At 46.1% G+C, this 569,779-nt stretch overlaps 17 protein-coding genes, 3 long non-coding RNA genes, 2 other non-coding genes and 8 pseudogenes across 98 annotated transcripts; 21 read left to right on the top strand and 9 right to left on the bottom strand.

The window, feature by feature from the left end:
- Positions 1-38,729: 38,729 nt before the first annotated feature.
- On the top strand, positions 38,730-47,145 carry LOC103790078 (protein FAM90A27P-like). Its single transcript, XM_078359612.1, has 9 exons — positions 38,730-38,748; positions 38,871-38,953; positions 41,550-41,654; positions 42,734-42,906; positions 43,642-43,819; positions 44,242-44,434; positions 44,623-44,627; positions 44,920-45,030; positions 46,110-47,145. Exons 1-9 carry the CDS (start codon positions 38,730-38,732, stop codon positions 47,040-47,042), a joined length of 1,800 nt encoding a protein of 599 aa, XP_078215738.1. The 3' UTR covers positions 47,043-47,145.
- Positions 47,146-70,808: 23,663 nt separating this feature from the next.
- VN1R4 (vomeronasal 1 receptor 4) lies at positions 70,809-71,840 on the top strand. The gene has a single exon (XM_002762455.4). It carries the CDS (start codon positions 70,856-70,858, stop codon positions 71,771-71,773), a length of 918 nt encoding a protein of 305 aa, XP_002762501.2. The 5' UTR covers positions 70,809-70,855; the 3' UTR covers positions 71,774-71,840.
- Positions 71,841-82,183: 10,343 nt separating this feature from the next.
- LOC118150076 (uncharacterized) lies at positions 82,184-95,979 on the top strand. Of its 9 annotated transcripts, none has more exons than XR_004737861.3 (5): positions 82,268-82,320; positions 82,639-82,942; positions 83,039-83,194; positions 85,681-85,753; positions 95,667-95,975. It is a non-coding gene; the product is annotated as an uncharacterized LOC118150076 (long non-coding RNA). The 9 variants fall into 9 exon arrangements; XR_004737862.3 differs by having other exon boundaries at positions 82,268-82,490; positions 82,639-82,922; XR_013531201.1 differs by having other exon boundaries at positions 82,639-82,922; positions 95,667-95,973.
- Positions 95,980-96,151: 172 nt separating this feature from the next.
- LOC144580893 (uncharacterized) lies at positions 96,152-108,988 on the top strand (annotated as a pseudogene). Its single transcript, XR_013531199.1, has one exon. The product of XR_013531199.1 is annotated as an uncharacterized LOC144580893 (transcript).
- LOC144580894 (uncharacterized) lies at positions 97,179-108,988 on the top strand (annotated as a pseudogene). The gene has a single exon (XR_013531207.1). The product of XR_013531207.1 is annotated as an uncharacterized LOC144580894 (transcript).
- Positions 107,530-134,638, bottom strand: LOC100394480 (zinc finger protein 160). 9 transcript variants are annotated; one of them, XM_078361273.1, is made up of 6 exons: positions 134,594-134,638; positions 132,804-133,203; positions 131,075-131,162; positions 126,595-126,721; positions 124,976-125,107; positions 107,530-113,419 (listed from the first exon to the last, which is right to left on the bottom strand). In XM_078361273.1, the coding sequence occupies exons 2-6, from the start codon at positions 132,830-132,832 to the stop codon at positions 112,482-112,484; spliced, it is 1,314 nt and encodes a 437-aa protein (XP_078217399.1). In that variant the 5' UTR covers positions 132,833-133,203; positions 134,594-134,638; the 3' UTR covers positions 107,530-112,481. The 9 variants fall into 9 exon arrangements, with proteins under 9 accessions (XP_078217399.1, XP_035139657.2, XP_035139659.2 ...); XM_035283766.3 differs by having other exon boundaries at positions 124,976-125,104; XM_035283768.3 differs by lacking the exon at positions 132,804-133,203 and having other exon boundaries at positions 134,373-134,638.
- Positions 134,639-142,380: 7,742 nt separating this feature from the next.
- ZNF347 (zinc finger protein 347) lies at positions 142,381-163,325 on the top strand. Of its 9 annotated transcripts, none has more exons than XM_078361148.1 (6): positions 142,381-142,535; positions 147,328-147,384; positions 153,119-153,245; positions 153,677-153,805; positions 156,236-156,591; positions 156,712-163,325. In XM_078361148.1, the coding sequence occupies exons 2-6, from the start codon at positions 147,370-147,372 to the stop codon at positions 158,446-158,448; spliced, it is 2,364 nt and encodes a 787-aa protein (XP_078217274.1). In that variant the 5' UTR covers positions 142,381-142,535; positions 147,328-147,369; the 3' UTR covers positions 158,449-163,325. The 9 variants fall into 9 exon arrangements, with proteins under 9 accessions (XP_078217274.1, XP_078217273.1, XP_078217269.1 ...); XM_078361147.1 differs by having other exon boundaries at positions 147,324-147,384; XM_078361144.1 differs by lacking the exon at positions 142,381-142,535 and adding an exon at positions 143,026-143,899 and having other exon boundaries at positions 147,324-147,384.
- A 4,115-nt stretch (positions 163,326-167,440) lies between these two features.
- LOC118150070 (uncharacterized) lies at positions 167,441-191,017 on the top strand. Of its 2 annotated transcripts, none has more exons than XM_078361232.1 (5): positions 167,441-167,485; positions 173,036-173,116; positions 176,383-176,509; positions 181,202-188,900; positions 189,378-191,017. In XM_078361232.1, the coding sequence occupies exons 2-4, from the start codon at positions 173,087-173,089 to the stop codon at positions 182,728-182,730; spliced, it is 1,686 nt and encodes a 561-aa protein (XP_078217358.1). In that variant the 5' UTR covers positions 167,441-167,485; positions 173,036-173,086; the 3' UTR covers positions 182,731-188,900; positions 189,378-191,017. The 2 variants fall into 2 exon arrangements, with proteins under 2 accessions (XP_078217358.1, XP_035139639.1); XM_035283748.3 differs by lacking the exon at positions 189,378-191,017 and adding an exon at positions 173,305-173,420 and having other exon boundaries at positions 181,202-187,191.
- LOC103790061 (uncharacterized) lies at positions 188,755-226,641 on the top strand. 19 transcript variants are annotated; one of them, XM_054249235.2, is made up of 9 exons: positions 188,755-188,900; positions 191,092-191,245; positions 200,667-200,740; positions 201,723-201,866; positions 205,676-205,765; positions 208,561-208,620; positions 219,394-219,520; positions 219,998-220,126; positions 223,067-226,641. In XM_054249235.2, the coding sequence occupies exons 6-9, from the start codon at positions 208,606-208,608 to the stop codon at positions 225,232-225,234; spliced, it is 2,439 nt and encodes an 812-aa protein (XP_054105210.1). In that variant the 5' UTR covers positions 188,755-188,900; positions 191,092-191,245; positions 200,667-200,740; positions 201,723-201,866; positions 205,676-205,765; positions 208,561-208,605; the 3' UTR covers positions 225,235-226,641. The 19 variants fall into 19 exon arrangements, with proteins under 19 accessions (XP_054105210.1, XP_035139544.1, XP_078217227.1 ...); XM_035283653.3 differs by lacking the exon at positions 205,676-205,765 and adding an exon at positions 202,089-202,305; XM_078361101.1 differs by lacking the exons at positions 191,092-191,245; positions 205,676-205,765 and adding an exon at positions 202,089-202,305.
- Positions 225,656-229,530, bottom strand: LOC144580919 (zinc finger protein ENSP00000375192-like). The gene is made up of 3 exons (XM_078361619.1): positions 229,506-229,530; positions 228,856-229,104; positions 225,656-226,264 (listed from the first exon to the last, which is right to left on the bottom strand). The coding sequence occupies exons 1-3, from the start codon at positions 229,528-229,530 to the stop codon at positions 225,936-225,938; spliced, it is 603 nt and encodes a 200-aa protein (XP_078217745.1). The 3' UTR covers positions 225,656-225,935.
- Positions 229,531-232,080: 2,550 nt separating this feature from the next.
- LOC128928141 (putative protein ZNF321) lies at positions 232,081-326,576 on the top strand. The gene is given in 4 exon segments (XM_054249296.2): positions 232,081-232,153; positions 323,463-323,789; positions 323,792-323,932; positions 323,935-326,576. Coding segments are annotated over 4 exon segments (570 nt in total). The 5' UTR covers positions 232,081-232,092; the 3' UTR covers positions 323,976-326,576.
- ERVV-2 (endogenous retrovirus group V member 2, envelope) lies at positions 243,398-244,999 on the bottom strand. The gene has a single exon (NM_001308066.1). The coding sequence runs from the start codon at positions 244,997-244,999 to the stop codon at positions 243,398-243,400; it is 1,602 nt and encodes a 533-aa protein (NP_001294995.1).
- On the bottom strand, positions 247,409-248,556 carry LOC100895895 (large ribosomal subunit protein uL11 pseudogene; annotated as a pseudogene).
- LOC108589661 (endogenous retrovirus group V member 2 Env polyprotein pseudogene) lies at positions 284,443-286,600 on the bottom strand (annotated as a pseudogene). The gene has a single exon (XR_013531192.1). The product of XR_013531192.1 is annotated as an endogenous retrovirus group V member 2 Env polyprotein pseudogene (transcript).
- On the top strand, positions 302,598-302,704 carry LOC118150328 (U6 spliceosomal RNA). The gene has a single exon (XR_004738441.2). It is a non-coding gene; the product is annotated as a U6 spliceosomal RNA (small nuclear RNA).
- On the top strand, positions 324,121-344,610 carry LOC108589660 (uncharacterized). 2 transcript variants are annotated; one of them, XM_017968023.4, is made up of 4 exons: positions 324,121-324,568; positions 333,737-333,813; positions 336,002-336,128; positions 340,997-344,610. In XM_017968023.4, the coding sequence occupies exons 1-4, from the start codon at positions 324,502-324,504 to the stop codon at positions 343,093-343,095; spliced, it is 2,370 nt and encodes a 789-aa protein (XP_017823512.3). In that variant the 5' UTR covers positions 324,121-324,501; the 3' UTR covers positions 343,096-344,610. The 2 variants fall into 2 exon arrangements, with proteins under 2 accessions (XP_017823512.3, XP_017823513.3); XM_017968024.4 differs by lacking the exon at positions 324,121-324,568 and adding an exon at positions 330,943-331,059.
- On the top strand, positions 340,240-340,989 carry LOC144580888 (putative protein ZNF321 pseudogene; annotated as a pseudogene).
- Positions 344,611-349,134: 4,524 nt separating the features above from the next.
- On the top strand, positions 349,135-363,931 carry LOC103787291 (uncharacterized). Of its 8 annotated transcripts, none has more exons than XM_078361175.1 (5): positions 349,135-349,324; positions 351,866-351,989; positions 353,985-354,066; positions 355,890-356,016; positions 359,515-363,931. In XM_078361175.1, the coding sequence occupies exons 3-5, from the start codon at positions 354,052-354,054 to the stop codon at positions 361,683-361,685; spliced, it is 2,313 nt and encodes a 770-aa protein (XP_078217301.1). In that variant the 5' UTR covers positions 349,135-349,324; positions 351,866-351,989; positions 353,985-354,051; the 3' UTR covers positions 361,686-363,931. The 8 variants fall into 8 exon arrangements, with proteins under 8 accessions (XP_078217301.1, XP_078217297.1, XP_078217302.1 ...); XM_078361171.1 differs by having other exon boundaries at positions 355,890-356,076; XM_078361176.1 differs by lacking the exon at positions 351,866-351,989 and having other exon boundaries at positions 349,135-349,195.
- LOC144576573 (putative protein ZNF321 pseudogene) lies at positions 358,818-359,453 on the top strand (annotated as a pseudogene).
- A 13,534-nt stretch (positions 363,932-377,465) lies between the features above and the next one.
- Positions 377,466-392,594, top strand: LOC100392665 (uncharacterized). Of its 8 annotated transcripts, none has more exons than XM_078361219.1 (6): positions 377,466-377,494; positions 379,201-379,294; positions 380,703-380,796; positions 381,530-381,611; positions 384,126-384,312; positions 388,709-392,594. In XM_078361219.1, the coding sequence occupies exons 4-6, from the start codon at positions 381,597-381,599 to the stop codon at positions 390,208-390,210; spliced, it is 1,704 nt and encodes a 567-aa protein (XP_078217345.1). In that variant the 5' UTR covers positions 377,466-377,494; positions 379,201-379,294; positions 380,703-380,796; positions 381,530-381,596; the 3' UTR covers positions 390,211-392,594. The 8 variants fall into 8 exon arrangements, with proteins under 8 accessions (XP_078217345.1, XP_078217343.1, XP_078217342.1 ...); XM_078361217.1 differs by having other exon boundaries at positions 377,466-377,639; positions 380,706-380,796; XM_078361216.1 differs by having other exon boundaries at positions 377,466-377,639.
- Positions 392,595-401,282: 8,688 nt separating this feature from the next.
- LOC103790058 (uncharacterized) lies at positions 401,283-418,517 on the top strand. The gene is given in 10 exon segments (XM_078361271.1): positions 401,283-401,469; positions 405,614-405,695; positions 409,960-410,082; positions 412,907-413,120; positions 413,123-413,227; positions 413,230-413,460; positions 413,502-415,727; positions 415,803-415,975; positions 416,142-416,195; positions 416,435-418,517. Coding segments are annotated over 9 exon segments (3,267 nt in total). The 5' UTR covers positions 401,283-401,469; positions 405,614-405,632; the 3' UTR covers positions 416,513-418,517.
- On the bottom strand, positions 412,705-424,619 carry LOC128930407 (uncharacterized). The gene is made up of 3 exons (XR_008478427.2): positions 424,214-424,619; positions 420,560-420,797; positions 412,705-413,096 (listed from the first exon to the last, which is right to left on the bottom strand). It is a non-coding gene; the product is annotated as an uncharacterized LOC128930407 (long non-coding RNA).
- Positions 424,620-429,473: 4,854 nt separating this feature from the next.
- LOC128928048 (uncharacterized) lies at positions 429,474-447,133 on the top strand. Of its 3 annotated transcripts, none has more exons than XM_035283672.3 (4): positions 429,474-429,530; positions 433,706-433,787; positions 436,844-437,030; positions 441,172-447,133. In XM_035283672.3, the coding sequence occupies exons 2-4, from the start codon at positions 433,725-433,727 to the stop codon at positions 442,845-442,847; spliced, it is 1,926 nt and encodes a 641-aa protein (XP_035139563.3). In that variant the 5' UTR covers positions 429,474-429,530; positions 433,706-433,724; the 3' UTR covers positions 442,848-447,133. The 3 variants fall into 3 exon arrangements, with proteins under 3 accessions (XP_035139563.3, XP_078217349.1, XP_078217348.1); XM_078361223.1 differs by having other exon boundaries at positions 429,474-429,659; XM_078361222.1 differs by lacking the exon at positions 429,474-429,530 and adding an exon at positions 429,758-431,760.
- A 3,966-nt stretch (positions 447,134-451,099) lies between these two features.
- LOC100391935 (uncharacterized) lies at positions 451,100-477,752 on the top strand. Of its 3 annotated transcripts, none has more exons than XM_035283663.3 (4): positions 451,100-451,128; positions 455,691-455,772; positions 457,738-457,864; positions 472,825-477,752. In XM_035283663.3, the coding sequence occupies exons 2-4, from the start codon at positions 455,710-455,712 to the stop codon at positions 475,185-475,187; spliced, it is 2,553 nt and encodes an 850-aa protein (XP_035139554.1). In that variant the 5' UTR covers positions 451,100-451,128; positions 455,691-455,709; the 3' UTR covers positions 475,188-477,752. The 3 variants fall into 3 exon arrangements, with proteins under 3 accessions (XP_035139554.1, XP_035139553.1, XP_078217287.1); XM_035283662.3 differs by having other exon boundaries at positions 451,100-451,273; XM_078361161.1 differs by having other exon boundaries at positions 451,100-451,293.
- Positions 477,753-481,460: 3,708 nt separating this feature from the next.
- Positions 481,461-537,569, top strand: LOC103790060 (uncharacterized). Of its 7 annotated transcripts, none has more exons than XM_078361179.1 (6): positions 481,461-481,512; positions 502,622-502,811; positions 507,398-507,524; positions 523,239-523,324; positions 529,211-529,397; positions 530,820-537,569. In XM_078361179.1, the coding sequence occupies exons 2-6, from the start codon at positions 502,797-502,799 to the stop codon at positions 532,625-532,627; spliced, it is 2,223 nt and encodes a 740-aa protein (XP_078217305.1). In that variant the 5' UTR covers positions 481,461-481,512; positions 502,622-502,796; the 3' UTR covers positions 532,628-537,569. The 7 variants fall into 7 exon arrangements, with proteins under 7 accessions (XP_078217305.1, XP_078217303.1, XP_078217304.1 ...); XM_078361177.1 differs by having other exon boundaries at positions 530,781-537,569; XM_078361178.1 differs by lacking the exon at positions 481,461-481,512 and adding an exon at positions 496,387-496,425 and having other exon boundaries at positions 530,781-537,569.
- Positions 489,855-494,028, bottom strand: LOC144580890 (uncharacterized). Its single transcript, XR_013531194.1, has 2 exons — positions 493,776-494,028; positions 489,855-491,459 (listed from the first exon to the last, which is right to left on the bottom strand). It is a non-coding gene; the product is annotated as an uncharacterized LOC144580890 (long non-coding RNA).
- LOC118150331 (U6 spliceosomal RNA) lies at positions 501,949-502,055 on the top strand. Its single transcript, XR_004738444.1, has one exon. It is a non-coding gene; the product is annotated as a U6 spliceosomal RNA (small nuclear RNA).
- Positions 503,619-504,086, bottom strand: LOC108589655 (cysteine-rich protein 1 pseudogene; annotated as a pseudogene).
- LOC108589656 (large ribosomal subunit protein eL39 pseudogene) lies at positions 512,078-515,522 on the bottom strand (annotated as a pseudogene).
- Positions 537,570-541,440: 3,871 nt separating the features above from the next.
- LOC100405978 (uncharacterized) lies at positions 541,441-562,746 on the top strand. Of its 6 annotated transcripts, XM_078361137.1 has the most exons (7): positions 541,441-542,245; positions 543,694-543,868; positions 545,774-545,873; positions 548,258-548,490; positions 549,287-549,366; positions 557,179-557,365; positions 558,972-562,746. In XM_078361137.1, the coding sequence occupies exons 5-7, from the start codon at positions 549,352-549,354 to the stop codon at positions 561,488-561,490; spliced, it is 2,721 nt and encodes a 906-aa protein (XP_078217263.1). In that variant the 5' UTR covers positions 541,441-542,245; positions 543,694-543,868; positions 545,774-545,873; positions 548,258-548,490; positions 549,287-549,351; the 3' UTR covers positions 561,491-562,746. The 6 variants fall into 6 exon arrangements, with proteins under 6 accessions (XP_078217263.1, XP_078217264.1, XP_054105225.2 ...); XM_078361138.1 differs by lacking the exons at positions 543,694-543,868; positions 545,774-545,873 and adding an exon at positions 546,867-547,022 and having other exon boundaries at positions 541,441-541,494; positions 548,373-548,490; XM_054249250.2 differs by lacking the exon at positions 548,258-548,490 and having other exon boundaries at positions 541,441-541,494.
- Positions 562,747-569,779: the final 7,033 nt, after the last annotated feature.

Here is a 569,779-nt window from a genome sequence, read left to right as displayed (position 1 = left end):
ATAGCATTTTTTATACAAAAAATACTACATGGTATAATTAGCCTTGAAAATTCTTGTGTGTGTGTGTGTGTGTGTGTGTGTGTGTGTGTGTGTGTGTGTTTGAGACAGAATCTCGCCCTGTTGCCCAGCCTGGAGTGCAACAGTGCGATTTTAGCTCACTGCAACCTCTGCCTCTCAGGTTCAAGCGATTCTCCTGCCTCAGCCTCCTAAGTGGTTGGCATTATAGGCACCTGCCACCTTGCCCGGCTATTTTTTTTTTTTACTTTTAGTAGAGATGGTGTTTCACCATGTTGGTCAGGCTGGTCCCCAACTCCTGACCTCAAATGATCCACCTGCCTAGGCTTCCCAAAGCCCTGAAAATTCTTAAGTCTTCAATGTTCTATCTGCCATGCTTGACCTTCAAGTGTGAAGTTACTTTTCCTCTAAATTTCTCTAAACTCAAGTGGGAGAACTGCCAACCAGTTACAACAGGTTACGGATATTTTCATGGACATGTTACAGTTTCAGAGAGATATAACTATTGACTTAAGCCCATCGCAGCCACGTTAGAGAAATAATTTCATTTCCTCAACTTCTATTCATTCAAATATTTTACACAGAGAATTTGAAGATTCAGTTAGTTCCACTGAATTCACTAACACGTGCACAGAATTTTACACAAAATCTGTATGAAGAAATTTTCTCTATGAATTATCTAGTATACACTGTAACTCAAGATTAATTTCAAAATTAGATTTCCTCCTATCATAAAAACTGGGTTTCATTACTTCTCAGTCCCATGTCCAGCAACCATCATCAGTGAGGGTTACATTAAAATACATGACAGTGGCCAGCACTTTGGGAGGCTGAGGTGGGCAGATCACCTAAGGTCAAGAGTTTGAGACCAGCCTGGCCAACATGGCAAAACCCCGTCTCTGCTAAAAATACAAAAATTAGTAGGGCATGGTGGTGGGCACCTGTAGTCCCAGCTGAGATGAGGCAAGGAGAATTGCTTGAACCTGGAAGGCGGAGGTTGCAGTGAGCAGAGATTGTGCCACTCACTGTACTCCAGCCTACGTGACAGAGCAAGACTCCATCTCAAAAAAAAAAAAGATAGCTACCAGGGTTCGGTGTGGGGTCTAGCTCCGCCAGTGCCTGGGCCAAGCTCTGTCCTCAGGAAGCATCTCTTCTTTCTGAATGACTTTGGTTTCAATTGCAGAAGACTGCCATTTCCAGACAAGAACAGTTACCCTGACTCCCGTGGTGTCTGCTTCCCTTACAGACTTTGCCTCTCAGACTAAGAAAGTTCTCCCCTGTCTCCTTCCTGCCATCAGGATGGCAACTGCAAGGTGACACACACATCAGATACTGTGTGTGGCGGCAGGGAAGGAGGTAGCAGGAGAGTGATAAATGTTGAGGTTCTGTGACCTCACCTCCCCACCGGACTAAAAGCATCAATCCACCTGAGTGGCAATGACAGTGCAGGTGTCAGAGTTATGATTACATCTGAAAACTTTGTCACAGTTCCAATTCCCAGAAATGATTAAAAGTTTCTACCTAACAGTGAGCATCTCTGAAGAGACAGTGGGAATGTGTAGTAGAGATGGGTCCTGTTCCAACATCCCTGGAGGCAGAGGGTCCCACAGGGAGGAAGCCAGGAAAGCTGCGGTCTCTGCCGTGAGGGACTGGCAGTGAAGCACGCGTCTCCCACTGGATCCTGTACTTCTAGAGGGGATAATATGGCCCATAAAATCTTTTTTTGGGGGGAGGATGGACTGCCTGCCTTGGTCTCCCAAAGTGCTGGGATTACAGGCTTGAGCCACTGTGCCTGGCCATAAAATCCTTTTTTTTTGAGACGGAGTTTCGCTCTTGTTACCCAGGCTGGAGTGCAATGGCACGATCTCGGCTCACTGCAACCTCCACCTTCTGGGTTCAAGTAATTCTCCTGCCTCAGCCTCCCGAGTAGCTGGGACTACAGGCATGCACCACCATGCCCAGCTAATTTTTTTTTTTTTTGTATTTTTAGTAGAGACGGGGTTTCACCTTGTTGACCAGGATGGTCTCGATCTCTTGACCTTATGATCCACCCATCTTGGCCTCCCAAAGTGCTGGGATTACAGGCTTGAGCCACCACGCCCAGCCTCAAAATCCTGTCTCTTTTCCTCAGACTCCTAAACTTCATCTCAATGGGGTTATGACTAGAGATGTGGAAAGACACCAACCGCCTGACAAGAGTATAAAAAAATGAAGAGCATGAGGCCATGAACGGAGATTAAAAGTCATCAGAATGGCAGGCATGGTGGCTCACGCCTGTAATCCCAGCACTTTGGGAGGCTGAGGCAGGCAGATCACCTAAGGTCAGGAGTTGGAGACCAGCCTGACCAACAAGGAGAAACTCCGTCTCTACTGAAAATACAAAAATTAGCCTGGTATGGTGGCGGGTGCCTGTAGTCCCAGTTACTCAGGAGGCTGAGGCAGGAGAATCACTCGAACATGGGAGGCGGAGGTTGCAGTGAGCCGAGATCATACCATTGCACTCCAGCCGGGGTGACAAGAGCAAAACTTCATCTCAGAAAAATAAAATAAATAAATAAAAGTCATTAGAGACCATGTGTGCAACTTAGTCCAAACTAATTGGAAAGTCTGGCTTACATAGATACGTTCTAAATTCAGAAAGAACACAATAGGACCCACATTGTCTCAACTGTGAACATCACTGAGGTGTCGATAGGGGCAATCCACTCAAAAACCAAAGGGGAAAAATCAACTCAGTTTGCATAGTACATGTATAGACAATACCCCAGACATGAATGGAAAAAATTATTACAGATTATGGAACAAACATTCTACGGAATATAACATTAGCGAAAAGAGCACACGTCTTCAGGTTTGTGAATTCCAACCAATTATACGTTGATATGAAAGGGAGGCTGTAAATTAGAAAGCATAAAATAAAATTGGAGTAAATGTGACAAAGATATGAAATGCCTACATGAGGAACAATTACCAAGGATTAGTTATATAAATAATATAGATTTTAAAAAATTAAAAAGTTAAATAATTTTGATAGAAAGATAAACCATCCAAATTTTTTTCTGGGGGTAGAGTTTTTTTTTTTTTTTTGCAATGTTTGAATAGAATTATATGTTTTGAAAACACTAGAAGAAAAAAACTTGAGGGTGGCTAGTCCTACCAGTAATTAAATAATGTTACAAGTCTTTGTGGGTAAAAGAGCATGGTATTTATTTGCATGACTAGAGGGAGAGAACATTGAAATAGAAAATTCATCAATAGAAAAATAGTAAATAGTGTGATAACCATCACATAAGGACTAGAAATGAAAACAAATTTTGGTAACATGTCTATACCATACATAAGGTAAAATTACTTTAAGTTAGAAAGAATAAGGAAAATTTATAAGTGTAATAAATATACATATAAAAATAAAGTGTATAATATAAACCCTAAGCCAATCTTTAAAATAACAAGAGTTAAAGATAATAATCCAATAAAGGGCTGGGCACAGTGGTTCATGCTTGTAATCCAGCACTCTGGGGGGCTGAGATGGGCAGATTGCTTGAACTTAGGAGTTCGAGACCACCTGGGAAGCAGGGTGAAATCCCATCTCTACTAAAAATACAAAAATGTAGTCAGGCGTGGTGGCATGCATTTGTGGTCCCAGTTACTTGGGAGGCTGTGGAGGGAGGATCGCTTGAGCTCATGGGGCAGAGGTTACAGTGAGCTGAGACTGTACCACTGCACTCCAGCCTGGGTGGCAGAGCAAGACCCCATCTCAAAACACACAAATCGGCTGGGCGCAGTGGTTCACGCCTATAATCCCAGCACTTTGGGAGGCTGAGGCAGGTGGATCATGAGGTCAAGAAATTGAGATCATCCTGGTCAACAAGGTGAAACCCCGTCTGTACTAAAAATACAAAAATTAGCTGGGCATGGCAGCCCCTGCCTGTACTCCCAGCTACTCGGGAGGCTGAGTCAGGAGAATTGCTTGAACCCAAGAGGCAGAGGTTTCAAGATCCTGCCATTGCACTCCAGCCTGGGTAACAAGAGCAAAACTCCGTCAAAAAAAAAAACAAAACAAAAAAAAAAAAAAAACCCACAAATCATCCAATAAATGATATCCAAAGTCATAATAAATTGTACTTGATCAGCAGTGCTGACAAGAAATACATAGCACCAAATGCTTATATTAGAGAAAAGGTCTCAAAGTTCTTTCTTCCAAAAACTAGGAAAAAAACAAACAAACAAAAAACAAACCCAAAGCAAGCAGGAGGAAAAAAATAATAAAGATTAGAGCAGAAATTAATAAGATTCAAAACAATAAGGAAACATAAAAACTTTTTTTTTGTTTTTTTTTGAGATAGAGTATTGCTCTTATTGCTCAGGCTGGAGTGCAGTGTCGTGACCTCAGCTCACTGCCACTTCTGCCTCCCGGGTTCAAGTGATTCTCTTACCTCAGCCTCCAGAATAGCTGGGACTACAGGCATGTACCACCATGCCAATTTTTGTATTTTTAGAAGAGATGGAGTTTCACCATGTGGGCCAAGACGTTCTCAATCTCTCGTCCTTGTGATCCACCCACCTCAGCCTCCCAAAGTGCTGGAATTATAGGCGTGAGCCACTGGGCTTGGCCAAAAATGATATTTTAAATGTAATTCAAAGCCGAAGCCTTCTAATCATTGGTTGACTGCCTCCAGGAACATCTGCTTTCAGTTCTAGGATCTTTTAAGCAAATGAAAAACACAGCTGCTACTGTGGGAACTAATTAGAAATAAAAAGTTAGGCTGGGCGTGGAGGCTCATGCCTGTAATCCAAGAACTCTGGAGGCCAAGGCAGGCAGATCACCTGAAGTTGGGAGTTCAAGACCAGCCTGACCAACGTGGCAAAGCCCCGTCTTCAAAACAAAAAAAAAAGAAAGAAAAAGAAAAAAGGAAAAAATAATTTTAGATGCACAAAAAGGTGCAAAGATTATACAGAGAAGTCCCGTCATTTTTTTTTTTTTTTTTTTTTGAGACGGAGTTTCGCTCTTGTTACCCAGGCTGGAGTGCAATGGTGCCATCTCGGCTCACCGCAACCTCCGCCTCCTGGGTTCAGGCAATTCTCCCGCCTCAGCCTCCTGAGTAGCTGGGATTACAGGCACGTGCCACCATGCGCAGCTAATTTTTTTTATTTTTAGTAGAAACAGGGTTTCACCATGTTGACCAGGATGGTCTCGATCTCTTGACCTTGTGATCCACCTGCCTCGGCCTCCCAAAGTGCTGGGATTACAGGCTTAAGCCACCGCGCCCGGCCGAAGTCCCGTAATCTTATTCCAGTTTCCTCCAATGGTTACAACCTGAATATAATATCACACTGTGAAGACAGTAAACAAGCTTCCAAAATCAATGAAAGTGTTCCACCCAAAAGCTGTCACTGCCCTTGAAATTCCTTAGAAATGATGACTACGAATTATTTTAGAACTGTGGTTGTAATAACTTTCCATTTATATGTACAGATTTATTCTATAGGCCAATACCAATTATGTACAAAGCTTGTGAGATCTTAACAAAACGTAGATGCTCCGATCGCAATATAGTAACCCTGGCCCAGGACAAGCGTAACTTAACACAAGGTTGGCTCAATATTATAATGACAAACGAGAGACTCATTTTCTTTTATGCCAGGAACAAAATATGATGGCATCTATCACCACAATTATTGAACTATCTCATGTCATGTCCTAAAATATGAATATAACACACTAATTCTGTGATTACAGCACAGTTTCTGGATACAAGGCCAATATAACAAAAGTCAATGTATTTCACGTATACCAGCAATGAGGAATTGGAATTGAAATTTAAAAACACAATACCATTTACATTAGCACATGCACAAAAAAGACCCTTTCACAGAGATGATGCCAACACATGAGAGGTCTATGATGAAGACATAACATTAACAAAATTTTAAACTCGGGGTGAAAGTTATCAATAACGTAGCTTTTTCAAGAAATCTAACATAAAACAAAAATATTTTACAAACTGAAGATGAATGGATCCTCTGACAGATATCTTGACTCCTTTTACACCCCTTATCAAGAATTCTCAATAATTTTGACTTTTAATTACTCCATGCATTATATATCATCTGATCTGATTAGTCTCTGAGAAGAACTAGAGTTAATTCTTCCTACTAAATTCTCTGAAGCATAACCCATTGTGAAAACTGCTTAAACCATTCACCACAGTCATTACATTCATAAGGCTTCTCTCCCATGTGAATTATCTGGTGAATCACAAGGCCAGGCCATTGTCTAAAGGCCCTGCTACATTCAATACATTTTTTGTTTTTTTTTTGAGACGGAGTTTCGCTCTCGTTACCCAGGCTGGAGTGCAATGGCGCAATCTCGGCTCACCGCAACCTCCGCCTCCTGGGTTCAGGCAATTCTCCTGCCTCAGCCTCCCGAGTAGCTGGGATTACAGGTGTGCGCCACCATGCCCAGCTAAGTTTTGTATTTTTAGTAGAGACGGGGTTTCACCATGTTGACCAGGATGGTCTCGATCTGTTGACCTCGTGATCCACCCGCCTCGGCCTCCCAAAGTGCTGGGATTACAGGCTTGAGCCACCACGCCTGGCCCAATACATTTTTTTTTTTTAAGGGCAAAAACACATGTAAATTTATTTTTGTTTAATTTTAAGCTTCCCAACTTCTTTCCCTGAACAGCATTTGTCTTGTTTTTATACCCACCTACAGTTATATTAGAAACGTACTGCAAACTACTTAGTGACTCCACTTTGAATCTTAGTCGTATGACTAAGATGTTTACAATATAAGCCTACCCATATGCCAGATATAAATTTCAGGAACTCTTAATGTCTCTTCTTTTACAGAAACTCACCTCTATCCTGATGTAATTAGGTTGATTAAGAAAATTAAAAGACTGTGGGCCAGAAAACTAACTTACACAAATACAACAAAAGGAAAGGTTTTTCCAAGTACCTCTATGCAATGGGAAATCTTTCTTTCAAGTACCAAGTCAATCTCTTCAACTGTACAATGTATTCTAATTTGATGGTTATCCAATATAATATAGTAACAACAAAACATAATAAAATTAAGACTATAAGAAAACAGAGTAAATGGTATAATTCAAATAATAACTAAAACAAAATGGCATTATGGATTTTGTAACAATATATAACTATATATTTATATTTCACTTTACATCCGTAAGATCAGTTAAGGAGGTTAACCATAATTTCAAATTTTATTACCAGTCATTTGTGCTATTTTATCACATTTGAAAATATCACCCTTATTTTTTACCTCAAACAGTGATCTATAAATTTGTTTAGACCATAATAATTAAGGACCTTCTCTTTTCTTCTTCAGGATAATTTTAAAAAATGAATGATATATTGAACATACTACTAAAGAAACTTTAGTTTTTGATTATGTCCTCTACATTGAGGAGCGGTAGGAATTTTTCTAATTAATTCTCAAATCTTCCCATGACGTCTCTGCTCATAGAAATATCATCTTTGAAATAATTTGTGTGACTACTTTACAAATCAAAAATGGATTCACATGACCAAATTATCATAATCACTAATTATAAGTTTCCTAGATATTTTCTGTATCAGTTTTCTTGATTATGTCAATAATGTGAACACGCTCTTAATAGAACAGAATATTTAATTACATCAGTTTCCCATCAGCCCACCCAAATCACTTAATAATTACATTGGCCATTTCCACTGATCGGCAGGAGGCTCTTCCTCTAATGGCTCCCATGTTTTCCACTGCACCATTTTTCTTGCCAGACTTAGTTCATGCTCAGCCTGAAGAATCACCCTTCTAACTGACCACCTTGAAGCTGGTCTTCTAATTTTTGAACATCTGGTTCCCCTTTAACCATAGCCAGCTTCTCATTTATAATCTGTTCTGTATATTTTCTATATGCTGCGTTTTTAGGGATATCCTCAAGAACATCAAGAATCTTTGTGTACAATATTCTTTTTTTTTTTTGAGACGGAGTTTCGCTCTTGTTACCCAGGCTGGAGTGCAATGGTACGATCTCGGCTCACTGCAACCTCCGCCTTCTGGGTTCAAGCAATTCTCCTGCCTCAGCCTCCCGAGTAGCTGGGATTACAGGCACGCGCCACCATGCCCAGCTAATTTTTGTATTTTTAGTAGAGACGGGGTTTCACCTCGTTGACCAGGATGGTCTCAATCTCTTGACCTCATGATCCACCCGCCTCAGCCTCCCAAAGTGCTGGGATTATAGGCGTGAGCCACCGCGCCCGGCCGTGTACAATATTCTTAGCCTCTCGTGTGGAGTATTGCACACAGCCAATCCCACAAGGCCAGTGGTCTTCTTCAGCACACCCGCCATGACAGCGCCAACGAGTCAATCCATTCAATACATTTTTAAGATTTCTCTCCAGTATAAATTCCTTCATTGCTCCAAAGATGTCAACATTTGACAAAAATCTTACCGCAAAAAAAAAACCTTATACATACCACATACATTTGTGAAAACATTTGTGTTTTCATGCCACATACATTACATTTGTGTTTCATGTATGTTCTGGTGTCTGTTCAGGCTTGAGTACTGCTTAAAGGTTTTACCACATTCATTACACTTGTAAGGTTTCTCCCCTGTATGAATTATTTGATGAACTGTAAGACTTGAGTTCTGACTAAAGGCCTTGCCACATGTTAACATTTATATGGTTTCTCTCCAGAATGAATTTTCTTGAGTAAGGTCTGAGCTCCCACTTTGCCACACTCATAACATTTGTAAGGTTTCCCTCCAGTATGAATCCTTAAATGGCCCCAAAGGGGTGAACGTGTGATAAAATCCTTACCACACTCATTACATTTGTAAGGCTTCTCTCCAGTATGGATTCTCTTATGCTGAGTAAGGTTTGAATGCTCAGATAAGGCCTTGCCACACCTCTGTGGCAAGGTTTGTAAGGTTTCTCTCCGGTGTGAATTCCCTCAAGACCCAAAAGATGTGAATGTATCCTAAAATCCTTACCACATGCATTACACGTATATGGTTTCTCTCCAGTATGGATTCTCTCATGAGTAGTGAGGTTTGAGAACCTGTCAAAAGCCTTGCCACACTCATTACATTTGCAAGGTCGCTGCTCAGAATGAATTCTTTGATGATTCGCTAAGACTGAACATTGGCTAAAAGCTTTCCCACAGTCATTACATTTGTAAGGTTTTTCTCCAATGTGTGTTTTCTGGTATTGTGTAAGTAATGAAGGCTGCATAAAAATGTTCCCATATTTATTACAAATGTGGGTTTTGAAACGGGGAAGAATTATTTGAAGGGCTGAAACTGAGGAATGATTTTTGTTAGCCTTCTCAACTTGCTCTCATTCAAAAGTTTTATCTTCAGTTTGAAATCTCTGAATTTCAGCCACATGTGACAGAAGGCTTAATTCAAGCCCATTTTCCACATATTTAATACACTTGTTTCCTGAACAGACAAGGTTATTTTCTGGTTCCTTATTCCTTATAAAGGACTTCTCAGGTTTACAATATTGGAATGCACTTCTTACAGAAACATTTTGCAGCCGGGTGCGGTGGCTCACACCTGTAATCCCAGCACTTTGGGAGGCCGAGGTGGGTGGATCACGAGGTCAAGAGATCGAGACCATCCTGGTTAACATGGTGAAACCGCGTCTCTACTAAAAATACAAAAAATTAGCTGGGCATGGTGGTGTGTGCCTGTAATCCCAGCTACTCGGGAGGCTGAGGCAGGAGAATTGCCTGAACCCAGGAGGCGGAGGTTGCGATGAGCCGAGATCGCGCCATTGCACTCCAGCCTGGGTAACAAGAGTGAAACTCCGTCTCAAAAAAAAAAAAAAAACAAAACACCCAAACCATTTTGCTTTTGAGAGGAATTCCAGGATTTGTTATGTTGTTGATCATTTCTACCAGTGAGACCTGTATCATGAGCTGTAGGCATTCCTTCATAATTCTTTTCCTCATATACCAAATGACTCTCAAACTCGTGCATATTTTGATGGACATCCTTGAAATGAAAGTCATTAATGTCATGAATTATATGTCTTTCCAATATCAATGTTTGGAATAATTCTCCCTTATTAATGTCCTCTTTTACTGATAATTCCACTGATCCCACAACTAGCAGAGCTATCTGAAAGACGTAAACAACCACGGGCTTTTGAAAGTTGTAAGATATATGTTTTATTTAGACAATATAGTATTACACCAAACAAAGTATTTACAATGAACAGTTATCAAACTTAACCATGGTGTGCAAATGTTTATAAACACAAAGGAAATAAGATTCTTCAGTAAAAGAAGGGTGATTACATGCACTCAAATTATTTTCAGAAAAGCCTAGGTTTAAACGTTCTGTGATCAAAAGTTACAACAGCCTGGAAAGGGGATGCTTCCACTGGCACCGCAGAACACATGCCAGCTCACAGTAGACATACGGGTCTCTCACATTTAAGAAGAAATATATATTATATTAAAGCTATTTACTGTGTAATTATTATATACAATATTAAGACTGAAAAAATAACAAATCATTATTTTGAATATTTGTTAACAAAACTATACCTAAGCAGAATAGGTATTCCACAACATTAACAATTAGTGGGTTGGGCGTGGTGGCTCATGCCTGTAATCCTAGCACTTTGGGAGGCCAAGGTGGGTGGATCATTTGAGGTAAGGAGCTTGAAATCAGCCTGGCCAACATGGTGAAACCCCATATCTACTAAAAATACAAGAATATTAGCTGGGTGCATTGGTGGGTGCCTGTAATCCCAGCTATTCAGGAGGCCGAGGCAGGAGAATCTCTTGAACCTGGGAGGCGGAGGTTGCAGTGAGCCAAGATTGCGCCTTTGCACTCCAGCCTGGGCGACAGAGCGAGACTCCATGTCAAAAAAAAAAGAAAGCCGGGCGCAGTGGCTCACGTCTGTAATTCCAGCACTATGGGAAGCCGAGGTGGGTGGATCACAAGGTCAAGAGATCGAGACCATCCTGGTCAACATGGTGAAGCCCCGTCTCTACTAAAAATACAAAAAATTAGCTGGGCATGGTGGTGCGCACCTGTAATCCCAGCTGCTCAGGAGGCTGAGGCAGGAGAATTGCCTGAATCCAGGAGGCTGAGGTTGCGGTGAGCCGAGATCGCGCCATTGCACTCCAGCCTGAGTAACAAGTGCAAAACTCCGTCTCAAAAAAAAAAGACAATTAGTGTACTGCAGTTGTATTCCAGAATATACACAAATGAGTCATCTGTCAATAAAAAAATAAAGATTTTAATAACCAAGGACAAATCCAGCAGTAAATAATAGGAATCCATGTTTATTTTATTACACATATAATCGTGGCATTCTAAAGAATTTACCCACAAGAACAAAACAAAGAATTTATACTTCAGAAGGGGTGCAATATGAGAACTGCAAAACATGCCGAGAATCGCTGCTTTTAAATGAGAGGTTCAGACAAATAAGTACTGTTACAGAGACTGACGACGTATAATTAGGACATCAGAAATGGAGACGTAAGGGATTCTACACGGGCCTCCCTCTACAAAGTCAGAAGATGAATTTGCAAAAACTGTCAGAATCAACTTTATAAAAACTTTGGAAATTAATCAAAGGATTCTAGCAACTGGGAGTACTTTTTTTTTTTTTTTCTTTTTTGAGACGGAGTCTCACTCTGTCACCCAGGCTGGAGTGCAAAGGCGCAATCTTGGCTCACTGCAACCTCCACCTCCCAGGTTCAAGCGATTCTCCTGCCTCAGCCTCTTGAGTAGCTGGGATTGCAGGCGCATGCCACTGTGCCCAGCTAATTTTTGTATTTTAAGTAGAGACAGGGTTTCAACATTTTGGCCAGGCTGGTCTCGAACTCCTGACCTTGTGATCCACCTGCCTCAGCTTTCCAAAGTGCTGAGATTACAGGCGTGAGCCACCTCTCCAGGCCTGGGAGTACGATTAACCAAGAGAAAGACAGCTGTTTTAATTTCTATTGACTGGTATTGCCTCTTCCCCAGCTAAGCAGCCCACAAACCTGGCATAGGTTTCCAGACCAGAGGAGACAGAAGGAATTACACTCAAAACATGTGGTTATATTTTTTATTTGCCTGGGGCTCCCTAAAGGACTGGCTCAAAGAGTTTGCCTTTATTTGGTCTAACTGAGAACTCTACCTAGGTTGAGGTGCTAAACAAGGGTCCTTTATCAAAAACAGTTAGGCCGGGCGCGGTGGCTCATGCCTATAATCCCAGCACTTTGGGAGGCTGAGGCGGGTGGATCGCGAGGTCAAGACATTGAGACCATTCTGGTCAACAAGGTGAAACCCTGTCTCTACTAAAAATACAAAAATTAGCTGGGCATGGTGGCGTGTGCCTGTAATATCAGCTACTCAGGAGGCTGAGGCAGGAGAACTGCCTGAACCCAGGAGGTGGAGGTTGCAGTGAGCCGAGATTGTGCCATTGCACTCCAGCCTGGGTAACAACAGTGAAACTCCGTCTCAAAAAAAAAAAAAAAAAAAACAGTTAAAGGCAAATGTATTAGCAGCTGCTACCAAAAGTAAGGGATAACACTTGAGGCGAGCACAGATAAACTAAGAACTCTGAGGAAATAAAAGTGGAGATTAAGATTACACAGCTATAGTAGTCAAAACAGTATGGTACTGGAACAAAGAGACACACAGAACAGCAGAAGAGAATCTAGACCCCAGAGAAACACCCAAGCATATATAGTCAGCTGATTTTTGCCAAGGCCACCAGGAAGGCAACATAGAGAAAAGATAGTCTCTTCAATAAATAGTAATGAGAAAACTTGATATCCACATACAAAAGAATGAAACTGGATCCTTATTTTTTTATACCATACACAAAAACAAACTCAAAATGGGTTAAAGACAGAAATGTAAACCTGAAACTGTAAAACTCCTAGAAGAAAAGACAGGAGAAAAACTCCTCAATACTGACTTTGGCAATGAATTTTTTTTTTTTTAAGGTGGGGTTTCACCACGACGGCCAGGCTGGTCTTGAACTCCTGACCTAGGTGATCCACCCACCTCGGCCTCCCAAAGTGCTAGGATTACAGGCGTGAGCCACCTCACCCAGCCAACAATGAATTTTTGAATATCAACCAAAATCTTAGGTAATGAAAGCAAAACTAAACATCAAACCAAAAAGCTTCTGTACTGGGAAGAAAACTATCAACGAAATAAAAAGGTGGTCTAGAGAGTGGGAGAAAATATCTGCAGGTCACATATCTCATAAGAGGTTAGTCTCGAAATAATATGAGAGACTCATACAACTCAACAGCAAAAAAAGAAAAAAAATAACGCAAATATTGGACAAAGAACGTGAATATATGTTTCTCCAAAAAAGACGAATGAATGATCAACAGGTGCATGAAAAGGTGCTCAGCATCACAAATCATCAGGGACATTTAAATGAAAACTATAATGAAACATCACATTATACCTGTTAGGAGGGCTTATCAAAAGGTAAGAGGTAAGTGTTGGCCAGGGTGCAAAGCGGGAATGCAAATTGGTATAGCCACTATGGAAAAATGCATTAAGTCCCCCGAAAATTAAAACTGTAACTACCACATGACCCAGCGATCCCTGTTGGGTATATAACCAATGAAAATGAAATCAGGGCCAGGTACAGTGGCTCACCCCTGTAATCCCAGCACTTTGCAAGGCTGAGGCGGGTGGATCACGAGGTCAGGAGATTGAAACCATCCTGGCTAACACAGTGAAACGCCGTCTCTACTAAAAATACAAAAAATTAGCTGGGCGTGGTGGCGTGCACCTGTAGTCCCAGCTACTCGGGTAGCTGAGGCAGGAGAATCACTTGAACCTGGGAGGTGGAGGTTGCAGTGAGCCGAGATTGTGCCACTGCACTCCAGCCTGGGCAACAGAGTGAGACTTCATCTCAAAAAAGAAAAAAAAAAGGATGAGCTCATGTCCTTTGCAGGAATGTGGATGAGGCTGGAAACCATCGTTCTCAGCAAACTAACACAAGAGCAGAAAACCAAACACCACATTTTTTCACTCATAAGTAGGAGCTGAACAACAAGAACACATGGACACAGGGAGGGGAACATCATACACTGGGGCCTGTTGGTGGGTGGGGGGATAGGTGAGGGATAGCATCAGGAGAAATACCTAATGTAGACGACATGTTGGTAGGTGCAGCAAACCACCAGGGCACGCGTATACCTATGTAACAAACCTGCACGTTCTGCATATGTACCCCAGGACTTAAAGTCTAATTTTAAAAAATTAGCCAGGTGTGGTGGCACGTGCCTGCATGCCTGTAGCTCCAGCTACTCAGGAAGCCTGAGGCAAGAGAGCCAGAACTTATCTCAAAAAAAAAAAAAAAAAAAAAAAAAAAAGAAGGCCGGGTACGGTGGCTCACGCCTATACTACCAGCACTTTGGGAGGCCGAGGCAGGTGGATCACGAGGTCAAGAGATAGAGATTATCCTCGTCAAGGTGAAACCCCATCTCTACTAAAAATACAAAAATTATCTGGGCATGGTGGTGCGCATCTGTAGTCCCAGCTACTCGGGAGGCTGAGGCAGGAGAACTGCTTGAACCCAGAAGGCAGAGGTTGTGGTGAGCCGAGATCCTGCCATTGCATTCCAGTCTGGGTAACAAGAGCGAAACTCCGTCTCAAAAAAAAAAAAAAAGTATTGATAACATATATGCATATTCAGCACTTACCTTACATTTCTATTTAAAAGTATATTGAAAAATAAATGCCAGCTGTTTAAAGCAATATTTTTAAAAAGGTAAATATGCAGACACATGCACACACATAATGAATTACTAAGCTTAATGCTATTAAACCATTAACATGGTAGTACAGGTAGAATTTTAGGGCCATGGAAAACATAAGAAGTATATTTAAAGAGTAAAATAATTCTTTTTTTTTTTGAGACGGAGTTTCTTGTTACCCGGGCTGGAGTGCAATGGTGCGATCTCAGCTCACTGCAACCTCCGCCTCCTGGGTTCAGGCAATTCTCCTGCCTCAGCCTCCTGAGTAGCTTGGACTACAGGCACATGCCACCATGCCCAGCTAATTTTTTGTATTTTTAGTAGAGACGGGGTTTCACCATGTTGACCAGGATGGTCTTGATCTCTTGACCTCGCGATCCACCTGCCTCAGCCTCCCAAAGTGCTGGGATTACAGGCATGAGCCACTGCGCCTGGCCAAGAGTAAAATAATCCTAAAATTTATTTATGAAACAATGTATTTTATTTTATTTTATTTTATTTTTAGATGGCATTTTGCTCTTGTTACCCAGGCTGGAGTGCAATGGCGCGATCTCGGCTCACCGCAACCTCCGCCTCCTGGGTTCAGGCAATTCTCCTGCCTCAGCCTCCTGAGTAGCTGGGATTACAGACACGCGCCACCGTGCCCAGCTAATTTTTTGTATTTTTAGTAGAGATAGGGTTTCACCATGTTGACCAGGATGGTCTTGATCTCTTGACCTCGTGATCCACCCGCCTCGGCCTCCCAAAGTGCTGGGATTACAGGCGTGAGCCATCGCGCCTGGCCTAAATTTTGTATTTTTATTAGAGATGATGATTTTGCTATGTTGCCCAGGCTGCTCTCAAACTCCTGGTCTCAAGTGATCCACCCACCTAGGCCTCCCAAAGTGTTGGGATTACAGGCATGAGCCACCATGCCCAGCTCTAAATGACATACTTTTGGGATAAATTTTCATCAGCTATCATTTTTTACTTATGTGTATTTTAGCATTTTTGGTATAATGAATATGTATAAATTGCACTTAATTTAAATAATACTATGAACATTGCTTTATATTTGTGTAGTTTAAAAAATGCAAAAAAAAACCCATGAACCTTCTTTCAATACATACAAGTAAAAGAATGAGATGGACTCTGGGGGGAGATGAGAGGAATCTGAGGGAAGGCACTGAGTGTGAGCCGAAGAGTTAGGCAGAACCCTGCAGAGTCAGAGATCAGCAAGTCCAAACAGGGCAGATAGGACAGACAGGGTAGAACCATCAACTGAGAACATGACTACCTGAGAGAGAATCATTCCTGGCTCCCTGTTCTTCCCTCTCCTTCCTCCTCTGGACTGCTTTCTTAGGCAAGATGAGTCTCAAAACTACAATCCTGAATGTGGAAAGTATGATATTTAACACTGAGAGCCAACATGCCTCATCACTGTGCCACAACCACACACACAGACAGGACCTCAACATGTGGAAAAGATGTTCCTCTGCTGCCCACTGCCAACAGGAGGAATTCAGGAGCAAGAAACTCCTACATGGAACAAACACACGAGCTATTTTACTCCTGTCTTCAGAACTCAGGCCTCTCCTGATGCAGCCTACAGTGAGAGCAGGGCTAGATGGAGCTCCTCTTCAAGGTACAGACCTGCCTTGATCCAACCCCATGCCAAGGAGGGCACCATTCCCAATCTCTCCCTGGATACAGGGCTGGTTTCAGGCTTCAGAAATGGGGGACTCAGAGCCTCCGTGCTCAATGCTAAATAAAGATAGGAATCACGTGAAGCATTTTTTTTTTTTTTTTTTTTTTGAGACGGAGTCTCACTCTGTCACCCAGGCTGGAGTGCAATGGTGTAATCTCGGCTCACTGCAACCTCTGCCTCCTGGATTCAAGGGATTCTCCTGCCTCAGCCTCCCGAGTAGCTGGGATTACAGGCACCCATCACCATGCCCGGCTGATTTTTTTGTATTTTTAGTAGAGACGAGGTATCACCATGTTGGCCATGCTGAACTCCTGACCTCAGGAGATTCACCTGGCTCGGCCTCCCAAAGTGCTGGGATTATAGGCGTGAGCCACCTCACCCAGCCACATGAAGCATTTTCACCATTACTGAGACTGCATCCCATTCCCCTTGGCCATTTGAAGGAGAATCTCTGGGAATGAGCACAAAAGAGGCATCTGCAAAATGCCTCAGCAATCCAATGTAAACCCAAGGTTGAGCCACTTAGAGAAGGGAAGCTCAGCAAATCTCCCATGTCGGGGATCAGTTCTCTCCTGGGGATTTGCCTCCTGTATCCAGAAAGCGGAAAGAGACAAAGTAGAGGGAGAGAAACATGGACACGCAAAGCAGGCATTTTAGGCCAGGGGTGGAAGAAGGGGGTGTGGCTAGAATGTTAAATGGGAGGGCTAGAGAAGCCTCCGGTGAGGGGATTATCAGAACCTCATATAAGTGGAATCAGACAAATATTTGTCCTTTTGCATCTGGCTTATTTCACTTAGCATAATGTCTTCCTTCATTTAGCAGGGATAAGCCCAAGCTTTGCCCATGTTGTACAATATTTCAGAATTTTCTTCCTTTTTAAAGCTCAATAATGTTCCGCTGTATGCATATACCATATAACCATTCATCCATCGATGGGCATTTGGATTGCTTCTTTTAGCTACTGTGAATAACACTGCTATGAATGTAGGTATACAAATATCTGTACGAGTTTCTATTTTCTTTCTTTTTTTTTTTTTTTGAGATGGAGTTTTGCTCTTGTTACCCAGGCTGGAGTGCAATGGTGCAATCTCGGCTCACTGCAGCCTCCGCCTCCTGGGTTCAGGCAATTCTCCTGCCTCAGCCTCCTGAGTAGCTGGGATTACAGGCACGCACCACCACGCCCAGCTAATTTTAGTATTTTTAGTAGAGACGGGGTTTCACCATGTTGACCAGGATGGTCTCGATCTCTTGATCTCGTGATCCACCTGCCTCGGCCTCCCAAAGTGCTGGGATTACAGGCTTGAGCCACCGCACCCGGCCCACGAGTTTCGATTTTCAACTCCTTTGGGCACATACCCAGAAACTGCTGGATAATATGGTATTCTGAGCTTAAATTTTTAAGGAAATGGCCATACTATTTTCCACAGATGCTGCATTATTTTACATCCCCATCAGCAGCGCACAAGGGATTCAATTTATCCCCATCCTTGCCAACACTTACCTTGTCTTGATGATAGTAATCCTAAGTGATATCTCACTGAGGGTTTGATTTGCAATCCCCTAATGATTATTGATACTGAGCATCTTTTCATGTTCTTATTGGTCATCTGCATATGTGCTTTGGAGAAATTTCTATTCAAGTCTATTGCACATTTTTTTCTCATTTTTTGCCCATTTTTAAATTGTGGTGTTTGGTGTTATTGACTTGAAGGCGTTCTTTATATATTCTGAATATTAATTCCTTATCAGAAATATGATTTGCATATATTTCTCCCATTCTGAGGGTTGCCTTTTCACTCTATTGATAGTGTTCTTTGATGCACAAACGTTTTTAAATTTGATGAAGTCAAATCTGTCTATATTTGCTTCTGTTTGTGCTTTTCACTGTCCTATCCAGGAGCCTAGATTTTTTCGTGAGGGTGACAAGAAGCCAGTGGAGAGTTCAATGGCAACAAATGACGTCATCTGACTTAAGATTTACTCCCGATGCATGGAGAGAACTCTTGAGAGACAGTGTTTCTATCCTAGTTTTTTTGTTTTTTTGAGACGGAGTTTTGCTGTTGTTACCCAGGCTGGAGTGCAATGGCGCGATCTCAGCTCACCGAAACCTCCGCCTCCTGGGTTTAAGCAATTCTCCTGCCTCAGCCTCCCGAGTAGCTGGGATTACAGGCATGCGCCACCATGCCAAGCTAATTTTTGTATCTATAGTAGAGACGGGGTTTCACCTTGTTGACCAGGATGATCTCGATCTCTTGACCTCATGATCCACCCGCCTCGGCCTCCCAAAGTGCTGGGATTATAGGCATGAGCCACCACACCCAGCCGTTTTTTGTTTTCTGTTTTTTTAACATTATTGTTGGGCTCAAACCCATTTAAGCTTCCAATTTCAAACTGGTGTCTTTCTAGCAGAAAAATTCTCCACAGACATACACCTCATTTTGCCAATCACTTCAGGAATCACTGTCTCTCAGACTCAGAATTCCCGGCTTCGTCCATCATTTCCATGTTGAAGGTGGGTTATGTGAAGACCAGAAGGAAGTCATGTCATTTCACCAAGTTACCCTGAGAACATCTGAGTTGAGTAAGCAGAACCACATGTAACCGAATTTTGAAAGGGTGGACATAATAGGGCAGTGAGCAGAGTTTATTCTTGTCATTTCCTTTCCAATTAAAAAATTCCAGGACCATCTTTCATATGCTTGAACAAAAGAAACTTTTTCATGATGATAATATTTATCCCAAGCATTTACTTTTGCTTCTTTTGCCAAAATACTAGTGAAATACTTCAAAACTCTAAAATGATGAATACACAGATTTTGGGTCAGAAAACTCTGAAAGATGGTTTCCGCTAGGAAAATAAACTGAGAAAATTTTTTCACCATAAATAGATGGGCTCTGTTGCAATAACATTCAAAATTAATCCAGTCCATCCTTCAACATTTCCAGAGAAAGGCAAGACAGGCTTGAATAGAACATCTACTTTGCAGCCCACAACCCACTAATTTAACAAATCTCATTAAAGGAAGGAAAGAAGCTGCTGGATACTAGATGAACTCACTCAACCAGATTCTGATGTTAGGATCATGGACGTCCTTCCAAATACATCCTGAAATAGTCTAAAATCATTTACTATGTACTAAAGAATGTCTCCAACATATGACAAAGAGTAGAAAGAATACAGGGCTTCTAATCTGAACCAGTTACAATATATTAAAAAGAAAAAAACAATTTGGAAAAAAATCGTTTTAACCTTATGACTTCTGAGGTCAAAATAAAAACAAAAACTGAGGCTACCTCATATTTAGAACAGAAAAGCACGAGCTGGATGCCACCAAAGCTTATTTCAGAAGTCAATGACTATTTGTGGAAAATAAACTAAGAAACTCAATAAAGTAAGATTTATCTCAATATGCTTGAAAAAGAACAATGAATTCGTGTAAGACAAATCCCCCCAAAAGTGAATTCATTCAAAGGAAAAAAATACCACTCTTAATATTCCTTTTATTTATTTATTTATTTATTTATTATTATTATTATTTTGAGACGGAGTTTCACTCTTGTTACCCAGACTGGAGTGCAAAGGCACGATCTCGGCTCACCGCAATCTCTGCCTCCTCGGTTCAAGCAATTGTCCTGCCTCAGCCTCCCGAGTAGCTGGGACTACAGGCGCACACCAGCATGCCCAGCTAATTTTTGTATTTTTAGTAGGGTCGGGGTTTCACCTTCTTGACCAGGATGGTCTCGATCTCTTGACCTCATGATCCACCCGCCTCAGCCTCCCAAAGTGCTGGGATTATAGGCGTGAGCCACCACGCCTGGCAATATTCCTTTTAAAGGGTACTAAGTGAGACTCATTAATGTCTTATCTCATTTCACCTCCCGCTTCCCATGCCAGGAAAAGGGAAAAGAGACACTCACAAACGGACTGACCCAAGTCTCTGTCCTCTGGCTAGAGACTGCAGAATGAACTGATCTTCCGACACAAATAACTATGAAATGCACAAGCCTTACAAAAAGAAGCTTAGCAATTTTCATTCTCATCTGCAGAAACAAGCAACTTTTAAATAGACTATAAAGTGCAAATCAATACATCACAATTTCTATCATCCTTATCTAACCAATACACATTCATTAGGATCTGGGTTCATTTCCACCTCCACTGTGTTTATGGCTATGTCTTTACTACATGTTTATCTCCTCTGTTTATCTTTTCCCATGTTTTCCCACCTCTCAGGTTTTGCTTATTTCCCTTCTTTCCTCCCCTTCTCTTTCTCTTCTTCTATTTCTTTTCCTGCATCTGTTATGCCTCACTCTTGAAACCTTTCACTTTCTGTTGCATTCACCCAATCTTTTTTTTTTTTTTTTTTTTTTTTTTGAGACGGAGTTTCACTCTTGTTGCCCAGGCTAGAGTGCAATGGCATGATCTCGGCTCAGTGCAACCTCCACCTCCCGGGTTCAAGCGAGTCTCCTGCCTCAGCCTCCCGAGTAGCTGGGACTACAGGCGCGCACCACCATGCCCAGCTAATTTTTTGTATTTTTAGTAGAGACGGGGTTTCACCTTTTTGACCGGGATGGTCTCGATCTCTTGACCTGGTGATCCACCCGCCTTGGCCTCCCAAAGTGCTGGGATTATAGGCATGAGCCCCATTCTATGGCACTCCCAGGTCACGGAGCTTGCTCCCTTTGTTTCTCCCTCTGCTCTGTCACCCTTCTTTCTGTCCCTGCACCCAGCTCCTCCAACTCTTTTATCTCTCTCCCATGCTATCTCCAGTTCTGTTAACCAAGGGCTCCTCTCCCCATTTTGGTCCCCTTCATCTCTCTGGAGATCCTATCTTGTCTCTTCATAGATTTCTCAATTTTCTTTCCTCGCCCCTACCCCACTACTTTCTCTAGCTCTTTGCTCTTCCTGCCTCTTTGCAGGAGCCTCCCACATCTTCTGTTTTGCAGCCTCTTTATGGACATTGATCTTTTCTCTCTCCCTGTTTTTCCTTTTCTCCCTCTGTCTCCCTCCCTCTCTTTCTCCAAATCACCGTCGTTCCCTCATCCCATTCACACGGATGCAGTAAGAGGTCAGCTACCCAGGATAGTACACTTTTCATTGGCATGGAATTTAGGGCTGTGCCACAGGGGCAGGTCGCCTCCCACACAGGGATCAGAGGTCTCTCGGAAGCGGTGCCTGGGGAGGTCGGGAGGGGCCTGAGGATTGGAGAGGCGGAGTGAGGACTCAGGCGGGAGGTGAGCTCTGCAGAAACCCAGGGAACGAATCCGCCGTCCCAGGGCTGCACTAGGAACGGCGCATCCGGTGCTGTATCCTGAGGGTCGAGGGGCGAGGCTTGAGGGAGAGACAGGCGCTAAGCGTTTGAATCCACCTCACAAATCCCTCTGCCAAGACTTTAAACGGCGTGGGGCAGTCAAGGAGGTCGGTGATGTGTTTTAAGCAGGAAAAACAAACAAAAAAAACAAAAAAAAAAAACGCGGCGAGCGGCGGCTACAGCGCCCAAAGACAGTAAGACCAGAGACGACCCGGGAAAGTTTTAACCGGAAACAAACACGGACCCCCAGTCCCCCGACCCGGCAGCAAGGGGTCCGGTTCTGCGCGTCTTGCGGCGGCCTCAGGACTTACCGCGGGAAGCACACGCGGGTGCGGGGATTTTAACGTTTGCAGCGACCCCTAAACTTGGGGTGTGCAGGACGACGGACTGAGAAGGGAAGGTTTAAACAAGAAAGACGGAAAGTAACTGCAGGTGCACCCGCCGCTCCGGACTATCCACTTCCGGGTCTACAGGAAACTATGCGTGCGTGCTGCTGGAGGGGCGGGGCAGCCTGAGGAGGAAGCGGGGCTGGGGCGGGGAAGGGGCGGGGAAGAGGTGGAGCAGGGGCGGGGCCGAGGAGGAGCAGGGCGGGACAAGGGCGGGGCTCGACCGGAAGCTGGTGGGGCGTGGAGCGGGACCTGCTTTGGACAGGGGTTGTCAGTCTCTCTAGGGTCGGGCCCCGGGGAACGGGACCCCGACCGAGCCCAGTCCGTACCTGCTTCCCATCCCATTGCTTTCAGTCCATCTTTTTCTTCCGTGTTTAGAACTAATTCTATTTGAGCCCATGAAGCAGCATGGCTTCCTATTTTAAGTTAATGCTTCAAACATTAAGGTTTGAAGGTTAAATAAAGATTAAGGTTAAGGTAAAAATTTAGTGTTATATGGGCCACTTCTGTTGAAAGCTAAGATAAGTTTTAACAAAGTGAAAACTGTTTTGGTCAAAAACTTTTTGCAAGGGTGGGAAGCACGAGTCCTGCCACTGAGGCGAGCAGGACTCCGCGGTCTGGGAACCCGGAGCTTGTGGGAGGTCAATGGAAGGCGATGGTTGCATCCAGGGATGTCTCCTCCAGTTAGAATTTAATTTAAACGATTTAAGGACTGCAGTCGTCTGTATCAGAAACAAACTGGAATGTGAAATACAAAACTTTGTACGTGCCGAAGGAGCCCTTCCTCACTGACACGCATCAGAACACCATATCCTTGGTTGTCCCCATGCACCCCGGAGGCAGAGACTCGATTTTTTGCTTAAGAGAGTCTCGGCCGGGCGCGGTGGCTCACGCATAGAATCCCAGCACTTCGGGAGGCCGAGGCGGGTGGATCACGAGGTCAAGAGATCGAGACCATCCTGGTCAACAAGGTGAAACCCCATCTCTACTAAAAATACAAAAATTAGCTGGGCATGGTGGTGCGCACCTGTAGTCCCAGCTACTTGGGAGGCTGAGGCAGGAGAATTGCTTGAACCCAGAAGGTGGAGGTTGCGGTGAGCCGAGATCGTGCCATTGCACTCCAGCCTGGGTAACAACAGCGAACTCCATCTCAAAAAAAAAAAAAAAAAAAATGTCTCATGGGAACCAGATCTGCAGCGGATGGTAGACAGACTCGTGAAGCATGTGATATAACCAACCATTGCTGTTTTTAAAAAGAGATATAAAGTGTGCTGTTCTTTATACATAAGTGTTATTTTAATTTTATTTTTAATTCTTAACAGTGCCTTTATTAAGTGAATGCTTAGAAGTATTTGACATTAAATTCAATTCACTTCACATTGTTTGCAAATACATCATCAATTCTTACATATTTCAGATCAAATTCAAGTACAGAAGGCTTGCTCTCAAATAAGTCTTCTGAGGTGATATAATGACTGAAAGAAGCCTATGACTTGAGTCCGAGTCTCTAACCAACAATGACCATATTCGAGATGAATGCTAAAACTTACATACTTTTGAAAACTGTATAGTGTGATATTTGTTATTAATTCACTTATTAATTTTTAAATATAATTACAAAGTCACTTTACATTTATCCAAGAGTAATCAAAAAGAATATTTTATTTAAAACTGTATATATATACATACACATATATATATGGCTCTTTCGTTTGTTTTCTGTTTCTTTTTTTTTTTGAGACAGTCTCGCTCCGTCGCCAGGCACCAGACTGGAGTGCAGTGGTGCAATCTCAGCTCACTGCAACCTCCTCCTCCTGGGTTCAAGCAATTCTCCTGCCTCAGCCTCCTGAGTAGCTAGGACTACAGGCACGCGCCACCATGCCCAGCTAATTTTTGTATTTTTAGTAGAGACGGGGTTTCAACAGGTTGGCCAGGATGGTCTCGATCTCCTGACCTTGTGATCTGCCCGCCTTGGCCTCCCAAAGTGTGTTTTCTGTTTCTTAATGTTCAGTCTGTGAAGTCTGGATAACAAACCCTGTAACATATATACTCTAGAAGACCACTGACTTTGTTTTTACCTGACGAATCATTTTGCAATAGTGCCAGGGGTGTTTGATAGGAGGCTCTATTCGCTTTTATATGAACCCTAAGGAAAGTAAAACTATCAAATTTCCAGTAGTCTTGTTTCCACCATCAATCATCTTTAAGGCAATGTCTGTGAGTTAAAATCTGTGCAGTATGTTTCTCTCATATCCCTACATATGGAAGGTTTCTCTCTAGCAAGAATTCTTTGAGAAAATAAAGGGGTTTTAAATAAAAAGCCTTTTCACGTATATTAGATTTATAAGAGTTCACTGCAGTATACGTTATGTGATGTTTGCTAAGGCATTGGTCACAGGCTTTTCAATGTTCATAGTATTTACATAATCTGATGGTGGTAAAGCTGGAATGTCATCACTCATGAAACTTGTAAGATTTTTATTTTAAAATTAATCTTCTGATGATTCCCAAAGACTGAATTTTGGATGAGAACTTTGCTACACACAGAATATTTTTAAGGGTTCTCTCGGGTATTTTATTGATCTTTAGTTGAGTTTGACTCTTGGTTAAATATGTTGTCCCAGTTATATAATTTTAAGGTCTCTTCCAGGATAAATTTCTGATGATTAGTGAAGATTCACTGTCTGAAGGCTTTCCAAATTTATTACATTTATGAACTTTTTCTCTACTATGTATAGTGTCATATTTTTGTTATTAACAAAATATAGGTCAGAATCTTCCTATCATTTTTGAAAATGTTAGGTTTGACACAGTAGGATTTTTTTCAAGTCATGAAATTGAGGTTAGATTTATTTATTTCTTTTTTTTTTTGAGATGGAGTTTTGCTCTTGTTTCCCAGGCTGGGAGTGCAATGGCACGATCTCGGCTCACTGCAACCTCCGCCTCCTTGGTTCAAGCAATTCTCCTGCCTCAGCCTCCCGAGTAGCTGGAACTACAGGCGCGCACAACCATGCCCAGATAATTTTTGTATTTTTAGTAGAGACGGGGTTTCACCATGTTGACCAGGATGGTCTCGATCTCTTGACCTCGTGATCCACCCGCCTCGGCCTCCCAAAGTGCTGGGATTATAGGCGTGAGCCACCAGTCCCAGCGAGGTTAGATTTCTTAACTTGATTACATTTATAATATTCATCCTCACTTTACAATTTCCACACTTCACCTAGATGTAACTGAAAGTTTAATCCAATACTGTTTTCAAGTCGTTCCATGAACTTGTTTCCTACATACTTTTTAAATACAGTGCCTAGGACAGATTCTGAGATTTTTATATGGTAGATTATTCCATATGATGTAATATTGCCTACTAGCCTTATGGGCACCAAAGAGGTTTCAGCTTGGACTTCCATGTTCATAAGCAAAGAAACAAGTTGATGGTAGAGTTTTTCATCAAACTCCAGACAAGTGAGAGGCCAGTTTATAGGTGGAAGTCATCAATCCATTTGGCTTATGGGGAGTTGTGTTGCCTATAAAATTTACAAGGGAGCAAAATGGACATGTTCACAAGGAAAAAGGGTATTTCCTCAATTAGAAAGATTTTGACGCCGGGTGCAGTGGCTCACGCCTGTAATCCCAGCACTTTGGGAGGCTGAGGCGGGTGGATCACGAGGTCAAGAGATTGAGACCATCCTGGTCAATAAGGTGAAACCCCGTCTCTACTAAAAATACAAAAAATTAGCTGGGCATGGTGGCGCGTGCCTGTAATCCCAGCTACTCCGGAAGTTGAGGCAGGAGAATTGCCTGAACCCAGGAGGCAGAGGTTGCAGTGAGTCCAGATCGCACCATTGCACTCCAGCCTGGGTAACAAGAGCGAAACTCCGTCTCAAAAAAAAAAAAGGTAGATTTTGACATACATGTCCTTGTAATATTGTTATAAAGCAGATGCAAATTAAAGATAAAGATTTCAAGAATTTTAAAAATACAAGGAAGCAGATTGACCTAGTGAATTAAATCCTATGTTACACAAATAGAGACATAAATTTTCTTTTTTTTTTTTCCAAAGATTGTATGGTTGTAGATATGTTGTGTTGCCTCCGATGCCTGAGACATAGATTTTCTAAGCACACGCAGAACACATAATGTTCACCACTATCAAATAAAAATAAAATCTGGACAGTTAAGGAGAGACTTTATACAAAAGATTATTGCAACCGAGAGAATGCAAGGCTCTCAGAGATGAAACAGGAAGGGGCTCAACTTTTATGGGGAGGGCTACAATATTAGAAAGACGTTGGTATGGAGGGGTGGATGTGAAAGTGGAATGGCCTACAGGTGATTCCCTAATGTTAGCTGGAGTAACTTGATGTCAAGGAATCTGCTTTTTATTATTGTAGCTCCTTGTCTTACAAAAACTTACCATTTCGTCATGGCCAGAAGCACACTTACTCTATTTTATAGAATGAAGTGTTGTCTGATTCATGAATCTCAAATAAATCAATTAGATCTTTAAACCAAATTTGCTGTGATTTTGTCCTCCGACACACTCAACACTTTAAATCTTCCTGGCACCCTCTCTTCTACCAGCTGTGCTCTGTTGAAGACACATAGGGGAGGAAGGTCTCCCTTCTCCCACTAATCTTCGCTTTCTCTTGCTCATTTCACGGTTTCCGTTGGATGATTTGGTTCAATAGCTTCACTACTCTCTGGATTTGGCAGGTATTTAAAGATGCAAATTCTCACGAAAATTTTTGTGATTCCTGAGACATTAGTGGTTTTTAAAATATTTTTATCCCTGAAGAGTTCAGTAAAACTATTGACCATCTCATTTTTAATCATATCTAAACATTAACCTAAAGATAATAAATAGTTGCAGAAGGCAACATCTTTTTTTTTTTTTTTTAACTTTTTTTTTTTTTTTTTTTTTTTTTGAGACGGAGTTTCGCTCTTGTTACCCAGGCTGGAGTGCAATGGCACGATCTCGGCTCACCGCAACCCCCGCCTTCTGGGTTCAAGCAATTCTCCTGCCTCAGCCTCCTGAGTAGCTGGGACTGCAGGTGCACACCACCATGCCCAGCTAATTTTTGTATTTTTAGTAGAGACGGGGTTTCACCTTGTTGACCTGGATGGTCTCGATCTCTTGATCTCGTGATCCATCCGCCTCAGCCTCCCAAAGTGCTGGGATTATAGGCGTGAGCCACGGCCTTGTTTTGTTTTTCTTTTTTTGAGATGGTGTCTTGCTCTGTCACCCAGGCTGGAGTGCAGTGGTGCGATCTTGGCTCACTGCAATCTCCACCTCCTGGGCTCCAACCATTCTTTTGCTTCAGCCTCTTGAGTACCTGAGACTACAGGCGTGCACCACCACACCTGGATAATTTTTTTGTATTTTAAGTAGAGACGTGCTTTCACTATGTTGGCCAGGCTGGAGTTGAACTCCTGAACTCAAGTGATCTGCCCACCTTGCCCTCCCAAAGTGCTGGGATTACTGGCATGAGCCACCGAGCCTGGCCTCAAAATCTTAATAATATCAAAATTATATTTAGATATCAAGCTCTTACACTGTTCCTAAATAAATGGAATTGACATAGAAATCTGTCACCATTATTCATAATAAAAAAAAAAACTGCTTAAAAAAAATTTTTTTGAGATGGAGTTTCGCTGTTTTTACCCAGACTGGAGGGCAATAGCACGATCTTGGCTCACCGCAACCTCCGCCTCCTGGGTTCAAGCAATTGTCCTGCCTCAGCCTCCGGAGTAGCTGGGACTACAGGCACGCGCCACCATGCCCAGCTAATTTTTGTATTTTTAGTAGAGACAGGGTTTCACCTTGTTGGGATGGTCTCGATCTCTTGACCTTGTGCTCCACCCGCCTTGGCCTCCCAAAGTGCTGGGATTATAGGCGTGAGCCACCGCACCCGGCCCCCCAAATTTTTTTTTAAATAAAGATGGGGTTTCACCATGATGGCCAGGCTGGTCTTGAACTCCTGACCTCAGGTGATCCACCCACCTCAGCCTCCCAAATGCTAGGATTACAGGCATGAGCCACCGCACCCGGCCAAAATTTTTTTAATTTCATCAAATTGCAGATAGCATTGAGTGCATGACTGACCATTAGCCGGGCATGGTGGGGAGAGAGCCCATAAGCGCCAAGGCAGGAGCCAGAAACCTCAGCCTATTTCCATATAAATAATGAAGAAGAAAGTAACTAGAAATATAAACGTAGTAGTTACTATTTATTCATAGGTGATCTTAGTTATTCACAGGTGATCCTAATTCTTTTACTAATGCCTCTCAGGTTGGAAGTGTGAACCTGGGGTGACCTTGTGAAAGAAATGACCCTAAAGCAAGACGCTTTAAGCCCTCTGTCACTCCCAGGTGAGGGCTGCTGGAGGGCCCCTCGGCTGTGCAGCAGCGCCCGTGCTGGGAAAGCACCCGCTGTTCAGCCAGCTAGGGAAGGAGACGTCCAAAAAGGCTGACACATCTCCTTCCTCAGGGGAGTTAGGAGAAAACTCCGCTTCTCCAAGCTCTTGCGGTGTGCCTGATGGTGTCAGGGAGGCACGCAGACATCCGGGGGCTTAACTGTCTCTATGTGATGCTGTGCTTCAGTGGTCACGTTCCATGTCCACTCTCATCTTCTGCTTCTGCACCCGGTTCCTTTTTTCTTACAAGAGATAATCAGTAAAAGTAATATAAATCTTAATGTCTTGTTCTTTCTTGACAGGTATGGAAAAGAAATGCTGACGCATTATGCTCCTTACCTCATTTTGGCTACAAGAGAGTCTTGAGCCCCTACCTATATGACACGTGATGTACTTGACCCTATCGCTGACCACCAAGGCCATGCCCTACCTACCCTGCCCCCAGATTCGTACCACGATCTACCTACCCTGCCCCCAGATTCGTACCATGATCTACCTACCGCCCCCAGATTCGTACTCAATAAAAGTCAGAGCGTCCAGGCAGGGGCCACTGCCAGACTCTGTGCTTCGGTTGGCAGTGGACACCTGGGTCCATACTCTCTTTTCTCTATCTCTGTGTCTAGTGTCTTTCATTTCTATAGTTTCTCGTTTCCATACCAACAGAGAGGGGCTCACAGAACCCTGTAGGGCTAGACCCTACAGTGGCTCATGCCTGTAATCCCAGCATTTTGGGAGTCCAAGGTGGGCAGATCATCTGAGGTTGGGAGTTCAAGACCAGACTGACCAACATGGAGAAAGCCTGTCTCTACCAAAAATACAAAATTAGTCGGGCCTGGTGGCACATGCCTATAATCTCAGCCACTTGGGAAGCTGAGTCAGGAGAATCGCTTGAACCCAGGAGGTGGAGGTTTTTTAGTAAGCTGAGATCGTGCCATTGCACTCTGGCCTGAGCAACAAGAGTGAAACTCCGTCTCAAAAATAAAAACAACAAAAAAACCCACCATTAATTTATGTACCTTTCTTACCAGTTAAAGTTAAGTGAGTTTTCATTCAGAGCGAATGTTGAGACATTTAAGAGGTTAGCACCAGTAGGAAAGCACTTCCTACCCTAGGGCTGGAGGGCAGTGGGGCAGATGGAGCCCAGCAGCCAGAGCTGTTAGCTCAGCAGCCAGGCATGTCCACTGGAGCTGGGACCATGGGGGATAACTTCTCAGAGGGTATTGCAGTCCTGGAGAAGATGCATCTCCTGACACCGTCCACCTGAGGCACAGCAAGAGAGAAACACCCTGGCACCTTCCCTCCTCTGTCCTTTACCAGTATCTGCAGGTGCTGGAACTCAGCCAGATGCGAGCAGGCTGGGAAGCATATGGAGGCTGGGTCCCTGCTGACCACAGCAGAACAGGTGACAGGCAGACAACGGGTCTACAGGCTCAGCCTCTAAGAACAAAAAACCGCCGCCATTGAATTTAATTTGCAAAATAAACACTACGAAAATGCTTTAATGAGAGCTGCGTGTTAGACGGGCATCAGTTACATAAACTGAAAGCTGTTTCCAGGCTGGGCGGGGTGGCTCCTGCCTGTAATCCCGGCACTTTGGGAAGCCAAGGTGGGCGAACTACCTGAGGTCAGAAATTTCGAGACCAGCCAGGGCAACGTGGCAAAACCCCCGTCTTTACTAAAAATACAAAAAAATAAGCTGGGCATGGTTGTGGGTGCCTATGAGTCCAGCTACTTAGAGGGCTGAGGCAGGAGAATCTCTTGAACCCAGGAGGTGGAGGCTGCAGTGAGTGGAGATGGCCTGGGAAACATATCGAGACTCTGTCTCAAAAAAAAGTATTTGCAAATTCTGTCCATTTGTCCTGAGTGGTTTGGCAAATTTTCTTGCTTTTGGCTGTTGTAAATACAAATCAAAAACAAATTTTGTATATTTCTCCCTGACGTAAATGGGGAAAGAAATATTTCCCCCTCCCTTTTCTTAGAGTATTTACTTGAGAAAACTTGTAAAAATAAATTTTTTCCCTGCCTCTTTTAAGAAGTATGCAAATCTTTTCAAAGGCTATTAAGCCTCTTGACAGTTTTACAACCCAGGAAGTTTTTCTCTAGCACTCCGGCGGTACGTTTTTGAAATGTAATCAGGAAGACAGTACCCTAATCTCCCAGTTTCTGTGGGAGAACAGGAGCCTAACTTTATCAAGCGCCTGAATCCAAGTTGCAAAATAGCCTCCAGTCTTAAAGATAGGAGTTTGCTTTTGCTTTGGATAAAGGCAATTAGAAAATACAAAGGACCACGTCAGTTGCCAAATGCATTGAGGTTTAGTGATGTAGGACAAATAGTGCTGTCAGATCTTAATTGCTGCTAATTATTCTTTGTCCTGAGGACAGGTACCTAATGTGTTGTTAATTGCTTGGCTACATAAAATGTGGACTGCCTAGGATGCATACCACAGTGGGGATTCATGCTCATTCAATAGTAGAACGTTCTTTTTTTTCTGTCTTTTGTGGAGAGGAATTCCTTGGTTGCTAGATCTTGTTTTCAATTCTATTTCCCCAACAGTGTATGTCAATGACAGTTTATGATACAAGCTCACCACCTCGTGGGTTTTATTGCTCAGTCTTCCAGGCCCTTGCTACTCTTCAGGAAAAAGATAGGAATTGAGACCCAAAGGAACATGCCCATTTACAAAAATAGAATTAGCTAAATTTATTATTGTGGGGGAGAGGTGGGGGAGGACCTTGAATGCAAGTAGGTACCCTGCAAATGGCTACAAAGCTTTGGTAGATTTTCAACTCCATTTATACACAATTCAAGTGACAGTTGTTATATATCTTCCTATACAATTTACATCAATAATTACACTTTTTCTGTGCTATCCTCTTTTTCATAATTCTGTATCAGGCTTACTCTGTGTGGGTCAAGATGGCCAACGGGGGACCTAGGTTAATTCTAGCTAAATAATTATAAGCTTGTTTGGCTCAGAGTACACTGAAGTTTATACATTGAACTAAACTGTATTATTGGTGCAGTTAATTAGAAATCAAGCGGCTACTGGAGGCCTAAAGTAAAAACCATCTGAGAGCGCAGTAACACTGAGGAGCACTGCGGGGCGGTTGCAGAGCAGGGAATACTGCTCTGGTCCCATGAATGCCTTCTCAACATGGAGACTGCATGAGAGTCTCGTAAAGAGGGCTTTGTATAAGATCTCTGAGAAGGGAGGCAACCTCTGCTCACAAGATCCAGGACGGTGTTTGCAGATGGGAGCTGGCAAGGAGGAGAAAAGCCTTGCAGGGCAGAGATCACAGAACGCCTCGGACTCTGTCTAGGTTCTTGGAATAAAGACTGATTTTAATTGCTCTATGTCCTCAATGCTCAGGAGATAAAAGCCCCTTGATGCACTGGGTGTGGTCCAACCCCGTGGCTCCTAATCTGCTATACTTCTGATGTATCCGAACCCTGATAACAATCGGTGATAAACTCAGAGGGCTAGTTTAGCATGTCTTAGAAGGATCTCAAGTGTTCTCCCCACCAGCTGTCTTACCTACCCCTCCACCCTCCCCTTCCGCGCCCATAAGATCAATGAGATGGTGCACATAATAAAAATGTTTGGAGCCCAGAGCTCAGGGGCCAATGCGGTTCCCACGCTTGCCTTGGTCCCCCGGACACATGCTGTAAACTCTACTCTTGGGTCTCTGTCTTTATTTCCTTTTCTCAATCCCTCTTCACCGCCGGGACTAAGGGCACCCACGTACAGGGTTGGGCTGGTTCCCAACAGTCTGATATCCTGTTTTTTTCATAATCCTTCTTCAGTACTTCCTACAGCTGCCCTGACTGTACCTAGCATGGAAAAGTCACATCCTTCAAAGCCCCTTACGTTTCTATTAAGTTCAGTTTCCCACACTACTAAATTTGTCCTCTACAGACAAGCAAAGTACTCCCTGGGGGCTTCTTAAAAGATGCCAACTGTCAGGCGACTTCCATCACTACTGAGTCACATTCTTCATTGGAACAAGTTTCCCAGGAAGTTCTTTTGGGCATTGAAGTTTGAAAAGTACCATGCAAGAGTATTACAGTGTGGTTTTACCAAAAAGAAAAAAAAAATTAAATTGAGGTTATTTTCCATTAATGTAAATTATAGCCCACACTGATCTATCTTGATGCTTTTGTGTTTACACAATATGTTTCTTTTTGTTGTTGTTAAGACAGGGTCTCTCTATGTCACCCAGGCTGGAGTGCCCTGGTGCCATCTCGGCTCACAGCAACCTCTGCCTCCTAGGCTCAAGTGATCCTTCTGCCTCAGCCTCACGAGTAGCTGAGACCACAAGTATGAGCCACAATGCCTGTCGAATTTTTGTATTTTTTGTAGAGATGAGGTTTCTCCATGTTGCCCAGGCTTGTTTCAAACTCCCGACCTCAAGTGATCCACCCACCTTGGCCTTCCAAAGGGCTGGGATTACAAGCATGAGCCACCACGCCTGGCCTACACACTATATTTCTTTTGTTTGAATAGAGTTAATTATTTGAAAGATATTTAACATGGCAATTACCAGATTGTCAGAAAAACTTGTGAAAGTCTTCAAAATTAAAGATAACTGGGCTTCTTTTAGTGGAATTGATCAAGAGAGACCATTTTTTTTCTATGAAAATTAGAAAATGATTTTTCCCTCACAAAATTATTTTCTCTGCTGAAGTACTTTTATTTCATTATGCTAAATTATCTGCACTAAAATATGAGTAAATATTTCTTCTTAAATTTTGAAAAAACACCATTAATTGAGCTAATGTTAAAAATGTAAATACACGAGTGATAAAAACAATTTAACATATCACATATGTTGAAAATCATTAAATGGGGCCAGGCATGGTGGCTCATGCCTGTAACCCAAGCACTTTGGAGGCCAAGACGGGCGGATCACCTGAGGTCAGGAGTTCGGAGACCAGCCTGACCAACATGGTGAAACCCCATCTTGAAAAAAAAAGAAAAAGAAAATCAATAAATGGAAAAAGTAAAATTACGTTGTAAAGGTAACTCTGAATGAAAAGGATACGTACTTTTATGCCTTTAATCAAAGTAGCTTTACTGAGATCAAAATATTTTCACTGGTGTCCTAGAAATTTTTCTGTCTTGAGTTAAAGCAACATTTTAAGATTAGGGGATAGATGAGAAATAAACTCATCTTTATTAAAGTGGGAAAAGCTGGGAAAGAGTGTTGTAGACAAATTTCTATTCAGATTGAGTATATACAGAACACCTACAGATGCTGATGAACTGGATGTTACCTTCAAACTCTTTGGGTCAACATATCTGTTGGAAGATCTTCAGAAAATCTTGCCATAAAAACCATATTGAGGCCGGGCGTGGTGGCTCACGCCTGTAATCCCAGCACTTTGGGAGGCCGAGGCGGGTGGATCACGAGGTCAAGAGATCGAGACCATCGTGGTCAACATGGTGAAACCCTGTCTCTACTAAAAATACAAAAAATTAGCTGGGCACGGTGGCGCGTGCCTGTAGTCCCAGCTACTCAGGAGGCTGAGGCAGGAGAATTGCCTGAACCCAGGAGGCAGAGGTTGCGGTGAGTCGAGATCGCGCCATTGCACTCCAGCCTGGTAACAAGAGCGAAACTCCAACTGGAAAAAAAAAAAAAAAGTAAACAGAAATTGAATCATTATCTAAGAAATACTCTATTTTGCTTCAACACACACACACAAACACACACACACCAAACATTACCTTACTGTTGACCAAAAGAATATAATGCTAATCAAACTTTATTTCAAAGATACATTAATTTGTATTAATAGTTTTCACCTCCAGTGTGTAGTAGATCAAAATATTAAAGAACTAAGAAATTAATATCTATTTTTTCTTGCTTTTATCCACAGTTTCCACTGTCTAAGGGTTATTAATATCTATTTCAAAAAGTGTTGTTGATGACCTAAATTATCAGATAGTTGAATCCTCTACCAACACGCCCAAGTCGCGACCCCATGAAAGTCCCTGACCCTAAGCCCAGGGTTGCATCCCTGTAGTCCCAATGCAGTAAGAATGAAAATGGAAATTATGTTCTAATGGGAATTGCTGTAAAATTGCAACATGTGTACAAGTAGAGTTTTGCATTTGACCTTGCGCTTTCTGTCCCCTACAGAGCAACTCCAGCCCTTGTTTAAATACAGTGTTCTAATTCCCAGAGCCATTCCGGTTTCCACACTGACCCCCCAACCCTACCCCACCACCGCCCCCGAAGTCTCAGCTCCCAGAGCTCCGTAGAATCTCATCTCCACCTGCTGGTAAATACAGCTTTTAATTTATTATTTATTTATTTTTAGAGACGGGGTTTCACTATGTTGGCCAGGCTGGTCTCGAACTCCTGACCTCGAGTGATCCACCCGCCTCGGCCTTCCAAAGTGCTGGGATTATAGGCGTGAGCCACCGCGCCCGGCCACAGCTTTGAAAGGTTTCAACTTGTTAAGAGTTAAAACACCTCGGTTTCCAGGAAACTCTAAGCTTCTGCCTTACATTGTTTGAAACATTAGCTTAAAACAGGTAGACACAGTCCTGCTCCAGAGGACATCACAGAGATTCAAATGGCTGCAAATGAGAAAAATAACCCAGAGATTCAAACGCCTGGAAAAGAGAAAAATAACCCACAGACCGGGAAACTCCCTGGGGCGGGGCGAATCTAGGGAAGGCCAAGGCTCCGCCCCTTTCCCAGACCCTCCAGGATCTCGGCTCCCACCTCGGATCCAGCCCGTTCCATCGCGAGACCAGTCATGGTCCAGGCGCTGGTCCTTCACGCTGCGGCCCCGCCCCCTGCGCCGCCCCGCCCTGCTAGGAGAGGGATGGCTCGCAAACCCGGAAGCGGACGGAGAGGTCACGCGTCAGTAAGAAGGGTTTCCGTCTTCCCCTTTGAAACTTGCACTGCTAGTCTACAGTGTTCCGCACTGGTGTCTGGGAGTCTCTAGACTTTAAAATCCGCACACCCATTCCTCTCTTGAGAGGCAGATTCACATAATGCTCACCTTGGAAATATGACTGACGATCGCACAGGCCTCATGAGCTCTGGCTCTGTTCAGTTTTTTTTTCTTTTGCTTCTGCCTCCAAGACTCAATAATATCAATTGATCTATCTTTATGTTCACTGATTATTTCTTCCAAGTGCTCGAATTGATGCAGAGCTGGTCTAGTGAATTTCACTTCAGTCACTGTACCTTTCAGCTTCAGAATTTCTACTTGGCATCATTTAAAAATTTCCATATTTCTGTGGGTATTCTCTACTTGGTGAAATACCATTCTCTTCATTTCATTTGGTTCTTTGTTCATGGTTTCCTTTAACTCTTTGAACATGTTTAAATTATCCATTCACTTGTCTAGGAAATTCAATGTCTTGGAATCATCTGAAGCTTCCCTTATTTTTTCTTGTGAATGGGTCATAATTTTGGGTTTCTTTGCATGTGTCATTTTGTTACTGTTATTGTTCAAAACTGGGCAGTGGAACTCTGGGAATCATAGTCTTCCCCTTCTCTAGGGTTTGTTGTCACTGCTTGTTGTGGGCTGTAATTTGTTTAATGACTTCTATAAACTACTTTTGTGAAGATTCTCCTGGTTGTCATGTGTGGTCACTGTAGTGTCTCTTTCATTAGTGTAATAGTCCTGTTGGGGCTCAGCAGAGATCTCATTGAATGCCTGGAGCAAGAAGAAGAGGAGGAGGAGGAGGAAGAGGAAGAAGGAGATGAAGGAAGAGGAGAAGGAAGAGGAGACCAAGAGGAAGAAAAAACACTCTTAATATTTTCAGATTGGCTCTGAGTAGGGGCAATCTGTCAATGCTTAGCCAGGCCATTAACAACCCTGCCTTTGCCTTCACATTCTGTTTGTGTTGAGCCTAAAGATCATCCAAAGGTAACAGCTTAAGTGTTTTCTTAGGCACACAATTCACCGTATATATGAGCGATATTTAAAATCTCCATGTTCCACACAAATGTATTTTCTCAGCCTCTCCCGATACCTTTTGGCCCTTCTATTGCCTACCTGTTACCCCTTCACTGAGTCTGCCATAACCAGACTTTTTTTTTTTTGAGACGGAGTCTTACTCTGTCGCCGGGCTGGAAAGCAGTGGTGCAATCTCGGCTCACTGCAGCCTCCGCCTGGGTTCAAGCGATTCTTCCGCCTCAGCCTCCTGAGTAGCTGGGACCACAGGCGCGTGCTACCACGCCCGGCTAATTTTTGTATTTTTAGTAGAGATGGGGTTTCACCATGGCCAGGATGGTCTCGATCTCTTGACCTCGTGATCCACCCGCCTCGACCTCCCAAAGTGCTGGATTACAGGCGTGAGCCACCGCGCCTGGCCCATACTTTTGCTTTTAAATGTCATATTATCTAACTTAAGTTTGCCAGTGAAAGAAAACTGTTTGGAATGCAGAAGGCAGTTGTGAACATTATTCTCAGGAGAACATAGTGACCAGACAAAACTTTGCACACCCACTACCCCCACCAGCACTGAGTACACATTTAAGGCAATCAGAAGCAGTCACTTCTCGGACATCTCCATGATGTTTAGCTATTCTACCCAGCCTGGTGCTTCAGGATATAGTTGCCAGTATTTACATCTGTGATCTGCGAGCTGGAGTACTTCATACATGTCACTGCTGAAATCCTTGCTTTAATTCTTTTTTTCTTTTTTTGAGATGGAGTTTCACTCGTTACACAGGCTGGAGTGCAGTGGTGAAATCTAGGCTCACTGCAACCTCTGCCTCCTGGGTTCAAGCAATTCTCCTGCCTCAGGCTCCCAAGTAGCCGGGACTACAGGTGTGTGCCACCATGCCCAGCTAATTTTTGTATTTTTAGTAGAGTCAGGGTTTCACCATGTTGACCAGGATGGTCTCGATTTCTTGACCTTGTGATCTGCCCACCTCAGCCTCCCAAAGTGCTGGGATTACAGGCGTGAGCCACCACACCTGGCCTGTACATGGATTTTTAATATAAATGTGGGGGAGGTAAAATATTAATGCAAATAAAAAAGTTTCAGGAAACAGTTCCAGAAAGCCAATTTCTTCCTGATGGCAAAACCAAACAAAAACATGGCGTTTTCAGAGAAAAAGGAGAACAAGCAATTGACCCACAGGATGTGGCAGGATGTGAACCTGAGAATACGTCATTCCCATCTCCTAATCCTTCTCTTCTTCATCTTCATTCTCCCCGTTTCTTCCTCAGATGAGATTATCTTGAGAAATCCTATGAGTTTTGAGAATATACATTATGACCTCAGTATTCTCTTCTCCATGCCACCACTGCACCCACAGGCAGAAGGACCTTGAAATGCAAAAAGGATGGCTGTTCTTTGTCACAGGAGAGGTTGGGGAAGCCTTGGGTGAGAAACCCCCCTGAATAGGACAGATGGACCCCACACCCTGATATCTCTCTGTGATAATTCTTGGGAACACTCCGGTATCAGGCTGTTCTTGCATTGCTATAAAGAAATACCTGAGGCTGGGTCGTGTATAAAGAAAAGAGGATGATTGGCTCATGTTTCGTCAGGCTGTACAGGAAGCACGGCAGCTTTAGCTTCTGAGGAGTCCTCAGGGAGCTCTTACTCATGGTGGAAGGCAAAGAAGGATGAGGCGTTTCACATGGCAAAAGTGAGTGAGGAGGCAGGTGCCACACACTGCTAAATGCCCAGATTTTTTTTTTTTTTTTTGAGACGGAGTTTCACTCTTGTTACCCAGGCTGGAGTGCAATGGCGCGATCTCGGCTCACTGCAACCTCTGCCTCCTGGGTTCAGGTAATTCTCCTGCCTCAGCCTCCTGAGTAGCTGGGATTACAGGCACACACCACCATGCCCAGCTCATTTTTTGCATTTTTAGTAGAGACGGGGTTTCACCATGTTGTCCAGGATGGTCTCAATCTCTTGACCTCATGATCCACCCACCTCGGCCTCCCAAAGTGCTGGGAATACAGACTTGAGCCACCATGCCCGGCCGATGCCCAGATCTTATGAGATCTCACTCTCTCTGGAAAGGACACAGCCACGGGGGAGCATGCTAAACAATTGATGAGAAAACCACCCCCATGACCCACTCACCTCCCACCCAGCCCCAGGTCAAACACTGGGGATGACACTTCAGTAGGAGATGTGGGCGGGGACACACATCCAAACTGTATCAACTGCCATGTCTTCTCTGCAGAGAGGCGAGTCTACATTCCATCCTCAATCCCCAAGTGCTGCACAGACCCTGGGTCTCTAAACCCCGGTGAGGTGCTGAGCCCCTGTCCACACCCTGGAGGCCTGCTTGCCTTTCTGTTCCCATCAGGGATTAAAAGCAAGATCCACTGCCGCTCCCGGACGCTGTCCCTGGAATTGACAGTTGGCTTCCTGCAGTTTTCCCCATCTGAGGTGGGCTTTTATTCCTTGGATATATAAAGAGTTTGGGTGACCCATCCCCATAGCCACACTGCACATTCCTGGACTGGTCCATTCCTGGACTTGCAGTGAGCCAGGCTGTTCTCAGGCCTCACTTATCCTTGGCACCACAAGGGCCACACTCTCCAGTCCTGGTTTCCACTGAGCTCCCTGCCATGGGGAGACTGGGCTGCCCATCCCCTTGCGAGATAGGGAGTGAGAGAGCCGGGATTCGGATTTGTGCATGAACATTGTAGACATGCAGAAAATCGTGTATGTTGTTCAAAATACATATTTCTAGGTTATACTAAAAATTATGGGAAGGGCAAACAGCAAATTATATTATTCGTTTTGGACGAACACAGGTGTGAAAAAAAAGAAAGCGCTAGCAACAGAATAACTAACAATTGGAGAAAGAGGGAGAGGTAATTAGCTTATATGTGATCGCACCATGATTGGGTTAGCCAGGGGGAGTGGCTTCGGGGCTCTGGGGTACTATAAATACCAGCAGGAGAAGGGACCTTCCCCTCAGTGCTCTCTGCTCCCTTCCTCATGGAAGCTCCACTGTGAAGAGTGGAGTCTGCCAAAGGTCCACTTACCTGAGTGGCTGCTGGAGAGAAGGAAGACGACAGGTTGGTCTATTACTATTTTGGGTGTTGGTTTACCCCAACAGGAGAAATAGAACAGAGAAAGCTCTGTACTGGCTGGTTTTAGATGTGGAGGTGAAGATGTCTTAATTGCTTAATAGTATTTCTTAGGACAAAGCCTGATTCAAAAAACATTTCAGAAATATTAATGATAGAAAAAAATATATTAAAAAAATAGCAAAACAAAAAATTTTTTAAATCTTAATGATGATATAAATGTCACATTTGCCAGGAATGCCTACCCAGCACCCTGAACTGCGTGGGTACTGGGTGGGCAGTTATGGAGACCTGGTGCCTTTGATGGAGGGCTTTTAAATAAGGGATTGCTTCACTTCTCCTTTATTCCAGTATACTCACTGACCTTTCCTAGGAGCCAGTGGAAATTCAGGCCCCTGAACCTCTAGCCATAGATTAAGCCAAGCAAGACAGGGTGTGAGCGCCGAGTCTATAACGGTGGTGTAAAGAATGTTTCGACTTAAAGACGTAGTTTAAAATGTTTCCTCACTCAATGTTGGTGATTTGGATTTTGAAGAGGAAAGCACACTTTATTCTAGATTTTCAAGGGTGTTTGCCCCTGATACAGCAATCAGTTTTTTGTACTTGATCAGTTTTTTTGTTTTTCTTGACCTTTTGCCTTCTCTTTTCCTGATATGATCTATTAAGATACATTTCATTATCTTTGCTTGGTAATGTATCCTACTCCTGCTTCCAAATAAAGAGTACATTTTCCTGTTTTATTCTATTTGTTTTTCATTTGCTCCATCTTACTGTTCGATTTACCATTTCCATCTTCTCATCATGTCGTCTCCTGCTGTTCTGTCTGTAAGCTGTCTCCATACACCTCAGCACTTCCCCACAATTTCATGTTTTTCAATCATGTTATTGTGGGGAGAAAAAGCGACTGGATGGAGACCCCAAGAGAGGGTCCTTGGAACTCACACAGGAAAGAATTCCAGATGAGTTGTAGAGAGCAGTAAGAAAGAGTTCACCAAAAGCTACTACATTACAGATGAGGGCATCTGCAGAATGTGCCCAGAAAAAGCCCCATCTTTTAAAAAAAGTTTTTCTCATATAGGGGTCTTGTCCATGTGAAGATTAAACTGAGCTGTGTCTACATGTGCTGGGCTAACAGCAAGACAACGTTTATTATTCTGTTGATTTTTTTTTTTTTTTTTTTGAGACGGAGTTTCGCTCTTGTTACCCAGGCTGGAGTGCAATGGTTTCATCTCGGCTCACCGCAACCTCCACCTCGTGGGTTCAGGCAATTCTCCTGCCTCAGCCTCCTGAGTAGCCAGGGTTACTGGCACATGCCACCATGCCCAGCTAATTTTTGCATTTTTAGTAGAGACGGGGTTTCACCATGTTGGCCAGGATGGTCTCAATCTCTTGACCTCATGATCTGCCAGCCTCGGCCTCCCAAAGTGCTGGAATTACAGGCCCGAGCCACCGCGCCCGGCCTCCCTTAAATACCTTATTTGATCTCAAGGAGTTTTATTTCAGAAATTTCAAGGAATATGCTTCGTAGTATAAAACATCCTTAATATTAGAAGTTATGAAATGAAGGAACATCTAATTTAGATAAGGCTGATGTACAGACGGTTAAAACATCCAATTTTTCAATGTATTGAATTTTATTTGATGCCAGTTCCACGATCGGTCTCTCCGGATGTTTGGCCCTGAGGGTCTCTAGAGGAGGGACCTGCATTGCCCACATATCAAACACACTAAGTCAGGTGAACAATTCTTTTCATGGATCACCTGCTTTTCCCATTCACATTGGTGTCATGTCACCGGGCGCATCTGTGTGGCTTGAAAGACAGGAAATGTAGCTTTAGTCCTAGGAACATGGTGGCCGCAGCAGAGACACGGGGCCCACAGCATCCTGCACCTCGGAGATTCCAGGGATAGGAAGGATTTGGCATCTCATATTCTATCCTCCACAGGGAAACAGAATCCCTCAGGCAAGATCAGCACAGATGGACCCCAACACGCTCTCCATGGAACAGGGGAAGGAGTTCTTAAAGAAGTGTGGGATCCCACAAAGAGATGTGAGTACGGGAGCTGGGGCCACCTGGGACGCAGGTGGAATGGGGGAGTCCAGGCCTCAGGCAAGGCTGCAGCAGGCTCCCCGCCCACGACCCGGTCACATTCAGGGTTTTGCCACCTCCATACACGGTCACTGACCCATTAAAATCCATACGTAATTCCTCACAGGGACACGGGAAAGTGCCAACTCCCCCGCCCCTTGGTTCCCACCTGGGAACAGCGGCACTTCCCAATATGCTGGGCTGTCGCTCTTGGTGCCATTTGAAGGTCATCAGCAAACTCCTTGTGGGCTGTGGAGCAAAGAACTGAGATTACCTTTGCATCCTCATAGCTTAACTCTCACCTGAGTGAGAAGATAGAGCGTGTGGTTTCCCATTCCTGAGTTACTTCCCTTAGAATAATAGTCTCCAACCCCATCCAGGTTGCTGGGAAGACCATTAATTTTTTCCTTTTTATGGCTGAGTAGTATTCCATTGCGTGTATATATATACACACATGTATATGTACCACAATGTTTTTATCCACCCATTGATTGATGGGCATTTGGGCTGGTTCCATATTTCTGCAATTGCAAATTGTGCTGCGGTATTGTACGTGTGCATGTATCTTTCCTTCTTTCTTTTTTTCTGAGACAAAGTCTGCTCTGTTGCCCAGACTAGAGTGCAGTGCTACAATCTTGGCTCACTGCAAACTCTGTCTCCCGGGTTCAAGCGATTCTCCTGCCTCAGCCTCCCAAGTAGCTGGGATTATAGGTGTGCGCCACCAGGTCCAGCTAATTTTTGTATTTATAGTACAGACTATAAATACATGGGGTTTCACCATGTTGGCCAGGCTGGTCTCGAACTCCTGACCTAGTGATGTACCCACCTCGGGCTCCCAAAGTGCTGGGATTATACTCATGAGCCACCGTGCCCGGCCATGACTTTAAAAAAAAAAAGAAAAAAAGAAACAAGAAATGTGAGACTGTCCAGCATTACCTCTAAACCCCTCAGGAAGTTGGGAGTTCTTCCTCTCCTATGCTGAGGCTTCATCCTGCCTGCAGAACCCAAGTCACATCTCCATTCTCCTTTCTCTGCATTAGATTGATTTGATGACAGAGAAATGGGTTGTTCTCGCCTCTGTGGAGGTTCTTCTGCGATTTCCTCTGAGGTCAGGAGAGGATCCAACCGCCCGCTGTGTCTCCAATAAAAGATGCCAGCCTTCCGTGGACCGGCCATCCACAGTTTCACAGAGATGTGGATACCGAGAGGAGAGGTAAGACAAGGACCAGGGAGTAAGGTGGGGGCGGCCTGGGGTCTCCCCAAGCACAGTGTGGGCTCAAGGTTTCTGCCTGAACAGGCTTGGGGGCTTCCAGTCTGTGTGTCCCCCTGACATGACATGGGCTGTGATGTGTGCGATGCCTGGCGTGAGCCTGCACATATGGGTCAGCGTCACAGGCATCCTCAGACGGCTGGTCCTCGCTAGGCTTTGTGCCTGCCTCCGAGTGAAAAGCGGTGTGTGGTCACAGGGGTCTCGTGAAACGTCACGAGGGCCCATAGGTTGAATATGAAAGCTTTGCAAAGCTTTGAGCTTCTGGTGGGTTTTCTGAGTGAGAAGCTAGTCTATAAAATAGTGGGTTTTCTGGAAATACCTGGAAAAAATCAGTGGTTGTCGGCTGCCAACAGATGTGTTGGCATTGATAAATATGGCAGAGAGTCTCAGCTCTGAGGCACTGACTGCACCTGAGCTCAGAGCCCAGAAACCTTCATTTACGCTGCAAGTCTCATTTCACTCAAAACATCAAGTGGCCTTTGGTTTATAAAATCTATGTCCTGTTCTGGGAGTAGGTCAGGGAGAGAATCACAAAATAACACAGCTGGGACCTGGGTTCAGAGAGGACCAAGTTCCGTGGGTGTGACTCAGTGGCCAGTGCGTCCCTCCATCCCTACTTGGGTAGGAGGGACTTTCCTCTGGTGTCTGTGTAGTGTTTTGTCATTTTCTTTTGACTAGGAAACCCAACAACCAATTAATGAAGAAGACTGATCAGAAAGTCAAGGACCTGCCACAGGTGGCAGGTGATTCCATCCGTCATCAGGCTCAGAGGCCCAGGACAGCCAAGAACCCACAGAAGCAGCAGAGGAAACCCGTGCGGCCAAGGGCTCCCCCAGCAGACGAGAAGGAATCCAGGGTCAGTGGGGGCTTGAAAATGTGGGAAACCAAGGTGTCTGCACGGATCCCAGAGGGTGGGCTTCAACATGGGGCCCGTGGTTATGACTCAGGTATTCCCACTGGTCTCAGGCTGACCGCTCTGTGCTCTCCTCTGCTGGCAGACTGGCCCATTCTCTGCCCAGTGTCACGTCCAGCCTGGTGTCTGCCACAGCCTCAAACCCGGGTTCCTTTGCTTCACCCTCATCCTTCCTCCCGGGACCCCTCTGTTAAACGGGCTCTGGGGAGGACGATCACATCTTGAATTTCCTGGCAGCCGACAGCCCATGGGCGTATGTCTCTCTCCCAAAATAATCCACCTCCAAAACCCAGACCTTCTATTAACCTTTGAAGGTGCCTGTGATTGCTGTTGACTCACTGATCCCCATCCTCCTCCACCTGCAGGTGAAATGCAAGAACTGTGGGGCCTTTGGGCACTCAGCCAGGAGCACAACCTGCCCCATGAGGAGGTGGAGTGGGGCCCTTCCTCTGCAGCCCCTGGGCTCATGCAAGGAGGGGGAGAAACTGAAGCCAGCAAAGCCTCAGCTACCCCAGGCTCCAGGGCCCTTTCTGAGGGATGACAGAGAAAAGGAGCAAGGTTCAAGGTGAGGATTCTGCAGGGTCGAGGAGGATGCCTGATGTCGGAGCCATGAGACGGCGTCTCCTGGCTCTGCACAGCCTTCTCTAGGCACAGACAGGAAAGCTGCACATGGAGGTGGATGGAGGTCCCTGCCTTCCAGGGCCCACACTTCCAGCTCATTCCGGCGCCGAGTCTCTAGAGGGCAGGGCCTGTGGGAGACCTGGGGATGTTGCCCGTGGCAGGCAGCAGCATCAGGGTCTGAGTGAACTTAGGGAACCTGGGGCCGTGGCAGGGACGGGGTTTCCTAGAAGTGGGTCTGCTTCTCAGATGAGAGAAGGGGCCGTCTTGGCAAATTTCAGGGAGGTCTGAATGCCTCCCTCACCCAAAGCAAGGGCTGGGACTGGGCTCCGGGAGGGCGCTTGGCTCCCAGTCACGGGTGTGGACAGGAGGGTCAGGCGGGTCCAGACGGTGAAAGTGATTTCCTCTGCAGGCCCCAGCAGCAGCAGCAGCAGCAGCAGCAGACCAAAGCTCCCACGAAGACACTTCCCAGGAAGCCCCAAGAGAAAGTGCAGGGAGCCTGGGAGGAGCCAGAGGAAGCCCATTGGTACCTGAGGGTGAGTCTCCCCCCAACCCCTGCTCTGCTCCTCTTCTGGGTCCCCTGACTCCTTCACTTCTGTGCCCCTCGAGGGTGGGGATTAGGTTGAGACCTAGGCAGGAGAACTGCGGTGAGTACTTCACACACTCCAGTTTCCAGCTTCTTCATTTAAACATTGGTTTCTGTGCGTTTATTTGCAGGTTGGCCAGCACATGCTGCTGGGCACATTTCAGTGCCCGTGGGGAGTGACGGATCAGGTGCCTTAGGGGCATGGCTGCGGAGAAGGCATCTCCTTCATTTTTTAATTTCTTTATTTTTATTTTTTGAGACGGTGTTTTGCTCATGTTACCCATGCTGGAGTGCAATGGCGCGGTCTTGGCTCACCGCAACCTCCGCCTCCTGGGTTCAGGCAATTCTCCTGCCTCAGCCTCCCGAATAGCTGGGATTACAGGCATGCGCCACCATGCCCAGCTAATTTTTTGTATTTTGTATTTTGTATTTTAGTAGAAACGGGGTTTCACCATGTTGCCCAGGATGGTCTCAATCTCTTGACCTCGTGATCCACCTGCCTCGGCCTCCCAAAGTGCTGGGATTACAGGCGTGAGCCACTGCACCCGGCCTCCTTCATTTTTATACATGTTCTTAAATCTGCTTTCAAAAGGAGCTCTGCCATTTCCAGTCTCCACGTTGTGTGGTGGAATTGATATTCCCTTGATATTACCAACAGACAACATATAGACAGTTATAGTTTTCAAATCCAATTGTCACAGCAAACTTGATGGTAGGCTTCCTTTCCCCCACACGATTCCTGAAGTGAGCATTCTGTACATCCTTTTCTGTGATGTTTAACTTCATCTATCCTGTCTCCTTATGTAGGGTCTTCCCTATATTTCTTCCAGATTTAGAAGCAATCCCAATGCATGTTGTTCTCCTCTGTTTCTGATGTCAGCCTGTCCATTTTCCTCTGTCCTAGCTGGCTTCTGGTTTTCACAGAGTTTCTACCGGGATATGGTTGCACATGTGATGTGAGCTCCCTGTTTCATGGAGTTTGGTGATTCTCCTGCTGAGCTGTCTCATGTGGGGTGCTTTCTCCTGCAGCACCCTACCATGCCACTGCCGGTGCACAATACCAAGAAGAGATCTGTCCAGGGCCCTGGGCCCACAGGTCCGCCGCCTCTCATCAAGACACCCGGGACGAGATTAAGCAAGCAACCAGAACTGAGCAGCTGTGGACCCACCAAGCGACATGTTGGGGACATTACTGCCTTCCAGCTCCCTGCTGTGACAAGTTCCCACCAAGTCTCCGCTCTCAGCGCCAGGCCACCAGCCAACAGGCCTGAAGTGTCCTCCCACGGTGCTCTCCAGCCTGCCATGAAGACGTTTGCCCTGGGTCCTGGCCTTAAATCCCAGGCAGAAGGTAGGCCCAATGCAAATGCAAAACCCAGAGCACAGCATGTCAGACAAAAGTGTGGCCAAGAATCCGGAACCCAGGCAGCAGGCAAGAAGCGTGTCCAGGTCCCCATCCAGACTCCCCAGAACCCCACAAAGAAAGCAAGACTCGGCTCCTTCCCGACCCCCACACTGAGAACTCAGCTCCCTGATGTGGGCGCTGTGCAGCCTCTCCAGCTTCCCCCCGTGGCAACTGGACTCGGACCCAAACAGGCACCCAAGGCCACCACAAAGACAGCAGCCACTAAGACAGCAACTGAACACCCCAGAGTCAACCTCCAGTCCCCCGCAGCCAGCTCACCTTTCCTGGGCCCAGCCCAGGGCTGCCCCATCCTCCAGCCTGGACCTCCCATTCCTGTTCCAGGGAGGCCTGGCAGTGTCACTTTCATGAGAGGGGGCCAGGGACAGGAGAGCTCCAGGTTCAGAATGCCCCCCACATCCTGCCCTCCCGAGGACTGGACTTCTGGTCAGAGCTCTCACTTCTCAAAGGAGTCTGAGGGTCAGGGTCCCCAGGTCACAAGGAGTGTCCTCTATGAGGACCTCCAGATCTCTTCCTCCTCTGAGGACAGTGACAGTGACTGACACCCCCAAGACAGGAAGACCTGGCCTCAAGCCCATATGACTTGGGAGTGGCTGAAAGGCTGAGAAGGGGAGAGGCGGGAGGCAGCCCTGTGTGGGGTCACTGCTGCAGTGCCTGTGCAAATGCAGGCCCCAGCCGGGCACAGTGGCTCACGCCTGTAATCCCAGCACTTTGGGAGGCCGAGACAGGTGGATCACAAGGTCAAGAGATCGAGACCATCCTGGTCAACATGGTGAAACCCCGTCTCTACTAAAAATACAAAAATTAGCTGGGCATGGTGGCGCGTGCCTGTAATCCCAGCTACTCAGGAGGCTGAGGCAGGAGAATTGCTTAAATCCAGGAGGCGGAGGTTGCGGTGAGCCGAGATCATGCCATTGCACTCCAGCCTGGGTAACGAGTGAAACAAAACAAAACAAAAGAAAAAAAGCAAATGCAGACCTCAGATACTATTGGGGATCAATGAACCCTGCCTACTTACTATGTCGCGTACATTTTTCTGTATTTAATATGGGGTTTATGAAAGTGTCCTATAAATTACTTTACATATCATTATATGAGAAACTGGGTCAACATAAGAAAACAGTATTCCAAATTAGCTGGGAGTGGGGCTGCGCACCTGGAATCCCAGCTACTCGGGAGGCTGAGGTAGGGGAATCGCTGGAACCTGGAGGCGGAGTTTGCAGTGAGCCAAGATCACTCCACTGCACTCCAGCCTGGCGACAGAGAGAAACTGTTTCAAAAATAATAATCATTATTAAAGAGCCAGGCGCGGTGGCTCACGCCTGTAATCCCAGCACTTTGGGAGGCCGAGGGGGGCAGATCACGAGGTCAAGAGATCGAGACCATCCTGGTCAACAAGGTGAAACGCTGTCTCTACTAAAAATACAAAAATTAGCTGGGCATGGTGGCGCGTGCCTGTAATCCCAGCTACTCAGGAGGCTGAGGCAGGAGAACTGTTTGAACCCAGAAGGTGGAGGTTGCGGTGAACTGAGATCGCGCCATTGCACTCCAGCCTGGGTAACAACAGCGAAACTCCGTCTCAAAAAAAAAAAAAAAAAATTTAAAGAGCACGGTGGCTTAAGCCTGTAATGCCAGCACTTTGGGAGGCAGAGGCGGGCGGATCACGAGGTCAAGAGATCGAGACCACCCTGGCCAACATGGTGAAACCCCAAAAATACAAAAAAATTAGCTGGGCATGGTGGTGCGCGCCTGTAGCTCTCCTGTCCCTGGCCCCCTCTCATGAAAGGCCAAAGTCGCGCCACTGCACTCCAGCCTGGTGCCTGGTGATAGAGTGAGACTCTGTCTCAAAAATAATAATAATTAAAGAACGAAAACAGTATTTCACCACTAGTGTCAATAGAAAGCTTTGAAATTCATCTGAGGGAGGGAGCCGACCCCTGAATTTTGAGTCCTTCAATGGTTGTGTAAAAGGTCGGTATCTCCTGAATCTAGAATTTTTGATTGTTGAGGAGAGCTGCAGTGAGAAACTCTTAGCCTTGGGGAAGTAAGGATTTTTTTTTTCTTGAAGGAATTTTTTTTTTTTAATTTTAAGACAGAGTCTTACTCTGTCACCCAGGCTGGAGTGCAGTGGCACAATCTCGGCTCGCTGCAACTTCCGCCTCCTGGGTTCAAGCAATTCTCCTGCCTCAGCCTCCTGAGTAGCCGGGATTACAGGCATGTGCCACCATGCCTGGCTAATTTTGTAGTTTTAGTAGAGATGGGATTTGGCCATGTTGGCCAGGCTGGTCTCGAACTCCTGCCTTCCAGTCACCTGCCCACCTCAGCCTCCCAAAGTGCTGGGATTACAGGCGTGAGCCACCATGCCCAGCCGATTGTGTTTTTTAATCAGTGAATTCAAACTTTTAAGAAACTGTGCTTTGCACCTTATACATTTTTCCAGAATTTCCAAAAAGGGAAATACTCCATTTATTTTATGAAACTATGTACACACTAATTTCCATTGTGATAGAAAGGGTGTCTCAGCTAGTGCATGTGTAAAGTTGGGTTACCAGTATTCTCAATGTTGGAATTATTCAGCAGATTCAGTAAGTCATGCAAAGCGAATGGTAAAATATATCTTACCATTGCTATTAACATACCACATAAGTATAGACTAAGTTCAAGTTTGTAAATGAATTTCACTTACAATGATGTGTTCCACTGGCCTTGGAACTTCTCTTATTAAAAGTCATTGTTACACTCATTGGTTAATTTATTTCCATATTAATAAAATTCTCTCAGCTAGGACACGTTTTACAGGTGTTCTGAGTTTTCCTTTTCACTTCAAGCCAATTTCCTTTCCTTTTGATCATCTTATTTCGTTTACTCGAGTGAAGAGGACTTGGTGCCTACTGAGTCAGCTACAGACCCGTAGCTTCCAAGAAACACAAACCCGCAGGCACAGGCGCCCTCTGAGTCAGTACCTGCCATTTACTAACAACCCCAGCTGTTTCTCATGTGGGTTAAGGTGGGATAAGCACGAAAATCGACTGACTCTCAATTTGCTTCCACCTCAGAATCTCCTGGTGAGCTTCAACTGCTCCTCCTGGCTGGGTCCCACCCTTGGAGACAGTCACGTTCTAAGTCCCGTGTGAGGCTGGATGTAGGGATGGGTAGATCCTTTGTGGTTAAGTCAAACGTGGGGTCACCGTTAGGAAACGCTGGAGGGAGAGGGCGAAGACACTGCTTCTCGCACCCACCTCCTCCCGCTTCACCTTGGGAGGAAACTCTCCTGAGGCCAGAAAGATCAGAGGGCTCTGAGGGTGGGGTTTCAGTTTCCGGGGAGCTTCCCGTCTCTCTAGGACCTGGTCCCAAAAAAGCAGTGGATGCAAGTCTCCAGGCTGCTACCTAGATGGGGATGGAAACCATGAAAATATAAAGGGCAGCCAGGTGCCATGGCTCACGCCTGTAATCCCAGCACTTTGGGAGGCTGAGGCGGGCGGAACATGAGGTCAAGAGATCCAGACCATCCTGGCCATCATGGTAAAACCCTGTCTCTAGTAAAAATACAAAAAAAAAATAGCCAGATGTGGTGGCGGGCACCTGTAGTCCCAGCTACTTGGGAGGCTGAGGCAGGAGAATCGTTTGAACCCGGGACACAGAGGTTCCAGGAAGGAGGAGAAGGGAGGGAAGGAAGGAGGGAAGGAGAAGGAGTAGGAGAAGGGAGGGAAGGAGGGAAGGAAGGAAGGAAGGAAGAAGAAGGGAGGGAAGGAAGGAAGGAGGGAGGGAGGGAAGGAGGGAAAGAAGGAAGGAAGGAAGGAAGGAAGGAAGGAAGGAAGGAAGGAAGGAAGGAAGGAAGGAAGGAAGGAAGGAAGGAAGGAGAAGGAGAAGGGAGGGAAGGAAGGAAGGAGGGAAGGAGGGAAAGAAGGAAGGAAGGATAAAGGGTGATGTAGAAACAGGTTGAACTCCTCCAGCGTGCTTTAGTGGGGTGATATTTAAATATGTTACATGAGAGTCCTTTCTTCAACTTCGGGCACCCAATTTGCTGTACAAACCATTTCTCTGACACAGAAGTTACACTCTGGAGGGCTGCACCACACCATCCCAGACAGCCTCTGTGAAATGCAGGGATGCAGGTGGGGCGAGCACAGGGGCTGCCAGGGTAGAGGGAGGTTTTATCTTTTGATTCTTCGCCCTATGCTCTGTGAAGCTTCCCTCTTCTGCTTGTAATTTCTTTTCTTTATCTTTTTTTTCTTTGAGATGGAGTCTCCCTCTGTGGCCCAGGCTGGAGTGCAGTGGCGTGATCTCCGCTCACCTCCACCTTCACCACCGGGGTTCAAGCGATTCTCCTGCCTCAGCCTCCTGAGTTGGGATTACAGGCTTGCACCAACATGCGTGGCTATTTTTGTGTGTGTGTGTGTGTATTTTTGGTAGAGATAGGGTTTCACCGTGTTAGCCAGGATGGTCTCGATCTCCTGACCTCGAGGTCCGCCCACCTCGGCCTCCCAAAGTGCTGGGACTAAAGGTGTGAGCCACCATGCCTGGCCTGAATAATGAAATTTATAGAAGAAATCAGAGGGGTACAACTCTGTAGTGTTAGAATAGGAAAATTATTCTGACATAGGGGAAAATTATACAAGTGTGGAAATGACAATTTCTATTATATTAAATTTAAGAACCGATCTTCATCCAAAGAAAGGCAATGAAAGAGAAAGAGAGGTAAAGAGAACCAAGAAAAATGTTAAATCCAGGATCTATAAGGTACTCCAATAAATCAGCAAGAAAAAGAAACACAAGACAATTAAAAAATTGAAAATTAACCAAAAGACATTTCAAAACAAAACAAAAAAATACTGAAACCTTCTTAAACACGTGAAAAGGCAATCAAATTCGTTAGTAATCCAAAAATTCAAATAAAACCGACTCCTAAGACCATCACACACCAACAAAGACTGAAAATGACCGAAATTATTAAGTATTTACAGAATGTGGATCAAGCAGGAATCTCACGTACTGCTTGTGGGTTTCAGAATTGATTTATGAAAAAAAAAATCTTGGAAATATTCCACGGTTTCTAATGCAGTTGAACAGAGGTAAATCTATGGTTTAACATTTTCCCTACCATGCAAATACCCAACAGATATTCATCCAGGGTAACCAAAGAAGAATTCTATGTTTGTATACTGGAGCCTTTTGTATGTGCTTGTGTGACAGAGTATTGCTCTGTTGCCCAGGCTGGAATGCAGTGGTGAGATCTCGGCTCACTGCAACCTCCGCCTCCCGGGTTCAAGCGATTCTCCTGCCTCAGCCACCAGAGTAGCTGGGATTACAGGCGAGAACCGTCATGTCTGGCTAATTTTTTTTTGTATGTTTTTAGTAGAGACGGGGTTTCACCATGTTGGTCAGGCTGGTCTCGAACTCCTGACCTCAAGTGATCCACTCTCCTCAACCTCCCAAAATACTGGGATTACAAATCTGAGCCACTGTGCCCAGTCTGAGCTTAGTCTGTTCACACATCCAGTTAGGCTCCACTTCACTGAGCCTAACTTTAATCTGAACATAAAATAAGTAAGAAGGCAAGTTTAGGCCGGGCGCAGTGGCTCACGCCTGTAATCTCAGCACTTTGGGAGGCCAAGGAGGGTGGATCACGAGGTCAAGAGATCGAGACCATCCTGGTCAACATGGTGAAACCCCGTCTCTACTAAAAATACGAAAATTAGCTGGGCATGGTGGCGTGCGCTGTAGTCCCAGCTACTCAGGAGGCTGAGGCAGGAGAATTGCCTGAACCCAGGAGGCGGAGGTTGCGGTGAGCTGAGATTGCACCATTGCACTCCAGCCTGGGTAACAAGAGCAAAACTCTGTCTCAAAAAAAAAAAAAAAAAAAAAAGAAGGCAAGTTTAGGCCGGGCGTGGTGGCTCACGCCTGTAATCTCAGCACTTTGGGAGGCCAAGGAGGGTGGATCACGAGGTCAAGAGATCGAGACCATCCTGGTCAACATGGTGAAACCCCATCTCTACTAAAAATACAAAAAATTAGCTGGGCATGGTGGCGCGTGCCTGTAATCCCAGCTACTCAGGAGGCTGAGGCAGGAGAATTGCCTGAACCCAGGAGGCAGAGGTTGTGGTGAGCCAAGATCCTGCCATTGCACTCCAGTCAGGGTAACAAGAGCGAAACTCCATCTCAAAAAAAAAAAAAAAAAGAAGAAGAAGGCAAGTTTAGGCTAAACTTAATTCAGCAAGTTGGAGGGAAAAGACATGAAATATTTCATGGAACCCTTGTCATTAAATGTCTAGGCAGATCAGAGTGTTATTCAATTGCTAAATAAAGCAAACTCTCTAAGATTTGAAAGACAGGCTCTGTATTTTGTTGAACTTACTTTATACATTTATTGATTGTATTCCATATAATTCCTTTAAGTTGTTTATAGTAATGCACAGATTCACTATCTGCGGAAGTCTAACACATCCAGAGGAGAAAGTCTCTCTAGCAGGAATATTCAGGTTATTTTCTAGCCCATTAATAGCACCTCATTTAGAAGTGCATTTTCCGCCCAGCCACGGTGGCTCACACCTGTAATCCCAGCACTTTGGGAGGCCAAGGTGGGCAGATCACCTGAGGTCAGGAGTTAAAGACCAGCCTGGTCAACATGGTGAAACCCCATCTCTACTAAAAAAAAAAAAAAAAACTAGCCTGGTGTGGTCACAGGTGCCTGTAATCCCAGCTATTCAGGAGGCTGAGGCAGGAGAATCACTTGACCCTGGGAGGCAGAGGTTGCAATGAGCTGACATCGCACCACTGCACTCCTGCCTGTGCGACAGAGCAAGACTCTATCTCAAATAAATAAATAAATAAAATTTAAAATTACAACTGCAGTTTCTTCAATTCAGGTCAGCACAGAGCTGATGGAGAAACCAGTGTGCCCTAAACACATGCTGGAGTATAACTTCTGTATCAGGGAAATTGTACAGCAAATTGGCTGCCCAAGGTGGAAGAAATTACTCTTGTGTGACATATATTTTAAAAATCACCCCACTAGCGCACGCTGGAGGAGTTCAATCTGAGCTTCCAGATCACTCTTTATATTTTCATGGTTTCCAGCCCCCATTCAGGAGGCAGCCTGGAGACTTCCATCCACATTTCTCAGGGACCAGGTCTTAGAGAGATGGGAAGCTCCCCTGAAACTGAAACCCCACCCTCAGAGCCCTCTGATCTTTCTGGCCTCAGGAGAGTTTCCTCCCAAGGTGAAGCGGGAGGAGGTGGGTGCGAGAAGCAGTGTCTTCGCCCTCTCCCTCCAGCGTTTCCTAACGGTGACCCCACGTTTGACTTAACCACAAAGGATCTACCCATCCCTACATCCAGCCTCACACGGGACTTAGAACGTGACTGTCTCCAAGGGTGGGACCCAGCCAGGAGGAGCAGTTGAAGCTCACCAGGAGATTCTGAGGTGGAAGCAAATTGAGAGTCAGTCGATTTTCGTGCTTATCCCACCTTAACCCACATGAGAAACAGCTGGGGTTGTTAGTAAATGGCAGGTACTGACTCAGAGGGCGCCTGTGCCTGCGGGTTTGTGTTTCTTGGAAGCTACGGGTCTGTAGCTGACACAGTAGGCACCAAGTCCTCTTCACTCGAGTAAACGAAATAAGATGATCAAAAGGAAAGGAAACTGGCTTGAAGTGAAAAGGAAAACTCAGAACACTTGTAAAACGTGTCCTAGCTGAGAGAATTTTATTAATATGGAAATAAATTAACCAATGAGTGTAACAATGACTTTTAATAAGAGAAGTTCCAAGGGTAGTAGAACACATCATTGTAAGTGAAATTCATTTACAAACTTGAACTTAGTCTATACTTACTTGTGGTATGATAATAGCAATAGTAAGACATAATTTACCATGTTATGTTCATGGCATGCTTTGCACAACTTGCTGAATCCACTGAATCACTCCACCATTGAAAATATTGGTAACTCTGGCCGGGTGCGGTGGCTCACACCTGTAATCCCAGCACTTTGGGAGGCCGAGGCGGGTGGATCACGAGGTCAAGAGATCGAGACCATCCTGGTCGACATGGTGAAACCCCGTCTCTACTAAAAATACAAAAATTAGCTGGGCATGGTGGTGCGCTCCTGTAGTCCCAGCTACTCGGGAGGCTGAGGCAGGAGAATTGCCTGAACCCAGGAGGCGGAGGTTGCGGTGAGCCGAGATCACGCCATTGCACTTCAGCCTGGGTAACAAGAGCGAAACTCCGTCTCAAAAAAAAAAAAGAAAATACTGGTAACTTAACTTTACACATGGAGAGGGGAGACACCCTCTCCACAGCAGAAATAACGGTCTGGGTAGCTTCATAAAATAACTGTCTGTATGATGTCTGTTGTTGATTTCAAGGGAATATCAATTCCCCCACACAACGTGGAGACTGGAAATGGCAGAGCACCTTTTGAAAGCAGATTTAAGAACATGTATAACAATGAAGGAGATGCGTTCTCCGAAGCCATGTCCCTAAGGCACCTGATCCGTCACTCCCCACGGGCACTGAAATGTGCCCAGCAGCATGTGCTGGCCAACCTGCAAATAAACGCACAGAAACCAATGTTCAAATGAAGAAGCTGGAAACTGGAGTGTGTGAAGTACTCACCGCAGTTCTCCTGCCTAGGTCCCAACATAATCCCCACCCTCGAGGGGCACAGAAGTGAAGGAGTCAGGGGACCCAGAAGAGGAGCAGAGCAGGGGTTGGGGGGAGACTCACCCTCAGGTACCAACAGGCTTCCTCTGGCTCCTCCCAGGCTCCCTGCACTTTCTCTTGGGGCTTCCTGGGAAGTGTCTTCGTGGGAGCTTTGGTCTGCTGCTGCTGCTGCTGCTGCTGCTGCTGGGGCCTGCAGAGGAAATCACTTTCACCGTCTGGACCCGCCTGACCCTCCTGTCCACACCCGTGACTGGGAGCCAAGCGCCCCCCAGGAGCCCAGTCCCAGCCCTTGCTTTGGGTGAGGGAGGCATTCAGACCTCCGTGAAATTTGCCAAGACGGCCCCTTCTCTCATCTGAGAAGCAGCCCCACTTCTAGGAAACCCCGTCCCTGCCACGGCCCCAGGTTCCCTAAGTTCACTCAGACCCTGATGCTGCTGCCTGCCATGGGCAACATCCCCAGGTCTCCCACAGGCCCTGCCCTCTAGAGACTCGGCGCCGGAATGAGCTGGAAGTGTGGGCCCTGGAAGGCAGGGACCTCCATCCACCTCCATGTGCAGCTTTCCTGTCTATGCCTAGAGAAGGCTGCGCAGAGCCAGGAGACGCCATCTCCTCAGGCTCCGACATCAGGCATCCTCCTTGACCCTGCAGAATCCTCACCTTGAACCTTGCTCCTTTTCTCTGTCATCCCTCAGAAAGGGCCCTGGAGCCTGGGGTAGCTGAGGCTTTGCTCGCTTCAGGTTCTCCCCCTCCTTGCGTGAGCCCAGGGGCTGCAGAGGAAGGGCCCCATTCCACCTCCTCATGGGGCAGGTTGTGCTCCTGGCTGAGTGCCCAAAGGCCCCACAGTTCTTGCATTTCACCTGCAGGTGGAGGAGGATGGGGTTCAGTGAGTCAACAGCAATCACAGGCACCTTCAAAGGTTAATAGAAGGCCTGGGTTTTGGAGGTGGATTATTTTGGGAGAGAGACATACGCCCATGGGCTGTCGGCTGCCGGGAAATTCAAGATGTGATCGTCCTCCCCAGAGCCCGTTTAACAGAGGGGTCCCGGGAGGAAGGATGAGGGTGAAGCAAAGGAACCCAGGTTTGAGGCTGTGGCAGACACCAGGCTGGATGTGACACTGGGCAGAGAATGGGCCAGTCTGCCAGCAGAGGAGAGCACAGAGCGGTCAGCCTGAGACCAGTGGGAATACCTGAGTCATAACCACGGGCCCCATGTTGAAGCCCACCCTCTGGGATCCGTGCAGACACCTTGGTTTCCCACATTTTCAAGCCCCCACTGACCCTGGATTCCTTCTCGTCTGCTGGGGGAGCCCTTGGCCGCACGGGTTTCCTCTGCTGCTTCTGTGGGTTCTTGGCTGTCCTGGGCCTCTGAGCCTGATGATGGATGGAATCACCTGCCACCTGTGGCAGGTCCTTGACTTTCTGATCAGTCTTCTTCATTAATTGGTTGTTGGGTTTCCTAGTCAAAAGAAAATGACAAAACACTACACAGACACCAGAGGAAAGTCCCTCCTACCCAAGTAGGGATGGAGGGACGCACCGGCCACTGAGTCACACCCACGGAACTTGGTCCTCTCTGAACCCAGGTCCCAGCTGTGTTATTTTGTGATTCTCTCCCTGACCTACTCCCAGAACAGGACATAGATTTTATAAACCAAAGGCCACTTGATGTTTTGAGTGAAATGAGACTTGCAGCGTAAATGAAGGTTTCTGGGCTCTGAGCTCAGGTGCAGTCAGTGCCTCAGAGCTGAGACTCTCTGCCATATTTATCAATGCCAACACATCTGTTGGCAGCTGACAACCACTGATTTTTTCCAGGTATTTCCAGAAAACCCACTATTTTATAGACTAGCTTCTCACTCAGAAAACCCACCAGAAGCTCGAAGCTTTGCAAAGCTTTCATATTCAACCTATGGGCACGGGCACTCGTGAGGTTTTACATGAGACCCCTGTGACCACACACCGCTTTTCACTCGGAGGCAGGCACAAAGCCTAGCGAGGACCAGCCGTCTGAGGATGCCTGCGACGCTGACCCGTATGTGCAGGCTCACGCCAGGCATCGCACACATCACAGCCCATGTCATGTCAGGGGGACACACAGACTGGAAGCCCCCAAGCCTGTTCAGGCAGAAACCTTGAGCCCACACTGTGCTTGGGGAGACCCCAGGCCGCCCCCACCTTACTCCCTGGTCCTTGTCTTACCTCTCCTCTCGGTATCCACATCTCTGTGAAACTGTGGATGGCCGGTCCACGGAAGGCTGGCATCTTTTATCGGAGACACAGCGGGCGGTTGGATCCTCTCCTGACCTCAGAGGAAATCGCAGAAGAACCTCCACAGAGGCGAGAACAACCCATTTCTCTGTCATCAAATCAATCTAATGCAGAGAAAGGAGAATGGAGATGCGACTTGGGTTCTGCAGGCAGGATGAAGCCTCAGCATAGGAGAGGAAGAACTCCCAACTTCCCGAGGGGTTTAGAGGTAATGCTGGACAGTCGCATATTTCTTTCTTTCTTTTTTCTTTTCCTTTTTTTTTTTTTGAGACAGAGTTTCGCTTTTGTTACCCAGGCTGGAGTGCAATGGCGTGATCTCAGCTCACCGCAACTTCTGCCTCCTGGGTTCAGGCAATTCTCCTGCCTCAGCCTCCCGAGTAGCTGGGATTACAGGCACGTGCCACCATGCCCAGCTAATTTTTTTGTATTTTTAGTAGAGACGGGTTTTCACCATGTTCACCAGGATGGTCTCGATCGCTTGACCTCATGATCCACCCGTCTCAGCCTCCGAAAGTGCTGGGATTACAGGCTTGAGCCACCGCACCCAGCCATTTTTTTTTTTTTTAAGAAGACATAAAAAAGATACTTGTGGCTGGGCATGGTGGCTCATGCCTGTAATTCCAGCACTTTGGGAGGCCAAGGTGGGTGCATCACTAGGTCAGGAGTTTGAGACCAGCCTGGCCAACATGCTGAAACCCAGTCTGTACTATAAATACAAAAATTATCTGGGCATGGTGGCGCATACCTGTAATCCCAGCTATTTGGGAGGCTGAGGCAGCAGAATTGCTTGAACCCAGGAGGCGGAGGTTGCGGTGAGCCGAGATCACGCTATTGCACTCCAACCTGGGTGACAGAGCAAGACTCTCAGAAAAAGAAAAAGAGAAAACCATACTTGCACATGTATGTTTACAGCAGTACAATTCGCAATTGCAAAAACATGGAACCAGCTCAAATGCCCATTAATCAACAAGTGGATAAAGGCACTGTGATGTGATCGATACATACATACATATATATATACACATACACACACGCATGCACACACACAGAGAATGGCATATATATATATACATATACGCAATGGAGATATATATGTGTGTGTATATGTGTGTGTATATATACACACACGCACACACACAGAGAATGGAATACATATATATACACATATGCAATGGAGATATATATGTGTGTGTATATGTGTGTGTATATATATACACACACAGAGAATGGAATATATATATATATACACATATGCAATGGAGATATATATGTGTGTGTGTATATATACACATGCACACACACAGAGAATGGAATACATATATACACATATGCAATGGAGATATATATGTGTGTGTATATGTGTGTGTGTGTATATATACACACACACAGAGAATGGAATACATATATATACACATATGCAATGGAGATATATATGTGTGTGTATATGTGTGTGTGTGTATATATACACACACACAGAGAATGGAATACATATATACACATATGCAATGGAAATATATATGTGTGTATATATAGATACACATATATGTGTATATGCACACATACACACGCACACACACATGCACACACACACAATGGAATACTACTCAGCCATAAAAGGGAAAAAATTAATGGTCTTTGCAACAACCTGGATGGGGTTGGAGACTATTATTCTAAGGGAAGTAACTCAGGAATGGGAAACCACACGCTGTATCTTCTCACTCAGGTGACAGTTAAGCTATGAGGATGCAAAGGTAATCTCAGTTCTTTGCTCCACAGCCCACGAGGAGTTTGCTGATGACCTTCAAATGGCACCAAGAGTGACAGCCCAGCATATTGGGAAGTGCCGCTGTTCCCAGGTGGGAACCAAGGGGCGGGGGAGTTGGCACTTTCCCGTGTCCCTGTGAGGAATTACGTATGGATTTTAATGGGTCAGTGCCTGTGTATGGAGGTGGCAAAACCCTGAATGTGACCGGGTCGTGGGCGGGGAGCCTGCTGCAGCCTTGCCTGAGGCTTGGACTCCCCCATTCCACCTGTGTCTCAGGTGGCCCCAGCTCCCGTACTCACATCTCTTTGTGGGATCCCACACTGCTTTAAGAACTCCTTCCCCTGTTCCATGGAGAGCGTGTTGGGGTCCATCCGTGCTGGTCCTGCTTGAGGGATTCTGTTTCCCTGTGGAGGATAGAAAGTGGAGCAAACACACTTGAAAAATGAGAAGAAAGTGTGCTTTCCTCTTCAAAATCCAAATCACCAAAATTGAGGGGTAAAAAACATTTTGAACTGCATATTTAAATAGAAGCATTCTTTACACCACCATTATGGATTGGGCACTCACAGCTGAAGCCTTGCTGGGCTTAATCTATGGGTAGAGGCTCAGGACCCTGAATTTTTACCAGCTCCTAGCAAAGATTAATGAGTATACTGAAATAAAAGACAAGTGAAGAAATCTCTTATTTAACAGCTGGCCAGGCGCAGTGGCTCATGCCTGTAATCCCAGCACTTTGGGAGGCCAAGGCAGGTGGATCACAAGGTCAGGGGTTCGAGACCAGCCTGACTAACATGGTGAAACCCTGTCTCTATTAAAAAATACAAAAAATTAGCAGGGTGTGGTGGTGTATGCCTGTAGTCCCAGCTGCCCTATAGTCCCAGATACTCGGGAGGCTGAGGCAGGTGAATTGCTTGAACCCGGGAGGCAGAGGTTGCAGTGAGCTGAGATTCCCCCATGGCACTCCAGCCTGGACAACAAGAGCAAAACTCCGTCTCTAAATAAATAAATACATAAAAATAAAAGCTTGTTTGTTGAAGGCACCAGGTCTCCATAACTGCTCATCCAGCACTCACACAATTCAGGGTGATGGGTAATCTTTCCTTGCAAATGTTGACCTTTTTTTTTTTTTTTTTTTAAGACGGGGTTTCACCTTGTTGGTCAGGCTGGTCTTGAACTCCCGACGTCAGGTGATCCGCCCTCCTTGGCCTCCAAAGTGCTTGGATTACAGGCGTGAGCCACCATGCCCGGCCTGCAAATGTTGACTTTTACACAACCATTAAGATTTTGTTTTTAATTTTTTTATTTTGAGTTTTTTTTGTCTTTTTTTAATATATGTTTTTGATCATTAATATTTCTGAAATGTTTTTTGAATCAGGCTTTGTCCTAAGAAATACTATTAAGCAATTAAGACATCTTCACCTCCACATCTAAAACCAGCCAGTACAGAGCTTTCTCTGTTCTATTTCTCCTGTTGGGGTAAACCAACACCCAAAATAGTAATAGACCAACCTGTCGTCTTCCTTCTCTCCAGCAGCCACTCAGGTAAGTGGACCTTTGGCAGACTCCACTCTTCACAGTGGAGCTTCCATGAGGAAGGGAGCAGAGAGCACTGAGGGGAAGGTCCCTTCTCCTGCTGGCATTTGTGCTACCCCAGAGCCCTGAAGCCACTCCCCCTGGCTAACCCAATCATGGTGCGATCACATATGAGCTAATTACCTCTCCCTCTTTCTCCAATTGTTAGTTATTCTGTTGCTAGCGCTTTCATTTTTTCACACCTGTGTTCGTCCAAAACGAATAATATAATTTGCTGTTTGCCCTTCCCATAATTTTTAGTATAACCTAGAAATGTGTATTTTGAACAACATACACGATTTTCTGCATGTCTACAATGTTCATACATAAATCTGCATCCCGGCTGTCTCATTCCCTCTCTCGCAAGGGGATGGGCAGCCCAGTCTCCCCATGGCAGGGAGCTCAGTGGAAACCAGGACTGGAGAGTGTGGCCCTTGTGGTGCCAAGGATAAGTGAGGCCTGAGAACAGCCTGGCTCACTGCAAGTCCAGGAATGGACCAGTCCAGGAATGTGCAGTGTGGCTATGGGGATGGGTCACCCAAACTCTTTATATATCCAAGGAATAAAAGCCCACCTCAGATGGGGAAAACTGCAGGAAGCCAACTGTCAATTCCAGGGACAGCGTCCGGGAGCGGCAGTGGATCTTGCTTTTAATCCCTGATGGGAACAGAAAGGCAAGCAGGCCTCCAGGGTGTGGACAGGGGCTCAGCACCTCACCGGGGTTTAGAGACCCAGGGTCTGTGCAGCACTTGGGGATTGAGGATGGAATGTAGACTCGCCTCTCTGCAGAGAAGACATGGCAGTTGATACAGTTTGGATGTGTGTCCCCGCCCACATCTCCTACTGAAGTGTCATCCCCCATGTTTCACCTGGGGCTGGGTGGGCGGTGAGTGGATCATGGGGGTGGTTTTCTCATCAATTGTTTAGCATGCTCCCCCGTGCTTGTGTCCTTTCCAGAGTGAGTAAGATCTCATAAGATCTGGGCATCGGCCGGGCACGGTGGCTCAAGCCTGTATTCCCAGCACTTTGGGAGGCCGAGGCGGGTGGATCACGAGGTCAAGAGATGGAGACCATCTTGGTCAACATGGTGAAACCCTGTCTTTACTAAAAATGCAAAAAATGAGCTGGGCATGGTGGTGCGCGCCTGTAATCCCAATTACTCGGGAGGCTGAGGCAGGAGAATTGCCTGAACCCAGGAGGCGGAGGTTGGGGTGAGGTGAGATCACGCCATTGCACTCCATCCTGGGTAACAAGAGCAAAACTCCGTCTCAAAAAAAAAAAAAAAAATCCATGTACAATGGTTTAGTTAGGCAGGAGGAATATTTTTTTTTGGATATGCTAGAGCAGTGTGACTATGGTTAAAAATAAGGAATATTATTAACGTGCAAACCTGGAAAGAGTGGATTTCAATTGTTCTCACCAAAAAAGTGTTAAGTAGGTCAGCAATCGATATGGTAACACGATCAGCTTTACATTTCCACAGCATACGCATATATCAAATTAGCACAACACACCCCGTAAATATATTCAATTATTATTTATCCATTAAATTTGCTTTTTAAAATTCACACATAAATGAAAATGGAAAAACAGCAGTAGCTGATTCTTGCACTGAATTCTTTCACCCCCAATCGCATACGACGTCCTGTGTGACCCTATGCCAAAATTGTTTAGCTCTATCAATTATGGGAAAGAGTAGTTTTTTACACAAAGATGTTTCCAATTACAGCGGATTTTTTATTGCAAATATTTAATAGATTCACATAGGTTCCTAAGGTGTCTATGACTTATAAGTTTATGTAATTTCCTTGTAATTGACAAATAGCTCTTGTGCATAGTCACGGGGCACGTGGAGACGCAGTGTAGGTTTAATGGGTAGTGACTAGGTTGGGGTATCAGCATGTCCAGTATTCACGTCTGGGTGTCGGGAACACTCACTGTCCTCCCTCTAGCTACTGGACACCCTCCGTCATTGTTAACGATAGCCATCCTGCAGTGTCATGGAGCACAACACGGTGGGTTCCTAGGCCCGCTCTCCAGCCTGAGCTGGGGGCGTCTCCTGGCAGGACTGAGCCACGTGGGCGTGGACTGCACAGGGTTCGTGACTTCAAAAGCCCCACCCAGATCCTCGGCACTTACCCCCTGCAGAGCACCGACAGACCTGCTCTGCAAGCGCGGGTCGGCTTAGACGTCCTGAGCAACTTTTTGCACCTGGAGCTGGAAGGGAAGTTTACAAATGAGGGAGTCAGTGGCTCGAAGACCCATTTCATGAGGAGGTTCCTTCCCCCCCCCCCCCCGGGAGAGGGCGCTCCTGCCCGGCGTTTGCAGCAGCGGCTTCCTGGCTGATTCCCAGGCTGATAGGCTCCCCGTCGATTTCCTGTGGCTGGGCGGTGCACGACTCTGGCGTGGACGCCTTGTTTTTTTTTTGTTTTTTATTTTTTATTTTTTATTGGATTATAGGTTTTGGGGTACATGAGCAGAGCATGCAAGACAGTTGCGTAGGTACACACATGGCAGTGTGCTTTGCTTTTCTTCTCCCCTTCACCCACATTTGGCATTTCTCCCCAGGCTATCCCTCCCCACCTCCCCCTCCCACTGGCCCTCCCCTTTTCCCCCCAATAGACCCCAGTGGTTAGTACTCCCCTTTCTGTGTCCATGTGTTCTCATTTTTCATCACCCGCCTATGAGTGAGAATATGCGGTGTTTCATTTTCTGTTCTTGTGTCAGTTTGCTGAGGATGATGTTCTCCAGATTCATCCATGTCCCTACAAACGACACAAACTCATCATTTCTGATTGCTGCATAATATTCCATGGTGTATATGTGCCACATTTTTCCAATCCAGTCTATTATCAATGGGCATTTGGGTTGATTCCAGGTCTTTGCTATTGTAAACAGTGCTGCAATGAACATTCGTGTACATGTGGCGTGGACGCCTTGTTTACCCCTCTTCTGCTTGGGCTGGAACTCCCAGAGCTGGAGGCCGTGCAGCCAGGGCTGCGAACTCAACACCAGCACGTTTTTAGAACTGGAAGACCAAACTCTGAGGTTGATGCCTGCGTTTTTAAAAACTATTCCAGGTGGTGCGCTCACTCGAAAAGCAAAGATAGGGCCGGGCGCGGTGGCTCACGCCTGGAATCCCAGCACTTTGGGAGGCCGAGGCGGGCGGATCACGAGGTCAAGAGATCGAGACCGTCCTGGTCAACATGGTGAAACCCCGTCTCTACTAAAAATACAAAAAAAAATTAGCTGGGCATGGTGGTGCACGCCTGTAATCCCAGCTACTCAGGAGGCTGAGGCAGGAGAATTGCTTGAACCCAGGAGGCGGAGGTTGTGGTGAGCCGAGATCGTGCCATTGCACTCCAGTCTGGGTAACAAGAGCGAAACTCCGTCTCAAAAAAAAAAAAAAAAAAGCAAAGATAGGGGGCCGGGCGCAGTAGCTCACGCCTGTAATCTCAACACTGTGGAAGGCTGAGGCAGGCGGAGCATCTGAGGTCAGAAGTTCAAGACCATCCTGGTCAATATGAAAAAATCCAGTCTCTACTAAAAATTTAAAAAATCAGCTGGGCTTGGTGTGGCCTGTAATCCCATCTACTAGGAGAACTCAGGAGGGGGAGGTTCGCACTATTGGTCTCCAGCCTGGGCAACAAGAATGAAAATGACACTTCAATAGGAGATGTGGGAGGGGACACACATCCAAACTGCATCAACTGCTATCTCTTCTCTGCAGAGAGGCGAGTCTCCATTCCATCCTCAATCCCCAAGTGCTGCACAGACCCTGGGTCTCTAAACCCCAGTGAGGTGCTGAGCCCCTGTCCACACCCTGGAGGCCTGCTTGCCTTTCTGTTCCCATCAGGGATTAAAAGCAAGATCCACTGCCGCTCCCGGACGCTGTCCCTGGAATTGACAGTTGGCTTTCTGCAGTTTTCCCCATCTGAGGTGGGCTTTTATTCCTTGGATATATAAAGAGTTTGGGTGACCCATCCCCATAGCCACACTGCACATTCCTGGACTGGTCCATTCCTGGACTTGCAGTGAGCCAGGCTGTTCTCAGGCCTCACTTATCCTTGGCCCCACAAGGGCCACAATCTCCAGTCCTGGTTTCCACTGAGCTCCCTGCCATGGGGAGACTGGGTTGTCCATCCCCTTGAGAGATAGGGAATGAGACAGCCGGGATTCGGATTTATGTATGAACATTGTAGACATGCAGAAAATCGTGTATGTTGTCAAAATATGTAGTTCTACGTTATACTAAAAATTATGGGAAGGGCAAACAGCAAATTATATTATTTGTTTCGGACGCACACAGTTGTTAAAAAATGAAAGTACTAGGAACCGAATAACGAACAAATGGAGAAAGAGGGACATGTAATTAGATTATATGTGATCACACCAAAATTAGGTTAGCTGGGGGAGCGGCTTTGGAGCTCTGGGGTAGTATAAATGCCAACAGAAGGGACCTTCCAGCTTCTCTCATCACCCTGCTCTCATTTGCCTCCCAGGCACACGACATACACACAGTTCCTTCCACTGTTCCCACCCCCATCTCCACCTTGGGTCACTGACTACTCCCAGGACCTGTGCACTACACCTGTTACCTCCCTTCCCCTCATTTTCTTCAATCTTCCTTGGACATTAAGCCTCCTGTGCCTTGAACCCTCTCCTGCTGTTTACCCAACTTCCCTCATTATCTCTATATGCCCGTCATCTCCCTTCATTCCATGACCCTGGCACCCCTTGTCCCCACAGCGTCTAGTATTCCCCATATGCTTAGCTCCTTGCATGCTTTTCCCCTTTGCACCCTTAAAACCTGCAGCATCCTCTACCGTCTGAAAATCAACCTTCTTGTGACTTTTGAGCCTCTGTGCTCTGTTTCTTGTTCACTATCAAGCCCCTGCATTGACAGGTGATCTGCCTCAACGACATCCTTTTCAGGAGCCCCCATATTTACCTTATGTCACAAACCTGTTCATTGTCACACTGTCACAAACCCATGCAATGTCAGACCCTCCATCACACATCCATGCCGTGTCGACCCTAAGACTCCAACTTTTCTACTTAATACCTCGGCCCAAAGTAGCAACCTGCACATCATTTTATACATTGCACATGGTGATGTCATGAGTCATGCAAAGTGAGCAGTATAAAGGCTGAATCATCATCGGGGCATGAATGCCACGATTCTCCAGATAGGAACCTGCTCTCAAGATACGTATGCGGCCGCGCACAGTGGCTCACGCTGGTAATCCCAGCACTTTGGGAGGCCGAGGCGGGTGGATCATGAGGTCAGGAGTTCGAGACCAGGCTGGCCAACGTGGTGAAACCCTGTCTCTACTAAAAATACAAAAATTAGTTGGGCGTGGTGGTGCATGCCTGTAGCCCCAGCTACTTGGAAGGCTGAGGCAGAAGAATCTCTTGAACCTGGGAGGTGGAGGTTGCGGTGAGCTGAGATCATGCCACTGCACTCCCGCCTGGGTGACAGAGTAAGACTCTGTCTCAAAAAAAAAAAAAAAAAAAAAAGAAAGAAAGAAAAAGAAAAAACAAAGCATTAATTTGAATTCACTTTTTTTTTTTGAGATGGAGTTTCGCTCTTGTTACCCAGGCTGGAGTGCAATGGTGCGATCTCGGCTCACTGCAACCTCCGCCTCCTGGGTTCAGGCAATTCTCCTGCCTCAGCCTCCTGAGTAGTTGGGACTACAGGCACGCGCCACCACTCCCAGCTAATTTTTTGTATTTTGAGTAGAGACGGGGTTTCACCATGTTGACCAGGATGGTCTCGATCTCTTGACCTTGTCATCCACCCGCCTCAGCCTCCCAAAGTGCTGGCCTTACAGGCGTGAGCCACCGGCCCGGCCTTGAATTCACATTTTATATTTCTTAATTTATTCCAAGAGCAATCAGTGATCCTTACTGAAGATTCAGGGGGAAAAACCCCACACACTCAGACACAAATTGTAGAGGACGGTGGTGACCATCCGATGCTCTTGAATCGAGTAAGTATCATTTGCTTTCCTGGACTGATCAGGGAGTGACTTTTGAGCCATCTGATCCACTTCATGTAGATTCCAAAGTAATTGGGATTGAGCGGTTGGCATCCTGCTTGTCCTTCTACTCGTATCCCTTTGAGAATCCTCCTCAGGGACTCTGTCTGGGTTCACTTCTCTGCACGTAACCTAACGATGCTCAGCTCAGCGGCACGAAGATGAGGAAAGAACTCACTTTTGGGCAGAACTTCCCAGCAAAGCAGAGCATCTGGGAGCACACGCCCCTCACCGCTCGCGTCTCACAGGTCAGAACTCTGCGTTTCCTGTTGCCTCCATCTGAGACTGGCTCCCTCCAGGGGAATGGGGAAGAAAGAGCCCCTCCCAAACACTCCTCATAGTCTCTGAAGAGATGCGAGCCAGAAACTTGTCATTGCTTTTGGTGATTAGCAGCTGGGAAACAAGCCTTGTTCCAAAACGTCCTCAGCTCCCCAAGGCCACACTGTCTTTGCCACTGCAGGTGAAAAGATAATTGCAGTTCTGAGGGGAGGTGAGGTCACAGAATCACAAACCCATATCTCAGGGTCTGGCTGCTTCCCCCCCACACGATCCTGGCTGGGGCAACATTCGCACTGAGCCCACCGTCCTAGCAGCAAAATGCAGAAAGTTTCTATTTCAGTCTGTAGGGAAGGATGCCTCTCAGAAGCCAGGTAAGTCATCATATTATAATAAGAAATTGTTCTAGATTGAAAACTGGTCTAGTCCCCAAATCACAGAGAAAAAGAGGAATAGTTGTGAGGCATGAGCTGAGCTGCTAAAGAGAAATGGGGTCCTGGGGGCCCCAATGTAATTTAGCAATATCCACACCGGCTGCACTGTCACTGTTTCACCCATTAACGGTGAAACCTGACTACCTCCGTAAGGACTAACGTTCCGAAATCAGTCTGTTGTCAGAGTGAAACCTGGCTGCATTTTTTTTTTTTAATTTTTTATTGGATTATAGGTTTTGGGGTACATGAGCAGAGCATGCAAGACAGTTGCGTAGGTACACACATGGCAGTGTGCTTTGCTTTTCTTCTCCCCTTCACCCACATTTGGCATTTCTCCCCAGGCTATCCCTCCCCACCGCCCCCTCTCCCTGGCCCTCCCCTTTTCCCCCCAATAGACCCCAGTGTTTAGTACTCCCCTCTCTGTGTCCATGTGTTCTCATTTTTCATCACCCACCTATGAGTGAGAATATGCGGTGTTTCATTTTCTGTTCTTGTGTCAGTTTGCTGAGGATGATGTTCTCCAGATTCATCCATGTCCCTACAAACAACACGAACTCATCATTTCTGATTGCTGCATAATATTCCATGATGTATATGTGCCACATTTTTCCAATCCAGTCTATTATCAATGGGCATTTGGGTTGATTCCAGGTCTTCGCTATTGTAAACAGTGCTGCAATGAACATTCGTGTACATGTGTCCTTATACCTGGCTGCATTCTTAAGGATCGTGGTGCTAAAATCAATCTGCTGTCCCACCTGCCCAACAGGAATCACAGGGTAAAATCTCAGGATTGCTCAGCATGTGGCTATAACATCACCATGCTTGTGATGAATAGACCAATTCTACAGGAATCATGTAATTCCTTACAGAAACAGCGTATGAACAGCAGTCGCTGGAACAAAAATGTTTTCTCTAATTCTGAAAGTGCAGGGCTTCATGGGAGCAGTAACTGTTTCTCCACTGAAGGCTAACTTAGTCTGTTGATTATGGGGAGCCTGTTTTTCCTCCTGCTCTTAGTGAGGCAGCATTTAAGGAAAAGGTAACTTTGTAATGACAAGCTCAAGAGAGCAGCCAGCGGCCCAAGGGTGTCCTCTGATAGGGTCTCTGCTTAAGATGCATGAAGGGGAATTACATAATGCTTGTTGGAGACACAGTCTGTCTTCCTGAACAGGAAGTAGTTTATAAAGTATATAATATACGTCCATTAGAGTTTCCAATTTTCATATTTGTCACATTTTAATTTAGTTACACAAATATTGTGCTGGCCGGGCGTGGTGGCTCACGCCTGTAATCCAAGCACTTTGAAGGCCAAGGCAGGCAGATTACCTGAGGTCAGGAGTTCAAGACCAGCCCCACCAACATGGTGAAACCCTGTCTTAAAATAAAAATAATAAACCGGGCGCGGTGGCTCACGCCTGTAATCCAAGCACTTTGAAGGCCAAGGCAGGCAGATTACCTGAGGTCAGGAGTTCAAGACCAGCCCCACCAACATGGTGAAACCCTGTCTTAAAAAAAATAATAATAAACCGGGCGCGGTGGCTCACGCCTGTAATCCCAGCACTTTGGGAGGCCAAGGCGGGTGGATCACGAGGTCAAGAGATCGAGACCATCCTGGTCAACGTGGTGAAACCCCGTCTCTACTAAAAATACAAAAAATTAGCTGGGCATGGTGGCGCGCACCTGTAATCCCAGCTATTCAGGAGGCTGAGGCAGGAGAATTGCCTGAACCCAGGAGGCGGAGGTTGCGGTGAGCCGAGATGGTGCCATTGCATTCCAGCCTGGGTAACAAGAGCGAAACTCTGTCTCAAAAAAAAAAAAAATTATAATAATAAAATAGGGGAGGGATAGCCTGGGGAGAAATGCCAAATGTGGGTGAAGGGGAGAAGAAAAGCAAAGCACACTGCCATGTGTGTACCTACGCAAATGTCTTGCATGCTCTGCTCATGTACCCCAAAACCTATAATCCAATAAAAAATTAAAAAAAAAATAAATAAAAATAAAACACACACACACACAAAAAATAATAATAATAAAATAAATTAAATTTAAAAAATAAATAAATATAAAAAAATAAAAAAACAAATATTGTCTTAAGGATAATTCCTTTAACTCAGTTATTAATAGATCTAAATAGGTGGTGTAATGTTTGTAAGAATTTGGTTATTACTTTACACGATTTTATCCCATATTGGTGTTTCGTGTCCTGTTGTTTTGGGTAAGACGTGATTGTGGTAGGTGCCTTTATGCCTTTGTCCTTGGCACAAAAGCAAATGCTGACAACATTTTTTTCTTGCTGTTTCCATTCTAATATTGATCAATTCTTGCAGTCATTAAATCCAACTTGTCATGGCACAGGTTTCTATAGTATTGAACTGCAATCCATGCATCTACATTTCCTAAGATCTTTAAACCTTTATTTATTTGGACAGTGACAAATATACATTTTTACACATCATGTAAAATCATAACAACATAATTATACAGTAACCTACTACCAGACTAAAATAAAATGCAAGGAACAAAAACAAAAGTGTGTGTGTGTGTGTGTGTGTGTGTGTGTTATTTAAAGAAAACAGCTATCTAGCTTTGTTAGTAAACTATATTAGCTAAATGTACTGTCTTTCCCCCCAAAAAACAAATCAAAACAAACAAAAAAACCCACCAGGCAGCTTCAAGTTTGTCCTTTGCCTGTAAGTAGGGTGGAAATGTCTGTCAGTCACGTCACCTCTCTGTGTCTGTGTCTTTTTTTTTGAAACAGAGTTTCCCTATTGTACCCAGACTGGAGTGCAATGGCACGATCTCGGCTCACCGCGACCTCCACCTCTGGGTTCAGGCAATTCTCCTGCCTCAGCCTCCTGAGTAGCTGGGATTACAGGCACGCGCCACCGTGCCCAGCTAATTTTTTGTATTTTTAGTAGAGACGGGGTTTCACCATGTTGACCAGCGTGGTCTCGATCTCTTGACCTCGTGACCCACCTGCCTCGGCCTCCCAAAGTGCTGGGATTACAGGCTTGAGCCACCGCGCCCGGCCGTCTGTGTCCTTCTTATATTTACAATGAAAGTAATAGTCATGCCTGCCTCATAGATTTGTGGAAAAAGAAGTTACCACATGTATGATCTGCACAGCACCGATTCCCTCATTGTACGTGCTCCTTAAAGGTTGCGCATTCAATTCTCAAAAGCCTCTTAATACAAGGGCAACTTTAAGTATTGCTAAGGGCAGAGCAATGGGAGGTGGAGAACGCCAGGTTCCAGGTGACACGATTAATGCAGCTCATGTGTCCTTCTCCATGCAGGACCTTCCGGCTCTGAAGACATGCATCAGTGACGAGAAATGGGCAGAATGGCCTCCGGGAACGTGGCAGTGGGAATGATCTTCTTACCACAAACCGTGGTGGGCGTCCTGGGGAACTTCTCTCTCCTTCTCCATTATCTCTCTGTTCACTGCACCGGGGGCAGATTAAGGTCCACAGATGTGATTGTTAAGCACCTGGTTATAGCCAACTTCTTATCTCTCCTCTGTAAAGGAGTCCCCCAGACAATGGCAGCTTTTGGCTTGAGATATTTTCTCAATGCTATTGGGTGCAAACTTGTTTTCTATCTCCATAGAGTGGGTAGGGGCGTGTCCATTGGCACCACCTGCCTCTTGAGTGTCTTCCAGGTGATCACCATCAGCCCCAGGAAACCCAGGTGGGCAAAACTTAAAGAGAAAGCCCCCAGGCACGTCGGCTTTTCTGTTCTCCTGTGCTGGCTCCTGTGCGTGTTGGTAAACGTCATCTTTCCCATTTCCGTGACTGCAAAATGGAACTACACAAACATCAGAGGGAGCAAGGATTTGGGATACTGTTCTAGGAGAGGTCACAACGAAAGCACAGACACACCGTTTGTGATACTGTTGTCATTCCCTGATGTGTTGTGTCTGGGGCTTATGCTCTGGGCCAGCAGCTCCATGGTGTGCATCCTCCACAGACACAAGCAGCGGGTCCGGCACATTCGCAGGAGCGATCTCTCCCCCAGAGCCTCCCCTGAGACCAGAGCCACGCAGAGCATCCTCTTCCTGGTGAGCACCTTTGTGTCTTCTTACATTCTCTCCTGCCTTGTCCAGATTTGTATCACTCTCCCCGATAACCCCAACAGTTTACTGGTGAACACTGCAGGCTTCATAAATCTCTGTTTCCCAACTCTCAGCCCCTTTGTTCTCATGAGCTGTGACCCCAATGTATACAGGCTTTGCTTTGCCTGGAAAAGATGACAGCATTCCCTGAACTCATCATAAACGTGTACCTTGTGCATACGGTTCAATTGATGATTCACTCTTCCCTGTAGTAACCAACACATCATGATGAAACTGTCACAATGATGAGAAGGCGGTGAGCAACAGAGGGTGAACTCCCATCCCAGTGGTGAATAATAGCTAGTAAGAACAACGGTCAATGAAATATGATGAAATCCATATGTAATAATCATAGTATCAAATTTTTATTAAGGCCTGCGGTACAGTCATTAGAGGTCTATGCAATTAAAATTAGGTTTTGAATCAATCTGAAAATTATGAGGATCTCTTTGAATGTGCAACCTTCGATCTGACATAATAACTCTATGCAGAAATTAAATAAGTGTGACATTGTTGAAAAAGTTACATGAACAAGTAGCACTGTGTGAGAATGCCATTCACGAAAGAGAAGAAAAAAATGTTCTCCTGCAGTGACGAGGCAGCGGAGAGATAAGGTTTTGGTTAACTCCGATTTGGGGCCAAGTTATCAAATCTGTATGTTACCTTGTCAGAAAGATAATAGTCATTTAAAATATAATTATATGGAGGGAAATTCGTATATTTAAATCAATCTCATGTAGAAATGGTTACACTGATCAAGAGTGAGACAAAAATATATATTTATGCCGAAATAAAAAACATTAGGTGAGCGTTGACTATTCAAAAGCAGTTGCCGGCCGGGCACGGTGGCTCACACCTGTAATCCCAGCACTTTGGGAGGCCAAGGCGGGCGGATCACGAGGTCAGGAGTTCAAGACTCGTGGCCAACATGGTGAAACCCTGTCTCTACTAAAAAATACAAAAATTAGCTGGGCATGGTGGCTTGTGCCTGTAATCCCAGCTACTTGGGAAGCTGAGGTAGGAGAATTGCTTGAACCGGGACCCAAGAGGCAGAGGTTGCAGTGAGCTGAGATTGTGCCACTGCACTCCAGCCTGGGCTACAGAGCGAGACTCCATCTCAAAAAAGTAAAAAGCAGTTGCTAGCTGGGCATGGTGGCTCATGCCTGTAGTACCAGCACTCTGGGAGGCCAGGGGAGGAGGATGGCTTGAAGCCAGGAATTCGAGACCATCCTGGGCAACATGTCGAAACCTTGTTTCTACTAAAAATACAAAAAAAAACAAAAAATTACCTGGGCATGGTGGCGCACACCTGTAGTCCCTTAGGAGGCTGAGGTGGGAGGATCACTTGAGCCCAGCAAGTAGTGGCTGCAGTGAGCTGTGATCGTGTCACTGCACTCCAGCCTGGGCTAAGGGAGTGAGAGCCTGGTTCAAAAAAAAAAAAAAGAAAGAAACACACTGTTGGAGATTGTATAGATTTGAGGCTCTACATCAGTAAATGGCAGATTTTTTTTCTTTCTCATGTGAAGATGCCACTTGGCCATGTTGGAAAGAAAGAGATGTCAGGGTTGTGTTTTTATAACCCTAAAGTGAGCAAGTGAACACAGCCACTCATTTTATTAAAATTAACTTGAGGCTGGGCGCAGTGGCTCACACCTGTAATCCCAGCACTTTGGGAGGCCGAGGCGGGTGGATCACGAGGTCAAGAGAGCGAGACCATCCTGGTGAACATCGTGAAACCCCGTCTCTACTAAAAATACACACAAAAAAAATAGCTGGGCATGGTGGCGTGTGCCTGTAATCCCGGCTACTCAGGAGGCTGAGGCAGGAGAATTGCCTGAACCCAGGAGGCAGAGGTTGTGGTGAGCCGAGATCGCGCCATTGCACTCCAGCCTGGGTAACAAGAGCAAAATTTCATCTCAAAAAAAAAGAAAGAAAAAGAGAGAGAGAGAGAGAAATGTGGTATATATATATCTATACACAATGAAATGCTATTCAACCATAAAACAAAATAAAGTCCTGTCATTTGTGACAACATGGATGAAGTTAGAGGACATTGTGTTAACTGAAATAAACCAGACATAAAGAGACAAATACTGCATGATCTCACTCACGTGAAATCTAAACAAGTTGATTTCATAGAAGTCGAGGGTAGAATAGTGGTTACCAGAGGCTGGAAAGGGAAGGGATGAGGAAGCGGTGCTGGGAGAGGTTCATCGGTCAGTACACAGGTATCCAGACGAGAAGAATGGGTTCTGCTACACAGTAAGGAGACTACAGCAAATCACCATGTCATGCGTATTTCAAGATAGCTAGAAGAGAAGGCTGTGACTGGTAACCTCTGTTCTGAACACTTTTTTAGTTGACTTTGCAATTTTCTTTTCTATCATGTGGTCTGTCTTTTCCTTACTTACTGATTATCTTACGCTGGACACAAGCTCTTTTTTCTGATCTCTAGCTTGCTTTTTCTGAGGTGCTCTTCATAGCCTCATTTATTCCCTCGTATGTTCATTGCAGCGCTGTTTACAACAACAAAGACCTGGAACCAACCCAAATGTCCATCAATGGTAGACTAGATAAAGAAAATGTGGTGCATATACACCATGGAATACTATGCAGCCATCAAAATGGGTGAGTTCATGTCCTTTGCAGGGACATGGATGAATCTGGAAACCATCATTCTCAGCAAACTGACGTAAGAGCAGAAAACACCACATGTTCTCACTCATAGGTGGGTGATGAACAATGAGAACACATGGACACAGGGAGGGGAACATCACACACTGGGGTATGGTGGAGCCTGAGGGGCTAGGGGAGGGATAGTGGGGGGTAGGAGATTGGGGAGGGATAACATTGGGAGAAATACTTAATGTAGGTGACGGGGGCATGGAGGCAGCAAACCATCATGGCATGTGTATACCTATGTAACAATCCTGCAAGATCTGCGTATGTACCCCAGAACTTAAAGTATAATAAAATACATACATATTTCATGTATGTATTTTATGTATGACCAACCCCCCATATATATATATATATATATATATATATATATATATAAAATTATGAAAAACACGTGCATGGATCCCCTGGAGACAGATTCCTTTTCTTCACTCTAGACTGACAGACCAGCTTCCGTTGAGAGAAGGACCCATGAAAATGAGTCAGAGATGGACAAGGGCATGCTGGGCACTCCAGGGTCGGGCAGTCACCTGAACCCTCTCTTTGTCCACAGGGTTAGAGCCCAAGACAGGAAAAGTAAACTCAGAACTACCAACAGCAGCCCTAGATCAGGTGAGATTTTACTCACCTGCAATTTGGAGAGACAGGAGCTTGGGTGATTCAGTCACCCCTAGAGAGGGTGTGAGTAGTTCATTGGCAGCCAGGGCTCTGCAGATCCTGAATTTTGGGGAGCATTTTTTTTTTTGAGTCAGTCTTACTCTGTCATCCAAGCTGGAGTACAGTGGCACAATCTCAGCTCAGTGCAACCTCCACCTCCTGAGTTCAAGCAATTCTTGTGCCTCACCCTCCTGGGTAGCTGGGATTACAAGCTTGTGCCACCACACCAGGTTAATTTTTGTATTTCTAGTAGAGGTAAGGTTTCACCATGTTGGCCAGGCTGGTCTTAAACTCCTGACCTCAGGTGATCTGCCAGCCTCAGCCTCCCAAAGTGCTGGGATTACAGACATGAGCCACTGTACCCAGCCTAGAATTTACTTCCTGGTTAAGGCTGAAAAATATTCCATTGTCTAGATAATACAACATTTGGATTATTCGTTTACACGTCAATGAACGTTTGGGTTGTCTCCAGATTTTGGGTGTTGTGAATAAGACAGCTATAAACACGGGCGTGAATACATAAAATTGTAAAACTGATTTCTTTCACCCAGTTGAATGCCTTTGGTCTTCAACCATGTGCATACAAGAGTTCATTAGGCCGGGCGCAGTGGTTCATGCCTGTAATCCCAGCACTTTGGGAGGCCAAAGTGAGTGGATCACTGGGTCAGGAGTTTGAGACGAGCCTGGCCAACATGATGAAATCCCATCTGTACAAAAAATACAAAAATTTAGCCGTTTCGCCAAGTACGGTGGCGCATGTTCCTGTAAACCCAGCTACTTGGGAGGCTGAGGCAAGAGAATTGCTTGAACCCTGGAGGCGGAGGTTGCGGTGAGCCGGGATTGTGCCACTGGACTCCAGCCTGGGAAGCAGAGTTCATTCATGTTTATTGCTGAATGCTGTCTGTTCTATGGATGTACTACAGCTTGTTTATTTATCTATCCATTGTTGAGTCATTTCCAGCTTTGGAGATTATGCTGTAATGCTATAAACAAACCACATAGATCTGGTTGTGGTGACGTATTGTTTTTATATTTATGTTTAAACAACATGGTGGAACCCTGTCTCTACTAAAAATAGAAAAATCAGCTGGGCGTGGTGGCGCGTGCCTGTAGTCCCAGCTACTTGGGAGGCTGAGGCAGGAGTATTGCTTGAACCCAGGAGGCGGAGGTTGCAGTGAGCCGAGATTGCACCGCTGCACTCTCCAGCCTGGCGTGATACTCTGTCAAGAAAGAAAGAGAGAGAGAGAGAGAGAGAGAGAAGGAAGAAAGGAAGGAAGGAAGGAAGGAAGGAAGGAAGGAAGGAAGGAAGGAAGGAAGGAAGGAAGGAAGGAAGGGGAAAGAAAGAGAAAGATAGTTTTAAGGTTGTACCTTTTGGAATTCTCTTTTGATAAAGTTGAACCTTTAGATTAAAATTTTAGATTCCATTTGAAAGGAGATCACAGAGCTTTACAAAACTCATTAGAAAGTCTGAAAAACAGGCCGGGCGCGGTGGCTCACGCCTGTAATCCCAGCACTTTGGGAGGCCGAGGTGGATGGATCACGAGGTCAAGAGATCGAGACCATCCTCGTCAACATGAAACCCCGTCTCTACTAAAAATACAAAAATTAGCTGGGCATGGTGGCGCGTGCCTGTAATCCCAGCTACTCGGGAGGCTGAGGCAGGAGAATTGCTTGAACCCAGGAGGCGGAGGTTGCGGTGAGCTGAGATCGCGCCATTGCACTCCAGCCTGGGTAACAAGAGTGAAACTCCGTCTCAAAAAAAAAAAAAAAGAAAGTCTGAAAAACAAAACACGGGAGGATTACTAATATATCACGAAACCCCACAATTCTCATAAAAGTTGCAGTAATAAACATCTGTCAAAATAAGAAAGTAGTGATGCTATTGAATTAGTTCCCTATGAGACTAACAGATCCCTTACCTGTCCTCATCCCTGATCCAGGGAAGGGATAGAACTCATGGATTAATGAGGAGGATAAAGAGGGAGTGGCTTTGGGTATCCGCCCACCAAAAGATCTCAGCTTGGGGACAGGGTAATGCAAATACGGCAGATAAATATTAGTTACCGCATGTGTTGCCTAGTAAACCAGGAAATGTTTGATCCCCTGTGCAGATTTTTATCCCACAAAGTGAAATTTCAAAGGCAAAAAGGAATAATGTGTTTTCGCAAGGTACTTCTGAATTCTCCTTGTCCAAAGTAAGTTACAAAGATGTACAGAGAAATGACCTCAAGTTCTGTCCTTTGTCCCATACCTGTGAAGATAAGCTATCAATTTACATCGCCTAGGTGAAATTCAACAGAACTGTTTTAGGGTACAGATTTTGGGGTCCTTGTGGGCAAATAGTGAGGGGGCTGTGTAGCACTTTTTTTTTTTAAATGGAGTCTCACTCTGTCGCCAGGCTGGAGTGCAGTGGCACAATCTTGGCTCACTGCAACCTCCACCTCCCAGGTAGCTGGGACTGCAGGCACGTGCCATCACGTCCAGCTAAATTTTTTTGGTATTTTTAGTAGAGACGGGGTTTCACCATGTTAACCAGGATGGTCTCAGTCTCCTGACCTTGTGATCTGACCGCCTTGGCCTCCCAAAGTGCTGGGATTACAGGGGTGAGCCACCACACCCAGCCTATGTAGCACTTAAAAAAAAAATCTTTGCAACTATCTTATTTAGAGAAAAATTGGGAGGCAAATTGCATGATGCAGTCCCCAGCTCGACTTTTCCCTTTGGCTTCGTGAGTTGACCATCAGAAACTGCCGTATAAGAGAAGATTGTATCTTTTCAAATTTTTCTTTAAGTTCTGGGATACATGCGCAGTACATGCAAGTTTGTCACACAGGTATACATGTGCAGCGGTAGTTTGCTGCACCTATCAACCTGTCACCCAGGTTTTAAACCCCACATGCATTAGGGATTTGTCCTAATGCTCTTCCTTCCCTTGTTCCTACCCCAGCAGGCCTCAGCCTGTGAAGATCCCTCTCCCTGTCCACGTGTTCTCACTGTTCAACTCCCACTTAGGAGTGAGAACATGCAGTGTTTGTTTTTTTGTTCCTGTGTTAAGTTTGCTGAGAATGATGGCTTCCACCTTCATCCATGTTCCTGCAAAAGACATGAATTCATTCTTTTTTATGGCTGCATAGTATTCCATGGTGTGTATGTGCCACATTTTCTTTATCCAGTCTACCGTTGATGGACATTTGGTTGGTTCCAAGTCTTTGCTATTGTGAACAGTGCTGCAATAAACATACATGTACACACATCTTTATAGTAGAGTGATTTATAATCCTTTGGGTATATACCCAGTAATGGAATTGCTGGGTCAAACAGTATTTCTGGTTCTAGAGCCTTGATGAATCACCACACTGTCTTCCACAATGGTTGAACTAATTTACATGCCCACCAATAGAGTAAAATCATTCTTATGTCTCCATATCCTCACCAGCGTCTATTGTTTAAAGAAGATTGTAGTTATAAGTCACTCAGTTTGGGGGTACTTTTTTATGTGGAAAGATATAACTCGTACAGCCTATGAGCCATCAATGCCACTTTTCAGAGACATCCAAAGAACACATACATGTTCAAAATTCGAGAAGTACTCTGATAGATTTGTACTTTCTAGCTCACATATAAAAATAAAACAGGGGCTGGGCGCAGTAGCTCACACCTGTAATCCCAGCACTTTGGGAGACCCATGTGGGCGGATCACTTGAGGTCAGGAGTTCATGACCAGCCATGTCAACATGGGTAAACCACACCTCTACTAAAAATACAAAAAATAGCAGGACATCGTGGCACATGCCTGTAATCCCAGCTACTTGAGAGGCTGAGGCAGGAGAATCGCTTGAATCCAGGAGGCAGAGGTTGCAGTGAACCGAGATCAGGCCACTGCACTCCAGCCTGAACGACAGGGCAAGACTCTGTCTCAAAAAATAAATAAATAAATAAATAAAACATTGAAAGTCTAAAATGAGGAAGCTATTAAATAAACTCTGGTACATTCATGTTCTTTAATATGAGAAAATATCCCCAGAAAGTACTTGTGATTAAGAAAACCAATTGGCGGTATTTATGTAAAATAGTAGTACAGAATTAACACTGTCTGTTAATGGCCGGTGCAATAGCAAGATCTGGAGAGGGTTAATTCTGTAGTGTCTGTTACTGTCCATACTCCCCTCCACCTTAAATATATATTACGTGGTCTGGAAAGATACAGCTCCAATTAATGAAGGGATATGTTGATTCCAACCCGGTATGAAACAAGGAATAATTGATGGGAATGTATTACCATCCATATTCCTTACATATTTTACAAAATTGTTACCAATATGAGTTATTAAGCAGAGTGAAAATTTAAAAGTTTTCAAGTTTAGGAATACATTTCTTTAAACTTTTAATCCTGGCCATCTCAGTTATTTACTAGAATGGGTGTGTCAGGAAAAGGAAAACTTTCATTTTCTACTTCTGAATTTTATTTTATCCCTAACATTGCATCTTTAGAAAATTACACATCCAGAAATAAATTCCATTTCATCATGGAAAAAAAAAGTGACATCATCTTTTTTTTTTTTGAGACGGAGTTTTGATTGTTACCCAGGCTGGAGTGCAATGGCGCAATCTTGGCTCACCACAACCTCCGCCTCCTGGGTTCAGGCAATTCTCCTGCCTCAGCCTCCTGAGTAGCTGGGATTACAGGCACGCGCCACCATGCCCAGCTAATTTTTTGTATTTTTAGTAGAGACGGGGTTTCACCATCTCTACTAATGTTGACCAGGATGGTCTCGATCTCTTGACCTTGTGATCCACCCGCCTGGGCCTCCCAAAGTGCTGGGATTACAGGCGTGAGCCACCGCGCCCAGCCTCTTTTTTTTTTCTTTTTCGAGAAGGAGTCTAGCTCTGTCATGCAGGCTGGAGTTCAGTGGAGCGATCTTGGCTCACTATAACTCCCACCTCCCGGATTCAAGCAGTTCTCCTGCCTCAGCCTCCTGAGTAGCTGGGATTACAGGTGTGTGCCACCACGCCTGGCTAATTTTTGTATTTTTAGTAAAGACAGCCTGTGTTGGCCAGGCTGGTCTTGAACTCCTGACCTCATGATCCGCCTGCCCCGGCCTCCCAAAGTGCTGGGATTACAGGTGTGAGCCACCGTGCCCAGCCCCAAAAAATGACATAATCTTAGGACATGTGCATTTTGAAGCTTTCAGCAGAAAAATCAGAGGACGAAATTCTCACACTTCCCTTCTGACAGCCTTACATGTGGCTATACCCCCATCCCGGGGAATTAGACTCTCCAACCTACAGTGTTTATGTTCTACCACCAAGAACCATGCTCATACACTCAAAACTTTTTAATACACATATGTATTCATATATGTAAAATAAATAGAATTTTATACATGTGTATGTTTATATGTAAATACGTATTTTTATGCTAAAATGCACTCATTTTTTTCACCCTTCACCTGTTATCAGATGTAATTCCCAGTTATAAACACAGAGACCCAAAGAGGCAGTGGATAAACCTTGGTTTACTCAGATACTACCTTAGGGGCTCATCTTCTGTTGGGGAGCCCCCAATCAATCAGTATCCTCTCTGGGCCCAAGAGAAATCACTTCAGTGGGCCAGAAGAATTGCTGAGCACATATATTGTTCAAAATACTCTTCAAGGCTGGACCCGGTGACTCATTCCTGTAATCCCAGCACTCTAGGAGGCCTAGGAAAGCGGATCATGAGGTCAAGAGATGGAGACCTCCTGGCCAACATGGTGAAACCCCGTCTCTACTAAAAATCCAAAAAATAAGCTGGGCGTGGTAGGGTGTGCCTGTAGTCTCAACTACTTGGGAGGCTGAGACAGGAGAATCACTTGAACCCAGGAGGTGGAGGTTGCAATGAGCCGACATCGTGCCACTGCACTCCAGCCTGGTGACAGAGCGAGACTTCGTCTCAAAAAGAAAAGAAAAGGAAAGAAAAAAGAATACTCTTCGAAATAACCGAGAATAAAGACTTTACTAACTGAAGTCCAGATTCAGTGGCTAACAGCCTATAACCTCAGCACTTAGTGAGGTCCAGGTGGGCAGATCACATGAGCTCAGGAGTTTGAGACCAGCCTCACTAACATGGTGAATCCTTGTCTCTACTAAAAATACAAAATTTAGCTGGGCATGGTGATGGTCGCCTGCAATTCCATCTACTCGGGAGGCTGAGGCAGGAGAATCACTTGACCCAGGAGGTGGAGGTTGCCATGAGCTGAGATTGTGCCATTGCAACTCCAGCCTGGGAAACAGAGAAAGACTCCCTCTCAAAATAATAATATAAAATAATGATATATTAGTTATTAATAAAAGGCAAAACACAAAATACCAACTCTAATAAATCCAGTACTTGGATTTATAATTTATCTCAAGAAATGTGCATTAGAATAATAAAGAAAGGAAAATACATTTGTATGGCTACAAGCAGAAATGTTTGTTCTTTTAAAGCCTAGCCTCAGCCCTCCACCTGCACAAGCCTGGCCCCATAAAATCTCTGGAACTCAGCCCATGGAGCATCTTTGCCTCCTGGGTGACTGGGGAACAGAAATGAAAATTATGTTCCAGTGAAAGTCAATATAAAAATTGTACACTCCGCACAGGTACAAAAATGCATCTCATTCCAGTTTCTGTCACCTACGCAGATAAGTTCAGCTTTCGCTTAAATAAAAATTCTAGGGCCGGGTGCGGTGGCTCACGCCTGTAATCTCAGAATTTTGGGAGGCCGAGGAGGGCGGATCACCTGAGGTCAGGAGTTCAAGACCAGCCTGGCCAACATGATGAAACCCCATCTTTAAAAATAAAAAAAATTCTAAGCGTCCAGCGCTCAGAAGTTCCTGGATCCAAGCTCTGCTCCACGCCGTCGCCCTCTCCCACCCCCCAGGTCCCAGCTCTCCCCCTGCCTCGCACGAGGCTCCTCCATCTCTCGCAGAAACGTTTTCACGCCAACCTTTTCCAACTTAAGCTTTGATTCCAATATAAGGGGCCCACGGGTGTCTAGATTTTTGCTTAGCCAAGCCCCAAAGGACACAAAAGAGATTCAAGGGACTCCAAAAGAGAAGAATCGGGTCCTGCCGGGTGACTGACACCTAGAAAAGTCCCAGGCCGCGGCGAAGGCAGGCCCAGCAGTCGGACCCGTAGGCCCCGCCCCCGCCACTGACCCCGCCCATTCTGCCATTGTTCCCGCCCATCCCCGCCATTTGCCCGCCCATCCCCGCAGGTGTCGGCGCCGTGCTCCTTCCCTGGCCCTTTGTGTCGCCCTAATGCGCTTGCGCACTCGCAGTTTCCGGCAGATCCGGAAGTGGATCTCGCGGGCCGACTGGCACGCTCGGGTGAGCCTCAGTCTTTCGGGTTCAAGCCTGCGCTTCGCGGGCCTTAGGTGCCCACGCTCTGATTTAAAGTTTTGAGGTCGCCCCGTAGGTTAAAATCCCGAAGCTGCTGGTTCCTCTCGCGGCGTGGCCCTAAGACGTTCCCAGTCCCGTCGCTCCGAGACGGTCTCAAGGTCTCCGTCCATTTCGGATTTAAAATCGTTCTGAAGGGGGTGCCTATGGCTCCAATCTTTTTGCCTTAGAGTCGGTTTGGACACCGGCTGCCCAACGCGTCGTTTCTCTGCTTAGAACACTTTTCTGACTCCCTCTTCCCTCCCCCAGGTAAAGCCCTCACTCGGGATGGCTACACACCCTTCGCCCCCCTCCAGGGAGAGCAGAGGGAAAGCAGAAACGGAGGAGAAAGAGGAAGAAATGCGGGGAATTAGCAATCAGAAAGAAGAGCAAGGACTGGAAAAAAGGATGTTACCAGGTTGGGGCCAAACACGCTGTCAGAAAAGGAGTAGAGAGGAAGGGAAGGAAAATAAGCAGAAATGGACAGGAAATCTCAGAAGTGGGAAAAACAGGAGGAAAGAAACAGAAGGTGGGAGAGAGACGTTTACAGAAAGGTGAGATCCAAGGGATCCAGGTAAATATGGAGTGGATTAAATATGGAACATTAAGTTGTGAAGTATTAACGTGTGGCTGTATAATTCATTTAAAATTTGTTTCATTGTTTTTTCAGAAGATAATGAAAACTGCGAAACGAGGGTGTGAAGCTTCTGACTTTTCTAATTATGACATCAGAAGCAACCCTTATTCAGCCGGAGGGTTAACTGACCCTCAGTTAATTCCAGCTCACCCTCTTCCCTTTCTCTGATCTTGAAAGAGGAGAGTCAAGGTATGGGAAGAGACTACGCCGTATGCTGCTTTTGCAAACAGATATTAACAATATTATTCCTTTCTTTTTTGTGTGTGGCTTGTGTCATTTTCTAAATTTCTAAATTTGATGTATACTCAAACTTTCTGATTACAGACTTGTCTTGTAATCCCAGAATTTACTGGATTTAAAAATTTTTTTCAGATTATTTTCTCTTAAATGTATTGTTCAGCTCATGAGGTTTAAATGCTTTTTCTTTTTTTTCTTTTTTCTTTTTGAGACAGAGACTCACTCTTTTTTTTTTTTTTTTTTTGAGACGGAGTTTTGCTCTTGTTACACAGGCTGGAGTGTGCAGTGGCACGATCTCGGCTCACCACAACCTCCACCTCCTGGGTTCAAGCAATTCTCCTGCCTCAGCCTCCCGAGTAGCTGGGACTACAGGCGCACACCACCATGCCCAGCCAATTTTTGTAATTTTAGTAGAGACAGGGTTTCACCTTGTTGACCAGGATGGTCTCGATCTCTTGACCTCGTGATCCACCCGCCTTGGCATCCCAAAGTGCTGGGATTATAGGCGTGAGCCACCGTGCCCGGCCCAAACTTGTCTTAAATGTAATCCCAGAATTTACTGGATTTTAAAAAGTTTTTTAGATTATTTTCTCTTAAATGTATTGTTCAGCTTATGAGGTTTAAATGCTTTTTCTTTTTTTTTTTTTTGAGACAGAGACTCACTCTTTTACCCAGGCTGAAGTGCAGTGGCTTGATCTTGGCTCACTGCAACCTCCCCCTCTTAGATTCAAGTGATACTCCTGCCTCAGCCTCCTGAGTGGCTGGGATTACAGGCACGTGCCACCATGCCCAGCTAATATTTTGTATTTTTAGTAGAGATGGGATTTTCACCATGTTAGTCAGGCCGGTCTCGAACTCTTGACCTCAGGTGATCCACCTCAGCCTCCCAAAGTGCTGGGATTACAGGCGAGAGCCACCACGCCCGGCCTAAATGCCTTCTACTTTTTATCATATATTGGAACTATTCTTTGATGTCTGGTACCTGATTTCAGGTTTCATTCTAAGGATGTTGATAATCTTTTAACACTGAAAATCTGGTTCAACCAGTTAGTTTAATACAGTTGACCTTGAACAACAGAAATTATCAGATAGACTCCTGGTCAACTCTGGGCTATCAGTAAAGTTTTTGGGGAATCAAAAGTTGTACCTGGATTTTTGACTGGGCGGTGTTTATTGCCAGTATCACTGGCATTGCTCAAGGCTCAACTGTATTCAGTTTCTTTGTTCCCTTATTAATCTGAAGCCTCCCATTAAGTAGATGTTCACCCAAGTCCCCTTTGTCTTTTCTCTGCAAGATGTTGAAGAAGGGGCTGGATTGATGGGGAATTTTGTTCCAACAGAGCCCATCTGTTCATAATGAAGAGATTACTCAGAACTGATCTCCACAGCTGACCCCTTCTCATGCTTTCCAAGAGTAATAGCTATTTGTAATCTCATATTTTTAAATATTTTTCTGGAAGAAAGGAATTAAATCCTTGGGATTGATTAAACCCATGAAATAGAAGCTTCTATTCAGGAATATGAATGGTAATCTGGAAATAAGGACAAACCTTCCCTACTGCCCTATCCAGGCCACCCTTTCAGAATTCATTTACAACTGAGTTCTGCTCACTCAACTCAGACCTTTTCTGGGTAATATGGTGAAATGTCTCCTCTCTTTGAGGCTCAGTGTGCCCACCTGTGACGTGGAGATGATAGATATACCAGAAACTATGATTCTGAGCTGATGGGATCCCTGAATTGATTTTCAGAATTGAGGATGTATCTGCATGTGGTGATATTTTGAGAGAGGGTGCCCAGTTATAGTCTTCAGTAGCTCTCAGACCTCCAAATATGACGGAAACTACTAGGAAAGGGGTCGGGGCATGGGCTTAGAGACAAGAGAGCTGCTTCTCTCTCAGCATTTTATTCTTTTTCCCAACTCTGCATTAGGAGTAAGTCCTGTTTTATTTTGTCATCTCCCGGCATTAAACCCATTTATGCTTTTACTGTGGGACAGTATTGCCTGTGGGACAAAAATCTGAACTATTTAGTATGGCTGCAACAGGGATTTCTGGAGCTGTGGTAGCTCTTCAGATGTTCCAATCTGAGGCTTTTATATCCTGCATTGACCAGTCATTAGATGCTGGCTGCCTAGGGAGAGGCCATGAACTTGGACACAGCAGTTTTTCTTGGCTGAGTGTCACATAGACAAAGGACAATGCAATTGAAGCAGAATGTGCGTTTCACCAAGGAGGGAGAAGTTTTCGAAGACCTGGGTGGAATAACTCTCTATTCTCTCTTCAGGAGTTTATTTTTTTCATGAGTTCATTTTCCCTCTTGTTGCCGTGGAAGCTAAGGTCTATCTTTTTTCTGTATTAAGCCTCTGCTGTGTGTGTGTGATTGAGGAAGGGAGTATGTTGATTTTAAGCATTAAATGACGTATTTTTGACATACAGACTGATCTCTTACCTGAGAAAGAAACCCAGAGGAAGAAGAAAGAAAGAAGAGAAAGGAATGATTGTTTCTCAGGTAAAAAGTATATTCATGGTTGATTGTTCTGTCCTCTCCTTCCTGAAATGCCATCTTTTGGACTTGCTAATTTTCTCTGACTCTGAAGTGTCCTGCCTAACATGTATATTCTCACCCAGGGCTTTCCCTCAGTTCCATCTCCACATAGATTCCATCTCACTGTGACCCAGTAACATTAGAACTTTGGAAAAGGCTCCACTTACATGATTGTTCTGGAAAGGGTTTTATACCCAGGTATGGATTGGATATGGGGAGCAGGCCCCATGGTGTCAGCGAGGTTGGGTGGGAGTGACTGTTCAGAGACTTCATTTGGATGCCATTTCAGCTCTTTATAAACCAGGAGTAAGGGAACTGCATAAGTGATACATTAATGCGCACAAATACCTGGAAAGCTTTGGAAAAGAAGACCTCTGGGGGGAACTTTGGTTGAGTTGATAATACATTTGAAGCTAAACAATTGAATTGGTGTGTTTTTAGCTCTAAAATAATAATTTGGAATAGAATGGGAGGTTCAGAAACAGACATTGGGGGTGGAGAAGGTAGTCTTTTTTTATCATTGGTTTTAAAATATGGAATCAACCTAATTGTGTAACAGCAGGCGGTTCTTTAAATTCTTCACAGTGCGTATATGTCATGAAGACCCTGCTGTTCATTTAGGAATTCTTTTGCAGCAGATGTTTAGATAAAAATGTGTGTAATAGTTTGTTTTTTCATTTAAGTTCAGGGTTAGGTTTGTTATATAGCTAAACTTGTGTTGTGGGGCTTTGTTGGATAGATTATTTCATCATCCAGGTGTTAAACCTACTACCCGTTAGTTATTTTGCCTGATCCTCTCCCTCTACCCACCCTCCACCTTCTGGTAGGCCCCACTGTGTGTTGTTTCCCTTCATGGGTTCATGGGTTCTTATCATTTAGCTCCCACTTGTGAGAACATGCAGTATTTAGTTTTCTGTTCCTGTGTTAGTTCGCTAAAGATAATGGGCTCCAGCTCCATCCATGTTCCTGCAAAGGACATGATCTCATTTTTTTTTAAATGGTTACACAGTATTCCATGGTGTATATGTACCACATTTTCTCTATCCAGTCCACTGTTGATGGGCATTTAGGTTGATTCTATGTCTCTGCTATTGTGAATAGTGCTACAGTGAACATATGCACGTATGTGTGTATTCATGCATGTGTGATGGGATTGCTGAGTCGAATGGGAGTTCTGTTTTTAGATCTTTGAGGAATCGCCACCTGGTCTTCCACAAAAGTTGAACTAATGTACATTTCCACCAACAGTGTGTAAGTGTTCCTTTTTCTCCATAACCTCACCAGCATCCGTTTTATTGTTTTTGACTTTTTGATAATAGCCAAAAGGTTCTGGGCACAGTGGCTCATGCCTGTAATCCCAACACTTTGGGAGACTGAGGTGGGCAGATCACCTGAGGTCAGAAGTTCCAGACCAGCCTGACCAACGTGGTGAAACCTTGTCTCTACTAAAAATATGAAATTAGCTGGGCATGGTGGCACATGCCCATAATCCCAGCTACTTGGGAGGCTGAGGCAGGACAATTGCTTTAACCTGGGAGGTGGAGGTTGCAGTGAGCCAAGATTGCGCCATTGCATTCCAGCCTGGGCAATGAGAAAAACTCTGTCTCAAAAAATAATCATAATAATTTTAAAATAATAGCCAAAAGATGGCTATAATGTAGCTAAGACTTATGAGCAGCACTTTCTGTCATCAGAGAGGTAGGAGCCAAATTCTGATTACTTGTTGTTAAATATTACATTTCTTTTGTATTAAACATCACATGATATATATTTTTTATCGATAAAATGTCACACAATGATGCTTAGGGACTAAGAAGTAAAACCACGTTGTCCACCATCACTCACTGTCTCCACCAGGAACTACTGATCATTCTTCTCAATGGAAGTCTTATAAAAATGCATTTATATATCATAATTTACTTTTAGAAAATGTTAAGTGAATATTTTGTTGTGATATTTTGTTTTGCAAATTTATATATTTGTATGCTGTATGTCTTTATTTTGTTTTTATGCTGGTAAATAGGGATAACTTGAGTTTTTCCTTTCTCATTGGAACATTCCCTTACTGAAGACATATCAGCTTTACAGCTTTTCTCTGTGATAAAGAACCTGCCTTGGCTGCCTCTGAGCAGGCCAACTGTACTACAGCTGTGTGAGGATTCCTCCAGGTTGGGCACCTTGAAGCATGGTACCTGGCTTAATAATGATGTTTCTGAGGAAGCTGAGACATTGCACTTACTAAAAGATACTTTCAATGAACTATCTTAACCATGCCCAGAGAGCTGAAGTAAATGGTGGACAAAGAACTAAAGGAAAGTAGGACAACAGTGTTTCAAGGAATTATCAGTAAATACATGGAAATTATTAAAAAGAAGTGAAATAGAAGTTTTGGAGCTGAAAAGTATAACATGAAAATTTTATGAAGTTTCAAGAGCAGATTGACAATACAGAATCAGCTAACTTAAACTTTAGGTTAATTGAAATTATTTAATCTGAGCAGAAGAAAGTGAAAAGAAATGAAATGTAAGAAAGCTTTGGGACACCATGAAGCATATGAATGTATGCTTAATAAGAATTTCAGAAGAAAAAGCAAAAGCAAAAAGCAGAAAGAATATATGAAGAAATAAGACCTGAAACCTCCCAAGTGTGTAAAGAACATGAATCTCTCTACCCAGGAAGCTCGGTGAACTTTAATTGTGATAAACTCATAGAGATCCACAGCAAAACACATAATCAAACTGTGGAAGGAAAAGATCACCGTGATAGTAGCAAAATAGAAATGATTTGTCATGTACAGTGATCCTCAAAAAGATTAACAGCAATTTCTCAGCAGAAACTATGGAGGCCAGAAATTAGTGGATGACATACTCAAAGTTTGAAAGAACTGTCCAGCAGGGATTCAGTATCAGGCAAGTGATCCTTCAGAATTGACCATGAAGTTGAGGTCCCCAGATAACAAGAGCTGAGGAGTTTGCCTAAGTGGACTTACCCTGCATGAAATGTTGAACAAAGTCTTTTAGGCTGAAATAAAAGGACACCAGCAGTACTTTAAAGCCATAAGAATAAATTCATAGAGGTAAAATACCTACATAGGTAAATATAAAAGCCAATATTATTGGTTTTTTAAAAACTTTTTTTGTATATGATTTAGAAGACATATGGGAAACAGTAATTGTCAGTGTGTTCCAATCTGGCTATAAAATGCATAGAGAGGTAATTTTTGGCATTATGAAGAGAGCCAGCCAGAGCTATATAGAAACAGAAGTTGTTACGCAATTGAAGCTAACTTAGCATCAATTGAAACTTAATTATTATCTTCTGATGTAAGTTTTAATCGCCAGGGCAACCATTAAAATAACAAAACTATAAAGAAGGGAACCAAAGTGGTATACACAAACTCATACATATACAAAGAAGGAAGAGAAGAATTACAAAGCAAAAAAGGTAAGACATCTAAAAAATAAGTAGCAAAATGGTAAAAGTAATTCTGTTACCAGTAGTTACTTTAAATGTAAGTGGATTAATTTCTCATTAAAAGGCACTTATTGGGAGAATACATAATTTTAAAACTATGATTTCACTATATGATGTGTGTAAAAGACTCCCTTTAGAGCCAAAGACACAGATAGGCTGAAAAATAAAAGGATGTAAAAAGGCATTTCATTGCAGATATTAAGCCTGGCTGGATCACTATACAGATAGCAGACAGATAGGCTTTTCCATCAATAATTGATAACAGAGATGTTGAAAGACAGTATATATTGGGGTTAATCCACCAAGAACATGTAACAACTATAAAAAAATATGGATCAAATATCAAAGCCTCAAGTAATTTGGAGCAAAAATTACAAGGAGATAGATAGTTCTATAACATAATTCAGTGCTCTCTTTTTATTAATGGATAGAACAACCAAGCAGAAGATTAGTAAGGAAATGAAGAGTTTGAGCAACACTTTACACCAAGCTTGTCTAACCCATGGACCACGGACTGCATGTGGCTCAGGATGCCTTTGAATGTGGCCCAATATAAATTTGTAAACTTTCTTAAAACATTATGAGTTTTTTTTTTAAAGCTCATCAGCTGTCATTAGTGTTAGTGTATTTTATGTGTGGCCCAAGGCAATTCTTCTTCTTCCAGTGTGGCCCAGGGAAGCCAAAAGATTGGACACCGCTGCTGTAAACTGACCACACTGAGCAGGCACAGAGAACTGCACTCAGCAAAAGCAGAGTGTGCACTCCTCTCAAGAGCACATAGAATGTTCTCCAGGTTAGACCACATGTCAGGCCACAGAACAAGTCCCAGTGCATTTTTAAAAGGTAGAACCCATAAAACCGTGTTCTCAAACCATCATCGAGTGAAATTAGAACATCAGTAACAAAACGAAAACTGAAAAATTCAGTTGTTTTTTTTTTTTTTGAGACGGAGTTTCACTCTTGTTACCCAGGCTGGAGTGCAATGGCGCGATCTCGGCTCACCACAACCTCTGCCTCCTGGGTTCAGGCAATTCTCCTGCCTCGGCCTCCTCAGTGGCTGGGATTACAGGCACGCACCACCATGCCCAGCTAATTTTTTGTATTTTTCGTAGAGACGGGGTTTCACCATGTTGACTGGGATGGTCTCGATCTCTTGACCTCGTGATCCACCCGCCTCGGCCTCCCAAAATGCTGGGATTATAGGCATGAGCCACTGCACCTGGCTGCCCAGCTAATTTTTATATTTTTAGTAGAGACAGGGTTTCACCATGTTGACCAGGATGGTCCCAATCTCTTGACCTTGTGATCCACCCACCTCGGCTGTCCAAAGTGCTGGGATTATAGGCGTGAGCCACCGCGCCTGGCTGAAAAATTTAGTTTTAAATGAATATTAATTACCTTGTTGATGTATGATTAACATAAAAAAGCTATATATGTGATGTATACAATTTAATGAGTTTGGAGATAAGTATACGCCTCTGTCATAAACATATCCATTGCCTCAGAAAGTTTCTTCCTGCCCTCTTGGTTATTTAATAATTTTGTAAGAACACAACATAAGAACTACTGTCTTAACAAATTTTTAAGTGCACAATACGGAATTAACTATAAGCACTGTGTTGTTCAGTAGATCTCCAGGACTTTTTAATCTTTAGTAACTGAAACTGATTACTACCTCACCATTTCCCCACCCTCAGCACCTAGCAACCGCCATTCTATTCTCTGTTCCTATGAGTTTTATTGTTTTCAGTTGCTCGTATAAGTGGAATCATGTATTTGTTCTCTGTGTGGCCTATTTCACTTATACTCCAGTTTCATTTAGGTTAGCTCTTACAAATAGCAGGATTTCCTTCTTTTTTAAGGCTGAATAATATTCATGGGTGTGTGTGCATGTGTGCGTGTACCACATTTTCTTTATCCTGTCATTCCTCTATGGACATTTAGTCATGACTTGGCTATTAAGAAGAAAGCTGAAATAAACATGGGAGCACCTCTCTCTCGTCAAGATCCTGATTTTAATTCTTTTGGATTTATACCCAGAAGTGGAATTACTAGATCACAGTCATTTTTCTGCACATCCTAGACATTGCTTGTCCTTTTTTTTTTGAATGGTCATCCTAATAGATGTGAGATTAAAATCATATTGTTTATTTGCACTTTCCTGGTGATTAGTGATACTGAGCACCTTTTCATGTACCTAATGGCCATTTTTATATTTTCTTTGGGGGAAAAATGACTGTTCAGCTCTCTTGTCCATTTTTTTATTGGGTTATTAGATTTTTGGCTCTTGAGTTGTAGGAGTTCTGTATATTTTTCGAATATTAACCTCTTCCCAAATATATAGTTTGCAAATATTCTCCCATTCTATAAGTTGCCTTTTTGTTTTATTGGTTGGTTCTTTTGGTTTGTACAAGTGTTTTGGTTTAATGTAGTCCCACTAGTCTGTTTTTGCTTTTCTTTCCTGCACTTTTGGTGTGATATCCAAGAAGTCATTGCCAAGATAATCTCAAGAACATTTTCCCCTATGTTTTCTTCTAGGAGTTTTACAATTTCAGGTAAGACTGAAGACCCAATTTACCTTGAGTCTTTAGTCAGTTTTGAGTTTATTTTTATTTATGGCATAAAATAAGCATCCAGTTTCATTCTTTCCATTTGGAGTACAGATTTCCTGGCACTATTTACTGAAGAGAGTATCTTTTCTCCATTGTGTATTCTTGACACACTTGTCAAAGATCAGTTGATTGTATATGTGTGAGTTTATTTCTGGGCTTTGTATTCTAGTGCTTATGTTTTGTATGTCTGTTTTATGCCAGTACCATACTGTTTTGATTACCATAGCTTTGTAATATACTTTGAAATCAAGAAATGTGATAGTACCAGCTTTGATATTCTTGCTCAAAATTGCTTTGGCTCTTTGTAGTTCTATATGAATTTTAGGATTGTTTCTTATGTTTTTGTAAAAGGTGCTACTGTGATTTTGATAGGGATTGCATTGAATCTGTAGATTGCTTCAGATAATATGGACATTTTCATAATATTAATTTTCTGAGTTCTTGAACATAGAATATCTTTCCATTTATTTGTTTTGTCTACTTTAATTTTCTTCATTAGTATTTTATAGTTTGCAGCATGCAAGTCATTTACCTCTTGGTTAAATTTATTTCATGTTAAAGTCACATGGGGAGTAGCTGCTCCAAAACATTTCTTTTGGAGTTGATGAAAGTGTTTTTGAAGTAGACAGAGGTGGTGGCGTATAGCTTTGTGAATGTACTAAATGCCACTGAATTGTACTTTAAAATGGCTCATTTATATATTTTAAAATATATTTTAAAATGAAGCCTTGCTCTGTCACCTAGACTGGGGTGCAGTGGCATGATCACTGCCTCCTGCAGTCTCCACCTCCCAGGTTCAAGTGATCTCCCACCTCAGTCTCCTGAGAAGCTGGGACCACAGGCCCATGCCACTGTGCCCAGCTAATTTTTCATTTTTTTTTTTGTAGAGATGGAGTCTCACTTTGTTACCTACACTGGTCTCAAATTCCTGGGCTCAAGCAGTCCTCTTGCCTCAGCCTACCAATGTGCTGAAATTACAAGTGAGAGCAACTGTACCCAGCCTGAAATGACTAGTTTTATGTTATGTGAATTTCATCTCAGTTTAAAAAAATAAAATTAGGGATATGTAAGTTTCTTGCATTATCTCACACAAATCAGTCACAACACTGTGGCCAAATGAATATACCTCTCTTCTGTCATTTTGTATGAAAATAAGAACCTTCCCTGTGTCTACTTGAAGTGCATTTTTATTTCAGAGACTGTTTACATTCAGATGTGACCATAGAATTCTCTCGAGGAGTGGGAGTGCCTGGACCCTGCCCAGAGGGCCTTGCACAGGGACGTGATGTTGCAGAACTGCAGGAACCTCTGGATGAGGAAAATACCCCTCCAGAAAACCCTACCCACCCTCTTACACCTTTGCATTTTCCCTTGTGAGGCTCTTGGGAGCCCCGATTTGCTTGTCCGAATCTGATCCCTGTTCTAAAAGGGGAGATGGAAACTGTTTTGATTGAGAGTGGAAAGGCTTCCTAATGTGGCATGTAGACTTTCAACCTCCCCTTTCTCCGGAATTCTGCCATAGTCAGGTTTGATGAGTGGTGGTTCCTGAACATCAGGACTTAAAAACCTCATGGAAACTTTGTGAAGTGGCTGGTGTCATGGTTTTAGCCTTGTGCCTTTGATTCAGTAGTTTTTCAAAGTCTGCATATTTAAAGTAACCCTTTTTCCAGACCCATCGGTAATGTCCTCTCTTCATAGCTGAACAAAGGGCCGGGACTGTATCCAGGAAAAGCTCGGCATTCCAGGTTCCTTTCTTCTTAACAAGTTGAAATCTTTCCTGAGCTGAATATTATGTTCATTTTGGAGAAAAGGAATGAGTCCTGGACTGTGGAGAGTGAAGTGAAAATGGGGAAAAATTGGATAGTCAAAATGTGAGCACAAATAAGCGCTCAGATGGCCAAAAATAAGCTACTCCATTGAGTATTGTTTAGAAAACTCTGCAAATGGGAAACATCAATGGGGAAACAAAAGTTTATTTCTTGTGAGCTGTCAAAGAAAAGTTCACACCCCTCCCATTGTCCCCAGCACACTGTTATTCAAATGTGTGAAAGGTTGGACTACCACTCTCCGTGATGCCCCAGCTCATGCAGACACAGAAGCAAAGATGCCATCATGGCCTGCAGTACTCTTAGTCCCTTGGTTTTGAGAAGGACCGAGGTGATGGTTTTTAAGGACTCTCTTTTTGAATATTTAATTTTGTTTTTAGTCTGTACAGATCCAAACTGAGGCCTTTGTAGCCCTGGCTCCAGAACCGATTCCATTTTTATTCCCATTTCTTAACACCTGCAAGAACTCTTCAGGTAAATGGGGAAAACAGTGGCTCCCCCAGAATGTATCTGGGGTTCTCTGAAATTTTAAACACTTTCAGTCTCTCTACTTGTTCAGGCCTCTTGGCCATTGCTTCCGTTCTGCTTTTGCCATGTGTGTCTAAAGGGGAACAGGTAGACTTTGGGGATTGCTACTCAGCAGTAATGTAAGACTTGGCAGATCCTCTTTTTGACTGCCATTCCAAAACGGGAATATATCTCATTCTCTTCGGCTCTCAGCTTGCAGCCTGTGGACAGAACACACTGCCTCTTCTTAAGAATCCTACAAAATCCGACCTTTTTTTTTACCCTCATATCTTATATTGTCTCCCTTTTCTAGCTTTCTAACCTGTCCAGGAACTGAGAGAGACCTTGGTCTTCCTTATTTCATATTCTTCTAAGATTTGCCTCTGAAAGTGTCTTTTGAAGTACACATTCCTAGAGTCTGAAATTTCCTCCCTTTCTGCTGTGATAACAACCCACCAGTAGGTGATGGACAACTTTTGGCAGACTCTCACATGGAAGAGGTTTTCTTGGTGACAGAATATTCTTGAAAGAGAACATTGATTAATCTGTTAGAGTATCATCCTGCTACATACAGAAGTGCCTCTTGAAGCCACTGAGTAGAGTAGCCAGCATGCCCATTAGGCTGGCAGAGAATCAGGAGAGCCTGAGGAATAACTGCTTCTGTCCTTCTGGGTTTTGTGGACTTTACAGTGTCTCCCAGGGGCAGTGTGACAATGCTGATTAGATATATAATGATCGTCCCCTTGGAGTGGGCAGTACAAGGTGTAGGATTATCCTAGGGAGAATGTTGTCCGTTCACAACCTTGTATCTGAAAATGTCGACCAAACTGTTACTCATACCACATTGTTCTTCCCGTATGTGCAATTGTACATTTTTCTTCAGTGTGATTTTCAGGTTCTTGTTGAAGGAGCTTATAAAGTTGAATTATGGATGCATTTTTTTTTTTTTGAGACGGAGTTTTGCTCTTGTTACCCAGGCTGGAGTGCAATGGCGCGATCTCGGCTCACCGCAACCTCTGCCTCCTGGGTTCAGGCAATTCTCCTGCCTCAGCCTCCCGAGTAGCTGGGACTACAGGCACGTGCCACCGTGCCCAGCTAATTTTTATATTTTTAGTAGAGACGAGGTTTCACCATGTTGACCAGGATGGTCTCGATCTCTTGACCTCGTGATCCACCCACCTCGGCCTCCCAAAGTGCTGGGATTATAGGCATGAGCCACTGCGCCCAGCCTAGGGTGTTTTAAACTGTGCTTAAAATAATTTGTTACATGTTTTGTTGCTATGTAACTTTATTGAGGACAACTAATCTCTGTGTTCTTAAACATTTAACGATAATGATTAAGAAGCTTTATGATGCTGTTTATTATTCTTCCTTTTCTTGTAATATTATGTATTTAAATAAAATATTTATCTTCCAACTCTATTTGATGGAAAGCCTGTGGTTCTTTATATGTTTCAGATATTTCTGTAGGATTTGCAAGCAAGGGATTATCACCAAAGGAAACTAATAAAGAGGAATTTTACCATCTGGTAATACTAGAAAGAAAGGAAAGCCATGGCATCAACAGTTTTGACCTCAAGGAAGCCTGGGAACATGTGCATAAATGTGACAGCCTGTGGGAATATGATGCAAAAATTACAAAGGAGTGCCTTTGACCTGTAACAAAAATCTCACTCATAGAAAAGATCAACATGATAAATCCTCAATAAATTTCTCTTGGCCGGGCACGGTGGCTCATGCCTATAATCCCAGCACTTTGGGAGGCCGAGGTGGGTCGATCACGAGGTCAAGAGATTGAGACCATTCTGGTCAACGTGGTAAAACCCCATCTACTAAAAATACAAAAAATTAGCTGGGCATGGTGGCGCGTGCCTGTAATCCCAGCTACTCAGGGGGCTGAGGCAGGAGAATTGCCTGAACCCAGGAGGTGGAGGTTGCGGTGAGCCGAGATCACGCCATTGCACTCCAGCCTGGGTAGCAAAAGCGAAACTCCGTCTCAAAACGAAAAAAATTTCTCTTTAAAGCAGAGTGTTTCTATACGAGATAGTGCATATCAATATTTCACACATGACAAGCCATTTATAAGGAATTTGTTAAAACTGAAAAAATAACATAAGGTATGCTGGAAACAAATACGTGAAGTGTTTTGAAAACAGAATTGGATTAAGTTTACAGGCACCGCTGGCTGAACTACAGAGATTTCAAACTGGGAAGAAAATTTATGAATGTAATCCAGTTGAGAAGTTTATCAACAATAGTTCCCCAGTTTCACCAGTTCCTCCTAGTGTCAGAAACATTGGCAGTAAATACAGGAAGATTTTGAAATACAGCTTGTTACACAGTATGGGAGAGCGCACATTAGAGAAAAATCATACAAATGTAACGACTGTGGAAAGGCTTTTAGCAAAAGTTGGAACCTCACTAATCGTCAGAGAATTCATTCTGGACAGAGACCTTACAAATGTAATGTGTGTGGCAAAGCCTTTAACCAATGTTCAAACCTCACGACATCAGAGAGTCCATACAGGAGAGAAACCATATCAATATAATATATGTGGCAAGGTCTGTAGTCAGAATTCAAATCTTGCAAGTCATCAGAGAATGCATACTGGAGAGAAACCTTAGAAGCGTAATGAATGTGACAAAGCCTTTGCTGAGCTCTTACGCAACATAAGAGAATCCATACTGGAGAGAAGCCTTACATATGTAATGAGTGTGGCAGAGCTTTTTTTTATTATTATTTATTTTTTATTTTTGTTTTTGAGAGGGAGTTTCACTCTTGTTTACCCAGGCTGGCGATCTCGGCTCACCACAACCTCTGCCTCCTGGGTTCAGGCAATTCTCCTGCCTCAGCCTCCTGAGTAGCTGGGATTACAGGCACGCGCCACCATGCCCAGCTCATTTTTGTATTTTTAGTAGAGACGGGGTTTCACTATGTTGACCAGGATGATTTCGACCTCTTGACCTCGTGATCCACCCGCCTCGGCCTCCCAAAGTGCTGTGATTACAGGCGTGAGTCACCGCACCCGGCCGTGTGGCAGAGCTTTTAAGCAGTGCTCCCATCTCACTAGACATCAGAACGCACATCCTGGAGAGAAGCCACACAAATGTAATGTGTGTGGAAAGGCTTTCATCCAAAGTTCAAGTCTGTGGAACATCAGAGAATTCACAATGGAGAAAAACCTTACAAATGTAATAAATAAGGCTTTTAGCAAATATTCACACCTTCGGGGTCATCAGAGAACTCATACTGGAGAGAAACCTTACAAGTGTAATGAATGTGACAAAGCCTTTGCTGAGCGTTCAAGCCTTACGCAACATAAGAGAATCCATACTGGAGAGACCTTACAAGTGTGCTGAATGTGGCAAAGCGTTTACCCAGTTCGCAGACCTTGCTAGACATCAGAAAATACACATTGGAAAGGAATGTTGTAAACATAATATATATGGTGATGCTTTATTCCAAAGTTCAAGGCTTGGGGACCATCAAAAAATTTATAAAGAGAAAAATGTATCAAATATAAGGAGACAAAAATAAGTATTCAAGCTGTACTTGGCATCGGGGCTCCATTGTGAAAAGAAACCATATAAAACTGAAATAGGTGGTAAGGCCTTTAGCTGTGGCGTATACCTCACTCGAGATCAGAATGTGCATCTTTGAGATCAACCACATAAAGATAACACGTGTGGCAGGGCTTACCAAGGTTCAGGCCTTGTGGAACATGACAGAACCCTTACTGTAGAGAAGCTTTACGGATGTAATGAATGTGAACAGCTTTCTAAGAATATTTACACCAATGCGGTTATGACAGTACATTCAGGATGGAAACCATACAAATGTGGAAAGTCCTTTAAGCAACGTTCTGACCTTAAGCAACACCATTCATGTTGGAGAGAAACATTACAAATGAAGATGGCAAGTTATTTTAAACAAATTTCTCAGTGGGAATTTATGCTTATATGAAAGCATTTTGTCATACAAAAATTCATGCTAGAAGGAACTAAGTCTTTATTTCTTCCTGAAGATTAGATGACTGATGTTAAATCCACAGATGATTTTTAAAAGTCACTTAAAACTCGTGAGATGTGTGTCAGAGGAGCAAGGACATCTGTGGAAAGATCTAACTCTTCAGTTTTAAATTTTTTTTAATTCAATTATTTCATAGTTTTAAAGTGTTATTGATGAATTATTACAACTTGAAGTTTGAAATCTGTTGATGTTAAATCTTCATGGCATGCTTTTCATTTATCATGGTTGTCTCAAGGAATGGATTGGTAAGATGGAAGGGCCTACTTCCTTAGGTGTGGTTTATTTATATTATCGAAACCTGGAAAAAGCAAGAACACTAATTTTAATATACAATATACTATAAATTTAAGAGCGTGGGGGTGTGTAACGGAATAGAGGTAAAACTGTTGTCTAACATGCTTTATGTGGTCAGGACTCCTTAGATTTGTTGCTGTGACTGAGGACCTTTGTCTATTACGGGAAAGATAGGTTACACCACAAGATGATAATGAAATGAGGACTAGGGTGGGCCACTGAGAGAAAGATTTCTGTGGAAGTAAAATGGTAGGTTACTAGAGATTGCATATGTGATAGAAATGGAGGGGGAATGATGCTCACCCTCTCTTGAAAGGTAGTAGCTGTTGCATATCACAGATTATTGAAAGTAGGTCTTATTTTTGGAAACTGAAGAGCATGGCTAGAGAAAAGAGAGAAGTGACCACAGAGGACACTTCCATCAAAAGAAGCAGAATAGTGTGTGCTTATAAGGGATTCACATTTGGCCCCTGAGATTGCATTTGATACCATTTTACTTAGAATATATTATACTTCTCATGTCTTAATTAGTAGATTTTTTTTCTTTTTTTTGAGATGGAGAGTCACTCTGTCACCCAGGCTGGAGTGCAGTGGCTGGCACAATCTTGGCTCACTGCAACCTCCACATCCCAGGTTCAAGCCATTCTCCTGCCTCAGCTTCCCGAGTAGCTGGGACTACAGGTGCACGCTGCCACGTCCAGCTAATTTTTGTATTTTTAGTAGAGAAGGGGTTTCACCATATCGGTCAGGCTGGTCTTGAACTCCTAACCTCAGGCTATCCACCCACCTCGGCCTCTCAAAGTGCTGGGATTACAGGCATGAGCCACTGCACCCAGCACAAAGATTTTTAGTAACCCTGAATGAATCATGTGCCTTCTGTCAACCCAAGCATATCCCACCTTGTTGGAACGCTTAATATCAAACACTACAGTGCGTCTTTAGGCCCGCAAGGTTGAATGTCACCTGTAACAATTTCTATCCATGTTATGTTCAAACAGTATACAACTTGAGGAATATATGTTCATAAATTGCACTTGAAATGTTTTCTCCACACTCTGCCCCAGAGGAATTCTATGGCTGTAGTGAAAATGCCATGCCATAGTGGTACAGTATCAGACCTCTGAAACCTGCCTTCTCATTCATGAATATGCACTGTGTGATTATATTTCTACATGTCTTATTTCTGCAGGCCTTTGCAAGAATGGCTTGCACCTTCTTTTACATGAGATGAAAATACAAATGTAAGCATACAAAAATATTAGTAAACAAAATTTCTGGAGTAATAATAACCTAACTTCTTTTTTTTGTACTTGGAGCACTCCCTGAAGTAATTTGAAAAAATCAGTGTTCATGAAGTTTCCTTTTTTTTTTTGAGACAGTCTCACTCTGTTTCCTAGACTGGAGTGCAGTGACATGATGTTGGCTCACTGTAACCTCCACCTCCTGGGTTCAAGTGATTCTCCTGCTTCAGCCTCCTGAGAAGCTGGGACTGCAGGCACCCACAACCACGGGCCCACCTAATTTTTGTATTTTTAGTAGAGACGAGGTTTTCCTATATTGGTCAGGCTAGTCTCGAACTCCTGACCTTGTGATCTGCCCGCCTCGGCCTCCCAAAGTGCTGGGATTGCAGGTGTGAGCCACTGCACCCAGCCCTGAGTTTCCTCTTAATAATGAACATAGACAATGGGATTTTTTTTAAAGAATCCAGAAACCTCATATTTACCCCCAAAATATTTTTTTACTAATTTGTACTTGTGGCCACTTCACTGGAACAGGAGAGAACCCCATGCAGAGCTTGGTTTAGATCTTAGGATTGCTGGTACTCTACATCAAAGTGTGATAAGGATGTTTGTTACAAAAGGCTTTCTGGAGAGATCAGGGTAGACTTCCTAAGCTGGTTCAAAAATGGCTAGAGAAGGCAGTGAAAGATGGCTGACTTGGGGTGTTATGATATTTATCTGGTGGGGCTGGAGTGAGTACTCATCTTTGGTTTGAATTTCCAGCTAGTCATCTGGGCATGGACCTGTACTGTCAGCACTTTGAGAGGCTCAGGTGAGAGGATTGCTTGAGCCCAGGAGTCTGAGACTAGCATAGGCAAGATGGCGAGACCCTGTCTCTACAAAAAAATTAAAAATTAGGTGGGTATGGTGGCACATTTTTGTAGTCCCAGCTACTCAGGAAGGCTGAACCAGGAGAATTATTTGAGCTTAGGAGTTGGAGGTTACAGTGAGCTAGGATCATGGTACTGCACTCCAGCCTAGGTGACAGAGCAAGGCCCTGTCCAAAAAAAATACCAATTTCTAGCCCAGGCACAGTGGCTCAATCCTGTAATTCTAACACTTTGGAGGGCCAAGATTGGCAGATCACTTAAACCCAGGAATTTGAGACCACCCTTGGCAAACCTTGTCTCTATAAAAAATAACCTCCAACCCCAAATTAACATTTGTTAGTACCTCATAATTTTCTTTTTTTTTCGAGACGGAGTTTCGCTCTTGTTACCCAGGCTGGAGTGCAATGGCGCAATCTCGGCTCACCGCAACCTCCGCCTCCTGGGTTCAGGCAATTCTCCTCCCTCAGCCTCCCGAGTAGCTGGGATTTCAGGCACGCGCCACCATGCCCAGCTAATTTTTGTATTTTTAGTAGAGACGGGGTTTCACCACGGTGACCAGGATGGTCTCGATCTCTTGACCTCGTGATCCACCCGCCTCAGCCTCCCAAAGTGCTGGGATTATAGGTGTGAGTCACCGTGCCCAGCCAGCCTTAAACATTTTAAATGTTCACCCTCAATTGAGTATATTTTATATACCCAAGGAAATCTTATGAATGTCTTTAATGCTTCATTGGAAATATTTAACATAGGCTCCCTCTGAAAATTTCTGGGTTATGATATAACAGTTAGATTATTGGCCAGGCACGGTGGCTCACGCCTGTAATCCCAGCAGATTAATATTCTTTGGAAAAAATACGGAAATGCCGCTTTCAGGTAAACAAGACAAAGCTTAATGAAAATGTCACACCTGTAATCCCAGCACTTTGGGAGGCTGAGGCGGGCAGATCATGAGGTCAGGAGTTCGAGACCAGTCTGGCCAACATAGTGAAACTAAAAATACAAAAATAAAAAAAAATTAGCCAAGTGTGATGGTGAGCATCTGTAATCCCAGCTACTCGGGAGGCTGAGGCAGGAGAATCACTTGAACCCAGGAGGCAGAGGTTGCAGTGAGCTGAGATTGCGCCACTGCACTCCAGCCTGGGTGACAAGAGCAATACCTGGTTTTAAAAGAAAAAAGAATATGATTCTACATGAGAAGTTGACAGACTTTAAAGGGCCAAGTGGTATTTTATTCTTTATAGGCGATACTGTTGGCTAATACTCTACTCTGCCTTTAGTGGATCCGTAGTACCTACACATGGGTTTGGCTGTATCCCAAGTAAACATTATTTAAGACATGGTGATGATGCAGGGCAGGTGAACCCCCAGATTGGGGCTTTGCCCAGGAAATAATTCAAAGGCGAGCTGGTGGTGGGCAGCAACTTGTACCAGACGGCGGCATTCATTAGCAGCAGAGGGACTGCTCCTCGCAGGGCAGGGCTACCTCATAAGGAGTGTGCCCAGAGTAGCAGCTCAGGAGCAGCTCTGCAGTCATATTTATGCCCACTTTTAATTACCTGCAAACTAAGGGGCAGCTTATTCCCAAATTTCCTTTTTTTTTCTTCTTTTGAGATGGAGTCTCTCTGTCACCAAGATGGAGTGCAGTGGCGTGGTCTTGGCTCACTGTAACCTCCACATCCCATGTTCAAGCAATTCTCCTGCCTCAGCCTCCCTAGTAGCTGGGCTTACAGGTGCCTGCCACCATGCCTGGCTAATTTTTGTATTTTTAGTAGAGATGGGGTTTCACCATGTTGGCCAGGATGGTCTCGAACTCTTGACCTCATGATCAACCCACCTCGACCTCCCAAAGTGCTGGGATTACAAGTGTGAGCCACCTCGCCCAGCCATCATTCAGGAATTTGTAGAAAGGGAGTTGTTGCTTCCAGGTTACTGCCATGGAAAGAGGCGGTAACTTCCAGGTGTTGCGACGGCAGTGGTAAAGTGACATGGCAATGGACGGCGTGTCTTATGGGGGGGTGCTTTCGTCTTCCCTGTTTCAGTTTTCAATCTGGTTTGGAGTCCAAGCTCTGCCTCCTCTCTCAGTAATTCATATTTGACTTGTGCTCTGTACCATGATCTACACACAAGAAGGAGGAGCACCAGAATAGTAACAACACGGGTAATTTTAAAATGTATTTCTTCCTTTTAAATCTCTTAGGAATGTAACTGTTTAGAAAATAACAGTCTAGTGCGGGCTTACAGGTTATGTAAAACTTAGATATATGATAATGACAGCACACAGACCAGCAGTTGTGAAATGAAAGTACGCATGGGTAAGGGTCTGATGCTCTGATGAGGTTACATGGAATCGCTGGACGGTGGGCTATGATAAGCTGTGTAGTATAACCCCTGAAGCAAATGCCAAAAACTTGGTTATAGTTAACACTAATAAACCAGAAAAGAAATTGAAAGAGAGCCACTTAAAAATCCAAAGGAGACAAAGAAGGAAACGCGAAGAAAGAACAAAGGCAACAACACGAAACCAAAATCGAGATAGTTTAGCCATATGATAATCGCTTTAAAAGGAAGTGGGCTAAACACCCCAGTGGGAAGAAATTTTCCATTAATATGACAAACTGGGTAACAGCACCCTTGGATGAACCTCAGCAATTTTATTTTAACTCAAATTTAACACAGAGCCCCTAAGCCTAGAAGGTTTTTAAAGTTTGTTTGTTTGGGGTTTTTGGTTTTTGTCATCAGTATGAACTTCCTGGTTGTCGAGTCAGTCACTGAGCGCATCCGATTCTGAGGGTTGGTAAGGCGAAGGGGGCAGAGTGGAAGAGGGAGAGTTTCTTGAAGATATTTACACATATCTGATGATGTAAGCCAGTTGGTAAAGTTATAAGCGAGGGAACAGCCATTCATTGAGGGTGGTCACATCACGAAAGCTAATACAGTTCCAGATGAATTAAAAATGAACGGTTACTCTAATGGGAGTAGAATATCCAAGTGGAAGGGAAGAAAGTAGTAAGTTCAGAAGGAAACTCAAATGCAGGTTTCAAAGTTCGCGCAACTAGTGGAGGTAATGAGCTACCATCTGTAATCCTGGGTTTGGAAGGTTAAGGTGAGAAAAGACAAAAGCAGGTCATTGAAAGTGTACTTTCGGCTTTCTGGAAGTTGTCATGTGGCAGCAAATATCTCTGAATTCTCAGGGGCTTGCAAGAACCAACATTTTTCCCTCAGAACTATCATTATTCAGCTCTTAGTTCCACAATGTCATGCTGGGATTCAGGGTAAAATTCCGTATTAGTAGCAGAGAAAAGAGAGGGTTAAAAGAAGCAAATGAAGCCTCTTAGGGATTCCACTTAAATTCAAACATGCAAGCTTCTCTCATCAGGCCCCTGGAGTGCGATCCGTGAGTTGCTGCCCTGGAACCTCCCAATCTTGTAACCAAGTACGCAAAGGGTTGCGTACACACGGCAGGAAGTACGGCTGACTTGAGTTTGCCCTGCCTAAGGATGGATGCACGGAGCTGAGGGGCGCCAGCTGTCTGGGTGGAGCCTGCGCCATGAGCAAGTGGGGCCCCAAGCTGGCCTCACCCTCAGTATGTGCAGCTTTTTGTTAGCACTGTCACGAGTCACTTGATGATGAGGACATATGCTGAGAAATGTGCTGATTTCATCACTGCTGACATTATAGGGTGTACTTCCACAAACCTGAATGGGATAGCCTGCTACACACCTAGGCTATACCATAGAGACTTTTTTGGGGTTTTGTTGCTGTTTTGAGACAGAGTCTCACTGAGACATCCAGGCTGGAGTGCAATGGCCCGATCTTGGCTCACTGCAACCTCCGCTTCCCAGGTTCAAGTGATTCTCCTGCCTCAGCCTTCTGAGTAGCTGGGACTACAGGCACACGCCACCACACCTAATTTTTTTTTTTTGAGACGGAGTTTCGCGCTTGTTACCCAGGCTGGAGTGCAATGGCGCGATCTGGGCTCGCCTCAACCTCTGCCTCCTGGGTTCAGGCAATTCTCTTGCCTCAGCCTCCTGAGTAGCTGGGATTACAAGCACACACCACCATAATTTTTATATTTTTTAGTAGAGACAGGGTTTTACCATATAGACTATTGATCCTAGGCTACAAATGGGTACAGCGTATTATCATAGGCAGTGGTATCTGTGTATCTAAACATGTCCAAACAGAAATGGTATAGTAAAAATACTGTCTTCTAATGGAACCGTCATTGTACATGCAGTCTTTAATGGACCCAAACATCATGTGCATAACTATGTAAAGCTGCCGAAAACAAAAGCACTATCCAGATGACTTCAGCGGGGCCTGATGTGGCCTGGGAATCTGCATTTTACTCTGATTTCCAAGTCATTTGAGAACTCTGGTGAGTCAGCTGCCTTTTGGAGGCATTTTAGCTATTTTCTCTGATCAAAGGAGAATTTCATATCATTCCTGCAATAAACCAAAGAATAAAGAAAAAAACTGTAAGGATGACATTGAGCTACCTGAGGGAGGGTGTATCAAAGGACACACCTGTGATGGACCATTTTTAAGGAGCTGAAAGTGGCCTATGTGACTGTAAATTAATTAGAGAAAATTGACAGGGAAAGTCAACTACTACATGGACAGTTGATCCAACTTATTGACAGATGGCTCATGCCTGTAATCAGCACTTTTGGGAGGCTGAGGCAGGTGGATCACTAGGTCAGGATTTCGAGACCAGGCTGACCAACATGGTGAAACCTCATCTCTACTAAAAATACAAAAATTAGCCAGGTGTGGTGGCACACCTGTAATCCCAGCTACACAGGAAGCTGAGGCAAGAGAATTGCTTCAACCCAGGAAGTGGAGGTTGTAGTGAGCTGAGATCGTGCCACTGCACTTCAGCCTGGGTGACAGAGCGAGACTCCATCTCAAAAAAAATTTTTTTAAATTTAAACATGTCGGCCGGGCGCGGTGGCTCAAGCCTGTAATCCCAGCACTTTGGGAGGCCGAGGCGGGTGGATCACGAGGTCAAAAGATCGAGACCATCCTGGTCAATATGGTGAAACCCTGTCTCTACTAAAAATACAAAAAATTAGCTGGGCATGGTGGCGCGTGCCTGTAATCCCAGCTACTCAGGAGACTGAGGCAGGAGAATTGCCTGAACCCAGGAGGCGGAGGTTGCGGTGAGCCGAGATCGCGCCATTGCACTCCAGCCTGGGTAACAAGAGCAAAAACTTCATCTCAAAAAAATAAATAAATAAAAATAAAAAATAAATTTAAACGTGTCATCTCTACTCACACCAAATTGACCAAGGAACTCACAAAGCCAAGCCTATCATAGATCAGGCAAGGAATTTCGATCCCTGATTTGAAGTGTTGCCTCAAGCCAAGGCCCATGCCTGATACCGAAGGGCAGAGATACGTAATTTCATTAGGGTGATAATTAATTTGAATCGTTTACAATATAGGACAATACAGCTTCCATCAGAAATAATTTGTCCCTCTTTTGTTCACACAAAATACACTTGCTCCCCCCTGAAAAAGAGAAAGTCCCACCCAAGGCTTTAGTCACAAGTGGGATCGCAGGAGAATTCCGGTTCTTAGCCCTGTGGAGTCCCCACAAGACATGGTGGAACAAGTAAGTGAAACCTCAATAAACCTTCCTATTCAGAAAAGGAAGAGAAAGGATGTGCCAGTAGTCTCTGGTGGGCAGAGGTAGTCGGGCCGTGATTCAGCAGTGGGCAGGAGTGGAGGAGGATCCCTTTCTTGGCTCCAGGTCTCCTGAGAACAGATATCCAGTCCTTTGTGTTTCACTGTTTTTTACTTCACCTGATTGTATCTAATAGCGTATTAGAATCTGTGCGTTCTGTTGTATTTTGTTGTTCTAATTTGGTCTCAAGGTCTCTCAGGAGAGTGGCCGGAAATAAATACAGCCCTGTGCGAATGAGCCTCCAGGATTTGGTTGTGGATGCTTTGTGCATTGTGCTTTTTATGGGACATTTCTTTATCCTGGCAGACAGCCTAATGCCTGTGTCCCACCTGTGAACAGGTATCCCTCCCACAGAAAACTTGTTCAGGCTGGCAGATGCCCTTGTAGCCCTTGTCTGACCTGTGTCCAATTTATTCCTACCAACATAGTCACCCTCTAGGGCAGCTATGACCAGGAAAGAAGCTGGGGTCAGGCCGGGCGCGGTGGCTCACACCCATAATCCCAGCACTTTGGGAGGCTAGGCGAGCAGATCACTTGAGGTCAGGAGTTCAAGACCAGCCTGACCAACGTGGAGAAACCCCATCTCTACAAAAAATACAAAATTTAGCCAGGCATGGTGGCAGGCACCTGTAATCGCAGCTACTTGGGAGGCTGAGGCAGGAGAATTACTTGAACCTGGGAGGCGAAGGTTGCAGTGAGCTGAGATTGTGCCATTGCACTCCAGCCTGGGCAACAAGAGCGAAACTCTGTCAAAAAAAAAAAGTAATACCAAACCGTATCACTCATCTTTGCAGCCAAATGTGAATCCTTACAGGGATGCGGGTGAGTCCTTAAACCACGTTTGTCCTACGTTTCCTCGTCTGTGAAATGTGAGTAACATCAGTACTGAACCTCACAGTCCTAAGATTCAGGTTTTACACATAAAGCACTAGTAACAGTGGCTCTTAAAGTGTGATAGCAAGGAAAAAATAAATGCAAACTTGAAAAATCTCTTACTAAAGAAAAATCTATGTATTAATTTTGGATGAGAACAAATTAAAGGGGAGGATACGATGTCAGTTACCACAGTTAAAGCACAACCTCGTTTCCCTGCGAGATTCCTTCAACGTAGAGAGGCTAACGGTGCACTATTGCTCTCTGTTGTGAAATCCCCAACTGAGCGGCGATGAAACTGTGGTGGCAGAAGAAACAGGGTTCCTTAAAAGTGATGATTAAATTTTAATTAGAGCATAAAACTTATGATACATTCTAAATAAAACAATGGTAAAACATAATGCCACTTGTGAAATGTCCCTGTAAATGTGCACATGCTCTTCTGGTTCTTTTGTTTGTTTTTGTTTGAAGCAGAGTCTCACTCTGTCGCCCAGGCTGGAGTGCAGTGGCACAATCTCGGCTCACTGCAACCTCCGTCTCCCAGGTTCAAGTGACTCTCCTGCCTTAACCTTCTCAGAAGTTGGGATTACAGGTACCCACCACCACATCTGCAACTATTGTGTTTTTTGTAGAGACGGGGTTTTGTCATGTTGGCCAGGCTGGTCTCAAACTCCTGGCCTCAAGAGATGTCCTCCTTGGCCTCCCAAAGTGCTGGGAATACAGGTGTGAACCACCACGCCCAGCTCTGGTTCTCTTGCTTGAACTACCCTCTGATGACCATTCTTTCTTCAATTTACAAGAATAACTAACTTTTCATTAATCATTGAGATATAACACCTATTGCTTTTTAAGGATGATCACCACTTCCCCGCATTGCTTCTACCACTTAACCAGGTCCTACTAATCTGTCACTCTCATAAAAAGCCCAGTGTCAAGGCTGGGCACAGTGGCTCATGCCTGTAATCCCAGCACTTTGGGAGACTGAGGCAGACAGATCAATCACGAGGTCAGGAGATGGAGCCCATCCTGGCTAACACAGTGAAACCCTGTCTCTACTAAAAATACAGGTGCCCTTGGTGGCGGGTGCCTGTAGTCACAGCTACTTGGGAGGCTGAGACAGGAGAATCATTTGAATCTGGAAGGCAGAGGTTGCAGTGAGCCACGATCATGCCACTGCACTGGGCAAAAGAGCGAGACTCCCTATCTTTTTTTTTTTTTTGGAGACAGAGTTTTGCTTTTGTAGCCCAGGCTGGAGTGTAGTGGCGTAATTCCAGCTCACCTTACCCTCCACCTCTCAGGTTCAAGCGATTCTTCTGCCTCAGCCTCCTGAGTAGCCAGGATTACAGGCATGCGCCACTGCACCCAGCTAATATTTTAGTATTTTTAGTAGACACGGGGTTTTATCATGTTGGTCAGGCTGGTCTTGAACTTCTGACCTCGTGATCCACCTGCCTCGGCCTCCCAAAGTGCTGGGATTACAGGTGTGAGCCACTGCACTCGGCCTGAGAATCCGTCTCAAACAGAAAAAAAAAGCCCAGTGTCTTCATGTCCTGGCATGCCACCTCATGGTCAACTGGTAGAGCAGCCATCCTTTCTGACCAGCCAGTGGCCCTCTGGAGAAGGACACACTAAACACAATTAGCATGGCTTAGAGTCTGTATTCTTCTCCACCCATCCCTGATGCTAATTCATACAATATTACATTTTTAAATTCAGCATCCTCGTTCTTCAGGGAGCCTGGGTAGGAATGAACCACACCTAATGGAGTAGGCCCTTTCATTTTATTGGTTCCTTCCCAAAGACCATAACGAAAGGCCTATAAGAAAAGCATGGCATCGACAGATTTCAGACTTCAGATAGAAACAAATAGTAGTCATGTAGCCTTTCCAAGAAACTTCACATAAATGAATATTTTATAAACTGAAGATGATGCGTTGTTACCATGTGTCCTTTCATATACATCATGTTATGAATTTAACATATTTTGGCCAGGTGCAGTGACTCACACCTGTAATCCTAGCACTTTGGGAGGCTGAGGCAGGTGGATCACCTGAGGTCCAGAGTTCAAGACCAGTCTGACCAACATGAAGAAACCCCATCTCTACTAAAAATACAAAATTAGCCACGCGTGGTGGTGCGTGCCTGTAATCCCAGCTACTCGGGAGGCTGAGACAGGAGTTTCACTTAAACCCGGGAGGCGGAGGTTGTGGTGAGCTGAGATGGCGCCATTGCACTCTGGCCTGGGCAACAAGAGTGAAACTCCATCTCAAAAAAAAACAAAAACACACACACAACATATTTTGACCTGGAATTATTCTGCAGTTTGTAATATTACCAGTTAATTTTGGAGAATTAGAGACTTAGTGATTCCTGATGTGAATTCTATGATGTGGAGACTGATGTGGGAGTTGGTTTTAAAAACTACCACCTTCGTGACATCACTTGCTTAAAGGTCTTTCCATGTTTAGTACATTTTTAATAGATTCTGTATGAATTTTCTCATGACTGGAAGGACAGGGACATTTGATAAAAAGCCTTACCACTGCCTCAGGCCTGTAATCCCAGCACTTTGGGAGGCTGTGGCAGGCAGATCACCTGAGGTCGGGAGTTCTAGACCAGCCTGGCCAACTTGGTGAAACCCCATCTCTACTTAAAATACAAAAACATCAGCCAGGCATAATGATACATGCCTATAATCCCAGCTACTCGTGAGGCTGAGACAGGAGAATCACTTGAACCTGGGAGGCGAAGGTTGCAGTGAGCCAAGATGACACCATTGCACTCCAGCCTGGACGACGAGAGCAAAACCCTGTCCCCAAAACAAATAGCTTTACTGCTTTCATTGCATTTGTGAGGTTGCTTTCCAGTATAAATCCTGTGATGTGCCAGTTTTGACCACTGGGTAAAAGCCTTAGCATTCATATTACTTTTGTGTGATTTATCTAAAAGATGTATACTTTGTTTTTGTTTGTTTTTGAGATGGAGTCTTGTTCTGTCACCCAGGCTGGAGGGTAGTGGTGCAGTCTCGGCTCACTGCAACCTCTGCCTCCTGGCTTCAAGCAATTCCTGTATCTCAGCCTTCTGAGTAGCTGGGATTACAGGCACCTGCCACCACGCCCAGCTAATTTTTTTTCCTTTTTTTTGAGATGGAGTCTTGCACTGTTGCCCAGGCTGGAGTGCAGTGGTGTGATCTCGGCTCACTGCAACCTCCGCCTCTCAGGTTCAAGAAATTCTCTGCCTCAGCCTCCCGAGTAGCTAGGAATTACAGGTGCCCACCAGCACACCTGGCTAATTTTTGTATTTTATTTTATTTTATTTTTTTGAGACACAGTCTTGCTCCGTCACCAGGCACCAGGCTGGAGTGCAGTGGCACAACCTTGGCTCACTGCAGCCTCCGCCTCCCCAGTTCAAGCAATTCTCCTGCCTCAGCTTCCCGAGTAGCTGGGACTACAGGCGTGTGCCACTACGCCCAGCTAATTTTTTTGTATTTTTAGTAAAGACCATGTTTCACCATGGGGTTTCGCCATGTTGGCCAGGATGTTCTCAATCTCTTGACCTTGTGATCCACCCGTCTCAGCCTCCCAAAGTGCTGGGATTACAGGCTTGAGCCACCGCGCCCGGCTTTAATTTTCGTATTTTTAGTAGAGATGGAGGTTTCACCATCTTGGCCAGGCTGGTCTTGAATTCCTGACCTCTTGTGATCACCTGTCTCGGCATCCTAAAGTGGTTGGATTACAGGTATGAACCACCACACCCAGCCTAATTTTTGTATTTTTAGTAGAGACAGGGTTTTGCCATGTTGGCCAGGGTGGTTTCAAACTCCTGACCTCAAGTGATCCGCCCACTCCAGCCTCCCAAAGTGCTGGGATTACAGGCGTGAGCACCGCAGCCAGCAAAAGATGTATACTTTAATATCCAGCGTACTGTGAAGCCTGAATAGAGCCTCTGCCACATACCTGATATTTACATGGTTTCTTTTCAATATGGACTCTCTGATGTCATGTCATACTTGAACTGTGGTAAAGGTTTTCCCATGCTAATTGCATTTGTAAGGTTTCTGCCCAGTATGAATTTTGTTCTCCAACTTTTGGTCCTCAGATAAAATCCTTGTCACACACATTACTTTTGTGTGCCTTTTCCCCAAGATATATTAGATACTCCTATCTAACGAGTAGTGAGCACTGCTTTAAAATACTGCTATATTCATTGCATTTACAAGTATGAATTATTTGGTGAGTGCTGAGTTTAGGGCCATGCTTAAACGCCTTGCTTCAGTCAGTACATTTGGAAGGTTCTCTGCAGTCTGAACTATCCGATGATGACTGGGGTGTGAGCTGAGTAAAGGCTTCGCCACCCTCAGGACAGCCGTAGGGCTTCTCTCCAGCATGAATTCTTTGGTAAATCCTGAGGTCAGATCACTGTCTAAAGGCCTTGCCACACTCAGTACATTCGTGTGGTTTCTCACCCGTGTGAATTTTTCTCATGAAGCCTAAGACGTGAACACCTGCTGAAAGCCTTACCACATTCATCACATTTGTAAGGTCTCTCTCCAGTATGGATTCTCCGATGATTTACGGGGTGTGAATTTTGACTGAAGACCTTGCCACCCACATCACATTTGTAAGGCTCTTCTCCAGTATGAATCCTACGGTGACTTTCCAGATGACAATTTTGCTGAAGAGTTTGCCACGTACATCACATTCATATGGGTTCTCTCCAGTATGGATGATCTTACGTGGAATGAGGTGAGAGGCCTTGGTAAAGGTTTTTCCACACTCGTCACACTTGGAAGGTTTCTCTCCAGCATGGCTTCTTCGGTGAGTTCTGATGTCCGTCTGTTGTCTGAAAGCCATGCCACATTCAGTACATTTGTATGGCTTCTCTCCAGCATGAATGCTCTCATAATGTCTAAGGTGGGACCGCTTCACATAAGCCTTTCCGCCGTCATTACATTTGTAAGGTTCCTCTCCACTATGAATTACCCAGCGGTTAGTTAGGCTTGAACACGCAATAAAGGTTTTCCCGCACTCATTACACGTGTAAGGTTTCTCTCCAGTGAGTTCTCCTGTGGTCCACCCGACTCGAATTTTGAATAAATGCCTTACTACATTCATTACATCTGTGTGGTTCATCCAGAATGAGTTCTGTGATGTTTTACAAGTTTTGAACTCTGAAAAAACGCCTTGCCACACTCATTGAATTTATAAGGGCTCTCCAGTATGGACGACCTGAAGTTCAGTTAGGCTTGAGCGCACTCTAAAGGCTTAGCCACACTCATTACACTGGTGAGGTTCCTCTCCAGCGTGAATTATCTGATGGTTTTAAAGGTATGAAGGTTGACTTAAGACCTTGCCACACTCTAAATTTGTAAGATTTCTCTCCAGTATGAATTCTATGATGACTTGCCACTTTTGATTTTTGAATGAAAGCTTTGCCACAAATATCACATTTATATGGTTTCTGTCCAGTATGGATTCTCTGATGTCTAGTAAGGTTGGACCCCTGATTAAAGGCCTTGCCACACTCGTTACATTTGTATGGTTTTTCTCCAGTATGAATTCTATGATGACTTGCCAGGTTTGAAATTTGACTGAAAGCTTTGCCACATATATCACATTTATATGGTTTCTGTCCCGTGTGGATTCTCTGATGTGTATCAAGGTGGGACCTCTGATGAAAGGCCTTGCCACACTCATTACATTTGTAAGGCTTTTCCCTACTCTGTGCTTTCTGTTCTTGTGTGAGTAATGAAGGATGCATAAAATCGTTCCTACATATATTAGAAATGCTGGTGCTGACACGAGGAAGATTTGTTGGAAGCAGTGAAACTGAGGAGCCGTGGATGACAGACTCCTCAATTTCATTACATTCATACATTTTCCTTTCAGTCTGAAATCCCTGCAGTTCAGCCAGGTGCGACTGAGAGCTCAGTTCACGCTGATTTTCAACTGGCTCATTTCCTGCTTTCCTTCTGTCACATCGATCTCTTCTTCCGGTGATGTTTTTAATTTTAATTACACGTATTCCCTTATAATTTCTTCCATCACTGTGACACTGACACTCAAAGTCATGAACATTTTGCTGCATTTCCCTGAAGTAAAAATCTTTGATGTCATGGATTTCGCGTCTTTCCAGCATCCCTGCTCGGCAGGCTTTTCCTGTGCTATTGCTCTCTTTTGGTGGGAACTCCTTGATCATATGTGTAGAAGAGACACCTATAAGATATTTGAAAAACAAGTTTTCTGTTAACTACAGCTGGCAAATCAGTAGTTCATACTGAAAAAGATATACCAAAAATAGTATTTATACTGAACAATTATAAAATTTTCAACCATGATCTTCAAATTTGTAGGAAGAGGATTTTTAATAAAGAAGTGATTATGGCTGGGCATGGTGGTGGACGCCTGTAATCCCAGCACTTTGGGAGGCCGAGGCAGGCAGATCACAAGGTCAGGAGACCGAGACCAGCCTGGTCAATGTGGTGAAATCCTGTCTCTACTAAAAATACAAAAATTAGCTGGGCATGGTGGTGCGCGCCTGTAATCCCAGCACTTTGGGAGGCCGAGGCAGGCAGATCACAAGGTCAGGAGACCGAGACCAGCCTGGTCAATGTAGTGAAATCCTGTCTCTACTAAAAATACAAAAATTAGCTGGGTATGGTGGTGCACGCCTGTAATCCCAGCACTTTGGGAGGCCAAGGCAGGCAGATTACAAGATCAAGAGACCAAGACCAGCCTGGTCAATGTGATGAAATCCTGTCTCTACTAAAAATACAAAAATTAGCTGGGCATGGTGGCACGTGCCTGTAGTCCCAGCTACTTGGAAGGCTGAGGCAGGAGAATCACTTGAACCCAGGAGGCAGAGGTTGCAGTGAGCCGAGATCATGCTACTGCACTCTAGCATGGTTGACAAGAGTGAGACTCCATCTCAAAAAAAAAGATAATAAGGAAATGACCTACAGTGGGTAATGGTTTACACTGAAGGGAGCTGCTGGTGGATGCAAAGTACAGAAACATTTCCTGGCAGTGCACAGAGACCCGTGGACTAGGTTTTCAGCAACATGGCAGCACATAACAGGCAGAGAATAACAGGCAGCACCAAGAAGTGGATTGATAGAAGCCAAGTGAACATTACAGAAAATTCAGAAGGAAAGAAAGATGGGAACAAAATAGTTATCATGTGTTAACTGAAGAATGCAACTTGCAGAACTTCAGAAATCTGTAGAAAATACAGGTGATATATGAAACAGTGGAGAAGTCCTTGAAATATAACGAAGGAGCCAGGCTTCCTTTAAAATACTGTGAGATATTTAAATATTAACTTAGTACACCAAGATGGGTATGATAATCCTAGATAAGAAGCATAACGTTTACAAAATAACAGCTGGGGCCAGGCGCGGTGGCTCATGCCTGTAATCCCAGCACTTTGGGAGGCCGAGGCAGGTGGATCACGAGGTCAAGAGATCGAGACCATCGTAGTCAACATGGTGAAACCCCGTCTCTACTAAACATACAAAAAATTAGCTGGGCATGGTGGCGCGTGCCTGTAATCCCAGCTTCTCAGGAGGCTGAGGCAGGAGAATTGCCTGAACCCAGGAGGCGGAGGTTGCAGTGAGCCGAGATCATGCCATTGCACTCCAGCCTGGGTAACAAGAGCGAAACTCTGTCTCAAAAAAATAAATAAATAATAACAGCTGGAGGATATAAAAATCTAGTGAGATTTAACCCAAACACCCACCAAGTTAGATTAGACAATTAAAAATATACTATAATCTCACCACTGCACTCAAGCCTGGTGACAGAGTGAAACTCTGTCTCAAATATATACATGTACACACACACACACACACACACACACTATAGAAAAAGCAATGTTATCTTCTATAACAAATTGTGCCAAGTCAATTTAATGGTATTTCTGAAATTAAGACATTGAATTAAAAAAAATTTTTTTTTTTTTTTAAGACAGAGTTTAGCTCTTGTTACCCAGGCTGGAGTGCAATGGCGCGATCTCGACTCACTGCAACCTCCGCTTCCTGGGTTCAGGCAATTCTCCTGCCTCAGCCTCCTGAGTAGCTGGGATTACAGGTGCATACCACCATGCCCAGCTAATTTTTTGTATTTTTAGTAGGGACGGGGTTTTACCATGTTGACCAGGATGGTGTCGATCTGTTGACCTCATGATCCACCCGCCTCGGCCTCCCAAAGTGCTGGGATTACAGGCTTGAGCCACCACACCCGGCCCCCAAAAAAATTTTTAAAGGAAAAAGAAAGAAAAAGAAGTATATTCTTAAGACATGGAAAATCCACCAATTTAGAAGCTATAAGAAATTTTACTGGCACTCTAGTAATAGGCATTAAGTCAGGTGAAACAAAAATAAAAAACATTTTAGACAATATTTTTAGTATATTATTGAGTTTATGTAGGTTTTAGGGAAACTGCTACTGACTCATTCCCTCAAATTAAAGAAGGAAATCTTGTAAAATATATTTAAAAATGCATTTCCCAATACAAAGCCCTATATGTTGTCAACATAAAACAACCCCTAAAGTCATAAAAAATATGGACTGCTTATTAAATAAAAACAAGTTCATTTACAATATACAGAAATGTACTAAATGAAAGTAGCACTGGCTTCAACAGGACAAGTTACAGTAGACACAAAGAAGGTAGACACTGGCCAGGTGCAGTGGCTCACACCTGTAATTCCAATACTTGGGGAGGCCGAGGTAGGCAGATTACCTGAATTTAGGAGTTCAAAACCAGCCTGACCAACATGGAGAACCCCCATCTCTACTAAAAATACAAAATTAGCCAGGTGTGGGGGCACATGCCTGTAATCCCAGCTACTCAGGGGACTGAGGCAGGAGAATCACTTGAACCCAGGAGGCAGAGGTTGCGGTGAGCCGAGATCACACCATTGCACTCCAGCCTGGGCAACAAGAGTGAAATTCTGTCAACAACAACAAAAAAAAAAAAAAAAAAAGAGAAGAAGAAGAAGGTAGGCATCATTCAATTTCATAAGCTCCCTTGAGATGCTTCACAATTGCATTTTTGAAGAAGAATGAATGGCACACAACACAGGATGGACAGTATGTCATGAACAAGAGTTTAGTCAACAGCCTAATGGAATGCGGTTGTGAACTTGGACAATGTTCTCCCTAGGATAAATTCCTACCACATTTATTGCTGGCTCAAAATAGATGACCATTGGTATATTGGGTCTACACTGTCACAGTATACTTGAGAACCATGTTTTGGAAAGTCTCCAGTAACCAGTGGCAAACACTTATCAGTTGGCTCTTATGACACTTCACTCTCAGTGTCATGGGTCATCCTGACAACTTGACTCAGTGCCTTCATGGGGCACTTGTGCATGTAGCAGGATAACAGAGTGACGTATTCATTAAAGTGTTGTCTTTCAAGAATTTTCTGTCATCAAGTAAACCTGCTCCATGGGAGAGTCCACCAGAAGCTCTCCATCACATAAAGGTTGGTTGCCACAGCAGAAAAAAACTAGATGAAACTTCAGACCCCAGGGATGTGTATTTCAAAAGCAAGTTTCAAAGGCAAAATCACCGAGATGTACGAGAACACAAAATCAGGAAGAGCCCATGTTTTCCTGCATTCACACAACAGTAAGAGCTGTGGAAGAGAGACATAAATACAACATATGGGGGTCAGATTCTGTGGGAATTAAATACAAGACTGTGCTCTGCCCACAGACGGTAAGCTGAGAGCCTGAAAGACTGAGATACGCTCCCTGTGTAGAACTGAGAATCAGAGAGAGAGGCCGGGTATGGCCTCAAGTGGGTCCCTGACCTCATGTTCTCATGCCTGTAATTCCAGCACTTTGGGAGACCAAGGCTGGTGGATCACCTGAGGTCAGGAGTTCTAGATCAGCCTGGCCAACACGGTGAAACCCATCTCCATTAAAAATACAAAAATTGGGGATTTGCTGGCAAGATGACCGAATAGGAACAGCTCCAGTCTGCAGCTCCCAGCAAGATCAACACAGAAGGTGGGTGATTTCTGCATTTCCAACTGAAGTACCCAGTTCATCTCATTGGGTCTGATTGGACAGTGGGTGCAGCCCATGGAGTGTTGAGCCAAAGCAGGGTCGGGTGTCACCTCACCAGGGTAGCACAAGGGGTCGGAGGATTTCCCTCCCCTAGCCAAGGGAAGCCATAAGGGACTGTGCCATGAGGAACAGTGCACTCCAGCTCGGATACTGCGCTTTTCCCATGGCCTTCATAACCAACAGACCAGGAGATTCCCTCCGATGCCTATGCCACCAGGGCCCTGGGTTTCAAGCACAAAACTGGGCGACTGTTTGGGCAGACACCAAACTAGCGGCAGGATTTTATCTTTCATACCTCAGTGGCACCTGCAATGCCAGTGAGAGAACCGTTCTGTTGGTTCTGGAAAGGAGGTTGAAGCCAGGGAGCCCAGTGCTCTGGCTCAGGGGGTCTCACCCCCATGGAGACCAGTAAACTAAAATCCACTGGCTTGAAATTCTCGCTGCAAGCACAGCAGTCTGAGGTTGACCTGGGATGCTTGAGCTTGGCAGGGGGAAGGGCGTCCGCAGTTGCTGAGACTTGAGTAAGTAGTTTTACCCTCACAGGATAAACAAAGCCACTGGGAAGTTTGAACTGGGCAGAGCCCGCCACAGCTCAGCAAGGCCACTGCAGCCAGACTGCCTCTCTAGATTCCTTTTCCCTGGGCAGGACATCTCTGAAAAAAAGGCAGCAGCCCCAGTCAGGGCCTTATAGATAAAACCCCCATCTCCCTGGGACAGAGCACCTGAGGGAAGGGGCAGCTGTGGGCACCAGCATCAGCAGATTTAAACATCCCTGCCTAAGAGCTCTGAAGAGAGCAGTAGATCTCCCAGCACAGCATGCAAGCTCTGCTAAGGGACAGACTGCCTCCTCAAGTGGGTCCCTGACCCCTGTGTATCCTGACTGGGAGGCACCTCCCAGCAGGGGTCAACAGACACCTCATAAAGGAAAGCTCTCGCTGGCATCTCTTGGGTGCCCCTCTGGGATAAAGCTTCCAGAGGAAAGAACAGGCAGCAAGCTCTGCTGTTCTGTAGCCTCTGCTGGTGATACCCAGGCAAACAGTCTGGAGTGGACCTCCAGCAGACTTTTAGCAGAGGGGCCTGACTGTCAGAAGGAAAACTTAACAAACAGAAAGGAATAGTATCAACATCAACAAAAAGGATGCCCACTCAGAGACCCCGTCCAAAGGTCACCAACATCAAAGACCAAAGGTAGATAAATCCACAAAGATGGGAAGAAACTGGTGCAAAAAGGCTGAAAATTCCAAAAACCAGAACACCTCTTGTCTTCCAAAGGATCACAAATCCTCACCAGCAAGGGAACAAAACTGGATGGAGAATGAGTTTGACAAATTGACAGAAGCGGGCTTCAGAAAGTGGGTAATAACAAACTCCTCTGAGGTAAAGGAGCATGTTCTAACCCAATGCAAGGAAGCTAAGAACCGTGAAAAAAGGTTAGATGAATTGCTAACCAGAATAACCAGTTTAGAGAATAATATAAATGACCTGATGGAGCTGAAAAACACAGCTCAAGAACATCGTGAAGCAGACACAAGTATCAATAGCTGATCTGATCCAGCAGAAGAAAGAATGTCAGAGATTGAAGATCAACCTAATGAAATAAAGTGAGAAGACAAGATTAGAGAAAAAAGTGAAAAGAAACAAAGCCTCCAAGAAAAATGGGACTATGTGAAAAGACCAAATCTACGTTTGATTGGTGTACCTGAAAGTGATGGGGAGAATGAAACCAAGTTGGAAAACACTCTTCAGGATGTTATCCAGGAGAACATCCCCAACCTAGCAATACAGGCCAACATTCAAATTCAGGAAATACAGAGAACACCACAAAGATATTCCTCAGGAACAACTCTAAGACACAATCATCAGATTCACCAAGGTTGAAATAAAGGAAAAAATGTTAGGGGCAGCCAGAGAGAAAGGTGGGGTTACCCATAAAGGGAAGCTCATCAGACTAACAGGGAACCTCTCAGCAGAAACCCTATAGGCCAGAAGAGAGTGGGGCCCAATATTCAACATTGTTAAAGAAAAGAATTTTCAATCCAGAATTTCCTGTCTAGTCAAACTAAGCTTTATAAGTGAAGGAGAAATAAAATCTTTTACAGACAAGTAAATACTGAGAGATTTTGTCACCACCAGACCTGCCTTACAGGAGCTCCTAGAGGAAGCACTAAACATGGAAAAAAAACAACAACCAGTACCAGCCACTGCAAAAGCACACCAAACTGTAAAGACCATCGAAACTATGAAGAAACTGCATCATCTAATGGGAAAAATAACCAGTTAGCATCATAATGACAGGGTCAGATTCACACATAATATTAACCTTAAATGTAAATGGGCTAAATGCCCCAATTAAAAGACACAGACTGGCAAATTGGATAAAGAGTCAAAAGCCATCAGTGTGCTGTATTCAGGAAACCCATCTCACATGCAAAGACACACATAGGCTCAAGATAAAGGGATGGAGGAATATCTACCAAGCAATTGGAAAGCAAAAAAAGAAACAGGGGTTGCAGTCCTAGTCTCTGATGAAACAGACGCTAAATCAACAAAGATCAAAAGAGACAAAGGAAGCATTACATAATGGTAAAGGAATCGATGCAACATGAAGAGCTAACTATCCTGAATATATATGCACACAATACAGGAGCACCCGGATTCATAAAGCAAGTTCTTAGAGACCTACAAAGAGACTTAGACTCCCACACAATAGTAATGGGAGACTTTAACACCCCACTGTCAATATTGGGAAAATGTGGCACATATACACCATGGAATGTTATGCAGCAATCAGAAATGATGAGTTTGTGTCGTTTGTAGGGACATGGATGAATCTGGAGAACATCATTCTCAGCAAACTGACACAAGAACAGAAAATGAAACACCGCATATTCTCACTCATAGGCGGGTGATGAAAAATGAGGACACAGAGAGGGGAGTACTAAACACTGGGGTCTATAGGGGGGAAGGGGGAGGGCCAGTGGGAGGGGGAGGTGGGGAGGGATTGCTTGGGGAGAAATACCAAATGTGGGTGAAGGGGAGAAAGCAAACAAAACACACTGCCATGTGTGTACCTATGCAACTCTATTGCATGCTCTGCACATGTACCCCAAAACCTAAAATGCAATTAAAAATAAATAAATAAATAAATAAAATATTAGACAGATCAATGAGAGAGAAAATTAACAAGGATATCCAGGACTTGAACTTAGCTCTGGACCAAATGGACCTAATAGACACCTACAGAACTCTCCACCCCAAATCAACAGAATATACATTCTTCTCAGCACCACATTGCACTTATTCTAAAGCTGACAACATAATTGGAAGTTAAACACTCTTCAGCAAATACAAAAGAACAGAAATCATAACAAACAGTTTCTCAGACCACAGTGCAATCAAATTAGAACTCAGGATTAAGAAACTCACTCAAAACTACATAACTACGTGGAAACTGAACAACCTGCTCCAGAATGACTACTGGGTAAATAACAAAATTAAGCCAGAAATAAAGATGTCCTTTGAAACCAGTGAGAACAAAGACAACAAACCAGAATCTCTGGGACACATTTAAAGCAGTGTGTAGAGGGCAATTTATAGCGCTAAATGCCCACAAGTGAAAGTAGAAAAAATCTAAAATATTGACACTCTAACGTCACAACTAAAAGAACTAGAGAAGCAAGAGCAAACAAATTCAAAAGCTAGCTGAAGACAAGAATTAACTAAGAGCAGAACTAAAGGAGGTACACACAAGAAAAACCCTCTTAAAAAACAAATGAATCCAGGAGCTGTTTTTTTGAAAAGATCAACAAAATAGATAGAGCACTAGCCAGACTAATAAAGAAGAAAAGAGAGAAGAATCAAACAGACACAATAAAAAAGTGATAAAGGGAATATCACCACTGATTCAACAGAAATACAAACTACCACCCAGAGAATACTATAAACACCTCTACACAAATAGAAAATCTAGAAGAAATGGATAAATTCCTGGACACATACACCCTCCCAAGACTAAACCAGGAAGAAATCAAATCCCTGAAAAGACTGATAACAAGTTCTGACATTGAGGCAGCAATTAATAGCCTACCAACCAAAAAAAGTCCAGGACCAGATGGATTCACAGCCAGATTCTACCAGAGGTACAAAGAGGAGCTGCTGTAACTCATTTTATGACGTCAGCATCATCCTGATACCAAAACCTGGCAGAGACACAACAAAAAAGAAAATTTCAGGCCAATATCCCTGATGAACATCAATGTGAAAAAATAAAATACTAGCAAACTGAATTAAGCAGCACATCAAAAAGCTTATCCACCATGATCAAGCTGGCTTCATCCCTGGGATGCAAGGCTGGTTCAGTATACACAAATCAATAAACATAATCCATCACATAAACAGAACCAATGACAAAAACCAGATGATTATCTCAATAGATACAGAAAAGGCCTTCAACAAAATTTAACAGCCTTCATGCTAAAAACTCTCAATAAACTTGGTATTGATTGAATGTATCTCAAAATAAGAGCTATTTATGACAAACCCACAGCCAATATCATACTGAATGGGCAAAAACCGGAAGCATTCCCTTTGAAAACTGGCACAAGACAAGGATGCCTTCTCTCACCACTCCTATTCAACATAGTATTGGAAGTTCTGGCCAGAGCAATCAGCAAGAGAAAGAAATGAAGGGTATTCAGTTAGGAAAAGAGGAAGTCAAATTGTCTCTGTCTGCAGATGACATGATTGTATATTTAGAAAACCCCATCCTCTCAGACCAAAATCTCTGTAAACTGATAAGCAACTTCAGCAAAGTCTCAGGATACAAAATCAATGTGTAAAAATCACAAGCATTCCTATACACCAACAACAGACAAGAGAGCCAAATCACAATTCTACAAAGAGAATAAAAATTGTAGGAATACAGCTTACGAGGGATGTGAAGGACCTCTTCAAGGAGAACTACAAACCACTGCTCAAGGAAATAAGAGAGGACACAAACAAATGGAAAAACTTTCTATGCTCATGGATAGAAAGAATCAATATGAAAATGGCCATACTGCCCAAAGTAATTTAAAGATTCAGTGCTATCCCCATCAAGCTACCATTAACTGTCTTCACAGAATTGGAAAAAACAACTTTAAATTTCATATGGAACCAAAAAAGAGCCTGCCTTCAAACCATACTACAAGCCTACAGTAACCAAAACAGCATGGTACTGTTACCAAAACAGATATACAGACCAATGGAACAGAACAGAGCCCTCAGAAATAACACCACACATCTACAACCATCTGATCTTTGATATACCTAATGAAAACAAGCAATAGGGAAAGGATTCCCTATTTAATAAATGGTGTTTGGGAAACTGGCTAGCTACATGCAGAAAACAAACTGGATCCCTTCCTAACACCTTATGCAAAAATTAACTCAAGATGGATTAAAGACTTTAATGTAAGACCTGGAACCATAAAACCCCTAGAGGAAAACCTAGGCAGTACCATTCAGGACACAGGCATAGGCAAAGACTTCATGGCTAAAACACCAAAAGCAGTGGTAGGTAACAAAAGCCAAAATAGACAAATGGGATCTAATTAAACTAAAGAGCTTCTACACAGCAAAAGAAACTACCATAAGAGTGAACAGGCAACCAACAGAATGGGAGAAAATTTTGCAATCTATCTCACAAAGGGTTAATATCCAGAATCTGCAAAGAACTTAAACAAATTTACAAGAAAAAAACAACCCCATTAAAAAGTGGGCAAATGATAAGAACAGACACTTCTCAAAAGAAGACATTGATGCAGCCAAGAAACATATGAAAAAGGCTCATCATCACTGGGCATTAGAGAAACGCAAATCAGAACCACAATGAGATACTATCTTATGCCACTTAGAATGGTGATCATTAAAAAGTCAGGACACAACAGATGCTGGAGGGGATGTGGAGAAATAGGAAGGCTTTCACACTGTTAGTGGGAGTGTGAATTAGTTCAGCCATTGTGGAAGGCAGTGTGGCAATTCCTCAAAAATCTAGAACTAGAAATACCATTTGACCCAGCAATCCCATTATTGGGTATATACCCAAAGGATTATAAATCATTCCACTAAAAAGAAACATGCACACATAATATCTTTACTGCGGCACTGTTCACAATAGCAAAGACTTGGAACCAACCCAAATGCCCATCAGTGATAGACTGGATAAAGAAAATGAGGCACATACACACCATGGAATACTATGCAGCCATAAAAAAGGATGGGTTTGGCCGGGCATGGTGGCTCATGCCTGCAATCCCAGCACTTTGGGAGGCCAAGGCGGGCAGATCACAAGATCAGGAGTTCAAGATCAGCCTCACCAATGTGGTGAAACTCTGTCTCTACTACAAATACAAAAATTAGCCAGGCATGGTCGCGGGCACCTGTAGTCCTAGCTATTCAGGAGGCTGAAGCAGGAGAATCGCTTGAACACGGGAGTCAGAGGTTGCAGTGAGTCAAGATCGCACCACTGCACTCCAGCCTGGGCAACAGAGTGAGACTCCGTCTCAAAAAAAAAAGGATGAATTCACGTCCTTTGCAGGAATGTGGATGAGGCTGGAAACCATCGTTCTCAGCACAAGAGCAGAAAACCAAACACCACATTTTTTCACTCATAAGTGGGAACACATGGATACAGGGAGGGGAACATCATACACTGGGGCCTGTTGGTGGGTTGGGGGGATAGGTGAGGGATAGCATTAGGAGAAATACCTAATGTAGACGACATGTTGGTAGGTGCAGCAAACCACCAGGGCACACGTATACCTATGTAACAAACCTGCACGTTCTGCATATGTACCCCAGGACTTAAAAGTCTAATTTTAAAAAATTAGCCAGGTGTGGTGGCACGTGCCTGCATGCCTGTAGTTCCAGCTACTCAGGAAGCCTGAGGCAAGAGAACTGCTCGAACCTGGGAGGCAGAAGTTGCAGTGAGTTGAGATCAGGCCACTGCACTACAGCCTGGGCAAAAGAGCCAGACTGTCTCAGAAAAAAAAAAAAAAAGAGGAACTTTCTGTGTAGTGCCATTCCAGTACTGAGTAACAATCTCAGAAGACCCAATGTGTTGCACACGCTGCCATCTGTGGCAAAAGCAGAACAGAAGAAATGACTGAGGCTGAAGGACTTCAACAGGCAGAGAGGGCTGGAGAGCACCATGAGGTTTCTGGAGCCCCAGACGCAAAGGAGGAGCTGCTAATCTTTTCCCACCATTTGATTAGGTCTCCCAAGTACAGGAAATGGGGCAGAACCTATTCAGGTCAAGGGGGCAGGTCTATGGGGGCTCACTCTGATCTGTATAGACAGAGAACTGAGCATCAGATGGAATCGTATAGGAGAGATCACGGGGGAAAGAGACCCCTTTAAACACAGCCGTCCCTGTACCCCTCAGAGTGAAGAAACCACAGAGGTCACAGAAGCCACACGACAAAGTGTTGTCCATCATGATAAAGACTGCCTTTGTCACTGAGCTGCAGCCCCATGGGACAGTGAAAGGATAAATGATTACACAGCAGAACAGTAGAGGGATAAATGGGGGCAAAGGAACATTTCCATTGAGTGCTCACAGGATTTAAATGTCCCATAGAATGCTTCAACTTGGAAAGAGTTACCTGAAAACTAATGGTGCAGCTTCCTCTCGGCCCATCTGAGCTCTTACCTGTGTTCACACCTTTGATGCATTTCCAACCATTTGATGTTTTTGTTCTTTTCACTTCGCTCTCCACAGTCCGGGTCTCTTTCCCTTGCTCCAACATGGAGACAAGATTCATTTCAGAGAGAGAGATTCCTGCTTATAAAGAGAAAGGAATGTGATGTGCTGTGGCGTTTACAGAATCCCAGCCCTTTGTTTAGAGGAGAGAGGACATTGCAAATGGATCTAGAAAAATACCTCACAAATTCACCCACTGAATGCCTCCTTTTGAATGTTTAGAGAACATCGTAAGATACAGACATCGAGCTCTCCTCTAAGAAGTACTGAATCGGCCTGGCGTGGTGGCTCAAGCCTATAATCCCAGCACTTTGGGAGACTGAGGCGGGTGGATCACGAGGTCAAGAGATTGAGACCATCCTGGTCAACATGGTAAAACCCCGTCTCTACTAAAAATACAAAAAATTAGCTGGGTATGGTGGCGTGTGCCTGTAATCCCAACTACTCAGGAGGCTGAGGCAGGAGAATTGCCTGAACCGAGGAGGCAGAGGTTGCGGTGAGCTGAGATAGCGCCATTGCACTCCAGCCTGGGTAACAAGAGTGAAACTCCGTCTCAAAAAAAAAAAAAAAGAAGTACTGAATCACAAGCAAAAAGGTAGAAAACAGCAAAGTGGATCTTTTTCTTTTTCCTTTCCTTTTTTTTTTTTTTGGAGATGGAATCTTGCTCTTGTTGCCCAGGCTGGAGTACAGTGGCGTGATCTTGGCTCACCACAACCTCCACTTCCTAGGTTCAGTGATTCTCCTGCCTCAGCCTCCCAAGTAGCTGAGACTGCAGGTACCTGGCACCATGCCTGGCTAATTTTTCATATTTTTAGTAGAGACAGGGTTTCAACATGCTGCCCAGGCTGGAGTACAATGGCACGATCTTGGCTCACAGCTACCTCTACCTCCCAGGGTCAAGCGATTCTCTAGCCTCAGCCTCCTGAGCAGCTGGGATTACAGGCATGCACCACCACGCCCAGCTAATGTTTGTATTTTCAGTAGTGATGGGGTTTCTCCATGTTAGCCAGGCTGATCTCGAACTCCTGACCTCATGTGATCTGCCTGCCTCGGGCTCCCAAAGTGCTAGAATTACAAGCGTGAGCCACCATGCTCAGCCCAAAGTAGATTTTTTTTTTTTGAGATGAAGTTTTACTCTTGTTGCCCAGACTGGAGTGCAATGGCACGATCTTGGCTCACTGCTACCTGTAACTCCCAGGTTCAAGCAGTTCTCCTGCCTCAGCCTCCCGAGTAGCTGGGATTACAGGCAGCTGCCATCTCACCCAGCTAACTTTTTTGTATTTTTAGTAAAGATAGGGTTTCACCAAGTTGGCCAGGCTGGTCTCAAACTCCTGACCTCAGTTGATCTGCCTGCCTCAGCCTCCCAAAGTGCTGGGATTACAGGCGTGAGCCACCACGCCCGGCCCAAAGTAGACAAATCCAGATGCTATACTATGAAGCTTTTCATCAGAGAATTAACACAGCTTCAGTCTTAACTGAGCAAGGCAGGGGCTCCCAAGAGGCACACAAGGGAACATGCAGAGATACAGCAGAGCAGATTCCCGCTTCTGGAGGGAAGGTATCCTCACCTAGGGAGACCAGGTTCCTGTAGTTCTCCAACATCACGTTCCTGTATAGAGTCCTCTGAGCAGGGTCCAGGTACTTCCACTCCTCCTGGGAGAATTCTATGGCCACGTCCCTGAATGTCAACCTTTCCTGACATGAGAAAACACATTTCACCAAGAAGTCACAGGGAGAGCCATTATCTTCACACAGATGACAAAAAGAGAGGTATAAGTCAATTTAATTTAAATGGACATCCTGGGAGATCCAGGGAAAGGCTTTTTCAGGCGAATTGTGTCTGAAAAACACATTTTACCAAGTGCATACGGGGAGAGGTATCAACTTTACATCAAATGAGAAAAGGAGGGAATTGTATTGATTTGACTGAAGGGAGGGTTCTGGCAGATCCACGTTAAGGTACTTTGGGGGATTTAGGGATGTTAGGAAGAAAACCAGGTATGTCTCCCTAATTGCATTTATTATAGTACTCTGTAAAGCTGACAGTACCTTCTAAATAAGTGTGGATTTCCCTTTCTGTAGACAATGGAAGAAAGTTACAAATAAAAATCAACACAGGGGCTGTCTCTGTAGAAGTGTTGGATATTACTTTTGTTTTTTTTTTTTTTTTGAGACCGAGTTTCGCTCTTGTTACCCAGGCTGGAGTGCAATGGCGCGATCTCGGCTCACCGCAACCTCCGCCTCCTGGGTTCAGGCAATTCTCCTGCCTCAGCCTCCCAAGTAGCTGGGACTACAGGCACACGCCACCATGACCAGCTGATTTTTTTTTTTCTTTGTATTTTTAGTAGAGACGGGGTTTCACCATGTTGACCAGGATGGTCTCGATCTCTTGACCTCGTGATCCACCCACCGGATATTACTTTTGACACGAGGCAATACTCAGTATCTAGATGAGCCAGAGGAAGGATGGTGTCTTCCGTGATGGCAACCTCCACGGTGGCTTTAAAGGAAGAAAGGTCACAATCTAAAAACTGGCCGGGCGCAGTACCTCATGCCTGCAATTCCAGCACTTGGGAGGCCAAGGCAGGCGGATCACTAGGTCAAGAGATTGAAAGCATCCTGGCCAACAGGGTGAAACTCTGCCTCTAGTAAAAAGACAAAAATTATCTGGGCGTGGTGGCGCTCGCCTGTAGTCCCAGCTACTGGGGAGGCTGAAGCAAGAGAATCCCCTGAACCCAGGAGGCAGAGGGCAGTGTGCCAAGATTGTGCCACTGCACTCCAGCCTGGCGACAGAGTGGGACTCTATCTCATACAAAAAAACAGAAGGCCGGGCACGGTAGCTCATGCCTGTTATCCCAGCACTTCGAGAGGCTGAGGTGGGCAGATCACGAGGGCAGGAGATCGAGACCATCCTGGCTAACAAGATGAAACCCCATCTCTACTAAAAATACAAAAAATTAGCCAGGCGTGGTGGCACGTGCCTGTAGTCCCAGCTACTCAGGAGGCTGAGGCAGGAGAATTGCCTGAACCCGGGAGGCAGAGGTTGCGGTGAGCCACAGTTGCAACACTGCACTCCAGCCTGGGTGACAGAGCGAGACTCCATCTCAAAAAAAAATTTAAAAGAAAACTGTGGGCCGGGAGCAGTGGCTCACACCTGTAATCCCAGCACTTTGGGAGGCCGAGGCGGGTGGATCACAAGGTCGGGAGATCAAGACCATCCTGGTCAACATGGTGAAACCACGTCTTTACTAAAAATGCAAAAATTAGCTGGGCATGGTGGCGCGTGCCTGTAATCCCAGCTACTCAGGAGGCTGAGGCAGGAGAATTGCCTGAACCCAGGAGGCCGAGGTTGCGGTGAGCCGAGATCGCGCCATTGCACTCCAGCCTGGGTAACAAGAGCGTAACAACGTCTCAAAAATTTAAAAAAAAAGTGATGATGACAGCAATAGTGACCAACGCTTTTGAACACTCTCCGTGTGGTAGCATTATTTTAATGCTTTACATGTACTAACTCGTGTAAGAACACAATAACCCACGAGAGAAATAATTTTTATTTCCATTTTACTAAGAGAAAACTGTGTCACAGAAAAGCCTCAGAAACTCAACTCAGGTAAAACAGCTAAAATGCAGCAGAACAAGCCCTTGAGCCTAGGCATTTGGGGCTAAAGAATCAGACAGTTAAGTAACACATGCAGCATCAAAGTACTTTGGCAAAGAATTCCCTGAAAAAAACGAGCTTACATCTAACAACATGAAACTGCATAAAAGGTCATTACACATACATACACATGTGTGCACATAAAAGGTCATTACACATACACGTGTGTGCATAATAAATAGAAGGTCATTACACATACACATGTGTGCACATAAAAGGTCATTACACATACACGTGTGCGCATAATAAAAGGTCATTACACATACATACACATGTATGCACATAAAAGGTCATTACACATACACATGTGTGCGCATAAATAAAAGGTCATTACACATACATACACATGCATGCACATAGGAAAAGGTCATTACACATACATACACGTGTGCACATAAAAGGTCATTAAACATACACATGTGTGCGCATAATAAAAGGTCAGTACACATACACACACATGCGTGCACATAGGAAAAGGTCATTACGCATACATGCGTGCACATAGGAAAAGGTCATTACACATACATATGTGTGCACATAAAAGGTCATTACACATACACATGTGTGCGCATAAAAGGTCATTACACATACACACACATGCGTGCACATAGGAAAAGGTCATTACACATACATATACATGTGTGCACATAGGAAAAGGTCATTACACATACATACACATGTGTGCACATAAGAAATAAAAGGTCATTACACACACACATGCGTGCATATAAAAGGTCATTACACATGCACACAGGCATGCACAAAATAAAAGGTCATTACACGTACACACACATGCGTGCACATAAAAGGTCATTACACATACACACACATGCATGCACATAAAAGGTCATTACACATACACACACATGCGTGCACATAATAAAAGGTCATTACACATACACATGTGTGCATAATTAAAAGGTCATTACACATACACATGCGTGCACATAAAAGGTCATTACACATACACGTGTGTGCATAATGAAAGGTCATTACACATACACACACATGCGTGCACATAATAAAAGGTCATTACACACACATGCGTGCACATAAATGAAAGGTTATTACACATACATACACATGCGTGCACATAATAAAAGGTCATTACACATATGTGTGCACATAATAAAAGGTCATTACACATACACATGTGTGCACATAATAAAAGGTCATTACACATACACGTGTGTGCACATAATAGGTCATTACACATACACACATGCGTGCACATAAAATGTCATTACACATACACATGCGTGCACATAAAAGGTCATTACACATACACGTGTGTGCACATAATAGGTCATTACACATACACATGTGTGCATAATAAATAAAAGGTCATTACACATACACACATGTGTGCACATAATAGGTCATTACACATACATACACATGCGTGCACATAATAAATTAGCATTCTTACTATTCGTCAACTCATCAATGTGATGATGTAGGAAAAAATTCAAGGCTATGGAAAATATTTCAGATATAAATATCTGAACAGTTTAAAAATACACAACTGGCCAGGCGCATGGCTCACGCCTGTAATCCCAGCACTATGGTTGGCCGAGGTGGGCGGATCACCTGAGGTCAGGAGTTCAAGACCAGCCTGACCAACAGGGAGAAACTGCATCTCTACTAAAAATTCAAAATTAGCCGGGCATGGTGGCACGTGCCTGTAGTCCCAGCCACTCAGGAGGCTGAGGCAGGAGAATCGCTTGAACCCGGGAGGCAGAGGTTGCGGTAAGCTGAGATCGCGCCATTGTACTCCAGCCTGGGCAACAAGAGCAAAACTCCGTCACACACACACACACACACACACACACAAAATTGGAGCTAGAATAAAACACCCTCCCTAAGGTGTTTCTGAACTTTAGATTCCATTCCAAACCATGACAGTTCTGGAGCCAGAAACATACTGGTTCATGTGTTTATCTTCGAATGTATTATCAAATCCGACAAACAGAATTCACCAAATCAGTCTCCTTTTCTAGGGTTTCCCAGGTACTTATGCACGAGTAGGTGACTTCCACATCCAGCTTCTCTAATCCTGGTCCACAAAGACCTCACGGTACATCCAGATGTGGCCGCTAAACAATCCCTGTTGTGCGACAGCCCGGACACCACGGGGCCCACACCTGTGTCTGTCCATGTCTGGGGTGAGCCCTTCCCAAGACCATGCCCAGTGCAGCCTCTTCCCAAGTTCTTGTCACTGGGTCACAGCCAATGGCATCTAAGTGAGATGAGAGGGACGGAGGGAAGGCATGGGTGAGTGCCAGCAGACCTGTCAGGCAGGGCACTTCAGACTCAGAGATCTGCAGCCTCAGAGAAAGTGGTTTCAGAAAGGAAAGAGAAAGAACAACGTCCCGAGAATATCACTTTACCTGAGGAAGAGCCATCCCTGTCTCCTCTTTCTTTCCCCTTCCTTCTCGTCTGGACTTCTTCAGGCAACATGAGTCTTTAGAGGTCAATCTGGAATGTGAAAAAGAAGTTATTTAATGCTTAGAATCCACACACCCACTTCCTTCCACAACCACACACACAGGGAAGACCTCTCCCCATGCAGAGACGGTCCTCTGCCACCCACTGCGTCAGGAATGATGGAGGAACAAGAAACTTGTAGAAAGACCCGTAGGTGAGTCTGTCACCCCTCTCTTCAGAACCCGCTGTCCTGGAGAAGCCCACATGCACGCTGCAGCAGTGGGGAGCTCAGCTGGACTGAGCTTCCCTTCAGGGCACAGACCTGGCCTTGAGCAAGCCCCATGCAGAGCACAGCACCCTCACCTCTCCGTGCATCCCAGGCTGAGCTCAGCCCTCAGAAACGGAGGACACAGTCTGTCATCCCAGCACTTTGGGAGGCTAGGATGGGCAGATCACCTGAGGTCAGGAGTTCGAGACCAGCCTGGGCAACATGTTGAAACCCCGTCTCTATTTAAAATACAAAAATTAGCCAGGTGTGGTGGTGTGCGCTACTGGGAGTCCAGCTACTTGGGAGGCTGAGGCAGAAGAATTGCTTGAACCCAGGAGGCAGAGGTTGCAGTGAGCTGAGATCACCCCCATTGCACTCCAGCCTAGGCAACAGAGCGAAACCCCAGCTAAAAAATAAAAAAGGCTGGGCACGGTGGCTCATACCTGTAATCCCAGCACTTTGGGAGGCCGACGTGGGTGGATCACAAGGTCAGGAGTTCAAGACTAGCCTGACCAACATGGTGAAACCCTGTCTGTACTAAAAAATACAAAAATTAGCTGGATGTAGTGGTGCACACATGTAGTCCCAGCTACTTGGGAAACTGAGGCAGGAGAATCGCTTGAACCTGGGAGATGGAGGTTGCAGTGAGCCAAGATTGTCCCACTGCACTCCAGCCTGGGTGACAAAGAGAGACTCCATCTCAGAAAAAAAAAATAAAAAGGAAATGGAGGAGACAGAGCCTGGTTATCAATGCCGGGAGGACACAGAGCCTGGTTATCAATGCTGGACACAGATCGGAATCAGCTGGGGTAATATAACTACCATGAAGGCTGGGTCCCAACCCCATTACAGGAAGGGAAATCTCAGGTAAGGAGGCACAAGAGTTTTATCTGCAAAATGACTCAGTACTCTCAAGTCAAACCAGGATTGAGCTTCACTCAGAGGGAGTGTGAAATAACAAGAAATATATTTTTGGTCTCTGCCCCTGGTTCCTAGGACATGGATGCTTCATAGATAGGGCTGTTAGGAGAATCTTTTGTTCTCATATTTGGTCTTTGACCCCAGGTCCAGCACAAAGCCCCTCAATCCCTCAGAATTTCCCGCGTGATAGGAATGTGTTTGTTCTAATGAGGCAAGTCTTGGTGGGCTCCTGGCTATGGCCATTGGCCAGAAAGACGAAGCTATGATTCAAAGCTTGGAAATTTCAGCTCCATCCCCCATTTCCCAAAGAGTGGAGTGGGCTGAAGATTGAGTTAATACTCTCTCATGCCTACAGGATGAAGCCTCGATAAAAAAATCCCTGATCTATCAGGTTCAAAGAGCTTTCTGGTTGATAAACACATCTGAATGCGGGGGGCGGGGGTGCACCTTGTGGATTTCACAAGGACAGAAGCTCCTGTGCTCAGAACATTCTCAGACCTCACCGTATGTTTCTCTTCATCTGGCTGCCCATGGGTATCTTCCATCATATCCTTTATTAATGCACCAGAGCCTCACTTGATGTTATCAATAGATTCTTGGAAACTGGAGCCTTAAGTGAAATGGCAACTTTTTTTCCCTCATCAACATAAAAAAAAAAAATGACATTGAACAGCCAGGCTTATGCCTCTAATCCCAGCACTTTGGGAGGCCAAGGTGGGTGGATCACAGCCAGGAGATTCTGGCCAACATGGTGGAACCCTGTCTCTACTAAAAATATAAAAATTAGCTGGGCGTGGTGGTAGGTGCCTGTAATCACATCTACTCGGGAGGCTGGGGCAGGTGAATCGCTTGAACTCGGGAGGCGAGGTTGCAGTGAGCCAAGATCGTGCCACCGTATTCCACCTGGCAACAGAGCAAGACTCTGTGTCAAAATAATAATCATCACATTGAACCAAACATTATTTGAGTACCTGCTGTATATTATTTCACTCATGACCCAGTTTCCAAGAACCTATGGAAAACGTTGAGGACTGACTGCCCAAAAAATTCAGTAACCCTAAGTGCTTCCAGCAGTTCTGTGAGCTGTCCTGACAAATCAATCAAACTCAAAGAGGGAGTCATGGGCGCCTCAACATATAGGTCAGTTTTAAGGACCGGTGACAACCTATTACTTTTGATTGACATCTGAAGTGGCAGCAGGGCCAAGGTGGGGAGTGGTCTTGTGGGACTAAGACCTTAACCTGTTGGATCTGACTCTAGCTCCAGGTGCACAGTGTCTGAATTGAAGTGCAGAACACCCAGCTGGTGTCCACTGGAGAACTGCCTAGTATGTGGGAAAAAACTCCCACACATTTGCTGTCAGAAGTGTTCTATGTTGGCTGGCCCCGTGGCTAATGCCTGTAATCCCAGCCCTTTGGGAGCCTGAGGCAGGGGGATAACCTGAGGTCAGGAGTTCGAGACCAGCCTGGCCAACATGATGAAACCTCCATCTCTACTGAAAATACAAAAATTAGTCGGGCGTGGTGGCAGGCGCCTATAATCCCAGCTACTCGGGAGGCTGAGGCAGGAGACTCGTTGGAACCTGTGAGGCGTAGGTTACAGTGAGCTGAGGTCGCACCACTGCACTCCAGCCTGAGCGACAGCGCAAGACTCGGTCTCAAAAAAAGTAAAAGGATACTGGGTGTCACAGGACAGGTCCAGGTCACCTCCTCCACCATGGGTGTCACAGGACGGGCCCAGGTCACCTCCCACCACGGGAGATGACTGCCCAGAGGGGCTTGGGAGCTGAAGGCCCTGCCTGAGAAAGACTTGAGGTGAGACCGACAGAGGTGGCACCTCAGGACAGGGGTGGAGTCTGCAGAATTCCTGAACCAAGGAAAGGACGTAGCCCCTCGGGACTGAGGCTGCAGCGCTCCGTGCGCTCCAGGGACCGACAAGGGCGAGTCTTGGAGAATCGGATAGAACTGAATCCACCTTTCAGGTGAGGGCTTTAAGAAGTGCCCTCCTGCGTGGCGGGAAGAAAAATCGGTAAAGGATTTTAGGCAGGAAAAGACGCGAAAGGCCGTGTTTACCTAGCGCGAGGCTGAAAGACGAGGGTCAGGGATCAGCCTAAGAGCGACTTTGAACCCAAAGGGAAAGCGATCCCCGCACTCTCACAGCAACGTCAGAATGTACTTGGGGTGGAGGGCGCGGTGCGGGCGTTTTAAGGTCTGTAGGGACCCCCTCCAGACCTGGGGGATGGAAGAAGGGGGACTGCGAAGCGCAGATTTTATCTAGAGAGAGGAAAACTCACGCTCCGCGGCCCAATCTTCACTCCCCGCGATCCGCTTCCGGGTTTACAGAAAACCGCGCGCAGCTCAGACTGGGCGGTCCAGGGGGCGGGGGAAGGGGCGGGATCTGATCAGGAAGCGACTGGCAGGGGGCGGGCCGGGGAGGACTGAGGCCGCCTAAGGGCGGGGCCTGGGCGGGGCGCGACCAGCAGGGGGCGGGGAAGGGGGGGGAAACGCGAGGGTGGGGCGGGGCCTGGACAGGTATGGGGCGGGGCCGGGAGGGCGGTCCGAGCCTGCGTTTCCAGCCACCTGGTTCCCAGAACGTCCCTATTTTCTGGGTTTGGGAACAGTTAAGTCTATTTCGTGTCCTTCCTTTCCGCTTATTTTCAGTTAATGTTTCCGTTTTAAGGTAAAGCCTTAGAGTTATGTGGGCAGTCTGTATTGGAAACTAAGAGATTTTCCTAAATTGCAAACTGGTTACTTAACTATTTTTTTTAAAAGTTAATGGTTTTAGCCGGGCGCGGTGGCTCAAGCCTGTAATCCCAGCACTTTGGGAGGCCGAGGCGGGTGGATCACGAAGTCAAGAGATCGAGACCATTCTGGTCAACATGGTGAAACCCAGTCTCTACTAAAAATACAAAAAAAAAAAAAAAATTAGCTGGGCATGGCGGGGCATGCCTGTAATCCCAGCTGATTGGGAGGCTGAGGCAGGAGAATTGCCTGAACCCAGGAGGCGGAGGTTGCGGTGAGCCGAGATCGCGCCATTGCACTCCAGCCTGGGTAACAAGAGCGAAACTCTGTCTCAAAAAAAAAAAAAAAAAGGTTATTGGTTTTGCTGCCATCTTGCATCCCCGCGTGCGTGCGCCTAATCTCAGTTGGTCCACCGGAGACCCCCTGAGCACCAACCCTAGTACCCTCAGCGGCCCCTTATCTGCTCCGACAAGATGAAAGAAACAATCGTGAACCAGGAAAACTCCCCAAACTGCAGGCACAGGTGCGCATTGGTGGGAAAGGAACTGCTAGTAGGAAGAAGGTGGTTCAGACCGGGCGCGGTGGCTCACGCCTGTAATCCCAGCTCTGTGGGAGGCCGAGGCGGGTGGATCACGAGGTCAAGAGATGGAGACCATCCTGGTCAACGAGGTGAAACCCCGTCTCTACTAAAAATACAAAAATTAGCTGGGCATGGTGGTGCGCGCCTGTAGTCCCAGCTACTCGGGAGGCTGAGGCAGGAGAACTGCTTGAACCCAGAAGGCGGAGGTTGTGGTGAGCCGAGATTATGCCATTGCACTCCAGCCTGGGTAACAACAGCGAAACTCCATCCAAAAAAAAAAAAAAAGAAGAAGTTGGGGTAAACAATATCTCTGGTATTGAAGAGGTGAATATGTTTACAAACCAAGGAACAGTGATCCGCTTTCACAGCCCTAAAGTTCAGGCATCTCTGGCAGGGAACACTTTCGCCATCACAGGCCATGCTGAGACAAAGCAGCGGACAGAAATGCTACCCGGCATCTGAAACCAGCTCGGGGCAGACAGTCTGCCCAAACTCTGTGGATGGAAATGTACCACTTGCTACTGGAAATGATGATGATGATGAAGTTCCAGATCTTGTGGAGAATTTTGATGAGGGTTCCAAGAATGAGGCAAACTGAACGGAGTCAACTTCTGAAGATAAAACTTGGTTACTGGAAGCTGCTGTTTTATATTATGACTGCTTTTTAAGAAAGTTTTCTTTATGGATATGATAAAATCTGGATGTCTGATATTTTTAAGCCCAAGCCCCTCAGACACTGCAGCTCTTTTCCGTTTTTGCTTATAAACAGTTCATTCTTTGCAGCTAATGAAGCTGAAGAAGCCTGGGAATCAAGCTTGAAACAAAGGTTAATAAAGTTCTTTGCCCAGTATACAGTTTTATTTTTTATTTCATTGACACCGATCTGTACACAGTAAACAAAACTGCTTAGAGAAAGCTAATCATGGCACGGAATATGGCTGATAACCTTTTGAATTTGAGTAAGATTTAAAATAAATAAAAGTTACTGGTTTTTCTAAACCAAGAGTTAACGTCACAGGTACTAGCCCTCCTCACTGCACGTCCCAGATATTTACTACAAGAAAATCGCTGCAACTGTGCACACGGTTGACCCTCTCCCTCAAGGGTGAATGGGGTGTAGAATATGGAGGGGATTCTATTAAGTTCTGTTTCGAGGCAACACGAAATTACACATTCTGCCCAGGCAGAGCTTTGCATTTCACATTCGGGTTTGCATACCCCTCACAGACAATTTCAGGGCTTTTTAGTTAAGTTGCTTAAATTAACTCAAATTGCAGAAACTCTCCTGGACTCAATCACTACCCGGCAGATGCCAGATCCCTACGCAGAGTTGCTTCAGTCTGACTCGCAGCTCTTCCGTCCTACCTGCTGGCCGAAATAACCATTTCAACGTAACCATTTCAAACACTGTCCATTCCGCTGGCAAAAATAGCTTTTAACGTAAACCATTTCAACTTTCCACTAAAACTTGAAAACACTTCGGCTTTTTGCAGAACATTTTGGAGAAACGTGTCTTGTGCTCCTTTACCCGAGATTCCACGGTCAGTTTGGGATCCACCCTCAGTAATACCTACGGGAGCCCAGGTGATAGTAATCTGTGTGCAGCACTGAGCATCAAGGCTCTGTGTCCTCCGTTTCTGAGGGCTGAGCTGAGCCTGTGATCCACAGAGAGGGGAGGGACTGTCCTCTGGATGGGGTTTGGTCAGGGCTGGGTCTGTGCCGTGAAGGGGAGCTGGGCTGGACCGAGCTCCCCACTATGCCTCGTGAATGGGGGCTTCTCCAGGAGGGGAGTGGGTTCTGAGGAAGGAGGTCAGAAGACTCACATGTTGGTCTTCCTGTAGAAATTTCTTTTCTCTTCTTCTTCTTTTTTTTTTTTTTTTTTTTTTGACGAAGTTTCCCTCTTGTTACCCAGGCTGGAGTGCAATGGCGATCTCGGCTCACTGCAACCTCTGCCTCCTGGGTTCAAGCGATTCTCCTACCTCAGCCTCCAGAGTAGCTGGGATTAGAGGTGCCCACCACCACACCCGGCTAATTTTTGTATTTTTAGTAGAGACAGGGTTTCACCATGTTAGCCAGGCTGGTTTCAAACTCCTGACCTTGTGATCCACCCACCTCAGATTCCCTAAGTGCTGGGATTACAGGCTTGAGCCACCGCCCCTGGCCTCCTTTAGGAATTTCTTGTCCGCATGTCTCCCCCACCTCCGGTGTAGTGGGCAGCAGACCACCTTTCCACATGATAAAGTCTGCCCTGTGTGAGTGCAGTTGTGGCACAAGAAGGGGATGTGTTGATTAAATACATGAAACAGCATATTTTTAACATTTACTGCCCGGCGCGGTGGCTCACGCCTGTAATCCCAGCACTTTGGGAGGCCGAGGCGGGTGGATCACGAGGTCAAGAGATCGAGACCATCCTGGTCAACATGGTCTCTACTAAAAATACAAACTATAAAATACTCTACTAAAAATACAAAATAACTCCGTCTCTACTAAAAATACAAAAAAAAAAAATTAGCTGGGCATGGTGGCGCGTGCCTGTAATCCCAGCTACTCAGGAGGCTGAGGCAGGAGAATTGCCTGAACCCAGTAGGTGGAGGTTGCGGTGAGCCGAGATCGTGCCATTACACTCCAGCCTGGGTGACAAGAGCGAAACTCCGTCTCAAAAAAAAAAAAAAGAAAGAAAGAAAGAAAAGAAAAGAAAATGTTGCTTCTTCAACGATGGTGGATTTCCTTTGTTGCTAGATCTGGCTACGTTTTTACCTCTACCCACAGTTACAAAGGCACCCTCTCCCACCAACACCATGTAAGATTTTCTAGTCCTTTAAGAAAAACGTGCTTCTCTTTTTATATTTGATTATCTGGGAAAAAGGACCACTTCATGGTATTTTTATTTTTCTGATTTCTTGGGAGTCTGAGTAGGTCTCTTAGGTTGTGTACATGTATATAGAAAATTGATTGATGGCCGGGCGCAGTGGCTCACACCTGTAATCCCAGCACTTTGGGAGGCCGAAGCGGGCTGATCACGAGGTCAGGAGACAGAGACCATCCTGGTCAACATGGTGAAAGCCCGTCTCTACTAAAAATACAAAAAATTAGCTGGGCATGGTGGCGTGTGCCTGTAGTCCCAGCTACTCAGGAGGCTGAGGCAGGAGAATTGCCTGAACCCAGGAGGCGGAGGTTGCAGTGAACTGAGATTGCGCCAGCCTGGCACCTGGCGACAGAGCGAGACTCTGCACCCCCCCCCCCAAAAAAAGAAAGAAAGAAAGAAAAGAAAATTGACTGTTAAGCAGGGCATGGTGGCTCACACCTGGTAACTCACACATCTTCAGCTCCTTAGTGTCAGGTTGTGCTGGTTTCATTTGTTGCTTTGTGTGGATCCTGTTTCCTTTTCTCTCTGAATGTCTTGTTACCTGGGACCTCAGCATTTCACTCATCAGCCATTCCTCCTACTTTTTAACTTCTGGCCTCCTTGGGGGAGGACACTCTGTATTCATCCTGACTAGAGATTCTGGAGACCTCTCAAGCCTTTTCTGGGAATGTGTTGTCTCTGGGATTTTGCTTTTTCCAATAGGAAATATACCGTGGCACCTAATTAAAGTACATTTCCAGCCTATGTAAATAACTTAAAAACTGCTGAATTGGCTATGTCAGCAAGACAAAGGCTTAGGAAGTCCCAAACACTACGTCCCTCATGAAGACACACATCTAGTAACAACACATGTACTGACTGCCTTTGTAAGAAATCTAGGCCAGGCGCGGTGGCTCATGCCTGTAATCTCAGCACTTTGGGAGGCCAAGGCGGGCAGATCCCCTAAGGTCAGGAGTTCAAGACCAGCCTGTCCAACATGGTGAAACCCTGTCTTAATTAAAAAAAAAAAAAGAAATCTAAACGCCACGTAAGTGGTTGGAACTCTTAATAAATGCCCAGGAGGAAAATTTGAGACACTTACTGGCAGAGGTCCTACTCTGGCATCATGTGGTGTCACTGTGATTTCTCCAAGGGGAGGGAAGGTATGGAAAGGTCCATATAATATCCTGACTTAAGAGGGCACTGCCTGAGGGTCAGGTTTCTGTCTTGGTTTCGTATAAACACTGAAAGTGAGAGGGTAAACATGTCAGGGAAACCAACATAAACCAGAGTCTGCAGTAACGCAGGCGGACACTAGGGGGCGAACCAGACCACAGTTTACCATGAAAACACAGCAGTTGCAGGATTGCAGACTGCCCACAGGAGGGCGCCTGAAGAAAAACTGGCAAAGCTTCTCAGGTAACTGCGAGCAAGTTTGTCCGAAACTTGCTGAAATGCACATAAGCAAAAGTGGTAATTTTAAAAATCATTGAAAAAAGTCATTGAGACACAACTCTTCTTATTTGTGTGTACATTAGTGTATGCATGCAGAAGCCCATGGTTTTGTTTTTGTTTTGTTGTTTTTTGTTTGTTTGTTTGTTTGTTTGAGACGGAGTTTCGCTCTTGTTACCCAGGCTGGAGGGCGCAATCTCGGCTCACCGCAACCTCCGCCTCCTGGGTTCAGGCAATTTTCCTGCCTCAGCCTCCTGAGTAGCTGGGATTACAGGCACGCGCCACCATGCCCAGCTAATTTTTTCTGTATTTTTAGTAGAGACGGGGTTTCACCATGTTGACCAGGATGGTCTCGATCTCTTGACCTCGTGATCCACCCGCCTCGACCTCCCAAAGTGCTGGGATTACAGGCGTGAGCCACAGTGCCCGGCTTGTTTTTGTTTTTTAAAGATGGAATTTCACCATTATGGCCAGGCTGGTCTTGAACTCCTGACCTCAGGTGATTCACCCACCTCGGCCTCCCAAAGTGCTAGGATTACAGGCGTGAGCCACCGCGCCCGGCCAAGCCCGTGGTTTCACTTGAAATAAGTTTTATTTTTAAAACACCTGGCATTTTCCCCCGCGACCCGCCCCTTTGCCGCGGTCCGACCAGGCTCCGCCCCTCCCCAACAAGGCCCCGCCTCCATTATCTCCGCCCCTCCCAACGCCTGGCTTCCCCCCGCCCCTCGCTTCCCGCCCCTTTGCCGCTGTCCGCCCAGGCCCCGCCCCCAGGCCTCAGGCTCCCTTTCCTGCACCTGCAGTTTCTTGCAAAGCTAGTAGACATGGTGGAGCCGAGGCTGGGCCTCGCCATGTGAGTTTCCCTCTATCTAGATTAAATTTGCGTTTTGGAGCACGTTTAATCTAGGTAGAGAGAAACGCATCTGCGCTCTGTACCCGGTGTCCTGGGGTTCCCATAGCCCTTAAAGTCCCCGCACGGCTCCCTCCATTCCAAAGTGTGGGGCTGATGGCCCACAGGGTCGTGGGGTGTGACTTATGCTGTGCTGAGGCGCAGGATCTGAGAAATAAAGAGACAGGACACAGAAGTACAAGGAAAACGCTGGGCTTGGGGGGGGGGCCATGCCACCTATAAGCAGAGTCAGGCGAGGCCCCTAATGTCCAGAAGCGTGAGTATTTATTGTGTATAGGTTAGGGGGCAGGGCAGTGAGTGAAATCATCTTTAAGGATAGTGATAGGGTCGTGAGCAATAAAACAAGGGGTCCACCCCCTTTAGGTCACCTAGGCCAGGAGGGGGACAGTGCACAGCAAGGGGCCGGTTCCCATCAAGGCAAGGGCCGTATGCAGTAAGAGGTCCACTCCCATTAGGTCACCGAGGCTTGAAGGTGGGTCGCGCGCAGTGAAGAGGGTACAGTGTGCAATACTTCTATGTATGGGCAAACTACTTCTAAGAAGATTTTTGGGGGGATGCTTTAAGTCACATAGCAGTGACAGAGCTGTCAGGGTTACCGCCACCTGCTGGCAGCTTCCAATGGGTTCTATGGGAAGATGCTTTTCGAGCAGCACAGTAAGTAACAAGAGCTGATAAAGTTCACAGTCACCAAGGTGGATTGCGGGTCTCAGGGCAGCCTTCCACAAGAACTGGAGCAAGGTCCTACAACTCCTTCATCAGGAGGAGTGGCTCTCGCCCCAAGCCTGCCATACAGCGGGTATCTTTACAATACTGAACACTGCCACCTGGGCCGTGGATTCTTGTCCTGGTATAACTGTTTTTCCCTTAAATCATGCTCAGCACTGTGTCTGCTCTAGGCATTCCTCCGATTATAAGCTGCTTATTCCTTAATTCATGCTCTGCACTGTGTCCACTCTAGACATTCCTCCGATTATGAACTGAGATATAATTATAGGTATATATGTAGGGAAATATTCTTTAGGCACTCATACTATCAACTATTATATGATTATATATAGAGGATTAGATAAAGGGATTCTTCAAGCCCTAATTCTATAAACTAATACAGGATTATGTAAAGGATTATATAAAAGGTAATAGCTGAGTAGTAACACTATAAAGTGAGATATTCTTCAAGCCCTAACTGTGCCAAGGTTCTGCTTAGGTCTCTTTACTCGGTGCCTGTATGGGGGTTACGCACACCAGCCAACAGTTTTAACAGAAACCGTTCTCAACTTGGTAAGAGGAAAACATTTTAGTTTCTAACGTAAGTGGTCCACGTAAGTCTATTCTTTCACCTTACAACTGCTACAAACATAAACCCTGCTCCCTGCTCCCCGGTGAACTCTCCAGCGTTTCCTAACCAGGAAAAGCGAGACTGGCTACCAGCTGGGCTTAGGGAAGCGCAGACCCCGCCCCAGCTCCGCCCCCGCGTTGCGTCCGCAGACTCCGCCTCTCTCCTAGGCCACGCCCCTGGACGGTCCGGGTTCTTCTCCGCGCGTGCGCACTTTCCTGCAGTTCCGGAAGCCGATCGCGTGCGGAGGTGACGCCGCGGAGCGTGAGTGTCCCTCAGTATGGCTTAAACTTGCGAATCGCCATACCCCGTTTCCACACCCAGTGCCCGGGCTCGCTACAGACCTTAAGATCCCCGCACCGCGCCCTCCACCCCAGGTGAATACAGGCCTCGCGGAGGGGGTCCGGAGTCGCTTCCCTTCAGGTTGAAGTCTCTCAGAGGCTGCTCCCTGTCCCCCGCCTTTTGCTTCTTCCTCCCGCTTAAAACCCTTTCCCGTCCCCTCCTCCCGCCCCGCGCTTTTTCTAGTCCTCACCTGCGAGGTGGAGTCCTGCCCTGGGCGCCTCCTACCCTCGCCCTCATGGGCCCCTGGAGCGCAGCGCCGCTGTCCGGGTCCCGGGGAGGCCGCGTCCTCTGTCTGGTTCTGGGATCCTGCAGACCCCACCCCTGTCCTAAGACCCCGTCCCCACACCTCCCTCCTCCTCGTGCAGGGCCCTGCTGCTCCCCAGGTCTCCCCTCCGCAGTCACCGTTTCCGTGAGTCCGCGTTGGGAGGGGCCCGGGGCCCGTCCTGTGACACCTGCCCAGCTCCACCCCCTGGAAAATGTGCTCCTCCGGGATGCAGGCGTCTTACTCCAAACCCGCCTGTGAACGCGTGGGATTGGGAGACGGAGAGAGAGAGAAGCAGAAAAACCGAGACAGAGGAAAGAGTAAAGGAAGCCCATAAACAGCTGGCAAAGCAGAGGATGGGTGAGGATTTGCAGCCATAGTAAGAGTGAAAGAAGGAGCTGAGAAAGCAGAAGGAGAAAAACAACTGCAGAAATGCAGAGAAAAGCGCGGTGTCCAGAGAGATGAAGGGACAGCATGGTAGGGAGAGGGACAGATAGGGGGAGGCTATTCAGACAGAGTCGGGGAGAGGAGGAGAGATTTGGAGCCAGGGCAGACAGAGCAGTGTGGTGCTGGGATAGCAAGAGGGGGCAGCAAGTGACAAGGAGAGCAGAGGGAAAACCACAGCAGGGGGAGGCCTAGGGCCTGTGGGTGCCAGAGAGTGGGGACAAAGAATGTAACAGGGAAGAGAGGATTTACAGGGGGAGCAGAGATGGGAGAAGAAAGAGGCAGAAATGTATATAGAGACTGGAGACACTGAAAGATTGGGGAGAAAGAGCAGTCAGGATTGAAACAAGGCCCCAGAATGGGCCAGAACAGGTGGAAGAGGAGGAAGGAAGAAGGAGGAAGAAGGGGAGAAGAGGAAGAAGGAGGAAGAAGGAGCAAGAAGGGGAGAAGAGGAGGAAGGAAGAAAAAGGGGAGAAGAGGAAGAAGGAGGAAGAAGGGGAGAAGAGGAAGGAGGAGGAAGAAGGGGAGAGGAAGAGGAAGAAGGGGAGAAACAGCAGGAAGCACAAAACGACTTGGGAAGAACCAGGGGAAAAACACGGAAAATAAAAAATAAGCTAATGTGAGAATGAGAGAGATGCAGAGAAAGAGGGAGGGAAGCACAGTACGGAAGCCAGAGAGGGACCCTGGGTCCAGGTGAGTGGTGCATTGATTACATGTGATGATTACATTGTGGCATTGGTTTCCGGGTTTATAATAATACAACACAGTTAAAATATGTTTACTTAGATTATGTAGATGTGAATGAGAATTGAAGAAGCTCCTTTATGTAAAATGCCTAAGACGTGCGTTTGACAATTCTTAGTATTAGGGTGTAGCTTCATTTGCAGTCACTATTCGAACCAGAGGGCCGTGACTTCACTCGTTTAGTTTCGAGTGACCACCTCTCTTTTCCTGGAATGGGGTAGGGTTGGGGCGAGTGTAGGAACTAAGAGGAAAAACAAAGATATTTTTCCTCTGGTTTTTCGTCCTGTCACACTCAATACCACAGTGCACATTCTATGCAATATCTCACCTCCACTCACCAAAATGTGCGGGTTTCTCCCACCAGCAACCCATTCTCTGTCAGACGCTAACTGATTGTCCTATAGTTTAACTCAATTCTGAAACTACCTGGAGTTCACAGCAGATCCCACTGGTTGAGGCTCAGTTCCAGGAAACTGCCCCACATCAGCTGCCAGTTGCAAGTCTCACATTGGGACCTGAACTTCTGAGCGACCAGCTATGGAGTGGGGATTCCGTTGACATCCCCTCCAACACCTCGGGTTCTGTTAATTTTCTAGTGCAGCTCCCAGAACTCAGGGAAACACTTGACATAGTTTCCACATATATAAAGCGTATCACAGAGGATACAGATTAACGGTCAGAAGGAAGGACTGTCCTAGAAAGTTAACGCAGAGGAGGGTAAAGAGAACCACAGTATTTGTCAGGTCACTCAAAAGTCTAAGTGACAGACACCACTTGCATACTTCGTCTGAAGTGAGGGGCAGTTTTAAACTGAGCTCTGAACCTGTAGCACCTCATTCTGTCCTTCTAAAAAATAATAATAAACAGAGTCTCGCTCTGTCACCCAGGCTAGACTGCAGTGGCATGATCTTAGCTCACAGTAGCCTCTGCCTCCCGAGTTCAAGCGATTCTCCTGCCTCAGCCTCTTGAGTAGCTGAGATTACAGGTGCATTCCACCACACCCAGCTAATTTTTATGATTTTTAATAGGGACAGGGTTTCACCATGTTGGCCATACTGTCTCGAACTGTTGGCCTCAAGTGATCTGCCTGCCTTGGCCTCCCAAAATGCTGAGATTATAGCAATGAGCCACCGTGCCTGGCCCATGCTGTCTTTTTGTAGATAATGTCAGAGTTAAGTGAAATTGTAGGACTTCCCCCCAGCTGGGAGTCCCCTGGAGAAGTGGCCATTGTGGGAAGAGCCACACACACACTTTGATGACTAGAGGTGAAGGATTCTGTGTTTAGTGTGAGAGCATTATGTAGAGTTTGGTTTTTTCCTGTCTCAAAGAGCAAAGGAAGAGACCTCTAAGTGGTGCACCCACCTGTCAGGGCCTGTGATCTCTACTCAGTAGTGACTGGGGGAGACCTGTCCCTGCTTCTGGCTGCTGCTGCCCCACAATTATGCACCACGTGCCAGCCCTACGCTCAGTCTCAGGACAATATGCATGTGATTGATTTTAACTTCTTTTTTTTTTCTTCCCAATCCATAAAGCTTTCAAAATTTTAACTTCAAGGAAATTCATCCCTGTACCCAGGGGGTGGTGTTGTCCATTAAGACACGCACCCAGGGCTGGGCAGAGTGGCTCACACATGCAATCCCAACACTTTCAGAGGCCAAGGTGATAGGATTGCTTGAGCCCAGGAGTTTGGGACCAGCCTGGGTGACATAGCAAGACCCTGTCTCTATGAAAATTAGAAAAATAAATAAACTGGACTTGGAGGCTTGTACCTGTGGTCCCAGCTACTTGCGAGACGGAGGTGAGATAATCGATTGAACACAAGAACTTGAGGCTGTAATGAGCTACGTTCATGCCATCGCACTCTAGCCTGGGCAACAGAACAAGACCCTGTCTCAAAAAAAAAAAAAAAAAAAAAGACACAGACTAAAGCTGTTTTTTCTTCTACACTATACCTCTAAAACAAAAAATACTCTAAATTGGCCGGGTGTGGTGGCTCACACCTGTAATCCCAGCACTTTGGGAGGTCAGTGCCAGCAGATCACCTGAGATCAGGAGTTCAAGACCAGCCTGGTCAACCTGGTGAAACCCTGTCTCTACTAAAAATCCAAAAATTAGCTGAGCAGGGTGGCATGCACCTGTAATCCCAGCTACTTGAGAGGCTGAGGCAGGAGGCTCACTTGGACTCAGGCGGAGGTTGCAGTGAGCCAAGATCATGCCATTACACTTCAGCCTGGGTGACAAGAGCAAGACTCCATCTCAAAAAAAAAAAAAAAACCAACCTCTAAACTACATTTCACTCTGTATAGTAAGTGCCCCTCTTCTATGCTCCGTTTAAGATCACAATACATGACACTTTTGTGTGTGTGTTCAATTCTTGCCTCCAATTCTTGCTTGAACTCTTGCCTGAATCAAGCTCTCACACCCAGCATTCCACTGATTCTTTTGTAGTTACCACTGACAGCTCCATTTGAAATTCAGTGTTTAATTTCCTGTCGTCTTTCCATTACTATCAGCAGCGTGTGGCACAGTTGATCACTTTCTCTTCTATTGTCCTGGCTTTTAGGACATCCCATTAAGCTTTACACATCTATTTTATTTATTTATTTTTTTGAGACAGAGTCTCGCTCTGTGGCCCAGGCTGGAGTACAGTGGCATGATTCCGGCTTACTGCAATTTCCACCTCCAAGGTTCAAGCGATTCTCCTGCCTCAGCCTCCCAAGTAGCTGGGGTTACAGGTGCCCACCACCACACCCAGATAATTTTTGCATTTTTAGTAGAGATAGGGTTACTCCATGTTGGCCAGGCTTGATCTTGAACTCCCAACCTCAGGTGATCCACCCGACTCGGCCTTCCAAAGTTCTGGGATTATAGGCATGAGCCACCATGCCCGGCCCTGGCCTCAGTTGATCTTCCTGCCTCCCAAAGTGCCAGAATTGTAGGTGTGAGCCACCACATCCAGCCTCTGCCTTTAGTTTCTGAGGCCTGAGATTGGCCTGCAATCCACAGAGAGAGAGAGGTGAGGAGGCTGTTCTCTGCATGGGATTAGGTCAGGCTGGGTCTGTGCCCTGAAGGGGAGCTCAGTCCAGCCCAGCTCCCCACTGCTGCAGCATGTGTATGGGCTTCTCCAGGAGAGGAGCGGGTTCTGAAGAAAGGGGCCAGAAACTCACTGATTGTTCTTCCCGTAGTAGTGTCTTGTCCCTGCATTGCCCCTGGTGCATTGGGCCACAGAGGACTAGCTTTCCACAGGGGGAGGGTCTTCGCTGTGTGTGTGTGTGATGGTGGCAGAGGAAGGGGACGTGTTGATTCTGAGCAACAGACAGCACATTTTGGATATTCAGTATTGACTTCTAAAGGTGCTTTCCTGTTCCCTAAGGAAGAACCCTCGAAGAGGAGGAAGAGGAGAGAAGGAGAAGTCAGGCATGGCCCTCACCCAGGTAAAGTAACATTCTCAGTGGATTGTTCTGCCTCTTACTTCTACCTGCAGTGGCATTCTTTGAAGTAGCAAATCTGCTCTGAGTCTGAAGCGTCCTGCCTGCCAGGTTTGCTGGCACTCACCCATGCCTTCCCTCAGTCCCTCTCATGTCAACTAGATTCTATCTCCCGTGACTCAGTGACATGAGTGTGGGAAGAGGCTGCACTGGGCACGGTCCTGGGAAGGGCTCACCCCAGACACGGATGGAGACGGTGTGTGGGCCCCGTGGTGTCAGGGCTGCTGGGCAGCAGGGATTGTTCAGGGGCCACATCGGGATGCACCGTCAGCTCTCTGTAGACCAGGAGTAGAGAAACTGCACGTGGACGTCACATGTTAATATGCACAGATACCTGCTAAATTCTGTAAAATAAGGCTAATAAAGGGAAATGTTTTCTGGCTCATTTATATTACATTCGAAGCTGACCTAGCGAGTCACTGTGTCCAGCTCCAAAGTTTTACTAATGACGGAATGGAATGGGAACTTGAGACTGACTGGCATCAGTGGTGGAGGATTCTTTCATCCCATCATCTGTTTTAATACTTGAAATCAACCTAAAAGGAAAAAGCAGGAGAATCACTCACCTGTTCTTAGAAAACCCATACAGTGGAGACTGGTGTTTCTGCAGGGACCCTTGTGCTAGGTGAGAGTTGTTATTATTTTGCTCGGTTATTGGAGCAGAACTTCCTTGCCCTTAGAGAGGATAGAACCATATTCTTGTTTTACCAATTATTAAATATTCTATTTATCGTATTTATTTACTTACTTTGAGGCAGAGCCTCACCCTGTTGCCCAGGCTGGAGTGCAGTGACGTGATCTCAGCTCCCTGCAGTCTCAACCTCCCGGGCTCAATCGATCCTCCTGCCTCAGACTCCCAAGTAGCTGAACTACAGGCACACACCACTATGCCTGTCTGATTTTTGTATGTTTTATAGAGACAGTGTTTTATCATGCTGCCCAGGCTGGTCTTGAACCCCTGAGCTCCAGCGACTCATCCACCTCGGCCTCCCAAAGTGCTGGGATTACAGACATGAGTCCTCACACCTGGCTGTGGCTTTCATTTTAAACTTGACATGTTGTATTTCTCTGTTTTATGGTATAACTCCAAACAAACTTGCAGCTCACACCCTAAACCATAAAGCATTTCCCTCCTGTTGCATCTTCCATCTTCCATCTCATCTCAGTGGGGAAGCAGTGTTGTCGGTCTCATGTCCTATAGAAATGTGTTTATACAAGCCAGGTGTGGTGGCTCACACCTGTAATCCAAGCACTGTGGAGGCTAAGGCAGGCAGATCACCTGAGGTCGGGAGTTCAAGAACAGCCTGACCAACATGGTGAAACCCCGTCTTAAAAAAAAAAAAAGAGCCTACCACCCAAAAAAAAAGCCCTGGTCCAGATGGGTTCACAGCCGAATTCTACCAGACATACAAAGAGGAGCTGGTACCATTCCTTCTGAAACTATTCCAAACAATTTTAAAAGAGGGAATTCTTCCCAAATCATTTTGTGAGACCAACATCATCCTGATACCAAAACCTGGCAGAGACTCAACAAGAAAAGAAAACTTGTGGCCAATATCCATGATGAACATAGTTGCAAAAATCTTCAATAAAATACTGGCAAGCCAATTGCAACAGCACATCGAAAGCTTATCCACCATGATCAAGTAGGATTCATCCCGGGGATGCAAGGCTGGTTTCAACATACGCAAGTCTATAAACGTAATTCGCCACATAAGCAGAACCAAAGACAAAAACCACATGATTCTCTCAATTGATGCAGAGAAGGCCTTTGACAAAATTCAACAGCCCTAAAAAAAAAAAAAAAGAAAAAAGAAATGTGTTTATAGCTTGTTATGACATTAAGAACAAAATTTTTCAGTGAATTTTTTTTTTTTTTTTTTGAGACAGAGCCTCACTCTGTCGCTCAGGGTTAGAGTGGCACAATCTCGGCTCAGTGCAGCCTCTGCCTCCCGGATTCAAGCACTCTTTCACCTCAGCCTCCAACGTAGCTAGGGCTACAATTGCATGCCGCCACACCCAACTGGTTCATTTGTATGTGTATTATTAGTATTTTTTTTTTGAGACAGTGTTTTGTTCTTGTTGCCCAGGCTAGAGTGCAATAGCACAATCTCGGCTCACTGCAACCTCCGTCTCCTAAGTTCAAGTGATTCTCCTACCTCAGCCTCCCAAGAAGCTGAGATCACAGGCATGCACCACCAAGCCAGGCTAATTTTTGTATTTTTAGTAGAGACAGGGTTTCTCCCATGTTGGCCAGGCTGGTCTCAAACTCCTGACCTCAGGTGATCTGCCCTCCCAGGCCTCCAAAAGTGTTGGGATTATAGGCATGAACCACTGCACCCAGCCTAGTTTTTATATTTATAATAGAGACAAGTCTTCACCATGTTGGCCAGGCTGGTCTCAAACTTCTGACCTCAAGTGATCAGCCCATCTTGGCCTCCCAAAGTTCTGGGCTTACAGGCATGAGCTACCATGCCCGCCCTTCAGTGAAAGTTTTGTTGTGACACTTTAGCATGCAAATTTTGAAAACTTACATGTTTTCATGTTAGGAAACATGGATAGCTCATTCTACATCCTTATCAGACCTTTCTCTGAATGAGGACAGGTGGATATTTTAACTTTTTCCCATTATTACTAAACTGAGTGTATGTGATGTGAGTGCGTGGTTTTTTGTTAAGGACACAGCATGATTTTCAATAAACTTTATATTTTGTAGCAGTTCAAATCACGTCATAAATGTTTTCTTATATTTGTTCTCAACTATCACATTACTAACTTAATAGTAAGAATAGCAGCCCGGCACAGTGGCTCACGCCTGTAATCCCAGCACTTTGGGAGAGTGAGGCAGGCAGATCACCTGAGGTCAGGAGTTTGAGACTAGCCTTACCAACATGGAGAAACCCCATCGCTACTAAAAATACAAAATTAGTCGGGTATGGTGGCACATGTCTGTAATCCCAGCTACTGGGGAGGCTGAGACAGGAGAATCGCTTGAACCCGGGAGGCATAGGTTGCGGTGAGCCAGGTTTGTCCCATGCCCTCCAGCCCAGGCAACAGGAGTGAAACTCCATCTCAAAAAAAAAAAGTAAGAATAGTAAGATATTATGGGTATAAATAAATGTGTTCATATGTCATTCCACGTTGGTATTCACGAACTTGTTTCAACTTTGCTCATGTAGGCACTTTGCATACTCTTACTTAACTGTTTGGTTCTTTAGGGTTTTTTTTTGTTTGTTCTTTGTTTTTTGTTTTTTGTTTTTTGTTTTTTTTTTGAGACAGAGTTTTGCTCTTGTTACCCAGGCTGGAGTGCAATGGCACGATCTCGGCTCACCGCAACCTCCGCCTTCTGGGTTCAAGCAATTCTCCTGCCTCAGCCTCCTGAGTAGCTGGACTACAGGCACGCGCCACCGTGCCCAGCTAATTTTTGTATAGTCTCTAATTTAGTAGAGACGGGGTTTCACCTTGTTGACCAGGATGGTCTCGATCTCTTGACCTCGTGATCCACCCGCCTCAGCCTCCCAAAGTGCTGGGATTATAGGCGTGAGCCACCGCGCCCGGCCTGGTTCTTTAGGTTTAACTCTTATTCCCAAACACCTGGACTCAGAAGCTTGCTCTGACCTTTTAGTCTTTGACTTGACACAAGCTTCTTAGAGTATCTGTCATACATTTATCTCCTAGCAAGATGGGAACCGATCTTTCTCTCATGAGCTGTCATATTCATATACAAATTACTACATGCATGACATTTATTTAGAATAACGTCAGACCGGGCACAGTGGCTCACGCCTGTAATCCCAGCACTTTGGGAGGCCAAGGCAAGTGGATCACCTGAGATCAGGAATTTGAGACCAGCCTGGCCAACATGGTGAAACTCTGTCTCTATTAAAAACACAAAAATTAGCTGGGCCTGGTGGTGGATGCCTGTAATTCCAGCTACTTGGGAGGCTGAAGCAGGAGACTTGCTTGAGCGCAGGAGGTGGAGGTTGCAGTGGGCCGAGATTGCGCCACTGCACTTCAGCCTGGACAACAGAGCGACTCCATTTCAAAAATATAAGTAAGTAAATAAATAAGTAGGATAATGCCTTGCACTTGGGAAGTGGTCAGAGACATATGTCATTGTTCCTGTGATGATTATCACAGTTTTAAGATTCTGACCTTTCTTTAAAGTCACTGTATACATTTTATCTCATAAAACATTACTCATGCTCTAGATCATCTAGATACTGAATATCACTTGGTGTGTCAAACATAATATATAACACTTCAATAAAGATAACCCAGTGTTGGTTTTTTTGTTTGTATATTTGTATATGTTTTGTATCGTCTACAAAACTGAGAAATCAATACTGATTTAGAGGCCATCATAACCTCTTATACAAAAGTATAAGAGGACTGAATCGGCCAGGCGCAGTGGCTCAAGCCTGTAATCCCAGCACTTTGGGAGGCCAAGGCGGGTGGATCACGAGGTCAACGGATCGAGACCATACTGGTCAACATGGTGAAACCCCATCTCTACTAAAAATGCAAAAAATTAGCTGGGCATGGTGGCGCGTGCCTGTAATCCCAGCTACTCAGGAGGCTGAGGCAGGAGAATTGCTTGAACCCAGGAGGCGGAGGTTGCGGTGAGCCGAGATCGTGCCATTGCAGTCCAGCCTGGGTAACAAGAGCGAAACTCTGTCTGAAAAAAAAAGAAGACTGAATTAAGGAAACCTCCTACTCAAAAATACATGTGTGTGTGTGAGAATGCAGTGAAAACAGATCCAGTTTCTCCTACTCTACTCTCACAACAGAGAACACATCTGCCATCCCAAATGTCCTGGGTTTTCCCACACACACTAAGCAAGCAGTTCTGCACTAGACACCAGCTGGGTGACCTCCTATTCTGTTGAATTCTGACACTATCTACCTGGATGTAGCATCAGATCCCACAAGTTGAGGGCTCAGTCCCACAAGAGTGTACCCACTTCAGTGCCAGTTGCAAACACAGATGGCCTTTGCCTCTCACTGAGCGGCTATGCATCATCATGAATTCCCATGACCCCCTCCTCAGGTTTGATTAATTTGCTAGAGTGGCTCCCAGAAATCAGGGAAAGAATTTGCTTATATTGACACATTTATTATATAGGATATTACAGAGTATACAGATGAACACAAAGATGTAAGCAGTCTATTAGGTAAGATATGGGAGAAGGGGCATGGCGTGGTGGTGCACGCTTGTAATCCCACCTACTCAGGAGGCCTTTCATGTATTTCCCTATACTGACGGTTGTTCAGGCCCTGTCCTTTTGGGTTATTGGGGGCTTCATTATGGGGGCATGATTGCTTACATCTTTGGCTATTGGTGATCAACTGAACCTTCAGCCCCCGTCCCCTCAGGGGAAGTTGGGGAATTAGAGTCCCAACTCTAATCCAGCCTTGGTCTTTCTGGTGACCAGCCCCTGTTCTGAAACTGTCTTGGGGCCTCCAGCCACCAGTCATCTCATTGGCTTGCAAAGATACTTATCACTCCAGAGATTCCAAGTGAGATGTATGTCAGGAAAGGGGGATAAAGACCATGTATATTTAATTATATCACAACTTGGATGTCAGCCCACTCATTTCAGTTTATTCTCTCTTCTCATTTTATGTGAAGATTAGAACTTTCCTCTTATCCCCTTGGTGGATGTGTTTTTTATCTTAGGGACAGGTGACATTCAGGGATGTGGCTATAGAATTCTCTCAGGAGGAGTGGACATGCCTGGACCCTGCTCAGAGGAGTTTGTACAGGGACGTGATGTTGGAGAACTACAGGAACCTGGCCTCCCTGGGTGAGAATGACTTTCTTCCAGAAGTTAGGATCTTCCCCTGTGTATCTTTTCATTTTCCTTGTGGGTCTCTTGGGAGCCCCTGCTTTGCTTGGCTGAGACTGAAGCTGTGTTGACTCAAAAATGAAAATTTCCATAATGTGGAAACTGGATTTCAATTGTCCTCTTCCTGATATCACTGGAGCGTTTCAGAGCTTTTAAAATACCCAATTCCCTGTTTTCTATCCCCATGCTCTGATTCAGTGGTTTTGGGATGAGAGCTGTATATTTGCATATTATAGTGTTTCATAACAATTCATCAGGAAGCATTTAGTAGATGAATTTTTGAAGTTTTTTTCTAGATATATCTGTGAAGTTCTCCCTCCTCATGTCAACATAGGACTGGGACTCTGGAAAATCTACAGCCCATTGATTTCCTTTCTTTTCATAAGCAGGAATCTCTTGTTTTGACCTCAGTATTATCTCTATGTTGGAGCAAGGGAAGGGGCCTTTTGCTCTGGAGAGCCAAGTACAGAGAGCAGGAAACCCGGATGGATGGGAATGGATCAAAGCCCTGATCACAGGTAAGAGTTCAGATGGGTGGAGAGAATGCTGCTTATTAAATAGTGTTTGGTAAACTCTATACAAATAAAGAATCCTGTGACCTCTGAACAGAAATCTTTGCCCCCTTTTATCTATCCTTTAGATTTGTACTAGTTTACCCTTTCACCCTCTAATTGTGCTGCAGCTGAAACAGACAAAGGCAAAGGCTCTATCATAACGGACAACACTGTTATCCAGCTTCTGAGAACTCTGGTTCCCTGATTCCATGGAACAGGGAAGGCTGTTACAAAAGGGTCGTTTTGTCCTTTGGTGTTGATTCTATCTGATGCCCAGTTCTCAGTCATATAGATCTGAATTCTATGTAGTTTGCTAAATTGTAAGAGTGTTTTAGTGGAGCCATTAGGCTTTTCTAAGTATAAAATCATGTCATCTGCAAAGAAGTATATTTTGACTTCTTCCTTTTCCATTGTTTTTTTATTTCTCTTGCATAATTGCTTTGGCTAGAACCTCAATGCTGTGTTGAATAGAAGGAGTGAAAGTGGACATCCCTGTCTTTCAGATCTTAGCAGAAAGGCTTTCAATTTTTCTTCGTTTAGTATATTCCCTGCAGATTTCTCACATATGGCTTTTATCATGTTTAGATATGTTTTTTCTGCGCCCAAGTTGTTTAGACTTTTTATCATTGAAGAGATACTGATTTTATTGAGTCATTTTCCAGCATCTATTGCAATGATAATACGGTTTTTGTCCTTGATTCTGTTGATGTGATGAATCACATTCATTGATTCATGTGTATTAAACTCTCCTTGCGTTCCTGGAATGAATCCCACCCGATCATGTGCGATTGCCTTTTTAATGTGTTGTTGAATTGTATTTGCCACTTGTGTTTTGTTGAGGATTTTTGCATATTTATTCATCAGGGATATTGGCCTGTAGTTTTCTTTTTGTTGTTGGGTCCTTGTCTGCTTTTTGGCATCAGGGTAATGCTGGCCTCATAAAATGAGTTTGAAAATATGTGCTCCCTTCAATTTTTAAAATAGGTTGAGTAGAATTAGTATTAGTTCTTTCTTTTTCCTTTTCTTTTTTTTTTTTTTTTTTTGTCAGTCTCTCTCTCTCTCTCACCCAGACTGCAGTGCAGAGGCACAATCATAGCTCACTGCAAACTCAAACTCCTGGGCTCAGCTGACCCTCTCACCTCTAGTACCTGGGGTTACAGGCACACACTACAATGCCCAGCTAATTCTGTATTTTTGTTTGTTTGTTTTTGCGACGGAGTCTCACTGTCTTGTCCAGGCTGGAATGCAGTGGCATGATCTTGGTTTACTGCAACTTCTGCCCCCAGGTTCAAGTGATTCTCTTGCCTCAGCCTCCCAAGTAGCTGGAATTACAGGCACATGCCATCACACCTGGCCGATTTTTGTATTTTTAGTAGAGATGGGGTTTCACTGTGTTGGCCAGGCTACCCTCAAACTCCTGACCTCAGGTGATCTGCCTGCTTTGGCCTCCCGAAGTGCTGGGATTACAGGCATTAGCCAACGTGCCCAACTATGTTTGTATATCTTCCAAGACTCTTCTTGTTGTTGATTTCTAGTGTTTTTTTTGTTTTGTTTTGTTTTTTGAGATGGAGTTTTGCTCTTGTTACCCAGGGTGGAGTGCAATGGCACGATCTCGGCTCACCGCAGCCTCTGCTTCCTGGGTTCAGGCAATTCTCCTGCCTCAGCCTCCTGAGTAGCTGGGATTACAGGCATGCACCACCATGCCCAGCTAATTTTTTGTATTTTTAGTGGAGATGGGGTTTCACCATGTTGACCAGGATGGTCTCGATCTCTTGACCTTGTGATCCACCTGCCTCAGCCTCCTGAAGTGCTGGGATTACAGGGCATTTTAAATTTTTTATGTCACAATTTATGTTGTGTACTGCCTATCTCTTAAAATTGTTGTGCTTAGGGGTGGTGGTGAAAAAAAAATTGTTGTGCTTATTTTTAATAGTTTTATCTTTTAGCCCTCTTAGTAAATATATAAATGGTTTGCACACCATAATTATGATGTTAATATTAGTGTAACAGTTACATTGTGTCATTTTCTTTGGATTTGAAAAATTCCCTTTATAATTTCTTGTAAAAGAGGTCTGATCGTGGTAAATTCCCTTAGCTTTGTTTGTCTGGGAAAGACGTTCTCTCCTTTATTACTGAGAATTGCTTTGCTGGCTACAGTATTGTTGGTTGAGAACTATGCTTCCATACTATTAATTTGAATTACATGGAATCGACTTTTCTTTATTAAACAATCCTCTTCCTTTTGTGTTCCTAAAAATTGAATATTATTATATTGAAGTTTCATAAATCTGTTTAATGTAAGACTTCCTTTTGGTATAATATTGTTTTTCAGTGTAAAATACTTGTTTGCATACTACATTTAATTAGAAACCTATGGATCTTTATATCTTGTAGCTCTGTCTTCTGAATTTGTAATGAAAGATTTACCACACAAAGGGAAGAGCAGTACGGGAGAAGTATTCCAAACAGTGATGTTGGAAAGACATGAAAGCCATGACATTGAAGGCTGTTTCTTCAGGGAAGTCCAGAAAAATGTTCATGACCTTGAGTATCAACGCAGAGATGCTGAAGGAAATTACAAAGCAGTGCTTATGACCCAGAAAGATAATCCCACGCATGGAAGAGGTGAACATGACAAAAGAGATGCAAGAAGCAAGCTTATTACAAATCAGCTTGGATTAAGCTTTCAGCCACATCTGCCTGAACTACAGCTTTTTCAATATGAAGGGAAAATTTATGAATATAATCAGGTAGAGAAGTCTTTCAATAATAGTTCCTCAGTTTCACCCCCTCAACAAATGCCTTATAATGTCAAAACCTACATTTCTAAGAAATATTTCAAAGACTTTATCTCTTTATTACTTACACAGGGACAAAAAGCAAATAATTGGGAAAAGCCTTACAAATCTAATGTATGTGGCGTGGTCTTCCCTCAAAATTCACACCTTGCAAGTCACCAGAGAAGTCATACTAAAGAGAAACCTTACAAATGTTATGAGTGTGGCAAAGCCTTTAGAACACGTTCAAACCTAACTACCCATCGGGTAATCCATACTGGAGAAAAACGTTACAAATGTAATGAGTGTGGTAAGGTCTTCAGTCGAAATTCACAACTCTCACAACATCAGAAAATTCACACTGGAGAGAAACCTTATAAATGTAACGAATGTGGCAAGGTTTTCACTCAGAATTCACACCTTGCAAGACATCGAGGGATTCATACTGGAGAGAAACCTTACAAGTGTAATGAGTGTGGGAAAGCCTTTAGAGCTCATTCAAGCCTGAGTATCCATCAGGCAACCCACCGTGGAGAAAAACCTTACAAATGTAATGAATGTGGCAAGGTCTTCACTCAGAATTCACACCTTATAAATCACTGGAGAATTCACACTGGAGAGAAACCTTACAAGTGTAATGAGTGTGGCAAAGCCTTTGGTGTTCGTTCGAGCCTAGCTATTCATCTAGTAATTCACACTGGAGAAAAGCCTTACAAATGTCATGAATGTGGCAAGGTCTTTAGGCGTAATTCACACCTTGCAAGGCATCAGCTAATTCATACTGGAGAGAAACCTTACAAGTGTAATGAGTGTGGCAAAGCCTTTAGAGCACATTCAAACCTAACTACTCATCAGATCATCCATACTGGGGAAAAACCTTACAAATGTAATGAATGTGGCAAGGTCTTCACTCAAAATTCCCACCTTGCAAATCATCAAAGAATTCATACTGGAGTGAAACCTTACATGTGTAATGAGTGTGGCAAAGCCTTCAGTGTGTATTCAAGCCTAACTACCCATCAGGCAATCCATACTGGAGAAAAACCCTACAAATGTAATGAGTGTGGCAAGGTCTTCACACAGAATTCACACCTTGCAAGACATCGGGGAATTCATACTGGAGAGAAACCTTACAAATGTAACGAATGTGGCAAGGTCTTTAGGCATAACTCATACCTTGCAAGGCATCGGCGAATTCATACCGGACAGAAAACTTACAAGTATGATGAGTGTGGCAAAGCCTTTAGTGAACATTCAAACCTAACTACCCATCAGGTCATCCATACTGGAGAAAAACCTTACAGATGTAATGAGTGTGGTAAGGTCTTCAGTCAGAATTCACACCTTGCAAGACATCGGAGAATTCACACTGGAGATAAACCTTACAAGTGTAATGAATGTGGCAAAGCCTTTTGTCAAACTTCAAAACTTGCAAGGCATCAGAGGGTTCATACTGGAGAGAAACCATATGTGTGTAATCAGTGTGGCAAAGCCTTTAGTGTCCGTTCAGGCCTAACTACCCATCAGGTCATCCATACTGGAGAAAAACCTTACAAATGTAATGAGTGTGGCAAGGTCTTCACTCAGAATTCACACCTTGCAAGGCATCAAGGAATTCATACTGGAGATCAACCTTACAAGTGTAATGAATGTGGCAGAGCCTTTAGTCAAACTTCAAAACTTGCAAGGCATCAGAGGGTTCATACCAGTGAGAAACCATATGAGTGTAATTATGTGGGGAAGCCTTTAGTGTCCGTTCAAGCTTTGCTACCTATCAGGCAATCCATACTGGAGGAAAACCTTATAAATGTCACTTGTGGAAAGTTCTAAAGTCAGAGTTGAACCCTTGCAAGTCGTCACAGAATTCAGAGTGGAGAGAAACCTTACAAATGAAGGTGGCAACTTTTGCAGTTAGAGTTAATTCCTTTGAACAACATCAGAGAATTTATTCCTGAGAGAATCCTTGAAAGTGCAAAGACTGTGGCAAACTGCTTATGAGTTCAAGTATTAATAGACATCCAAGGTTCCGTAATAATGAGAAATCATATAAGTGTACTGTATGTGGCAGAGGCTTTATTCAGGCCTCACAGCTTTCTAGACATTAAAATCTGCATACTTTATGGAACCACACTAATGTAATGTGCATCCTGAAGCTCTTAAGACTGTAACCGTAGGTGAGGATTCATATGAAGAGTAACTCAGTCTCTAGTTCTTCGATTCACTTTTAATATGACAAACTGCACGACAATTACACATCCCAATATGGTAAAACTTATGACACATATTTCAAAAGTTGAAGGACATTTGGAAATGGCTACTTACCTTCAGATTAGAAAATATTTCATTCCATTGTTTGAGGTTTCTCAAAAAGGCTACTGTTTGTGACTTTCAACCTGAACACCTTTCGTGGTGCCCCTCTGGGAAAGAATATGGTACGCATTACATGAGGATCATATTTATCCACATTTATTGAAGAAGGAGGACTCCACATTATAAAATTAAATATTCTTTCAATTGAGAGACCATGGTTTAGGGGCAGAAAATAAGGTAAAACTATGATATCAGTTGTCATACTGATTGTATTCAGGGTGCCCTTCTTCTGAGAGAAAGACACTGTGGGTTTTAGGCAAGAAAGGCTCTACCAACCATGCATTAAGCAGGCCAAGACCTCGGGACACTGGAGTTTTCATGGGAGGAGAGTAATAGGTTATGAATGACTGATTATATAATAGTAATAGTGCAGGGGAACGGTCGCCACCTTCTCTATTGAATGGCAACAGGAGTTTTATGGCAGAGATTGATGAAAAATAGGCTTATTTTTGAAATTGAAGAGATAACAGTTACCAGAGTAGAGAGCTTGGACACCAGAACCAGAATACCGTGTTTTTTTTTAGTAGAATTGACACTAACTGCTAGAAGTATATTTTGCTGCTGTTTTATTGAGAATGTGTCACAGGCATAATGTTTTGACAGAAAAATGGGATGTTTTCTTATAACTGAATGAATCACATTTTTGTACCAACACTGTTTTTTCCTGCCTGAGTAGGATACTTCGTAACAGATAATAACAATACACTCAGTCTTTTAGGTTGGAGGATCGAGAACATTTTTTTTTTCTTGGTGAAATCAAACAACATACAATTTTGGGAAACTGTAATCATACTGTGCCCTGAATTATTCTCTCTACACTCTGTCTTAGCATATTTACATGGATATAATGAAAATCCCATAGAAAGTGCAACTTTCGGCCGGGCGCAGTGGCTCACACCTGTAATCCCAGCACTTTGGGAGGCCAAGGCATGTGGATCACGAGGTCAGGAGATAGAGACCATCCCAGCCAACATGGTGAAACCCTGTCTCTACTAAAAATATACAAATTAGCCGGGCACGGTGGCTCACGCCTATAATCCCAGCACTTTGGGAGGCTGAGGCAGGAGAATTGCTTGAACCCAGGAGACGGAGGTTGCGGTGAGCCGAGATCGTGCTGTTGCACTCCAGTCTGGGTAACAACAGTGAAACTCTGTCTCAAAAAATATATATATATATAAATTAGCTTGGGACGGTGGCAGTTGCCTTTGGGAGCTGAGGCAGGAGAATCGTTTGAACCCGGGAGTTGGAGGTTGCAGTGAGCTGAGATTGCCCACTGCACTCCAGCTTGGCAACAGAGCAAGACTTCGTCCCCCAAAAAAAAAAAACCATTTTTATAAGTGCCATTTTTACACTCTTACACTCTGAAAGCTGCCAGTGTTGTTGAATATATACCGTATTATATTTTTACATGCTTATGTGCCAAATAACTATGGCATACATCTTTATTACATGAAGTGAAAATACATCTATAGCAGGTGTATGGGCCGGGCATGATGGCTCATGGCTGTAATCCTAGCACTTTGAGAGGCAGGTGGGTCACTTGAGTCCAGGAGTTTGAACCGCCTGGGCAACATGGCAAAACCCTGTCTCTACAAAAAAATAGAAAAATTAGCTGGGCAGAGTGGCTCACGCCTGTAGTCCCAGCTCCTCAGGGGACTGAGGCAGGTGGATCACTCAAGCGCAAGAGGCAGAGGTTGCAATGAGCCAAGACTGCACCACTGCACTCCAACCTGGGTGACAGAGCAGCGAGACCCTGTCTCAAAAAAAAGTGTATGAAAAATATTATGAAATTATAAATAGCGCAGAATAACAAAAGTTACACTATTCTTAGAATGCTATGCTCATTGACATAATTTGACAAGACTAACATTCCTGAGTTTCCTCTTTTTTTTTTTTTGAGACGGAGTTTTGCTCTTGTTACCCAGGCTGGAGTGCAATGGTGCCATCTCGGCTCACCGCAACCTCCGCCTCCCGGGTTCAGGCAATTCTCCTGCCTCAGCCTCCCGAGTAGCTGGGACTACAGGCACGCGCCACCATGCCCAGCTAATTTTTTGTATTTTTAGTAGAGACGGGGTTTCACCATGTTGACCAGGATGGTCTCGATCTCTTGACCTCGTGATCCACCCGCCTCGGCCTCCCAAAGTGCTGGTATTACAGGCGTGAGCCACCACGCCCGGCTGAGTTTCCTCCTCATGAACATACATAATGGAAATTTTATTTTGGTGGGTAAACTATAAGTTTCATAGACGTAGCCTTACCACATTTTTGGTAATGTTAAGTTGTCCCCCCTCCAGTGGAAGTGTATTGCACTCAACCTGCAGTTTGGATTAGATACAGAAAATTATGATGTCAAACAATGAAATTTTAGGAAAATGCGTATTACGGCCGGGCGCGGTGGCTCACGCCTATAATCCCAGCACTTTGGGATGCCGAGGCGGGTGGATCACTAGGTCAAGAGATCGAGACCATCCTGATCAACAAGATGGAACCCCGTCTCTACCAAAAATACAAAACTTATCTGGGCATGGTGGCGCGTGCCTGTAATCCCAGCTACTCGGGAGGCTGAGGTAGGAGAATTGCTTGAACCCAGGAGGTGGAGGTTGCGGTGAGCCGAGTTCGCGCCATTGCACTCCAGCCTGGGTAACGAGAGCGAAACTCCGTTGCAAAAAAAAAAAAAAAGGAAGTGCGTATTGCATAATGAGGATTTCTGTGAGAAGCAAGGTTGACTTCCCAAACTGGTCCAAACTGGCTTGAGAGAGCAGGGATAAGTAACTGGTTATGGGTATTATGGTAATAACCTTTAATAAAAGGGCGTGGTTGGAGTGAGGGTGCCACACACGGTTTGAACTTCCATCTAGTTCCAAAGGAGGGAACACAGGCATTATCAGCTTGGCCAGGCAGAATAAGAAGAGGGAATGCAAAGGTGTAAATGTTGTTACACGACAAAAATCGCAAAATGGAAACTGACTACTACGACACTGAATATTTACTCTTGAAACTTCGGATTTCCGGCCAGGCGTGGTGGCTCAAGCCTGTAATCCCAGCACTTCAGGAGGCCGAGGCAGGTGGATCACCTCAGGTCAGGAGCTCGAGACCAGCCTGGCTAACATGGTGAAACCCCATCTCTACTAAAAATACAAAAATTAGCCGGGTATGGTGGCGTGTAGCTGTAGTCCCAGCTACTCAGGAGGCTGAGGCAGGAGAATCGCTTGAACCTGGGAGGCGGAGGTTGCAGTGAGCTGAGATCTTGCCACTGCACTCCAGCCTGGGCAATAGGGTGAGACTCCATCTCAAAAGAAAAGAAAGTTCTAAGTGATTTGTTAGGAAAGACCTCTGTTTTCTTTGTAATAGTAATTAGTTTTCCTTTCCTGCTGAACCCATAGGTGCCATTATACAACATCATTCTTGAAAATGTTTGTGAAATGCTGTTTAAATTGCCTAAAATATATATATATATATATTTTGAGATGGAGTTTCGCTGTTGTTACCCAGACTGGAGTGCAATGGTGTGATCTCGGCTAATGGTTACCTCCACCTCCTGGGTTCAAGCAATTCTCCTGCCTCAGCCTCCCTGCTAGCTGGGACTACAGGCAAGCGCCACCATGCCCAGCTAATTTTTGTATTTTTGGTAGAGACAGGGTTACACCATGTTGACCAGGAGGGTCTCAATCTCTTGACCTCGTGATCCACCCGCCTCAGCCTCCCAAAGTGCTGGGATTATAGGCGTGAGCCACCGCACCCAGCCTGCCTAAAATATTTTTACAGTAGTTCAATGAAAATGAATTTGTGGAAAAGTTTATTACATAATATGATCAAGCAATTTTAGCTAAAGGTAATTTTTCAAAGGCTGTGTTATGTTAATGTCATCTTCAGTTTATTGTATTGTGTAATATAGTTCATAGCTTTTCTTTCTTTTTAGCGGTGGGGTCTTGCTGTGTTGGCCAGGTTGGTCTTGAACTCTTGGCCTCAAGCACTCCTCCTTCCTCAGCCTCCCAAAGTGCTAGGATTACAGCTGTGAGCCACTGTGCCCCCCGCCCCATAGCTTATTTTCAATAGTAGTAAAGCGACTTTTTGTTTTTGAATATGATTTTTATTGTAAAGGTTTCTTCCATACATTTTAATCCAAATTATATGTTTACTGCATTTCTTCTCTGTGTTACTCTGGTGAAAAAGTTAGAGAATACGTAAAGGAGGGTGTGGTTTGTAAATAAAATTTTGTGACATGAAATGTATGTAAGATGATAGCAGGTACTGACTAGGTTCTCTGTAAATAGGAAAATGGAATGTGCTTGTAAGTCTTTAGTTCAATTAAAGTACTGGGATACAAAACGGTGAAATGAAGTCTCTTAATATGGAGTTATCAAAGACCAGCTGCTCAAAAATCAAGCGTGTGGAGGTTAACCAGCATCTGGAGAACTAAATGAAAATACAACCAATAAGAGAGTCCACAAGATACTAGTTATAATTTATGCAAAGGAGATAATTTCTTTTGGTGACTCCCTGGAGGCAGTTCAACTTCCCACTGTGGCTGGGATTTCTGTGCTGAGCCAGCAGAGCTTACACGCAACTTTTGCCGTGACAGCTGCCATTTAATATTCTCCCCTTAGATTTGTTTCCATTTTTAAAAAACTGATGCATATTCTTTAATAAGTGATTTACCTTTGCATATATATTTTCTTTTGTATCAATCACATTTAGAGTAAGAATCACAGTTGCTAGTGCTTTATGTGTAACAACTAAATCGTCAGCTGCCTGAAATGAATATTGATGATATTCTCATTTCAGAGGTGAGGAAACCTAGGATAGATAGGGAAAATAATCAAATTAGGCTGGGCACGGTGTCACACTGTAATCCCAATACTTTGAGAGGCTGAAGCAGATGGATCACCTGAGGTCAGGAGTTCAAGACCAGCCTGACCAACATGGGGAGACCCCATCGCTACTGAAAATATAAAAATCAGCTGAGTGTGGTGGCGGGCGCTTGTAATTCCAGCTATTCGGGAAGCTGAGACAGGAGAATCACTTGCACCTGGGAAATGGTTGTTTCAGTGAGCCGAGATGTGCCATTGCACTCCAGCCTGTGGACTCCATCTCTCTCTCTCTTTCTCCTCTCTCTATATATGTGTCTGTGTGTATATATATATTTTTTTCCAGAAAATTGATAGAACTATGAAGAGACATTTCACTGAAGCAGATATACTGAGATAAATAGGCCCATAAAAACACTTCCAGCATTACCATCCATCAAATGTCAGACCTTAGCATGTTCTGCTTTAATAGACTCATCTAGTCACGTTTCAGTAAGAGGCTGAATCGAGACTTGAATCCCTGTCTGGTTGCAAGGACAAAGCCGTTAACGACGATGCAGCAGTAACAATGCGAGTTATTTTTGTCCTTTACTCACTGTCTGTACCTATTTTGTCAGTATCTTGTAATTTTTAAATGGTTTATCTTCATATATCATTGTGATTTTGGTAACTTTGTATTAAATCTATATTTTTACTGATCACTGTTTCCTATGAACTTACCTAAATGAATGACAGAGACACTCATTATCCCATAATCCTGTAAGAAAGATTATCTAGGCCAGGTGAGATGGCTCATACCTGTAATCCCAGCACTTTGGAAGACCTAGGTGGGCAGATCATGAGGTCAGGAGTTTGAGACCAGCCTGACCAACATGGTGAAACCCTGCCTCTACTAAAAATACAAAAATTAACCTGGCGTGGTCGCCCACATCTGTAATCCCAGCTACTCAGAAGGCTGAGGCAGGAGAATTGCTTGAACCTGGGAAGCAGGGGGGAGGAAGGAAGGAAGGGAAAAAAGGAAGGATAGATAGAAAGAAAAAGAAAAGAAGCCGGGTGCGGTGGCTCACGCCTGTAATCCCAGCACTTTGGGAGGCCGAGGCGGGTGGATCATGAGGTCAAGAGATCGAGACCATCCTGGTCAACATGGTGAAACCCCATCTCTACTAAAAATACAAAAAATTACCTGGGCATGTTGGTGCGTGCCTGTAATCCCAGCTACTCAGGAGGCTGAGGCAGGAGAATTGCCTGAACCCAGGAGGCGGAGGTTGCGGTGAGCCAAGATCGCGCCATTGCACTCCAGCCTGGGTAACAAGATCGAAACTCTGTCTTAAAAAAAAAGAAAAGAAAGATCAATCTTTCGAGGGAGGTATCCAGTACCTAAGGTATAAGTTTAAGAATGCACTAATAGTGGCCAGGTGCAATGGCTCACCCCTATAATCCCAGCACTTTGGGAGACTGAGGCGGGTGGATCACCTAAGGTCTGGAATTGGAGACCAGGCTAGCCAAATTGGTGAAACCCGCCTCTACTAAAAATACAAAAAATAGCTGGGCGTGGTGGCAGGCACCTGTGGTTCCAGCTACTGGGGAGGCTGAGGCAGGAGAATCTCTTGAGCCCGGGAGGCAGAGGTTTCAGTGAGCTGAGATCATGCTACTGCACTCCAGCCTGAGTGACAGAACAAGACTTCGTCTCAGAAAAAAAATTCACTAATAGTGACAATGACAGTCCATATTTGTTGAGCTGAGAATATTTTTATATCTGTGTTCCCATTGTTAGTTTCCAAAAACAATTACAGGTTGCTAATACACATCACCAAACATTTGGGACTGTTGAGTAGAAGCTCCTGTGTTTCCCATTCTCTCTGATGGCATCCAGGGGTTCACATGGAGAAAGCAGAGTATGCTGAGGTCTGACATTTGATGGGTGGTGATGTTGGAAATCTTTTTAAGTGCCTTTTTATCTCAGTATATCTGCCTCAGTGAAATGTCTCTTCATGGTTCTATCCATTTTCTAATTTGAGTATTTTGCTTTTTAAAATGTTATTTGCTTTTTTGTTTTTTAAGTCGTTCTAGAATTCTTTATACATTCCACATAACAGTTTTATGTCAGATATTACGGTAGGCAAATATTTCCTATTATTCAGTACAGTATTTGCCCATTTTCACACTGCCATAAAGATACTACCCGAGACCAGGTGATTTATAAACAAAAGAGGTTTAATTGACTCCCAGTTCCACATGGCTAGGGAGGCCTCAGGAAACTTACAAGCATGGAGGAAGGGGAAGGGGAAATAAGGCGCGTCTTGCATGCAGCAGGAGAGAGCGGTCGAAGGAGGAACTATCACAGATTTTTAAACCATCAGATGTCCTGAGAACGCACTATCATGAGAATGGCACGGAGAAAAACACCCCCATGATTCAATCACCTCTCACCAGGTCCCTCCCTCGACACATGTGGATTATATTCAAGATGAGATTTGATGGGGACACTGAGCCAAACCGTATGTATCAAATGCCTTTTCTTTCATTGTCAAGGTCTTTCACAGACCAAAAGTTTTTAATGTGGTAAATACCAGTTGATTGGTTTTTTCCTTTATTTGTTTGTTTATTTATTTATTCTTTTTCTTTAACGAATCGTGCTTTTGATGCCATGGCTACGAATTTTTGAACAAGCTCTTGATTCTTAAGATTTTATTCTGTGAATTTTTTTTTTCTTTCAGTCTCTTACAGGATAACATTTTATGGTTTGATATTTTGCATTTAGGCTATGGTCAATGTTGAGTTGTGAAGTTTGAGTAGAGATTACGTCTTTTCTGTTATGGATATTATTATCCCCTCACCAGTTATTAAAAATTCTTCCCTCAGGCCGGGCACAGTGGCTCACGCCTATAATCCCAGCACTTTGGGAGGCCGAGGCAGGTGGATCACGAGGTCAAGAGATCGAGACCATCCTGGTCAACATGGTGAAATCCCGTCTCTACTAAAAAAATACAAAAATTAGCTGGGCATGGTGGTGCGCGCCTGTAGTCCCAGCTACTCGGGAGGCTGAGGCAGGAGAATTGCTTGAACCCAGAAGGTGGAGGTTGCAGTGAGCCGAGATTGTGCCATTGCACTCCAGTCTGGGTAACAACAGTGAAACTCCGTCTCAAAAAAAAAAACACAAAAAAACAAAACTTCATTCAATTCCCTTGATAACTTTGTTCAAAAATCAGTTGGAAGTACCTATAGAGAATATTTTTGCTCTCTGTTACTGGATTTGCATCGATCCATATATTTTATTGCCCCAAATGCCACACAATTTTTATTACTTTTCCTATATTGGAAGTCTTGAAATCCGGCGGAGTGATTCCAGAGAGTTTTTGTTTTTTGGTAACTTTCATGGATCCAATCACCGCTAGTCTTGGATCCCTCGCCGAAATCCCAGTTCCTGAACTAAGCTTCAGGAGGCTCCTTAGCAGGATCATAAACCGTTTTCAACTTGGTAAATGGAAAACGGTTTGGTTTCCAACGTAAGTGGCCCACACAACTCTGGCCCACACCTTAAAAGGGCTCAGGCCCCGCCCCGGACAGGCCCCGCCCACCCAGCCCCGCCCATCCAACCCCACCCCCGGGCTGCCCGGGCTCTTCGCGCACGCGCAGTTTCCCGCAGTCCCAGAAACTGATCGTGTTCGGGGAAGGTGACGACGCCGAGCGTGAGTGTCCCTCTGTGTAGATTAAACCCGCGTTCCCTGTTTCCCATGTCTGCAGCTGGTCCCCGGGGGCGCTGCGGGCCTTAAGACCCACGCACCGCGCCCTCCACCCCAGGGGAATACGGGCCTCGCGGTGGGGGTCCCGAGTCTCTTCCCTTTGGGTTGAAGTCGCTCGGAGGCTGCTCCCTGTCCCCGGCCTTTCGCGTCCCCTCCTCCGCCACGGACTTTTTAAAGTTCTCACCCTCGAGGTGGATTCCCGCCCTGGGCGACCCCCAGTCTCGCCCTCGTGGGCCCCTGGAGCGCAGCGCGCAGCCCCTGTCCGGGAGAGGCGCGTCCTCTGCCTGGTCCTGGATCCTGCAGACCCCACCCCTGTCCGAAGGCGCCGTCGCCCCCCACCTTCCTCCTCCTCGTGCCGGGGCCTGCCCTGTGACACCCGGTCTTCTTGCCTGCCCAGCTCCACCCACTGGAAAATGTGCCTCTCAGGGATGCAGGCGTCTTACTCCAAAGCCTCCTGTGAATGTGTGGGCCAAAGGAATCGGGAGACAGAGAGGGACTGTCGAGTCCCGAAGGGCAACAGGGGATCCTAAGAATCAGGGGCACATGGTTTTCATTAGGGAGGGTTTGCTGTGGGGGGTCCCCAAGGGCGAGTGCCGCTCAAGAGGGAGTGGTGATCAGGGTCCCAGAGTTAGAGATTTTTCCAAGAGTCAGAGTGAAATACAGTACACGGACCCGCAGCCCGAAGCCTTATGCTGGGACTGCCCTTAGGAACATAAAGCTGCCACTTCCTTGGTGCCAGGCCAATGGCCTCTCCCTGTTTATTCCAAGATAACAGAGTCCCAGAGTCACAAGGCAGCTGGGGAGCTGAGAGGTGAGGTCCTTGAAACCCACTGTGGAACGGATCTTTCTCCAGAGCAGAGGGGTCACTGGGCCCTGGGAAGGGAGTGTGAGGGTTCCAGGCCTAGTCGTGGCGGGCAGACTCAGGAACTGGAGAAAGGAAGGGCTGTGTTCATCCCCGCAGGGTGCCCCTCTGCCTAGGAATGTGCAGTAGAGCGAGGTAAGCTACTGGAGTCCCATTGAGGGAAAGGAGTTTTTCTGTCCACTTAACACAGATCTCACCCTATGCACACACTTCTGCCTTTCCCCATGGTCTTCTCTAACACGGGAAACAAATGCTTCCCCAGGTGGGTGGCTGAGGGAGAGGAGGAGTTGGTCTGTTTGTGTCTCTTCTTCGTCCCCTCCCTCAAGTCCTCTGCCTTCCTTTCTGCCGCTCTCTCTGTTCAGATCTCACTTCCTGCAGTTCTACTGTCAGTTTGCCCCACACAAGACCCAGGGATTCGGGTCTGTGAATAATATTCAAGCCAGTGTCATTGCCAAGTGAGAAATCTCAGACCCCAGGACCTTTTCTCCATCGAGGAGTCTGGGCAGAGAGAAGTCTCTCTTCTTTTTGCAGTTTACGGTCTTTCTTTTTTTCTTCCTGTTTTTGTTTTTGAGATGGAGTCTCGCTCTGTTGCCCAGGCTGGAGTGCAGTGGTATGATCTCAGCTCACTGCAACCTCTGCCTCCTGGGTTCAAACAATTCTGTGCCTTAGCCTCCCGAGTAGCTGGGATTACAGGCCACCACACCTGGCTAATTTTTGGTATTTTTAGTAGAGATGGAGTTTCACCATCTTGGCCTGGCCGGTCTTGAACTCTTTACCTCGTGATCCACCCACCTTGGCTTCCCAAAGTTCTGGGATTACAGGCATGAGCCACTATGCCCGGTGAGTTTAGGGTCTTTTATTGGCCACGTGGGTCTGCTCAGCCCCAGGCGGTGACCCATAGTCAGCCAGATGTGTTTCTGGCTGAAGTGACACTTGCCCTTCCACCTGGTGGGTAAGTAGAGTGTCTCTATGAAAGGCACGTGGCTCTGCCCTTCAGGTGGTCCTGCTCAGCTCCCCCTTCACTCTCGCTGAAGGGCATCCTGAGGTCCAACAGGACCCATGCATACATCAGTTTCTCCAAGTCAGCACCGTACCAGAGGGTGCACCCAGTATCGTTCTGTTCTTTTATTCAGCAAATGCAGGAGCTCCAGTATATACCAGGCTCTTTTATTTTTTTTTTCTGCATCAGGAATAGAAATGGTAAAAGAATGTGAGCCTCTACATATCCAGTTAATTTTAAAAATTATAGCTCATGCCTGTAATCCCAGCACTTTCAGAGGCCAGGACAGGACAATCACTTGAGCCCAGTTTGAGACCAGCATAGGTAACACAGGTGAGACCTTGTCTCTGTAAAAAATTTAAAAATCAGCCAGATGTGGTGGCTCATGCCTGTAGTCCCAGCTACTCGAGAGGCTGAGGTGCGAGGATTGCTGTTGCCCAGGAAGTCAAGGCTACACTGAGCCGTGATTGCATCACTGCACTCTAGCCCGGGCAACAGAGCAAGATTCTGTTTGAAAACAGACAAACAAGGGCCAGGCAAGGCGGCTCACACCTGTAATCCCAGCACTTTGGAAGGCCGAGGTGGGTGGTTCACCTGAGGTCAGGAGTTCGAGACCAGCCTGGCCAACATGGGGAAACCCAGTCTCTGAAAAAAAAAAAAAAAAAAGAGATATGGAGATAAACAGACCCTTTCAGTTACCAGCTGATGTGCGAGTCAGGTGCACTAACACAGGACTGGTGGAATTATTCCCCAAGGATATGGAGAAGCTGCTGCTGCTTCTTTTTTTTTGAGACAGAGTCTTGCTCTGTCGCCAGGCTGGAGTGCAGTGGCATGATCTTGGCTCACTGCACCCTCTGTCTCCTGGGTTCAAGCAATTCTCCTGCCTCAGCTTCCTGAGTAACTGGAACTACACGCGTGCACCACGACACCCAGCTAATTTTTGTCTTTTTGTTTTTTTTTTTTTGAGATGGAGTTTTGCTCTTGTTACCCAGGCTGGAGTGCAATGGCATGATCTCGGCTCACTGCAACCTCCGCCTCCTGGGTTCAAGCAATTTTCCTGCCTCAGCCTCCCGAGTAGCTGGGACTACAGGTGCGCACCACCATGCCCAGCTAATTTTTGTATTTTTAGTAGAGACGGGGTTTCACCATATTGACCAGGATGGTCTTGATCTCTTGACCTCGTGATCCACCCGCCTCGGCCTCCCAAAGTGCTGGGATTACAGGCATGAGCCACCGCGCCCGGCCTGTTTTTTTTTTTTTTTTTTTTTAGTCAAGAAGGGTTTCACCATGTTGGCCAGGTAGGTCTTGAACTCCTGACCTTGTGATCTGCCTGCCTCGACCTCCCAAAGTGCTGGGATTACAGGCTTGAGCCACTGCACTCAGCCACCTGGAGAAGCTTCCTTGTTTCTCCCAGACATCCCCACATCCAGCTCTGCCTGCTCTGTTTCCATTCCTGCGTAGCTGATCACAGTCAGGAGAAAACATACGCCTGAATTTCCTGGTGTCATTTCATTCCTGTTCCGCTCCTTTTGCATTCCCCTGTTTGTCTGTTCTGCACCTTTTCTCTGGAGCTCATCTTTCTTCTTTTCGCTCATTTAAAGGCCTTGCATTTTTCACTGTTGAGCCCGTGGAAGCAAAGGAAGAGATCTTTCCCGACTCACCCACCCACCTGTCTCAGGGCTTGGGATCCCTACCCAGTAGTGACTGGGAGTGGTCTGTTCCTGCTCCTGGCTGCTGCCAGCCCTGCCACTGTGTACCACATGCCAGCCTCACTCGTAGCCAGGACATGCTATTGTTGGATGTGATTTGTTTTGCTCCCACTCTGATGTTGAAATGTGATCTCCGAAGTGGGAGGTAGGATCTGGTGAGGTAGGGTCATGGGAGCAGATTGCTTGGGAATGGCTTGATGCTATTCTCCAGGGAGTGAGTTCTGACTCTTAGTTCCCCTGAGAGCTGGTTGTCAAAAAGCGTGATCTCTCTCTCTCTCCCCCCCCCACACACACACTTCTCTCACCATTTCATCTGCCCTGCCAGCACCCCTTCACCCTCCACCCTGAACGGAAGCTTCCTGAGGCCCTGATCAGAGGCAGATGCTGGCCCTGTGCTTCTTGTACAGCCTGTAGAACCATGAGCCAAATCGTCCTCTTCTGTGTGTATGTGTTCGAGGCAGAGTTTCGCTCTTGTTGCTCAGGCTGGAGTGCAGTGGCACGATCTTGGCTCACTGCAACCCCTGCCTCCAGGATTCAAGCGATTTTCCTGCCTCAGCCTCCCAAGTAACTGGGATTACAGGCACGCGCCACCATACCCAGCTAATTTTTTTGTATTTTTAGTAGATCACCTGTTCTCAGGTGATCCACCTGCCTCGGTCTCCCAAAGTGCTGGGGTTACAGGTGTGAGTCACTGCACCTGGCCTTCTCAACATTCTGCTAGGACATCTAACAGGTATCTCCACTTACATGTGCCCAAATGTGACTTCCTGGCTCCCCAGATGCATTCCCCTGCAGTCCTGCACATCTTAGATGAGGGTGACCATGTATTTCCTGGGGCTTAGCTGGACTGGATGTTTTATATTTCAAATATATAAGATATTACATTATAAGTGTGTTAATTTATGAAGAAAACATTATATGTTTAATTAAAATGGGTGAGGAAACACATTGTTTCCAAAATTATTTGTTGTTGTGGGAGAAAAATGTTTGAAGACTTGGTCCCTGCCTGATCTGGGTTCCCAGGACTTCTCTGACCTCATCTCCTGCCTGTGTCCTTCTCACTCCCTCTGCTCCAGCCACACAGGCCTCTTTCCTGTTCCTGGGGCCGAGGTTGCTCCTGCCTCAAGGCCCTCACGTGGGCTGTGTCTCTGCTGGAACTCGCTGGCCCCTCAGCTGCAGGGGCAGGCACACCTCCCTCCCCGGTGTCTGTTCTGATATCACCTCTCAGTGGGGACTTCTGTGACCCACCTCCCAGTGAGCACTGCAGCCACACCCTCACCCCACCTCTGGTCCATATTGGCTGTTCTGCATGCCTCTCTGGATTCTTTCTGCTTCCACTGTCTGGATCCTGATGACACCAAGGCCCCAAGGGGAGAAGAGAGCCAGGAGGTGGGGATTGAGCTGGGCTCACCCCGTTTGAGTAGAGCTCATCCCTGGCTTCATATGAAAGTGATGAGGCACTCTGCAGATACACTCCTGTGTCCCCACCCCTGTCCCAGAGAGTCCCGTTGAGGTAGGTTGGGACCCACCCTCAATAGTGCAGTGTCCAAGGTGATTCTAATCTACATCCAGCCCTGAGCACCAAGGTTCTCATCTATTCTGAGGGCGGAGCTCAGCCTGGGATCCACAGACAGGACAGCGGGGCTGTGCTGGACCTGGGGTTTGATGAGGGCGGGGTCTGCTCCCGACAGCTGTAGGGTGTGTGGGGGCTTCCTGGGTGGGGAGGGGTTCTGAAGAAGGGGGTCAGAAGGCGCCTGTATTGGTCTTCCTGTTGCTTTTCCTGTCGGAGTTTCTTGTCCCGGGGTCCACCCTGGTGCAGAGGACTGTCTTTGCACAGGGCAAGGTCCGCCCTGTGTGTGTGTGCTTGTCACACAAGAGGGGTGTGTTGTTTTTGAGCAATAAACAGCATTTTTGTTGTTATTCAGCACTGACTTCCAAAGACTCTTGGTACATGAGGAAGAACCCAGAAGAGGAGAATGAAGGAGTCAGGGATGGCTCCTCCTCAGGTAAGGAAGATTCTGTGTGGCGTGTTCTATCTCCTTCCTTCCTTCCTTCCTTCCTTCCTTCCTTCCTTCCTTCCTTCCTTCCTTCCTTCCTTCCTTCCTTTTTCTTTTCTTCTCATTTCATTTCTTTTCTTTCTTTCTTTCTTTCTTTTTTTTTTTAATTGAGACAGAGTCTTATTCTTGTTGCCCAGGCTGGAGTGCAGTGGTGTGATCTTGGCTCACTGCAATTTTCCCAGCGCCATTTATTGAAGAGGATGTCATTTCCTCAGTGTGTATTTTTGGTGCCTTTGTCAAAAATCATTTGGCTGTAAGTACATGTATTTATTTCTGGGTTCACAATTTTGTTTCATTGGTCTGTGTGGCTGTTTTTATACCAATACCATGCTCTTTTGATTACTATAGGCTTGTAATATATTTTGAAGTCAGGTAGAGTGATGCCTCCTGCTTTGTTCAGGAGTGCTTTGACTCTTTGGGCTCTTTTTTGATTCCATACAAATTTTAGGATTCTTTTTTCTGTTTTTAATAAAAAGATACTGGTATTTTGTTTGTCAGTTTCTTTTTTTTTTTTTGAGATGGAGTTTCACTCTTGTTACCCAGGCTGGAGTGCAATGGCACAATCTCAGCTCACCAAAACCTCCGCCTCCTGAGTTCAAGCAATTCTCCTGCCTCAGCCTCCCGAGTAGCTGGGACTACAGGCACACACTACCATGCCCAGCTAATTTTTTGTATTTTTAGTAAAGACGGGGTTTCACCTTGTTGACCAGGATGGTCTCAATCTCTTGACCTCGTGGTCTACCCGCCTCGGCCTCCCAAAGTACTGGGATTATAGGCATGAACCACCGCACCCCGCCGAGGTGAGTTATTTAAAGGTAGCATATAGTTGAGTCGTGTGCTTGTATCAGTTCAGCCAGTCTATATCTTTTATGTGGAAAGTTTAATCCATTTACATTAAGGTCATTATTGACATATGAGGGCTTATTCCTGTCCCTTTATTAACTGATTTCTTGTTGTTTTGTATGTCCTTTGCTCCTTTCTTTCTCCATTGTTTATCATTGCAGTTTGGTGGTTTTCTATAGTGGTAACATTTACATTTGACTATTTTCCTTACTTGCATCTTTGCTCTGACAGTGGGTTTTATAGTTGTGTGTGTTTTCATGATGGCCAAGAGCGTCCTTTTGCTTCTAGATGTAGGGATCCCGTAAGCATTTCTTGTAGGGCCGGTCTAGTGGTGAATAATTCCCTCAGCCTTTGCTTCTCTGGGAAAGACTATTTCTCCTTTACTTATGAAGGATAATTCTGCTGAGTATAATATCCTTGGCTGGCAGGGTTTTTTTTTTTTTGTCTGTTTGTTTGTTTTTTGTCTTTTAGCACATTGAATATATCATACCATTCTCTATTGGCCCATATTGAGAAGATTCCTGTTTTATGGAGCATCCTTTTTTTTTTTTTTAAGACAGAGTTTCGCTCTTGTTACCCAGGCTGGAGTGCAATGGCGTGATCTTGGCTCACCGCAACCTCTGCCTCCTGGGTTCAGGCAATTCTCCTGCCTCGGCCTCCCGAGTAGCTGGGATTACAGGCACGTGCCACCATGCCCAGCTAATTTTTGTATTTTTAGTAGAGACGGGGTTTCACCATGTTGACCGGGATGATCTCGATCTCTTGACCTTGTGATCCACCCGCCTCGGCCTCTCAAAGTGCTGGGATTACAGGCATGAGCCACCGCGCCCAGCTGCAGCATCCTTTTTAAATGACTAGATGCTTCTGTCTTGCTGTTTTTAGAATTTTGTCTTTCTTTTTCTTTGGCTTTTGACATTTTAACTGTAATGTGCCAAGGGAAAGAGTTTTTTTGGATTGTATCTCTTTGAGAAACTATGAACTCACTGTATCTAGATATCTAAACCTTTTACTTTGTGGGGGTCCGGCATGTCTGCCGGGGGGCTTCCGACCAGCGGAGAGCCTCAGCCCCACTCAAGTGTTCTTAACCTGGAAGAGGGAGTGCGCGGAAGAAAAGATAGATAGAGAGCGGGGTCTGGAGGACTGCCAGGCAATGCCAGAGCAAGAAGTGCCAAGACAGCAAGTTTATTTGTGCAAACTACAGGTTATATATACCTTTCAGTGTTTGAGGAGTGACGTACATTCCATTGTATCTTGAAATAAAATCAAGAACAAAAATCACAAGAAAAGAGGTACAGAAAGTATGACTCTTAATCAAAGGGTGTACAGCAAAGGGACAATAAAGCTTGCAAAAAGGGGATCATAAATCTAAACGTGTTTTTCTAAAATCAGTTAAGCAAGCAAGTAAGGTTGTTAACAAGGTACAGCTGGACCTTTCCAAATGTCATTCTAACCTTGCCTATTCATATAGGATCATATGCAAACAATATGATTGAGTTAGCAGAGGTAAATGAAGTCATATAGTTATTGTGCAGAGAAGGAACTAGGAGGCACACAATGTCTACCCATACAATGTCTCATTAGACCACAAGGCTTGAGCTCAGCCATTCTGTTGCAAATGTCAGAGGCAAAGATTGATGTTTATAAAATCAGTGCAACTAGACTTCCTCCTTTCCCTTAGCTCAACAGCCTCCAGGAGAGGAGAAACGTGTATGGGCTCAAGCTCAAGATGGCGAGGGTCCTGTCAAGGGCCCTTCGCAGGAGCAATCCCCACATTACTTCACTTAAGAAGTTTTAGGTTATTATTTTGTTAAATAGGTTTCTATCCTTTTCATTTCCTCTTCACCTTCTGTGACACCAAAAATTCAAATATTTGGTCACCTTATGGTGCCTGCCACATATGTTACATAGGCTGCGTTCATTCTTTTTTATTTTTTCTTTATTTTTGTCTGACTAGTTTATTTCAAAAGACCTGTCTTCAAGTTCTGAAATTCTTTCTTCTTCTTGATCCCTAGTTCATTGTTGAAGTTTTCCAAGGTACTTTGTACACACACACTTATATTCCAGTTTCTTGGGAAGGTGAGGTGAAAGGGTCACTTGAACCTGGGAAATTGAGTCTGCAGTGAGCCATGATCACACCTCTGCACTTCAGTCTGGGCAGCAGAGTGAGACCTTGTCTCAAAGGAAAAGAAAAGAAAAAAAGGGGAAAAAACACAATTAGGGAGAAATTTATGTGATCAAAAATACTGTAGTGTAGATTTATCAGAACACACACTTCAATTAAATCTGTACTTACAGTTCTCTTTTATTCTTATTTTGTGTGAAGATGGTAACTCCCTGGATAACCCTTTGGTGAAACGTGTGTATTGTTTTAGGGACACTTGACATTCAGGGACGTGGCAATCGAATTCTCTCAGGAGGAGTGGAAATGCCTGACCTCTACACAGAGGACTTTATACAGGGACGTGATGTTGGAGAACTACAGGAACCTGGTCTCCCTGGGTGAGCATAATGTCCCTTCAGAAGTTAAAATCTGCCCTTGTATCTTTCCATTTTCCCTTGTGTGCCTCTTGGGAGCCCCTGCATTGCTTGACTGAGTTTAAAGCCTTGTTGACTCTGAAATGACAAGCTCCATAATGTGGGCTCTGGAGTCTAACCATCCGCTTTCCTTAGATGTTCTGACTCCTTCATGATACAACAGTGGTGGTTCCAGAGCTGAAGTATCCATGAAAGCTTATGGTAGACTTGAAATATTCACTTCCTGTTTCCACCCCTCCCCTGCCCTGTGCTTTGATTCAGTAGTTCTTGGAGGAGAGCTAGATATCTGCACGCGACAGTCTTCCTGAAGCATTCAGAGTAGGCATTTCAGTGAAAGAATTTGTGAAATACTTTCCTAGATCCACCTGTGATATCCTCTCTTCTTATCCAAGCAAAGGGCTGAGATTCTTTTTTTTAGAGATGGAGTCTTGCTCTGTTGCCAGGCTGGAGTGCAATGGTGTGATCTTGGCTCACTGCAGTTTCTGCCTCTTGGGGTTCAAGTGATCCTCCTGCCCCAGCCTCCCGAGTAGCTGGGACTACAGCCAAATTTTTGTATTTTTAGTAGAGTCGGAGTTTCACCATGTTGGCCAGGATGGTCTTGATCTCTTGACCTCATGATTTGCGCACCTCGGCCTCCCAAAATGCTGGGAATACAAGCGTGAGCCACCGTGCCCAGCTAAGGGTTGAGATTCTTGAAAAGCCACAGCACATTGTGTTCCATTCATTTTATAAGCAGGAAACGGCTGAGCGTGGTGGCTCACGCCCGTAATCCAAGCACTTTGGAGGCCAAGGCGGGCGAATCACCTGAGGTTGGGAGTTCAAGACCAGCCTGACCAACATGGTGAAACCCCATCTTTAAAGAAAAAAAAATAAGTGGGAAACTCTCTTCCTGGCCAGAGTATTATCTCAGGTGGGAGCACAGAAAAGAGCGCTGGTCTGAAGAAAGCCAATGAAAATAGCAAGAAAACCAAAAGGGTGGGAATGGATTAAAGGTGTGAAAAATAGTTAAGACCTCAGATGGGGAGAGACGAAGCCACACCATTAAACAGTGTTCGGAAACTCTCAGCGAGTGGGAAAGCTCTACGGGAAAACAAATGTTTATGTCCTGTGAGCTCTTACAGGATGTTGTAAACTCTGCCCCCGCCACCCCCCGCCTTATCCCTCCGCTCTTGAGGTGTCTAATAGTTGATCCTTTTGCCCTGCAGTAGGGCCTCAGCTCAGAGACAAGCGGAAGTGCTTATCGCGATGGACAACAGTGCCATCTGGCTTCCGTGAACTCTCTGCCTCCTTCACTCCGAGGGGTCCAGGAAGAGCCACATCACAAGGGTCTGCTTCTCCCTTGGTCTCTCCTGTTCTTGATGCCATCTGACGCTCAGTTCACTTTCCATATAGATCAGAGCTGAGGCCTCCACAGTCCTGATGCCTGGAGCTATCCATGCTCTACCACATTTCTGTGTTGGGAAGACCTGCTCAGGAGATGGGAAACACCTGCTCCTCTTTGCATCTGGGGCCCTGGGATCTGCAGGGAGCTATGTCAAGCCCTTTCTGCCTGTTGAGGTCCCTCAGCCATTCTGTTCTGCTTTTGCCACAGCTCGTGGGTGTGTGGACCAGAGGAGGGGGTTGGGTCTTCTGAGACTGTCACTCAGCCGGACTGTAAGAACAGTTGACAGGTCTTCACGGTGATCCCCTGTCCCACACAGGGAGAACATCTTAGTCTTCCAGGCTCTTAGCTTAGGATCTGTCTGTAGGTGGAGCAGACAATCCCATCTCAAGATCTTTCAGAATCTGGCCTCATATGTTGTATTTTTTTCTCTCTTTCATTTGTCTTACTACTATATGCTTGTAGAAAAACCGTGGCTTGGCCGGGCGCAGTGGCTCACGCCTATAATCCCAGCACTTTGGGAGGCCGAGGTGGGTGGATCACGAGGTCAAGAGATCGAGACCATCCTGGTCAACAAGGTGAAACCCCATCTCTACTAAAAATACAAAAATTAGCTGGGCATGGTGACACGTGCCTGTAATCCCAGCTACTCAGGAGGCTGAGGCAGGAGAATTGCTTGAACCCAGGAGGCGGAGGTTGCGGTGAGCCAAGATCGTGCCATTGCACTCCAGCCTGGGTAACAAGAGCAAAACTCCATCTCAAAAAAAAAAGAAAAGAAAAACCTTGGCTCTTCCTGATTTATTTTTTCTCTTAAGTTTGCATGATTTTTCCTCTGAAAACTGACTTTTGGCCAGGCGTGGTGGCTTACACCTGTAATCTCAGCACTCTGGGAGGCTGAGGTGGGCTGAACACCTGAGGTCATGAGTTTGAGACCAGCCTGAACAACATGGTAAAACCCCATCTCTTCTAAAATACAAAAAATTAACCGGGCATAGTGGTGCGTGCCTGTGTAATCCCAGCTACGTGGGAGGCTGGAGTAAGAGAATTGCCTGAACCCAGGAGGCGGAGGTTGTGGTGAGCCAAGATCATGCCATTCCACTCCAGGCCAGGCAACAAGAGCGAAACTCCATCTCAAAAGAAACCAACCAACCAACCAAACAAAAAACCCATATATTCGGGTTCACAGGTTGTGTGCTGGTTCTGAAATAGTTCTTGCTTTTATCTTAGGAGAGAATCATTTACAGGCTGTCACTTTGTACAAGTGTAGTTACTAGTTTTTTTGTTTGCTGGTTTTATTTTTATTTATTTATTTTTTTTTGAGACGGAGTTTCGCTGTTGTTACCCAGGCTGGAGTGCAATGGCGCGATCTCGGCTCACCGTGACCTCCGCCTCCTGGGTTCAGGCAATTCTCCTGCCTCAGCCTCCCGAGTAGCTGGGACTACAGGCACGCGCCACCACGCCCAGCTAATTTTTTGTACTTTTAGTAGAGATGGCGTTTCACCATGTTGACCAGGATGGTCTCAATCCGTTGACCTCGTGATCCACCTGCCTTGGCCTCCCAAAGTGCTAGGATTACAGGCCTGAGCCACCGTGCCTGGCCTTCTGTTTGCTGGTGTTATCACAGGTTGCTACAGTGTTTTATTAATTAATTGTTATGATTTACAGATGATGGGTTTTTAGTACATTTCATGCAATGTAACTGAAATGCATCACTCATTAATGTCAAAAACGCCTGGTCTGGATGGGTACAGATAGTTTCATAACAAGTATTCAGAAAAAGTAGCTATTTTTAACAGTATTTTATTTTTTATTCTCACCATTTATGTACGTATTCATTGCCTAAGTTTGCTGTGGCTTATTTGCTATTATGATATATCGTGTAGTGCTTGTATCATTTATATGGGCACAGGAAATGTGCTGTAGCTAGGTAAAATGTAATCTTTATTTCTTTTCAATAATGAGGCAGCCGTGTGTTTTCTGCCAATTGGTGTGTACTTCGTTGTCAAGGTAAAAAAAGAACAATACTCATTTCAAGAGAAACTTAGGTTTGTACAATGTGTTTTGGTCATAGAGTATTTGAAACTGTCCTTCTCTAGAAATGATTTGAATTACATGAAATCGCTCTTCTTTTACTAAAGAATGTGATTCCTTTGTGTTCCTAAAAATTAAAGATCATGATTGGGAAGTTTTGTTTTTGTTTTTGTTTTTGTTTTTTTTGAGACAGAGTTTCGCTGTTGTTACCCAGGCTGGAGTGCAATGGCGCGATCTTGGCTCACTGCAACCTCCGCCTCCTGGGTTCAAGCAATTCTTATGCCTCAGCCTCCTGAGTAGCTGGGACTACAGGTGCGCACCACCATGACCAGATTATTATTATTATTATTATTATTATTTTTGTATTTTTAGTAGAGACGGGGTTTCACCATGTTGACCAGGATGGTCTCGATCTCTTGACCTCATGATCCACCCACCTCGGCCTCCCAAAGTGCTGGGATTATAGGTGTGAGCCACCGTGCCTGGCCATGATTGGGAAGTTTTATAACTCTGTTGAAGGGCCAGGCGCGGTGGCTCATGCCTGTAATCCCAGCACTTTGGGAGGCCGAGGCAGGTGGATCACGAGGTCAAGAGATCAAGACCATCCTGGTAAACATGGTGAAACCCCGTCTCTACTGAAAATACAAAAAAAAAAATTAATAATAATAATAACTGGGCATGGTGGTGTGTGCCTGTAATCCCAGCTACTCAGGAGGCTGAGGCAGGAGAATTGCCTGAACCCAGGAGGTGGAGGTTGCAGTGGGCTGAGATTGCACCATTTGCACTCTAACCTGGGTAACAAGAGCAAAACTCCGTCTCAAAAAAAAACAACAACTCTGTTGTAGATAAATGTATTTGTTTATTACTGTTATTCAGTATGAAATATTTAGATATGCCAGGTACGGTGGCTCACGCCTGTAATCCCAGCACTTTGGGAGGCTGAGGCAGGCAGATCACAAGGTCAAGATAGTGAGACCATCCTGTCCAACACAGTGAAACCCCATCTCTACTAAAAATACAAAAATTGGCTGGGTGTGGTGGCACGCACCTGTGTTCCCAGCTACTCAGGAGGCTGAGGCAGGAGAATCACTTGAACCTGGGAGGCAGTTGCAGTGAGCTGAGATTGCACCACTGCACTCCAGCCTGGTGACAGAGCAAGACTCTGTCTCAAAAAAGAGAAAAAAGGAAATATTTATATGCTGTTTCGAATTATTTAAAAACCTATGGCTTTTTATTTCTTATAGATCTCTCTCATAACGGTGTGATGAAGGAATTAGCACCAAAACAGAAACGTAACATGGGGGAAGTATTCCACACAGTGGCACGGGAACAGCATGAAACACCTGACACGCAAGAGTTTTGCTTCAGGGAAATCAGGAAAAAAATACACGACTTGGACTGTCAGTGGAGATATGATGAAAGAAATTACAGCCAAGTGACTGTGACCCCAAAAGAAAGTCTTACTTGTAGAAGAGACCGCCATGGCAGAGGAGGTATGGAAAACAAGTCTGTTAAAAATCAGCTTGGATTAAGCTTTCCGTCCCATCCCCCTGAACTGCAGCAATTTCAAGCTAAAGGGAAAATTTATGAATGTAAGCATGTTGAGAAGTCTGTCAACCATGGTTCCTCAGTGCCACCAGCCCAAATAATTTCTTCTGCCATCAAAACCCATGTTTCTAATAAACATGGGACTGATTTCCTCTGGTCTTCATTACTCACACAAGAACAGAAATCATGCATTAGGGAAAAACCTTACAGATATGCGCACGACAAAACCTTTCATCATGACTCACACGTGACTGTACATCAGGTAAGTCATTCTGGAGAGAAACGATATAAATGTGATGTCTGTGGCAAGGTCTTTAGTCAAAAGTCAAACCTTGCACGTCATCGGAGAGTTCATACTGGGGAGAAACCTTACAAATGTAATGAATGTGACAAGGTCTTTAGTCGCAACTCGTGCCTTGCCCTACATCGGAGGGTTCATACTGGAGAGAAACCTTACAAGTGTTGTGAATGTGACAAGGTCTTCAGTCGCAACTCGTGCCTTGTGCTACATCGGAAAATTCATATTGGAGAGAAACCTTACAAGTGTAATGAGTGTGGCAAAGCCTTTAGTGTGAGGTCAGCACTTACCCACCATCAGGTAACTCACAGTGGAGAGAAACCTTACAAATGCGATGAATGTGGCAAGGTCTTCAGTCAGACTTCAAGCCTTGCAACTCATCAGAGAATTCACACTGGGGAGAAGCCATACAAGTGTAATGAATGTGGTAAAGTCTTCAGTCAGACCTCAAGCCTCGCAAGGCACTGGAGAATTCATACTGGAGAGAAACCTTACAAATGCAATGAATGTGGTAAGGTCTTCAGTTACAATTCACACCTTGCCAGTCATCGGAGAGTTCATACTGGAGAGAAACCTTACAAGTGTACTGAGTGTGGCAAAGCCTTTAGTGTACATTCGAACTTAACTACCCATCAGGTCATCCACACTGGAGAGAAGCCTTACAAATGTAATGAGTGTGGCAAAGCCTTCAGTGTCCATTCAAGCCTAACCACCCATCAGGTCATCCACACTGGAGAGAAGCCTTACAAATGTAACGAGTGTGGCAAAGCCTTCAGTGTGCGCCCAAACCTCACTAGACATCAGATAGTCCATACTGGAAAGAAACCTCACAAGTGTGATAATTGTGGGAAGTCTTTTAGTGTGCGCCCAAACCTCATGAGACATCAGATTATCCATACTAAGGAGAAACCTTATAAAAGAAATTAATATGGCAAGGTCTTCGTTCACAGCTTAAATCTTGTGAGTCATCAGATAATTTATATCAGAGAGAAACCTTACAAATATAATACATGTGGCAAGGTTTTCAGTCACAGTTCACTCCTACACAACAACAGAGAATTTCATTCCTGAGAGAATCCTTAAGTACAACAAACGCTTCATCATGAGTTCAAGCATTCACTGACATCAGAGTCCATCTAAAGAGAAATCATATAAATGTAACGCATGTGGCAGAGGGTTAAGACTCACAACTCACCAGACATCAAAATACACATCTTTGTATATTTTGTGCATGTGGAAGCGATTACCCAGTGATGAACACTAAAACATCCAAGGATTGGGGCCGGGCGTGGTGGCTCAAGCCTGTAATCCCAGCACTTTGGGAGGCCGAGGCAGGTGGATCACGAAGTCAAGAGATCGAGACCATCCTGGTCGACATGGTGAAACCCCGTCTCTACTAAAGATACAAAAAATTAGCTGGGCACGGTGGTGCGTGCCTGTAATCCCAGCTACTCGGGAGGCTGAGGCAGGAGAATTGCCTGAACCCAGGAGGCGGAGGTTGTGGTGAGCCGAGATCGCGCCATTGCACTCCAGCCTGGGTAACAAGAGCGAAACTCCGTCTCCAAAAAAAAAAAAAAAATCCAAGGATTCATGTGAGGAATCATTCAGTGCAGTTGTGCACGCTAAACTTGTCATATTACACATTGTAGAACAATTACAAGTCCAAATATCTTAAAACTTACAACATGATATATGTTAAAGGTTGCAGGAAGTTTGGAAGTCACTGGTTATCTTCAGATTTTAAAATATTTAGTTATTTTAGGTGTCTTGCAGGCAACTGCTCTATACTTTCGAATTTATGACTTTCAACCTAAACCTTGAAATCTGTTGATACACCACCTCCTTACCCGCCTTTCATGGTGAGGAATCAGCAAGATGGAAGGGCTCACTGCATGAGAGGAGGATCATTTCTATTCAAATTCTTTGAAGAATCAGGACTCCACTTTTGCAAATTAAATTACCAAGCCTGGGGGCAGACAGAGAATAAAGCAAAACGATGATGTGGATCATCATCCTTATTGCATTCAGGCTGCTCCTACGAGGGCACTTCCGGTTACAGGAAACAGAGGACCCACAAAGTGACCTTGAAGTAGAGCAGCCCAAGACCTTAGACACGGGGAATTGTGGGAGGAGAGTACAGGCTACTAGTGAGTGATTCCGTGGTGGAAAGAATTCAGGGGAAAATGGGGGCCACCTTCTGCAGGGAATGGCCATCGCTGTTGTGAAAGGAAGGTGGAGAGGACTATGGAAACTGCAGCCTCAGAGATGAACCACAATGGCATGTTATTGATCAGGGATCACATGGACTGCTGGCATTACATTTTGCTGCTGTTTTATTCACAATGGATCATAGATCTCGTGCTAATTAACAGAATTCCACTTTTGCATAACTATGAATGCACCACGTTCTTTGTACCAACAGAGTTTTATGGCACCTCAGTAGGTTACATAACCACACATCATTAGGCTCTTAAGGCTGAAAGAGAGAACAATTTTTTTTTTGTTTTTGGAATTTAAATAGAGTGTTGGGAACATCCACGTATGGAGTACACTTGAGTTGTTCTCCCCACGCCCTGCCTGAGGATACTTATGTGAATGTAATGCAAATCCCAAGGAAGTTTTACACCCTTAGCTGTACTTTTTTTTTAAGAGATGGAGTCTCGTTCTGTTGCCCAGGCTGCAGTGCAGTGGCACGGTAGCTCACTGCAGCCTCTGCCTCCCTGGTTCAAGCGATTCTCCTGCCTCAGCCTCCCAAGTGGCTGGGATTACAGGCGTCCTGCCACCATGGTCAGCTAATTTTGTATTTTTAGCAGAGACAAGGTTTCACCATGTTGGCCAAACTCTTCTCAAACCCCTCACCTCAGGTCATCTGCCTGCCTTGGTCTCTCAAGGTGCTGGGATTATAGGCATAAGCCACCATACCCAGCCAGCTCTATCACTCTTGATGACTATTGCTCTGCGTGATTATTATTTTTTTAATCTTCTCTTTTTTTCTTTTCTTGTCTTTTTTTCTTTTTCTTTTTTTTTCTCGAGACAGAGTTTCATTCTTGTTGCCCAGGCTGGAGTGCAGTGTCGCAATCTTGGCTCACTGCAAACTCTGCCTCCTGGTTTCAAGTGATTCCCCTGCCTCAGCCTCCCAAGTAGCTAGTATTGTAGATGAGAGCCACCAAGCCCAGCTAATTTTTTATATTTCAGTAGAGACAGGGTTTCACCAGGTTGGCCAGGATGGTCTCGATCTCTGGACCTCACAATCCCCCCTGCTTCAGCATCCCAAAGTGCTGGGATTACAGGCATAAGCCACCACGCCCAGCCCCAAACTCCAGAACTTTTTAAACAGTCTTTTTTTTTTTTTTTTTTTGAGACAGAATCTTGCTCTATTGCCCAGTGGAATGCAGTGGTGCAATCTTGGCTCACTGCAAACTTAACCTGCTGGGATCAAGTGATCCATCCCAGCCTCCTGAGTAGCTGGGACTACGGGTGTGCACCACCACACCTGGCTAATTTTTGTAGAGACAGCGTTTCACTTTTTAGACAAACTCTTGAGTTCAAGGGATCTGCCTGCCTCTGCCTCCCAAAGTGCTGGGATTGTAGGCGTGAGCCATCACACCCAGCCACAAACTTTTCTCTTTTGAGGTTTTTCACTACTAATTCCGTCCTCCCTCCCCCCTCCCTCCCTTCCCCCCTCCCTTCCTTCCTTTCCTTCTTTACTTATTTCCTTTTTTCCTTCTTTCTTGATGGGACGGAGTCTCGCTCTGTCTACCAGGCTGAAGTGCAGTGGCGTGATCTCGGCTCACCGCAACCTCTGTCTCCAGGGTTCAAGTGATTCTCCTGCCTCGGCCTCCCGAGTAGCTGGGACTACAGGCACGTACCACCATGTCCAGCTAATTTTTGTATTTTTAGTAGAGACGGGGTTTCACCATGTTGGCCAGGATGGTCTCTATGTTTTGACCTCAGGATCTGCCCTCCTTGGCCTCCCAAAGTGCTGGGATTACAGGCGTGAGCCACTGCGCCCCGCCTTATTTCTTATTATTATTATTTTGAGACAGTCTCACTCTGTCACCCAAGCTGGAGTGCAGTGGTGCAATCTCAGCTCACTGTAGCTTCTGTCTCCCTGGTTCAAGCAATTCTCCTGTCTTACTCCCGAGTAGCTGGGATTACAGGTGTGCACCACCATGCCCTGCTAATTTTTGTATTTTGAGTAGAGACAGGGTTTCACCATGTTGGCTAGGCTGATCTGGAACTCCTGACCTCATGTAAACTGCCCACCTTGGCCTCCCAAAGTGCAGGGATTGCAGGCATGAGCCACCATGCCGGTCCACTGAAACATTCCTGGCCAGTGTAATTTGGAACAACTTTTTCTTAACAGCCCCTCCCAAGAGTAGGCTTTTTTCTTTTTTTTAAGATAAACAGGTTCTCACTCTGCTGCCCAGAATGGAGTGCAGTGTTGGGATCACAGCTCATTGCAGCCTCCAACTCCTGGGCTCAAGCAGTCTTCCTGAGTAGTTGGGACTACAGGTGTGTGCCACAATGCCCAGCTAATTTTTCAAAATTTTCTATAGAGATAGGGAGCCTTGCTATGTTGCCCAAACTGGTCTTGAACTCCATCATGAGCTAGGCTCACACCTGTAATCCCAGCACTTTGGGAGGTCAAGGCAGGAGGATCAGTTGAGGCTAGAAGTTCAAGACCTGCCTGGGCATCATAGCAAGAACCTGCCTCTACAAAAAGTGAAAAGATTAGTGGAGTGTGGTGGTACAAACCTGCAGTCCCAGCTACTTGGGAGGCTGAGGTGGGAGGATCACGAGCCCTGGAGTTCAAGGCTGCAGTGAGCTATGATCTCAACACTGCACTCTAGCCTGGGCAACAGAGCAAGATGCTCTTTCAAAAAATAAATAGACCAGGCATGGTGTCTCACGTCTGTATTCTCAGCACTTTGGGAGGTCAAGGTGGGCAGATCCCTCAAGCTCAGGAGTTCAAGACTAGCCTGAGCAACATGGTGAAATGCCATCTCTACAAAAAATACAAAAATTAACCAGGCTTGGTGGCATGTGCCTGTAGTCCCAGCTACTGGGGAAATTGATGTGGGAGGATTGCCTGAGCCTAGTAAATGAAAGTTGCAGTGAGCAGAGATCATACCGCTGCACTCCAGCCTGGGTGACCGAGCAAGACTCTGTCTCCAATAACATAACACACTTTCCCAGAATGACTATAGTCATGCCAAGCACTCATCCACAGCCCCGTAACTTGTGCTTATGCTTTCTAGTCTTGTTTACTCCTCCATATATGAAAAAAAAGTTCTTCAGTTTGTATGTCTTGGACATTTTTAAATCATGTGATTGGAATACTCTCTATTGCAATAGTCCTTTGGAATAAACTCTTTCCTTCCTTAAGTCTGAATTTGTCATTTACAGTGGTAAATATCTTAACTGTTCTAAGATAAATTATGTATATTTTCTTTTTGTGGCAAAAGGCTTAATATACATTCAGTAGGTGAAAGTGGTTCTTGTGACCAGGTATGGTGGCTCATGCCTGTAATCCCAGCATTTTGGGATGCTGAGGCGGGTGGATCACCTGAGGTCAGGAGTTCGAGACCAGCCTGTGCAACATAGTGAAACCCCATCTCTACTAAAGGGCGTGGTGGCAGGCGCCTGTAATCCCGGCTACTCGGGAGGCTGAGGCAGGAGAATCACTTGAACCCAGGAGGTCGAGATTGCAGTGAGCAGAGATCATGCCACTGCACTCCAGCCTAGGCGACAAGAGTGAGACTCCGTCTCAAAAAAGAAAAAAGACAAAAAGAAAATGTATAGGTGTTTGAGGTTGTCACCTCGTATGGAATAGAATAATATAAAAAAGAATGCAATTTATATATTTTTTAAAAGTTATTGCTAATTTCAGGGCTTTTCAATGAAATGACTTATATTAATTTTAATCGCAGAAACTTTCCAGGATGCCATCGCCGCTCCGTGTCGACCCACGTTCCCAGTCTCCTGGGCTGCTGCAGCCTCAGTACCATTACTGGGTAAACGCGACAGCAAAAAATGGTTTCAGTAGAAACCGTTTTCCAATCTAAGAAGAAAACTTTGATTTTCAAAATAAGTAACTAACAACTATGCTTTTAACTGGAAACTGAAACATCTACGCCGTTCCACAAGACACTTGACAGACTAAAGGCTCTGGACTCTGGGCGCGGGCGGTGGGCATCACGCGAAATCGCAGACGCTAGTGGGTCCCTTCCCGCGGTCCCTCCCCCGGGTCCCTCCCCACGGTTCCTCCCCGCGGTCCCTCCCCCGCCCCGCCCCCGGGTCCCTCGCCGAGGTCCCTCCCCGCGGTCCCTCCCCCGGGTTCCGCTCCACGGTTCCTCCCCCGTCCCTCCCCGCAGTCCCTCCCCCTGGTCGCTCCCCACGGCTTCGCCCCACGGTTCCTCCCCGCGGTCCCTCCCCCGTCCCTCCCCGCAGTCCCTCCCCCGGGTCCCTCGCCGAGGTCACTCCCCGCGGTCCCTCCCCCGGGTCCCTCCCCACGGTTCCGCTCCACGGTTCCTCCCCCGTCCCTCCCCGCGGTCCCTCCCCCGGGTCCCTCCCCACGGTTCCTCCCCACGGTTCCGCCACACGGTTCCTCCCCCCGGTCCCTCCCCCGTCCCTCCCCGCAGTCCCTCCCCCGGGTCCCTCGCCGAGGTCCCTCCCCCACGGTCCCTCCCCACAGTTCCGCCCCACGGTTCCTCCCAGCCCTTCCCCGGCGGCTCCCCCTCGGCCAGTCCCCAGGTGCCACCCACGCGACCACTCCCCGCCCCCACCATCCTCCGTGGCTCCCCGCCATTCCTTCCCTGGGTTCCTGCCCCGCGGCCCGGGCCCCAGCCCGGAACTCTCAACGGCCCGCCCTCGTCCGGTTCCGCCCCCCTCTGGCCCCCGGCCGTTCGGTCGCTTCCCTACGCTCAGCTCGCCCCTAGACCCGGAAGTGGATCGTGCGGAGCAAGCATCACACTATGGCGTATGAATGTATCTCTGTGTAGCCTCAACCTGCGCCTCGCCGTCCCCCGTTCGCACACCCGATGCCCCGGGGTCGCTACGGACTTAACGTTTCCGCACCGCGCCCTCCACCTCAGGTAAACGCAGGCTTCGCGGTGTGGGCCCGGAGACGCGTCCCTTTGGGTTCAAGTCGCCCTGAGGCTGCTCCCTGCCCCGGGTCTTTCTGCCCTGGGCCAAGTAAACACGGCCTTTCCCGGTTTTTAAACGCTTAAGGAGGATTTTCCTGCTTAAAATCTTGGACTGACTCCTCCTCCCGCCCCGCCGCTTAAAGTCCTCACCACCCGCCCTGGGCGCCTCCCAGCCTCGCCCTCGTCGGACTCTGGAGCGCGGCGTCGCAGCCCCAGTCCCGGGGAGGCCGCGTCCTCCGCCAGGTCCTGGGATCCCGCAGACTCCACCCCTGTCCTAAGGCGCCGTCTTGCCCCTGCCTCCCTCCTCCTCTTGCTGGGCCCTGCTGCTCCCCAGGCCTCCTCTCCGCAGCCACCGCTTCCCCTGAGCCCGCGTTGGGGAGGTGCCCAGGGCCTGGCCTGTGACACCCTGTGTTCTTGCCTGCCCAGCTCCAGCCCCTGGAAAATGCGCTTCTCCCGGATGCAGGCGTCTTACTCCAATCCCCCTGTGAATGTATGGGATCCGGAGAAGGAGAGACAAAGAGCAACAGAGAGGAGATGGGAAAACGAAGAAAGAGAAAAGAAAAATGAGGGAGACCCCTCAACAGACGGCAGAGTGGAGGGTGGGTGAGGGACTTGCAAAGAGACAGAGTGAAGGAAGCAGTCAAGAAAGTGTCAGGGACAGAAAAGCATGATGTCCGGAGATGAAGGACAGCAAGATAAGGAGAGGGCAGCAAAGGAGGAGGCTCCTTAGAGAGTGGGGGAGAGGAGGAGGGATTTGGAGCCGGGGCAGACAGAGCAGAAATGAGGGTGGCGGATGCTGGGACAAGCAGTGGGTACAGCTGGTGACAGGGAGAGCAGAGGGAGAACCACAGCACGAGGAGGCCAGGGATCTGCGGGTGCCAGAGAGTGGGGATAAGCAGGTGTAACAGGGAAGAGGGAATTTAACAGGGAGAGCAGAGGAGGCGCAGCGGTAGAGGAAGAGGCAGAAATAGTTGGAGATTGGGACGATCAAAAGATTGGAAAGAGCCCGGGCACGGTGACTCACACCTGTAATCTCAGCACTTTGGGAAGCCGAGGCGGGTGGATCACGAGGTCAAGAGATCGAGACCATCCTAGCTAACATGGTGAAACCCCATCTCTACTAAAAATACAAAAATTAGCCGGGCGTCTTGGCAGGCGTCTAAAATGCTAGCTACTCAGGAGGCTGAGGCAGGAGAATCGCTTGAACCCAGGAGGTGGAGTCTGCAGTGAGACAAGATTGCGGCACTGCACTCTAGGCTGGCGACAGAGCAAGACTCTGTCTCAAAAACAAACAAAAAGATTGGAAACAAAGCTCCGCAAGAGGTGAAAGAAGTTGCAAGAATGGAGTAGAACAGATATAAGGGGAAGAGCAGAGGAAGGAGCAACAGCCGAAGAGAAATGGGGCACAACATCAGCAGAATCCTAGGGGAAAAACAAGGGGAAAGAAGAAGGGCTGGAGCGGCAAGGTGACAGTGAGAGGTGCAGAATGGGGGAGAGGAACACATAGTTATGAACGAAGAGGGGTGCCCCGGGGCCACAAGAGTGGTGAATTGACACTGGATATGATGATTCGATTTCTCTGTTTATAATGTAATAAATTTCAATTATAATCTAATTGTTTAAATTCTACCGAGAAGGATAAGAATTACAGAGCTCTGTGTATAAGACTTGTTACAGCATCAGAGGCTGGCTTTCACTTGCCCTTGCTGTTCAGCCACTGGGCGGTGACTTGCCTCGTTCAGTTGTGGGTCTCCCTCTTCCTGTTTCCTAGGATGGAGTAGGGTGTGGGGCAGTGCAGAAGGGCAAGGAGTGACTGACTGTGGCGCTGCCTGGTGCCTTGTATTTACCTTTCATCGCATTCATGGTTCATGTTGAAGGTTGAGGTGAATCTTTCCTGATCCAGTTTATTTTTCTCTATGTAATTATTGCTGAAGTAAGCTTTTGTGGAATCCTCAATTAGCTCATGTCATTTTCTAAATGTGATTTACTTTCCATTTTTTTCTCTGTGGAATTCCATATATAGTTAAATAATATATATATTAAATGATGCATATATTTTTTCAAAATGGTTTCTATTTGAAGTTAATTGTGTTGTGTTCAGATTGAGGTCTGCAAACTTGCTCTCTTTCTTTCTTTTCAGTTTTGTTTTTGAGACGGAGTCTTGTTCTGTTGCCAGACTGGAGTGCAGTGGTGTGATCTCAGCTCACTGCAACCTCTGCCTCCTGGGTTCAATTGACTCTCTTGGCTCAGCCTCCCGAGTAGCTGGGACTACAGGCGCATGCCACCACGCCCAGGTAATTTCTGTATTTTTAGTAGAGACAGGGTTTCACCTTGTTGGTCAGGCTGCTCTCGAACTCCTGACCTTGTGATCCACCCACCTTGGCCTCCCAAAGTGCTGCAATTACAGGCGTGATCTACCACGCCCAGCCCAGTCTTCATGCTTTCTACTCTTTATCATATATTGGAAACACTCTTTGGTAGTCAGTAGATAATTGTATTCATTTATTTTTAATTAATTGTTTATTTTTGAGATAGACTCTGTCACCCAGGCTGGAGGGCAGTGGCGTGATCTCACTGCAACCTCTGCCTGCCGAGGTTCAAGCAATTCTCCTGCCTCAGTTTCCCACTAGCTGGGAGTACAGGTGCCTGCCACCATACCTGGCTAACTTTTTGTATTTTTAGTAAAGACAGAGTTTCATCATGTTGGCCAGGCTGGTCTCAAACCTCTGACTCCAAGTGATCTGCCCGTCTCAGCCTCCAAAAGTGTTGGGATCACAGGCATTAGCCACCGTACATGGCCCTTATTATTATTATTATTTGAGATGGAGTGTTACTCTGTCACCCAGTCTGGAGTGCACTGGTGTGACCTTGGCTCACTGCCACCTCCACCTCCCAGGTCCAAATGATTCTCCTGCCTCAGCCTCCTCAAGTAGCTGGGATTACAGGCACCTGCCACTACACCTGGCCAATTTTTGTATTTTTAGTGGAGACAGGGTTTCATTATGTTGGCCAGGCTGGTCTCAAACTCCTGACCTCAAGTGATTCGCCCTCCTTGGCCTCCCTAAATGCTGGGATTACAGGTGTGAGCCAATGCGCCGGCCATCAGTTGGTAATTTTAGATGATATCAGTGTGTACCTGGTAAAGATACCAATGATCCTTTTTTTGTTAAATCTTAACGTCAGAGCCTAGGTGCTAATTTGTAACTAGTCAGTCTTCTTCGCTTATATCATCTCTTAGAACCGCGGCCTGTGAACTGCTAAGTAGATGCCCCCTCAGGTCCCTTCTGCCAGTTCCGTTTTCTGTTAATGTGGAAGGGTGGCTGGATTGACTCGAAACCTTATTCCAGCGGACCTTATATGTTCATGAAAAAATGTGCTGAGCGCTCATTTCTGCAGCTGACAGTCTTTCACTGTTTTCAGCACCAACAGCCGTGTTTTCACAGTTCTGCGTTTCATAAGTGTGCTGTTTTTCTGGAAAAGCAGAATTAAATGTTTGGGATTAATGTGACAAGCCGTGAAAGAGGGGGTTTTGTTTTTGTTTGTTTGTTTTCCCAGGTATATGAAAGAAGGTCCTGGAATTTTCCAGGGGAGGTGTGAGAAAGTCTAGTGTTCCCACTGGCCCTGAAGGGCTGTCTTATCAGAGTCAGACACATCTTCTCATTCAGCCTAGGCTGACGTGGTGAAACGTCTCCCGCTCCAGCCCTCAGTAAACCCACCTGCAACGTGACAGTGACAAGAGGCCTCAGTCCGAGCAACACTGACCCCTAATGTTTGGCAAGATTAGGATCCATTTGAGTTCTTCTAGGAAGAGGGGAGTGCCCACTGCAATTAAAAATTTAAATGGGGCCAGGCACAGTGGCTCACGCCTGTAATCCCAGCACTTTGGGAGGCCAAAGCGGGCCGTTCATCTGAGGTTGGGAGTTTGAGACCAGCCTGACTACATGGAGAAACCCCGTCTCTAATAAAAATAGGAAATTAACCGGGTGTGGTGGCACACGCCTGTAATCCCGGCTGCTTGGGAGGCTGAGGCAGGAGAACCACTTGAAGCCGGGAGGTTGCAGTGAGCTGAGATCGCACCACTGCACTTCAGCCTGGGCAACAAGAGTGAAACTCCATCTCAAAAAAAAGCGGGGGATTTAGTGCTCTAAAGTTTAAAACAACATTTAAATTTATTTTAAATGGAAGGTTTAGTGGATGGAGGCTGGGACATAAACTCAGAGTCAGAGAGACCATCTTTGAAGGCCGTTCTCCATATTAGGATATCACAGCTAAATCTAAAGCAGGTCATGTTGGTCCCTGGTAGGGAACCCTCTACCGGCTTCCCGTGTTCCCCAGGACAAAAGCCCGACCCCTCCGTGTGGCTCCACAGCCCTGTGTCCAGGCCCCGGCCCGTGTCCAGCCTCCTCCTGGAAGCCTGCCCTCATCTCATGACTCCCTCTGCCCCAGTGACATTTGCTTTTCTCTTTTCCCAAACACCAGAACGTTTTCTGTCTCAAATCATTGTCCCTGATCTTCTGCTATGTCCCTAAATGATGATGGCCCCGTCCCTTTCTCCTTGTTCAGGTCTAGGCTCAGGCATCTCCCATGACCTCCCACCCCCAGCTGACGTCCTCTCTGCCGGTCAGTGTCTATCACGTTACTCAGGTGTTATTATCTCTGCATCAGTCACCACATCAGACACGCTCTTCTGCGTGGATTATTTCAGTGTTTTGTGTCTTCCTCCGTTGGAGGACCCACTGTCTCCATCTTGGCCACAGGACAATCCTAGCACCTGCTCTGGGGTTGTGGTTTAGATGCTGGGGTTGGGGTCAGGCTGAGGAGTCCTCAGGGGAGACCAAGGGGCTGGGGGGCGGGGTATGAGGATGCTCCCGTGTTTCTTCTGGACGTTTCATCTGTGATGGATGTAAACCTCCTGTGGCTGTTTATTCCAGTCTATATAAAGGCAGAAGGCCTCACTGAGGCCTGAAAAGCCCTACAGACCCTGTGTCCTCAGGCAGTGCCCAGGCATCCCCACTGCTTAACTCCAGCTTCCGTGTCCCCCACGCTCTGCACATCACCAGGGCCCAGTTGCCATCCTGGGCAGGGGCTTTGCCTTCTAGCAGGTGCTCAGAGTCAGGGGTCCTGGGTTTCTTCTAGGAAGGGTGATGAGAAGTTCAGAAACCAAATGGGCCATGAAGGAGGCACACCCTAAACAACTGGGGAATTTTGGAGGTCACTGTGAGAAAGAGACGAGGGAACAGTGGCAGCCTCCCTCGGGATATCCAGGGCCTCTCTTTTTCTTGGACATTCTCTGTCAGCTTAGTCCAGCCCGTCTTCATTCTGGACTCCATGGTGTCCCCTCACTGCTGGCAATTCCTTCCAGCATGGCCGATGTCCTAGACTCCATACTCGAGGCCCGTTGTCCCTCAGATGGCAGTTTGTGTCCATTCCTGCTACATCGTTTGTGTCCAGAGGCCTTTCAATCCGGTGTGCTCTGGCTGCAAGAGAAGTAGAAAAATGGGGACAAAGAAAGGAGTCCTTAGAGGTGTCGCGTGAGGTGTGGAAGCAAGGGTGGGCCTTTAGGTGGGCTGGGTGGATGCTGCATGTGCCTGTCTCACATGTGAGTGTGGGCTCACGGGGTGTGTGGTACACTTGGAAAGAAGCCTCGTGTCTGCTGTAGCACCTGGAAGTGGGCTTTGGGTGGCTGTGGGCTGCCGGATCATTTTGTAATACCCCGATGTCGCAGCTCAGGTTACCTGGGAAACAGATGCTGACACAGAGATTTGCACGCAGGGGTTTCATTGGGAAACTCATCTTCACAGTGAAGAGTACTGAAGGCAATGAATCAGGCAGAGAGAAACATCATCCTGAAGTGTAGTTGGAACCAAGGCCTAAGCTGAGCCCACTGGGAGCTTCAGCAGCAGGAGGACGTGCACCTTGGCCTGAGGGTGTGGATCCCAGAGCTGCCCCACAGCATCATTCACCAGATGATTTCTGCGGAGGCTTTGAGGAGGGCAAAAACCATCCTGAAACCCACAGAGGGACGATAGGAGAAATCTCAGAATTGTTTTCTGGGTTGCCTTTGGCACTCAGGGTATTTGCAGTTTGCAGATCAATAAGCTTTCAGTTACATTTTGGAAGATGAAAGGATAATTTGGAATGCTTCCTTTTATGCTGCTGGGGTCTCATTGGCGCCTGTGCGTTATTAGAGACATGTCTGTTTCATCGGTAGGTTTTCATGGTATTCCTGGGTGGCTGGAGTCACGAAGAGTGGAAATACGTTGTCCTGGGTCAGCGAGTCCCTGGGTGTTTATGAACATTATTCCATGAATTACTGGGGCTTGTGAGATTTCATAGCAGGGCTTCTGGATCTTTGGGAAGCATAGGGGGAATGTGGGAGTTTGTAAGCACGTCTGTGTCCAGAAGGGCAACAGAGAGGCCTAAGAAACAGGCACAGATGGTTTTCATTAGGGAGGGTTTGCTGTGGGGGCCGTGCTGAGGGAGGGTTTGCTATGGGCAGGTGCATCTCAAGAGGGAGTGGCAATCAGGGTCTCAGAGTTAGGGAAAGATTTTTCCAAGAATCAGTGTGAAATACAGTGCACAGACCTGCAGCCCAAAGACTGGGACTTATGCTGGGTCTGCCCTTGGGATGGTAAAGCTGCCACTTTCTTGCTGCCAAGCCAGTGGCCTCTCCCTGTTTATTCCAAGATAACAGAGCGTCACAGGCACGGTGGCTCATGTCTGTAATCCCAACACTTTGGGAGGCCGAAGTGGGCGGATTGACTGAGCTCAGGAGTTCACGGCCAGCCTGGGCAACACAGTGAAACCCCACCTCTACTATAAAAAGTACAAAAAGTTAGCTGGGCATGGCAGTATGTGCCTGTAATTCCAGCTACTTGGGAGGCTGAGGCAAGAGAATTGCTTGAACCCAGGAGGCAGAGGTCGCAACGAGCTGAGATAGCAACACTGCACTCCAGCCTGGTGACGGAGCGAGGCTCCATCTCAAGCAACAACAATAAAACCCAGAGAGTCCCAGAGTCACAAGGCAGCTGGGGAGCTGAGGGGCGGGGTCCTTAAAACCCACTGTGGAACGGATCTTTCTCCAGTGCGGAGGGGTCACTGGGCCCTGGGAAGGGAGTGTGAGGGTTCCAGCCCTAGTCATGGCGGGCAGACTCAGGAACTGGAGAAAGGAAGGGCTGTGTTCATCCCCACAGGGTGCCCCTCTGCCTAGGAATGTGCAGTAGAGCGAGGTAAGCTACTGGAGTCCCATTGAGGGAAAGGAGTTTTTCTGTCCACTCAACACACATCTCACCCTATGCACACACTTCTGCCTTTCCCCATCATCTTCTCTAACATGGGAAACGAATGCTTCCCCAGGTGGGTGGCTGAGGGAGAGGAGGAGTTGGTCTGTTTGTGTCTCTTCTTCGTCCCCTCCCTCAAGTCCTCTGCCTTCCTTTCTGCCGCTCTCTCTGTTCAGATCTCACTTCCTGCAGTTCTACTGTCAGTTTGCCCCACACAAGACCCAGGGATTCGGGTCTGTGAACAATATTCAAGCCAGTGTCATTGCCAAGTGAGAAATCTCAGACCGCAGGACCTTTTCTCCATCGAGGAGTCTGGGCAGAGAGAAGTCTCTCTTCTTTTTGCAGAGTTTAGGGTCTTCTATTGACCATGCGGGTGTGCTCAGCCTCAGGCAGTGACCCCAAAGTCAGCCAGATGTGTTTCTGGCTGAATTGATGCTTTCCCTTCCACCTGTTGAGTAAGCAGAGCTCCATGAAAGGCCTGTGGCTCTGCCCCTCAGCTGGTCCTGCTCAGCTCCCCCCTCACGATGAAGACTACCCCAAGGACAAACAAGACCCCTGCATTCATCAGTCCACCAAAGTAAACGCCATGAAAGTGGCCGAATATTTTGTTTATTTTTAATTATTTACTTACTCAGTTTTTACTACATCCCCATTTTAGCAATACTAACATTTCATCTATTTACTGTTATTGTGACAGAAGCTTTGTCTGTCTTAGATGCTGATCTCATGTAACATGACTCTTACAATTGTGCGTAAACAGACAATTTGGATATTCATAAGATTAAGGCATTTTTCTATTCCTCATTCATTATGCAAAGCAAAGACTAGACACTGTGGATCATCTCTCATGAGAACAAACCGACAGACAGTTGGGAAGCATCCACTGATTATGGTAGAGGTGCTCACCAGCCACCAACTGGGATTATTAAAAAGAGCAATCCAGCCTCCAAAGACAGGAGAGGGTTCAAATCATAGAAAAGCTGCAGAGCCACCGGGTCTCAGTTTCCCACGGGAACGCTGGGACTTACTACCAATCCTATGGGCGCACCCGGGGATTTTGACGTCTGGTGGGATGGGGGATTCCGAGTGTGGTTGGACAGGACTGGAAGCCCTGAAAGGCAGGTTTGAATGCTCTCCTGCCGGTGAGAAAACTGGAAGTGGATTCTGGGCGGGGGCTGTGGCCAGTGAGGGGCGGGGCTTGGGCAGTGGGGCGGGGCCAGGGCGGGGAGGGTGGAAGCCATCATGGGGTGGGGGCTGGGCAATGGAAAAGGGGTGGAAGAGGGTGGGGTGGGAGGGTGGAACTGCTGTTAGGACAGGGCCTGGACGATGGGGAGGGGGCAAGGTGGGAAGGTGGAAGCTGCCGTGGGGGTGGGACCTGGACAGTGTGGGGTGGGTCCAGTGTGGGGTGGGTAGAAGCCACCGTGGGGTGGAGTCTGGGCAATGGAAAAAGGGGTGGAAGAGGGCGGGGTGGGAGGGTGGAACTGCTTTGGGGGCGGGGCCTGACTGTGGGAGGGGGCAGGTAGGAGCCGCCATGGGGCGGGATCTGGGCAATGGGAAAGGGGTGGACGAGGGTGGGGTGGGAGGGTGGAAGCTGCTGTGGTGCAGTCTGCGCTGTGGGAAGCGGGCAGGGCCTGGAAAGGAGCGGGTTTGGGCTCTCTACTCCTCTTGGACCCCGGGCATTTTCTGCTCTGCCAGCCTTTCTCTCCACTAGGACTGGATCAACAGCATTGCACTGCTAAAAGAAAATTTCAGCTGATTGAAATTAGGCGGGGCTGCTTCCTGCGTATTTTCGGTTAATAAGCAGGGATGTTTCCTGCTTATTTTGAATTAATACAGCATTTCAAATAATTTAAGGCAAAAGAACAGAATTGTACTGGCCCACTTACTTGAAGGCTAAGGTGTTATTCCTTTTTTTTTGGAGATGGAGTTTCGTTGTTGTTACCCAGGCTGCAGTGCAATGGCGCGATCTCGGCTCACCGCAACCTCCGCCTCCTGGGTTCAAGCAATTCTCCTGCCTCAGCCTCCCGAGTAGCTGGGACTACAGGCACGCGCCACCATGCCCAGCTAATTTTTTGTATTTTTAGTAGAGACGGGGTTTCACCATGTTGACCAGGATGGTCTCGATCTCTTGACCTCGTGATCCACCCGCCTTGGCCTCCCAAAGTGCTGGGATTACAGGCTTGAGCCACTGCGCCTGGTCATGTTTCCTTATATTTCAATTGGTGATCTATTACACAGTTGTAAGGGAATTTTACATTTATATGGCTTTGAAATAAACTTGGTGCATCTAGTTTTTTCATTTAGCTGCAGTTTTCTTTCAGCAGTGAATGATGCCCCTTGTATGTGACAGGAACAGTCAGTACACCCACGGTGAAAACTGAGTGCCCTTCAGTGCTTTTTTTTCTTTTTCTGTTGGTTGTTTTTTGAGACAGGCTCTGTCTCCCAGGCTGGGGTGGCGTGATCATAGCTCACTGCAGTCTCAAACTCCTAGGCCCAAGCGATTCTCTCACTTCAGCCTCCTGAACAGTTGGGACTGTAGACATGCACCACCACACCTGGATAATTTTTAAATTTTGGGGTATAGATGGGGTCTTACTCTGTTGCCCAGGCTGGATTCAATGCCTCTCAAAGGCCAAGGTACCAGGGCAACTGTGTTATTATTATTATAAGCTTAAAATTTGTCGTATTCTAATTTTCAAATATATGCGTATTCATTATTTTTGAATTTCTCTTGGTATTATGTGTTGACAGTGTAGAAGCTTATTTTGAACCTATAATCCTAGCAGATAGCAAAGGTTAAGCCTCCCCACTGTATTTCTTCTTTTTTTTTTCCTCTGAGATGGAGTCTTGCTCTGTCCCTCAGGCTGGAGTGGCATGGTGCAATTTTGGCTCACTACAGCCTCCCCGCCGCGGGTTCAATTCTCTGCCTCAGCCTCCCGAGTAGCTGGGATTACAAGTGCAGCCATCATGCCCAGCTAATTTTTTTTTTTTTGAGACGGAGTTTCTCTCTTGTTACCCAGGCTGGAGTGCAATGGCGCGATCTCGGCTCACCACAACCTCCGCCTCCTGGGTTCAGGCAATTCTCCTGCCTCAGCCTCCCGAGTAGCTGGGATTACAGGCACGCGCCACCATACCCAGCTAATTTTTTGTATTTTTAGTAGAGACGGGGTTTCACCATGTTGACCAGGATGGTCTCGATCTCTTGACCTCGTGATCCACCCACCTTGGCCTCCCAAAGTGCTAGGATTACAGGCTTGAGCCACCGCGCCCGGCCCAATTTTTGTATTTTTAGTAGAGACCGGGTTTCACCATGTTGGTTGTCTCCAACTACTGACCTCAAATGATCCAACCCGCCTTGGCCTCACAGAGCGAAGTGCTGGGCTTACAGGCACGAACCACCGTGCCCAGCTAGAAATATTCTTTTTAAATTTATTGTGACTAGACTGGGTGCGGTGGTTCACGCCTGTAATCCAAGCACTTTGGGAGGCCGAGGCGGGTGGATCACAAGGTCAAGAGAGTGAGACCATCCTGGTCAACATGGTGAAACCCCATTCTACTAAAAATACAAAAATTAGCTGGGCATGGTGGCGCGTGCCTGTAATCCCAGCTACTCAGGAGGCTGAGGCAGGAGAATTGCCTGAACCCAGGAGGCGGAGGTTGCAGTGAGCCGAGATCGCGCCATTGCACTCCAGCCTGGGTAACAAGAGTGAAACTCCGTCTCAAAAAAAAAAAATTTCTTGTGACTATGTTAATTTTGCTTTAATGAACATTTTGTAAGCATTTAAACTCTGTATATACAAAATGGATGCATGGCTTTCACCTGTAATCAGATTCATCCCTACTGTTTTCAGTTTAATGAAGGGATCCCTAGTCAACTCATTTCTTTTCTTGAAGTCGTGGAAGTCTGGCCGGGCGCGGTGGCTCACGCCTGTAATCCCGGCACTGTGGGAGGCCGAGGCAGGTGGATCACGAGGTCAAGAGATTGAGACCATCCTGGTCAACATGGTGAAACCCCATCTCTATTAAAAATGGGCATGGTGGCGCGTGCCTGTAATCCCAGCTACTCAGGAGGCTGAGGCAGGAGAATTGCCTGAACCCAGGAGGCAGAGGTTGTGGTGAGTCGACATCGCGCCATTGCACTCCAGCCTGGGTAACAAGAGAGAAACTCCATCTCAAAAAAAAAAAAAAAAAGAAATCATGGAAGTCCATGCTGAAACTGCTTTCTTGGCAACGTAGGTACTTAGCAATATTGCACAGCACAGAACAGTCTACCTTGCAGAAGTCCCCAAATGTCTCCCAGATACTGTATCTTTTGAAGCTATGTTGATACTAATTTTCATATGCATCTCTGTGCCCTGACAGGACATCCTGCTCATTTTAAACTAAAAAATTGTTAAATATGCTATTTTTCCTGTCTAAACAATTATATTTTCAGGTGATCACCACTTTTCCATTGATGAAATCTTCCACATGTAGAGATGTGAGAGGCAAACATACTTCAAATTGGAGGTAAATTCACAGAGGTTGACATAAAATTACTGCTAGTAGATACACCATTTAATATTTGTTAATCTGGTTTTACTTTGTGTAGAGTTCATACGAAAGAGAACATCCAGCTGGGCCTGGTGGCTCATGCCTGTAATCCCAGCACTCTGGGAGGCCAAGGCAGGTGGATCACTTGAGGTTAGGAGTTCAAGACCACCCTGGCCAACGTGGTGAACCCTTGTCTCTACTAAAAATACCAAAAAAATCAGCTGGGCGTGGTGGCTCATGTCTGTGATCCAGGTTTCTCGGGAGGCGGAGACAGGAGAATAATTTGAACCCAGGAGGCAGAGGTTGCAATGAGGTGAGATCACACCATTGTACTCCAGCCTGAGTGACAGAGGGAAACTCTATCTCAAAAAAAAGAATGCCCTATAAAATACCCTTAGAATTACCCTTGAGGTGAATATAAATGCAAATGTTTTCCGAAGACTATTTTACTGGCTTCTTTTCCACAACAGATTAAAATAAGTACTTAGAAAACAGTTTTTATTTAAAAATTGTAATCTATGTTAGCGCTTTGTTTTCTCTTCTGTGTCTTCAAGTACTTCCGGAAAGTATGTAAAGTGAATTCCAAATTACATTATATGTAGAACTATTGACATAAGCATATTGTGATGACAAACGTTTATCTCAAAGGTGTTTGAGGCTGTGTCATCTCAAGAGTGGAGTGGGATAAAGGAAGAACAGTGGAATTTATTTCTATTTGTAAAAAGTTACTGCTTTTAAAAAAGGAGGTTATTGGCCCAACTAATTGTAGGCCTTAGCCCTGCTGCGGAACTGGGCAGAAGGTTGACGCTGTCCTTCCTCGGTGAGTGGCGAATGGTCATGGAAAGGAGATTCTGCTGGTCAGCATGAAATTGTACACTCCCTGCTATGCATTTCACATTCTAGTTTGCATTTCATTCACAGTTACAGGGTTTCTCTAAATGCTCAATTTTAATTGCAGAAACTTTCCTGGATTCAAACGCTGCCCCAGGCCGACCTAGAGCGATCCCAGCTCCAAGCCCACTGAGTGGCTTCAGCATCACTGGTCGTTCGCCTCCAAAGTCCTGGAAACAGACTCCTGGGAGCCAGACGGAGGGAAGCGAAGGTGCATACTGCCCCCACCCTCTCACGCCGCCCCCTTTCCCCAAGCCCTCCCCACTTCATCCCTCAGGCCCCTCCCAATTCTTGGCCCCTTTGCAGGCCGGCTGCCCGTGGTACCCTGCCCAGGCCTGGCCTGCAGGGGACCCAGCTCTTCTGGCAGATTCCTGTAGACTCTGGAAGCTGATCACTTGGAGTGAAGGCCTTACATATGTTTTCCTCTGTTTAGGTTAAAATTGGACTCCCCAGACTCCTGGACTTCCATACATGATTTCTGGCAGTCCTTAGAGACATGTATTTACTTACTTATTTATATTAATTAAGAGAGGGTCTAGTTCTGTAGCGCAGGCTGGAGTACTGTGGCAAGATCGTAGTTCACTGCAGTCTGGACCTCCTGGGCTCAAGCCATCCTCCCACTCCAGCCTCTTGAGTAGCTGGGACCACAGGTGTGTACCACATGTCTAAATAATTTTTTAAAAATGTTTAGTAGAGAGGAAGTCTCACTATGTGGCCTGAGCTGGTCTTGAACTCCTGGGTTCAAAGGATCCTCCCGCCTCAGCTGGGATTACAGGCGTGAGCCATCGCTCCAGGTCCTACAGACCTTAGTGTCTCCTTGTGGTTCTCTCATCCCCAAGTAAATTCAGAGGTGTCTAGGAGATGTCAGGGCCACTTCCCATTGGGCCACACAGGCTGGTCCTGCTCTCGGTATTTCTGCCTTCGGCCCTGTAGACACCTTTCATGCCATTTCCTTCTTCCAACCCTTTATTCATTTCCTACCCTGTGCCTTGTAAGGTCCTCACCCTCGAGGTGCATTCACCCTTCGGTGAATTCACCCCTAAGCCTCGCCCTTCATTGCTTCTGCTCAGCAGCACCGCAGCTCTGGTGCCAGAGTCCTTTCCCTGGACCTGGGATTCCACAGATACCACCCCCCCCCGGACACCCACCCATCTTGCTCTCATTGAGCCTTGTCCTTCTGCCCCGAAGGCCTCCCCCTCTTAAGCATGGCTTCCTCTGACCCAGCATCGAAAGTGACTTGAGCCAGTCTGTTCACCTCCAACGTTCTTTCGTCCCAAATTCCACCCCACTAGAAAATGTGCTTTCAGTAGGCGGGCATCTTATTCCATTCCCTTCCCTATAAATACGTGGCCAAGGGGGATCAGGAGAAAGAGAGGGGCAACTGAGAGGAAACAGAAAAACTGAGGAGGAGTAAAAAGGATGGGTGAGAACCGTGAACAGATGGCACCGCAGAGGATGGGTGGGGATTTCAGACAGACGCTGAGAGTGAAAGACAAAGCTGAGAAAGTGTGGGGTGGGGAGCAGCTGAGAAATAGAGAGAAAAGCTGCGTCTCCAGAGAGATGAAGGACAGCAAGATAGGGAGAGGGGTAGAAAGGGGGAGGCTCCTCAGGGAGTGGGGGAGAGAAGGGGGGATTTGGAGCTAGGGCAGAGAGGGCAGCGTGGTGCTGGGACAGCAAGAGGGGACAGCTGGTGACAAGGAGAGCAGAGGGAGAACCACAGCAGCACAAGGCCTGGGATCTGGGATGCCAGAGAGTGGGGATGGGGAGGTGTAGCCGGGAAGAGGGGATTTAACAGGGGGAGCAGATGGGGAGCAAAGTTGGGGAAGAAAGTGGCAGAAATATGTGGAGATTGGGATTGAGACAATGAAAAGATGGGGCAGAAAGAGGAATAAGAGGTGAAGGAAGCTGTAAGAACGGAGCAGAACAGGTGCAAGAGAAGGAATGGAGGGGAGAGGAGGAGAAAGAGCGGGAGAGGAGAGGGGAACACGAGGAGCAGAAGCCAGGGAAACAGAAGGAGCCATAGAGAGAAGGTGAGGACAAGATATGTCCAGAATGAGGGAGGGAGACACATGGGAAGGAGGAAAAAGAGGACCCTGGTTCCAGCGGGTGGTGAGTTGATTGGATATGCGTGATTTAGTTGTGACATGTTGATCTCTGTCTTTATAATCTAACATTTTAAGTATGTTTAAAATACACAGATAAATATGAGAACTGAAGAACTTTATCTGTAAGGCTGTGCATTTATAATTAACGGCATCAGAGGTTAGCTTCCACTTGTCGTCTCTTTTCAGCCAGAGGGCAGTGACTTGACTCATTCATTTGTGGGTCACCCCCTTCTTCCCTTTCCCCGGGATGGGGTTGGGTAGGGGTGAGAATATGAGTAAACACAATACTGATTATAGGCCGGGCGCGGTGCTCACGCCCTGTAACCCCAGCACTGTGGGAGGCTGGGCACGGGGCTCACGCCTGTAACCACAACACTGTGGGAGGCCGGGCGCGGGGCTCACGCCTGTAACCCCAACACTGGGAGGCCGGGCGCGGGGCTCACGCCTGTAACCCCAGCACTGCGGGAGGCCGGGCGCGGGGCTCACGCCTGTAACCCCAGCACTGGGAGGCCGGGCGTGGGGCTCACGCCTGTAACCCCAGCACTGCGGGAGGCCGGGCGCGGGGCTCACGCCTGTAACCCCAGCACTGCGGGAGGCCGGGCGCGGGGCTCACGCCTGTAATCCCAGCACTTTGGGAGGCCGGGCGCGGTGGCTCACGCCTGTAATCCCAGCACTTTGGGAGGCCGGGCGCGGTGGCTCACGCCTGTAATCCCAGCACTTTGGGAGGCCGGGCGCGGTGGCTCACGCCTGTAATCCCAGCACTTTGGGAGGCCAAGGCGGGTGGATCACGAGGTCTAAAGGTCGAGACCATCCTGGTCAACAAGGTGAAACCCCGTCTCTACTAAAAATACAAAAATTAGCTGGGCATGGTGGCGCGTGCCTGTAGTCCCAGCTACTCGGGAGGCTGAGGCGGGAGAATTGCTTGAACCCAGGAGGTGGAGTTTGCAGTGAGCCGAGATCGTGCCATTGCACTCTAGTCTGGGTAACAAGAGCAAAACTCCACCTCAAAAAAACAAAAACAAAAACATAATACTGATTATATACATTTAGTATTATATAATGCTGATTATTGTTAATATAGTCAGTATAATAGTCAATATAGGCCAGGTGCGGTGGCTCACGTCTGTCATCTCAGCATTTTGGGAGGCCAACGTGGGTGGATCACCTGAAGTCAGGAGTTCGAGACCAGCCTGATCAACATGGCGAAACCCTGTGTCTACTAAAAATACAAAAAAATTAGCTGGGCATGGTGGTGCGTGCCTGTAGTCCCAGCTACTCAGGAGACTGAGGCAAGAGAATCGCTTGAACCTGGGAGGTGGAGGTTGCAGGTAGCCAAGATCATGCCATTGCACTCCAGCCTGGGCAACAAGAGCTAAACTATCTAAAAAAAAAAAAAAAAAAAAAAGTCGGTATAATAGTGTACACTCAATATTTAAAAGTGAACACGCAGCACAGAAAACTGATCAGCAGAATGTGGAGGAACTTCTCCCACCAGCAGTGCATTTTCTGTCCGACACTGTCCAGCTCGAATTCAGATCAGATGCCACTGCTTGGTCAGTTCCACAGGGCTGCCCCCACTTTAAATGCCAGTCCCAAGTCGCAGGTTGTGACCTGAACTTGTGGGTGACCAACTGTAAATTGGGGATTCCCTTGACTTCCTCCTCAGGTTGTAGTCACCTGCCAGGGCCCTTCACCAAACTCAGGAAAACACTTAGTTTCCTCATTTGTTATAAAGGATATTGCAGAGGACACAGATGAACAGCCAGATGGAAAAGCTGTGCTAGCCAGTGATTCCAAGCCAAGGAGAGTGTTAGGGAAGCATATTGACGAGGCCAGTCAGAGCATGCAGCCTCTGAAGTGACGGCAGTCTGTGCGACTGAGCTCTCAAGCTGTGGTGTCTGATTCTGTCTTACAGACAGTGTCAGAACTGAGTGAAACTGCAGGTCGCCCTAGCTGGGAGGCTGCTGGAGAACCGGTCATTGTGGGGACAACAACACACATTCTGGTGACTAGACGTGAAATATTCTCTGTTGAGTGTGAGAATAGCATGAATGAGTTTCTTCCTCTCCGCAGATCTCCAACGCATAATAAAGACTTTTTTTCCTTCTACTCTTCCATCTTTAAACAAAAAATACTCTCAACTACATTTCCCTCTGTAATAAGTGCCTTTTAATGCTCCATTTAAGACCATAATGTACTAAAAACTAGTTTTTACTTTGTCTTAAAAACTCAACAATATAGAGAGACAGGATCTCACTGTGTTTCCCAGGCTGGTCTCGAACTCCTGGGCTTAAGCAGTCTTTCCACGTCAGCCTCCCAAAGTACTGGGATTACAAGCGTGAGCCCCCGTGTCCAGCCACTTTGTCTTCAGTTCTTGCTTAAACCTTTGAATTGTTGCTTGAATCTGGCTTTCATACCAGGATTCCACTGATTCTGCCTTTTTCCGTCATCAGTGACCTCCCTGTTTCAATGCCATGGTTCATGTCCTGTCCTCATCTTTCTCTTCCTGTCAGTAGCATGTCGCACAGCCGGTCACTTCCTATTCTGCTGTCTTGGCTTTTATGACACCCCATTAAGTTTTACAAGAAGATGGAATACCATCTAGTCAGTCTGCTCGCCTCTCGGTCACTTTCCGCTTTCCTCTTCTGGTGTCTCCAGGACTTTGTTTTCTGAATGTGCGAGTGTTCATGGCTCAGTCCTTACACCTCTTCTTGTCTCCATCCACACTCACCGCCTTTCCTTATTGTCTCATCTCGTGGCTTTCTGCCCCACCTATTAATACAAGGCTCCATGTCTCTGCAGACCCTCCCCTGAGGTCTAGAATCCTGTGTCCACTTGTCTCCAAAACTCTGCAGGGATATCCCAGCAGGCATCTTCATCTTCATATGTCTCAAAGTGACTTCCTGGCCAGGCACGGTGGCTCACGCCTGTAATCCTAGCAATTTGGGAGCACGAGGTGGGCGGATCACCTGAGGCCAGGAGTTCCAGATCAGCCTGGCCAACATGGTGAAACCTGGCCTCTACTAAAAATGCAAAAATTAGCCAGGTGTGGTGGTGCGCACCTGTAGTCCCAGCTACTCAGGAGGCTGAGGCAGGAGAATCGTTTGAACCCAGGAGGCTGAGGCTGCAGTGAGCCAAGATTGAGCCACTGCACTCCAGCCTGGGCAACAAGAGTGAAACTCCATCTCATGAATGAATGAATTAATTAATTAATTAATAAAATTAAGTGACTTCCCAAACTCCTCCAAACATGTTCACTGCTGTAGTCCTGCACATCTCAGCCGAGGGCAACCCTGTACTTCCTGGGGCTCAACTGAATTTCCTTTCATTTTTGTTTTTTGTTTTTTTTTGTTGTTGTTGTTTTGTTTTTGTTTTTTTGAGATGGAGTTTCGCTCTTGTTACCCAGGCTGGAGTGCAATGGCGCGATCTCAGCTCACCGCAACCTCCGCCTCCTGGGTTCAGGCAATTCTCCTGCCTCAGCCTCCTGAGTAGCTGGGATTACAGGCACGCGCCACCATGCCCAGCTAATTTTTTTGTGTTTTTAGTAGAGATGGGGTTTCACCATGTTGACCAGGATGGTCTTGATCTTTTGACCTCATGATCCGCCCTCCTCGACCTCCCAAAGTGCTGGGATTACAGGCGTGAGCCACCGCGCCCAGCCTCCTGTCATGTTTAAAATACCTAAGATAGTAAATTGTAAGTGTGTTACTTTGTAAAATGAAGAAAAAGTTATTCATTTACTTAAAACAGGTGAGGAAATACATGGCTTCATAAATTCTTTTGAGGTATGGGAGAAAAATGTTTGAAAACCTCTCCCTGCATGATCCACTCTCCCAGGACCTCTCTGACGTCATCTCCTGCCTGTGTCCTCCCCACTCCCTCTGCTCCTCACTCCAGCCAAACAGACCTCTTTCCTCTTCCTGGAGCCAAGGTTGCTCCTGCGTCAAAGCTTCCATGTGGGCTGGCCCACTGCCGAGGACTCTCTGGCCCCTCAGCTACAAGTGACAAGCAGCCTTTCTTCCCTAGGTCTTTGTTCTGACATCACTTTTCTCTATGGAAACCTTTGTGATGTCCCACAGCCCCCCATTTGACATTGCAGCCCCACCTTCCCCACCTCTGGTCCCTGTTGCCTGTTCTGTGTGATTCTTTTTGCTCCTTCAATATCCAGTCTGGATCCTGGAGAGAACAGGTTCCCAACGGGAGAGCAGAGCCAGAAGGTGGGCCGTGCTGGGCTTGCCCGCTCAGTGGAGCCCAACCCTGGCTTCATGTTAGAGCACCGAGGCATCTTGCAGAAACATCTCTTGTGCCCCGTTGATATATTTTCATTTAAGTGTTTTTTTTTTTAGAGTCTAGACTGAGTAATATTTAAAGGTGACTCTATTCTGTATCCAGCATAGTACCAAGCCCTGTCTTTCGTTTCTGAAGGCTGAGCTGAGCCTGTGAGCCACAGAGAGGTGAGGGGCTGTCCTGTGCATGGGGTTTGGTCAGGGCTGGGTCTGTGCCCTGAAGGGGAGCTCAGTTCGGCCCAGCTCCCCACTGCTGCCTGGTGTGTGAGGCTTCTCCAGGAGGACAGCAGGTTCTGAAGAAAGAGGCCTGGAACTCACTTGTTCTTCCTCTAGGAGTTTCTCGTCCCTGTATCCCCTCTGCTGCAGTGGGCCGCAGAGGACCATATTTCCACAGGGTGCAGTCCTCTGTGTGTGTGATTGTGGCACATGAAGGGGATGTACAGATGCTGAGCCCTAAACAGCATATTTTGGATATTCAGTGTTGACTTATAAAGACTCTCTTATATTACCCAAGGAAGAAGCCTGGCAGACGAGGAAGAGGAAGGAAAAGAAGTCAGGGATGGCTCTCACTCAGGTACAGTGATGTTCCTGGAGGATTGTTCTTTTATTTCTTCCTGAAATGCTGGGCCTTGGAGTTGCGAATCTCTGAGTCTGAAACGTCCTGCTGGACACGTCTGCTGGCACCCACCCACGCCTTCCCTCAGTCCCTCTCCTCTCACTTAGATTCCATCTCATCGGGACCCAGTGACATGAGCTTGGGAAGAGGCTGCACTGGGCATGGTCCTGGGAAGGGCTCACCCCAGTCATGGATGGAGATGGGGCATGAGTTCCATGGTGTCAGGGCTCTTAGGCTGCAGGGATTGTTCAGGGGCCACATCGGGATGCACTGTCAGCTCTGTGTAAGCCATGGTAACAGAAGCTGCCCATGAAGTCAGGTATTACCGTGCAGAAGTGCCTGCTCACTGGTATAGAGTGAGAACACTAAGGGAACGCTTTCCCGCCTCATATTTATATTGCATTTCAAGTTGAACAAGTGAGTCACTATGTTTCTGACTCCAAACTTAAAGACTGGGAACAGATGGAAAGTTTAGACACAGACATCAGGGGTAGGTGATTCTTCCATTTCATCATTTTAGTGTATGACGTCAACGTGAATGTATAGCAACACAAGATTCTTAAACTGGTCTCAGAAAATCTATCTCACGGAGACTGCGGCGTTCTTACAAGAACCTTTGTCCATTGGGCATTGTAGGTAGTTTTGTTCAGATATATGAGCAGAACAACCTTACCATTAGAGAGACTGGAACTGCCGGGTGCAGTGGCTCACGCCTGTAATCCCAGCACTTTGGGAGGCCGAGGCAGGTGGATCACGAGGTCAACAGATCGAGACCATCCTGGTCAACATGGTGAAACCCCATCTCTACTAAAAATACAAAAATTAGCTGGGCATGGTGGTGCGTGCCTGTAATCCCAGCTACTCGGGAGGCTGAGGCAGGAGAATTGCCTGAACCCAGGAGGTGGAGGTTGCTGTGAGCCGAGATCGTGCCATTGCACTCCAGCCTGGGTAACGAACGAAACTCCGTCTTGAAAAAAAAAAAGACTGGAACTGTATTTTTGTTTTACCAGTTATGATTCAACGTTCCATTTCTTTTCTTTTAAACGTGTATGTATTTGTTTGATAGTGAAACAATGCATTTATGTGCCAAGAGGCAAAGCATCCCCTTCCTGTCAGCCTTCCACCTTCCTTGGCATCTCAGCGGGGAGCCACTGTTCTCAGTTCTGTGGGAAGGGTCAGTGCGAGTCCTGCAGAAATGCATTTTTACGTCATTGTGAAATTTAAACAAATCCCTCAGTGAATGTTTTGTGATATTTTCGAACATTTACACGTTTTCATGTTAGGAAACGGAGCTCACTTTTCTGCATCGTTGTTGGAGCATCTGGGAATGAAGACAGGTGGACCCTTTACCTTTTTCACTTTATAAAGAATGCCACACAGGGTGCTGCATGCTGGCCCACACCCAGAATCCCAGCACTTGTGGAGGCCAAGGTGGTAGGATCATTTGAGCCCCAGAGGTTGAGGCTGCAGTGAGCCATGATAGCGCCACAGCTCTTCAGCCTGAGTAACAGAGCAAGACCTTGTTTCAGAAGCAGAAGGCCACACTGGCCGCCATGACCGTGCCAATTTCACTACACATATTGGAGGGTTCCTCCAGGTTGGGCGATTAAAGAGTGATCGCTTCTAGGATGGTGCATTTCCTATGCTGCTAGATCTGGCAAGATTCTATCCCTACCCCAGGCGCAGAGGCGCCCTCTCCCACCAGTACCGCATGAAGCTAACTTGCCACTGTGTTCATTCTACACTGTGAACATCTGGGGATAATGCAAGCCATCGTATTTTCATTTTCTGACTTCTCAGTCTGGGTGGGTTGCATTACTTTGTGAATGTGTGTATATGCAATGAATTTGTATACGTTGCTCTGTTTTCTGTTCCTGGAATTCAGCTTACAGGATAGTCATGACTCACTGTAGCCCTGACCTGCAGGGCTCAAGCAGTTGTCCCACCTCAGTCTCCTGAGTAGCTGGGACTACAGTTGTGTGCTGCCACACCCAGCTAATTTTTTATGTTTTTGTGTTTTGTAGAGACAGGATCTCACTATGTTGCCCAGGCTGGTCTCAGTCTCCTGGGCTCAGGCAGTCCTCCTGGTTGTGCCTCCTAAAGTGCTGGGATTACGGGCATGAGCCATCGTGCCTGGCTTGGTTTAATTCTTTACATATGTACTGTTTTCTTACCTTTGATTATCCATTATTCCACTGTAAAAGGAATCCATCTTTGCTCACCCCTTTCTCGTGTACTTGTTCAGTTTCTCTTGCTTTGGAAGGCCTCACAAAGGGAAATGTTTATCACATGCCCTTTGTCTTTGACCCAGTTCCTGGCATATAAAACTTCTAAAATCTGTAGTTTCCAAAGTGTTGTCTTTTTGTATGCTGACGTATTGACTGGTAGCTGGCAACCTCTCACAAGCTTCAGGATGGGGCTGTGTCACCAGAGCATCCAAGGCAAGACTGGAAGATTGGACTTCACACTCTACTCTTCAGCTACCAGGGAGCGGGGAGGCGATGAGGGTTTAGTTGATCACCAGCGGCCAGTGGTTTAGTCATGCCTACTTCATGAAGTTTCTATGAAGACCCAAAAGCACACGGTTCAGAGAGCTTCAAGTAGGTGAACCAGGGAGGGCACGGAAGTTCAGCCCCTTTTCCCAGTCCTTGCTCTGCATTTCTTCATGTATATTAGTTGTAAATGTACATAAAGTGTGTCCCTGAGGTCTGTAACCCAATGAAGGAGTTACAGGAACTCTGATCAATAGTCAGAAGCACAGGAAAAACAACCTGGGGCTTGCTATTGGCAGCTGAAGTAGGACTGAACCCTCAACCTGTGGGATTTGATGCTGTCTTCAGGTAGCTGGTGTTGAAATGGAACCGGGGTTGGAGGACACCAGGCAGTGTCTGCTGCACAAGTAATTGCTTGCTGGTATGGGGGGAATTTACATCTGTTTATTTATTTATTGTTTGAGACAAGGTCTCACTCTGTCATCCAGGCTGGAGTCCAGTGGTGTGATCACAGTTCACTGCAGCCTGGATCTCTGGGCTCAAGTGACCCTCACACCTTAGCCTCTGGAGTAATTGAGGTGACAGGCACGTGCCACTACACCCAGCTTGATTTTTTTTTATAGAGATGAGGTTTCATTGTATTGCCCAGGCTGGTCTCCTGAGCTCAAGCAATCCCTCCAGCCTTGGCCTCCTTAAGTGCTGGGATTGCAGGCGTGAGCCACTGTGCCTGGCCACATCTGATTTTAGAAGCAGTTCTGATAGTATAGTAGGAGAAACAATTTGACTTTTCCACAGAATGTGTCTTATGAATTCGAATCATGTGTGCACATTGGTATTTAGTTGATTCATTTGATACTGTTTATTTTAGATTTAGGGTATGCATGCGGCTTCTTACGTGAGTTTATTTTGTGATGTTGAGGTTCAGTCTTCCAAAGACCCCACCACCCGAGTAGTGAACATAGTACCCGACAGACAGTTTCTCAGCCCTTCCCCTCTTCCTTCCTGTCCCTTCATGGCGTCTCCAGTGTCTGCTGTTCTCATGTCTGTGTTCGTGTGCACCCAGCGTTTAGCTTCCATTGTGAGAACATGTGGTACTTGTTTTTCTGTTTGTGCATTAACTCACTAGGGACAGTGGCCTCCAGCTGCATCCATGTTGTTGTAAAAGACGTGATTTTGTTTTCATGGCTGTATAGTATTCCACAGGGTATATGTCTACTCTATTTTCTTTTTTTTTGAGACGGAGTTTCGCTCTTGTTACCCAGGCTGGAGTGCAATGGCGCGATCTCGGCTCACCACAACCTCCGCCTCCCGGGTTCAGGCAATTCTCCTGCCTCAGCCTCCTGAGTAGCTGGGATTACAGGCACGCGCCACCATGCCCAGCTAATTTTTTTGTATTTTTAGTAGAGACGGGGTTTCACCATGTTGACCGGGATGGTCTGGATCTCTTGACCTCGTGATCCACCCGCCTCGGCCTCCCAAAGTGCTGGGATTACAGGCTTGAGCCACCACACTCGGCCCTACTCTATTTTCTTTATCCGATCCACTGTTGATGGGCCCCTAGGTTGATCCCATATCTTTGCTATTGTGAATCGTGCTGCAATAAACATGAATACAGGTGTCTTTGATAGAACAGTTTATTTTCCTCTGGGTACATATCCAGTAACGGGATTGTTGGGTTGAGTTGTAAATTCAAGCGGCCCTCCTCCCTCAGCATCCCGAGGTATTAGGAGAAGGGGCGTCAGCCACCGTGGCCTCATTTTCTCCTTTTTTAGTTTAGTTTACTGCATGGTCAAGTCTCCCCTTTTTTTCTCTAATTTTTTTTTTTTTTTTTTTTTTGAGACAGAATCTTTTCTGTCACCCAGGCTGGAGTGCAGTGGCACGATCATAGTTCACTGCAACCTTGAACTCCTGGGCTCAAGCAATCTCCCCACCTCAGCCTCTCAAGTAGCTGGGACTAAAGATGCATGCCACCATGCCTAGCTAATTTTCAATGTTTTGTTGTAGAGACAGGGTCTTACTATGTTGCCCAGGTTGGTTTTGAACTCACAGGCTCGAGCAGTCCTCTCAGCTCAGCATCCCAAAGTCCTGGGATTACAGGCATGAGTCACCACACCTGGACAAGTCTGCTTTTTAACCACCTCTAGTGTGTTTCTCCTTTTTTTTCTTTTCTTTTCTTTTCTTTTCTGAGATGGAGTCTCTATCACCCAGGCTGGAGTGCAGTGGCACAATCTCAGCTCATTACAACCTCCACCTCCCAGATTCAAGCGATTCTCCTGCCTCAGCCTCCTGAGTAGCTGGAACTACAGGCACGTGACGCCATGCCTGGCTAATTTTTGTATTTTTAGTAGAGACGGGGTTTCACCATGTTGGCCAGGCTGGTCTCGAACTCCTGACTTCAGGTGATCCACCCGCCTTGGCCTTCCAGAGTGCTGGGATTACAGGTTTGAGTTTTCCAGTTTAGTTTTTCAACTTTGGAATTTCTGTTCCTTCTTCATAGTTTCATCTCTGTGTTGATAATGTCATGTTTGTTTTCAGATTTGATGAAGTTGTTTACAAGTACTGTCGGAATACACAGAGCAGCTTTAGGAGTCTGTCATTTCTTTGTCTGCTAATATGTATGTCTCTGCCTCTTAGTGTCACTTGGTGGTGATTTAATATGTGGCTGTGTGTGGTCCACGTTTCTTTTTTTCTTCTCTTGTTACCTCCTTTTGGGACCTCAGCAATTCACTAATCAGCCACTTCTAGTTTTCGGTTTTAAACTTTGTTCTTAGTAAGCCTGTTACTTCAGTTCTGATATTCAGGCAAGACAGAAACTTGTGCCTTATCAGGGTCCTGCAAAGTCCGAACGTCATGAATCTTGCGTGGTGTTACAGAAGAAAGGAGAAAAGAAAAGTCAGAATGTTAGATGGATAGCCCAGTGCTTTCTCTCCCCAGGAGGAAGTGGAAGTACGCCGCATCATGCCAGGGTAGGGCCTCAGGTCAACAGGTGTTCCCAGAGCTCCAGACTCTGACGTGGTTGCCAGGTGTCGCACAAAGGCAATTCGGTCCACGTAGTGTCATTAAATCTGTGTCTCCATGGAGGAGGTAGTGTTTGGGACTTCCCGTGTTTAAGCGATTCTCCTGCCTCAGCCTCCTGAGTAGCTAGGATTACAGGTGCCCATCACCATGTCCAGCTAATTTGTGTATTTTTAGTAGAGACAGGCTTTCACCATGTTGGCCAGGCTGGTCTCAAACTCCTGACCTCAAGTGATCCTCCCTCCTTGGCCTCCCAAAGTGCTGGGATTACAGGCATGAGCCACTGCACCCGGCCTGTTTTTGTTTTTGTTTTTGTTTTAGGTGGAGTCTCACTCTGTCGCCTGGACTGGAGTGCAACGGTGCCATCTCAGCTCATTGCAACCTCCACCTCCCAGGTTCAAGCAGTTCTTCTGCCTCAGCCTCCTGAGTAGCTGGGACTACAGGCACACGCCGCCATGCCTGGCTAATTTTTGTATTTTGGTAGAGACGGACTTACACTGTGTTGCCCAGGCTGCTCTCGAACTCCTGAGCTCAGGCAGTCCGCCCGCCTCAACCTCCCAAAGTGCTAGGATGACAGGCCTGAGCCACCACGCCCAGTCTCTGTGCAGTTTTCTGGTTTCTTTTCGTAGGTCTGGAAAGGTGCTTTAATCGCATGGTAGGTTTTCTGCTGGAATTGCTGGCTGTGTCCTGTGTGTGCGTAATGAGAGCTACTGAAGAAGGATCGTCTTCACTGTATTTTTATTAGTTCTCGTACTTAAATTATACGCTCTTTTGAGGTTGCGATGATGTCATCTGCTCTGATTCTCACAGATCCAGCTGTTGCTCTTTGTCCTCCTTTTTCACCCACCCCTCTTTCCTGGTCTGTGTTCAGGCATACTCTGACGTGTCTGCTTGGAACAGCCCCATTTCCTGCACCGTAGGTAGAGGAGATGTACCCAGTGTGTACTGTTGATTATGATGTCTGCTGGGGTTTTCTTGTCTAGTATTAGATTTTTTTCCCCCCAAATTTCCTTTTTGGCCTGATTTTTTTTGTTGTTTGTTTTTTTTTTTTTTTTTTTTTTGAGACGGAGTTTCGCTCTTGTTACCCAGGCTGGAGTGCAATGGCGCGATCTCGGCTCACCGCAACCTCCGCCTCCTGGGTTCAGGCAATTCTCCTGCCTCAGCCTCCTGAGTAGCTGGGATTACAGGCACGCGCCACCATGCCCAGCTAATTTTTTGTATTTTTAGTAGAGACGGAGTTTCACCATGTTGACCAGGATGGTCTCAATCTCTTGACCTCGTGATCCACCCGCCTCGGCCTCCCAAAGTGCTGGGATTACAGGCTTGAGCCACCGCGCCCAGCCCAATGATTTTTAAGCATTCAGTCATTTCTTCAAGTGAGTACTGCTATGATACATACTTTTAACAATCCAAATCAGGCTAGGTGTACTGGTCCCACCTGTAATCCCAGCATTCTGGGAAGCCAAGGAAGGCAGCTCACTTGAGGTCAGGAGTTCAAGGCCAGCCTGGCCAACACAATGAAACCCTGTCTCTACTAAAATATAAAAATTAGCCGGGCATGATGGCGCATGCCTGTAATCCCAGCTACTCAGGAGGCTGAGGCAGGAGAATATCTTGAACCAAGGAGGCGGAGGTTGCGGGAAGCCGAGGTCACGCCACTGTACTTCAGCCTGGGTGACAGAGTGAAACTCTGTCTCAAAAAAAAACCAAATTAGTTTTACATATTAGTAAGTTAAATTGTGGGTTTTTTTTTATTTTGTTTTGCTTTTTTGGTTTTGAGATGGAGTTTCACTGTTGTTACCCAGACTGGAGTGCAATGGCACCATCTCGGCTCACCGCAACCTCCGCCTCCTGGGTTCAAGCAATTCTCCTGCCTCAGCCTCCCGAGTAGCTGGGACTACAGGTGTGGGCCACCATGCCCAGCTGATTTTTGTATTTTTAGTAGAGACGGGGTTTCACCATGTTGACCAGGATGGTCTCGATCTCTTGACCTCGTGATCCACCCACCTCGGCCTCCCAAAGTGCCGGGATTACAGGCGTGAGCCACCGCGCCCAGCCTGTTAAATTGTGTCTTAAATATTTTCTCTGACCTTAAATCTGTTCTGCACTGACACATCAATGAATAGTAAGAGTCGTGATGTATTAAGGCAGAAATGTGTTTGTGTATGTAAAGACCTTTTATGAAGTTCCGTGTTGTTATTCTTGAACTTATTTCAACTTTGCTCAGTTAGGTAACGTACTGTCAATTTACTTTCTTTTTTCTCTTCTTTTCTTTTTTCTTAAATTTGAGATAAAGTCTCACTCTATCGCCCAGGCTGGAGTGCAGTGGCACAGTCTGGACTCACTGCAACCTTTGCCTTCCGGGTTCAGGTGATTCTCCTGCCTCAGCCTCCTAAGGAGCTGGGATTATGGGCTCCCACTACCACGCCTGGGTAATTTTGGTATTTGTAGTAGAAACAGTTTCACCATTTTGGCCATGCTGGTCCCGTCAGTTTACTTTTGATGGTATATTTGTTACTTATCTGTGTTATTTTTTAAGTTTCATTTTAATTTCTGGATGCCTGGGTGCAAGTGCTTGCTCTGTCATTTTTAGCTGTTTGACCCGAGGGGAGTTTCTTAGAGTGTCTCGGATACTGTTCTTTCTTAGTAAAATGGCAACAGATCTTTCTCATGAGCCATTGTGTTTTTTTTGTTTTTTTTTTTTGAGGCGGGGTTTTGCTCTTGTTTCCCAGGCTGGAGTGCAATGGCGCGATCTCGGCTCACCGCAACCTCCGCCTCCTGGGTTCAGGCAATTCTCCTCCCTCAGCCTCCTGAGTAGCTGGGATTACAGGCACGCGCCACCATGCCCAGCTAATCTTTTTGTATCTTTAGTAGAGACGGGGTTTCACCATGTTGACCTGGATGGTCTCGATCTCTTGACCTCGTGATCCACCCGCCTCGGCCTCCCAAAGTGCTGGGATTACAGGCTTGAGCCACCGCGCCCGGCCGCCATTGTGTTTTTATACAGATGAATACATATGCCGCATTTAGAATAATGCCAGGCATGTGGACAGTGTTCAGAAATGTCTGTCACTGCTATTTCTGTCACCATCAGGTTTTAGATTCTGACCTTTCTTTAAAGTCATGGTATGCATCATCATTTTTTTTTTTTTTTTTTTTGAGTTGGAGTCTGACTCTGTTGCCCAGGCTGGAGTGCAATGGCGCAATCTTGGCTCTGCAACCTCTCCCCCCAGGGTTCAAGTGATTCTCCTGCCTCAGCCTCCTGAGTAGCTGGGATTACAGACACGGGCCACCGCACCCGACTAAGTTTTGTAATTTTCATAAAGATGAGGTTTCACCATGTTGGCCAGGCTGGTCTTGAACTCCTGACTTCGTGATCCACCCGCCTCGGCCTCCCAAAGTGCTGGGATTACAGGCGTGAGCTGCTGCACCTGGCCTGCATCATCATTTCTCAAGCCATCAGTTGTGCTTTAGTTCATGTGGATACTGAATATCACTTGGTATGTCAAGCATAGTATCTAACACTTCCATGGAGATACCCTTGTTTTCAGTTTATTCTTTGTATGCTTATTGTGTTGTCCATAAAACTGAGAAATCGACACTGATATAGAGGATATCACAGCCTCCTAGTTAAAAGAATAATAAAACAGGCCGGGCGCGGTGGCTCACGCCTATAATCCCAGCATTCTGGGAGGCCGAAGCGGGTGGATCACGAGGTCAAGAGATCGAGACCATCCTGGTCAACATGGTGAAACCCCATCTCTACTAAAAATACAAAAAATTAGCAGGGCATGGTGGCGCGTGCCTGTAGTCCCAGCTACTCGGGAGGCTGAGGCAAGAGAATTGCCTGAACCCAGGAGGCGGAGGTTACAGTGAGCTGAGATCGCGCCATTGCACTCCAGCCTGGGTAACGAGAGTGAAACTCCATCTCAAAAAAAAAAGAATAATCAAACAGAATTAGGGAGACATACCTTGCTCAAAAGTCCTTAATGAGTGGAAAATATGGGAGAAGCAGACTCTATTTCTCCTGCTTTGCTTCCATAACACAGAATACTTCTGTGATCTTGGATGTATTGGGTTTTCCTCCACACATCAAGTAAGCAGTTCTGCAGTGGACACAAAATGCATGTTCTCGTATTCGGTTCCATTCTGACACTGTCTATCTGGATATAGGGTCAGCTCCCATAGGAGCTGGATATAGGGCTCAATCCCACAGCCTCGCACGCGCTTTAACGCCAGTTGCAAACACAGGTTATGGCCTGTGCTTCTCAATGAGCAGCTGTGAACTGTGAATTCCTATGGCTCCCTCCTTGGAATCAGTTAGTTTGCTTGAGTGGCTCACAGAACACAGGGAAACTCTGTACTTCTGTTTACCCGTCTGTTATCGAAGATGCTACAAGGCGCACAGGTGAGCGTCCAGATGGAAGTCATCTATCAGTGAGGTACGGGAGAAGGAGCGAGGAGCTGCGATGTATTCTGTGTTGTTTTTGTTTTTGTTTTTGTTTTTGAGATAGAGTCTCACTCTGTGGCCAGGCTGGAGTGCAGTGGCACAAACTCAGCTCACTGCAACCTCCGCGTCCTGGGTTCAGGCGATTCTCCTGCCTCAGCCCCCTGAGTACCTGCATATACCACCATACCCAGCTAATTTTTGTACTTTTCATAGAGATGGGGTTTCACCATGTTGGCCAGGATGGTCTCCATCTCTTGACCTCATGATCCACCCGCCTCGGCCTCCCAAAGTGCTGGAATTACAGGCATGTACAGCGCCTGGCTGTAGTCTGCCTTTTTTGAGTTTTCATGGAGGCCCCATTACATAGGCATTGCTTCCATCATTGGCCATTGGTGATCAGTTGAACCTTCATTCCCTCTGCCCTCCCGAGGGGACAGACATTTAGTCTAACCAAGCTTCATTCTTTCGAGTGACCACCCTCTGAGCCTTGGTTCGGTGACCACCCTCCATCCTGAAGCTACCCAGGTGCCTCCAGCCACCAATGATCCCATTAATGTAAAAAAAGATACTTCACACTCCACTCCACAGATTTCAAGGGAGCTTTTTTGTCAGGAGACGGGATGAAGACCAAATCTGTATGTCACATTGTCACAATCTGGATCTGTCAGCCCACCCACCTCAGTCTGACTTATCATCATTTTCACCTCTTTTCCTTTTACGTGAAGTTTAGAACTCTCCCCTTAGCCACTTGGTGAAATGTGTTTTTCATTTTAGGTACGGTTGACATTCAGGGATGTGGCCATAGAATTCTCTCAGGAGGAGTGGAAATGCCTGGACCCCACTCAGAGGGCTTTGTACAGGGACGTGATGTTGGAGAACTACTGGAGCCTTGTTTCTCTGGGTGAGGATGACTTTCTTCCAGAAGTTGGGATCTGTTCTTGTCTGTCTTTGCATTCTCCCTTCTGAGTCCCTGGAGAACCCCTGCATTGCTTGGCTGAGATGGAAGTCCTGTTGACTCCGAAATGGAAAGCTTAATAATGGGAAACCTGGACTTCAGTCTTCCCCTTTCTCAAATATTCTGCCTCCTTCGGGCTTCAGCATTTCAGGTTTGAGAGCTTTTGTACCCATAATACCTTGTGTGGGACTTTGGAAACGTCAGATTTCCTGTTTTCTGCCTTTCTGCTTTGGATTCAGTGGTCGGTGGAATGGAACCTTCTATGTGCATGTTACTGTGCTTCCTGGGTATGCAGAAGGAGGCAGTCAGTGGATGCATGTCTGAAGTTTCCTGAGATCCACTTGTAATGTCCTCTCATGTAAACATAGGGCTGGGATTCTGGGAAAGCCCTGGCACATCGTGATCCTTCCTTTTTATAAACAGGACTGTGTCATTTTGATATGAATATTATCTCCATGTTGGAGGAAGGGAAAGAGCCCTGGACTGTGAAGAACTATATGAAAATAGCAAGAAAACCAAGAATGCGGGAATGTGTCAAAGGTGCGGTCACAGGTAAGAGCTCAGATGGGGAGAGAGAAGGCCACTCATTAAATAGAGTGTAGGGGGCTGGGCGTAGGGGCTCATGCCTGTAATCCCAACACTATGGGAAGCCAAGGCAGGCAGATCACTTGCGGTCAGGAGTTCGAGACCAACCTGACCCAACATGGTGAAACCCCATCTCTGCTAAAAATACAAAAAAATCAGACAGGCATGGTGGCGGGCGCCCTGTAATCCCAGCTACTTAGGAGGCTGAGGCAAGAGAATTGCTTGAACCTGGGAGGTGGAGGTTGCAGTGAGCTGAGATCACGCCACTGCACTCCAGCCTGGGCAACAGAGCAAAACTGTCTCTAAATAAATAGAGTATGAGAAACTCTGCAAATGGGAAAGTTCCTTGGGAAAATAAGTTGCCTCAGAGACAGAGGCAGAGTCTTGATTGTGATGGAAACACCCTGTCATTTGGACTCTCTGGTTCCTTTTGAAGGGTTTGCTTTCTTTCTTGGTCTGTCCCTCTGTATTTATTTCCATATGGTGCTCAGTTCTCAGTCCATGTGGAGCAGACGTGAGGCCTCCATAGTCCTTAGTCCTGTGGCATCTAGACCTATTTCTGTTCCATGCCATTTCCTGTGCGTGAGGACCTGCTCAGGAGATGGAAACACTGGCTGCTCCTCCTTTGCATCTGCAGCCCCAAACCTCATGGAAGTTTCCAGCCCTCTCTGCCTGTCGAGGCCCCGCAGCCAATTCTCATTCTGCTTCTGCCACACTTCACAGGGGGTGTGATGAGGGAGTGGGTCGTATCTTCTGAGACTGTTGTCACCATAACTGTAAAGACACCTACAGAATTCTCACTGGTGCTCAGTCCTACATGGGGTGCCTGTTGTTTTTCCAGGCTGTGCCCAGAAATACAAGCACTGCATGTCCTCACTATATATGGAATCGAAACCAGTAAAACTGAAGGCAGCGAAGAGTAGAGTGTTGGTTACCAAAGGTTGGGGGCTGAAGGGAAGAGGGAGAAGTCAGTCACAGGGTGAAATCATTGGGAGTAAAGGGTGTGTTTTTGAGAAGACTTGTGTGGTAATAAGCTTGTTTCCATCAGTCCACGTTGTATGCCTATAACAGGATATCGGTTTGTGTCCTGTAAATATATATAAGTATAATTTGTCAATATAGAATATATATTTTTTTAATCTTATTTTGCCTGGGTGCGGTGGCTCATCCCTGTAATCCCAGCACTTTCAGAGGCCAAGGCGGGTGGATCATGAGGTCAGGAGTTGGAGACCAGCCTGACCAACATGGTGAAAACGCATCTCTACTAAAAATACTAAAATTAGCCGGGCTAGGTGGAGCACACCTGTAGTCCCAGCTACTCAGGAGGCAGAGGCAGGAAACCGCTTGAATCTGGGAGGCAGAGGTTGCAGTGAGCCAAGCTCGCAGCGCTGCACTCCAGCCTGGGCAACAGAGTGAGACTCTGTCTAAAAAAAAAAAATCGTATTCCAGTTATTGTTATCTGTGCTGGTTCTGAAATAGAAATCCTTCTTTCTCTCAAGAGAAAACTGTTTATTCTTCGAGTCCTTTTTTGTAAGTTTCCACACATGGCATTAAACAAGAGCATTTTATGTATGCAGTGACTCCCCTCAATTCATTTTATCAGGGGCTGCTAGAATATCTTATTAGTTGATTTTCATAAAATTAACACACTCTGGTTTTCAGCGTGTATTATGAAATAGAACCGTCATGTGCCACTTATCAGTGTTGCAAAATGCCTGCTCTGTGTGGATATAGTTACGTAACAGGCATTTAAAACAGTATTTTTTCTGACATAATTTTATTGAATATTCATTTTCCTAGTGCTGTTTCTGTTTTTGCCGCTTCTTAATTATGTTTCTCTGAGCTCTTTGCCGTTACGGTTTATCATGTTGTGCTTTAGTATGTATTTGTCCGTAATGAATATGCTTTTAATGTGTATAGCTTATTTTTCTTCCATTGAGATAGCCATATGTTTTTGGCTAATTGTTATGTGCCTGAGGTCATGGTGGAGAAATAATCCTTTGCTGGCTGGCATAGGATTGCACAGTGGGAGTGTTTTGGTCATAGGTAGTCTGAATCTAGGCTGCCGCAAGTTTTTTTTTTTTTTTTTTTTTTTTTTGAGACATCTCACTGCCTCTAAGGCTGTAGTACAGTGGTGCAGTGGTGCAATCATAGCTCACTGTAACCTTCAACCCCTGGGCTAAGGCAATCCTCATGCCTCAGCCTCTTGAGTATCCAGAACTACAGGCACATGCTGGCATGCCAAGCTTACTTTTTTTTTTTTTGAGAAGGAGTCTCCCTCTGTTGCCCAGGCTGGAGTGCAGTGGCATGATCTCGGCTCACTGTAACCCTCACTTTCTAGGTTCAAGCGATTCTCCTGCATCAGCCTCCTGAGAAGCCAGGACTACGGCACACGCCATCACACCCAGCTAATTTTTATATTTTAGTAGGGTTAGGGGAGGTGAGGAGATGGGGTTTCACCATGTTAGCCAGGATGATCTCAATTTTCAACCTTGTGATCCACCTGCCTCATCCTCCCAAAGTGCTAGGATTACAGGCATGAGCCACCATGCCTGGCTTAATTTTTAAATTATTTTGTTTTTGTAGAGATGGGGTCTTGCTGTGCTGCCCAGGCTGGGCTCAAACTCGTGGCCTCCTGTGATCCTCCTACCTTAGTCTCCCAAAGCATTGGGATTATAGGCATGAGCCACAACACACAGCCCTCCCCAAATACTTGAATTACACGTAACTGCATTTTCTGTGTTAAAAAATACTACCTTTTTGTTCCTAAAAATGGAAATTCACAGTTCTGAAGTTCCAAAATCTGTTCAGTGTAAGTGTGACTCTTGGTGGAATGTGTTTTCAATGTAAAATGTTTGCTTATCTACTGTAATTAATTGGAAATGTGTGTTTCTTTATCTCTTATAGATATCCCTCCTAAATGTACAATCAAGGGTCTGCTACCAAAAGAGCAGAGCAGTACAGAAGCAGCATTCCACACGGTGATGTTGGAAAGACGTGGAAGCCCTGACATCGAAGACTTCTCCTTTAAGGAACTCCAGAAAAATATACATGACTTTGAGTGTCAGTGGGGAGATGACACAGAAAATCACAAGGGAGTGCTTATGACCCAGAAAGAAGGGAAAAGAGATCAACACGATAGAAGAGACATAGAAAACAAGCTTCTTAACAGTCAGCTGGGAGTAAGCTTCCATTCGCATCTGCCGGAGCTGCAGCTGTTTGAAGGTGAAGGGAAGATGTATGAATGTGATCAGGTTGAGAAGTCTGCCAACAATGGTTCCTCAGCGTCACCACTTGGGCAAACCCACAGGTCCAAAAAATACAACGAACTCAACCATTGTTCATTACTCACTCAAAGACGAAAAGCAAACAGTTGTGGAAAACCTTACAAATGTAACGAATGTGGCAAGGCGTTCACCCAGAATTCAAACCTTACAAGTCATAGGAGAATTCATAGTGGAGAAAAGCCTTACAAATGCAGTGAGTGTGGCAAAACCTTTACCGTCCGTTCAAACCTAACTATTCATCAGGTCATCCACACTGGAGAGAAACCTTACAAGTGTCATGAGTGTGGCAAGGTCTTCAGGCACAATTCATACCTTGCAACTCATCGGCGAATTCATACTGGAGAGAAACCTTACAAGTGTACTGAGTGTGGCAAAGCCTTTAGAGGACATTCAAACCTAACTACCCATCAGTTAATCCATACTGGAGAAAAACCATTCAAATGTAATGAATGTGGCAAGCTCTTCACTCAGAATTCACACCTGATAAGTCATTGGAGAATTCACACTGGAGAGAAACCTTACAAGTGCAATGAGTGTGGCAAAGCCTTCAGTGTTCGTTCAAGCCTAGCTATTCATCAGACAATCCACACTGGAGAAAAGCCTTACAAATGTAATGAGTGTGGCAAAGTCTTTAGGTACAATTCATACCTTGGAAGGCATCGGAGAGTTCATACTGGTGAGAAACCGTACAAGTGTAATGAGTGTGGCAAAGCCTTTAGTATGCATTCGAACCTGGCTACCCACCAGGTCATCCACACTGGAACGAAACCTTTCAAATGTAATGAATGCAGCAAGGTCTTCACTCAAAATTCACAGCTTGCAAATCATCGAAGAATTCATACTGGAGAGAAACCTTACAAGTGTAATGAGTGTGGGAAAGCCTTCAGTGTCCGTTCAAGCCTAACCACCCATCAGGCAATCCATTCTGGAGAGAAACCTTACAAATGTATTGAATGTGGCAAGAGCTTCACTCAGAAATCACACCTTAGAAGTCACCGGGGAATTCATTCCGGAGAGAAACCTTACAAGTGTAGTGAATGTGGTAAAGTCTTTGCTCAGACGTCACAACTTGCAAGGCATTGGAGAGTTCATACTGGAGAAAAGCCTTACAAGTGTACTGACTGTGGCAGAGCCTTTAGTGATCGTTCCAGCCTAACTTTTCATCAGGCAATACATACTGGAGAGAAACCTTACAAGTGTCATGAGTGTGGCAAGGTCTTCAGGCACAATTCATACCTTGCAACTCATCGGCGAATTCATACTGGAGAGAAACCTTACAAGTGTACTGAGTGTGGCAAAGCCTTCAGTATGCATTCGAACCTAACTACCCATAAGGTCATCCACACTGGAGAGAAGCCTTACAAATGTAATGAGTGTGGCAAGGTCTTCACTCAGAATTCACACCTTGCAAATCATCAAAGGACTCACACTGGAGAGAAACCTTACCGATGCAATGAGTGTGGGAAAGCCTTCAGTGTTCGTTCAAGCCTAACCACCCATCAGGCAATCCATACCGGAAAAAAACCTTACAAATGTAATGAGTGTGGCAAGGTCTTCACTCAAAACGCGCACCTGGCCAATCACCGAAGAATTCATACTGGAGAGAAACCTTACAGGTGTACAGAGTGTGGGAAAGCCTTTAGGGTACGGTCAAGTCTGACTACTCATATGGCAATCCACACAGGAGAAAAACGTTACAAATGTAACGAATGCGGCAAGGTCTTCAGGCAGAGTTCAAATCTTGCAAGTCATCACAGAATGCACACTGGAGAGAAACCTTACAAATGAGTGTGGCGAGGCCATTAGTTACAGTTCACTCCTTTCACATCGGTTCATTCATTCTTGAGAGAATCCTTACAAATGCAGTGACAATGGCCAGCCCGCATGGGTTTAAGCATTAATAGATATGAGAGGCCATAAGAAAGAGGCATCATGTACAGATACGTGGCAGAGGGTTTATCCAGGCCTCACAGGTTACTAGGCGTCAAAATTTATGTCCTCGATGAAACCAAACACATGTAATGTGCACCCAGTGACTAACGGTAAGTGAGGATTCCTATGAGGAATAACTGTCTCTGGTTCCCCTGTTTGCCTTTGATGTTATACACTGTAGAATACTTACAAGTCCAAATATGCTAAAAAATTATATATTTTTAACTCATATATGAAAAGGTCGCAGGCTATTTGTAGGCAGTCAGTTACCTCCAGCTTATAAGATGTTGTATTGAATTATTTAAGGTTTTTTTTTTTTTTTTTTGGAAAAACCTATTGAGTTTCAGTGTGAGCTTTGAAATCTGTTATTGTGCATCCTTACCCACGTTCCATGGTGGTTTTTTGAAAAAAATCATTGGGATAGAAGCACTCACTTGATGGGGGAAGGATTATTGCTATCCAGTTTGTGAAGAAGGAGGGACTTTGCTTTTAAAATTAAATATTGTCTGAATTAGCGTTTGGGAGTGCTGAAAACCAGTGTAAAACTGTGACGTCCCTCAGCATTCTGATGATGTCCAGGGTGCCTGTCTCCTACCAGGAGAGTACTGTGGTCTAGAGGAAAGCAATGCTCTATCGGCTGAACATGAAATGGAGCAGGCCAACACCCTAGGACTTTTGTGGGAGGAGAGCAATAGGGGATTAGAGACTGTATGGTAGAAATAATGCAGGAGAAAAGGTCGCCCCTTATCCATTAAAGAGCAATACCTGTTGTTTAGCAAAGAGTGATGAGAAATTAGGCTTGTTTTTGAAATTGGAGAGAGAGGCCGGGCGCGGTGGCTTACGCCTATAATTCCAGCACTTTGGGAGGCTGAGGTGGGTGGATCACCTGAGGCCGGGAGTTTGAGACCAGCCTGACCAACATGGAGAAACCCCATCTCTACTAAAAATACAAAATTAGCCAGCTGTAATCCCAGCTATTTGGGAGGGGGCAGCAGGAGAATCGCTTGAACCCAGGAGGTGGAGGTGGCGGTGAGCCGAGATCGCGCGATTGCACTCCAGCCTGGGTAACAAGAGCGAAACTCCGTCTTGAAAGAAATTGAAGAGAGAGTAGTTGTCAGAGTCAAGAGTTTAATCAACAGAACTAGAGGAACATATTCTTCAGTAGAACTCACCTTATCTGCTCAAAGTACGTTTTGCTAATGTTGTATTCAGAATGTATCATAGATATGTTTTAACTAATAAAATGGAATTGGTTTTTCTCTATGAATGAATCACATTCTTTCTGCCAACATAGTTGTGTCCTGTCTCACTAGGATACTTCACAACAGAATAACAGTGTAGCGCTAGGCTCTTAAAGGATCAGGAACATTTTTTTTTTAATGATGAAATCAAATAACACAGTTTTGGAAACCTGTAACCATACTTTGTGCCCCACACTGTGGCTTAGGATACTTTTATTGGAGTATAAGAAAAATCCTACTGAAAGTTAATTTCACATTATCACACCCCAAAATCTGCATTGCCATTGATGCATATGCACCATATTATATTTCCATGTCAGTTTCTTGTGTGCCAAGTAAGACCCATGCTATGCATTTTGGTGTCCATGAAGTGAAAATACATAGCAAAAATATGAGAAATATGAAATAGGCCAGGCACAGTGACTCATGCCTATAATCCCATTGCTTTGGGAGGCCAAGGCAAGCAGATCACCTGAGGTCAGAAGTTCGAGACCAGCCTGGCCAGCACAGTGAAATTGCATCTCTACTAAAAATATGAAATTAGCTGGGCTTAGTGGCACATGCTTGTAGTCCTAGCTGCTCGGGAGGCTGAGGCAGGAGAATCGCTTGAACCTGGGAGGCGGAGATTGCAGTGAGCCAAGATCACACCATTACACTCCAGCCTGGGCAATAAGAGTAAAACTCAGCCTCAAGAAAAACAAAAATGAAATAAAGTTGGCTGGATGCGGTGGCTCACGCCTGTAATCCCAGCACTTTGGGAGGTCAAGGCAGGTGGATCACCTGAGGTCAGGAGCTCAAGACCAGTCTGGCCAACGTGATGAAACCCTGTCTCTTCTAAAAATACAAAAATTATCCCAGCATGGTGGTGGGCGCCTGTAATCCCAGCTACTTGGGAGACTGAGGCAGGAGAATTGCTTGAACCTGGGAGGTGGAGGTTGCAGTGAGCCAAGACCACACCATTGCACTCCAGCCTGGGCAACAAGATCAAAACTCCATCTCCAGATAAAAATATAAAAATGAAGCTGGGCACAGTGGCTCACGCCTGTAATCCCAGCACTTTGGGAGGCCGAGGCGGGTGGATCACAAGGTCAAGAGATCAAGACCATCCTGGTCAACATGGGGAAATCCTGTCTCTACTAAAAATACAGAAAATTAGCTGGGCACGATGGCGCATGCCTGTAATCCCAGCTACTCAGGAGGCTGAGGCAGGAGAATTGCCTGAACCCAGGAGGTGGAGGTTGTGGTGAGCCGAGATCGCGCCATTGCACTCCAGCCTGGGTAACAAGAGCGAAACTCCGTCTCAAAAATATATATATATAAATTTAAAAAGTGATGGAGAACAAAGATAAAACCTCCTTCATGATGTTCTCGGATTATTGATGTAATTTGAAAAGATTAATGTACATGGGTTTCCTTCAAGAATATAGAAAATGGGAATTTTATTTTGCTCTGGTAGATAAACTAGATGCATGCATGACCCCTCCCATAACCCATTAGTATGTTTACTTAATATTGAACATATTGCTATTAAGCATAAATTCCTGCCTCCACTTTCCTCTGAACTGCCTGTGTCGTTTCTGGCTGAGACTGTGCTTCCCAGCCTGCTGGCTGCAACCCTTTGTAAGAACTAAAGGTCACCTTGCTAACGTTAGACCCTTTGTGACCTCTTTGGTCAGCTCTGGCAAGGGTTTCTTGGTGGACACTCGGCAGCATCCTGAAGCAACGTAGCACATCACATTGCGAGAGGGCTGAGTATACTGTTTGCTCAGGTCTCTCTTCTTCCTGTAAAACCATCACTTCTGCTCCCGTGATAACACAGTCCCTCAATCTCTGCATGGATTGATTCATTCATGACAGCTGAGCTCTCACGATCTAAGGACCTCTTAAAGGCCCCACCTCTCAATATGGCCACGTTGGGGATCAAGTTTCCAAATGAGTTTTGTTGGGGATATTCAAACCAGTGGAGTATTGTTTCTTTATTTTCAATTTCCATGTATTAATGGCTAGTATATAGAAATAAAGTAGATTTTTGTATGTTGATTTTGTAGTCTATTTCCTTAAAATCTTATTCTCCAGATTTTTTAGATTTCTTAGGCTTTTCTACATAAACCATTTTATTAATTTTCCATTGCTGCTGTAACCATCACCACAAAGTGAGTGGCTTAAAACAACAAAGATTTGGCCAGGTGTGGTGGACTTATGCCTGTAATCCCAGCACTTTGGGTGGGTGGATCACTTGAGGTCAGGAGCTCGAAACCAGCCTGTCCAACATGGCGAAACCCCGTCTCTACTAAAAATACAAAATTAGCCGGGCATGGTGGTACATGCCTGTAATCCCAGCTACTCGGGAGGCTGAGGCAGGAGAATCCCTTGAACCTGGGAGGTGGAGGTTGTAGTGAGCCAAGACCATGCCACTGCACTCCAGCCTGGGCAACAAGAGCAAAACTCCATCTCAAAAAAAAAAAAAAAAAAGATTTATACTGTCAGTGTGTGGTGGTCAGAAGTCAAACAGGTTTATAGAACTATCATCCTTCTTGAATCTCTAGGGGAGAGTTGATTTCTTTACCCTTGCTAGGTTCCAAAGGCCACTTACATCCTCTACCTCCATTTTCACAGTCAGAAGGCAGCATCATAGAATCTCTTTGTGTCTTTGCTATGCGAGCGTTGCCAATTCTGTGATTCTACCTCCACCTGTATTTTTCCTATATGGACTCTAGTGATTATACTGCTTAACCAAATAATCCTGGATATTCTGCCATCTCAAGATCCTCAACCAGATCACTACTGCCAACTCTGCTTTGAGAGATCCTGTAAAACAGGTTCTAGGGCTACCGAGAAGGAAACCCTTTGTATGTGTATCTTTTCGGGTGGAGGTCATTACCTTACCGCAACCATCAGGTCCTGTGCTCATGCGTGCACTGTTATGTCTTCCTTTTTGGTCTCTATCATTTTTCTTATTTCACTGTTAGTAGTAGCAGTCTTTTCTAGATGGGGTCTTGCTTTGTTTGCCAGGCTGGAGTGCAGTGGTGCAGTCAAGAGCTTACTGCAGCCTTGAAGACTTGGGCTCAAGGGACCCTCCTGCCTCAGCCTCCCAAAGTGCTGGTATTACAGATGTGAGCCACTACACCCAGCCAAGGGTTGCTAAGACTATGTGCAAAAGAAGTGGTAAGAGTGTACATCTTTGCCTTGTCCTCAACCTTTGGAAGGAATCTTTCACTTTTTGACCATGACGTAGGATGTTCGCTATAAGGTTTTGTAGGTACTCTAAGAAGTTTTCCAGCATACTGTTTTCCATAGTGGGTGTGCCACTGTACATTCTCCCCACCAAGTGTGGGAGGATTACGAACTCCCCTTGCCTGTGAAGGAGGTTCACTTCGCACTGGTTACCAAATTGTCTGACTCCAGTGAGACAGAACCCACGCACACAAGTTCGGTAAAGTCAGTTGGCTACTGCAGGCAACAAGGGGCCGTGGAAGCCCAGGACTGATTCACTGCAAGCCGGTCTCCAAGGCTCAAGAAAGCTGCTTGGGGAAGATGGGGTCTCATCCACTGGTGTCCCACTGGCACTGAAGCTGAGGGACCCCAGAAAGCAGCCCACCCTAGGTTTTGTGGCACATGGCCTCGTGATGGCCTTCCCGAAAGCACTGAAAGACATCCTGTTCTTTGAAAGGGGGGAAGGAAGCTCTGGAATGGAGCCCAGGCTGCTCTGGCCAGTTTCTTCGTATTTCAGGGTGTTACATTCCCAATACATCCTGAAGTTATTCTTGAGAACTAAAGTAAGAAAGGGGATAAAAATAGTTTAAGGTCGTTCCTTTAATGTGTGCACTCCACGGTACCTTACTTCTACAAAACGAGAAGACAGCTCCGGGAGCCTCATCAAATTTGCTGTCTCCACATCGTCTGTTGGAACTTTCAAGTGTCAACAATATCAAGTGAATTAAGAAGAGAATGGATGGGGGAAAACAGTGGGGAAAAAATGGTCATTAAGAAAAAAACTTAATAAAGAAAGCATTCATGGGCCAGGCACGGTGACTCACACATGTCATCTCAGCACTTTGGGAGGCCAAGGAAGGTGGATCCCTTGAGATCAGGAGTTCAAGACCAGCCTGGCCAACATGGTGAAACCCCCATCTCCACTAAAAATACAAAAAAACTAGCCAGGTGTGGTGGTGCACGCCTGTGATCCCAGCTACTCGGGAGACTGAGGCAAGAGAATCGCTTGCACCTGGGAGACAGGTAAGAAGTGATTGGGTCATCAGGGCTCTGCCCTTATGAGTGAATTAATCCATTCATGAATTAATGAATTAATGCGTTAATGACCAATAGATTATCACTGGAGTGGGACTGGTGGCTTTATAATAAGAGAGAGACTTAAGCCATTACCCACAGCCCTCTGGCCATATGATGTCTTGCGCCCACCCCTCAATTCTGTAGAGGGTTGCCACCAGGAAGGAGGCTCTCACCAAATGTATCCCCTGGTTCTTACTTAGCCTCTAGAACTGTGCAAAGTATCTTTCCATCAAAATCACCTGGTTTCAGGTACTCTTAGAATCAACAGAAAGTGGACTATGGAATGGGGTGACAATGTTGAAGCATATTCTTAACCTATAATTCTGGAAAATAGCAAAGATTAAAGAACCCATCACAACCCTTTGTGTTACTGAAAAGAGCTTACTGCAAAGAACCACGTTTTCCAGTGAGGCATCCTCAAGTCTAATAAGAATATTCTTGTTTACATAGAAGAAAGCCAGATAGGCCGGGCTCAGTGGCTCACACCTGTAATCCCAGCACTTTGGGAGGCTGAGGCAGGCAGATCACGAGGTCAGGAGTTCGAGACCAGCCTGGCCAACATAGTGAAACCCCATCTCTACTAAAAATATTATATATTAGCAAGGAGTGGTGGTGGGCTCCCATCATCCCAGCTATTCGGGAGGCTGAGGCAGGAGAATCGCTTGAACCCAGGAGGCAGGATTGCAGTGAGCCAAGATTGTGTCACTGCACTCCAGCCTGGGCGACAGAGCGAGAGTCCGTCGGGGTGGGGGCGGGGGGATGGGAAGGAGGATCCTTTTGGACAACAGCATTACGTGTCACATTCCTTCCGGGCAGAGTTTTGCATTTCAGTCTAGTTTGCATCCCCCTCACAGATAAGTTCAGAGCTTTTCAAGTAAATCACTTGAATTAAATCGATTTGCAGGGACTTTCCCAGATCCAGTCACCTTTCCTCCTGGGTCCCCCACGGAATTCCCAGTTCCCAGACCGCTGCGCTGCAGGAAACTCCCTAGCAGAATCGAGTCCAACCCGCTGGCAAAAACAGTTTTGGGATAAACCGTTTTCCTCTTAGTAAGAGGAAGACATTTTCTTTTCCAACACAAGGGGCCCCCCACAACACTACGCTTTTACCTTAAAACGCACAGGCCCCGCCCCCTTCCCCGCCCCCGGCCCCGCCCCGGGCTACCTGGCTCTTCCTGCGCGCATGCGCCGTTTCCTGCATTCACGAAAGCGGGGCGCAGTGTGGCCGGGTGTCGCCGACGAGCGTGAGTGTCCCTCTGTGTAGATTAAACCTTCGATTCGCCGTCCCCCTTTTCCACACCTCGGTGCCCGGCGGTCTCTGGTGACCTTAAAGTCCCCACACCGCGCCCTCCACCCCAGGTAAATACAGGCCTCGCCACGTAGGTGAGTCTCCGTCTGAGACTGGTCCCCGTCCCCTGCCTTTCGCGTCTCCTTCCCTTTCCTGTCCCCTCGTCCCACCCCGCGCTTTTAAAAGTCGTCACCGGTGAGCTGGATCCCAGCCCTGGGCGACCCCCAGCCTCGCCCTCGTGGGCCCCTGGAGCGCAGCGCGCAGCCCCTGTCCCGGGGAGACGCGTCCTCTGCCTGGTCCTGGGATCCTGCAGACCCCACCCCTGTCCGAACGCGCCGTCGCCCCCCACCTTCCTCCTCCTCAAGCCGGGGCCTGCCCTGTGACACCCGGTCTTCTGGCCTGCCCAGCTCCAGCCCCTGGAAAATGCGCCCCTCCAGGATGGCAGACGTCTTACTCCAAACCCTCCTGTGAATGTGTGGGCCTAGGGGATCGGGAGACAGAGGAAAGAATGAGAGAAACCTGTAAACACATGGCAGAGCAGAGAGTGGGTCGGGATTTGCAAAGAGACTGGAAGAGTGAAAGGAGGAGCTGGGCGCGGTGGCTCACGCCCGTGATCCCAGCACTTTGGGAGGCGGAGGCGGGTGGATCACTTGAGGTTAGGAGTTCGACACCAGCCTCCCCAACATGGTGAAACCGAGTTTCTACAAAAAAGTTATCCGGGTGTGGTGCTGCACGCCTGTAATCTCAGCTACTCGGAGGCTGAGGCAGGAGAATCGCTTGCTCTCGGGAGGGGAAGGTTGCAGTGAGCCGAGATCTCAGCATTGCACTCCAGCCTGGGCGACAGAGCAAGACTCCGTCTCAAAAAAAAGTTCTTTTTAGTTAAAAAATACTAAAAATAGATTTCTCTTAATTTTCTCCTTGCCTCCCTGATCACTTTGCACTTCTCTTCTAGCGTATCTTGAGCTCTGTTCTCTGAATGTGGAGTGACCCTCGGTTTACCCCTTGGACTTCCGGTGTCCACACCCACTGCCCTTCCTCATCATCTCATCTCATGGCTTTAATGCCACCTGCAGGGCTCCATGTTTCCTGCAGACCTTTCCCCTGAACACTGGAATCCTGTGTCCAGTTGTCTCAACTCTCCTCTGGGAGTCCAGCAGGCATCTCCACTTTCATGTGTCCAAAAGTGACCTGAAGTTCCCAGACACATTCCCCCGGAATCCTGCACATTTCAGATGAGGGCGACTGGATTTCGGGCCACTTAGCTGAACATGTCAACATGTATTAAAATTATTAAATCATTACATCATTAGGGTGTTAATTTATGGGAGAAAGAAAAAAGGTACAGAACAGGTAAGGAAATAAGTCATTTCTAGATTCTTTTGAGGTGTTGGAAAAACATTGTTCGAAGACCTCCCCTCTGCCTGATCTATGTCCCCAGGACCTCTCTGACCTCATCTCCTGCCTGTGTCCTCTCTCCCTCCGCTCCAGCCACACAGGCCTCTTTCCTGTTCCGGCAGCGGAGGTTGCTCCTGCCTCAAGGCCTTCATGTGGGCTGTGTCTCTGCTGGAACTCGCTGGCCCCTCAGCTGCAGGTGCAGACACACCTTCTTCCCCCAGCCTTTGTTCCGATAGCACCTCTCAGTGGGGACTTTTTCCACAGAATGTGTCTCATGAACTTGAATTGTGTATTCTTTTTTTTTTTGAGATGGAGTCTCAGGCTGGAGTGCAATGGTGCGATATCAGCTCACTGCAGCCTCCGCCTCCTAGGTTCAAGCGATTCTCCTGCCTCAGCCTCTCGAGTAGCTTGGGATTACAGGTGCATGCTACTATGCCCGGCTAATTTTTGTATTTTTAGTAGAGGCGGGGTTTCACCATGTTAGCCAGGATGGTCTCGATCTCCTGACCTCAGGTGATCCACCCGCCTCAGCCTCCCACAGTGCTGGGATTACAGGGGTGAGCCACCGCGCCCGGCCTGGTTGCTACGTTTATCTGTTCTCCCAGGACCCCTCTGACGTCATCTCCTGCCTGTGTCCTCCTTGTTCCCCCTCCTCCTGCCATGCCGGCCTCTTTCCTTTCTCTGGTGCTAAGGTTGCCCTTGCCTCAGGGCCTCTGCCGGGGCTGCCCTAGAACGCTCTGGCCCCTCAACTGCAGGGGGGGAAAAAACCCCTTCCTTAGGTCTTTCTGCTGATACCACCTTCTTAGGGGGGATTTCTGTGGACTCCCACCCCAATCCACCACTCCAGCCACACCCTCACCCCCACTTCTGTGTTCATTTTGGCTGCTGTGGATGTTTCTTTCCCCTCCTTTGCTGTCTACTGTTTTAACCCTGATGAGGGGGCGAGCAGAGCCTGAAGGTGTGGGGTGTGCTGGGCTTGCCCCCTCTGGACAGAACCCAACCCTGGCTTCACATTATAGTGCTGGGGCATTTTGCAGGTACCCCTCTGGTGCCCCCTTACCTGAAGTTTTCATTCAAATACATTGGGGCTTGTCCTTAATCATATCTAAAGGTGAGTCCACATGTGTTCAGCATTGAGCTCTGAGGCTCTGTAAGGCTGAGATCAGCCTGGGATTCACAGTGAGGGGAGGGGACCGCATGGGGTTTGGTTAGTGTGGGATCTGTGACCTGAAGGGGAGCTCAGTCCATCCCAGCCTCCCACTGCTGCAGCGTGTGTGGGGACCTCTCCAGAAGGGGAGTGGGTTCTGAAGAAAAAGGCCAGACACTCACTTGTTGGCCTTCCTGTAGGAGTCTGTGTCCCATCTGGTGCAGTGACTTGCAGAGGACTGCCTATCCACGGCGAGGCCTTCCCTGGATGGGTGTTTGAGGCACAAAAATGAAGCTGTTGGCCAGGCGCGGTGGCTCACTCCTGTAATCCCAGCACTCTGGGAGGCCGAGGTGGGTGGATCACAAGATCAGAAGCTCGAGACCAGCCTGACCAACATGGTGAAACCCCATCTCTACTAAAAATACACAAATTAGTCGGGTGTGGTGGCACACACCTGTAGCCTCAGCTACTCAGGAGGCTGAGGCAGGAGAATTGCTTGAAGCCGGGATGCAGAGGTTGCAGTGAGCTGAGATCATGGCATTGCACTCCAGCCTGGGTGACAGAGGGAGATGTTGTCTCAAAAAGAAAAAAATGACGGTGTTGAGTCTAGTCATTAAACAGCATATTTTGGACATTCAGGATTGACTTCTAAAGGCTTTTTCCTGTTACCCAAGGAAGATTCCTGGAAGAGGAGGAAGAGAAAGAAAAGGAAACAGGGATGGCTCTTACTCAGGCAAAGTAACAGTATCGGTTGATTTTTATTTCTCTTATTTCTGAAATTGTTATGGGCGGCCAATCCATGTCCATACAGGTCTGCACCAACCTCAATTCTTGCCTCCTTAGAAGAAAAAAATTCGCCTGAGGGGCACAAGGCAGAAGGAGAGACTGAGGCAAGTTTTAGAGCAGAAATGGCCAGGCACAGTGGCTCACACCTGTCATCCCCATGCGTTGGTAAACTGAGGTGAGCGTCTCGCTTGAGTCCTGCAGTTCGAAACCAGCCTGGGCAGCATGGCAAAACCCCATCTCTACAAAAAAGACAAAAACTAGCCAGGTGTGGTGGTGCATGCCTGTAGTCCCAGCTCCTTGGAGGGGCTGAGGCAAGAGAATCCTTTGATCCTGGGATGCGGGGATTGGCAGGGAGCCAAGATGATGCCATTGCACTGTAGTCTGGGTGACAGAGCAACGCCCTGTCTCAAAAAAAAAAAAAAAAAAAAGCTTTACAGCAGAAATGAAAGGAAGGAAAGTACACTTGGAAGATCCAAGTGGGCAACTTGAAAGGCAGGTGTGCAGTCTGGCCTTTTGACTTGGGGGTTGATATGTTGGTATACTTCAGGGGTCCTGCTTCCTTGATTCTTCCCTTGGGGTGGGCTGTCCTCATTCGCATGCTCGAGCCCACATGCCCATCTCCTGACATCGCATGGGAAGCAGCTGATCACCAGTTTCAGGTGTTTTCTGTCTATGAGGAGCCTGCCTTTCCTTGGTGCCGGATGTGACTGATTAGTATTTTAGACAGTTAGCAACCACCTGACCATCACCTGATGGTGGCCCAACATTCCGGATGTGTGTGTATGGGGAGGGGGAGCCCTCTCCCGCCCTGTCCTACTCATACCGGAAGAGCTGCCCACTGTAACAAAATGTCGTTCTTTGGAGTTGCAAGTCTCTGAGTCTGAAGCACCCTGCCTCACATGCTTGCTCACTCACCCATGTCGTCCGTCAGTCTCTCTCATGTCACCTAGATTCCATGGCCCATGACCTCATGACAAGAACTTGGGAAAGGGTGCTTGGAAAGGGTTAATACCCAGGCATGGATTGGAGATGGGGTGTGAGCCCCCTAATATTATGTTCAGGACTTTTTCACCAATATTTTCAGGGACGTTAGTCTATAGTTTTGTTTTCTTTTTCTTTTTTTATTTTTAGACAGAGTCTTGCTCTGTCACCCAGCTGAAGTGCAATGGTGTGATCTTGGCTCACTGCAACCTCTGCCTCCCTAGTTTAAGCGATTCTTCTGCCTCAGCCTCCCGGGCAGCTGGGACTGCGGGTACGTGTCGCCACACTGGCTCATTTTTTGTATTTTAAAAAAAATTTTTGTATCTTTAGTATAGATAGGGTTTCACCATATTGGCCAGGCTGGTCTCAAACTCCTGACCTTGTGATCTGCCCACCTCAGCCTCCCAAAGTGCTGGGATTACAGGCCTGAGCCACTGCACCTGGCTGTAGTTTTGTTTTCTTGTCATGTATTTGTGTGGGTTGTATGCTGGGCAGCAGGGATTGTTTAGGGACCACATCTGGACGCATGCCACCTCTTTGTAGAACAGGATTCAGCAGGCTGCCCGTGAAGTCAGATATTACTGTGCACAAATTCCTGCTTAATGCTTTCAGATGAGAACACCACGGGGAAAGAGTTCCTGCCTCATTTATATCATATCTGAAACTTTACGAGTCAGTCACTGTGTTTCTGACTTCATATTCTTTTTTTTTTTTTTGAGACCCAGTCTCACTCTGTCACCGGATTGGAGTGCAGTGGCGTGATCTTGGCTCACTGCATCCTCTACCTCTCAGGTTCAAGTGATTCTCCTGCCTCAGCCTCCCAAGTAGCTGAGATTACAGGCATGCACCACCACGCCTGGCTAATTTTTTGTATTTTAGTAGAGACTGGGTTGCACCATATCGGCCAGGCCGGTCTTGAACCCCTCACCTACCAAAGAGCTGGAATTACAGGCGTGAAGCCATCATGCCTGGTCTTTATTATGAGATTTTTAAAAAAGTTTTCCGTGACTGTTTTGATGTGATATTTTAACTTGCAAGTTTTGAGACTTTTCGTCTCTGTGTTGGGAAACAGGAGCCTGCTCTTCCGCAGCCTGGCTGGCACCTCTCCTGACGCGCAGGAGCTTTTCACCTGGATGTAGTTCCACTCACCAGGTTTTGCTTTCCTGCCAGTGCTTCTGGTATTATATCCAAGAAATCATGGCCAAATCTCAGCTTCTCATACTTTCTTCTCTTCCTAGTTTGTCTTTGATTTTTTGTCTTTATCATGAACTGGACTGAATTTTGTCAGATACTTTTTCTGCAGGAGTTGAGATGATCATGTGATTTTTGTCCTTCGCTCTATCAGTGTGGTATCTTTCTTCTCTTAAACCATCCTTGTCGTCCCATTTGGTCACGGTCCCTATTAATGTGCTATACAACTTAGTTTCCCAATATTAATATTACGTTGAGGATGTTCATCAGTATTTTCAGGGATATTGCTCTTTGTTTTGCTGTCATGTATTTGTGAGTGTGTTGTATGCCAGTCATGGTGGTGTCGCTGAAGGAATTTTTTTGTGTGTTTTTAGTTATTTGGAATTGAGAAGGATTGGTGTTAATTCTTCATTAAATGTTCAGTAGAGGCCGGGTGTGGTGGCTCACGCCTGTAATCTAAGCACTTTGGAGGCCAAGGCGGGTGGATCACCTGAGGTCAGGAGTTCAAGTCCAGCCTGACCAACATGGTGAAATCCCGTCTTTAAAAAAAAAAAATGTTCAGTAGAATTATGCAATGATTACAAATTACGTGTCTATACCTGGTCTTTTTTGTTGGGATTTTTTTTTCAATTTACTTGTTGGGACATTTTGATTACTACTTCAGTGTTATTATCTTAGGCATGTACAGATTTTTTACATTTATTTTTTATTCAGTCATGATAGGTTGTATATTTCTTTCTTTCCTTCCTTCCTTCCTTCCTTCCTTCCCTCCCTCCCTCCCTCCCTCCCTTCTTTCTTTCTTCCTTTCTTTTCTTTCGAGTTGGAGTCTTGCCTTGTCTCCCAGGCTGGAGTGCAGTGGTGCGATCTCAGCTCACTGCAACCTCTGCCTCCCGGGTTCACGCCATTCTCTTGCCTCGGACTCCCTAGTAGCTGGGATTACAGGTGCCTGCCACCACACCTGGCTAATTTTGTAGTCGAGATGGGGTTTCACCATGTTGGCCAGGCTTGTCTTGAACTCCTGACCTCAGGCGATCTGCCAGCCTTGGCCTCCCAAAGTGCTGAGATTATATGCTTCAGCCACTGTGCCTGTCCTTTCTTTTTTCTTTCTTTTTTTTTTTTTGAGATGGAGTTTTGCTCTTGTTACTCAGGCTGGAATGTAATGGCGCAATCTCGGCTCACTGCAACCTCTGCCTCCTGGGTTCAGGCAATTCTCCTGCCTCAGCTTCCTGTGTAGCTGGGATTACAGGCACGCGCCACCATGCCCAGCTAATTTTTTTTGTATTTTTAGTAGAGATGGGGTATCACCATATTGACCAGGATGGTCTCGATCTCTTGACCTCATGATCCACCTGCCTCCCAAAGTGCTGGGATTTTTTTTTTATACTGCATGTTTCTTCTACCTGATCAAGTCAGTTTTTTAGTTTCTCTAGTATGTTTTTCAATTCAGTTATATTTTTCAACTCTAGAATTTTTTTATTTACATCTTTTTTTAAGACAGGGTTTCACCATGTTGGTCAGGCTGGTCTTGAACTCCTGACCTCAGGTGATCCACCCATCTTGGCCTCCAAAGTGCTTGGATTACAGGCATGAGCTACCACACCCAGCCTTATTTATTTTTTCGAGATGGGATCTCATTCTGTCACCCAAGTTGGAGTGCAGTGGTGTGATTTTGGCTCACAGCAACCTTCGCCTCCCAAGCTTAAGGGATCCTCCAAACTCAGCCTCCCTACCAGCTAGGACCACAGGCATGTGCCACCATGCCCAGCTGTTTTGTTTTTGTTTTTTTGAGATGGAGTCTCGCTCTGTTGCCTAGACTGCAGTGCAGTGGCGTGATCTTGGATCACTGCAACTTCTACCTCCCAGGTTCAAGCAGTTCTTCGTCTGAACCTCCCGAGTAGCTGCGATTACAGGTGCCCACCACCATGCCTGGCTACTTTTTGTATTTTTAGTAGGCACAGTCTTTCACTGTGGTAACCAGTCTGGTGTTGAACTCCTGACCTCAGGTGATCTGCCCACCTTGGCCTTCCAAAATGCTGAGATTATAGGTGTGAGCCACTGCACACAGATGCTAGACTCCATTGGTGTTTCTTCTTGGTGGTTTCTCATTGTTACCAATCTCATTTTGTTCATACCTTGTTTTCCTGATTTCCTGTGGTTAAGCACCTTATGACTCTTAATTTGAATTGTTTGTTTAGTAATAAATATATCTTTGTTTCTTTAATGTCAGTTTGTGGTGACTTAATTTGTTCTTTTGTGTGGGTCATTTTTTTTTCTCTTTGCTATCTTGTTAATCTGTTGGAATTTCAGCATCTCACAAATCATCGACTTCACTCAGTTTTTGGTGTCTGTCTTTGTTAGTCAGCCTGACTAGAGATTCTGGAGGCCCCTCGAGCCTTTTCTGAGGGTGCATCCTCTCTACGCTTTTGCCTGTAATCTAACTGAAGAGATTCTGCCACTTTATACTTGGGAGGACCCCTGTTGTCTACCAGATATTCTGCAGCCTCTGTGATGCTATAGTAAATTCTGGTCTGGATCTGCACCTAGTATCTTGCCCATGTTACCACAGACATTGAATTATGTTGATTGCCTCTATTCTTTCTTTTTTTCTTTTTGAGAGAGTCTCCCTGTCACCCAGTCTGGAGTGCAGTGACACAGTCATAGTTCACTTCAGCCTCTACCTCCTGGGCTAAAGCAGTCCTCCCACTTCAGCCTTCCAAGTAGCGAGGACCACAGGCATGAGCCACCATGACTGGCTTTGTGTGTGTGTGTGTGTGTGTGTGTGTGTGTGTGTGTGTGTGTGTAGATTGGGGGGGTCTCACTATGTTACTCAGGCAGGTCTTTTTTTTTTTTTTTTTTAAAGACGGGGTTTCACCATGTTGGCTGGGCTGGTCTTGAACTCCTGACCTCAGGTGATCTGCCCGCCTCGGCCTCCCAAAGTGCTAAGATTACAGGTGTGAATCACTGCACCCGGCCTCGGGCAGGTCTTGAACTCCTGGGCTCAAGTGATCTTCCCACCCCAGCCTCCCAGAGTGCTAGGATTACAGTCATGACACACCACACTAAAGCCGATTGCCTTTATTCTCAATGGCTCCCTGACCTGGTGCTGTTTCTTTCAGTGCTTATGTTCAGCCAAGACAGAAACTTGAAAGATCAGAATGTGTGATGGATGTTTTCATACTCTCCTTCCCCCAGGAGAAATCAGTACTTGGGGATGTCCTTGTAGTGATAACACATCAGTCCCCAGGGTAGAGCCACTGGGGAATAAGTGTCACATTTGCCTGTCGGGCTTCCGTTAAGTGTTCCAGGCTGGCCGCAATGGCTCCTGCCTATAATCCTAGCACTTTGGTAGGCCAAGGCGAGAGGATCACTGGAGCCCAGGAATTCAAGACCTGAGCAACATAAGGAGACCTCGTCTCTACAAAAACATTTAAAAATTGACAGGGGCCAGGGATGGTTGCTCATGGCTGTAATCCCAGCACTTTGGGAAGTGGAGGCAGGTGGATCATTTGAAGCCAGGAGTTCAAGACCGGCCTGGCCAACATAGCAAAACTCATCTATACTAAAAATATAAAAATTAGCTGTGCATGGTGGCACATGCTTGTAATCCCAGCTGCTTGGGACGTTGAGGTGCGTGGATCACCTGAGCCCAGGAGGCAGAGGTTATAGTGAGTCGAGATTGTGCCACTGCATTTTAGCCTGAGCAACAGAGTGAGACTCTGTCTCAAAAAAAAGAAAAGAATTTCTAGATCATAGTCATGTCGACTATTAATTTTAACAAATCCAGCGCTTTCCTCTCCACCATACCCTCCCTGCTTTTTTCCTTTTCCTTCTTCTTTTCTTTCTTTCTTTTCTTTTTTTTTTTTTTTTGGAGACAGAGTTTTGCTCTTGTTACCCAGGCTGGAGTGCAATGGCGCGATCTCAGCTCACCGCAACCTCCGCCTCCTGGGTTCAGGCAATTCTCCTGCCTCAGCCTCCCGAGTAGCTGGGACTACAGGCATGCTCCACCATGCCCAGCTAATTTTTTTGGTATTTTTTAGTAGAAATGGGATTTCACCATATTGGCCATGCTGGTCTTAAACTCCAGACCTTGTGATCTGCCCACCTCAGCCTCCCAAAGTGCTGGGATTACAGGCATGAGCCACCACGCCCGGCCTGTGTTTACTAGTTTTGATGCACAAAATCCTCCATAGACTTTTGATCACCACAAGAGGTGGGAAATCCTTCAGCTCTTGGTCTTCCTGAAGGAAAGAATTCAATCAGGAGACATACAGAAAGACTTAAAGGGTTAAGTAACCTTTATTTAAAAAGAGAGGACACGAAGAAGAGACCCAACTGGCTGCTCAGAACAATGAACCAGCTGCTAGTGCCTGAGGAGATTTTATGGGAGCTTTTAGTCATAGAAACAGTACACAGAAGGACACAACAGGGTGGGCTGCTCAAAAGAATGTGTCTGCTCTGGCCGGCACGGTGGCTCGTGCCTGTAATCCCAGCACTTTGGGAGGCTGAGGTGGATGGATCACAAGGTCAAGAGATCAAGACCATGCTAGCCAGCATGGCGAAACCCCATCTCTACTAACAGTACAAAAATGAGCTGGGCATGGTGGCACATGCCTGTAGTCCCCGCTACTTGGGAGGCCTAGGCTGGAGAATTGCTTGAACCCAGGAGGCAGAGGCTGCAGTGAGCCAAGATCATGCCACTGCACTCCAGCCTGGTGACAGAGTGAGACTCTGTGTCCAAAAAAAAAAAAAAGTTTCTGCTCATGCTGCAGATGCTTTTGATGAGAATTTTACATGATTATTCACGTACGTGCTATTCAGAAGTGTTCTGAGTAAAAGGGTTTTGAGAAGTCCTCTGGGCATGCATGCATTGTGAGTGTACATGCTCATACACACATCGCATGTCTCAGCATCTAAAACCTCCTAACATGGAATAACGTCTTAGAAAATCAACAGAAAAAATAGAATCTCCACCCAGGGGAGTGATTTTTAGTACTATAATAAACAAATGGGGACCAGGCACAGCGGCTTATGCCTGTAATCCCAGCACTTTGGGAGGCCAAGGTGGGCAGATCACTTGGCGTCAGAAGTTCAAGACCAGCCTGGCCAACATGGTGAAACTCCATCTCTACTAGAAATAAAATATTAGCCGGGCGTCGTGGTACATGCCTGTAATCCCAGCTACTTGGGAGACTGAAGTGGGAGAATCGTTTCAACCTGGGATTTAGAGTTTGCAGTGAGCCGAGATCATGCCACTGCACTCCAGCCTGGGGGACAGAGCGAGACCCTGTCTCAAAAAAAATAAGAAAAAAAGAAAAGCAAATGGCTACTCTGGGGTGGGTTATCAGGCTAAGAAATGCTCATTAGTGGGGAGAATCCCCTACCTCTGTCATCCCTAGTGCCTCTTCTGGGCCAGACAAGCCCAGCCACAAATCACATGTAGCCAGTGTAGCCACTGTCCTCTTTTTGCTGACTGTCCGTGGGCAGCATCACCAAGAAGGCCATCAGTGGGCTCCGTTCCTAAAGATTCCTTTCCCAAAGGCTCTCTTGCCTGCTCGTGCCTGCCTATCTGCCTGCCCTGATATCTTCCTCCTCAAGAGATGGAGACCCTGAAAAGCTTTGGGTGTAAGGACGTCGTGGGTCTTCTGTAACTACTTCCTGCTGACGTGGGACGAAGAAGTCGTCAGGGTCTCCATCTCTTCCTCAAAGAAACTCCCCCGTGGTTTCCCGGAATCTTTGCCCACTGGCATCCAAGGGAGAGATGTAGGTTCTGGGGCTTCCAAGGACTGTTAGCTGATGTCTTTCCTTTTTGGGGGACTTCGTGTGAAATTGCTGTATCCTAGAAGAGACAAACTTAGTCAGTAAATTAAAGAAACAAGGGCCAAAGAGGAGAAGGAGGAGGATAACTGTAGCTGGTCCCAGTAAAGGGACCAACCATTTGAGGGAGGGGAGAGCAGACGTCACAGCCTCCCAGACGGCCCTTGCTGAAGCACCCCCTTTTCCAAAGTCATGGAGCCACGTGGCGTGGTCATAGATCTTTTTTATGTCCTCCTCTATTGCCCCGCTGTTATTGACATAAGTGCAGCAGGATTTATTGATCACTGCGCAGACTCCACCCTGCTCTGCTAAGAGGTAATCTAAGGCCAGTCTGTTGTCCATGACCACGTTTGCCAGAGAATCTAGGGAGGCCTTGAGTTTAGAGATGGCGTCTCCAGTGCTCTTAGCCAGGTTGCCTATTTGTGTGGAGAGATTTCGGAGGGTGATTTCGTGATAGGCGAACCCTCCCCAAGGGGCGATCATTCCTACGGCCGCTCCTATCCCTGCCAATATGAGGCCCAGAGCTCTTTTCTGTCTGGGTTGGGTGGTGTTATAAATGGTTACCCCTATCCCCCGCGGCCCCAAAAGCCCCACGGCACATTCCCCCACATGCTGGATGTTATTGATGCAGGTGAAGAGGTTTGCCGAAGGGGGGTTTGAGTACGTTCTCTTAGGACTTCCCTCGAAGGGCAGCTTATTTTGTTTTGGTCCACATAAAAATACATAGCCAGGAGGGGTACAGGCCCACCGGGGGCTTCTGGTGTTGAACCACCTGTGTAAATGCGATTTCCACCCTGTTTGAATTGTTTGATTGCATGTAGGGGATAGAGGCCCTCCCCGGAGAGCGGTACTTTTTGGCCAGATGTGGGCAGTGTGTGCCTTGGGAAGCGAATACAGAACCCTCCATGTTATTAGCTCTTTTCCTTCCCAAGCTCTACACCGATTCCGGGCTGACTTCTCTGGATTGTTCACTGGGTGATTGTCAGCTGGGCACCAGTGAGTCAAGTTAGGGTGGCAACCTGTTGAGGAAAAATTCATGGGCTGGATGGTGGGAATGGGGAATTCCTCCGCCAAGGTGGCGTTCCAGTCACAGTGTCCTCGAGGGCACGGACAACAGGTTTGGTTTAGAGAAGAGCAGTTGAACAAATACACGGAAGTTTTATAGCTCTGATTGAAAGGTGGAGTGAGATCCAGGCAGGGGACTTGGTACGCGGACTTAGCAAGTGAAACCTGGAGCGGAACAGATTTATGCTGGCCTTCAGGGATTCCGGAACCAAACGTTAGGTTTAAAGAAAAGTTTCGTAACAAAATATATTGGTAAGACGAGGATCTGGTGATGAAGTCATGACAAATCCAGCAGTTGGTCAGATGGTTTCCAGAAGCAATGATTTTGGAGAAATTGACAAGCAAATTTTCACTCCATTGGGCTTGTGAGAGCAGGGGCATGGGAAGGAGGTAAAGATAAAGGAAAAGGTATTTCTCTGTCATAGCGGATTTTCCCTTAAGCTTCATGAAAGCAAAAGGAGTTTGCCTCCGAGTCATGGCACCAAAAGCAAAAATGAACAGAAAAGAAAGCAGAAGGAAAGTGGTGAAATAGGAGGTAAAATAACTGAATGGTTAGATGGAGCGTTTAGTGATGAAACAGGCTGTTATCAGGACTTCAGGTGGCATGCAAGTTAGGGCCAAAATGAGGGGAATAGCCAATGCCACCGCAACCAGGATTCCCAGTTCTGAGATTGACTTCGGTTTTCAGTGAAAGGGAGAAGGCTTTACTTATCTTTTCACTTGAAGAGGAATTTTAAGGCCTCCGTCGGCTCACAAGAATGCTTGGGTGCTGATTCTGTTGTTGGTTCTTTGGGACCTTCCCAAAGTTATACTCGGGAATGATGTATCCAACTAGAGATGCCAGCAACGTTGACAGCTGTTGGAGTGGAGAGTAAGACAGTAAAGGGGGCTTTCCAGAAGGGAGTTGAGACCCAGGTGACCCAGCTCTCTGGGTTTTGATGAGGTTTTCTGACCCTGATTTGTATAAGGGATGTTGATTACTGAAAGGGTCAACAGTAGTTGACCCAAAAACAGTACCTCCTGTCCAAACTCCTATAATGCATATAAATATATATATATATATATATTGAGATGGAGTATCACTGTTGTTGCCCAGGCTGGAGTACAATGGTACAATCTCAACTCAACGAACCTCTGCTTCCTGGATTCAAGCAATTCTCCTGCCTCAGCCTCCCGAGTAGCTGGGATTACCAGTGACTGCCACCATGCCTGGCTAATACTTTTGTATTTTTAGTAGAGATGGGGTTTCACCATGTTGGCCAGGCTGTTCTCGAACTCCTGACCTCAAGTGACCCACCCTTCCATAGTACTGGGATTACAGGCGTGAGCCACTGCACCTCACCATTTTGTTTTATTTATTTTTTATTTTTTGAGCCTGTTTTGCAGCCTTTACAAAAATCAGGGTTTTCCTATGAGATCCCGAAGATTTTCATATAAGGGACCTCTGAGCATTTGTGTTGGCGTTGGCAGTAAGGGTCAAGCTGGAGTATGGTATTGATATTTAAGCTCCCACCTTTGGCCAGGTTCCTGCCCTTCTAGTTCATACTTTGACCAAACCATACTGCAAAGGAAAATCAGTCTCTTTTGTTTTACAATCTGAGGATCAACCTTATCCCAGATTCCAAGGATGGATCCAGGCACGATCTCAGCTCACTGCAACCTCTGCCTCCTGGGTTTAAGCCATTCTCTTCTCTCAGCCTCCCACGTAGCTGAGATCACACGTGCACGCCACCACGCCCAGCTAATTTTTATATTTTTAGAAGAGATGGGGTTTCACCCCATGATGGCGAGGCTGGTCTTGAACTCCTGACCTCAGGTGATTCCCCTGTCTCAACCTCCCAGTGTGCTGGCATTTCAGGTGTGAGCCACTGCGCCCCACCAAAATGAGGGATTTCTTTAAGCAGGCATCCTGCCAGTGCTGGTCCCTCCAGTGAAAAAGGAGGCAAGGGAAACGACAAAGCTGAGTCTCATTTCTGAGGAAAAAAATATAAACATTAGCACGGGCCTGCAGAGGACTCCAGCACCTGGCAGTGAAGCAAATGTAGCAGGTACTGGAAGGGCAGGCCGTGCAAGGGGCTTACACATGAAGGAAGAATTCAAGAAATCCCAGTGGCAAGGACAGGGACAGCAAAGAGTAAGCAGAGTGACCTGGGAGCGTCATCACCGATGGCGGCATATTGTGTCCAAGGGAGTGAACTGCCAGGAACAGCAAGTGTAAGACCCGACTTAACACAGCACCGTAGTTTTAGTTAGAAGATAAAGAGCCAGGAGCAGTGGCTCACACCTGGAATCTTAGCACTTTGGGAGGCTGAGGCTGGTGTATCACCTGAGGTCAGGAGTTCGAGATTAGCTTAGCCAACATGGTAAAACCCCATCTCTACTAAAATTACAAAAATTAGCTGCGCATGGCAGCGGGCACCTGTAGTCTCAGCTACACCGGAGGTTGAGGCAAGAGAATCACTTGAACACTGAAGAAGGAGGTTGCAGTGAGGGAAGATCGCACCATTGCGCTCCAGCCTGGGGGACAAAAGCAAAATTCCATCTCAAAAAAAAGATAAGGAAGCTCCGAGTCATTGCCCAATGATGGCATATTCCCTACCCTTCACAAGCCTCTGCAGGGAGGGTCACCCTGTCTCAGATCTTCCTGGTGTGGACTCGAAATCCTCCCTCCTCTGCCTGTCACCCCTCAGGCTGAGCTGAGAAGTCAGCCAGAGGGAGCAGAGTCACAGCAGCTGAAGGGAATGGGTACTGGGCATTTGTTAGTAAACACGGCGTGAGAGGAAAAGCCCCTCTCCTGAAAGCTGCAAGAACCGCATTCAGGCAGGAGGGTCTTCAGAGCAGAAAGCAGCAGAGGTCCTCGGCCAGGTAATCTGGCACCACCTTCTTGCCACTTACCTGGGACAAGAGTTCAGAGGCCAGGTAACCAGCCGAAAACGCCAGATGTTACCAGGAGGGGCGTGGAAGTCCTCTGGTTCTTGGTCTTGAATTCAGTCAAGAGACACTCAAAGAGTTTAAGCGTAAGTGCCCTTTATTTAAAGAGACAGGAGCTTAGGAAGAAGAGACAGCCTGAATGGCAGAACCTGGTGGGCTCCTGAAAAGAAGGAGTCTGTCCTTACTAACGCTGGCCTGAGCCTTTTAGTGAGAAGCCAATATGATTATTCATGAAGGGGCTGTGCACAGGCGTTATTAGTGAGCACCCTCCGGGAAGTCCTCTGGGCAGGAATGCGCGGTGACCGTCCACGCTAGTGCACACATCACCTGTCTCATTAGCATCTCAAATCTCCACCCAGGAGTGTGGTTTTTGTTTTTTGTTTTTAATTTTTTTTTTCCAGTTGTCAAATGATTCCTTATCGAACATTTTCCTTTGTGCTTCTTACCTAGCTGGGCATTACACAGCACCACTGTTGATGTCATCTATGATGTCATGAGGGTGGCGGCCATCAACATGACAGCCCACAGACTGGGCAGTCCCCAGGATCTCTTTCATGGTTCCAGAGAGTTCTCTGGCTCAAGATCAGTGCCATCTGTCGAGCAATGTTGACTATCTCATCAAAACTGATACTCCCTCTGTGTTTAATGTTTCTCTATTTCTTTCTGTCTCTGGTGGGTTCCTTGAGGGCTTTGATGACCCAGGCAGAGGCAGAAGGCACCACCTCAATCTGGGCCTGCCTGTTCTGAATGGTCAGTTTCACTGTAATCCTCAGGCCCTTCCAGTCATCTGTTGCCTTGGCAACGTCATCACCAACCTTTTTTGGAGACAGACCCAGGGGGCCGATCTTGGGGGCCAGCGCAGAAGTGGCACCGACTTCACCCTCAGTGCACCTCAGGTATCTGACTTTCATCTCTTTGGGGTCGAACTTCGGTGGCATGGTGGAGGTGGCTGGTGTCGGATGAACCTGGATTCAGGACGGCAAAAGAAAGTTGCACATTGGCCTCCTCCAAGCTGAAAGCCAAAAGGTGTTTTATTTTATTTTTGTAAGATAGGGTTTCACCATGTTGGCCAGGCTGGTCTCAAACTCCTGACCTCAGGTGATCTGCCTACCTTGGCCTCCCAAAGTGCTAGGATTACAGGCTTGAGCCACTGCGCCCAGCCTTTATTTTGTTTTTGAGACAGAGTTTCACTCTTGTTGCCCAGGCTGGAGTGCAGTGGCACGATTTTGGCTCACCGCAACCTCTGCCTCCTGGGTTCAAGTGATTCTCCTGCCTCCCGAGTAGCTGGGATTACAGGCATGCACCACCAAGCCTGGCTAATTTTGTATTTTTAGTAAAGACGGGGTTTCTCCATGTTGGTCAGGCTGGTCTCGAACTCCCAACCTCAGGTGATCTGTCCACCTCAGCCTCCCAAAGTGTTGGGATCACAGGCGTGAATCACCATGCCTGGCCCAGAACTGTTGTTTTCATAGATAAATGAGAAACGGAGTTTCCTCAGCTTTAAAGAGAAAGGACATTTTGCTTTTCCCAGCTAAAAGGCTGACAGGGGCTGAGTGGGAGTGTCTAGGGGTGTGACGCCCTACGACGTGCAGTGGCCCTTCTGGGAATCCCAAAGAAAATTAGTTTAAAAAGCCTCATCCAGGAAATGCATCACTTTGTGTTTCGAGCCCTCCCAGAACAAGTGCTAGAGACCTCCAGAGAGACACTGAGGAGACATGAAAAAGGGTGGAGGCCGGGCGTGGTGGCTCCCTCCTGTAATCCCAGCACTTTGGGAGGCAAAGGTGGGCGGATAAACTGAGGTCAGGAGTTTGAGACTAGCCTGGCCAACATGGCAAAACTCCATCTCTACTAAAAATGCAAAAATTAGCCGGGCATGATGGCAGCTGCCTGTAATCCCAGCTAGTCAGGAGGCTGAGGCAGGAGAATCACTTGAACCTGGGAGGCCGAGGTTGCAGGAAGCTGAGATTGCACCACTGCGCTCCAGCCTGGGTGACAGATTGAGACTCCATCTCAAAAAAAAAAAAAAAAAAAAGGTGGGAAAGAAGTAATCTAAGAATGAGGAAAAACAAGGAGAATGACCCCCATTCAGGCACTCCCTGGGTTTTGTGGCACCTCTGCTTGCAACTGTTTGTGTAAAATGACATATATGGTCTTTTTGTGAAAATTCAGAGCCCGAAGGTCCCCAGCAACTATGGACTCCCTGAGTTCTCTATCTCTCTGCTTTCTTTTCTTCCTGTTTTAAGTCTGTAATTACTTTTCTTTCTTTCTTTCTTTTTTTTTTTTTTTTTTTTGAGACGGAGTTTCGCTCTTGTTACCCAGGCTGGAGTGCAATGGCGCGATCTCGGCTCACCACAACCTCCACCTCCTGGGTTCAGGCAATTCTCCTGCCTCAGCCTCCTGAGTAGCTGGGATTACAGGCGCGCACCACCATGCCCAGCTAATTTTTGTATTTTTAGTAGAGACGAGGTTTCACCTTGTTGACCAGGATGGTCTCGATCTCTTGACCTCGTGATCCACCCACCTCGGCCTCCCAAAGTGCTGGGATTACAGGCGTGAGCCACCACGCCCGGCCTGCAATTACTTTTCTACTGAGATCAAATTCACTGTTTGCACCCAACCATTTCTTTTTGTTACTGTTTTTTGCAAACCAATGAGGTATTGCTAACTCATGGCTAGAGTTCTGACGTAAAAGTTTTAGGATGTTTGGTTGTATGAGTTTGCACGTGTGTTTGTGTGTACGTATACATATTGTATTGTGTTTTTAGCCACAAGGTACCAAATTGGCTAAATTTTAAAGAGTACTCATAAATTAAATAATGAGCCCAAATGATTTTCAAGTTCACATAACTTGCACAAAATCTTTAATAGGTTAGCATTGCCAAGCGTGGTGGCTCACACCTGTCATCCCAGCACTTTGGGAGGATGAGGCAGGCGGTCACCTGAGGTCAGGAGTTTAAGACCAGCCTGATCAACATGGAGAAACCCTGCCTCTACTAAAAATACAAAATTAGCCAGGTGTGGTGGCACACACCTGTAGTCCCAGCTATTTGGAAGGCTGAGGCAAGAGAATTGCTTGAACCCGGGAGGCAGAGGTTACAGTGAGCTGAGATCGAGCCATTGAACTCTAGCCTGGGCAAAAAGAGTGAAACTCCATTTCAGAAAAAAAAAAAGTTAGCATTGAAATTATTGGTAAAATAATATTAGAAATGTCTTAAGAACTGCCAGGATACATTTTCATTTGCATTTATTGATCAGGCAACTTCATACTTATTCTTGCCAAATGATAAGGTGTCAAAATTTGGCATGAGTTACAAAACTATAAACCTGGGCCAGGCATGGTGGCTCATGCCTGTAATCCCAGCACTTTGGGAGGCTGAGGTGGGCAGATCACCTGAGGTCGAGTGTTCGAGAGCATCCTGACCAACATGAAACACCATCTACTAAAAATACAAAAATTAGCTGGGCATGGTGGCGCGTGCCTGTAATCCCAGATACCCTGGAGGCTGAGGCAGGAGAATTGCTTGAACCCAGGAGGTGGAGGTTGCAGTGAGCTGAGATCGCGCCATTGCACTCCAGCCTGGGTAACAAGAGTGAAACTTTGCCTAAAAAAAAAAAAAAAAAAATCTATAAACCCAGCCTCAAACAGAATGATCTTTTTGTAATATTTGATAAATAAAATTAATATTGGTTTAATGAAAATAGCTAAATCTTGAGTTATTTAGTAAAATAACCATATACTTAATCTTAAGATTCTCTCTCTCTAATAAAAAAATACAATTAGCTAGTTGTGGTGGTGCTTGCTTGCAGTCCCAATACTTGGGAGGCTGAGGCAGAAGAATCAGTGGAACTCAGGAGGTGGGGGTTGCAGTGAGTTGAGATTACACCACGACATTCCAGCTTGGGTGACAGAGTGAGACTGCATCCAAAACAAACAAACAAGAAACGAGAAAGATTTAGCAGGGCTTGATGTCCTTGCTAGACCTAGGAGCCGAAGTTGTGTAACTTAATGGCACAAGGTAAAAAAGAAAAATACATCATTTGTACATTTGTTAATTTATAAGAGAAAGAAAAAATTTACTTTTACTTACAAGAGGTGATGAAATCAACCATTTCCATGTTCTTCGAGTTGTGGGAGACGATTGTTGGAAGACCTCATTGCTACATTTTTTGTTTGTTTTGAGATGGAGTTTGGCGCTTGTTGCCCAGGCTGGAGTGCAATGGCGCAATCTCAGCCCACTGCAACCTCTGCCCCCCGGGGTTCAAGTGATTCCCCTGCCTCAGCCTCCGGACTAGCTGGGATTACAGGCCCCTGCCACCATGCCCAGCTAATTTTTTGTATTTTTAGTAGAGATGGGGTTTCACCACGTTGGCCAGGCTGGTCTCAAACTCCAGACCTCAGGTGATCACCCACCTCAGCCTCCCAAAGTGCTGGGATTACCCATGAGCCACCGCGCCCGGCCTCATTGATACGTTTATCTGTTCCCTCAGGACCTCTCTGACATCACCTCCTGCCCTTGTCCTCCTTGCTCCCCCTCCTCCCGCCATACAGGCCTCTTTCCTTTTTCTGGGGCTGAGGTTGCCCTGCCTACCGGGGCTGCCCTAGTCTGGCCCCTCAGCTGCCTGGAACTCGCTCCCTTCCCCAGGTTGCTCCTGCCTCAGGACCTTCATATGGGCTCTCCTCCTGCCTAGGACTCCCTGGCCCCTCAGCTGCAGGGGAGAAAACCCTTCCTTAGGTCTTTCTGCTAATATCACTTTCTTTTTTTTAATTATAAAAATTTATTATGAAAAAATTTTAAGGCCAGGCACGGTGGCTCACGCCTGTAATCCCAGCACTTTGGGAGGCCGAGGTGGGTGGATCACAGGGTCAAGAGATCGAGACCATCCTGGTCAACAAGGTGAAACCCTGTCTCTACTAAAAATACAAAAAATTAGCTGGGCATGGTGGCGTGCGCCTGTAGTCCCAGCTACTCAGGAGGCTGAAGCAGGAGACTTGCCTGAACCCAGGAGGCGGAGGTTGCAGTGAGCCGAGATCACGCCATTGCACTCCAGCCTGGGTAACAACAGCGAAACTCTGCCTCAAAAAAAAATTTTTCTTATGTAGAGATGGGGTTTTACCATGTTGGTCAGGCTGATCTCAAACTCCTGCTCTCGTGATCTGCCCGCCTTGGCCTCCCAAAGTCCTGGATTACAGGTGTGAGCCACCATGCCTGGACTGTTTTTTTCTTTTTTTTTGAGATGAAGTCTCACTCTTGTGCCCAGGCTGGAGTGCAGTGGTGCAATCTTGGCTGCAACCTCTGCCTCCTGGATTCAAATGATTCTCCTCCTTCCCCCTCCTGAGTAGCTGGGATTACAGGTGTGCACAACCACACCTAGCTAATTTTTGTATTTTTATAGAGATGGGGTTTTGCCACATTGGTCAGGCTGGTCTCTCCTGGCCTTGTGATCCACTCGCATTTGTCCCCCAAAGTGCTGGGATTACAGGCATGAGCCACTGAGCCCAGTTTGATACCACCTTCTTAGAGGGGATTTCTGTGAACTCTCACCCTACCCCAATAAAACACTCCCGCCACGCCCTCACCTCCACCTCTGGTTTGTATTGGGTGCTGTGGATGTTTCTTTCTGTTCCTTTCTGTGCACTCTCTGGAACTTGGACAGAGACCCAAGGAGAGAGCAGAGCCAGAAGACTGGGGTTGTGCTGGGTGTAAGAGTTAAGGAAAAAGGAAAGAAACACGAAACATGGCTTAACAATCGAACACAGGATTATTTTAGAGAAATAAACTTGAGAGGGTCTTCTGGTTGATTTCGGTCAGGAGCATTTTCTCTTACAGACTAAGAGTATATATTGGTTTTAGGGTGAGGGGGCTTATCACAAGCTTGGACTGTTTCTGTGTGAGGGAGTTTATGGTGGGGTTGGAATGTCTTTGGGCAGAGGGGGTAGTTATCTTGGGGCTTCTTTACGCCTGGGGTTGGGGTGTGGTTATTTCCCGGCTGGCATGTCTCTGGTAAGGGAGGGGTTTGGAATGTCTCTGGTTGGAGATGTCATTTGTGGTTTGTGGTCATGCTGACCTTAGCCAATAGGCTGATGCCCTTTGGAGTTAGGCAGTTTTTAGTCAAGGTGAACTTAAAAGGACGGTGCTTCTCCAAGATGGCGATACTCCTGCTCTGTCACTGGGCTTGCCCCCTCTGAATACAGCTCAACCCTGGCTTCACATTAGAGTGCCGAGGCATTTTATAGATACTCTTCTTGTGCCCCCTTACCTGAGATTTTCATTCACTAGATTCAGGCCTGTCCTTAATATGATAATACTTAAAGGTGATTCTTTTCATCTTACTAAGATAAGGTCTCACTATGTTGCCCAGGCTCGTCTTGAACCCCTGAGCTCAAGCGATCCTCCCACCTTGGCCTCCTAAAGTGCTAGGACTACAGGTGTGAGCCACTGCACCCAGCCCTTTGTGTTCAGAATTGAGCACCAAGACTCTGCCCCTTGTTTCTGAAGGATGAGATCAGCTTGTGATCCACAGAGACGTGAGGGGTTGTGCTTTGCATGGCGTTTGATCAGGTGGAGGTCCGTTCCCTGAAAGGAAGCTCAGTCCAACCCAGCTCCCCCACCCCCTGCCAGCTTCAGCATGGGTGTGTGACTCTCCAGGAGGAGAGCAGGTTCTGAAGAAAGGGGTCCGAAACTCACTTTGTGGTTTTCCTTTGGGAACCTGTTGTTTCTGCATTTCCTCTGATGTAGTGAATAGCAGAGGACCATCTTTCCAGAGGCCTTGCCTATATGGGTGAGACACAAAAAAGAGGGTGTTAAGGCTGGGCGCCATGGCTCACACCTGTAATCCCTGTACTTTGGGAAGCTGAGGTGGGAGAATCATGAGATCAAAAGATCAAGACCATCATGGCCGATATGGTGAAACCCGATCTCTACTAAAAATACAAAAAATTAGCTGGGTGTGGTGACATGCACCTGTAATCCCAGCTACTCAGGAGGCTGAGGGAGGAGAATTGCTTGAACCTGGGAGGCGGAGGTTGCAGTGAGCTGAGATGGTACCACTGCACTCCAGCCTGGCGACAGAGTGAGACTATGTCTTAAAAAAAAAAAAACAAACCAACCGTCTGACCATCACCTGATGGTTGGCTGACATTCCTGGTGTGTGTATGGGGAGGGGAGCCCTCTCCTGCTCTGCCCTGCTCATTCCACAGAACTACCTACTGTAACAAACTGTGACTCTTTGGAATTGCTAATCTTTGAAGCATCCTGCCTGACGTGCTTGCTCACAGTCACCCGTGCCGTCCTCTGGTCCCTCTCTTCTCACTTAGATTCCACTGTGCATGACCCGGTGACATGAACTTCTGAAGAGTCCAGCCCAGCAACACGGCGAAACCCCGTCTCTACTAAAGTACAAAAAAGTACCCAGGCGTGGTGATGAGCACCTGTAATCCCAGCTACTCAGGAGGCTGAGGCGGGGAAATTGCTTGAAACCTGGAAGTGGAGGTTGCAGTGAGCTGAGATCTCACCACTGCCCTCCACCCTGGGCAACAGAGCAAGACTCCAGGTCAAAAAAATAATAAATAAATAAATAAGAAAATCCTCCTCTGCCGAGCTCACCCTTTGGTGAGCATTCATGTGGGACTCAAATATCCTCACTGTTTTTGACCACTTAGGTCCGTCCACATACCTCTTCCCCAGATGTTTCTGTCATCAGTTTTTCAATCATGCTCCTTCCAGGGACCATCCAGCCAAACCATTAGCGACAGCCCATGAATCAGTATAGAGTCGCACATCTGGCCATTTCTTCTTCCAGCCGAAGTGCACAGCCAGGTGCGCTGCCCAGAGTTCTGCCCACTGGGAAGAGTTCCCTTCACCGCATTTCAGGGATGTTCTACAAAGCGGTGCAGCTGTCCACTTTCAGGTGGTACCTGCGTATCATGCAGAATCATCTGTAATTTGGGCCTTAGTCTTTTGCTCTGTTAACTGATCGTAGGGAATTCCCCATGAGTCCATTGGTGCAGGCTGAGAGGGAGAAGACAGGGCGGTGGGAGTAGGGACTGGGGGCATTTGAGCCACTTCCTCACGTAACTTATGCCTTCAGGAACTGCTTAGCCCATCAAGTATATTCCATTCCCATTTGACGATGGGATGCGGCTGTGCGTGCACAGCTTTATGGCTCTGTGAGTCAGAAAACACTCCGGTCATGACAGGCAGTTCAGGTCCCATGGTAACTTGGTGACCCGTAGTCAGATGTTCAGTTTCTACCAAGGCCCAGTAACTGAGAGCTGTCTTTCAAAAGGTGAGGAGTTATCTGCAGAAGATGGCAGGGCCTTGCTCCAAAATCCTAGAGGCCTCCACTGTGATTCACCTACGGGGGCCTGACAAGGGGTCCCAACAGCATCCCTCTCTGCCATTGACACCTCAAGTACCATTGGCTCTGCTGGGTCCTGCGGTCCAAGAGGCGGAGCGGCTTGTACAGCAGCCTGGACCTATTGTGGCATCTTCTGTTCTGGAACACACAAAATTGGCAGCCTTTTGGGTCACTTGTTAAGCAGGCTGGAGTGACACACCCAAATGAGGAATGTCTTGTCTCCAAATCCAAACAGGCCCACTAGGTGTTATGGCTCTTTTTTTTAGAGACAGGGTTTCTCCATGTTGGTCAGGCTGGTCTCGAACTCCCGACATCAAATAATCCGCCCGCGTCGGCTTCCCAAAGTGCTGCGGGATTACAGGTGTGAGCCACCACACCCAGCCTATGACTCTTTCTTGGTTTTAGGAGAGGTCCAAATACAACAACCTGTCCTTCACCTTAGAAGGAATCTTCTTTTCTTTTTTTTTGAGACAGAGTTTTGCTCTTGTCACCCAGGCTGGAGTGCAATGGCTCAATCTCGGCTCACTGCAATCTCCTCCTCCTAGGTTGAAGCAATTCTTCTGCTTCAGCCTCCTGAGTAGCTGGGATTATAGGCACCTGTTACAACACCTGGCTAGTTTTTTGTATTTTTAGTAGAGGTGGGATTTCACCAGGTTGGCCAGGCTGGTCTTGAACTCCTGACCTCAGGTGATCCACCCACCTCGGCCTCCCTAAGTGCTAGGATTACAGGCATGAGCCACCGCACCCAGCCAGAAGGATTATCTTGGCAGGCCCCACATCACTGGAGCCCTATAAATTTCACTGAGGCAAAAGAATCCTGAATTTCCCTCAGATTTATTTCTCATCCCCTGGCGTACGAATGCCTCGCCAGCAAGTTCAGTGTGGCTGCTGCTTGTTGCTCACCGGGTCCAGTCAGCATAACGTCATCGATGTCATGGAGCCGCGTGATTCCTTGTGAAAGCAAAGTGATCAAGATCTGTGTGAACGAGATTATGACATAAAGCTGGAGAGCCCATATTCCCCCGAGGTAGGACAGTGAAGGTATATCGCTGGCCTGGCCAGCTAAAGGCAGATTCCTTCTGGTGAGCCTTATGGATAGGAATGGAAAGAGAAAAAAAAAGCATTTGCCAAATCGATGGCTGCATACCAGGAGATGTGGCAATTTGCTCAAGCAATGAAAACATACTGGTACAGCAGCTGCTACTGGACTCCCCCCTTGGTTGAGTTTATGATAATCTACTCTCATTCTCCCAGATCCATCTGTCTGCTGCACAGGCCAAATAGCAGAGCTGAATGGGGATGTGGTGGGAATCACCACCTCTTCGTCTTTCAAGTCCTTAATGTGGCACTAATCCCTGCAGTCCCTCTGGAGATGTGATTTTTTTTTCTTTGAGACGGAGTCTCACTCTGTCACCCCGGCTGGAGTGTAGTGGTGCAATCCTGGCTCACTGCAACTTTTGCCTCCTGGGTTTAAGTGAGTCTCCCTGCCTCAGCCTCCCGAGTAGCTGGGATTACAGGTGGCCCCCACCAGGACTGGCTAATTTTTGTATTTTTAGTAGAGATGGGGTTTTGCCACGTTGGCCAGGCTGGTCTTGAACTCCTGACCTCAGGTCATCCACCTGCCTTGGCTTCCCGAAGTGCTGGGATTACAGGCATCAGCCACCACACACAGGTTTTTTTTTTTTTTTTTTGAGATGGGGTCTCACTCTGTTGCCCAGGTTGGAGTGCAGTGACACAATCACAGCTTACTGCAACCTTCACCTCCTGGGTTCAAGTGATTCTCATGCCTCAGCCTCCTGAGTAGCTGGGACTACAGGCCTGTGCCACCATGCCTGGCTTATTTATTTATTTATTTATTTAGGAGATGCAGTCTCCTTCTGTCACCAGGCTGGGGTGTAGTGGCACAATCTCTGCTCACTGCAACCTCTGCCTCCCTGGTTCAAGTGATTCTCCTGCCTCAGCCTCCTGAGTAGCTGGGACCACAGGCACACACCAGCACACCCAGCTAATTTTTGTATTTTTAGTAGAGATGGGGTTTCACCATGTTGGCCAGGATGGTTTCAATCTCTTGACCTCGTGATCTGCCTGCCTCAGCCTCCAAAAGTGATGAGATTACAGGTGTGAGCCCCCTCACATGGCCTAATTTTTGTATTTTTAGTAGAGATGAGGTTTCACCATGTTGGCCGGGCTGGTCTTGAACTCCTGACCTCCGAGGGTCCACCAGCCTTAGCTTCCCAAAGTGCTTGAATTACAGGCACGAGCCAGCGTGCCCAGTGAGTTGGACAATTTTGATCGCTGCTTTGCCTCTGCTGTTTATTATGTTAACTATACCCACCTCATTTTTGACATTTGAGCACCACTACTTGGCCCCTGTCTCCTCAGGACCCAATTATATCCGTTGCATTTAAGTTTTCCAGTTGAGTGACTGTGGTTCCCACTGTAGATCTGGAATACAGAGGAGACGGATCACAGAGCTCTTCAAGGACGCAGGTGCTCCCTTCACAAATCTATTTCACAAGTGAGGACTAAGCGCTGACTTTTTATCTTACCCCAATTTTTACCTAAGTGGTCTGGGGAGTCAGGCCCTACAAACCACAAATTCTCATCAGATGGGTTTTATTTGACCCTATATATTGTGACTTACTTTTCAATCTGACTCTGGCATAACATTATGAGACAAGGAAAAAAATATATATATACATTTTTTCAGATGGAGTCTTGCTCTGTCACCCAGGCTGGAGTGCAATGGTGTGATCTCTGCTCACCATAACCTCCACCTCCCAGGTTCAAGCAATTCTCCTTCCTCAGCCTCCCGAGTAGCTGGGACTACAGGCATGCACCACCACACCCAGCTAATTTTTTGTATTTTTAGTAGAGACAGGGTTTCACCATATTGGCCAGGCTGGTCTCAAACTCCTGACCTCATGATCAGCCTGCTTCAGCCTGATGTGCTGAGATTACAGGTGTGAGTCACCCTGCCTGGCTTTTTTTTTTTTTTTCCTTCTTCTTTTTAGCCGGAGTCTTGCTGTGTTGCCAGGCTGGAGTTCAATGGTGCAATCTGAGCTCACTGCAACCTCTGCCTCCTGGGTTCAAGCGATTCTCCTGCCTCAGCCTCCCGAGTAGCTGGGACTACAGGCATGCACCACCACGAATGGCTAATTTTGGTATGTTTAGTAGAGTCAGGTGTCACTATATTGAGCAGGCTGGTCTCGAACCCCTGACTTTGTGATCCACACACCTCAGCTTCCCAGAGTGCTGGGATTACAGACGTGAGCCACGGCGCCTGACTGGAAAAAAATACTTAACCCCAAAATATATGTCCTTGCCACACCTTGAAATTGCCCTGCAATGTCTCTTGTGGGAAAAACTCACATTCTATGGAGAATCCTCTTCCCACTTTATTTTTCTTTCTTCCTTCCCAGATCCAGGAGATAATCAACTAAGATTCAGGGACCCTTTTAAGTCTGATAAAAAAACAATTTACAGGCCGGGCGTGGTGGCTCATGCCTGTAATCCAAGCACTTTGGAGGCCAAGGCGGGAGGATCACCTGAGGTCGGGAGTTCAAGACCAGCCTGACCAACATGGTGAAACCCCGTCTTTAAAAAAATAAAATAGGGCTGGGCGTGGTGGCTCAGGCCTGTAATCCCAGCACTTTGGGAGGCCGAAGTGGGTGGATCACGAGGTCAAGAGATCGAGACCATCCTGGTTAACATGGTGAAACCCCGTCTCTACTAAAAATACAAAAAATTAGCTGGGCGTGGTGGCACGTGCCTGTAATCCCAGCTACTCAAGAGGCTGAGGCAGGAGAATTGCCTGAACCCAGGAGGCGGAGGTTGCGGTGAGCCGAGATCGCGCCATTGCACTCCAGCCTGGGTAACAAGAGTGAAACTCTGTCTCAAAAAAATAAATAAATAAATGAAATTTAAAAAAAAAAAAAAAAAAACAATTTACAACCTGCTCTGTCTAAAGTCTGCTATCTAGGAGGCTCTTCTCTTCAGTAAAACTTGCTTTCCACAATCCTTTATTTTTAACCTGAGCATTCCTTTTGGTCGATCCCAGGTCTACAGATGACCTCAACCAATTATTAATCAGAAAGTGTTTAAATTTACCTACAGTCTAGAAGCCCCCGCTTTGAGTTGTTCCCCTTTTCTAAACCAAACCAATATATTTCTTTATTTTTATTTTTCGAGATAGGGTCTTGCTCTGTCGCCAGGCTGGAGTGCAATGGCGTGATCTCGGCTCACTGCAACCTGCCCCTCCCAGGTTCAGGTGATTCTCCTGCCTCAGCCTCCTGAGTAGCTGGGACCACAGGCACACGCCACCACGCCCAGGTAATTTTTTTTTTTTTTTTGAGACAGAGTTTCACTCTTGTTACCCAGGCTGGAGTGCAATGGCGCGATCTCGGCTCATGGAAACCTCTGCCTCCTGGGTTCAGACAATTCTCCTGCCTCAGCCTCCTGAGTAGCTGGGATTACAGGCCCGCGCCACCATGCCCAGCTAATTTTTGTATTTTTAGTAGAGACGGGGTTTCACCATGTTGACCAGGATGGTCTCGATCTCTTGACCTCTTGATCCACCCGCCTCGGCCTCCCAAAGTGCTGGGATTTACAGGCATGAGCCACCACGCCCGGCCAGGCCCAGGTAATTTTTGTATTTTTTAGTAGAGACGCAGTTTCACCATGTTGACCAGGCTGGTCTCAATCTCTTGACCTCGTGATCCGCCTCCCTCAGCCTCCCAAAGTGCTAGGATTATAAGCGTGAGCCACACGGCACCCGACCCCCCTGCTTTTTTTTTCTTTGAGAGTGTCTTGCTCTGTCGCCCAGGCTGGAGGGTAGGGGTATGATCTTAGCTCACTGCAACCTCTACCTCCCGGGTTCAAGCAATTCTCCTGCCTCAGCCTCCTGAGTAGCTGGGACTACAGGCTTCTGATATCATGCCCAACTAATTTTTTCTTTTTTGTATTTTCAGTAGAGACGGGGTTTCAGTGTGTTAGCCAGGATGGTCTTGATCTCCTGACCTCGTGATCCACCCGCCTAAGCCTCCCAAAGTGCTGGGATTACAGGCATGAGCCACTGTGCCTGGCCAGCTCTGGGGTTTTCTAAATACAGGATTATGCCATCTCCGAACAGGGATAGTTTGACTTCCTCTCTTCCTGTTTGGAAGTTCTTTCTTTCTTTTGCCTGATTGTCCTGGCTGGACTTTGTTTGTTTGTTTGTTTGTTTGTTTTTGAGACGGAGTTTCACTCTTGTTACCCAGGCTGGAGTGCAGTGGCACAATCTCAACTTACCGCAAACTCCACCTCCCAGGTTCAAGTGATTCTCCTGCCTCAGTCCCCCGAATAGCTGGGATTACAGGCACCTGCCACCACACCAGGCTAATTTTTGTATTTTTAGTAGAGACAGAGTTTCATCATGTTGGTCAGGCTGGTCTTGAACTCCTAACTTCATGATCCACCCGGCTCAGCCTCCCAAAGTGAGGAAATACAGATGTGATGGACTTTTGTTTATTTATTTACTTTATTTTTTTTGAGCCAGGCGTGGTGGCTCACGCCTGTAATCCAAGCAGTTTGGAGGCCAAGGCGGGTGGATCACCTGAGGTTGGGAGTTCAAGACCAGCCTGACCAATATGGTGAAACCCCATCTTTAAAAAAAAAAAAGAAAGAAAAGAAAGAAATTTTTTTTGAGATGGAACCTCCTCTGTTGCCCAGGCTGGAGTGCAGTGGTGCAATCCCGGCTCACTACAACCTCTGCCACCTGGGTTCAAATGAGTCTCCTGCCTCAGCCTCCTGATTAGCTGGGATTACAGGCGCCTGCCACCACACCCGGCTGATTTTTGTACTTTCAGTGGAGACAGGGTTTCACCATGTTGGTCTTGCTGGTCTCAAACTCCTGACCTCGTGATCCGCCCGTCTTCCTTGAGTGCTGTGATTACAGGCATGAGCCACTGTGCCAGCCGAATTTTACTTTTTTTAAGCAATAAAGTCTTTATGGTTTTTTTTTTTTTTTTTGAGGAATAGTTTCACTCTTGTTGCCCAGGTCGGAGCGCAATGGTGCAATCTTTGCTCACTGGAACCTCAGCCTTCCAGGTTCAAATAATTCTCCTGCCTCAGCCTCCTGAGTAGCTGGGATTACAGGCACATGCCACCTTGTCCGACTAATTTTTCATATTTTTGGTAGAGATGGGGTTTTACTATGTTGACTAGGCTGGTCTCAAACTCCTGATCTTCAGGTGATCCACCCACCTCGGCCTTTCAAAGTGCTGGGATTACAGGTATGACAACTACCCCTGGTCTAATTTAAGTTTATTTTAAATTCCAGCATACATACGCAGGACATGCAGTTTGTCACACAGGTAAACCATGTGCCATGGTGGTTTGCTGCACCTATCAACCCATCACCTGGGTATTAAGCCCCACACACATTAGCCGTTTATCTGGATGCCCTCCCCGTCCCACCCCTCCAACGGGCCCCAGCGTGTGCTGTTTCCCTCTCTGTGCCTACATTGTTTAGCTCCCACTTGTAAGTAAGAGCAGGCAATGTTTTGTTTTCTGTTTCTGTGTTACTTTGCTGAAGATGATGGCTTCCAGCTTCATCCATGTCCCTTCAAAAGATACTACTTTGTTCTTTTTTATGACTGCATAGTATTCCACGGTGTAAATATACTCCATTTTCTTTATCCAATCTATTATTGATAGCCATTTGGGTTGATTCCATATCTTTGCTATTATGAATAGTGCTGCTCAATTGCACTTTTAAAAGCTGTATTTCTAATCCATAATGATTATAGTAAACGAATGAAAAATCTATTATTTTCTTTTTTTGAGTTAGAGTTTGGCTCTTGTTGCCCAGGCTGGAGTGTAATGGCGTGATCTCGGCTCACCACAACCTCTGCCTCCCACGTTTAAGCGATTCTGCCGTCTCAGCCCCCCAAGTAGCTGGGATTAAAGGCGTGTGCCGCCACCATGCCGGTCTAATTTTTTGTATTTTTAGTAGAGACCAGGTTTCTCCATGTTGCTCAGGCTGATCTCGAACTCCCGACCTCAGGTGATCCACCCACCTTGGATCTCCCAGAGTGCTGGGATTATAGGCATGAGCCATGCACCTGGCCATGAAAAATTCGTTCTATGTCATTTTTACCCATTGCAAAGCTAAAAATAATAATGAATGTTTAATTCTATACCTAGTTACATAAAATTAATATTTTAATTAGTATTGCTGTTAACATTTACGGTTATGGAGCAGAAGTTACAGTATAAGAGAGTGGACTTTATCTCATATTTTGCTAAGTGTCCACAGTATGTAAGTAAAGAAATTCAGTAAACATTATGCAAAACCAGTCAATTTATGTTTCTGAGAGTATTAAGGAATCCTGTATTCCTCATCTACCAGGCAAAGCAAAGGCTAGATTCTGTAGTCACCTTTCATGAGAAAATAGAAGTTAACAGCTTAAAAACATGTATTGATTAAGGTAGAGGCCTTCACCACCCAACAACTGGGATTCTTGTGGGGGGGGTGTGTGTTTAGAGGATTTTTAGGTTGATGGAAAATTATTTTGGATTCAATTATATTTTCCCACTATTTTTAAAAAGAAGTAAAGGGCATTTCTTTTTTTTTTTTTTTTTTTTTTTGAGACGGGTTTTGCTCTTGTTACCCAGGCTGGAGTGCAATGGCGCGATCTCGGCTCACCGCAACCTCCACCTCCTGGGTTCAGGTGATTCTCCTGCCTCAGCCTCCTGAGTAACTGGGATTACAGGCACGCGCCACCATGCCCGGCTAATATTTTGTATCTTTAGTAGAGACGGGGTTTCACCATGTTGACCAGGATGGTCTCGATCTCTTGACCTTGTGATCCACCCGCCTCGGCCTCCCAAAGTGCTGGGATTACAGGTGTGAGCCACCGCACCCGGCGTAAAGGGCATTTCTTATATGATTTTCTGGATAATTGAGTGAAGCTTTTATCACCAGTTTTGATACACTAAATTCTTTACAGACCTTTTGTTACTGAGAGGGGTGTGAAAGTCATTCAATTCTTTGTCTTAATGATGTAAAGAATTCAGTCAAGAGACACACAGAGAAAGAATTAAAGAGTTGCCTGGCACGGTGGCTCACACCCATCACTTTAGGAGGCTGAGGCGGGTATATCAGAAGGTCAGGAGTTCAAGACCAGCCTGGCCAATATGGTGAAACCCCATCTCTACTAAAAATAGAAAAATTAGCTGGGCATGGTGGTGCGCACCTGTAATCCCAGCTACTCGGGAGGCTGAGGCAGGAGAATTGCCGGAACCCAGGAGGCGGAGGCTGCAGTGAGCCAAGATTGCGCCATTGCACTCCAGCCTGGGTAACAAGAGCGAAACTCCATCTCAAAAAAAAAAGGAGTTTTTATGGGAGCTTTAACCTGTACAGACAGTACACCTTGAAAGATACAACAGGGTGAGCTGCTCAAAATGGTGACTCTCCCCTTACTAACACTAGGCAGACCCTTTTTATGAGAATCTCACATAATTATTCATGAAAGTGCCATGCAGGCTGCTACTAGTAAGCATGGTCTGGAAAGCCCGCTGTGCACATATGCACCATGAGCATACACACCAGCGCACGTGTGATGTCTCATTAGCATCTCAAATCTCCATCCTGGGGAATGTTTTTTACTATTATAATGAGCAAAGGTCTATTCTAGAATGAGTTACTGGAGAAGTGCAAATGCTTCTTACTGGGGAAATTCCTCTACCTTCATTATCTTTGGCTGGGTTGGTAAGTCCCCTTCCGGGCTAAACAAGCCCAGCTGCAAGGCCAGGTGTAGCCAATACAGCCCCTGTCAGCATGCAGCGTCCAAGGAAACCACCTGTGGGCTGCATTGCTAAAGATTCCTTTCCCAGGGGCTCTCTTGCCAGGGGCAGGCTCATGCCTGCCCACCTGCCTACACTAACGTTTTCCCCCGCATGAGATGGAAGACCCTGAAAGGCTTTGGGTGTAAGGACGTCGTGGGTCTTCTGTAACTGCTTCCTGCTGACGTGGGATGAAGAATTCATCAGGGTCTTCCTCTCTTGCTCTCTCTCAGGGAAGGAGCCCCTCCATAGTTTCCTGGAATCTTTTCCCGCTGACATCCAAGGGAGAGATGGACTCGTAGGTTCTGGGATCTCCAGGGATAATTAGCTGATGTCTTTCCATTTTTACGGGCTGTGTGTGAAATTGCTGTATCCTGGAAGAGACATGTTTCATCAGTAAATTAAAGAGAGGAGGGCAAAAGAGGTGAAGGAGGAGTATAAGTGTAGCTCATGAGAGCGGAGAAAGGAACCATGTGAGGGAGGGGAGAGCGGACGTCACAGCCTTTCAAATGGCCGCTGCTGAAACACCTGTCCTAAAGTCAAGGAGTCATGTGGCGTGCCCATAGTCCTTCGTGATACCCGCCTCTGTTTCCCCACTGTTGTTGGCGTAAGTGCGACAGGATTTATTGATCACCACACAGACCCACCCTGTTTTGCTAAGAGGTAATCTAAGGCCAATCTGTTGTCCATGACCATGTTTGCTAGAGAGTGTAGGGAGGCCCTGAGTTTAGAGATGGCGTCTCCAATATTCTTCGCCAAGTTTCCTATTTGCGTGGGGAGATTTACAAGGGTGGCTTCATGATCAGTGAACCCTCCACGTGGAAAGATAATTCCTGTGGCCACTCCTATCTCTGCCAGTATTAGACCCAGAGCTCTTTTCTGTCTGGGTTGGGTGGTGTTACAAGTGGTTACCCCTTTTCCTCATGATTTCAAAGGTCCCTCATCCTTCAGAAGTCACATTGCTTCACGTGTTGAATGTAAGTGAAGAGGTTTGCAGGAGGAGGGGCTGCATAAGTTCTCTCAGGAATTCCCTCAAAGGGCAGTTTGTTCTGTGCTGGTCTCATAAAAACACATAGCCAGGAGGGGTACAGGGGCCCACCACAGGGTGCTGGCGTTGAGCTACCTGTTTCAGAAAAGTTTTCACTGAGTTGGAATTACATGTATGGGATAGAGGTCCTCTCTTGATGACAGGATTTCGTGGCCAAACTCGGGGCTCTGTGTGCCTTTAGAGGAAAATATAGAACCCTCCAAGTTATTAGCTGTTTTTTTAGGTGTCTTGATTGCCATTCGTTTGTGTGTGGACAGCTGGACAACAATGAATCAAGTTAGGGTGGCGACCTGTTGAGGAAAAACTCATGGGATGAACAGTGGGAGTGGGGAATCCCCCACAAAGATGGCGTTCCAGTCGCGGTGTCCTGGAGGGCACAGACAACAAATCTGGTTTAGAGAAGCGCATGTGAACATAGACACAAAAGTTTCGTAGCTTTGATTCAAAGGTGGACTGAGATCCAGATGAGGGAGGTACACTCAGTTAGCAAGAGAATAGAGTAGAAAAGATTCATGTTGGCTTTCAGGAATCTCTGAACCTAATGTTAGGTGTAAAGCAAGACTTCTCAACAAAATATATTGGTAAGATGAGGATCTGGTGATGGAGTCATGACAAATCCAACAGTTGGTTAGGTGGTTTCCCAAAGCAATGATTTTGGAGAAACTGACAAGGTAATATTCACTTCATTGTGCTTGTGGGAGTAGGGGCATGGGAAGGAGGTATTTCTCTGGGATAGCCAATTCTCCCTTAAGTTTTCTGAAAGCAGAAGGAAAGTGGTGAAATAGGTAAAATAACTGAATGGTTATTTGGAGAGTTTAGTGATGAAACAGGCTGTTAGGACTTCAGGTGGCATGCAAGTTAGGGCCAAAACGAGGGGAATAACCAATGCCACTGCAACCAAGATTCCCAGTTCTGAGGTGACCTTCCTGCTGGGTGAAAGGAGAGAAGGCTTTACTTATCTTTTCACTTGAAGAGGAATTTTAAGGCCTCCAATGGCTCGCAAGAATGCTCAGGTATTCTGCTGAGGCAGCAGAATCACTTGAACCCAGGAGGTGGAGGTTGCAGTGAACTGTGATGGCCTATTTGCCATAAGGCAGTAGCTGCCACCGCTCTCAGTAGAAGGTGGTTGCAAAATCACAATGGGCCAAATCATTGAGATCCTGCCTCATGTCAGATAGTCACTGTGCTGGAATGAAAAGGCTCACACTGGCTGATGGGCAGCCGACTTTGAAAAGACCAAGATCTTCTGCTAGCCAGTTCTGATTCTGTTGTTGGTTCTTCTGGACCTTGTCACAGTTTTACTTGGGTCTGATGTATCCAACTAGAGATGCCGGAAACATTGACAGCTGTTGGGGTGGAAAGTAAGACAGTAAAGGGGCCTTTCCATAAGGAAGTTGGTTGAGACCCAGGTGACCCATCTCTCCAGGTTTTCATGAGGACTTGTGACTGTAGCTGGCTTTTTACCTTATAACAGGAGTGACAGGGCTTTGTATCCTCAGGAAGGGGTAGTATAGTAGTAGGACTGAGGATGTGACATCTCTGAATGGGGATTTTGGATTGGCTAGCAGATCTTGGTCTTTTGAAAGTCGGCTGCCCATCAGCCAATGTGAGCCTTTTCATTCCAGCACAGTGACTATCTGACATGAGGTAGGATCTCAATGATTTGGCCCATTGTGATTTTGCAACCCCCTTCTACTGAGAGTGGAGGCAGCTATTGCCTTAAGGCAAATAGGCCATCTATAGACCACAATCAAGCCTTCGAGAGACATAGGCCATCAGGCACCTTGTGGGACCCAGAGTCTGTATTAAAACTCCCATTGCTATCCTTCTATTTTCATTTTGTAAAGTTGGAAGGGTCTGTCTACTTGGGCAGCCCTAGAGCTGGGGCTTGCAGAGACTAGTTTTAAGTTGGTTAAATGCCTGATCCTGTGAGGGTACCCATGATAAGGGCTCTTCATCATTCCCTCCTTCATGTGATTCATAAGGGAGCTTAGCCATTTCTTCATATTCCAAAATCCAAAGTCTATAATCTTCTGTTAGCCCCAGGAAAGTTCTAAGTTCCATTTGAGTGCTAGGGCGAGATATTTGCTGAATGACTCGTATTTTCTCAGGTGAGAGCCTGAGTTTTCTTGTAGTAAGAATGAGACCTAAACAGAAGACCTGTTGTTGGCTTGATTGGGCCTTCTGCTTGGAAGCTCTGTATCCTCTTTTAGCTAGGAAGTTGGAAGTCTGGACTGGGCGCAGTGGTTCACACCTGTAGTCCTAGCACTGGCAGATCACTTAGGTCAGAAGTTTGAGACTAGCCTGGCAAACATGGTGAGACACCATCGCTACTAAAAATACAAAAATTAGCCGAGCATAATGGCACATGCCTGTAATCCCAGCTACTCGGGAAGTTGAGGCAGGAGAACCCAGGAGGCAGAGGTTAAGTAAGCAAAGGTGACATCACTGCACTCCAGACTAGATGACAGAGCAAGACTTCACCTCAAAAAAAAAAAAAGGAAGTTGAAAGTCTGTACTGTGTGTCATTGTGCCGGTTAGTTTGAGGGGCAGCAGATGAGTAGCTTGTTGACATACTGTAAATGCAGGACCCCTCCAGAAAGAGCTCAGTTGGCCAGGCGTGGTACCTCATGCTTGTAATCTCAGCACTTTGGGAGACTGAGGCAGGCAGATGGTGAGGTCAGCAGATTGAGACCATCCTGGCTAACACAGTAAAACCCCATCTCTACTAAAAATATAAAAAATTAGTTGGGTGTGGAGGCACATGCCTGTAGTCCCAGCTCCTCAAGAGGCTGAGGCTGCAGAATCGCTTGAACCCAGGAGGTGGAGGTTGCAGTGAACAGAGATTGTGCCACTGCACTCCAGTCTGATGACAGAGTGAGATGCTCTCTCAAAAAAAAAAAAAAAAAAGAGGGAGAGCTCAGTGTAGTCTTAGCTAGAGCTTGCTCAAACAAATGTCACCTCTCTCTAAACCCCAGAAGCAGGACCATCCAAGACCGCTGGCAGCTTAACGTTTTCTCATCTACTCATTGAAAGGTAGTGAATAAAAACGGAGACTCGGGCTCCAGAGGTACGCAGAAAAATCATCTTTGAGATCTAGGACTCTGTAAATCCCTTTCTGTTGTGGGCATATCCCCCAGAATTACGTGGGCCTTTGGGATATCTGAATGAATAGGTACAACCGCTTTGTTTAGGATTCTTAAGTCTTAGACAAGCCGGTTCTCCCCACTGCCCTTCTGGACAGCCGGGATGGGCGTGTTGCAGGGAGAGTGACAGATGTTAACTGGCGACTCCTGAGGACTCAGTTAATAATAGACTGAAGTCCGAAAATAATAAGTAATAAAAAATAACAATAATAGACTGAAGTCCTTCCTCAGCCTCTTGCCCTAGGGGGTGATGTATATTACGAAGGAAGTGGAAGGGACTGCAGTTGCTGCCCTTCCTGGCCTATCCGGGGCCCACATCTTAAGACTTATCTGTGACTCCAGCTCTAGATCATTCATTCACCAACATCATGGGTGATCGTTCTTTTTTTTTTTTGAGACAGAGTTTCGCTCTTGTTACCCAGGCTGGAGTGCAATGGCGCGATCTCGGCTCACCGCAACCTCCGCCTCCTGGGTTCAGGCAATTCTCCTGCCTCAGCCTCCCGAGTAGCTGGGATTACAGGCACGTGCCACCATGCCCAGCTAATTTTTTGTATTTTTAGTAGAGACGGCGTTTCACCATGTTGACCAGGATGGTCTGGATCTCTTGACCTCGTGATCCACGCACCTCAGCCTCCCAAAGTGCTGGGATTACAGGCGTGAGCCACCGTGCCTGGCCATGGGTGATCCTTTCAAGAAAAGAAGGGCCTGGCCAGGCGCGGTGGTTCACGCCTGTAATCCCAGCACTTTGGGAGGTCAAGAGATCGAGACCATCCTGGTCAACATGGTGAAACCCCGTCTCTACTAAAAATAAAAAAATTAGCTGGACATGGTGGCACACACCTGTAGTCCCAGCTGCTTGGGAGGCTGAGGCAGGAGAATTGCTTGAACCCAGGAGGCAGAGGTTGCAGTGAGCCGAGATTGCACCATTGCACTCCAGCCTGGGTAACAAGAGCGAAACTCTGTCTCAAAAAAACAAGAAGGGCCTTCAAAGGGAAGCTACGTTCAGTTAAATGTGAAATGTGTCCTGCTTTGGAAAGTATGTCCCTGGCAAAAAGCAGGCTGGGAACCAGACAGTTCCCTGGGAGGGTATTCTTAGGGCAACATGGAAGGGACATTCAGATATTACCAGGAACTCATGGGGAACGAGTAATTAGTCCCGCAGACGACATAAAGGAGGTATAAATCTTCTGAGGTGGGGACACCATTCACCCGTTACCTGACAGGATTTGGAGGAATATCACCCAAAGAAGAAGGTCGGCCTGAGCAGGCGGCTCCCAAATCAAATAGAAAATGTGTTGACCCACCTGCTGCATCCAGTGTTGCTCTTGGCTCCATCTCTGATGACGATGTCACAGCTGGGAGCCAGCCACAGAAGAGGACTCTTCTAGCTCAAACGATATTGAATTAGGTTCTGGCTCAGAAGCCTGGTGGCTCTCAGGACAGTCCCCTTTCCAGTAGCTGAGCTTACGACAGAGGGGACAGGCTGTGTAGGGCTTTTCCCCCTTCGGTGCGTAGGGGCAGTTTGCCTTCCAGTGGCCCGGCTCCCCACACTGGTGGCACTTCCCTGGGAGGGCATTCTTAAGGCAACCTGGAGGGAGCTGGTGGACTTGGAAAGCGGCTGATAACTGAGACTGCCTCATCTCTTTCTGCTTCTCCTTCTTCGTGGCCCTGTCCCTCTCCTCCTGGCCTCGGTTATAAAACACTGAGGAAGCTAATTTGAGGATTTCCGACATGGGGGCACTGGGTCCCACAGCCAGCCTTCGCAGTTTTCTCCTGATGTCCGGGGCAGCTTGTGTCAGGAAGTGATCCTTGAGGACGAGCTGTCCTTCTGGGGATCCCGGGTCTAGGTTGGTATGTTTGCTAAGAATTTCCTGGAGCCTTTCAAGAAAGGCTGCGGGGTTCTCATCTGGCCCTTGGTCGATGGTTGCTAACTTATTATAATTTACAGGCTTGACCTGACTCCTCTTCATTCCCTCTATTAGGCACAGGAGCATGTGATTTCTGGCGCAGATTCCTGCCTGGGCATTGTAGTCCCAGTCAGGGTCCTGCAGGGGAACAGCCGTAGCTCCCACGGGGTAGTTGGCATCTGCCAGGTGCAGCTCATCCCCGCATTGACGTGCTGCCTCCCAAACGGTCTGTCTTTCCTGCAGAGAGAGGGTTTGTCCTAGGAGGATGGTGATGTCCTTCCAGGTTAGTTCAAAAGTGTGGGTTAATTTCCGGAAGCCCTCTATGAATTTTCCCGGGTTCTCCGAGAATTTTCCCAGGCCTTCCTTAACTTGGGTCAAGTTCTGCAAGAGAAAGGGGCCTCGAACCTGGACTGGTCCTGTGGGTCTGCTCAGCGTTGGTAGCGGGCAGGTTCCAGAGCAGGGGCCTGAGGGACCAGCGTAGGTTAGGGCTGACCTGTCAAGACTAAGAGAAGGACATAAGGAGGAAGGAGCTGGGGGCGCCTGTTCTTCCTCTCTGGTCTCAGGAAGAGGAGGTTGAGGTGAGATGACCAGGAAATCTTTGCGGCCTCCTGATTGAGGGTTCCGGGGTGGATGACTGAGGATAGGGAAGAGGGTGGGATTTGTTTCACAGCCTTTAGAAAAATCGGGATTTTCCCTCAAGGTCATGAAGGTTTTCACATAAGGGACCTCCGACCATTTGCGGTGGCACCGGCAGTAGAGGTCGAGCTGGAGTATGGCATTCATATTTAAGGTCCCCCACACTGGCCAGGCTTCCTGCCCTTCTAGTTTATATTTTGGCCAAACTTTATTGCAAAGGAAAATCAGTCTTTTTTGTTTTATACCGTGGAGATCAAACTTAGCCCAGTTTTGAAGGATGCATCCGAGAGGGGAATTCTGGGGCACGGAGATCTTGTTACCCATCTGGAAGAGAAGACCGGTGAGAATGCAGGATAAAGAGGCACCCTCCACCTACTCAGCGTCTTGTGGAGATGAGGCATCTCACACATTAACCTACATGAGGGGTCCACGCCTCTGCCTGTGAGGGTGAAGCATTCCTCCCCTTGTGGCTCCAGAATCCACAAGTCCTACTATGTGTGCCACACTTTCTGTCCCTGCCTCTTTTTTTTTTTTTTTTTTTTGAGATGAAGCCTTGCTCTGTCACCCAGGCTGGAGTGCAATGGCGCAATCATGGCCCACTGCAACCTCTGCCTCCCGAGTTCAAGCCATTTTCCTGCCTCAGCCTCCCAAGTAGCTGGGATCACAGGTGTGCACAACCATACCTGGCTAATTTTTGTATTTTTAGTGGGGGGGGGGGGGTTCATCATGTTGGTCAGGGTGGTCTCGAACTCGTGACCTCTGGTGATCTGCCCACCTTGGCTTCCCAAAGTGTTGGGACCACAGGTGTGAGCCATCGTGCCCAGCCCCTCTGCCTCCTTTTTGCTCAGAAGAGTTTCTTAGATTTCCTAGGATTGAGGCCCAGCAGGGACAACTCCCTCACCTCTGTTCAGCAAGGAAGGGTGGAGGAATGTTTGGCATGGGAGCAATTCTCTTGTCTCTCCTATTCCTAGTTACCTTGCTTCTGCAGGAAGCTCAGTAGTCATGCCTCTGCTGGTGTCCGCAGAGAAGTGACACCATAATAAGGTCCCCTTAATGCATAAAAATATTGGGCTAATAGGTACTAATGAGTAGAGGAATGGAGGAAAATGTGATATCTTCTTCCACTCCTAAAGGATTCCTGGAGGATGCCAGGCACAGTGGCTCACGCCTGTAATCCCAGCACTTTGGGAGGCTGAGGCGGGCGGATCACCTGAGGTCAGGAGTTCGAGACCAGCCTGATCAATATGGTGAAACCCCGTCTTTAAAAAATAATAATAAAATAAAATAAATTAAAAAATAAAAAGATTCCTGGAGGATCATACAGGAAAAATACTTTAGACCAGGAGCAGTGGCTCACACTTGTAATCCCAGCACTTTGGAAGGCTAAGGTGGGGAGATCACTTGAGGTTAGGAGTTGAGGCCAGCCTAGCCAACATGGTGAAATGCTGTCTCTGCTAAAAATACAAAAGATTAAAGGCCGGGCATGGTAGCTCGGGCCTGTAATTCCAGCTACTCAGGAAGCTGAGGCAGGAGAATCGCTGAACCCAAAAGGCGGAGGTTGCAGCGAGCCGAGATCGCAGCCCTGCTCAATAGCATGGGTGACACAGCCAGACTCAGTCTCAAAAAAAAAAAAAATTAGGGCCGGGAGCAGTGGCTCACGCCTGTAATCCCAGCACTTTGGGAGGCTAAAGTGGGAGGATTGCCTGAAATTAGGAGTTCAGGACCAGCCTGGTCAACATGCTGAAACCCCATGTTGGCCAGGCCCCCCATGGTGAAACCCCATGCCACTCCCCCAGGTGACAGAGTGAGACTGTGTCTCAAAAAAAAAAAAAAATTATCAGGGCATGGTGGTGCATGCCTGTAATCCCAGCTACTGGGGAGACTGAGGCAGGAGAATCCCTTGAACACAGGAGGCAGAGATTGCAGTGAGCCAAGATTGTGCCATTACACTCTAGCCTGGGTTACAAGAGTGAGACTCCATCTCAACAAAGAAAAAGCAGTATGAATTTCAGCACAGGCCCGCAAAGGCCTCCGGCGCCTGGCAGTGAAGCAAGCACAGCAGGTCCGGACAAGCAGGATGTCCAGGGTCCTGCACATGAAGGAGGAATTCAAGGAAGCCCAGGGGCAAGGACAGGGACGGCAAGGAGTAAGCAGAGTGACATGGAGCATTATTCACTGGTGGCGTCATATTGTGTCCAGGGGAATGAACTCTATGACAGCAAGTATAAGAGCCTTAACACGCGATAGTAGTTTTAGTTGAAGGATATGAAGCTCCCAGTCATTGCACAGCTGGGCAGGATTTTCTGCCGCCTTCACAAGCCTCCTGCAGGGAGGGTCACCATTTCTGCGATCTACTCATGTGGACTTTAAAGTCCTCCCTCCTGTGAAGCATGGTGGCTCATGCCTATAATCCCAGCACTTTGGGAGGTTGAGGCGGGTGGATCACCTGAGGTTGGGAGTTCAAGACCAGCCTGACCACCATGGAGAAACCCCGTCTCTACTAAAAATGCAAAAAATTAGCTGTGTGTGGTGGTGCACGCCTGTAATCCCAGCTACTCGGGAGGCTGAGGCTGGAGAATCACTTGAACCGGAGAGGTGGAGGTTGCAGTGAGCTGAGGTTGCACCACTGCGCTCCAGTCTGGGCTACAGTGCAAGACTCCGTCTAAAAAAAAAAAAAAAGAAAGAAAAATCCTCTCTCCTCTGCTTGTCACCCCTCAGAGTGAGCTGAGAAATCAGCCAAAGGGAACAGAGTCGCAGTGGCTGAAGGGAAATGGTACTGGGCAGTTAGTAAACACGGCGTGAGAGGAAAAACCCCTTCCCTTAAAGCTGGAAGAAGTGGCCTGTAATCCCAGCACTTTGGGAGGTTGAGGCAGGTGGATCACTTGAGGTCTGGAGTTCGAGACCAGCCAGGCCAAAATGGCGAAACCCCTTCTCTACTAAAAATACAAAAAGTAGCCAGGCGTGGTGGGGCACCCCTGTAATTCCAGCTACTTGGGAGGCTGAGGCTAGAGAAACACTTGAACCTGAGAGGTGGAGGCTACAGTGAGCCGAGATCATGCCACTGCACTCCAGCCTGGGTGACAGAGCCAGACTGTCTCAAAAAAATTTAAAAAAAAAAGCTGCAAGAACTGCATTTGAGCAGGAGGTTCTTCAGTGCAGAGAGAAGCAGAGGTCGTTGCCCAGGTAATCTGGCACCACCTTTTTGGCACTTACCTGGGAGAACAGTTCACGGGCCAGGTAACCAGCCGAAAACACTAGATGTCACCAGGAGGGGCGTGGAAGTCCTCTGGGTTGTGGTCTTCCTGAATTCTTGAATTCAGTCAAGAGACATGTAGAAAGAGTTAAAGGGGTCAGTGCCCTTTATTTAAAGAGACAGGAGCTCAGAAAGAAGTGATGCTTTGGAGGAAGAAACAGGGAGGGCTCCTGAAAAGAAGGCGTCTGTCCCTGCTGATAGTGCAGAAGAAACTTTTTATGAGAACGTGACATGATTATTCATGAAGGGGCTGTGGAGGAGCCTTCCTGATAAGCCTGGTCACGGAAGTCCTCTGGGCAGGAATGTGCGGTGACTGTCCATGCTGGTACACACGTAACATGTCTCATTAGCACCTCAAGAATCCATTGAGGGGTGTGTGTGTGTGTGTGTGTGTGTGTGGTTTTTCCCCTAGGGTAATATTTGAGAAAAAGGGCATGTTTTTTATTTTAGTTTATTTTTTATTTATTTATTTATTTTGAGACAGAGTTTTGCTCTTGTTACCCAGGCTGGAGTGCAATGGTGCAATCTCGGCTCACCGCAACCTCCGCCTCCTGGCTTCAGACAATTCTCCTGCCTCAGCCTCCTGAGTGGCTGGGATTACAGGCACGCGCCACCATGCCCAGCTAATTTTTGTATTTTTAGTAGAGACGGGGTTTCACCATGTTGATCAGGATGGTCTCGATCTCCTGACCTAGTGATCCACCCGCCTTGGCCTCCCAAAGTGCTGGGATTACAGGCTTGAGCCACCGCGCCCGGCTGTTTAATTTTTTTTTTTTTGAGACTGTCTCACTCTGTCACCCAGGCTGCGTGCAGTGATGTGATCTCAGCTCACTGCAACCTCCATCTTCTGGGTTCCAGTGATTCTCCTGCCTCAGCCTACAGAGTAGCTGGGACTACAAGCATCTGCCACCACGCCCAGCTAATTTTTGTATTTTTAGTAGAGATGGAGTTTCACCATGTTGGCAAGGCTGGTCTCGAAACTCCAGACCTCAAGTGATCCATCCACCTCAGCCTCCCAAAGTAGTGAGATTACAGATGTGAGCCATCAAGTTCTGTCTTATTTATTTATCCAAAAAAATATTTTCCATATTTTTTATTTTATTTTTTTGAGATGGAATTTCAGTCTTTGTCCCAGGTTGGAGCGAAGTCGCATGATCTCAGCTCACTGCAACCTCTGCCTTTCAGGATCAACTGATTCTCCAGCCTCAGCCTCTGGAGTAGCTGGGATTATAGGCACCCGCCACCAAGCCCAGCTAATTTTTGTATTTTTGTTTTTTTTTTGAGATGGAGTTTCACTCTTGTTACCCAGCCTGGAGTGAAAGGCGTGATCTCGGCTCACCGCAACCTCCGCCTCCTAGGTTCAGACAATTCTCCTGCCTCAGCCTCCTGAGTAGCTGGGATTACAGGCACGCGCCACCATGCCCAGCTACTTTTTTGTATTTTTAGTAGAGACAGGGTTTCACCATGTTGACCAGGATGGTTTCGACCTCTTGACCTCGTGATCCACCCACCTTGGCCTCCCAAAGTGCTGGGATTACAGGCTTGAGCCACTGCGCCCGGCCTTAATTTTTGTATTTTTATTAGAGATGAGCTTTCACCATGCTGGCCAGGCTAGTCTTGAACTCTTGACCCACCTCAGCCTCCCAAAGTGCTAGGATTACAGACGTGAGCCACTGCACCTGGCCTGTTTTTTAGTTTGATAAAAATGAAAGGCTATTCTAAGGGAAATTAGTAGAGGAGCACACATGCACATTACTGGGGAAAATTCCCTACCTCCACTATCTCTGGCTAGGGCCTGATATGTCCCCTTCTGGGCCAGATTAGCCCAGCCACAAGGCCAGGTGTAGGGGATACAGACAACCCACTGTCTTTTTTGCTTACCGTCAATGGGTAGCATCTTCAGGAGGCCGTCAGTGGGCGGTGTTTCTAAAGATTCCTTTCCCAGGCACTCCCTTGCCTGCTCATGCCTGGCTACCTGTGTACGCCAACATTTCAGCCGGTTTGTGGACCAATGACTTTTGAAATAGTATGTAGGCCGGGCACAGTGGCTCATACCTGTAATCCCAGCACTTTGGGAGGCCGAAGCTGGAGGAACGCTTGAGGTCAGGAGTTCCAGACCAGCCTGACCAACATGGTGAGACCCCATCTCTACTAAAAATATAAAATTAGACAGGCATAGTGGTGCACACCTGTAATCCCTGCTACCTTGGAGACTGAGGCAGGAGAATTGCTTGAACCCGGGAGGCAGAGGTTGCAGTGAGCCGAGATCGCGCCATTGCACTCCAGCCTGGGTAACAAGAGCGAAACTCCGTCTCAAAAAAAAAAAGGAAAGGCAATGAGGGCTGGATGTGGTGGCTCAGGCCTGTAATCCTAGTACTTTGGGAAGCTGAGACAGGTGGATCATTTGAGGTCAGGAGTTTGAGACGATCCTAGCCAACATGGTGAAACCCAGTCTCTACTAAAAATACAAAAATTAGGTGGGCATGGTGGTGGGCAGCTGTAATCCCACCTACTCAGGAGGCTGAGGCAGGAGAATCACTCAAACCCAAGAGGCAGAGGTCACAGTGAGCTGAGATCAATCCACTGCACTCCAGCCTAGGCAACAGAGGGAGAATGCATTTCAAAAAAAATAAATAAATAAGAAAGGCAACAAGATTAAGATGATAGAAGGTTCCTGAATTCTGCTAAAATGTAGGCATAAACAATAAGCAGCCATTATCATGGGGATCAGAAGATTTGTAATTTCCCCAATTACTCCTATAGATAGCATAACTATTTTCAAAACCTAAGATTCATCTTTTTTTAAATTAATTAATTTTTTTAAAGATGGGGTTTCACCATATTGATCAGGCTGGTCTCGAATTCCTGACCTCAGGTGATTCACCCACCTCGGCCTCCCAAAGTGCTAGGATTACAGGTGTGAGCCACCGTGCCAGGCCTAAGATTCATCTTTGAGGTATTTTTCAGACATTTCCAATTGGGCAGAGCAGCTCAGGCCACCTGGGCCTCCTCTTCATTGGTACCAGAGAACTGGCACCAACAAGTCCTGTGATCTCTATCCAGAAACTGACTCAGCTCAGGAAGGCTGTTTTGGACACTCCTATGATTTCCTCTCCAACCAATCAGCTGCACCAATTACCTAGTCCCTTGCTCTCTATATTATCCTCACAAACCCTGGTGTCCAGCTTTTCCAAAGACAGATTTTCACATTAACTTCCCCCCTCCCACCTGTTTGACCTGGCTAGCCCTGCAATTATTAAACTTTTCTCAGCAAAACCCCACTATTTTCAGTGCTCTGGCTCTTCTGAACAGAGGCAAGGTGAATCCGGATGCCGACAGACCTAGCTTCCCACACCTTGCACCCCAGGTGTTGTCCCTATGAAAGTCTCTGGAGGTTGGGCAAGGTGGCTCACACCTGTAATTCCAGCACTTGGGATGCCAAAGCAGAGGGATCACGAGGTCAGGAGTTCAAGACCAGCCTGGCCAAGATGGTGAAACCCTGTTTCCACTAAAAATACAAAAATTAGCCAGGCATGATGGCAGGAGCCTGTAACCCCAGCTACTCTGGAGGCTAAAGCAGGAGAATTGCTTGAACCAGGGCATCAGAGGTTGCAGTGAGCCAAGATTAAGCCACTGCACTCCAGGCTGGGCAACAAAGTGAGACTGTCTCAAAAAAAAAAAAAAAGTATCTGGAAATGAGTACAGGGTTGATTCTTTCTGGAGTGAATGGAGACTAGAAAATGAAACGATTTCTATTTTGTTCTGTGGAGCTTCAGCGTGAAATTGCACCATCATGCAATGCAGAGTTTGCATTTCACATTCCAGTTTACATTTCGTTCACAGACAATTCCAGGGCTTTTAAATTAAATTGGTAAAGTTAATTTCGATAGCAGGAATTTTTCTGGATCCAATCACCAACAGTTTGCTCTGCCCCAGGGAGAGCCTGGAAGTTGCTTCGGCCTCACTGGTAAATGACGCCCCCTAAACCGGTAAAATAGAGATGTCCAGGAAGCCAGAAGAGGAAAGCACAGGCCCCGCCCCTTCCCTTTCTCCCTCCCCACTCCGCCCCTCGCTGGCTGGACCCGCCCAACCCTGGCTCCCGCCCTATGCGACGCAGTCGCCGGCAGACCCGGAAGCAGATCGCCTGAATCGAAGTTGCTCTGCCACGTGTGAGTTTCCCTCTGTCTATATTAAGATTAAATTTGGGGTCGGGGCGCTGTGGCTCACATGTATAATCCCAACATTTCGGGAGGCAGGTGGGCGGATCACTTGAGGTCAGGAGTTCAAGACCAGCCTCGTCAACAGGGCGAAACCCGTTGCTATTGAAAATACCAAAATTCGGGCCAGGCGCGGTGGCTCAAGCCTGTATCCCAGCCCTTTGGGAGGCCGAGGCGGGTGGATCACGAGGTCAACAGATCGAGACCATCCTGGCCAACATGGTGAAACCCTGTCTCTTAAAAAAAAAAAAAAAAAAAAAAAAAAAAAAAAAAATTCTCCGGGCGTGGTGGCCGGCGATTATAATCCCAGCTACTCGGGAGGCTGAGGCAGGAGAATCACTTGAACCCGGGAGGCGGAAGTTGCCGTGAGCCTAGATTTCACCCCTACGCTCCTGCCTGGGCGACAGCGGGAGTGTCCGAAAAAAAAAGTAAGAGAAAAGGTCGACGTCAAAGAAATGGACAGCAAGATAGGGAGCGAGGCAGCAAAGGCGGAGGCGCCCCAGAGTCGGAGAGAGAAGGAGTGATTTCGAGCCAGGGCAGACAGAGCAGCGAGGTGCTGGGACAGCAAGAATGGGCATCCATGACAAAGAGAGCAGAGAGAACCACAGCAGGGTTCTTGGGATTATTGATTCAAATTCGTTACAAGACATAGGCCTGTTCAGATTATCTGTTTCTCTTTGAGTGAGTTTTGGTACTGGAACAACTGAAAATCAAAAAAAAAAAAAAAAAAAAAAAAAATCCAGACAAAGACCTCGCTTTTTTTTTTTTTTTTTTTCTTTTTGAGAAGGAGTCTTGCTCTGTTGCCCAGGCTGGAGTACAATGGCGCGATCTCAGCTCGCTGCAACCTCCGCCTCCTGGGGTCAAGTGATTCTCCTGCCTCAGCCTCCGGGTATCTGAGATTACAGGAGCATGCCACCACAACGGGCTAACAGACCTCTCATTTTGTACATAAATTAACTCAGAATGTATCATAGACCTCAGGGATCTGAGGGTGCTAGAGACTGAGGACAAGTGGGTGTAAACAGGGAAGAGGGATTTTTTTTTTTTTTTTTTTTGAGACGGAGTTTCGCTCTTGTTACCCAGGCTGGAGTGCAATGGCGCGATCTCGGCTCACCGCAACCTCCGCCTCCTGGGTTCAGGCAATTCTCCTGCCTCAGCCTCCTGAGTAGCTGGGATTACAGGCACGTGCCACCATGCCCAGCTAATTTTTTGTATCTTTAGTCGAGACGGGGTTTCACCATGTTGACCAGGATGGTCTCGATCTCTTGACCTCGTGATCCGCCCGCCTCAGCCTCCCAGAGTGCTGGGGTTACAGGCGTGAGCCACTGCGCCCGGCCCTTTGATTTCTTTCATCAGCATTTTGTTTTTATTCTTCAGTGTAAAGGTCTAGTGAACGTTTTGGTAGATTAACACATTTTCTCTACTTTTACTTTTTTGAGTAATTCTACATGTTATTGCATTTTTAATTTCAATTTCTATATGTTAATTGTTGGTATATAGAAAGAATACATTTACATTTTTTTAACTTTTAAATTTTAATTTAGTTTAGTTTAGTTTTATTTTATTTCAGAGATGGTTTCACTTTGTCTGTCAGGCTGGAGTGCAGTGGGGAGATCTCAGCTCTCTGCAACCTCCGCCTCCCGGGTTCAAGCAGTCCTGTCTCAGCCTCCCAAGTAGCTAGGATTACAGGCACCTGCCACCGCGCTCAGCTAATTTTTGTATTCTGTAGTAGAGACAGGGTTTCATCATGTTGGCCAGGCTCGTCTGGAACTCCTGACCTCAGGTGATCCACCTGCCTCGGCCTCTCAAAGTGCTGGGATGACAGGCATGAGCCACCGCACCCAGGCTTAACTTTTATTTTAAATTCATGGTTAGACGTACAGGTTTGCTACATAGGCAACTTGTGTCATGGGGGTTCGTCGTATCGATTATTTCATCATCCAGGTGTTAAGCCTAGTACCCATTACTTATTTTTCCTGATCCTCTCCCTGCTCCCACCCTCCACCCTCAGACCCAGTGTGTGTTATTCCCCGCTGTATGTCCATGTGTTCTCATCATGCTGCTTCCACTTAAAAGTGAGGATGTGTGATACTTGGTTTTCTGTTTCTGTGTTAGTTTGCTAAAGATAACGGCTTCCAGCTTCATCCATGTCCCTGCAAAGCACATGATCTTATTCTTCTTTGTGGCTGGGTAGTATTCCATGGTGTATATGTCCCACATTTTCTTTATGCGGTCTGCTGTCGGTGGGCATTTAAGTTGCTTGTGTGTGTTTGCTGCTGTGGAAAGTGCTGCAGTGGACATAAGCATGCATGTGTCTTGACGCTAGAACCGTTTATTTTCCTTTGGGTCTATACCCAGTGAGAGGAGTGCTGGGTGGAATGGTATTTCACTCAGTTTTTAGGTCTTGGAGGAATCTCCACACTCTCTTCCACAGTGGTTCAACTAACTTGCACTCTCACCAGCAGTGTAAAAGCATTCCTTTGCTTCACCACCTCGCTGGTGTCTGTTGTTTTTTGACCTGGTGTTAATAGCCGTTCTGACTAGTGCGAGATGGTATGTCGTTGTGGGTTTGATTTGCATTTTGCTAATGATCCGTGATGTTGAGCTTGTTTTCATATGCTTAAGCTGCATGTATTTTCTTTTTTCTGTGTTTTTTTCTTTTGTTTTTATTATTGTTGGCTGCATGTATGTTTTTTGTTCTTTGTTTCTAGATGGAGTCTCATTCTGTCACCCATGCTGGAGGGTAATGGCATGATCTAAACTCACCGAAACCTCCTCCTCCTGGGTTCAAGCAATTCTTCTGCCTCACTCAGCCTCCAGAGTAACTGGGATTACAGGTGTGTGCCACCACACCAGGCTAATTGTTTTGCATTTTTAGTAGGGACGGGGTTCACCATGTTGGCTAGACTGGTCTTAAACTCCTGACCTCAGGTGATCCACCCACCTCAGCTTCCCAAAAAGCTGGGATTACAGGTGTGAGCCATTGGGCTGGGCCATATGTCTTCTTTTGAAAAGTGTCTGTTCATGTCCTTTGCCTACTTTTTAATGGGGTTGTTTTATTATTGTAAAGTTGTGTAAGTTCCTTACAGATGTTGGATATTAGACTGTGGTCAGGTGCATAGCTTGCAAAAAAATTTCTCACATTCTGGTACAGTTGTCTATTCACTGCGTTGATAGTTTCTTTTGCTATGTGGAAGCTCTTTGTAATTAGAGCCCATTTGTCAATTTTCACTTTTGTTGCAATTGCTTCTGGTGTCTTCATCGGGAAATCTTTGCCCATTTGTGTGTCCAGAATGGTATTGCCTAGATTGTCTTCCAGGTGTTTTATACTTAGGGGTTTTTTTTTTTTTTTTTTTTTTTGGTCAATCAATGAGAGCATGTAACGTTGCTCAGCTTGGCCTTGAACTCATGGCCTCGCCTCCCCAAGCGCCAGGACAACTGGCTGGAGCCACCGTGGCCCCCTAGGGGTTTCTCATGTAAGTCTTTGATTCATCTTGAGTTCATTTTTGTGTGTGGTGTAAGGAAGAGGTCCAGATCCAATCTTCTGCGTGTGGCTCGCCAGTTATTCCAGCATCGTTTATTCAATAGGGAGTGTTTTCTCCATCGCTCATTTATGTGGGCCTCCTTGAAGGTCAGATAGTCGCAGGCGTGTGGCCTAATTTCTGGGTTCTCTATTTTGTTCCACTGCTACCACAGACCAGAAGTTTTAACTGACAAAGTTTCATTTATTCTCTTTTATCATGCTTTTGGTGCCGGATCTATGAACTCTTTGGTGTGCCGGAGTTCCCAATTATTTTACAGCTTTTTGTTTTGTTTGTTTTTTGTTTTTGAGATGGAGTCTCTCTCTGTTGCCCAGGCTGGAGTACAGCGGTGCAATCTTGGCTCACTGCAAGCTCTGCCTTCTGGGTTCAAGCAATTCCCCTCCTTCAGCCACCCGAGTAGCTGGGACTCCAGCAGTGTGCCACCAAGCCCGCCTAATTTTTTGTATTTTTAGTAGAGAAGGGACTTCACTGTGTTAGCCAGGATGGTCTCGATCTCCTGACCTCAAGATCTGCCCACCTTGGCCTCCCAAAGTGCTGAGATTACAGGCGTGAGCCACTGCGCCTGGCCTTACAGTATTTAACAGGAAATAATGTTACATAAAAATAATGAACTAGGAAGTGATACATCTTCATCAAATTGACAAACATCTGGGGCATGTCACAGAAAGTCACACTAAATCCAGAAATGACACTAAGGAGCTTCCAGTTTCCTCCTATCCAACGTCACCTTGGAGGGAATAGCCAAACAATTTTAAGAAGAGGAAAATGTGAGGTAAGAATTGTCAATGAAAGAGGTAAAAGTCATTCAGGAGCAGATGATTCAATTTCCATGTAAATATATGGTTTTGAATGAATTTCTTACCCTTGATTTCTAACTGGACTGCTCGGCGGTCGAAGGGATTGGCATGACCTGAAGTTCTTTTAGTTCTTTTGCATTTGCTAGGAGGGTTTTACTTTCAGTTATGTGATCTATCGAGCAGTGCGTGCCATGTGACGATGGGAAGAATGCATATTCTACTGTTTTTGAGTAGAGAGTTGCATAGATGTCTGTCAGGTTCATTTGATCCGGCGCTGAGTACAGATCCTGAATGTTTTTGTTAATTTTCTGTCTCAATGATCTGTCTACCATTGCCAGTGGGGTGTTGAAGTCTCCCACTATGTGGGAGTCTCAGTCTCTTTGAAAGTGCCTAAGAACTTGCATTTTGAGCAAGTTCTTGCTTTAGGAATACAGGGTGCTTCCGTGTCGTGTACATATATGTACTTAGGAGCGTGAGAGCGTCTTGTCAGATGGAACTTTTTACCATTGTGTAATGCCCTTTCGTGTCTTTTTAAAACCTTTGTTGGTTTAAAGTCTGTTTGTCAGAAACTAGATTGCAAGCCCTGCTTTTTTTCTTTTCTTTCTTTCTCGAGACGAAGTCTTGCTGGGATCACAGGCATGTGCCACCACACCCGCCCAGCTAATTTTGTGTTTTTAGTAGAGATGGGGTTTCTCCATGTCAGGCCGGTCAGGCTGGTCTTGAGCTCCTCCCACCTCCCTCGACCTCCCAAAGTGCTAGGATTACAGGTGTGAGCAACTACACATGGCCTGGGGAGATGCTTCTTATGAGAATCTTACATGATTATTCGTGAAGGGCCCATGCAGGGGCGTTACCAGCAGGCATGTTCTGGGCACCCACACGCCGTGACTGTCCGTCCTAGTACATACACCACATGTCTCACTTGCATCTAAAATCCAACGTGGAATATCTGTTTAAAAAAACAAAATCTCCATCCAGGGGTGTGTTTTTTAGTATTTTAATGAGAAAAAGGCTATATTAGGGTGAATTGTTAGAGAAGTATACATGCTTCTCGGTGGGGAAAATCTCCTACCTCGGTAGCATCTGGCTAGGGTTTGATAAGTCCCCCTCAGGAACAGAGGGGTGCACGCAAGCCCAGGTGCAGCCAGTGTAGCCACTCCAGACACTCCCCCTTTTTTTTTTTTTTTTTTTTTTGGTTGTTGTTGTTGTTGTTTTTGGAGATGGAGTTTTGCTCTTGTTGCCCAGGCTGGAGGGCAATGGCGTGATCTCTGCAACCTCTGCCTCCTGGGTTCAATCGATTCCTCTGCCTCAGCCTCCTGAGTGTAGCTGAGACTACAGGCATGCACCACCACGCCCGGCTAATTTTGTATTTTTAGTAGACATGGGGTTTCTCCATGTTGGTCAGGCTGGTCTCCAACGCCCATCCCCAGGTGATCCACCCACCTGGGCCTCCCACAGTGCTGGGATTACAGGCATGAGCCACTGCGTCCGGCTCACTCTCCTCATTTTGCTGACTCTCCATGGGCAGCATCTCCAAGGAGGCCATCAGTGGGCTAAGTTTCTGAAGACTCCTTTCCCAGGGGCTCTCTTGCCTGCTCATGCCTACCTAACTGCCTACCCAAACAATAGTTCCCCTCAAGAGATGGAGACCCTGAAAGGCTTTGGGTGTAAGGACGTCGTGGGCCTTCTGTAACTACTTCCTGCTGACATGGGACGAAGAAGTCGTCAGGGTCTCCGTCTCTTGCTCTCTGTCAGGGAAGGAGCCCCTCTGTAGTTTCCTGGAATCTTTGCCCACTGGCATCCAAGGGGGAGATGTACTTGTAGGTGCTGGGACCTCCAGGGACGATTGGATGATGCCTTTCCATTTCTAGGGGCTGCGTGTGAAATGGCGGTATCCTGGAAGAGACACATTTAATCAGTAAATTATAAAGACAAGGGCCAAAAAGGAGAACGAAGAATATAACTACAGCTGGTCCCAGTAAAGGGACAAGCCACGTGTGGGAGGGGAGAGCAGATGTCACAGCCTTCCAAATGGACCCTTCTGAAGCACCTCCTTTTCCAAAGTCATGGAGCCACGTGGCGTAGTCGTAGATCTTTTTTATGTCCTCCTCTATTGCCCCGCTGTTATTGACATAAGTGCAGCAGGATTTATTGATCACTGCGCAGACCCCACCCTGCTCTGCTAAGAGGTAATCTAAGGCCAGTCTGTTGTCCATGACCACGTTTGCCAGAGAATCTAGGGAGGCCTTGAGTTTAGAGATGGCGTCTCCGGTGCTCTTAGCCAGGTTGCTTATTTGTGTGGAGAGATTTCGGAGGGTGATCTCGTGATAGGCGAACCCTCCCCAAGGGGCGATCATTCCTACGGTCGCTCCTATCCCTGCCAATATGAGGCCCAGAGCTCTTTTCTGTCTGGGTTGGGTGGTGTTATAAATGGTTACCCCTATCCCCCGCGGCCCCAAAAGTCCCACGGCACATTCCCCCACATGCTGGATGTTATTGATGCAGGTGAAGAGGTTTGCCAAAGGGGGGTTTGAGTACGTTCTCTTAGGACTTCCCTCGAAGGGCAGCTTATTTTGTTTTGGTCCACATAAAAATACATAGCCAGGAGGGGTACAGGCCCACCGGGGGCTTCTGGTGTTGAACCACCTGTGTAAATGCGATTTCCACCCTGTTTGAATTGTTTGATTGCAGGTAGGGGATAGAGGCCCTCCCCGGAGAGCGGTACTTTTTGGCCAGATGTGGGCAGTGTGTGCCTTGGGAAGCGAATACAGAACCCTCCATGTTATTAGCTCTTTTCCTTCCCAAGCTCTACACCGATTCCGGGCTGACTTCTCTGGATTGTTCACTGGGTGATTGTCAGCTGGGCACCAGTGAGTCAAGTTAGGGTGGCAACCTGTTGAGGAAAAACTCATGGGCTGGACGGTGGGAATGGGGAATTCCTCCGCCAAGGTGGCGTTCCAGTCACAGTGTCCTCGAGGGCACGGACAACAGGTTTGGTTTAGAGAAGAGCAGTTGAACAAATACACGGAAGTTTTATAGCTTTGATTGAAAGGTGGAGTGAGATCCAGGCAGGGGACTTGGTACGCGGACTTAGCAAGTGAAACCTGGAGCGGAACAGATTTATGCTGGCCTTCAGGGATTCCGGAACCAAACGTTAGGTTTAAAGAAAAGTTTCGTAACAAAATATATTGGTAAGACGAGGATCTGGTGATGAAGTCATGACAAATCCAGCAGTTTGGTCAGATGGTTTCCAGAAGCCATGATTTTGGAGAAATTGACAAGCAAATTTTCACTCCATTGGGCTTGTGAGAGCAGGGACATGGGAAGGAGGTAAAGATAAAGGAAAAGGTATTTCTCTGTCATAGCGGATTTTCCCTTAAGCTTTATGAAAGCAAAACAAAAGTGGTGAAAATAGGAGAGAAAAATAAATGGTTAGGTGTAGTGTTTAGTGATAAAACAGGCTGTTATCAGCACTTTGGGTGCCATGCAAGTTAGGGTCAAAATGAGGGGAATAGCCAATGCCACTGTGACCAAGATTCCCAGTTCTGAGGTGACCTTATTTTGGGTAAAAGGAGAGAAGGCTTTACTTATCTTTTCACTTGAAGAGGAATCTGAAGCCCTCCCGGGGTCGGCTCCTGAGACTACTCAGATGCTGATTCTGTTTTTGCTTCTTCAGCACCTTCCCACAGTTTTACTCGAGAGCGATGTATCCAACTAGAGATTCCAGAAACTTTAATAACTACTGGGGGAGAAAGTAATAAAGGGGTCTCTGCATGAAGGACAGACCCAGGCTAGTTGAGACCCATGTGTAGGTTTTGATGAGGACTTGTCACCCTGGCTAGTATGAGGGTTGATTACTGAAAGGGTCAGGTTCCGGCAGTACCTTTTGCCCAAACTCCTGGATGTCTTGTTGAAACTGGGCCAGTGATGTTATATGTTTGGTTAATTGGGTAACATCTGGATCTAACACTGGGTCTGCACATAGGAAGGGTCTTTCAAATAAAATTTCTTTCTTTTTCTTTTTTGAGATGGAATCTCGCTCTGTTGTTCAAGCTGGAGTACAGTGGCGAAATCTTGGCTCACTGCAGTCTCTGCCTCCCAGGTTCAAGCAATTCTTCTGCCTCAGCCTCCTGAGTAACTGGGACTACAGGCATGCCCCACCATGCCCAGAACACTTTTTGTGTGTTTTTCGTAGAGACAGGGTTTCACCATATCGGCCAGGCTGGTCTCAAACTCCTGACCTTGGGATCAGCCCATTTCAGCCTCCCAAAGTGCTGGGATTACAGGTGTGAGTCAATGGGCCTGGCCTTTTTTTTTTTGAGACAGAGTCTTGCTGGAGTACAATGGCATCATCTCTGCTCACTGCAACCTCCGTCTCCCGGATTCAAGAGATTCTCCTCCTGCCTCAGCCTCCTGAGTAGCTGGGATTACAGGCACCCACCAGTACACCCTGCTAATTTTTGTATTTTAGTAGAGACAGAGCGTCACCATGTCAGGCTGGTCTGGAACGCCTGACCTCAGGTGATCTGCCCACCTCGGCCTCCCAACGTGCTGGGATTACAGGCATGAGCCACCGCATGAGCTGTTAGTGAAATATCAAAAGGACTCATGCAGAAGCATGACTTAGGGGCAGTTGTAATTCAGAGCAGGGCCATGGGCAGGAGTTTTAGCCATGGGCAGGAGGTTTCCTGGCACACTTTGTTCAGGGTCCTTTCTGCCTTCCCAGAGGACCGTGGCCTTCAGAAGGAGTGCTATATTTATTGGGCTTTTGCCACTAATTAAATGGTGTGTGAAATGAAAAATGGCCATTGTCACTTTGTAAAGACAAACTAAGCCAACACTGAGAGTTTTTTTTTTTTTTAAGAAGTACCTTGGCTACTTCGTGGCCTTTCCTGTTTTTGTAGGAAAGCCTTTAACCCACCCAGTAAATGTACCCCAAAGACCAGAAGGTATTTGTAGCCTCCACAGGCTGGAAACTGAGTGAAATACATCTGTCGGTCTCTCCCTGGGTCCATTACCCGATGCTGAACTGGCTGAATTAAGAAGGGCAGCATAGGGCCCCGAGGGCTATTACAGGCACAGGACGGGCGTTAAAGACCGACAAACGGTCTCGTAGAGCCCTTGTCCCGAGAAAAGGTGTTTGTACCTGTGCTGGAGGTGATGTCTCCTGAAGTGACATGAATCATGGAGTGCTCTTACAAGTGTTTACTGCAGGGCCTGGGAAAGTGGAGAATCCTCCCACTGTATACCCGCCTCAGGTTCTCGGGTATATCCATACGATAGCCCATTTCTTTCTTTTTTTTTTTTTTTTTTTAAAGATGGGGTTTCACCACGATGTCCAGGCTGGTCTTGAACTCCTGACCTCAGGTGATCCACCCACCTCGGCCTCCCAAAGTGCTAGGATTACAGGCGTGAGCCACCGCGCCCAGCTATAGCCCATTTCTTTTCCTCATGTATATATTGTGGGTGGGTAGCGTGTTGGGTAAAGTTGGCATAAGGGCTGCGAGGAGTTCCTCAGAGAGGGCAGTGGTCCCGGCTGCTTGATCCGCCCTCCTGTTCGGCTGGGCAGTTTCACCCTCGCCCTTTTCGTGTCCCTGGCCGTGGTCTACAGCAGCCTCCTGTGCTGGTGTCCAGCTCAGAGAGGAAGCCCTTGGTGTTTTAAAAACCGTCTCCCAGTCAGCCAGTGTGAGCCTTTCAGTTCGAGTACAGCAGCTGTCTGAGGTGAGGTAGAGGCCTCAGTGGTCACCCCACTTGATTTTGGAAGCCCCTTCTACTAAGAGAGCGGTGGCAGCTAATTGCCATAAGGCAGTTAGGTCATCTTTGGGTCCCTGAATCATGCCTTTGAGAGGAGTCGTCCACCTGGAGCCTTGTGTGACCAGATTCCGCGTTAAAACTCCCATTGTTAGTCCTCATTTTTGCGGTACGTAAGGTCAGAAGGGTCTGCCTGCGTGGTGCAGCCAGCGGGCCGGGGTTGCAGTAGGCCAGCCCCAAGGTGCTTATCTGCCTGACCTTGTGAGGGGCCTCACGATGAGAGTTCTTCCTCGTTCCCTCTTTGAGAGACTCCTAACGTGGGCTTAATCATTTTTCCGTGTCCCAAAATCCAAGTGTACCATCTTTTGTTGGGCCCAAGAAAGTTCTAGATTGCATTTGGGAGCCAGGGGGCTGTATTTGTTGAATGGCTTATATTCTCTCAGGTGAGAGCCTGGGTTCCTCTGGAGTAAGAATAAGATCCAGAGAGGATACCTGTTGCTCTTTGGGCCTACTTTTCGGAAGCTCTGTGTCCTTTTTTAGCTGAGAAGTTGAAAGTTCATACTGCGTTTTGTGCCAGTTCTTTAGAGAGGAAGCAGATGAGAGCATCCACATGTTGGAAGACTGGGCCCTTCTCAAGAGAGAGCTCAGTTAAGTCTTTAGCTAGAGCTTGTTCAAATAAATGTAGACTGTCTCTAAAACCCGGAGGTGGCAGTTAGTTAGCTGGCCGTCTAATTCTTTGTCATCTGTCCATTCACAGGCAAATAAAAATGGAGACTTCGGGTCCAGAGGTATGCAGAAAAAAACATCTTTGAGATCTAGTGCTGTGAACCGTGTGTGCATGTGGAATGTTTTCCCCAGAATCGCATAGGGTTTGGGACCACTGGGTGAATAGGCATCCGGTGACTGCGACGGCTTTGGCCTGTGCTCCCGATTGCCCTTTGGGATAGCCAGGATGGGTGTATTGCAGGGAGTTACAGAACCTTCACAAGCCATGCCAAAGGAGTCCTTCCATAGCCTGTGGCCGTGGTGATGCTGTTTCTTAGGAAAGAAGTGGAAGGTTTTCTCAGCTGGATTTTGACCGAGACTTCAGTTGCTGCCCTTCCTAGCATATCAGAGGCCCTTATCTCAGGGTTATTTGTGATTTCAGATCAAGATAATTCACCAATGGCATGGGTGTTTCTTCAAAAAAAAAAAAAAAAGGCCTTTAAGGAAAGTTCAGGGCAAGTGAAACATGCCCCTAGTTTGGAGAGTATCTCTCTGCCCTGAAGAGGTACGGGACATTCAGACATTAGCAGGAACTCATGGTCTTTTGACAATAAAAAAGGTGTGACTCTTGTGAAGAGGAGGTGCCATTTACCCTGATTACCTGACAGAAGAAAGTTGCCCAGAGAAGGGGGTTGGCCTGAGCGGGCAGCTCCCGAATCAAATAGAAAATGTGTTGTCCTACCTGCTACGTCCAAAGTTGCCCTTGGCTCCATCTCTGATGATGATGTCACATCTGGGAGCCAGCCACAGCAGAGGGTGCCCTCAGCTCAAAGCCATCATTGGATTGGAGTCAGGGTTGGGGCCCTTTTGGCTCTCAGAACAATCCCCTTTTCAGTAGCTAAGCCGATGGCAGAGGGGACAGGCGGTGTAGGGCTTTTCCCCCTTCGGTGCGTAGGGGCAGTTTGCCTTCCAGTGGCCCGGCTCCCCACACTGGTGGCACTTCCCTGGGAGGGCATTCTTAGGGCAACCTGGAGGGAGCTGGTGGACTTGGAAAGCGGCTGACAACTGAGACTGCCTCATCTCTTTCTGCTTCTCCTTCTTCGTGGCCCTGCCCCTCTCCTCCTGGCCTCGGTTATAAAACACTGAGGAAGCTAATTTGAGGATTTCCGACATGGGGGCACTGGGTCCCACAGCCAGCCTTCGCAGTTTTCTCCTGATGTCGGGGGCAGCTTGTGTCAGGAAGTGATCCTTGAGGACGAGCTGTCCTTCTGGGGATCCCGGGTCTAGGTTGGTATGTTTGCTAAGAATTTCCTGGAGCCTTTCAAGAAAGGCTGCAGGGTTCTCATCTGGCCCTTGGTCGATGGTTGCTAACTTACTATAATTTACAGGCTTGACCTGACTCCTCTTCATTCCCTCTATTAGGCACAGGAGCATGTGATTTCTGGCACAGATTCCTGCCTGGGCATTGTAGTCCCAGTCAGGGTCCTGCAGGGGAACAGCCGTAGCTCCCACGGGGTAGTTGGCATCTGCCAGGTGCAGCTCATCCCCGCATTGACGTGCTGCCTCCCAAACGGTCTGTCTTTCCTGCAGAGAGAGGGTTTGTCCTAGGAGGATGGTGATGTCCTTCCAGGTTAGTTCAAAAGTGTGGGTTAATTTCCGGAAGCCCTCTATGAATTTTCCCGGGTTCTCCGAGAATTTTCCAAGGCTTTCCTTAACTTGGGTCAAGTTCTGCAAGAGAAAGGGGCCTCGAACCTGGACTGGTCCTGTGGGTCTGCTCAGCGTTGGTAGCGGGCAGGTTCCAGAGCAGGGGCCTGAGGGACCAGCGTAGGTTAGGGTTGACCTGTCGAAACTAAGAGAAGGACATAAGGAGGAAGGAGCTGGGGGCGCCTGTTCTTCCTCTCTGGTCTCAGGAAGAGGAGGTTGAGGTGAGTTGACCAGGAAATCTTTGAAGTTTCCTGGTTGAAGGTTCTGGAGTGGACGACTGAGGATAGCTAACAGGGCAGGATCTATCTTGCAGCCTTTACAAAAATCAGGGTTTTCCCTCAAGATCATGAAGGTTTGCACATAAGGGACCTCGGACCATTTGCTCTGGTGTCGGCAGTAGAGGTCGAGCTGGAGTATCGTATTAACATTTAAGCTTCCTCCCTCTGGCCAGGCTTCCTGCCCTTCTAGTTCATATTTTGGCCAAACTTTATTGCAAAGAAAAATCAGTCTTTTTCGTTTTAATGCCTGGGGATCGAACTTATCCCAGTTTCTAAGGATGCATCCGAGAGGGGAATCCCGGGGCACGGAGATCTGGTTACCCATCTGGAAGAGAAGACAGGAAAGAACGTAGGATAGAGAAGCATCCCTCCACCTGTTTGGTGCCTCGGGAAGGTGAGGCGCTCCACACCTTGGCCTAGGTAAAGCATCCATGCCTCTGTCTACAAGGGTGGATTAGATAGGACGAAGCCCTCTACCTGGGCTCCAGAATGAGCTAGTCTTCACATATGCACCATCCATTATTTCCTGTATCTTGTTTTTCTAGAGGGGTTTCCTAGATTTCCTAGGATTGATGGCTAACAGGGACGCCTTTCTCAACTCTGTGTTGGGCAAGGAAGGATGTGAGAACGTCTGGCATGGGAGTAGTTCTCTTGTCTCTCGTATTCCCAGTAACCGTGGCTCTGCAGGAAGTCCAGTAGTCTTGCCCCTGCTAAAGCCTGCAGGGAAGGGACTCCGCGGTAAGGTCCCCTTAATGCGTAATAATATTGGGTGAGTGCATACAGATGATTAGAGGAATGGAGGTAAACCTGATACCTTCCCCTACTCATAGTAGGTTCCTTGGGGATCATGCAGAAGAAGTGCTTAAAAAGGCATGGAAGCCCCCTGGGACTCAGAGTTAGTGGACTGGGCTGTTGATTCCGTTTTTTTACGTCCCTTATATGGTCACATAAGCAGCAAGGGGAGCGCCGGGGGCATCTTCTATCAGCTTGTTCAAGGTAACGCAGAAAGCGCCTGACGGCCTCGCAGGTCCGCAGCAGTGGCTTTAGGAGGCGGATGAAGAACCTCCCAGTGGCCCACAGGAAGCCGCGGTTGTAAAGAGAAACGGGGGCCTGGGGAAGAGGGCCGTAGATGAACACCCGGAGGAAGCGCACAGCCCGCCTCAGGAGCCACAGAACGACGCATTCTTGAAGGGTGGCTGGGCGGAAGAGGACCCGGTAATAAACGAGGGATGCCCGTAAGCGGGCATCCTGCCAGTGCCGGTCCCTGCAGTGAGAAAGGAGGCAAGCGAAAGGACGAAGCTGGGACTCGTTTCTGGGGAAAAAGTAAGTGTGACGTTCCACGTCGGCCCACAGAGGCATCCGGCGCCGGGCAGCGAAGCAAACACAGCAGGCCCCGGCCAAGCAGGACGCACAAGGGGCTTGCACGTGGAGCAGGAATTCAAGGAAGCCCGGTGGCGAGGACAGGGCCAGCAAGGAGTAAGCAGAGTGACCTGGGACATTATTCACTGGTGGCGGCATAGTGTGTCCAGGAGAACGGACTGCCATGAATGGAAAGTGGAAGAGCTGACTTAACGCGGGATCTCAGCTTTAGTTGAAAGATGTGAAGCTCCCAGTCATTGCCCAGCTAGTGCATATTCCCTGCCTTTCACAAGCCTCTGCAGGGAGGGTCACCGTGTCTCAGATCTTCAAGGTGTGGACTAGAAAGTCCTCCCTCCTCTGCCTGTCACCCCTCAGGCTGAGCTGAGAAATCAGCCAGAGGGAGCAGAGTCACAGCGGCTGAAGGGAATGGGTACTGGGCATTTGTTAGTAAACACCGCGTGAGAGGAAAAACCCCTCCCCTGAAAGGTGCAAGAACTGCATTCAGGCAGGAGGGTCTTCAGAGCAGAAAGCAGCAGAGGTCCTCGGCCAGGTAATCTGGCACCACGTTTATAGCACTTACCCGGGAGAACAGTTTCAGGCCAGGTAACCAGCCAAAAACACCAGATGTTACCAGGAGGGGCGTGGAAGTCCTCTGGGTCTCCGTGTTACCAGGAGAGGCGTGGAAGTCCTCTGGTTCTTGGTCTTCTTGAATTCATTCAAGAGACACGCAGGAAGAGTTAAGTGGGTAAGTGCCCTTTATCTAAAGGCATAGGAGCTCAGAAAGAAGAGACACCCTGAACAGTGGAACAGGGTGGGCTCCTGAAAGAGTGAGTCTGTCCCTACTGTTGCTGGGCAGAGCCTTTTTATGAGAATCTGACGTGATTATTCATGAAAGGGTTGTGCAGGGGCATTCCCGGAAGTCCTCTGATCAGAAAGCGCTGTGATGGTCCATGCTGGTACACACGTCACATGTCTCATTAGCATCTCAAATCTCCACCCAGGGGTGTATGTTTTAGTATCATTATGAGCGGGAAACTATTCTGGTGTGGGTTATTAGAGAAGTACCCATAGTTGATAATGGGGAAAATCCCCCATCTTGATTATGTCCAGCTAGCCCCTAATATGTCCCCTTCTGGGCCAGAGGGCATAGCCACACGGCCAGGTCTTGGCAGTGTAGCCACTGTTCTTTTTTTGCTGTCAGTTGGCAGCATCTTGAAGGAGGCTATCAGTGAGTTGCTTGCTTTTGTGTGTGTGTGTGTATGCATGTGTGAGATGGCTTCTTGACCTGTCGTCCAGGCTGGAGTGCAGTGGTGAAATCTTGGCTCACTGCAGCCTCCGCCTCCCAGGTCCAAATGATTCTCCTGCCTCAGCCTCCTGAGTAGCTGGGATTACAGGCGCCCACCACCATGCCCAGCTAATTTTTGCATTTTTAGTAGAGACGAAGTTTCACTATGTTGGTCAGGCTAATCTCAAACTCTTGACCTTGTGATCCACCCGCCTCAGCCTCCCAAAGTGCTGGGATTACAGGTGTGAGCCACCTTGCCCAGCCCCAGTGAGTTGCATTTCTATAGATTCCTTTCTATAGATTGCTTTCTATAGATTCCTTTCCCCAGTGTCAGAGGCTTTTGAGTGAGAGCAACTCCATCTGGAATAGGGGCTGGATAAAGTAAGTCTGAGACCTGCTGGGCTACATTCCCAGGAAGTGAAGGCATTTACTCTCAGGATGAGATAGGAGGCTGCTCCGCCTATGGAGTAGCCACTCATCATTTCTTCCCTTTCTTAATTGTAAGCTTGCTTTCACTTTACTGTATGGATTCACCCTGAATTCTTTCTTGTGTGAGATCTAAGAACCCTCTCTTAGGTTCTGGATCAGGACCCAAATCCAGGTCCTGGATCAGGTAACACAGGGGCTCCCTTACCTGCTCATGCCTGGCTGTTTGCCTACTCCAATGCTTTCACCTGGTTTGTGGACAGAAAAACTTAAGTTATACCTAGTTCATCCACATCTCTGTATTCCGTCTCTATAACAAATCTGAATATAAATTCACCTTAAGCTTCTTCTCCCAGGTCACAGAAAATAACAGAATTTTCACCTTGAGTTTATTCTCATCGACCTATTTCTCTCTTAAGCATCTTCATCAGGGCTTCACTGGAATAAAAAGGGATGTCAAGAAAATTTAGATTCATTTGAGAATGTGACATGGATCTGACATGTAAATTAGTACTTGCATTTCTTTCTCTTTCTCTTTTTTTTTTTGAGACGGAGTTTCGTTCTTGCTGCCCAGGCTTGAGTGCAGTGGTGCCATCTGGGCTCACTGAAACCTCCGCCTCCCAGGTTCAATCAATTCTCCTTCCTCAGCCTGGCGAGTAGCCGGGATTACAGGCGCACAGCACCACATCCGGCTAAGTTTTGTATTTTTAGTAGAGACGGGGTTTCACTTTGTTGGCCAGGCTGGTCTCAAACTCCTGACTTTGTGATCCACCTGCCTTGGCCTCCCAAAATGCTGAGATTACGGACGTGAGCAACTGCACCCAGCCTAGTGCTTGTATTTTCTAACTGTGACCAAAGAATTTGTAAAACTGTGACACTGTGTTTTTCCATGGCCAGCAGAAAAATGGAAAAGGAAACACTAATTTTCTTAATATTATCTCTAGTCTTGTATTTAACAGCTACACAGCCCCCTGAAGTGTGAGATTTAGAGCCATGCCTTCCAGTAATTACTAATGTCTCAGCCAGGTACGGTGGCTCACACCTGTAATCCCAGCACTTTGGGAGGCCGAGGCGGGTGGATCACGAGGTCAAGAGATCGAGACCATCCTGGTCAACATGGTGAAACCCCGTCTCTACTAAAAATACAAAAAATTAGCTGGGCATAGTGGCATGTGCCTTTAATCCCAGCTACTCAGGAGGCTGAGGCAGGAGAATTGCCTGAACCCAGGAGGCGGAGGTTGCAGTGAGCTGAGATTACACCATTGCACTCCAGCCTGGGTAACAACAGCGAAACGCCGTCTCAAAAAAAAACAAAATTCCTGATGTCTCTTGTATGTGATAGGAATGAATACCACACAGCCATAACAAGAACTCAAGGCCCTTTAGTTTTGTTCAGAAACTGAGGTATGGGACAATTTCACTATCGTTCCTAATATTTTTAGTTCTGTTTTTCAAATAGTACATATGTGTTTATTTCTTGAATTTTGTTTGATGTTACATGTGGCGACCATGTTGAAGTTCAGTTCAACCCAGAAACATAGTAGAGAGTTGAGGAAATAGCAAAGATGGAAGAACCCACCAGAGGGGCACATGTTCTTTCGGCCTCTTGAGACTGTTCTTAGGGCAAAAGCAAAAAAAGAAGCAAAACCCACCAGAACCACTCTCTTGCCCAACCTTTTGTTTTTGTTTTCCCTAGAAACACCTTACTTCAAAGCTTACCTTCTTTGTTTACATTAAGAAAAAGCTCCAAATTCCCACAGTTTGTCTCATCAAGGATTTCTCAATTGCTTGTCCTCATGGAAATGGGGACAGTGCTTGTGGACTTACTCAAAGCTTAGGCTTCCCTCTTTCTCCAAGCCTCTGACTGTTGGACCGCTCTTGGGCATTGAAATTCAGAACAATGTCTATTTCTTTCTTTCTTTTTTTTCCTTGAGATATAGTTTTGCTGTTGTTGCCCAGGCTGGAGTGCAATGGCGCGATCTCACTGCAACCTCTTCCTTTTGGGTTCAAATGATTCTTCTGCTTCAGGCTCCTGCGTAGCTGGGACTACAGGTGCACCCCACCACGCCCCACTAATTTTTGTATTTTTAGTAGAGACGGGGTTTCACCATGTTGGCCAGGATGGTGTCGATCTCTTGACCTCACGATCTGCCCGCCTCGGCCTCCCAAAGTGCTGGGATTACAAGTGTGAGCCCAGCCAAGTTGTCCTTTCTTGAGAGTTCATGTGAAAGAAAATAACCTGCCTGCCATTTATCCTTAGAAATATTGCAAAATTAATTTTTCTCTAAGGGAAAATAAATCCAAACCACTTCTGAAGAGCATTTTATTGGTTTTGTTATCCACACATGACAGAACATTGAGTAACAGAAAACAAAGAAAATATCTAAAATGTGTTACAATTTTAAAATGAAATGTTAATTGTCTTATTTCAGAATGTACATAGTGAATTTGAAATTACAATATATTTAGAAATTAATGACATGGTGATGTTAGTGTTGATGAAAAGAGTCAAACTCTGTAAAATATTTGAAGAAATTTACTCTGAGCCAAATAAATATGAGTGCCCATGGCCTGTGACAGTCCACAAGAGGTCCTGAGAACATGTGCCCAAAGTAGTTTGGCACAGCTTGGTTTTGACATTTTAGAGAGACATGAGACATCAATCAGATACATTTAAGAAATACACTGGTTTGGCTCGGAAAGGGGACAGCTCAAAGGGGCGGTGGTGGAGGTTTCAGGTTATAGGTGAATTGAAACATTTTCTTGTTAACAATCAGTTGAGTGTCCATGTCTGGTGGCTCATGCCTGTAATCCCCACCACTTTGGGAGGCTGAGGCGGATGGATCACAAGGTCAGGAGTTCGACACCATCCTGGCCAATATGGTAAAACCCTGTCTCTACTAAAAAAAAAATACAAAAATTAGTTCAGCATGGTGGCATGCACCTGTAATCCCAACTACTTGGGAGGCTGAGGGAGGAGTCTTTAGACAAACTCGACCAATTGTTTTTGTTGGGTTTTTTTTGTTTTTTTTTTTTTTTTTAGATAAAGTCTTGATCTGTCACCTAGGCTGGAGTGCAGTGGGGCAATTTTGGCTCACTGCAACCTCTGCCTCCCAAGTAGCTGGGATTACAGGCACCCGCCACTGCACCTGGCTAATTTTTATATTTTTAGTAGAGACAGAGTTTCACCATGTTGGCCAGGCTGGTTTCCAACTCCTGACCTCGTGTTCCATTCACCTCAGCCTCCCAAAGTGCTGGGATTACAGGTGTGAGCCACCACGCCTGGTCTAATTTTTGTATTTTTAGTAGAGATGAGGGTTCACCCTGTTGGCCAGGCTGGTCCCAAACTCCTGACCTCAAGTGATCCACCTGCCTCGGCCTCCCAAAATGTTGGGATTACAGGCATCAGCCACCACGCCTAGCCCAAAATTATTTTGAAGTATTATAGTGGCTGCCCTTTGAGATAATATATGACAATTATTTTCTATTCAGATCCTAGTTAATCTGTTCAGGATTGGGAGGGTCTGGAAGAAAAAGATCCAGCTATGTTAATAGAGATTATTTACAGATGCAGATTTCCCCCACAAAAAAACAGCCTTGCAGGGCCATTTCAAAATATGGCAAAGAAACATGTTTTGGGGTAAAATATTTTGATTTTCTTCTTTTTTTTTTTTTTGAGACAGAGTTTCGCTCTTGTCACTCAGGCTGGAGTGCAATGGCGTGATCTCGGCTCACCGCAACCTCCGCCTCCTGGGTTCAGGCAATTCTCCTGCCGCAGCCTTCCTGAGTAGCTGGGACTACAGGCGCGCGCCACCACGTCCAGCTAATTTTTGTATTTTTAGTAGAGACGGGGTTTCACCTTGTTGACCAGGATGGTCTCCATCTCTTGACCTCGTGATCCACCTGCCTCAGCCTCCCAAAGTGCTGGGATTACAGGCATGAGCCAACTGCGCCTGGCCCAGAAACTGCTTCTTATTTAAAGCATAAATTGGTGTTCTAACTTAACACTGAATCTGAAACCATCTTTGCAAAAACTATGATAGTGAAAGAAAGAAAACTTAATTGTCAATTATTACCACAGAAGCTGTGTTTGCTCATTCTTGGGCATTGGATCAGCTAACTATGGGAGGAATTTTGTTTATAGTTATCACTTTGAAGCAAGGACAATAGTTGTCACTTCCCAAACTGACCCTCTCAGGTGATCTATATCACCTTTGTAAGATTGATGAAAGGCCACAAAGTTAGGATTACGGTCTTTGAGGTGTTTTTCAGACTTTCCCAAATGGGCAGACCAGCTCAGGCCACCTGGACCTCTTTTTAAATTTTTTTTTTTTTTTTTTTTTTTTGAGATGGAGTTTCGCACTTGTTACCCAGGCTGGAGTGCAATGGCACGATCACAGCTCACGGCAACCTCCGCCTCCTGGGTTCAGGCAATTCTCCTGCCTCAGCCTCCTGAGTAGCTGGGATTACAGGAACGCGTCACCATGCCCAGCTAATTTTTTGTATATTTTTTAGTAGAGACGGGGTTTCACCATGTTGACCAGGATGGTCTCGATCTCTTGACCTTGTAATCCACCAGCCTCGGCCTCCCAAAGTGCTGGGATTACAGGCTCGAGCCACCGTGCCCGGCCTCTAAATTTTTTTTTTTTTAACCTCTGGTATTCAACCACCTGGACCTCCTCACTGGTAGCAGAGAACTGGCACCACCCGGTCCTGTGACCCCCTCACCTAAAAACTTAGCTCCAGGAGGCTGTTTTGGACCATCCTATGATTTCCTCCCCAACCAATTAGCCACACCAATTCCCTATCCACTTGCTCCAAATTATCCTCAAAACCCTTAGTCTCCCAGCTTTTCGGGAGATGGATTTGAGAATTAAATTTCTTCTCTCCCATTTGTTCGACTTGGCTAGCCCTGCAATTATTTAACTCTTTCTTTGCTAAAAACCCTGCTGTTTTCAGTGCACTTTCGTCTTCTGGGCAGAGACGAGATGAATCTGGATGATGATAGACTTAGCTTCCCTTACCTTGCACCCCAGGTGTTGTTGCTATGAAAGTTTCTGGACCAGGAGCAGTGGCTAGCGCCTGTAATCTCAGCACTTTGGGAGGCCAAGGCGTGTAGTCACCTGAGGTCAGGAGTTCAAGACCAACCAGCCTGACCAACATGGTAAATCCCAGTCTGGAGGTCTACACGAAAAATACAAAAAACATTACCCATGTGTGGTGGTGCATACCTGCAATCCCAGCTACTCAGGAGGCTGAGGCAGGAGAAATCGCTTGAACCAGGGAGGCGGAGGTTGCAGTGAGCTGTACTCCAGCCTGCGCAACAAGAGCGAAACTTCATCTTAAAAAAAAAAAAAAATTCTGCAAGTAAATACGGAGTTGAGTCTCTGGCATTAATGGAGACTAGAAAATAGAGGGATTTCTATTTTGTTCTGTGGGCCGTCCGTATGTAACTGGACTATCACTGCATACAGAGTTTGCAATTTCACCACGATTCTAGGGCTTTTAAATTGTTAAACTTAATTTCGATAGCAGGAATTTTCCTGAATCTAATCACAGACTTTGCTCCCCACCCCAGGGAGATCCTGCTGAGTTGACTCAGCATCACTTGTTAATATCGCTTCCTTTTTTTTTTTTTAAGAACAAAACAGGTATATTTCTATTAGACTACCTGATACAGAAGATAGTGTGGTATGGATGGATAGTATGAATGACAAATAATACAAATATATTTTATTTGAAATAAAAATGCATACACAGCTCAATGGGTCACTTGGAAACAAACTGTTGCTTGACTATATTACTGAGCAAAAACAAAACTGAAGCACAAACACCTTTCTTTTTTGACATGTATCTGGAGATAGGAAGACACTAATTGATTTTTTAAAAAACTGACCTTCACTTAAGGCCTGGTCATTGAAGTGTAAACAATGTAAATGAATCCACCATTACCAGTTGTCATATCATATCTATGTCACCTGTGTATTCTGAGATTACACACAGACCTGCCAATATACCTGGGAAAGGTTATTTTATCACAGTTACACTTGAGTTCTTGACAGGCAGGACAGAGGAAGAGTAACTTGAAATAAGTTTTACATCCTATTTAGAAGAAATCACTAGTATTTCCTTAAATAACAGGTTACAATAGAAAGATACTGCCTGGAAGTTAATATCGCCTAACCCGGAAAATAGAAATGCCCTGGGAGCCAGAAGAGGAAAGCACAGGCCCCGCCTCCTCCTTTTTTCCCTTCCCAATCCGCAGCTTGCTGGGCCCGCCTGTCGCGCTGCGCGCGCAGCTTCCTTCAGACCCGGAAGCAGATTGCGCGGAGTCACCCCTGGGCCGCAAACACATTGGTTTCCCACAGTCTGTTAAGCTTAAACTTGCCCTTCGCGGCCCTCTGGTGCTTCGATACCCGGGATCTGCAGGTTCGTATACCCCTAAAAATACCCTCACCGCAAGTAAGTCACACGTCGCCGTGAGACCCGGGGTCGTGTCTATGATTTTGTGGTGAAACCATTCTGAGGCTGGATCCGTCCCGATCTCTCTGCCGTCTGGTCACGTAGACAAGTCTTTTCGTTCCATGTTCCCGTTTAAAACCTTTTACTGACTCCCTCCCGTCCCGCACCACCTACAGCCCTCATCCACGAGGTGAATTCGGGTCTGTCCGGTTCCCGAGCCTCGCCCTCCTCGGCCACTGGAGCGCAGCGTCGCAGGACCCGGGCCGCGTCCTCTGCCTGGTCCTGGGATCCTCCTGCAGACCCCACCCCTCTCCTAAGGCGCTGTCGCCCCCACCTCCCTGCTCCTCGTGCCGGGCCTGCTGCTCCCCAGTCCTCCCCTGAGCCCGCGTTGGCGAGGTGCCCGCGGCCTGTCCTGCTCCAGCCCCTGGAAAGTGTGCTCCTCCGGGATCAGGCGGCTTACTCCAAACCCTCCTGTGAATGTGTGGACCCAGGGGATCTGGAGACAGAGACAGGACTGAGAGAGAAGCAGAAAAACGAGAGGAAAGGATGGGAGAAACCCGGCCAGGTGCTGTGGCTCACGCCTATAATCCCAGCACTTTGGGAGGCCAAGGCGGGTGGATCACGAGGTCAAGAGATCGAGACCATCCTGGTCAACAAGGTGAAACCCCGTCTCTACTAAAAATACAAAAAAAAAAAAAAATTAGCTGGGCATGGTGGCTCGGGAGGCTGAGGCAGGAGAATTGCTTGAACCCGGAAAGCGGAAGTTGCAGTGAGCCGAGATCGCGCCATTGCACTCCAGTCTGGGTAACAAGAGCGAAGCTCCGTCTCAAAAAAAAAAAAAAAAAAAATGAATGAGGGAAACCCGTAAACAAATGACATGGTAGACAATGGGTGAGGGATTTGCAGAAGGAATTGAGAGAAGGAACTGAGAAAGTAACAGGGAAACAACAGGAGAAATGTACAGAAAAGCTCGATGTCCAGAAAGATGAAGGACAGCAAGTTAAGGAGCAAGACAGCAAAGAGGAGGCCTCTCAGACAGAGTAGGGGAAGGAGGGATTTGGAGCCGCTGCAGACAGAGCAGCAGCATGATGGTGGGACAGCGAGAGAGGACAGGTGGTGACAAGGAGAGCAGGGGGAGGCCTGGGCATGGGGTGGGGGCTGCCAGAGAGTGGGGACGGGGTGTAACAGGGAAGAGGGAGTTTCACATAGAGTGCCAAGGGGCAGCAGAAGGGGACAATTGAAAGATTGGGGAGAAAGAGTGGTTGCAGTGGGCACACCTGTAATCCCAACACTTTGAGATCCCGAGGCAGGCGGATCACGAGATCAGGAGTTCAAGACCTGCCTGGCCAACATAGTGAAACCCCATCTCGACTAAAAATACAAAAAAACTGTGCTCGCTTCGGCAGCACATATACTAAAATTGGAACAATACAGAGAAGATTAGCATGGCCCCTGCGCAAGGATGACGGGCAGATTCCCGAAGCGTTCCGTATTTTGCTCAGTCTGCGAAGATCGTTTCCGTATCAGCTAACCTAGCAGTAAGGAAATAGTGAGGCTAAGCAAAAACGAGCACCCAATAACGAAATTGTGATTTTCATTACCCAAAAAAAAAAAAATTAGCCTCGAGTGGTGGCTCGTGCCTGTAGTCCCAGCTACTTGGGAGGCTGAGGCAGGAGAATCACTTGAACCCGGGAGGTGGAGGTTGCAGTGAGCCAAGATCATGCCATTGCACTTCAGCCTGAGCGACACGCTGAGATTCTGTCTCAGAAAAAAAGAAAGATAGGGGAAAGGAGGAGTAAGAGGCAAAAGAAGTTGCAAGCATAGAGCAGAACATATGAAACAGAAGGATTCGAAGGAAGAAGGGGAGAAAGCAGCGGAGGAGAGAGGCACAAAAGAAGGACCGGAAACCCAGGAGGAAACAAAAAAGCTAGAGAGACTCAGGTGACAATGAGAGATACAGAGTGAGGGAAGGAAACAGTCATGACAAAAGAGGGATACAGATGAGTGGTGGATTGATTGTATCTGATAATTGTGACAACCTGTTGATTTCTCTCATGATAAATTTAAATTTTCTCTAAATTGTACATATGAGAATAAGAATTTCAAAACTCAGGCCGGGACCTCCCTGACCTCCTCTCCTGCCTGTGTCCTCCTGGCTCCCTCTGTTCCAGCCACGCAGGCCTCTTTCCTGTTCGTGGTGGGGGCGGGGCGGTTGCTTCTGCCTCGAGGCCTTCACTTGGGCTGTCCCTCTGCTGGAACTCCCTGGCCCCAAGACTGCAGGTGGCAAACAAGCTCACCAGATCGCTGTTCTGGTATGACTCCTCAGTCCAGGCTTCTGTAACTCTCCCTCTGCCCGCCATTTGGCATTCCAGCCATACCCTCACCTTAACCTCTGGTCCATATAGACTGCTCTGCGTGTTTGTTTATGCTTCTTTGTGCTCCACTGCCTGGATCCTGGTGACAGGGCCTCGGGGAGAGCAGGGCCAGAATGTGGGGGCTGTGCTGCCCTTGCTGCCTCTGAATGCAGAGTAACCCTTGCTTTAGACCCCTGAGGCATTTTGCAGATAGATCTCGTGTGTGTGTGTGTGTGTGTGTGTGTGTGTGTGTGTGTGTGTGATGGAGTTTCTTGTCCAGGCTGGAGTGCAATGGCCCCATCTTGGCACTGCAACCTCCGCCTCCTGGGTTCAAGTGATTCTCCTGCCTCAACCCATAGCTGGGATCACAGGTGCCACCACGACCTGCTAATGTTTTTTGTACTTTAGTAGAGACAGCAATTCACCATGTTGGCGAGGCTAGTCTTGAACTCCTGACCTCAGGTGATTCACTTTCCTTGGTCTCTGAAAGTGTGGGGATTATAGGCGTGAGCCACCACACCCAGCCCTCACTTGCATTTTATTGGACTTTTCCATAAGTATAAGAGATTATTATATATATTTTCTGGCCAGGCGAGGTGGCTCAGCATGAGTCTGAGGTAGGAAAATCACTTGAACCCGGGAAGTAGAGGTTGCAATGAGCCGAGATTGCGCCATTGCACTCCAGCCTGGACAACAAGAATGAAATTGTCTCTTAAAAAAAAAATTTATATATATGTGGAACAATTTTGAAGTTCTAGAATTACATTATTTAGTTCACATATGAAAATTGTTGTTTATACTGTTTTTCTTTCTATCTGAATTTCAAATACATTTCACCTGGTTCCAGTCAGTCTTAAGTCCTGGTGCTATCCGGTTCTCTGGCTCTTGTTCGCTGCCTCTTCCATGAATCTCTACACCACAACCAGAAAATGTTCCTACTTACACTCAATATGACATCGATAGAAAGAAGCAAAAAAAAACAGTCATTAAAGTTCTAAGTTCTTAAGAACCTTTCTGTGCCTATATGTACAAAGTCATTTTTCTCTATTTTGTTTTCTTCCTTTGAGACAGGGTCTGGCTCTGTCACTCAAGCTAGAGTGCTCAGTCCCAGCTCACTATAGCCTCAACCTTCTGGGCTCAAGCAGTCCTCCCACCTCAGCCTCCCAAAGTATTGGGATTTCAGCTGTGAGATACCACACATGGCCTGGAAGTTCTTTTAGGCTGACTGACGACACCATGGACTACATGGTAACGTCTGTGACCTGCACTTACACCTCCAGATGAATTCCTGGAACTAGAAAGTCTGAAGTAATTGGAAAACCTCAAAAGGGAAAAATGACCAACCCATGCAGTGCCTAATTAACTTTGAGACATTCTTCTATTGTTTATTCCTGCCTCAACTGATAAGGCAACTGGATTTTGTAACCAGTCTTGCTCAACTGATAGGTCAACCTATCAGTGACTGCAGACCCTATGACCCCCTCCCAGCTTGCAAAAACCACCCTGAACTGTAACTTATGTAACTTTCTGCTGCCCACCCCAAACCTATAAAACCATCTCCTGTCCCACCACCCTGCACTGACTCTTTTCAGACTCAGCCCACCTGTACCCAGGTGAATAAACACAGCCATGTTGCTCACACAAAGCCTGTTTAGGGGGCTCCTTCTTTCAGATTACATGTTTTAACATGCCTTATTTTTTCTTCTGTGGAGTGACTCATGTGCTTCTGATGATAATTATGAAGTGAAATTTCTTCCCCTCCTCTCCCCTCCCCTTTCTTCCTTTTCTTCCTTTCATTTGTTCGTTCATTCACTCATTGTATTTTGTGTGAATTCAAATTTATTAATTTATTTTTTATTTTTATTATTTTTTTTTTTTGCCAATCAGTTTGAGCTTATGAGGTTGCTCAGGTTAGCCTTGAACTGATGACCTCGCCTTTGCGAGCACCATGACCTCCGGCGGGAGCCACTTTGGACCCCCTCAAATTTATTAATTTATTATCAGGTCACTAATGTTCTCCTGGTCATAATTCTGAAGTGAAATTTATTAATTTGGGATACATACACATTAATTTTCATTCACTCATGAACATCTATATATCTACTAATTAGTATTATTTTCGGTGGGGCTGGGGGTACAAGGTCTCATGCTGACACCTAGGCCTGAGTACAGTGGCACAATCTCTGCTCACTGCAACCTCCACCTCCTGGATTCAAGGGATTCTCTCACCTCAGCCTCCTGAGTAGCTGGTATTACAGGTACATACCACCATACCCCACTAACTTTTTTGTATTTTTAGTAGAGACGGGGTTTCACCATGTTGGCCAGGCTGGTTCTCGAACGCCTGACCTCAGGTGATCTACCTGCCTTGGACTCCCAAAGTGCTGGGATTACAGGCGTGAGCCACCAGGCCCGGTTGATATATCTACGAATTATACACCAGTAGGATCCTTTACCTCGTGTTTTCTTTTTAAAATTTGGTCATACAGGCCGGGCGTGGTGGCTCACGCCTATAATCCCAGCACTTTGGGAGGCCAAGGCAGGTGGATCACGAGATCAAGAGATCGAGACCATCCTGGTCAACATGGTAAAACCCCGTCTCTACTAAAAATACAAACAATTAGCTGGGCACGGTGGTGCGCGCCTGTAGTCCCAGCTACTCGGGAGACTGAGGCAGGAGAATTGCCTGAACCCAGAAGGCAGAGGTTGTGGTGAGCCGAGATCGTGCCATTGCACTCCAACCTGAGTAACAACAGCGAAACTCCGTCTCCAAAAAAAAAAAAAAAACTTGGTCATACATGTTTTCTTTCTTTTCTTTTTTTTTTGAGACAGAGTGTCACTCTGTCACCTAGGCTGGAGTAGAGACAAGGTTTCACCATGTTGGCCAGGCTGGTCCTAAACTCCTGACCTCACATGATCTGCCCAACTCGGCCTCCCAGAGTACTGGGATTACAGGCATGAGCCACTGCATTTAGCCTCAAAAAAATAAGACTAGGCTGGGCACAGTGGTTTACGCCTATAATCCCCACACTTTGGGAGGCTAAGGCAGGCAGATCACAAGGTCAGTATCCAGCCTGGCCAAAACGAGGAAACCCTGTCTCTACTAAAAATACAAACATTAGGGCTGGCCGTGGTGGCTCATGCCTGTAATCCCAGCTACTCCAGAGGCTGAGGTCGGAGGATCACTTGAACTTGGGAGGCAGAGGTTGCAGCAGGTCGAGATTATGCCACTGCAGTCAGGCCTGTCTCAACAAAAAAGAAACACTGTGAGGGATGCCGACCTACCAGATCTAAACCCTCCAGTTTTTGCAAGAGTAGAATAGCCGATGATTTAAGACAACGCTTTCAGTCCTATGCAGAAGTGCTTAAAGGCAGTAGTGGTGTAAATACTTTTTTTTTTTTGAGACGGAGTTTCGCTGTTTTTACCCAGGCTGGAGTGCAATGGCGCGATCTTGGCTCACTGCAACCTCCGCCTCCTGGGTTCAGGCAATTCTCCTGCCTCAGCCTCCCGAGTAGCTGGGACTACAAGCGCGCACCACCGTGCCCAGCTAATTTTTTGTATTTTTAGTAGAGATGGGGTTTCACCATGTTGACCAGGATGGTCTCGATCTCTTGACCTCATGATCCACCCGCCTTGGCCTCCCAAAGTGCTGGGATTACAGGCTTGAGCCACCGCGCCCGGCCGGTGTAAATACTTCTAATGATTAGTGTTGGGCTTACTGGACATGCCTTTGAAAAACATGCATTCGTTCCTCCCATCACAATGTTCTGTCTAAAAGGTAGGTACAAATAAAAACATTTGATAGGTAAAATTAAAGATGAAATTAAGACAAAGAAAATTTTGGTTGAAATTCTTTGTATACTGGGAGAGGCAAACTGGCAGTTCTATGGCACAAACCAGGAAATGCCGATAGAGTAAAGATCACTAAACCAGTCTGTGTCAAATTGAAAATGTTGGCCGGGCGCAGTGACTCACACCTGTAATCCCAGCACCTTGGGAGGCTGAGGCAGGTGGATCTTGAGGTCAGGAGTGGAAGACCAGCATGGCCAACATGGTGAAACTCTGTATCTACTATCTCTACTAAAGACGCACAAAAAATTAGCTGGGCATGGTGGCGCAGACCTGTAGACCAGCCTCTACTGAAATAGAAAAATTAGCTGGGCGTGCTTTTTTGAAACCTCAAATTGTCCAACTTGATGCCAGCAAGAGCCTCTTTGCAAACCCTTCTGTTGTTTGTTTTGTTTTGTTTGAGAGGGAGTCTTACTCTGTCACCCAAGCTGAAGTGCAGTGGCGTAATCTTGGCTCACTGCAACCTCTTCCTCCCAGGTTCAAGTGATTCTCCTGCCTCAGCCTTCTAAGTAGATGTGATTACAGGTGAGTGCCACCACACCCAGCTAATTTTTTATACTTTTGGTAGATATGGGGTTTCACCATGTTGGCCAGGCTGCTCTCGAACTCCTGACCTCAGGTGATCCACCCACCTCAGCCTACCAAAGTGCTGGGATTACATCTGTGAGTCACCAGGCCCAGCCCCAGACATTTCTTTATACCAGTGTGAGAATGGACTAATGGTAACTTAGAAAACAGAGCAAGACGTACCGAATGTGTATTTGTTATAGAAAAGAGGAAGCTCTATTGGTGCAGAAGCTCATGCCTATAATCCCAGCTCTTTGTGAGGCCAAGGTGGGCAGATCATCTGAGGTCAGAAGTTTGAGAACAGCCTGGCCACAACGTGAAGCACTGTCTGTACTAAAAATGTAAAAATTAGCCAGGTATGGAGGCAGGCACCTGTTTCCCAGCTACTCAGGAGGCTGAGGCAGGAGAATCACTTGAACCTAGGAGGTGAAGGTTGTAGTGAGCCAAGATCGCACCCCTGCACTCCAGCCTGGGCAACAGAGCAAGACTCCATCTAGGGAGGAAAGAAAAAAGGCTCTCCAAACGAGTTTAGAAAACAGAAGCCTTTGCTGGGCGTGGTGGCTCACGCCTGTAATCAACAGCACTTAGAGAGGCCACAGTAGATGGATCACCTGAGGTCAGGATTTCGAGAGCATCCTGACCAGTATGGTGAAACCCCATCTCTATTAATATAAAAATTAGCCGGGCATGGTGGCATGCATCTTTAGTCCCAGCTAGTTGGGAGGCTAAGACAGGAGAATTTCTTGAACCCAGTAGGCAGAGGTTGCAGTGAGCTTAGATCCTGTCACTGCACTCCTGGGTGAAGCCTGGGTGACAGCGAGATTCTCTCTCTAAAAAAACAAGGGTTTACAGAGGGGCTCTTGCTGACCTCAAGTTGGACAATTTGAGTTTTTGAAAAAGTTTTCAATGGATTGAATAACACCAAACCTCTACAAAAACCATGAGTTTATAATATTCCTAAGATCGCAGAACCCACTGGAGGTTCGTGATGTACGCTCCTTTGTCCTTTATTATTTCTGAGAATTTAGATAGAAAAAGGAAACCGGGTTTTCCTTTTTTTTCTGACATATGGTGATTTCGTGTAACACAGTAGCTGATCAGTAAAACAGCTTTGTCTCAACAGAATCAGAAGAAGAGCAGAAGGAATGTTAAAATTCAAAATTTACAATTTTTCTTTTTTCTGTTTCTTTTTTTATTTGAGATGGAGTTTTGCTCTTGTTACCCAGGCTGTAGTGCGATGGCGCGATCTCAGGTCACCGCAACCTCCGCCTCCTGGGTTCAGGCAGTTCTCCTGCCTCAGCCTCCCGAGTAGCTGGGATTACAGGCATGCACCACCACACTTGACTAATTTTGTATTTTTAGTAGCAACAGGGTTTCTCCATGTTAGTCATGCTGGTCTCAAACTCCCAACCTCATGTGATCCACCTGCCTCAGCCTCCCAAAGTGATGGGATTCTAGGCATTAGCCATGGCACCCAGCTTTACCTTTTCTTTTCTTTTGGACACGGAGTCTTGCCCTGTCATCCAGGATGGAGTGCAGTTGCACAATCTAGGTTCACTGCAACCTTCGCCTCCCAGGTTCAGTCGATTCTCCTGCCTCAGCCTCCTGAGTAGCTGAGATTACAGGCAACCACCATCATGCCTGGCTAATTTTTGTATTTTTATAAAGATGGGGTTTCAGCATGTTGGCCAGGGTGGTCTCGAACTCATGACCTCATGTGATGTGCCCCCATCAGCCTCCCAAAGCGCTGGCATTTCAATTCCCAATAAAACAAAGGAATTCAGAGACATTCATTGATAAATGAAAAAACAGCCCAGGTATGGTGGCTCATGCCTGTAATCCCAGCAGTTTGGGAGGCCATGGCAGGTAGATCACTTGAGGCCAGGAGTTGGAGACCAGGCCAGGCCTGGTAGACCATCTCTCTAATAAAAATGGAAAAATTAGCCAGGTGTGGTGGTGTATACCTACTATCCTAGCTGCTTGAGAGGCTCAGGCAGGAGAGTTGCCTGAAACTGTGAGGTGGAGGTTGCAGTGATCCAGGATCATGTTACTGCACTCCAGCCCGGGTAACATGGTGAAATCATGTCTCTGCAAAACAATACAAAATTTGTCCAGCCATGGTGGTGCATGCCTGTGGTTCCAGCTACTCAGAAAGCCTGAGGTGGGAAGATCGCTGGGGCCCAGGAGGTTGAGGCTGCAGCGAGCTGTGATCGTACCACTGCATTCCAGCCTGTGTGACTGAGAAACGCTATTACTTTTTTTTTTTTTTTTTTTTTGAGAGGAAATCTCGCTCTTTTGCCCACGCTAGAGTGCAATGGCGAGGTTTTGGCTCACTTAACCTGTACCTCCAGGGTTCAAGCCATTCCCCTGCCTCAGCCTCTCAAGTAGCTGGGATTATAGGCATGCATCACTACGCCTGGCTAATTTTTGTATTTTTAGTAGACACGAGGTTTCACCATGTTGGCCAGGGTGGCCTTGAACTCCTGACCCTCATGATCCGCCCGCCTCAACCTCCGTAAGTGCTGATATTACAGGCATGAGCCACCGCACCCAGCCTAGTCTGCTTTTCAAGATCAAACCAATGTACATCTGACATTTATTGATTTATCTCTCATGTCTCCCCAAAATGTATAAAACCCAGCTACTTTCGGTCCTCATCAGCTGCAAAACCTCATGAAGCTCTGTCATAGGCATATCCTTAACCTTGGCAATGTAAACTTTCTAAATTAATTGAGACCTCTTAGATACTTTTGATTCACAAGCTCATGAACACGGAAGAAATCAAGATAGAAAACAAACTAGATCTAATGGAAAGCATAAAATAAGTTCATAAATCTGGACTCCTTCATATATATTGAACATAGAGGAAATACTCTTCTCAAACTTTGTGTGTTTATATTAGATCACATTCTAAACATACTTCTAACAGTAAACACCCATTCTATGTAATTTTAGCCAATTGAAAAGTGCAATAATAAGTTATCAATTGTATACGTGCATAATACTTCCTAGTATTTCCCGTAGCATTGCTTGCTATTTACGTTATTGGAGTAGATGCGCAGTCTGTCTTTGATACATTACTGGGGGGTTGTCTTCCATAACTGTGCTTATGACTGTCTGGCACATGAGTGGAAAAACTATTAGGGAACTAGGAACCTAGGACAGCCAAGATGACACATTTTCAAGTCCTGTAAAACTAGGAAGGTGTATTCTTTTCTGCTCACGCATGGTTAATGGTTCAGGAAAACAGCTTAATGATCTCTACAAGGACAGACCCCTACGGAAATAACAATGTCCACATGATCCAATATCTCATGACAATATATGCTTTTAAGATAAGTACAGTCATGCTTTCAAGTACTTGCACACTAAAATACCAAGGATAGTTTTACATAAACAAAGTACGAAGTTTTGTCACACCGTCAGCCAACCAGCAGGTAGAACTGGCTTAGCTTTTACGTAGGCCCCTATACAAGAAAAACTTGAAACAGAGGAGGCATTCCCCCTGCTTTCTTTTCTTTCTTTCTTTCTTTCTTTCTTTCTTTTTTTTTTTTTTTTTTTGAGACGGAGTTTCCCACTGGTTGCCCAGGCTGGAGTGCAATGGTGTGATCTGGGCTCACGGCAATCTTGCCCTCCTGGGTTCAAGCCATTCTCCTGTCTTAGCCTCCCAAAGTGCTGGGATTACAGGAGTGAGCCACTGCACCCGGCAAACTGGTAGCTTTCAGTAAACTTTCTGTGGAGCTGAGGGCCCCACAGGGTCGTGGGTGTCTCTTATGCTGTGCTGAGGTGCAGGATCAGAGAAATAAAGAGGCAGGACACAGAAGTAAAAGGAAAACGCAGCTGGGCTCAGGGGGCCACACCACCTATAAGCGGAGTCAGGCGAGGCCCCAAATGTCCAGAAGCGTGAGTATTTATTGTGTTTAGGTTAGGGGGCAGGGCAGTGAGTGAAATCATCTTTAAGGATATTGATAGGGTCATGAGCAATAAAACATGGGGTCCACCCCATTAGGTCACCTAGGCCAGGAGGGGGACAGTGCACAGCAAGGGACACGTTCCCACAAAGGCAAAGGCCGTGTGCAGTAAGAGGTCCACCCCCATTAGGTCACCTAGGCTTGAAGGTGGGCCGTGCGCAGTGAAGAGGGTACAGTGTGCAATACTTCTATGTATGGGCAAACTACTTCTAAGAAGATTTATAGGAGGATGCTTTAAGTCACACAGCAGTGACAGAGCTATCGGTGTACCGCCGCCTGCTGTCAGCTTCCAGTGGGTTCTCTGGGAAGATGCTTTTGGAGCAGCACAGCCGCAAGAGCTGATAAAGTTCACAGTCACCAAGGTGGATTGCCGGTCTGAGGGCAGCTTTACAATACTGAACACTGTCACCTGGGCCATGGGTTCTTGTCCTGGTATAACTGTTTTTCCCTTAAATCATGCTCTGCTCTGTGTCTGCTCTAGGCATTCCTCTGATTATAAGGTTCTTACTCCTTAATTCATGCGCTGCACTGTGTCTGCTCGAGGCATTCCTCTGATTATAAGGTTCTTACTCCTTAATTCATGCGCTGCACTGTGTCTGCTCGAGGCATTCCTCTGATTATAAGGTTCTTACTCCTTAATTCATGCGCTGCACTGTGTCTGCTCGAGGCATTCCTCTGATTATAAGGTTCTTACTCCTTAATTCATGCGCTGCACTGTGTCTGCTCGAGGCATTCCTCTGATTATAAGGTTCTTACTCCTTAATTCATGCGCTGCACTGTGTCTGCTCGAGGCATTCCTCTGATTATAAGGTTCTTACTCCTTAATTCATGCTCTGCACTGTGTCTGCTCTAGGCATTCCTCTGATTATAAGGTTCTTACTCCTTAATTCATGCTCTGCACTGTGTCTGCTCGAGGCATTCCTCTGATTATAAGGTTCTTACTCCTTAATTCATGCTCTGCACTGTGTCTGCTCTAGGCATTCCTCTGATTATAAGGTTCTTACTCCTTAATTCATGCGCTGCACTGTGTCTGCTCGAGGCATTCCTCTGATTATAAGGTTCTTACTCCTTAATTCATGCGCTGCACTGTGTCTGCTCGAGGCATTCCTCTATGAACTCAGATAAATCAAAGACTGTCAAGCAACTGGAGGTCTGGGGCTCAGGAGGATTTACCAGTTGCACACAGAGAAGCTTGAACTCCTTGGGGCTTCGGTGGGCCCCTACTGGTACCTTAACTCCGGCATTTGAAGAGATTATTCTGAGCCAAATATGAGTGACCATGGACTGTGACACGGCCCTCAGGAGGTCCTGAGAATATGTGCCCAAGGTGGTCGGGGTAGAGCTTGGTTTTATCTATTTTTGCGAGGCATGAGACATCAATCAAATAGATTTAAGAAATACATTGGTTTGGTTCAGAAAGGCAGGACAATAAGGAGAGGAGAGGTTCCAGGCTATAGGTGAATTTAAACACTTCTGGTTGATAATTGATTGAGTTTATCTGAAGACCTGGGAATAATTGAAAGGAATATCAGGTTAAAGTGAGGAAAGAGACCCAGGCATCTGGGATTCCCTCCCCCCTCTGTCATCCACAGTGCATCTCAATAGAAGAGAGAGAACAGGCCAGCTGGCACCTCCTGAATCTCCTTCCTGTAGGTGGCAGGCTTGGTCTTGGGGAAACTCTGAAAGACACTGTTTTTACTTAAAACAAGATCAAACTCAAAACCTTTTCAAATGTGAGTCCTAAAACTGTAAACCCGAACCCTTTCATATGTGATTCCTGAAACTATAAACCTAAGATTGTTCCACGTGTAATACCTAAAGTTAAGCCTATGTAAAGGCAGAACCTTCCTTTGTTAGACGAGCTGAATTTGGACAGATTATTCCTCAGCTCTTGGCTGTAATAATAAACCCTTTCCTTTATTATTATTACCCTTTCCTTTCCCATTCAGCGTTCGGGAGCTCTGTTTCTCACAGCCCATCCTGCTACAAAAGTAAAGGATTGTGGATGGCCTCAGAAAGACAGCAGGTTGTGAAATGTTTCTCTTCAAACCTTCAAAGGGTGCTGGCTCTCAGTTGATTATGTTTTGGACCTGGGAAGGAAGGAAGGAAAAAAAAGAGGGAAGGAACGTGGATATACAATGTGGATTTTCCCCATAAGAGACTTAGCAGGTCAATTTCAAGGTATGGCAAGAAAACTGCTTTTGGGGTAAAACCGTTTGATTTTCTTCTTTGTTATGTCACAGTCAGATTGGAAAGTAAGACACGATATACAGGGTCAAATAAAACCCATCTGATGAGAATTTGGTTTGTAGGGCATGGACTCCCCAGATCCCATAGGTAGGAATTTGGGTTAGATTTAAAAAGTCAGAGCTTAGTCCCCAAAGGGAACAACCGGGCAATTTATATACACCGTTAAAAAGTCAGTGCTGCCGGGCACGGTGGCTCACGCCTATAATCCCAGCACTTTGGGAGGCTGAGGTGGGTGGATCACGAGATCAAGAGATTGAGACCATCCTGGTCAGCGAGGTGAAACCCCGTCTCTACTAAAAATACAAAAATTAGCTGGGCATGGTGGCGTGTGCCTGTAATCCCAGCTACCCGGGAGGCTGAGGCAGGAGAATTGCTTGAACCCAGAAGGCGCAGGTTGCGGTGAGCCGAGATCGTGCCATTGCACTCAAGTCTGGGTAACAAGAGTGAAACTACGTCTCAAAAAAAAAAAGTCAGTGCTTTTTCTTTTTTGCTTTCTTTCTTTTTTTTTTTTTTTTTTTTTTTTTTTTCACGAAGACAGTGAGGGAGTCCTGCTGCTGGAGGGAGTCTTTGTCGCCCAAACTGGCCCGGACGCCAGGGCTTAGTCACCGTCCTGCACCTGCTTCCCGAGTAGCTGGGACCTCAGGCGCGGCTTTGCTGCTGTGTTTAAGCAGCAGGTGGTGACCTCACTCCTCCTTGCCCTGAGTCCTCCGTCCAGCACCCTAGGCGGTGGCCCTAGGGAAGTCTCTGAAGCTGAGCACAGGGTGGGGACTCCCTTCCAAGTCTATAGGGAAAGAAAGGGAGAGGATGTCTACTCTGTTCTGTGGGCCGTCAGCATGAAATTGCACATTCCACCACGCAGTGCTTTTTTTTTTTTGAGACGGAGTTTCGCTCTTGTTACCCAGGCTGGAGTGCAATGGCGCGATCTCGGCTCACCGCAACCTCCGCCTCCTGGGTTCAGGCAATTCTCCTGCCTCAGCCTCCTGAGTAGCTGGGACTACAGGCACGCGCCACCATGCCCAGCTAATTTTTTGTATTTTTAGTAGAGACGGGGTTCCACCATGTTGACCAGGATGGTCTCGATCTCTTGACCTCGTGATCCACCCGCCTCGGCCTCCCAAAGTGCTGGGTGGGATTACAGGCGTGAGCCACCGCACCCGGCATGGCAGTGCTTTGTATTTCACATCTAGTTTGCATTCCTGTCCTAGACAACTTCGAAGCTGTGAAATTAAATTTCTTTTTCTTTTTTTTGAGACGGAGTCTCGCTCTGTCGCCCACGCTGGAGTGCAATGGCGCGATCTCGGCTCACTGCAACCTCTGCCTCCCGGGTCAAGCGATTCTCCTGCCTCAGCCTCCCAAGTAGCTGGGACTACAGGCGCCTGCCACCACACCCATCTAACTTTGTATTTTTAGTAGAGATAGGCGTACACTGTGTTAGCCAGGATGGTCTCGATCTCTTGACCTCGTCATCCACCCGCCTCCGCCTCCCAAAGTGCTGGGATTACAGGCGTGAGCCACCGCGCCCGGCCTGGAATTCCATTTCTAAAATTAATTTTAGTAGCAAGGAACTTTCCCGGATCCAATTACCGCCCCAGGCTGAATCCTCAGGGAGGTCGCAGTTCCCAGCCTGCTGAGCTGCTCAAGCCTCACTGGCAGGTTTCGCCCCCAAAACCCGGAAAATTGAGACTTTGGGAGCAAGGGCGGAGGGAAGCTCAGGCTCTACCAGTTCCACGACCCCATAGACTCTGCCCAGTCTAGGCCTCTTTTCCTCCACGCCAGGCCCGGAGTCCTTTATGCCCCGCCCCTGCCTCGCTGAGGCACGCCCACCGCGCTGGTCCCGCCCCTGTTTCGCCGAGGCCCCGCCCACCGCGCTGGTCCCGCCCTGGCCTGGTTTTTGTCCTGCTGGCGCTCAGATTCGCTCAAACCCGGAAGCGGATCGCGTGGAGCGCAGGTCCCGCGGGGCTGCGTGAGTTTCTATGTTAAATCTGCGGTTCGCAGGCCCCCGGCGCTTTTGTTCCGGGGACCTGGGATCCCAAAAGACATGGAAATTTACGCCCCTCTCCCTCTACCCAGAGTAAATTGAGACGTCTCCTTGAGAGTCCCGAGTCTCTTCCTTTCGGGTTGAAAGTCAGTCTGAGGCTGTTCCCGTCTCCGGTCTTTCCGCCGTGGAGCACTGCACACACCTGTCGCGGAGTTTTCCTGCCCGGTAGCCTTCCTGACCCCTCTTCCCGCCCGCACTTTAAAAGTTCTCGCCCGCGAACTGGATCCCCGCCCTGGGCGCCCCCCTGCTTCGCCCTTGGCACCTGGAGCGCAGCGCCGCAGCCCCAGTCCTCTGCCTGGTCCTGGGATCCTGCAGACCCCACCCTTGTACGAAGGTGCAATCGCCTCCCACCTCCCTCCTCGCGCCTGGTCCTGCGGCTCTCAGTTCCAACCCTTGGAAACTGCTCTACCTGGAGGCAGCCATCTTAACCCATCCTCTCCCTGTTTTAACGGAAGGCAGGCTAGAGTGTGAGATGTCCAGGTTCTTAGTTGTTGAACATAGAATTGAAACAAAACAAAACAAAAACTCATGAACAAAGTAACAAAAGATTGAAGCGGCGAAACCAGGGATTACTGAAGCAAAACAGGACTCCACAGGGTGGGAGTGGGCCTGAGCGAGTGTCTCCAGGGCCCCAATTACCAAGTTGAGGTTGTGTTAAAGTCTTTATTTTGAAATCCTATGGGCTACTTTTTTTCTGGAGGAAAGCTTTGGCCATTGGCCAATGAAATGCTGAGGTGAATTAGCCCGAGGCCAGAGCAGATGGGGGTGCCCTATGCAGAAGGGGTAGCCGGGGCTTGGCGGTGGCCATTCCTGGGTAGTTTCCCTTTTCCGCTAAGACGTGGTGGAAGGTGGAGGGCCGTAGAGAGAGTAGCCTTTGATCCTTTGGAATTACATTTCTCTTTCTTTCTTTCTTTTTTTTTTTTAAGACAGAGTCTTGCTCTGTCGCCCAGGCTGGAGTGCAGTAGTGCGTTCCCGGCCAAACTCTGTCTCAATAATAAATAAAATACAATATTGGAGATAAATTACATTTGTAAGTGTTGTAATTTACAATATAAAAAGGAAGTAGCACGTATACATGAAAGCAGTACGAAAATACAGTACTTTACAAATCGTTTTGAGTTTTGGGCGAAAAATGTTTCAAGGCTTCATCCCTGGGGCTCCGCACTCCCAAGACCTCTCTGACCCCACCTGCTACTTGTGTCCTCCTCACTCCTGCTCCAGCCACGCGGGCCTCTTTTCTGTTACTGGGGCTGAGGTTGCTCCTGTCTCAGGGCCTTCACCTGGGCTGTCCCTCTGCCTAGGACTCTCTGGCCCCTCAGCTGCAGGGGACAAGCAGCCTTTCTCCCCGGGGTCTTTGTGCTGATACCTTCTTTATAGAAACCTTTGTGATTTTCCATAACTCCCATTTGACATCGGAGTACCACCTTCACCCCAGTTCTGATCTATTTCACCTGTTCTGTGTGATTCTTTTTGCTTCTTTGCTGTTCACTGTCTAGACCCTGGTGAGAACCCAAGGGGAGAGCAGAGCCAAAAGGTGGGGCTGTGCTGGGCTGGCCCCCATGAGTGGAGCTTAGCCCTGGCTTCACCTTAGGGTGCTCAGGCATTTTGCAAAAGCATCTTTTATGCTGCTTTACCAGAGATTACCATTCTCATAGGATGGGGTCTCTCCTCAGTAATACTTCCAGTGGCACAGGTGATTCTAATCTATGTCCAGCATTGAACATCCCGGCAATTTCCTCCATTTCTGAGAGCTGAGATCAGCCTGTTATTTCCAGAGAGTTGAGGGGGATATGCTGTGCATGGAGTTTGGTTAGGGTGGGATCTGTGCTCTGAGGGGGGGCTCAGTCCAGCCCAACTCCCCACTGCTGCAGCGTGTTTGTGGGCTTCTGGAGGGGAGTGAGATCTGGAGAGAGATGTCAAGGTCACCCTTGTGGGTCTTCCTGTAGGACTTTCTTCTTTTTTTTTTTGAGACAGAGTTTCGCTCTTGTTACCCAGGCTGGAGTGCAATGGCAGGGTCTCGGCTCACTGCAACCTCCGCCTCCTGGGTTCAGGCAATTCTCCTGCCTCAGCCTCCTTAGTAGCTGGAATTACAGGCACACACCACCATGCCCAGCTAATTGTTTGTATTTTTAGTAGAGATGGGGTTTCACCTTGTTGACCAGGATGGTCTTGATCTCTTGACCTCGTGATCCACACGCCTAGGTCTCCCAAAGTGCTAGGATTACAGGCGTGAGCCACCGTGCCCGGCCTCCTGTAGGACTTTCTTATCCCTGCATCATTGCTGGTGCAGTGGGCAGCAGAGGACCATCTTTCTACAGGGTGAGGTCTTCCCTCTGTGTGTGCTTTTGGCACAGAGAGGGAGCGAGTGGTTTCTAAACATTAAATCTCATATATTTTTCACATACAGGATCCATTTCTAAAGACTCATGTTATGTGAGGAAACCATCCAGAAGAGGAAAGAAAAGGAGCCAGGCATGGCTCTTCCTCAGGTAAAGTGACACTCCACAGTGGATTCATCTGTCTGTCTCTGTAGGGTCCAGCCCTACAGGGTCCCATGAGTCCTTTTCTCTGGTGTGGAAACGAGAAACTGGAAATAAAAGACAAAGATAGAGAAAACAGAGTTTGGGCCCAGGGGTCCACTGCCCACCAAAGCACAGAGTCCTGCAGTGGCGCGTGCCGGACACTCTGATTTTACTGAGTACAAAGCAGGGGAAGGCAGGTAGGATGAGGTCATGGTGGTCAGTGACAGGGTCAGGTAAATCATGTGTCTCGGAGACAGGGCCCAAGACTTTGAAGAAGGCGAAGTGAGGAGAAAACCTACGGCGTCAGTACCTTTTTCATACTTGTCAAGAAATAACAAGGTCACTAAGATTTGTGTTACTATCTCCAATAGAACCCAGTCTTCAGGCTAAAAGAAAAAAAAAAAAACGGAAGGAAAAAAAAATTGGTGTTACTATTACTAATTCTTCAAAGGAAAAGAGGAACCAGGTGCAGAAGCGGAACTTGAAAGTAGACATGGAACGTGACGGCTGAAACACAGCACCACATAGAGACAATGAAGTCTCCGGATGTCTGTGGGTCTCCCTGACAGCTGTCAGGCTTACCGCAAGAGCTTGGGAGAGCAGAGTTTTCTCCTCACTCCTTCGAGGAAGGAGACGTCTTGGCCATCTTGGATATCTCCTTCCACTGGCTAAACAGTGGGCGCTTTCACAGCACTGACACTGACACAGCTGAGGTGCCCTCCAGCAGCCCTTATGCGGGTGCGACAGTGAGCTTAGAGCATCTTGCCTTAGGGTCACCTCTTTTCCAACGCCACTTCAGTGCCATACTTCTTGACCTGAGACTTGGTAAGATTAAAGATTATACAGTTATATGTACAGAGAGATTTCTGATTACATGTGGATAGCTTTGTGATGACATATAATGACATGCAGGAATGACTATGTGGCTGTATCTAACTCTTTCCTGATTCTGGATTTATATGAGAACAGGCTGCGGCTTCAGAGCCTTGCCTTGGCTCTTGCAGGGTTTCCCCCTCCACGTCTTTCCTTTCTGAGAAGCCAGGTATTGTAGTAGCCTGTCTGTTCTGAGTCTGAAGTGTCCTGCCTGACACGTGTGCTCGCACTCACCTGTGCCTTCTCAGTCCCTCTCATCTCCTCTTAGATTCTGTCTCCTATAATCCAGTGACACAAGTTTCCGTAGAGGCTGCACTGGGCATGGTCCTGGGAAGGGCTCAGCAGACATGGATAGACACGGGGTTTGGGCCCCGTGGTTCAGTGCTGCTGGGCAGCAGGGATTGTTCAGACGCCACATCTAGTTTAGCTCATTGAAGGCTGGATCGGAGAGAAAGTACATGTGAAAGTCATACATTAGGCTGGGCACTGTGATGCATGCCTGTAATCCCAGCACTTTGGGAGGCTGAGGCAGGTGGGTCACCTAAGATCGGGAGTTTGAGACCAGTCTGACCAGCATGGAGGAACCCTGGTTTCTAACAAAAATACAAAAAAAGTCACCTGGGCATGGTGGTGCATGCCTGTAATCCCAGCTTCTGAGGAGGCTGAGGCAGAAGAATCGCTTGAACTGGGGAGGCAGAGGTTGCAGTGAGCCCAGATCATGCCACTGCACTCCAGCCTGAGTAACAACAGCAAAATCTGTCTCCAAAAAAAAAAAAAAGTTATACATTAATGTGCCCTTATATCTGGTAAACTCTGGAAAAGGAGACAAATAAGGGGAGATATTTTGTGTTTAATTTTGTAATGCATTTAAAGCCAAACTTCTTTACTTAAAGGAGATAGGGTGTCACTCTGTGGCCCAGTCAGGAGTGCCATGGTACAATTCTGGTTTACAGCAGCCTCAAACTCCTGGGGTCAAGTGATCCCCACATTAGCCTCCCCAGGAGGTAGGATGACAGGCATGTGCCACCACATCGGGCTAATTCTTTCATTTGTCATTATATAGAGATGGGATCTTGCTATTTTGTCCAGGCTGGAGTATGGCGGTGCCATCAAAGCTCACTATAGCCTGAGCTCCTGGCCTTGAGTCCATCCCAGCCTCCCAAACTGCTGGGATTACAAATGTGAAACAGCCAGCCTGGCTGGACGCTGCACTTTTTTTGGTGGGGGTAGGTGTTGGGAAGCAGCCCAACCCTGTGCGTGGGTGCGCCATGTCCCTGGCAGTGACGAGGGAGTGAGAAAAGAAATAAAGACACAATAGAATTTATAGCATGGGTCCAGGGATCCAGCGCACTCTCCGGGACCCCGGTTGGCACTGAGCTCTGGGCTCCAAGCATTTTTATTAGGTGTATTGTTAGTCTTGCAGGCGGTGGGGAGCTGGGGTAAGGAGGAAGGTAGCCTGCGGGAGAGCATGTGTCTGCAGCATTCAATAGCAAACTAAGAAACGCTAAGGACACTGAGACTTTATCGCCCATTTTCTAACCAGGTGCTTTGGCAACAGGTGCAGCGGATGAGGATGAGGCCCCATAAGGTCTGACCACACACAACGCACCAAGGGGTGTGGTCTCCCCAGCGTTGTGGACACAGGGCAATTGGAATTGCTCCATATTCTGAGAACACAGGCAGAGCCTGTGGCGTTCTGGTGTCTCTGCCTGCAAGGCTTTCCTCCCTAGTCTTATGAGCAGGGATGGCATTTCCTTCCCGGAACCTTCTGCCTAAGCTCCCTTTACGAGATCCTCACACAAACTCTGTGTTGGGAAGATCTGTGGGACCGAAGCAGTTTCTTTTCCGTTTTGCAGCTGCACGGCAGCGTTCCGCGGTTGTAGGGCGCTCTCAGATGTCTTTTCCATAGGCCTCCTGTACCACTTGACCTCTGCTTTTATTTTTTTATTTTTTATTTTTATTTATTTATTTTTTTGAGACGGAGTTTCGCTCTCGTTACCCAGGCTGGAGTGCAATGGCGCGATCTCGGCTCACCGCAACCTCTGCCTTTTGGGCTTAGGCAATTCTCCTGCCTCAGCCTCCCGAGTAGCTGGGATTACAGGCACGCACCACCATGCCCAGCTAATTTTTATATTTTTAGTAGAGATGGGGTTTCACCATGTTGACCAGGATGGCCTCGATCTCTTGACCTTGTGATCCACCCGCCTCGGCCTCCCAAAGTGCTGGGATTACAGGCTTGAGCCACCGCGCCCAGCCTACATTCTATGTTTTATTTTTTATGCGTAGTGAACTAGATAAGTAAGGGCAATGCATATATATAGAATTGCAGTATTGCCTAGCTGTGACATAGATGTGGTTGTGGCATCATAATTGCACCCTCTGACACTGTTAGTTCTTTTTGTAGCTGAGACTAAGGTGCCTGCCACCACTCCCAACTAATTTTTTTTGTATTTTTAGTAAAGATGGGGTTTCACCATGTTGGCCAGGCTGGTCTCAAACTTCTGACCTCATGATCCACTCGTCTCGGCCTCCCAGAGAGCTGGGATTACACGCATGAGACAGTGCTCCCAACTCTTCTTCCTTATCATGCTGTGTATTTTCTTGACCTCACACCATCAGAAGGTAGTGATCTTAACATGTATTTCAGTTCTTATATTGGTGCTGGTAGTAAGTAGAAATTGTGGCTTTTTTCTTTGGAGAGAATCGTTTAGAATTCTGCAGGCTGTATCAATGTACTTATTATTTGCTTGCTGGTTTTATCATAGGTTACAAATTTTACCAACTTCTATGATTCTACATATGGCTCTTTGGTATGTGGTATGTAATATAACACTCATTACATCATAAAGTGCCACAAGGCACGGTGGCTCATGCCTGTAATCCTAGAATTTTGGGAGGCTGAGGCGGATGGATCACTTGGCGTTTGAAACCAGCCTGGCCAACTTGGTGAAACCCCATCTCTACTAAAAGTACCTCATCTCAACTAAGTTTAGCCAGGCAGCGGGGAACATGCCTGTAACCCCAGCTACTACTCAGGAGGCTGAGGCTGAAGAATCACTTGAACCCAGGAGGCGGAGGTTGCAGTGAGCCGAGATAGCACCATTTCACTCTATCCTAGGTGACAAAGGATGCCTCTGTCTCAAAAAAATAAAAATACAAAAAATTGTTTTAAAAATGTCCCAAGTGCCTATTCTGCATGGATATAGGAAATTTTATGATACATATTTAGAAAAATACTGTATTAACTTTTCTTTTCCTTTTTTTTCTTTTTCTTGAAACAGAGTCTCACTTGTCACCCAGGCTGAAGTGCAGGAGTGCAATCTCAGCTCACTGCAACCTCTGCCTCCCAGTTTCAAGCAAGTCTTGTGCCTGAGGCTCTCAAGTAGCTATTTACCAGGGTGGTATATTGTGTAGTCCTTTAGCATTTATTTGTATACAGTACATATGCTGTCAGTAGGAAGAATATTTATTTTTCTCTTCATTGATGTGACAGTGGTATGTGTTTTGCAAACTGTTATACACTTGAGGGTCACAGTGGAAAAGTACTCCTTATTTTAGGCTCACACACGCTGGTGCCCTGTCAGTGTTTTCTCATGATACTGGATACAGGCTTCTGTAGAAATGATTCCAAGTCCATGTAATTGCCATAATTGCTATTTACTTATTTATTGATTTATTGGATCACCCTTTATTTATTAAAGAATCTCATTCCTTTTGTGTTACCAAACGTGGGAGATAATGCTTGAAAGCTTAAAATAAGTATTTTGTGGGTGTCATATTTGCACATTTCAGTATCGTTTACCCTCTGTACTGAATTGGATATTTTCCAGATATCTCTTCCAAATGCATGATGAAGACGTTCCCGTCAACAGGGCCGGGCAATACAGAAACGTTCCACACGGGAACACTGGAAACGCACGAAAGTCATCACGGTGGAGAGTTTTGCTTTCAGGAAATTGAGAAAGATATTCATGACTTTGAGTTTCAGTGGCAAGAACATGAAAGAAATACCCATGAAGCACCCAGGACAAAAATCAAAAAGTTGACTAGTAATACAGAGCAATATGATGAAAGGCAGGCTGGAAACAAGCCCGAAAAAGGTCAGCTGGGATTAAGCTTTCATTCCCATCTGCCTGAACGCAAGTATTTCCGACCAAAAGGAAAGTTGGTAATGAAATTGAGAAGTCTATCAATGATGCTTCCTTGGTTTCAGCATTCCCAGTAATTTTTTGTGGGCCCCAAACCCACCTTTCTAATAACTATGACAACAATTTCCTCCATTCTTCACTACTCACACAAGAACGGGAAGTACACATGAGAGAAAAACCTTTCCAATGTCATGAGAGTGGCAAAGCCCTTATTTGTAGCTCTCTCTTAAGGAAACATCAGATAATCCATTTAGAAGAGAGACAATATGAATGCGATGTGTGTGGAAAAGTCTTTAATCAGAATTGATACCTTGCACGCCATTGTAGACTTCATACTGGGGAGAAACCTTACAAGTGTAATGAGTGTGGCAGGACTTTCAGTCAGGCGTCATACCTTACCTGCCATCGTAGACTTCATACTGGAGAGAGACCTTACAGGTGTAATGAGTGTGGCAAGGCCTTCAGTCACCCATCATCCTTTGTAGGCCATCGTAGACTTCATACTGGAGAGACACCTTACAAGTCTCATGTGTGTGGCAAGACCTTCAATTACTCATCATCCCTTGGACGCCATAGTAATCTTCATACAGGAGAGAAACCTTACAAGTGTAATGAGTGTGGCAAGACCTTCAATTACCCGTCATCCCTTGGACGCCATAGTAGTCTTCATACAGGAGAGAAACCTTACAAGTGAAATGAGTGTGGCAAGACCTTCATTCAGATGGTATCCCTTGTATACCATGGTAGACTTCATACTGCAGAGAAACCTTACAAGTGTAATGAATGTGGTGAGTTTTTTAATCATGAATCAAAGCTTGCACGTCATCACAGATTTCATACTGGATAGTAACCTTACAGATGTTAAGAATGTGACAAAGTTTTCAGTCCCAAATTACACCTGGAAAGACACAGGAGAATTCATACTGGAAAGAAACGGTACAAATGTAAGGTTTGTGACAAGGCCTTTGGGTGTGAATCACACTAGAGAGAACCTTCCCGGTGTACCGAGTGTGGCCAGGCCTTTAGTGGACAGTCAGCACTCACCATCAGGCAGTCCACGGTATAGGGAAGCTTTACTAATGTAAAGATTCTCACAACCATTGCAAATCATTGGAAAATCCATAATGAGAGATCTTACAAGTGTAATAAATATGGCAGATTGTTCAGACATCATTCATACCTTGCAGTGTATAGGCCAACTCATGCTGGAGAGAAAGCTTACAAATGTCATGATTGTGGCAAGATCTTGAGTCAAGCTTTATCTTACACAAATGATAGGAGACTTCATACAGGAGAGAAGTGTGATGATTGTGGCAAAGCCTTTACTTCATGTTCACAACTCATTGGACATCAGAGAATCCATATTGGGCAGAAATCTTACAAATGTCTCTTAAGTGTGGCAAAGTCTTCAGTTCGGGCTTACTCCTTACGGCACATCAGAAACTTCATTTTTGAGATAATGTACCAAATGCAATGAGTCTAGCAAACCATCAAACATTAAGTGACGTTAGAGTCAATTCAGCATCGACTTGAGTTTGAGTTGACTTAACATTGAGTTCCAGCATTAATTGACATTAAAGTGTTTATGTTAAGAGGATTGGGCCAGGTAGCTCACATCTGTAATCCCAGCACCTTGAGGGGCCTGAAAGGTTAGATTGCTTAAGGTCAGGAGTTTGAGACCAGCCTGGCTAATAGACGTGAGCTGCTTTGCCAAGCCTGTTTCTTTGTTTAACAGAAATAGATAGGGGGTTTTATGGGTATTGCACTGAATCTAAACCACACTGGGGTATACAGTCATTTAACAATAGTTTTCCCATTTATCAATATGGGTTGTATCTCTATATATGTATTTTCTCTTTTTTTTTTTTTTTTCCTGAGATGGAATCTCACTCTGTCACCCAGATTGCCCCAGCTGGAGTATAATGGCACTGTCTCAGCTCACTGCAGCCTCTGCCTGCCAGGTTCAAGCAATTCTTTTGCTTCAGCCTTGTGAGTAGCTGGGATTACAGGCAGGTACCACCGTGCCCAGCTGATTTTTTTTTTTTTTTTTTTTTTTTTTTTTGTAGTAGAAATGAGGTTTCATCATGTTGGTCAGACTGGTTTAGAATCCTGACCTCCTGATCCACCCACCTAGGCCTCCCAAAGTGCTGGGATTACAGGTGTCAGCCACTGCACCTGGTTGTATTTATATATGTTTTTAATCTTTTTGATCAGTGTTTGTAGATTTCAAAGTACAAACTTCTCACCTTTTTATGTTCATTCCTAAGTATTTCTTTTTTTTCCCTTTTTTTTTTTTTAAATTGAGACAAAGACTTGCTCTGTTTTCCAGGCTGGAGTGCAATGGCACAATCTCGGCTCACTGCAATGTCTGCCTCCCAGATTCAAGCGATTCTCCTGCCTCAGCGTTCCGAATACCTGGAACTAGACGCACGCCAGCATGCCCAGCTTATTTTTGTACATTTAGTAGAAACGGGATATCACCATTTTATCCAGGCTGGTCTTGAACTCCTGACCTCATGATCTGCCTGCCTCGGCCTACCAAAGTGGTGGGATTACAGGCATGAGCCACCACACCCGACTTTATCCTAAGTATTTCTTTAAGTTTTTTAGCAAACGGAAGTGTTTTCTTAATTTTCTTCTAAAATTGTTTATTATTAATCTATGGAAATTTATTTTTTGATGCTGATATTGTATTCTGCAAATACACTGAATGTGTGAATTAGTTCCAATAGAATTTGGTTGATCTTCTAGAGAAGATCGTCATCTCCAAACAAATATAGTTGTACTTGTTTCTGATTTGGATGAGTTTTATTTCTTTTGCTATGTAATTGCTCTAGCCAAGATGTTAGTGTTTATTGAATGGAAGGCGTGAGAGCATTCTTACATCATGCAAGATCCTACAGGAAGAGCATTCCATTTTTTTGATTGGTTATTCTGCTGTGGTCATTTCATGGATGGTCTTTTTATTGTTTAGGTGAATTTCCTTCTCTATGTTGTTTAGGATTCCTGTGATGACTGGATGTTGTATTTTGTGGAATGCTTTTTCCCATCTATTGAGTTGATGTGTTTTTCATCTTCCATTCTGTTCAAGTGGTGTATCACATTGATTCGCTTCAATATGTTGAACCATCCTTGCATCCCAGAAATAAGTGGCACTTTAGTATCCCCAATTCTTTTTATATCCCCATGAATACAGTTTTCCAGTACAAGGGGTCTTCAAGAAGTTTAAGAAAAAATATGTATTATGAGTAAATTGTGCATCAGTTTCACACTTTAGCACCTTAATAACCTGCTACAAATTTGTTATAACATGTCTAAACAGGCTCTACTTTGAGGCACTCCGAAGGATAAGACATGTTTGAAAAGAGACAGTTTCAAAGCCATATGATTTCTGCTAAAATTGAAATAAGAAGAAACATCAAATTTAGAATGAGAGCAGATGCAGTGGCTGAGGCCTGTAATCCCAGCACTTTCAGAGGCCAAGACAGGTGGGCCACATGAGCCCAGGTATTCAAGACCAGCTTGGACAACAGTGAAATCCCTTTCTCTAGAAAAAATTTAAAAATTAGCTGGGCATGGTGGCACATACCTGCAGACACAGCTATTGTGGAGGCTGTGGTGGGAGAATGATGGGCCTGGGAGGTCGAGGCTATAGTGAGTTGTGTTCACGCCACTGCCCTTCAGTATGGGTGATGGAGTGAGATACTGTCTCTAAATAAGAATACTTACCATAAAGTTTGGGTAGAGGAATAATGAAATCATTGATGTTATATGAAAAGGCAGGGCCAGGCACAGTGGCTCAGGACTGCAACCTCAGCTCTAGGGAAACCTAGGTGGGTAAATCCCCTGAGGTCAGGAGTTCAAGACCAGCCTGGACAAAATGGTGAAACCCATCTCTCCTAAAAATACAGAAGAAAAAAAAAAGTTATGGGGACAGTGCCCAAAAGAAAACACTGTGTAAATGGGTAACTCATTTTTAGTTGGGACAAGACACTGTTGAAAGTGGTTCACAGAGTGGCAGGCAGACCATCCACATTGGTTTTACAGAAAAATAATCTTGTTCCTGCCACAATGAGGAGGACTGCCAGCTAACAGCAGAAACAATACTCAGGAGTTCAAGACCAGCCTGGTTAACATGGTGAAACTGGCCGGGCGTGGTGGCTCACACCTGTAATCCCAACACTTTAGGAGGCCGAGGTGGGTGGATCACGAGGTCAAGAGATCGAGGCCATCCTGGTCAACATGGTGAAACCCCGTCTCTACTAAAAATACAAAAAATTAGCTGGGCATGGTGGTGCGCACCTGTAGTCCCAGCTACTCAGGAGGCTGAGGCAGGAGAATTGCCTGAACCCGGGAGGCGGAGTTTGCGGTGAGCCGAGATCGTGCCATTGCACTCCAGCCTGGGTAACAACAGCAAAACTCTGTCTCAAAAAAAAAAAAAAAACATGGTGAAACTCCATTTCTACTAAAAATACAAAAAGCAGTTGGGCTTGGTGGTGTGTGCCTGGAATCCAGTTCCTTGGGAGGCTGAGGTAGGAGAATCGCTTGAACCTGGGAGGCAGAGGTTGCCGTGAGCCCACATGGCACCATTGCACTCTAGCCTGGACAACAAGAGCAAAACTCGGTCAAAAATTTTTGGAAAAAGATGTCAAGCCCCTTCTCTTCCATTCTTAACCATCATGGTGTGTGCTTCACTCTGCTGCTCGCCATGTCTTCTCACAAGACTTTCAGGATTGAGCGATTCCTGGCCAAGAAACAAAATTAAAATCATCTTGTTCCCCAGTGGATTCTGATGAAAACTGGTAATAAGATCAGATACAAGTCCAAAAGGAGATACTGGAGAAGAGCCACGCTGGGTCTATAAGAAATTGCACGTGAGATGGCACACATTTCTGCAGCCTCTAGGTTACAATTATGTTGCCATATCAAGGTGAAAATGTCACCACTATCTGGAGAGGTGGACTTGTCATATTTTTTTCCCTCTGAATCTGTTATGAATTCATTGGTTGGCTGGATTCAGTAATAAATATGTGAGACATCTCATTTCAAAGAAAGAAGTTGGGCCGGGCGTGGTGGCTCATGCCTATAATCCCAGCACTTTGGGAGGCCGAGGCGGGTAGATCACGAGGTCAAGAGATCAAGACCATTCTGGTCAACAAGGTGAAACCCGGTCTCTACTAAATATACAAAAATTAGCTGGGCATGATGGCGCGTGCCTGTAGTCCCAGCTACTCGGGAGGCTGAGGCAGGAGAATTGCTTGAACCCAAGAGGCGGAGGTTGTGGTGAGCCAAGATCGCGCCATTGCACTCCAGCCTGGGTAAGGAGCGAAACTCCGTCTCAAAAAAAAAAAAAAAAAATCAGAGTCAAATGATGTAATTTCATAGAGTACATTAATGTCTGTTTTGCTTTGTTTTGTTACTGAGATGGAGACTCCTGGGTTTGGTGGATCACAGCTGTGGTCCTCGCAGGGCCCTCAGGCAATCCACCTGCCTTGGCCTCCTGAAGTGAACCCCCTAATTTTTGTAGCGATGGGGTTTTACCATGTTGGCCAGGCTGGTTTCACACTCCTAACGACAGGTTATCTGACTGCCTCAGCCTCCCAGAGTGCTGGGACTATCGGCATTAGCCACTGCCGATAGTCCCAGCCTCCCAGAGTGCTGGGACTATCGGCATTAGCCTAGCCTTATTTTTATTTTTACTTTTTTTCTTCAGAACAAAACAAGAGCTTCGCTCTTGTCACCCATGCTGGAGTGCAGTGGCGTGATCTCGGCTGACTGCAACCTCCACCGCACCTGTTCCAGCAATTCTGCCTCAGCCTCCTGGTAGCTAGGATCCGGTTCCCCCCACTGCATCTGGCTGATTTTTGTATTTTTAGTATAGATGTTTTCTTGCATTCTTGGCCAGGCCAATCTCAAACTTTTGACCTCATGCGGTATGTCTGCTTCGGCCTCCCAAAGTGCTAGGATTACAGCATAAACCACTGCACCTGGCCTTTCGTTTTATTCGTTTTTTTGAGATGGAATATCTCGCTGTTGCCTGGGCTATAATGCACTGATGTGATCTCAGCTCACTGCAATGTCCGCCTCCCAGGTTGAAGCAATTCTCCTGCCTCAGCCTCCCAAGTAGCTGGGATCACAGGCGCCTGCCACCATGCCTGGCTAATCTTTGTATTTTTAGCAGAGATGGGGTTTCACCACGTTGGCCAGGCTGGTCTCCAACTACTGAACTCAGTTGATCCGCTCGCCTCGGCCTCCCAAAGTGTTGGGATTACAGGGGTGAGCCACTGCGCCCCGCCCTTTCTTCTCTTTAAAACCATTGGGCTTTGTCGACTCTGAGGCAGCCCTTGTATTTTAGCTCATCTAGATAATGAATATCACGTGTTATGCTGAATATAATATCTAACATACCTGTAGAAAAAACACTATTTAGTTTCTCTTTGTACTTTTTTTTTTTTTTTTTTTTTTTGAGACGGATTCGCTGGGTCACCCAGGCTGGGCACCAGTGCTTGGATCTCGGCTAATTGCAACCTGCGCCTTCCGGGTTCAAGCGATTTTCTTGCCTCAGCCTCCCAGGCTCCGGAGTAGCTGGGATTGAAGCCCGGTGACACGACACCTGCCTAATTCTTTTTGTATATTTAATAGAGAAGGGGTTTCACCATGTTCGGAAACTTAATCTCGAACTTCGGATTTTAGGTGATACGCCCGCCTCGGCCTCCCAAAGTGCCGGGATTACATGCGTGAGCCACCGCACCCGGCCAAGTAAAATTAATTTCAATAGTAAGAAATTTTCCTGGATGCAATTATCGCCCTACGTTGACTTCTCAGAGAAGTGCCATTTCCCGGGCTGCTGACCTGCCCCAGCTCCACTGGCGAGTTTCCCCTCAAAAACCCGGAAAAAAGGCGCCAAGAGCCAGAAGGAGGGACGCTCAGGTCCCGCCCCCTGTCTGGTCGCGGGGCCCCTCACAGCCGCGCCCCGCCCCCGGCGTCTCAGGCCACGCCCATCTCGCGACCTTTCCAAGCCTGGGCCACGCCTCGCCCACCTCCTCGGGGCCCGCCCAGGCCTGGCTTCTCTGTCTTGCGCTGATTGGCACAACCCCGGAAGGAGATGGCGCGGACTGAGGGCTACTCTCAGTACAAAAGTGAGGGGACTCAGTTTTGCTCTGGTTGTTTTGTCTGCGCTTCCCAGGCCTCCGGTGATTCTATGCCGGACACGTGGGTCTCCACAGACCTAGAAATGCCGGCCCCTCTTTCTCAACCCAGAGCAAATTGAGACGTCCAGGTGAGAGTGCGTGAGTCGCTTCCTTTTGAGTTAAAAGTCGCCCTGAGGCAGGTCCCTCCCTGGTCTTTCTTCAGTGGGGCCGTGCAGACAGACACCTCGTACCGCGGAAGTTTCCTGCTCAGACCCTTCCTGTCCCCTCCTCCTGCTTCACACAGTTTCAAGTCCTCAGCCGCGTGCTGGATTCCCGTCCTGGGCGCCTCCCAGCCTCGCTCTCGTCGGTCCCTGGAGCGCATCGCCGCGGTCGCAGTCCCGGGGAAGCGCGTTGTGTACCGAGTCCTGGGAACCTGCAGACCCCACCTCAGTCCCAAAGCCCTGTGGCCTCCCCAAGTCCCTCCTAGTGCTGGGCCCTGCTGCTCCCCAGTTCCAGCCCCTGGAAAACGAGCTCTTCCTGGAGGCAGCCCTCTTATTCCGTCCTCGCCCTGTTTTATCGGAAGGCAGCCTTCGGTGTGAGATGTCCAAGTTCTTGGATAGTGAACATAGACTTGAAAAAAAAAAAAAAACCTCACGAAATAAAAGAAGAAAGTCTCGAAAGCAGGCATTTATTCAATCAAGAAAGCACTCCATAGAATGGGAGTAGTCTCCAGTGAAAGCCTCCAGGGCCCCGTTTACAAAGTTTTGGGGTGTTAAAGTCTTTCTTTTGAAAACCTATGGGGTACCCCTTATCTGGAAGAAAGATTTGGTCCTTGGCTAATGAAAAGCTGAGATGAATTGACCCGAGGCCAGGGCAGATGGGTGCCCTATGCAGAAGGGGTGTCCGGTGCTTGGCCGTGGCCACTCCGGGGCTCTTTCCTTTTCCGTCTGAGACGTGGTGGAAGCAGGAGGGCTGTAGGGAGAGTGGCCTTTGATCCTTTGTTACTCCATGCGGGGAGATGGGGTTTTTCTTTTGGTCTAGTTTTGGAAAGTTCCTGTTAATTGGCTTTAGATTTCCGCCCCCAGACCTAGGACCCAGGTGTTTCCCTTTTCTTCTTTTTTTATTGGAGATGAGTCTCCCTCTGTTACCCAGGCCGGAGAGTGGTGACAGGATCACAGCTCAGTGCAGCCTCCACCTCCCGGGATCAAGGGACCCTCCCACCTCGGCCTCGGGAGTAGCTGCGACCACAAATCAGCCACCACACTGCGCTAATTTTTGTATGCCTGAAGAGAAGAGTTCTCGCCATGTTTCCCAGGCTGGTCTCCAACTCCAGGGCTAAATCTATCCAGCCACATCAGCCTCACAATTTCCTGGGATTACAGGCATGAGCCACCGCACCCGGCCTTTTTTTCCTTTTCTTTGAGATGGAGTGTCACGCCGTCACACCTCTATCACATGCTTGCGTGCAACCTCTCCCTCCCAGGTTCAAGACGTCTCCTGCCTCAGCCTCCTGAGTAGCTGCAATTACAGTCAAGTTCCAAAATTTTTTTTTTTTTTCTTTTTTTTTGAGACGGAGTTTCGCTCTTGTTACCCAGGCTGGAGTGCAATGGCGCGATCTCGGCTCACCGCAACCTCCGCCTCCTGGGTTCAGGCAATTCTCCTGCCTCAGCCTCCCGAGTAGCTGGGATTACAGGCACACGCCACCGTGCCCAGCTAATTTTTTGTATTTTTTTAGTAGAGACGGGGTTTCACCATGTTGACCAGGATGGTCTTGATCCACCCGCCTCAGCCTCCCAAAGTTCTGGGATTACAGGCCTGAGCCACCGCAACCGGCCTCAAAATTCTTTTAGACTGTGAGAGAAAAATGTGTAAAGACCTTGTCCCTATGGATGGATCTGTGCCCCCAGGACCTCCCTGACCTCAACTCCTACCTGTGCCGTCCTCTCTCCCACTGCTCCAGCCACACGGGTGCTGTCCTTCTCTTGGGGCTGAGGTTGCTCCTTTCTCAGGGCCTTCACTTGAGCTGTCCCTCTGACTAGGACTCTGGCCCCTCACCTGCCAGTGACAAGCAGCCTTTCTTCCCTAGGTCTTTGTTCTGATATCACCTTTTCTGTGGAAAGCTTTGTGATCTCCCAGAGCCCTCCATTTGACATTGCATCTGTGAACCCACAAAACCTCAGACAGATCTCACTTAATTTAGAGAGTTTTTTCTGCCAAGGTTGAGGATGCACCCGTGACACAGCCTCAGAAAGTCCTGGCGACATGTGCCCAAGTTGGTGGTGGCACAGCTTAATTTTATACATTTTAGGGAGACATGAGACATCAGTCAGTATACGGAAGAGGTTCATTGGTTTGGTCTGGAAAGGCGGGACAACTCAAAGGAAAGGCAGGAAGACTTGAAGCAGGAGGGGACTTCCAAGTCACAGATAAGTGACACACAAATACCACATGTCCCAGGTGATAGTAATATGTGTGTGGCACTGAGTGACAAGGCTCTGTGCCCTCGGTTTCTGAGGGCTGAGCTCAAGCCTGTGATCCACAGATAGGGGAGGGGCTGTGCCCTGAAGGGGAGCTCAGTCCAGTCCACCTCCCCATTGCTGCCTGGTGTGTGGGGCTTCTCCAGGAGGAAAGTGAGATCTCAAGACCGGGCTCAAATACACTTGAGGGTGTTCCTGTGGGACTTTCTTCTCTCTGCATGATCTCTAGTACAGGGGGCAGCAGAGGCCCATCTTTCTACAGCATGAGGTCTCCCCCTTGTGTGTGTTTTTGTCACAGGAAAAGAGTGACTCATTTCTAACATAAGTTTCCTGTATTTTTCATATACAGGATTGATTTCTAAAGACTCATGTGAGGAAGCAACTCAGAAGAGGAAAGAAAAGGAGCCCGGCATGGCTCTTCCTCAGGTAAAGTGACACTCCTCGGTGGGTTCATCTGTCTCTTTCCTTTCTGAAATGCCAGGTATTGCAGTAGCCAGTCTCTTCTGAGTCTAAAGCGTCCTGCCTGACACATTGGCTGGCACTCACCCGTGCCTTCCTCAGTTCCTGTCATCTGCTCTGAGATTCCATCTCCTGTGACCCAGTGACATGAACCTGGGAAGAGGCTCCACTGGGCATGGTCGTGGGAAGGGCTGACACCAGACCTGGATGGACACGGGGTGTGGGCCTTGTGGTGTCAGTGCTGCTGCGCAGCCTGGATGGTTCAGGGGCCACATCTGGATGTAAGACCTTTGAGGATGAGATCAGAGAAACTGCGTATGAAACACATGGGTTAATGTGCACTGATATCTGGTAAACTCTGGAAAAGGAGACCAGTAAGGGGAGCTATTTTGTAGCTGATTTGGTAATGCAGTGGAAGCCACACTGGTAGATCAACACGTCTCTGACTCCAAACTTTTAATTTTTCATGTTTTAAGAGACAGGATGTTGGTTACAGTGCGGTGGCTCACACCTGTAGTCTCAGCACTTGGATGGATCACTTGGAATAAGGAGTTCAAGACTAGCCTGGCCAACATGGTGAACCCCCACCTCTACAAAAATAGAAAAATTAACAGGGTGTGGTGGCACATGCCTGTAATAATCTCAGGTACTCAGGAGGCTGAGGCAGGAGAATCACTTGAACATGGGACGTGGAGGTTATAGCAAGCGGACATTGTTCCATTACGCTCCTGTCTGGATGACACAGTGTGACTTTCTCTGAAAGAAAAAGAAAGGGAAGGTGTCGCTCCGTGGCTTAGGTGTGGAGTAGACTGGTACAATTCAAAGTTTACAGCAGCCTCGCCTGCTGGGCTCAAGTGATTCCTACTTTGGCCTCCCAAAGAGCTAGAATGATAGGCGTGTGTCACTGCACACGGCCAATATTTCTATTTCTGTTTTAGTCTCTCTCTGTCACCCAAGCCAAAGTGCAGTGGTGCAATCTCGGCTCACTTCAAATTCCATCTTTTGGGTTCAAGTGAGATTCTTCTGCCTCAGCCTGCTGAGTAGATGGGACCTTAGGCGCGTGCCACCACATCGGCTTCTTTTTGTATTTTTAGTAGAGACCGGGTTTCGCCGTGTTGGCCAGGCTCACCTTAAACTCCTGATGTCATGATCCACCTTGGTCTCCCAAAGTGCTGGGATTACGAGTGTGAGCCACTGTGCCTGGGCTTGCTTTTTATTTTTATTTTTATTTATTTATTTATTTTTGAGACAGTCTCTCACTCTGTCACCCAGGGAGGAGTGCAGTCGTGCAGTCTCCGCTTACTTCAGCCACTGTGTCCTGAGTTCAAGTGATTCTCCTGCCTAAGCCTCCTGTGTAGCTGGGATTATGGGTGCCTTCCACCATGCCTGGCTAATTTTCATACTTTTTGTAGAGACAGGGTATCACCAAGTTGGCCAGGCTAGTCTTGATCTCCAACTTTTGACCTCAAATGATCTGCCCACCTTTGCCTCCCAATGTGCTGGGATAGCAGGCATGAGCCACCAGGCCTGGCCCTGTTTTCTTCTTATTTGTATACTTTTCATATTATCCATAAAATCAAGACTTCCACAGTGACTTAGGGGATCTTAAAATGCTTCATGAAAAAGTGCAGTAGGCCGGGCGCGGAGGCTCACGCCTATAATCCCAGCACTTTGGGAGACTGAGGCGGGTGGATCACGAAGTCAAGAGATCGAGACCATCCTGGTCAACAAGGTAAAACCCCGTCTGTACTAAAAACACAAAAATTAGCTGGGCATGGTGGTGTGCGCCTGTAGTCCCAGCTACTCGAGAGGCTGAGGCAGGAGAATTGCTTGAACCCAGAAGGCGGAGGTTGGGGTAAGCCGAGATCGCACCATTGCACTCCAGTCTGGGTAACAACAGTGAAATTCTGTCTCAAAAAAAAAAAAAGTACAGTAAACCTTAAAATTCTCAGATACTGTTATCAGTTTAAAAAAAAAAAAAGGGCAATAAAATGCAACTATAGAGAAAAAATATTCAAAAATAATGTACACTACATACATTGGTTAGAACACAGTCTTTGATGAAATGGATACTTAATTTCTCTTTTCTCACTTAGTGTGAAGGTGATAACTCAGTCCTTCATAATGTTTTGTTGAAATGTGTTTTTCATTTTAGGGACGCTTGACTTTCAAGGATGTGGCTGTAGAATTCTCTTTGGCGGAGTGGAAATGCCTGACCCCTGCGCAGAGGGCTTTATACAGGGACGTGATGTTGGAGAACTACAGGAACCTGGAGTCTGTGGGTGAGGAAAACGTCCCTCCAGACACGAGGAATCTGCCCTTGTCCATCTTGGCTTTTTCTGCTTTTATATTCTCTGTTGTGATTTTGCTCTGTACAGGCTCTTTTTTTTTTTTTTGAGATGCACTTTTCCTCTTGTTGCCCAGGCTGGAGTGCAATGGTGGGATCTTGGCTCACTGCAACCTCAGTCTTTCTGTTTCGAGTGATTCTCCTGCCTCAGCCTCCTAAGTAGCTGAGATTACAGGGATGTAATACCAGACCCGGCTAATTTTTGTATTTTTAGTATACACCGGATTTCACCATGTTGGCCAGGCCGGTCTCAAACTCCTGACCTCATACTCTGCCCTCCTCAGCCTCCCAAAGGGCTGGGAATACAGGCACGAGCCATTGTACCTGGCCTGGCATGGTTCTCACAAACACATCTCTACCTACTCAGCAGGGATCGTTCTCACCCCCATAGTGCCCTGCACTGCTGTCCTCTATTTCATACCGTTTACTTGTTTTTTCTTGTGTGTACACAATTCTGGAATCTACACGGGGAATTTGTTGAGTATATACCTGAAACTGAAATCAGAGGCCATTTAATTTGAGAGATGTAAAACTGCCTTCACCTCAGGTCACTACTGCTGCTGTTTTGGCTCTTTCATTCTTGTCCCCTGCCCATATTGTAATTTGTGTGTTTAACCTTGGTTTAATATTTTAACATTTTCTAAATTAGTTGCACTTCCCTCCAGTCTCAAACTTTGGTCTATGCTGGTGGGATCATATTCCCACAGACCAGCCTGCACACAGTTCACTCCTGCATGCCCATTACTTCCTGCCCTCCACCCTTGCCCTTCCTTTCCTGGCCTTGCCTCACATGCTACATTGATCTGGATACAAAATGCTGCTGCTTTCCAGCCTGTTGATTTGTAATGCTGAACACCCCAATTTCCACATGAGCCCCTCCTTTCCAACACGACTCTCACTGAGTAAGTCAGGACCTTATATATCCACTGGATGTAATTATAGGAGGCTGCCTAAATCAGTGTGTGCAGGGCCTGATGACTCAGCACATTCTCCATGAGGGAAGGCTCAGCATCGCTGTCAGCGGTATAGCTCAGCCCTTGTATCCCCCTTGATGCATTTCTTTCTGTCTCCTTGTATTTTCTGCACTGCCTGGGTGACTATTGTGCTTAAGAACTTGTCATGGGATCCTTCAGGTTCAGTATCAAGTTTTGTACCTCACTTATTGAACATGAAAATTGGGGTCAAGTACATGAATTCTGTGGGGCTGCTGTTCTTGTTTGAGAAGTAATGTTACTTTCATGCAGTTCTCATACCTCAGGCTCCCAAGTAGCTGGGAATATAGGCATGTGCTTCCACTCCCAGCGAACACTGTATTTTTAGTACAGATGGGGTTTCTCCATGTTGGTCAGGCTGGTTTTCAATTGCTGACCCCAGGCGATCCCCCAACCCTTGGCCTTTGAAGGTGTTAGGATTATAGGCATGAGCCACCGCAGCCAGCTGCCTCCAGGTTTTAAAAACATGTTAATTAGATGGCTTCACATATTGCAAGTTTTATAGAACAGACTCTAATCTTTCTTTGTGTAATAAGATTTGTCAACCTTGGTGATGTCGATGATGAGATACTTCTTTTTCTGTCTCAGTTTTTTCACTGTCCTCTCAGAAATAGCTTAGACTGGCTGTCCATGGTGGCTCCTACCTCTAATCCTGGCATGTTGGGAGGACAAAATGGGTGGCTCACTTCAGCTCAGGTGTTTGAGTCCTGACACGCCAACATGGAGAAACCTCTAATGTACTAAGTACAAAAGAATTGACTAGACCTGGTGACTCACCTACAAACTAAACGGTATTCTCCACAAGGGAGCCAGAGGGACAGGGCATACTTTATGTGTCTCAACAGCACAATATTATTTTTCCTCACCAGTGTGACCTATCACATGTGTAGGGAACAATCTCCATCTGGCTCTGTTTCCAATTTTTTTTGGTGATGGAGTCTCACTATGTCACCCAGGCAGGAGTGCAGTGGCATGATCTTGGCTTACTGCAACCTCAGCTTCCCAGGTTCCAACAATTCTCCTGCCTCGGTCTCCTAAAGAGCCAGAATTATAGGCGCACACCACCACGCCTGGCTAATATTTTGTATATTTTAAATATACAAATGAAATGAAGATTAAAAAGAAATGAGGATTCACCATGCTGGCCAGGCTGGTCTCGATCTCCTGACCTCATGATCCATCACCTCGACCTCCCAAAGTGCCGGATTACAGGCATGAGCCACTGTGCCAGGCCTGGCACTGTTGTTACACATCTGTACCTACTCAGCCAGGGGATCATTTTTCACCTAAATGGTCTCCTACACTGCTGTACTGTTATAGAGTTTACTAATTTTTTTCTTGTGGGTACACAATTCTGGAATCTACACAGAGAATTTTGTTGAGTATATGCCTGAAACTAGAAATCAGAGGCCATTTAACTTAAGAGATGTAAAACTGCTTTGACCTCACGTCACCAAACTGCTGCTTTTTTGGCTCTCTTTCATTCTTGTCCCCTGCCCATATTGTAATTTGCATATTTAACCTTGGTTTAATATTTGACCATTTGCTAAATTAGTTCCAAATCCTCCAAGCTCAAAATTTGGTCAGCACATTCTCCATGAGGGAAGCCTCAGCATCACTGTCAGCAGCACAGCTCAGCCCTTGTATCCCGCTTCATGTATTTCTTTCTGTCTCCTTGTATTTTCTGTCACTGACTGTTTTCTTTACTACCTGGGTGACCATTGTGCTTAAGAACATGTCGTGGGATCCTTCAGGCCCAGGATCTAGTTTTGTCCCTCACATACCAAAAGTGTAAATTGGGTCAAGTACATGAATATTGTAAACCTGCTGTCCTTACTTGAGGAGTAATAATTTGCCTCCAGGTTTTATTTATTTATTTATTTTTATTTTTATTTTTTTGAGATGGAGTTTTCCTATTATTGCCCAGGCCACAGTGCAGTAGTACAATCTTGACTGACCGCAATCTCTGCCTCCTGGGTTCAATCAGTTCTCATGCCTGAGGCTCCCAAGTAGCTGGGATTAGAGGCACGCGCCACCACACCTGGCTGATTTTGTATTTTTATTAGAGATGTGGATTCTCCATTTTGATAAGGCTAGTTTTGAACTCCCAACCTCAAGAGATCTACGCACCTCGGCCTTTGAAAGTGTTGGCATTACAGGTGTGAGCCACCATGCCTGGCTGCCTCCATGTTTTTAAAACAAGTTAATTAGATGTCTTCACATACTGAAAGTTTTCCACTACAGACTCTAAACTTTGTTTAATGCGATTTGTCAGCCTTGGGTGATGTTGATGATGAGAGCCCGTTCTTCTGTCTCAGTCATTTCACTGTCACGTCAGAAATAGGTTAGACTGCCTGACTTCGGGGGCTTACATCTTTATTTCCAGGACTTTGAAGGCCAAGGTGGTTGGATCGCTTCAGGTCAGGAGTTTGAGTCCAGTCAGGCCAATATGCTGAAATCTTGAATCTACTAAATACAGAAAAATGACTAGGTGCAGTGGCTCACACCTGTAATCCCAGCACTTTGGTAAGCCAAGACGGGCAGATAACCTGAGGTAAGGAGTTTGAGACCAGCCTTGCCAACATGGTGAAGGCCTATCTCTACTAAAAGTACAAAAATAAACTGGGTGTGGTGGCATGCACTTGTAATCCCAGGTACTTCGGAGGCTGAGGCCAAAGAATTACTGGATCCCAGGAGGTGAAGGTTGCAGTGAGCCAAGATCATGCCACTGCAGTGCAACCTGGACAACAGAGCGAGACTCTGACACCCATACACACACACACACACACACACACACACACACACACACATACATTTAGCCAGGCTGTAGTCCCAGCTACTTAGGCTGCTACGGGAGAATCTTTTCAGGCATGAGAATCATGCCATTACACTCCAGTTTGGGTGACAGAGCATGACTCAGTCTCAAAAAAAAAAAAAAATACCTTAAACTGGGAAGCTTAAGACACAGAGATTTATTTCTTTTGAATTTAGGAAGTGGGAAATCTAAGAGCAAGGTGCAGGCAAATTGGTTTCTGCTGACAGCCTCCTTTGTGATTTAGCCCAAGCATCTTCCTGCTGTGTTTTGTCTTGGTGGAAAGAGGAATAGTCAACAAGCTCTTTACTGTCTCTTTTTATAAAAGCACTAGTCCTGGCCAGGAGCCGTGGAGTTTATATTTTGTGGGTATCTCCTCCAAATGCATAAGGAAGAAGTTTTCATCAACAGGGCAAGGCAGTACAGAAGTGTTCCACACAGGGACATTGGCAAGACAGGAAAGTCATCACATTGGAGAGTTTTGCTTCCAGGAGACTGAGGAACATAGTCATAACTTTGAGTTTCAGTGGCAAGAAGCTGAAAGAAATAACCAGGAAGCACCGTGACAACATGTAAAAAGCTGACTGGTAGTACAGACCAATAAGATCAAAGGCATGCTGGAAACAAGCCTGTTAAAGATGAGCTTGGAGTGATCTTTCACTCCCATCTTCCTAAACTTCATATATTTCAGACTGAAGGGAATATTGGTAATCAGGTTGAGGAGTCTATCAATGATGCTTCCTTAGTTTCAACATCCCAAATAATTTTTTGTATAGCCAAAACCCATATTTCTAATAACCATGACAGTAATTTTCTCCATTCTTCATTATTTACAAAGAAACAGGAAGTACACATAAGAGAAAAATCAGCTTAACAATAACCCACAACACTCGGACTAACTCACATGAGAGAAAAATCTTTCCAATGTCATGAGAGTAGGAAAGCCTTTAATTTTAACTCATTCTTTCCATTTATTTTTTCTTTTTTTTCTTTTTCCAGCCAACGGCAACCTCAATTCTAGCTCATTCTTAAAGAAACATCAGATAAACCATTTAGGGAAAAAACAATATGAATGTGATGTGTGTGGCAGAGTCTTAAATGAGAAGCGATATCTTGTACGCCATCGTAGATGTCACACTGGTGAGAAACCTCACAAGTGTAATGAGTGTGGCAAGTCCTTCAGTGACAGGTCATGCCTTAAACGCCATCATAGACTTCATACTGGAGAGAAACCTTACAGATGTCATGAGTGTGGCAAGACCTTCCGTCAGGTGTCATCCCTTACATGCCATCGTAAACTTCATACTAGAGACAAACCTCACAAGTGTAATGACTGTGGCAAGAAATTCCCTCCAATATCATTCCTTCAGCACCATTGTAGACTTCATACTAGAGAGAAACCTTACAAGTGTAATGAGTGTGATAAGACGTTCATACAAAAGTCACACCTTACAGAGCATCATAGACTTCACACTGGAGAGAAACCTTACAAGTGTAAGGTTTGTGACAAGGCTTTCCGGCGTAATTCACACCTTGGAATACATACTAGAATTCACACTGCAGACAATCCTTTCAGGTGCAATGAGTGTGGCAGGACCTTCAATTATAAGTCATCCCTTACATGCCATCGTAGACTTCATAGTGGAGAGAAACCTTACAGATGTAAAGTTTGTGACAAGGCTTTCAGACAAGATTCAAACCTTAAACGACACGCTAGAATTCACACTGGAGAGAAACCTTACAAGTGTAATGAGTGTGGCAAGACCTTCAGTCGAAATTCATCACTTGTAACTCATAAGGCAATTCATACTGGAGAGAAACCTCACAAGTGTAATGAGTGTGATAAGACGTTCATACAAAAGTCACACCTTACAGAGCATCATAGATTTCACACTGGAGAGAAACCTTACAAGTGTAAGGTTTGTGACAAGGCTTTCCGGCGTAATTCACACCTGGGAATACATACTAGAATTCACACTGCAGACAATCCTTTCAGGTGCAACGAGTGTGGCAGGACCTTCAATTATAAGTCATCCCTTACATGCCATCGTAGACTTCATAGTGGAGAGAAACCTTACAGATGTAAAGTTTGTGACAAGGCTTTCAGACAAGATTCAAACCTTAAACGACATGCTAGAATTCACACTGGAGAGAAACCTTACAAGTGTAATGAGTGTGGCAAGACCTTCAGTCGAAATTCATCACTTGTAACTCATAAGGCAATTCATACTGGAGAGAAACCTCACAAGTGTAATGAATGTGGCAAGGGTTTTGATACAAAAGCACGCCTTGTATGTCATCATAGACTTCATACTGCAGAGAAACCTTACAAATGTAATCAGTGTGGCAAGGCCTTCAGACAGGTGTCATCCCTTGCATGCCATCATAGACTTCATATGGAAGAGAAACCTTACAAGTGTCATGAGTGTGGCAAAACCTTCAGTCACATGTCATCCCTTGTATGCCATCATAGACTTCATACTGGAGAGAAACCTTACAAGTGTAATGAGTGTGGCAAAAAATTCCATCACATGTCATCCCTTACATACCATTGTAGACTTCATACTGGAGAGAAACCTTACAAGTGTCATGAGTGTGGCAAGAGCTTCATTCAAAAGTCAGCCCTTACATGCCATTGTAGACTTCATACTGGAGAGAAACCTTACAAGTGTAAGGTCTGTGACAAGTCTTTCAGAAGTGATTCACACCTAGCAAGACACAGTATAATTCACACTGGAGAGAAACCTTACAAGTGTAATGAGTGTGGCAAGACCTTCAGTCAGATGCCAAATCTAGTACGCCATTGTAGACTTCATACTGGAGAGAAACCTTACAAGTGTAATGAATGTGGCAAGGTTTTTAACCGACAGGCAACCCTTGCATGTCATCATAGACTTCATTCTGGAGAGAAACCTTACAAATGTGAAAAATGTGACAAAGTTTTCACTCACAGATCACACCTTGAAACACATAAGAAAACTCATAGTGAAGAGAAAGCTTACAGATGTAAGATTTGTGACAAGGCTTTCACGTGTAATGTATACCTGGGAAAACATACTAGAATTCACACTGGAGAGAAACCCCACAAGTGTAATTAGTGCAACAAGTTCTTTGATCAAAATTGATCTCTTAATTCATAAGGCAATTCATACTGGAGAGAAACCTTACAAGTATAATGAGTGTGGCAAGGTTTTTAATCAAAAATCAAATCTTGCTCATCATTATAGACTTCGTGCTGGAGAGAAACCTTACAAATGTGAAGAATGTGACGTTTTCAGTCCCAATTCACACCTTGAAAGACAGAGTAAATCATACTGAACAGAAACCATAGACGTCTGAGATTTGTGACAAGGCTTTCGGGCATGATTCACACCTGGAATAACATCCTAGATTCTCACTGGAGAGAAAACATACACGGGTACTGAGTGTGGCCAAGCCTTCAGTGGACAGTCAACACTTATTCATCATCAAGCAATCCATGGCATAGGGAAACTTTACTAATGTAAAGATTGTTCCAAAGTCTTCAGTAACGCTACAGCCATTGACATTATTGGAGAATCCATAGTGGAAAGGCATCTTACAAGTGTGGTAAATGTGGAGATTTTTTGAACATCGTTGATACCTTTCAGTTTATCGGCCAACTCATGCTGGAGAGAAACCCTACAAATGTCAGGATTGTGGCCAGGTCTTCAGTCATACTTCCCCTTATGCAAAACAGGGGAGAAGTTGTACAGGAGAGAAACCTCCCCAGTGTGCTCATGGTGGCAAGCTTTACTTCACATTCACACATCATTAGACATTAGAGAATCCATCCTGGACGGAAATCTTACAAATGTCCTAAGTGTGGCATGGTGTTTAGTCTCAGGTCACTCCTTGCAGAATATCAGAAAATTCATTTTAAAGATAATTGTTCAAAATGCATTGAATAAGCAACCATCAAGTATTAGTTGACATTAGAGTCAATTGAGCATCGATTTGAGTTTGAGTTGACTTAACTTTGAGTTCAAGCATTAATTGACATTAAAGTGTTTATGTTAAGATGATTGGGTGAGGGAGGGTGTGGCTCATACCTGTAATCCCAGCACTTTGGGAGGCCAAGATGGGTAGGTCGCTTAAGGTCAGGAGTTTTGGACCAGCCTGTCCAAGAGATGTGAATCCCCTTTTCCCAGCCTGTTTTTGTTTTGTTTTGTTTTTATTTGACAAAAACTGACAGGGGGTTTTATGGGTATTGTGTTGAATCTAATCACATTGGTTTATGTAATCATTTCACAACATTTTTCCAATCCGTCAGTATGAGTTGTGTGTGTCTATTTGTTTTTAGTCATTTTGATCAATGTTTGTAGATGTCAAGGTAGAAACTTCTCACCTTTTAACCTCTATTTCTAAGTATTTTTTATTTTAAGTTCTCTAGCAAGTGGAAATTTTTTCTTAATTTTCTCTTAAAATTGCTTATTGTCGATGTATGGAAATTGAAGGAGGTTTTTGTGCTGCTACTGTGTTCTGCAAATACACTTAATGTGTCAATTAGTTCCAGTAGAATTTGGTTGACTCTGTAATTTTCTACAGAGAAGATCATGTCATCTGCAAACAAATATATTTGTACTTGTTTCTGATTTGGATGAGTTTTATTTCTTTTGCTGTGTAATTGCTCTGCCTAGGACAACAGTATTTATTGAATGGAAGGAGTGAGAGAATTCCTGCATCATGCGAGATTCTACAGGAAACACATTCCATCATTTTTTTGATTGGTTATTTCTGCTGTGGTCATCTCCTGGATGGTCTTTTTTTTTTTTTTTTGAGACAGAGTTTTGCTCTTGTGACCCAGGCTGGAGTGCAATTCCGCAATCTCCGCTCACTGCAACCTCTGCCTCCTGGGTTCAGTCAATTCTCCTGCCTCAGCCTCCCGAGTAGCTGGGATTACAGGCACACACCACCATGCCCAGCTAATTTTTTGTATTTTTAGTAGAGACGGGGTTTTACCATGTTGACCAGGATGGTCTCGATGTCTTGACCTTGTGATCCACCCACCTCAGCCTCCCAAAGTGCTGGGATTACAGGCGTGAGCCACCGCACCCGGCCTTCATGGATAATCTTTATGTTATTGAGGGAAATCTTTTTCACTATCTATTTTGTCTCGGATTTCTATGATGTCTGGATGTTGAATTCTGAGAAATGCTTTTTTCCCATCTGTTGAGTTGATGTGTTTTTCATCTTCCATTCTGTTCAAGTGGTGTATCACATTGATTTGCTTCAATATGTTGAACCATCCTTGCATTCCAGTAATAACTGACACTGGAATATCCACAATCTTTTTTATATTCTCTCAAATACAGGTTTTTAGTACAAGAGGTCTTAAAACAAATTTTTTTTTTATTTTATTTTATTTTTTGAGACCGAGTTTCACTCTTGTTACCCAGGCTGGAGTGCAATGGCATGATCTTGGCTCACCGCAACCTCCGCCTCCTGGGTTCAAGCAATTCTCCTGCTTCAGCTTCCCAAGTAGCTGGGACTACAGGCACGCGCCAACATGCCCAGCTAATTTATGTATTTTTAGTAGAGACAGGGTTTCACCATGTTAACCAGGATTGTTTCGATCTCTTGACGTCGTGATCCACCCACCTCAGCCTTCCAAAGTGCTGGGATTATACACGTGAGGCCCGGCGCCCAGCTAGAAATTTATTAAAAAAATGTAATGGCCGGGTGAGGTGGTTCACGTCTGTAATCTCAGCACTTTGAGAGGCTGAGGCAGGCAGGTTATGAGGTCAGCAGATGGAGAACATCCTGGCCAACATGCAGAAGCTCCGTATCTACTCAAAAAAAAAAAAAATATGAGAAAGTTGTGCCTAAATTTCACACTTTAGCACCTAAACTGATATGTTTGTTACAGCATGTCTAAACAGGCTCTACTTTGAGCCCCTCAGAAGGATAAGGCATGAGTTTGAGAAGAGACTCTGTCAAAGCAGTAAATTTGTGCTAAACTTGAAACAAGAAGAAACATCAAATTTACAATGAGAGCAGATGCAGTGGCTCAGGGCTATAATCCCAGCACTTTCAGGGCCCGAGATGTGGGTCACATGAGCCCAGGAATTCAAGGGCAGCCTGGGCGACATGGTGAAATCCCCTTCTCTACAAGAAAGACTAACATTAGCTGGGCATGGTGGCACATGCTGCAGACACAGCTACTGTGGAGTCTGTGGTGGGAGGATGGCTTGAGCCTGGGCAGTCATGGCTGCAGTGAGCTGTGATCATGCCACTGCCTTTCAGTGTGGGTGACGGAGTGAGATCGTGTCTCAAAATAATAATACTTACAGTAAAGACTGGGTAAGGAACAAAATCATTGATGCCGTATGAGAAGTTTATGGCAGAAGTATAAGATGGCAGTATACAGGTTCCAACTTAAGTTAGCTATATCACAAGTTGTATTAGTATTTTTTTGGTGGGGGGCTGGAGTATCTCTCAGTTGCCCAAGCTGAAGTGTCCTGGTGTGATCTCATCTCACTGCATCCTCCCCTTCCTGGACTGAAGCAATTCTTGTACCTGTCTCCCGAGTAGCTGTGGATGTGCCCTCTCTAGGTTTCACTTATAATCTCAGTGCAGTTAATTCAAGTGTGTGATGTAATGTGACGTGTGCATAAACCCATAGATTGATAAGCCCATGGATTCTGTAGAAGACGCATCATTTGAAATAAGTTTTCATTGTATGATGATTGAAATGATGTTGGGTATTTTCCATTGTTCTCAACTGTCACAATAATCACTTAAAAGTAAGAAGGCTTGGGCCAGGCGTCATGGCTCACTCCTTTAATCCCAGCACTTTGGGATTCTAACGTGGGCAGATTACTTGACATCAGAAGTTTGAGACCAGCCTGGCCCACATGGTGAAACATGTCTACTAAAATTTCAGAAATGATCTGGTCGTGGTGGTGGGCACCTGTAATTTCAGCTACTGGAAAGCTGAAGCAAGAGAACCATTTGAACCCGGGAGGCACAGGTTGCAGTGAGCTGAGGTGACACCACTGCACTCCAGCCTGGGTGACAGACTGAGACCCTGCCAAGAAAAAAAAAGCAAGAAGGGTGCTAAAGGGTTGCATGCACGCCTGTGTGAATATTCAGTGAGCTTTTACGATGCTCCATGTTCTCACCGTTAAACTTCTCTCACTTCTCCCCACTAGGTAAACCACTGTCAATGCAGATGTGATGCTGTGACTGGTATTTAGGGGGTTATATTCCAAGCTGAATCCCAGACATCTGGATTCAGGTGCTTGTGTTGACAGCTTTATCTATTTGATTTGTGGCCACTTTCCCGGAGTGTGTGTGAGGCAGTTCTCTCCAAGTCCAGATCTTTCCTTATAGGACAGTCTGTTCATTTATGGCCGAGAACATGGGAAGCCCCTAGAACAGTGGTTAGCACAAGGAGAGTGTTCAAAACTGTCGTTACTACTGCTATGATCATGACAGTTTTTAGATTCTGACTTTGCTTTTTATTTTATTTTTCCAGAAGGTATCTCCCTGTCACTTAGGCTAGAGTGCAGTGTCACGATGTGGGCTCACTGCCACATTTACCTCCCGTGTTCAAGTGATTCTCCTGCCTCAGCCTCCCAGGTAACTGACACCTGACCCAACACCAGGCTAATTTTTTTTGTATTTTCAGTAGAGACGAGGTTTCATCGTCTTAGCCAGGATGGTCTCGATCTGCTGACATAGTAATTGGCCCACCTTGTCCTTCTAAAGTGTTGGGATTCCAGGCATCAGCCACCACACCTGACTTTTTTTTTTTTTTTGAGACGCAGTTATTCTCACCCAGGCTGGAGTGCAATGGCAGAATCTGGGCTCACTGCAACCTCTGCTTCCCAGGTCCAAGAGATTCTCCTGCCTCCGCCTCCCTAGTAGCAGGAATTACAGGCACTTGTCACCATGCCCGGTTAATTTTTGTATATTTAGAATAGATGGGCCATGCTGGTCTTCAACTCCTGATTTCAGTTGTTCCACCCCCATCACCCTCCCAAATTGCTGACAGCTGTGAGATTCTACACTGGACCCTGACTTTCTTTTTCTTTGTTTCTTTTTTTTGTGTGTGTGCGTGAGGCAGAGCTTAACTCTTCTTACCTAGGCTGCAGTGCAATGGCGAGATCTCAACCCACTGCAACCTCTGCCTCCCGCGTTGAAGAGATTCTCCTGCCTCAGCCTCCCGAGTAGCTGGGATTACAGGGGGCTGCCACCACACCTGGCTAACTTTTTGTCGTTTTAGCAGGAGAGACAGGATTTCACCATGTTGGCCAGGCTGGTCTCCAACTGCTGACCCCAAGTGCTGGGATTAGAGGCATGAGCTACTGCGACCGGCCCTGACTTTCTATTCTTTAAAGCCATTGGACTTCGCGGACTCTGGGACAGCACTTGTATTTTACCTCATCTAGAAAATGTATATCGCGTGTTATGTTGAACATAATATCTAACGTATCTATAGAAAGAACGCTCCTCTTAGTTTTTATTTGAGTTTTATTTGTTTTTTGTTTTTTTGGGTTTTTTTTCTGAGATGATTCCCTCTGTCGCCCAGGCTGGAGTTCAGTGACTTAATCTCCGCGTGCCGTGTTCAAGGGATTTTCCTGCCCCAGCCTCCCGAGTAGCTGGGATTACAGGCACGTGACACTAGCTCGCCTAATTTTTTTTCTATAATTAGTAGAGACGGGGTTTCAGCAATTTGGCGAAGCTGTTCTGGAACTCCTGACCTCAGGTGATAGGCCCGCCTCGGCCTCCCAAAGTGCTGGATTACGGGCATGAGCCATCACACCCGGCCAACTAAAATCAATTTCAATAGCAACGAATTTTCCTGGATCCCACGTTGACTTCTCAGGGAGGTCCTATTTCCCAGACGGCTGAGCTGCTCCAGCCTCACTGAGTGGTTTACGTTCCAAAACGGAAAAAAGGCGCCCAGAGCGAGATGGAGGGAAGCTCAGGCCCTGCCCCCTTCCGGCCGCGGACCCCTCACAGCCTCGCCTCCCTCACGCACCACCCCCTCGCTTGACCTTTTCGCCCCGCCCTGGCCTCGCTCAGGCTCCGCCCACCTCTTGCTGTTCCTACCCTGCCGCGGCCACGCCTCCCCGACCTCCTAGAGGTTCCCGCCCGGGTCTGGTTTCTTTCCTTCGCAGATTGGTAGGGACCGGAAGCGGATGGCGTGTCCTGAAGGTCTGACCGCGGCTTGTGAGTTTTGGTCCTTCTTTTCCTCTCTGCACTTCCCAGGCCTCCGGTGCTTCTATACCGGACACGTGGGTTCTCCAGAGACCTGGAAATTCCGTCCCCTCTTAACCCAGAGCAAATTGAGACGTCCAGGTGAGAGTGCGTGAGTCGCTTCCTTTTGAGTTAAAAGTCGCCCTGAGGCAGGTCCCTCCCTGGTCTTTCTTCAGTGGGGCCGTGCAGACAGACACCTCGTACCGCGGAAGTTTCCTGCTCAGACCCTTCCTGTCCCCTCCTCCTGCTTCACACAGTTTCAAGTCCTCAGCCGCGTGCTGGATTCCCGTCCTGGGCACCTCCCAGCCTCGCTCTCGTCGGTCCCTGGAGCGCAGCGCCGCGGTCGCAGTCCCGGGGAGGCGCGTTGTGTACCGAGTCCGGGGAACCTGCAGACCCCACCTCTGTGCCAAAGCCCTGTGGCCTCCCCAAGTCCCTTCTAGTGCTGGGCCCTGCTGCTCCCCAGTTCCAGCCCCTGGAAAACGAGCTCTTCCTGGAGGCAGCCCTCTTATTCCGTCCTCGCTCTGTTTTATCGTAAGGCAGCCTTCGGTGTGAGATGTCCAAGTTCTTGGATAGTGAACATAGACTTGAAAAAAAAAGGGCCAGGCGTGGTGGCTCACACCTGTAATCCAAGCACTTTGGAGGCCAAGGCAGGCGGATCACCTGAGGTCGGCAGTTCAAAACCAGCCTGAACAACATGGTGAAACCATTTCTTTAAAAGAAAAAAAAAAGAAAACCCAAAAAAATTCACCACGAAGTAACAAAAGAAGAAAGCCGAGAAAGCAAAAATTTATTCAATCAAGAAAGCATTCCATAGAATGGGAGTAGTCTCCAGGGAAAGCCTCCAGGGCCCCGTTTACAAAGTTTTAGCGTGTTAAAGTCTTTCTCTTGAAATCCTATGGGCTACCCCTTATCTGGAAGAAAGATTTGGCCCTTGGCCAATGAAAAGCTGAGATGAATTGACCCGAGGCCAGAGCAGATGGGTGCCCTATGCAGAAGGGGTGTCCGGTGCTTGGCCTTTGCTGCTCCTGGGCTCTTTCCTTTTTCACCTGAGACATGTTGGAAGGGGGAGGGCTGTAGGGAGAGTGGCCTTTGATCCTTTGTTACTCCACGTGGGGAGATGGGGCTTTTCCATTTGGTCTGTTTTTGGAAAGGTGAGTTCATTGGCCTTAGATTCCCTCCCCCCAGACCCAGGACCCAGGTGTTTCCCTTTTCTCTTTTTTAATGGAGATGAGTCTCACTCTGTTACCCAGGCTGGAGAGCAGGGACAGGATCACAGCTCAGTGCAGCCTCCACCTCCTGGGTTCAAGGAATCCTCCCACCTCAGCCTCCGGAGTAGCTGCAACCGCAGATGGGCGCCACCACACCGCACTGATTTTTGTGTTTTTGGTAGAGAAGGGCTTTTGCCATGTTGCTCAGGCTAGTCTACAACTCCAGGGCTGAAGTCATCCAGCCTCCAAATATGGTGGGATTACAGGCATGAGCCACCACAGCTGGCCTTTTATTTTCCTCTTTTTTGAGATGGAGTGCCACTGTGTCATACCTCTGTCACAGGCTTGAGTGCAACCTCTGCCTTCTGGGTTCAAGACATTCTCCTTCCTCAGCCTCCTGAGTAGCTAGGACTACAGGCAGCTGCCACCTTGCCCGATTACTTTTTGTATTTTTAGTAGAAAGGAGGTTTCACCATGTTGGTCAGGCTGGTCTCGAACTCCTGACCTCCTGATTCCCCCGGCTTGGATTACAGACAAGAGTTACCACACTCAGCCTTTTTTTTTTTTCTCTTTTTTTTCCTTTTTTCTTTTTTTTTTTTTGAGATGGAGTGTTATGGGGTATAATCTTGCATCACTGCAACCTCTGCCTGCCAGCCTCAAGTCATCCACCGCAGTCAGGCTCCCATATGGCTGGGACAACAGACATACAGCACCACACCTGGCTAATTTCTTTTCTTTCTTTCTTTGTTTTATTTTAAAGACGGGGTTTCACCGTGTTGGTCAGGCTGGTCTTGAACTCCCGACCTCAGGTGATCCACCCACCTTGGCCTCCAAAGTGCTTGGATTACAGGCGTGAGCCACCACGCCGGGCACTTGGCTAATTTTTTATACTTTCGGTAGAGGCGGGGTTTCACCATGTGGCCCAGTGTGGTATCAGACTCCTGGGCTCAACTCATCTGTTTGCTTGGGCCTCCCAAAGTGCCGGGATTACAGGCGAGAGCCACCTGCAGTTGTCCACAGGAGGATGATCATTGTTTCTGTTTTTCTTTCTTTATTTTTTTGAGGTAGGGTGTCACTCTGTCACCCAGGCTGAAATGCAGTGGCACACTCTGGGATCAGGGCAACCCCTGCCTCCCAGGCTCAAGTGATCTTTTTCAACCTCACAAGTAGCTCTGACATCAGATGTGTGCCTTGACGCCTGGCTAATTTTGTGAATTTTTGGTAGAGAAGGGGTTTCACCATGTTGCCCTGGTTAGTCTCAAATTCTGAGCTCAAGTGCTCTGCCTGCCTCAACTTCCCAAAGTGTTGGGATTATAGGGGAGAGCCACCACACCTAGTTGGTTTTGGAATTTTCTAGAGGAAGACCAAGGCAGCCTATTGGCCCTTCCAGGCCGTCACATGGGAGTCAGCCACACCACCTTCTTACCCTCCTCAGAGCTTCTCAGGATAACTTTGTGACCTGTCTCCCACTGTGAGCTTCAGGGACTTCACCTGTAAAAGGGAGGAAGAACAGGAAAGCTCAGAGTGACACTCACCCCTGAACAGACTGACAAAATACAGTGAGTTGCTTTTTGGTGTATGTTTAGTAGAGACGGGGTTTCATCATGTTTTCCGCGATGGTCTCCATCCACCCTGACCTCGTGATCCACCCACATTGGCCTCTGAATTGTTGGTTTTACCTCGAATTATAAATGGATGCTGGTCCTCCAGAAATGTAAAGGTCAAAAAAATCAGAAGAAGAGCCAAAAATAGGGCATCGGACTCAAATCACCTTGAACCTTATCTCATGGCCTCAACCCACCTACTCGGCTCTGTGTCCCCTGCAGGTCTCTCCCCAGAGAGCTACAGTCCTCCTGTGTCCTGTGTCCTCTGCTCCCTGCGGGGACATCGCACAAGCATCTCCACCTTCACGTGTCCATAAGTGACACCTAAACCCCCAAACACATTCCCTTGTTGTGTGCACATCTCAGATGAGGGTGACTGTGTACTTCCGGGGTCTTTGCGGAACTTGACAGCATATATTTTAAATATGGGAAATCAGTTATATTACTCCTAAGTGTTGTAATTTATAATATAAAGAGAATATTACATGTATATGTGAAAAAGGTGAAAAGCTACGCTTCCAAAATGCTTTTTTTTTTTCTATACAGGTTTTTGCTCCCTCACCTAGGATGAAAAGCAGTACTGCTATGTCAGCTCACTGCCACTTCCACCACCTGGGTTTACCCAAGTTTCCTACCTGAGCCTCCCAAATAGCTGGTATTACAGGCACGCACCACCACATCCAGCTGATTTTGGATCTTTAGTAGAGATAGGGTTTCACCTTTTTTTTCAGGCTGCTCTCGAACTCCTGGCCTCTGGTGATTCACCCACATTGGCTTCCCAAAGTGCTGTGATTACCAGCTTGAGCCACTGAGACTGGCCTTTTTTTTTCTTCAGACCAAGCTTTGCTGTTGTCACCCAGGCTGGAGTGCAGTAGCACGATCTGGGCTCACTGCAACCTCTGCCTCCCAGATTAAAGTGATTCTCCTGCCTCATCTTCCGGAGTAGCTGTGGTCACATTCAAGTTTCAAAATTCTTTTAGATTGTGAGAGGAAAATGTGTAAAGACCTTGTTCCTATGGACGAATCTGTTTCCCCAGGACCTCCCTGACCTCATCTACCTGTGTCCTCCTCTCCCACTGCTCCAACCACACGGGCGCTGTCCTTTTGCTGGGGTTGAGGTTGCTGCTGTCTCAGGGCCTTGACTTGAGCTGTCCCTCTGACTTGGACTCTGGCCCCTCAGCTGCAAGTGACAAGCAGCCTTTTTTCCCTAAGTCTTTGTTCTGATGTCACCTTTTCTGTGGAAACCTTTGTGATCTCCCACAGCCCCCCACTTGACATTACATCTGTGAACCCACAAAACCTCTGACAGATGTCATTTCATTTAGAAAGTTTCTTCTGCCAAGGTTGAGGATGCACCCGTGACACAGCCTCAGAAAGTCCTGGTGACATGTGTCCAAGCTGGTGGTGGCACCGCTTAATTTTATACATTTTAGGGAGACATGAGACATCAGTCAATATACGGAAGAGGCTCATTGATCTGGTCTGGAAAGGCAAAAAAACTTGAAGCAAAGGCAAAAAGAGTTGAAGCAGGAGGGGGCTTCCAAGTCACAGATAAGTGACACACAAATACCACGTGTCCCAGGTGCTGGTAATCTGTGCAGCACTGAGGGTCAAGTTTCTGTGTCCTCCAGTTCTGAGGGCTGAGCTGAGCCTGTGATGCACTAAGAGGGGAGGGGCTGGGTCTGTGCTCTGAAGGGGAGCTTAGTCCAGCCCAGCTCCCCACTTCGGCCTGGTGTGTGCGGCTTCTCCGGGAGGGGGATCTGAAGACCAGGGCGAAACACACTTGTAGGTCTTCCTGTGGGACTTTCTTACCTCTGCATGATGTCTGTTGCTGTGGGCAGCAGAGGCCCATCTTTCTCCAGAGTGATGTCTGCCCCATGTGTGTGTTTCTGTCACAGTTAGGGAGTGAGTGGTTTCTAACATTAAGTCTCCAATATTTTTCACATGCAGGGTTGATTTTTAAAGACTCATAGTAGGTAAGGAAGCAGCTCAGAAGAGGAAAGAAAAGGAGCCCGGCATGGCTCTTCCTCAGGTAAAGTGACACTCCTCGGTGGGTTCATCTGTCTCTTCCCTTCCTGAAATGCCAGGTATTGTAGTAGCCAGTCTGTTCTGAGTCTGAAGCGTCCTGCCTCACACATTGGCTGGCACTCACCCATGCCTTCCTCAGTTCCTGTCATCTGCTCTGAGATTCCATCTCCTGGGACCCGGTGATATGAACTCAGGAAGAGGCTCCACTGGGCATGGTCATGGGAAGGGCTGACACCTGGACCTGGATGGACACGGGGTGTGGGCCTTGTGGTGTCAGTGCTGCTGCCCAGCCTGGATGGTTCAGGGGCCACATCTGGATGTAAGACCTTTGAGGATGAGATCAGAGAAACTGCGTATGAAACACATGGGTTAATGTGCACTGATGTCTGGTAAACTCTGGAAAAGGAGACCAGTAGGGGGAGCTATTTTGTAGCTGATTTGGTAATGCAGTGGAAGCCACACTGGTAGATCAACACGTCTCTGACTCCAAACTTTATTTTTTCATGTTTTAAGAGACAGGATGTTGGTTACAGTGCGGTGGCTCACACCTGTAGTCTCAGCACTTGGATGGATCACTTGGAATAAGGAGTTCAAAACTAGCCTGGCCAACATGGTGAACCCCCACCTCTACTAAAATACAAAAATTAACAGGGTGTGGTGGCACGTGCCTGTAATAATCTCAGGTACTCAGGAGGCTGAGGCAGGAGAATCACTTGAACGTGGGACATGGAGGTTATAGCAAACGGACATTGTTCCATTACGCTCCTGTCTGGATGACACAGTGAGACTTTCTCTGAAAGAAAATAAAAAGAGAGGGAAGGTGTTGCTCCGTGGCTTAGCTGTGGAGTAGACTGGTACAATTCAAAGTTTACAGCAGCCTCGCCTGCTGGGCTCAAGTGATTCCTACTTTGGCCTCCCAAAGAGCTAGAATACACGGCCAATATTTCTATTTCTGATTTAGTCTCTGTCACCCAAGCCAAAGTGCAGTGGTGCAATCTCATCTCATTTAACCTTCCATGTTTTGGGTTCAAGTGAGATTCTTCTGCCTCAGCCTGCTGAGTAGATGGGACTGTAGGCGTGTGCCACGACATCGGCTTCTTTTTGTATTTTTAATAGAGACCGGGTTTCACCGTGTTGGCCAGGCTCATCTTGAACTCCTGATGTCGTAGTCTGCCTTGGTCTTTCAAGGTGCTGGGATTACATGTGTGAGCCACTGTGCCTGGCCTTGCTTTTTATTTATTTATTTTGCAAGTCAGAGTCTCACTCTGTCACCCAGGGAGGAGTGCAGTGGTGCAATCTCGGCTTAGTTCAGCCACCATGTCCTAAGTTCAAGGGATCCTCCTGCCTCAGCCCCCTTTGCAGCTGGGATTATAGGTGCCTGGCTAATTTTCATACTTTTTGTAGAGACAGGGTTTCACAGTTTTGGCCAGACTGGTCTCCAACTCTTGATCTCAAATGATCTGCCTGCCTTGGCTTCCCAATGTGCTAGGAAGGCAGGCGTGAGCCACGAGGCCTGGACCAACTATTTCTTCTTAGTTGTACATTTTTCCTATATCTATAGAATCAAGACTTCCACAGTAACTTAGGGGATCTTAAAATGCTTAATGAAAAAGTGCAGTAGAGCTTATAATTCTCAGATATTATCAGTAACACACCCAAAAAAGTGCAGTAAAATGCAGCTGTAGAGAAACAATGTTCAGAAATACCGTAAGTAGTTTTGTCAGGACAGTCTTTGATGAAATGGATACTTAATTTCTCTTTTCTCATTTACTGTGAAGGTGGAAACTCACTCCTCCATAATTAGTTGAAATGTGTTTTTCATTTCAGGGACGCTTGACTTTCAAGGATGTGTCTGTAGAATTCTCTTCGGCAGAGTGGAAATGCCTGACCCCTGCGCAGAGGGCTTTATACAGGGACGTGATGTTGGAGAACTACAGGAACCTGGAGTCTGTGGGTGAGGAAAATGTTCCTCCAGACACGAGTAATCCGTCTTTGTTTATCTGGGCTCTTCCTGGTTTGTATTCTCTGTTGTGATTTTGCCCTATACAAAGTCTTTCTTATTTTTCCCGAGATGCACTTTTCCTCTTGTTGCCCAGGCTGGAGTGCAGTGGTGCGATCTTGGCTCACCGCAACCTCAGTCTTTCTGTTCAAGTGATTCTCCTGCCTCAGCCTCCTAAGAAGCTGAGATTATAGGGATGTAATTCCTGGCCTCACCAATGTTTGTATTTTTAGTATACACCGGATTTCACCATGTTGGCCAGGCTGGTCTGGAATTCCTGACATCATAATCTGCCCACCTCAGCCTCCAAAAGGCCTGGGGTTACAGGCATGAGCCTTTGTGCCCTGTCTTGCTCAGTTCTCACAAACACATCTCTACCTACTCAGCGGGGATCGTTCTCACCCCCATAGTGCCCTGCACTGCTGTCCTCTATTTCATACCATTTACTTGTTTTTTCTTGTGTCTACACAATTCTAGAATTTACATGGGGAATTTGTTGAGTATATACCCGAAACTGAAATCAGAGGCCATTTAATTTGAGAGATGTAAAACTGCCTTCACCTCAGGTCACTACTGCTGCTGTTTTGGCTCTTTCATTCTTGTCCCCTGCCCATATTGTAATTTGTGTGTTTCACCTCGGTTTCATATTTGACCATTTTCTAAATTAGTTGCACTTCCCTCCAAGCTCAAACTGTGGTCTATGCTGGTGGGGTCATATTCCCACAGACGAGCCTGCACACAGTTCACTCCTGCATGCCCATTACTTCCTGCCCTCCACCCTTGCCCTTCCTTTCCTGTCCTTGCCTCACATGCTACATTGATTTGGATGTAAAATGCTGCTGCTTTCCAGCCTGTTGATTTGTAAAGCTGAATACCCCAATTTAGCCCTCCCCTCCAATATGATTCTCACTGAGTGAGTCAGGACCTTAAACATTTACTGGATATAATTATACGAGGCTGCTTAAATCAGTGTGTGCAGGGCCTGATGACTCAGCACGTTCTCCATGAGGGAAGGCTCAGCATGGCTGTCAGCAGCACAGCTCAGCCCTTGTATCCCTCTTGATGTATTTCTTTCTTCTCCTTGTATTTTCTATGACTGGGCATTTTCTGTACTGCCTGGGTGAGACTGTTGTGCTTAAGAACATGTTGTGGGATTTTTCAGACCCAGCATCAAGTTTTGATAACAAACGTGTGAATTGGGTCAAGTACATGACTACTGTAAACTGCAGTCCTTGTTTGAGAAGTAATATTTTGCTTCCAGGTTCTTTTTTCTTTTTTGTTTTTGAGATGGAGTTTTGCTATTAGTGCCCAGGCTGCAGTGCAGTGGCACAATCTCTACTCACCGCAATCTCTGCCTCCTGGGTTCTATCAGTTCTCACACCTGAGGCTCCCAAGTAGCTGGGATTTCAGCCATGCACCGCCACACCTGGCTAATTTTCTATTTTTAGTGGACACTTGCTTTCTCCATGTTGTGGACACGCTGGTTTTGAACTCCCAAACTCAGGCAATCCACCCGCCTTGGCTTATCAAAGTGTTGGCATTTCACGTGTGAGCCATCATGCCTGGCTGCCTTCATGTGTTTAAAACAAGTTAATTAGATGTCTTCACATATTGAATGTCTTATAATATAGGCAGGGCTCAGTGGCTCACACCTGGAATCCCAGCACTTTGGGAGGCCGAGATGGGCAGATTACGAGGTCAAGAGATCAAGACCATTTTGGCCAACATGGTGAAACCCCATCTCTACCCAAAATTTAAAAATTATTCGGGTGTGGTAGTACCCACCTGTGGTCCCAGCTATTCGAGAGGCTGAGGTGGAAGAATCGCTTGGACCCAGGAGGCAGAGGTAGCAATGAGCCAAGATTATGCCATTATACTCCAGCCTGGTGACAGAGTAGGACTCCATCTGAAGGAAAACAAAAAAGAGAAAGTTTTATAGTACAAACTCGAAGCCTCCTTTGTTTCCTATGATTTGTCAGCCTTGGATGATGTTGATTATGGGAGCCCGTTTTTCTGTCTCAGTCATTTCACTGTCACGTCAAAAATAGGTTACACTGCCTGGCCTCAGTGGCTCATGTCTTTATTCCCAGCAGTTTGAGAGGTTAAGGTGGGTGGATCGCTGCAGCTCAGGAGTTTGAGTGCAGTCAGGCCAACATGCTGAAACCTTGAATCTACTAAATTCAGAAAAATAAATAGGCGCATTGGCTGACACCTGTAGTTCCAGCACTTTGGTATGCCAAGATGAGCAGATAACCTGAGGTCAGGAGTTTGAGAGTAGCCATGCCAACAGGGTGGAGGCGTATCTCTACTAAAAGTACAAAAATAAACTGGGTGTGGTGGCATGCACTTGTAATCTCAGCTACTTTGGAGGCTGAGGCCAAAGAATTACTGGATCCCAGGAGGTGAAGGTTGTAGTGAGCCAAGATCATGCCACTGCAGTGCAACCTGGACGACAGAGCGAGACACTGACACCCATACACACACATGCACATGCACATGCACATGCACACACACATACATTTAGCCAGGCTGTAGTCCCAGCTATTTAGGCTGCTACGGGAGAATCTTTTCAGGCACGAGAATCAGGCCATTACACTCCAGTTTGGGTGATAGAGCATGACTCAGTCTCAAAAAAAAAAAATAGCTTAAACTGGGAAGCTTAAGACACAGAGATTTATTTCTTTTGAATTTAGGAAGTGGGAAATCTAAGAGCAAGGTGCAGGCAAATTGGTTTCTGCTGACAGCCTCCTTTGTGATTTAGCCCAAGCATCTTCCTGCTGTGTTTTGTCTTGGTGGAAAGAGGAATAGTCAACAAGCTCTTTACTGTCTCTTTTTATAAAAGCACTAGTCCTGGCCAGGAGCCGTGGAGTTTATATTTTGTGGGTATCTCCTCCAAATGCATAAGGAAGAAGTTTTCATGAACAGGGCAAGGCAATACAGAAGTGTTCCACACAGGGACATTGGCAAGACAGGAAAGTCATCACATTGGAGAGTTTTGCTTCCAGGAGACTGAGGAACATAGTCATAACTTTGAGTTTCAGTGGCAAGAAGCTGAAAGAAATAACCAGGAAGCACCGTGACAACATGTAAAAAGCTGACTGGTAGTACAGACCAATAAGATCAAAGGCATGCCGGAAACAAGCCTGTTAAAGATGAGCTTGGAGTGATCTTTCATTGGCATCTTCTGAAACTCACATATTTCAGACTGAAGGGAATTCTGGTAATCAGGTTGAGAAGTCTGTCGATGATGCTTCCTTAATTTCAACATCCCAAATAATTTCTTGTGTAGCCAAAACCCATATATCTAATAACCATGACAGTAATTTTCTCCAGTCTTCATTATTTACATAAAAATAGGAAGGACGCATGAGAGAAAAATTCCAATGTCATGACACTAAGAAAGCCCTTAATTGTAGCTCATTTTTTTCATTTATTTTTTCTTTATTTTTCCAGCCGCTGGCAACCTCAATTGTAGCTCATTGTTAAAGAAACATCAGATAAACCATTTAGGAAAGAACAAATACAAATGTGATGTGTGTGGCAAGGTCATCAATGAGAAGCGAAATCTTGTACACCATCATAGATGTCACACTGGTGAGAAACCTTACAAGTGTAATGAGTGTGACAAGTCTTTCAGTGACAGGTCATGCCTTCCACACCATCATAGACTTCATACTGGAGAGAAACCTTACAAGTGTAATGAGTGTGGCAAGACCTTCCATCAGGTGTCATTTCTTACTTGCCATCAAAAGCTTTATACTGGAGACAATCCTAACAAGTGTCATGAGTATGGCATGAAATTCCATCAGATGACGTCCCTTACAAAGCATCGTAGAATTCATACTGGAGAGAAACCTTACAAGTGCAGTGAGTGTGGCAAGAGCTTCAGTCGAAATTCATCACTTGTAACTCATAAGGCAGTTCATACTGGAGAGAAACCTTACAAGTGTAATGAATGTGGCAAGGGTTTTCACACAAAAGCACACCTCACATGTCATCTTAGACTTCACACTGCGGAGAAACCTTACAAGTGTCATGAGTGTGTCAAAACCTTCAGTCACATGTCATCCCTTACATGCCACCATAGACTTCATACTGGAGAGAAACCTTACAAGTGTCATGAGTGTGGCAAGACCTTCAGTCAGATGTCATCCTTAACACGCCATCATAGACTTCATACTGGAGAGAAACCTTACAAGTGTAATGAGTGTGGCAAGACCTTCAGTCGAAATTCATCACTTGTAATTCATAAGGTAAATCATACTGGAGAGAAACCTCACAAGTGTAATGAATGTGGCAAAAGTTTTGTTAAAAAGGAACACCTTGTACGTCATCATAGACGTCATACAGGAGAGAAACCTTACAGGTGTAATGAGTGTGGCAAGACCTTCAGTCGAAATTCATCACTTGTAATTCATAAGGTAATTCATACTGGAGAGAAACCTCACAAGTGTAATGAATGTGGCAAGGGTTTTGTTAAAAAGGAACACCTTGTACGTCATCATAGACATCATACAGGAGAGAAAGCTTACAGGTGTAATGAGTGTGGCAAGGCCTTCAGACAGGTGTCATTTCTTACACGCCATTGTAGACTTCATACTGGAGAGAAACCTTACAAGTGTAATGACTGTGGCAAGACCTTCAGTGACAGGTCATCCCTTCAACGACATCATAGACTTCATACAGGAGAGAAACCTTACAAGTGTAATGACTGTGGCAAGACTTTCAGACAGGTGTCATCCTTTACATGCCACCGTAGACTTCATACTGGAGAGAAACCTTACAAGTGTAATGACTGTGGCAAGACCTTCAGACTGGTGTCATCGTTTACATGCCACCGTAGACTTCATACTGGAGAGAAACCTTACAAGTGCAATGAGTGTGGCAAGACCTTCAGTCAGATGTCATCTTTTACACGCCACCATAGACTTCATACTAGAGAGAAACCTTTCAAGTGTAATGAATGTGGCAAGGTTTTTAATTGCAAAGCACAACTCGTACATCATCATAGAATTCATACTGGAGAGAAACCTTACAGGTGTAATGAGTGTGGCAAGACCTTCAGTCACATGTCATCTGTTACACGCCATCGTAGACTTCATACTGGAGAGAAACCTTACACGTGTAATGAGTGTGGCAAGACCTTTCATCAAATGTCATCCCTTACAAGCCACCGTAGACTTCATACTGGAGAGAAACCTTACAAGTGCAATGAGTGTGGCAAGACCTTCAGTCACATGTCATCTTTTACACGCCACCACAGACTTCATACTGGAGAGAAACCTTACAAGTGTAATGAATGTGGCAAGGTTTTTAATTGCAAAGCACACCTCGTACGTCATCATAGACGTCATACTGGAGAGAAACCTTATAGGTGTCATGAGTGTGACAAGAGCTTCATTCAAAAGTCACACCTTACATGCCATCGTAGACTTCATACTGGAGAGAAACCTTACAAGTGTAATGAGTGTGGAAAGACCTTTCATCAAATGTCATCACTTACGTGCCACCGTAGACTTCATACTGAAGAGAAACCTTACAAATGTAAGGTCTGTGATAAGCCTTTCAGAACCTATTCACACCTAGCAAAACACAGTATAATACACACTGGAGAGAAACCTTAGAAGTGTAATGAGTGTGGCAAGACCTTCAGTCAAAATTCATCACTTGTAACTCATAAGGCAGTTCATACTAAAGAGAAACCTTACAAGTGTAATGAATGTGGCATGGGTTTTGATACAAAAGCACGCCTTGTATGTCATAGACTTCATACTGCAGAGAAACCTTACAAGTGTAATGAGTGTGGCAAGGCCTTCAGACAGGTGTCATCCCTTGCGTGCCATCGTAGACTTTATATGGAAGAGAAACCTTACAAGTGTCATGAGTGTGGCAAAACCTTCAGTCACATGTCATCCCTTGTATGCCATCATAGACTTCATACTGGAGAGTGACCTTACAGGTGTAATGAGTGTGGCAAGAAATTTCATCACATGTCATCCCTTACGTAACATTGTAGACTTCATACTAGAGAAACCTTACAAGTGTCATGAGTGTGGCAAGACCTTCAGTCAGATGCCAAATCTAGTATGACATTGCAGACTTCATACTGGAGAAAAACCTTACTAGCATAATGAATGTGGCAAGGTTTTTAACCGACAGGCAACCCTTGCATGTCATCATAGATTTCATTCTGGAGAGAAACCTTACAAATGTGAAAAATGTGACAAAGTTTTCACTCACAGATCACACCTTGAAACACATAAGAAAACTCATAGTGAAGAGAAAGCTTACAGATGTAAGATTTGTGACAAGGCTTTCACGTGTAATGTATACCTGGGAAAACATACTAGAATTCACACTGGAGAGAAACCCCACAAGTGTAATTAGTGCAACAAGTTCTTTGATCAAAATTGATCTCTTAATTCATAAGGCAATTCATACTGGAGAGAAACCTTACAAGTATAATGAGTGTGGCAAGGATTTTAATCAAAAATCAAATCTTGCTCATCATTATAGACTTCGTGCTGGAGAGAAACCTTACAAATGTGAAGAATGTGACGTTTTCAGTCCCAATTCACACCTTGAAAGACAGGGTAAATCATACTAAACAGAAACCATGACGTATGAGATTTGTGACAAGGCTTTTGGGCATGATTCACACCTGGTGTAACATGCTAGATTCTCACTGGAGAGAAAACTTACATAGGTACTGAGTGCGGCCAAGCCTTTAGTGCACAGTGAGCACTTATTCATCATCAAGCAATCCATGGCATAGGGAAACTTTACTAATGTAAAGATTGTTCCAAAGTCTTCAGTAACGCTACAGCCATTGACATTATTGGAGAATCCATAGTGGAAAGGCATCTTACAAGTGTGGTAAATGTGGAGATTTTTTGAACATCGTTGATACCTTTCAGTTTATCGGCCAACTCATGCTGGAGAGAAACCCTACAAAAGTCAGGATTGTGGCCAGGTCTTCAGTCATACTTCCCCTTATGCAAAACATGGGAGAAGTTATACAGGAGAGAAACCTCCCCAGTGTGCTCGTGGTGGCAAGCTTTACTTCACATTCACATGTCATTAGACATCAGAGAATCCATCCTGGATGGAAATCTTACAAATGTCCTAAGTGTGGCATGGTCTTTAGTCTGAGGTCACTCCTTGCAGAACATGAGAAAATTCATTCTGGAGATAATTGTTCAAAATGCATTGAATAAGCAGCCATCGAGCATCGACTTGAGTTTGAGTTGACTTAACATTGAGTTCAAGTATTAATTGACATTAAAGTGTTTATGTTAAGATGATTGGGCCAGGCAGGGTGTGGCTCACACCTGTAATCGCAGCACTTTGGGAGGCCAAGATGGGTAGGTCACTTAAGGTTAGGAGGTTTGGACCAGCCTGTCCAACAGATGTGAGCCCCTTTTTTCCGCCTGTTTTTTTGTTTTGTTTTGTTTTTATTTAACAAAAAGTGACAGGGGGTTTTATGGGTATTGTGTTGAATCTAAATCACATTGGTTTATGTAATCATTTCACAACATTTTTCCAATCAATATGAGTTGTATCTATATATATGTTTTTAATCATTTTGATCAATGTATGTAGATGTCAAGGTAGAAACTTCTCACCTTTTTAGCTTTATTCTTAAGTATTTCTTACTTTATATTCCCTAGCACATGGAAATATTTTTTTAAGTTTCTCTTAAAATTGTTTATTGTAGATGTATGGAAATTGAACTGATTTCTGGTGCTGATACTGTATTCTGCAAATACACTGAAAGTGTGTCTTGGTTTCAGTAGAATTTGGTTGACTGTGATTTTCTACACAGAAGATCATGTCATCTCCAAACAAATATACTTGTACTTGTTTCTGATTTGGATGAATTTTATTTCTTTTGCTTTGTAATTGCTCTGGCTAGGACAACAGCATTTATTGAATAGAAGGGGTGAGAGCATACTTGCATCATGAAATTCTACAGGAAAAGCATTCTGCTTGTTTTGATATGTTATTTCTGCTAAGGTCATTTCATGGATGGTCTTTATATTATTGAGGTAAATTTTCTTCTCTATTTTGTTTAGGTTTTCTTTCTTTTTTCTTTTTTTTTTTTCTAATAGATGGGGTCTCACTATGTTGCCCAGGCTGGAGTGTAGTGGCTGTTCACAGGCGTGATTCCACTACTGATCAGCATGGGAGGTTTGACCTGCTCCATTTGTGACCTGGGCTGGTTCACCCCTCCTTAGCAACTTTGTGGGCCTCCGCTTCCAGGAAGTCACCATATGGTGCCAAACGTAGTGTGGACACCTGATTGGATGCAGTACAGTCCAGAACTCCTGGACTCAAGTGATCCTCCAGCCTCAGCCTCCCAAGTGGCTGGGACTAGAGGCATGGGCCCCTGCTTGTTTAGGATTTCTATCATGACTGAATGTTGAATTTTGTGAAATGTTTCTTTCCCATCTATTCAGATGATGTCTTTTTCATCTTTCTTTCTGTTCAAGTGGTATATCACATTGATTGGCTTGAATATATTGAACCATTCTTGCATCCCAGAAATAAGTAGCACTTGAATATCTACAGTTTTTTAAATATCCTCTCAAATACAGGTTTTTACTACAAGTGGTCTTCAAGAAGTTTATTTTAACATATGTATTATGAGGAAATTGTGCATGACTTTCACACTTTAGCACCTAAATAACCTGGTACAAACTTGTTATAACATGTCTGAACAGGCTCTATTTTGAGCCCCTCAGAAGGATAAGGCATGAGTTTGAGAAGAGACTCTGTCAAAGCAGTACAATTTGTGCTAAACTTGAAACAGAAAGAAACATCAAATTTACAATGAGAGCAGATGCAGCAGCTCAGGCCTGTAATCCCAGCACTTTCAGAGGCTGAGATGTGGGTCACATGAGCCCAGGTATTCAAGACCAGCCTGGGCAACATGATGAAATCCCCTTCCCTACAAGAAAGACAAACATTAGCTGGGCATGGTGGCTCATGCTGCAGACACAGCTTCTGTGGAGTCTGTGGTGGGCGGATGGCTTGAGTCTGGGAGGTTGAGGCTAAAGTGAGCTGTGATCATGTCACTGCCCTTCAGTGTGGGTGACGGAGCAAGATTCTTTCTCAAAATCATACTTATGGTAAAGATTGGGTGGAGAAATAATGAAATCATTGATGCTGTATGAAAAGTTTATGAGGACAATGGCCAAAGGCAATCAGCCGTGTGGAAAGGACACCTCATTGTGAGTTGGGAGAAGACAATGTTTGAAGTGATGTGTAGGGAGGAGATCCCGTAAGTGCTGAGGCAGGAGCAAAAGGCCTCAGCCTATTTCCATATAAATAATGAAGAAGAAAGTAACCAGAAATATAACCATGGTAGTTACTAGATATTCATAGGTGATATTCTTTTACTAATGCCTCTCAGGTCGGAAGTGCGAACCTGGAGTGACATTGTGAAATGAATGACACTAAGGCAAGATGTTCTAAGCCCTCCGTCGAAAGCGCCCACTGTTTAGCCGGCTAGGGAAGTATATGTCCAGAATAGCTGAGATATCTCCTTCCCTGGAGGAGTTAAGGGAAAACTCTGCTTCTCCAAGCTCTTGTGGTAGCCTGACACTGTCAGGGAGCCCTGCAGACATCCAGGGGCTTAACTGATTCTATGCGATGCTGTGCTTTAGTGGTCACATTCCATGTCTACTCTTATGTCTGCTTCTGCACCTGGTTCCTTTTTTTTTTAGAAAAGGTAATCAGTAATAGTAATCTAAATCTTTTTCTTTTTTTCTTTAAGATGGGGTTTCACCATCTTGGTCAGACTGGTCTTGAACTCCCGAGCTCAGGTGATCCGCCCGCCTTGGCCTCCAAAGTGCTTGGATGCAAAAATCTTAATGTTGTAGTTCTTTCTTGATAGGCATGAAAAACGTGCTGATACATTATGCTCCTTACCTCACTTCGGGTGCCAGAAATTCCTAAGTGCCTACCTGAATGACCCATAATGTACTTGACCCTATCACTGCCATGCCCTATCTACCCTGCCCCGAGTCTTTGACCACCAAGACCACGCCCTACCTACCCTGCCCCCAGATTCACAACTCAATAAAAGTGAGAGTGTCCAGGCCTTCTGGGCCACTGCTGACCTCTGCGATTTGAGCATCAGTAAACCCCTGGGTTCAAACTGTCTTTTCTCTATCTCTGTGTCTCGTTTCTTTTATTTCTACAATTTCTCATCTCCGCACCAGCCCAGAGGGGCTCACAAAACCCTGTAAGGCTGGACCCTACGGTGATTCACAGAGCAGCAGGCAGATCATCTACATCAGTGTTACAAAAAAAAAACCCTCTTGTTCCTGCCACAGTGAAGAGGACTGCCAGCTAACAGCGGAAGCAATAGGAGTTCGAGATCAGCCTGGTTAACATGGAAAACCTCATCTCTATTGAAAATACAAAAATCAGCTGGGCATGGTAGTGGGTGCCTGGAATCCCAGCTACTCAGGAAGCTGAAGCAGGAGAATCACTTAAACCCTGAGGAGGACTTTGCAACTAGCCCAGATGACGCCATTGCATTTTATTCTGGGCAACCAGAGCAAAACTCCTTCGGGGGGGTGAAAAAGATGGGAAGCCTCTTCTCTTTTTTCCTCCAGGATCATGGTGGAAAAAATCTTGACTTCGCTTCTTGCCATGTCTTCTTATGAGACCTTTACGATTAAGCAATTTCTCGCCAACAAACAAAAGGAAAATCGTCCCATTTCTCAGTGGATTCAGATAAAAACTGGTAATAACATCAGGTACAAGCCCAAAAAAAGACACTGGAGAAGAACCACGCTGGGTCTATAAGGAATTGCACATGGGATGCTACACGTATTTCTGCTACCTGAAGGTCACAAACCTATTACCATATGAAGCTGAAAATGTCACTATCTGGAGAGTTGGACATTTTTATTCAGAATATATTTTCTGTCTGAATCTGTTATAAATGCGTTGATTGGCTGGGTTCACTAATATGTATGATGTTTTTATTATTTTATTTTATTTATTAAGATGAAGTTTCACCATGTTGGCCAGGCTGATCTCAAACTCCTGCCTTCAGGTGATCCACTCGCCTCAGCCTCCCAGAGCACTGGCATTACAAGCGTGAACCACTCACTGCACTTGGAAGACTTTTCATTTCAAAAAAAGAAGTCAAACGATGTAATTCCACAGAGCACCTTAATGTCTGTTTTGCTTTGTTTTCTTTTTTTTGAGATGGAAACTGCACTGGGTTGAGTGTATCACACCTGTGGTCCTTACACTTTGGGAGGCTGGGGTGGGAGGATTGTTGAGACCAGGAGTTGCCTAGGAATCTTCTAGTCTTTCCTATCCTGGTTTATGACAGAACCTTGGACTTCACTGTTAAGTGTGGGTAACGCCCCTTCTGGGAACCAAGCACAGACAGCTAAGCAGGCCCCTGGCACAATTAGTGCCTGAAGACTATCTTAGCTTATAGTGTTGCTGCTCGGCCACTTCCTTTTGTATAATTCTGTGTGTATACTCATATACTAGTTTATAGTCGGGACAATGAGAGGCTGAAGAATATCTTATTACTCAGTTAATTATATATACATATAGTTTATATTTGGAGAAATGTCTAGAGCAGACAAGGTGCAGAGCATGAATTAAGGGAAAAACAGCTATATATATATGCATATCTTGCTTATACTCGGAGAAATGTCTAGAGCAGACAAGGTGCAGAGCATGAATTAAGGGAAAAACAGCTATATATATATATATGCATATCTTGCTTATACTCGGAGAAATGTCTAGAGCAGACAAGGTACAGAGCATGAATTAAGGGAAAAACAGCTATATATATATATATATATATATATGCATATCTTGCTTATACTCGGAGAAATGTCTAGAGCAGACAAGGTGCAGAGCATGAATTAAGGGAAAAACAGCTATATATATATATATATATATATATATATATATATGCATATCTTGCTTATACTCGGAGAAATGTCTAGAGCAGACAAGGTGCAGAGCATGAATTAAGGGAAAAACAGCTATATATATGTGCATATCTTGCTTATACTCAGAGAAATGTCTAGAGCAGACAAGGTGCAGAGCATGAATTAAGGGAAAAACAGCTATATATATATATATATATATGCATATCTTGCTTATACTCGGAGAAATGTCTAGAGCAGACAAGGTGCAGAGCATGAATTAAGGGAAAAACAGCTATATATATGTGCATATCTTGCTTATAATCAGAGAAATGTCTAGAGCAGACAAGGTGCAGAGCATGAATTAAGGGAAAAACAGCTATATATATATATATATATATATATATATATGCATATCTTGCTTATACTCGGAGAAATGTCTAGAGCAGACAAGGTGCAGAGCATGAATTAAGGGAAAAACAGCTATATATATATATATATATATGCATATCTTGCTTATACTCAGAGAAATGTCTAGAGCAGACAAGGTGCAGAGCATGAATTAAGGGAAAAACAGCTATATATATGTGCATATCTTGCTTATACTCAGAAATGTCTAGAGCAGACAAGGTGCAGAGCATGAATTAAGGGAAAAACAGCTATATATATGTGCATATCTTGCTTATACTCGGAGAAATGTCTAGAGCAGACAAGGTGCAGAGCATGAATTAAGGGAAAAACAGCTATATATATATGCATATCTTGCTTATACTCAGAGAAATGTCTAGAGCAGACAAGGTGCAGAGCATGAATTAAGGGAAAAACAGCTATATATATATATATATATATATGCATATCTTGCTTATACTCGGAGAAATGTCTAGAGCAGACAAGGTGCAGAGCATGAATTAAGGGAAAAATAGCTATATATATATATATATATATGCATATCTTGCTTATACTCGGAGAAATGTCTAGAGCAGACAAGGTGCAGAGCATGAATTAAGGGAAAAACAGCTATATATATATGCATATCTTGCTTATACTCAGAGAAATGTCTAGAGCAGACAAGGTGCAGAGCATGAATTAAGGGAAAAACAGCTATATATATATATATATATGCATATCTTGCTTATACTCGGAGAAATGTCTAGAGCAGACAAGGTGCAGAGCATGAATTAAGGGAAAAACAGCTATATATATATATGCATATCTTGCTTATACTCGGAGAAATGTCTAGAGCAGACAAGGTGCAGAGCATGAATTAAGGGAAAAACAGTTGGGCGAGAATCGATGGCCAGTATCATAAAGGTACCCGTGTATTTCAGACTTGGAAAAAGAGTCACTCCTCCTGTAAGGGAGTTTCAATTTTTTGCATCCAGCTCCTGGGAAAGGCTGCCCTCTTCTTGGCAATCCCACGAGCCTCTGAGGACTTAAAACCCGTCTGCTATAGTTGGGCCTTGGTGGCCGTATAACTTGTCAGCTCTCTAGCTACTGTGCTGACTCAAAGCATTCTCCTCTAGAAATCATTGGAAGCTGCCAGCAGGTGGCGGTAGATCCTGTCAGCTCTGTTACTGCTGCACTGACAAAGCATTTTCCTATAGACCTGCCCATAGATAAGAGACGTTGCACACTGCAGCCTCCTTACTGCCCACTGCCCACCCTCTCAGTGGACTAATGGGTGGGACCCTTTGTTGTGCATTGCCCACCTCCTTGCCTCAGTGACCTAATGGGGGTAGGCCCCTTGCTCATCACTCACGTGAATGTCTTGACCATCCTTAAGATGACCTCACTCACTACCCTGCCCCCAAACTATACCCAATAAATATAGATGCTTCTGGACATTTGGGGCCTCGCCTGTCCCCGCTTGTAAGTGGCTTGGCCCCTCGACAAAGCACTTTCTTTGTCCTTCTATGCCTTGTCTCTTTCGGATTCAGTGCCTCAACACAGTGATAGGGGACACCCCTTGACCCTGTAGGACTTGACCCTACATTCATGAGGAATCCATATAAAAAAAATCACTGTGACAAAGCATTGTGTGTCACTAGGTTGTGAAAGGAAAATCAAAATTACTAAGCCAAAGAGAAAAGTCAAACTGGGAATTGCCTCCCATTTTATTCCTAACCAAGATAGCTACGAGAAAGAAAAAAAAGTGGCTTACATCCGTAATCCCACTACTTTGGGAGGCCAAGGCGGGCCTATCACCTGAGGTCAGAAATCTGAGACCAGCCTGATCAACATGGAGAAAGCTAGTCTCTACTAAAAATACAAAATTAGCTGGTCGCGATGGTACATGCCTGTAATCCCAGCTAATCTAGGGGCTGAAGCAGGAGAATTGCTTGAACCCAGGAGACAGAGGTTGTGCCAAGCCAGCCGAGATCACATCATTGCAATCCAGCCTGAGCATCAACGGCGACACTCCATCTCAAAAAAAAGGAAAGCTGCATTCTCCCCTCACAAACTCAGGGGCTCAAGATCTCCACCCTAAAATGGTTCTGTTGAATTTCACCCTGGAAATGTACACTGATGGCTTACCTTCACAGGTGTGGGACAGAACTTATTTTTCTGCACACCTGAGACAAATGCCTATCTGACTGCGTCCCCTGCCCTACTGTTCATCTAAAACGCAGAATCACCGAGCCACACCAACGCATACGTGAGTAATCCTCTACCCCCTGTCAATATAAATTGTGTATTCAGTGAGAGGCTGATCAAAGACTCAGAGAATGTGGTTGCTTCTTTTCTACTTGTGATCTGGAAGCCCCCAACTCCAGTGTTCCACCTTTCCAGATCTAAACAGTGTATATCTTGCACGTATTGATTAATGTCTCATGTCTTCCTAAAATGTATAGAACCAAACTGCAGCGTGAACACCTTGGGCACACGTCGTCAGGACCTCCTGAGGCTCTGTCATGGGTGCGTTTTTCACCTTCACAAAATAGATTTCTAAGCTCATTGAGACCTATTACATACTTTTGGTTCACAAGCCTATGAACACAGAAGAAATCAAGATACAATAAGAAAAAAACTGGGTGTAATGCAAAACACTAAATCAGCTCCAAAATCTGAACTCCTTCATATTAATTCAACGTAAGGAAATGCTCTTCAGCTATGTGTGATTAGATTCTATTTGTGAAAGGTATATTTCTAATATTTGATTTTTAAAAACCGCATTGCATGAAATTTTAGCCAATTTAAAACTGCAAATATCAAATGATTAATTGTATACATGCAAAAAGCTTCCTGATATTTCACTTAGTATTGCTATTGCTATGTTCTCAGGGCAGAAGTGGAGTCTGTCAGACACATTACCTGAGAGTGGTGTCTTCCGTAATGGTGCTTAGGACTCTGTGGTGCCTGAGTGAATAACTGTTAAGCAGGAAGCCAGGAGAGCTAGGATGGCAAAGTTGAAGTCCATGAAAACTAGCAAGACAGATTCCTTACTGCTCACCCGTGAGTCCCAGCTGTAAGATGTTTACAGTTAAAGAAAGCAGCTTCATAATACCTGCAAAGACAAACTCCTACAGCAACACAGTGTCGAGATAACCCAACATAAGCTTTATAGAGAGCAGGCTGGCCTGAAACTCCTGACCTCAGGTGATACACCTCACTCGGCCTTCCAAACTGCTGGGATTAGAGGAGTGAGCCTCCACACCAGGCCTATAATAGCTTTAAATCAACCGAGTCCTAAGTGTTGTCACGTTGTCAGCTACTGGCAGGTAGATATGCCTTAGCTTTTTCTTACACCCCTATGTAAAGAAACGGGAAGAGGAGGCGTTCTCTCTGCTTCCTGAGGATGCGTTACTGTGTAACTGGGAGCTTTCGATAAATCTCTCTCCACTGCGCTCGGACACTGGCCTTGAACTGGTTACTGCACATGATCCAAGAACTCTAACATGGGGTGCGGACTGTGACTCCCTTTCAGGCAACAAAACAACCAAACGTTATACAAAACAGTTTATCTAATTCTCATAGAAGTAAGAATTTTGTGGGCCGGGCGTGGTGGCTCACGCCTGTAATCCAAGCACTGTGGAGGCCAAGGCGGGTGGATCACCTGGGGTTGGGAGTTCAAGACCAGCCTGACCAACATGGTGAAACCCCATCTTTAAAAAAAAAAAAAAATTAAAATTAAAATGAATAAATAATAATGCTTTCTGCTCTTTGATTATTTTTTTGACCTATGGTAACCTAGCACCTTATATTTTACGCGTGTGTTTGGTTCTCCTAATGTGAGTTAGGAGTGTCCCTTATCTGGATTCTCTGATAATTGATGAGCTGTCCTTCACACATGTATTTACGGCAGTCACATCGGCCTCGCCATTTGCAGAGCTTAGAGCTGCAGTGAATGCCAGGAAGGAAGTAATGAGACAGTTTCAGCTGAACAAGGCTAGGTGGTGGCTTTTCTGAGACAGTCCGCCCAAGTATTTCTTTACCAAGTACTTATTGAAAGGTCTTGTATCAACCACATTCACTAGATGGCATTTGAGGTGGGTTGCTGAGGCACCTGTGACCTTGTACACTCAAACTGCATTCTCAGGAGGCTGTTTTTTTTTTTTGAGACGGAGTTTCGCTGTTGTTACCCAGACTGCAGTGCAATGGCACAGTCTCAGCTCACCTCAACCTCCGCCTTCTGGGTCAAAGCAATTCTCCTGCCTCAGCCTCCTGAGTAGCTGGGACTACAGGTACCTGCCGCCATGCCCAGCTAATTTTTGTATTTTTAGTATAGACGGGGTTTCACCATGTTGACCAGGATGGTCTCCATCTCTTGACCTAGTTATCCACCCGCCCCTGCCTCCCAAAGTGCTGGGATTATAGGCGTGAGCCACCGCGCCGGGCCCTCAGGAGGCTGTTCTTAGCGTTCCTTATCACACTCCCCACAACACACCCTGTCCTGTTTTTAGGTGTAAGGAGTTTCATTCCCATCCACAAATCACATGCACACCGCGCCTTAGTATTTTTTTTATGTGCAGACCTCAAATGCCATGGACATAAGCTTGAAAATGTTGCCATGAACTCCGAACACTTTGGGAGGCCGAGAAGGGCGAATCACTTGAGGTCAGGAAACCAGCTTAGCAAACATGGTGAAACCCTGTCTCTACTGCAAACAACACAATTAGCCGGGCATGATGGCTCCCACCTGTAATTCCAGGTATTTGGGAGGCTGAGGCAGGAGAACTGCCTGAACCCGGGAGGGGAAGATTGCCATGAACTGAGACACTGCACTCAAGCCTGGCCCACAGCAAAACTCTATCTCAAAAAAAAAAATTCCAGTAAATTATTAGGAAGACTAAGCAGCCCCAGAGATAAGGCTTTCTGGGAACAGCATCCCTTCTTTTTCTTCTTTTTTTTTTTAATTGAGACAGTTTTGCTCTTGTTACCCAGGCTGGAGTGCAATGGCGCGATCTCAGCTCACAGCGACCTTTGCCTCCTGGGTTCAGGCAATTCTCCTGCCTCAGCCTCCTGAGTAGCTGGGATTACAGGCACATGCCACCATGCCCAGCTAATTTTTTGTATTTTTAGTAGAGACGGGGTTTCACCATGTTGACCAGGATGGTCTCGATCTCTTGACCTTGTGATCCTCCCGCCTCGGCCTCCCAAAGTGCTGGGATTAGAGGCTAGAGCCACCGTGCCTGGCAAATCATCCCTTCTTATGGAGTGATATATAACCTTTACTGAAGTGCAACAGTTCGTAACCAATCACATGTTGCAACCTATGCACTGGTGTTTAATGGAAAATGTGGTGATCCTGCTAAAGCTTCTCTGTCTTTTTCTATGAGTGTGAAACCTTAACATCTCCAATGTGGAACGCTGATCCCATTCATTTGGAGTTGATGTTTCCAGGTGGCTATCTTCAAGCTTTGTGTTTAAATAAACTCTGTACTTAATCATTTATATATATATATAAATAAATATCTGTATGTGTGTTTGGATATATATTACATATATATATATTTTTTTTTTTTTTTGATACAGAGATTCACTTTTGTTGCCCAGGCTGGAGTGCTGTGGCACAATCTCAGCTCACTACAACCTCTGCCTTCCAGGTTCAACTGATTCTCCTGTCTCAGCCTCTTGAGGAGCTGGGACTACAGGTGAGTGCCACAACTCTTGCCTAATTTTTGTATCTTTAGTAGAGATGGGGATTTGCCATACTGGCCAGGCTGGTCTTGAACTTCTGACATCAGTTGATCTACCCACCTTGGTCTCCTAAAGTGCTGGGATTACAGGCATGAGCCACTGGGCCCAACCTTAAGTTTTATTTATTTATTTATTTAATTTATTTATTTATGAGATGGAGTATCTGTCAGTTGCTGAAGCTGAAGTGTCCTTGTGTGATCTCATCTCACTGCATCCTCCCCCTCCTGGGTTGAAGCAAATCTTGTACCTCAGTCTCCCAAGTAGCTGTGAATGTGCCGTCTCTAGGTTTTCACTTACAATCTCAGTGCAGTTAATTCAAGTGTGTGTGACGTGATGTGGTGTGTGCATGAGCGCATGGATGGATAAGCCCATGGACTCTGTAGAAGATGCATCATTTGAAATAAGTTTTAGTTTTATAATGATTGAAATAATGTTGGGTATTTTTCATTATCCTCAGCTATAATAATTAAAGACGAGAAGGCCTGGGCCAGGCACAGTGGTTCACACCTTTAATCCCAGCACTTTGGGAGTCTACAGTGGACAGATTACTTGAGAGCAGCCTGGCCCACATAGTGAAATCTCATGTCTACTAAGAATACAGAAATTATCTCATTGTGGTGATGGACACCTATAATTTCAACTACTGGGAAGCTGGTGTAGGAGAATCACTTGAACTCCAGAGGCACAAGTTGCAGTGAGCTGAGATCACACCACTGCACTCCACCCTGGGTGACAGATCCAGACTCTGCCAAGAAACAAAAAGCAAGAAGAAGCCGGGCGCGGTGGCTCACGCCTGTAATCCCAGCACTTTGGGAGGCCGAGGCGGGTGGATCACGAGGCCAAGAAATCGAGACCATCCCGGTCAACAAGGTGAAACCCCGTCTCTATTACAAATACAAAAATTAGCTGCGCACGCTAGTGCGCACCTGTACTCTCAGCTACTCGGGAGGCTGAGGCAGGAGAATTGCTTGAACCCAGGAGGCGGAGGTTGCGGTGAGCCGCGATCGTGCCATTGCACTCCAGTCTGGGTAACGAGCAAAACTCCGTCTCAAAAATAAAAATAAAGCAAGAAGGGTGATAAAGGGTTGCATGCACGCCTGGGTGAATATTCAGTGACATTTTACAATGCTCCATGTTCCCACCCTTGGACTTCTCTCGCTTCTCTCCACTAGGTAAACCACTGTCAATGCAGATGTGATGCTGTGTCTGGTATTTAGCGGGTTATATTCAAAGCTGAGTCTCAGACATCTGGATTCAGGTGTTTTGTTGACAGCTTTATCTATTTGATATGTGGTGCCTTTCCCAGAGTGTGTGTGAGGCAGTTCTCTCCAAGTCTGGATCTTTCCTCATGGGACAGTGTGTAAGTTTACGGCTGAGGACATGGGAAGCACTTAGAAAAGTGTTTAGCACATGGGAAGAGTTGAAAAATGTCAGTCATTGCTACTGCTCTGACAGTTTTTTGTCTGTTTTTGGAGATGTAGTCTCGTTCTGTCACCTAAGCTAGAGCTCAGTGGCATGATATTGGCTCTCCATAACCTCCACTTTCTGGGTACAAGGAATTCTCTTCCTCATCCTCCCAAGTAGCTGGGATTACAGGCACCCACCACCATACCTAGCTAACTTTTATATTTTTAGTAGAGATGGGGTTTCACCACCTTGACTAGGCAGGTTTAGAAATCCTGACCTCGTGTGCCACTGCTCCTGGCAATCATAAGTTTTTTTTTTCCAAATTATAATTATGATTCTACAATTATATCATGACAGTTTTTAGATTCTGACTTTTCTTTTCTTTTTTTAATTTTTTTTTTTTTTTTTTTTAAGATGGGGTTTCACCATGATGGCCAGGCTGGTCTTGAACTCCTGACCTCAGGTGATCCACCCACCTTGGCCTCCCAAAGTGCTAGGATCACAGGAGTGAGCCACCACACCCAGCCAACTTTTATTTTTCTTTTCCTTCTTTTTTTGACAAACTCTAATTCTGTCACCCAGGTGGAATGCAGTGGCACATTCTCAGCTCACTGCAACCTTTACCTCCTCTGCTCAAGCGATTGTTCTGTGTCAGCCTCACGAGTAGCTGGGAATACAGGCGCCCACCACCATGCCCGGCTAATTTTCTGTATTTATACTAATGATGGGGTTTCATCGTGTTAGTCAGGGTGGTCTCGATCTTTTGACCTCGTGATCCGCCTGCCTCGGCCTTCCAAAGTGTTGGGATTACAGGCGTGAGCCACCACGCCCAGACTTTTCTTTTTTTTTTTAGATGAAGTTTGGCTCTTGTAGCCCAGGATGGGGCGCAATGGTGTAATCTGGGATCACTGGATCCTCCGTCTCCTCGTTTCAGTTTTCCTGCCTCTGCCTTCTGAGTAGCTGGGATTACAAGCTCTCCGCATGTCCGGCTAATTTTTGTATTTTAGTAGACACATGGTTTCACCACGTTACCCAGGCTGGCATACAACTCCTGACCTCAGTTGATTTGGCAGCCTCAGCCCCGCGAAGTGCTGAAATTACAGGCTTGAGCCACTGTGCCCGGCCCAGACTGTTTTTTATAAAGCCATTGGACTTTGTCGACTCTGAGACAGTACTTGTATTTTAGCTCATCTTGATCATAAATATCACGTGTTATGTTGAACAGAATATCTAACATATCTTTGGAGAAACATTGTATTTACTTTTTATTTGCAATTTTTGTTTTTTAGACAGAGTTGCTGTGTCACCCAGGCTGGGATGCAGTGGTGTGATCTCAGCTAACTGCAATTTCCTCCTGGGTTCACGAGATTCTCCTGCCTCGGCCTCCCGAGTAGCTGGTATTAGAGGCGAGTAACACTACGCCGCCTAATTTTTTTGTATATTTAGTAGAGACGGAGTTTCACCATGTTCGCAACCTGGTCTCGAACTTCTGACCTCAGGTGATCCGCCCAACTTGGTCTTCCAAAGGGCTGGGATTACAGGCGTTAGCCACTGCATCCGGCCAACTAAAATTAATTTCAACAGCAAGGAATTTTCCTGGATGCAATTACTGCCCAAGGTTGACTACTCAGGGAGGTGCTGTTTCCCAGACTGTTGAGCTGCTCCAGCTTCACTGGCCAGCTTCCCCATCAAACTTGGAAAAAAAGGGCCGAGAGTCAGATGGAGAAAAGCTCAAGCCCCGCCCCCGTGCCGCCCCGGGCACCCCTCACAGCCAAAGCCTCTTCTGCCCTGCGCCCCGCCCCTCGTCCTTCGCGCCCCGCCCCGCCCCCGATCAGGCCCCGCCCTCTTTTACGTCTTTTTCCGGTTCGACCTGGCCCCGCCCACCTCCTCGTGTGTCTGGCTGAGGCCTGGCGTCTGTCCTATGCTGATTGGCACAGGCCCGGAAGTGGATGGTGTGGACTGAGGGCCACACCGTGGTGCGTAAATTTTGCTCTGTTTGTTTTGTCTGCGCTTCCCAGGTCTCTGCTGCTTCCGTACTGGGGGCGTGGAGTATTCCGGACCTGGATATTCCAGCCCCTCTTTGTCAACCCAGAGCAAACTGAGACGGCCGGTTGAGAGTCCGTGAGTCGCTTCCTTTTGAGGTTAAAGTCGTCCTGAGGCTGGCCGCGTCCCCGTTCTTTCCGCAATGGGCCTTGCAGACATCTGTGGCGGAATTTTCGTGCTCAAAACCCTTCCTGTCCCCTCCTTCCGCCTTGCGCTGTTTCAAGTCCTCACCCGGGATTTGGATTCCCGCCGTGGGCGCTTCTCAGCCTCGCTCTTGTGAGGCCCTGGAGCGCAGTGCGCAGCCCCAGTCCCGGGGAGGCGCGCCCTCGGCCCAGTCCTGGGATTTTGCAGACCCCACCCCTTCCGAAGGCGCTGTGGTTCCACACTCCCTCCTCCTGTCGGGCCCGGCTGCTCCCCACTTCCAACCCCTGGAAAACGTGCTCTTCTGGAGGCAGCCCTCTTCTCCCATCCTCGCCCTGTTTAACCGGAAGGCAGCCTTGAGTTTGAGATGTCCAGGTTCTGTTGAACGTGGGGAAAAACACACACACACACACAAAATAGCAAACGAGTGCAGCGGCAAAAGCAGAAAGCATTAATTAAATCGATTAAGAAAGCACTCCACAGGCTGGGAGTGGGCCCTAGGGAGCATCTCCAGGGCCCCATTTACAAAGTTTTGGGCAGTTAAAGTTTTTCTTTTGAAGTCTTATGGGCTACCCCTTATTAGATAAAAGATTTGGCCCTTGGCCAATGAAATGCTGAGGTGAATTGTCTCGAGGCCACAATAAACGGGTTCCCTATGCAGCTGCTTGGCCGTGGCCACTCCTGGGCTCTTTCCCATTCCATTTCCATGGGATACTTGGTGGAGGGGGAGGGCTGTAGGGAGAGTAGCCTTTGAATCTTCGTTACCCTGCGTGGGAAGATGGGGTTTTTCCTTTTGGTCTAGATCCGGAAAGTTCGTGTTAATTGGCCTCAGATTCCCCGCCCCAGACCCAGGACCCAGGTGCTTACTTTTTCTCTTTTTTTTTTTTTTTTCAGACGGAGTTTCACTCTTGTTACCCAGGCTGGAGTGCAGTGGCGAGATCTGGCTCACTGTAACCTCCGCCTGCTGGGTTCAAGCAATTCTCCTGCCTCAGCCTCCTGAGTACCTGGGACTACAGACGGGCGCCACCATGCCCACCTAATTTTTGTATTTTTAGTAGAGACGGGGTTTCACCATGTTGACCAGGATGGTCTCGATCTCTTGACCTCGTGATCCACCCGCCTCGGCCTCCCAAAGTGCTGGGATTATAGGCGTGAGCCACTGCACCCGGCCCTTTTTCTCGTTTTTATTGGAGATGGGTGTCGCTCTTTTAGCCAGGCGAAAGGGCTGTGACAGAATCACAGCTCATTGCAGTGTCAACCTGTGCTCAAGAGCTCCTCTGACCTCAGTCTCCAGAGTAGCTGCAACCACAGATGGGTACCACCACACCGAGCTAATTTTTGTGTTCTTGGTATAGACGGGCTTTCGTTATGTTTCCCAGGCTGTTCTCCAACTCCAGGGCTGAAGCGATCCGGCCCCATAGGCCTCCCAAAGTGCTGGGATTACAGGCATGAGCCACTATGCCCATCTTTTTTTTTCTTTTCTTTTCTTTCTTTCTAGATGGAGTGCAGTGCTGCGATCTCAGCTCACTGCAACCTCCGCCTCCCAGGTTCAAGCAGTTCTGCCTCTGCCTCCTAAGTAGCTGGGACTACAGGTGTGTGCCACTATGACCAGCTAACTTTTGTTTTTGTATTTTTAGTAGAGACTGGGTTTTACAATGTTGGTCAGGCTGATCTCGAACTCCTGATCTCCGGATCCCCCACCTCGGTCTCCCAAAGTGTTGGGATTACAGGCGTTAGCCACCTTACCCAGCATTTTTTTTTTTTTCCGGTTTTTTGAGATAGAATGTCACTCTGTCACACATACCCAAGTGCAGTGACAGGATCTTCGATCACTGCAACCTCTGCCTCCCAGGCCCAAGCAATCCTCCCTAGTTGGCCTCCCAAATAACTAGGATCACAGATGCACAGCACCATGCCTGGTTAATTTTTTGTACTTTTGGTAGAGATGGGGTTCTACCATGTTGCCAAGTTGATCTAAAACTGGGCTCAACTGATCCGCTTGCTTCAGCCTCCCAAAGTGCTGCGATTATACTAGGAATTTGCCCACGTGGCCAGTTCTGGAACTGTATAGAAGAGGATGACTATTGTTTTTGCTTTTTTTTTCTCTTGAGGTGGAGTGTCACTCTGTCACTCAGGCTGTGATGCACTGGCACAATCTGGGATCACTGCAACCTCTGCCTCCCAGGCTCAAGTAATCTTGCATCAGCCTCTAAAGTAGCTGGGACCACAGACGTGTGCCATGATGCCTGGTTAACTTTGTGTATTTTTGGTAGAGACGGGTTTCACCAGGTTGCCCAGGTTGGTTTCAAACTTCTGGGCTCAAGTGATCTGCCTGCCTCAACTTCTCAAAGTGCCTGGATTATAGGGGTGAGCTACCATTCCCTGGTGGTCTTGGAATTTTCTAGAGGAAGAAGACCAAGGCAGCCTATTGGCCCTTGCAGGCCATCACATGGAAATTAGCCACACCTCCTTATCTCAGAGGTTCTCAGGATAACTTGGTGAACTGTCTCCCACTGTGAGCCTTCATGAGTCCACCTGTAACATAGAGGTGAGAAAGAAGACCGGAAAATCTCAGAGTGACAGTGACCCCTAAAATGACTGACAAAATACAGTGTGTGGCTTTTATTCAGGAGAGGGTAGTGCTGTTTTTTATTTGTTTTTCCCTCCCTTCCACCTCACCTCTCTCTCTTTCTCTCTCTCTCTCTCTCTCTCCCTCCCTCCCTCTCTCTCCCTCTCCCCCCACCCTTTCTCTCTCTCTCTCCCCCCCCACACTTTCTCCCTCTCCCTTCCCCCGCTTCCTCCTCCCCTTTCTCTTTCTCTTTCTCTCTTTCTTTGTATCTGGTTGAGTCTTGCTCTGTCACCCAGGCTGGAGTGCAGTGGCACCATCTTGGCTTATTGCAACCTCCACCTTGTCGGCTCAAGCAATTTTCCTGTCTTTGCAAGTAGCTGGAATTACAGGCACCTACCATCAGGGCTGTCTAATTTTTTTTGTATTTTTAGTAGAGACGGGCTTTCATCATGTTTGCCAGAATGATCTCAACCTCCTGAGCCCGTGATGCAATCACCTCTTCCTCCCAACGTCTTGGGATTACAGGTGGGAGCCACTGTGCCTTGCCAGTGCTCAGTTTTAACTCAAATTTTAAATAGATTCCAGTCCTCCAAAAATTAAAAAAGAAAAAGCACAAGAAGGGCAAAAACGGGACTCAAATCACGTTGAGACTTATCATGACGACATGTGCCCATGGTAATCAGGGTACAGCTTAGTTTTACACATTTTAGGGAGACACGAGATAGGAATATATGTAAGAAGTACATTGGTTTGGTCTGGAAACGCGCGACAACTAGAAGCAAAGGCAAAAAGACTTGAAGCAGAAAGGGGGCTTCCAGGTCACACATAAGTGATGCACAAATACCTACAGTGTCCCAGGTGATAGTAATCTGTGTGCAGCACTGAGGGTCAAGGTTCTGTGTCCTCTGTTTCTGAGGGCTGAGCTCAGCCTGTGATCCACAGATAGGGGAGTGGCTGTGCTCTGGTCAGGGCTGGGTTTGTGCCCTGAAGGGGAGCTGAGTCCAGCCCAGCTCCCCACTGCTGCCTGGTGTGTGGGGCTTCTCCAGGAAGGGAGTGAGGTCTGAAGAGGAGGGTGAAACATACACTTGTAGGTGTTCCTGTGGGACTGTCTTCTCTCTGCATGATCTCTGGTGCAGTGGGCAGCAGAGGCCCATCTTTCTACATGGTGAGGTCTCCCCCATGTGTTTTGTTTTTTTTTTGTCACAAGAAGGGAGTGAATCATTTCTAACATTAAGTCTCATATTCTTTTCATGTACAGGATTAATTTCCAAAAACTTGTGTTACGTGAGGAAGCAGCTCAGAAGAGGAAAGAAAAGGAGCCAGGCATGGCTCTTCCTCAGGTAAAGTGACACTCCTTGGTGGGTTCATCTGTCTCCTTCCTTTCTGAAATGCCAAGTATTGCAGGAGCCAGTCTGTTCTGAGTCTGAAGCGTCCTGCCTGACATGTTGGCTCGCACTCACCCGTGCCTTCCTCAGTTCCTGTCATCTGCTCTGAGATTCCATCTCCTGTGACCCAGTGACATGAACTCAGGAAGAAACTCCACTGGGCATGGTCATGGGAAGGGCTGACACCAGACCTGGATGGACACGGGGTGTGGGCCCCGTGGTGTCAGTGCTGCTGCGCAGCCTGGATTGTTCAGGGGCCACATCTGGATATCAGCTCTTCATGACCAGATGAGAGAAACCACATATGAAACACATAAGTTAATGCGCACAGATGTCTGGGAAATTTTGGAAAAGGATACCAGTAAGGGGAGCTATTTTGTATCTGATTTTGTAATGCAGTGGAAGCCACACTGGTAGATCAACACATCTTTGGCTCCAAACTCTTTTCTTTCTTTTTTTGTTTCCAGGAGAAGCTAACTTTTCAGGATCATCAAAATGTTTTTTTCTTCTTCCTTCTTTTTTTTTTTTGTTTCAGACGGAGTTTCGCTCTTATTACCCAGGCTGGAGTGCAATGGTGCGATCTTGGCTCACCGCAACCTCCGCTTCCTGGGTTCAAGCAATTCTCCTGCCTCAGCCTCCCAAGTAGCTGGGACTACAGGCTGCACCACCATGCCCAGCTAACTTTTGTATTACTAGTAGAGACGGGGTTTCACCATGTTGACCCAGGTAGTCTTGATCTCTTGACCTCATGATCCACCCGCCTCAGCCTCCCAAAGTGCTGGGATTATAGGTGTGAGCCACCACACCTGGCCTCATCAGAATATTTTTAAGAGGCAAGATTTTGGTTCAGGTTCAGTGGCTCAGGCCTATAATCCCAGCACTTAGGGAAGCCGAGCTGGGTGGATCACTTGAGCTCAGGAGTTCATGACCAGCCAGGCCAACATGATGAAACCCCATTTTTACTAAAAATACAAAAATTGGCTGGGTATGGTGGTGCATGTCTACTATAATCTCAGCTACTCAGGAAGCTGAGGCAGGAGAATCACTTGAACCTGGGAGGGGGAGGTTACAGTAACCCAAGATTCTGCTATTGGGCTCCAGTCTGCATGACAGAGTGAGGCTTTCTATAAAAAATAAAAATAGAGAAGGTGTTGCTCTGTGGCTTACGTGTGAAGTACAGTGGCACAATTCAGAGTTTACAGCAGCCTCAAACTCCTGTGCTCAAATGATCCCCACTTTAGCCTCCCAAAGAGCTAGAATAATAGGCATGTGTCATCACATGCGGCCAGTATTTATTTATTTCTCTCTTTCTTTCTTTTTTTTTGTTTTTTTTTTTCTTGAGACGGAGTTTCGCTCTTGTTAACCAGGCTGGAGTGCAATGGCGCGATCTCGGCTCACCGCAACCTCCGCCTCCTGGGTTCAGGCAATTCTGTCTCAGCCTCCTGAGTAGCTGGGATTACAGGCACGTGCCACCATGCCCAGCTAATTTTTTGTATTTTTAGTAGAGACGGGGTTTCACCATGTTGACCAGGATGGTCTCCATCTCTTGACTTCGTGATCCACCCGCCTCGGCCTCCCAAAGTGCTGGGATTACAGGCGTGAGCCACCGCGCCCGGCTTTTCTTTCTTTTTTTATATTTATGAGTCTCACTCTCACCCAAGATGAAGTACAGTGTTGTGATCTCAGCTCAGTGACACTTCTGCTTCCTGGGTTCAAGCTATTCTTCAACCTCAGCCCTCTGAGTAGCTGGGATTAGAGGCATGTGCCAATACACAGGCTAGTTTTGTAATTTTAGTAGAGATGGGGTTTCACCATGTTAGCCAGGCTGGTCTTGAACTCCTCACTTTGTGATGTGCCTGCCTTGGCCTCCGGAAGTGCTGGGGTTACATACATGAGCCACCACACCCAGCCTTGCTTTTTGTTGTTATTGAGATGGAGTCTGTGTCACCTATGGTGGAGGATAGTGGAGTGATCTGGACTCACTGCAGCCTTTGTCTGCTGGGTTCAAGTGATTCTTTTGCCTTAGTCTCCTGTGTCACTGGGATTACAGGCACTGCCATCACGCCCGACTAATTTTTATACTTTTAATAGAAAGAAGCAGGGTTTTACAATGTTGGCCAACCTGGTCTCCAGCTCCTGACCTCAAATAATCTGCCTGCCTTGGCCTCCCAAAGTGCTGGGATAACAGGCATGAGCCACCATGCTCAGCCCAGCGTTTTCTTCTTCTTTGTATGTTTTTCATATTGTCCATGAAATCAAGACTTCCACAGTGACAGGTGATCTTAAAATGCTTGATGAAAAAGTGCAGTAAAGTGCAACTAGAGATAAAGAAGTTCGGAAATAACCTTACTTGGGTTTGTCGGGACAGTCCTTGATGAAATGGATACTGAATTTCTCTTTTCTCATTTTTTCTCATTCTCTTAACTCACTCCTCCATAATGTTTTGTTGAAATGTGTTTTTCATTTTAGGGACGCTTGACTTTCAGGGATGTGGCTATAGAATTCTCTTTGGCGGAGTGGAAATGCCTGACCCCTGCGCAGAGGGCTTTATACAGGGACGTGATGTTGGAGAACTACAGGAACCTGGAGTCTGTGGGTGAGGAACCCGTCCCTCCAGACACGAGGAATCTGCCCTTGTCCATCTTGGCTTTTCCTGGTTTGTATTCTCTGTTGTGATTTTGCTTTGTACAGCGTTTTTTGTTTGTTTGTTTGTTTGTTTTCAAGACGGAATTTTTCTCTTGTTCCCCGGGCTGGAGTGCAATGGTGCAATCTCGGCTGACTGCAACCTCTATCTCCCTGGTTGAAGCGATGCTCCTGCCTCAGCCTCTTAAGTAGCTGGGATTACAGGCATCAAATACCATGCCCGGCAAATGTTAGTATTTTCAGTAGACAGAGTTTCATTATGTTGGCGAGGCTGGTCTCAAACTCCTGACCTCAGGTGATCCACCCACCTCGGCCTCTCAACATGCTGGGATTACAGGCCTGAGCCACCACGCCCAGCCTATGAACATATTTTTGATGAAACATTTCGGTTTAGTTGATGTCTTTATGAGGATATGAGGGCCTGGCCTTGGCTACTTTGTCACCTTCACTTTTCATCTCTCATTTATTCCAGAGACTGTGTTTAAAATCCAGAGATGTGATTTCTTTCTTTTTTTTTTTTTTTTTTTTTGAGACGGAGTTTCGCTGTTGTTACCCAGGCTGGAGTGCAATGGCACGATCTCAGCTCACTGCAACCTCCGCCTCCTGGGTTCAAGCAATTCTTCTGCCTCAGCCTCCTGAGTAGCTACAATTACAGGGGCGCACCACCACGTCCAGCTAATTTTTGTATTATTTAGTAGAGACGGGGTTTCACCTTGTTCACCAGGATGGTCTTGATCTCTGGACCTGGTGATCCACCCGTCTCGGCCACCCAAAGTGCTGGGATACAGGCTTGAGCCACCACGCCCATCCCCAGAGATGTGATTTCAAATAACATAGGATCCAGGAAAAGAGACATCATTGTTTTTATATAAAGAGCGAGATTTCCCCTTCAATTTTTATATGGCAAACATTTTAGTCAGCACGTTAGTTTTTCTTCACTAATGTAACCAATCACATGTGTAAACAAAAATCTCTAGCCGGCCTTGCTTCTTTCTTTTTTTGAAACGGAGTCCTGCTCTGACACCCAGGCTGGAGTGCAGTGGCGTGATCTCGGCTCACTGAAACCGTTGTTTTCCAGGTTTTAGAAATTCTCCTACCTCAGCCTCCTGAATATCTGGGATTATAGGTGCACATTGCCATGCCCGACTAATGTTTTGTATTTTTGTACTAGAAATGGGATTTGCCCATCCTGGCCAGGGTGGTCTCAAACTCCTGACCTGATGATCTACCTGCCTCAACCCCCCCAAAGTGCTGGGGTTACAGGCTGGAATACATCGTGACTGGCCTGACTCTGTTTTCACAAACACATCTGTATGTACTCAGCCAGGGGCTCACTCTTAACCCCCACAGTCTCCTACATTGCTGTACTCTATTTCAGAGTTTATTTGTTTTTTCTTGTGTGTACACAGTGCTGTAATGTACATGGGGAGTTTGTTGAGTATATTCCTGAAATTGAAATCAGAGGCCGTTTAATTTGAGAGATGTAAAACTGCCTTCACCTCAGGGCACTACTGCTGCTGTTTTGGATCTTTTCTTCTTGTCCCCTGCCCATATTGTGATTTGTGTGTTTCACCTCGGTTTCATATTTGACCATTTGCTAAATTAGTTCCACTTCCCTCCAAGCTCAAACTTTGGTCTATGCTGGTGGGATTATATTCCCACAGACGAGCCTGCACACAGTTCACTCCTGCATGCCTATTACTTCCTGCCCTCCACCCTTGCCCTTCCTTTCCTGGCCTTGCCTCACATGCTACATTGATCTGGATGCAAAATGCTGCTGCTTTGCAGCCTGTTAATTTCTAATGGTGAACACCCCAATTTCCACATGAGCCCCTCCCCTCCAACACGACTCATTAAGTAAGTCAGGACCTTGTACATCCACTGGACGTAATGATAGGAGGCTGCCTAAATCAGTGTGTTCAGGGCCTGATGACTCAGCACATTCTCCATGAGGGATGGCTCAGCATCACTGTCAGCAGCACAGCTCAGCCCTCGTTATCCTCCTTGATGTATTTCTTCCTGTCTCCTTGTACTTTCTGTACTGCCTGGGTGACTGTTGTGCTTAAGAACATGTCGTGGGATCCTTCAGGCCCAGGATCAAGTTTTGTCCCTCACTTACCAGATGTGCAAATTGGGTCAAGTACATGAATAGTGTGGGGCTGCTGTCCTTATTTGAGAAGTACTAGTTTGTCTTGAGGTTTTTTTTCTGTTTTGTTTTGTTTTTTTGAGATGGAGTTTTTCTGTTGTTGCCCATGTTGGAGTGCAGTTGCACAATCTCTGCTCACTGCAATCTCTGCTTCCCAGATTTAATCAATTATCATGCTTGACACTCTGAAGTGTCTGGGATTACAGGCATGCACCACCACACCTGACTGATTTTGTATTTTTAGTAGAGACATGGTTTCTCAATGTTGGTCATGCTGGTTTTGACCTTCCTATCTCAGGTGATCCACCCACCTTGGAGTTTGAAAGTGTTGGGATTACAGGCATGAGCCACCACGCCTGGCTGCCTCCAGGTTTTTAAAACATGTTAATTAGATGTCTTCACATATTGAAAGTTTTATAGTACGGACTCTAAACTTTCTTTTTTTAATAAGATTTTTCAGCCTTGGGTGATGTTGATGATGAGATGCCCCTTTTTTTGTGTCAGTCATTTTTCTTTCATGTCAGAAATAGCTTAGACTGGCTGGCCATGGTGGCTCATGCCTCTAATCCCAGCACTTTGCAAGGCCGAGATGGTTGGGTTGCTTCAGATCAGGAGATTGAGACCAGTTGGGCCAACACACTGAAACCTTGAATCTACTACATACAAAAAATTGGCTGGGTGCTTTGGCTCACACCTAAAATCTCAGTGCTTTGGTAGGCCAAGACGGCCAGATAACCTGTGGTCAGGAGTTTGAGACCAGCCTTGCCAATATGGTCAAATCCCATCTTTACTAAAACTACACAAATTAGCTGGGCTTGGTGGCATGCACTTGTAATCCCAGCTACTTGGGAGGCTGAGGCCAAAGAATTACTAGATCCTAGGAGGCAAAGGTTGCAGTGAGCCAAGATCATGCCACTGCAGTCCAGGCTGGTTGACAGAGCAAGACTGTGACACACACACAAACTCACACACTTAGCCAAGCTGTAGATCCACGTACTTGAGAGTCTGCTATGCGAGAATCTCTTTAGGCAGGAGAATCACACCATTCATTACACTCCAGTCTGGGTGATAGAGCATGACTCAGTCTCAAAACAACAACAACAACAACAACAAAAAGAACAGCTTCAACTGGGAAGCTTAAGACACAGATTTATTTCTTTTGAATTTAGAAAGTGGGAAATCCAAGAGCAAGGTACAGGCAAATTGGTTTCTGGTGACAGCCTCCTTTCTGATTTAGCCCAAGCATCTTCCTGCTGTTTGGTCATAGTGGAAAAAAAAATAGGCAACAAGCTTTTTAATGTCCTTTTTTATTTATATATAATAGCACTAGTCCTGGCCAGGAGCCGTGGAGTTTATATTTTGTAGATATCTCTTCCAAATGCATAAGGAAGAAGTTTTCATCAACAGGGCAAGGTAATACAGAATGGTTTTGCACAGGGACATTGAGAAGAGATGAAAATCATCACATTGGAGATTTCTGCTTCCAGAAAATTGAGAAACATAGTCATGACTTTGAGTTTGAGTGGCAAGAAGATGAAAGAACCATGAAGCACCCAGGACAGAAATAAAAAAGCTGACTGGTAGTACAGACTGATATGATGAAAGGCAGGCTGGAAACAAGCCTATTAAGGATGAGCTTGGATTAAGCTTTGATTCGCATCTGCCTGAACTCCACATATTTCAGACTGAAGGGAATCTTGGTAATCAGGTTGAGAAGTCTATCAATGATGCTTCCTTAGTTTCAACATCCCAAATAATTTTTTTGTATACCCAAAACCCATCTTGTTTTTTGTTTTGTTTTGTTTTGTTTTGAGACAAAGTTTTGCTCTTGTTACCCAGGCTGGAGTGCAATGGAGCAATCTCGGCTCACAGCAACCTCCGCCTCCTGGGTTCAGGCAATTCTCCTGCTCAGCCTCCTGAGTAGCTGGGATTACAGGCATGAGACACCATGCCCAGCTAATTTTTTTGTATTTTTAGTAGAGACCGGGTTTCACCATGTTTTGACCAGGATGGTCTCAATCTCTTGACCTCGTGATCCATCCGCCTTGGCCTCCCAAAGTGCTGGGATTACAGGCTTGAGCCACCGCGCCCAGCCCCCATATATCTAATAACCATGACAATAATTTCCTTCATTCTTCATTACTTGCACATAAACAGGAAGTACATGAGAGAAAAATCTTTCCAATGTCATCAGAGTGGGAAAGCCTTTCATTGTAGCTCATTCTTTTAATTAATTTTTTTTTTTTTTTTTTTTTTTTTTCAGATGACAGCAACCTCAATTATAGCTCATTCTTAAGGAAATATCAAATAAGTCATTTAGGAAACAAACAATATGAATGTGATGTGTGTGGCAGGGTCTTTAATGAGAAGCGATATCTTGAAAGCCATCGTAGATGTCACACTGGTGAGAAACCTCACAAGTGTAATAACTGTGGCAAGTCCTTCAGTCACAAGTCATGCCTCCAACGCCATCATAGAGTTCATACTGGAGAGAAACCTTACAAGTGTAATGAGTGTGGCAAGACCTTTAGTCAGGTGTCATCCCTTACCTGCCATCATAGACTTCATACATTAGAGAAACCTTACAAGTGTCATGAGTGTGTCGATACCTTCAGTGTGATGTCATCCCTTCGACGCCATCTCAGAGTTCATACTGGAGAGAAAACTCACAAGTGTAATGAGTGTGGTAAGACCTTCAATAAGATGTCATCCCTTACATGCCATCGTAGAATTCATACTGGAGAGAAACCTTACAAGTGTCATGAGTGTGGCAAGGCCTTCAGTCAAAAGTCATCCCTTACATGCCATCATAGACGTCATACTGGAGAGCAACCTTACAAGTGCAATGAGTGTAGCAAGACCTTCAGTCGAAAATCATACCTTACATGCCATCATAGACTTCATACTGGAGAGAAACCTTACAAATGTATGGTTTGTGACAAGGCTTTTGGGCGTGATTCACACCTGGCACAACATTCTAGAATGCACACTGGAGACAATCCTTACAAGTGTATTGAATGTGGCAAGACCTTCAGTAGTAATTCCTCACTTGTAACTCATGAGGTAATTCACACTGGAGAGAAACCTTACAAGTGTAATAAGTGTGGCAAGACCTTCAGTCAAAAGTCATCCCTTATGTGCCATCATAGACTTCATACTGGAGAAAAACCTTACAAATGTAAGGTTTGTGAGAAGGCTTTCAGACAAGATTCACACCTTACACGACATACTAGAATTCACACTGGAGAGAAACCTTACAAGTGTAATGAGTGTGGCAAGACCTTCAGTCGAAATTCATCACTTGTAATTCATGAGGCAATTCATACTGGAGAGAAACCTCACAAGTGTAATGAATGTGGCAAGGTTTTTAATCGTAAAGCACACCTCATATGTCATCATAGACATCATACAGGAGAGAAACCTTATAGGTGTAATGAGTGTGGCAAGACCTTCAGTCAGGTGTCATCCCTTACATGCCATCGTAGACTTCATACTGGAGAGAAGCCTTACAAGTGTAATGAGTGTGGAAAAACCTTTCATCAGATGTCATCCCTTACATATCATCGTAGACTTCATACTGGAGAGAAACCTTACAAATGTAAGGTCTGTGACAAGCCTTTCAGAAGCGATTCACACCTAGCTAAACACAGTATAATTCACACTGGAGAGAAACCTTACAAGTGTAATGAGTGTGGCAAGACCTTCAGTCAGATGCCAAATCTAGTACGCCATTGTAGACTTCATACTGGAGAGAAACCTTACTAGTGTAATGAATGTGGCAAGGTTTTTAACCGACAGGCAACCCTTGCATGCCATTATAGACTTCATTCTGGAGAGAAACCTTACAAATGTGAAAAATGTGACAGTTTTCACTCACAAATCACACCTTGAAATGCAGAAGAAAACTCAGTGAAGAGAAAGCTTACAGATGTAAGATTTGTGACAAGGCTTTCATGTGTAATGTATACCTGGGAAAACATATTAGAATTCACACTGGAGAGAAACCCCACAAGTGTAATTAGTGCAACAAGTCCTTCAATCAAAACTGATTTCTTAATTCATAAGGTAATTCATGCTGGAGAGAGTCCTTACAAGTGTAATGAGTGTGGCAAGGTTTTTAATCAGAAATCAAATCTTGCTCGTCATTATAGACTTCGTGCTGGAGAGAAACCTTCCAAATGTGAAGAATATGAGGTTTTCAGTCCCAAGTCACACCCTGAAAGACACAGGGTAAATCATACTGAACAGAAACCATAGACATCTGAGATTTGCGACAAGGCTTTCGGGCATGATTCACACCTGGCGTAACATGCTAGATTCTCACTGGAGAGAAAACATACACGGGTACTGAGTGTGGCCAAGCCTTCAGTGGACAGTGAGCACTTATTCATCATCAAGCAATCCATGGCATAGGGAAACTTTACTAATGTAAAGATTGTTCCAAAGTCTTCAGTAACGCTACAGCCATTGACATTATTGGAGAATCCATAGTGGAAAGGCATCTTACAAGTGTGGTAAATGTGGAGATTTTTTGAACATCGTTGATACCTTTCAGTTTATCGGCCAACTCATGCTGGAGAGAAACCCTACAAATGTCAGGATTGTGGCCAGGTCTTCAGTCATACTTCCCCTTATGCAAAACGGGAGAAGTTATACAGGAGAGAAACCTCCCCAGTGTGCTCACGGTGGCAAGCTTTACTTCACATTCACACGTCATTAGACATCAGAGAATCCATCCTGGACGGAAATCTTACAAATGTCCTAAGTGTGGCATGGTCTTTAGTCCGAGGTCACTCCTTGCAGAACATGAGAAAACTAATTCTGGAGATAATTGTTCAAAATGCATTGAATAAGCAGCCATCAAGAATTAATTGACATTTGGCTGGGCACGGTGGCTCAAGCCTGTAATCCCAGCACTTTGGGAGGCTGAGGCGGGTGGATCACCAGGTCAAGAGATCAAGACCGTCCTTGTCAACATGTTGAAACCCCGTCTCTACTAAAAATACAAAAATTAGCTGGGTATGGTGGCATGGACCTATAGTCTCAGCTACTTGGGAGGCTGATGAGGCAGGAGATTTGCTTGAACCCAGAAAGTGGAGGTTGCAGTGAGTCGAGATTGTGCCACTGCACTCCAGCCTGGCGCCTGGCAACAGAGCAATACTCTGTCTCAAAAAAAAAGAATTAATTGACATTGCAGTCAATTCAGCATCTACTTGAGTTTGAGTTGACTTAACATTGAGTTCAAGCATTAATTGACATTAAAGTGTTTATATTAAGATGATTGGGCCAGGCAGGGTGTGGCTCACACCTGTAATCTTAGCACTTTGGGAGGCCAAGATGGGTAGGTCGCTTAAGGTCAGGAGATTTGGACCAGCCTGTCCAACAGATGTGATCCCCTTTTCCCAGCCTTTTGTTTTGTTTTGTTTTTATTTAAAAAAACTGATAGGGGGTTTTATGGGTATTGTGTTGCATCTAATCACATTGGTTTATATAATCATTTCACAATATTTTTCCAATCCGTCAGTATGAGTTGTGTGTGTCTATTTGTTTTTAATCATTCTGATCAATGTTTGTAGATGTCAAGGTAGAAACTTCTCACCTTTTAACCTTTATTCCTAAGTATTTCTTTTTTCTTTTTTTTGAGAGGGAGTTTTGTTCTTGTTACCCAGACTGGAGTGCAATGGTGCGATCTTGGATCACTGCAACCTCCGCCTTCTGGGTTCAAGCAATTCTTCTGCCTTAGCCTCCCAAGTAGCTGGGACTACAGGTGCGCACCACCATGCGCAGCTAATTTTTGTATTTTTAGTAGAGACAGGGTTTCACCTCGTTGACCAGGATGGTCTCCATCTTTTGACCTCGTGATCCACCCGCCTCAGCCTCCCAAAGTGCTGGAATAATAGGCGTGAGCCACCGTGCCCGGCCTAATTATTTTTTATTTTAAGTTCTCTAGCAGGTGGAAATGTTTTCTTAATTTTCTCTTAAAATTGTGTATTGTAGATGTATGGGAATTGGACAATGTTTTTGTGCTGCTACTGTATTTTGCAGTAACACTGAATGTGTTTCTTGGTTCCGGTAGAATTTTGTTGACTGTAATATTCTACGGAGCAGAACTTGTATCTCCAAACAAATATATTTGTACTTGTTTCTGAGTAGGATGAGTTTTATTTCTTTTGCTGTGTAATTACTCTGCCTAGGACAACAGTATTTATTGAATGGAAGGAGTGAGAGAATTCCTGCATCATGTGATATTCTACAGGAAACGCATTCCATCAATTTTTTGATTGGTTATTTCTGCTGTGGTCATCTCCTGGATGGTCTTTTTTCTTTTCTGAGATAGAATTTCACTCTTGTGACCCAGGCTGGAGTGCAATGGTGTGATCTCCGCTCACTGCAACCTCCGCCTCCTGGGTTCAGGCAATTCTCCTGCCTCAGCCTCCCGAGTAGCTGGGATTACAGGCACACACCAGCATGCCCAACTAATTTTTTGTATTTTTAGTAGAGACAGGTTTCACCATGTTGACCAGGATGGTCTCGATCCCTTGACCTCGTGATCCACCCACCTTGGCCTCCCAAAGTGCTGGGATTACAAGCATGAGCCACCGCGCCCAGGCTTCATGGGTAATCTTTATATTATTGAGGGAAATTTTCTTCGCTATCTATTTTGTTTAGGATTTCTATGATGTCTGGATGTTGAATTCTGAGAAATGCTTTTTTCCCATCTGTTGAGTTGATGTGTTTTTCATCTTCCATTCTGTTCAAGTGGTGTATCACATTGATTTGCTTCAATATGTTGAACCATCCTTGCATCCCAGGAATAACTGACACTGGAATGTCCACAATCCTTTTTATATTCTCTCAAATAAAGGTTTTTAGTACAAGAAGTCTTCAAAAAAAAAATTTTTTTTTTTCTGAGACCCGGTTTCACTCTTGTTACCCAGGCTGGAGTGCAAAGGCATGATCTTGGCTCACCGAAATCTCTGCCTCCTGGGTTCAAGCAATTCTCCTGCCTCAGCTTCCCAAGTAGCTGGGACTACAGGCACGCGCCAACATGCTTAGCTAATTTTTGTATTTTTAGTAGAGACAGGGTTTCACCATGTTAACCAGGATAGTTTCGATTTCTTGACCTCGTGATTCACCCGCCTCAGCCTCCCAAAGTGCTGGGATTATAGGCGTGAGCTACTGCGCCCGGCCAGAAATTTATTTAAAAATATGTAATGGCCAGGCCTGGGGGTCACATCTGTAATCTCAGCACTTTGAGAGGCTGCAGCAGGCAGATCATGAGGTCAGCAGATCAAGAACATCCTGGCCAACATGCAAAAGCTCAGTCTCTACTCAAAAAAAAAAAAAATTCTGAAAAATTTATGTCTATAAATTTCACACTTTAGCACCCTAAACTGATATAAGTTTGTTACAGCATGTCTAAATAGGCTCTATTTTGAGCCACTCAGAAGGATAAGGCACGAGTTTGAGAAGAGACTCTGTCAAAGCAGTAACATATGTGCTAAACTTGAAACAAGAAGAAACGTCAAATTTACAATGAGAGCAGATGCAGCAGCTCAGGCCTGTAATCCCAGCACTTTCAGGGGCCGAGACATGGGTCACATGAGCCCACGTATTCAAGGGCAGCCTGGGCGACATGGTGAAATCCCCTTCTCTACAAGAAAGACTAACATTAGCTGGGCATGGTGGCACATGCTGCAGACACAGCTACTGTGGAGTCTGTGGTGGGCGGATGGCTTGAGCCTGGGCAGTCATGGCTGCAGTGAGCTGTGATCATGCCACTGCCCTTCAGTGTGGGTGACGGAGTGAGATCGTGTCTCAAAATAATAATACTGTAAAGACTGGGTAAGGAACAAAATCATTGATGCCATATGACAAGTTTATGAGGACGATGGCCAAAAGAAATCACACCTCATTGTGAGTTGGGAGAAGACGATGTGTGAAGTGATGCAGGGTGGCAGGCAGGTCATCCACATCAGTTTTACAGAAAACAAATTAATCTTGTTCCTGCCGCAATGAAGAGGACTGCCAGCTAACAGCAGAAACGATAGGAGTTTGAGACCAGCCTCGTTAATGTAAGGGTTATCGCTGAGTTGAAAACGAGGAAACTGAGGCCAGTATAAGAACAATTAGATGCCAGTTTATTTATGTCCGGGAGAGGTTCTGTGGTCCTGGGGAAAGGGGCCAGAGAAGTCACGCTTGACTTCTCAGGGCAGGGGGTTTTATGGGGGTTAGAGGCAGGCTGGCCTAGGATGCATGGGGTGGGCTGCCATTGGATAAGGCTTGGCAAGATTTCTTTAATTTTCGCGGGTTCAGCTGTATAGTTTAGTGCTGAGGTTCAAATGCACAGCTTGCTGCTGAGAGTGCCTAGTCTAGTGCTGAATATAGACCTGGGGGCAGAATGCAGAAGTGGGTGAGGGGAGCCCGCATGGAGGAGCCAGATGCTGAGTAATGTGTTCTGTTTGATAAACTGTTATCAGGCATAGAGGGGGTGGGTGTTGTTTATCCGGCTCCTAGCAAGGCTATCGGCCTTACAGTTAACATGGTGAAACCTCTTCTCTACTAAAAATACAAATAGGCAGGCATGGTAGTGGGTGCCTGGAATCCCAGCTACTCAGGAGACTGCAGCAGGAGAATCACTTAAACCCCGAGGGGGATGTTGCAATGAGCCGAGAAGACACCATTGCACTTTCTTCTGGGCAACGAGCAGAACTCGGACAGAAAAAAAAAAAAAAAGCTGGGAAGCCCCTTCTCTTCATTCCTCTGCCATCATGGTGTCTGCTTGACTCCGCTTCTTACCATGTCTTCTAACAAGACTCATGATTAAGTGATTCCGGGCTAAGAAACAAAAGCAAAATCATCCCATTCCCCAGTGGATTCAGATGAAAACTGGTATTTGTTTATTTTGAAGATGATGGCAGCTGGCAGAGCTTGTGGACCTTAGCCTACTGAGCATTGGACATATGGCTACGGGAGAGCGCCCCTAATTAGCGGGCTTTTCCCCAGAGCTTTGCACTTTAGGCTGCTCTGCACTTCTTTGCCCACCTTAGAATAATAAGGTTGGGGTGCACATGGACTGCTTTTAGCCCTTTTCCCCGGGGACCAGGGAAGACAAGGAATTCCTTATTAACTGAGACATGCGAGGAGTAACAGGGAAGGGCAGGGGTAGGAAAATCGGCAGCACAGAAGCAGTGGGCAACTTTCTGGGCACAGTTCTTCAGGCATGTGACCATGGTGAGGAGGATTCTTAGGACCAGGCTGGAGCTGCCTGCAGCCACCCAGGGACTCGGTGTGCACCTTTTGGCCCTTTCTCTGTTACCACAAACCAAAAAAGGGGCCACCTGCCCAGACTGCCAGTGACCAAATGGGCACTCCATGGCATCTTAGCAACTCTCCTGGCCCAGGCCTCTGTGGGCAGCAGAAAAGCCAGAGCTTTCTGGGATGAAACCCAGGAGGCAGCAGGCAACATTCCCTTGTATTCCAGGGAAAAAGAAAGACCAGGCCAGGAAGGTGGACGCCTGAAGTGGGAAGTGGAAACTTGCATATTAGGAAGACGATCATCCTCAGCCACTTTCCTTCCCTCCTGGAGGCTCCCCTCCAGCAGTGAAGTGTGTGGAGGGGACGCGGTCACCTGATTATATAGATGTTTGCTGACTAGGGGTCTTATCCAAGGCAGCCTTCAATTCTCTTAAGGGAAATGGGAGGCCCTATTAGCTGAATGGGGCCAACAGGTCCATTTAAGAGTCGAGGAAAACAGGACAATGGCTTTTTATTTTTTGAATGAGTCTAGCTCTGTCGTCAGACTGGAGTGCAATGGCACAATCTTGTCTCACTGCAACGTCTGCCTCCCAGGTTGAAGTGATTCTCCTGTCTCTGCCTCCAAAGTAGCTGGGACTGCGTGCACAACCATCTCTAACTAATTTTTTTTTTTTTTTTAATAAGACGGGGCTTCACCATGTTGGTCAGGCTGGTCTTGAACTCCCGACCTCAGGGGATCCACCCGCCTTGGCCTCCAAAGTGCTTGGATTACAGGCGTGAGCCAACACACCCAACAGCTAATTTTTGTATTATTAGTAAAGACAGGGTTTCACCATGTTGGCCAGGATGGTCTACAACTCTAGACCTCCTGATCTGCCCTCAGCCTTCCATGTGCTATGATTACAGTCATGAGTCACCATGCTTGACCTGGTCAATGACTTTTCTATAGGAGGAGAAAAAGGCTCAGGTTCATCCTTATCCTCATTAGATAAAAATCTCTTCTTTATTCTCCATACAAGAAAGTGAAGTAGGGGAAGAAGTTTCTCCCTCTTTTGCTTGTTTCTGTTTTTTTCTTTTCTCTTCTTTTTTTTTTTTTTTGAGACGGAGTTTCGCTCTTGTTACCAAGGCTGGAGTGCAATGGTGCGATCTAGGCTCACCGCAACCTCCGCCTCCTGGGTTCAGGCAATTCTCCTGCCTCAGCCTCCCGAGTAGCTGGGATTACAGGCACGTGTCACCATGCCCAGCTAATTATTTGTATTTATAGTAGAGACGGGGTTTCACCTTGTCGACCAGGATGGTCTCAATCTCTTGACTTCGTGATCCACCTGCCTCAGCCTCCCAAAGTGCTGGGATTACAGGCGTGAGCCACCGCACCTGGTCTGTTTTTTTTTTTTTTTAATTTCAATCTTCTGAATTCCCTTCAGGTGGAGAAGATGGACGGTGTGACTCACCGAAATCTGACAGATAAAGAGGATACGACGCAGAGCATACTAGCACGCACGTGGTCAAAATAGTAACATAAGTAAAATGACCTTGCTCCTACTCTCTTTTTACGCAGCGACCTCCTTTATCGCAGAACTCTAAACTAAGTTTCCTTGATCGGGAAACCAAGGACATCCCTGCTGAATTAAGAGCATAACTTGTGTAGGGCTTCAGGCTCTACAGTGCATTGGACGGCCTTCAGTGGCTGTTGCTCTGTTAAAAACTACTTTTTATTATTGGCTTATTTCTTGACCCATGATAACCTAGCCCTGATATTTAATACGAGTATCCCATTCTCCTGATGGGAGTTCAGACTCTGTTACTAATTCCCTGAAAACTGATGAGCTCTCCTTCTTCATGCATAAATTCAATGGTACTACATCGGGATCATTGTTTGCAGAGCTTCTGGTTAGCAGTGAATGACAAGAATGAAGTACTTAGTTTCCAATGAAGTCTGCCCCAGCATTTGTCCACCAAGTATTTATGGAAAAAGCTTCTATTAACCTCAGGGTTCTCTGTCTTTCCATATGTGTGTGAAATCTTAATGTCTCTACTTTGGAGCGCTGATCCCATTCATTCCGGGTGGCTATCTTCAAGCTTTGTGTTCAAATTCTACACCGAATCAGATATTCTTTTCTTTGTTGTTTGAGATGGCATTTCACTCTTGTTGTCCAGGCTGGAGTGCAGTGGCCTGATCTCGGCTCACTGCAACCTCGGCCTCCCCGGTTCAAGTGATTCTTCTGTCTCAGCTTCTTGAGTAGCTGGGACTACAGGTGAGTGCCATCACACTTGCCGAGTTTTTGTATCTCTGTAGAGACGGGGTTTTACCATGTTGGCCAGGCTGGTTTCATACTCCTGACCTCAGGTTATCTACGTATCTCAGCCTACCAGAGTGCTGGGATTACAGGCATGAGGCACTGCACCCAGCCTTTTGTTAGTTTTATTCATTACCCCCCTATTCTTTGAAATGGAAGTTTGCTCTTGTCACTGAGGCTAAAGTGCAGTGGTGTGATATCTGCTCACTGCAACCCCCACCTTCTGGGTTCAAGCATTTCTGCCCCAGCCTTCCTGGGATTACAAGTGCCCCCCACTGCACCTGGCTCATTTTTGTAATTTTAGTATAGATGGTTTTTGCCATGTTGGCCAGGGTCGTCTCAAACTCCTGACCTCAGGTGATCTACCTGCCTTGGTCTCCTGAAGTGCTGGGATTACAGGTGTGAGTCATGAGGTTTGGCCTTTAGTTGTATTACTGTTTTTTTGGTGGGGGGCTGGAGTATCTCTCAGTTGCCCAAGCTGAAGTGTCCTGGTGTGATCTCATCTCACTGCATCCTCCCCTTCCTGGACTGATGCAATTCTTGTACCTCAGTCTCCCGAGTAGCTGTGGATGTGCCCTCTCTAGGTTTTTCTTATAATCTCAGTGCAGTTAATTCAAGTGTGTGATGTAATGTGACGTGTGCATAAGCCCATAGATTGATAAGCCCATGGATTCTGTAGAAGACGCATCATTTGAAATAAGTTTTCATTGTATGATGATTGAAATGATGTTGGGTATTTTCCATTGTTCTCAACTGTCACAATAATCACTTAAAAGTAAGAAGGCTTGGGCCAGGCGTCGTGGCTCACTCCTTTAATCCCAGCACTTTGGGATTCTAACGTGGGCAGATTACTTGACATCAGAAGTTTGAGACCAGCCTGGCGTACCTGGTGAAACATGTCTACTAAAATTTCAGAAATTATCTGGTCGTGGTGGTGGGCACCTGTAATTTCTGCTACTGGAAAGCTGAAGCAAGAGAACCATTTGAACCCGGGAGGCACAGGTTGCAGTGAGCTGAGGTGACACCACTGCACTCCAGCCTGGGTGACAGACTAAGACCCTGCCAAGAAAAAAAAAGCAAGAAGGGTGATAAAGGGTTGCATGCACGCCTGTGTGAATATTCGGTGAGCTTTTACGATGCTCCATGTTCTCACCGTTAAACTTCTCTCACTTCTCCCCACTAGGTAAACCACTGTCAATGCAGATGTGATGCTGTGACTGGTATTTAGGGGGTTATATTCCAAGCTGAATCCCAGACATCTGGATTCAGGTGCTTGTGTTGACAGCTTTATCTATTTGATTTGTGGCCACTTTCCCGGAGTGTGTTTGAGGCAGTTCTCTCCAAGTCCAGATCTTTCCTTATAGGACAGTCTGTTCGTTTATGGCCGAGAACATGGGAAGCCCCTAGAACAGTGGTTAGCACAAGGAGAGTGTTCAAAACTGTCGTTACTACTGCTATGATCATGACAGTTTTTAGATTCTGACTTTGCTTTTTATTTTATTTTTCCAGAAGGTATCTCCCTGTCACTTAGGCTAGAGTGCAGTGTCACGATGTGGGCTCACTGCCACATTTACCTCCCGTGTTCAAGTGATTCCCCTGCCTCAGCCTCCCGAATAACTGGAAGTACAGGCACCTGACCCAACACCAGGCTAATTTTTCTGTATTTTCAGTAGAGACGAGGTTTCATCGTCTTAGCCAGGATGGTCTCAATCTGCTGACATAGTAATTGGCCCACCTTGTCCTTCTAAAGTGTTGGGATTCCAGGCATCAGCCACCACACCTGACTTTTTTTTTTTTTTTTTTGAGACGGAGTTATTCTCACCCAGGCTGGAGTGCAATGGCAGAATCTGGGCTCACTGCAACCTCTGCTTCCCAGGTTCAAGCGAGTCTCCTGCCTCAGCCTCCCTAGTAGCTGGGATTACAGGCACTTGTCATCATGCCCGGTTAATTTTTGTATATTTAGAATAGACGGGCCACGCTGGTCTTCAACTCCTGATTTCAGTTGTTCCGCCCCCATCACCCTCCCAAAGTGCTGAGAGGTGTGAGCTTCTGCCCGGGACCCTGACTTTCTTTTTCTTTCTTTCTTTTTTTTTTGTTTGTGTGATGCAAGGCTTAACTCTTGTTGCCTAGGCTGCAGTGCAATGGTGAGATCTCAACCCACTGCAACCTCTGCCTTTCGCATTCTAGAGATTCTCCTGCCTTAGCCTCCCTAGTAGCTGGGATTACAGGGGCCTGCCACCACACCTGGCTAATTTTTTATTTTTAGCAGGAGACAGGATTTTATTATGTTGGACAGGCTGGTCTCCAACTGCTGACCTCAGGTGATCCCTCTGCCTCTGCCTCCCAAAGTGCTGGGATTAGAGGCATGAACTACTGTGACCGTCCCTTATTTTCTTTTCTTTAAAGCCATTGGACTTCGCGGACTCTGAGACAGCACTTGTATTTTACCCATCCAGAAAATGTATATCGCGTGTTATGTTGAACATAATATCTAACATATCTATACAGAGGATAATGTATATCACGTGTTATGTTGAACATAATATCTAACATATCTATAGATAGGATAATGTATATCGCGTGTTACGTTGAATATAATATCTGATATATCTGTACAGAGAACACTCTACTTAGTTTTTATTTGAGTTTTTTTTTCTTTCTGTTTTTTTTTTTTTTTTTGAGATGATTCCCTCTGTCGCCCAGGCTGTAGTTCAGTGACTTAACCTCCGCCTGCCGTATTCAAGGGATTTTCTTGCCTCAGCCTCGCGAGTAGCTGGGATTACAGGCACGTGACACTAGCTCGCCTAATTTTTTTGTATAATTAGTAGAGACGGGGTTTCAGCAATTTGGCGAAGCTGTTCTGGAACTCCTGACCTCAGGTGATAGGCCCGCCTCGGCCTCCCAAAGTGCTGGATTACGGGCATGAGCCATCACACCCGGCCAACTAAAATCAATTTCAATAGCAACGAATTTTCCTGGATCCCACGTTGACTTCTCAGGGAGGTCCTATTTCCCAGACGGCAGAGCTGCTCCAGCCTCACTGAGTGGTTTACGTTCCAAAACTCGGAAAAAAGCCGCCCAGAGCGAGATGGAGGGAAGCTGAGGCCCTGCCCCCTTCCGGCCGCGGACCCCTCACAGCCTCGCCTCCCTCACGCCCCGCCTCTTGACCGTTTCGCCCCGCCCTGGCCTCGCTCAGGCTCCGCCCACCTCTTGCTGTTCCTACCCTGCCTCGGCCACGCCTCCCCGACCTCCTAGAGGTTCCCGCCCGGGTCTGGTTTCTTTCCTTCGCAGATTGGTAGGGACCGGAAGCGGATGGCGTGTCCTGAAGGTCTGACCGCGGCTTGTGAGTTTTGGTCCTTTTCCTCTCTGCATTTCCCAGGCCTCCGGTGCTTCTATACCGGACACGTGGGTTCTCCAGAGACCTGGAAATTCCGTCCCCTCTTAACCCAGAGCAAATTGAGACGTCCAGGTGAGAGTGCGTGAGTCGCTTCCTTTTGAGTTAAAAGTCGCCCTGAGGCAGGTCCCTCCCTGGTCTTTCTTCAGTGGGGCCGTGCAGACAGACACCTTGTACCGCGGAAGTTTCCTGCTCAGACCTTTCCTGTCCCCTCCTCCTGCTTCACACAGTTTCAAGTCCTCAGCCGCGTGCTGGATTCCCGTCCTGGGCGCCTCCCAGCCTCGCTCTCGTCGGTCCCTGGAGCGCATCGCCGCGGTCGCAGTCCCGGGGAGGCGCGTTGTGTACCGAGTCCGGGGAACCTGCAGACCCCACCTCAGTCCCAAAGCCCTGTGGCCTCCCCAAGTCCCTTCTAGTGCTGGGCCCTGCTGCTCCCCAGTTCCAGCCCCTGGAAAACGAGCTCTTCCTGGAGGCAGCCCTCTTATTCCGTCCTCGCCCTGTTTTACCGGAAGGCAGCCTTCGGTGTGAGATGTCCAAGTTCTTGGATAGTGAACATAGACTTGAAAAAAAAAAAAAAACAGGCGTGGTGGCTCACGCCTATAATCGAAGCACTTTGGAGGCCAGGCGGGGGGATCATTTGAGGTCAGGAGTTCAAGACCAGCCTGACAAACATGGTGAAACCGCATCTTTAAAAAAAAAAAAAAAAAAAAAAAACCACCACGAAGTAACAAAAGAAGAAAGCCGAGAAAGCAAAAATTTATTCAATCAAGAAAGCACTCCTTAGAATGGGAGTAGTCTCCAGTGAAAGCCTCCAGGGCCCCGTTTACAAAGTTTTGGGGTGTTAAAGTCTTTCTTTTGAAATCCTATGGGCTACCCCTTATCTGGAAGAAAGATTTGGTCGTTAGCCAATGAAAAGCTGAGATGAATTGACCCGAGGCCAGAGCAGGTGGGTGCCCTATGCAGAAGGGGTGTCCGGTGCTTGGCCTTTGCTGCTCCTGGGCTCTTTCCTTTTTCATTGGAGACATGTTGGAAGCGGGAGGGCTGTAGGGAGAATGGCCTTTGATCCTTTGTTACTCCACGTGGGGAGATGGGGTTTTTCCATTTGGTCTGTTTTTGGAAAGGTGAGTTCATTGGCCTTAGATTCCCTCCCCCAGACCCAGGACCCAGGTGTTTCCCTTTTCTCTTTTTTAATGGAGATGAGTCTCACTCTGTTACCCAGGCTGGAGAGCAGGGACAGGATCACAGCTCAGTGCAGCCTCCACCTCCTGGGTTCAAGGAATCCTCCCACCTCAGCCTCCAGAGTAGCTGCGACCAAAGATGGGCGTCACCACACCGCGCTAACTTTTGTGTTCTTGGTATAGCTGGGACGACAGACATACAGCACCACATCTGGCTAATTTCTTTTCTTCTTTCTTTTTTTTCTTTAAAGACGGGTTTACCATGTTGGTCAGGCTGTTCTTGAACTCCTGACCTCAGGTGATCCGCCCACCTTGACCTCCCAAGTGCTTGGATTACAGGCGTGAGCCACCACACCGGGCACCTGGCTAATTTTTTATACTTTCGGTAGAGGCGGGGTTTCACCATGTGGCCCAGTGTGGTATCAGACTCCTGGGCTCAACTCATCTCTTTGCTTGGGCCTCCCAAAGTGCCGGATTACAGGCGAGAGCCACCTGCAATGGTCCACAGGAGGATGACCATTGTTTTTGTTTTTCTTTCTTTATTTTATTGAGGTAGGGTGTCACTCTGTCACCCAGGCTGAAATGCAGTGGCACCCTCTGGGATCAGGGCAACCCCTGCCTCCCAGGCTCAAGTGATCTTTTTTCTGCCTCACAAGTAGCTCTGACAACACATGCGTTCCTTGAGACCTGGCTAATTTTGTGAATTTTTGGTAGAGAAGGGGTTTCATCATGTTGCCTGGTTAGTCTCAAATTCTGAGCTCAAGTGCTCTGCCTGCCTCAACTTCCCAAAGTGTTGGGATCACAGGGGAGAGCCACCATGCCTAGTTGGTTTTGGAATTTTCTAGAGGAGGAAGACCAAGGCAGCCTATTGGCCCTTCCAGGCCGTCACATGGGAGTCAGCCACACCACCTTCTTACCCTCCTCAGAGCTTCTCAGGATAACTTTGTGACCTGTCTCCAACTGTGAGCTTCAGGGACTTCACCTGTAAAAGGGAGGAAGAACAGGAAAGCTCAGAGTGACACTCAACCCTGAACAGACTGACAAAATACAGTGAGTTGCTTTTTGGTGTATGTTTAGTAGAGACGGGGTTTCATCATGTTTTCCGCGATGGTCTCCATCCACCCTGACCTCGTGATCCACCCACATCGGCCTCTGAATTGTTGGTTTTAACTCGAATTATAAATGGATTCTGGTCCTCCAAAAATTTAAATGTCAAAAGAATCAGAAGAAGAGCCAAAAATAGGGCATCGGACTCAAATCACCTTGAACCTTATCTCATGGCCTCAACCCACCTACTTGGCTCTGTGTCCCCTGCAGGTCTCTCCCCAGAGCGCTACAGTTCTCCTGTGTCCTGTGTCCTCTGCTCCCTGCGGGGGCATCGCACAGGCGTCTCCACGTTCACGTGTCCATAAGTGACACCTAAACCCCCAAACACATTCCCTTGTTGTGTGCACATCTCAGATGAGGGTGACTGTGTACTTCCAGGGACTTTGCGGAACTTGACAACATATATTTTAAATATGGGAAATCAGTTATATTACTCCTAAGTGTTGTAATTTATAATATAAAGAGAATATTACATGTATATGTGAAAGAAGTGAGAAGATACACTTCCAAAATGCTTTCTTTTCTATACAGGTTTTCGCTGCCTCACCTAGGATAAAGAGCAGTACTGCTATGTCAGCTCACTGCCACTTCCACCACCTGGGTTTACCCAAGTTTCCTACCTGAGCCTCCCAAATAGCTGGTATTACAGGCACGCACCACCACATCCAGCTGATTTTGGATCTTTAGTAGAGATAGGGTTTTACCTTTTCAGGCTGCTCTCGAACTCCTGGCTTCTGGTGATTCACCCACATTGGCTTCCCAAAGTGCTGTGATTACCAGCTTGAGCCACTGAGACTGGCCTTTTTTTTTCTTGAGACCAAGCTTTGCTGTTGTCACCCAGGCTGGAGTGCAGTAGCATGATCTGGGCTCACTGCAACCTCTGCCTCCCAGATTAAAGTGATTCTCCTGCCTCACCCTCCTGAGTAGCTGTGGTCACAGTCAAGTTTCAAAATTCATTTAGATTGTGAGAGGAAAATGTGTAAAGACCTTGTCCCTATGGACGGATCTGTGTCCCCAGGACCTCCCTGACCTCATCTCCTACCTGTGTCCTCCTCTCCCACTGCTCCAACGACACGGGCTCTGTCCTTTTGCTGGGGCTGAAGGTGGCTCCTGTCTCACGGCCTTCACTTAAGCTGTCCCTCTGACTAGGACTCTCGCCCCTCAGCTGCAAGTGACAAGCAGCCTTTCTTCCCTAGGTCTTTGTTCTGATGTCACCTTTTCTGTGGAAACCTTTGTGATCTCCCACAGTCCCCCACTTGACATTGCATCTGTGAACCCACAAAACCTCTGACAGATGTCACTTAATTTAGAAAGTTTCTTCTGCCAAGGTTTAGGATGCACCCGTGACACAGCCTCAGGAAGTCCTGCTGACATGTATACAAGTTGGTGGTGGCACAGCTTAATTATATGCATTTTAGGGAGACATGAGACATCAGTCAATATACGGAAGAGGCTCATTGGTTTGGTCTGGAAAGGCAGGAAAACTTGAAGCAAAGGCAAAAAGAGTTGAAGCAGGAGGGGGCTTCCAAGTCACAGATAAGTGACACACAAATACCATGTGTCCCAGGTGCTGGTAATCTGTGTGCAGCACTGAGGGTCAAGTTTCTGTGTCCTCCAGTTCTGAGGGCTGAGCTGAGCCTGTGATCCACTAAGAGGGGAGGGGCTGGGTCTGTGCTCTGAAGGGGAGCTTAGTCCAGCCCAGCTCCCCACTTCGGCCTGGTGTGTGCGGCTTCTCCAGGAGGGGGATCTGAAGACCAGGGCGAAACACACTTGTAGGTCTTCCTGTGGGACTTTCTTACCTCTGCATGATGTCTGTTGCTGTGGGCAGCAGAGGCCCATCTTTCTCCAGAGTGATGTCTGCCCCATGTGTGTGTTTCTGTCACAGTTGGGGAGTGAGTCGTTTCTAACATTAAGTCTCCAATATTTTTCACATACAGGGTTGATTTCTAAAGACTCATGTTACGTGAGGAAGCAGCTCAGAAGAGGAAAGAAAAGGAGCCAGGCATGGCTCTTCCTCAGGTAAAGTGACACTCCTCGGTGGGTTCATCTGTCTCTTCCCTTCCTGAAATGCCAGGTATTGCAGTAGCCAGTCTCTTCTGAGTCTGAAGCGTCCTGCCTGACACGTTGGCTGGCACTCACCCGTGCCTTCCTCGGTTCCTGTCATCTGCTCTGAGATTCCCTCTCTTGGGACCCAGTGACATGAACTCAGGAAGAGGCTCCACTGGGCATGGTCGTGGGAAGGGCTGACACCTGGACCTGGATGGACATGGGGTGTGGGCCTTGTGGTGTCAGTGCTGCTGCGCAGCCTGGATGGTTCAGGGGCCACATCTGGATGTAAGACCTTTGAGGATGAGATCAGAGAAACTACGTATGAAACACATGGGTTAATGTGCACTGATGTCTGGTAAACTCTGGAAAAGGAGACCAGTAGGGGGAGCTATTTTGTAACTGATTTGGTAATGCAGTGGAAGCCACACTGGTAGATCAACACGTCTCTGACTCCAAACTTAATTTTTTCATGTTTTAAGAGACAGGATGTTGGTTACAGTGCGGTGGCTCACACCTGTAGTCTAAGCACTTGGATGGATCACTTGGTATAAGGAGTTCAAGACTAGCCTGACCAACATGGTGAACCCCCACCTCTACTAAAAATACAAAAATTAACAGGGTGTGGTGGCACATGCCTGTAATAATCTCAGGTACTCAGGAGGCTGAGGCAGGAGAATCACTTGAACATGGGATGTGGAGGTTACAGCAAACTGACATTGTTCCATTGCACTCCTGTCTGGACAACACAGTGAGACTTCGTGTGAAAGAAAATAAAAAGGGAGAGAGGGAAGGTGTTGCTCCGTGGCTTAGCTGTGGAGTAGACTGGTACAATTCAAAGTTTACAGCAGCCTCGCCTGCTGGGCTCAAGTGATTCCTACTTTGGCCTCCCAAAGAGCTAGAATGATAGGTGTGTGTCACTACATGGCCAATATTTCTATTTATGTTTTAGTCTCTCTGTCACTTAAGCTGGAGTGCAGTGGTGCAATCTGGGCTCACTTCAACTTCATCTTTTGGGTTCAAGTGAGATTCTTCTGCCTCAGCCTCCTGAGTAGATGGGAGTATAGGCGCTTGCCACCACATCTGCTTCTTTTTGTATTTATAGTAGAGACCGGGTTTCGAGATCGATCCAAGATGGCCGACCACTAACAGCTCAGGATTGTAGCTCCCAGTGAAAGCCCAGAGAACGAGACGACGCCACACTTTTAGACGAATTTTCGTCACTCACCGATCAGCCGATTCCCAGTGGAGGAGCCCCATGACTCTTGTGGCCGCCGCAGCGGTTTTGCCGGCGTCTCGGCGCAGCAGCTCTTCATGCAGAGCCAACGGGACTGCTTCCCCTACTGATCGGAGTTTGGAGCTCCGGGAAGTCAGAGCCTCTTGTTGCGGACTCAGGAGGGAAGCCAGACCAGAGATTCCCGGGCAGAAGAGCACCATCAGTCTTATCGCTGCTATTTAGGCTGCCACAGTGGGTTGCTCGGATCCCAGCACTGGGAATCAATAAGTCGGACGTCGACTCAGAAACCTAATTAGAAAGGCAGTTCATCTACAGTGAAGGGAAAAAAACAGCCTAAGAAGGCCAAGTATACTCAAAATCAGAACCCATCAGCAACGGAACAAGCCCTGATGGAAAAGGACTCATCAGCAACGGAACAAGCCCTGATGGAAAAGGACTCATCAGCAACCGAACAAGCCCTGATGGAAAAGGACTGTGTCCCGTTATCTGAAGTAGGCTTTAAAAGGTGGATGATAAGAAACTTCTGGGAGTTAAAGGAACTTGTTCTAACCCAATGTAAAGAAACTAAGAACTGGAAAAAAGGTTAGATGAAATGTTGAAAAGAATAGACAGTATAGAGAGGAATACAAATGAACTTATGGAGTTGAAAAATACAACACGAGAACTTAGTGAAATATGTACAAGCTTAAACAGCCGAATGGATCAAGCAGAAGAAAGGGTATCAGAGGTCGAAGACCAACTTAATGAAACAAAACAACAAGACAAGAATATAGAAAAAAGGATAAAAAGGAATGAGCAAAGTCTCCAAGCAATATGGGACTATGTGAAAAGACCTAATATACGCTTGATTGGTGTACCTGAATGTGACGGAGAGAATGAATTCAAGCTGGAAAATACTCTTCAGGACATTATCCAGGAAAATTTTCCTAATTTAGCAAAGCAGGACACTATTCAACCCCAGGCAATACAGAGAACACCACAAAGATATTCCTCAAGAAGACCAACCCCAAGGCACATAATCGTTAGAGTCACCAAGATCGAAACGAAGGAGAAAATATTAAGGGCAGCCAGAGAGAAAGATCAAGTTACCCATAAAGGTAAGCCTATTAGGCTTACAGCAGATCTCTCAACGGAAACCCTACAAGCTAGAAGAGAGTGGGGGCCAATATTCAATATACTTAATCAACAGAATTTTCAGCCCAGAATTTCATATCCTGCCAATTTAAGCTTTACATTTGAAGGAAAATTAAAATCTTTTAGGAACAAGCAAGTACTCAGAGATTTTATTACCACCAGGCCTGCTTTACAAGAACTTCTAAAAGAAGTATTATACACAGAAAGGAACAACCAGTATGACCCTTTCTAAAAACACACCAAAAAGTAAAGAGCATTAACATAAAGAAAAATTTTTATCAACAAAAGGACAAAATAGCCAGTTAATATCAAACGGCAGCAACCCTAAATTTAAATCGACCAAATCTCCCAATCAAAAGATACAGACAAAATCTAATGGTATATCCAAAGATATACATAGACTCAAAATAAAGGGTTGGAAAAAAAAAACGTACCAACCAAATGGAGAGCAAAAATAAATAAATAAGAAGCAGGAGTTGCAATTTTCACATTTGACAAAATAGATTTCAAAGCTACAAGGATACAAGGGTAAAGATTAATGTAATAATAAGAGATCTTAACACCCAGATACATAAGACCCATAATGAGATTTAGATTCAACGAGACAGAAAATGGATAACGATATCCGGGACTGGAACTAAGATCCAGAACAAATAAACTCAATAGAGCTCTCCATTTTAAACACACAAAATATACATTATCCACAAAATCTAACCATATATCTAAAGATATACAAAGACTCAAAACAAGGGGATGGAAAAAAACTCACCAACCAAATGGAGAGCAAAAATAAATAAATAAAAAGCAGGAGTTGCAATTCTCACACTTAATAAAATAGATTTCAAAGCTACAAGGATGCAAGGGTAAAAGGATTAATGCAACAATAAGAGATCTTAACACCCAGATACATAAGACACATAATGAGATTTAGATTCAACGAGACAACAAATTGATAATGATATCCAGGACTTGAACTCAGAGCCAGAACAAATAAACACAATAGAGGTCTCCATTTTAAACACATAAAATATGCATTAACCACTTTAAACACTCAAAATATTGATCGGCCATTATTGAAACCCATTTTAGGAATGAAGTAATATTTCTTTTTCCCTCTTTTCTTTTTTTCCCCTTCTAAAAAAAAAAGAAAAAAAGAGACCGGGTTTCACCGTGTTGGCCTGGCTCACCTTAAACTCCTGATGTCGTGATCCGCCTTGGTCTCCCAAGGTGCTGGGATTACATGTGTGAGCCACTGTGCCTGGCCTTGCTTTTTATTTATTTATTTTGCAAGTCAGAGTCTCACTCCGTCACCCAGGGAGGAGTGCAGTGGTGCAATCTCTGCTTACTTCAGCCACCATGTCCTAAGTTCAAGGGATCCTCCTGCCTCAGCCTCCTTTGCAGCTGGGATTATAGGTGCCTGGCTAATTTTCATACTTTTTGTAGAGACAGGGTTTCACAGTTTTGGCCAGACTGGTCTCCAACTCTTGATCTCAAATGATCTGCCTGCCTTGGCTTCCCAATGTGCTAGGAAGGCAGGCGTGAGCCACGAGGCCTGGCCCAACTATTTCTTCTTAATTGTACATTTTTCCTATATCTATAGAATCAAGACTTCCACAGTAACTTAGGGGATCTTAAAATGCTTAATGAAAAAGTGCAGTAGAGCTTATAATTCTCAGATATTATCAGTAACACACCCAAAAAAGTGCAGTAAAATGCAGCTGTAGAGAAACAATGTTCAGAAATACCGTAAGTAGTTTTGTCAGGACAGTCTTTGATGAAATGGATACTTAATTTCTCTTTTCTCATTTACTGTGAAGGTGGAAACTCACTCCTCCATAATTAGTTGAAATGTGTTTTTCATTTCAGGGACGCTTGACTTTCAAGGATGTGTCTGTAGAATTCTCTTCGGCAGAGTGGAAATGCCTGACCCCCGCGCAGAGGGCTTTATACAGGGACGTGATGTTGGAGAACTACAGGAACCTGGAGTCTGTGGGTGAGGAAAATGTTCCTCCAGACACGAGGAATCCGTCTTTGTTTATCTGGGCTCTTCCTGGTTTGTATTCTCTGTTGTGATTTTGCCCTATACAAAGTCTTTCTTATTTTTCCCGAGATGCACTTTTCCTCTTGTTGCCCAGGCTGCAGTGCAGTGGTGCGATCTTGGCTCACCGCAACCTCAGTCTTTCTGTTCAAGTGATTCTCCTGCCTCAGCCTCCTAAGAAGCTGAGATTATAGGGATGTAATTCCTGGCCTCGCCAATGTTTGTATTTTTAGTATACACCGGATTTCACCGTGTTGGCCAGGCTGGTCTCAAATTTCTGACCTCATAATTTGCCCACCAGTGATCGTTCTGCACCCCCATAGTGCCCTGTACTGCTGTCCTCTATTTAATACCATTTTCTTGTGTGTACACAATTCTGGAATCCACATGGGGAATTTGTTGAGTTTATACCCGAAACTGAAATCAGAGGTTGTTTAATTTGAGAGATGTAAAACTGCCCTCACCTCACGTCACTATTGCTGCTGTTTGGCTCTTTCATTCTTGTCCCCTGCCCATATTGTAATTTGTGTGTTTCACCTCGGTTTCATATTTGACCATTTGCTAAATTAGTTCCACTTCCCTCCAAACTCAATCTTTGGTCTGTGCTGGTGGGATCATATTCCCACAGACCAGCCTACACACAGTTCACTCCTGCATGCCCATTACTTCCTGCCCTCCACCCTTGCCCTTCCTTTCCTGGCCCTACCTCACATGCTACATTGATCTGGATGCAAAATGCTGCTGCTTCCCAGCCTGTTGATTTGTAATGGTGAACACCCCAGTTTTCACATGAGCCCCTCTTCTCCAACACGATTCTCACTGAGTGAGTCAGGACCTTAAACATTTACTGGACATAATTATACGAGGCTGCTTAAATCAGTGTGTGCAGGGCCTGATGACTCAGCACATTCTCCATGAGGGAAGGCTCAGCATTGCTGTCAGCAGCACAGCTCATCCCTTGTATCCCTCTTGATGTATTTCTTTCTTCTCCTTGTATTTTCTGTGACTGGGCATTTTCTGTACTGCCTGGGTGAGACTGTTGTGCTTAAGAACATGTTGTGGGATTTTTCAGACCCAGCATCAAGTTTTGATAACAAACGTGTGAATTGGGTCAAGTACATGACTACTGTAAACTGCAGTTTTTGTTTGAGAAGTAATATTTTGCTTCCAGATTCTTTTTTCTTTTTTGTTTTTGAGATGGAGTTTTGCTATTAGTGCCCAGGCTGCAGTGCAGTGGCACAATCTCTACTCACCGCAATCTCTGCCTCCTGGGTTCTATCAGTTCTCACACCTGAGGCTCCCAAGTAGCTGGGATTTCAGCCATGCACCGCCACACCTGGCTAATTTTCTATTTTTAGTGGACACTTGCTTTCTCCATGTTGTGGACACGCTGGTTTTGAACTCCCAAACTCAGGCAATCCACCCGCCTTGGCTTTTCAGTGTTGGCATTTCACGTGTGAGCCATCATGCCTGGCTGCCTCCATGTTTTTAAAACAAGTTAATTAGATGTCTTCACATATTGAATGTTTTATAATATAGGCAGGGCGCAGTGGCTGACACCTGGAATCCCAGCATTTTGGGAGGCTGAGATGGGCGGATCACAAGGTCAAGAGATCGAGACCATCCTGGCCAACATGGTGAAACCCCATCTCTACACGAAATACAAAAATTATTCGGGTGTGGTAGGATGCACCTGTGGTCCCAGCTATTTGGGAGGTTGAGGTGGATGAATTGCTTGAACCCAGGAGGCCGAGGTTGCAGTGAGCCAAGATTATGCCATTATACTCCAGCCTGGTGACAGAGCAAGACTCATTCTGAAGAAAAGAAACAAAAAAAGAGAGTTTTATAGTAGAAACTCGAAGCTTTTTTTGTTTCCTATGATTTGTCAGCCTTGGGTAATGTTGATTATGGGAGCATGTTTTTCTGTCTCAGTCATTTCACTGTTATGTCAGAAATAGGTTACACTGCCTGGCCTCAGTGGCTCATGTCTTTATTCCCAGCACTTTGAGAGGTTAAGGTGGGTGGAGCGCTTCAGCTCAGGAGTTTGAGTGCAGTCAGGCCAACATGCTGAAACCTTGAATCTACTAAATACGTAAAAATGAATAGGCACATTGGCTCACACCTATCATCCCAGCACATTGGTTTGCCAAGACGGGCAGATAACCTGAGGTCAGGAGTTTGAGACTAGCCTTGCCAACATGGTGAAGGCCTATCTCTACTAAAAGTACAAAAATAAACTAAGTGTGGTGGCATGCACTTGTAATCCCAGCTACTTGGGAGGCTGAGGCCATAGAATTACTGGATCCCAGGAGGCGAAGGTTGTAGTGAGCCAAGATCATGCCACTGCAGTGCTATCTGGACAACAGATCGAGACTCTGACACACACCTGTAAACACACAGACACACACGTACACACACAGACACACACATACATTTAGCCAGGCTGTAGTCCCAGCTACTTAGGCTGCTATGGGAGAATTTTTTCTAGCACGAGAATCATGCCATTGCATTCCACTTTGGGTGACAGAGCATGACTAAGTCTCAAAAAAAAAAAATAGCTTAAACTCGGAAGCTTAAGACACAGAGATTTATTTCTTTTGAATTTAGAGAGTGGGAAATATAAGAGCAAGGTGCAGGCAGATTGGTTTCTGCTGACAGCCTCCTTTGTGATTTAGCCCAAGCATCTTCCTGCTGTGTTTTGTCTTGGTGGAAAGAGGAATAGTCAACAAGCTCTTCACTGTCTCTTTTTATAAAAGCACTAGTCCTGGCCAGGAGCCTTGGAGTTTATATTTTGTGGGTATCTCCTCCAAATGCATAAGGAAGAAGTTTTCATCAACAGGGCAAGGCAGTACGGAAGTGTTCCACACAGGGACATTGGCAAGACAGGAAAGTCATCACATTGGAGAGTTTTGCTTCCAGGAGACTGAGGAACATAGTCATGACTTTGAGTTTCAGTGGCAAGAAGCTGAAAGAAATAACCGTGAAGCACCGTGACAACATGTAAAAAGCTGACTGGTAGTACAGACCAATAAGATCAAAGGCATGCCGGAAACAAGCCTGTTAAAGATGAGCTTGGAGTGATCTTTTATTGCCATCTTCTGAAACTCACATATTTCAGACTGAAGGGAATTCTGGTAATAAGGTTGAAAAGTGTATCAATGATGCTTTCTTAGTTTCAGTATCCCAAATAATTTTTTGTATAGCCAAATCCCATATTTCTAATAACCATGACAAGAACTTCCTCCATTCTTCATTACTTACACAAAAATAGGAAGTATGCATGAGAGAAAAATCTTTCCAATGTCATGAGACTGGGAAAGCCCTTAATTGTAGCTCATTTTTTTCATTTAATTTTTCTTTATTTTTCCAGCCGCTGGCAACCTCAATTGTAGCTCATTGTTGAAGAAACATCAGATAAACCATTTAGGAAAGAAAAAATACAAATGTGATGTGTTTGGCAAGTTGATCAATGAGAAGCAAAATCTTGTACGCCATCATAGATGTCACACTGGTGAGAAACCTTACAAGTATAATGAGTGTGACAAGTCCTTCAGTGACAGGTCATGTCTTCCACGCCATCATAGACTTCATACTGGAGAGAAACCTTACAAGTGTAAGGTTTGTGACAAGGCTTTCAGACAAGATTCAAACCTTAAACAACACGCTAGAATTCACACTGGAGAGAAACATTACAAGTGTAAAGATTGTGGCAAGACCTTCAGTCAAAATTCATCACTTTTAATTCATAAGGTAATTCATACTGGAGAGAAACCTCACAAGTGTAATGAATGTGGCAAGGGTTTTAATCGACAAACACACCTTGTACGTCATCATAGACTTCATACTGGAGAGAAACCTTACAGGTGTAATGAGTGTGGCAAGACCTTTAGTCAAAATTCATCACTTGTAATTCATAAGGTAATTCATACTGGAGAGAAACCTCACAAGTGTAATGAATGTGGCAAGGGTTTTAATCGACAAACACACCTTGTTCGTCATCATAGACTTCATACTGGAGAGAAACCTTACAAGTGCAATGAGTGTGGCAAAACCTTTAGTCAAAATTCATCACTTGTAATGCATAAGGTAATTCATACAGGAGAGAAACCTCACAAGTGTAATGAATGTGGCAAGGGTTTTTTTAAAAAGGAAAACCTTGTACGTCATCATAGAAGTCATACAGGAGAGAAACCTTACAGGTGTAATGAGTGTGGCAAGGCCTTCAGTCAGGTGTCATCCGTTGCACGCCATCGTAGACTTCATACAGGAGAGAAACCTTACAAGTGTCATGAGTGTGGCAAGACCTTCAGTCAGATGTCATCCTTTACATGCCACCGTAGACTTCATACTGGAGAGAAACCTTACAAGTGCAATGAGTGTGGGAAGACCTTTAGTCAGATGTCATCCCTTACATATCATTGTAGACTTCATACTGGTGAGAAACCTTATAAGTGTCATGAGTGTGACAAGAGCTTCATTCAAAAGTCAGCCTTTACAATGCACCGTAGAATTCATACTGGAGAGAAACCTTACAAGTGTAATGAGTGTGGCAAGACCTTCAGTCAAAATTCATCACTTTTAATTCATAAGGTTAATCATACTGGAGAGAAGCCTCACAAGTGTAACGAATGTGGCAAGGGTTTTGTTAAAAAGGAACACCTTGTACGTCATCATAGACATCATACAGGAGAGGAACCTTACAGGTGTAATGAGTGTGGCAAGGCCTTCAGACAGGTGTCATCCCTTACATACCATCGTAGACTTCATACTGGAGAGAAACCTTACAAGTGTAATGAGTGTGACAAGACCTTCAGTGACAGGTCATCCCTTCAACGCCATCATAGACTTCATACAAGAGAGAAATCTTACAAGTGTCATGAGTGTGGCAAAACCTTCTGTCAGATGTCATCCCTTACATGTCATCGTAGACTTCATACTGGAGAGAAACCTTACAAGTGTAATGACTGTGGCAAGACCTTCAGTCAGATGTCATCCCTTACATGTCATCGTAGACTTCATACTGGAGAGAAACCTTACAAGTGCAATGAGTGTGGCAAGACCTTCAGTCAGATGTCATCCTTTACACGCCACTGTAGACTTCATACTGGAGAGAAACCTTACAAGTATAATGAATGTGGCAAGGTTTTTAATCGTAAAGCACACCTCGTATGTCATCATAGATGTCACACAGGAGAGAAACCTTACAAGTGTAATGAGTGTGGCAAGACCTTCGGTCAGGTGTCATCCCTTACATGCCACCGTAGACTTCATACTGGAGAGAAACCGTACAAGTGTAATGAGTGTGGCAAGACCTTCAGTCAGGTGTCATCCCTTACATGCCATTGTAGACTTCATACTGGAGAGAAACCTTACAAGTGTAATGAGTGTGGCAAGACCTTCAGTCAGGTGTCATCCCTTACATGCCATCGTAGACTTCATACTGGAGAGAAACCTTACAAGTGTAACGAGTGTGGAAAAACCTTTCATCAGATGTCATCCCTTACATATCATCGTAGACTTCATACTGGAAAGAAACCTTACATATGTAAGGTCTGTGACAAGCCTTTCAGAAGCAATTCACACCTAGCTAAACACAGTATAATTCACACTGGAGAGAAACCTTAGAATTGTAATGAGTGTGGCAAGACCTTCAGTCAGATGCCAAATCTAGTACACCATTGTAGACTTCATACTGAAAAGAAACCTTACTAGTGTAATGAATGTGGCAAGGTTTTTAACCGACAGGCAACCCTTGCATGTCATCATAGACTTCATTCTGGAGAGAAACCTTACAAATGTGAAAAATGTGACAAAGTTTTCACTCACAGATCACACCTTGAAATGCAGAAGAAAACTCATAGTGAAGAGAAAGCTTACAAATGTAAAATTTGTGACAAGGCTTTATCATGTAATGTATACCTGGGAAAACATACTAGAATTCACACTGGAGAGAAACCCCACAAGTGTAATTAATGGAGCAAGTCCTTCAATCAAAATTGATTTCTTAATTCATAAGGTAATTCATACTGGAGAGAGATCTTACAAGTGTAATGAGTGTGGCAAGGTTTTGAATCAAAAATCAAATCTTGCTCATCATTATGGACTTCATGCTGGAGAGAAACCTTACAAATGTGAAGAATGTGATGTTTTCAGTCCCAAGTCACACCTTGAAAGACACAGTGTAACTCCTACTGAACAGAAACCATAGACATCTGAGATTTGTGACAAGGCTTTCGGGCATGATTCACACCTGGCGTAACATGCTAGATTCTCACTGGAGAGAAAACATACACGGGTACTGAGTGTGGCCAAGCCTTCAGTGGACAGTCAACACTTATTCATCATCAAGCAATCCATGGTATAGAGAAACTACTAATGTAAAGATTGTTCCAAAGTCTTCAGTAACGCTATAGCCATTGACATTATTGGAGAATCCATGGTGGAAAGGCATCTTACAAGTGTGGTAAATGTGGAGATTTTTTGAACATCGTTGATACCTTTCAGTTTATCGGCCAACTCATGCTGGAGAGAAACCCTACAAATGTCAGGATTGTGGCCAGGTCTTCAGTCATACTTCCCCTTATGCAAAACAGGGGAGAAGTTATACAGGAGAGAAACCTTCCCAGTTTCTCCCAGTGTGCTCGTGGTGGCAAGCTTTACTTCACATTCACACGTCATTAGACATCAGAGAATCCATCCTGGACGGAAATCTTACAAATGTCCTAAGCGTGGCATGGTGTTTAGTCCGAGGTCACTCCTTGCAGAACATGAGAAAACTAATTCTGGAGATAATTGTTCAAAATGCATTGAATAAGCAGCCATCAAGAATTAATTGACATTTGGCTGGGCACGGTGGCTCAAGCCTGTAATCCCAGCACTTTGGGAGGCTGAGGCGGGTGGATCACCAGGTCAAGAGATCAAGACAATCCTGGCCAACATGTTGAAACCCCGTCTCTACTAAAAATACAAAAATTAGCTGGATATGGTGGCATGGACCTGTAGTCTCAGCTACTTAGGAGGCTGAGGCAGGAGATTTGCTTGAACCTGGAAAGTGGAGGTAGCAGTGAGCCGAGATTGTGCCACTGCACTCCAGCCTGGCACCTGGCAAAAGAGCGAGACTCTTTCTCAAAAAATAGAGAAAAAAAAAATTAATTGACATTACAGTCAATTCAGCATCTACTTGAGTTTCAGTTGACTTAACATTGAGTTCAAGCATTAATTGACATTGACATTAAAGTGTTTATGTTGAGATGATTGGGCCAGGCAGGGTGTGGCTCACACCTGTAATTGCAGCACTTTGGGACGCCAAGATCGGTAGGTTGCTTAAGGTCAGATTTGGACCAGCCTGGCAAACAGATGTGAATCCCCTTTTCCCAGCCTGTTTTTGTTTTGTTATGTTTTGTTTTTACTTGACGAAAACTGACAGGGGGTTTTATGGGTATTGTGTTGAATCTAATCACATTGGTTTATATAATCATTTCACAACATTTTTCCAATTCGTCAATATGAGCTGTGTGTCTATTTGTTTTTAATCATTTTAATCAATGTTTGTAGATGTCAAGGTAGTAACTTCTCACCTTTAACCTTTATTCCTAAGTATTTTTTTTTTTTTTTTTTTTTTTTTGAGATGGAGTTTCGCTGTTGTTAACCAAACTGGAGTGCAATGCCATGATCTCGGCTCACTGCAACCTCCGCCTCCTGGGTTCAAGCTATTCTTCTGCCTCAGCCTCCCAAGTAGCTGGGATTACAGGTGCGCACCACCATGCCCAGCTAATTTTTGTATTTTTAGTAGAGACGGGGTTTCATCTTGTTGACCAGGATGGTCTCGATCTCTTGACCTTGTGATCCACCTGCCTCGGCCTCCCAAAGTACTGGGATTATAGGCGTGAGCCACCGCGCCCGGCCTAAGTATTTCTTTTTTTTTTTTTTTTTGAAACGGAGTTTCGCTCTTGTTACCCAGGCTGGAGTGCAATGGCGCGATCTCGGCTCACTGCAACCTCCGCGTCCTGGGTTCAGGCAATTCTCCTGCCTCAGCCTCCCGAGTAGCTGGGATTACAGGCAGGCACCACCATGCCCAGCTAATTTGTTTTAATATTTTTAGTAGAGACGGGGTTTCACCATGTTGACCAGGATGGTCTCGATCTCTTGACCGCGTGATCCACCCGCCTCGGCCTCCCAAAGTGCTAAGATTACAGGCCTGAGCCACCGCGCCCGGCCAGTATTTCCTATTTTGAGTTCTCTAGCAGGTGGAAATGTTTTCTTAATTTTCTCTTAAAATTGTTTGTTGTAGATGTATGGAAATTGAACTATGTTTTCGTGCTGCTACTGTATTTTGCAGTAACACTGAATGTGTTTCTTGGTTCCAATAAAATTTGGTTGACTGTAATTTTCTATGGAGCAGATCATGTATCTCCAAACAAAAATATTTGTACTTGTTTCTGATTTGGATGAGTTTTCTTTTGCTATGTAATTACTCTGCCTAGGACAACAGTATTTATTGAATGGAAGGAGTGAGATAATTCTTGCATCATGCGAGATTCTACAGGAAACACATTTTTTTCATTGGTTATTTCTGCTGTCGTCATTTCCTGGATGGTCTTTTTTTTTTTTTTTTTTTTTTGAGACAGAGTTGCGTTCCTGTGACCCAGGCTGGAGTGCAATGGTGCGATCTCCGCTCACTGCAACCTCCGCCTCCTGGGTTCAGGCAATTCTCCTGCCTCAGCCTCCTGAGTAGCTGGAATTACAGGCACACACTACCATGCCCAGCTAATTTTTTGTATTTTTAGTAGAGACGGGGTTTCACCATGTTTACCAGGGTGGTCTTGATCTCTTGACCTTGTGATCCACCCACCTTGGCCTCCCAACGTGCTGGGATTACAGGTGTCAGTCACCGCACCTGGCCTTCATGGATCATCTTTATATTATTGAGGGAAATTTTCTTCACTATCTGTTTTCTTCGCTTTCTGTTTAGGATTTCTATGATGACTGGATGTTGAATTCTGAGAAATGCTTCTTTCCCATCTCTTGAGTTGATGTGTTTTTCATTTTCCATACTGTTCAAGTGGTGTATCACATTGATTTGCTTCAATATGTTGAACCATCCTTGCATCCCAGAAATAACTGACACTGGAATATCCACAATCTTTTTTATATTCTCTCAAATACAGGTTTTTAGTACAAGAGGTCTTCAAAAAAAAATTTTTTTTTTTTTGAGACCAAGTTTTGCTCTTGTTACCCAGGCTGAAGTGCAATGGCATGATCTTGGCTCACAGCAACCTCTGCCTCCTGGGTTCAAGCGATTATCCTACCTCAGCTTCCCAAGTAGCTGAAACTACAGGCACGCGCCAACATGCTCAGCTAATTTTTGTATTTTGATAGAGACAGGGTTTCGCCATGTTAACCAGGATGGTTTCAATCTCTCGACCTCGTGATCCATCCGCCTCAGCCTCCCAAAGTGCTGGGATTATAGTCGTGAGCCACGGCGCCCAGCTGAAAATTTACAAAAAAAAAATGTAATGGCTGGGCCTGGTGGCTCACATCTGTAATCTCAGCACTTTGAGAGGCTGAGACGGGCAGTCATGAGGTCAGCAGATCAAGAACATCCTGGCCAACATGCAGAAGCCCCATCTCTACTCAAAAAAAAAAAAAGAGAGAATTTTGCCTAAATTTCACACTTTAGCACCTAAACTGATATGTTTGTTACAGCATGTCTAAACAGGCTCTACTTTGAGCCCCTCAGAAGGATAAGGCATGAGTTTGAGAAGAGACTCTGTCAAAGCAGTAAATTTGTGCTAAACTTGAAACGAGAAGAAACATCAAATTTACAATGAGAGCAGATGCAGTGGCTCAGGCCTGTAATCCCAGCACTTTCAGGGGCCGAGACATGGGTCACGTGAGCCCAGGTATTCAAGGGCAGCCTGGGCGACATGGTGAAATCCCCTTCTCTACAAGAAAGACAAACATTAGCTGGGCATGGTGGCACATGCTGCAGACACAGCTACTGTGGAGTCTGTGGTGGGAGGATGGCTTGAGCCTGGGCAGTCATGGCTGCAGTGAGCTGTGATCATGCCACTGCCCTTCAGTGTGGGTGACGGAGTGAGATCGTGTCTCAAAATAAGAATACTTACAGTAAAGACTGGGTAAGGAACAAAATCATTGATGCCGTATGACAAGTTTATGAGGACGATGGCCAAAAGAAATCACACCTCATTGTGAGTTGGGAGAAGACGGTGTGTGAAGTGATGCAGGGTGGCAGGCAGGTCATCCACATCAGTTTTACAGAAAACAAATTAATCTTGTTCCTGCCGCAATGAAGAGGACTGCCAGCTAACAGCAGAAATGATAGGAGTTTGAGACCAGCCTGGTTAGCCTGGTGAAACCTCTTCTCTACTAAAAATACAACTAGCAGCCGGGCATGGTAGTGGGTACCTGGAATCCCAGCTACTCAGGAGGCTTCGGCAGGAGAATCACTTAAACCCGGAGGAGTTTAAGTTGCTGTGAGCCGAGACGACACCATTGCACTTTATTCTGGGCAACAAGAGCAGGACTTCGACAGAAGAAAAATATGAAGACAGGAAGCCCGTTCTCTTCATTCCTCTGCCATCATGGTGTGTGCTTGACTCCGCTTCTTACCATGTCTTCTCACAAGACTACGATTAAGTGATTCCTGGCCAAGAAACAAAAGCAAAATCATCCATTCCCCAGTGGATTCAGATGAAAACTGGTATTTGTTTATTTTGAAGGTGATGGCAGCTGGCAGAGCTTAGCCTACTGAGCATTGGACATATGGCTACAGGAGAGCGCCCCTAATTAGCGGGCTTTTCCCCAGAGCTTTGCACTTTAGGCTGCTCTGCACCTCTTTGCCCACCTTAGAATAATAAGGTTCGGGTGCACAGGGACTGCTTTTAGCCCTTTTCCAGGGGACCAGGGAAGACAAGGAATTCCTTATTAACTGAGACATGCGAGGAGTAACAGGGAAGGGCAGGGGTAGGAAAAGCGGCAGCACGGAAGCAGCGGGCCACTTTCCGGGCACCATTCCTCAGTCACGTGACCATGGTGAGGAGGATTCTTAGGACCGGGCTGGAGCTGCCTGCCGCCACCCAGGGACTCGGTGTGCACATTTTGGCCCTTTCTCTGTTACCACAAACCCAAAAAGGGGCCACCTGCCCAGACTGCCAGTGACCAAATGGGCACTCCATGGCATCTTAGCAACTCTCCTGGCCCAGGCCTCTGTGGGCAGCAGGGAAGCCAGAGCTTTCTGGGATGAAACCCAGGAGGCAGCAGGAAACTTTCCCTTATATTCCAGGGAGACAGAAAGACAAGGCTGGGAAGGTGGATGCTGGAAGTGGGAACTGCATATTAGGAAGACGATCATCCTTAGCCACTTTCCTTCCCTCCTGGAGGCTCCCCTTTAGCAGGGAAGTGTGTGGAGGGGAAGTGGCCACATGATTATATAGATGTTTGCTGACCAGGGGTCTTATCCAAGAACCATCGCTGGGGTCCAGCACAGCCCTATCCCACCCCAGTATCATGCGATGGTACCCTGCACTGGTCCCCCAAGCCCCTCTTGGATTAAGGAATACCGAAGACCAGCCCCTTTTCTGGGGAATTACTTTCCTCTTTCCTGTGTCGGCCGGGGCTTTTGGGACACTGTGTAATTTCTCAGGGATTTCCTATAGTTTTGTTCCCTCCCTCAAGGCTGGTAGAATATAACTACCAACCCAGGAAATCTCAATTTTTTTTTTTAATGACTAAAGCTAAAAAAAAAAAAAAAAAGTACTGTCTTTTGGGCAACCTTCAATTCTCTTAGGGGCAATGGGAGGCAGTGTTGGCTGAATGGGGCCAATGAATACAGGTCCCGTTAAGCGTGCAGGAAAGGAGGGCAATGGCTTTTCTTTTTGTTTATATTGAGACTGAGTCTCGCTCTGTCATCAGGCTGGAGCGCAGTGGTACTGCAACCTCTGCCTCCTGGGTTCAAGTAATTCTGCTTCAGCCTCCGAAGTAGCTGGGACTTCAGGCGCCTGCCACCATTCCCAGCTAATTTTTGTATTTTTAGCAAAGACAGGATTTCACCATGTTGCCCAGGATGCTCTCAAACTCTTGACCTCATGATCTGCCCCCCTCCTCAGCCTACCAAAGTGCTACAATTACAGGCGTAATCCACCGTGCCCGACCTTGTCAATGACTTTTCTATAGGGGGAGTAAAAGGCTCAGGTCCATCCTTATCCACACTAAAAATACATACATACAAATATATATATATATACACACACACACACATATATTTATATATATATTCCATAGAATATATATATACATATATGTATGTACATATATATATATACTCCCTTGTATGAAATATATATATAAATGTACGTATGTACATATATATATATTCTCCCTTGTATGGAATATATATATAAATGTACGTATGTACATATATATATATATATTCTCCCTTGTGTGGAATATATATATGTGTACGTATGTACATATATATATACATTCTCCCCTGTATGGAATATATATATAAATGTATGTATGTACATATATATATATATATTCTCCCCTGTATGGAATATATATATAAATATACGTATGTACATATATATATATATATATTCTCCCCTGTATGGAATATATATATAAATATACATATGTACATATATATATATATATATTCTCCCCTGTATGGAATATATATATAAATATACGTATGTACATATATATATATATTCTCCCCTGTATGGAATATATATATAAATATATGTATGTACATATATATATATATATTCTCCCCTGTATGGAATATATATATAAATATACGTATGTACATATATATATATATATATTCTCCCCTGTATGGAACATATATATAAATATACGTATGTACATATATATATATTCTCCCCTGTATGGAACATATATATAAATATACGTATGTACATATATATATATATATTCTCCCCTGTATGGAATATATATATAAATATACATATGTACATATATATATATATATTCTCCCCTGTATGGAATATATATAAATATACGTATGTACATATATATATATATATATATTCTCCCCTGTATGGAATATATATATAAATATACATATGTACATATATATATATTCTCCCTTGTATGGAATATATATATAAATATACGTATGTACATATATATATATATATTCTCCATACAAGGGAATGAAGGGTGTAGAGAAGTTTATTCCTGTTGTTCTGGTTTCTGTTGTTTTTTCTTGAAATCTCTTGAATTCCCGCCAGGTGCGGTGGCTCACGCCCATAATCCCAGCACTTTGGGAGGCCAAGGCGGGTGGATCACGAGGTCAAGAGATCGAGACCATCCGGGTCAACATGGTGAAACCTCGTCTTTACTAAAAATACAAAAAATTAGCTGGGCACGGTGGCGCGTGCCTGTAATCCCAGCTACTCAGGAGGCTGAGGCAGGAGAATTGCCTGAACCCAGGAGGCGGAGGTTGCGGTGAGCCGACATGGCGCCATTGCACTCCAGCCTGGGTAACAAGAGCGAAACTCCGTCTCAAAAAAAAAAAAAAAAAAGGGAAACCAGAAACATTCCTGCTGAATTAAGAGCATAACTTGTGTAGGGCTTCAGGCTCTATAGTACATTGGATAGCGTTGAGTGGCTGTTGCTCTATTAAAAAAATACTTGCTTTTTTTTTTTTTTATACAGAGTTTCGCTGTTGTTACCCAGACTGGAGTGCAATGGCGTGATCTGGGCTCACCGCAACCTCCGCCTCCTGGGTTCAAGCAATTCTCCTGCCTCAGCCTCCTGAGTAGCTGGGATTACAGACGCGCACCACCATGCCCAGCTACTTTTTGTATTTTTAGTAGAGACGGGGTTTCACCTTGTTGACCAGGATGGTCTCGATGGTCTTGACCTCGTGATCCACCCGCCTCGGCCTCTCAAAGTACTGGGATTATAGATGTGAGCCACCTCGCCCGGCCTAAAAAAAAACTTTCTATTCTTTGCTCATTTCTGGACCCATGATAACCTAGCCCCTGATATCCTCCCTTTCTCCTGATGGAAGTTAGGACTGTGCATTACCAGGATTCCCAGAAAATTGATGAGCTCTCCTCCTTCACGTTTAAATCCAGTGCGATCATGTTGGGCTCATTATTTCAGAGCTTCTGGCTTGCAGCGAATGACACGAACGAAGTACTTAGTTTTAGCTGAGTGGGGCCAGGGATAGCTCTTCCAAAAAAGTTTTCCCCGGCATTTGTCCACCAAGTAATTATGGAAAGAGCGTGTATTAACCATAAAGAGTCACTAGATGGCGTTTGAGGCGGGTTGCTGAGGCAACTGATTTTGTACACACTGAAACCGCATTCTCAGGAGGCTGTTTTTATCGTTCCTTATCACATTACACACTTCACTCCCCTTCTGTTTTTGGAATTAAGGTGTTTCATTTTCATGTGCAAATCACGTACACGCGGTGCCTTAGTATTTGTTCATTCCCCGACCTCAAATGCCATGGATGTAAGCTTCAGTATGGGCGTGAGTCCCCCACACGTTGGGAGGCGGTGGTGGGTGGATCACTTGAGGTCAGGAGGTTGAAACCAGCCTAGCAAACATGGTGAAACCTCATCTCCACTAAAAATACAACAGAATTAGCTGGGCCTAGTGGTGCCTGCCTGTAATCACAGGTACTTGGGAGGCTGAAGCAGGAGAACTGCTTGAACCTGGGAGATGGAGGTTGCAACCAGTGCACTCCAACCTGGGTGACAGCAAAATTTCATCTCAAAAACAAAAAAGAAAAAGGCCGGCTGCGGTGGCTCATGCCTGTAATTCCAGCACTTTGGGAGGCCAAGGCCGTCTAATCACCTGAGGTCAGCAGGTTGAGACCAGACTAACATGGAGAAACCCCGTCTCTAGTAAAAATACAAAATTAGCTATGCTTGGAGGTGCATGGCTGTAGTCCCAGCTACTCGAAATGCTGAGGCTGGAGAATTGCTTGAACCCAGGAGGCGGTGGTTGCAAAGAGCCGAGATTGTGCCATTGCACTCCAGCCTGGACAACAAGAGCAAAACTCCTTCTCAAAAGAAAAGAAAAAAAGAGTTTTTCTGCAAAGTATTAGGAAAACTAAGCAACCCCACAGATGAGTCCTTCTGGGACCGTATTCCCTTGTTGTGGAGTGATAAAATAACCTTCCTTGAAGTGTCTCAGTCTGTAACCAATCAAGTTGCTGCAACCTATGCACTGGTCTTGAAAGGAAAATGTGGTGATTCTGCTGAAGCTTCTCTGTCTTTCCCTATGCCTGTGAAACCTTAATGTCTCTACTGTGGAACGCTGATCCCATTCATTTGGAGTTGATGTTTCCAGGTGGCTGTCTTTTTTTTGAGATGGAGTTTCACTCTTGTTACCCAGGCTGGAATGCAGTGGTGCGATCTCGGCTCACTGCAACCTCCGCCTCCTTGGGTTCAAGCAATTCTTTTGCCTCAGCCTCCCGAGTAGCTGGAATTACAGGCACGCGCCCCAGGTGGCTATCTTTAAGCTTAGTGTTCAAATAAACTCTATACTTAATCATATATATATATCCTTTTTTCGTTTGTTTTGTTTTTTGAGATGGAGTTTCGCTCCTGTTATCCAGGCTGGAGTGCAATGGCACGATCTCGGCTCACCGCAACCTCCCCCTACTGGGTTCAGGCAATTCTCCTGCCTCAGCCTCTTGAGTAGCCGGGATTACAAGCACGCGCCACCATGCCCAGCTAATTTTTTGTATTTTTAGTAGAGACAGGGTTTCACCATGTTGACCAGGATGGTCTCGATCTGTTGACCTCGTGATCCATTCGCCTCGGACTCCCAAAGTGTTGGGATTATGGGAGTGAGCCACCGCGCCCGGCCCATATATATATATATATTTTTTTGAGATGGAGTTTCACTCTTGTTGTCCAGGCTGGAGTGCAGTGGTGTGATATCAGCTCACTACAACCCCTGCCTCCTGGGTTCAAGCGGTTCTGCCTCAGCCTCCCCAGTAGCTGGGATTCCAAGTGCCCCCCACCCCTACCGCACCTGGCTCATTTTTGTGTTTTTAGGATAGATGGCTTTTGCCATGTTGGCCAGGGTGTTCTCAAACTCCTGACCTCTGGTGATCTGTCAGCCTCCGAAAGTGGTGGGATTATAGGCATGAGCCACTGCATTCGGCCTTTAGTTGTATTTATATATTTTTTGAGTGAGCTGGAGTATCTTTCTGTTGCCCAAGCTGAAATGCCCTGGTTTAATCTTAGCTCACTGCATCCTCTGCCTTCTGGGTTGAAGCAATTCCTTTTTTTTTTTTTTTTTTTTTTGAGATGGAGTTTCGGTCTTGTTACCCAGGCTGGAGTACAATGGCGCGATCTCGGCTCACTGCAACCTCCGCCTTCTGGGTTCAGGCAGTTCTCCTGCCTCAGCCTCCTGAGTAGCTGGGATTACAGGCACGCGCCACCATGCCCAGCTAATTTTTTGCATTTTTAGTAGAGATGGAGTTTCGCCAAATTGACGAGGATGGTCTCGATCTCTTTACCTAGTGATCCACCCGCCTCAGCCTCCCAAAGTGCTGGGATTACAGGCTTGAGCCACCGCGCCCGGCTGAAGCAACTCTTCTACCTCAGTCTCCCGAGTAGCTGTGGATGTGCCCTCTTAAGGTTTTCACTTATAATCTACTCAGTGCAGTTAATTCAAGTGTGTGTGACGTGATGTGGTGTGTGCATGAGCACATGGATGGATAAGCCCATGGATTCTGTAGAAGACGCATCATTTGAAATAAGTTTTAGTTTTATAATGATTGAAATGATGTTGGGTATTTCCCATTGTCCTCAGCTATCACCAGAATTACTTAAAAGCAAGAAGGCTTGGGCCAAGCACAGTGTCTCACACCTTTAATTCCAGCACTTTGGGAGTCTGCAGTGGGCAGATTACTTGACATTAGAAATTTGAGACCAGCGTGGCCCACATGGTGAAACATGTCTACTAAAATTTCAGAAATTATCTGGTCGTGGTGGCGGGCACCTGTAATTTCAGCTACTGGAAAGCTGAAGCAAGAGAACCATTTGAATTCAGGAGGCACAGGTTGCAGTGAGCTGAGGTCACACCACTGAGCTCCACCCTGGGTGACAGACTGAGACACTGCCAAGAAACAAAAGGCAAGAAGGGTGATAAAGGGTTGCATGCACGCCTGGGTGAATATTCAGTGACATTTTACAACGCTCCATGTTCCCACCCTCTGACTTCTCTCACTTCTCCCCACTAGGTAAACCACTGTCAATGTAGATGTGATGCTGTGTCTGGTATTTAGCGGGTTGTATTCCAAGCTGAATCTCAGACAATCTGGATTCAGGTGTTTTATTGACATTTTTAGCTGTTTGATTTGTGGCCACTTTCCCAGAGTGTGTGTGAGGCAGTTCTCTCCAAGTCCAGATCTTCCTTCATGGGACGAAGGACGAAGTTTATGGCCGAGGACATGGGAAGCACGTGAAACAGAGTTTAGCACATGGGAAGCGTTCAAAACTGTCAGTCATTACTACTGCTATGATCATGACAGTTTTTAGATTCTGGCTTTCCTTTTTCTTTTTTTTAGAAGGAGTTTCACTTTATCACTAAGCTAGATTGGAGTGGTGCGATCTCTGCTCACTGCCGCCACCTTTACCTCCCATGTTCAAACAATTCTGCCTCAGCCTCACAAGTAACTGAGACCACAGGCACCTGTCCCCGCACCCAACATATTTTTTGCATTTTCAGTAGACTCGGGGTTGTCAGCCAGGATGGTCTCGATCTCGTGACCTCTTGATTGGCTCGCCTCGGCCTCCCAAAGTGTTGGGATTACAGGCATGAGCCACTGCCTGGCCTTATTGATTCATTGATTGATTGATTGAGGCAGACTTATTGTTGCCCCGGCTGGAGTGCCATGGCGCAGTCTGGGTTCAAGCTATTCTCTGCTGCCTCCCAGGTTCAAGCTATTCTCTCCTGCCTCAGCCTCCTGAGTAGCTGGAATTACAGGCACCTGTCACCATGCCCAGATAATTTTTTCATTTTTAGTAGAGTCGGTGTTTCACCATTCTGGCCCTGCTGCCCTCCAACTTCTGACCTCAGTTGATTCGCCCTCCACAGCCTCCCAAAGTGCTGGGATTACAGGCGTGAGCCACTGCACCCAACGCTGACTTTCTTTTCTCTCTTTTTTTTTTTTTGAAATGGAGTTTGCTCTTCTCGCACAGGCTGGAGTGCAATGGCTCGATCTTGACCAACTGCAACCTCTGCCCCCAGGGTTCAAGCGATTATTTTGCCTTAGCCACCCGAGTAGCTGGGATTACAGGCACCTGCCACCATACCTGGCTAATTTTTTGTATTTTTAGTAGCAGAGAAGGGTTTTCACTATGTTGGCCACACTGGTCTCAAACTCCTAGCCTCAGGTGATCTACCCGCCTTGGCCTCCCAAAGAGCCGGGATTACAGGCGTGAGTCACTGCACCCCGCCCTGAGTTTCTTTTCTTCTTTTCTAAAAGTCCATTGGACTTTGTCGACTCTGAGACAGCATTTGTATTTTACCTCATCTAGATAATGAACATCACGTGTTATTTTGAACATACAATCTCTATAGAGAAAACACTGTATTTGTTATTTTTCTTTTTGGTGACTTTTTTTTTATTGCATTTTAGTTTTTTTTTTTCTTGTTAATTGTTATTTCTAATTTGTTGCTGTTGTTAAGACAAGTCGCTCTGTCGCCCAGGCTGGGGTTCAGTGGCGCCGTTAGCTAACTACAACCTCCACCTTCCAGGGTCAGGTGATTTTCCTGCCTCAGCATCCCGAGTAGCTGGGATTACAGACACGCAACACTACGCTCGCCTAATTTTTGTGTATATTTAGTAGAGACGGGGTTTCACCATGTTGGCAAAGTTGGTTTCGAACTCCTGACCTCAAGTGATTGGCCCGCCTCTGCCTCCCAGAGTGCTAAATTGCAGGCATGCGCCACCGCGCACGGCCAACTAAAATTAATTTCAATAGCAAAGAATTTTCCTGGATTCCACGTTGACTTCTCAGGAAGGTGCTATTTCCCAGATGGCTGAGCTGCTCCAGCTCATTGACGGGTTTCCTTTCCATAACTCGGAAAAAAGGCGCCCAGAGCGAGATGGAGGGAAGCTCAGGCCCTGCCCCCTCCTCGCCCCCGCGGACTTCTCACAGTCCAGGCATCTCCTCTCCCGCGTCCCGCCGCTGCACCTTAGGGCCCTGCTCCGGCCACGCTCAGGCTCCGGCCACCACTTTTTGACCCCTCCCGGCCTTGGTCAGGCCCCGCCCAACTCCTCAGCGGCCCCGCCCCGGTCTGGCTTCTGTCCTGCGCTGATTGGTTCGGACCGGGAAGCGGATGGCGTCGACTGAAAGTCTCCCCGCGGCAGGTGAGTTTTGGTCTTTCTTTTCCTGTCTGCGCTTCCCAAGCTCCTGGTGCTGCTGTACTGGGGACTTGGGATCCCCACAGACCTGGAAATTCCATCCCCTGTTAACCCAGAGCAAATTGAGACGTCCGGGTGAGAGTACGTGCGTCGCCCTGAGGCTGGTCCTCACCGGGTTTTCTGCCCCGGGGCCGTGCACACACTTCCTATAGGGAATGTTCCTGCTGAACACCCTTCCTTTCCCCTTCTCTCACCTCGCGCTGTTTCAAGTCCTCACCCGCCAGCTGGATTCCCTTGCTGGGCCTCCCAGCCTCACTCTCGTGGGTCCTTTGAGTGCAGCACCGCAGCCTGGTCCCGAGGAGGCTCATTTTCTGCCTGGTTCTCAGAACATGCAGACCCCACTCCTGTCCTAAGGCGCCATGGCCCTCAAACCTCCCTCACGCCGGGCCCTGCTGCTCCCCATTTCCAACCCTTGAAAAATGTGCTCTTCCTGGAGGCCCTCTTACCCCATCCTCTTCCTGTTTTACCTGAAGGCAGCCTTGAGTGTGAGATGTTCAGGTTCTTGGCTGTTGAACATGGAATTGAAAAAAAGAAAAAACCCACAAAGTAACAAAAGAAGAAAGCCGCAAGAGCAGGAATTTATTCAATCACGAAAGCACTTCACGGGGTGGGAGTGGACCCAAGCGAGCGTCTCTAGGGCCCCGTTTGCAAAGTTCTGGGAGTTAACGTTTCTGTTGAATTCCTATGGGCTACCTCTTATTTGGAAGAAAAATTTGGTCCTTGGCCAATGAAAAGCTAAGGTGAACTGACCCGAGACCAGAGCAGATGGGTGCCCTATGCAGAAGGGGGGGCCGGTGCTTGGCCGTGGCCAGTCCTGGGCTCTTTCCTTTTCCATCTGAGACGTGTTGGAAGCGGGAGGGCTGTAGGGAGAGTGGCCTTTGATCCTTTGTTACTCCATGCGGGGAGATGGGGTTTTTTTTTTGGTCTAGTTTTGGAAAGTTCGTGTTAATTGGGCCTTAGATTCCCTGCCCCCAGACCCAGGACCCCTTAGATTCCCTGCCTCAAAACCCAGGACCCAGGTTTTTCCCTTTTCTTTTTTATTGGAGATGAGTCTTCTTACCCAGGAGGGACGTTACCCAGGAGGGAGAGCGGGATGACAGGATCACAGCTCACTACAGTGTCAACCTCCTGTGCTTAGTAGGGATCCTCCCACCTCAGCTTCCACGGTAGCTGCAACCACGCATAAGCGCCACCACACCGTGCTAATTTCTGTGTTCTTGGTAGAGACGGGCTTTTGCTATGTTGCCCAGGCTGGTCTCCAACTCCAGCCGCATCAGCCTGACAAAGCGCTGCTGGGTTTACAGTCCTCAACCTCCTGATTAGCTGGGACTTTAGGTGAGTGCCACCATGCCCAGCTAATTTTTGTATTTTTAGTAGAAACCGGGTTTCACCATGTTGTCCAGGTTGGCCTCAAACTCCTGAGCTCAGCTTATCTGCTTGTTTTGGCCTCCCAAAATTCTGGGATTACAGGCGTAAGTCACCACACGTGGCCAGTCGTGGCATTTTTTAGAGGAAGATGACCATTATTACATTATGTTTTCCTCTTTTATTTTTTTTTTTGAGACGGAGTTTGCTCTTGTTTACCCAGGCTGGAGTGCAATGGTGCGATCTCGGCTCACCGCAACCTCCACCTCCTGGGTTCAGGCAATTCTCCTTTCTCAGCCTCCCGAGTAGCTGAGATTATAGTCACCCACCAGAATGCCCAGATAGTTTTCTGTATTTTTAGTAGAGACAGCCACCCCTTCTGCATCTGGCTCCGAACTGCTCTGGCCTCAGGCCAATTCACCTCAGCACCCACCAGCACGCCCAGCTGATTTTTTGTATTTTGAGTAGTTTGCAGAAATGGTCTCAACCTCCTGACCTTGTGATTCACCCATGTCAGCCTTCAAAAGTGTTGGAATTATAGGCCTGAGCCCCTGTACCTGGCTATTGCTTCATTTTAACTCAAATTATAAATGGATTCTAGTCCTCCAAAAATTAAAAAAAAAGCACAAGAAGCACTAAAACAGGGGATTAGATTCAAATCACCTTGAACCTTATCATCTCATGGCTTTCACCCACCTACCTGGCTCCGTGCCCCCTGCAAGCCTTTGCCCTGAGTGCTACAATCCTTGTCCACTTGTCTCCTCTGCTATCTGCTGGGACATCACACAAGCATCTCCACCTTCACATGTCCGTAAGTGACTCCTAAACCCACAAACACATTCCCTTGCGGTCTGCACATCTCAGATGAGGGTGACTGTGTACTTCCGGGAACTTTGCTGAACTTGACAGCATGTATTTTAAATATGGGAAATAATTTATAACATAAAGAGGAAATTACATGTATATGTGAAAGGAGTGAGAAGGTACATCGCTTCCTGAATTATGATTTTTGTTTTGTTTTTTGTTTTTTTTTTGAGATGGAGTTTCGCTGTTGTTACCCAAACTGGAGTGCAATGGCAGGATCTCGGCTCACCGAAACCTCCGCCTCCTGGGTTCAAGCAATTTTCCTGCCTCAGCCTCCCGAGTAGCTGGGACTACAGGCGCGACCCACCATGCCCAGCTAATTTTTGTATTTTTAGTAGAGACGGGGTTTCACCTTGTTGACCAGGATGGTCTCGATCTCTTGACCTCGTGATCCACCCTCCTCAGCCTCCCAAAGTGCTGGGATTATAGGCGTGAACCACCGTGCCCGGCTGAATTATGATTTTTTTTTTTGTAACGAGTTTTGTCGTCCAGGATGGAGTGCAGTGCTTCTATGTCAGTTCACTGCAACCTCTGCCTCCCAGGTTCAAGTGAGTCTCCTGCCTCAGTCTCTCAAATAGCTGGTATTACAGGTGCACACTACCCACAATAAGCTAATTTTGTATTTTTAGTAGATACTGAGTTTCACCGTGCTGGACAGGCTGCTCTTGAACTCCTGACCTCTGGTGATTCACCTGACTTGGCTTCCCAAAGTGCTGGGATAACTGACTTGAGCTCTGCCACTGGCCTTTTTCTTTTGTTTTGAAATGGACTTTTGCTCTTGTCGCCCAGGCTGGAGTGCTGTTGTGCGTTCTGAAATCTGCACCTTCCAGGTTGAATTGATCTCTTGCCTCAGCCTCCCAAGTAGCTGTGATAACAATTGAGTGCCAAAATTCTTCTGGGTTGTGGGAGAAAAAAGTTTGAAGACCTTGTTTCTATGGACAGATCTGTGCCCCCAGGACCTCCCTGACCTCATCTCCTACCTGTGCCCTCCTCCCTCCCACTGCTCCAGCCACACACGAGTTCTGTCTTTTTCGTGGGGCTGAGGTTCCTCCTCTGTCAGGGCCTTCACTTGAGCTGTCTCTGCCTAGGACTCTGGCCCCTTAGCTGCAAGTGACAAGCAGCCTTTCTTCCCTAGGTCTTTTGTTCTGATATCACCTTCTCTGTGGAAACCTTTGTGATCTCCCACAGCCCCCATTTGACATTGCATCTGTGAAGCCAAAAAGCTTCAGACAGATCTCAATTTAAAAAGATTCTTCTGCCAAGGTTGAGGCCGTACCCATGACACAGCCTCAGGAAGTCCTGGCGACATGTGCCCAAGGTGGTGGTGGCACAGCTTAATTTTATACATTTTAGAGAGACATGAGTCATCAGTCAATATATGGAAGAGGTTCATTGGTTTGGTCTGGAAAGGTGGGAAAACTTGAAGCAAAGGCAAAAAGACTTTAAGCAGGGAGGGGGCTTCCAAGTAAGTGACACACAAATACCACATGTCCCAGGTGATAGTAATCTGTGCAGCACTGAGGGTCAAGGCTCTGTGTCCTCCATTTCTGAAGGCTGAGCTGCACCTGTGATCCACAGAGAGGGAAGGGGCTGTGCTCTGGGTGGGATTTGGTCAGGGCTGGGTCTGTGCTCTGAAGGGGAGCTCAGTCCAGCCCAGCTCCTCACTGCTGCCTGGTGTGTGAGGCTTCTCCAGGAGGGGAGTGAGATCTGAAGTACACTTGTAGGTCTTCCTGTGGGACTGTCTTAACACTGCATGATCTCTGGTGCAGTGTGCAGCAGAGGCCCGTCTTTCTACAGGGTGAGGTGTCCCCTCTGTATGTATTTTTGTGACACTCACAGGAAGGGAGTGAGTCATTGCTAACATTACGTCTTATATATTTTTTCACATACAGGATTGATTTCTAAAGACTCATGTTACGTGAGGAAGCAGCTCAGAAGAGAAAAGAAAAGGAGCCAGGCATGGCTCTTCCTCAGGTAAAGTGACACTCCTCGGTGGGTTCATCTCTTTCCTTTCTGAAATGCCAGGTATTATAGTAGCCAGTCTGTTCTGAGTCTGAAGCGTCCTGCCTGACACGTTGGCTCGCACTCACCTGTGCCTTCCCTGAGTTCCTGTCATCTGCTGAGATTCCATATTCTGTGACCCAGTGACATACACCTGGGAAGAGGCTCCACTGGGCATAATCATGGGAAGGGCTGACACCAGACCTGGATGGACATGGGGGTTGGGTCCCCCGGTGTCAGTGCTGCTGGGCAGCCTGGATTGTTCAGGGGCCACCTCTGGGTATCAGCTCTTTGTGAACCAGAGAAACTATGTATGAAACACATGGGTTAATATGCACAGATGTCTGGTAAATTCTGGAAAAGGAGACCAATAAGTGGAGATATTTTGTATCTGATTTGGTAATTCAGTGTGGAGATATTTTGTATCTGATTTGGTAATGCAGTGGAAGCCACACTGGTAGATCAACATGTCTCTGACTCCAAACTTTGTTTTTTATTTTTTTTTTTTGAGACGGAGTTTCGCTCTTGTTACCCAGGCTGGAGTGCAATGGCGCAATCTTGGCTCACCACAACCTCCGCCTCCTGGGTTCAGGCAATTCTCCTGCCTCAGCCTCCCGAGCAGCTGGGATTGCAGGCACGCACCACCGTGCCCAGCTAATTTTTTGTAATTTTAGTAGAGACGGGGTTTCACCATGTTGACCAAGATGGTCTCGATCTGTTGACCTCGTGATCCACCCGCCTCGGCCTCCCAAAGTGCTGGGATTACAGGCTTGAGCCACCACGCCCGGCCTGTTTTTTATTTTTTAAGATACAGGATATTAGTTTGAGTGCAGTAGCTCACACCTGTAATCCCAGCATGTTGGGTGGTCACGGCAGATAAATCACTTGGGCTCTAGAGTTCAAGACCAGCCAGGCCAACATGGTGAAACCCCATCTCTACTAAAAATACAAAAATTAACAGGGTATGCTGGCACATGCTTGTAATAATCTCAGGTACTCAGGAGGTGGAGGCAGGAGAATTACTTAAACATGGGAGGTGGAGGTTACAATAAGCCGAGATTGTGCCATTGCACTCCAGGCTGGGTGACTGAGTGAGAGTTCATCTCAAAAGCAATAAACAGAAGGTGTCGCTCTGTGGCTTAGGTGTGGAGGACACTGGCAGGATTTAATGTTTACAGCAGCCTCAACTCCTGGGCTCAAGTGATTTCTTCTTTGGTCTCTCAAAGAGCTAGAATGGTAGGCATGTCCCACCACACACGGCCAGTATTTCTTTCTTTTTCTTTTTTTTTTTTTAGTCTTGCTTTGCTATCGAAGCTAAAGTGCAGTGGTGTGATATTGGCTCACTTCAAGCTCCACCTTCTGGGCTCAAGTGATACTTCTGCCTCAGCCTCCTGAGTAGCTGAGACTACAGGCGCGTGCCACCACATTGGCCTATTTTTGTATTTTTAAAAATTTTTATTTTGTGTTTTTAATAGAGACTGGGTTTCGCCATGTTGCCCACACTGGTCTTGAACTCCTCATCTAATGATCTGATCACCTTGGCCTCCCGAAGTGCTGGGATTACACGTGTGAGCACAGCTCTGTGTTTTCTTCTTCTTTGTATATTTTTCATATTTGCGAGTAACCCCCCATGTCGGTACTGAGGAAGGAGAGCTAAGCAGAATCCTGGTACAATTAAGGCCTGAATAATATCTCAGTTTATAGCGTTACTACTCAGTTATTTTTCTTGATATAGTCATGTAATAGTTTATAGAATTAGGACTTGAAGAATTCTTAATTTAAATGTCACTACCCAGTTATTTCCCTTTATATAATCCTCTATATATTATCATATGTTAGTTCATAGATTGAGTGCCTGAAGAATATCTTACCACTCAGTTACTTCCCTATATAAGTATATCTTAGTTCACAATCAGAGGAATGCCTGGAGTGGACACAGTACAGAGCACGAATTAAGGAATAAGCAGCTTATAGTTGGAGGAATGCCTGGAGTGGACGCAGTGCAGAGCATGATTTAAGGGAAAAATAGTTATACCAGGACAAGAACCCATGGCCCAGGTGGCAGCATTCAGTAACGGAAAGATACCCACTGTATGTATATCAGGCTTGGGGCGAGAGCCACTCCTCCTGATGAAGGAGTTGTAGGACCTTGCTCCACTTCTTGTGCAAGGCGTCCCTCAGACCGGCAATCCACCTTGGTGACTGTGAACTTTATCAGCTCTTGCTACTGTGCTGCTTGAAAAGCATCTTCCCATAGTACCCTTTGGAAGCTGCCAGCTGGTGGCGATAGACCCTGACAGCTCTGTCACCGCTGTGTGACTTGAATCATCCTCCTATAAATCTTCTTAGAAGTAGCATGCCCATAGATAGAAGTATTGCACACTGCACCCTCTTCACTGCGCACGGCCCACCTTCAAGCCTCGGTGACCTAATGGGGGTGGACCCCTTACTGCACACAGCCCTTGCCTTGATGGGAATGGGTCCCTTGCTGTGCACTGTCCACCTCCTGGCCTAGGTGACCTAATGGGGGTGAACCCCATGTTTTATTGCTCATGACCCTATCACTATCCTTAAAGATGATTTCACTCACTGCCCTGCCTGCTAACCTATACACAATAAATACTCACGCTTCTGGACATTCAGGGCCTCGCCTGACTCCACTTATAGGTGGTGTGGCCCCTCCTGAGTCCAGCTATGTTTTCCTTGTACTTCTGTGTCCTGTCTCTTTATTTCTCGGATCCTGCGCCTCAGCACAGCATAAGGGACACCCCACGACCCTGTGGGGTCCTCAACCCTACAATATTGTCCATAAAATCAAGATTTCCACAGTGACTTAGGGGATCTTAAAATCTTTCATGAAAAAGTGCAGTAAAATGCATCTATAGAGAAAAAATGTTCAAAAACAACTTGCCGTAGGTTTGTCAGAACAGTCTGATGAAATGGATACTTAATTTTTCTTTTCTCACTTAGTGTGAAGGTGATAACTCACTCCTGCTTAATTTTTTGTTGAAATGTGTTTTTCATTTTAGGGACGCTTGACTTTCAGGGATGTGGCTGTAGAATTCTCTTTGGCGGAGTGGAAATGCCTGACCCCTGCGCAGAGGGCTTTATACAGGGACGTGATGTTGGAGAACTACAGGAACCTGGAGTCTGTGGGTGAGGAAAACGTCCCTCCAGACACGAGGAATCTGCCCTTGTCCATCTTGGCTCTTCCTGGTTTGTATTCTCTGTTATGATTTTGCCCTATACATGTTCTTTTTGTTTGTTTGTTTGTTTTTTGTTTTTGTTTTTGAGATGTAGTTTTGCTCTTCCTGACCAGGCTGGAGTGTAATCGTGTGATATCAGCACATTGCAACCTCTGCCTCCCTGGTTGAAGTGATCCTCCCGCCTCAGCCTCCTAAGTAGCTGGGATTCTGGGCATGTAATACCACAAACAGCTAATTTTTTTTTTTTTTTTTTGAGACAGAGTCACCTGGCACCAGGCTGGAGTCCAGTGGCACAATCTCAGCTCACTGCAACCTCCGCCTCCCAAGTTCAAGAAATTGTCCTGCCTCAGCCTCCCAAGTAGCTGGGACTACAGGTGCACAGCACCACGCCCAGCTAAATTTTGTATTTTTAGTAGAGATGGGGTTTCACCATGTTGGCCGGGATGGTCTCGATCTCTTGACCTCCTGATCCACCCACCTCAGCCTCCCAAAGTGCTGGTATTACAGGCTTGAGCCACTACACTTGGCCACACGGCTAATTTTTGTATTTTTAGTAGAGACAGTGTTTCATTACGTTGGCCAGGCTGGTCTTGACCTCCTGACCTCAGGTGATCCATCCACCTCTGCCTCTCAAAGTACTGGGATTATAGGCCTGAGCCACCATGCCTGGCCTATGAACATATTTTTGATGAAACATTTTGGTTGAGTTGATGTCTTTATGAGGATATGAGGGTCTGGCTTTTGCTAGTCTGTAATCTTCACTTTTCATCTCTCATTTATTCCAGAGATTGCGTTTAAAATCTAGAGATGTGATTTCAAATAATATAGGATCCAGGAAAAGAGACACTATTGTTTTTATAGAAGGAATGAGATTTACTGTTTGATTTTCACATGGCAGACATTTTAGTGAGTGCATTATTGTTTTTCTTCACTAATGTAACTGATCACATGCATAGGCAACAATCTCCATTGGGCTCCGCTTCTTTCTTTTTTTTTTTTTTTTGAGATGGAGTCTTGCTCTGACACCCAGGCTGGAGTGCAGTGGGTGGCATGATCTTGGCTTACTGAAACCTCTGCTTTTCAATTATCCTGCCTCAACCTCCTGAATAGCTGGGATTACAGGCACACACTACCACGCCTGGCTAATGTTTTGTATTTTTATACTAGAAACAGGGTTTGACCATCCTGGCCAGGCTGGTCTCAAACTCCAGATCTCATGATCTACCTGCCTTGACCACCTAAAGTGCTGGGATTACAGGCTGGAATAGACCACGCCTGGCCTAGACCTGTTTTCACAAACACATTTCTACCTACCCAGCGAGGGGATCATTCTTCACCCTCACAGTATTCTACATTGCTGTACTCTATTTCATGGAGTTTACTTATTTTTTCATGTGTGTATGGAAATCTGGCACCTACATGGGGATTTTGTTGAGTCTTTGCCTGAAACTAGAAATCAGAGGCCGTTCAATTTAAGAGATGTAAAACTGCCTTCACCTCACGTCACCATACTGCTGCTTTTTTGGCTCTCTTTCATTCTTGTCCCCTGTCTATATTGTAATTTGTATATTTAACCTTGGGTCAACATTTTACCATTTGCTAAATTAGTTCCATTTTCCTCCAGTCTCAAACTTTCGTCTATGCTGGTGGGATCATATTCCCACAGACCAGCCTGCACACAGTTCACTCCTGCATGCCCATTACTTCCTGCCCTCCATCCTTGCCCTTCCTTTCCTGGCCTTGCCTCACATGCTACATTGATCTGGATGCAAAATGCTGCTGCTTTCCAGCCTGTTGATTTGTAATGCTGAACACCCCAATTTCCACATGAGCCCCTTCACTCCAACACGACTCTCACTGAGTAAGTCAGGACCTTATACATCCACTGGACGTAATGATAGGAGGCTGCCTAAATCAGTGTGTGCAGGGCCTGATGACTCAGCACATTCTCCATGAGGGAAGGCCCAGCATCGCTGTCAGCAGCGCAGCTCAGCCCTTGTATCCCCCTTGATGTATTTCTTCCTGTCTCTTTGTACTTTCTGTGACTGATCGTTTTCAGTACTGCCTGGGTGACCGTTGTGCTTAAGAATGTGTCATGGGATCCTTCGGGACCAGGATCAAGTTTTGTTCCTTACTTACTGAATGTATAAATTGGGTCAAGTACCTGAATACTGTGGGCCTGCTGTGCTTATTTGATAAGTAATAGTTTGCCTCCATGTTCTTTTTTTTTTTTTTTTTTTTTTTTTATGGAATTTTTCTGTTGTTGCCCAGGCTGGAGTACAGTGGCACAATCTTTGCTCACTGTAATCCCCGCCTCCCTGATTCAATCAATTCTCATGCCTGAGGCTCCCGAGTAGCTGGGCTTACAGGCATGCGCCACCAGACCTGGCTGATTTTGCATTTTTACTAGAGATGTGGTTTCTCCATGTTGGTCAGGCTGGTTTTCAACTCCAGACCTCTGGCGATCCGCCCACCTGGGCCTTTCAAAGTGTTGGGATTACAGGTGTGAGCCAGCACGCCTGGCTGCTTCTAGGTTTTTAAAACAAGTTGATTAGATGTCTTCTCATATTTAAAGTTTTATAGTACAGATTCTAAACTTTCTTTGTTTAATAAGATTTTTCAGCCTTCGACGATGTTGATGATGAGATGCCCATTTTTCTATCTCAGTCATTTCACTGTCATGTCAGAAATAGCTTTGACTGGCTGGCCACAGTGGCTCATCCTCTATTCCCAGCACTTTGGAAGGCTGCGATGATTGGATCACTTCAGGTCAAGAGTTTGAGTCCATTCGGGCCAACATGCTAAAACCTTGAATCTACTAAATACAAAAAGTTGACTGGGTACATTGGCTCACACCTGTAATCCCAGTGCTTTGGTAGGCTAAGAGGGGCAGATAACCTGTGGTCAGGAGTTTGAGACCAGCCTTGCCAACATGGTCAAACCCCATCTCTACTAAAACTACACAAATTAGCTTGGTGTGGTGGCATGCACTTGTAATCCCAGCTACTTGGTAGGCTGAAGCCAAGGAATTATTGGATCTCAGGAGGCGAAGGTTACAATGAGCCTACATCACGCCGCTGCACTCCAGCCTGAATGATGGAGTGAGACTCTCGTACACACACACACCCATACACACGCATGTGCACACACACACGCTCACGTGCTCGTGCTCTCTCTCTCTCGCACTCGCGCACGCGCACTCACTCTCTCTCTCCCTCTCTGCCAGGCTGTAGTCTCAGCTACTTGGGAGTCTCCAGCAGGAGAATCTCTTAAGGCAGGACCATCATACCATTACACTTTAGTCTGGGTGACAGAGCGTGACTCAGTCTCAAAAAAAAAAAAAAATAGGTTAAACTGGGAAGCTTAAGACACAGAAATTTATTTATTTTGAATTTAGAAAGTGGGAAATCTAAGAGCAAGGTGCAGGCAAATTGGTTTCTGCTGACAGCCTCCTTTGTGATTTAGCCCAAGCATCTTCCTGCTGTGTTTTGTCTTGGTGGAAAGAGGAATAGTCAACAAGCTCTTTACTGTCTCTTTTTATAAAAGCACTAGTCCTGGCCAGGAGCCGTGGACTTTATATTTTGTGGGTATCTCCTCCAAATGCATAATGAAGAAGTTTTCATCAACAGGGCAAGGCAATACAGAAGTGTTCCACACAGGGACATTGGCAAGACAGGAAAGTCATCACTTTGGAGAGTTTTGCTTCCAGGAGACTGAGGAACATAGTCATGACTTTGAGTTTCAGTGGCAAGAAGCTGAAAGAAATAACCAGGAAGCACCGTGACAACATGTAAAAAGCTGACTGGTAGTACAGACCAATAAGATCAAAGGCATGCCGGAAACAAGCCTGTTAAAGATGAGCTTGGAGTGATCTTTCGTGGGCATCTTCTGAAACTCACATACTTCAGACTGAAGGGAATTCTGGTAATCAGGTTGAGAAGTCTGTTGATGATGCTTCCTTAGTTTCAACATCCCAAATAATTTCTTGTGTAGCCAAAACCCATATATCTAATAACCATGACAGTAATTTCCTCCTTTCTTCATTACTTATACAGAAACAGGAAGTTTCCCACACATGAGAGTGGGAAAGCCTTCAATTGTATCTCATTCTTTTCATTTATTTTTTATTCATTTATTTTTCTTCTTTTCAGCCAACGGCAACCTCAATTGTAGCTCATTCTTAAGGAAACGGATAAAAAACCATTTAGGAAAGAAACAACATGAATGTGATGTGTGTGGCAAGGTCTTTAATAAGAAGCGATATCTTAAAAGCCATCGTAGATGTCACACGGGTGAGAAGCCTTACAAGTGTAATGAGTGTGGCAAGACCTTCAGTCACAGGTCATGCGTTCTACGCCATCGCAGAGTTCATACAGGAGAGAAACCTTACAAGTGTAATGAGTGTGGCAAGACCTTCAGTCGGGCGTCATACCTTACATGCCATCGTAGACTTCATACTGGAGAGAAACCTTACAAGTGTAATGAGTGTGGCAAGGCCTTCAGTCAGATGTCATCCCTTGTATACCATCATAGACTTCATACTGGAGAGAAACCTTACAAATGTAATGAGTGTGGCAAGACCTTTCGTCGAAAGTCATCCCTTACATGCCATCGTAGATTTTATTGTGCAGAGAAACCTTACAAGTATGAGTGTGGTAAGACCTACCATGAAATGTCATCTCTTAAATGCCATTGTAGACATCATACTGGAGAGAAACATTACAAGTGTAATGAGTGTGGCAAGACCTTCAGTCGCATGTCATCCCTTACATGCCATCGTAGACTTCATACTGGGGAGAAACCTTACAAGTGTCATGAGTGTGGCAAGACCTTCAGTCAGAACTCATCCCTTACATACCATTGTAGACTTCATACTGGAGAGACACCTTACAAATGTGAAAAATGTGACAAAGGTTTCACTCGCAAATCACACCTTGAAATGCATAAGATAATCCATACTGGAGAGAAACCATACAAATGTATGGTTTGTGATAAGGCTTTTGCATATAATTCATACCTGGCAAAACATGCTAGAATTCACACTGGAGAGAAACCTTACAAGTGTGACGAGTGTGGCAAGACCTTCAGTCATACGTCATCCCTTACATGCCATCATAGGCTTCATACTGGAGAGAAACCTTACAAGTGTCACGAGTGTGGCAAGAAATTCCATCAGATGGCATCCCTTAGATACCATTGTAGTAGACTTCATACTGGAGAGAAACCTTACAAGTGTAATGAGTGTGGCAAGGCCTTCAGTCAGATGTCATCCCTTACATGCCATCGTAGACTTCATACTGGAGAGAAACCTTACAAGTGTCACGAGTGTGGCAAGAAATTCCATCAGATGGCATCCCTTAGATACCATTGTAGTAGACTTCATACTGGAGAGAAACCTTACAAGTGTAATGAGTGTGGCAAGGCCTTCACTCAGATGTCATCCCTTGTACACCATCGTAGACGTCATACTGGAGAGAAACCTCACAAGTGTAATGAATGTGGCAAGGGTTTTGTTAAAAAGGAACACCTTGTACGTCATCATAGACTTCACACTGCAGAGAAACCTTACAAGTGTAATGAGTGTGACAAGGCCTTCAGTCACACGTCATCCCTTGTATACCATCGTAGATGTCATACTGGAGAGAAACCTTACAAGTGCAATGAGTGTGGCAAGACCTTCAGTCAGATATCATATCTTGTATACCATCGTAGACTTCATACTGGAGAGAAACCTTACAAGTGTAATGAGTGTGACAAGACCTTCAGCCACCCGTCATCCTTTGTACGCCATCGTAGATTTCATACTGGAGAGAAACTGCAAGTGTAATGAGTGTGACAAGACCTTCAGCCACCTGTCATCCTTTGTATGCCATCGTAGGTTTCATACAGGAGAGAAACTTTAATGAGTGTGACAAGAGCTTCAGCCACCCGTCATCCTTTGTATGCCATCGTAGATTTCATACAGGAGAGAAACTGCAAGTGTAATGAGTGTGGCAAGACCTTCATTCAAAAGTCACACCTTACCTACCATAGTGGACTTCATACTAGAGAGACCTTACAGATGTAAGGTTTGTGACAAGGCTTTCTAGCATGATTCATACCGGGCACAAAATACTAGAATTCACACTGGAGACAATCCTTAAAATTGTAATGAGTGTCCAAGACCGTCAGTAGTAATTCATCCCCTGTAACTGACAACCTCTCACACCTGCCTTGTACAACAACTATCCCCCTCTCCAATGTGAAGATCCAGTGTGCCCAGCCCCCAGCATCTTCTTCCTCTGCAGCAGCAGGTAGACAAACGTATGTTTAGGTGCAAACTGGAGAGGGGTGTGTATCCGGGCATTCCTAACCCCAGAACTCTCAGTTTCCATGGACCAAGAAATTAAAATGATTTTAAGTCCTCACTACTATTGGTCCAAGTGAGCTGTGTTACTTCCCCTCCTAGTAGGAACTGGCACAGCAGCTGGGATAGGCACCAGAATAGGAAGCATCAGCACTTCAGCCCGTTTCTGTCATAAACTGTTCCAGGAACTCAATGATGACATGGAAAGAGTGGCCAATTCCCTGAACTCCCTCCAGAACCAGTTAAATTCCCTAGCTGCAGTAGTGCTACAGCAGTGCTATTGCAGGGCCTTCAGCTTACAGCGCAGAAGGGAATTACCTGCCTCTTCTACAGGAAGGGTGTTGCTACCATGTCAGTCAGGAATAGAAACAGGAAAAGTTAAAGAGCTAAGGGACCACATTCAAAGGCAGCACACAGTCAGCAGCTGGAGCTTCCCAGGGCTCAGAACCTGGATCCACTGGGCTCTTCCCCTCCTTGGGCCTTTACTAGTAATCTTCCTGGCCCTTACCTTTGGTCCCTGTATGATTAACATACTGTAGTGCTTCACGGAAGCCACAGTTGTCAGACAACTGCCCAGTTGCTAGCCTTTTGGGGGTACAAGCCCCTGAGCACAGATGTTAATTTGTAAAAGGCGATGCTCCACATGTAACATAAAGAGCATCAAAGGGGTGAATGAGATGGAAGGCCTGTGTGAAAGGCCTCTAAGGAAAATTTCCTGAGTGTCTAAAATAGCTGCCTCAGCTACCTTACCTGCTTTTGTGCTTATGTACATCTGCTTCCTGCTTACTAGCGAAAAAGCCCCCTGCACAATTGCTACATTGCCTGAAAATCGTGAGTTACTTCCCCTATTTCTAACCTATAAGAACTATGTACTGACACAGGCTGGGGTCCAGACTTTTGGGTGCTCACCTGTCTGGGCCCACTGGTGTAATCAACTGTGGTCCTCTGACACTCTGAGTGCCGTTTGGGTTTCTTGTCAGGAGAAATTCCAGGAACAGCATTGCAAAATTTTGATTTTTTTTTTCATTCAGATGGAGTTTCCCTCTGTCACCAGCCAAAAGTGCATGGTGCAATCTCAGCTCACTGCAACCCCTGCCTCCCCATTTGAAGCAATTCTGCCTCAGCCTTCTGAGTAGTTGGGCCTACAAGTACCAGCCACCATGACCAGATAATTTCTATTTCTAGGTCCTTGAGGAATCGCCACACTGTCTTCCACAATGGTTGAACTAATTTACACTCCCACCAGCAGTGTAAAAGTGTTCCAATTTCTCCACATCCTCTCTGGCATCTTTTGTCTCCAGACTTTTTAATGATTGCCATTCTAACTGGCATGAGATGGTATCTCAATGTAGTTTTGATTTGCATTTCTCTAATGACCAGTGATGATGAGCATTTTTTCATATGTTTGTTGGCCTCATGTATGTCTTCTTTTGTAAAGTGTTTGTTCATATCCTTTGCCCACTTTTGAATGGGCTTGTTTTTTTCTTGTAAATCTGTTTTAGTTCTTTGTAAATTCTGGATATCGGCCCTTTGTCAGACGGGTAGACTGCAAAATTTTTTTCCCATTCTTGGTTGCCAATTCACTCTAATGACTGTGGATCTTTGGCCGTGCAGCAGCTGTGGAGTTTGATTAGGTCCAATATGTCTGTTTTGGCTTTTGTTGCCAATGCTTTTGGTGTTTTGGTCATGAAGTCCTTGCCTATGCCTATGTCCTGAATGGTTTTGCCTAGATTTTCTTCTAGGGTTTTTATGGTGTTAGGTCTTATGTGTAAGTCTTTAATCCATCTGGAGTTAATTTTAGTGTAAGGTGTCAGGAAGGGGTCCAGTTTCTGCTTTCTGCACATGGCTAGCCAGTTTTCCCAACACCATTTATTAAATAAGGAATCCTTTCCCCATTGCTTGTTGTTGTCAGGTTTGTAAAAGATTGGATGGTTGTAGATATGTTGTGTTGCCTCCAAGGCCTCTGTTCTGTTCCCTTGATCTATATCTCTGTTTTGGTACCAGTACCATGCTGTTTTGATTACTATAGCCTTAGAGTATAGTTTGAAGTCCAGTAGTGTGATGCCTCCCGCTGTGTTCTTTTTGCTTAGAATTGACTTGCCTATGTGGGCTCTCTTTTGGTTCTATATGAATGTTTAAGGTGTTTTTTTCCAGTACTGTTAAGAAGGTCATTGGTAGCTTGATGGGGATAGTGTTGAATCTGTAAATTACTTTGGGCAGTATGGTCATTTTTCCAATATTGATTCTTTCTAACCATGAACATGGAATGTTTCTCCATCTGTTTGTGTCCTCTCTTTCATTGAGCAGTGGTTTGTAGTTCTCCTTGAAGAGGTCCTTTACATTCCTTGTTAGTTGTATTTCTAGGTATTTTATTCTCTATATAGCAATTGTGAATGGCAGTTCGTTCTTGATTTGGCTTTCTTTAAGTCTGTTATTGGTGTATAGAAATGCTTGTGATTTTTGCACATTGATTTTGTATCCTGAGACTTTGCTGAAGTTATCTATCAGTTTCAGGAAATTTTGGGCTGAGATGATGGGGTCTTCTAGATATACAATCATGTCATCTGCAAATAGAGACAATTTGACTTCCTCCTTTCCTATTTGAATACCTTTATTTCTTTTTCTTGCCTGATTGCTATGTCTACTAGATGGTTATTTGAGGCGGGTTGCTGAGGCGCCTGTGACCTTGTACACACTCAAACTGCATTCTCAGGAGGCTGTTCTTAACGTTCCTTACCACACTCCCCATGCCACACCCTGTCGTGTTTTTAGGTGTAAGGAGTTTCATCCCCATGCACAAATCACATACACACAGTGCCTTAGTATTTTTTCATGTGCAGACCTCAAATGCCACATACATAAGCTTAAATATGTTGCTGTGTACCCCCCATACTTTGGGAGGCCATGGTGGGTGGATCACTTGAGGTCAGGAGTTGGAAACCAGCCTAGCACACATGGTCAAATCCTGTCTCTACTAAAAATACAACACAATTAGCTGAACATGCTGGTGTGAGTCTGTAATTCCAGGTACTTGGAGGCTGAGGCAGGAGAACTGCCTGAGTCCAGAAGGTGGAGATTGCAGTGAACCACGACACTGCACTCAAGCCTGGGCAACAGCAAAGTTCCATGTAAAAAAAAATTTTCAGTAAATTATAGGAAGACTAAGCAGTCCCAGAGATAAGAATTCCTGGGACTGGCCGGGTGCGGTGGCTCACGCCTGTAATCCCAACACTTTGGGAGGCCGAGGTGGGTGGATCACGAGGTCAAGAGATCGAGACCATCCTGGTCAACAAGGTGAAACCCCATCTCTACTAAAAATACAAAAATTAGTTGGGCATGGTGGTGCATGCCTGTAACCCCAGCTACTCAGGAGGCTGAGGCAGGAGAATTGCCTGAACCCAGGAGGCAGAGATTGTGGTGAGCTGAGATAGCGCCATTGCACTCCAGCCTGGGTAACAAGAGCGAAACTCCGTCTCAAAAAAAAAAAGAAAAAAAATTATTGGGATCATCGTCCCTTCTTATGGAGTGATATATAACCTTCATTGAAGTACATCAACATGTAACCAATCATGTTGCTGCAACCTACACACTGGTGTTTAATAGAAAATGTGGTGATTCTGCTAAAGCTTCTCTTTTTCTATGAGTGTGAAACCTTAACGTCTCCAATGTGGAACGCTGATCCCATTCATTTGGAGTTGATGTTTCCTGGTGGCTATCTTCAAGCTTTGTGTTTAAATAAACTTTGTACTTAATCACATATGTATAAATGTGTGTGTGTGTGTGTGTATTTTTTGATATGGAAATTCAATTTTGTTGCCCAGGCTGGAGTGCAGTGGCACAATCTCAGCTCACCACAACTTCTGCCTTCCAGGTTCAACTGATTCTTCTCTCTCAACCTCTTAAGTAGCTGGGACTACAGGTGAGTGCCACCACTGTTGGCTGATTTTTGTATCTTTAGTAGGGATAGGGTTTTACCATGTTGGCCAGGCTGGTTTCACACTCCTGACCTCAGGTTATCTGCCTACCTTAGCCTCCTAGAGTGCTGGGATTATAGGCAAGAGCTACCACACTCAGCCTTATTTCTTTTGTGAAACAGAGTTTTATTCTTCTTGCCCAGACTGGTGTGTAGTGGAATGCTGGGATTACAGGCATGAGCCACCGCACCCAGGCTTATTTCTTATTTTTATTTATTTTATTCCTTTTTTTTTTTTGAAACAAACTTTTGCTCTTGTTGCCCAGGGTAAAGTGCAGTGGCACAAGCTAATATTTGTATTTTTAATATAGATGGGGATTTGCCATGTTGGCCAATCACCATGTGAGCCAGGCTGGTCTCGAACTTCTGACCTCAAGTAATCTGTCCACTGTACACTCCAAAGTTGCTGGGATTAAAGGTGTGAGCCACTGCGCCTGGCCCAAGGCTTCTTGTCTTTAAGTGATTATTGTGATAGCTGAGGACAATAGAAAATACCTAACATCATTTCAATTATTATAAAAACTAAAACTTATTTCACGGGCTTATCCATCCTTGCACTCATGGATGGGTAAGCGCAAGGATGGTCTTGAACCCCTGACTTCAGTTGATCTGCCCACCTTGGCCTCCCAAAGTGCTGAGATTACAGGCATTAGCCACTGGGCCCGACCTTAAGTATTGTTTATTTATTTATTTTTGAGATGGAGTATCCCTCAGTTGGCCAAGCTCAAGTGCCCTGATGTGATCTTGGCTCATGGCAACCTCCGCCTCCTGGCTTCAAGCAATTATCCTACCTCAGTTTACCGAGTAGAGTAGCTGGGACTACAGGCTGCGCCACCATTCCCAGCTAAGTTTTTTGTATTTTTAGTAGAGACAGGGTTTCACCATGTTGTTCAGGATGGCCTCCATCTCTTGACCTAGTGATCCACCCGCCTCAGCCTCCCAAAGTGCTGGGATTATAGGTGTGAGCCACCGTGTCCGGCCTTAGAGAGTTATATTCAAAGCTGAATTCCAGACATCTGAATTCAGGTGCTTGGGTTCACTTTTTTTATTTTTTTTGAGACAGAGTTTTGCTCTTGTTACCCAGGCTGGAGTGCAATGGCGCAATCTCGGCTCACTGCAGCCTCCGCCTCCTGGGTTCAGGCAATTCTCCTGCCTCAGCCTCCCGAGTAGCTGGGATTACAGGCACAGGCCACCATGCCCAGCTAACTTTTTGTATTTTTAGTAGAGATGGTGTTTCACCATGTTGACCAGGATGGTCTCAATCTCTTGACCTCGTGATCCACATGCCTTGGCCTCCCAAAGTGCTGGGATTACAGGCTTGAGCCTGCACCCGGCCCACATTTTTATCTGTTTGAATTGTGGCCACTTTCCCAGAGTGTGTGTGAGGAAGTTCTCTCCAAGTCCAGATCTTTGCTAATGGGACAGTGTGTTAGTTTATGGCCAAGGACATGGGAAGCACGTAGAAAACTGTTCAGCTCATGAGACGTGAGCCATTGCTCAGCCATTGCTATTGCTATAATTATGACATTTGTTTGTTCTTGTTTTTGTTTTGGAGATGCACTCTTGTTCTGTCACCCAGGCTAGAGCTCAGTGGCATGATCTCAGCTCACTGCAACCTCCGCCTCCCGGGTGCAAAGAATTATCTTCCTCAGCCTCCCAAGTAGCTGGGATTACAGACACCTGCCACCATGCTTGGCTAATTTTTTTTTTTTTTTTGGAAACGGAGTTTTACTCTTGTTACCCAGGCTGGAGTGCGATGGCGCGATCTCGGCTCACCGCAACCTCCGCCTCCTGGGATCAGGCAATTCTCCTGCCTCAGCCTCCTGAGTAGCTGGGATTACAGGCACGCACCACCATGCCCAGCTAATTTTTGTTGTATTTTTAGTAGAGACGGGGTTTCACCTTGTTGACCAGGAGGGTCTCAATCTCTTGACCTCGTTATCCACCCGCCTCAGCCTCCCAAAGTGCTGGGAGTACAAGTGTGAGCCACTGTGCCCGGCCTGCCTGGCTAATTTTTGTATTTTTAGTAGAGATGGGGTTTCACCACCTTGACCCGGCAGGTTTTGAACTCCTGACCTCGTGTGCCACTGCTCCTGGCAATCATAAGTTTTTCTTTAAATCATAACAGCCTTCTACAGTTAGATCATGATGGTTTTTTGATTCTGAGTTTCATTTCTTTCTCTCCCTCTCTCTTTTTGACGGACTCTCAATCTGTCACCCAGATGTAGTGTAGTGGTACATTCTCAGCTCACTGCAACCTTTACCTCTCATGTTCAAGCGATTGTCCTGCCTCAGCCTCACGAGTAGCTGGGACTACAGGAGCCCACCACCATGCCCAGCTAATTTTCTGTATTTATACTAGAGACGGGGTTCCACTGTGTTAGTCAGTGTGGTCTCAATCTTTTGACTTCATGATTCTCCCGCCTTGGCCTCCCAAAGTGTTGGGATTACAGGCATGAGCCACCACACCCAGACTTTTCTTTTTTTCTTTTTAAGACAATTTGGCTCTTGTCACCCAGGCTGGAGTGCAATGGTGTAATAATCTCGGCTCACTGCATCCTCCACCTCCTGGGTTCAAACAAATGTCCTGCCTCAGCCCCCTGAGTAGCTGGGATTACAGGTGCCCGCCACCATGTCCAGCTAAATTTTGTATTTTTAGTAAAGACGGGGTTTCACTACCTTGACCAGGCTGGTCTCCAACTCCTAACCTCAGTTGATCTGCCCGCCTTAGCCTCCCAAAGTACTGAAATTACAGGCATGGGCCCTGACTTTGTTTTTTATAGTCATTGGACTTTGTCGACTCTGAGACAGTACCTGTATTTTAGCTCATCTTGATAATGAATATCCCGTGTTATGTTGAACAGAATATCTAACATATCTATGGAGAAAACATTGTATTTAGTTTTTATCTGTAATTTTTTGTTATAGAATTGGTCTGTCACCTAGGCTGGGGTGCAGTGGTGTAATCTCAGCTAACTGCAATTTCTGCCTTCTGGGTTCACGCGATTCTCTTGCCTCAGCCTCCCGAGTAGCTAGCTGGTATTACAGGCGAGTAACACTACGTACGCCCGTCTAGATTTTTGCATATTTAGTAGAGACGGGGTTTCACCATGTTGGCAAACCTGGTCTCGAACTTCTGACCTCAGGTGATCTGCCCAACTCGGCCTCCCAAAGTGCTGAGATTACAGGCGTTAGCTACCGCGTCTGGCCAACTAAAATTAATTTCAATGGCAAGGAACTAGGGGGTGGGGAGGTTGGGGAGGGATAACATGGGGAGAAATGCCAGATATAGATGAAGGTAGAATGGAGGCAGCAAACCATCTGGTTATTTATGCACCTATGCAACAACCCTACATGAATTGCACCTGTACCCCAGAACATAAAGTGAAATATTTAAAAAACAGCAATGAATTTTTCTGGATGCAATTACTGCTCAAGGTTCACTTCTCACAGAGGTGCTATTTCCCAGACTGCTGAGCTGTTCCAGCTTCACTGGTGGGTTTTGCCATCAATACCCGGAAAAAAAGGGCCGAGAGTCAGATGGAGGAAGTTCAAACCCCGCTCCCGGGCAGCCCTCACAGCCAAAGCCTCTTCTACCCTGCGCCCTGCGCCCCGCCCCTCGCCCTTCGCGTCCCGCCCCGGACTCGCTCAAACCCCGCCCTCACGTCTTTTTCCGGTTCGGCCAGGCCCCGCCCACCTCCTCGTGTGTCTGGCTGAGGCCTGGCGTCTGTCCTATGCTGATTGGCACAGGCCCGGAAGTGGATGGTGTGGACTGAGGGCCACACCGTGGTGCGTAAATTTTGCTCTGTTTGTTTTGTCTGCGCTTCCCAGGTCTCTGCTGCTTCCGTACTGGGGGCGTGGAGTATTCCGGACCTGGATATTCCAGCCCCTCTTTGTCAACCCAGAGCAAACTGAGACGGCCGGTTGAGAGTCCGTGAGTCGCTTCCTTTTAAGGTTAAAGTCGTCCTGAGGCTGGCCCCGTCCCCGTTCTTTCCGCAATGGGCCTTGCAGACATCTGTGGCGGAATTTTCGTGCTCAAAACCCTTCCTGTCCCCTCCTTCCGCCTTGCGCTGTTTCAAGTCCTCACCCGGGATTTGGATTCCCGCCGTGGGCGCTTCTCAGCCTCGCTCTTGTGAGGCCCTGGAGCGCAGTGCGCAGCCCCAGTCCCCGGGAGGCGCGCCCTCGGCCCAGTCCTGGGATTTTGCAGACCCCACCCCTTCCGAAGGCGCTGTGGTTCCACACTCCCTCCTCCTGTCGGGCCCGGCTGCTCCCCACTTCCAACCCCTGGAAAACGTGCTCTTCTGGAGGCAGCCCTCTTCTCCCATCCTCGCCCTGTTTAACCGGAAGGCAGCCTTGAGTTTGAGATGTCCAGGTTCTTGGCTGTTTAACACAGAAATAAAAGAAAAAACACAAAATAACAAAGGAGCGAAGCAGGGAAAGTTGAAAGCATTAGTTTACTGAACTGAGAAATCACTCCACAGGGTGGGAGTGGGCCCTAGGGAGCATCTCCAGGTTTACAAAATTTTGGGGGGTTAAAGTCTTTCTTCTGCGGTCCTATGGGCTACCCTTTATTTAGATAAAAGATGTGGCCTTTGGCTGAGGTGAATTGGCCCTGAGGTGAATTGCTCAGGTGAATTAGCCTGAGGCCAGAGCACGTGCGTGCCCGATGCAGAAGGAATAGGCAGTGCTTTGCTCTTTCCCTTTCCATCTGAGATGTGGTGGAAGCGGGAGGGCTGTAGGGAGAGTAGCCTTTGAATCTTCGTTACTCTGAATGGGAAGATGGGGTTTTTCCTTTTCTTCCAGTTTTGGAAGGTTTGCCTTAACTGGCCTTAGATTCCCTGTCCCCACACCCAGGACCCAGGTGTTTCCCTTTTCTCTTTTTTATTAGAGATGGGTATCACTCTGTTACCCAGGAGGGAGAGCGGGGACAGGATCACAGCTCACTGCAGTGTCAACGTTCTGCATTGAAGGGATCCTTCGACCTCAGCCTCCAGAGTAGCTGCGACCACGGATGGGCGCCACCACACCGAGCTAATTTTTGTGTTCGTGGTAGAGACGGGCTTTTGCCATGTTGCCCAGGCTCGTCTCCAACTCCAGGGCTGAAGCCATCCAGCTGCATCGGCCTCCCAAAGTGCTGGGATTACAGGCATGAGCCACCACATCTAGCTGGTTCCTTTCCCTTTTCTTTTCCCTTTCCTGAGATGAAACCTCGCTCTGTCACCCATGCTGGAGTGCAGTGCTGCGATCTTGGCTCACTGCAGCCTCTGCCTCCCGGGTTCAATTAGTTCTCCTGTCTCAGCCTCCTAAGTAGCTGGGACTATAGGTGTGTGCCAGCATGCCCAGCTAATTTTTGTAGTTTTAGTGGAGACCAGGCTTCACAATGTTGGTCAGGCTGGTCTCTGTAGAGCTGAGGGCCCCACAGGGTCGTGGGGTGAGCCTCATGCTGTGCTGAGGCACAGGATCTGAGAAATAAAGAGACAGGACACAGAAGTACAATGAAAACGCAGCTGGGCTCGGCGGGCCATGCCACCTATGAGCAGAGTCAGGAGAGGCCTCGAATGTCAGGAAGCATGAGCATTTATTGTGTATAGGTTAGGGGGCAGGGCAGTGAGTGAAATGATCTTTAAGGATAGTGATAGGGTTGTGAGCAATAAAACATGAGGTCTACCCCCATTAGGTCACCTAGGCCAGGAGGTGGGCACTGCGCAGCAAGGGACCTGTTCCCATGAAGGCAAGGGCCGTGTGCAGTAAGGGGTCCACCCCCATTAGGTCACCGAGGCTTGAAGGTGGGCCGTGCGCAGTGAACAGGGTGCAGTGTGCAATACTTCTGTCTATGGGAAACTACTTCTAAGAAGATTTATAGGAGGATGCTTTAAGTTACACAGCAGTGACAGAGCTGTCAGGGTTATCGCCACCTTCTGGCAGCTTCCAATGGGTACTATGGGAAGATGCTTTTCAAGCAGCACAGTCACCAAGGTGGATTGCCGGTCTGAGGGCAGCCTTCCACAAGAACTGGAGCAAGGTCCTACAACTCCTTTATCAGGAGGAGTGGCTCTCGCCCCAAGCCTGCCATACAGTGGGTATCTTTACAATCCTGAACACTGTCACCTGGGCCATGCGTTCTTGTCCTGGTATAGCTGTTTTTCCCTTAAATTGTGCTCTGCACTGTGTCTGCTCTTGGCATTGCTGTGATTATAAGCTGCTTATTCCTTAATTTATGCTCTGTACTGTGTCCACTCTAGGCATTCCTCCGATTATGATCTAAGATATAATTATAGGTATATATGTAGGGAAATATTCTTTAGGCACTCATACTATCAACTATTATATGATTATATATGGAGTATTATATAAAGGGATCCTTCAAGCCCTATTTCTATAAACTAATATATGATTATGTAAAGGATTATATAAAAGGAAATAGCTGGGTAGTAACACTCTAAAGTGAGATATTCCTCAAGCCCTAACTGTGCCAGGGTTCTGCTTAGCTCTCATTCCTCGGTGCCTATATGGGGGCTTACCCACAGGTCTCAAAATCCTGACCTCGGGATCCACTGCCTTGACCTCCCAAAGTGTTGGGGATTACAGGCATTAGCCACAGCACCCAGCCTGTTTTGTCAGTTTTTTGAGATGGAGTGTCACTTTGTTACCCATGCTTAAGTGCAGTGACAGCATCTTGGATCACTGCAACCTCTGCCTCCCAGGCTGAAGTGATCTTCTTGAATCAGTCTCCCAAGTAGCTGGGACCACAGATGTGTGCCATGATGCCTGCTTAACTTTGCGTATTTTTGGTACAGAAGGCATTTCACTAAGTTGCCCAGGTTGGTTTGAAAGTTCTGGGCTCAAGTGATCTGCCTGCCTAAGCTTCCCAAAGTGCTTGGATTACAGGGGGGAGCCACCATTCCCAGCTGGTCTCGGAATTTTCTAGAGGAGGAAGACCAAGGCAGCCTGTTGTCCCTTGTAGGCCATCACATGGGTATCAGCCACACCTCCTTATCTCAGAGCTTCTCAGGATAACTTGGTGAACTGTCTCCGGCTCTGAGCCTCAGTGACTTCACCTGTAACATATTGGTGAGGAAGAAGACTGGAAAACTCAGAGTGACAGTCACCCCTAAAATGACTGACAAAATACAGTGTGTGGCTTTTCTTCTGAGAGAGGGTAGTGCTCATATTTTTCCCTCCCTCTCTCCCCTTCCTTCTCCTTCTCCCCTCCCTCCCTCCATCCCTCCCCTATCCCCACCTTTCTTTTCTTTTCTCCTTCCCTTCCTTCCTTCCCTCCCTCCCTCTCCTATCTCCCTCGCTCCCTCTCTTCTTACCTCCCTCCCTTCCTCCCTTCCCTCTCTCCCTCCTTTCCCTCCCTTTTCTCTTTTGTTTTCTTTTTTTTCTTTCCTGACACTTTTTCTGTCACCCAGGCTGGAGTGCAGTGGCACCCTCTTGGCTCATTGCAACCTCCACCTTGTGGGCTCAAGCGATTTTCCCGTATTTGCCTCCTGAGTAGCTGGGATTACGGGCACCCACCATCAAGGCTGGCTCATTTTTTTGTATTTTTAGTAGAGACGGGGTTTCATCATGTTTGCCAGAATGATCTCAACCTCCTGAGCCCGTGATGCAACCACCTCATCCACAACGTCTTGGGATTACAGGCGTGAGCCACTGTGCCTTGCCACTGCTCAGTTTTAACTCAAATTTTAAATAGATTCCAGTCCTCCAAAAATTAAAAAAGAAAAAGCACAAGAAGGACAAAAACGGGACTCAAATCACCTTGAGCCTTATCATGATGACGTGCCCATGGTAATCAGGGTACAGCTTAATTTTACATATTTTAGGGAGACATGAGTTAGGAATATATGTAAGAAGTACATTAGTTTGCTCTTGAAAAGTGGGACAATTTGAAGCAAAGGCAAAAAGACTTGAAGCAGGGAGGGGGCATCCAGGTCACACATAAGTGATGCACAAATACCTACAGTGTCCCAGGTGATCATAATTTGTGTGTAGCACTAAGGGTCAAGTTTCTGTGTCCTCCATTTCTGAGGGCTGAGCTGAGCCTCTGATCCACAGAGAGGGGAGGGGCTGGGGCTGTGCCCTGAAGGGGAGCTCAGTCCAGCCCAGCTCCCAACTGCTGCCTGGTATGTGGGGCTTCTCCAGGAGGGGAGTGAGATCTCAAGACCAGGGTGAAACATACACTTGTAGGTCTTCCTGTGGGACTTTCTTCTCTCTGCGTGATCTCTGGTGCAGTGGGCAGCAGAGGCCCATCTTTCTCCAGGGTAATGTCTGCCCCACATGTGTGTTTCTGTCACAGTTAGGGAGTGAGTTGTTTCTAACATTAAGTTTCCAATATTTTTCACATGCAGGGTTGATTTCTAAAGACTCATGTTACGTGAGGAAGCAGCTCGGAAGAGAAAAGAAAAGGAGCCAGGCATGGCTCTTCCTCAGGTAAAGTGACACTCCTCGGTGGGTTCATCTCTTTCATTTCTGAAATGCCAGGTATTGTAGTAGCCAGTCTGTTCTGAGTCTGAAGCGTCCTGCCTGACACGTTGGCTCGCACTTACCCATGCCTTCCTCAGTTCCTGTCATCTGCTGAGATTCCATATTCTGTGACCCAGTGACATGAACTCAGGAAGAGGCTCCACTGGGCATGGTCATGGGAAGGGCTGACACCAGACCTGGATGGACACAGGGTGTGGGCCTTGTGGTGTCAGTGTTGCTGGGCAGCCTGCGTTGTTCAGGGGCCACATCTGGATATCAGCTCTTTGTGACCAAATCAGAGAAACTATGTATAAAACACATAGGTTAATATGCACAGATGTCTGGTAAATTCTGGAATAGGAGACCAATAAGGGGAGATACTTTGTATCTGATTTTGTAATGCAGTGGAAGCCACACTGGTAGATCGACACGTCTCTAACTCAGATCTTTTTTAAGAGACAGGATCTTGGTTCAGGTGCGGTGGCTCAGGCCTGTAATCCCAGCACTTAGGGAGGCCGAGGTGGGTGGATCACTTGAGCTCAGGAGTTCAAGACCAGCCAGGCCAACATGATGAAACCCCATTTCTACTAAAAATACAAAAATTTGCTGGTTGTGGTGGTGCATTGTCAATAATCTCAGCTATTCAGGAGGCTGAGGCAGGAGAATCACTTAAACCTGGGAGGGAGAGGTTGCAGTAACCCAAGATTCTGCCATTGCACTCCAGTCTGCATGACAGAGTGAGGCTTTGTCTCAAAAAAAAAATAAATAAATAAATAAGAGCAAGTGTCGCTCTGTGGCTAAAGTCAGAAGTGCAATGACACAATTCAGAGTTTACAGCAGCCTCAAACTCCTATGCTCAAGTGATTCCCACTTTAGCCTCCCAAGGAGCTAGATGATAGGCATGTATCACCACACATGGCCAATATTTCTATGTATTTAATTATTTGTGAGTCTCACTCTGTCACCCAAGATGAAGTGCAGTGTTGTGATCTCAGCTCACTGACACCTCTGCCTCCTGGGTTCAAGCTATTCTTCAACCTCAGCCTCCTGAGTTGCTGGGATTAGAGGCATGTGCCAATACACAGGCTAATTTTTGTAATTTTAGCAGAGATGGGTTTTCACCATGTTGGTGAGGCTGGTCTTGAACTCCTCACTTTGTGATGTGCCGGCCTTGGCCTCTGAAAGTGCTGGGATTACATACATGAGCCACCACACCCAGCCTTGCTTTTTTGTTGTTGAGACGGAGTCTCTGTCACCCACGTTGGAGTATAGTGGAGCCATCTGGACTCATGGCAGCCTTTGTCTGCTGGGTTCAAGTGACTCTTCTGCCTCTCCCTTCTGTGTAGCCCAGATTATAGACGCCACCACCACAACTATTTTTTTTTTTTAAGACAGGGTTTTACCATGTTGGCCAGGCTGGTCTTGGACTCCTGACCTCAGGTGATCCGCCCGCCTCGGCCTCCCAAAGTGCTGAGATTACAGGCATGAGCCACCATGCCCAGCCTTTTTTCTTTCTTTCTTTCTTTCTTTTTTTTACTTTTTATACTTTTAGTAGAGACAGGGTTTCACTATGTTGGTCAGGCTGGTCTCCAGCTCTTGACCTCAAATGGTTTTCCCGCCTTGGCCTCCCAAAGTGCTGGGATAGCAGGCGTGAGCCACCACACCCCGCCCAGCGTTTTCTTCTTATTTGTATATTTTTCATATTGTCTGTAAAACCGAGACTTCCACAGTGACTTAGGGGATCTTAAAAATGTTTGATGAAAAAGTGCAGTAAAGTGCAACTATAGAAAAGAGTGTTCAAAAAAACCTTAATGTGGATTTGTCAAAACAGTTTGTGATGAAATGGATACTTAATTTCTCTGTTCTCATTTTGTGTGATGGTAATAACTCAGTCCTTCATAATGTTTTGTTGAAATGTGTTTTTCATTTTAGGGACGCTTGACTTTCAGGGATGTGGCTATAGAATTCTCTTTGGCAGAGTGGAAATGCCTGACCCCCGCGCAGAGGGCTTTATACAGGGATGTGATGTTGGAGAACTACAGGAACCTGGAGTCTGTGGGTGAGGAAAATGTTCCTTTAGACATGAGGAATCTCCCTTCTCTATCTTGGCTCTTCCTGCTTTGGATTCTCTGTTGTGATTTTGCCCCATACAGCCTTTTTTTTTTTTTTTTGAGATGTAGTTTTGCTCTTGTTGCCCAGGCTGCAGTGCAATGGCACAGTCTTTGCTCACTGCAACCTCTGGTTCAAGTGATTCTTCTGCCTCAGCCTCCCAAGTAGCTGGAGGGCTAGAGGCATACACCAGCACACCTGGATAATTTTGTCTTTTTAGTAGAGATGGGGTTTCTCTATGTTGGTCAGGCTGGTCTTGAACCCCCGACCTCAGGTGATTTGCGATCCTTGGCCTCCCAAAGTGCTGGGAATACAGGTATGAGCCACCTTGCCTGGTCCCCATATGTGTTTTTGTTGTACATGTAATTGTTTTCTGCAGTGATGACGCTCCTATCTTTCATGGATCGCTGATTCAGGACTCTCCTATGGAGTGGGTTTACATACAAGGAGAAAACTGATGAAGAACACTTAGACTGTTATGATTGAACATTGTCCTGGTCTAGGCAGAGATGCCCTTAGAAACCCTGAGCAGAATTGTCAGCATAGCCCAGGATATGAGATAGAAAGCATGACGCCGACTCGCGAGTGTTTCCTGCTATCATGCTGGTTTTTATTTATTTTTCAGACAGAGCCTCCCTTTGTCACCCAGGCTGGAGTACAGTAATGCAGTCTGGGCTCACTGCAACCTCTGTCTCCCAATTTCAAGTCATTCTTCTGCATCAGCCTCCCTTAATTTTTTTTTCTTTTTCTTTTTTTTTTTTTTTTTGAGATGGAGTTTTGCTCTTGTTACCCAGACTGGAATGCAATGGTGCGATCTCGGCTCACCACAACCTCCGCCTCCTGGGTTCAGGCAATTCTCCTGCCTCAGCCTCCTGAGTAGCTGGGACTACAGGCGTGCACCACCATGCCCAGCTAATTTTTGTATTTTTAGTAGAGATGGAGTTTCACCTTGTTGACCAGAATGGTCTTGATCTCTTGACCTCGTGATCCACCCACCTCGGCCTCCCAAAGTGCCGGGATTATAGGCGTGAGCCACCGGGCCTGGCCGTTAGCCTCCCTTGTAGCTGGGATTCCAAGTGTGCACCACTACCCTTAGCTAATGACTGTATTTTTAGTAGAGACAGGATTCACCTTGTTTTTCAAGCTGGTCTTGAATTCTTGACCTGAGGTGATCCACCTGCCCCAGCCTCCCAAAGTGCTGGGATTCCAGGCATGAGCCATATCCCAGCCCATTCTGGTTTTGAGGAGCATCACAGAAGTGTCCCTCACTGGCACTGTGACAACGTTCACCTCATAAACTATTGATCATCTTCTCTTAGCAGCAGTCAGAGGTGTTGAAATTCCTCCTAGGGAGGATATCATTCTAGCTCACAGCTGCATATTATTGCAGGAATTCAAGCCAAAGAGGGCCAAAGACCATGGAGACTCAAGAGGATATATTGGTCCACTGACTGACAGCAAGGCTAATGCATGTAATGGCCACTAGCCCTGAACAAAAAGAACATATTGCTTTTATACAACTTGAGGCAAGAAAATGAGGCAGAAAACAGGTTTCTGACGAAGACACTTAATTATTGACTTGTGACAAGTTTTACAATCTTGGGAAAATGTGTAGTTTCTTTGTGGTTATCCTGACTTCATAACCTTGCCTCTGGGGTAAGAAAAGCAGGAATTGCTGGGCGTGGTGGCTCACACCTGTAATCCCAGCACTTTGGGAGGCCGAGGCGGGTGGATCACGAGGTCAAGAGATCGAGACCATCCTGGTCAACATGGTGAAACCCCGTCTCTACTAAAAATACAAAAAATTAGCTGGGCATGGTGGCGCATGCCTGTAATCCCAGCTACTCAGGAGGCTGAGGGAGGAGAATTGCCTGAACCCAGGAGGCGGAGGTTGCGGTGAGCCAAGATCGCGCCATTGCACATTGCACTCCAGCCTGGGTAACAAGAGTGAAACTCCATCTCAAAAAAAAAAAAAGAAAAGAAAAGCAGGAATTGCAGAAGAATGTGTGGGCTGCAGGCAGAAAGGTCTGCTCTGGTGCACTTGCCTAAGTCAAGGGGTCTGGGCTAGGTCTGCTCTGCCTCCACTTTCTGTAAATACAGTTTGTATAATTAGCCTGGAATGTGGGCTGTGAGACAAGTTTGCAGCTGAAACTAGTTGGGCTAAGGTGGGAGGGGTTGTTTTGCTTACTATGGTTATTCCTACTAACGTAGTCCCAATGTTAACTATTACTTATTCTATTTTAGTTCTGTCTTTGATTAGTATTTTCCTCCTCATTACCCCCTTAAAAGCTTTCTTTAAAAGGGCTTTATTACTAGAAGTCTTTTCTCTCTCTCTCTCTCTCTTTCTTTTTTTGGAGACTTTACAGTTCACAGTACACGTAATACCAGGATGGAGGTCGGCATGTCATTGAAGTGTTACTGTTTGTCTGCTCGGATGCAGAGCTAGCTTGCCAGTGTACTTTCTCCTGTTGCCATCTATTCTGGATCTCCTGACGGCAGGAGTAGGCAAACTCCTTTGGCTTCTGTTGGCCTCTCTGTGGCTGTGCCTGTCTGAGATTTTTCCCCTGTCTGAGGAATCTTACCCATCACTGACTAACCAGCCATCAGTCTGGGGTCATACAGGGCTCGTGGTGTCATCTTTGGAGGCTTTTGCCTAGCCTGGAGGACAAGACTGAAGATAGGTTACACTTTAGCAAGCTGCTTTATTAGGTTAGGACATCTAATGCTACACTTCATGATTTGACCTACAGGCTCTTCACCTATGCATCTGTACTTCATGTGATTCAGAAAGGGAACAAAAACAGGCAGAGTATGAGGAAGAAAAATACCCTTAGAGGAGTCCTATGTGGGTAGGACTGTCTTCACCATGTGAATTCTCTTCCTGCAAGGAGAAAGGCTGACATGTAGTTAAAGCTGTTATTTGGGATGTAGTGTGCCTAGCCACTACTGCCCCTATGGTTGTTTGAATGCTTCTAAATAAAAGAGTTAAGATAGCCAGACATGGTGGCTCACGTCTATAATCCCAGCACTTTGGGAGGCTGAGGCGGGTGGATCACGAGGTCAAGAGATCGAGACCATCCTGGTCAACAAGGTGAAACCCTGTCTCTACTAAAAATACAAAAATTAGCTGGGCATGGTGGTGCACACCTGTAGTCTCAGATACTCGGGAGGCTGAGAAAGGAGAATTACTTGAACCCAGGAGGCGGAGGTTGCGGTGAACCGAGACCATGCCATTGTTCTCCATTCTGGGTAACAACAGCGAAAGTCCATCTCAAAAAAAAAAAAAAAAAGAAGTTAAGATGCAAGGGAGTATCAGGCATCCGCCTAATATGAGAATTACACTCCCTATAAGAGTTTTGAAGCTGCCAAAAGACAAAAACCACTCTTCAAAAGGAGAATCTGGAGACCACCCTTTCCAAGTTTGGACTGGGACATGAGACATGGGCCTGTTTTTACATTCTGGCAGTGATCTCCATTACTGCTTGTTGATTGTCATCAATTTCTTTCTTTTTCCTTTTCTTTTTTTTTTTTTTTTTTTTTTGAGGCAGAGTTTTGCTCTTGTTGCCCAGACTGGAGTGCAGCGGCACAATCTTGGCTCATTGCAACCTCCACTTCCCGGGTTCAAGTGATTCTCCTGCCTCAGCCTCCTGAATAGCTGGGATTACACACATGCACCACCATGCCCAGCTAATTTTTCGAATTTTTAATAGAGACGGGGTTTCTCCATGTTGATCAGGCTGATCTAGAACTGTTTTTTTTTTTTTTAGAAGGTGGTAGGATGACATATTCAAGGTGCTAAAAGAAAACGACTGCTAAACAAAAATATATATTTTTTTTAAGGAAAGAAAAAAAGGGAGTGAAGGAGAGGAAGGAAGAGGAAGAAAAAGAGGGAGAGAGAATGGAAATGTTGCTTTATTCTAAAAAATGGGTATTAATAATGGTTGATTGATATTTCATTTAAACCTATGAGTAGGTGTGATATGGTACTGACAAGAATGTATATTTTGTATATTTAAAGTGGAGAGCTCTATAAATATTTATTAAGTTTACTTGTTCCGGATCTGAGTTTGGGTCCTGGATATCCTTATTAATTTTCTGTCTCATTGAGTCTAAGTCTCTTTATAGGTCTTACGAATCTGGGTGTTAGGATTGTTAGCTCTTGTTGCATTGATCCTTTTACCACTATATCTTTGTTGCTTTAAAATCTATTTTATCAGATGTGAGAATTGTAACTCCTGCTTTTTATTTATTTATTTATTTTTGCTCTCCATTTGGTTGGTAAAACTTTCTCCATCTCTTTGTTTTGAGTCTTTGTGTATCCTTGCATGTGAAATGGGTCTGGATGTAGCATACTGTTGGGTTTTGGCTGTATCTTTTATTGGGGGATTTAGTCGATTTAAATTTAGGATTACTGCCATTTGATGTTAACTGGCTGTTTTGTCCATTCGTTGATGTAAATTCTTCTTTATGTTGATGCTCTTTACTTTTTGGTATATATATATATTTTTTTTCTTTTCTTTTTTTTTTTTTTTTTTGAGACGGAGTCTCGCTCTTGTTACCCAGGCTGGAGTGCAATGGCGCGATCTCGGCTCACCGCAACCTCCGCCTCCTGGGTTCAGGCAATTCTCCTGCCTCAGCCTCCTGAGTAGCTGGGATTACAGGCACGTGCCACCAGGCCCAGCTAATTTTTTTTTTTGTATTTTCAGTAGAGACGGGGTTTCACCATGTTGACCAGGATGGTCTCGATCTCTTGACCTCGTGATCCACCCGCCTCGGCCTCCCAAAGTGCTGGGATTATAGGCGTGAGCCACCGTGCCCAGCTTTGGTATATTTTTAGAAAGGCTAATACTGGTTGTTTCTTTCTGTGTGTAATGCTTCTTTCAGAAGCTCTTGTAAAGCAGGCCTGGTGGAAATAAAATCTCTGAGTACTTGCTTGTTCATAAAAGATTTTATTTTTCCTTCAGTTGTGAAGCTTAGTTTGGCTGGATATGAAATTCTGGGCTGAAAGTTCTGTTCTTTAAGGATGTTGAATATTGGCCCCCACTCTCTTCTGGCTTGTAGGGTTTCTGCTGAGAGATCTGCTGTAAGTCTGATAGGCTTCCCTTTGTGGGTAACTGACCTTTCTCTGGCTGCCCTTGGTATTTTCTCCTTCGTTTCAACCCTGGTGAATCTAATGATTATGTGCCTTTGGGTTGCTCTTCTTGAGGAATATCTTTGTGGTGTTCTCTGTATTACCTGGGGTTGAATATTGTCCTGCTTTGCTAGGTTGGGAAAGTTTTTCTGAATGATACCCTGAAGAATATTTTCCAGCTTGGATTCATTCTCTCCGTAGCATTCAGGTACACCTATCAAACATAAATTACGTCTTTTCACATAGTCCCATATTTCTTGGAGACTTTGCTCATTCCTTTTTATCCTTTTTTCTCTATTCTTGTCTTCTCATTTTATTTCATTAAGTTGGTCTTCGACCTCTGATATCCTTTCTTCTGCTTGATCAATTCGAGTGTTTAAACCTGTGCATACTTCTCGGAGTTCCGATATTGTATTCTTCAGTTCCATTAATTCACTTATATTCCTCTCTAAATTGTCTATTCTCATTAGGATTTCATCAGACTTTTTTCAAAGTTCATAGTTTCTTTACATTGGGCTACAACATGTTCTTTCAGCTCACAGAAGTTTCTTATTATCCATCTTCTGAAGCCTGATTCTGTTAATGGGATGCGCTCGTTCTCCATCAAGTCTTGCTCCCTTGTTGATGAGGAACTGTGATCCTCTTTAGAGGGAGCGGCATTCTGACTTTGAGTATTCTCAGCCTTTTTACCCTGGTTTCTTCGCATCATCGTAAATTTATCCACCTGTCGTCTTTGTAATTACCAACTTTCAAATTAGGTCTCTGAGTGGACGTCCAAGTTGTTAATTCCCAGGGCCGAAATATGAGCAACCCACTGCACTGGCTAAAACAGCGGCGTTAAGACTGATGGTGCTTTTCTGCTTGGCAATCTCCAGTCTGGCTTCCTTCTTGAGTCTGTAATAGGTGACTCTGCCTCCCCGGAGCTCCAAACGTCGGTCAGAAGGGGAACCAGTCCCATTTACTCTGCACCAATAGCTGCTGTGCTGAGGTGCCGGCAAAACTGCTGCGCCGACCACAAGAGTCACGCTGGCGACCCGTGGGGCTCCTCCACTGGGAATCTTCTGGTCCGTGAGTGAAAAAAATTTGTCTGAAAGTGTGGCGTCCTCTGGTTCTCTGCGCTTTCACTGGGAGCTGCAATCCCAAGATGTTAGCGATCGGCCATCTTGGATCGTTCTCCGATCTTGAACTCTTGACCTCGGGTGATCCACCGGCCTCTGCCTCCCAAAGTGCTGGGATTACAGGCATGAACCACTGCACCTGGCGTATTGTCATCAATTTCTTTTTTTTTTTTTTGAGATGGAGTTTCACTCTTGTTACTCAGCCTGGAGTGCAATGGCACGATTTTGGCTCACTGCAACCTCCGCCTCCTGGGTTCAGGCAATTCTCCTGCTTCAGCCTCCTGAGTAGCTGGGACTACAGGCGCGCACCACCATGCCCAGCTAATTTTTTTGTATTTTTAGTAGAGACGGGGTTTCACCTTGTTGACCAGGATGGTCTTGATCTCTTGACCTCATGATCCACCCGCCTCAGCCTCCCAAAGTGCAAGGATTATAGGCTTGAGCCACTGCACCCGGCGATTGTCATCAATTTCTAAACAATTGGTTAGGTTAAATTTTCCACAAACCCCTCCTTCTGAGGCCAGGAGATTGTTTGGTGCTAGCCTGTTCTGGTATATTGCGTTTCTCATCTGTGTAGCTTGTACAGCTCACAGATCTAAAGCTCTGGATGTTCATTGGTTATAATTTCTAGGACATCCTGTAACCTAATGATGCAGTTTATCATATAACTGGGAGTGTTGTATCCCCACATCCCATCTTGTGTCCCAGTAGCTGGACCATAATTAATTCTTGTTTCTGAGGGTCAGTCTGTGTCTTTCCAGTCTTCTGTTTGTGCATCTTTCTTTGTCTGTTGCTCACCTGCTCTGTTTCTGGACTCATCACATATGGGGTACCCTAATGTTTTCTTCTGCCTCAGTTGAAGCAAAAAGAATGGTGGTTTGATGATGCCTAATACACAAGCCCTCATCCATTTTTCTGGCAACTGTATGTCTGCAGGCCGCAAATCTAATAGAGGCCTGAAGGTGCCCACCAATCATTTGGAACTTCTAGTTGGTACCAAGAATGGTTAAAGGAAGGAAATCTGGAAAATGGGTTAAAACGAGGTGGCTTGGAACTGCTCTTACCTCATGTGTTCTCTCTCCACCACTGGTCTTTCCTGCAGTTTCATTGTAATATTCCTGTGCTAGACATCTAGTTCACATACTGGATTAGTATAGGTGGCTCCCCAGTGGGCAGCACAGTACCTTTCTGTAATAGAAGTCTTTAGAAGCCAAGTATTCAAGGCTGTAATAACTCTGGAGTATTTGAGGCAGAAAGGGTTAAAGTGTAATTGTCTTGGGGTAGCAATTCCTTCACTTCCCAAGGCCACTGGTCCCACATGTTAGTTCCTCCACATACATAACATGAGGAGACTCCTAGATTTTTTTGTTATACTTCCAGCTGACTGAGCAAATAGATTCCTAGTGGTGGAAGGTGACTCAGGAGTTGCTTGGTTAAGATATTCATCAAATGACTTCAAGACTCAAACCCACTGTGAGGGTCGATGAACTCAGGTCTTTTTGATGATACAGAAAAACACAGTGTGCCAGGTGCTGTGGCTCACGCCTATAATCCCAGCCCTTTGGGAGGCTGAGGTGGGTGGATCACAAGGTCAAGAGATCGAGACCATCCTGGTCAATGAGGTAAAACCCCATCTCTACTAAAAATACAAAAATTAGCTGGACATGGTGGTGTGCACCTGTAATCCCAGCTACTCGGGAGGCTGAGGCAGGAGAATTGCTTGAACCCAGAAGGCGGAGGTTGCAGTGAGCCAAGATCATGCCATTGCACTCCAGTCTGGGTAACAACAGCAAAACTCCGTCTCAAAAAAAAAAAAAGAAAAGAAAAAGAAAAACACAGTGTCTCCATTTGCCCATTGTTTAAGATACACAAGGCCTAACTTTCTTTTCTGAGCATTTTCTTCATCTACCTTAGTTAAATTATTATATCCTATTAGTACTTTGATGCCTGTGGTCTACATAGGTGAGTTTGTGTCTGCGAGTGAATTCTATGAGGTTGCAGACTCCTCCTTCATCTACTATTTCACGGTTACTGTAATCATACCAGCTTAGAGCACCACTGATCCGCACTGTGATTTGAGTAAGCACAGCCTGCTTCCTTTGCGGATTACAGGTTTACAGCTATGCCATGTGCACATGGGTAGGACTTTTCTTTTTTCTTTTTTGGAGAGGAAGTTTTGCTCTTGTTGCCCAGGCTGGAGTGCAATGGCACGGTCTTGGCTCACCACAACCTCTGCCTCCCATGTTCAAGCAATTCTCCTGCATCAGCCTCCAGGGTAGCTGGGATTACAGGCATGCACCACCAAGGCTGGCTAATTTTGTATTTTTAGTAGAGACTGGGTTTCTCCATGTTGGTCAGGCTGATCTTGAACTCCTGACCTCAGGTCATCCACCTGCCTTGGTCTCCCAAAGTGCTGGGATTCCAGGTCTGAGCCACTGCCCCCAGCCTCAGACTTTTCTAACAGGGGTGTTATAGCATGTTGGGGCTACAACTATTTTTCTAAGAAGTGTGTTTATTATCTGATAGGCATCTAAGTATACAAACACGGTTCCTTGATGACAAGGGGGTACCCAAGTTAATTTGTAAAGGGTTTCTTCTCCTGACTTTTTACAGAGCGCAAACCAAGTCCCAGGTAAAAGTTTGGGTTCATAGCACACATAAGGCTGAGAATCACCTGGATCACAAATCAAATGGGTAGTTTGATTATATACACAAGTTCCTAGGGAAGCTCCTGTACACTCATAATGTGTTTGGCATGGTAAGGTCTTATTCATGTAGTGTGGGTGCACATAGGACACCCACTCATGACTTCCCCACTTACTAAATTTGCCATCAGGGCTAACATAAGCAAAATGAAAGGCAACATTTTTACACTAAGGCTGAACAAAAAATGCTTTTTCCTGGGAGAAAAGTTTTGCAGCGACAACATAATAACAGGATGGTTAATATTACTGAAATATCAGCAGAGCTTTAGATTTCACCTCGCATCTACTTATCCGCTGGAGAGTCCTCAAGCTCCGGCTGTGTGCTGACTAGTCAGCTTCTGGTTGTGTGACTAGAGCAGGGCTTGATGGTTCCTCAGTGTCAACTGTGTCTGAGACTGAACCGGCTGGTCCTGGTCCTAGTCGATGATGCGTCTCAAAGTTAGCCTTGTGGGATGCTCTGGTTCTAGCTGACTGGTCCACTTGTCTTGGGCTTATGGCTTTAACTGACAGTTAATCCAGGAACAGCTTCAGCCACTTTAACAGCAGTGGGGGCGGATGTTATTTCTCCTATTTCCCTAAGATCTCCTTTTACCTGGGTCATGAGGAGAGGTGGTCTCCCAAAGAAAACTTCATATGGCGAATATCCAGTCTGTTTGGTTGGGGTGCATCCAACTCAGAGAAGGACCATGGGCAAGACTTGATCCCACGGTAAGTGGGTCTCCTGACAGAATTTCTTCAGCAGTTGTTTTCATGTCTGGTACATTCACTCTACTCTTCCTGAACTCTGGGGATGGTAGGCAATATGTAATTTCCAATTTATTGTTAAAAACCAAGAGATATCTTTAACAATCTCAGCTACAAATGCCAGTCCATTGTCAGATCCTAGACTCAGAGGCAGCCCAAGCCTAAGGATAATATCCTTCAATAAGGCTCTGCTCGCTTCTCTGGCCTTTCAGTTTAAGTGGGGAATGCCTCGACCCAACCAGAGTAAGTCCACACAAATACTAACATATACTGATAGCCTTCTGCTTGGGGCAATTCGGTAAAATCCACAGATGGGGTTTCACATGGGATTGCTCCTATTCCTTGAATTTCTGGGGGCCAAACTGGCCCCTGCCTCGGATTGTTTTGGGCACAGGTTAAGCATGTTGCACAAATAGCACTGGTGATGGCACTGAGACATGGCATGGAAAAATGGCACCCTATTAGGGCTTCTAAAGCTGTCTTCCTCATATGTGTTCCTTTATGGAACTGCTTCATAAACTTAGGGGTCATTATGTTGTGAATGGCCAGCCTCCCATGTGAGAACTACCACCACTCACTTTTGATGTAATTCCTGGCCTCTTGAGTGAACAGGGCCTTTTCACTAGGGGAGTAACTAGCTTTTTCCATAGGTAGAGGTTCTGGAAGAAGCAGCATTGCGAAAGCCTGCCCTCTGATGATGTAATTACTGTAGCGGCTTGCCTAGCCTCTCTGTCTGCTTTCCTGTTCCCCCTAGACTCATAGGACCCATCTGCTTGGTGTTCTTTGCAGCACATAATGGCTACCTTTTCTGCTGCCCATACAGCATGTAAAAGCTGCAAGATTTGCCAGGTGCAGTGGTTCACACCTGTAGTTGCAGCTCTTTGGGAGACCGAGGTGGGCAGATAACCTGAGGTTGGGAGTTGGAAGACCAGCCTGGCCAACATGGTGAAACCCCATCTTTAATAAAAATATAAAAAATAGCTGGGCATGGTAGTGAGAACCTGTAACCCAGCCACTTGGGAGGCAAAGAATCACTTGATCCTGGCAGGCTGAGGTTGCAGTGAGCCAAGATCATGCCACTACACTCCAGCCTAGGTGACAGAGTGAGACTCTGTCTCATACCCAAACAAACACAGAAAGATTTTTTTAAAAAATTAGCCAGGCTGTAGTCCCAGGTACTCAGGAGGCTGATCCTGGAACATCTCTTTAGAAAGGAGAATCATGCCATTACACCCCAGCCTGGGTGACAGAGTGAGACTCTGTCTCATACCCAAACAAACACAGAAAGATTTTTTTAAAAAATTAGCCAGGCTGTAGTCCCAGGTACTCAGGAGGCTGATCCTGGAACATCTCTTTAGAAAGGAGAATCATGCCATTACACTCCAGCCTGGGTGATAGAGTGAGACTCTGTCTCATACCCAAACAAACACAGAAAGATTTTTTTAAAAAATTAGCCAGGCTGTAGTCCCAGGTACTCAGGAGGCTGATCCTGGAACATCTCTTTAGAAAGGAGAATCATGCCATTACACCCCAGCCTGGGTGATAGAACATAACGCAGTCTGAAAAACGAAGAAAGAAAGAAAGAGCTTTAACTAGGAAGCTTAAGATAGAAATTTATTTTATTATGAATCTGGAAAGTGGGAGATTCAAGAGCAAGGTGAAGCCAAACTGGTTCCAGAGCAAAGCCCTCTCAAAAAAAAAGAAGAAGAAGAAATGAAAATGGAAGCGCTAGACCTATCCCGAGTAGCCAACACCCATGACCAAGTTCTCTCAGAGGCCCCACCTGCAGGGACATCCTGTTGGAGAACAGGAAATCTCAACATGGCTTTTGGTCAATACCAACATTCAGCCCAGGGAGGCTGCATTAGGATTTTTGTGTTTTTATTGTGCAGTTTGTTTTATACAGTGTTTTCTCTGATCTCAGTTTATAAATTTTCCCAGTACACATTCTGTGTTTTTTTTGTTTTTTTTTTTTTTTTTGAGACGGAGTTTCGCTCTTGTTACCCAGAGCTGGAGTGCAATGGCGCGATCTCGGCTCACCGCAATCTCCGCCTCCTGGGTTCAGGCAATTCTCCTGCCTCAGCCTCCCGAGCAGCTGGGATTACAGGCACGTGCCACCGTGCCCAGCTCATTTTTTTGTAATTTTAGTAGAGACGGGGTTTCACCATGTTGACCAAGATGGTCTCGATCTGTTGACCTCGTGATCCACCCGCCTCGGCCTCCCAAAGTGCTGGGATTACAGGCTTGAGCCACCGCGCCCGGCCACATTCTGTATTTTATGTTATGCATAGTGAACCAGATAATCTAAGGCCATGTGTATGTATAGAATTGCTGAACTGCCCGGCTGTGACGTCACTGGAGCGGTGACGTCATAATTGCAATCTCCAACACTGCTAGTCAGTTTGTTTTCTTTTCTGAGATGTAATCTCACCCTGTTACCCAGGCTGGAGTGCAAGAATGTGATCTTGCCTCACTGCCACCTCCGCCTGCTGGGTTCAAATGGTTCTCCTGCCTCAGGCTCCCAAGTAGCTGAGATCACAGGCACCTGCCACCATGCCCAGCCAAGTTTTTTTTTCTATTTTTAGTAAATACAGAGTTTCACCATATTGTCCAGGCTGGTCTCAAACTCCTGACCTCATGATCCACCCACCTCAGCCTCCCAAAGTGCTGGGATTACAGGCGTGAGCCACTGCGCGTGACTGTTAGTCACTTCTTATTCCTTCTAATGCTTTGTATTTTCTTTTTTCTTTTTTGAGACGGAGTTTCGCTCTTGTTACCCAGGCTGGAGTGCAATGGCGTGATCTCGGCTCACCGCAACCTCCACCTCCTGGGTTCAGGCAATCCTCCGGCCTCAGCCTCCTGAGTAGCTGGGACTACAGGCACACGCCACCATGCCCAGCTAATTTTTTGTATTTTTAGTAAAGACAGGGTTTCACCATGTTGACCAGGATGGTCTCGATCTCTTTACCTCATGATCCACCCGCCTCAGCCTCCCAAAGTTCTGGGATTACAGGCGTGAGCCACTGCACATGACTGTTAGTCACTTCTTATTTCTTATCTTGCTGTGTGTTTTCTTGACCTCACACATCAGAAGGTAGTGATCTTAACATGTGTTTCAGTTCTTACATTGCGTGCTGGTGGTAAGTAGCAGTTGTGCCGTTTTTCTAGATTGGGAATTGCTTAGAATTCTGCAGGCTGTATAAATGTACTTATTTGCTTCCTGGCCTTATAGTATTTTACTAATATGTATGATTTTACATAAAATAATAAAAATTATGGGTTACAATATTTTTGTTATGTGGTATGCAATACAGCTGACACACTCCACTCGTTAATGTCGGAATGTGCCACCAGGCGTGGTAGCTCACACCAATAATTTTAGGATTTGGGGAGGTTGAGGCAGGTGGATCGCTCGAGGTCAGGAATTCAAGACCAGCTTGGCCAACACGGTGAAACACCATCTCTACTAAAAATACCCCATCTCTACTAAAATTTGTCAAGCATGAAGGCATGTGCCTGTAATTGCAGCTACTTAAGAGGTCCAGGCAGGAGGAATCACTTGAACCCAGGAGGCGGAGGTTGTGGGGAGCCGAGATTGTGCCCCATAGCACTCCAGCCTGGGTGAGAGATCATCACTCTGTTTCAAACAACAACAAAAAATTACAAAAAAAATTTTTAATAATGCAGGGCTAGGCACAGTTGCTCACACCTGTAATCCCAGAACTGTGGGAGGCCGAGGTGGGCGGATCACCTGAGGTCAAGAGTTTGAGACCAACCTGACCACCATAGAGAAACCCAGTCTCTACTAAAAATACAAACATTGGCTGGGTGTGGTGGCACATGCCAGTAATCCCACCTACTCAGGAGGCTGAGGCAGGAGAATATCTTGAACCCAGAGGTTGCAGTGAGCCAAGATTGCATCATTGCATTCCAGCCTGGACAATGAGAGCAAGACTCCATCCCAAATTAAAAAAAAAAAAAGAAAAAAAAAGTCACAGTGCCAGACCTGCATGGCATGTATTCAGAAAAATATTGTATTAACATTTTCTATTTTTTTTTTTTAGAAGGAATCTCACTTTGTCACCTGGGCTGGAGTGCAGTGGTGGGATCTTGGCTTATTGCAACCTCTGCCTCCCATGTTAAAGTGATCCTGTGCCTCTGGCTCTTGAGTAGCTGGAACTAAAGGCATGGGCCACCACGCCTGGCTAATTTTTGTAATCCATTTTTTTTTTCTTTTCTCCTGAAATTCTGTAGGATAGCACAGAATTTTTGTAATCTTTTCTTATCTACAGAGTGCTTTGATTGTGTGACAATACAGAATTTCCATTGATTTTGGTTATTTTTACATGAGCTTGTTGTGGATTATTTACCAACATAGTTTATTATATGGTCCTTTAGCATTTATTGGTATATAGTAAAAATACTGTCAGTATTTTGTCATGATATTGGAAAGAGGCTTTCACAGAAATGATTTAAAGTCCATATAATCGTCCTTTATTTATTAAAGAATCTCACTTTTGTGTTTCTAAACTTTAAGATCATGCCTGGGAAGTTTAAAATAAATATTGCTGGGCCGGGCGTGGTGGCTCATGCCTGTAATTTCAGCACTTTGGGAGGCTGAGGCGGGTGGATCATGAGGTCAAGAGATCGAGACCATCCTCATCAACATGGTGAAACTCCGTCTCTACTAAAAACAAAAAAAATTAGCTGGGCATGGTGGCGCGCGCCTGTAGTCCCAGCTACTTGGGAGGCTGAGGCAGGAGAATTGCCTGAACCCAGGCAAAACTCTGTCTCAAAATAAATAAATAAATATTGTTTTTTGTATCATATTTACACATTTCAGTATTTCTTTTTTTTTTTGAGACGGAGTTTCGCTCTTGTTACCCAGGCCAGAGTGCAATGGCGCAATCTTGGCTCACCACTACCTCCACCTCATGGATTCAGGCAATTCTTCTGCCTCAGCCTCCTGAGTAGCTGGGATTACAGGCACGTGCCACCATGCCCAGCCTATTTTTTTGTATTTTTAGTAGAGACAGGGTTTCACCATGTTGACCAGGATGGTCTCAATCTCTTGACCTTGGTGATCCACCCACCTTGGCCTCCCAAAGTGCTGGGATTACAGGCTTGAGCCACTGCACCCGGCCAGTACACATTTCAGTATTATTTACCCTCTGTACTGAATTGGAAACCTATTTATGTTTATATTTTGTAGATATCTCTTCCAAATGCATGATGAAGATGGTCTCATCAACAGGACAAGGTAATACAGAAGTGTTCCACACAGGGACATGGGAAACACATGAAAGTCATCACACTAGAGATTTTTGCTTCCAGGAAATTGAGAAAGATATTCATGACTTTGAGTTCCAGTGGCAGAAAGATGAAAGGAATGGCCATGAAGCACCCATGACACCGATCAAGAAGTTCACTGATAGTAAAGACCGATATGATGACGGGTGTGCCGGCAACGAGCCTATTAAAGATCAGCTTGGATTGAGCTTTCATTCGCATCTGCCTGAACTGCACATATTTGAGACTGAAGGGGACATCGATGATCAAGTTGAGAAGTCAATCAACAATGCTGCTTTGGTTTCAACATCCCGAAGACATTTTTGTAGGCCCCAAACTTATATTTTTAATAACTATGACAATAATTTTCTCCATTCTTCATTACCCACACAAAAACAGGAAGGTCACATTAGAGAAAAATCTTTCCAGTGTAATGAGAATGGCAAAGCCCTTCATTGTAGCTCACTCTTAAGGAAACATCAGACAATCCATTTAGAAGAGAAACAATATGAATGTGATGTATGTGGAAAGGCCTTTAATCAGAAGCGATACCTTGAACGCCATCGTAGATGTCACACTGGTGAGAAACCTTTCAGGTGTAAAGAGTGTGGCAAGTCCTTCATTCAGATGTCATCACTTACCTGCCATCGTAGACTTCATACTGGAGAGAAACCTTACAAGTGTAATTTGTGTGGCAAGACCTTCCGTCAAAATTCAGCCCTTGTGATTCATAAGGCAATTCATACTGGAGAGAAACCCTACAAGTGTAATGAGTGTGGCAAGGTTTTTAATCAACAATCAAACCTTGCAAGTCATCATAGACTTCATACTGGAGAGAAACCTTACAAGTGTAAAGTTTGTGACAAGGCTTTTGGGTGTTATTCACACCTGGCACAACATACTAGAATTCACACTGGAGAGAAACCTTACAAGTGCAATGAGTGTGGCAAGACCTTTGGTCGAAATTCAGCCCTTGTAATTCATAAGGCAATTCATACTGAAGAGAAACCTTACAAGTGTAATGAATGTGGCAAAGTTTTTAAACAACAGTCAAGCCTTGCACGTCATCATAGACTTCATACTGGAGAGAAACCTTACAAGTGTAACGAGTGTGGCAAGACCTTCAGTCAGATGTCATCCCTTACGTGCCATCATAGACTTCATACAGGAGAGAAACCTTACAGGTGTAATGAGTGTGGCAAGACCTTCAGTCAGACATCATCCCTTCTATGCCATCGTAGACTTCATACCGGAGAGAAACCGTACAAATGTAAGGTTTGTGACAAGGCTTTCAGGCGTGATTCACACCTGGCACAACATACTAGAATTCACACTGGAGAGAAACCTTACAAGTGTAATGAGTGTGGCAAAGCCTTTAGTGCACAGTCAACACTTATTCACCATCAAGCAATCCACGGTATAGGGAAACTTTACAAATGTAATGATTGTCACAAAGTCTTCAGTAACGCTACAACCATTGCAAACCATTGGCGAATCCATAATGAAGAGAGATCTTACAAGTGTAATAAATGTGACAAATGTTTTAGACGTCGTTCATACCTTGCAGTTCATTGCCGAATTCATACTGGAGAGAAACCTTATAAGTGTAATGAGTGTGGAAAGACCTTCAGTCACACGTCATCCCTTTTATGCCATCGTAGACTTCATACTGGAGAGAAACCTTACAAGTGTAATGAGTGTGGCAAGACCTTCCATCACAATTCAGCTTTTGTACTTCATAAGGCAATTCATACTGGAGGGAAACCTCACAAGTGTAATGTGTGTGGCAAGATCGTCGGTCACAGTTCAGCCCTTGTAATTCATAAGGCAATTCATACTGGGGAGGAACCTTACAAGTGTAATGCATGTGGCAAGGTTTTTAAACAACAGTCAAGCCTTGCACGTCATCATAGACTTCATACTGGAGAGAAACCTTACAAGTGTAATGAGTGTGGCAAAGTTTTTAATCAACAAGCAACGCTTGCACGTCATCATAGACTTCATACTGGAGAGAAACCTTACAAATGTGAAGAATGTGACAAAGTTTTCAGTCGCAAATCATATCTTCTAACACATAGGAGAGTTCATACTGGAGAGAAACCTTACAAATGTGAAAAATGTGACAAAGTTTTCACTCGCAAATCACACCTTGAAACACACAGGAGAATTCATACTGGAGAGAAACCATACAAATGTAAGATTTGTGACAAGGCTTTTGCGTGTAATTCATACTTGAAAAAGCATACTAGAATTCACACTGGGGGAAAACCTTACAAGTGTAATTAGTGTAGCAAGACCTTTAGTCAAAATTCAGGTCTTTCAGTTCATAAGGCAATGCATACTGCAGGGAACCCTTACAAGTCTAATGAATGTGGCAAGGTTTTTAATCAAAAATCAAACCTTGCATGTCATCATAGACTTCATACTTAAAATAAACCTTACAAATGTGAAGAATGGGACAGTTTTCAGGCCCAAATCACACCTCGTTTATACCTTGCAGTACGTTGGCAAACTCATACTGAAGATAAAGTTTGCAAAATAAGTGTGGCAAGACCTTCCGTTACAGTTCATCCATTGTGATTCAGAAGGCAATTCATACTGGAGAGAAACCTTACAAGTGTAATGAATTTGGCAAGGTTTTTAATGACCAGCCAAGCCTTTCAGTTGATCATAGACTTCATACTGGAGAGAACCCTTGCAAGTGTAATGAATGTGGCAAGGTTTTTAATAAAAAATTTAGCCTTGCACGCCATGATAGGCTTCATACTGGAGAGAAGCATTACAAATGTGAAGATGTGATAAAGCTTTCAGTCGCAAATAACACCTTGAAAGACACAGGAAAATTTAATTTGGTAATCAAGTAGAGAATTCTATTAATGATGCTTTCTTTGTTTCAACATCCCAAAGAATTTATTGTAGGCCCAAAACCCATATTTCTAATAACTATGGGAATAACTTCCTTCATTTTTCATTACTCACACACAAAGTACAAAGGAGAGAAAAATCTTTCCAATATAATGAGAGTGGTAAAGCCTTTAATTATAGCTCACTCTTAAGGGAACATCAGATAATTCATTCAGGAAAGAAACAACAGGCTGGGCACGGTGGCTCACGCCTATAATCCCAGCACTTTGGGAGGCTGAGGCGGGTGGATCACGGGGTCAAGAGATCGAGACCATCCTAGTCAAGAAGGTGAAACCCCGTCTCTCCTAAAAATACAAAAATTAGCTGGGCATGGTGGTGTGCGCCTGTAGTCCCAGCTATTCGGGAGCCTAAGGCAGGAGAGTAGGTTGTGGTGACCTGAGATCGTGCCATTGCTCTCCAGTCTCGGTAACAAGAGTGAAACTTTGTCTCAAAAAAAAAAAAAAAAACAACATAAATGTGATGTATGTGGCAAAGTCTTTAAACAGAAGTGATACTTTGCATGACACCTTACAAGTGTAACGAGTGTGGCAAGACCTTCAATCAGATGTTCCTGCTTCTGTGCCATCGTAGACTTCATACTGGAGAAAAGCCTTACTAGTGTAAGCTGTATGGCAAGACCTTCAGTCAGACATCATTCTTTGTAAACTGGAGAGAAACCTTAGAAGTGTAATTTATGTGGCACTTAAATAGTGAATAATTAGGCTTTCTCATACTGGAGAGAAACCTTACAAGTGAAATTTATGTGTCAAGACCTTTAGTCAGAAATCATCCCTTGCACATCATCATGGACTTAATACTGAAGAGAACCCTGACAAAAGTAATGAATGTGGTAAGGTTTTCAATCAACAAGCACACCTTGCGCGTCATCATAGACTTCATACTGGAGAGAAACCTTAATGTGACACAAGGTTCAGTTGTAAATAACATGAAAGATACAGAATTCATTCTGGAGAGAAACCATACAAATGTAAGGTTTGTGACAACACTTTTGGGCGTGCTTCATACTTGGGACTACGTACTGTGTTCACAGTGAAGAGTAACCATACAAGTGTAATGAGTGTGGCGGAGCCTTTAGTGGACAGTGAACACTTCACCATCAAACAATCCACGGTAGAGGAAAACTTTTCTAATGTAATGGTTGTCACAAACCCTTCAGTACCTCTACAACCATTGCAGATCACTGGAGAATCCCTAATGAAGGAGATCTCACAAGTGTAATAAATGAGGCAGATTTTTCAGACATTGTTCATACATTGCAGTTCATTGGCGAATTTATACTTGAGAGGAACCTTACAAATATGATTGTGTCAAGGTCTTCAGTTAAGCTTCATCTTATGCAAAACATAGGAGAATTCATACAGGAGAGAAACATCACAAGTGTGATAATCGTGTCAAAGTTTTTACTTCACATTCACGCCTTATTAGACATCAGAGAATCCATACTGGACAGAAATATTACAAATTTCGATTAAGTGTGGCGAGCTCTTCAGTCCAAGGTCACTCCTTGCAGAACATCAAAAAATCCATTTTTGAGATAACTATTCCAAATTCAATGAGTCTAGCAAACCATCAAGCATTAATTGACATTAGAGTCAGTGCAGCATTGACTTGAGTTTGAGTTGACTTAACATTGAGTTCAGGCATTAATTGATATTAAAGTGTTTATATTAAGAGGATTGGGCTGGGCATAGTGACTCGCAGCTGTAATTTCCACAGTTTAGGAAGCCAAGGTAGGTAGATCACTTGAGGTCAGGAGTTTGAGACCAGCCTGGAGAAGAGATGTGAGCCACTTTACCCAGTCTTATTTCTTAAAAAAAAAAAAGATAGGGATTTTTATGGGTATTTTGTGGAATCTAAATCACATTGGTTTTTATAATCATTTAACAATATTAATGCTTCCAATCCATTAAAATGCTTGTATCTCCACTTAGTTTTTTTGATCAATGTTTGTAGATTTCAAGGTACAAGGTTCTAACTTTCTTAAGTTGATTCCCAAGTGTTTAAGTTGTCTAGCAAATGGAAGTGTGTTCTTCATATTTTTTTAAAATTATTGTTAAATATGGGAATTTAACAAAGTTTTGGTGCTAGTTTTCTATGCCGCAAGTACACTGAATTTGTTTATTAGTACCAGTAGTATAGTATTTTTTGTTCATTCTTTTTGATTTTCTTTTTTTCTTTTTTTGAGATGGAGTTTCCCTCTTCTTTTCCTGGCTGGAGTGCAATGGCACAATTGTAGCTCACTGCAATTTCCATGCCCCGGGTTCAAGTGATTCTCCTGCTTCAGTCTCCCAAGTAGATCAGATTATAGGTGCTGCAACCATGCCCACCTACTTTTTTTGTATTTTTAGTAGAGACTGGATTTCACCGTGTTGGCCAGGCTGGTCTCAAACTCCAGACTTCAGGTGATCCGCCCACGTCAGCCTCCCAAAGTGCTGGGATACATGCATGAGTCACTGCACCCATTCTGTGATTTTCTGCATAGAAGATCATGTTATCTACAAACAAATATAACTTTCTTTCTTTCTGACTTAGATGAGGGTTTTGTTTTTGTCTATTCAATTTACGTTGTAAAATGTATTTTCTGTTTCCTGAAGTAAATTTTTTTTTAAAGATGGAGGCTTGCTCTGTCACCCAGGCTGGAGTGCAGTGCAGTTATCTTGGCTCACCACAAACTCAGCCTCCCAGGTTCATGGGATTTTGCAGCCTCAGCCTCCTGAGTAGCTGAGACTACAAACGTGTGCCACTGCGTCTGGCTCATACTTTTTTGTACTTTTTTTTTTTGTTTTTGAGATGGTGTATTGCTCTGTTGCCAGGCTGGAGTGCAGTGGTGTGATCTTGGCTCACTGCAACCTCCGCCTCCCGGGTTCAAGCAATTCTCCTGCCTCAGCCTCCCAAGTAGCTGGGACTACAGGCATGTGCCACCACGCCCAGCTAATGTTTGTATTTTTTAGTAGAGATGGGGTTTCACCATGTTGGCCAGGATGGTCTCGATCTCTTAGCCTTGTGATCCGCCCTCCTTGGCCTCCCAAACTGCTGGGATTACAGGCGTGCACCATTGCGCCTGGCAGACTTTTTTTGTATTTTTAATGGAGGTGGGTTTCACCATGTTGACAAGGCTGGTCTCGAACTCCTCATCTCAGGTGATCTGTCTGCCTTGGCCTCCCAAAGTGGTGAGATTACAGGCATGAGCCATGTCTCCCAGACTTTGAAGTGGTGTTTTTTAAAAGTAATGAAACTTTTTTTTTTTTTAAGCTTGAGGCAATATCGTGCCACTGCACTCCAGCCTGGTGATGGAGTGAGACTGTCTCAAAAAAAAAAAAAAGTAATTAATTAATTAAAAAGTGTGCAGCCATCAGCCCTCAGGCCCCCTCTGTCTATGGTGTAGCCATTTTTTTATTCCTTTACTGTTGTTGTTGTTTTTTTTTTTTTTTTTTTTTGACCCGGGTTCAAGCGATTGCTCTACCTCAGTCTCCAGAGAAGTTGGGATTACAGGAATTCCCCATCAGACCAAGCACATTTTTCTATTTTTAGTAAAGACGGGATTTCTCCATGTTTCTTGGTCAGGTAGGTCTTGAACTCTCTCTCAAGTGATCCGCTCACCTCAGCCTCTGAAAACGCTGGGATTACAGGCATGAGCCACTTCGCCCAGACTTTTTTTTTCCCCCAACATCTAATGGGCAAATGCAGTTTTGTTTTGTTTTGTTTTGTTTGAGACGGAGTTTCACTCTTGTTGCCCAGGCTGGAGTGCAGTGGCGAAATCTAGGCTCACCACAAACTCCGCCTCTAGGGCTCGAACAGTTTTCCTACTACCTCTGTCTTCCGAGTAGCTGGGATTACAGGCATGCACCACAACGCCCGGCTAAATTTGTAGTTTTAGTAGAGACAGGGTTTCTCCATGTTGGTCAGGGTGGTCTCGAACTCCTGACCTCAAGTGGTTTGCCCACCTCAGCCTCCAAAGTGCTGAGATTACAGGCGTGAATCAGTGCACACGGTCTCTCTCTTCATCCTCTTATCTGTTTGCCTCTATTTTCCATCACATTCTGCTCTAAGGCTTATTTATTTAAAATGGCTTTTATTTCTTTCTCTATTGTCATCGTGGAGATGATTTCTCATTTGGAAGAAGATTATTTTGTTTTCAATTGTATTTTCGCAACATTTAAAAAGTGAAGTAAAGAGTATTTCCCGGGCCGGGCGTGGTGACTCACGCCTATAATCCAAGCACTTTGAAGGCCAAGGTTCAAGACCAGCCTGAGCAACATGGTGAAACCCCGTCTTAAAAATTAATTAATTAATTGTTTTTTAAAAAAAGAGTATTTCCCGGACCAGGCACCATGGCTAACGACTGTAATCCCAGGACTTTGGGAGGCCGAGGCAGGCAGATTACTCAGTCAGGAGTTCTAGATCAGCCTGGCCAACATGGTGAAACTTTATGTCTACCAAAAATACAAGAATTAGTTGGGCATGGTGGTGCGAGCCTGAATGCCTGCTACTCCGGAGGCTGAGGCAGCGAATCGCTTTAATCCAGGAGGCCAAGGTTGCAGTGAGCTGAGATCTCGCCACTGCACTCCAGCCTAGGCGACAGAGGAATACTGTCTCAAAAAGAAAAAAAATAAAAGTAATAGATCTCTTCCGAAAATGTGCTGGGATAACTAACTGGACATCCACATGGAAAAGAATAATGTTGGATCCTGGCCAGGCGCGGTGGCTCACGCCTATAATCCCAGCACTTTGGGAGGCTGAAGCGGTGGATCACGAGGTCAAGAAATTGAGACCATCCTGGTCAACAAGGTGAAACCCTGTCTCTACTAAAAATACAAAAATTAACTGGGCATGGTGGTGCGCACCTGTAGTCCCAGCTACTCGGGAGGCTTCGGCAGGAGAATTGCTTGAACCCAGAAGGCAGCAGTTGCGGTGAGCCGAGATTGTGCCATTGCACTCCAGTCTGGGTCACAACAGCAAAACTCCATCTCAAAATAATAATAATGTTGGATCCCTAAGCCACATCATCAAAAATTATATTTTAAAAAGATTTTTTAAAAAAGGAAGGAAGCCCTGCGGGAAGGGGTGTTACTGTGTCGCCCAGGCTGGCCTGGACCCACAGGCTCAGCCATCCTCCCTCCGTTGCTTCTTGAGTAGCTGGGACCTCAGCCTGCCGCCCCTGCGCCCGCATCCCAGCAGTGTGTAAGCAGCAAGTGGTGACCTCACTCCTCCCCAGCCTGAGCACTCCGCCCCGCCTCCCACGCGGTGGCGTTAGGAAAGTCTTTGAGGCTGAGCACACTGTAGACTCTCCCTCCCGAGTAAATGGAGAATGCAAAGGGAGAGGATTTCTGTTCTGTTCTGTGGGCGTCAGCATGAAATCCTACATTCGGCACAGGCAAGGGCTTTACATTTCACCTTCTAGTTTGCATCCCCGTTCCAGACAACTCCAGGGCTTTCGAATCATGCCTCAGCCTTTCTGGCCGGTGTCGCCTCCAAAACCCGAAAAACAGAGACACTGGAAGCGAGGCCTCTCCCGATTCTAAAGGGCAAGGTCTCTCTGCCTTGCCCAGCGCCCCAACCTCCCCCAGGTCCCGCCCACCATGCGGGGCCCTCCCAGGTCTGGCTTCTGTCTTGCGCGCGTAGATTCACGCAAACGCGCTCAAACCCGGAAGCGGATCGCGTGGGGGTGAAAGTCCCACCGAGGCGTGTGAGTTTTGCTCTGTCTTGTACTAAATCTGCTTCTCAGGTACCCCGCGCTTCTGTTCCCGGGACTTGGGGTCCCCACAGACCTGGAAACTCGCCCATCTTCCTTCACCCGCAGCCAATTGAGACATCTTCCTGAGGGTCCGGGGATCGTTTTCTTTTGGGTTGAAAGTCCGCCTGAGGCTGGTCCGGTTTCCGGTTTTTCTGCTGTAGGGCAATGTTTATACGTCCTATGCTGTAGGTTTCCTGATCAAAACCTTTTTCTGACCCTTCCCACTTTTTTGAAAGCTCTTCCCGGTGCTTTAAGTTCTCATCCGAGAGGTAGATTCCCCACCTGAGCTCGCCAACCCTCGGAGCTCAGCGCCTCAGCTCCAGGTTCGGGGAAGCCGCGTTTTCTGCATGGTCCGGGGATCGTGAAGACCCCACCCTCGTCTTAAGTCCCCATCGCCTCCACACCTCTCCTTGTGTCCGGCCCTGCTGCTCCCCAGGCCTCCCGTCTCACAGTCACCGCTTCCCTTGAGCCCACGTTGGGAAGGTGCCCCGGGCCGGTCCCGTGACTCGTGGTGTTCTCGCCTGCCCAGCTCCAGCTCCTGGAAAATTCGCTTCTCTGGATGCAGGCATCTTACTCCAAAATCTTCTGTAATTATGTGGGCCAGAGGGATCAGGAGACAGAGAGAAACCTAAGACAGAGAAAAGAAGAACGACAAAGACACATATCAAAGTAGAGGATGGGTGAGGAATTTGCCAAAAGACAGCAAAAGTGAAATTATATGTATATATATATGAAAGCAGAAGAAAAGCAACTGGAGAAATGTAGAGAAAAGCGAGATGTACAGAGAGATGAAGGACAGCAAGGCAGGGATGGGACAGCAAAGAGGGAGGTTCATGAGAGTGAGGGAAACGAGGGATTTGGAGCTGGGGCAGACAGAGCAGAGTGGAGAACAGAGGGAGCCACAGCAGGGAGGACACCTGGGGAGGTGGGGTGCCAGAGAGTGGGGATGGGGTATAACAGTGAAGAGAGAATTTAACAGGGAGCTCAGAGGAGGCACAGAGAGGGGAGAAGAGGCAGAAATATATAGAGATTGAGGACGACTGGGGAGAAGGAGCAACAAGAGGTTAAATAATCTGGGAGGATGGAGCAGAAGAGGTGGAAGAGAAGGAATAGAGGGCAGAAGGGGGGGTACAAAGTAAGGAGCAGAATCCCAGGGAAAAAGAAAACAATTAGAGCTACAGAGAAAAAGGGAGAATGAGAGATATGTGCTCAGACAGACCGAGGCAAGGGGATTGCTTGAGTTCAGGAGTTTGAGACCGTCCTGGGAAACAAAGTGAGACCCCATCTCTGCCAAAACAAAACAAAAAAACCGGCATGATGGTGCACACCTGTAATCCCAGCTACTCTGGAGGCCGAGGCAGGAGAATCACTTGAGCCCAGGAGGTCCAGGCTGCAGTGAGCCAAGATCATGCCACTGCACTCCAGCCTGGTCAACACAGCAAGACCCTGTCTCAAAAGAAAAAAAGGCGGGGGGGGCGGGTGACTTTGGATTGTCATGAGTGGGTGAGTTCATTGGATATGATTAGTTGTAGGGAGCCAGTCCCCATGCACCACCTGTGGGTACCCCGAGTTTGGTGTCCACAAAGGAATGAGAAAAAGATTAAGAGTGAAAGTGGGGGCCGGGCGCGGTGGCTCAAGCCTGTAATCCCAGCACTTCGGGAGGCTGAGGCGGGTGGATCACGAGGTCAAGAGATCGAGACCATCCTGGTCAACATGGTGAAACCCTGTCTGTACTAAAAATACAAAAAATTAGCTGGGCATGGTGGTGCGTGCCTGTAATCCCAGCTACTCGGGAGGCTGAGGCAGGAGAATTGCCTGAACCTAGGAGGTGGAGGTTGCAGTGAGCCGAGATCGCACCATTGCACTCCAGCCTGGGTCACGAGAGCGAAACTCAGTCTCAAAAAAAAAAAATTAGCCGGGTGTTGTGGCGGGAGCCTGTAATCCCAGCTACTCGTAGGAGCTGACTCAGGAGAAACACTTGCTCCTGGCAGGCGGTGGTTGCAGTGATCCGAAGAGATCGGGCCACTGCACTTCAGCCTCGAAGTGAAAATTCATATTAAAAGTGTGAGAGAGAGAGGGAGAGAGCGCTAGCAGGAAGGGGAGCCCTGCAGGAGGGGGAGCTACTTTGTCTCCCAGGCTGACCTGGACCTTCAGGCTCAGCGATCCTCCTGCAGCTGCTTCCTGAGCAGCTGGGACCTCAGACTCCCGCCCCTGCGCTTGCATCCCTGCTGCGTTTAAGCATCAGGCGGTGAACTCAGACCTCCCTGGCACTCCGTCCCGCATCCCAGGCGGTGGCCCTAGGGAAGTCTCTGAATCTGAGCACAGGGTGGACTCTCCCTCCTGTGTAAATGAAGAATAGAAAGGGAGAAAATTTCTATTCTGTTCTGTGAGTCATCAGCATGAAAACATAGCCCAGGCAGGGTTTTGCATTTCACATTCTACTTTGCATCCCCGTTCCAGACAATTCCAGGGCTTTTGACACTTGCCTCAGCCTTCCTGGCCAGTCTCGCCTTCAAACCCCGAAAAACAGGCGCAGGGAGCCAGTCTTACAGCCGGGCTGTTAGAGGGGGTCCCGCCCCGCCCTCTGCCAGTTCAAAAGGGCAAGGTCTCTCCGCCTTGCGCCCCGCCCCTACCTCTCCCAGGCCCCGCCCACCTTTTTGCGGGTCCCGCCCAGGCTTGGCTTCTGTCTTGCGCGCGCAGATTCCCGCAAAACCAGAAGCGGATCGCATGGAGTGAAGAGCAGACCGCTGCGCGTGAGTTTGCTCTGTCTGGTATGAAGTCTGCGATTCCCAGGCCCCCGGCGCTTCAGTACCTGGGACGTGGGGTCCCCACAGACCTGGAAGTTCTCGATCATCTTTCTTCACTCAGTGCAAATTGAGACGTCCCCGTGAGATTCCGGGGGTCACTTCCTTTTAGGTGGAAAGTGTCCCCAAGGCTGGTCCCGTCCCGGGTCTTTCTGCCATAGGGCGATGCGTACACTTCCTATCGCGTAGTTTTGGTTAAGCGCGTTGCTCCCGTAAAGAGACCACTAGGCAGGCTTTGTGTGGGCAATGAGGACGTTTTATTTCGCGCTTGGGTGCATGCAGGCCAAGTCTGAGAAAGAAGTTAGGCCAGGGGAGTAGGAAAGGGGACTGTTTTTTTGTTTTGAGAAGGAGTCTTGCTCTCTGGCCCAGTCTAGAGTGCAGTGGCGCCATCTCTGCTCACTGCAGCCATCACCTCCCAGGTTCAAGCCATTCTCCTCCTCAGCCTCCTGAGTAGTTGAGATTACAGGCACCCCCCAACTACGCCCAGCTGTTTTTCGTATTTTTAGTAGAGATGGGGTTTCACCATGTTGGTCAGGCTGGCCTTGCTCATGATCCACCCGCCTCAGCCTCCCAAAGTGCTGGGATTACAGGCAAGCGCCACCACGCCTGGCCTAGGGGACTGGTTATATAGTTTGGGGCAAATGGTCAGTTAAAGGTGGTAATTTATTTTAGGGAGGGGAAGGGCGTCACGGGATGCATGGTCCCAAGCCTAGGGGTCATCTATTACAAACAGGCATGATCATAAGGGTGGGGGTTATGGGTTGCAAGCAGAGAGGTGGGTGTGGTAAATTACATAGTTACAGGGGTGGGAGTCTTGAGAAACCTAATGTCTGGGGGTGGCATTTTCGAAAAGCGAGCAGGAACAAGGGTTGAACTTTGCAGGTTGAGAGCAGTTGAAGCAGGAACTAGTTCTTTCACTTCTCTTTGTGGCCACCCGGTGACTTCAGACTGTGGCTCCTGGAGACCGTCCAGAGGTGTATGTGCGGGTCACCAAGGCTACAATGGCCAGGCTTGGACTTGGAGGCCTGACATTCCCATCTTCTTACGGATGTATAAAGAAAAAAGTTAGAGAAGGGAGAAGGGGCAGTGTTTCTCGAGGCCTCTTCAAGCGTGCCGGGGGCTGCGGGGACATCTGAGAGAAAAGTCTGTGATTTTTGTAGTTTTGTTAAGTGTTTAGTCAAGTCTTTGGCTTAGGTGCCTTTTTATGTATTTAGCAAAGTGCCATTAGCATATTTTTGAGCCTGAAATTGTCCTAATAGGATGAATTCTCTAAAAATAGCCTGTAGGCATAATAGCTTTAAGGTGCCTTCGGCCAATGTAGGAGGGGGGTGGTCCCAGAAGACTTGGATGAAAGGAGTATGTGCAGATTTTGGAGAGGGGTCGCGCCATCTTGACATTAGCGAAGCATTGCCTGGAATTCATGAGCGATGGGTGGTGTTTCTGGTTGACCCGAGAAGGGTGAAGCCCATGAAATAGGACTGTGGACAAGACAGGCAGATGACTAGGGAGGGTTGGCAAGGTGTCCTGTCTTAAGCGGCTGAGAGGTTCTGGGACAGGGTGTGATATTGTGGGGTGGTTAAAAGTAGCATTTGCCATATAGAGTGATTAGTGATGGCCTGGATATGGTTTTGTAGGAATTGAGAGACTAATCAGAAAATGCAAGGTCCCAGTAAGAGGAGAAGGAGGGTGGGTATTGGGGGAGTAGGGACTGGAAAGAGCCATCCAGCTAGACATCCAGCTAGAAAATGGCCAAGTGGATTTGGCATGGGTTAGCACGTTATTTGCCGGGTTAGCACGTTTTTGGGCCCTGTCTTTGAGTCTCCTGATATTATCAGAAAGCAGGCCAGACTGGTTTAAGTAAAAGCAGCATTCCTCATTTAGAAAATATACAGATTAGGCTGGGCGCGGTGGCTCGCGCCTGTAATCCTAGCTCTTTGGAAGGCCCAGATGTGCGGATTGCCTGAGCTAAGGAGTTTGAGACCAGCCTGGGCAACACAGTGAAACCTCACCTCTACTAAAATACAAAAAAATTAGCCAGGTGTGGTGGTGTGCACCTGTAGTCCCAGCTACTTGGCAGACTGAGGCAGAGAATTGCTTTGAAGCGGGAGGTGGAGGTTGCGGTCAGCCGAGATCGAGCCATTGACCTCCAGCCTGAGCAACAAGAGCAAAACCACATCTTGAAAAAAGAAATATACAGAATCCTCCCTTTTCTGCAGTAAGTCGAGGCCATGGCGGTTTTGGACAACTGCACCTGAAGAGTCCATTTGAGCTTGAAGGACAGACAAGACATATATGTCTGTAATGCTGGCAGAAAAATCCGTAGACAGACTGGGGAATGTTGTGACAAGGTATGCCAGTTCCGAGGCCTACAGTGTAGCCTGCAAGCCCAATTCCCATGCATAATACAATTAGCTGGATGACTCTTTCTTGTCCAGTGGGTGTCATTGGGGGAAAGGCAGTTGTTCATTACCGCTGGCAAACTGGATTCTAGGAATAAGGAAGACCAGGGCACAAGTGCCTGTCCAGTTAGTAGGTGGACACAGAGAGCTGGCAGAGCCACATAAGAAGAGGTCTGGGGGAAGGCAGAATTGAATGTAGGGTGAAAAAGTGGGAGGGATCCTTGAAAGGAGAGTCAGATTCCCACACTCCTAAAAATCCAGTAAGAACAGCAGCTGTTGGAGGTTGAAAGGGAGATTGAGGGCCGGGTGCGGTGGCTCACACCTGTAATCCCAGCACTTTGGGAGGCCAAGGCGGGTGGATCATGAGGTCAAGAGATCAAGACCATCCTGGTCAACATGGTGAAACCCTGTCGCTACTAAAAATACAAAAATTAGCTGGGCATGGTGGTGCATGCCTATAATCCCAGCTACTCAGGAGGCTGAGGCAGGAGAATTGACTGAACCCAGGAGGTGGAGGTTGCTGTGAGTCGAGATCACGCCATTGCACTCCAGCCTGGGTAACAGCAAGACTCCGTCTCAAAAAAAAAAAAAAAGGACAAAGAGAAAAGCAGTGCTGGCCTGAATGACACCAGACTTGGGGGACTTTGAGAGGCCTGGAAGTCTTGCCGTCAATTCCCACAGCAGTTAAGGAGGCCAAGGAGACAGGTTAACTTGGAGCTAGTGGCCCCGTGTGGTTAAGAAGGGGATGGACTTACCCTCCACTGTAAGCGTTACCTGAATCTCGGCATCCATGAGAGTACCGGGGCTTCTGAGATGTTTGGGTAGCCTCAGTCTTCAGCCCCCAAGCCAAGGAGCACCGACGTGAGTCACACAGTCCGACTTCCAGTGGGGGCCTGCATAGATGGGCAGGGCTTAGGAGGAGTCCTGGGATGCGGGCGTTCCTTGGCCCACTGTCCAGGTTTCCGACACTTGAAGCAAGGCCCAGGAGGGGTGGCTGGACGCTGTAGTGTGCGTGCTTTGAAGGCTTTGCGAGCCGGCGGTGTCTCTGGGGTTTGTCTTACGGCAGAGTCAAGCATCTGTAGTTCTGAGACGGGCTATCGCCAGGCAGCATCCTCCCTATTATTCCTGAGGATTCAGGAACGTTTTGCTTATAACACAGGCAAAAAAGAAACTGTTTTTCTGCCCTCATTTTTTGCTTCAAGACAGCCAAAGTGAAAAAAAAGATAAGAAAGCAGGAGGAGAGCAAGTGGAGAAATGCAGAGAAAAGCGTGATGTTCAGAGAGATGAAGAACAGCAAGGCAGGGATGGGGCAGCAAAGCGGGAGGGGGAGGCTCACGAGAGTGAGGGAGAGGAGGAGGGACTTGGAGCCGGGGCAGACAGAGCGGAGTGATGCTGGTGGCAAGGAGAACAGAGGGAGCCACAGCAGGGAGGACACCTGGGGATGTGGGGAGCCAGAGAGTGGGGACGGGGTATAACAGGGAAGAGGGAATTTAACAGGGAGAGCAGAGGAGGCGCAGAGAGGGGAGAAGAGGCAGAAATAGATAGAGATTGAGGACGACTGGGGAGAAGGAGCAACAAGAAGTTAAACAGGCTGGGCGCGGTGGCTCACGCCTGTAATCCTAGGATTGGGAAGCCGAAGTGGGTGGATCACCTGAGGTCAAGAGTTCAAGACCAGCCTGGCCAACATAGTAAAACGTCATCTCAAAAAAAAAACAAAAAAAGAGGTTAAATAAGTTGGGAGGATGGAGCAGAAGAGGCAGAAGAGGAGGAATAGAGGGAAGAAGGGATAAACAGCAGGAGAGGAGAGGGGTACAAAGTGAGGCGCAGAATCCCAGGGAAAAAGAAACAAGAGCTAGAGAGAGAAGGGGAGAATGAGACAGCTGTGCAGAATTAGGGAGGGAAGCACAGTAAGGAAGAAAGGGGGGCTGGGCGCAGTGGCTCCCGTCTGTAATCCCCGCACTTCAGGAGACTGAGGCAAGGGGATAGATGGAGTGCGGGAGTTCAAGGCATCCTGCACAACAATAGTGAGACCCCATCTCTGCCAAAAAAAAAAAAAAGAAAAAAGGAAGTCATCGGGCATGGTGGTGCACACCTGTGCTCCCAGCTACTCTGGAGGCCAAGGCAGGGAGTCACCAGGAGGTCCAGGCTACAGTGAGCAGAGATCATGCCTCTGCCCTCCAGCCTAGTCAACAGAGCCAGACGCTGTCTCAAAAGAAAAAAAAGGGGAGGATGACGTTGGGTGCAGATGAGTGGGTGAGTTTATTGGGTATGATTAGTTGTGACATGTTGACTTCTACGTATATAATGTAATAACTTAAAACTTGTTTAAGTTATACAGATGAAATTGACAATTTTAAAATTCCTATCTGTAAGACAGGTACATTCTATAAATCTTGGCATCAGAGGTTAGCTTCCACAGGAATCCCTATTCAGCCAGAGGCAGTGACATATTCAGTTGTGAGTCACTGTCTTCACTTTTCCCAGGGTGGGGTGGGGTAAGAAGTGGGGCCGTGAAATGGGAAAAAAACAGTTTCTGTTATTACATTATACTTTTAATTAATTAATTTTTTGTGACAGGGTCTGGCTCTGTTGCACAGGCTGGAGTGCAGTGGTGTGATCTCCTCTAAATGTAGCCTTGACCCCTGGGCTCAAGCAATCCTCATACTTCAGCCTCTCAAGTAGCTGAAACCTCACGCATGAGCCACCAAGCCCAGCTAGTTTTTGTGGGGTTTTTTGTTTTTTTTTTTTTTTTGGAAATGGGGTTTCACTCTGTGTCCCAGGCTAGTCTCAAAATCCTGGGCTCAAAGGATTCTCCTGCCTTGGCCTTTCTGGGATTATGGAAATGCACCACTGTGCCTGCCCTACACAGTAATTTTCTTTTTTGAGATGGAATTTAGCTCTTGTTGTCCAGGCTGGAGTGTAATGGCCCAATCTTGGCTCTCCGAAACCTCCACGATCCGGGTTCAAGCGATTCTCCTGCCTCATCCTCCCCAGTAGGTGGGATTACAGGCATGTGCCACTACTGTCCGACCTACCCTCTGCGGGAAGACTGAGCTCGTTCGGAAAAAACCGGACCGCAGGCTAGAGGAAATTCCTTAAGTTCAGGCTTTATTGAGAGGAAAGAGCCTCCGGGCAGGCCAGCTGGGACGAAAAGGAAAAATGGCCGCGCCGCTCAGAGGGGCAGGGTTGTTTTATAGGGGGCTGAAGGGCTGGGGGGTGGGGAAGCCAAAAGCCGAGGTGGTGGGCAACTGTTGGTCAGTTTGAACTGCTGGGCGGGAAGCTGGGCGGCGGGAGGGCTAGGGCCGGTATGTAAAGTGAGAGATAAGGGAGCCTCTTTGTGGGGGAGGGAAAGAGAGAGAGATTTTGCGGTAGGGGCAGAGTTTTCCAAACATTCCCGACTCCTTAAAGAAAAGAAAAAGAGGGGGTCAGGGGCGTCGGTTGTCTCTCTAGCTACTTCCTGCTGACAAGGGTCGATGGGGGTTCTGAAGAGGTCTCTTTTCTTAACAAGCCTGGATGTTCGGGGAGAGGTCTGTTTCTTGCACTCGTTCAGGGTAGGGTTGGAGCAGCATCTGGTGGATGGTGACTCGAGTCAGTTCTTGAAAGCGCCGCTATAGGAACTGTAGAAAGCAAGGAGCAATAAGTAAGATTAGGCAAACAGCTACTAGGGGCCCAAGCAATGGGGACAAGAGGGTATACATAGAGGAAGACCACCACGCCGTGGCTTCAGCCGAGAACTTCTGACTCTGCAGGTTAGTTTTGAGTTTCTGGAGGCTCTCGATTCGGGTTTCTACTAGGCCGGATTCATTGATGTAGTAACAGCACTCTTCTTGTAGGAAGATACAGGTCCCTCCTCGTTCAGCAGTGAGCAGGTCCAGGGCTCTTCGGTTCTGCAAGGCAACTTGGGCAACTGAGGTGATCTGTCATTGGAGTGATGCTAAAGACTCAGTAGAGTCATTAATAGCCGCTTGGAGTTGTGAGGTCAGTCGGGCTATGGCCAGGTGAGAGTGGACTAGTGCCCCTCCTCCTAATCCTGCTGCAAGTGCTGAACCAGCAAGGGAGACTCCAACGGCAATGGGTAGGAAGGCAGCTCGTCGGGTGCGGCGATGGGGAGTTTGCAGCATCTGGAATTCGGCTGGGGAATATATAGTGAGTCGAGGGACTAGGGTTACCGGGAGGACTTTCTGTGTATTTTCAGATGGCTGGGTGGGTTGGGGAAGAGAAGCGTTGGCGTGTTCTCGGAGAAGGCTGCGAAGGAGAGTAAAGTAGGGGAGGTAGCTGTCTAGAGGAGTAGTCTCTGGCGGTGGGGGAGTTGAAAGTAGGAAGGGGCAACCATACAGCAGCTCAAATGGGCTAAGCTGTGATGGGCCCCGGGGGCCTGCTCTTACCCTGGTGAGGGTGATAGGAATTAAGGTTACCCAGGATTGGCGGAGCTCAAGCATGAGCTTAGTCAGATGCTCCTTTATTAGGCCATTGGCCCGTTCCACCTTACCAGAGGACTGAGGATGGTAGGCAGCATGTAGCTTCTACTGAATTCCTAGAGAGGTAGAAACGGCATTAGTGACTTTGGAGATAAAGGCTGGGCCGTTGTCTGACTGTATGGTAGCTGGGAGTCCAAAGCGTGGGATGATGTCTTGAATGAGATGAGTGGCTACTGTCCCGGCAGACTCAGAGGCTGTGGGGTAAGCTTCAATCCAGCCTGAAAAAGTGTCAACAATGGTTAGCAGATACCGGTACTGTTTGTGCTTTGGCATATGGGTGAAATCAATTTGCCAGTCTTGGCCAGGTAGGAACCTGCGTAGCTGATGAAGCTGGCGCCGGGGATGACAGGAACCCTGGGAATTAGTTTTCATGCAGACAGTACATGAGGACTGGACTTCCTGTATGGTACTGAGGAGGCGGTGGGGGTGAAAAAGTGGGTGGAGGAACTGGTATAAGGCTTTAGGCCCAATGTGGAGTGAATTATGGATGTCTTGGATTATCTGGTACCTTTGCTTTTCAGGGAGGATGAGGAGGTTATGCTTGAAGGCCCAGTCATCCTTGAACTGTACCCCGGGGGTAGACTGGAGGGTCTGGAGTTCTGAGGCAGAGTATTGAGGGCTAGGAGAAAAAGGCTGTGTGGGCTGGCGGTGGGGAAGGTTATGACGGCCTTCAGCTTTGAAAGGATGTCTCACCCCAGAAGGGGAACTGGGCAGGTGGGGATTACTAAAAAGGAGTGGGTGAAGGGAGTGGAGTTATATGAGCACATGAGTGGTGGGGTTTGATAGGGGATACTCGGGGTCCCATCGATTCCCATGACTAAGACCTGGGAAGGGGTGAGATGGCCAGAATAAGAAGGAAGTGCGGAGTAGGTAGCCCCCATGTCTTGTGACCCTAGGCTCGGCGAGGGTAACCGGAGTCGGAAAGCCAGGGCCCCGCTAGTCATCTAGCAGCCCTAGTAGACTGGGGAACGGAGCTCCCTCGGAGGTCGGCTCCTGGCAAGCAGGCTCCTCCCTACTGAGGGTGACTGCCGGCTGCGTAACGCCAGTGTGTCTGTTTTGAGGAACCGGCACCCTGGGGAAGCTGGGACAGTCTGACTTCCAGTGTCCCGGGAGCCGACAGATAGGGCAAGGCTTAGTTGGTGGCCATGGTTGTGGACAGGCTCGGGACCAGTGTCCTTCCTTTCCACATTTGAAACATGCCGCTGGAGGGGCATGGGTTTCGGCCTTGGGCTTCTGGTTCCCTGCCGGCCTTAGAGCCGCCACTAGGGCTTGGGTCTGGAGGGCAGCCTTCTGCTTCATGCGAGTTTGGCGGGCAGCCTCAGCCGCATCTTCCCTGGCATTGAATACTTTAAAGGCCATTTTTACCAGGTCTTGGATGGGAGTCTCTGGCCCCTCTTCTGCTTTCTTTAGTTTCTTTCTTATGTCGGGTGCTGACTGGGAGATAAAATGGGAGGCTAGATCTAGTCGAGTGTACCGGACTAGGGCTTCTTATGTTTGAGTGAGGTATTGGAATTCTTTAATATAGGTGGACGGGTTGGCTGAGAAGGATCCTAAACGTTTCTCAATTTGGGACAGGTCTTGGAGTGAGAAAGGAACATGGACCCTGATTAAACCTTCTGCGCCTGCTACTTCTCAGAGTGGGGCCAGGATAGCTGGCTGGTGGGAGCGGGTGTGGGCCGCCACCGGAGAGGCAAGAGGAAGTGCAGCCTCTGAGGGAGGGGGCTCGGAGGGAGTAGAGGGAGAGCGAGGCATGGCCTCTGAGGTAGGAGGTGCAGAGGGAGTGGGGGAAGGGCGTGCCGTTGATGGCGAGTGGTTGCTGAGATTGGCAGGAGAGGACAGATGTTCAGGCAGATCCTCCGGTGAGGAGTAGGGAGGGGGAGAGGTAGTGGAGGAAGATTTACGGGGGGTTCGAGATAAGAGGATTTGGTAGGTGGAGCAGGAAGAACATAGGTTGGGGTGGGTACGGAGGTCCCAAAAAGCCTGGACTTAAGGAATTTCATTGTCCTTGCCCACGCGGCGACAAAAATCGTCGAGATCTCGGAGGGTGTTGAAATCAAAAGTGCCAGTCGGGGGCCAATGTGACTGGTTACTGAGTTTGTATTGGGGCCAAGCCACCTGGGACAGGAAAATAAGCTTTTTCTTTCTGAGGGTTTGGGAATATCCCAATTTGGTAAAATTTCGCAGCAAGCACCCGAGGGGGGTGCTCAGAGGTATTTTGGACTCCGAATTTCCCATGGCAGGCGCAGCTACAGACTCTCCGGCGCGGATGGGCAGATGCAACGAAAAGGCGTCCCCGTTCATTGCAAATTCCCCGGAGTACAATTAAGTACGGAAAGGGAAGCGGTCAGAGGGGCGTCCCCCGTCTGGCGGCTGTCCCTCAGAAGGCTCCTGGAGCGGGAATGGAAGACTACCTTGGCTCGGCCGAGACTAGGCAAGGAGTCCGTGCGGAACGCCGGAGAGGGAGCAACTGCACCGTGCCGTAGGAAGAGGAGACGGGAAGCGGGGGAAGGCAAAGCAAGAAAAACTTGGCTTACCTTAATCGGAACGTGGAGGTGGCAGGGCCAGTGTTGGGTAGGTCGGGGAGGGGGGCCGTGGCCGGGCCAACGGCCCCAGCTCCCGTCCCGGGTTTCCGGCACCATTTGTCCGACCTACCCTCTGCGGGAAGACTGAGCTCGTTCGGAAAAAACCGGACCGCTGGCTAGAGGAAATTCCTTAAGTTCAGGCTTTATTGAGAGGAAAGAGCCTCCGGGCAGGCCAGCCGGGACGAAAAGGAAAAATGGCCGCGCCGCTCAGAGGGGCAGGGTTGTTTTATAGGGGGCTGAAGGGCTGGGGGGTGGGGAAGCCAAAAGCCGAGGTGGTGGGCAACTGTTGGTCAGTTTGAACCGCTGGGCGGGAAGCTGGGCGGCGGGAGGGCTAGGGCCGGTATGTAAAGTGAGAGATAAGGGAGCCTCTTTGTGGGGGAGGGAAAGAGAGAGAGATTTTGCGGTAGGGGCAGAGTTTTCCAAACAACTACGTCCGGCTTGGTTTGTATTCTTAATAGAGATGGGGTTTCACCATGTTGGTCAGGCTGGTCTCCATCTCCTGACCTCAGGTGATCCGCCCACCTCAGCCTCCCAAAGTGTTGGGATTATAGGCGTGAGCCACCGTGCCTGGCCCACTGCCCCACTTTCCACCACACCCTAGAAAAAGAAAAAAGGGTGACTCACAACTGAGTAAGTCACTGTCCCCTGGCTGAATAGGGATTCCAAGGGATTCTATAGGGACCTCAGGTGATTTACCCGGCCTGACCTCACGACATACTGGGATTACCGGCGTGAGCCACCACCCCTGCTTTATAGTGAAGAGGGAAAAAGACTGGACAATTAATAAAATAATATAATATGGGATTAAAATAATTGAAAATAACTTTCGCTAACTGCTTGTGAAAGTTCCCCACCCCACAGCACACGTTAAAGGCAAATATTAACTGCCTCTGTCCCTTTCTGCAGAACGTTAACCTAACCTATCCTCCACATTCCTTAGGGAGTTTTGTAAGTTCCTGTTTTTCTTAAGCAACAGCTGCAAGGCCACCACACAGATAAAGGAAGTAGCAAACATGTCTTTTAAAATATAGGACATGTCAGGCCGAGCGCGGTGGCTCATGCCTGTAATCCCAGCATTTGGGGAGGCCAAGGCGGGTGGATCATGAGGGTAAGAGATTGATACCATCCTGACCAACATGGTGAAACCCTGTCTCTACTAAAAATGCAAATATAAGCCGGGTGTGGTCGTGGCTGAGGCAGGAGAATCACTCCGAGTTCAGGAGACAGGTTGCAGTGCTCTGAGATTGCACCACTGCACTCAGCCTGGCCAACAGAGCAAGACTCCATTTAAAAAACAACAAGGGCCGGGCGCGGTGGCTCAAGCCTGTAATCCCAGCACTTTGGGAGGCCCAGGAGGGTGGATCATGAGGTGGGTGGATCACGAGGTCAAAGGATCAAGACCATCCTGGTCAACAAGGTGAAACCCCGTCTCTACTAAAAATACAAAAAATTAGCTGGGCATGGTGGCGCGTGCCTGTAGTCCCAGCTACTCAGGAGGCTGAGGCAGGAGAATTGCCTGAACCCATGAGGCGGAGGTTGCGGTGAGCCGAGATCGAGCCATTGCACTCCAGCCTGGGTAACAAGAGCGAAACTCCGTCTCAAAGATTTCGAAAAAAAGACGACGATGCCGGGCGCAGTGGCTCAAGCCTGTAATCCCAGCACTTTGGGAGGCCGAGGCGGGTGAATCACGAGGTCAAGAGATCGAGACCATGCTGGTCTACGTGGTGAAACACCATCTCTACTAAAAACACAAAAAATTAGCTGGGCATGGTGGCGCGCGCCTGTAATCCCAGCTACTCAGGAGGCTGAGGCAGGAGAATTGCCTGAACCCAGGAGGCGGAGGTTGCGGTGAGCCGAGATCGCATCATTGCGCTCCAGTCTGGGTAACAGGAGCGAAACTCTGTCTCAAAAACAAAAAAAAAGAACGAGAAAGGGAGCTCTGTTTGAGGGGGTGTTACTTAGTCGCCCAGGCTAACCTGGACCCCCAGGCTCAGCGATCCTCCTGCCGCTGATTCCTGAGTAGCTGCGACACTCAGGCTTCGGCCCCTACTCCCGCATTCCGGCTGTGTTTAAGAAGCGGGTGGTGACCTCACTCCTCCCTGGCCTGAGCACTCCGATCCGCACCCCGGCCGAAGGGAAGTCTCTGAAGCTGAGCACAGGGTGGACTCTCCCTCCCAAATGAATGGAGAATGGAAAGGGAGAGGATTTCTATTCTGTTCTGTGGGCCGTCAGCATGAAATCCTACGTTCCACCCAGGCAGGGCTTTGCACTTCACATTCTAGTTTGTATGCTCGTTCCAAAAATTTCAGGACTTTTGAAACATGCCTCCCGGCCAGTCTCGCCTCCAAAACCCGAAAAATAGAGGTGCCGGGAGCGAGGCTGAAAGACTCACAGGTCCCGCCCCGCCCCGCTCTCTGCCGGTTCTGAAGGGCAAGGTGCCTCCGCCTTGCGCCCCGCCCCTACCTCGCACCTGCCCCGCCCACCTCCCCTCGGGTCCCGCCCACCTCCCCTCGGGTCCCGCCCAAGCCTGGCTTCCGTCCCGCGCGCAGATTTGCGCAAACTCAGAAGCGGATCGCTCGGAGGGAAGGTCCCACCTCAGCGCGTGAGTTTCGCTCTGCCTCGTATTAAGTCAGCGTGTCCCAGGTCCCCGACGCTTTTGTACCTGGGACGTGGGGTCCCCACAGACCTGGAAATTCTCGCCCGACTTTCTTCAGCCAGAGCAAATTGAGACGTCCCCGTGGGAGTCTGGGAGTCGCTTCCTTTTGGGTTTGAAGTCTCGGTGATGCTGGTCTCGTCCCCAGTCTTTCCGCTGTAGAGCAGTGCACACACTTCCTATCGCGCAGTTTTCCTGCTCTAAAGCTTTTTCTGACCCCTCCCGCCCCTCGCTTTTTAAAGTCTTCACTCTCGCACGCTAAGTGCATCCCACCCTCGCCTTCTTCGGCCCCTGCAGCGCGGCGCCACGGCCCCAGTCCCGGGAGGCCATGTACTCTGCCTGGACCTGGGATCTCCAAACCTCACCGTTGTGTTAAGGCGCTGTTACCCACCCCCACCTCCCTCCTACTCCAAACCCTCCTGTGACTGTGTGGGCCAAAGAGATCAGGAGACAGAGAACAAGAGCAGTACAAAACCTGAGGCAGAGAAAAGAATGACAAAGACCCGTAAGAGATGACGGAGTAGAGGATAAGTGAGGGACTTGTCAAGAGACAGCAAAAGTTAAAAAAAAAAATAAAGATAGCAGAAGCAAAAAAGCAACTGGAGGCCGGTCGCGGTGGCTCATGCCTGTTATTCAAGCACTTTGGAGGCCAAGGCGGGCGGATCGCCTGAGGTCGGGAGTTCAAGACCAGCCTGACCAACATGGTGAAACCCCGTCTTTAAAAAAAAATTTTTTTTTAAGCAACTGGAGAAATGTAGAGAAAAGCTAGATGTACAGAGAGATGAAGGACCGCAAGGTAGGGATGGGGCAGCAAAGAGGGAGGCTCAGGAGAGTGAGGGAGAGGAGGAGGGATTTGGAGCTGGGGCAGAGCAGAGCAGAGTGGTGCTGGTGGCAAGGAGAATGTAAGGTCTTTTAGGCTGACCGACGGTCCCCTGGATGCCATGTTAACCTCTGTGACCTGTATGGACACTCCAGATGAGTTCTTGGAAAATCTGTAGTAACTGGAAGGCCATGAAAAGGGGAAGAAATGATCAACTCCTGTGGTGCCTACTTTGAGACATTCTGTTTTTCTTTATTCCCACCCCAATTGATAAGGAATTGGACTTTGTAACTGACCTTGATCAGCCTCCTGACTCCAGACCTAAGACCCCCTCCCAGCTTGCAAAAAAACAGCCTAATCTGTAACTTCTGTAACTCTCCACTGCTTACCCCAAACCTGTAAAACCAAGTCCTATCCCACCACCCTCTGCTGACTCTCTTCACACAGCCTGCCCACACCTGGGTGAATAAGCATGTGTGAGCCATGTTGCTCACACAAAGCCTGTTTGGAGGGTGTGTACATTCAGAGCATGAGTTTTAATGGGGAACAAAGAGAGCCTGGGGATCTGGGGTGCCAGAGAGTGGGGACAGGGTGGTGTAACAGGGAAGAGAATTTAACTGGGGGAGCAGAGATGGGAGAAGAGGTGGAAATACATGGAGATTGAGGAGGTTTGCAAGATTGGGGAGAAGAAACAATGAGAGGTTAAATAAATGAAAATGGAGCAGAAGAGGTGGAATAGAAGGAAAGAGAAGGAGTATAGGGATGAAGGGGATAAACAGCAGGAGAGGAGAGGGGTAGAAAATGAGCAGAATCCCAGGGAAAAAGAAGAAAAGAGCTAGAGAGAGAAGGGGAGAATGAGAGAGATGTACAGAATTAGGGAGGGAAGCACAGTAAGGAAGAAAGAGGGGCTGGGCGCAGTGGCTCCCGCCTGTAATCCCCGCACTTCAGGAGACTGAGGCAAGGGGATGCTTCAGTCCAGGAGTTTGAGACCAGCCTGGGCAACATAGTGGGACAATTATCTCTGCCAAAAAAAATTCACTGGGAGCGATGGTGCACAGCTGTAATCCCAGCCACTCTGGAGACAGAGGCAGAGGATCACTTGAGCCCAGGAAGTCCATATGCTGCAGTGAGCAGAGATCATTCTACTGCACTCAGCGTGGTCAACAGAGCAAGACTCTGTCTCAAAAGATAGAAAAGGCAGGGTGCTTTGGGTTCAGTGTGTGAGTTCACTGGGTGTGATTAGTTGTAATATGTTGACTCCTGTGTCTATAATCTAATAACTTAAAACTTATTTAAATTATACAGATGAGATTGAGAATTATAAAATTCCTATCTGTAAGACATGCATATTCTATGAATCTTGGCATCAGAGGCTAGCTTCCACTTGGAATCCGTATTCAGCCAGAGGACAGTGACTTATTCAGTTGTGAATCACTCTCTTTTCTTTTCCCAGAGTTGGGTAGGAAGTAGGGCAGTGAAATGGGAAAAAAAATTACTTTCTGTGGCTGGGCACGGTGGCTCATGCCTGTAATCCCAACACTTTGGGAGGCCGAGGCAGGTGGATCACGAGGTCAAGAGATCAAGACCATCCTGGTCAACATGGTGAAAACCTGTCTCTACTAAAAATACAAAAAATTAGCTGGGCGTGGTGGCGCATGCCTGTAATCCCAGCTACTCAGGAAGCTGAGGCAGGAGAATTGCCTGAACCCATGAGGCGGAGGTTGTGGTGAGCCGAGATGGTGCCATTGCACTCCAGCCTGGGTAACAAGAGCGAAACTCCATCTGAAAAAAAAAAATTACTTTGTTATTACATAACAATTTTAATTAATTAATATCCTGAGACAGGGTCTGGCTTTGTCACCCAGGGTGGAGTGCAGTGGCATGGTCTCTAACTGAAGCCTCGACCTCCTGGGTTTAACTGATCCTCACACCTCAGCTTCCTGAGTAGCTGGAACCACAGGCGTGAACCATCAAGTCTGACTAGTTTTTTTTTGTTTTTGTTTTTTGTAGAAATGGGGTTTTACTACGTTGTTAGGCTGGTCTCAAAATCCTGGGCCCAAATGATCCTCCTGCCTTGGCCTCCCATGGCACTGGGATGATAGGAATGAGCCACTGTGCTTCACCTACAGAGTACCTTTTAAAAATTATTACTGGCCGGGCGCGGTGGCTCACGCCTATAATCCCAGCCCTTTGGGAGGCCAAGGCGGGTGGATCACGAGGTCAAGAGATCGAGGCCATCCTGGTCAACAAGGTGAAACCCCGTCTCTACTAAAAATACAAAAATTAGCTGGGCATGGTGGTGCGTGTCTGTAGTCCCAGCTACTTGGGAGGCTGAGACAGGAGAATCGCTTGAACCCAGGAAGCGGAGGTTGCGGTGAGCCAAAATCGTGCTATTGCACTCCAGTCTGGGTAACAACAGCGAAACTCCGTCTCAGAAAAAAATATATATTATTATTCAGGAGGCTAAGGCAGGAGAATTACCTGAACCCAGGAGGCAGAGGTTGTGGTTAGCCGAGATCGCGCCATTGCACTCCAGCCTGGGTAACAAGAGTGAAACTCCGTCTCAAAAAAATATATATATATATATTATTATTATTATTATTATTATTTATAGAGCTAGGGTTGGTCTTGAACTCCTGATCTCAGGCAATCCACCCACATCAGCCTCCCAAAGTGCTAGGATTACAGACTTGAGCCACCTCACCTGGCCTTTTTTTTGTTTTTTGTTTTTTTTTCTTTTTTGAGACATAGTTTCACTCTTATTTTCCAGACTGGAGTGCAATGGGGTGATCTTGACTCACCAAAACCTCTGCCTCCTGGGTTCAAGAAATTCTCTTGCCTCAGCCTCTTGAGTACCTGGAATTATAGGCATGTGCCATCACACTCCACTAATGTTGTATTTTTATTAGAGAAGGGGTTTCTCCATGTTATCAGGCTGGTCTCAAACTCTGGACCTCTGGTGATCTGCCTGCCTCTGCCTCCCAAAGTGTTGAGATTACAGGCACGAGCCACTGTACCTGGCCTTAACTTTATTTGATTTTTTTTTTTTTTTTTTACAATTCTTGATTTGTTCTCCACATTGTCTGTAGATTTTTTTAAAAAGTGGTAACAGGAACACTGGTAACCACAATGTACAGCTTATTTGGTGAGCCAGGCACGGTGGCCCACCCTGTAATCCCAGCACTTTGGGAGATGGAGGTGGGCAGATCACAAGGTCAGGAAATTGAGACCGGCCTTGCCAATATGATGAAACCTTGTCTCTACTAAAAATACAAAAAAAAAAAAAAAAAATTAGCTGAACATGGTGACATACACCTGTAATCCCAGCTACTCAGGAGGCTGAGGCAGGAGAATTGATTGAACCTGGGAGGCAGAGGTTGCGGTGAGCTGAGATCCTGCCACTGGACTCCAGCTTGAATGACAGAGCAAGACTCCATCTCATTTAAAAAAGAAAAAAAAAAAAAAGGAGAGTTTATTGGGTGAATCTTTATCCTCATTACATTTTCTGGCCAACCGCACACAAATATGGTATGGAGATTCCTTATTCCTTTGGCTAGACAGCTTTGCTGAGCCTAATATCAATGCATAGACCTGGAGTTTCCATCTTTTTCATGCCAAATTTCTGAATCTCTTTGAGCGCCTGACCTCCTTCCTCATTCTGAGCCCTGCTTCTCCCCAGTTCCAACCCCTGGAGAATGTGCTCTTTCTGGAGGCAATCTTGTTATCCCATTTTCTCCTTCTTGATACTGGAAGGCAGGACTAAAATGTGAGATGTCCAGGTTTTTGTAATCCCAGCACTTTGGGAGGCCAAGGCTGGTGGATAACCTGAGGTAAGGAGTTTGAGACCATCCTGGCCAACATGGTTAAACCTGGCCTCTACTAAAAATACAAAAATTAGCTGGATATGATGGCACATGCCTGTAATCCCAGCTTCTCAGGAGGCTGAGGCATGAGAATTGCTTGAACCTGGGAGGTGGAGGTTGCAGTGAGCTGAGATCGTGCCACTGTACTTTCCCCTGGGTGATAGAGGGAGACTCTGCCTCAGCCACACACACGCACACACACACGCACGCACACACACAGTAAAAAAAGAACAAAGTGGCGAAAGTAGGGATTTACTGAAGCAGGAGAGCACCCCACAAGGTGGGAGTAGGCTCCAGGGCGAGCATCTCCAGGGCCCCATTTACAAAGTTTTGTGGGTTTAAATTATTCCCTTTTTGTTTGTTTGTTTCCTTGTTTGTTTTTGAGATGGAGTCTCACTCTGTCACCCAGGCTGGACTGCAATGGCATGGTCTTGGCTCACTGCAGCCTCCATCTCTCAAGTTCAAGTGGTACTCCTGCCTCAGCCTTCCAAATAGCTAGTACTACAGGTGCCACCACCACGCCCGGCTAATTTTTGTATTTATAGTAGAGACAGGGTTTCACTATGTTGGCCAGACTGGTCTCCAACTCCTTCCCTCGTGACCCGCCCATTCAGCCTCCTTTCTTTCTTGCTTTCTTTGCTTTCTTGTCTCACTCTTGTCACCCAGGCTGGAGTGCAGTGGTGCAATCTTGGCTCACTGCAATCTCTGCCCCGTGGGCTCAGGTGATTCTCCCACCTCAGCCTTTTAAGTAGCTGTTACTGGAAGGCAGGACTGAAATGTGAGTTGTCAGTGCTCGCTTCGGCAGCACATATACTAAAATTGGAATGATACAGAGAAGATGAGCATGGCCCCTGCACAAGGATGACAATATTTTTAAAATAAATAAAAATAAATGTGAGATGTCCAGGTTTTTGGCTGTTGAACATAGAATTGAATAAGAAAAAGAAAAAGGACCACAGACACAGATGTGCACCAGGCCTGGCTACGTTTTTGTGTTGTTGGTGGAGACAGGGTTTTGTTATGATGCCCAGGCTGGTCTCGAACTCCTGTGATCCACGGGCCTTGGCCTTGGCTCAAGTGATCTACGGGCCTTGGCCTCCCACAGCGCTGGGATGACAGGCATGGGTCAGTGCACCCAGCCTCTGCCTGGGCTTTGGTGCGGGCTGGGTCTGTGCCCTGAAGGGGAGCTCATTCCAGCCCAGCTTCCCACTTCTGCAGTGTGAGGGTTGGGCTTCTCCAGGAGGTGAGTAGGTTCTGAAGAAAGGATTCAAAAATTCACTTAGTTTTCTTGTAGGAGTTTATCAGCCCTGGTGCAGTGGGCAGACAAGGGGACTATATTTCCTCAGGGTGAGGTCTCCTTAATATGTGTCCTTGTGTTACAGGAAGGGGGTATGTTGATTCTGAGCAACAAACATATTTATAACATTCAGGATTGTTTTTTTTTTTTTTTTTTTTTTTTTAGGAGACAGGGTTTCACCATGGTCTCGATCTCTTGACCTCATGATTCACCCACCCTGGCCTCCCAAAGTGCTGGGATTACAGGTGTGAGCCACCGCACCCAGCCTCAGGATTGACTTCTAAAGACTCTTGATACAGAAGAAACCCGGAAGAGGAAGAGGAAAGCAAAGGAGTCAGGGATGACTCTTCCTCAGGTGAGATGATCTCGGTGGATTGTTCTGTCTCCTTCCTTTCAGGTGGGCCTTGGAGTTGGGAATCTTCTCTGAGTCTGAAGCGTCCTGCCTGACAGGTTTGCTGGCACTGACCCATGGCTTCCCTCAGTCCCTCTCATGTCAACTAGATTCTATCTCTGGTGACCCAGTGACAGGAGCATGGGAAGAGGCTGCACTGGGCATGGTCCTGGGAAGGGCTCACCCCAGACATGGATGGAGACAGGGTGTGGGCTCCGTGGTGTCAGGGCTGCTGGGCAGCAGGGATTGTTCAGGGGCCACATCTGATGCACCATCAGCTCTCTGTAGACCAGGAGCAGAGCAGCTGCCCATGGACACTACATATTAATGTGCACAAAGTACGTGGGAAATTCTAGGAAAGGAGATCAATGAGGGGAAGTCTTTTCTGCCTGATTTAGTGCTACATGTTGAGGTAATTGAGTGAGTTTCTGTGTTTATGATTCCAAAAATCTTACTGATTAGAAATGGGAAGTTCATACACAGACATGAATGATACAAGGTGTTTTATTCCATTAGTTTAACTATGTGAAACCAACCTAAATAATAGCAGGAGATTCATTAAAACATTTTTTTTTTAGATAAGGTTTCACCACCTTAGCCAGGATGGTCTTGAACTCCTGACCTCGTGATCCACCTGCCTCAGCCTCCGAAAGTGTTGGGATTACAGGTGTGAGCCACTGCACCAGGCCTCATTAAACCATTCTTAGCACAATAAGCTGATGGAGACTATGGTGTTATGGTGGAGAGGCTTGTGAAACGGGTGTTTTCCATAACATTGGTTATATTTGTTTTCAAATATGGTAGCAGTATTTCATTTTTATTGTAAAATATTGAGCCTTTTTTTTCCCCCCAAGTGTTTGGGTTTATTGAGGGTCTTAAGGGCTACAAGGGAGCCCTGGTCATCTGGGGATGAGGCCTGGCATTTGCTGGCTAGTGAGTGGCCCAGTGAGCAGCCAAGGATGGGGTCTCCGCCACCCGGTTTACTTGAAAGTGTGGCTCTCAGCTTCACCCTGCCCACAGCCTTTAGGCCCAAATATGGCCGTGTAGCAGCGATGGTTGTAGCAGGGTTTGCTGTCGTGCTCAGCGTGGTCCCCGGAGGTCAGCGCCTTCCCACGTTTCTCACACTTCAGGCAGGGCTGATGCCAGTCCTTCGCCAGAGAGGTCACCCTCTCAGAGAAGTACACCTCCTTGTCACACTTGGAGCATGCAGGCATGGCAGCTCCGGGTCCAGTGTGGGCGTTAGCAGCCAGGGAGGGAAGGACGGCAGGCATGAGACTTGGAGCCATATTCTCATTCCACTTATTTTTTTTTTTTTTTTTTTGAGACAGAGTCTCGCTCTGTCTCCCAGGCTGGAGTGCAGTGGCGTAATCTTGGCTCACTGCAATTTCTCTTGGGTTCAACCCCTCTTGGGTTCAAGCGATTCTCCTTCCTCAGCCTTCTGGGTAGCTGGGATTATAAGCATGTACCACAATACCCCTCTAATTATTTTTGTATTTTTAGCACAGACAGAGTTTCACCATGTTGGCCCAGCTGGTCTCAAACCCCTAACCAGCCTGGGGTCAGGCAAGGCTGATCTGCCCATCTCCACCTCCCAGATTGTTGGGATTACAGGCGTGAGCTATTGTGCCCAGCTCCCCCAATTATTATTTAATAAATGGTTTTGTATTTAAACACCACATGATGTACGTATTTGTTTTGTGGTAAAGCTCCAAGCAAAGCTGCAGCTTAGCCCCTTGGCCATAAAGCTCCTCCTTCCCCTGTCACGTCCTCCACCCTCCTTCCAGCCTCACCGGGGACCCACTACTGTCAGTTCTGTGTCAGGTGTCAGAGGAAGTGTCACACTTGTGTGCTTCTGTCCTGAGACTTTTAAAAAAAAAATTCTGCAGCAAATTAAAGAACATTAAAAAAATTTTTTTTAATTTAGTTTTGATGCTGCATGTGAAGGTTTGTTACATGGGTAAACTCGTGTCATTGGGGTTTGCTGTATAGATTATTCCATCATTCTGGTATTAAGCCTGTTAAAACACGTGCTCTGAATGAAGAGACCCCCCTACACAGGCTTTCTGTGAGCAGCATGGCTGTTTATTCACCTGGGAGGGGGCAGGCTGAGTGTGAAGAGAGTCAGCCAAGAGCGGTGGGATAGGAGTTGGTTTTATAGGTTTGGGGTAAGCAGTGGAAAGTTACAGTTTAGGGTGATTTTTTCAGGTTGGGAGGGGTCTTAGGGTCTAGAGTTCTGAGGTTGACCCAGGTCAGTTTCAAAGACCAATTGCCTTATTTGAGGCAGAAATAAGGAACAATAGGGAGTGTCTCAAAGTTCAGTAGGCTCTGCAGGGGTTTATTATTTTTTCTCCCTTTTGTGGTTTTCCAGTTTCTTCAGACTTTCTGGTTCTGGGAGGCCATCCAGAGGTGCATGTGCGGGTCACGGGGGTTGCCATGGCTCAACTTAGGGTATGGCTATGATGCAGCCAGATAGCCTAAAAGACCTTACAAAGCTTAGTACCCCATATTTATTTTTTTATCTATTTATTTTTTTATCTATTTATCTTTTTGAGATGGAGTTTTGCTCTTCTTGCCCAGGCGTGACTATAATGGCATGATCTTGGCTCACTGCAACCTGCGCCTCCCGGGTTCAAGCGATTCTCCTGCCTCAGCCTCCCGAGTAGCTGGGATTACAGGTGGCTGCCACTGCGCCTGGCCAATTTTTGTATTTTTAGTAGTGATGGGATTTCACCACATTGGCCAGGCTGGTCTCATTCTCTTGACCTCGTGATCCACCCACCTTGACATCCCAAAGTGCTGAGGTTATGGGTGTGAGCCACCACCCTGCCCCACAATAATTATTTTCTCTGCTCCTCTCCTTCCTCCCACTCTCCACGCTCAAGGAAACCCCAGCGCCTGTTGTTTTCTTCTGTGTTCCAGTAAATATCTTACTTTGAAATTTGATCCTGCAAGTTGTGAAACTTCACAGGTTCTCATGTTAGTAGACACGGCTAGCTTGCTCTTTGATGTCTGCATTGGAAATTGGCTGAATGACAACATGTGGGTCCTCTGCAATTTTTCTCTGTATTAATAGTGCCACAGTGGCTGCCTCTGTGTGCGCCTGCGTGACAACAGATATCTGAAGATTCCTCTAGGTCTGGCAGTGGAAAGAGTGATTTCTTCGTCTAGCAGGGAGCATTTCCTGTTTCCTTAGATCTGACAAGATCCCCCCGTCCCCAGCTGCCAAAATATCCTTTTCCACCAAGGCAAGATTCCTCTTCAGTTAAACAAAGCTTGCTACTTTTTATATTGTTAAAACCTCTATGCATGTATATATAAACACACACATATACGCACACACATATATGCACACACATGCATATATACATACACGTGTATATTTTGAAAATCTTTTTTTTTTTGAGACGGAGTTTCGCTGTTGTTACCCAGCCTGGAGTGCAATGGTGCGATCTCAGCTCACCGAGACCTCCGCCTCCTGGGTTCAAGCAATTCTCCTGCCTCAGCCTCCTGAGTAACTGGAATTATAGGTGCGCACCACCATGCCCAGCTAATTTTTGTATTTTTAGTAGAGACGGGGTTTCACCTTGTTGACCAGGATGGTCTCGATCTCTTGACCTCGTGATCCACCCGCCTCGGCCTCCCAAAGTGCTGGGATTATAGGCGTGAGCCACCACACCTGGCCTGAAAATCTTTTAAGTTTGAAAACCTCGAGAAAATGACAACCCTTTGTATTAACATTTAGTTTCTAGTGAGTCTGTGTAGGTTTTAACATTTTGTGGACATACACACACAAAATGGGTGTTCATGCTTTGAGTAATTTTGTTTTCATGTATTTTATTTTATTTTCAGATGAGGTTTTGCTCTGTTGCCGAGGCTGAAGCACAGTGGTGCAGTCTGAGCTCACTGCAACCTCCACTCTCAGGATCAAGCCATCCTCCAGCCTCAGCCTCCTAAGTAGCTGGGACCACAGATGTATGCCACCATACCTGGCTAACTCTGTTTTTATTTTTATTTTGACATGAAGACTCTGTTTCCCAGGGTCTTCATCCAAGAATTGCAGTGGTGCAGTCTTGGATCACTGCAATGTCCATCTCCCAGGTTCAAGGCATTGTCATGCCTCAGCCTCCTGAATAGCTGAGATTACATGCATGTGTCACCGCACTTGGCCGAATTTTAGTTTTTGATCTTTCACTGTAAACATTGTCATCTCTGAAGCAGCACTCATACTCTGTCTCTTCTAAATACTGACTATCACTTGGTGTGTAAAAGTTTCTAACATTTCTATAATGGGAACGCTGCATTGATTTTTTTGTGTATTTCTTGTATTATCCACAACCATAAGAAAGGTATACTGAGAAAGTATAATGACCTCTTCAAAAAGTATAATAAACACAACTGGGGAGGTATAGTTTGGTGAAAAGTCCCTTTCTCCGTTTGTCAGAACATTCCCTACGATTAAATCCATGCTTTCACCTCTCTCCTTTTCTCATTCTCGGTAAAGATCAGAACTCCTCCCGTAACCATGTGGTTCAAATGTGTTTTCATTTCAGGGTCTATTGACATTCAGGGATGTGGCCATAGAATTCTCTCAGGAGGAGTGGAGATGCCTGGACCCTGCTCAGAAGACTTTACACAGGGACGTGATGTTGGAGAACTACAGGAACCTGGTCTCCCTGGGTGAGTCCAACTTCCCCCGGAAGCGGGGACGTGCCCTTGCGTATGTTTGTATTTTCCCTTGTTGCCTCCTGGGAGCCACATCCTTGCTTGACTAAAATGGAAGCCGTATTGATTTCGAAATGAAAAGCTTTATGATGCAGCATCTGGAATTTAACTGTCCCCCACCCTTTTTTTTCCTTTTCTTTTTTTTAAGGTGGAGTCTCATTCTGTTGCTCAGGCTGAAGTGCAGTGGCATGATCTCGGCTCACCACAACATCCACCTCCAGGGTTCAAGCAATTCTTTTTCCTCAGCCTCCCACGTAGCTGTGACTACATGTGCCTGCCACCATGCCTGGCTAATTTTTTTATTTTTAGTAGAGACGGGGTTTCAACTTGTTGAGCAGGATAGTCTCGATCTCTTGTCCTCATGATCTACCAGCCTCGGCCTCCCAAAGTGCTAGGATTATAGGCGTTAGCGCTGCGCCCAGCTAGAACCTACACTTTTAAATAGTGTGTGGGGAAACTCTGCAAGTGGGAGAATTCTGTGAGGAAAGAAAAGTTTAAATCCAGGGATCTCTGAATGGACATCTTTCTTTGCTCCCACTTATTTCTCTGCTCTGTATTGATTTAATGAGCTTTTCATAAAAGCACTAGTCCTATTCCCAGTAGTCAACACCCATGACCAAGTTCTCTCAGAGGCCCCACCTACAGGGACATCCTGTTGGAGAATAAGAACTCTCAACATGGCTTTCGGCCAATACGAACATTCAGACCAGGCAGCCTGCATTAGGATTTTTATGTTTTTATTGTGCATTTGGTTTGTTTTTGTTTTTTTTGTTTTTTTGAGGGAAGGAGGAAGGTAGGGAGGAAAGGAGGGATGAAGGAAGGAAGGAAGGGAGGAAGAGGGGAGGGACGGAGGGAGGGAGGGAGGGAAGGAAATCAAGCAATGAGAGAGACATTGCCGACCTGGATCTAGAGGTTTACAAGTTGATTTCTTTTTTTTTGAGAGAAGGAAAGAAAAAAAAAATGAGTAAAGGAGAGGAAGAAAGAGGAAGAGAAAGAGGGAGCGTGAACGGAAATATTGCTTAATTCTGAAAAAAATTGGGTATTAATAATGGCCAATCAGTGTTTCATTTAAACTAATGGGTAGGTGTGATGTGGTATTGACAAGAATGTGTATTTTGTGTATTTGAAGTGGAGAGCTCTATAAATATTTATTAAGTTTACTTGTTCCGGATCTGAGTTCGAGTCCTTGATATCCTTATTAATTTTCTGTCTCATTGAGTCTCAGTCTCTATGTATCTGGGTGTTGGGAGTGCATTTGGTTTTATGCAATGTTTTCTCTGATTTCAGTTTATAAATTTTCCAAGTACACATTCTATGTTTTATATTTTGTGCATAGTGAACTTGATAACTAAGTGCAATACTTATACATAGAATTGCTGTATTGCCTGGCTGTGACATACTGTAGATGTGACATCATAATTGCAAGCTCTGATGTTGTTAGGCAGTTTTTTTTTTTTTTTTTGAGGCTCAGTCTTGCCTTGTCACCCAAGCTGGAGTTCAGTGGTGTAATGTTGGCTCACAGCAACCTCCGCCTCCTGGGTTCAAACTGTTCTCCAGTCTCAGCCTCCTGAGTAGCAGGGACTACAGGCACGCACCACCATGCACAGCTAATTTTTATATTTTTAGTAGAGACGGGGTTTCACCATGTTGGCCAGGCTGGTCTTGAACCCCTGACATTGTGATCCACCTGTCTCAGCCTTTCAAAGTGCTAGGATTACAGGCGTGAGCCAGTGCGCCCGGCCTGTCAGACAATTCTTATTCCTTATCATGCTGTGTATTTTCTTGACCTCAGACATCAGAAGGTAGTGATCTTAACATGTATTTCAGTTCTTATATTGTGTGCTGGTGGCAGGTAGATGTTGAGACTTTCGTCTTATTTTTGAGATGGAGTCTTGCTCTGTCACCCGGGTTCAAGCGATTCTCCTGCCTCACCCTCCCAAGTAGCTGGGATTACTGGTGCCTACCACCACACCTGGCTAATTTTTGTATTTATAGTAGAGATGGGGTTTCACCATGTTGGTCAGGATGGTCAAGATCTCCTGACCTTGTGATCCAGCCACCTCAGCCTCCCAAAGTGCTGGAATTACAGGCATGAGCCACCATGTCCGGGTCCCGAGTTCTGCAGGCTGTATAAATGTATTATTTGCTTGCTGATTTTATCGTAAATTACAATCTTTTACTAATTAATTTTTGAGATTATACATATGGCTTTTCAATATGTAGTAAGCAATATAACTTACCACTCCACTCATTAATGTCACAATGTGCTGCCAGGCACAGTGGCTCACACCTGTAATTCCAGGACTCTGAAAGGCTGAGGCTGGTGGATAATTTGAGGCCAGGAATTTGAGACCAGCCTGGCCAACATAGTAAAACCTCATCTCTACTAAAAATACACAAGTTAGCTGCATGGTGGCACGTGCCTGCAATCCCAGCTACTCAGGAGGCTGAGGCAAGAGAATCGCTTGAACCAAGGTGGCAGAGGCTGCAGTGAGTCGAGATCGCACCATTGCATTCCAGTCTGGGTGACAGAGCAAGACTCCATCTCAAAAAAATAAAATACAGAGGCCAGACATGGTGGCTCATGCTTGTAATTTCAGCACTGAGGGAGGCTGAGGCAGGTGGATCACGAGGTTAGGAGATCGAGACCATCCTGGCTAACATAGCGAAACGCCATCTCTACTAAAAATACTAAACATTAGACGGGTGCTGTGTCACATGCCTGTAATTCCACCTCCTCAGGAGGCTGAGGCAGGAGAATCTTTTGAATCTGGGATGCAGATGTTGCAGTGAGCCAAGAACACACCACTGCATTCAGTCTGGGTGACAGACAGAGTTTCACCATGTTGGCCAGGCTAGTCTTGAACTCCTGACCTCAGGTGATCCACGTGCCTTCGCCTCCCAAAGTGTTGAGATTACAGGCATGAGCCACGGCGCCCAGCCCACCCTTTATTTATTAAAGAATCTTACTCTTGTTGTGTTCCTAAACTTTGAAGATCATGTTGTGGAAGTTTACAATAAGTATTGTTTTTTTGTGTCATATTTACACATTTCAGTATTATTTACCAGCTGTACTGAATTGGAAACCTGTTGGTGTTTATGTTTTGTAGACATCTCTTCCATATGCATGATGAAGGAGTTCTCATCCACAGGGCCAGGCAATACAGACGTGTTCCACACAGGGACATTGCAGAGACATGAAATTCATCAAACTGGAGATTTTTGCTTCCAGAAAACTGAGAAAAATATTCATGACTTTGAGTTTCAGTGGCAAAAGGATGAAAGAAATAGTCAGGAAGTACCCATGACAAAAATCAAAAAGCTGACTGATAGTACAGACCGATATGATGACAGGCATCCTGGAAACAAGCCTGTGGAAGATCAGCTTGGAGTGAGCTTTCATTCACATCTGTCTAACCTGCATATATTTCAGAATGAAGAGAACATTGATCATCAACTAGAGAAGTCTGTAACTGATGTTTCCTTAATTTCAGCTTCCCCAAGAATTTTTTGTAGGCCCCAAACCCATATTTCTAATTACTGCAGGAATAATTTGCTTCATTCATTACTGACAGAAAGAGAGGAAGTACACATGAGAGAAAAATCTTTCCCATGTCATGAGAGTGGCAAAGCCTTTCATTGTAGCTCACTGTTAAGGAAACATCAGACCATCCATTTAGGAGAGAAACAATATGAATGTGATGTGTGTGGCAAGGTCTTTAATCAGAAGCGATACATTGAACGCCATCGTAGATGTCACACTGGTGAGAAACCTTACAAGTGTAGTGAGTGTGGCAAGAGCTTCTGTCACATGTCATATCTTGTATGCCATCGTAGACTTCATACTGGAGAGAAACCTTACAAATGTAATGAGTGTGGCAAGACCTTCCATCAAAGTTCAGGCCTTCTATTTCATAAGAAAATTCACACTGGAGAGAAACCTTACCAATGTAATGAATGTGGGAAGGTTTTTAATCAAAAATCACACCTTACACGTCATCATAGACGTCATACTGGAGAGAAACCTTACAGATGTGAAGAATGTGACAAAGTTTACACTCGCAAATCATACCTTGAAATCCATAGGAGAGTTCACACTGGAGAGAAACCATAGAAATGTAACTTTTGTGACAAGGCTTTTGGGTGTGCTTCACACCTGGCACGATATACTAGAATCCACACTGGAGAAAAACATTACAGGTGTACTGAGCGCGGCCAAGCCTTTAGTGGACACTGAGCACTTATTCATCATCAAGCAATCCATGGTATAGGGAAACTTCACTAATGTAATGATGGTCACCAAGTCTTCAGTAACGCTACAACCATTGCAAATCATTGGAGAATCCATAATGAAGACACATCTCACAGGTGTAATTGGTGTAGCAAATTTTTCAATCTTTCATACCTTGTCATTCATCAGTGAGCTCATACTGGATGGAAACCGTATAAATGTCATGATTGTGGCAACGTCTTCAGTCAAGCTTTATCTTATGCAAAACATAGGAGAATTCTTTTTTTTTTTAGAAGTGAAAGGTCTCACATATTTATTACTGAACCCAGGCAACCAAAGCCTTCTTGTTTTTTTTTAACATGAATAATGGAAGCACTGTGGGTTGTACTAACTAATGCCTTCATAACAGATCCAGAGAGGAAACTGTTCAAACTTCTCCAGATAGCGGTGACATTTTTCAGCTTGATTTGGTAACACGATTGTGACTTTCAGACCGCATAAATACATGTGCCATCACATGTGTAATTTCTTATAGCCCCAGCTTGGTTCTTCTCCAGTGTCTCCTTTTGGAGTTGTACCTGATTTTATTACCAGTTTTCATCCGAATCCACTGGGGAATGGGACGATTTTGCTTGTTTCTTGGCCAGGAATCGCTTAATCCTGAAAGTCTTGTGAGAAGACATGGCGAGAAATGGAATAAAGCACACACCACGATGGCGGAGAAAGGAAGAGAGGAGGAGAATTCTTATTGGAGGAAAACCTCACTCGTGTGATAATCGTGGCAAAGCCTTTGTTTCACGTTCACGTCATTAGACATCAGAGAATCCACAATGGACAAAAATCCTACAAATGTCATAAGTGTGGCGAAGTCTTCAGTCTAGAGTAAATCTTGCAGAACATCGGAAAATTCATTCTTGAGATAATTGTTCCAAATGCAATGCGTATAACAACCCATCAAGCATTAACTGACATTAGAGTCAATTCAGCATCAACTTGAGTTTGCGTTGACTTAACATTGAGTTCAAGCATTAATTGACATTAAAGTTTTTATGTTAAGAGGATTAAGCCAGGTGTGGTGGCTTTTTATGAGCACTGTGTTGAATGTAAGTCACATTGGGTAATATAATCATTTAACAATATTTTTCCAATCCATCAATATGGGTTGTATCTATATGTGTGTAGTCACTATTTAAGTATGATCTTCTCACCTTTTTACATTTATTCCTAAGTATATCTTACTTTAAGTTGTCTAGCAAATGGAAGTGTTTTCTTAATTTCCTTTTAAAATTGTTCATTGTTAATGTCTGAAAATTCAGCTAAGTTTTGCTACTGATACTGTATTCTGCAAATACACTTAATGTATGTATTGGTTATAGTGGTATTTTGGTTGACTGATTTTCTACACAGAAAACCATGTCATCTACAAATATTATTTACTTCTTTCTTTCTTTCTGATTTGGATGAGTTTTATTTCTTTTGCTATTTAGTTGCTCTGGCTAAGACAGCCAGTATTTATTGATAGAAGGGGTGAGGGTGTTCTTGGATCATGTGAGATCCTACAGAAAAAGCATTCCATTTTTTCTTTTTAACTGGTTATTTCCATCGTGGTCATTTCACGGAGGGTCTTTATATTATTGAGGTAAATTTCCTTCCTTGTCTGTTTTGTTTAGGATTTCTATGATGACTGGATGGTGAGTTTTGTGAAATGCTTTTCCTCCATCTATTGAGATAATGTGGTTTTCATCTTTCATTCTGCTCAAGTGGCATATATTGATTTGCTTGAATATGTTGAATCTTTTTTGCATCCCAGAAATAAGTGGCAGTTTAATTCCATGATTCTTTTTATATCCTCTTGAATACAATTTAATAGTAAAAGGGGTCTTCAAGAAGTTAATGGAAAAATACATATTATGAGAAAATTGTGCATGAATTTCATACTTTTTGCACCAAAATAAACTGGTACAGCTCTGTTATAACATGTCTGAACTGGCTCTAGTTTGAGGCACTCAGAAGGGTAAGAGTTTGAAAAGGGACTCTAGGCTGGGCGCGGTGGCTCACGCCTGTAATCCCAGCACTTTGGGAGGCCGAGGCGGGTGGATCACGAGGTCAAGAGATTGAGACGATTCTTGTCAACATGGTGAAACTCCGTCTCTACTAAAAATACAAAAAATTAGCTGGGCATAGTGGCACGTGCCTCTAGTCCCAGCTACTTGGGAGGCTGAGGCGGAATTGCCTGAAGCCAGGAGGCAGAGTTTGCAGTGAGCCAAGATCGCACCATTGCACTCCAGCCTGAGTAACAAGAGCGAAACTCCGCCTCAAAAAAAAAGAAAAAAATTATTGATATGTTTTTAGCAACATTAATCGTACAAGTATGTGATTATATTTCAGGGAAGAAATATTTTTTAAAAAAGTATTTGAGAATGAGGACAAAGCTCTGATTTTTCTTATATTCCCCCAATTTCTATCTAAGGAGCCTGGGTGTCATGCCCTACAAACCATAACTGCTGATCAGATGGGTTTTATTTAATCCTACATATCCTGTCTTACTTTCCAGTCTGACTCTGGCATGACATGTGACAAGAAAGTCAAAATATTTTACTCCACAGTATGTTTCTTTGCCATATTTTGGAATGGTTCTGCAAAGTTGTCCTTTGTTGGGGGCACATGAGCATCTGGAAACAATCTCTGTTAACAGAACTAGATCTTTTTCTTCTAAGTATTCTCAATCCTGAAGAGATTGTGAGAATCTAGCACCGTTTAATGGTCTGAATAGAAAACATTTGTCATCTATTATCTCTTTTTTTTTTGAGACGGAGTTTTGCTCTTGTTACCCAGACTGGAGTGCAATGGCACGATCTCGGCTCACCGCAACCTCCGCCTCCTGGGTTCAGGCAATTCTCCTGCCCCAGCCTCCTGACTAGCTGGGATTGATTACAGGCACGAGCCACCATGCCCAGCTAATTTTTTTTGTATTTTTAATAGAGACGGGGTTTCACCCTGTTGACCAGGATGGTCTCGATCTCTTGACCTCATGATCCACCCGCCTCCGCCTCCCAAAGTGCTGGGATTACAGACTTGAGCTACCACGCCCGGCCTGTCATCTATTATTTCTAAGGACAGCCAGTAGTAGTGAGGAACGAGACCCTTAATCCTCTTCTACATTGCAACTGAAAAGGAGAAGTCAGAAGTCAGCCAGAGGAGGGCTGGCCAGCCAGGTTAAGGATAAGACCCCTGCTGCTAACCACAGTCCCATCTATAGATCACAGATACGGTATGGAGGAATCTTTTCAAAAGGCATTGTTTTTACTTAAACACGATCAAACCCCACGCCTACGTCATGGATCAAGACCCTTTCACATGTAATTTCTAGAGTTGTAAGCCCTAAAAAGGGCAAGGATTTTCTTCGTTGGGGGCTGGGCTGTCCCGGCCGAATCAATCACCCCTTCTTTCCCTGTTTAGTGTCGAGAGGTTTGTTTTCTGGTCTTTCCGGCTTCAGTAAGAAGACTTCACAAGAACCTCGGTCTCCACTATCTTTTATCTGAACCTGAACACTTTCTCTATGGATCACAAGTATTTAGACAAATTCTTTTTTTTTTTTAAGAGATGGGGTTTCCTCCCCATGTTAGTCAGGCTGGTTTCTAACTCCCGACCTCAGGTGATCCACCCGCCTCGGCCTCCCAAAGTGCTGGGATTACAGGAAGGAGCCACCGCGACCGGCCTGGTATTTAGACAAATTCAACCAATTGTCAATCAGAAAATGTTTACATTTATCTACAGCCTGGAAGCCCCCGCTTTGAGTTGTCCCGCCTTTTTGAAGCAAAGCAATGTATTTCTTCAAAATATTTGATTGATGTCTAATGCTGCCCTAATGTCTCAGAGCAAGTTGTTCCCATCACCTTGGGCACAGGTTGTCAGGATCTCCTTGTGTCTCAGGCCATGGTCATTCATATTTAAAGGGGGAGGATTTGGGCCGTCAGCCTGAAATTCTAGGTTTCGCTCAGGCAGGCCTTTGCATTTGGCATTCTAGTTTGCAACATTTCCTGCCCCAAACAACATCGAGGCTTTGGAATTAAATTGCTAAAATTAAGTTCAATAGCAAGGAACGTTCCTGGATCCAATTACCTCCCAGGTTGACTTCTCAGCATGGTGCTATTTCCGCAGACTGCTGAGCTGCTCCAGCCCCAACTGGCGGTTTTCGCCTCGAAAACCCAGAAAACAGAGGCCCGGAGAGTCAGATGTGAAGCTCAGCCCCAGCGTGTCCCCGCCCCGGCGGATCCCTCACAGCCCCGGCAACTTCTCCCCTGCACCAGCCCCCTCGGTCCTTCCCTACCTGCCACGGCCGCACTCCGGCCCCGCCCACACCTTCGAGTCCTTTCCCGCCCTCGCCCAGGCCTGGTCTCCCGCCTCGGGCAGACCGGAAGTGGACGGCTGGGACTGAAGGTCACACCGTGGCGCGTGAGTCTTGCTGTTTTGTCCGCGCTTTCCAGGCCTCTGGTGCCGTTATACCGGGGACGTGGGATTCCCCCACAGACCTAGAAATTCCGGCCCCTTTTTCTTATCCCAGAACAAATTGAGACGTCCGGGTGAGAGTGCGTGGGTCGCTTCCTTTTGAATGTAAAGTCTTCCTGAGTCGGATCCCGTCCCACTCTTCCTACACTGGGTCCGTGGAGACACCGTCCACAGAGAAATTTTCCTGCCGAGAACCCCTCCTGACCCTCCTGCCAAGCGCCGTTTCGAGTCTTCACCCGCTGGCTGATTCCCCTCCCCGGGCGCCTCCCAGCCTCCCAGCCTCCCAGCCTCCCAGCCTCCCTCTCCTGAGTTCTTGCAGGGCAGCGCGTCCTCTGCCTGGTCCTGGGATCCTGCAGACCCCACCCCTGTCCGGAGGCGCCGTCGCCCCCCACCTCCCTCCTCCTAATGCCGGACCCTGCTGCTCCCTAGTTCCAACCCCTGGGAGACGAGCTCTTCCTGGAGGCAGCCATCTTATCCCATCCTCTCCCTGTTTTACTAGAAGGCAGCCTTGGGTGTGCGATGTCCAGGTTTTGGCTGGACATAGAATTGGAAAAAAAAAAAAAAAAAAAAAAGAGAGCAACAAAGTAAGAAAAGAACTGGGCCGAGTGTGGTGGCTCACGCCTGTAATCCAAGCACTTTGGAGGCCAAGGCGGGCGATCAGCTGAGGTCGGGAGTTCAAGACCAGCCTGACCAACATGGTGAAACCTTAAAAAAAAAAGAACTAAGCGGTGAAAGCAAGAATTGATTCAATAAAGAAAGCACTTCACAGGGCGGGAGTGAAGTGGAAGAAAGCACTTCACAGGCCCGAGAGAGCATTTCCAGGGCCCCGTTTACAAAAATTCTGGGGGTTGAAGTCTTTCTTTTGAGGTCCCCATGGGCTACCCCTTTTCTGGATGAAGGACTTCGGCCCTTGCTGAGGTGAATTGGCCCGAGCCCACAGCAGGTGGGTGCCCTGTGCGGAAGCGGTGGCCGGGGCCTGGCCATGGCCACTCCTGGGCACTCTGTGTTTCCTTGGGAGACGTGGTGGAAGGCGGAGAGCTGTAGAAAGAGTAGCCTTTGATCCTTTGTTAGTCCGCGTGGGGAGTGTAAGTTTAGCCAAGAGAATGGAACTAGACTCAAGCTCAGGAAGCAAGTTTTACTTTTTTTTTTTTTGCCGATCAAGGAGAGCTTTTAAGGTTGCTCAGGTTGGCCTTGAACTCACAGCCTCGCCTCCGCAAGCGCCACGACATCTGGCCGGAGCCACTGCGGACCCCAGGAAGCAAGTTTTACTAACCTGCCGGCTGTCCCATAACAATCACAGGAGGCAGCCCCGAGCTTACAAAAGGAGGGGTTTACATGGGGTGAGAGGGGCATAAGGGAGTTTCAGGACTGAGACTCTATCAGCTTGCAACAGGCAGAGATGGTTTGTACCTTGGGACAGACTTACAACACATCATCCTGTGACTTTTGTGGTGGTAGTTAAAAAAAAAACAGGATTTTTCAGGTATATGTAAAGCAGGAATTTACAAGTATGGAAACGAACATTTGTCTTCCCTGTGCTCCCCCGAGCTGCCCAGATCACTAATAAGCCTTTGCTTACTTGTAGCAGCTACTTGGGAGTTCAGGAATGCAGCTGCGGAGCAATCTGAGTGTGGGGGGTTCAGTTATGGGGAGGGGGTTTTCTGAGGCAGCTTGTCCCTTACATTCCTGCCTGTTAATAGCTAACAAGAGGGCGCCCTTGTCATCCGGCTGCTTCTTGTTGGAAGGGAGACTGTGTGCGGGGCTAGTTGGTAGGGATTGTCATTCCTGGAGATGTCGGTACTCTTGGAGCAGCGTCATGTCTTGTGTCCATGGGCGAAAGCTCTAATACGGTCCTGTAAAAGGTGGGTGAGGAGACATAAGAGGCAGGGGCTCATTGCCAAAAGGAGAAAGGGTTATGGCAGGACCTAGGAGGGGCGGTGGCCAGGGTGCCCGGGGGTTACAGAACCACTGGGGCCAGGTGAACTGACTGTCCTTAAGTTGTTGTGCTCGGTCTTTCAGCTTTTTTTTTTCTATTGAGATGGAGTCTCACTTGTTGCCCAGGCTGCTGATTATGCAGGTGGGTTCTTTGAGTGGTCATGTTGCCCATTTCTTTTTTTTTTTTGAGACGGAGTTTCGCTCTTCTTACCCAGGCTGGAGTGCAATGGCGTGATCTCGGCTCACTGCAACCTCCTCCTTCTGGGTTCAGGCAATTCTCCTGTGTCAGCCTCCCGAGCAGCTGGGACTACAGGCATGCACCACCATGCCCAGCTAATTTTTGTATTTTTAGTAGAGACGGGGTTTCTCCATGTTGACCAGGATTGTCTCGATCTCTTGACCTCGTGATCCACCCGCCTCGGCCTCCCAGAGTGCTGGGATAATAGGCGAGAGCCACCGCGCCCAGCCTCTTTCTGCTTTCAACCTGACACTAGTCGTGATTCCAAGGGCTGCTAATAAGGGAATGAACTGTATTGCCCTTTTTGGTGTGTGATGTAGCAGAGACACCAATTTCTTGGTTTGAGGAGACCAGGTTAATGTTGGGGGTAAGGTAAACCAGGGTGCAAATACCTGTCTAGTGGGTAGGAGACAGAAGTAGGTTGTGGGTCCGCAGAGGAAGAAGATGCCTGCGGTGTTAATGCAGACAGACAAGCCGATTGAGAATAAGTGTTGGGACGTGTAGTTCCTCATTTGGAGGGACTCGGTTCAGCTTCAGAAACCCAGAGTGAGGAGGAGAGAGACCCCTTTGAGACTTCCTATCTGGGGCACGGTCTTCCATGTTTGAGAGGCAGGAGGGGAGGTAATGCAGACGGGCTGGGTAAAGAGGCCGTTGGCTTCAGGGTCACTGAATAATTTACTCAGAGTCCAAATATGCCTATCACATTCTCCGTCTGGCAAGAGAGAGGATTTCTTATTGCCAAAGGAACCCCCTTTACCAACTCCTCCAGACTGCATGCCTCCTGGCTAAAACAGGAGTTACACACTGTGGAGGGCACCACACAGGGTCAGATGACATCTCAAGAGGAAACAGAAAGGCCAATGAAGCAGCAAAAGAAGCCTCCCTTCCTTCTGGCCCTGCCAGAAGGTTTGGGAAGAGGGATGACAGATGGTCTGAGTTGAGCCACAGGCAGAGGGAGGGATGGTGCCTAAGTGTGTGTCCATTCCAAGAGGTGACACATAAGAATGGGACCTTGGATGGCAGGGTGAGGGAGTTTTGTGTTGGGGTCTGGCATGTCTGCCGGGGGGGGCTGCCAACCTGCGGGAGTCCCCGAGACCGCCAACGTAGATGTCTTGTTCAACCTTAGGGAGAGAGTGCGTGGAAGTGAAAGAATAAAGAAAAGTGGAGTCTGGAGGGCTGCGTGACCCTAAGTCAAGCAGCAGTTTTATTTTTGTGGGTGACAGCTTTTATACCTTTTTTTTTGTTACATTTACTTTAGCTCAGCAGAAAAGGGGTAAACAGAAAAGGGAACAGAAACCACGTAAAAATAGTTATCAGGGGCCTGTGATAACAGCTCACAAAGCAGTTTAAGAGTTAATCTATGTTTTTCAAAGATACACAGTGCAAGCAAACAATGGTGCCCTTAAGTGGCTTGTTAATCATGTTTTCCATCAGGAGGTAGAACAGAGGCTCAGCTCCTGAGAGAATATGGGCAGGGGTCTCTGCCCCTCTCAGGCATCTCAATTGCGCCAAGCCTGTTGCTTACACAGAGACTAAAGGGGACATGAAAGCAGTCAGCACAATGTCCTCGTAAACCGCAGGCCCTTGCTCTGTATCTTGTTTTTGCCTCAGTGGCTCAGCCCGTGACCCTTGCCTCAACTCGACAGCCCTCGAGAGCAGCGGGGAGAGCAGATAGGTCCAGCAGCCAAAATAGGGCGAGTCACGCTAGCTGTCTCAAGCCTTTGGCGTGAACGCTGCAGTTTTGTGTGGTTGTAGTTGGCAGTGTATGTGGAGAGAAGGTAGGAAACTCTGTTAGCAGGGCAGTGGGATTGTTTCCAGTGAGGATGAGGACTCTGTCCACAGAGGCAGAGCCTTTTTGGATGGTGTATGAAAACCAAATGAAAATATGGTCCCAGGGCTGAGAAACTGGGAGACCTGAGCAGGCAGTAGAGGAAAGGGAAATGCAGGTCCAGCAAGTGTAGAGCTGGGGCACAGTAACAAGAAGTGAGGGATCCAGAGAGCGGGGGAGCCTCAGTAACGAGGAGTGAGAGATCCAGAGAGCATGGGAGACTCAGTAACGAGGAGTGAGAGATCCAGAGAGCATGGGAGCCTCAGTAATGAGGAGTGAGAGATCCAGAGAGCGTGGGAGCCTCAGTAACGAGGAGTGAGAGATCCAGAGAGCGGGGGAGCCTCAGGAACAAGGAGTGAGTGATCCAGAGAGCAGGGGAGCCTCAGTAACAAGGAGTGATCCAGCGAGCGTTCGAGTCTTGTAGAAGTCAGAAGGGAGTCTCGGGGCAGAGGCAGTGAGGCTGACTGTTAAAAGAGTTAGGAACTTGAGGAAGAATTGGAGTCTGTATTTGGAGGAAGGAGCTGAGGGGTTGTAGGGAGAGGTGGTCTCCTGTAGCAGTGAAGCCTTTTCAGTGGGGGAATATTGGGGCTGGGTGGTGGGGGTAACCAGGAGGAGCTGGGCAGGGTCAGAAGGAAGGGAGGCTTCTTTTGCTGCTTCATTGGCCTTTCTGTTTCCTCTTGAGATGTCATCTGACCCTGTGTGGTGCCCTCCACAGTGTGTAACTCCTGTTTCAGCCAGGAGGCATGCAGTCTGGAGGAGTTGGTAAAGGGGGTTCCTTTGGCAATAAGAAATCCTCTCTCTTGCCAGACGGAGAATGTGATAGGCATATTTGGACTTGGTAAAAATGTTGACTTTGCCTTTGGAGAGGGTTAGGGCCCTGGTGAGAGCTGTAAGTTCTGTGTTTTGGGAGGAGGTCCCTGGGGGCAGGGGTCTGGCTTTAGTTAAAGGTGATGACTGTATCCCCAGGGATTTTATGGAGCTGACTGACTTGGAAGAGAAGCCATCTAAAATAACTGGTTGTCAGGACTGGGGAGAGGGTTAGGGGAGCTCTTAGAAAATGAGGCTGTAGGTGATCAAGGATTTGTGGGAGAAAAGGAAGATACTGGGAGTAGAGATGCAGGATTGAAGGAGCACTTTTGGAGGAGTAGAACTCAGTTTTTAAGAAACGGCATGGAGTGGTTGGATTGGGGAATAAGAAAGTGTGCTCAGTGCTCGGGAGGAGAGGAGGCTTTGCAGATGATGTGGCTGTGCACTGTGGTGTTTTGACCGAATGATTTTTGCTTTCTAAGGCTAGGGTGGCAGCTGCTACTGGGGCTTGGAGGCAGGTCATCCGCCTTCCGGCGGTGGTGTCTAACTGTTTACCGAGGTGATCTATAGGTGTGAAGGGAGGAGGACTTTTTTGTTGGCCAAAGACACCAAGGGCTATTCCATGGTTTTTCACAGTGTGGAGAATGAAGGGCTGAGAGATGTCGGGCACAGACAGAAGAAGCGGTTTAAGTTTGTGGAAGCTAGGGATTGTATTTCATGATGGATGTAGACGCTTAATTAGAGGGCCTCTAGCCCCTCCACAGTGTGGGCAGGTGAGGAGAGCAAAATTGGGAATTCATATTCTGAAGAAGCTTGCTAGTCCTAGGAAAGAAAGAATTTCAACCCCATCTCTCTCTCTTTTTTTTTTTTTTTTTAGTTTCGCTGTTGTTACCCAGACTGGAGTGCAATGGCACGATCTCGGCTCACCGCAACCTCCGCCTTCTGGAATCAAGGAATTCTCCTGCCTCAGCCTCCCAAGTAGCTGGGATTACAGGCACGCGCCACCATGCCCAGCTAATTTTTGTATTTTTAGTAGAGATGGGGTTTTACCTTGTTGACCAAGATGGTCTCGATCTCTTGACCTCGTGATCTACCCGCCTCGGCCTTCTAAGGTGCTGGGATTATAGGCGTGAGCCCTTGTGCGGCTCAACCCCATCTTAAAAAGAAAAGACCAGGCATGGTGGCTCACGCCTGTAATCCAAGCTCTTCAGAGGCCAAGGCAGGCGGATCACCTGAGGTCGAGAGTTCAAGACCAGCCTGACCAACATGATGAAACCCCGTCTGAAAAAAATAAAGGATTTCACCTTTAGAAGTGGGTGGGGGTAGGCTGTCTGTCAGTGCTGCTCGTGCTGGGGTCGTGGCTTGGGCCCTGGTGGAGAGCTGCACTTCTGAGTACAACACCGTTGGAGTGAAGAGTTGGGCTTTGGAGGGGGAAACCCTATATCCTTCACTAGCAAGAAAGTTTACAAGGGTAATAGTGTGAGTCTGAGAGTCCTCTAAAGAAGAGCTACAGGGGAGGAGGTTGTCCAGGTACTGGAGGAGCCAGCCAGGAGAGAGGTCTAGGGAGGTGAGATCTTGAGCCCGAGCTTGTCTGAAGAAATGGGGGCTCTCTCAAAGTAAATTGTCGTGACTGGAAAAGAACAAGATCTGAAAATAGGACAAAACTACCCTTATACGGCTTCCTGTAAGACATTCTTATCTCTGCATAATATCTGCTGCAGCGGGCCAAGGACCGTCTTTCCACAGGGTGAGGTGTCCCCTGTGTGTGTGTTTTGTCACAGAAAACAAGTGAGTGGTTTCTAAATATTAAATAATGATCGGGCACAATGGTTCATGACTGTAATCCCAGCTCTTTGGGAGGCTGGAGTGAGCAGGTCAGGAGATTGTGACCATCCTGGCCAAGATGGTGAAACCCCGTCTCTCTTAAAAATACAAAACGTAGCTGGGTTTGTGCTTGTGATCCCAGCTCCTGGGGAGGCTGAGGCAGGAGAATCACTTGAACCTGGGAGATGGAGGTTACAGTGAGCTGAGATGCTGCCACTGAACCCAAGCTTGGCAACAGAGCTAGACTCCGTCTCTAAATAAGTAAATAAATAAATTTCATATTTTTTTCACATACAGGATTGATTTCCAAAGACTCATGTTGCGAGAGGCAGCCACCAGGAAGAGCAAAAACAAAAGAGGAGCCCGGGATGCCTCCTCCACAGGTAAAGTGATCGTCCTCTGTGGATCATTCTTTTTTGTTGTTGTTTCTGAAATGCCAGGTTTGTAGTAGCCTGTCTTCTGTGAGTCTGAAGCGTCCTGCCTGGCACGTGTGCTCACACTCACTCATGCCTTTTCTCAGTCCCTCCCATCTCCACTTAGATTCCATCTCCTATAACCCAGTGACGTGAGCTCGGGAAGAGGCTGCACTGGGCATGGTCCTGGGAAGGGCTCTCCCCAGACATGGATGGAGACGGCATATGGGCCTTGTGCTGTCGGTGGTGCTGGGCAGCAGGGCATGTTCAGGGGCCACATCTGGATGCACATGAAGCTCTTTGTGGACCAGATCGGAGAAACTCTCTATGACAGTCATACATTAATGTGCACTGGTATCTGGAGGGGAAAAGGAGACACGTTAGAGGAGCTATTTAGTGTCGATTTTGTAGCGCATTTGAAGCTACACTAGTGAGTCAATATGTCTCTGACTCCAAATTATTCTTTTTAATACAGATTATCACTCTGGAGCCCAGTCTGGAGTGCAGTGGTACAATTCTAGTTCACGGCAGCCTCGAACTCCTGGGTTCGAGTGATCCCCACCTTAGCCTCCCAAGGAGTTAGGACATCAGGCATGTGCCATCATGGCTACTAATTCTTTTATGTTTTACTATGTAGAGATGGGGGCTTGTTCTGTTGTCCAGGCTGGAGTGACGTGGCACAAACATAGCTCACTGTAACCTGGAACTCCTGGCCTCAAGTGATCCTCCCACCTGGGCCTCTCAAAGTGCTGGAATTTTAGGTGTGGGCCCTAGGCCTGGCCTGGTGAAAGTTTTGTTACCATGTTTTATCCTGAAAGCTTTGAAAATTTCCATATTTCCAAGGTGGAAAACAAGACACCTTGTTCTTTAAAATTCTCCTCAAAGCATTCTCTGAATAAAGACTTGTGAGTCCTTGACAGTTTTTTTCTTCTTTTATTTTTTTGAGAAAGAGTTTCATTCTTTTTGCCCAGGCTGAGGTGCAGTTGTGCAATGCCTCTGTCTCCCAAGTAGGTAGGATTATAGGCATGCACCTCTATGTCCGGTTACTTTTTTTTTTTTTTTGGGGGGGGGGAGGAAGGCAGGAAGGGAGGGATGAAGGAAGGAAGGAAGGAAGGGAGGAAGCGGGGAGGGAGGAAGAAGGACGGTAGGGAGGAAGGAAGGGATGAAGGAAGGAAGGAAGGGAGGGAGGAAGCGGGGAGGGAGGGAGGGAAGGGAAGGAAGGAAATCAAGCAATGAGAGAGACATTGCCGACCTGGATCTAGAGGTTTACAAGTTGATTTCTTTTTTTTTTGAGAGAAGGAAAGAAAAAAAAAAATAAGTAAAAAAATAAGTAAAGGCGAGGAAGAAAGAGGAAGAGAAAGAGGGAGAGTAAATGGAAATATTGCTTTATTTTGAAAAAATTGAGTATTAATAATGACCAATCAATGTTTCATTTAAACTTATGGGTAGGTGTGATGTGGTATTGACAAGAATGTATATTTTGTGTATTTGAAGTGGAGAGCTCTATGAATATTTATTAAGTTTACTTGTTCTGGATCTGAGTTCGAGTCCTTGATATCCTTATTAATTTTCTGTCTCATTGAATCTAAGTCTCGTATCTGGGTGTTAGGATCGTTAGCTCTTGTTGTTGCATTGATCCTTTTACCACTATATCTTTGTTGCTTTAAAATCTATTTTCTCCGATACGAGAATTGCAACTCCTGCTTTTTATTTATTTATTATTTATTTTTGCTCTCCATTTGGTTGGTAAATCTTTCTCCATCCCTTTGTTTTGAGTCTTTGTGTATCCTTGCATGTGAAACAGGTCTGGATGTAACATGCCATTGGGTTTTGGCTGTGTCTTTTGATTGGGGGATTTAGTCAATTTAAATTTAGGGTTACTGCCATTTGATGTTGACTGGCTGTTTTATCCATGTGTTGGTGTAAATTCTTCTTTATGTTGGTGCTCTTTACTTTTTGGTGTATTTTTAGACAGGCTAATACTGGTTGTTTCTTTCTGTGTGTAATGCTTCTTTCAGAAGCTCTTGTAAAGCAGGCCTCGTGGTAATAAAATCTCCGAGTTCTTGCTTGTTCATAAAAGATTTTATTTTTCCTTCAGTTGTGAAGCTTAGTTTGGCTGGATATGAAATTCTGGGCTGAAGGTTCTGGTCTTTGAGAATGTTGAATATTGGCCCCCACTCTCTTCTGGCTTGTAGAGTTTCTGCTGAGAGATCTGCTGTAAGTCTGATGGGCTTGCCTTTGTGGGTAACATGACCTTTCTCTCTGGCTGCCCTTAGTATTTTCTCCTTCGTTTCAACCCTGGTGAATCTAACGATTATGTGCCTTGGGGTTGCTCTTCTTGAGGAATATCTTTGTGGTGTTCTCTGTATTACCTGGGGTTGAATGTTGACCTGCTTTGCTAATTTAGGAAAATTTTCCTGAATAATATCCTGAAGGGTATTTTCCAGTTTGGATTCATTCTCTGCGTCGCATTCAGGTACACCTATCAAACGTAAATTTGGTCTTTTCACATAGTCCCACATTTCTTGGAGACTTTGCTCATTATCCTTTTTTCTCTAATCTTTTCTTCACGTTTTATTTCATTAAGTTGGACTTTGACCTCTGATATCCCTTCTGCTTGAACAATTCGAGTGTTTAAACCTGTGTATACTTCTCGGAGTTCCTGTATTGTATTCTTCAGTTCCATTAATTCACTCATACTCCGCTCTAAGTTGTCTATTCTCAATAGGATTTCATCAAACCTTTTTTCAAAGTTCCTGGTTTCTTTACGTTGGGCTACAACATGTTCTTTTAACTCACCGAAGTTTGTTATTATCCATTCCTTGAAGAGTGATTCTGTCATCAGGAGGCGCTCGTTCTCCATCAAGCCTTGTTCCATTGTTGATGTGGAACTGTGATCATCTTTAGAGGGAGAGGCGTTCTGACTTTGAGTATTCTCAGCTTTTTTACGCTGGTTTCTTCCCGTCATTGTAAATTTATCCTCCTGTCGTCTTTGAAATTACCAACTTTCAGATTAGGTCTCTTGAGTGGGCGTCCAGGTTGTTAGTTCCCAGGGCCAGAGCAGCGGCGTTAAAACTGATGGTGCTTTTCTGCCCAGGATTCTCCTGTCGGGCTTCCTTCTTGTGTAGGTAGTAGGCGACTCTGCCTTCCCGGGGCTCCAAACCTCGGTCAGAAGGGGAACCTGTCCTGTTTGCTCTGCGCCGAGCGCTGCCGGGCTCTGGTGTCCTGCTGGGGATCCGGGCCGGTCCTCAGAACCTGTTTACTTTGCTCCGAGAGCTGCCGCGTCGAGGTGCCGGCGGAACCGCTGCACCGGCCACGAGAGTCGCGCTGGCCACCCGTGTGTTTCCACCACTGGGGGATCTCCTGCTCCGTGAGCAACCAGAATTTGTCTGAAAGTGTGGCATCCTCTAGTTCTCCGCGCCTTCCCTGAGAGCTGCAATCCCGGGATGTTAGCGATCGGCCATCTTGGATCGTTTCCCGGTTACTTTTTTATTTTCAGTAGAGATGGGGTTTCACCACCTTGACCAGGCTGGTCTCGATCTGTTGATCTTGTGATCCACCTGCCTCAGCCTCCCAAAGTGCTGAAATTACAGGCATGAGACACCGTGCCCGGCTGAACTTCAGAAATTTCCCACTCGGTTAAGGAAAGCTTACTACTGTGGTCTTACTACCATGTTCTTTTTGTATTTGGTGGAAGTGAAAGCCCATTGTATTGATCTTTTCTATTACTTGAGAGTCTGAGTAGATTTCATTAATCATGAACATGTGTAGGTAAAATGCGTTTTAATACTTTGCTGAGCATCCCTTTCCTGTATTTTCAGAGCTATTTTGCACTATTTAGTTTAGTTGTTTATTTTTGCCCTGGGGTTTTGTTCGGACTCTGTTGGTAGAAGTAACAGTGGAGGAAGTTACAGTGTGCCTGCATAAACTGGTTATAAGTAATGTTTTAAAGAAATCAGGAACAATAAACTTCAGGAGGCCTCTGGGGAGGAAGGCCTCTCTATGTCATATTCCCAAGTACAGAGTAACCCAAGCTGTATCTTTTTGAACACAGTGCTCAAGGAGATAACACTGGTTTGAAGCACTGAAATGTAGCCACCCACATAGACTCCTTGTTAAGCCCGTTCCTAACCACCTGCACATAATTACCTATAGATAAGCACATGCTTTTAGCTCTTAGAAAAATCACATAAAACGCCACTGCTATTAATCTTATGTTTGATGCACAGCTTCCCTTTCACCGATTCACCCCCACCATTTGCGCCATAGATCAAAGGGATCGTAGGCAGTAAGTATTGCAGAAAACCAGAGCCCAGGGCCTTTGCTGCCCACTTTGTGCACTGGCCTCCTGGTTCCAATTTATGCATTCTGTTTTGGAGACTGAGTCTCGCACTGTTGCCCCAGGCTGTAGTGCAGCAGTGGCACCATCTCGGCTCTCTGCAACCTCCGCCTCCTGGGTTCAAGCAATTCTCCTGCCTCAGACTCCTGAAAAGCTGGAATTACAGGCACGTGCCACTATGCCCAGCTAATTTTTTGTATTTTTAGTAGAGACGGGGTTTCACCATGTTGACCAGGATGGTCTCAATCTCTTGACCTTGTGATCCACCTGCCTTGGCCTCCCAAATACCTGGGATTATAGGCGTGAGCCACCGTGCCCAGCCTAATATCTATATATATTTTTAGAAAGAGTCTTGCTGTGTTGCCCAGGCCACAGTGCAGTTGGGTGATCGCAGCTTACTGTAACCTCTGCCTTCAGGGTTCAAGCAATTCTCCTGTGTTGTTTTCCTGAACAGCTGGGATTACGGGTGCTTTCCCCCACCATGCCCAGCTAATTTTTTAACTTTTAGTAGATTCTAGGTTTTGCCAGGTTGGCTAGATGTGTCTCAGATTCTTCATGTCAGGTGATTTACCCACCTCAGTCTCCCATTGTGATGGGACTACAGGTCTGAGTCACTATGCCTAACCTTATTTACATACATATATATGTTTTTTGAGACGAAGTCTCACTCTGCAGCTCAAGCTGGAGTGCAGTGGTGTAATCTTGGCTCACTGTCAAATTCACCTCTAGGGTCCAAGTGAATCTATTCTCTCACCCTCTCAAGTAGCTGGGACAAGAGCCTTCTGCCACTGCGCCCAGTTAATTTTTTTTGTATTTGTAGTAGAGACTGGGTTTTACCATGCTGCCCTGGGTGATCTCAAAATAGTAAGCTCCTGTGATCCACCAATCTCAGCCTCCCAAAGTGCTGGGATTCTTGGTGAAAGCCTCCACACCCAGCCATATATTTTTTACATTGTCCGTAAAACAGACGTCCACACTAGCTTACAGGATTTTAAAATTTATTACAGAGAAGTACAATAAAAAGCAACTATACAGAAAAAATGTTCAAAGGTAGCAAATGTGGATTTTTCCTAACAGAATCTGGGATCAAATCAATACTTATTTTCTTGTTTCTGTTTTTTTTTTTTCTTTTTCTTTTTTTTTTTTTTTTTTTGAGACGGAGTTTTCCTGTTGTTACCCAGACTGGAGTAAAACGGCGCGATCTCGGCTCACCGCAACCTCCCCCTCCTGGGTTCAATTAATTCTCCTGCCTCAGCCTCCTGAGAAGCTGCGACTAAAGGCGTGCACCACCATGCCCAGCTCATTTTTATATTTTTAGGAGAGACGAGGTTTCACCTTGTTGACAAGGATGGTCTCGATCTGTTGACTTTGTGATTCACCTGACTGGGCCTCCCAAAGTGCTGGAATTACAGGCGTGACCCACTGCGCCTGGCCTTAATACTTATTTTCTTTTTCATTTCATGTGAAGGTGATAACTGACTCCTCCATGTTTTGTTGAAATGTGTTTTTCATTTTAGGGACACTTGACTTTCAGGGATGTGGCTGTAGAATTCTCTTTGGCGGAGTGGAAATGCCTGACCCCTGTGCAGAGGGCTTTATACAGGGACGTGATGATGGAGAACTACAGGAACCTGGAGTCTGTGGGTGAGGAAAACGTCCCTCCACACACAAGGAATCTGCCCTTGTCCATCTGGGCTCTTCCTGGTATGTATTCTCTGTTGCAGTTTTGCCCCATATATGCTTTTGATGTACACGTCATTGTTTTCTGCAGTGATGACGCTATCGGGCATGGATAGCTTCTTAGGGACTCTCCTATGCAGTGGCTTTACATAAAAACAGAAAATTCATGAACACATGGACAAATACAGTAGAACATCATCCTGCTCTACGCAGAGATGCCCCTGGAGGTACTGAGCAGAATTGTCTGCATGGTCCAGGATACGAGATACAAAGCATGACACTGGACCGGGCGTGGTGGCTCATGCCTATAATCCCAGCATTTTGGGAGGCCGAGGCGGGTGGATTATGAGGTCAAGAGATCGAGACCATCCTGGTCAACAAGGTGAAACCCCTTCTCTACTAAAAACACGAAACTTAGCTGGGCATGGTGCTGCGCGCCTGTATTCCCAGCTACTTGGGAGGCTGAGGCAGGAGAATTGCTTGAACCCAGGAGGCGGAGGTTGCGGTGAGCCGAGATTGTGCCATTGCATTCCAGTCTGGGTAACAACAGCAAAACTTTCTATCAAGAAAAAAAAAAAAAAAAAAGAAAGCATGACACTGACTGACAAGTGTTTCCAGCCGTGGTTTTGACTATTTGTTTCTGAGACAGTCTCCCTCTGTTGCCCACACTGGTGTACACTGTCATGATCTCCGCTCTGCATCCTGCACCTCCTGGGTTCAAGCAGTTCTCTTACCTCAGCCTCTCAGACTAACTGGAATTACAGGAACATGCCATTGTATTTTTAGTAGAAATAAGGTATCACCATGTTGGCCAAAGTGGTCTCGAACACGTGGTCTCAACTCATCTGCCTGCTTCAGCCTCTGCCCAAGTGTTGGGATTACAGGTGTGAGCCATCATGCCTGGACTCTCATTCCAGGTTTTGAGGAGCATCACAGAAGCCTCTCTCACAGGCACTATCCCAGTGTTCTTCACATAAAGTAATGATCCTTTTCTCTAAGCAGCACTGACTGCTGCAGAAATTCCTCCTAGAAAGGACATCATTCAGGCTCACTGCCTCATATATATAAGGCTCTTGACTGAGGTCTTTTTTTATTCTGACATGGAATTTTGCTCTTCTTACCCAGGCTGGAGTGCAGGGGTGAAATCTCCACTCACTGCAACCTTCGCCTTTTGGGTTCAAGCAATTCGCCTGCTTCAGCCTCCTGAGTAGCTGGGATGTACAGGCATTCACCACCATGTCTGGCTAATTTTTGTCTTTATGATAGAGATGGGTGTTCTCAAACTTTCACGATCACATTTGGGAAGTTTAAAATAACTATTGTTCTTGATGTAATATTTGCACATTTCCATATTAACCATTACCATTTGTACCTAACTGGAATCCTGTTGGTCTTTATGTTTTTCAGATAGCTTTTTAAAATCCATAATGGAGTTCTCATCAACAGGGCAAGATAGTACAAGAGAAGGGATCCACACAGGGACATTGGGAAAATGTACAAGCCATCACATTGGAGATTCTTGCTTCCCAGAAGTTGAGAAAGATATTCATGAGTTTGAGTTTCAGAGGCAAGAAGTCAAAGGAAATGGCCATGAAGCACTCATGACAGAACCCAAGGAGTTGACTGGTAGTATAGAGCCATATGATGACGGGTGTGCTGGCAGGAAGCCTATTGGAGATCAGCTTGGGTTAAGCTTCCATTCGCATCTGCCGGAACTGCACGTATTTCAGACCGAAGGGAACATTGATAATCAGCTAGAGACGTCTGCCAATGATGATTCCTCAGTTTCAACAGGCCAAAACATTTCTTGTAGGCTCAAAACCCATGTCTCTAACAAGCATGAGAATAATGTCCTCCATTCTTCATTATTCACACAAAAACAGGAAGTACACATGAGAGAAAAACCTTTCCATTGTAATGAGTGTGGCAAAGCCTTTCATAATAGTTCACTCTTAAGGAGACATCAGCTAACCCATTCAGGAGAGAAACAAAACAAATGTGATGTGTGTGGCAAAGTCTTTCCTAAGAAGCACAACCTTGTAAGTCACCATAGAGTTCATACTGGAGAGAAACCTCACAAGTGTAATGAGTGTGGCAAGACCTTTACTCAGAAGTCATCCCTGCAGTGCCATCATAGAATTCACACGGGAGAGAAACCTTACACATGTAATGCATGTGGTAAGAGTTTTAGTAGAACATCACACCTTGCACGTCATCAGACCCTTCACACTGGAGAGAAACCTTACACATGTAATGAATGTGGTGAGAGTTTTAGTAGAAAATCACACCTTGCATGTCATCACATATTTCATACTGGAGAGAAACCTCACAAATTCAAGGTTTTTGACAAGGTTGTCCGGTGTCATTCATGTCTTCTAGAGCATCAGAGAATGCACACTGGAGAGAAACCTTACAGGTGTAACGAGTGTGGCAAGACCTTCAGCCGGAAGTCATCCCTGCAGTGCCATCATAGAATTCACACTGGAGAGAAACCTTACAAGTGTAATGAGTGTGGTAAGACCTTCAGCCAGAACTCATCCCTGCAGTGCCATCGTAGGATTCACACTGGAGAGACACCTTACAAGTGTAATGAGTGTGGCAAGACCTTCAGCCGGAAGTCATCCCTGCAGTGCCATCATAGAATTCACACTGGAGAGACACCTTACAAGTGTAATGAGTGTGGCAAGACCTTCAGCCAGAACTCATCCCTGAAGTGCCATCGTAGGATTCACACTGGAGAGAAACCTTACACATGTAATGAATGTGGCAAGGTTTTTAATAAACAAGCACTCCTTTCACGTCACCGTAGACTTCATACTGGAGAGAAACCTTACAGTTGTGAAGAATGTGACAAAGATTTTAGTTGCAAATCACACCTTGAAAGACATAAAAGAATTCATACTAGAGAGAAACCATATAAATGTAAGGTTTGTAACAAGGCTTTTGGGCGTAATTCATACCTGGCACAACATCAGAGAGTTCATACTGGAGAGAAACCTTACAAGTGTAGTGAGTGTGGCAAGACCTTCAGTCAGATGTCATCCCTTGTAGTCCATCATAGACTTCACACTGGAGAGAAACCGTATCAGTGTAGTGACTGTGGCAAGACCTTCACTCAGATGTCATCCCTTGTATATCATCGTAGACTTCATACAGGAGAGAAACCTTATCAGTGTACTGAGTGTGGCAAGGCCTTCAGTCGGATATCATCCCTTAGATGCCATCGGAGACTTCATACAGGAGAGAAACCTTAGTGTAATGACTGTGGGAAAACCTTCAGTCAGGTGTTATCCCTTGCATGCTATCATAGATTTCATACTGGAGAGTAACCTTACCAGTGTACTGAGTGTGGCAAGGCCTTCAGTCGGATATCATCCCTTAGATGCCATCGGAGACTTCATACAGGAGAGAAACCTTAGTGTAATGACTGTGGGAAAACCTTCAGTCAGGTGTTATCCCTTGCATGCTATCATAGATTTCATACTGGAGAGTAACCTTACCAGTGTACTGAGTGTGGCAAGGCTTTCATTCAGATGTCATGTCTTACATACCATCGTAGACCTCATACTGGACAGTAACCTTACAAGTGTCATATACAGGGTCCAGCCCCCCTGGGTCTGTTGGGTGTTCTTTTGTGTGTGGAGAAGACAAAGGAAAGAAAGACAGAAGACAGAGATAAGAAAAGAGTTGAGCTGGACCCAGGAGACCACTATTAGTAAGGTGAAGAGCCCAGTTGTGGCCCCGAATGCCTGGACATGCTGATACTTATTGTATACAAGGCAGGGGGGCAGGGTAAAGAGTGACTCATCTGACATGATTGATAGGGTCAGGCAAATCACATGCTTACAGCACAGGGGCCCTCCCTTTCGGGTAGCCCCTTCAAGGAGGGGAGGCACATATGTCAGCATCTTTCTATGCACTTCTCAGAAAGATCAAAGGCTTCTAGGATTCCTGTATTTTCATGCCTTCTAAGAACATGAAAAGAGCACCAGGTTGGAAAGCAAAACGTGAAAGTGAATAAGGATGGTGACCATCAGAACACAGCACCGCAGAGAGACATTTAAGCCTCTAGAGGCTGGACGTGGTGGCTTACGCCTATAATCCCAGCACTTCGGGAGACGGAGGCAGATGGATCACGAGGTCAAGAGATCAAGACCATCCTGGTCAACATGGTGAAAACTTGTCCCCATGAAAAATACAAAAAAATTAGCTGGGCATGGTGGCTCGCACTTGTAGTCCCAGCTACTTGGGAGGCTGAGGCAGGAGAATTGCTTGAACACAGGAGGTGGCAGTTGCGGTAAGCTGAGATCACGTCATTGCACTCCAGCCTGGGTAACAATAGTGAAATTCTTATCTCAGAAAAAAAACGTAGCCCCTGGTTGTCTGCAGGCTGGCCTGGCCAATATCAGGCCTTCCTCACGGGTCAAGGTTTTCTGAAATCCCCCAATGAAAAAGAAACTCCCTTTCATGGCCTGCTAAGTAGAGGGCACTTTCTGAGCTGCTGACACTACAGCAAGGCACTCTCCCCTCCTGATCACTTCTCACAATGTCCCTCCCGTTCCTAATTATATTTCACCTGATTATGTCTATATTATGTGACTGAAGTGATCCTGTGGTATACTACTAAACCAAAGGTTAATAATAGTGATTAAATAGGATTTTTATATAATTGATTATGTGATTCTTTCTAATATATTTGGCATCATAGGTAAAGCTAAGTAATCATTTCTTATACTGGGGCAGATCGTGCCTGCAGTCTTTTGCTTTGGCACCTGGGCAACTTTCTTCCCAGGTAATGTGTGGCAGGACCTTCAGGCAGACGTCATCTCTTGTAGTTTATTGTCAACTTAATACTGGAGAGAAACCTTAAAAGTGTAATGAGTGTGGCAAGCGCTTCACTTGAAATTCAGCCCTTATAATTCATAAGGCACTTCATTCTGGAGAGAACCTGACAAGTGTAATGAGTGTGGCAACATCAGAGAGCTAATACTGGAGAGAAATCACACACACACATGTAATGAGTATAGCAAAGCCTTCAATGTGCAGTCAGCGCTTACCACGATCAGGTGGTCCATGGTATAGGGAAACTATTAATGTGATGACTCTCACATAGTCTTCTGTCAAGGGAGACTAGGCTTCTGTGAAGGGAGATCTTACAAGTGTAATGAATGCGGCAAATTGTTCGGACCTTGTTCATAGCTTGCAGTTGATCAGCATACTCATACTGGAGAGAAACCTTACAAATGGCAGGATTGTAGCAAGCTTCAGTCAAGCTTCATCTTATGCAAAACATAAAATTCACACAGGAGAGAAACTCCACAAGTGTCATGATTGTGGCAAAGCCTTTACTTCACGTTCCTACCTCCTTAGACATTAGACGAGGGAGAGAAGGGGAAATTGAGAGAGATGTACAGAATGAAGGAGGGAAACTAATGAAGAAAGGGCCTGGGCGCAGTGGCTCACACCTGTAATCCCAACAATTTAATAGACTGAGGCAAGGGGATTGGTTGTGTTCAGTAGTTCGAGGCCATCCTGGGCAGCATAGTGAGACCTTCATCTCTGCCAAAAAAAAAAACTCAACAGGGCGTGACAGTACACAGCTATAATCCCACCTACTCTGAAGGCTGAGACAGGAGAGTCTCGAGCTCAGGAGGTCCAGACTGCAGTTAGCCAAGATCATGTCATTGCACTCCAGCCTGGTCAACAAAGTGAGATCCTGTCTTTAAAAAAAAATAATGTGAGGGGGCCGAGGGGCTGGGCACAGTAGCTCATGCCTGCAAAACCAGCACTTTGGGAGGCCGAGGTTGGTGGATCATCTGAGATCATGAGTTCGAGATCAGCCTGACCAACATGATGAAACCCCGTCTCTAAAAATAAATTAGCTGGGTGTGGTGGTGGGCGCTGTAATCCCAGCTACTGGGGAGGCTGAGACAGGAGAATTAACTTAGGAGGTGGAGGTCGTACTGAGCTGAGATCACGCCATTGCAGTCCAGTCTGCACAACAAGAGCGAAACTCCATTTAAAAAGAAAAGGGGGAAGACTGATCCAAGATGGCTGATTGCTAACATCTCGGGATTGCAGCTCTCAGTGAAGGTGCGGAGAACTAGAGGACGCCACACTTTCAGACAAATTCTGGTCACTCACGCATCAGAAGATCCCCAGTGGAGGAATCACACGGGTCGCCAGCACGACTTTCGTGGCCGGCGCAGTGGTTCCGCTGGCGCCTCGGCGCAGCAGCTCGGAGCAGAGTAAACAGGTTCGGAGGACCCACAAGGGCCGCCAGCACAACACCAGAGCCCAGCACAGTGGCTGTGATGGCACCTTGGCACGGCAGCGCTCGGAGCAGAGGCTCAGAGTAAATGGGACCGGCTCCCCTTCTGACCAAGGTTTGGAGCCCCGGGAAGGCAGAGTTGCCCACTACGGACACAAGAAGGAAGCCAGACAAGAGAATCCTGGGCAGAAAAGCACCATCAGTTTTAACGCCGCTGCTCTGGCCCGAGGAACTAACAACCTGGACGTCCACCCAAGAGACCTAATCTGAAAGTTGGTAATTTCAAAGACCACAGGAGGATAAATTTACAATGACGGGAGGAAACCAGCATAAAAAAGCTGAGAATACTCAAAGTCAGAACGCCTCTCCCTCTAAAGATGATCACAGTTCCACATCAACAATGGAACAAGGCTTGATGGAGAACAAGCGCATCCCAATGCTAGAATATCGCTTCAGGGAATGGATAATAACAAACTTCGGTGAGTTAAAAGAACATGTGTAGCCCAACGTAAAGAAACTAGGAACTGTGAAAAAAAGTTTGATGAAATCCTGTTGAGAATAGACAACTTAGAGAGGAGTATGAGTGAAATAATGGAACTGAAGAATACAATACAGGAACTCCGAGAAGTTTGCACGAGTTTAAACACTCGAATTGTTCAAGCAGAATAAGAGATATCAGCGGTCAAAGTCCAACTTAATGAAATAAAACGTGAAGAAAAGATTAGAGAAAAAAGGATAAAAAGGAATGAGCAAAGTCTCCAAGAAATATGGGACTATGTGAAAAGACCAAATTTACGTTTGATAGGTGTACCTGAATGCGACGGAGAGAATGAGTCCAAGCTGGAAAATACCCTTCAGGATATTATTCAGGAAAATTTTCCTAAACTATCAAAGCAGGTCAACATTCAACCCCAGGTAATACAGAGAACACCACAAAGATATTCCTCAAGAAGAGCAACCCCAAGGCACATAATCGTTAGATTCACCAAGGTTGAAATGAAGGAGAAAATACTAAGGGCAGCCAGAGAGAAAGGTCAGGTTACCCACAAAGGCAAGCCTATCAGACTTAGAGCAGATCTCTCAGCAGAAACCCTACAAGCCAGAAGAGAGTGGGGACCGATATTCAACATCCTCAAAGAACAGAACTTTCACCCAGAATTTCATATCCAGCCAAACTAAGCTTCACAACTGAAGGAAAAATGAAATCTTTTATGAACAAGCAAGAACTCAGAGATTTTAATACTACCAGGCCTGCTATACAAGAGCTTCTGAAAGAAGCATTAAACACAGAAAGAAACAACCAGTATCAGCCCTTCTAAAAATATACCAAAAAGTAAAGAGCACCAACACAAAGAAGAATTTACACCAATGAATCCATAAAACAGCCAGTTAACATCAAAGGGCAGTAACCGTAAATTTAAATTGACTAAATCCCCCAATCAAAAGACACAGCCAAAACCCAACGGCATGTTACATCCAGACCTGTTTCACAGGCAAGAATACACAAAGACTCAAAGGGATGGAGAAAGATTTACCAACCAAATGGAGAGCACAAATAAACAAATAAATAAATAAAAAGCAGGAGTTTCAATTCTCGTATCAGATAAAATAGATTTTAAAGCAACAAAGATATAGTGGTAAAAGGATCAATGCAACAACAAGAGCTAACGATCCTAACACCCAGATACATAGAGGCTTAGACACAATGAGACAGAAAATTAATAAGGATATCAAGGACTCGAACTCAGATCTGGAACAAGTAAACTTAATAAATATTTATAGAGCTCTCCACTTCAAATATACAAAATAAACATTCTAGTCAACACCACATCACATGTACTCATAGGTTTAAATGAAACATTGATTGACCATTATTAATACCCTTTTTTTTTTTTTTTTAAGAATAAAGCAATATTTCCACTCACTCTCCCTCTTTCTCTTCCTCTTTCTTCCTCTCCTTTACTCATTTTTTCTTCTTTCCTTCACTCAAATAAAAAGAAATCAACTTGTAAACCTCTAGATCCAGGTCGGCAATGTCACTCTCATTGCTTGAATTCCTTCCTGCCCTTCCCTCCCTCCCTCCCCCCTTCCTTTCTTCCTTCATCCCTCCCTTCCTCAAAAAAAAAGAAAAAAGAAAAGGGTAGGCTCGGCGCGGTGGCTCAAGCCTGTAATCACAGCACTTTCGGAGGCCGAGGCAGGTGGATCACGAGGTGAAGAGATCAAGTCCATCCTGGTCAACATGGTGAAACCCTGTCTCTACTAAAAATGCAAAAACTTAGCTGGGCATGGTGGCCTGTGCCTTTAATCTCAGCTACTCAGGAGGCTGAGGCAGGAGAATTGCTTGAACCCAGGAGGCGGAAGTAGCGGTGAGCCGAGATCTCACTATTGTACTCCAGCCTGGGTAACGAGTGAAACTCCATCAAAAAACAAACAAAACAACTTAAACTTACTGAATTATACAGGTGAGACTGAGAATTTTAAAATTCCTATCTCTATGACATATATTCTATAAATCATGGCATCAGAGGTTAGATTCCACATGGAATCTCTATTTAGCTAGAGGGCAGTGACTTATTTAGTTGTGAGTCACTCTCTTCTCCCAGGGTGGGGTAGGAAGTGGCAAAGTGAAGTGAAAAAATACCACTTCTGTTATTACATAATACTTTTAATTAATTAGTATTCTGAGACAGGATCTGGCTCTGTCGCCCAGGCTGCAGTGCAGTGCGTGATCTCCTGTAACTGCAGCCTCGGCCTCCTGGGCTCAAGCAGTCCTCATACCTCAGCATCCTGAGTAGCCGGAACCACAGGCATGAGGCATCAAGCCAGGTTCTTCTTGTGCGTGTAGAAACGGGGTTTCCAGGCTGGTCTTAAAGGAATCTCCTGCCTTGGCCTTTAAAAGTACTGGGATTAGGCCGGGTAGTGGGTAAAAGTAGTGGCTCGTGACTGTACTCCAAGCACTTTGGAGGCCAAGGCAGGGAGTTCTAGACCAGCCTGACCAACATGGTGAAACCCCGTCTTAAAAAAACAAAAAGTACTAGGATGACTGAGGTTAGCCCGTGTGCCTGTCCTACATAGTCATTTTTTTTGGTTTGTTTTGTTTCTTTTTAGATGGGATATTGTTCTTGTAGCTCAGGCTGGAGTGCAGTAGTCCAATCTCAGCTCACTGTAATCTTTGCATTCCAGATTCAAGCGATTCTCCTCCTCAGCCTCCGGAGTAGCTGGGATTACAGGCATGTGTCACCACACGCAGCTCCTTTGTATTCTTAGTAGAGATGGGGTCTCTCCATGTTTCTCAGGCATGTCTGAAACTTCTGACCTCGGGGGATTCACCTGCCTGGACCTCCCCAAGTGCTGGGATTACAGGTGTGAGCCACCATGCCTGGCTTATAGTAGTTTTTTTTCTTTACCCCAAAACCCCATTTTTAATTTTTTTTATTTTATCTATCTATTTATTTTTGCTCATAGTACTTTTTAAAAGGGACATCAAAGCCTGACGTGGTGACTCTCACCTGTTATCCCAGCACTTTGGGAGACTGAGGTGAGCCGGATCACCTAAGGTTAGAGTTCAAGACCAGCCTGGTCAGCATGGTGAAACTTGACCTATGCGCGGGGCTGAAGACAGAATGGGCCAGGTCAGCTGTGAAGCTTCATGAGATTAGCGGTGGTGGGGCTGCCTGGCCCAGCTGCCATGGAGGAACTGAGGGGCCACTGCACAGTTTTCAACTGATTGATGGGCCAACAGCCTGGGTGCTTCTCTGGGCCCTCATGTCCGGGCCCAAGCGTGGGTAATTTCAGGATTTGATGGCTCAGGGCTTGTGTTGAAGCTCAGGAAAAAGAGGAACTGGTTTCTAAGCTGCCACACATCAGAGCCATAGCCCCATCCTCAAACGAAACAGGTGATCTTTAGAGAGGCTTCAGGCCTGAGAGTTTGTGTTTGGGGCCTTTTTTTTTTTTTTTTCTTTTTTCTTTTTTGAGACAGAGTTTCACTCTTGTTCTCCAGGCTGGAGTGCAATGGTACATCTCAACTCGACTCATCTCAACATTTTTTCCTAGGTTCAAGTGAATCTCCCCCCTTCACCCTTCCTAGTAGCTGGGATTACAGGCATTTGCCACCACACCTGGCTACTTTTTTATCTTTAGTGGAGATGGGGTTTATCCATGTTGGTCAGGCTGGTCTCAAACTCCGGACTCAGGTAATCCTCCCGCCTGGGCCTCCCAAAGTGCTGGGATTAAAGGCGTGGACAACCGCGCCTGTCCTTTAGGACTTTTTAACCTGTGATTTTGTGTGGAGCCATATCAGAGGGTCGTGTCTTTGTGAGAGTGCAAGCGTGTCGTGCTTTCCAACTTCAGTTGACATTAGTCACTTTTTTTTTCTCTTGAGTCAAAATCTCACCTTCTTACCCAGACTGCGGGGCAGTGATTCAATTTTGGCTCCCTGCAACCTCTGCCTTCCGGATTCAAGCGATTCTCCTTCCTCACCCTCCTGAGTAGCTGGGATTACAGGCATGCACCACCAGGCCCGGCTGATTGTTTGGGTTTTTAGTAAGGGTCGGTGGGATAGGAGTTGGTTTTATGGGCTTTGGGGTGGGCAATGGAAAGTTACAGGAGTTACAGTTTAGGGCGGTTTTCTGCAAGCTGGGAGGGGCCGGGCGTGGTGGCTCACACTTGTAATCCCAGCACTTTGGAGGCCAAGGCGGGCGGATCACCTGAGGTCGGGAGTTCAAGACCAGCCTGACCAACATGGTGAAACCCCGTCTTAAAAAGAAAAAATGCTGAGAGGGGGGTCATAGGGTGTGGAGTCACAAGGTTGACCAAGGTCGGTTACAAAGTCCAATGTTCTTATCAATTGGGGCAGGCATAAGGAATAGAGAATGTCTCAGTTAAGCAGGCGCCGCAGGTGTTGATTATTTCTTTCTCATTTTTCGGTCTTGCAGCTTTCTCGGGTTTTCTGATTTGGGAATGCCCTCGCCCTCCAGAGGTGTACCTGCGGTTCACCGGGGTTGCCTCGTCGTCCAGGGCAGGCTCAGACCTTACAGAAAAGAGAGAGGATTTCTGTGCTGTTCTGTGGGCCGTCAGCATGCAACTGTACGTTTCCCTCAAGCTGGACTTTACATTTCACCGTCCAGTTTACGTTCCTGCCCTAGACAACTTCGAGGCTTTGGAATTAAATTGCCAAAAGTCAGCACTTTGGGAGGCTGAGGCGGGTGGATCAAGAGATGGAGACCACCCTGGTCAACATGGTGAAATCCCGACTCTACAAAAAATTAGCCGGGCATGGTGGCGCGTGCCTGTAATCCCAGCTACTCGGGAGGCTGAGGCAGGAGAATTGCCTGAACCCAGGAAGCGGAGGTTGCGGTGAGTCGAGATCGCGCCATTGCACTCCAGCCTGGGCAACGAGAGCGAAACTCCGTCTCAAAAAAATAATAAAATTTAAAAATGAATTGCTAAAATTAATTCAATAGCAAGGAACGTTCCTGGATTCAGTTACCGCCCCAGCTTGACTTTTTAGGGACGTCTATTTCTCAGACTGCTGAGCTGCTCCAGCCCCGCCTGGAGGATTTTGCCTCTAAAATCCGGAACGCACAGACCGGGAGAGCGGGATAGAGGGACGCTCAGGCCCCGCCCCCACGGAACCCTCACGCCTCAGGCCCCTTCCGGCCGCATCAGGCCTCTGGCAGTTCCCTCCCTGCGCTTTCCGCACTGAGACCCGCCCGCCCCTCTGCGTCCTTTCCCGCCCTCACTCAGGCCCCGCCCACCTCCTTGGGGGTCCGGTCCAGGCCTGGCCTCCTTCCTGCCGATTGGCACAGGCCCGGAAGCGGCTGGTGTGGACTGCCGGTGGCACCGCGGCGCGTGAGTTTTGCTGTTTGTTTTGTCTCCGCTTCCCAGGCGTGTGGTGCTGCTGTACCGGGGGCGTGGGGTCCCCACAGACTTGGCAATTTTGACCCCTTTTTCTCAACCCAGAGCAAATTGCGACGTCCGTGGGTCGCTTCCTTTTGAGTTTGAATTCACCCCGAGGCTGGTCGTGTCTTTCCTTAACACAGAGCAAGTTGAGACGTCTGGGTGAGGGTCTGTGGGTCGCTTCCGTTTGCGTTTAAAGTCGCCCTGAGGCTTGTCCCGTCCCGGTCTTTCTGAGCTAGGGCTGTGCAGGCACCTGGTACCGGCGCTTGTTCCTGCTGAAAACGCTTCCTAACCCGGCGTCCCGCCTCGTGCTGTTTCACATTTTCTCCCCCGCCCTGGGAGCCTCCGAGCCTCGCTGTCGTGGGTCCCTGGAGCGCAGCGCCACAACCCCAGTCCGGGGCCGTGCGTCCTCTGCCTGGTCCTGAAGTCCTGCAGACCCCACCCCTGTCCAGAGGCGCCGTCGCCCCCACCTCCTTCCTCCTGCCGGGCTCCGCTGCTCCCAGTTCCAAGCCCTGGAAAACGTGCTTTTCCCGAGGAAGCCCTCTTATCTCATCCTGTCCCTGTTTTACCGGAAGGCAGTCTTGACTGACGTATCCAAGGCTTCGGCTTTTGGACATAGAATTGTGGGGGGGGGAACCTTCAAAGTAACGACCTAACAGCGGCGACAGCAGGAATTGAGTCAATCAAGAAGGCACTTAACAAGGTGGGAGTGGACCCCAGTGAGCTTCTCCAGGGCCCCGTTTACAAAGTTCTGGGGGTTAAGTCTTTCTTTTGAGGTCCCCACGGGCTACCCCTTTTTCTGGATGAAGGAGTTCGGCCCTTGCTGAGGTGAATTGGCCCGAGCCCACAGCAGGTGGGTGCCCTGTGCGGAAGCGGTGGCCGGTGCCTGGCCGTGGCCACTCCTGGGCACTGTGTTTCCTTGGGAGACGTGGTGGAAGGCGGAGAGCTGTAGAAAGAGTAGCCTTTGATCCTTTGTTAGTCCGCGTGGGGAGTGTAAGGTTGGCCAAGAGGAAGGAGAGTAGACCCAAAGTCAGGCGTGGAAGTTTTACTAACCTGCCGGCTGCCCCGTAACCATCACAGGAGGCAGCCCCGAGCTTACAACACGAGGGGTTTACATGGGGTGAGAGGGGCATAAGGGAGTTTCAGGACTGAGACTCTGTCAGCTTGCAACAGGCGCAGAGATGGTTTGTTAACTTGTGACAGACTTACAGCATATCATCCTGCGACTTCTGTAGGGGCAGTTTTTAAAAAACAGGATCTTTCAGGTGTATGTAAAACAGGAATTTACAAGCCTGGAGATATTTGTTTTCCCTGTCCTCTCCGAGCTGCCCAGATGGCTGGAATCAGGCTTTGCTTAATTGTAGCACCTAGGTGTGTGATAACCTGCTTTTTGCCAGCTAAAACTAAGTCTCTTTCTCACACTAAAAGCTGGTCAGGCATTATGTTAGCTTCTTGAGCTGGACAGACTCAATCTTAGCTTCTTCATTGTAGTGATTTTCCCACCATTATGTATGTAACTGTAGCATGTAGCTGGGGCAGGGTGACCCTGGGCATCTCCAGGAATGCATTTGTTGAGAAGAGGCGGAGTTAAGTGGTACCAGCAGAGCCTGGGAATGGAGGTGCTGTCAAGTGCTCAGAGCCCCCATTATCTACAAGTTGTATGTCTTTCCAGACAGCTTTACCCCTCGCACCTAGCGCTGTTTGATTTCTCATGTACCAGTTTATCTTTTAACTTTTTCGCTTACTCTGCTTTTGTGAAAAATTTGCTTCAGCTAGGTTCCCCCTCCCCTTCAAAACTAGGGTATAAAAGACCACCTAACTTTTTCTTAAGGGTGGAAAGAATTTTGGGCGTTAGCCACCTCTCGGTCACTGGCTTCATAAAGGACTCATAATTCAATCTCAGAGTGTGGTGCATTCCTTGACTTGCTCAGGTACAAAAGAGGGCAGTTCAGGAACGCAGCTGTGGAGCAATCAGGAGGGCTGGTCAGCTTGCATGGAGGGGGTTGTCTGAGGCCGCTTGTCCCTAACAGAAAGATGGAATATTTCCTTTCAGTCTAGTTTTGGAAAGTTCGCGTTACCTGGCCTTAGATTCACTGTCCCCAGACCCAGGAACCAAGTGCTCCTTTTTCTTTATTTTTTTTTTTAAATTAGAGATGGCAAGATCACAGTTCACTGGAGCATCAACCACCTGGGTTCAAGGGATCCTCCCACCTCAGCCTCCAGAATTAGCCGGGACCGAAGCCAGCCTTCATATCGAGCTAATTTTTGTATCCTTTGTAGAGACGAGCTTTCACCATGTTTTCCTGGCTGGTCTCCATCTCCAAAGGTCAGGTGATCCAGCCGCTTTGCCTTCCCAAAGAGTTGAGATTACAGATGTGAGCCACCACACCCCAGCTTGTTTTTTAATTAATAATAATAAAAACAATTAGCTGGGTGCGTACGCTCATGCCTGTTATTTCAGCCCTTTCAGAGGCTGTGTAGGCCAATCACGTGAGGTCAGGAGTTTGAGACCAGCTCGGCCAACATTGTAAAACCTCATCTCGACTAAAATACAAAATTAACTGGGTATGATAGTGGGCACCTGTAATCTGAGCTACCCGGGTGGCTATGGCAGGAGAATCACTGGAATCCAGGACGCAAAGTTTGCAGTGAGCTGAAATCACACCACTTCACTCAAGCCAGGCGACAGAGTGAGACTCTGTCTCAAAAAAATCAAATAAATGTTTCTGAAATAAGCTTTGGTAGGATCCTATGAGCTCACATGATGGGTTTCCAACTATGATATGTGTTCAAAATTTGTTCTTTGACCCCACATTTTATTAGCTATATATTTGTCGTTGTTGTTGTTGTTGTTATTTTGAGATGCAGTTTCGCTCATTACCCAGGCTGGAGTGCAATGGCGAGATCACGGCTCACCACAACCTCCGTCTCCGGGGTTCAAGCAATTATTCTGCCTCAGCCTCCTGCGTAGCTGGGACTACAGGCATGCACCACCATGCCCAGCTAAATTTTGTATTTTTAGTAGAGACAGGGTTTCACCATGTTGACCAGGATGGTCTCGATTTCTTGACCTTGTGATCCACCGGTCCGGCCTCCCAAAGTGCTGGGATTATAGGCGTGAGCCACCGCATCCGGCAGCTATATTGTTTTTAACCATTTTAAAATTGTTTATCTCCAAAATTTATTATGTCCGGTTTACATTGAGAACTGTATGCTTTCTAGTCTATATCATATGGGGAAACATTTTCTACTACCTGAGAAATGATTTTAGGTTGTTTCAATGTGTACTTACTAAAGATAGTCGAGGACCGTTTTTCTTTCTGCTAACATCAAAATGTACTTCAAGTAGCCTGTTACTCCATTTTCTTCTGTCATCTGATGAATCGGTGAGCTGTGAGCTTCTACATAAACATTGCCCTCAAGTTCCTCTGCGCTATACTATTCTCTGCAGATGATCAAGCAGTTGGATTGACTTGGAAGCCTGTTTCAGCAGAACCCATGTGTTCATGAAGGAAACATTAGCTCACATCTCATTTCTACCACTGCCTCTCTTTCAGTGTTTTAAACACCTATAGCTATGTGTTCACAATTGTGTCTATTTTGAAAGTATTCCTGGCCGTGTGCACTGGTTCACGCCTATAATCCCAGCACTTTGGGAGACCGAGGCGGGTGGATCAAGAGGTCAAGATATCGAGACCATCCTGGTCAACATGGTGAAACCCCGTTTCTACTAAAAATACAAAAATGAGCTGGGCATGGTGGTACGTGCCTGTAGTCCCAGCTACTTGGGAGGCTGAGGCAGGAGAATCGCTTGAACCCAGCAGGCGGAGGTTGCGGTGAGCCAAGATCATGCCATTGCACTCCAGTCTGGGTAACAACAGCAAAACTCCGTCTCAAAAAACAAAAAAAAAGAAAAAAAAAAGAAAGAGTCTTTCTGTAATTTTTCTGGAAAAATAATTGCATGTTTAGGATTCATGCATGAGAACCTTAGGCATTCTAAGAGAGCTTTCTTTTGTTCAATTTTATAAAAGATGGTCCTGGGATTAGTTTTGTTCCATTTTTTGAGACGGTGTGACTCTGTCATCCATCCTTGAGTGCAGTGACACAATCTTGGCTCATTGCTGTTGCGGAGACCAGCTCCCAATATATCAGCGTGGATTCAATGTCTCTCAAAGTGATCGAGTGGTCGGTGAAAAGAAAGACAAACAAACTTTTTTCTTTTTTTTTACAGCTGGGCCCTGGGGAGACACCACCATGTAATGCTGTGCCCTGGATGTCTAACGGGCCCCTGAAAACCTCAGTTTTTTATTAGGCTCTTTCAGTAGGGGAGGGTGAGTAAAGTTATACCACATTACAGTGATAATTATACAAAAAGAAACATAAACTATTGACCAAAGATCACAATATGATATTGTAAAAGCGGAACCATGTAAAAATTACTTTTTGTGGGTCAGCATAAAAAACATGTACCTTAGCAAGAGTAGAGGTTAAACATCAACTTATAATTACCAGCCAGAAAGGCACTGGGCCCGCAGCCGCAGGGAGAATAGGATCTGACCCAGGACAAGCAGCCTGACCACAAAACTGCAAGAGGGGGAGCGCCCCCTGCAGGCCTGGAGGAGCAGTGGAAGACAGACTTTGACATCGTGATCTCAGTCCCTGAGGTTTTTCCTCACAACAGAGGCCTTTCCTGCATATGTTCATAGTCTCTCCACAGGGTCGCATTCCGTTTCCAGGGCCATAACCAATATGCCTTTCCTGGGAAAGAGATGTGCTTAATGAGCCTCTCCATTACACAACAGCTCAGCAGAACCAAAGTTACAAGTTATAGCTCAGTTTTTCCCATTATTCTTTATTTTTCTCAAATATAATTGATAGAGTAAGTAACAAGCGTCAGAAAGCAAATAACTCATTTCGGGGGTTAAAAATCAACTATTCCTTCTTGTTATTTTAGATAGATTGGGTTTTGCCAATTCTTCCGTAAGCTTGGGGTTGCTCGGCTACCACCTAGGGGTCCACAGTGTTCCCAGCAATGGCAAGCTCTGCCTCCAAGGCCCAAGCGACCCACCCCAGTCAGCCTCCCAAATAGCTGGGATTGCAGATGCACACCACCATGTCTGGCTAATTTTTTGTCCTTTTCTTTTTATTTTTTGAGAGGGAGTTTCGCTGTTGTTACCCAGACTGGAGTGCAATGGCATGATCTTGGCTCACCGCAACCTCCGCCTGCTGGGTTCAAGCAATTGTCCTGCCTCAGCCTCCTGAGTAGCTGGGACTACAGGCATGCACCACCATGCCCAGCTAATTTTTGTATTTTTTTTTTTTAGTGGAGACGGGGTTTCACCTTGTTGACCAGGATGGTCTTGATCTCTTGACCTTGTGATCCACCCGCCTTGGCCTCCCAAAGTGCTGGGATTATAGACATGAGCCACCGCGTCCGGCCTGTACTTTTGATAGAGATGAGATTTCACCGTATTGTGCAGGTTGGTCTCAGACTCCTGGGCTCACGTGATCGACCCACTTCAGCCTTCCAAAGTGCTGGGAATGCAGTGTGAGCTACCATGCCCTGCCCGTTCTGGAGTTCTCTAGAGAAGGAAGACCACTGCAACCTGTTGGCCCTCCCAGGCCATCACGTGGGAATCAGCCACACTTTTATTCTAATCAACTCAGAGTTTCTCAGGATAACTCAGTGTAATGTCTCTTGCTCTAAATCTCAGTGAGCCCACCTGTAATACACAGCTGTGGAATAAGACCACAGCAGCTCAAAGTGACACTGACCCCTGAAATGACTGACCAGATAGAGAGTTGCTTTTCCTGTAGGACAGGGTAATGCTCAGGTGTGATTTGAATTTTAAATGGATTCCAGTTCCCCTTAAATATAAAAAACACAAATACCAGAATGGAAAAAACAGGAAATTAGACCCAAATCACCTTGAACTTTTTCATGTCTCTGTCCACACCCTCTTTCCCTTCTTATCATTTCATCTCTGGACTTTCACCCAGCTACATGGCTCCGTGTCCCCTGCAGGCCTTTCCCCTGAGCTCTGCAATCCTGTGTTCAGTTGGCTCCTCAGCTCTCTGCTAGGACATCACACAGACATCTCCACCCTCATGTTTTCATCAGTGACTTCCTAAACCCTCCTACACATTCCCTGCAGTCCTGCATGTCTCAAATGAGGGTGAAGTGTACTTCTGGGGGTTAGCCAAACTTGACAGCATGTATTTTAAATATGGGAAATAAACTGGACTCTTGAGAGAATAAGTCCCAAGGGGAGAGCAGAGCCAGAAAGTGGGGCTGTGCTGGGCTGGTGCCCTCTGAGTGGAGCCCAGCCCTGACTTCACATTAGGATGCTCAGGCATTTTACAAATACATCTCTCTTTTTTTTTTTTTTTTTGAGGCGGAGTTTTGCTCGTTACCCAGGCTGGAGTGCAATGGCGTGATCTCGGCTCACCGCAACCTCTGCCTCCTGGGTTCAAGCAATTCTCCTTCCTCAGCCTCCTGAGTAGCTACAGGCACGTTCCACCATGTCCAGCTAATTTTTTTGTATTTTTAGTAGAGACAGGGTTTCACCGTGTTGACCAGGATGGTCTTGATCTCTCGACCTTGTGATCCACCCGCCTCGGCCTCCCAAAGTGCTGGGATTACAGGCGTGAGCCACCACGCTGGGCCATAAATACATCTTTTATGCTTTTTCATCAGAGATTGCTATTTTCATAGGATGGGACTTACCCTCAGTAATACATTGGTGCTGGTGATTCTCATCTGTGCCCAGCATTGAACATCAAGGCAGTTTCCTCCATGTTGAGAGCTAAGAGCAGCCTGCCATCTACAGGGAGGTGATGGGCTGTGCTCTGCATGGGGCTTGGTGAAGGCTACCTGGGTGCCCTGAAGATCTGTACCCTGATGCAGTGTGTGTGGACTTCCAGAAGAAAACCAAGATCTGAAAACGCGTAAGAATTACCTCATAGGTTCTTCTGTAGGATGCTCTTATCTCTACATAATCTCTGGTGCAGTGGGCAGTGGAGGACTGTCTTTCTACAGGGTGGGGTCTCCCCTGTGTGTGTCTTTTGTCACAGAAAAAAAGTGAGTGCTTTTTTTTGTTTTTTGTGTTCAAGACAGAGTTTCACTCTTGTTGCCCAAGCTGGAATGTAATGGCACCATCTTGACTCACCACAACCTCTGCCTCCCAGGATTAAGCAATTCTCTGGCCTCAGCCTCCCAAGTTGCTGGGATTACATGCATGTGCCACCACATCTGGCTGATTTTTTCTATTTTCAGCAGAGATGGGGTTTGTCCGTGTTGGTCAGGCTGGTCTTGAACTCCCAATCTCAGGTGATCCACCCACCTCAGCCTCCCAAAGTGCTGGGTTTACAGGCATGAGTCACTGCACCCGGCCAACTGTTTGGTTTTTAAACATTAAATAATTATCTGGTGCGGTGCTTCACACCTGTAATCGCAGCTCTTTGGGAGGCTGTGCTGGGCAGAGCACAAGGTCACAAGATCGAGGCCATCCCAGGTAAGATGGTGAAACCTATTCCTACTAAATACACAAACATTAGCTGGGAATGGCAGCCTGTGTTTGTAATCCCAGCTACACAGGATGCTGAGGCAGGAGAATCGCTTTGATCTGGGTGTCAGACATTGCAGTGAGCTGAGATTCTGTTACTGAACCCCAGCCTGGCAATGGAGGTAGACTTCGTCTCAAAAATAAATAAATAAATAAATTTCTTTTTTTCCCACATGCAGGATTGATTTCCAAAGACTCATGTTACGAGGCAGCCACCAGGAAGGCCAAAGAAAAGGAGCCCGGGATGCCTCCTCCTCAGGTAAAGTCATCGTCCTCTGTGGATCATTCTTTTTTTGTTGTTGTTTCTGAAATGCCAGGTTTGTAGTAGCCGGTCTTCTGTGAGTCTGAAGCGTCCTGCCTGGCACGTGTGCTCACACTCACTCATGCCTTTTCTCAGTCCCTCCCATCTCCACTTAGATTCCATCTCCTATAACCCAGTGACGTGAGCTTGGGAAGAGGCTGCACTGGGCATGGTCCTGGGAAGGGCTCTCCCCAGACATGGATGGAGACGGCATATGGGCCTTGTGCTGTCTGTGGTGCTGGGCAGCAGGGAATGTTCAGGGGCCACAAAAATGGATACATGTTTAACTGTTTGTGGACCAGATCAGAGAAAATATATGTGCTCTGGTATCTGGAGGGGAAAGGGAGATATGTTAGGGAAGCTTTTTTTTTTTTTTTTGAGACAGAGACTCATTGTCACCAGGCTGGAGTGCAGTGGCACCATCTTGGATCACTGCAACTTCCACCACCTGGAATCAAGCAATTCTTGTGCCTCAGCCTCCCGAGTAGCTGGGATTACAGAAATGCACCAGCATACCCAGGTGATTTTTGTAATTTTAGTATAGACAGGGTTTCACCATGTTGACCAGAATGGTCTCAATCTCCTGACCTTGTGCTCCACCTGTGTCGGCCTCCCAAAGTGCTGGGATTACAGGCATAAGCCACTGCGCCTGGCCTAGGGCAGCTATTTTGTGTCTGATTTTGTAATGCATTTTGAAGTTACATTAGTGAATCAATATGTCTCTGACTCCAAACTTTTTATCTTAAAACACAGGGTGTCACTCTGGGGTTCAGTCTGAAGTGCAGTGGCACAATGCTAGTTTAAAGCAGCCTCGAACTCCTGGGCTCAGGTCATCCCTACATTAGCCTCCCAAGTGCTACGGCATGAGGCATGTGCCATCATGGCTGCTAATTTATTTTTTACTCTGTGGAGTTCGGGACTTGCTATGTTGTCTAGGCAGGGGTGACATGGCAAAATCATAGCTCACTATAACCTTGAACTCCTGGCCTCAAGTGATTCTCCCACCTCAGCCTCCCAATCTGCTGGGTTACAGGTGTGAGACAGCCAGCCCAGTGGGACTCCGCACGTTTACTGGCTTGGAATAGGATGGAAAACAGAGAGAGACATCAGTGGTAGAGGTGGCTTTATTTCATCATTGACTTTGAGTCATGTAATCAATATGAATATCTAACTACTGAGGATTCTTTAAATCATTCTCAGCACTTTGACCCCACAGAGATTTTTTTTTTCAGGGCCCTGATTAATAAGGCATTTTGGACAAAACTGGTAGCAGTTATTTTGTTAGAGAGAATGAAGGCACTTTTTTCTACCCATTATTATAAAACGTTTATTTATTTATTTATTATTATTATTATTTCTTTTTGAGACGGAGTTTCGCTCTTGTCACCCTGGCTGGAGTGCAATGGCGCGATCTGGGCTCACCGCAACCTCCACCTCCTGGGTTCAGGCAATTCTCCTGCCTCAGCCTCCCAAGTAGCTGGGATTACAGGCACGCGCCACCATGCCCAGCTAATTTTTTGTATTTTTAGTAGAGACGGGGTTTCACCATGTTGACCAGGATGGTCTCGATCTCTTGACCTCGAGATCCACCCGCCTCGGCCTCCCAAAGTGCTGGGATTACAGGAGTGAGCCACTGCACCCGGCCCCACTTTCATTCTTAATCTGTCTTTTTTTTCATTTATTTGTCACACTGAATTCTGGGTACCCGTGGATGGGGTGTGGGGGCTGGCTCCCTACAAATTCTTTATTTTTGCCTTTAAGTTTTGTTCATATTATGAATTTTTTTCTTTTTTTTTTGGGGGGGGGGAGGAAGGCAGGAAGGAAGGGAAGAAGGACGGTAGGGAGGAAGGAAGGGATGAAGGAAGGAAGGAAGGGAGGAAGCGGGGAGGGAGGGAGGGAGGGAGGGAAGGGAAGAAAGGAAATCAAGCAATGAAAGAGACATTGCCGACCTGGATCTAGAGGTTTACAAGTTGATTTCTTTTTTTTTGAGAGAAGGAAAGAAAAAAAAAAAAAAAATAAGTAAAGGAGAGAGGAAGAGAAAGAGGGAGAGTAAATGGAAATATTGCTTTATTTTGAAAAAAAATTGGGTATTAATAATGGCCAATCAATGTTTCATTTAAACTAATGGGTAGGTGTGATGTGGTATTGACAAGAATGTATATTTTGTGTATTTGAAGTGGAGAGCTCTATAAATATTTATTAAGTTTACTTGTTCTGGATCTGAGTTCGAGTCCTTGATATCCTTATTAATTTTCTGTCTCATTGAATCTAAGTCTCCTATCTGGGTGTTAGGATCGTTAGCTCTTGTTGTTGCATTGATCCTTTTACCACTATATCTTTGTTGCTTTAAAATCTATTTTATCCGATACAAGAATTGCAACTCCTGCTTTTTATTTATTTATTATTTATTTTTGCTCTCCATTTGGTTGGTAAATCTTTCTCCATCCCTTTGTTTTGAGTCTTTGTGCATCCTTGCATGTGAAACAGGTCTGGATGTAACATGCCATTGGGTTTTGGCTGTGTCTTTTGATTGGGAATTTAGTCAATTTAAATTTAGGGTTACTGCCATTTGATGCTGACTGGCTGTTTTATCCATGTGTTGGTGTAAATTCTTCTTTATGTTGGTGCTCTTTACTTTTTGGTGTATTTTTAGAAAGGCTAATACTGGTTGTTTCTTTCTGTGTGTAATGCTTCTTTCAGAAGCTCTTGTAAAGCAGGCCTGGTGGTAATAAAATCTCTGAGTTCTTGCTTGTTCATAAAAGATTTTATTTTTCCTTCAGTTGTGAAGCTTAGTTTGGCTGGATATGAAATTCTGGGCTGAAGGTTCTGTTCTTTGAGGATGTTGAATATTGGCCCCCACTCTCTTCTGGCCTGTAGAGTTTCTGCCGAGAGATCTGCTGTAAGTCTGATAGGCTTGCCTTTGTGGGTTATCCGACCTTTCTCTCTGGCTGCCCTTAGTATCCTCTCCTTCGTTTCAACCCTGGTGAATCTAACGATTATGTGCCTTGGGGTTGGTCTTCTTGAGGAATATCTTTGTGGTGTTCTCTGTATTACCTGGGGTTGAATGTTGACCTGCTTTGCTAGTTTAGGAAAATTTTCCTGAATAATATCCTGAAGGGTATTTTCCAGCTTGGATTCATTCTCTCCGTTGCATTCAGGTACACCTATCAAACGTAAATTTGGTCTTTTCACATAGTCCCACATTTCTTGGAGACTTTGCTCATTCCTTTTTATCCTTTTTTCTCTAATCTTTTCTTCACGTTTTATTTCATTAAGTTGGACTTTGACCTCTGATATCCCTTCTTCTGCTTGAACAATTCGAGTGTTTAAACCTGTGCATACTTCTCAGAGTTCCTGTATTGTATTCTTCAGTTCCATTAATTCACTCATACTCCTCTCTAAGTTGTCTATTCTCAATAGGATTTCATCAAGCCTTTTGTCAAAGTTCCTAGTTTCTTTACGTTGGGCTACAACATGTTCTTTTAACTCACCGAAGTTTGTTATTATCCATTCCTTGAAGAGTGATTCTGTCATCAGGAGGCGCTCGTTCTCCATCAAGCCTTGTTCCATTGTTGATGTGGAACTGTGATCATCTTTAGAGGGAGAGGCGTTCTGACTTTGAGTATTCTCAGCTTTTTTACGCTGGTTTCTTCCCGTCATTGTAAATTTATCCTCCTCTCGTCTTTGAAATTACCAACTTTCAGATTAGGTCTCTTGAGTGGACGTCCAGGTTGTTAGTTCCCAGGGCCAGAGCAGCGGCGTTAAAACTGATGGTGCTTTTCTGCCCAGGATTCTCCTGTCGGGCTTCCTTCTTGTTTCCGTAGTAGGCGACTCTGCCTTCCCGGGGCTCCAAACCTCGGTCAGAAGGGGAACCGGTCCCGTTTACTCTGCTCCGAGAGCTGCCGCGCCGAGGTGCCGGCGGAACCGCTGCGCCGACCACGAGAGTCGCGCTGGCGACCCGTGTGTTTCCACCACTGGGGGATCTTCTGCTCCGTGAGCGACCAGACTTTGTCTGAAACTGTGGCGTCCTCTAGTTCTCCGCGCCTTCCCTGAGAGCTGCAATCCCGGGATGTTAGCGATCGGCCATCTTGGATCGTTCTCCGAATTTTTTTCTTAAGGGTAAAACAAATGTTCCTTCACATGACCTTTTTATTATTATTATTATTATTTTTTTTTTTTTTGAGACAAGTTTCACTCTTGTTGCCCAGGCTGGAGTGGAAAGGCACCATCTTAACTCTTTGCAACCTCCACCTCCCGGGTTCAAGCACTTCTCCTGCCTCAGCCTCCCAAGTAGCTGGGATTACCGGGACATGCCACCATGCCCAGCAAAGTTTTGTATTTTTAGTAAAGATGGGGTTTCATCATCTTGGCCAGGCTGTTGATGAACTCCTAACCTCACGTATCTACCCGCCTCGGCCTCCCAAAGTGCTGAGATTATACAAGTGAGCCATCTTGCCTAGGCCCGTGCTCTCTATTTGCATTTTCTTGTTTTATTTTGCTTTGTAAGCTTTGCCTCATCGGTGATTATGACGTCCTCTTGTCTTTAAATCTAATTTTATTGTTAAAAATTTGATGGCAGCCGGGCTCAGTGGCCAAAGCTTGTAATCTTGACACTTTGACAGGCCAAAGCAGGGTGATTACCTTATGTGAGGTGTTCAAGGCCTGCCTGGTCAACATGGTGGAACCCCGTTTTTACTAAAAGTGCAAAAAATTAGGTGGTATGGGTGGCAAGCAGTTGTAATCCCACTTACTCAGGAAACTGAAGCAAAAGAATTGCTCAAAGCTGAAAGGCAGAGGTTGTAGTGAGCCAAGGTCATGTCATTGCACTCCGGCCTGGGTGACGAGAGTGAAGCTTCATCTCAAAAATATAAATAAAAATAGATTTGGTTTATATTTAATTTTAATTTTTGTGTATTTCTCATAGGTATTTCAGGTAATTAATTTTAAAGATTCAGGTAATGTATGTCAGCAAATTCATATGAAGTCAGCAAACACCTCCCTATTTTTCTTTTCTTTTTCTTTTTTTTTTGCAACCTCCGCCTCCTGGGTTCAAGCAATTCTCCTGCCTCAGCCTCCCCAGTAGCTGGGACTACAGGCGCGTACCACCATGCCCAGCTAATTTTTGTATTTTTAGTAGAGTTGGGGTTTCACCTTGTTTACCAGGATAGTCTCGGTCTTTTGACCTCCTGATCCACGCACCTCGGCCTCCCAAAGTGCTGGGATTATAGGCGTGAGCCATCGCGTCCAGCCTCCTATTTTGCTTTTGAAAATACTTTTGATTTCCCTTAGAACACACTTTATTGAAATTTCACTCTTTTCCCTTTAATGTCTCTTAATGTTTACAACTGTAAAAGTCTGTTTCTTTGTTTTTCATTGCCCCATTTTATCTGAGACAGGTATAGCAATCTTGCTATCAACACTTAATTCAGTATGAATTGGACATGTCAATCTTTGATGATGTGTTTGAGTCGTTTCTTTGTTTGGCTGTAAAGTAGTGTCAGGTATATTCATATTAGTATGCAGTAGTTACAGGACTTTGTCCTGCAAAACTGAAACTCTTATACCCACTAGGAGCTAATTTTTCCATTCAGCACATTCAATCCTTCGGAGCGTAGCTGCAGATGTAGTGGTGACCAACTCCCTCAACTTCTGTTGAACTGAGAAAGACCTAATTTTAAAATATTTTTTAAAGGATCATTTTCTCAGGTATAGCGGTTTTATTGGCAGGTGCATTTCTTTGAAGCTTTGACTGTTCCATCATACTCACTCGCAGACTCTGATGTTTCTACTGAGAAATTTCTTAAGAATATGACAGCAACACCATCTTGGGTGACAGCTCTTCTTTTGGCTATTGTTAGAATTTTCTTTATCTCTGAATTTTGATAATTTTATTATGATGTTGTTTGTTGTAGGTCTCTTAGATTATCCTAGTTGGATACTTTTAAGATGTTGAATTTGTTTCTTTTGCCTTCTGAAATTAGAAAATTTTGAGCATTATGTCTTCCAGTGGGCTTTTCTGTTCCTTTCTGACTCTCACTCTCTTCTGGATTTCTGGAATTTTTTTTTTTCTTTAGAGGGAATTTTGCTCTGTCGCCCAAGGTAGAGTGCAGTGGTGCAGTGTGGGCTGACTTCAACCTCTGCCTCCTGGGTTGGAGTGATTCTCTCACCTCAGCCTCCCAAGTAGCTGAAATTACAGGTGCGCACCACCACACCTGGCTAATTGTTGTCTGTTTAATCCAGAAGGAATCTTACCATGTTGGCCAGGTCAGTCTTGAACTCCTGACATCAGGTGATTTCCCTCACCCAGTCCTTTCAAAGTGCTGGAATTACACGGTGAGCCACCCCTCCCGGCCTGGGGCTTTCATAAGGTGTAGGATGTTGTCCTTGATGGCGTCCTGTTGGTCTGTTTAGACTCCCTTTATTTCCATTTATTCTTTGTTGTTGTTGTTGTTGTTTTCCTCTTCACTAACTTTTGGTTTTTGTTGTTGAGATGGAGCTTTGCTCTTGATACCCAGGCTGCACTGCGGTGGCACGATCTCGGCTCACTGCAACCTCCGCCTTTCCAGTTCAACTGATTCTCCTGCCTCAGCCTCCCGAGTAGCTGGGACTACAGCTGTGTGCCACCACGCCCAACTAATTTTTGTATTTTTAGTAGAGTTGAGGTTTCACCGTGTTGGCCAAGATGGTGTCTTGATATTTTGATCTTGTGATCTGCTCACATCATAAGTGCTAGTATTATAGGCATGAGCCACCATGCCTGGCCAAGCCCATGCTTTGTGTATAAACACATCATTGGCGTGTGCTCTTCTCTCTCTCTCCCTCTCTCTCTGTCTTTCTCCCTCTCACTCTGTCTCTCTCTCTCTCTCTCTCTCTCTCTGTCAGTTGTATTTGTCTGTATGTTTCTGTGTATATATATGTTATTTTTATTTATTTATTTTCTGAGAAAGAGTGTCATTCTGTTAGCCCAGAGTGCAGTGGCGTGAAACCTCTGCCTTCAGAGTTCAAGCATTCTCCTGCTTCAGCTTCCCAAACAGCTGGGATTACAAGGGCTTTCCCCAACCACACCCAGATAATTTTTTTATTTTTAGTAAATACTAGGTTACCCCAGATTGGCTAGGTTTGTCTCAAACTCCTGACTTCATGTAATCCACTCCCCTCAGTCTCCCAATGTGATGGAATCAGAGGTGTGAGCCACTACACCTGGCCTTATTTATATACATATATATATATAGAGAGAGAGAGAGAGAGCGTCTAAGTCTAGAGCCCAAGCTGGAGTGCAGTGGTATAATCTTGGCTCATGGTGAAATTCACCTCTGGGAGTCAAGCAAATCTCTTCCCTCACCCTCCCAAGTAGCTGGGAGAAGAGGTGTGTGCCACCACACCCAGTTAATTTTTCTGTATCTTTGGTAGAGACCGGGTTCTACTGTGTTGCCCTGGGTGGTCTTGAACTCCTGAGCTCGGGTGATCCACCCGCCTCAGCCTCCCAAAGTGCTGGGATTCCAGGGGTGAGACTCTCACTCAGCAATATATTTTTTATATTATCCATGAAATTGGGACTTCCACAGTGGCTTACAAGACTTTTAAATCTATCATGGAGAAGTATACTAAAAAGCAGCTATATGACAAAAATGTCCAAAGATACCTTAACGCGAATTTGTCAGCGCACAGTCTGGTATCATAACAATACTTATTTTCTTTTTTTCTCATTTCATGTGAAGGTGATAACTCAGTTCCGTATAACATTTTGTTGAAATGTATTTTTCATTTTAGGGACGCTTGACTTTCAGGGATGTGGCTATAGAATTCTCTTTGGCGGAGTGGAAATGCCTGACCCCTGCTCAGAGGGCTTTATACAGGGACGTGATGTTGGAGAACTACAGGAACCTGGAGTCTGTGGGTGAGGAAAACATCCCTCCAGACACGAGGAATCTGCCCTTGTCCATCTTGGCTCTTCCTGGTATGTATTCTCTGTTGCAATTTTGCCCCATGTATGCTTTTGATGTACATGTCATTGATTTCTGCAGACCCTCCTAGGAAGCACGGATAGCTTCTTAGGGACTCTCCTATGCAGTGGCTTTACGTAAAAACAGAAAATTCATGAACACTTTGACTAATACAGTTGAACATCATCCTGCTCTAGGCAGAGATGCCCCTGGAAGCTCTGAGCAGAATTGTCTGCATGGTCCAGGATAAGAGATGGAAAGCATGGCACTGACTGGATCCTCCACCTCCTGGGTTCAAGCAATTCCATACCTCAGCCTTTCAACGTATCTGGAATTACAGGCACATGCCACCAGACCTGGCTAATGTTCTTTTTCTTTTTTTTTTTTTTTTTTTTTTGAGACGGAGTTTCGTTCTTGTTACCCAGGCTGGAGTGCAACGATGCAATCTCGGCTCACCGCAACCTCCACCTCCTGGGTTCAGGCAATTCTCCTGCCTCAGCCTCTTGAGTAGCTGGGACTACAGGCACGCGCCACCGTGCCCAGCTAATTTTTTGTATTTTTAGTAGAGACAGGGTTTCACGTTGTTGACCATGTTGGTCTCGATCTCTCGACCTCGTGATCGACCCGTCTCGGCCTCCCAAAGTGCTGGGATTACAGGCTTGAGCCATGGCACCCGGCCTCTTCTTATTTTTATTAGAGATACGGTATCACCATGATGGCCAGGCTTGTCTCAAACTTCTGGTCTCAAGTACTCTGCCAGCTTTAGCCTCTGGCCAAGTGTTGGAATTACACATGTGAGCCGTCATGCCCGGCCTTTCTTTCTGGGTTTTGAGGAGAATCACAGAAGTGTCTCACTGGCACTGTGACTGTGTTCTTCACGTAAACTAAAGATTATCTTCTCTAAGCAGCAGTCACTGCTGTAGAAATTCCTCCTGGGTACGACATCGTTCAGGTTCACTGCGTCATATATATAAGGCTCTTGGCATAACTCTTTTTTATGCTCACATGGAATTTTGCTCTTGTTGCCCAGGCTGGAGTGCAATGGTGAAATCTCTACTCACTGCAACCTCTGCCTTTTGGGTTCAAGCAATTCTGCCTCAACCTCCCCAGTAGGTGGAATTTACAGGCACCTACCACCACACCTGGCTAATGTTTGTATTTTTAGTAGAGATGAGTAGTCTTAACCTTTCAAGATTACATTAGGGAAGTTTAAAATAACTACTGTTCTGGGCCGGGCGCGGTGGCTCAAGCCTATAATCTCAGCACTTTGGGAGGCCAAGGCGGGTGGATCATGAGGTCAAGAGATCGAGACCATCCTGGTCAACATGGTGAAACCTCGTCTCTACTAAAATACAAAAAATTAGCTGGGCATGGTGGCGCGTGCCTGTAGTCCCAGCTACTCGGGAGGCTGAGGCAGGAGAATTGCCTGAACCCAGGAGGCGGAGGTTGCAGTGAGCCAAGATCGCGCCATTGCACTCCAGCCTGGGTAACAAGAGAGAAACTCCGTCTCAAAAAGATAAAATAACTACTGTTCTTTGTGTAATATTTGCACATTTCAGTCTTAACTGTTATTTACCATCTGTACTTAATTGGAAACCTACTGGTCTTTATATTTTTCAGATAGCTTTTTAAAGTCTATGATGAAGTTCTCATCAACAGGGCAAGGTAGTACAGGAGAAGGGATCCACACAGCGACATTGGGAAAATGTACAAGTCATCACATTGGAGATTCTTGCTTCCCAGAAGCTGAGAAAGATATTCATGAGTTTGAGTTTCAGAGGCAAGAAGTCAAAGGAAATGGCCATGAAGCACTCATGACAGAACCCAAGGAGTTGACTGGAAGTACAGAGCCATATGATGACGGGTGTGCTGGCAGGAAGCCTATTGGAGATCGGCTTGGGTTAAGCTTCCATTCGCATCTGCCGGAACTGCACATATTTCAGACCGAAGGGAATATTGATAATCAGCTAGAGACGTCTGCCAATGATGATTCCTCAGTTTCAACAGCCCAAAACATTTCTTGTAGGCTCAAAACCCATGTCTCTAACAAGCATGAGAATAATGTCCTCCATTCTTCATTATTCACACAAAAACAGGAAGTACACATGAGAGAAAAACCTTTCCATTGTAATGAGTGTGGCAAAGCCTTTCATAATAGTTCAGTCTTAAGGCGACATCAGCTAACCCATTCAGGAGAGAAACAAAACAAATGTGATGTGTGTGGCAAAGTCTTTCCTAAGAAGCACAACCTTGTAAGTCACCATAGAGTTCATACTGGAGAGAAACCTCACAAGTGTAATGAGTGCGGCAAGACCTTTACTCAGAAGTCATCCCTGCAGTGCCATCATAGAATTCACACTGGAGAGAAACCTCACAAGTGTAACGAGTGTGGCAAGACCTTTACTCAGAAGTCATCCCTGCAGTGCCATCATAGAATTCACACTGGAGAGAAACCTTACACATGTAATGAATGTGGTGAGAGTTTTAATAGAAAATCACACCTTGCACGTCATCAGATTCTTCATACTGGAGAGAAACCTTACACATGTAATGAGTGTGGGAAGGGTTTTAGTGCAAAAGCACACCTTGCACGTCATCACACACTTCATACTGGAGAGAAACCTTACAAATGCAAGATTTGTGACAAGGTTTTCCGGAGTCGTTCATACCTTCCAGAGCATCAGAGAATTCACACTGGAGAGAAACCTTACAGGTGTAACGAGTGTGGCAAGACCTTCAGCCGGAAGTCATACCTGCAGTCCCATCATAGAATTCACACTGGAAAGAAACCTTACACATGTAATGAATGTGGGCAGGGTTTTAGTACAAAAGCACACCTTGCACGTCATCACATACTTCATACTGGAGAGAAACCTTACACATGTAATGAATGTGGGAAGGGTTTTAGTAGAAAAGCACACCTTGCACGTCATCACATACTTCATACTGGAGAGAAACCTTACAAATGCAAGATTTGTGACAAGGTTTTCCGGATTCGTTCATACCTTCTAGAGCATCAGAGAATTCACACTGGAGAGAAACCTTACAGGTGTAACGAGTGTGGCAAGACCTTCAGCCGGAAGTCATCCCTGCAGTGCCATCATAGAATTCACACTGGAAAGAAACCTTACTCATGTAATGAATGTGGGAAGGGTTTTAGTACAAAAGTGCACCTTGCATATCATCACATACTTCATACTGGAGAGAAACCTTACAAATGCAAGATTTGTGACAAGGTTTTCCGGAGTCGTTCATACCTTCCAGAGCATCAGAGAATTCACACTGGAGAGAAACCTTACAGGTGTAACGATTGTGGCAAGACCTTCAGCCGGAAGTCATACCTGCAGTGCCATCATAGAATTCACACTGGAAAGAAACCTTACACATGTTATGAATGTGGTGAGAGTTTTAATAGAAAATCACACCTTGCATGTCATCAGACCCTTCATACTGGAGAGAAACCTTACAGGTGTAACGAGTGTGGCAAGACCTTCAGCCGGAAGTCATACCTGCAGTGCCATCATAGAATTCACACTGGAAAGAAACCTTACACATGTAATGAATGTGGGAAGGGTTTTAGTACAAAAGCACACCTTGCACGTCATCACATACTTCATACTGGAGAGAAACCTTACAAATGCAAGATTTGTGACAAGGTTTTCCGGATTCGTTCATACCTTCTAGAGCATCATAGAATTCACACTGGAGAGAAACCTTACAAGTGTAATGAGTGTGGCAAGGTTTTTAATCAGCCAGCACTCCTTTCACGTCACTGTAGACGTCATACTGGAGAGAAGCGTTACAATTGTGAAGAATGTGACAAAGATTTTAGTTGCAAATCACACCTTGAAAGACATAAAAGAATTCATACTGGAGAGAAACCATACAAATGTAAGGTTTGTAACAAGGCTTTTGGGCATGATTCATACCTGGCACAACATCAGAGAGTTCATACTGGAGAGAAACCTTACAAGTGTAGTGAGTGTGGCAAGACCTTCAGTCAGATGTCATCCCTTGTATATCATCGTAGACTTCATACAGGAGAGAAACCGTATCAGTGTAGTGAGTGTGGCAAGACCTTCATTCAGATGTCATGCCTTGTATACCATCGTAGACTTCATACAGGAGAGAAACCTTAGTGTAATGACTGTGGGAAAACCTTCAGTCAGACGTTATCCCTTGCATAGCATCGTAGACTTCATACAGGAGAGAAACCTTATCAGTGTAGTGAGTGTGGCAAGACCTTCATTCAGATGTCATCTCTTACATACCATCGTAGACTTCATACTGGAGAGTAACCTTATAAGTGTCATCTACAGGGTCCAGCCTTGCCGGGTCTCTTGGGTGTTCTTTTGTGTTCGGAGAAGATAGATCAAAGGAAAGAAAGACACAAGACAGAGAGATCAGAAAAGAGTTGAGCTGGACCCAGGGGACTACTACTAGTAAGGTGCAGAATCCAGTTGTGGCCCCGAATGCCTGGACATGCTGATACTTACTGTATACAAGGCAGGGGGGCAGGGTAAAGAGTGACTCATCTGACATGATTGATAGGGTCAGGCAAATCACATGCTTACAGCTCGGGGCCTCCCTTTCAGGTAGCCGCTGCAAAAAGGGAGGCACATACGTCAGCATCTTTCTGTGCACTTGTCAGAAAGATCAAAGGCTTCCTGTAGGATTCCTCTATTCTCATGCCTTGTAAGAACATAAAAAGAGCACCAGGTTGGAAAGCGAAACCTGAAAGTGGACAAGGATGGTGACCATCGGAGCACAGCACCGCAGAGAGACATTTAAGCCCCTGGAGGCTGGGCGTGGTGGCTCACGCCTATAATCCCAGCACTTGGGGAGACCAAGGTGGGTGGATCATGAGGTCAAGAGATCAAGACCATCCCGGTCAACATGGTGAAAACCTGTCCCTACTAAAAATACAAAAAACTTAGCTGGGCATGCTGGCTCGCACTTGTAGTCCCAGCTACTTGGGAGGCTGAGGCAGGAGAATTGCTTGAACACAGGAGGCGGCAGTTGCGGTGAGCTGAGATCACGTCATTGCACTCCAGCCTGGGTAACAATAGTGAAACTCTGTCTCAGAAAAAAATAAAATAGCCCCTGGTCGTCTGCAGGTTGGCTTGGCTAATATCAGGCCTTCCTCAAGACTCAAGGTTTTCTGAAATCCTCCAATGAAAAAGAAACCCCCTTTTACAGCCTGCTAAGTAGAGGTCACTTTCCCAGCAGCTGACACTACAGCAAGACACTCCCCTCCTGATCACTTCTCACAATGTCCCTTCCATTTCTAATTATATTTCACCTGATTATGTCTATATTATGTGACGGAAGTGATTCTGTGCTATACTACTAAACCAAAGGTTAATAATAGTGATTAAATAGGAGTTTTATATAATTGATTATGTGATTCTTTCTAATATATTTGGCATCATAGGTAAAGCTAAGTAATCATTTCTTATACTGGGGCAGATCGTGCCTGCAGTCTCGCTTTGGCACTGGGGCAACTTTCTTCCCAGGTAATGTGTGGCAGGACCTTCAGGCAGACGTCATCTCTTGTAGTCCATTGTCAACAATACTGGACAGAAACCTTAGAAGTGTAATGAGTGTGGCAAGCGCTTCACTTGAAATTCAGCCCTTGTAATTCCTAAGGCACTTCATTCTGGAGAGAACCTGACAAGTGTAATGAGTGTGGCAACATCAGAGAGCTAATACTGGAGAGAAATCACACACACACATGTAATGAGTATAGCAAAGCCTTCAATGTGCAGTCAGCACTTACCATGATCAGGTGGTCCATGGTATAGGGAAACTATTAATGTGATGACTCTCACATAGTCTTCTGTCAAGGGAGACTAGGCTTCTGTGAAGGGAGATCTTACAAGTGTAATGAATGCGGCAAATTGTTCGGACCTTGTTCATAGCTTGCAGTTGATCAGCATACTCATACTGGAGAGAAACCTTACAAATGGCAGGATTGTAGCAAGGTCTTCAGTCAAGCTTCATCTTATGCAAAACATAAAATTCACACAGGAGAGAAACTCCACAAGTGTCATGATTGTGGCAAAGCCTTTAATTCACGTTCCTACCTCCTTAGACATTAGACGAGGGAGAGAAGGGGAAATTGAGAGAGATGTACAGAATGAAGGAGGGAAACAGTAATGAAGAAAGGGTCTGGGCGCAGTGGCTCACACCTGTAATCCCAACAATTTAATAGACTGAGGCAAGGGGATTGGTTGTGTTCAGTAGTTCGAGGCCATCCTGGGCAGCATAGTGAGACCTTCTCTGCCAAAAAAAAAAACTCAACAGGGCGTGACAGTACACCGCTCTAATCCCAGCTACTCTGAAGCCTGAGGCAGGAGAGTCTCGAGCTCAGGAAGTCCAGACTGCAGTTAGCCAAGATCATGTCATTGCACTCCAGCCTGGTCGACAGAGCAAGATCCTGTGTTAGAAAAAAAAGTGAGGGGGGCGAGGGGCTGGGCAGAGTAGCTTATGCCTGCAAAACCAGCATTTTGGGAGGCCGAGGTGGGTGGATGATCTGAGATCATGAGTTCGAGACCTGCCTGACCAGCACGATGAAACCCCGTCTTTACTAAAAATAAATTAGCTGGGTGTGGTGGTGGCTTCTGTAATGCCAACTACTGGGGATGCTGAGACAGGAGAAACGACCCAGGAGGCGGAGGTCATAGTGAGCTGAGATAACGCCATTACACTCCAGCCTGTACAACAAGAGTGAAACTCCATTTAAAAAAAAAGAAAAGGGCAAATGCCTTTGGGTTCAGATGAGTGGGTGAGTTTATTGGATATGATTAGTTGTGACATACTGAGTTCTGTGTATATTATCTTAATCTTGGCTTGGCGCGGTGGCTCACACCTGTCATCCTAACACTTTGGAAGGCCGAGGCAGGTGGATCACGAGGTCAAGAGATCGAGACTATCCTGGTAAACAAGGTGAAACCCCATCCCTACTAAAAATACAAAAAATTAGCTGGGTGTGGTGGCGCGTGCCTGTAATCCCAGCAACTCAGGAGGCTGAGGCAGGAGAATTGCTTGAACCCAGGAGGCGGAGGTTACAGTGAGCCGAGATCGCGCCATTGCACTCCAGCCTGGGTAACAAGAGTGAAACTCCATCTCAAGAATAAAAAATTCCTATCTCTTAGACATATATATTCTATAAATCGTGGCATATCAGAGGTTAGATTCCACATAGTATTTCTATTTAGCCAGAGGGCAGTGAGTTATTTAGTTGTGAGTCACTCTCATCTTTTCCCAGCGTGGTGTAGGAAGTGGCAAAGTGAAGTGAAAAAATACCACTTTCTGTTATTACATAATACTTTTAATTAATTAGTATTCTGAGACAGGATCTGGCTCTGTCGCCCAGGCTGGGGTGCAGTTCGTGATCTCCTGTAACTGCAGCCTCGGCCTCCTGGGCTCAAGCAGTCCTCATACCTCAGCATCCTGAGTACCCGAAACCACAGGCATGAGGCATCATGCCAGGTTCTTTTTGGGTTTCTTGTGCATGTAGAAACGGGGTTTCCAGGCTGGTCTTAAAGGAATCTCCTGCCTGGCCTTTAAAAGTACTGGGATTAGGCCGGGCGTAGTGGCTCGCGCCTGTAATCCAAGCACTCTGGAGGCCAAGACAGGCGAATTACCTGTGGTCAGGAGTTCTAGACCAGCCTGACCAACATGGTGAAACCCTGTCTTAAAAAAAAAAAAAGAAAAAAAAAAGTACTGGGATGACGGGTTAGCCCGTGTGCCTGACCTACATAGTCGTTTTTTTGTTTTGTTTTGTTTGTATTTAGATGGGGTATTGTTCTTGTTGCTCAGGCTGGAGTGTAGTAGTCCAATCTCAGCTCACTGTAATCTCTGCATTCCAGATTCAAGCGATTCTCCTCCTCAGCCTCTGGAGTAGCTGGGATTACAGGCATGTGTCACCACACGCAGCTCCTTTGTATTCTTAGTAGAGATGGGGTCTCTCCATGTTTCTCAGGCATGTCTGAAACTTCTGACCTCGGGGGATTCACCTGCCTGGACCTCCCCAAGTGCTGGGATTACAGGTGTGAGCCACCATGCCTGGCTTATAGTAGTTTTTTTTCTTTACCCCAAAACCCCATTTTAAATTTTTTTTATTTTATCTATCTATTTATTTTTGCTCATAGTACTTTTTAAAAGGGACATCAAAGCCTGACGTGGTGACTCTCACCTGTTATCCCAGCACTTTGGGAGACTGAGGTGAGCCGGATCACCTAAGGTTAGAGTTCAAGACCAGCCTGGTCAGCATGGTGAAACTTGACCTATGTGGGGGGCTGGAGACAGAATGGACCAGGTCAGCTGTGAAACTTCATGGGATTAGTGGTGGCAGGGCCACCTGGCCCAGCTGCCATGGAGCAACTGAGGGGCCACTACACACAGGTTTCAAGTAATTGATGGGCCAACAGCCTGGGTGCTTCTCTGGGCCCTCATGTCCGGGCCCAAGCGTGGGTAATTTCAGGATTTGATGGCTCAGGGCTTGTGTTGAAGGTCAGCAAAAAGAGGAACTGGTTTCTAAGCTGCCACACATCAGAGCCATAGGCCAACCTCAAACGACACAAGTGATCTTTAGAGAGGCTTCAGGCCTGAGAGTTTGTATTTGGGGCCTTTTTTTTTTTTTTTTTTTTTTTTTTTTTGAGACAGAGTTTCATTCTTGTTCTCCAGGCTGGAGTGCAATGGTACATCTCAACTCGACTCATCTCAACATTTTTCTTCTGGGTTCAAGTGAATCTCCCCCCTTCACCCTTCCTAGTAGCTGGGATTACAGGCATTTGCCACCACACCTGGCTACTTTTTCATTTTTAGTGGAGATGGGGTTTATCCATGTTGGTCAGGCTGGTCTCAAACTCCGGACTCACGTAATCCTCCCGCCTGGGCCTCCCAAAGTGCTGGGATTTAAGACGTGGACAACCTCGCCTGTCCTTTAGGACTTTTTAACCTGTGGATTTTGTGTGGAGCCATATCAGAGGGTCATGTCTTTGTGAGAGTGCAAGCAAGCGTGTGGTGCTTTCCAACTTCAGTTGACATTAGTCACTTTTTCTTTCTCTTGAGACAAAATCTCACTTTCTTACCCAGACTGCGGGGCAGTGATTCAATTTTGGCTCCCTGCAACCTCTGCCTTCCGGATTCAAGCGATTCTCCTTCCTCAGCCTCCTGTGTAGCTGGGATTACAGGCATGCATCACCAGGCCTGGCCGATTTTTTGGGTTTTAGTAAGGGTCGGTGGGATAGGAGTTGGTTTTATGGGCTTTGGGGTGGGCAATGGAAAGTTGCAGGAGTTACAGTTTAGGGCGGTTTCCTGCAAGCTGGGAGGGAGTCATAGGTTTGACAGCTGAGGGGGGCCGGGCGTGGTGGCTCACGCTTGTAATCCCAGCACTTTGGAGGCCAAGGTGGGTAGATCACCTGGGGTTGGGAGTTCAAGACCAGCTTGACCAACATGGTGAAACCCCGTCTTTAAAAGAAAAAATGCTGAGAGGGGGGTCATAGGGTGTGGAGTCACAAGGTTGACCAAGGTCGTTTACGAAGTCCAATGGTCTTATCAATTGGGGCAGGCATAAAGAATAGAGACTGTCTCAGAGTTGAGCAGGCGCCGCAGGTGTTGATTATTTCTTCCTCATTTTTCGGTCTTCCAGCTTTCTCAAGTTTTCTGATTCGGGAATGCCCTCGCCCTCCAGAGGTGTACCTGTGGTTCACCGGGGTTGCCTTGTTGTCCAGGGCAGGGTCAGACCTTACAGAAAAGAGAGAGGATTTCTATGCTGTTCTGTGGGCCGTCAGGATGCAACTGTACGTTTCCCTCAAGCTGGGCTTTACATTTCACCGTCTAGTTTACATTCCTGCCCTAGACAACTTCGAGGCTTTGGAATTAAATTTCTAAAAGTCAGCACTTTGGGAGGCCGAGGTGGGTGGATCATGAGCTAAAGAGATCGAGACCACCCTTGTCAACATGGTGTAACCCCGTCTCTACTAAAAATACAAAAATTAGCTGGGCATGGTGGTGCGTTCCTGTAGTCCCAGCTTCTTGGGAGGCTGACGCAGGAGAATTGCTTGAACTCAGAAGGCGGAGGTTGCAGTGAGCCGAGATCGAGCCATTGCACTCCAGTCTGGGTAACAGGAGCAAAACTACATCTCAAAAAAAAAAGAAAAAAAAGTATCCTTGTCATTTTTCTGGGAAAATAATTACATGTTTAGGATTCATGCATGAGAACCTTAGGCATTGTAAGAGATCTTTCTTTTGTTCAGATTTATGAAAGATGGTCCTGGAATTATTTTTGTTCCATTTTTTGAGACAGGGTCACTCTGTCACCCATCCTTGAGTGCAGTGACACAATCTTGGCTCATTGCTATTGCGGAGACCAGCTCCCAATATATCAGCGTGGATTCAATGTCTCTCAAAGTGATCGAGTGGTCGGTGAAAAGAAAGACAAACATTTTTTTTTTTTACAGCTGGGCCCTGGGGAGACACCATGTAATGCTGTGCCGTGGATGTCTAACGGGCCCCTGAAAACCTCAGTTTTTTGTTAGGCTCTTTCCGTAGGGGAGGGTGAGTAAAGTTACACCACATTACAGTGATAATTATACAAAAAGAAACATAAACTATTGACCAAAGATCACAATATGATATTGTAAAAGCGGAACCATGTAAAAATTACTTTTTGTGGGTCAGCATAAAAAACATGTACCTTAGCAAGAGTAGAGGTTAAACATCAACTTATAATTACCAGCCAGAAAGGCACTGGGCCCGCAGCCGCAGGGAGAATAGGATCTGACCCAGGACAAGCAGCCTGACCACAAAACTGCAAGAGGGGGAGCGCCCCCTGCAGGCCTGGAGGAGCAGTGGAAGACAGACTTTGACATGGTTATCTCAGCCCCTGAGGTTTTTCCCCACAACAGAGGCCCCTCCTGCATATGTTCATAGTCTCTCCACAGGGTCGCATTCCGTTTCCAGTGCCATAATTAATATGCCTTTCCTGGGAAAGAGATGTGCTTAATGAGCCTCTCCATTACACAACAGCTCAGCAGAGCCAAAGTTACAAGTTATAACTCAGTTTTTCCCATTATTCTTTATTTTTCTCAAATATAATTGATAGAGTAAGTAACAAGCGTCAGAAAGCAAATAACTCATTTCGGGGGTTAAAAATCAACCATTTCTTCTTGTTATTTTAGATAGATTGGGTTTTGCCAATTCTTCCGTAAGCTTGGGGTTGCTCGGCTACCACCTAGGGGTCCACAGTGTTCCCAGCAATGGCAAGCTCTGCCTCCAAGGCCCAAGCGACCCACCCCAGTCAGCTTCCCAAATAGCTAGGATTGCAGATGCACACCACCATGTCTGGCTAATTTTTTGTACTTTTTATTTATTTATTTTTTTTTTTTGAGACAGAGTTTCGCTGTTGTTACCCAGACTGGAGTGCAATGGCATGATCTTGGCTCACCGCAACCTCCGCCTGCTGGGTTCAAGCAATTGTCCTGCCTCAGCCTCCTGAGTAGCTGGGACTACAGGCGTGCACCACCATGCCCAGCTAATTTTTGTATTTTTTTTTAGTGGAGACGGGGTTTCACCTTGTTGACCAGGATAGTCTCGATCTCTTTACATTGTGATCCACCCGCCTTGGCCTCCCAAAGTGCTGGGTTTATAGACATGAGCCACCTCGTCCGGCCTGTACTTTTGATAGAGATGAGATTTCACCGTATTGTGCAGGTTGGTCTCAGACTCCTGGGCTCACGTGATCGACCCACTTCAGCCTTCCAAAGTGCTGGGAATGCAGTGTGAGCTACCATGCCCTGCCCGTTCTGGAGTTCTCTAGAGAAGGAAGACCACTGCAACCTGTTGGCCCTCCCAGGCCATCACGTGGGAATCAGCCACACTTTTATTCTAATCAACTCAGAGTTTCTCAGGATAACTCAGTGTAATGTCTCTTGCTCTAAATCTCAGTGAGCCCACCTGTAATACACAGCTGTGGAATAAGACCACAGCAGCTCAAAGTGACACTGACCCCTGAAATGACTGACCAGATAGAGAGTTGCTTTTCCTGTAGGACAGGGTAATGCTCGGGTGTGATTTGAATTTTAAATGGATTCTTGTTCCCCTTAAATATAAAAAACACAAATACCAGAATGGAAAAAACAGGAAACTAGACCCAAATCACCTTGAACTTTTTCATGTCTCTGTCCACACCCTCTTCCCCTTCTTATCATTTCATCTCTCGACTTTCACCCAGCTACATGGCTCCGTGTCCCCTTCAGGCCTTTCCCCTGAGCTCTGCAATCCTGTGTCCAGTTGGCTCCTCAGCTCTCTGCTGGGACATCACACAGACATCTTCACCCTCACGTTTTCATCAGTGACTTCCTAAACCCTCCTACACATTCCCTGCAGTCCTGCATGTCTCAAATGAGGGTGAAGTGTAC

Source organism: Callithrix jacchus, chromosome 22 (genome assembly GCF_049354715.1).
Source record: "Callithrix jacchus isolate 240 chromosome 22, calJac240_pri, whole genome shotgun sequence".
NCBI classification, from domain to species: Eukaryota; Metazoa; Chordata; class Mammalia; order Primates; family Cebidae; genus Callithrix; species Callithrix jacchus.
This window is presented reverse-complemented; position numbering and strand designations above follow the sequence as displayed.

Coding starts and splice junctions, on each gene's coding strand:
- LOC103790078 (XM_078359612.1), top strand. Junction 38,954..41,549: donor TGCAGTTTTCCCCATCTGAG/GTGGGCTTTTAT, acceptor TATCCTCCACAG/GGAAACAGAATCCCTCAGGC. Junction 41,655..42,733: donor GTGGGATCCCACAAAGAGAT/GTGAGTACGGGA, acceptor TCTCTGCATTAG/ATTGATTTGATGACAGAGAA.
- VN1R4 (XM_002762455.4), top strand. CDS start 70,856: ATGGGCAGAATGGCCTCCGGGAACGTGGCAGTGGGAATGATCTTCTTA.
- LOC100394480 (XM_078361273.1), bottom strand. CDS start 132,832: ATGGGCAGCCAGATGAAGAGAAACATACG. Junction 131,163..132,803: donor CAGATGAAGAGAAACATACG/GTGAGGTCTGAG, acceptor TTCACATTCCAG/ATTGACCTCTAAAGACTCAT. Junction 113,420..124,975: donor CATCAAAGGTGTGAACACAG/GTAAGAGCTCAG, acceptor AATATCTTATAG/GTGTCTCTTCTACACATATG.
- ZNF347 (XM_078361140.1), top strand. CDS start 143,832: ATGAGAGAGATGCAGAGAAAGAGGGAGGGAAGCACAGTACGGAAGCCA. Junction 147,385..153,118: donor CAGGCATGGCCCTCACCCAG/GTAAAGTAACAT, acceptor TTTTTATCTTAG/GGACAGGTGACATTCAGGGA. Junction 153,806..156,235: donor GATCAAAGCCCTGATCACAG/GTAAGAGTTCAG, acceptor TATATCTTGTAG/CTCTGTCTTCTGAATTTGTA.
- LOC118150070 (XM_078361232.1), top strand. CDS start 173,087: ATGAAGGAGTCAGGGATGGCTCCTCCTCAG. Junction 173,117..176,382: donor CAGGGATGGCTCCTCCTCAG/GTAAGGAAGATT, acceptor GTATTGTTTTAG/GGACACTTGACATTCAGGGA. Junction 176,510..181,201: donor CAGGAACCTGGTCTCCCTGG/GTGAGCATAATG, acceptor TATTTCTTATAG/ATCTCTCTCATAACGGTGTG.
- LOC103790061 (XM_035283646.3), top strand. CDS start 188,788: ATGAATGTATCTCTGTGTAGCCTCAACCTGCGCCTCGCCGTCCCCCGT. Junction 188,901..191,091: donor CACCGCGCCCTCCACCTCAG/GTAAACGCAGGC, acceptor CTTTCTTTTCAG/TTTTGTTTTTGAGACGGAGT. Junction 219,521..219,997: donor CTGGAGCCTTGTTTCTCTGG/GTGAGGATGACT, acceptor TTTTATAAACAG/GACTGTGTCATTTTGATATG.
- LOC144580919 (XM_078361619.1), bottom strand. CDS start 229,530: ATGAGCACAGGACCTGATGGTTGCG. Junction 229,105..229,505: donor CACAGGACCTGATGGTTGCG/GTAAGGTAATGA, acceptor CCACCACACACT/GACAGTATAAATCTTTTTTT. Junction 226,265..228,855: donor TTTCGAGCTCCTGACCTCAA/GTGATCCACCCA, acceptor TCCCGGCCTCAG/GTGATCCACCCACCTCAGCC.
- ERVV-2 (NM_001308066.1), bottom strand. CDS start 244,999: ATGACAGAGAAATACCTTTTCCTTTATCTTTACCTCCTTCCCATGCCC.
- LOC108589660 (XM_017968023.4), top strand. CDS start 324,502: ATGGTATCCCTTGTATACCATGGTAGACTTCATACTGCAGAGAAACCT. Junction 333,814..336,001: donor CCGGCATGGCTCTTCCTCAG/GTAAAGTGACAC, acceptor TTTTCATTTTAG/GGACGCTTGACTTTCAAGGA. Junction 336,129..340,996: donor CAGGAACCTGGAGTCTGTGG/GTGAGGAAAACG, acceptor TTCTTTTTCCAG/CCAACGGCAACCTCAATTCT.
- LOC103787291 (XM_078361169.1), top strand. CDS start 355,872: ATGTGTTTTTCATTTCAGGGACGCTTGACTTTCAAGGATGTGTCTGTA. Junction 356,077..359,514: donor GTTTATCTGGGCTCTTCCTG/GTTTGTATTCTC, acceptor TTATTTTTCCAG/CCGCTGGCAACCTCAATTGT.
- LOC100392665 (XM_078361214.1), top strand. Junction 384,313..388,708: donor GTCCATCTTGGCTTTTCCTG/GTTTGTATTCTC, acceptor TTTTTTTTTCAG/ATGACAGCAACCTCAATTAT.
- LOC128928048 (XM_035283672.3), top strand. CDS start 433,725: ATGTTACGTGAGGAAGCAGCTCAGAAGAGAAAAGAAAAGGAGCCAGGC. Junction 433,788..436,843: donor CAGGCATGGCTCTTCCTCAG/GTAAAGTGACAC, acceptor TTTTCATTTTAG/GGACGCTTGACTTTCAGGGA. Junction 437,031..441,171: donor GTCCATCTTGGCTCTTCCTG/GTTTGTATTCTC, acceptor TCTTCTTTTCAG/CCAACGGCAACCTCAATTGT.
- LOC100391935 (XM_035283663.3), top strand. CDS start 455,710: ATGTTACGTGAGGAAGCAGCTCGGAAGAGAAAAGAAAAGGAGCCAGGC. Junction 455,773..457,737: donor CAGGCATGGCTCTTCCTCAG/GTAAAGTGACAC, acceptor TTTTCATTTTAG/GGACGCTTGACTTTCAGGGA. Junction 457,865..472,824: donor CAGGAACCTGGAGTCTGTGG/GTGAGGAAAATG, acceptor TATATTTTGTAG/ATATCTCTTCCAAATGCATG.
- LOC103790060 (XM_078361177.1), top strand. Junction 523,325..529,210: donor CCGGGATGCCTCCTCCACAG/GTAAAGTGATCG, acceptor TTTTCATTTTAG/GGACACTTGACTTTCAGGGA. Junction 529,398..530,780: donor GTCCATCTGGGCTCTTCCTG/GTATGTATTCTC, acceptor TATGTTTTTCAG/ATAGCTTTTTAAAATCCATA.
- LOC100405978 (XM_035283659.3), top strand. Junction 557,366..558,971: donor GTCCATCTTGGCTCTTCCTG/GTATGTATTCTC, acceptor TATATTTTTCAG/ATAGCTTTTTAAAGTCTATG.